At 44.7% G+C, this 576,716-nt stretch overlaps 1 protein-coding gene across 2 annotated transcripts; it reads left to right on the top strand.

Annotated features, from left to right (window-relative positions):
* The first annotated feature begins 2,592 nt into the window (after positions 1-2,592).
* SH3RF3 (SH3 domain containing ring finger 3) lies at positions 2,593-480,056 on the top strand. 2 transcript variants are annotated; one of them, XM_029604598.1, is made up of 10 exons: positions 2,593-2,959; positions 270,824-271,099; positions 304,363-304,458; positions 340,955-341,308; positions 383,688-383,788; positions 394,488-394,658; positions 402,366-402,616; positions 410,588-410,922; positions 451,562-451,902; positions 478,418-480,056. In XM_029604598.1, exons 1-10 carry the CDS (start codon positions 2,594-2,596, stop codon positions 478,584-478,586), a joined length of 2,460 nt encoding a protein of 819 aa, XP_029460458.1. In that variant the 5' UTR covers position 2,593; the 3' UTR covers positions 478,587-480,056. The 2 variants fall into 2 exon arrangements, with proteins under 2 accessions (XP_029460458.1, XP_029460459.1); XM_029604599.1 differs by lacking the exon at positions 340,955-341,308.
* Positions 480,057-576,716: the final 96,660 nt, after the last annotated feature.

Raw genomic sequence — 576,716 nt, forward strand, 5'->3', positions numbered from 1 at the left:
CCACCCCAACACCCCCCTCATGCACCTATACTCTCCATTCCCCCCCCAACACATTCTATCCCACCTATCCCCACCCCAACACCCCCCTCATGCACCTATACTCCATTCCCCCCCAACACATTCTATCCTACCTATCCCCACCCCAACACCCCCCTCATGCACCTATACTCTCCATTCCCCCCCAACACATTCTATCCTACCTATCCCCACCCCAACACCCCCCTCATGCACCTATACTCTCCATTCCCCCCCAACACATTCTATCCTACCTATCCCCACCCCAACACCCCCCTCATGCACCTATACTCTCCATTCCCCCCCAACACATTCTATCCTACCTATCCCCACCCCAACACCCCCCTCATGCACCTGTACTCTCCATTCCCCCCCAACACATTCTATCCTACCTATCCCCATCCCAACACCCCCTCATGCACCTGTACTCTCCATCCCCCCCCAAACACAGCTACGCCCCCATCCTGCCACACATCCCTTCTGCATCTCGGCGCTGGAAAGCATTCCTGAAGCCTTTCCATGCTTTCTCCTACTGCTTCATTCTGACTTGTCTGTCAGTTCCTGAACAGAAATGAGTAAAGGTCTCGGAAGACCCCCGCAATTGTAGCTCCTCCCACCGTAATGAAGCTGAGCTAACAAGCGGCCGTTGTGCCATTGCTTATCGCAGCTGCGCTACGTATATCGCCGGAAGAAAGGGCTCTAGGAATGTGTGTGCATCTCCGATCCCTAAAAAAGGCTGAAAATATTATGCAATACCCAAGAAAGGATGCCAGGGCAAAGAATAAACGAGGAAGTTTAGCTTCTGAAATCTTGTGTACCGCTGTTTTAGGGTTTAAAGAATGTGACCCCTCCGATATTTGCCCTCAGAAATAACGGAAGGACGGGGAGGCAAATCGGGATAATGGGGAGGGGGAGCCGGGCGGGGAAGAAAACAGCAAATCCTCCAAGTATTAGAATAAAACGCAAGTACCGCCGGGCTGGGGAGGAAGACAAAAGGTACAGGAGTTGGGGAGAGGCGGCGATGGTCCCGTCCCCCCCTGAATTCGGCTTTTGCCGTCGGGGGCCTTCAGCTGCTCTTTCCCCGAAATTCCTGCAGGGGGCGACAGATCGCAAGGAATGGCCCGCGTCGTCGCCTTCCTTCCTCCCTCCCTCGCTCCTGAACTTCTGGCTCGCGGGCCCCGGATTCCCTGGCTCGCGTTTCCGTTCGCTCTGACGCCGCCGCCGCCGTCCAGCCCCCCCCCCCCCCCCGGGAGGAGGGGAGTCGTCTCGGTTAGACGGCGGGAAAACCCCAGTAACCGGAGCAGGCTGCAGCCGCGCCGCAGGAAAGGAGCCAGGTGGGGGCGCCGGAACCGGATCGGACGCATTTCTCTCTCTCTCCCCACCGGGTGACCTTTGATCCGGTCACGCCGAAGGGGCTCTGCGGCCGGGAGGGCGGCTCCGGCGCAGGTGGACCGAGGCGTCGGGGCTTTCTTCTCTGTCCCGTTGCGGGGCGGGGGAGGGATTTGATGCTTAGCCCGGGAGGGCAGGGCTGAGGCTGGGGATCGTGCGCCGGGCCACTCCGCCACCCTCCCGTCGGATCGCGGCCCCGAACAACTTTGCGCTCACTTTTCTTATTTTTTATTTTTTTTTTGCATTGCAGGCTGGAAGTGCCTCCCGCCGCCGGATGGGGGAAATTCTGCAGCTGGTTTGGCTCTTTTCCTCCCGCCCCACCCCCTGGAAGTGAGCGGAGATTGTAAAGAGGACGGAGGCGGATCGCCTTTGGTACATGGCTCGGTAAATCTTTGCACGGACAAGCAGAGGTCTTCGCCGCTCCGCCGGGCGTAGGAAGGTGTCGCGGAGCGCCGGAGCCGGCTGCATCCAGCTGAAGAGCGGAGGGGAGGGAGAGCCGTCGCCTGCTGCATCTTCTTGGATACTTTTTTTTTTCTTCCTCCTCGTCTTCTTGTGGATGTAGTGGGTATTTTTTTTTTTTTTTGTTTGTTTTTGGCTTGGCTGGAGGAGGAGAGGAATCCTTGCCGCTGGTGGGGAGGGAGGAAAGCTGGCAGGCGGCCGGTGATCGGGGTGACCCTCCCGGGAGATGGAGGGGAGAGACGCCTCGCAGGCAGCAGCCCCGGCGGGGAGCGATGGGTCGGATGCAGCCCGGGCTTGCCTGCGCCCAGCCTAACGCGCCGCCTGCCCCGCGCTATGCAGCCTTCTTCGTCCGAGGGATGATGAGTCGAACCCCCCGCCAGGCTTCCTTCCCCCTGGCCCGGGACTGATCGCAGGAGCGTTTCTTTTTTTTTTTTTGTTACCGCGCACACTCCCCCCCCCCCAGGAGCGAAGAAGGGAATCCGAGCGCTCAGCGCAGGGGCGCGCAGGACAGGCTCTCTCGCCTCCCGTTAAGATGCTTCCCGGCCGGCCGGCCCCGCGCCGGTGCCCGCGGGTCTAGATGCTCCTCGGGGCGTCCTGGCTTTGTACTTCCAAAGGACCTCAGAAGCCGAGCAAGGGCGAGGAGGAGGAGAGGCGGAGGGAGCGGAGAGGACGGAGGGAAGGTGGCGGGGGAGGGGGTGGAGGAGGCGGCGGGGGTGGCGGCGGGGGAGAGATGGACGAGTCCTCGCTGCTGGACCTGCTGGAGTGCTCCGTGTGCCTGGAGCGGCTGGACACCACGGCCCGGGTGCTGCCCTGCCAGCACACCTTCTGCCGCCGCTGCCTGGAGAGCATCGTCTCCTCCCGCCGGGAGCTGCGCTGCCCCGAGTGCCGCGTCCTGGTGGAGTGCGCGGTGGACGAGCTGCCCGCCAACATCCTGCTGGTCAGGCTGCTGGACGGCATCCGCCAGCGGCCCCGCGGGGGCGGCAGCGAGAGCCCCGCCGCGGGGGGGAGCCCGCGAGCCAGCGGAGGAGGAGGAGTGGGCCCCGCGCGCCCGGCGGCCGGAGGCACCGCAGCCCGCGGAACCCTGCTGACAGCTAAGGTGGGTGACAACTTTAATCTTGGCTCCCTCACCTTTAAACACACTCTCACTCCCCCCCCCCCACCTCTACTGGAATCTGTCACTCTCCATCTTAGAGACTCACTTTCCCTCCCTTCACTTTCACTCCTATTCATTCATTCATTCCTCTCATCTACCATAAAAACACACACACACACACACACACACTCCTCTCAACCTCTAGTCTAGAAACACACTCTCACTCCCAACACAGATACACACTCACTTCCCTCACCCTCCATCCCAGGGACACATTCCCACGCCCCTCATGCTCACTTCTCACTCCCTCCATTCTAGAGACACGTACATGCACACCCTCCTGTCACATTAATCCCTAAAGCACACTCACTCATTCCCCTTATCCTCTAGCCTAGAAACACACTCTTACTCCCCTCACACACACTCGCCCTCCATTTAAGAGTTACCTATGCTCATTCCCCTTACCCTCATCCTAAAAAATCACTCACCCCCCTCACCCTCCATCCTAAAAGAGCACACACACTCTCCTCTCACTCCTCAATCTAGAAATACATGCTCATCCCCCCAACCTAAAGGCATACTGACTCACTCCCCTCACCCAGCAGTGTAGATACATTCACTCACTTTCCTAAATACAGTCATTCCCCTGACACTCCATCCTAAAAGCACACTCACTCGTCTTACCCTTCATCCAAAAAACAGACTGTTGTTGGATTTGATGTTACTTTGGTTAATGTTTGTTGAATAACATTTAATAGACCTCCAATTATTTTTAAATTGGAACATATTCAGTTTAAAGTAGATACGTAATCAACAAAGCCAGTGGGAAATCTTTGAGGGGAGGAGGTGGGCTGTGAAAGGTTGCTGGTAGGCAGATGACAGTGTGCTCCCCATGCTTGTGACACAGGAAGTGGTGACCTCTGACCCTCTGCTGAAGGTCCTGCAGGTTATGCTCCCCATGCTTGTGACACAGGAAGTGGTGACCTCTGACCCTCTGCTGAAGGTCCTGCAGGTTATGCTCCCCATGCTTGTGACACAGGAAGTGGTGACCTCTGATCCTCTGCTGAAGGTCCTGCAGGTTATGCTCCCCATGCTTGTGACACAGGAAGTGGTGGCCTCTGACCCTCTGCTGAAGGTCCTGCAGGTTATGCTCCCCATACTGGTGACACAGGAAGTGGTGATCTCTGATCCTCTGAAGGTCCTGCAGGTTATGCTCCCCATACTTGTGACACAGGAAGTGGTGACCTCTGATCCTCTGCTGAAGGTCCTGCAGATTATGCTCCCCATGCTTGACAGTGAACTTTTGGCACAGGTCAGGAAGTGGTGACCTCTGACCCTCTGAAGGTCCTGCAGGTTATGCTCCCCATGCTTGTGACAGTGAACTTTTGGCACAGGTCAGGAAGTGGTGACCTCTGATCTTCTGCTGAAGGTCCTGCAGGTTATGCTCCCCATGCTTGTGACAGTGAACTTTTGGCACAGGTCAGGAAGTGGTGACCTCTGATCTTCTGCTGAAGGTCCTGCAGGTTATGCTCCCCATGCTTGTGACAGTGAACTTTTGGCACAGGTCAGGAAGTGGTGACCTCTGATCCTCTGCTGAAGGTCCTGCAGGTTGCAGGGCTGTTTTGAATAATATTTCACTGATATTTTTTTTTCCCTGTGTTGCCTGTTCAGCCAGACTATTATCCCTTCACTCTCGCCCCTCTTTCCTGCTCCCACGCCCTATCATAGACTGTTTGGGTGGCAGTTTTCAGCTGAATTTTTACCCTTATCATAACATCTCTTTCTGCTGATAGTTCTGGGAGGGAGCAAAACAGTGTCTGAGGGAGCCAGGAGCTTCTCCGAGCTTTGACAATTCACTGTCTAGTGCATCCCGGAAAGCACTTGTCAAGGCATTAAAGATGATGAGAGGGGGTCATCACACAGGAGCTGGCTTATTTATTTTGTATTTAGTGGTTGCTAAATTTGATGCTTTCAGTTTTTTTTTCTGCAAGGACCAGAATTCAGCAGCGTGGAGGCTTGGCAGCAGATTGTGCGTGTGAACGCCTAGGGGCAGGTTTATGGGAATCTCATTTTCCTGATAAAAACCCTACCCAAGAGCGGAATGACACATCTCTGGAGCCGCAGAAGTTCCTAGACCTTTTTTTTTTTTTTTAAGATTACGCTGCGGTTGCAAGGTGTTCCCCCGCTCTGGTACTGCCCGTGTGACAGGCTGTGTGCTAGGAGCCGTTGCACTGTACAGTTTTTTTGCTTGCTAGCTGGTTTTTCGGCAGATTAAGATTTAATTTGCAAAGGAGCCTGGCTTGCACCGCACTCAGTGCCATGTGTGGAGCGGTTGCAGACGAGCGGGCGATGACGCCCGACAGTCACACAATTCACGGACGCCTTGGAAGATCATTTTCAGCCCTGACCATGTAGTATTCATAGCATTACTGGATAGCCTGGAGATTGTTACTGCAGTTAGAAAACAGCTTGGTAGAGTATTTAAGACAGAAAGCAAAAGAGACTGGCAATAATCTTGTAAAATATCATTTTCTATTGAGGCTCATCACTGAATTGCCAGTGGAGTACACGCAAAGCTGCTGACTGATCACAGTACGCACCTTATAGGAGATTTCTCTTACTCTCACCTCATGCATAAATTTGGTTATAAGCTAATAGAACTTTTTAGCTATCAAACAAATGATGACTACTAAGTGATTTAAAATGTTTGGGAGCAGGTTATGTCTCCCACTGACCGCTTCCTCCCTGTTTGCTGTACTGCGGGTCTTCATCCTGTTTGCTGGTGCTGCCGCCTGGGGTTTTTTCGCCCGGGAAATGGCACCGCCCGGCACGACAGCAGGTCGGACCGGGGGGGGTGGGGGGTTGCCGTAGCGTTGCATCCTGGTGAACTCCAGTGTCTCCGTGCTGGCTCGGCTTGTGTCGTCCCCCCCCCTCGTGGTGACGGCACTCGAAAAGTCCGTTGCTTGTTGCGACTTCATGTACGAAGTCGTGAAGTCGCAACCAGCGCCGCTGCTGCTTTTAGACTCCTGGGAATAAGCGAGTTGAAAGAGAGCCGGAGTCGTCAGCGAGTGGTGCCAGCCCATCCCCTCCTCTGCTTTACAATGTAACCTTCATCCCGTGTCCTCGCTACGAAGGGGGGGGGGGCTGCAGGTGTTTCCGAGCAGGCACTTGGGGGGGGGGGTGTCGTACACAGTTGGACAAAACAATCTCCAGGACCGTTGGATGCGTTCCCCCACTGAAACCTTTTAATGCGACGAAACTTCGTTTTGATTGTGACGCTCTGGCAAGCATGACGTTTACTTAGGAGGAGGTGAATATGCTTCTTCCATTCAGAAGCCGCAATCACGGGATTTCACTGTGGCAGGGGTGGCGATCCCCGGCCCTCGAGGGCCGCAGACAGGCCCAGGTTTTCAGGATATCTGCGGTGAGCGGGCAGGAGAAATGCACTGCCTCCGCTGGACGCAAACCTGCAGATCTCTCCCTCTCTTGCCCGTTCACTCTCCCTCTCCTGCCCGCTCACCGCAGATATCCTGAAAACCTGGGCCTGTCTGCGGCCCTCGAGGGCCGGGGTTCACCACCCCTGCATTACAGGGTAAGGTACTGGGAACTTTGATGCCTCTTAGGACACGGTAGCTGAAATCCAGTGGCTCTGCTCTGTTCCGCTCCTCTTCCGTTAGTTTAAGTAGTGGGTGGGGTACGGCACCTTTTTTTGCTGCGTTAGGTGTGTGGGGGGAGGATATTGTAAGCAGGGCTTCTGATTTTAAAAGGGTGTTTTTCAATAGCCATTTCCCCGGCTAAAGTTGCCCACCTCTTACCTGCATTAAGTGGGGGGCATTCTCAGGATGGGGGGGGGGGCGATGCATTTCCAAAACCCTGCACGTTGTTTGCCATGGGAAAAGCGCCCTCGGGGGGGGAGCAGGTGCAAACCTCCGGGAGCACTTTTTTTTTTTTTCCTGGCACGGTTTTCCCCAAGGGAAAATGTGCTCCCCACGTTCCCTTGGGAAAACTGGGGGGGGGGGGGGCCAAGCAGGAGGGTGAAAGTTCCCGGAGCCCGCATGGAAACGCGGCGTGTTGGAAACCGCTCCCCGCTGGCTTATAAAATGCGTTTGGAAAGAACCCGACGAACGCGATAGTAAAGCAGCGATGAGCATGGATTTTAAGCATCTTCGGGGAAACCCCCAAATGCGCCGAGAAGTGGACTATGGTTTTAAATTTTACAAACGTCGGACGTGGTAGAGAAGAGGGAAGCTGACGATGGAACCGGGACGAGCTAAAACAACGCCGAGCGGGAAGTGAAAGCTGAAGGGGACGGGCAGATGTGCCGTGCGTGCGTAATTATTGCACGTTCGGAATTCAGGGGGCGCGGGGCTGAGTCACCGCTGTCTCGACGTTTGCCTGCTGTGTGAAGTAAGAGGATGCGTTAAAGCTAAAACTACCACTCGTTTTCTCTTTCCTTCGGAAGCGGCTCGACTGCGCTCGACCGAAGCCTTTCACTTAAAACGAATGTTTGTTTTTAAAGAGAAGCAAAGAAAAAAAAATTGTTTTTATTCTGTTTAAAAATAAAATATGAATCCCGAATCTGGGGTTAAGCCTTCCTTTGCGGTCGTGCATGCATTGAATTTGGGACTTTCAGTGATGTTTGCAGCTAGGTCAGGCCTGGCAGAAGAAAACCAAACGATTCTGACCACATTCAGGTCTCATGGTCTTGAAAAACTGACTGCAGTGGGCAAAATATTTGTTGTGATCCTATTTCCAGACACCTTCCTATTCAGTCCGTTGTCTGAGGCCTGGCAGGTTCCCCCTGTTCCTTTTGTTGCTTCCTGGGAATGGGATCCTGGTGCCAGGAGCCTTCGCTTCCAGCCACCTGGGGATTTCCTCTCGTACACCCACGCCCGCTTTACTCTGGCCCAGTAAATGGCAGCGACGGTCCTTGGCTGGGGGCCGAGTGCCAGGGCTGCTTCCTGAACCTTGCAAACATGGACTCTGCATGCAAAACACGGGTAAAGCACACATCACGGTCCGCCCGCAGTCCATATTACGAGGAGCAGTGACCTCCCAAGTCGTCATTTGCTGCATTTTCACTGGTTCCCCTGAGGTTTCCGGGTCGGGCCCCATCTGGAATGGCCACACCCGCACGGCCCGACTGGTCCACGCGACGCCACGCCCAGTGCAGGAACCAATCGGAGGCCGTTCCATCCGCGACGCAGTAGCGAGCGCTGCTTTTTCCCCAATATATAGATCGTCCCAGGCGCACCTGAAGGGAAGGCAAAATGAATGACTTTGGCGGGAAAACCTTTTAAGGGACGGCGAGCGGGTACTGGCGCCAGCTCTGAATCCGTTTTACGGTACTGCAGGGTACAAGGAGGGTGCAGCTTTCTTTATATGCAGCGGTGTCCTTCCAAGTGGCCCTCACTTATACCAAGGAGAGCCTGGTCAGGCCCAGTCCCTGAATCCCTGCCTCCTTTTTTTTTTTCCTGAGGTTGTTAAAGATTTAGGGGGACTTGCTGGATTCCTGCCAGTCCTTGCAACCTCAGCTCTAAAATCTGGTTCCCTTTGAACTAAAGTAACTACGACGGCTGAAATAGAATTTCGGGCGATAGGTCAAGTTCTTGTTTTGACGTCCCTTGACCGCTGTAACGCCCTTTTAAATCGGTCTCGCTAAGTGACATCTAAAAAAAAAAAGTTTTAGGCTCATAGGGCTGCTCTTCTGAAGATTGCACACATCTCCCATCTTGCTGCAACTGTACTGGTGGCCTTTTCTCCTCCGAGGGCTGCTGCTGAGCTGCCTTGTTGCTATTGGAAGCTCGAAGTGGCTAAGGACCCTTATTGCTTGGCCACCCACGCTCTCTGAGCGCATGCCCGCAGGGCTCTCAGATTTGGCTGGCAGTCGTGTCCCATACCTACCGTTTTTGTAAAAGAAGTGCGATCGCACGTCGCGGGACCTAACCTGATGGAAGTCTCTGCCAAAACGAGACGCGTTTTTTATTGGCGCCTGCAAACCTTTCTGTAAAAGTCTGAAAGCCTGATTGTTGCAGCAGGGGTATTTCTAATGAGTTACGTCTTCCTCAGTATGAAACTGCGGTGTTAGCCCGGTTTGTCTGCTTTTGGTGTGGGTGTCTTATTTGTCCCGATTATTGTTTTATGTGCTAAAAAAAACAAATAGGCAGAATATACACATTTTTAATAATAATTGCGGTAGTAATAATAATAATTTCTCTTTGCCTTCTCCCCCACTTCCTGTTGCCTTGGCTCTGGCTCCTGTTCTGGAGTGCAAAGGGGGGGGGGGGCTGACTTGGGTTTCTGCCCCAGTCTTCCGCCAGCGGTTCCTATCCCCAAATTGCTGATGAGAGTCCGAGCTGAAGTCTCCCAAAAAAAAAATAATTAAAAAAAACATAAACAAGGCTCCCTAGCTGCGTTTTGCAGAGGGCGCAGCGTTGGCCGGTTTCAGCTGCTGGGTTCTGTACCCCCGCTGCCACTGACGGCTAAATGCCAAGGCCTCGCTGGCATAACCGAGGCACCTGCTCTCTCCCCGGAGCAGGGGGAATTTCACTGCTGGAAGGAGCTGGGAGCGAGTGAAGACATTTTATATTTCCCTTCGCCCACCTGCTCACGCCTTTCATGTTGTCACGCCTCTCATGATTTTAAACACCTCTATCATATCCCCCCTCAGTCGTCTCTTCTCCAAGCTGAAAAGTCCTAACCTCTTCATCCTTTCCTCATAGGGAAGCTGTTCCATCCCCTTTATCATTTTGGTAGCCCTTCTCTGTACCTTCTCCATCGCAACTATATCTTGTTTTTAGATGCGGCGACCAGAATTGTACACAGTATTCAAGGTGAGGTCTCACCATGGAGCGACATAGAGGCATTATGACATTTTCCGTTCTATTAACCATTCCCTTCCTAATAATTCCTAACATTCTGTTTGCTTTTTTGACTGCCGCAGCACACTGAGCCGACGATTTCAATGTGTTATCCACTATGACGCCTAGATCTCTTAACCCTTGTTAATCAGTCTCTCATGTAAATACTCATGTAAATACTGCTACGTTCCTCTACCTTCTCAGCTGCTATCTTTCTTCCTTTACCTTCTCCCCCTCTCTCCCCCCCCCCTTTTTTCGCTCCTGCTCCATACCCCATTCCCTGTTTTTTGTAATTTCCTCCTTTCTCAAGTTTATTGTAAACCGGCGTGATGTGCTCGCATGAACACCGGTATATTAAAAGCTGTTAAATAAATAAATAAATAAATCTCTTGGGTGGTAGCTCCTAATATGGAACCTAACATTGTGTAACTACAGCAAGGGTTATTTTTCCCTATATGCAACACCTTGCACTTATCCACATTACATTTCATCTGCCATTTGGATGCCCAATCTTCCAGTCTTGCAAGGTAACACAATCCACTTGTGATTTAACTACTCTGAATAATTTTGTATCATCCGCAAATTTGATTATCTCACTCATCATTCCCTTTCCAGATCATTTATAAATATATTGAAAAGCGCCGGTCCAAGTACAGATCCCTGAGGCACTCCCCTGTTTACCCTTTTCCACTGAGAAAATGGACCATTTAATCCTGCTCTCTGTTCCCAGTTTGCAATCCTGCTTTGGCTCCTTTTATCATACGCCACTGGCATGAACTGTGAAAGAAGTGTTGGGAATGAGCTTAAAACAGAGCTTCCCAAACTGGGGGGGTCAGGGCACCAAATGGGGTCTCATAACCTCCAGCTGGGGGGTCACAGGTGCCTCAAAGGGCAGTGCAGTAGCATTGGAAGTCAACGTGTGGGGCCTGTGAGCCAGCCTTGCATTCTCAGGCCCTGCCGTGGGGCCCAGCCTCGCATGAGTTTCCGTGGTAACGGGAAGCCCAGCATGAGGGGAGGGCTTGGGGGCCGCTGGCTTGCCCTGGCTCGCAGATCCTGTGCTGACTTTCATTCTTGCCGCTTTCAGGTCGCCATTGGGCTTTGGACTAGCCATGAGGGGGAAGGGCGGTCTTGAGTTGCACAGGCCGGTGGAGATTGCCCACTGCTCCTCTGTCCTCACCCACCACCGAACCTACCCAAGAGAAAAAATATTGTCCCCGTCGTCGTCAGCCTGCCTTCTCTTCCTCCTAGTTGTCATCCAACTTTGGCCAAAAGGAAAATGTAGCCGCTGACCCTGGCCACGGGGATATTTGGAGGAAGAGCTGTTTGAAGAGAGGGATCAGAAGCAGGAAAGGTTTGAGGATTGGATGAGTGGGAGTGGAAGGTGACAGGAGGGAATGACAGAAAAATGTAAGAGAGAGAGGAACTGGGGGTGAGAGGATATCAAATGGGTGGGTGGGGGGGGGGGAGGATGTGAGAGAAGAGTTGGAGGAGAGGCTGAAAGGTGAGAGAGGGACTGAGGAATGGGGTGAGAGGGCAGGGATGCCAGAGGATCCATTTGGGGTTATAAAAAGGGCCTGGAGGTGAGAGGTTCAGCTGGGAGAACGCAGAAAGGGCCGGAGGGAGGTGACAGAGAGGATGGGCTGGGAAGGTGAGAGGAAGTGGGGGGGATGTAAGAGGGGATAAGCTGAGGGTGGTGGAGATTGAGAGGGGACATCCTTTGCAGGGGGTTGGATGTTGAGATAAAGAAGCAGCTGAAGAGGGTGGGGGGTTGAGAGAGAGTAGAGGGATTGTTGGAGGCGAGCCTCACCCCTGCTAATTTGGGGGTGGTGGTCCCCCGGGGCCACGTGCATTTTCCGGTGCCAAAATGAGGCGACGTTGGCGAAAAGCCCTGTCCTAGCTGCATCTCGTACGGGATGGGGAAGGCTGCTGGGGGGGGGGTCCTTTTCCCCCCTCCTGCTCCAGTTAAGCAGGCTGAGTCCTTCCTCTGTTTGCTTTCTGGCTGGGCTGAAAGAGATAAAAAAATCTCATCGTGCAAGCAGCAAATCATAGGACGCAGAACTCGGCAAGCGCCAAAGAAGAAAGGAGGCAGCGCGTACAGCGGCGTTTCTTCCAAAGCTGCGTAAAGCAGGCCACGCGTGGACGGGAGGGCTCGGCCGACTAGAGGCCGCCTCCTGGCCTTTGTAGTCAGAGGGGATAGAAGGCAACGGAAATGCAGTGCCGCGCGTACCAGCTCCGAATAAAGGACAGAATAGACGAAGGCAAAAACAAAAGACGGGAGGGTTTGCAGCCACACGACGGACGCTACTCACTGACCCCAGAAAAGCCCGCGCCTTTCCCTTTGCACGCGACGCCACGCTGAAAACCTAGCAAGGAAATGACATCACAACCCCTTTCTCTCCCCCCCCCCCCCCCCACACACACGTGTGACGGAAACGCGAGCAGCGGGCACGCACTGTGCAAAAGTGGCACACGCGCAAAACATCCAGCAGCTCGCAGCACCTGCCACACCGGCAAACGAGAGGTGTAGAGAGCACACAAAAGTCAGGAAACTTAGACTTCCAGCCCAACCCTAGCAAATATGAACGCAGAAAGCTTTTCTGCACCAGCCACTCCCGCCCCTGCATGTATTGCATCTCCCAGAACCTGGGAAGGAGGGCGCCCCTTTTCCATCTCTCTGACCAACCTCCTGGGAGCTCCCCGCACAATGCAGGGTGGCTGGGGATGCTGTGAGTGGGGTCCTGCAGGTTAGGTGCTGCTGAGAGGGGAGCCCTTCTGGCCCCCTGTTTTGCTTGTCATGTCTTCATGCACCGAGGATAGGTACGAGGCCTTGAAAACATTTCAGGAGTGTGACCAAGGATTGTTGTGTCTAAGGAAAGGGTGTCCCTTTGGAAGGTATTGCCAGTTCTCTACACGCCTGGGCAAGATAGCTAGCTGTCAATCGGTGCAGGAGAACAAAGGCTGTTGAAATGGGGAAAACTCTTTTGATAGATGCTGATCTGCCGCGACAGCACTTATTCATACTTTGTGTCTTGACAGGGCTATTACTGATTTCTTTTGCCCCCGTTAAAGTTCATTTTGTTAATGTGTTGGATTACTTCCTTTCCCTCCATTAAATCCTACGGAGCCAGGCTGAAGAAATATTGGCGAGAGTATACAAATGAGGCCGGCATGGGATTGAAGTGTGGGCAAGCATTTTTGGCTTCTTGTCCTTAGTTTGTGCTGATGTCATTCATTTGAGTGTGCCCTGTTTGCTTTTTTTTTTTTTTTTTTTTTTTTAAATAGGCACCCAGTATCACTAAAGTGACTTTGTATTTCTGAAAAGGGATAATGAGGCTTGAGCATATGTATGATTGCATTGGGACCAAACCTTTGTTGATGTTTTAAGTATCATTGACCTTAATGCTGATACACATCTGTAGCACAGTCTCGACTACTAGTAGTACTACTACTACTACTCCTTAACATTTCTATAGCACTACTCGACGTACACATCTCTTGGAACTGATGGATATTGTGCGTTCCAAAGCTGTGCTTAGTCCAGCGACTTGGAAGGCTAGGATGAATCTCGTTATATCGAGATAAAGGAGTCACATTTGTTAGGAAATCTATCGGGAAACATAGCATGCATTTTTGACAATAGGGGGAGCAATATAAATATGACTCTTACATTGCAAGGACCACCAGCCTGTCTAAAGAAGGAGAACAAAGGGATATCCTCATTTGGCAACAAAACTGAAAAACAATTATGGTGTGTCAAGGGAAGAGATATCTACAGTAGCCTCTAGAGCTTCTATACAGTCTGTTGGATTTAGTATGGCTACTTGTCTGCTGTGTGATTAATAGATTCTTATTCTCTGGGTAGAAATTAAACCAAACTTTTATCAGAATACCAAAATACAGACCTCATTTTTGTGCTAATAAATTTTCATGCACATCAAGTGGCAGACAGCTGTGAGAGCAGGCAGTTGGCGGAAATGGGTTTGATCTCGAGGGCAGGTGTTTACTCCCCGGGTTCGTTGGAGGGGAGGAAGTCTCACATTGTGCAGAGGTGGGTACCTAGCAGTTGTTTTTAGGGCTCGTGATTGCAGGGGGTATAAAATCGTGGAAGAATGCTTGGGTAGTTACAAATGAAGGCTTACGGGGTGCGGTAACCCAACAGAGGTTGGTTAAGCTCGAAGGCCAGAGGAGCCAAGGGGGAAACCGCGGGGTCAAAGGCCGTGGTGAACAGCCGTGAATAGTGAAACCCGTTAGGTATGCTTAAAGATGTCCTATTCGTTAAAGGGTTTGGTTTGCTCTGTCTTAGTTTTGTGTGTGTGTAATCGATTTCTTTTGACGTTGGAAATCCCCAAGTGTGGTCTCTGATCGTGGAAGAATATTACTGGTAGGAAGGGTTCTTTCCCATTTGACACCTGTGCCTGAAACAGGTCGGATTAGCACTGATTTTCAAGCTCTGCGCTCAAAAGTACTCGAGAACCTTGTGCGTGCCTGGGGGAGGAGTGAAACGGCCTTTTTCTCGGGGAAACCTAATCTGAGCCCTCCTTTGGACGCCGCATGTGGAAAGAACATTAAGCAGCCTGTACTCCACGGGATCAGTACTCGGTACGGGACTGATGGAGACAGCTGTGGCTGGTGTCATCCCCCCCTTGCCAGCTCTACCTGGCACGCTGCCAACTTATTCCGAGAACCAGATGGATAATTCCAGGACAGCGGGGGCACGACTTCCAGGGAGCAGATAGAAAGGCGGAGATATGTTGTGAGGCAGGAGAAATTTGGAAGCAGTGTTCTCTGGGATGGATTTAGGAGCTTGGGGAGATGAATTTCATTGGTGCCTAGGACAAGAGTTTCTCCTTGAAATATTGCAGGCAGTGGATCTGGTTTGCTAAGACTTTATTTTTTCCCCTCCCTCTGACGGTGATTTTTGGAGCAATTTCCATGGGCAAAAAGCATTTTACCCACATCAATCGGGCGTGTGAAAACTGCCCGTCCCAATGTGACTTTCCTTCTGCAATACACGGGCTTTCAGTCCCACGGAGAGGAAGCGTTCCCGGAGGGGCTTGCGTAGGCCGGACGGGAAGAGTCTACGTGCAAGTTGCCCCTTGAAATCTACGTTGGTGCTTTTCCCAGCAAAATTCCACCCTCGTGAAAAGCAGGTGCCCGCGTCTGCACATACGGTGTCCCTACACCATCTTTCAAAGTGAAAATCTACACCTACTCCCCCTTAGGAAAACCAATAAGCTTGGACTTGCCTCATCCACGTGTATGGGGGGGTGGAAATTAGAGGTAGATATTGAAAAATCCACTAAGTGGGTAAGATACCGGCTCATTTTAGCAGGTTATCTTCAAGCAAATTTTCAGCTGAAGTTCGCTGGCTAGGTTTTCAGCTGAAAGTCAATATACAGTAAATCTAGCTGGTCAAGGTTTTTTTTTTTTTTTTTTAAACACTATTTATTCACCATTTTTGGTCCTTACAGAGAATTCCCAGTATAAGAAAGTACATAAATCTCACCAATAACTGTCCAAACTCAAGGCAGCATCAATAGTTGATCACAATGTGCAGCTTAATATTTTATACAGATTTTTCAGTTCAGTCCATTATACTGTCTAAAGCAATCCCACAGGACATCCTATTTCCCCACATTTTGACCAGCTAGGTTTTGTGTGGCCGGGTTCCCTGGCTACGTTCAGCTGGTCACCACTGAAAATCGGGCATTCCTTCTTAGCTTTCAGCTCTTTAAATATTTAAAAAAAGCATGACCCGAGGTTCTCAGCATTTCAAACATATCAGACCATGTTATTGTGGCCAAAAAGGCACTATGCTATGAAATGTAAGAACATAAGAAATTGCCATGCTGGGTCCGACCAAGGGTCCATCAAGCCCAGCATCCTGTTTCCAACAGAGGCCAAATCAGGCTCCAAGAACCTGGCAATTACCCAAACACTAAGAAGATCCCATGCTACTGATGCAATTAATAGCAGTGGCTATTCCCTAAGTAAAATTGATTAATAGCCATTAATGGACTTCTCCTCCAAGAACTTATCCAAACCTTTTCTGAACCCAGCTACACTAACTGCATTAAGCACCTCCTCTGGCAACAAATTCCAGAGCTCTACTGTGCGTTGAGTGAAAAAAGAATTTTCTCCGATTAGCCTTAAATGTGCTACTTGCTAACTTCATGGAATGCCTCCTAGTCTCTTACTAGTATACTACTGGATGTAGCTTTTATTGTTAAAACAATGAGGAAATTGTTTAACCGTCCATGGTAATTGCAAATTCTGTTTGCATGTCTTCAGTAAAGCTTTGAAAATCTGTTTCAGTAGCTTATGAAAGACAGAGGGGTGTTCTGGTTCCAGTACGTCAAAACCGCTAGGACCATCGTGGCCCACCAAGAGGAGAAGAAGCATCAGGACCCTGAATAAGAGTGTCTTGACTTGCATATCCCCATAGAAATCTCTGGGATCTAATGCAGGAAGATCTTTGCAGTTCTTGATCAGAAAGAACCCTGCCTTGCGAGTCTATGATTTGGGACTCGGTTATAACGTCTTTCTGATGCTATTGACAAACAAACACACCCTGAAACAGTTCTGGGGAAAAGTCACGGTTACCCGGCACGGGGAAAAGGAGAAATATTGCAAAGTACATAAAGGTGTTTTTAGCTTACTCTCAGAAATTAGTCTTTCTTGTGATAAAAGCTGTATGTCGGATACCGTCACTGTGTCATCTGTATGTTGATGCTTTGAAATTTTCTATCTTGGCGAGTCTGGCAGGCGACATTAATGGTTGACCTCTAATGTCAAACTCTGGCACACATAATTGACTGCCGTGCTGCTTCTTTGCTTGGGCTAACGAGCAGGCAATGTCCATGAAATTGTTTATTTATTTATCCCCCCTTTTGGATGGCTTCACACTTTTTATCTCCGAAACGAATGCAGTGTACCTGATTCTTACAAGGTTCGTTACAATTAAAGAAAATCTAAATGAAACTGTAAAAAGCAGTAGAGGAAAGAGAGGCCAGCTTGCAGCCACTGATGGTAGCTGCTTGCTTAGCTTCCCTGAAAACCAAGTCGTGCATCTGAATTTTTACTGTACTGCAGAGCACAAACACAAGGGGTTTGATCTAGGCTTTTGCGATGTGATTGTAATAACGGCAACGGCAGGGTTACCATCTGACTAGGTAGCCCGGCTTATTCTTCCGCTTCTTGGGCAGACTGAAATGGCTTCAAGCTTCATTTCTGTCTAAGCTTGATCACCTTTTTCCAGCTCGCCACCCTGATACACCGAGGGGGGACGCAGCATTAGACGAAGCATCAGTACAGTGTTCTGGGGAACTGAAAAAATGCTATCACTAAAGCCGCAAGTCAAATGACGCTCTGAAACATCTCCGCCTGGACGTGCGTTACTGTTCTGGCTAGGCCTGCGCCTTTGTCACAGTTGGGCCATTGACTTACCAAGCCTGGCGATGAGAAGTGCTGACAGCTTTTAAGTTTGCCGAGGCTTATGCTTTTTTGAAACGTACGATTGCCGCAGCGTGGTGGAACGTCGGCGGCGCCAGGCTCGTGCATACCCACTGACGTGACGGTTCCTCCAGGGTGTTGAAAGATAGGTTAGAAAGGAATTAATCTCTAATAGAACTGAAGTGACTTTATGACCCCCGGATCCTTTTTTTTTTCAGCTACGCTACGGGGCGCGTATAAAGCAGGGTTTAGTATATACTGCCGTTCTCTGTGTAAGGACCAGTCAGGCTCCCTTGCTCGTTCAATGTCTCCTTTGTAGACAGGACAGGTTTGGGATTTTTTTTTTGTTGCTCTGTTTGTAAGAGCGTCCCCTTTTGGGATGGGTGCCAAAATGGATTGTTCTTTTCAGGGGAATACCCTTAGACCCGGTGCAGGGGTCTGTAGACTTTCCCCCCTCTTTTTGGAACGTTAGGGGATAGCAAGGCTGAAACCTGTTCATACATTTTTTTTTTCCTTCTCCAAGGGCATAGTCCAGGAAAAGGAGTGGTGGTTTTCCCCAATGAAAGACAGGAGTTTCTCTGGGAAAAAGAGAGAAGCCAATACTTAAACTGAAAAAAATGGATAAAGTTAGCCAGATAAGGAATCAATGTCCTGCTGAATATTCTGGAATAAAGTTATCCAGCGACACACAGCCGGATAACTTTGAAACCTGGAACGAATTCCGCAAGGAGTAGGACTTTTTTTTTTGCATTCCAGCCTTTCCGGTCGGTGTGACCCGGTGCTACAGAACTGGGGAGTGGAGGAAAAGGCACCCACCCGGTACTCGAGAGGAGAGGAGGCTGTCCATACTCGGGAGCAGTACATGTGATGGAGGTCAGGTGCCAAAGGGTGGCCTAGAGCGTAGAGGAGATCCCAGAGCCTGTCCTGTAGGAGATCCTGCAGTAGAGAGAAGCACAGGGTCCCTGTGAGAGCCTGGCTTCTCACCCTGCAGATGATGGGAGGAAGCTGATTTATCTCCAACCTTCGTTAGATGGCCACAACTTGAAGGCCTTTTATTTTTAGTAACGATTACTGTTGGAGCCATAAAAAGGACAGAGCTCTATAATCCTCTCTGTGTAGAAGAAATGTCCTCTAGCCGTACCCGTTGTGTTTTGAGATTTATATAGATGTGGCGTTAGTTCTTGTTGAAGACATGATATCCGTAAGAAGCAGCCAGTGAGGTGAAACACGGCCGGTGTCGGGGGGTCATGAACCTATAAAAAAAAAATAAAAAATACACAGCCAGGCTTTGTGAGGAGAGTAGCCATGACTGATCATTTATATTTTATTTGTCCGTTTTCTTTATAAGTGGCACAAAAATGAACAGCGAAGCTAGGTGTGAAGATTGAAACTCAGCTGACTCCACTGGCCCAGTAGTTTCTCTTTTCTTTTCTTCCAGCCTAATCAGAACCAGGGATCCTGGCACCATGAGTCTTCATTCACAAGTACCCAGGGATTTTCCATTGTCTTTGTTTTTTTTTTTAACGTAGACACACTCACTGTTCCTAGTCTGCTCATTGCAGCAACAGCCGGGAGCCGTCTGTATCACGGGCTATAAATCTGACCAGCAGGGGTTGCCCTTAACGATGACTCCCTCTCCCTTAGGGCTGGGGGTGGAAGGCCAGGTCCGGAAATTGAACGCGGGACCTTCCTCGTGTACTTGCCACTGAGCTGTCAGGCCAGCTTGCCGATTCCTCTGTTGATACAGTTCTGCATGCCAGTTGCCAAAACTGCTGTTGGCTTTTATGAACTCGGTACCCTGTGATAGCCTTGTGTGCTTTCGTTTTTAAAAAAATTATTTTTCAAATTATTTTTAGATCGGTTTTTTTTGTTTTCTATTTTGCAGTTTCTTTCTTATTCGTTTGTACTTCCATCGCATTTGGAACCAGGGCCGGGATCTGGTGCCATGTGCCTTCCATCGCAACTATCCAGGGATATCTTTTTGCTTTCATTCCTCCCCCCCCCCTTCCCCACCCCAGATGTAGTCGAGTCATTGCAATGACAGTCCTCAGCCAGTGGTCATGCTCCAGGGGTTTTTTCTGGAACCCTGCAATCATAGATCTCGATGTTGGCCAGTAGGTGTCAACCTTGAGCAACGATCATGACTTTTATCCCCAGCTGACCTGGCTAGGGGAGACCCAACTTTGGGGATCAAATCAAGGACCGTCCCCATCACAGCTCCTAACACTTGTCACCAAACTTTTCAGTTTTTTTTTAAAGTTAATATCATTAGCCAATCATCAGCTGGTAATTGGCAGAAGAACCAATTTTCATTGCACTGAAATATGCAATTAACTTTGTTCTACGGAGGCAAGCCAGTGAAATGGATTTAATCGTGCTGCACACACTGTCAACCCATTAGAAAGGTACTCAATGAAGCCTATTATTTCCCAAGGGGGTGAAGGACATGGGGGTATTTTATGTCAGCTAGGGATCCTTCAAAACCAAGTGACAGCGGGAGCCTGTTAGAAAAATAAACAGGGAGTGCACACAATCTTCAATTAGAAAAGTCCTTTTCTTCTACATGTGGTCAGGGAACATGAGATTATTTTTAAGGATATTTACTAGGGAAAGTTTACAAAAAAAAAATGCAGAAACTCGAGGAAAAGCCCCAGCACTCGGAACACAGGCAGTTGTTAATTGTTTTACTGAAATATCTTTTTATGTTAACTGGCTCGGGTAAAGTTTGCACAGTTTGTGGAGAAGAATCATTGCTCAGGAAATTAGACCTGGGCATTGCCTCTTCACCTCCTTCGTATGTTTGCCTGCTGTTCCATTCTCTCGGACTTTTTTCTCTTTCAGGGCCCATAGAGCCAACGCCCTTCCGTTTTTCAGTGATAATGGCCTTATAACCGTAGCAATATCTAGTAGATGTACTGCTAAATTAATTGGGCGGATGGGCAGGCTGGATGGGCCGTACGGTCTTTTTCTGCCGTTGTGTTTCTATGTTTCTGTGATTTGGGAATTTTAGTGAGTAAAGGGTGCTTGTGTTATTGGGTGGTAGCTTTGGTGAAGAATTGGTCTTGCTAGATGGGAACCGGCACAGCCTGGGACATCTTTTCTGCAAACTGCCAGCTTTCCGGAAGCAACAACCAGCTTTGTAAATAGTCGTCATGTGCAATACAGCACATGGCCATATTATGAAACAAATTATAGGAGTGTGGCATCAGAAATAGCAGAGTTTGGATCTAGAATAATGTAGCTCATAAAGCACTCAAGGTTTTGCCGTGCATTCCGTTCTGTGCATTAATTCAAGCCTCTAGAAATCTGTGACTTTTTACTCACTGTGGAACATAAGAACATAAGAAATTGCCATGCTGGGACAGACCAAGGGTCCATCAAGCCCAGCATCCTGTTTCCAACAGAGGCCAAAAACCAGGCCATAAGAACCTGGCAATTACTCAAATGGAGCTCATTGGTTGGACCAATACCTTGGAGAAATGTTGCCCCTTCTGATCATGTGATGCCTTCTGCATGTGGCCCCTCTCCCATGTCCTCACTGTAATGAAGCAGGGGGGTAGGCTGTAGATTCACTTCTAGATCCTTGGGAGTTTACCTTCTTTGACAAAAGAGTGTCCATGCACCGGATGGTGTTCTGAACGTAAACTTTACTAATACGACTTTTTCGATTGTACCAATCTGGCAAATGTTACAAATACTTGGAGATGAATTTTCTTCTTTCACTTAGTCAGAAACCATACAAATAGGATCCCCTTGAATTTCTATTGCAGGATCTCCTACTGGGCAGCTTTTGGGAGCTCGTATACCTTGTAGGACCTACCTTTTTTCTTATGCTTGCGTACCGTGTGGGTACCATCTCCTGTTATCCCAAAGGTGAAGCATCTTTCTGGCACTGGGTCATGCTGATTGGAAGAGTCCAAATGAAAATTCCTTCTCCCTTGAAAAAAAATCCAAGTCAGTTGTGTGTTTTTCAGATTCCTTTTGGCAAACCATCTGGACTTCCTTTACTTCAGGTTAGGATTCTTTCCTTCCTGGGAAGACCCTATCATCCGCACATGGGAAACTCTCACTCCTTCTAATGCCCATGACCGTAGGACTTTAGAGAAGAAAATCTATAGGAATAGAAAGCTTCAGATTTTTCCCCCTCCTTTACTCTCAAAAACAAGGAAATAGTTGACAAATACCTGCACTTGGTCTGCAGTTAACTCTTCTGTACATAAGTGCCATTGCTGCTTAGTTTGAGTTTCCTTCTGCGATTTAAGTGGTGAGAAGAGAGTCTTCCTTATTAATTAGTCATACCAGACTCCTCGCTTCACAACCTCCATCTTGTCAAAAGGGGACACATTAACTGGTGGGTATAATAAGGGGCAGGCATCCACCTGCACAAGGAACCCAAGGCATCTTGGGAGGATTCCAGGAGAGGAGTCTCCTTCTGGTGTGGGGCTCTGTCATCAGCGTAGAAAATGGCACATATCTGATGATCTCAGGGTACCAAATAAATGCGAGAGCCAGAGGAATGCTAGGGTATTGTCGCTAGAAAAATGAAGGTGATAATGCCTCTCTGTCAATCATTGTTGAGACATCTGGAGACCTATTTTCAATTCTGGAGGCCATGCTTCCTAAAGGGGATAGACAAGCTAGGTGAAAGCCAGAGAACACCTATCAAAATGGTTCAGATCCTGGTCCGTAAACCTCTTTATAGTCAGTTTTAAAAACAGTCTCGCCACCAATTTTGAGTTTGACAGAGCTGGGGCAGACTGGGGAACTCCAAAAAGAACTATTTCTTCTCAGCTCTATTGGATGGTATCAGAATTCAATGAAGCATGGAATGGGGGCAAGATGGCTGCTGGCGGGCAGTTTCCTTCCTGTACTCCTGAGCTCAGACCTGCTTACCTTACTGTCGTCTTGCTTTCTCTGCTTCACATGCTTTGGTTTGTTTGGGCAAACCTAAATGATTACTAATGTTATCTTACCATACACGAATGACACTTTTAGTCAGGAGGCCTTTGTTCTCTCTTTCGCGCTCTTTCTCTCACTGATGTCACTTGAAATGTGGTTTCCTTTTTTTTGTGTGTTGAGCATTTCTGGCTTTAATGCTACATTTCCACATGTGCAGCCAGGATTTATTTCTTGATCAAATTTGGCCCGCGCCCATTTTGTCTGAAGACGCTGTAGGAGAGGTAAGCAGTAGCATAAGAAACTAATCAGCAGTAAAACAAATGTTGGAGAGCAAAGGCACAAATAGCGAAAGGCAAAACAAGACAACTACCTCCTGTGTTCCACGGTCCTTCGGGAAATTTTAAGTGATCGGCTTTCTTGCTATGGTTAGAAGGACCCAAACAGCGGGGGGGAGGGTACAGAGAGCAGCGATGGACTTCCTAGATGGTTATCAAGATGCTAAAGACAGTTTCCTGCTTCTGCTCCACCGTTGGCTTTCCCTTGATGGAAGATGGGGCGGGATACAAATAAAGGCGCCAAGACTGTCTCTGAAAGTTGGAAATCTGAATGATACTGTTTCTGGTATCGGTGATTATCTCATCGAGAAGCTGGGAAACCATCTCCTGGTCTGGACGCAAAATGACGGATGTTTATTAGGGAAAGAAAAGTCTCTTGGAAGGATGGTGCAATTTCAGTACCCTTGGTATTAGTGTGTTAAACAGAGGACGTGCCGTCTTTGAGAAAAGCTGATAGGCTGCTAGCGCCTAGTACTGTAGCCTTAACATAAAAGAGGAAGGTGGGGAATATAGTGAGTACTTTGATTGCATGAAATAAGATTCCCACTTCCGTTATCTAATAATTTGAGCTTGCTTGTGTGCAGCACTGCAAAACAATTTCAGTCAGAGAATGCTCTCTTGATTTCGGCAACTTGCCAGAAGGGTTACTTCTGAAGATGGGAACCTATGTGGTCTCCAAAAGCATGTGTAGAGCAGCAACTTTGGGATAATAAGTATGTTGGGCGAGGAAAGAGAGCACGACCTGTAAAGAGTACCAGTTTCCTCCAGGCCAGATGTGGCTTGATGGCTTGACCTAGAAAGGAATTAGGCTGACACACACACACACAGAGTGGGTGATCAGTAATATCAGGGGGCAGCGGAGCAGTAAAAGAGGATAGGAGTAGAAGCGTGTCAGAAAGAAATCATTTAATATATTAGGATTGTTTCAGAGGGCTGTGGAGCATGGAAAAAACCAGACTGGAAAGTGTCAACAACTACGTGAGAGGAAGGGGAAGTTGAGTGTGGAGGAAGGGAGAGAATATTTAAGGTGTTTTCATGTTGACGGTTGTCGGAGGAGACCCTAAAACCTGACCTTGCAAACCTCAAAAGGCTGAAATAATATTGAGAGGAGAGAGATTTTGGGGAAGTAATTTCTCAATCCAAGGAATCTCTTCAAACTTTCCGTGTTGTTTTTTTTTCCTTAAACTTGCCAAAGTTCCTCAGCTTGCTTTACATATCGAGATTGTTGAAATACTCGGGAGACAAGATGAATGAACATTTGGAAAACAGAACAAAAAAAAAAATTGGATAAAACAAGCCTTCAGCAGATTCTTCCAACTACAGAATAAAGTAAACCGTAGCTTTTTGTTGGATGGGAAGAAACGTTAAGAGCTCTTTGCTTCCCCTGTAAATAAATACCGTATTTAATAAGATTGGTTTACGATATCGGGTCGCGGCTGTATACTTGTATTCCAAATCTTCCGTGACTTCAGACTTCCATTTTAAATAGCAGGTTGTCCCGTGCTGTGGCTGTAGGCGGATGGCGTGAAAGGGCAGCATTGATTCGTCAGGATTCCTTCCCCTGAATACGCGGACACCTTTTCCAGTGTACATCCCACTGCTTTTTGTTGCCCCCCCCCCCCCCCCCTTCAGTATTATAACACCAGTCCGCTCTTACAGGCAACGGCCAGGCCTGGGTTTGTCAGGAGGCACACCAGGCCTGTGCCTGGGGCGGCAGACGTATGGGGGCAGCAGGCCGGCTGAAGATTTACTGCCTTCCAGCTGGATCAGGGGAAGCTTCCTGATCCAGCCCCCTCCCCTCCAGGTATTATGCAGGGAGCAGGAGAGCCTGCAGCAGACAGAGCAGAGTGGGATCACTTGGGGGACATTAGGAGGGCCTGAGTAGAGATCGTTGGAGGGTGGGGAAAGAGGCTGGAGGATGGGGGGGCGTAACTGTGTGTGTGTGTCATATTAGGATGTTAGAGAAGGGGATGCAAGGCAGAGCAAGACCAGAGCACGGTAGGGACCCCTCCCTCCTGCATTCCCCACCCATTGCAATTCAGATCCTCCCTCCCTTGATCTTGAATTCTGACCACCAAATCCTGGAGCTTCCCTTGCTACCTCTCCCTTCTCCCCCGATCCTGCAGCCCACTCCTCCACCCTTCCTCCATCCAAGAGCTTCTCTCTCTCTCTCTCTCTCTCTCTTCTTCCCCTTCTCCCATCCTCTCCAGCCCTGGTTCTTTCCTTCTCACTCTCCTCTCACCCCAGTCCTGATCCTCCTCCCTTCCTCTCCCCATCCCTAAGGTCTCTTCCCTGTACTGATTCTTGAGATCACAGTTGTTCACCCTACACAAAATAAAATCAGACATACTGTTAATTATAGCGTAAAACAATGTTTATAATCTAATATAAAAGATGGAAATGTTTGCCAATTTCCTTCAGAATTGTTTATTTTTTACCACAGGATCCACCCCTGAGCTGCCACAGAAAACTAGGGGACTGTGCCTTAGACCTTCTGCTCCCTCGTGGGGGGGGGTGACAGCACCAACAGTGCCTAAGGATGCCAGAAATCCTAAATCAGTCATTAGCAACAGCCTTAAATACACAAAAATGTGGAAGCTGCTGTCTGCTTCCCAATGGCCTGCTAAAGCCTTCAGCAAAAGAACCCAAATTTTGTTCTCCAGGAGCTTGCTCTCTCTCTCCCTTACACAGTGCAGGTAAGGGAGACCCCTGCACACTCCCCCAGCTCCTGTATTAGGGACGTGCCATACCTGTTCTCCCCTTCTACCTGTCTGTCTTTGGGGATCGTAGTTCTGCATTTCAGATTGCACCCACCCCCCTCACAACCTCATTATTATGGGATTGCTTATCTGGAATCCATTATATGTGGTTCCTTTTTTTTCATCCACGTTCCTTACAGTTTTGTGAATATATTGTTACTGGCAGCCCTTGCTATAATACTTGGACAAGGGAAGACGTTTTCTCAACTCCCTTGTCTGGCTGAAGGGATGGTCCAAGTTCTTCTTGCAGTCAGCCTTTACTTTTGCTCTTTTCACCTCCGAGAGATGGGGAGCTGTGAATGAAAGGGTTACGTGTCCTTGCTGGTCAGGCCGGAGGCTGCTGGAATTAAAGGTGGCAGGTCGAGCCGCAGCAAGCGACACTGCGAGCCTAGGAACTATCAATTCAACCTACAGGATGCTGCCTCCCTTCAGGGAGAGGAAGATGAATCACTGAGCCTGCAGCACTGTCCACTCCATAGTGGCTTGCACGGGTCGTGAGTCTTGTGTTGCTTCTCTTGAGCTTAGTTAGGTTCCAGCCGGTGTGCACCAAGCTGAGGGCTCTTCCGGTGCACTTCAGAAGCAACGTTTTTAGAGACCTCACCTGACGTAGAAGATGACTTCCACACTAATGCAGCAGATGATCACGGATAAGGGCCATTTGGCTCACCCAGCTTGCCCAGTTGTTCCCTTCTATGCTGCTGAAGCTAAGGATCTATCCCAACTGTCAGACAAACAAGCTTGTGTTGGGCTTGGTCCATATCCCTTCCCTTTTTGGTCCTCTGTCATTCTAGACAGATAAGCATGCAAGTTCCCGTACCTAAACCAACGTCCAGGTTTTCTCACCCCCGTGCCTTTTACCCATCCGCCTCACCCTCTTCTCACTGCAGCCCGTAATCTCTCTGTCAGGCCTGCTTTGCTTCCGTCGCAGACCAGCCTGCACCATTTCCTCTGGTCACCTATTCCAGGCATCCAGCACCGTCTAGGGAGAGAAGTATTTCCTCATGTTTCGTTTCAGCCTCCCTCCTTCCAGCTTGAAACCTGTGGGTTACAAGGCAGCATAGTTTCAGAAGAGGAAAATTCTACTTGACTGATTTGTAAACCCTTTTTTCATGGTTTTTTAGGGTTCCCATGGGCGCACAGAAGAATTTTTTTGTATCTGGGGCTGCCTTTGCTAATATTTCTTCCCAAAGCGTGGCTTCTTTCTGGGGAGGGAAGCTGATGCGTACGGCCCAGGCAGTGGAGTACTTTATCCCGATGTGCGCAGTTCTCTTCAGAAACTCGGGAGGTATGATGCTGCATTGATGCAGGGACAGATGGCTTGGACGCAGTGGTGGATGTTCAAGTCAAGTTTACTGATCGTAGAAAAAATGAATAACTTGTCCAATCAACAGCAGAAGATGGATTTTACAGCTGAGTGTCCTCTTCTCTCTGTGTAAGTGCTTCAGGTTCCCCTTACAGCTCTCTTATCACTCCTGCTCTGAGTGTATGGGATGTCCAGTCTGCCGGGAATTCCTGAAGAACGCAGAAAAATCCTACCTGATTCTCTGTACCCAGCCTGCATCCTGCTCCCAGATCTCTTCACCTTCCTCCTTGTGACCTCTCAGAAGGAAAGGTCTGACGGAAAAGTTCAGAGCTTTTGTTCAAGCCCCAGCTCCAGTCAAGGAGGGGGTGGACGAAGACCTCCTGCCAAACCAAACAGTATAACTCTCTCAAAAATCGCCTCTGGAAGGAAGTCACCGTCATGGCAGATCTAGACAAGGTTCTTCTAGGGCTTCAGCGTCCAAGCCCCCAGATTCAGGGATCTGCCATCACCAAAAGAACCAGGCTTCCACGCCATTGTAAACTCCTTAAAAAGTAGTACAATTCTTAACAAAGTCTCTTACTGTGCCTGAAGGCAAATCCAGACTGGCTGGAAGTGCCCAGAAAGGAATAGCCTCCCCCCAAAAAATATATATATCCAGTGAGGGGAATAGGCCTCACTCTTAAAGAAACTGAGAGCTCCTCACTCTTTAAATACTGCTCGTGCCACTCCCAACTTACTCCTAGCCCGCACTTCTAGAAAAAGGATCCACCCACTACAGACAGCCTCTGAGGGGGGAGATGGAGGGATAGAATACATTTTCTGGCGTATTCGTAAAACCCCGGTGACTACTAGAGTTACTGGGATAACTTTATCAGGGTGACCTTATTTTAAGACTATTCAGCGGCACTTTTGCCCAGGTAAGTGCCAGTGATGTATCCAGGCACAGTTAGCGGGATAAAACCGTATGGATAACTTTGCCGCTCGCTGTGCTATTGAACATGGACCTCTGCATTGAGGTGGAAAAAACTTGCCTAGGCTCCATGTTAACATCTTTAGTTCAGCAGGCCAGCTCCCTTACGTTAAAGGCTGTGCTGCAATTCCCTTGCTATTTGTTTCTCCGCTTTTCCGGCTTAACTTTCCTGTGATGGATTAAAGCCGCGTCATTTGCTTACCTTTAGCTATGTTGTTTGATTATGTATAGGTGGCATACGGTTTTCACATCTCCAGCTAAGCGTAGCTTGTAATGCTGTACAGGGCTATATAATTTAAGATGCCTGCTGGGCCGCCTTCTTCCGCATTACCCCCAGTTAGATGAGAACTAATTTATAGGAGGCAGCAGAATATTCACAAGCTCACCGTCTAGAAATTTGATTTTTTTTTTTTTGCTTTTGCCTTTTACTATTTACATCCGATCGCATCAGATCTAGCTTTAAGGCCAGAGGACTTATTAAATGTCCTTACTTAATAAAACCCTGGCATCTCAAGATGCAGCATCAGGACCAGGCGTCCCTGCCATCTCAGAAATTCAATTAACTAATTCTGTCCTCGAAAGCCTGCTTTAATCCCCTTTATATTAAGAAGGAATTTGTTATCAGCATTGCCGTGATTAGCACTGACAACTTTTAATCACATCTGTGCACTCTAACTTGTTCGCAACTCATTAGCAGCAGGGAATGGAATATTTTTATCACTTGCTCTGGAGTACAAACAAATACATAAAACAATCTGCGGTAGATAACCTGAGGAGCCTTTTGCCTGCTTTAAAAAAAAAAAAAAAATTCAGCAGAAGACCCAGGCCAGAGTCCTGGATTTGGGTCCCTGCTTCTGAGGCCGGAGAGGGCTGGGGGTGCTCGGCAGGGCAGGGTTCACGGTCCCTGGAAGGAGGACGGCCTGCTGTCAGCTGGTCCAGGGGGGCTCGTGCGGTCCGTATCTCTCAGCCGGAGACCGGTTGCTGCAGGGGCTGGGCCAGGCAGGGAGGGTGGGAGAGGGGGTAGCCGCGAATGAAGGGGGGACAGGTTCATATATGAGCTGGAAGCCCACGGGGACGTGGGGGAAGCTTCCAGGCCAAATAAATGCGATAATTGTGCTTCTCTTTGGAATCACTTTTTTTTGTGTGGGTTTTCACTTTTCAGGATTAGTGGTCTGTCATTCCCATTAGTCACAGGAGACACTTTCCTTGCCATGGCAGTTAGGAGATAAGGGGGGGTAACACATATATATGTAGAGTTAAAGGCCTCACGTCTGTGGATAAACCGCTGGGAATAAATGAAGCTTTTGATTGACTCCCTTTAATAATAAAGACCTCAGATCTGAAAGATTCCTAGGTGTGGAGACGTATTGCTCAAGGCGTTTTATTTTAAACGCCGCGGAAAAGAAATGCAGGGTGGCATGAGGGATATTTGACTGCGATCCGTGTGCGGGAAGTTTTGCAGGATAACTGCCCTGCACAGCTGGTGTGCAACACAATTTTTATTTCTCTGTTTTTTCCTGTACGCACTGGGATCAGGCGTAGTTCTCGGAACAGGGTTATTTTCTGTAGAGACTGCTTACAGTTTGATAGTTGTGCATCTGTCAGACAGTATGTGTGTGTGTTTTTTTTCTTTTGTCAAAGTTTGCATAGAGAAAACACTTTACACCCTTTAAGACTTGTGTGATGAGGAGAGCATTTCAACACACGCTAACTGTGTACGATGTATTTTTTTAAAACTCGGGCACGAGCAGAGCTGGCTTTTGATGTGATCCGCAGGGTGTGTTCGCCTGTAGTTTCACGACTGACGTCAGCCTGACGGGTTTCCATTAATGCGGCGTTATGGCCTGAAGAAGCTGTGCGTCTCACACTGACATATCTTAAGGAAATAATGTTTTCCATGCTGCGTGCTGAAGGCATTGAAAATTTGGCAAAAGAAATTCAAAATGTTTAGGGTGAAGCGACCATCACGGCTCACTAACGGGAGTAATGTAGAAGGGCCATGCGTGCAGATTGCGCGCTGGATTGAATATCTGGTAGATTTTAAAAGGCCTACGCGTGCCAAAGCCGGTAGATCGTGCAGGTGTCTCCGGCCAGCACGCGCTACGCCGATTTTATTTTTTAAAAAGCATCCGCGCACAGCGCAAAAGGCAAAAAAAAAAAATTGGGCGGGGCCTAGGCGGAGTCGGGGCTGGACATAGGGGCGGTTCAATCCGTGAGCAAAAATGTGCACAAAAGTACTTGTGTGCACAGGTGCGCGCCGGGGGTCCCCCTACCCTGTAACTTTACTTCTGCTATGGAGGAGATGTACGTAGAAAAGCAAAAAAAAAAAACTAGGCTATTCAGCAGGGTTTCAAGGGGCGAGGCCGGTAGGGTAGGCTAGTTAGCTGGGGGAGGGGTAAGGAAGTCGTCATTGAACTGGGAATGGACTGGGGAAACGGCTATTGCCATCGGTGTGCGTGTCTGACAGAATCTCCCCGCTTACGCGGTAGTCGCGGCATTTGCGCGCACCCATGTGAAATCGTGTGCACGTGGGTCCTGTCGATGTGATAACGTGCGCGTATGTTGTGAAATGGGCATGCCGGCAAACGCGCCCCAGAGTGAACGTTACCGCCTGTGGACTGGAGCGCCAGCTTTATCCCAGGATTGGGCTACCCTTAGTTGACTAAAGTACAGTACAGAAATTTGGGAATTTGCCGTTTCTGGAACAGTCTGAAGGCAAATTGTATTTTCTCATGTGTTTTATATATAACTTTTCCTAAGAAATGCAACTATTTATAATAATGTGAGGAATAGACATAGACATGTATACAGACGGCAGATATCTCAAAAGTTTTTTTGTCTTCCAGTGAAAAAAATTGCTCCAGATTTAGCGATGGAAATGTCCCAGTGTTTTCAATCAGAATAATGCGGGTGCGAAACTTTGCTACGCCACCCCTAAAGCTGTCTCGTGTTTGCATGATGTAACGTGCTCACCCTTTAAGTCCATTTAAATAACCAGACATAAAAGTCAGCAAGCACATTGTAGGTGCTTCATAGTGGACTAAATGAATGCAGTTGTAACTGACCTATCAGGAGCAATTTTCAAATAGTCTTGTGTAGGAAAATTGTGAAAAAGAAATGACTTGTGGTGTTTCCCGTTGAAAAAAATTGACCAAATGCAAAGTACACATACTAAAAGCATTCGCATGCTTTGCACTTGCTGTTTGGGTGGGGGTGAAGAATTTTAGCAATGGTGGTTATTTGTGATTATGTTTTCTTGGCCCATATTACATTACCGATGTGTTTTGTTTTTTTTGTTGCTAAGATGAGATATCTGTTGTTTATGTTTTGGGTTTTTGTTTGAGTAGATCTGTTGATATGTTTTTATGATTGTTATTTTATTGTATTCTATTTGTTAAATGATGTTATGATTTTAGTGGGTTTTGTTTGTAATTTGGGGGGTAATTTTCAGTGCCATTTTTACATGCATAGAACCCTGGATTATAAAATCCACATAATCCACTTGCCTGCATACTTTTCTGTGCACAAATAATAGATATTCCAGGGAGTGGAGGGGAGGCGGAGCAGAGTTGGGATTTGCATGCATACTTTTGATTTTAAAAAGTCAACAGACATAAATTACGCCCTGCAAGGAGCAGACGTGAGTTTGAAGGGTGGTTTGCTTTGAAAATTGGTGTAACTTATGCAGGCAACGCATCACTTGCGTGGGTTGTTATGAAATTACCCTCCCTCCGGGGGATTATATGACGTATGTGTTTGTTTTATGCTTTTATGGCCTTTGGATTTCCACTCTGAAGATATTTAGTGGAAAAGCAGTTTAGAAATATAAATAAATACCTAGAAATGAAACAGCGCATAAACGTTTGAGAATGAAATGTAGGCATGCTGTTTTTTTCCATCCTCAGCCTAAGTACGCCCACAGGAACGCCTCTTATTCCCGCGTCTAAGAGCGCGCGTGTGCTGGAAGCCCCACCTACTTATAGGACGCAGTTGAGCAAGGTGGTTTTCAGGGCATTTTATCTGGGTAGCCATCTTTATCAAGTTTGTGCCCGCAGCCTGTTGGTCCACTAACAAGGTGTCGCTGGCAGCTCGCCGATCCTTCGAGCCACGCTGCTTGACCGGGTTTGCTTGAGTTTTAACTTTTAAAAAATGTAGCCGACGTGCTGCGAAACCGGAAATATGCAGGCGGATGGACCTGAGAGGCAGTAACTCGTGTGCTTGAAAAATACAACCAAGAGCAAAAGAAGCTGCGTTCATCAGCTCAACAGCTGTTGTGTGTGGGCAGCAACGGGTTTTACAGCACTGCGGCAACCTCCAGAAACCCGTAAGGGCAAAAACGCCGTAGCTGGCCTTGAAGCAGTGCTTTTCTGGGGGGTCTGACTTTGAGCTCTTGTGAAGGTTTGCATGGGCCTCCCCCAGGCACCAGATCGGTCCTCAAGGCTTGCAGAAGGGAAACTCGGGGTGCAGTCCCCTCTTCCCATCAGTACAAAGGCTGTCGAGCTGCCTGCAGCAGAACACGGTCAGTACTATAAATAAATAAATCCAAAACAAGCCAGGAAAACACAAATAACACAAAAATTAAATCCTGCTGAATATGCGCGGGTCAACAAGTAATGAATTCAAAGTGACCTCCTATAACGTGCCCAGAGAGCTACAGGCTCGCGAAGCTCTGGGGAGCGTTAGGCCTTTTTACTCCTTGGTCACTGAGAATAATGTAACGATGCTTCCAATAGAAGCTAAACAGTATTTGAGGGATACTTCAAACAATGAAGTTATCACGAAGAACACTTATCTTGTAGATGTAAATGTATCAAATTGCCCTCCAGTCCAAATTTCGCCGGTAGTGGCGTTCGATGCAGTCCACGTAGAAACAAAGAACAAGGCTCGGTGAAACTAATCCGATGGTATCCGACAATACCATCGGATTAGTTTCACCAATCCGATGGTATTGTCGGATACCATCGAACGCCACTACCGGTGAAATTTGGACTAGAGGGCAATTTGATACATTTACATCTACAAGATAAGTGTTCTTCGTGATAACTTCATTGTTTGAAGTATCCCTCAAATACTGTTTAGCTTCTATTGGAAGCATCGTTAAATTATTCTCAGTGACCAAGGATTAAAAAGGCCTAACGCTCCCCAGAGATTCGCGAGCCTGTAGCTTTCTGGGAACGTTATATGAGGTCATGTCGAATTCATCATTTGTTGACCCTCGCAGAACCCAGTCCAGGCAGCCATAAACTCTTGCTGGTTCAGAAAGCTTTCAGTAGGTTGGACTGATTTTCAGTCTTCTGTTTGGTGGACCTAGGGGAGTAATGTGAATTGGACTTGGATCTATGTTTGCCTGGAGCGTGAACCCTTGTTATGTAAGGTCTGTGTGTGGGGGGGAAGGGGGACTGCAGTTGTGTTTGTGTTCATACCTGCTGTATGAAAGACAAGGACGTTTCTGAATAAAGCCAAGCTTCAGCCCTGCGTCTCGTAGCAGTAGAGGCCCGAAACCCTGACAGGATGACATCAGTGAAGGCCCAAATGTTGTGCTTTTCCCTGTGGTAAGCTGTTAAAGTCAAAGTGATGTCAGACTTGCAAATCTGCATGGAGCCAGCTAAAAAGGATCTCATTATCCAATAGTTTAGTGGAGGAAGAACTGTAGATGTATGTGGATATCATTGTGGAGGGATTAGAGAGAGAGCCAACAATTTCGGTTCAGCCCTACGGAAGACCAGTTTGGAGGCCATGATTACAAGGGGACGTAGACTGCAGTAATTGTTTAACTGGTTTCCTGTAAGCATGTGTGTTTATGGAGAACACATTACAGTGCTGAAATAATGGCCTTGCAATAGATATCAGCTTACTACGGCTACCAACTGGCTCCAGATTTTCAGGACAGGTTGATCAGCCCTAGTTTTACTCCCCTGCATGCAGGTACTTATAATCTTGCTTTTTCTTAGGGAATGCAATAGGGAAATCAGAATAAGTCCCAGCATGCAATGGGGTAAAACCAGGGCTGGATCAACCTGTCCTGAACATCTGGAGCTGGTAACCCTACAGCTTACCTGATCCTGGTTATTTAGTGACAGAAAACAAATAATATGCCTGTATTTTCGGGTGCGTTCTGCTCTTAAATAGATTTCACACAAACTTACTCCTAGCTTTCTTAATTGCAGAAATAACCATGGAAAACTGGGGTTGTAGGGTGGGAAGGTTTTCCGCAGAAAATGGTTTATTTTTCCGTGGAAAACTGTTTGTTTTTTAGCAATGGAAAATCATTGTTTCATGAAATTCATTAGTAACAGTGAATGAATGCCAGTGCAATAGTGGGCAAGCTTGCAATTTCAGCATTTATTCAGTATTCCGAGGTCGATATTCAAGGCATTTATTCATTATCCGGCTAAAACGTAGCCAAATCAGTCAGGGGGCGGGGGGGAGTGGTGGTGGTTCTGGGGCAGGGTAACGTCAGCTGAATAATGCATCCCATATTTGGAGTTAGTTGAGTTCAGTTGTTCGGCTGACTCTCCACGAGGTCATGTTGCATGTTGTCGGAGCGAGGACGCCAGGTGGGTGGGAGGGTAAGAGTCGGTCTGGGGAGGGGGAAGACGTGAGGCCAAAAGCAAGTATTCTTTTTGACTACCAGGTAGGGGGGGGGGGCCAGGGGAGGGGTGACCCTGCACCAAGTTATCCTGGCAGGAAGGTGCAGGGGAAGGGAGCTCAGCCCGGCAGGCCCTGTTTTTGTACAGTGGGCTGGGGGGGGGGAGGGGTCGTAGAGAATTGATGGCCCCACCCAGGAGGATTTTTTTTTTTTTTTTTTTCAGGAGCGTTTGCATTTAGCTGATTAAACCCAAAGTACCCGGTAATGTTAAACCTAACCGGCGATATTCGAAAGATAACTTTAGACCTAATTGGTTATCTGGCTAAATGTAGCTGCAGAATCTTATTCGGGGATATTCGGCAGGATGTTTATCCTGCCAAATATCCCTGAAAACTTATCCAGCTAAATTTACCGTTAATAAATTGTCTGGTTTTCATCTTTATAAATATCTGCCTCTCATTGTCTTTATTGATTCTCTCTTTTAATTAAATATTTCAGTTCAGCTACTTGGAAAAACCTTCAGGAACAAATGGAGAAATTGAATATGGCATTATTTATGCATGCATGTATTCATTTACTAAATATGTAGATGAAATAACACGCCGACTCAATTACCCACCCTATTTAGGGCATCAGGAAAATTATTGTAGCAAAATTTTTTTTTCTGAGAAAAATTTGTTTGCACATTTCACGCCATTGAGAAAGTTAGAAATTGCCTGGGAACATTTTCCGACTCGCAATTTTCTGGAAAACACATGTCTCTGTGGCAGACTAGTGAGCATCACCAACAGGTGTCATTTTGCTGCAAGGGGTCTCTCTCTCTCTAATGACGGCACCCGTTGTCGCGTGAACCTCTCTTTATAATCGGTGCCTGGGTAACGTTCTCAGCACGGCTTCTCGTCTCTGTCCTCGGTCGCAGGTGAGGATGCGCAGGTAACGTCAAGGTGCGAGCCGCGATTCCGGACACTTTGTCACGGGGGAGGCCACTTTGCTCTCTTTTTTTTTTTTTTTTTCTTCAGCGTCCTGAACCTGTCGCCCGTCCTGGGGACGCCCGTGGCGCCTCTCTGCTGTGTGTGTGAGCACCGCAGCTGATATTTGCGGCATTTGTAGTCCTTTCAGGAGCTTGAGAGAGGGATGCAGCGAAAAAGGAGCTCGCAGAAGAAGAGACGAATAGCAGGGCGGTCCTTTATTTAACTCGGCAGGGCCCAGCTCAGCCCCCATCAACGCGGCCACTTTGCCAGCGGTGAATGACGTGGCGGAAGGAGTGTGCAACGAGCCGGGAATGCCGGGTTTGCCCAAGAGCTTACGGGCTTAACCGTCAGATTAACGTGCAGTTCCCTAGCTTCCCCTGCCTGCTTGGGTTTACCGTTCAACTTTCAAGCCAAGAAGCCGGTGGCAATCCTGCAAGCGAGCAGGGAAGGCGCCGCACGGCAACGTCTGTCCGAGTGCGTTTTGCGTAGCTTGTCGCGAAGGGCTTTTGAGGTAAATGCGCGGCTCCCGCCACCGCTCTTACGCTCACTGCCCAGAACGCTGACCTTCCCGTGAAGTTAAGTCAAGGAAACCTGCTGCTGCCGCTGAATAGCTGTAATCTGCCGCTTGAATGGGGGGGATTTATGTCGGCGACTTTTGATTACTGATTAGGTTTTCTTGGGCGCTAATGTACCAGGTTAAAAACGTTCCTTCCAAATGAGTAAACAGGCCAGACTTGCCCCCGAAGCATCTTCTTGTCTCATGATGCATTCATTTCAGAGACGGTTTCATTCATTCATTTATTTATTTATTTGAAGGGTTTTAACTGAAGAGAACAAATAGAAACTTTAAAAAAGGGGAGAAACGGAGAGGAAATAACGGTGCTTGGTGATGCAAATTTGGGAGGGAGTTTTTTTTGGTTTTTTTTTTAAAGAGAGCGCCTACTTTTCGGCTGGCACAGAGCCAGCTGATTTGCAGTCACGTGTGCACCTTGAATAGGGACTTGCTGGGTGGTTAATGGTACATTTCAGTACAGCTACTCGGTGTTTGACGATGGCGTAAAGCACATGGCGTGCCGACCGGGATGGCAACTTTTTTAAGCAGGCACGCGGGTGCACGTGTGCACATTCGTTGGCCCGCGCCCAGGTAGGCGGCCATCTTATAACGTACGGGTGAACACGAGTTCTAACTATAAAAATCCACCCGTCCAGAAGGGGGGGGGCCTGACCTTATATAGGAACGGGCAGCTACCCTTTGAAAAACGTTCCCCCCCCTGTATGTCTCCCAGTGCAGCAGCTCCCCTAGCGTCCAGCAGGCTGGAGCCTGTTTGCCAGAGCTTGCTGGTGTGTGCTCGCATTAATATCAATTAACGTTCGCTTACAGCACCAAATGACTACTAAAGTTAACTTTGCCCACAAAGTCCCATGAGTGTCTTCTGTTTGATGCACTGCGCTCTTTCCCAGGCACGCGCAGCATCCTTGGCTGGTTTTGAGAAATGCTACGCATGGAGTCCAAGCTCCTGAGTCTGCTGAGACCTGAATAATGAGTTTGCTTAAGGTAAAATACTGAACCAATATCTTCGGACGATGCAAACCGTTTCACAGTTGAAGGTACCGGTCCCCGTTATTTGTTTTCCCTTATACCATTTTGAAAAATTTGTGTGTCCGTTCCTGCCTGTTTGTTTTGAAGCTTTAAGGTGCTTTTAAAAATAAACTTTTCCAGTACTTTTTTTTTTCTTTTCCAAGAGTAGGAAACGAGAAACATATAAACGTTACCCCTTCACCTCTGACTGTTTAGAAATGTTTCTCTCTCAGCTCTTTCTTGGATGTTGGCAGAAAACTTGTGCATCTGTCCCTGGGTAGGATAGAAGCACTCCTGACAGGCCCCGTTTCTCAGGGCACATGGGGGTTTTTTTTTTGCAAATGTGCACTCTTGGGAAAGTTAAAAAAGAAACGTGTAGTTCATGGATACCCTGCCTTCCTATCAGGCACAGTGTCAACGATTCTGAAAAGCTCGCTCAATTTGTTTGCCGTAGAAGTGTCGTATCTTAGGAGGACACATTTAAAAAAAATTTTTTTTTTAGTTTATGTATTGCAAGTTTCTACCATAGGAATAGAAGCTGTCAGCAGACAAAGGAGCACTCGGTCTGCCCATCTGTATCTGCCTACTGTGCTGTCACGGGCCTTGCTCGATTTGTGATCCCCCGCGCGTCCCCCTGCACGTTCTGCCGCTGTCACCTCTGCTGGAAGTCTGTCCCAGGCATCCACCATCCTGTCAGTGCGAAGGAGTTTTCTCACGTTCCTTCTCAGCTGCTTTCCCTTCCTCTTCATCTGATGACCCCCCCCCCCCTTGTCCTTCATCGTTTTGTTCTGTGGAAAATGCTTCCTTCTGGTACTTTTATTGAAGCCTGCTAGATATTTGAATGTACACACCAGGCCTGTGCCTGGGGAGCAGCAGCCGGCCGGCTGAAGACTTTCTGCCACTCAGCTGTGCTGAATCTCACTCGGCAGGGAGCGGCCCCCTCTGTTTTCTGCTCCAGCCCCCTCCCCTTCTGGTGCAGAGAACTGGAGTGGACGGGTAATGCTGGAAGGGTCAGAGCCTGCTACTTCCGAGTGACCAGCTTGGCCACTGTCAGAAAAAGGGATTCTGGGCTCGATGTAGCATTGGTCTGACCTAGGATAGCACTTTTTATGTTCTTACGACCCTGCGTGATCTCAGAGTTCGTATTCTCGACATCTTTAGGTAGATTCTATGTTATGACAAATGGTATCACAACCAGCAAATGATCCACCTGTTTCTGAACAGCAATGAGATAGGCCAAATTAGTAGTTTGAGAGAGAGAAAATAGATTATCTTATTAAAAGGAAAGAGTGTAAAAAAAAGGAAAAACCTCTGCGAGATTACTGTGTGTAGGACATCCTGTGACCTAATGGATCACGTCTTCTACTGAAAAACCATTTGGTAGAGAAGCCTTAGAGAGCTTCAGTTTACTGCAGCATCTTGCTAGCACTGTACCACTCTCTACGGGCCGACCCCCCCCCCCTCCCCCCTAATTTAGTACACAAAACACAAGGATGAAGCTCTCAATTCTCAGTTTCAATTAAATCTAGATAATTATGAAATCCAAAATTCCAATGCCGTAAAAGCATTTTCAAGATCAAGACTAGATTTTTTTTTTTAACCTTTTTGAGAGAGATTATTTTTTTCTGAACCAGATGTGTTCAGAACACAAAAAGACGAAAATATCTTTAACGTAAATTAGTAAAACGCACTCTTAATATTTATAAGCATGTCTTTTTAAAGTTATCCATGGAACGTAGCCGGTGTACCCTGGAAAGCTGCGCAGGAGTCCAATGGTGGCAAACGCCAGGCGTGGAAGAGCCAGTTCAATGGTCGTTGGGGGGTGGTTTGACTGCTGAGCATCAACCAGGGAAAACTACACGTTGAGGTCGATTTTTAAAACGAGCGCGCGTGTGCCCATACACACGTGTGTCCATACACACGTGTGCCGGCATGCGGACGAGGATACTTTTAAGAGTTTACTGGAACACGGCTAGCATGTGTGGGTCTTCCATGGGACCTTGTCGGCTTTTGCACGCGTATGCCAGCAAATCTTAAAACATGCTCGCATGAGGCACGTTCCCAGTTTTGCAGTTAGTCCACCAGTTTGCCCAGTTAATAGCGAGGTCTTTCAGAGCCCTCTGGTTCTTCATCCTGCATGGCCTTCCCCCACCCCAGTTGACCCAGATCCCTCACCTCATTCCATAAGCCCTAAAGCTTGAGATCTACAGACCTGCTCCTCATCGGGAGCAGCCGTATAGTTATGCGGATATCTAGTGGACATGCTCTGCGGTTATCGTGTCCTACCCATGCCTTACCCCTTTTCCATCCCCACATTTCCTTTCGCGCACACGGGTACCATACGCACATATCTTGTGGCCTTTTTAAAATACGCGTTGCTCATATACGCGCGTATGTGGTCATTTCTGCGTGAGCAACGCTTTTAAAATCCACTGGATTACGCTGTGCAGTAATCTGCTTCCTGCAATTCCTCCTTGCTCTGAATTGCTGGGCATGGTGGGCTATAAGACCTGCGAAGGCATTTTCCGAACCTTTTCCTCTGTTTTAGACATTGTGCCTGTTTTTTATGTTTGCGAATTAAGAAACACCGAGGAACGTTTAGCGATTTATATGCTGCCTGCCTACAGTAGCATCCGCTGTCATTGTTTCACAAGGAGAAAATCTCAGTTCACTTCAAATCTTTTTCTATCCCCCTTAAATAATTTTAAATCTACATTGGGTGAAATGATGTGCTGTTCCTGCATGTTCTATACCGCGCGTGTCTTCTTTCGCTGTTGCTAAGATTAAATGCCAGTTTAATAAAGCAGCAATTTTCTGTGCTCTGTGCAGGGAGTGATTCGTTGTCAGAATGAATTAATACTATAGACGTCGGCTGCCATCATTGTCTGCGTTAAGGCCCGAGCCTTCTTGTGCGGTTATCTGTCTCTAAATGCATAATTGGCAACATTTTTAGAGAGATGCTAACACGCTCTTCGGCGGCAGGCAACAGCTAAGTGCCCTCGCACCGAATTCTTCTGCTTATCTCAGCAAGAACCAAAACTTCCAATCAATCATCAGTCCCTATTGGTCTAACTTGTTAATGAGTCTTAAAGGGCAGGAAACTGTACACGAGGTCCGTGCAAGGTTTCCATAGTGAAAATGTGATGCCTCATTAACAGTGTGTCACAATGAGAAGATTTATTGCCGCTTGATTGAAGCAGAATGCAACAGGTTTTTTTTTTTTATCATGCTCCTATTAAAAAATATGCATCTTGGATAGTCACGAGCTTCCATTGTCTCAGTAGGTTTTAGGCACTGGAAGCCCCTAGCTTAGAAGGTCTTTCTCGTGCTGGAAAATGTCAGCGTGTGGATGGCGTCGTCGTCTTCGAATGCACGTGCAGAGGTGGGCATGCTCACAGCAGAACGTCGCCGCTCAAAATCAATACGGCCGTGCAGGCCTCTGCTTCATTCTGCTTTCGAATTTCCGATTGAATGCAAAAGCAGTGTGGTCAAAAAATGATGGAATAAATTGGGCAGTACCCCAAGGTAGCTGTGAACGAAGACTCATGGAAGTGTTGTGGCTGGGTTACGACTGAATCGGAAGACCAGAGGAGCTGTTGGTCTATAAACAGCAATGGACAGTGTTTTATTATATTTCTCTGAATGATCCATATAAGCAGTAGCATAGGAGTTAACAGGAAGTTGTTACACTGTCTTAGGGCGAGGCTCTGTTTATCAAGAAAAAATATCAGGGGAAAAACATTTTCTCAACTAACTTATTTATTAAACCTCTTGGCCCTAATTAACCAAAGCATTCTCCCATGGCGCTGAAAAGTCGTCTTATGCTGATTTATGTGGCCTCAATAGCCATCATATTAAAAAAAAAAAAGAAGAAAAAAGCCTCGTTATTTGAACCATCTTTAAATTAATTTCTGAATTGAATTTAAAAGAATTATTGAATTTAAATTAAATTCAATAAAACTTCCAAGAAATACCATGACAAAGTTTTTAGGTTTGTTTCTGGAGCTTAAAAATGATCTAGAAACGCTTTTCGGGGGGCTCCTGCCATAGCAATCAGCTTGAACAAGTCCTGGGATTTTCAGCTCCCTCGTGGAGTGACTCCCAGAATATTGGGAGATAGCGGGACTGACTCGCCTGCTGCTTATAAATGGGAGTCTGCTGCTTACCCTAGGCTCATTCTCGTCCACTCTCTTCATTTTGTTTGCCTCACTATTATTATTTCATTCTTCCTGATCCGTAAGGGGGCTTGGTTTTTAGGGTAACCCATCTATGCAAATTAGCCTGGTTCTTTGGCCAAATGTGTGTGTCAAAACTAATGGCTTAAACCAGGAACAATATTTAATGAATCGTCCAGAATGAGCTTTTTTTTTATAACAATGGGATCCGCGTCCTAAAGGCTCATTATTAAGTGTTCGTTGAAAAACTCTGAATCCATGACACAAAAGGGTCTACCTGTGCCCTGTCCAAAACAACCAGCCTGCTTTAACGTGACCAATGAAAGGTTTATGCGCTCCAAATATTTTTTCCATCTCATCTTAGAAAAGTTTCTTCGACTTGACAGCTCTCCTGCATGGTCCATGTTTCACCATGCAGGCCGTTTCAGGGAGGGCCAATATAACCCACAGACTGACAAGGAATGGCAAATAAAATAAAAGAAGAAGCTGTACTGGAAAGGCACCTATAGCCGGAGGAACAAAATATTAGGGCCGTGCATTTGTTTGCAACAAAATAGGAAATATCGTCTTTATTTCCTATTTCGTTGTTTCGGGGGGCTGACAAAACGATAGGAAAACCCACAAAAATTTCATGTGGTTTCTTATCTTTTTTTGGGGGGGTAGGAGAAAGGGCACATAAAAAAAAACAAACAAACCCCAAACCCACCCCAAACCTTCAAATTTAATTAAATTACGACCCCCTCAAAACTTGCCGAAAGTCCCTGGTGGTCCAGCAGGGTTCCCGGGAGCGATCTCCCCCTCTCGGGCCGTCGGCTGCCACTAATCAAAATGGTGCTGGTGGCTCTTTGCCTTTACCATGTGACAGGGGCTACCGGTGCCATTGGTTGGCCCCTGTCACATAGTAGGAGCAATAGATGGGTGTACCATTTTTTAAGATGGCGCCGGCCGTCCATTGCTCCTACCATGTGTCAGAGGCCGGCCAATGGCATCGATAGCCCCTGTCACATGGTAAGGACAAAGGGCCATCAGTGCCATTTTGATTACTGGCAGCCGACAGCCTGAGAGGGGGAGATCGCTCCCGGGAACCCCGCTGGACCACCAGGGACTTTCGACAAGTTTTGAGGGGGTCGGAGGGTGGGGGGGGGTTTGTAATTTAATTAAATTTCAAGGGTTGGGGTGGGTTTCGGTTTTTTGTTTCGGGGCAGCTGAAAAAAAATCGTCCCGAACCATGGGAAAACGAAATTTCCCGCGGTGGGCCGATAACGAAGGCCGAACCAAAAGGTTCGGCTGAATCGTATCTCTACAAAATACAGGCTATCTAGGTAGGTACCAAAAGCTGAACGTTACACACTTTAGCATGGTGTGCGCATACTGCTCAGGAAAACAGAGAATACCTGTTACTGGTGCCTGCCTCAGTGAGCTTACATTGGATCTGAGGTGGCGTAGACTCACGTTTCTGGCGGCTTTTGATGTCACTTGGCATGCCTTGAAGGCAGTTCACCCAGTGTCGATCTCGCATGCAAGGTCGTTTTGGTCATGTTTCTTCCAGCTTCGAGCACTTAACCTCCCTTCTCCTGTTTTTAAAGTATTTTTCTGCATTAGTGCGGCGTTGTCAGCTTAACTCTCATTGCATTGTTTTCGTTTGGCGCACTTCTTTTACTTGTTCTCGAGTTGCATCACATTAGCGTACTGCATCCCACGAGGCCCCCCCCCTGTTTTTAACGTGTGCGCAAACTAAAACCCGCCCTCAAATTTCACTCTGGTTTTTATCATGGGTTTCATTACATCGGCCCCTCTCCCGAGCCTATTGGCCTTCATTTTCCCTGGTATTGTGTCAATGTGTGGTGAATAGTAATTGTGGATATCCCGTAAACCAGCTCAGGGCACGGGAACCGCTCTCCAGTCGCGACGGCCCGGGATGATATTTCTGTGTTTCGGCTCGTAATGGAACGAGAAAGATGTGTTCAGAGGTTCGGCACAACCAGGCGCATTCTGTAGCTTTAAAGGGGATATTTTTAAATCTTGCAGAGCTACCTGCCTCGCACTGATGATAATTCAGCCTGAAACGGCCCTCGTTGACAATGAACTATTTATCGCTTTGAGAACTGATCAGAAGCCATTGAGGCAGAACTGATTATTGCTCCAGGAATCCAACTGCTAATTCAGATGGGAAAAGCCTTCCCTGTCATCGGGGCTTCAGCTGGAGAGGAACTCAGGGATGGTTCAGTAAGTGGGCTTCAGCCGCAATTTAGTTCAGCGGTTGACAGAGAGAAACAACTCGATTTTTTTTTTTTCTTTTTTTTTCCAGCTTAGTAAGCCTTGTGCAAGGACCCGCTGGGTGGTGTGACATGAGGAGAGTCTCCAGCCAAGTTCACCGCGGCCCTAAGGAACAATTAAGGCATTATTATATCGGCAGCAGGATCTGGACGCCCAGCTGGGTTTTCTAAATGGCAGCCCAGCGGGGCACTGGAAAGGATTTCTGAAGGGTCTAAAAAAATCCTGCACTCAAGATCGGCGGCTTTTGTGTCGTCTTTGCTTAACGGCCTGGAGCCTAGCCAGCAAATTGCACGGCTACGGGAGGCGATTTACACGGCAAACTCTCCATCCCCGGCTCCTTCTGTGACCTTTTACTCTGTGTGTTGCCGCTGATGCCTCTTTGTCCCCTGCGTTCTGCACAAAAAAAACCCCCTCCTCTTTGCGGTGCTTTGCTTTTGAGCTTAAAGGGTTTGTGCTGCGAGCATCCATAACTTTTTTATGGGCACCACAAAGCAAGTCCCCATAACACGGGCAGGCATGGAATATGCAGGCCCGCATTCTGTGCCAGGAAGTCATCAGCGGGGAGTTTGCCCTCCTGTTAAGAGTGACGACCGGCGCGGATTCCTTTCAGTGGTGCCCGCATGCAGTCCGGATGGGCAATATTTTGAAGCAAAGCTGCTTGGGTCTCTGCAGCTCGTGGTCTGCTTTTTTTTTTTTTTTGGTTTTTCCCAGCGAAACGCTGGGCTCAGAATTCTCCTCCTCCTCCTCCTCCTTGCAGAATTGCATCTCGAGTCGTTTCTCGCGGGTTTGGCGGGGTTGTTGTATAGTCTGCGCGGTTGGGATTTTGGGGGGGCGGCGGCTGGTGGGTTCCAAGAGCCTAAGCGACCCTTGTGCGGGACCCTCTCACCCTTCTGGGCGTGCGTTCCGGCCCATCCGGGCTGCATGCGGGCACCACTGAAAGGAATTCGCGCCGGTCGTCACTCTTACCAGGAAGGCAAACTCCCGGCTGATGACTTCCTGGCACAGAATGCGGGCCTGCATATTCCATGCCTGCCCGTGTTATGGGGACTTGCTGTGCGGTGCCCATAAAAGATATGGATGCTCGCAGCACAAACCCTGTAAGTCATGTTAAAAAGCCGTTCCCTGGCAGAGGACACTTTTTATTTTTTTGGGGTTTTTTTTTTCAGTCGGGCGCCTTAATTGAATTAATTTTTTTACTATTCGGCTGCAAAAGGCAAAAATGTAGGGTTGCTTTTGCAGTCAAGAAGCTAAGAGCGGCTCCTGTACTTCGCTCCGTGGAGCGGGAGGGGATAAATCCCCCCCCCCCCACATAAGCTGTACAGCAGGGCCTTCTGGCTCCGGTGCTCAGGCGTGACGGACAGCCTGGGTTCTCGGGGATGAGCTCGATGACTTAGGGTCCCCAGGGGTCCCAGCGCTCAGCCGAGCTGTGCATTTTGGCTGGTCGGCTGCAGCCACCCCGGGACTCGAGTGGGACAGCCTCGCAAAAGTGTTCAGGATGTCCCGCACCAGTGCACCTCCTCTCCTGCACTGAGTCGTGCGTTTGTCCCCCCCCCGTGACGGCTGGGGACAGTTATCCCCTGCCAGGAATCTTGCGGTGGTTTGACCTGGGCATTTGCTAATCGCGGCTTTGCGTGCACCTTCCTTCGCTGACCTCGTTGTGTGTAAGCTCCTGTCGGTCTTTTCTTTTTTTTTTTTCAAGCTGATGGCATATTTGTAATTAATTATTTAGCCAGAAAGCTATGACATTAAAGAGCATATTTTATGGACTGGCATTGCTCCCTATCCCTTGCGACCTTCCTGCTGATGGGTCTGGTGGATGATAAAAGGAACCTCTCCTGGACTCCGAGCAGTATCTAGGAAAGGAGAATTCCGTTCCATGCACATTTCAAGCAGCGCCGTTTCATTTCAGTGGTCAGGGCCTGCAATGGATTTCGAAGGTACTTTCTTAAATAGTAGTTTTGTGCAAAAACAGTGGCATTTTCCTTCCTTGTTCACTGGATAATTTACCTGTGTGTTCAAATACATCTCCTCTTTGGAATGCTTCTTACTGTTGTGCTTTGGAACTTTATCCGGTTTCTATTAACATTCTCACTCCGAACAAACAAGAGGAAGCCTGCATTACCTGCTGGGATAAGGATCGGGCTGGTGTTTTTGAGAGCCTGCCTGCAGTTCAGGAGCACTTGCTGGGTCCTTGCACAATAAGGGAAAGCCTGTCCCTGTTCTCAGATCAGGCGTTTAAAAAAACAAAAACGAAAGCGGCACTTGAAACGAAAAGGAAGAAACGAATGTGAGATTATTTTTACTGAAACAGAAATAAAAGCAATAGGCATGTGGGGCGTGGTAGATCGGAATGGCTGGAGGAGCAGTGTTTTCCCAACCTTTTGAAGCCCAGGGCACACCCGCTTTTAAGGAAAATGTTGTGTGGCACACCGACCTCCCAGAGCAGGCAGCGAGGACATGGCCCCCCCCCCCCCCCCAGAGAGGGCAGAGGCACACATGCACTCGCCCCGCTGGACCCATTCCCTCTATGTACAAGTGCAGGAGACACCCAATGTGGCGCAGGTGCTGGCTTAGTTGAGTCACCTGGACTGCTGCGTGTCACTGGCAGGGCTCCTTCACCGCTGCTACTCCCCCCCCCCCCCCCAATCCAGTACTTGGTGCTTATCTTCCCCCATCTCATACAGCCCGGGGGTAGGATGGAGGCTGGAAGTATTCAGAGGAGACGGGGAGGATGAGGCGGTGCCGTGTGCTTCACAAAGCGGGGTCCAGTTCTCCGTGGCCCTGCCTGAGGGTTCAGGCTGGAGCTGGGAAGAGGCACGCGTGACTACGTATGTGCTCAGGAGATTTTCCACATTGAAGAGCCCGGGGGCTGGGCTGGAGCTGAGCGTCGGGCAGTGGGGACTTTTCTGTGGCCCGCCTGGTCGGGTCTGAAGCCACGCTGGCTGGGAAAGACTGGTCTTCTGAAGGCTGCAACAGTGCCCCCTGGCTGAGGGTAATTTTATAACTCCCTGCATGGTGGTTGGGAGAGGTACGCCATACATGCAGACTTTATTGAGGATCTGCAAAGCAAACCTTTGCACATAAGTTCGCTTTGAAAATTTGTGGGCAGGTACGCAAAAAAAAAAAAAATTAATTCACGCAAAGCTACATCTCCTCTTCAGAGAGCGAAACTTTTCAAAATAAAGAATTGTGCATGTAAGTGCCAGCTTTCCCTCAGCCTCACTGCTCCCATCCCTGGAACGCTTTTCCCTCAGTTTGTGGAGAAGTGCACGCGAGAAGCCGGGTTATACACGTGAATGGAGCAACCCTGCTGATTTTATGACAGCACTGAAACCAGGTTTGATGTGCCCGAATGGCTCTGTGCCCACTTTTTTTGGACCTAAGGATGGAAACTGCTCAGCTCAAGGCAGAGTTGACTGGCGTTCCCAGAGTCCACCAAGTGCTGTCTTCTCATAGGGCCTTCTGCCCCCAAAGATAAGGAGCAGACAGATCACAGTGGATCCAGGTCAGGCAGAGACATACAGCTTCTACCAGGCATTAGCAGTGAGGTGATACCCACAGTGGAGGCCCCACCATAAATGGGAAGACTAAGATGATGCCAGAGGATCCTGGGAAAGGAGTAATATTCCTCTGGTGCAGGACTCCATAGTCAGAGGAATAGATCTGCGGATAAGAATGGAGTGAGACTAGTTGGTTAAGTGCTCAGTAGGGTCTATATCTAGAAGGAATTCAAACTGCATCCAGGAGCAGAGTGAATAAAGGGAGATCTTTGAGTTATTCTCCAGCTGGGGACAAGTGACCTGAACAGGAACGAAGTTAAGGTGGCGTAAGAGGATTCATTATTTATTATTTTATTTATTTATTTGTTGATTTTTGTATACCGTCGTTCGGTGGGGCCATCACAACGGTTAACAAGGCATAACGTGTACAATTTCTAATACATATAAGTACAGTGCTTAGTTAAAATGGCAAAAAATAATAGAATCAAGGTTACATTTAAACAGTGAAAAAAAAAATATTAAAAACAAGACAAGAAGGAGTTGAAATATCATGGAGTGCTTGTATAGGATAGGTAACAAGGGCTGAGTGGGTTGTTAAGGATCTTGGCATGCCTTCGTAAATAGCCAGGTCTTTATGTCCCTTTTGAATGTCTTAAGGCTTGTTTGTAATCGTAATTCGGTAGGAAGTGCGTTCCATAATTTGGGGTTTGCAAGCGAGATTGCGCGTTCCCTAACTTGTGAGAGTTGTGCGGATTGTACTGACGGGATTATTAATGGTCCTTTGTTAGCTGAATGTAGATTTCATTGGGGTATGTGAAGTTTGATTGCTGCGTTTATCCAGTCTGTCTGTCCTTCATGGTTAGTACTTCGTATGTGTTCATGGCGATCAGTTCCTTCTTTGAGGTTTGGCATGGGGGAAGACCGGATATGCTGGGCCAGAAATTTCAGTTCATGACTGAATAACTTGTACAAGGCTTTCATGGGCATGGCCTTTAACCTATAGGGATAAAACAGTATATAGAGGTAATGGCCTGCATCTATCCGACCATGGTCCTTGAACAGTACAAACATTTAAGGTAGATTAGGGAATGGTGAATGGAAACTGATTGAATCCAACAAACAAACAAATTCGATGACTGGATGAACACGCAATAGCGGAACCGCAAAATTACATCTGTAAAGACAAGGAGGATAAAGAGGCTAAGCAAACAGAGAGAAGACAAGAGGTGAAGAAGCAATAGCCGAAGGATTGTTTGCAAAAGTGCCAACAGTTTGGATAGTAAAATTCCAGAGTTGGAAGCTCTTATGACAGTGGCAGTTTTGGAAACTGTTGCTGTCGCAGAGAAATATGGAACTTCCATTAACAGTGTAACTGAAAGACTTTGCAGCATGCATGGAGACCTTTAATGGAAGACACACACAAGACCACAGTGAGGAGCAGCTACTGCTGGTGGGAGACTTCAGTATGGCAGATGTCAACTGCGGCATCTCGGCTAGAGGCAGCTAGACCCAGGACTCCGTTCAGGGGACACCCTTCAAGCGGCTGGTAAAAAGAACACGCCCTGATGCTTACATTAATGCAGCTACGTGGTCGATATTTGGGGGCAGCATTAAATCTCACATTTCCCCTCTATTTGACTTCCACTATCGACCAGTGCAGTGGAGAAACAAGTATAAAATTGTGGTATTGACTCACAAGCTTTTGGCTCTGGACTCGCTACCCTGGGTCAATGCCCTATTGCGGATATACAATCCCGGGAGATCATTGCGTTCTTCGTAAAGGGGCTTATGGGACATTCTCTCTCTCTCTCGGTATGTCAAGCCAGACTTCATGATACAAGGGAGCGTGCGTTTCTAGTTGCCGCTCTAGCTCTCTGGAACTCTCTACCTCGAGACCTGCGGCAGACTGAATATCATAAGACTTTTCAAAGAATGGCTGAAACATTCTTTTTTTTTTTTTTTGTTCGACTGTTTTTGTCGTAGGCTCAGCTGGCCTGTGTATCAGGTTTCCGGACTGCAAAAGCGCATGCCTTTGAAATTTTGTTTTATTTCCATCTATCGGGCCAGGGGACTTGTCTCATCTGCTTTCATTGTACGTTTTAATATTGATTATGTAAGCTAATTAGGTGCACGGCCTAGGACCTTTGGGCAAGGCGGCATGTAAATAAAATGAATAAATAAATGTGGTTGCCTGAGGTCCAGTGATCACTGGACATATTATGGTTTAATGTGAGCTTAAGTCAGGTGGATCATTGACAGCGAGCATCCTGAATTTCAGGAGTATAGGCTTCGTCAAGATGAGGGAGTCCCTTAAAGAGGCACTGACAGAGCAGGAGGATCTAGGAGGAGCAGAAGCTAAAAGGAACCAGATTAAGAGTGGGAAGGTAAAATGTAAGCAAGAGAAAAAAAAGAGCCCAGTATCTGTTTCTAAAGAGTTAACTAAATAGGTAAGGGAAAAACGGTTTAGCAATCAGATAAAAAAGAACAAGAGGTCCTGGAAGGAAGAGGGCAGGAAAAAATACCTGAAGGGCAGAAGGAAGCAAGGAAGGTCGTCGGGACATTAAAGGTGTGAACGGAGATAAAAAATATCAGAGGCAGCAAAGTGATAATTTATTTTTCAATATGTCAAGTGAAAGGGGAACGTGCAAGAGTGGAACTGAAAAACAGAGTTAAAGGGAGAAATATGCGGAAAGAGAGAGAGGGAAGTACAGATATACGGAGGAAAGTACTTGTATACATAACTCATTGAAGAAGGGGTTGGATAAGGACTACAGATTAGTGTCAAGGATGCAAACAGAAAAGAGGGATAGACCCAATCTATTTACAGAAGAGAGAGAGAGAGTTTGCATGGAACTAGCAAAACTGAAAGCTGAAAAGGCAATGGGGCTAGACGAGACTAATCCTTGGATATTAAGGGAGCTTAAAGAGGTGTTGGCAGCGCCACTGACAAATCTGTTCACTCGTTCTTTCGAGACAAGAGTGCTTGCAGATATAGGCAGTGGCGGTTACGGGCCAGTTAACCTCGGGGGGTGAGGAATTTAATGGCATCTTGAACCAGCTGATTACAGTACCGGAGGCGGCGTGGCTTCACTGGAGGGAGGATCATCTGATCGATTGGTTTGGGTGACCGAGGAAATAGACTCAAGATGTGATGTGCCGGCACTTAGATTTTAGTAAGGCTTTTGACACCGTTCTATCCAGATCGGCATTCTAGGGCTGGATCCAAATGTGGGTTCACTGGATTAAAAACTGGTTAAATGAGAAGCAACAGAGAGGGTCGTGGTAAATGGAGTTCACTCCAAGGAAAGCGTGGTGGTGGGGTTATCAGTGCAAGTACCACAGGGATCAGTCTTGAGTCAGCTTCTTTTAAATATTTTCATAAGCAATATTGCAGAGGGGCCAGTAATAGAGGTTTTTGTTTATTTGCGGACGATATTAAGATCTACAAAAGGTGGGGGAAGAAATGAGATGTTATCTCTCAAAGCTTGTGGAGCATGCAAGAGTTTGGCAACTGAGGTTTAATCTAAAATAGTACAGTTCTGGCATTTGGGATGCAGAAACTCAAGGAAACAGCACATGACTGAAGCCAGATACTGATGTGCACCTTCTGTGTATTTTCCTATCTGATTATCTCAGGACTGTCAGACAGGATGACAAAGTAGTCTGAGGGCCAGAGAAATGCTAGGGCGCAGAGGGAAAGTTTTAACCAGCAGAATAAAGGAGCAAATATCATTGGGAAAACCACATTGGAGGTGACCTCATTTACAAGACTGTATCCAATTTTGGAGGCTACTATCTGTATAAAGACAGAGAAATAGATAGAAAAGAAGCAATCCAGGAGGAGGAAGGGAGAGAGGAGGGAGAACTCTACTCTGTCTGTGCGGAACCCGGGGCTAAGGAACAGCTGAGCCCCGAGGGATAGATACCTTCTAATCCGGAGACCAAGGAACAGCTGAGCCCTGAAGGATTGCCATCTGCCGGCCCGGAAGCTGACGTCATCAAGGAGGGACGGTAGTTGTTAAAACCGCCCCTCCTGCGGCGAACCTTCCGAGGAGGAAGGGAGAGAGGAGGGAGAACTCTACTCTGTCTGTGCGGAACCCGGGGCTAAGGAACAGCTGAGCCCCGAGGGATAGATACCTTCTAATCCGGAGACCAAGGAACAGCTGAGCCCTGAAGGATTGCCATCTGCCGGCCCGGAAGCTGACGTCATCAAGGAGGGACGGTAGTTGTTAAAACCACCCCTCCTGCGGCGAACCTTCCGAGGAGGAAGGGAGAGAGGAGGGAGAACTCTACTCTGTCTGTGCGGAACCCGGGGCTAAGGAACAGCTGAGCCCCGAGGGATAGATACCTTCTAAACCGGAGACCAAGGAACAGCTGAGCCCTGAAGGATTGCCATCTGCCGGCCCGGAAGCTGACGTCATCAAGGAGGGACGGTAGTTGTTAAAACCGCCCCTCCTGCGGCACGCAGCCGACGCCGGCGCGCTGCCTAAGCCGGGCGCGTGCGGCTTGGAAGAACTTTGGGCACTTCTTTTTGAAAAATGTGATCCTTCTCCTACCCTGGATAGTCCCACAACAATTTCCATCTGGTATGTTACTATTTTATATGTTTCTTCCTCTCTTCCATGAGCCCTCCCAATAAGGAGATTAAAAGTGACTAACTGAGCATAACTGTACAAACCCAGAAATAAGATCTTCTGTATTTGCATAACTATATTCATTATATATGCCTCATACAAAAAGAAAAGGGAGATTGAGGGGTGAGATAGTAAGCTCACCAGCAATAGACCCTCGGCAACTACAGATTCCTGGGTTTTTTTCAGTACCTGGGCCCTTAATACCGGAAAGCTCAGTCGCTAAGGGGTTGGTAGAGGAGCATATACCACCCCCTTTGACTTTAGATATCATCTTGAGCCCCGGATCTCCAAAGAAGCCTTCCTCCCCTGGAGATATTGATATACCGTCACCTGTAATGGCAACAGCAGCAGAAACTTCTGATAAATCGGAATTGGTAATGACTTCTACACCAGAGACTTATGGAGCTGCTAACCATACGTCACTTTTAAGTAAAGAAAGGGGGGAAAGAACTGTTGTTGATGGGAAAGATGAGCAGCTTAGAGCTCTAACTGTTAGTTCTATGATAAAGAAATCTGACCCTATTACTATGGAAGGTATATGGTCTATCTTGAAATCAATTGAAAGTTCAATTAAAGTTCTTTCACAGGTTACGTTGGAAACCAAACAACAGACAATGATTAATAATGAGATAATTACACGTTTTAGTGCTAAAACAGAGTTGCTTGAAAGTAAGATTACAACGGTAGAGAAAAATCAGGTGAAGCTGATAGAGTCAGAAATTAGTACGTCTAAAAGGTTAGAAGCAGTAGAGAATTCTTTGAGGGCTCACAATTTGAGAATAATAAATTTTCCAGTAATTAAAGATATTGCACCTTTAAATTTGTTTAGAACATATATGCAGCAAATATTAAAGATTCCTGAAGCCGCATTACCCGTAGTGGTGAAGGCATATTACCTACATCAGGTTACCCAGATGGAAGAGCCAAATTTAGCCTTAAACCTAACAGATATATTAGAGCAATCTCTGGAGTTAGAGATCTCCCAAAGAAAACCTTTACTTATTTCTTTTGCTTTTCTCTCAGAGAGAAATAATATACTTAGGATGTTTTTCAGAAATAGGCAGGCAAAATTTTATGGTTTTCCCATCTGGGTTTATCCTGATGTGGTAAAATCGACACAACAACGTCGAAAGGAATTCTTATCACTGAGAGCAGATTTAATTAAGATTGGGGCCCGTTTTACCTTAAAATACCCTTGTAGGGCTTGCATACTTTATAAAAGCAATAATTATATATTTCTAGAGCCTAAACAGTTAAAAGAGTTTTTGGTTGCTCACTCCCCACAGGTATCAGCAGCAGTTTTGGAGTAGAATGAGAAGGGGTCCTGAATTGCTCAGTTAATTAGTCACAAATAGGAATAATTGTTGTATTAAGTTCTTGTAAAATGCTTTAGTTGATATCTCCTTATTATCCTATAATCATGATGTCTAAAATGCACTAAGACGTTATTTGAACTTTAGAAGTTTTTCGTTATTTATATTTTAGATTTCTATGTATTAGACATCAATTTTTCTGTAAAGAGTTTAAATCTTGGAAAAAATTTCAAAACTGAAAATAAAGAATTGAAGAAAAGAAGCAATCCAGAAAAAGGCTGCAAAATGTTGCAGGATCGCACCATGAGCCCTATGAGGTGGCACCTGGAGTGAGGAGGAATTGGAAATGTCCAGCCCGCGGAATAGTTCAGAATGTCCCTGGGAGGTAAGAAGGCCTATTTCCAAGGTCATCCTGCTTCCTGGAGCCGCAGGTGATGCTGGCGGGATCTGAGCCTGCAGAAATCCCTAGGCCTTCTACCCTTAATTCACCTCCGAGAAAGATGCCAAAGTCCAACCTACAAGAAGGTTTGCTGGTGGCCTGGGAGGCTGGAGATCCAAAGGCACTGAATCCCCAGTGAGCAGATTCAAAGCCTCATCCCCACACTTATCATTCCAGCCACGTGGCTGCCTGCGATGAAGACAATGGCCAATTACGTTCATTTTTTTTTTAATATCAAGTCTCCCAGGACCTTATAGAGAAGGTTCCTTGACAAATGACTCTTCCCCATATAGTTCTAAGCCTAGGTCCAATGCTCAAACTTTTTAAAAACATTTTTTTTGGAAGTGTAGCTCTGGGAGAACAATTCTACTCAAATAATACGTTCCATCTAGAAGGCGCCTACTTTCCGTCATTGCTATGGTTTGTTGAATGATTGTGCTATTTTGTGATGCTTAATAGTTTAATTTGAAACACATTAAAAATAACAGATATGTTTTATCTGATCACTCATGTTTTCTTAAAATGCTGCTCATCCTCCAAATTCTGCCAGGGTTATGTAAACTTAGGAGCACAACTGTATATAAAGCGGTAATGCTTAGTACGATGGTCCACAATTTATTCTTCAATAGGACAGTGGTCGTTGTCTAACAATTAAATTTCAACACTCATTTGTATGCATATTATGTTATGTGGTGCTACAGTGAGCTGTCAGATTCTGACCTATAAATTAAATTAAAATAATTTCACATTTTACTTGGGTGGAGTTGTTTTCATGTAGCAACTCTGACAAAAACTGAAGTTTGGACTGATGATTAGAAAGATATGAAAAGGTAACCATGTGATTTCACCCTGAAACCAGGAGGTCCATAGTCCATATCTGGCTAACTTTAGGTCGGCTCTTTGGAGCAGCCAGGTTTAGCGGGATAAATATTCCAGCTAATGTAAATCCACCCTGAAACGCGCCCCCTCCCCAGAATGCCCCTGAGTTATCCAGCTAAAATGCCATATGGACCTCTATTTGATTTTGTATCGTTTATAACTCGCTTTTCCAGGAATCTAATCACAGCGGCATACGGTAAAAGCGACCATCTTACAATAAGCATCGTGAATAACAGAACAAGTAAACAAAGCTGAAATACAGTGCATAAACCCAGTAAAGATTAAAATACATATAGAGTAGAGCCCGGTAAACAAAAGAATAAATCAACCTGGGCAGGTTGCCGCCTTCTTCATATTAATGGGGGGCTTTTTTTTTTTTTGGGCCCCGTTTTTCAGTGGCTCTGGACGCAGCAGTCGATTGCCCTCAGCAGATTATCGCTAAGGATCGCTGTCCCGTAGATTACTGCAGATGCTAAGAACGGCCTTGAAAGCAGATGATTGATCCGTAGATGTCTAACCACAGGTCTGTAACCATGGAAACTGAGGTTATAACCTCGAAGGAACTTTCAGGCCAGTATTCAAAGGATGCCCAGTACCAAAAGGTAGGGGCCTCAGTCAAGTCATTTTTTTGGCTGAATATTGGTGCCTAAATGAAATTAGAGGTTCCTAAAACAGAAGCACCTAAACTTGTGGTTAGCATTGACTTTCCTATCTTATCTCAGAGGGGTGTCCTATCAATTTAGTGTGGAAAGGACACTGAACAGAATCTCCTCTGGAAGGTAGGATAATGCGTGTTAATCTTATGCATTGCTAGCCCACGTAGATGGGAGATACTCTTCAGTAAATAAGCCACTAGGTTTGCAGCTGAGACGGTGGAGGGTGAAGTGACTTGCTCGAGGGCACATGGAGCACCAGCAGGATTTTGTACACTGTCTTCCTCGCTTCATAGCCTGCGACCTTAACCGTTGGGCTCCACCTCCATCTGCTAGCCTGTGTGTTGAAACAGAGAAGCATGATGGCAGAAAAAGACCACACGGCTTATCCAGTCTGCCCATCCACGCCAACCACTCGGCTCCGCAGTCTCTACCCTTCCCCCTTGTGCTTATCCCATACGTTGAATTCAGATTCGGGCCTTGTCTCCATCACCTCCGCTGGGCAGCTGTTCCATGCATCCACCACCCTCTCTATAAAGAAATATTGCTTTTTATGTTCCTTAATTTGTTACCTCTGTTAGCAGTCTGTCAACCATGTCATTACACTGGGAACAGAAAACCCCAAACATGAAAGTTTGGAAAAAATATTCTCTGGGCTGAATCTTTCTAGAAGAAACTTTGCTAGTTGAGGCATATCTCTTTGACGCTTTGCAACATAATTGCGAGGGAGGGGGGGGGAGGAATGGTAGAAGATGGCCATGACCCCCGGTGATGACGGGGGAAACGATGATAAGTCCAGTTTTGCCAGTCGTGTTTGTAGCTTTTTAAATCTTTTTACTTCCCATGGCTGAGAAGGATGCTAAAATGGTTTATTTGTCATTGGTTTGCAGTTCATATTCAGCTGGATTAAACTCCCCCCAGCTAACTTATCCTGTACATTTAGCGATGCAAACGTGTGTAATGGTCAGGGTGTGGTTAAGGTCGCTAGGGGACTCTTTCTTAGTTCCCACAGATGCAAACAGAAAATATCTTCACACTGTACTTAGCTGATTTTCACATTTAGTGCCCCCAGTAAATTGAGTACATATAATAATCTAGGACAAATAAAAATTGCAATGCCCATAAGAATAAGGTATAATGTAAACAAGGGAAGAATACAAATATAAAGCTTGCTGGGCAGACTGGATGGGCCGTTTGGTCTTCTTCTGCCGTCATTTCTATGTTTCTATGTTTCTATAAGATACAAGAAAGTATATACATAGAACAAGTAAATCAAAACCGGAGTGTGTCGATATATATATAATATACATACACACACGCAATGTAAACCCAAATCTCCTTACTTCCCTGAGGTTGTCCCATGAATCTCAGTAGTAGAGCAGTCCGCAACTCCTAGGACTCAGTGCCCTGAGGGTCTTGTATGCTGTCGAGCGTCTTCTGTTACTGCCAGTACTAAGGCGTTGGTCTTGTGAGGTGGTTTATATAGAATATCTTGTTCCTTGTCTGATTTTTCTTGCCAGCCATAAACCACACTGTGTATCCTTTCCTTCCCCATGCATTCCAGCCCTAGGGCAGAGGGGCCCTGTCAGGTGTTGGGCTCAAACAAGGTCAGCAGAATGTGACCTATAGGTTTCTCGAGGGCCTCGGAGACTCCTCGCTAGCACACACACAATTCAGTGATTTACTTTTCCAGAGAAAACAAAAAAAAGTGTATGTATTTACAGCATTCACAATTTATATAGCTCAGTCAGTGGTTTAATTCTTCAGGGACCTAACTGGGCCTGGCCCTGTAACATTGTCGGTCCCTTTCTAATACAGGGTGCCACTGAATATACCCCAGCTTCCCTAAGGTTAACTTTAGGGTAGGTCTATGGGATGACCAGAGGTAGCCAGATAATGTATTGGGTTAACTCAGCTCCTCCCAGTTATGTCCCCGTAGTGCCCCTAAGTTATCCAGCAGAGTTTCAGCCAGATAAATGATCTGACTGGGATTTAGCTGCATGTGCCCAAATATTCATTCAGCCAGATAACTTCTGAGTTATTTGACTAAATGCTTCTGAATATGGACCTCAGAATTTTTGGATAGAATTTATGCGTTTGGGATGTCTGTTTCTTGGACAATTCTTGTTTATAATAGTCTGAATCCAGCATTTTGCTTTTCCCTGTGAGTAACCGAAAAATTCTGAACCGGGATATTCCCTGTCACTTAATCCTAGTTACTCTTTCTGCTTCAGATGTATTTTGTCTCCAGTAGAAGAAGAAAAGTCTTTTAGCTGAGCTGTGAATGGTTTATTTTTTAACTCACTTTCTCTCTCTTTTTTTTTTTTTATTTTTCTTCTCAACCTAAGCTTCAAGGAAGGTTATATTTTCAGATGCTTCTAACTGAACCAGGTGGAATATTCATTTACTTAAAAATAGTCACTTCTCCGCACTTTTTGCGAGAACAGTCCCGTCAAGGCCTCTTTCCAAACAAACAAGAAGGTTGGATGAAAGAAAGCTTCTTTATCCTTGGTAGTAGCGACTGAGCTGAGCAGATCTTGCAAGCTAAGCAGGGGTCAGGCCTGCTGGTACCTGCCCGGCGGAAGGCTTGGACGCTGGGGGCCGCAGACCATTGCAGTTATCCTGCCAAGAAAAAGTCATGGTTACCCACGCTTAGCACCACCACCACCACCGTTTGTTAGGATCAAATTCTGGTTACCATTTTGAAACAAAGCAAGCGACTCTTCAGATTTAAAGTCCCATTGAAATGCATTAGGTTTGACTTTTTTTTTTTTTTTTTGTGAAATGGAGCCAAAAACGCAGTTTCTAAAAAGCAGATTGAGGGCTTGGCTCAGTGAGGGAGAATTGGCATAGAGTCTTCAGAGATAGTCCAGATGGTCTTAGATTGTTGATCTAACCCATGAGTCCTCCGGGTACACCTGGCTTAGGAGGGACTTACTGACTCCCAAGTTTCACCTGTGGCCATGAGCCCATTGACGAAATCTGTGCCACATTATGCAGAGAACAGTTGTGCTCTATTCCTTTCATTATTAATGGGCGTGAATAAAATAAGTCTTTAATTTATAGCTAATATATTATTAGTATGCGGTACAGCTTTCTTCCAGCTGCTTTGACACACACACACAGCAGCGTAGGCCGTGTGCCGGCTTCTAGCTCTGTTGAATGACGTTATAAAGCCGCCTCGGTTAAGGCCCTCCTTCCAGCAGGCGCATTCACTGATTCATGTAATCAGCTTGACACAGAGAGTGCACTGTGTTACAGCAGAGGGAGCGGATCCTTGCTGGGCTGCAAACTATACCTAGCACAAAACACACACCGTATGCACACTATTATATCCTGCAAGGACTTTACAGCGATGGCTCGTAACCGAGACGTTCACGTGGTGCTTGTTTTAACGGTGGTTATGCAGCATGTCAGGAATTTTTATTGGGAAATTGGCATAGGCGTCGCTCTTGAACGTACAGCCCTGAAAATGCAGAATCGATGGAAACGGCGTTTCTGTAGATCACGACGGTCTGCGCCCTCCGTTCCCGGAAACCTGCCAGCCGCAAACTGATTTGTACATGTTCAGAATCTGTAACGTAAATAAAATCAGACCGCTTGAGAAAGCCCAGCCCCCATTCTTCCTTCTCTTCCCAACGCCAATCTCAGGCGATCTTCTGTCGTCGGCATGGAAGCTTTAAATTGCAAATCTTTAGCTCTTTTTTTGTTCTTCGCATCCATCATTCACAGCGCTCCAGAGCTTGTCCAAAAGATCAGCTGGAGCTCTGTGGCCCTGCAGCAGGAAGGGCGTGGGGCAGACTGGATAAACCTTGAGGTCCTCGTCTGCCGTCGGTCGCCACCTGCGACATCCGGATCTTTCTCCAGACTCGGCAAATCCATCCCAGGTGGCACGAAAGGACTTGGGATGTGCGGCTCGTTCTGGCAAGGCCAGTGAAAGCATAGGCACCGAGAGCCGGCGGGACTGACAGCTCCAGTAACCATGCAAGCTCAATAGCCCTACCATCAAAAGCTCTTCTTTAAAACCTTTGCGTTAAAGTCCCTGTTGAATTGGTTAATGATAACATGGCTCTTGCTTTTAAGCTGCACGTTAATGTGCAGGATGGGGTCAGGTCCTCCTGGACCGTTCTTTCAGAATCAGATATGGGTATAATAATTTGCTGACATGTCTGATGTTCTTCCCCACGCCGGGTGACCTCTGAATTGGGGGGGTGCTATTCATAGCTTGCCTTAAAGTCCTGCTTCTCTTCCTGTTAATTACCCAGCGGTTCCCCTTGCTCGTTATGTTCTTCCTTTTGTTTCCGTTGCGAGCGTATCGCCTTTCTCCCCCGCGCCGTTGCGATTTGCGGCGTGGCGTTCAGCCCATGCTGACGCCTCTCTCTCCCCCCCCCCTCTCTTTGCTTGCGTTCATTTTTTTTATCCCGTTGCGGGCGAAGGATGGGGCACTCAGAGGCAGATAATAAGGAAGTTGCTGCTTGAGGTTGGTTGGTGTCAAAAATAAGTAGCTAGTTATGTAACCGTCTCTTTTTAGTCAGTAAGGAGGTCCAGACAACTGATCCGTAAAGATAGACTTTTATTGCCAGCAAGATGCAGCTAAGACAAAGGCTCAGTACAACTGCATGCCCCTCCCCTCCAGGAGCAGACTCTTATGCACTTTACAGTTCTTATCTTTTACACATGCGTTCTAAGCATTGCTGAGCAAGCATATTCCGGCTGAAGGGGCTACTGACCCCCTCCCTAGACACCCTGGAACTTTCGTGAAACTTCTCCCATGTTCTGCAGGAGAGGCTGCTGGGACTTGCAGTTCTGGAAAGGAATTCGCGAGTCTGCAGTAATACAGCCCATCACATAATACATCCATTGTTCTAATCTAGGTTACAGCAGTGAAAGCTTATCAGAGAATAAGAACAGCGAAGCCAAAAAATGAAAATGTGCAATGTGCTGACAGAGAGTTTCTCAATGTCCTAATTACAGCTGTATTGCAGACTGTAAGTAAACCCGTCATGAAGCAGGGAATTCTGGTACATGAAGTCCTTTGTCAGGTTGAAGCGTTCAGACCCCTTCATTCCCCCCTTTGATACTTATCATTCTTTATGAAAAGTATCACACCATCACAACGCAACTGTGGAGCTGAAAGAAACAGAAACAAGAAAAATTAGCAATTTGAGTTCTCAGGGGGCCCTAATTTCCCAAACAGTCCGATGGTTTCTTCACGGGTTTGAGACGGATGGGCCCTAATGGCTCCACCCCCCTTTGTAGCCCGAACTTGTCATGTATGGGAAGATGGCCCAGGATAAAACATGAGGATGGTTAAACAAGTTCTATAGGCTCAGAGGAATACATGTACAGTGACAGAAGCTGCGTGGCGGTTTTGCATTCAGCAATGTCCTTCATCACCTGACGAAGGCGGTTTGAGCAAGAAAGGAATAATTCAGGGTCCTAAAAAACAAAACAGAATTAAACTGGCTGGGATAACAAACAAGCTCTTAAATCCATCGATCATGGAAAACCAACCACGGAATCCATTGGTCCAGTCCCAAGCACTATTCCATTGCTGGACAGGGACGTGTGCCATCTTGACCATGCGATCAGTGATGTCTTGGATAACCTTGTTTTGGTCATCTACCTGTAAACAACAATTGGAGAGGTTAAATGTTCCACAAACCCTCCTTCCTGGGCCAGAGGATAATCTAAAACCAATCTATTCTGGTACACTGCAGTCATAATTTTGGTATTTTGTTTTGCCCAGAGTTTAAGAGCGAAAGCAGTCGTTGGTGATGAGCTCCAGGACTGCCTGAAGCCTGATGATTCGATGCAATTAATACTGCTTGGAAGGGTTCCCGAGTTGCCCCTTTTTGCTGCTTCATCTGCTCTCTGATTTCCTTGACAATAGGGTTTGATTTCCTGGTGTGTGCTTTGCAATGCATTACAGCCACCTTGCGAGGTAGCCAAACTGCGTCTAGTAATTCACGTACTTCTGATGCATTGTTCAATTGTTTTCCCTCTATAATGCTCCATGCACTTGAATTGTAAGAAAGGCATATTTAGAGTCTGTATAGATATTTACAGTTTTCCTTCTGCCAACTGCAGAGCTCGAGTAAGGGCAATTAGTTCAGCTTTTTGTGCAGACGTTCCTGGGGGAAGAGGTTGAGCCTCAACGATTTCATCTTCGGATACAACAGCATATCCAGCAGAACGTATCTCATGAATGATTTGGCTGCTCCCATCAGTTAATAAAGTCCAAGCTCCTTGCCAGGGTTGATCCCTCAGGTCTGGTCTACTGGAATGTATTGTAGTCATGACTTCTTCACAGTCATGGGCAACTGGTTCAGGTGCCGGCATAAGAGTGGCCGGGTTCAAGTTTTTGCTGTCTTGTATTTGAATTTCAGGAGTTTCACATAACAGAGCTTGATACTTTACAAGACGTGAATTAGTCATCCATTTTGGCCCATGAGTTTCTAGTAGTCCTTGGATAGTATGAGGAGTTGTTACGTTCAAGGTTTGTCCAAAAGTTAATTTGACTGCTTCTGGAATTAGTAAGCATGCAGCCGCAATGCTTCGAAGACAACCTGGCCATCCTTTTGCAACATTGTCCATTCCTTTTGACAGATATGCAACAGGTCGTTCCTATGATTCTAGAGTTTGAGTCAATACCCCAATGGCCATTCCTTTCTTTTCATCGACGAATAGATGGAATGGTTTCATTACATCTGGCAATCCTAAAGCAGGTGGTTCAATTAAGGCTTCTTTTAGTTGACGTAAGCTTGCCAGTTCGTTTCCTTCCCATTGGAAGGGTTGAGATTCTGCCTCTTTACCCCGCAACTTGTCGTACAGGGGTTGGGCCATGACAGCATAGTTAGCAATCCACAGCCTACAGTATCCTGCAGCTCCAAGGAACGCCCGGAGCTCTTTCTTGCAAGTGGGTACAGGTTGATCTCTTATAGAACTGGTGCGAGAAATCCCCAGACATCGGGTTCCTCCACGTATTTGGAAGCCTAAATACTCTACTTCCAATTCACAGATTTGCGCTTTCTTTTTACTTGCACGATACCCTTTTGAGTACAACGTCTTTAGCAGCTGAAGAGTGGATACCGCACATTCGAGGTACGTCTCTCGAAACAACAGAAGGTCATCCACGTATTGTATGACTGGCCCATACTTTACTTGATACATCTTTAAATCTTTTGCCAGTTGCTCACCGAACAGCGTAGGTGAGTGCCTAAACCCTTGAGGCAACCGTGTCCATGTGTACTGCTGCTTTACTCCAGTATCTGCATCTTCCCATGTGAAAGCAAAAATCTTTTGACATTCCTCCGCCACCGGGACGGAGAAGAAGGCATCTTTGAGATCAATGACACTGTACCACTTTGATGCAGGAGAGACTTGAGCCAAGATTGAATATGAATTTGGCACGAGGGCTACTAGATCTTCTACTTGACTATTCACTTTTCTTAAGTCTTGTACTGGTCGATAGTCATTAGATCCAGGCTTCTTTACTGGCAACAAAGGGGTGTTCCAAGCAGATCGGATTCGCCGAAGAATGCCCAAATCATACAGTCTTTGCAGGTGTATCTGGATTCCTTGTCTGGCCATATATGGAATGGGGTATTGAGGTTGATTAATCACCTGTGCATTCTGTTTCATCTCTATCCATATGGGGGTAGCGTCGATAGCTATTCCTCCCGGGTTCTGTTCGAACCATACTTGGGGTACACTATCCATCAGTTGTCTTCGTTTTTGTTGAGGGGGGTGTTGTTTTCATATCGATGTTCGATGGTTCGTTCGACTATGGGAAGATGTAGTCTCCATTCTTCTTGGAGGGGACAGATGAGTATCACTGGATGGTCCCCGAAGGAGGCTTTAACTTCCCCTGTTGGTTGAAATCTCAATGTGGTCTGAGGCTTACACAGCAGGTTCCATCCGATAAGGGATACCATGGTCCCGCCTACTTGTATACTTCATTCTTTCTGCAGAGGGGCAGTGAGTACCTGACCTGAGGCACCCACTATAGAAACAGTCTCTTTCATCGGGGGGGCCGATTGGTGCAGTCATGACAGATCGTTGGCCTCTGAGTCCAACAGGCCCCTGATTTTTGTTGTGTTACCTCGTGGATCTCCACCAGAGGGTCAGTGGGGATTCTTCCCTCCCGGTCTCTTCAGGCTGTATGCTCCTTGTCGCCTCCCCCGCCATCTGCCAGTGGGGGTTGTCCGATCTCCTTCCTCCTCGGCCCCTTTGTGTCGGTGCAGGTCCATTTTTGTCGTTAGTATTCACTGCAGGGCTCCCGTATTTCTTTTGCCATTCTTCACAGTCTCTCTTCCAATGGCCTTCATTTTTGCAGTACGCACACTGATTCTTTCCCAAAGGGGGGGTCTTGTTCCCCCTCCTCTTCGCGGTCTGCCATTGTCTTGGCTCCTTCCCGTCCGCGTGTCCTCGAGAGCGGCGGCTAACAGTCACTTTCTCCTTCATGTCTCTACTTGCTTCTCTCTTTTCTCTTCCACTTCTCTATTTCCACATACTTGGTCTGCTATAGCTTTTAACTGGCTGAGGCTCATGCCCTCAAAGCCTTCGGCCTTCTGCAGCTTCTTTCGGATGTCGGGTCTCTATTATTAAGTTCCTGGTTGCAGGGACGGGCCCTTTTCTTCTCTTCCTGATCCCTGTTCCCATACATCTCAAAATACGATGAAAAGATCACAGTCCATCTGGAAATTGAATAGGTGACCTGCGCCTGGAGGCAAATCAGTTCTGACGAGGCTGAGAAGCTGCAAAACATTGCTTCCTTCATACTTGTAAGTTTGGCATTGGGTTAATTCAATAAAGTCAACCTGGATCTGCAGGCAAGGATCCAGGGGGGGCGCTTTAGGTGTGCAGGAGTGATGATCAAACCCTTGGAAGCCTTGTATCAATTACATTGCAAACACTAAGAACATATGGTAATAGCCAGAGCCCAGCCCCCACCAGTGGTCAAAGAACATAATTGCAATATATATATATATATATATATATATATATGTGTGTGTGTGGGGGCTACTACTTTATCATTTGGGCCGACTCATATTTGCTCTTGTTCCTAATCTTGCATAGTGGCCCCTTCTCTTGCCCACAACTTCCAATAATCCTTATCTTGCGCCTGCCACTGAATCAAAAATTTTAATATTAAGTCTTTGTTTTCTCCGTTTTTTTTTTTGTTTTTTTTTTACAAACGGCATCCTGTAATTCTCACAGTCAGCGCTGCACATGCTTGGCTGTCTTATCTTGCCAGTTCCTTAAAACAGGGAGTAGCTCTGCATATTTAACTAGTGCTAGCCAAAGAAGCAACAAGAAAAACTTTAACAAAGAACCCATTCTTAATCATTTCTCTAAATTTCCCAGAGACAGCTTCAAAATAAACTGCGTCAGCAAAAGGGAGTTCATACTTTATCATGCGTTCCAATGTAACTTTTAAATAACAGATAATATATAGGAGACAAGCATTGAAACGCACAGCCATATTGAATGCACTACGCACTGGCTCAACGTCTTTTTTTTTTTTTTTTTTCCTCTGGCTCGATTCCCTCCTCTCTCCTGTAATTATCTCTGCCGTTAACCCTTAACTGCCATCAAGTTCTAAACTTCAACACCAGTAAATGCATTCTCCAGCAATCAAATCAGTATTTTAACTTAACACTGTACATTAATTTGTTGTATAGTAGTCTTGTGCAGCATCTGTAAACCAAAATCTCTTCTTATTAGGGTTTAAAACAATTAAAACAATTAAAAAAATCCCTGGTACATGTGCTTGCAATTCACAGATAGCAGTTACATACATTACAATCCTTAATTAATAATGGGGACTTCCAGTTCCCCATTTTGTGCGCCTGAGCCACCATTACGAGGGCAGCTCCCTCCACTAACTTCTTTGCCCACGACGGAGGATTCTCAATGACTGCAATCCAAGCAGTTATGTACGGTATATCCTCAGGGCAACCCGGATTCCCTTCTTCACTAACTATTTTCTGGACCCTCGTGGCCGTTTGGAAATCGAAAGTTCCTACCGGAGGCCAATTTACACACAAACTGGGCCACCTATGGGTGCATCGTTGAATCATTCCGGGTTTAGTACATTTATGTCTATCGAACACTTCCCTATAGTGTTCCGTCATGACTTTTAATGGAGTCGAACCGTCCCCTCCCATCAGGATAGAATTCACAGACAAAGGAGGGAAGGGAGGACGGATAGGTAAGGGGTCCGTATCCGTCAGACACAAAAGGGTCACTTTCACACAACAAGAAACCTATTCCCACTATCGTATGCGTTACTTCTTTTTCCTCTTTTTATGCGCGTGGCTTTCGGAATGCAATTCCTACCAAACCACCGCTTGGGGTGTGATCAAAGCCCCCTCGGTCCCCTCACGGATGGACCGGTTATTTGCTACTCTTTTAGCTATTCTTCACTTTTCCCATCATTCCCATAATACTCGCCTGCAGGGTTCTTCCGAACGTCATGAAAGCCTTCTTCCCGGATCACCAGCCCAAAGGTCTCAGAGGATCTCCGTGGAATGACCCCCTCAGATACCTGATCACTGAACTCAGCGGTGGCCACTCACCAGGCAAGTCTGGGGGATCACTCCGCCACAAAATCCCCTGGACCAACTGGGGGGCTAAAATAGCGTCCCCGGTACCTCCTGGCTGAGGCTCGCCAAATGTAACCGTCTCTTTTAGTCAGTAAGGAGGTCCAGACAACTGATCCGTAAAGATAGACTTTTATTGCCAGCAAGATGCAGCTAAGACAAAGGCTCAGTACAACTGCATGCCCCTCCCCTCCAGGAGCAGACTCTTATGCACTTTACAGTTCTTATCTTTTACACATGCGTTCTAAGCATTGCTGAGCAAGCATATTCCGGCTGAAGGGGCTACTGACCCCCTCCCTAGACACCCTGGAACTTTCGTGAAACTTCTCCCATGTTCTGCAGGAGAGGCTGCTGGGACTTGCAGTTCTGGAAAGGAATTCGCGAGTCTGCAGTAATACAGCCCATCACATAATACATCCATTGTTCTAATCTAGGTTACAGCAGTGAAAGCTTATCAGAGAATAAGAACAGCGAAGCCAAAAAATGAAAATGTGCAATGTGCTGACAGAGAGTTTCTCAATGTCCTAATTACAGCTGTATTGCAGACTGTAAGTAAACCCGTCATGAAGCAGGGAATTCTGGTACATGAAGTCCTTTGTCAGGTTGAAGCGTTCAGACCCCTTCAGTTAGACTTTTATCTGCGGTGAACTTCTGTCGAAGAATACAAAAAAATCACAGATTTGTGTAGATTCCTTTCACTTTATTTCCCCCCCCCATCTATTCCCCCCCCCCCCCCGCCATTACTTTTGCGGGGAACATATCCTGTCACATTCAAGACACTTCTGAATGGTGAACCTCAGTCCCGGTCCCCAGGCCCACCCACAAGAAGCCTCCAGATCCACAGTGCATTCACGTGCATCTCTGCTATAAAATGGATTCGTTTTTGTATTTTGGATACCCCTAAGTTTAGACCTTTTGGCATGGGAGGGTTTGGGGGTATCAGACTGCTCCAGAAGGCTTGCGTTTTAGTTAAGTGTGACTTACAGTATTCATACAGCAGCAGCAGCAATAAAATCTTGTAAAACAGTTGACCGTCTTTATGGCCTGTGCTCCTGACAGTGCTTTCCTACGTCCCTGATATGGTAGCGACCGGGTGCTCACTGTAGACTTACGGCTTAGTTACTTCAGCAGTAGCTAACACTGGATTAAATGTGTGTGAATGTAGTTTTGGAGTTAATTCCAGCATTGAAACCAAACGACCCAGTAGGGGAGGGAGTTTTATCAATTTTAGTTTACCCTTCCTGGCTTTTGGGTTTAGAATTTGGAGTGGTTAGAAAGCAGCTTAATTGATACTTATTCCTTTCTGGGGTATAGAGAATCGTCTTGCGTACTGCTTGGTCTGCCTCGCTCCTTAGTATGTGGATGGAATGACAGCCGTGCACAGGCAAGGACGGACATATAGATGGATGGATAGATACAGAGTCCTCAGGCGTTCTTTCACTGTCAGAAAGAATGCAGACTAATCAGTAAGGCTGATAAGGTATTTGGGGGGCCTAGGCATCAAAGCTTGCACTATTTTCTTACAGGCCGATACAGTATAGTGCGCTCCAGTGGAGCGCACTGTTAACCAGCATTTGGACGCGTGTTTTCGACGCGCTAGCTTTACCCCTTATTCAGTAAGGGGTAATAGTGCGTCCATGGATGGCTTTCAGGCATCACATGGCGAGAACCAGCCAATCAAGGGGCCTGATTCATATGGTTCCATTCTTGGCCACGCCCTTAATGTTTATAGTTTTATACCAGCATGGAGCAAGCTTAGAAGGTTACGATAGAAATTTCACAAGGGTTAATCCACCAGAGGGTAATGTTTTTTCCAAACCCGATTAGAAAAAAAGCTGTTTTTCTGTAAATCTATTTGCTTAATAGTTAAAGAAAGGTGCAATTGATAACAAGAGAAAACGCAGCCAGGGTAAAGGCAGTTGAAAAATAAGTGGGGAGAGGCAATAATTTTTTTCCATGCTGCAGTGCTTCATAGAAAAACACTCTGCGAAATTAATTTAATGCCAAACCGCGTCATTTCTGGAGTCCAGCAGACGGAGGGTAGGTTTGGAGACTTATTCCGCAAAGGTAGCTTGAAGGCATGATGTGTTAAGTGCTGTACATTTTGTGCACTTAACCGTACTCAAATGAGCACACAAATTCAACTTTAAGTTCTGAAACCACTGCACGTGTCTCGGTGCCTGAGCATTAGGGGGTATCTTTTCCCATTCCTTCCTTGCATGCACACCCGATCTTCTAGCTAGAGGTCTCGGTGGGGGACCAGCCTGGGTTTCAGGATTTCTGCAACGCATGTGCATGAGATATCTATCTGGATATGGTGAAGGCAGTGCATGCAAACGCAGCTCATGCATACGACCCCTTTACTACTTTTTTCTGACAGTGCAGCATTCACTTTTCCTCAGCATTAGTTTGCATGCAACGCTTTGAAAAAATAATGGGAAAAAAGCCCCGGAGAGAAGCAGGGTGGATCTGAAGATATCAAGCGCTTGCTTTCTTCGTGCGTGGGTTCAGGCCAGCGGGTTTGGTGGCGGGATTGACAGCCTGCTTAGGACGCTGGCAGGTGCCTCGCTTCTTCTATTAGTGAGACGCCTCATGCTTCAGTGCATGCTGGGCTTCCTGGAGACTCTGGTCCCTTTTAGTATTCCTGTCAGCCGCCGGAAGCCGCCAATATCAGCGCGACAGGTGAATAAATATTCGCTCAGTCACCCAGGGGCTAATGGAAAGTGAAGGCTCCTGCTCCCTTACCTCGTTTTTTTTGAGATTTGTAGCTCCAGGGCTCTTCCGCCTCCGTCTCTTCTGCGTTTTACAGAGATCTCTTACCTTTCTATATCCCCTGCTCTTTCACGATCGGTATTTACGGATAGCCTAGTCCTTCTGCTACATTCTGCAGAGTGCCAGAGCATTTTGCATCTCACCTGTAATAATAATAATGATGATGATGATAGTGGTAATATTTATTATTAGCTGGTTTCTCGGAAGGATGCCCATCTCCAGAGTGGCTTCCATCAAGTCATGCATGCATAAGTAGGAGACACGGTGACTACACGGACTAAGGTAGGGGGTTAGGGTAACGGATGCAATAAGGTTAAGGTTGTCAGCTGGTTCCATGTCTTCTGATCAAACCGAGATGGCCCTGGTTTTAAACCCCCCCCCCCCCCCCCCTGTATTGCATGACCTTGTACCCACTTCTTTCAGGTCCATGCATTTAGTGGGCCGTGACCAGGACTGGATCAGTCCCGCCCGGGCAGCCAGCCGGCACCGAGGCCCTCGCTTTTTCTGTGCGTTAAACGTCCGGTCTGGACGACTGTTCGGGAAAGGCCCCTCCCCGTTGGTTAATAACCAGTTCCTGCATCGTGAAAGTGGAATGAGGAGGGGGGGGGGGCAGAGAGCAGGTGCTCGTTCCCAAAGTCCAGGCCGGCTCTAGGGGGGGGGAGAGGGGCGCGTGACACTTCAGGGGCAGAAGCCATCGCCGGGGCTATGCTGGGCGCTCTTCCTGGCCGCAGGCATGGAGCGCCACCCGCGCTAAAGCCAGCCCGGCCCCGAAGTAATATCGTGGGACAACAGGACGGGCCTCTCTGCCTTAATGATGTCTCCAGGACCTTGCATTCTGCCGTCAGTCTTCAGTTTCAAAGCATTTAAGGAGTGTGCAGATGTTAAACAAAAAAACCAGGCCCCCATACATGCGTTCAGAGATTCCATTTTATTTAATGGTTTGACATTAAGGACCAGAGGGCTAGCGCACCTAAGAATCCTGGAATTAATCGAGTTTAGGAAACTGGATTTGTATTGATGGATGAGGCAGCCGGAGGCAGACGGCAGGGATGGGCGCCGTGCGGTACCGTGGTCCGGCCCAGGAACGCATGCGGTTCAGAGATACTTTTTCTGCCCTCCCAGACTGAGAAAGCTGACCCCATCTCTTTACCACTGCCATCCTATTGCTTCCCAGAGTCTTCTCCCTTCTTTCTCTTCCCCCCCCCCCCCCCCCCGACCCACGTTTTGGTGCTGGACTCAGAACTCAGGTTATTTAGGTGCCTCAACCCCAGCCCAGGCCTGCCCTCGCCACACACACGCACAATTGAAAATTATGCATTAATAGCAGATTTTACGGGGAAACGTCATTCATCACAGAGGCGTCTGAGGTAAAAATATCACAGCATTTACTTGCACTGCTTTAGTGCCGACCAGAAAACCCTGCAAAAAAAGGTAAAAAAAAAAAAAAAAAAAAAAAGATCCCATATGATATTAGGCCTTTTGTAACACGAGTGTGGACTTGGCCCTCAGAAAGCCAAGAGTAAACTGAATTACAATTACAATATAGTAATTCTCCCATACTAAAACAGTACCTGGGAAAATATTACACCATGCCCTAAAACACCAATACACTTCTTAATAAGGAAACAGACCAAGCCAGGATGCGTTTAGATGCTTATATAGAAACTATACACGGGATGGGGGAGGGGCCAGGTAATAAGACACACTGACATTAGCCTAGGTTTTTACTCCTGATTTAGTACATAAGAACATAAGTAGTTGCCATGCTGGGTCAGACCAAGGGATCCATCAAGCCCAGCATCCCGTTTCCAACAGAGGCCAAAACCAGGCCACAAGAACCTGGCAAGTACCCAAACACTAAGAAGATCCCATGCTACTGATGCAATTAATAGCAGTGGCTATTCCCTAAGTCAGCTTGAGTAATAGCAGTTAATGGACTTCTCCTCCAAGAACTTCTCCAAGCCTTTTTTAAACCAATTACACTAAATGCCCTAATCACATCCCCTGGCAACAAATTCCAGAGCTTATTTGCGCATTGAACGAAAAAGAATTTTCTCCAATTTGTTTTAAATGTGCTACTTCCTAACTTCGTGGAGTGCCCTCAGTCTTTCTATTATCTGAAAGAGTAAATAACCGATTCACATTTACCTGATCTAGACCTCTTATTTTAAACACCTCTACCATATCCCCCCTCAGCTGTCTCTTCTCCAAGATTAACAGCCCTAAGGTCTCCTCCCAGTCTGTGCTTGCCCCGCTCTTCTCTGTGGCTTCTGGGACACAGAGGAGTACATCCCCCCCCCCCCCCCGCCCCCAAATACCCCTCTGGTCACTCAAGGGCTGCTCACGACCACATGACATCAGCAACCTCTCTCTCCCTTAGTCCTGGGCCTCACACCTTTGAACCATGTGCGGGATTCCCTGGTTCTCGTTGGTGTCCCGTCCCCCCCCCTTCGTCGTGGGACTTCTCCTCCTCCAGGCCCTCTCTTCCTGAGGGGGAGGAGTCGTCTCTCCTTCCACTCCTCTTTCCTGTCAGTTCCTCCATTCCTCGGTCTCAGGCCTTTTCACTTGAGGGGGGAAAGCCTCTACAGGGCCCACTCCATACTGGGGAGGGTCCCCCCGGACCACAGGCTGGCCACTCCAGGGCAACCACATCCTGGACGTCCCTCTCGTCCCCAGCTCCTGCTGAGATGATCCAGAATTTACACTTTTCCAGGACACCACCCAACCAATCAAAACTTCCCATAAATTTAAGGGGACACAACATCACCCACAACACCAACACTCAGATGCCTTTATAACCCCCTAATCTAGTGCCACCAAGTGGTCACTCTGGTGTAGTGCAGTTTGAAACTTTTTTTTTTTTTTTACAACACTTCAGGTGATAGAAACTCCAGGGTTCCCCCACCCAAAATATCTTGTATTACTAGAATTGAAAAGAACACAATTGGGTATATAACGCTAAGCTACGCTGACCATGTTGAGATGCTTCCGTTCCACATGCTGGTGTGTGAGAGAAACATAACTTTGTGAAACCCCCCCCCCCCCCCCAAAGCATATTTTCTCCTCTGTGCTGTCAGGATTATGCTGTACCGGCAGCCTTTTGTTCCTTCCCCATGGGTTTTCTGTCCCTGCTGTTGCTCATGCCGAGAGGGCTTAGCATGCAGCTGGGCGCACATCTGGAAGAACCTCTGAAATGCGCAGAAAAGAAGCTGGCTATATAGAAACCATGTGATAAATATTTATTAGATCATAGTTAAAAGCAATCTAATGCTGCACACTTGACCACATCTAGAATATAATTCCAGGGGCTCGTCATTGCTAAGGGGTGTCTCTCATGTTTTTGTGCTTATGGGGAAATCCTGTATAAATCCAGCCCTGTTTTATAGACTTAGGAAAATCCTCAAGACACAAGCATCATCTGGGCACAATTTCAAGCTAATGTTTTAATTTTTGGAAGTCAAGATCCTGTGGATCCAGGTTTTGAAGATATTCCCTTCGGTTTAGAAGTCAAAGCAAAAAAAAAAAAAAAAGAGCTGAATTGTTTCAAGCCAGTGCTTGCCTATCCCTGGTATCCTTTGAAGGTTTTTTTCTTTGGAAGGCAGAAACTTCAAAACGTAAATGAACGTGTTCTGCTGAAATAGGCTAAAGTGAAAGGTAGCACTAGGTTTTGGAAGTCTTCTAGCGTCTAGCTTTGTCTTCCTGATGCTGGACTGGCAGACACAGGCCTAACATCTGCACGCACCATTTTAAGAACTGTTTTTCTGGCACAGGGTTGAGTTCTCTTGATCTGGTCCTCATCCGTGTGTACAGGTAACACATATAGGATGTGAACGCTTCGTGGGTTGGCGAGGAGGCGGAGGCTCATAGGTGGACATTTTCAGCTGCGGCCCCCAGAAGGGATGGCCCTCGGTTAACGCTCTATCCCTGCCTGTTCTCGGAGCCTATCGGGCCAAACGCAGAATCTTACCGAAAGCTGATGGGGCAAGGGGGGACAGCGAAAGGTAGAAACCAGGAGTCCTGCCGCTTACCCCTGGCCTTTTAGTGCGAGCGACGCTTTTAAAATCCCCCCCCCCCCCCCCGGTGCCCCGAAGTCGGCATAGTCAGCGTAAGGTTATGTGTACAGCGCTGGTCAGAAAAGTAGCAGTCCTAACCTTCCCTGGATAAAGTTATGAATGTGAGCTTTTATCCAGGTGTATTCAGCGGCAGACGTGCGCACGTAAGGCCCGCCGAATATTTGGGAAAAGGCACACGCCCCGGTACCTTTCCTCAGGTAAACCTGCTGCCAGCCGGCTCCCTGGATGATTTACCTGCCTGGACGTGGTACGTTTTGCAGGGCCTTTTTCTTGGTGAAGGCTTTTAAAATAAGTCAAGCTCACCGTGGAGCCTTCTGATTTCCAGCTTTCGGCGGCTCGCCTTCCGTTACCTGCGCCAGGATGGAAACTGACAGGTTACCATGGAAACGATGCGATGCAGTGAAAGGCGGCGCGGAGGAAATATCAGGCTTCATTTGTAATCCATGCATTAATGTGCTGGGCAGCAGGACACCTTTTTGTTTGGGGGGGAAAAGTGTAGATGCTGTGAAATAATTTGAAAAAAAAAAAAATATTACTGGATAGTAGGAACAAAATACTGAGTGTGCTGCATATTTTGGAAGGTAATAATATACCTGTGAAATCTGACAATGAAAAAGTCCTGTGGGCTTCAGTCTGATTTAGGAAGGGGGCTGCGCGTGTGGTGGACGTTGCGTCCGTCGCCGTCCGCCGTCTCTGCTCCGCCCACCTTACCTGGTTGGCGACTTCCCTCCGGGGTTGCTGGAAGGCTGGCTGCTGCCGCGGCGCCTCCAGGCCGTCCTCCGGCGTCCCCGGACCGGCTCCACGCTGCGAGCCGCCGTGTTGAGGAAGCGATGAGAACTTGCACGCCTTGCTCAAGATGCAGCGGCAGCGCAGGTCTATAGAGAGGCATTCTGCTCTTCACAGTTTTAATAATTCCTAACGTACTATTTGCTTTAACCGCCGCAGCAACGCCGAGCTGAGTATTTCAACGCATCGGCCGCAGTGACCCTCCAAGATCCCTTTCTTGAATGATTACGCCTAATGCAGAGCTCAGCATTGTATACCTGTGGTTGGGATTATTGGGTTTTTTTTTTACTATATGCACCACTTTGCACTTGTCCACATTTAACGTCCATCTGCCATTTAGATGCCCCAATTCCCCAGTCTGGTAAGGTCCTTCTGCAGTTCCCACGTGTTTTTGCATCATCTGCAGGTCTGATCGCATTACCTATTTGTTGCTCCCTTTTACAGATCATTAATGAATAAGTTACCCTGTCGATCCTAATCGGGCGACCCGTTCCTTGTTGGTCACTCCCATAAGTAAGAGGTGATGGACGATCCTTCAAGTCTGTCTGGCCACTAATGGTTAATTGACCCGTCCTCTAGAAACTTGTCCAACCCCCCTTTTTTTTTTTAAACCCATCTGTACTACTTGCCTTGACAAATTCCACAGCCTCCGCCTCTGCGCCTCAGGCCAACCAGCTGGGGCTGGGAATGCTGTGGTGTCAGCGCTCAGAGTCCCGGGCCGAGGAACACCGTACGGCTAGCTCAAGGGCCGCACTTGTTGTGGTCCAGACCGTCGGCCAGGGAGCTGCTAACGTGATGGCTGAACTAGACAAGGCAGGGGCTAAAAATAGCAATCCCTGGGAAGCTGTGAATGAAAGCTCACGGCCCTGTAGCACCCGCGAAGGCTGGTTCTGATTGAGCCGCAAGCTGAAAGCAACAGGAGAAAGCTGTTGAGTCAAAATGAAAATGACAAGTGGAAAAGTCAGCATGCAAACGCTAAAGGCGGAGACGTGTAAAACGTCTGACTGCAGAAACAGGAAACACCGGGCTTATTTGCCTTGGTGAAATATTTTGTGGAAAATTTCTGCTTATGTAAACCTTTTTCCCTATAGAGTTTAATTGGCAGGGAATTTTTAAAAAAATCACTGTTTTTATGCAGTATTTCGCAGGTGGGAAATGTTCACACTGACTGCTTATAGCACCACATAACCCTGCTACGTATAATCAGTTCCGTATCACACACACGCCGCAGTAGGACTATATCACATCACATACCTCCTTCATGCCACAAAGGTACCTCTCATCTTTTCTGCCATGCACAGCACTTAAGAACTGAGAGCAAGCGTTAAATAGCAACATGTACCCGAAATACACAGAGAGGTCGATATTCAAAAGCCATTTAGACAGGTAACTGAAAGGTTATCTGTCTAAATGGCCAGCTGGCTTATACTTAAAGCCGGATGTGGCTAGAATTTGACCGCAGAAGTCGGGGGCAGGGGGGTGTTTTGGGGTTAGCTGCTGATATTTGGAGTTAGCTGCTTAACTGCGGTCATGCTGTAGGGCTGCCCTAAAGTTAGCCGGATATAACTTTAAGACAGCCAGGTGTATCCAGCAGCCTGGCTGTGCCAATGAATATCCCCATTGGGTTGGCCGGATGGCTATAACCGGCTAACTTAAGTAGCTGCTCCGTGGCTGAATATCAGCCCCAAAATATACAAGTTTTATGCGTACGAATAAAAGAATCTGTGGGTGGCTTGGCCCCAAGGTCTTCGCTACGGTTGTGCACTGCGGTGCAACGCCCAGATTTCGTGGACACTGTTCCCCAGTGGGCTGAGGAGCAGAATATCAGGGTAAGAGCATGAAAGAAAAACAGAACATCCGGCAAGATGCCTTAGTGCGTTGTGTCACATAAAGAAGAAATGACTCTTTCAAACACAAATTCGGACTTTTTCAGTGGCTGGAATGGGCCTCGATGTTCTAAGAGCAGAACTGAATTTTCGGAAGAAAGTGAAAACATTTTATTTTTCCAAGGTATTTGAAGGAGGTTAATTGATTAAGACTTATTATTTATTTAGTAATAAAACTTATATACCGCAGACTTCCATACTATTTAGTGTTCAGCACAGTGTACATAAAAACATACATAATAAACATAAAACTAATATCACATGTACAAAACAATATATAAAAATCGACAGAACTGCTTTTACCCAAATGCCTCTTGTGCAAGCATTAAGCCCGTTATCTTTTTAGACCCTTGTTTGGGTAATTAACTATCACAAATACAGAGAAGGTGAGAAAGTAGGACAAATCAAAGGGGGTGACCCAGGCAGCAAACAGGAACAGAAAAAAAATAATATCCAGAGAGACAGAAATCAGAACATATTTTATTTATTTATTTATTTATTTAGCATTTTTATATACTGATTTTTCCAGTAACAGAATTACTAATCAAGTCGGTTTACATTTTAACAATAACCTTGACAAAAAGTTGTTGTCTTACAGTAAACAGGATGATAGAACTTGGATACAAATAACTGGGGATAACATAAAGTAAAAAGTTATGAGGCCTAATGTAGGCTGAATTTAGGAAAGATGTTAGGTTAATGCATGGATTTTAAGATTGGACTGCATAGAGATAAATAGCAAGAGCGTTCTCTTGAAGGGGGTTACCAATGGAAAGGGATCATTGGTTGGAGTACTAATAGAATGTTAAAGTTAGGAGAAAGCTTGGTTGAACAACCAGGTCTTGAGTCTTTTTTTAAATGTGATAGGGCATTGTACTACTCTGAGGTCAGATGGAAGAGAGTTCCAAAGTTTGGGTCCGGCTGTGGACTTAATGCTGACTTAATCGGTGGGGCCTGAAGATTGTCTCTATATGCTTGTCTCACTGGTCTGGCGGAGGTGCGAACTTGCAGAGGGATCTTGAGCTCGAGTGGGGCGATGTTATGTGTTGCTTTGTGGATTGATGAGAGGGCTTTGAAAAGAATTCTGAATTTGATAGGAAGCCAATGTAAGTTCCTTAGGATTGGTGTTATGTGTTCTCTTTTGTTTGTTTTGGTTATAATCCTTGCTGTAGCGTTTTGCAACAACTGTAGTGGTTTTGTGGAGTTAGCGGGGAGGCCGAGTAGTAGAGAATTGCAGTAGTCCATTTTAGGGAGAATGATTGCTTGTAGAACTGATCGGAAATCATGGAAATGAAGTAGGGGTCTCAATCTTTTTAAGACTTGAAGTTTGAAAAATCCTTCTTTTACGATGTTGTTGTTGAAGGATTTGTAGTTCATTTGGTTGTCTAGAATGACTCCCAGGTTTCTGACTTGGGGGGGATGGATAGTGTTACTTGGGAGGCGAGGTTAGTGATGGGAAGTGTGTGGTTTCCATCTTGGGAAATGAGTAGGTACTCTGTCTTGTTTGGATTAAGAATCAAACTGAGACTTGTCAGCAGGTTGTTGATGGATCGTAGGCAGGAGTTCCAGTAGGTCCAGTGTTTTTTGAAGTGAATCCGTAATTGGGATCAGAATCTGGCAAAGTAACAGGGAATTAAGCAATTGCATTTGACTGTAGTGGAAAGAACTCCGTCACAATATACTTTAAAAAATAGATGTTGTTCCATGTAGTAAATGTTCAGAGTTTCTCCAGTCACAGTCATATTGTGGGCAATATTGATGCTGACAATCTGAATTGACTTTGATTTAGTTACCTGATTCAGCAAAGTCTTTCCCCAGGGTCTCAGAATAGGAACAAGACCTAAAGTGAATTAGGCCCTTTGGAGTTACTCTGTATTGACACAAATAACTTCTAACAAGGAGCTCGAGGTAAAAGATGTTATCCTAGACTGGAAATTTTCAAGGAGAAAAGGTTTTGTTTTGGGGTCCAGTGGAATGAAAGCGCTCACCGCTCAGCCTTCCTTCCAGCACCCAAAACTCCCCCCCCCCCCCCACCCCGGTCCTCCTTGCACAACCCTATTGCCCACTCTTGGACTCTCAGACTCCTTGCGTTTGACAAAGTTCCTCATGAGAGGCTTCTAAGAAAACTAAAAAGTCATGGGATAGGTGGCGATGTCCTTTCGTGGATTGCAAACTGGCTAAAAGACAGGAAACAGAGAGTCGGATTAAATGGGCAATTTTCTCAGTGGAAGGGAGTGGACAGTGGAGTGCCTCAGGGATCTGTATTGGGACCCTTACTGTTCAATATATTTATAAATGATCTGGAAAGAAATACGATGAGTGAGATAATCAAATTTGCAGATGACACAAAATTGTTCAGAGTAGTTAAATCACAAGCAGATTGTGATAAATTGCAGGAAGACCTTGTGAGACTGGAAAATTGGGCATCCAAATGGCAGATGAAATTTAATGTGGATAAGTGCAAGGTGATGCATATAGGGAAAAATAACCCATGCTATAATTACACAATGTTGGGTTCCATATTGGGTGCTACAACCCAAGAAAGAGATCTAGGTGTCATAGTGGATAACACATTGAAATCGTCGGTTCAGTGTGCTGCGGCAGTCAAAAAAGCAAACAGAATGTTGGGAATTATTAGAAAAGGAATGATGAATAAAACGGAAAATGTCATAATGCCTCTGTATCGCTCCATGGTGAGACCGCACCTTGAATACTGTGTACAATTCTGGTCGCTGCATCTCAAAAAAGATATAATTGCGATGGAGAAGGTACAGAGAAGGGCAACCAAAATGATAAAGGGGATGGAACAGCTCCCCTATGAGGAAAGGATAAAGAGGTTAGGACTGTTCAGTTTGGAGGTCTGTAAAATCATGAGAGGTCTAGAATGGATAAATATAAATCAGTTATTTACTCTTTCAGATAATAGAAGGACTAGGGGGCACTCCATGAAGTTAGCAAATAGCACATTTAAAATAAATCAGAAAAAATTATTTTTCACTCAATGCACAATTAAGCTCTGGAATTTGTTGCCAGAGGATGTGGTTAGTGCAGTTAGTGTAGCTGGGTTTAAAAAAGGTTTGGATAAGTTCTTGGAGGAGAAGTCCATTAACTGCTATTAATCAATTTTACTTGGGGAATAGCCACTGCTATTAATTGCATCAGTAGCATGGGATCTTCTTAGTGTTTGGGTAATTGCCAGGTTCTTATGGCCTGGATTGGCCACTGTTGGAAACAGGATGCTGGGCTTGATGGACCCTTGGTCTGACCCAGCATGGCAGTTTCTTATGTTCTCATGCCCCATTGCCCACTCTCCCACTCCCACTTCCCAGTCCTTTTTGCCCTCCTTGTTCATGCCCAGTGTCTTTCCCCAGCTCCCACTGCACACTCTCACGTCCCCAGCCTCCTTCCCTATTGTCCACTCTTGCACCCCTAGCTTCCATTGCCCACTAGCAAAACCCCAGGCCACATTGCTTATTGTTCACCCTCCCCCCATCAATCCTTCCCTCCAGGTGTTGTATGAAGCTAGAATGAGTTATTTTTTACTTGCATGTTGGGGTATTGCCTCTTTATTTATTTATTTATTTATTGTTTTTGTTATACCGAGTTTCATGATAGGCATCACATCAACCCGGTTTACAAATAACAAGGAGTGTAAAGCATAACGTAACGTAAAAAACAATATTTTCAATAAGAACCTTGAACTTTAAATACAGTGAATCAGAAAAAGGGAGAGGGAAAGTTACAAAAAACAAGGAAAATAAACTTGGGATGGAAGGGGAGAAATTGAACAGCACAATATTTACATTTCAGCCTATTGATACATTAGAATAGCAAGTGAAAAAATAAGACTATGAAACGGTACATAGGTAATCAAATGAATAAATATGACAGTTGTGAATGGTAATAGTATGATTAAGAGCCTGCTGTTGAAGGAATAAGGGACTTCATCTTTGTTTTAATTTCAGGGCTGGCAGGAGGCAGGAACTGAAGATTTTGCATTAGAGAAGCCACAGCTGTCGGTCATCTTGAGCTGTGTGTGGTGTCCGTACACCCAGGCTTCTTGGCAAGCATTGTGAGAACAGCGTGGAAGTAAGGGTGGCCAAGCGGCTCAAACTTCTGAGAGCTACGCAGAGCCTTCCTCCCCAAAAGAACAGCCAGAGTGGGGCAGAGCTAGGAACGTGGCTGTGACCCGGTCACTAGAGGTCCGCGACCCAGGGCCATGACCCTAACTGTGAAAAACTCCGGCCTAGACTGCTTCCCATCGAGTGTATTTTCGATCTTGTCTACGTTCCTTTGGAAGATAATATTTTCCTCTTATCATTAAAAACTCTGCCTACGAACTATTGCAGTGTTTCCTCTCCTGGAGGCACACTTGCTCAGTCTGGTTTTCAGGATAGCCTCAATGCCTAGGCATGAGATGGATTTGCATACATATGTATGTAAATCTATCACGTGGCTATTCATTAGGAAAATCCTGAACACCAGACTGGTTAGGCGTGCCTCTAGGAGAGAAACAGTCTTGGCTCCCAGTATCGCAAATTATACGTGGCATCCTTTGAAGAGCACGTCCGGTATAATCCAGATGTGAATATATACCCGTAGGAGAATAGTGGCATCGCTAATCTAATGATATTTTATCAAAATGGTTATTTCCCAGGCCAGGAACCTTTCTCAGATGGCTGAGCACCTTAATTTGCAGTTTAAACTTACAGCATAAATTGATCAAACAGGCCAGTTTTTTTTTTTATGTTTTTTTTTTTATTTACTCATCAGCATAAAGGGCGAATCTATCAATACTGCTTTAGATAAGGAAGCAATGGACAGAAACAATTTATTTCACTTTGGCAGCATCTCCCGGAAGATCTAACTATTCCGCCATTTTTAGAGGGAATTGTAATATCTGAGAGAGAGAGCTTCATGAAGAGCTCAGTAAAAGGAAATAGACATCTTTTACAAGGAGGGGGATATTCACCCAGAATCGTAGCCGATTGAGCTGCCTTTCGTTTCAGCAGAGAAACATTGAGGTCTCCTGAGCAGAGTGTTAACGAGGGTCGCCTCACGCCTACCTATTCAAACTCAATGAATCTCTGAAAATAATTCTACAACCTTGAAATTTCCTTTCCATTCATAGGTGTTTTACTTACTGATCCTTATTTTGAAAGATTGGCACATTTAGGTAGGCAAGCATGCTAAAAAAACCTGAAATAAATAATACAGGCGAGGCATAAGTTGATGCCAAATTATAACCATTCATACTGCAGTTTTTAGATCAGAGTCTCCTGTGCTTCCTATTCCACGTGAACATTGTTTTGTCCGTTGCCACATCTCAGAGTGCATAGTGTTTTATAGTCCCCATTTATAACAAATAACCTGCCAACAGATCTATCAGTATCTATCTCTAAAAGTTTATCTGTGTAATTCAGTGCAATAAATTGTATAGAGCAAGATAGGACCTGTGAGTTGTTTCAAACAAGTTGACAAATGTGTGCTGGCCAACTGTTCGAACTTTTCAAACATTTTCGTACCTCCTTTGAAGTTTAGACGTTAGGGATACAACATCCTGCCCATGGGGGTGGCCATCAGGCCTGGCACAGCCGAGCGAGAAAATTGAGCATTTGCAAGGAGCGGCAACACCCAGAAGGCCCCCTTGGGGCGGCAGTAATGGTAAGTGCCAGTGATGGAGCAGCACGGGACAGTGGAGAGGATTATCTCCTTGATGTCCCTTGAGTAGCGAGGGAGAGGAGCAGCGCAGTGCAGGTGCAGCTCTGATCATCCTGCAGTCCGTCCCCCCCCCCCTTTCGTAGGTGGGCAGTTAGCCCAGGAAGCTGATGCTGTGCTGAGCGGGGCCAGTGCCGTGGCACGAGCCACGTGATTGGCTCATAGTGTGAGACTTGCCGCGACCTTGTCGAGGCTGATTCGAATCCCGTCACTGCAGCTGGGGGGGGCGGGGGGGGGGCACCAGGACTCCTTCTTCCTAAGCCCTCGCCATCACAAGCCTTGAATTAGGCCGCTGGATGTCGGCTTTGCAGGATGACTGTGCTTCCTTCCCCCTTCCTGGCCTTTGTTGCCTCTCGCAGCGTCTCTAGCCGGGGAAAGACCCGAGCGGGGAATGGAACCCATTCCGCTCTGCATGGCCATGCGTAGCACTACCAATGAGCCACCGGGCCGGCCCACCAGGACTGGTCTTCCAAGGCTGCCTGCATGGGTAGTTTCCATTTCCACCGGCACCTGGAACTTGTCCCTAGAATGAGGGACAGCCCGAGACCCCAAGCTGTAGCTGTTTCTGGAGAGCATCGCGTCTTGTCTTCTGTTTCTTGATCCATATTATGTAAGAGATTCATCTAATAGGTTAAGTGCGTCTGCTTTTCAGTGGCTAGGAATTTCCTTCAGGAGAGACTTGCAGCATTTTTTGTTCTAATTTTTTTTTTTTTCTTTTTTAAATGTTCAGGTTTGAACAATTTCTATCAAAATGAATCTTAAAGTTGCGAACTTCCAAAGGAGAACAGAAGGGCATCACGAACGAAGAGACCTGCTTTTGTGAGGCTTCAGGGATCGAGGCACAAAAGGGTTTCTTTTCACCTCTGCGGTCTTTTCAAATGTGTCTTGGCCTCCTCTTCGTTGGTGAACGGTCAGGAGGCTCCAAACTCTGTGTGCAAGCAATGGGATCAAGTCATTGAAAAACCAGGGCTATTTCCTGGACGAGAAAGGTGCTCAGAGCTACCTAGGTCAGTACTTTTCACCTGTTGACCTCCAAAACAGTTTCCAGAAAAGCTTTAGTATGTACGGAGGCCGTCACTCTGGCAGCTTTGCTCAGTATTATGCAGTCATTATGTCCACTTAAGCTCCTGCTTGTTTTGAAAGGTGCTGTGGTCGCCCAGCACTGATGTGGCATTACAGAGCTTTCCATCATTTTCTTACTGAACCGAATGAACACGATTCGGTGCCTTAACGAGATCGCCGTAACCTGTTGCAGAGAATCAGAGCTCCCTATTTGTTGGGTTGCATATTAAAGTGAACAAAAGCCTGCATTGTGTTTTCATTTCTTTCTGTTTAAAACGGTGATCCCTCCAGCTCATTGCAAACTGAAATTTACGGTGGGCAGAATGATATAAAATAAGTGCAAAGTCTTGAAACCTGCCATGTCGGAGATTTGAAAGAAGCCGTTCTGCTTCTTCCCTAGAAGATGCCTACTTGAACTGGCCTTATATAGTAACATAGTAAGTGGTGGCAGAGAAAGACCAAAATGGCTCGTCCAGTCTACCCAGTTGAGTTACATCCACTATGGGTAGATACACTATAAATTCCCAAATGCAACCCGATGACCCCGGTGCTTTCTTGGAGCCCTCGTTAATCACACCACTGCTTTGTAGGGTTGTAAGCGCCACCCTTCAGGTTGCCCCCAGTGCTTCACTACCCTCCTCTTGCCACTAGGGATCCCCTCTTGTTTATCCCACGCTCCTTAAAATCCCGTTAATCGTTTTTCTCACCACCACCACCTTCTCCTCCGTTTCTCTTGTTCGTGTGTCATTCGGCAGACAGGTCCTCTGCGCTGGCAGCCACTGAGCTCTGCCGCCTGGCAGTGGTGAAGTTGCAGATTTTACCTCAGGGAACACCATTGAAAAGAGAATTGCCCCAGTTTGTGGTGGCCGCTGTTATTTTATGTCAGAACGCTGCATAGATAGATGGACGATAAAGGAGAGGGGACTGAAACACCTGGAACGAGACACTTTAAAAGGCCAGGCCTTGTAAATGCTCACAGGCTGCCTCTGGTATTTAGGTTTCCCTCGGAAGTATGAGCAAATATGCTAAAAACATTCAGCAGGGTAAATAACGTGCTGGATGCAAAAATAAAAGAATTGCTTTCTGCGACATACCGCTCTTTCCCTTGCCAAGGCTCGTGGCTCATGTGCTGTTCGTTCTTATGCTATAGAATTCTTTTCCAAGGCTTTTTTTTTTTTTTTTTGTGGGAGCTAAAAGAGATGATAAACTGGTAAAATGCTATGCAGACCTGTTTTCTGCCAGATGCCCCGTTGCAGAGCTCCAGCTGTTACAGCACCTTGCAGCTTCAATGGGTCGTAATTTGCACTCGCTTCTTTTTGTAATGGCTTTGTGGAGTTAGATGGGCATAGCCCTCAGGCATGGCTGCATTTCCAGAAGCTAAGACAATTTGACTGTTCTGCAGAGAAAGGTAGAGTTTAGGTATTTTACATAGCCAATACAGGCTGCTGAAAATGTTCTCGACTTTTTTTTTCCCTCATATTCTGAAATGAAGAGAAAATGTTTCATTTTGGTTTCCACAACTCTTGGACCTTTGCTTTGTCTATAGGGCCAAGTCGGGGCGGTTGTTGGCAGTCTGCCCCTGCTTTGTTCACGTGCAGCTTTTGTCAGCACCTCTAAGCGTTCGGTCCTTCTTGAAACGATGCATGCCATCTTTGAAAGGAGCTTGCAGAAAAGACAATATCAACATTCAGAAGATTAATGAGAGAAGGTCTCCACAAAGCCAATTTCCTGGCTGGTTCCTTGGTCTTTGACCCATAATATAATCGTCATCGGCAAGAAGGTCTCACATTTCATTCTATCAACAAACGTCTGTGTGTTTGTCTGGCTGTCCCTGTGTGTCAGTCTGGCTGTCCCTGATTTATTTGTGGGACGTTAGGAAAAAGTTGCAGATGTCTGTGTCTCATGAGCATCATTAGGTTGTTCAGTTAACTGGCCATGGTGAGTACGGAAGATGAACAAACTTGAGACTACGGAATTCCTTTTTAAGTTTACATTGGAAGCCCGAAAAATGCATTGCATGAAATTAGCTGGATGAGCTGTCTGTCCGTGTGTAAGCGGCTAAAATGTCAGCATTCAACAACGCCTATGATTTCCCTTTAAGGAATGCGGTAAAAAATCTTTTACACTGTGGTCGTCTGTGGGTTAAAGAAGATGCTGGAGCCTTCTAGATATCCCTGGGAGTATGGTGACTTTGAGGTATTATGCTGCTTCTCGGACTTTGGGAAGTAATGGTGCACTTATTTATATCCGAGGAGAGATATTAATGATCAGTCCACGGTGGGGGGTGGAGAGTAATTTAGCACTGTTGCAGATGACCTTTTACGTGTAATCAGCAAGGCTAATTTATTTGCCTGATCTCCCCCCGTCTCTACCTTTATAATGCTTTCCCTATTCTCCCTGACAACAGTTTCTTTAGTATGCATCCCATCTGAAGAGAAACTTAGTTGTCTGATCAGATTCTAGTATCATATTTAAAACTACGGATGGTGAAAATCTCATAGGGCTGTGACCCGAAGTGTTACTAAGTAATAAAACAGCTCATCCGTTTTCTGCTTCTGGACATATTGTACGAAATGTTCCGAGTTTAATGCTATGCTACGCAGAAAAAAAATCTGTGTAGGTATTTGTGGACTGGATGGCTTTTGCCATCATTTTCCTGATGCCAGGACTGCGCAGACGCTGCTTAAAAAAAAAAAAAAAAAAAAAAAAAAAAAAGGTGAGGCGAGAGGGAGTAATATTATTATGTCCAAGGAAGAGGCGATTTGAACTTTTTTAGGAGCTCAGGGCTGTAACCCACTCCACAACATACGTATTGTTCCTTTTACCCAGTGGGCTTTGTGTTTTCCGATTGCCTCTGCTCAGTCATATAGGTGGTAGGAGAACGAGGCATTATCCTGGCAAGAGAAGAAGCGGCAGTGGTTAATTGAGTCATAAAGAACCGGATGCAATATTCAAAATGAGCTCTCACCAATGACTTGTACAGAGATGTCATCACCTCCTTTTATCTACCCTTTCCCTATGAACTCTAGCATTCCTCTGGTTCCAGCCACTGCCTGGCCACAAGATCATCAGGTATGATAACCCAGGGAGGGATCTCTGATACACATCACTTCGGTGCTTCGGTGTTTACTTCGGTGCTTCGGTGTTTACTTCGGTGCTTCGGTGTTTACTGAAGAGGATGTTGGGGAGGTACCCGTAATGGAGAAGGTTTTCATGGGTAATGATTCAGATGGACTGAATCAAATCATGGTGAACCTAGAAGATGTGGTAGGCCTGCTTGACAAACTGAAGAGTAGTAAATCACCTGGACCGGATGGTATACACCCCAGAGTTCTGAAGGAACTAAAAAATGAAATTTCAGATCTATTAGTAAAAATTTGTAACTTATCATTAAAATCATCCATTGTACCTGAAGACTGGAGGATAGCAAATGTAACCACAATATTTAAAAAGGGCTCCAGGGGCGATCCGGGAAACTACAGACCGGTTAGCCTGACTTCAGTGCCAGGAAAAATAGTGGAAAGTGTTCTAAACATCAAAATCACAGAACATATAGAAAGACATGGTTTAATGGAACAAAGTCAGCATGGCTTTACCCAGGGCAAGTCTTGCCTCACAAATCTGCTTCACTTTTTTGAAGGAGTTAATAAACATGTGGATAAAGGTGAACCAGTAGATATAGTATACTTGGATTTTCAGAAGGCGTTTGACAAAGTTCCTCATGAGAGGCTTCTAGGAAAAGTAAAAAGTCATGGGATAGGTGGCGATGTCCTTTCGTGGATTGCAAACTGGCTAAAAGACAGAAAACAGAGAGTAGGATTAAATGGGCAATTTTCTCAGTGGAAGGGAGTGGACAGTGGAGTGCCTCAGGGATCTGTATTGGGACCCTTACTGTTCAATATATTTATAAATGATCTGGAAAGAAATACAACGAGTGAGATAATCAAATTTGCAGATGACACAAAATTGTTCAGAGTAGTTAAATCACAAGCAGATTGTGATAAATTGCAGGAAGACCTTGTGAGACTGGAAAATTGGGCATCCAAATGGCAGATGAAATTTAATGTGGATAAGTGCAAGGTGATGCATATAGGGAAAAATAACCCATGCTATAATTACACAATGTTGGGTTCCATATTAGGTGCTACAACCCAAGAAAGAGATCTAGGTGTCATAGTGGATAACACATTGAAATCGTCGGTGCAGTGTGCTGCGGCAGTCAAAAAAGCAAACCGAATGTTGAATTATTAGAAAAGGAATGGTGAATAAAACGGAAAATGTCATAATGCCTCTGTATCGCTCCATGGTGAGACCGCACCTTGAATACTGGGTACAATTCTGGTCGCCGCATCTCAAAAAAGATATAATTGCGATGGAGAAGGTACAGAGAAGGGCTACCAAAATGATAAGGGGAATGGAACAACTCCCCTATGAGGAAAGACTAAAGAGGTTAGGCCTGTTCAGCTTGGAGAAGAGGCAGATGAGGGGGGATATGATAGAGGTGTTTAATATCATGAGAGGTCTAGAACGGGTAGATGTGAATCGGTTATTTACTCTTTTGGATAATAGACTAGGGGGCACTCCATGAAGTTAGCATGGGGCACATTTAAAACTAATCGGAGAAAGTTCTTTTTTACTCAACGCACAATTAAACTCTGGAATTTGTTGCCAGAGAATGTGATTAGTGCAGTTAGTATAGCTGTGTTTAAAAAAGGATTGGATAAGTTCTTGGAGGAGAAGTCCATTACCTGCTATTAAGTTCACTTAGAGAATAGCCACTGCCATTAGTAATGGTTACATGGAATAGACTTAGTTTTTGGGTACTTGCCAGGTTCTTATGGCCTGGATTGGCCACTGTTGGAAACAGGATGCTGGGCTTGATGGACCCTTGGTCTGACCCAGTATGGCATTTTCTTATGTTCTTATGTTCTTATCAGTATCTCATTCAGTCCCCACCTTCCTCTTCCATGAGTACTGCGCACTTGGATATCTGCATGATGCTAGATGTTTTTTTGCGTTGAATCGTAGCTGCCAAACACTTGATCATGCCTTATTTTGTTCATTGTGGTGGTGTTCTTGGTATCATCTACAAAGAGACAAAGCTTTTCTAATTTCCCCTTTGCAATATCATTTATCATCTTCCTTGGTATGGCTGGGGCAAGCAACAACAGAAATGGTGCAGATGAATAAAAATTGGATATTGAAGTTTGATAGCCAGTTGACGATATCCAGGTTGGCTAAGTGAATCGCTCAACTCTTCTCATACAATGCAAGTCCAGTGTAGGGATTTGCAATGAGGCTCATTGAGTGCGCCTTCTTGATGCCCCATTTGTTCAATATTCCATGTTCCATAAGTAAGCAGTTCAGCTCAGTATTTACATTGTAGACAGTAGCTCAATGGTTGATCTTTGACCACATTTTTGTTTGTCACTGTTACTTTAGACCAGATTTTGTGCCACTGACTCTCAGTATCCAGGTTGTCAATGAAAGAACATAAGAACATGCCATACTGGGTCAGACCAAGGGTCCATCAAGCCCACTATCCTGTTTCCAACAGTGGCCAATCCGAGTCATAAGTAGCTGGCAAACATTAGATAGATCAAAGGCTACTGTTGCTTATTAACTATCATAATAGCAATTTATGGATTTAACTTCTAGGAACTTATCAAAACCTTTTTTTAAACCCAGTAACACTAATTGCTGAAACCACATCCTCTGGCAATGAATTCCAGAGCTTAATTATGTGCTGAGTGAAAAAGAATTTTCTTCGATTTGTTTTAAATGAGCTACTTGCTAACTTCATGGAGTGCCCCCTGGTCCTTCTACTATCTAAGAGAGTAAAAAATAGATTTACATTAACTTGTTCAAGTCCTTTCATGATTTTGTAGACTTCTATTATATTCCCCCTCAGTCATCTCTTCTCCAGACTGAACAGCCCTAACCTCTTTAGTCTTTCCTCATAGGGGAGCTGTTCCATCCCCTTTATCATTTTGGTTGCCCTTCTCTGTACCTTCTCCATCGCAATTATATCTTTTTTGAGATGCAGCGACCAGAATTGTACACAGTATTCAAGGTGAGGTCTCACCATGGAGCGACATAGAGGCATTATGACATTTTCTGTATTATTCATCATTCCTTTTCTAATAATTCCCAACATTCTGTTTGCTTTTTTGACTGCCGCAGCACACTGAACCGACGATTTCAATGTGTTATCCACTATGACACCTAGATCTCTTTCTTGGGTTGTAGCACCTAATATGGAACCCAACATCGTGTAATTATAGCATGGGTTATTTTTCCCTATATGCATCACCTTGCACTTATCCACATTAAATTTCATCTGCCATTTGGATGCCCAATTTTCCAGTCTCACAAGGTCTTCCTGCAATTTATCACAATCCGCTTGTGATTTAACTACTCTGAACAATTTTGTGTCATCTGCAAATTTGATCACCTCACTCATCACATGTGACCAGAAAGGTTTACTTGGTTATACGATATCTTCATATAAGGGTAGATTTTAAAACGTGTGCCTGTATGTGCGGTCGGCGCACGCAAGGGGGGGTAAAATTTAGCAAATTCGCATGGTGACGAGATCGGGGCTCCCCCAGTTCCCTCCCGGTCCGCTGCAATTAAGGAGTGGACTGGGAGGGAACTTTCCTACCCCCTACCCTAACCTCCCTTCCCCTTTCCCTCTCCTCCTCACATTTTTTTTTTTTAACCTTTTATTCGGCAAGTTACTTCACGGCCTGACCTGCAGTAACTTGCGAGTGCCAGCAGCCGGGACAGCGAGGAATGGCGCTGTCCCGGCCGGCCCCCCTGGACCACCCCTCCCCACCCCCCGGGACTGCCCCTTCATAGAGGCCTGGCTTTTGTGCGCGAGGCGGGAATGACGCGCGCGGCCTGGCCTCTTCTAAAATGCTCGCGCAACCCCCGTTGCCCGAGAGTTGGTAAGATGTTCCCTGGACCAGCTGGGATGCTGCAAAGAAACTGTTCACAGTCCGTGGTCAGTCCCTGGTCAGCTGCACTGACCAGGCAGGGTGCCTACTACTGGGTTCCAGAGGGAGCTGCCCAGAGAATATCCCTGGGGGAGAGGATTCTAAGATCGGGGGACTCCCTGGGGAGTTGCCTACGAAGGCTCATGGCGCCATAGCCTAGTAGAGGCCATTTCCAGCTGAGGTGGGAGTCCAAAGGAGCAGGAGCAAAGTGCTGGGCCAGAACCAAACCAAAAAAAATACTGCTTTCAGCAGCTCTCGTGGGAATAAGATTTCTTTCATGCGTTAGGTTAGTGTTCATTTTATTAGGTTAGTAGCATAACTCTGTTGTAAAAATATAGATTTTTTTTTTTTTAAATTCATAAAGCTACTTAAAATATTCACGATGCCCTCCCCTGATTTCCATCCAGTGGGACTATAGCAGCACAATAAGATTCGAATCATGATGAAGCCCATCTTTCAAGTTGAGAGGCACGGTATTACCTTCATGCCAACCGTGGCAGATCTCCCAAATGAAAGCGAGGGCCTGCTGACACTGGGGGCCCGCTGCCCACCTGGTCATTCTAGATGTTTGGCATCTTATGTCCCTTACGATGATAAAGGTTCTCCGGGCCACACCTGTATGTGATCTGTCCAGGCATGTGCTTATGAATTGATCATCCTAGAAATAAACATTGGACAGTCTAGTGGTGAAATGCCACACTGACGTTTGTCTATGTGTTATGTCTGATCAGCACAGGGAGGGCTTTCAGATAATTGTGCACCGCCCGCAGCCTCTCCAGTTATGCGTAGTGAATGTTTCTGCAGGTCTGCCCCCAGATGGTTTTGTCTGCCTGTGCAGGTGCAGCCACTAGTGTTGTGTGTCTTTCACTGCCCTGTTTATTACGTAGAGACTCCATATACAGCTTCCAAGATGTGTTCCTGGGTACATTTTGGTTTTCTTTTGAATTTTGTTGAGTCTGGCTAATACGGATTCTGCCTTTTCTGTGGTCTCTCAGCCAACAAGCCAGGGAACCAATATTGGATGTTTACTGTCTTTTAAAATGGCATTGGTTAGCCCGCCTAGCTTTGGGGCTTATAACCCAGGAGATATTCTTGACAGTCTTCTGTCCTGGAACTTTGTTGGAAGTCCACCAACGAAATTGGCAGCAACGTGCCCCGCAGTTCATCTGCTCTGAACGGTTTTCTCGTTCTAATTACCTTTACGGTCAAGACGCATTGGTCGGCATATGTGGGAGAGGGAAAATGACATCATGTGATCGGCAAGCATGAAAATGCCCCACTCGGCAAGGTTAACCCTCCTAGCAAGCTGGTTAATACTTGGTGATTACTGGATTATGCAGAATTGATGGTTGGTAAAAGTCTGCATGAAGGCACAAGGAAAGTTTACGACGTTTGTACTCATAATCTGCGCTCCGACAAATGCTGCGCGCTTGCTCGTGGGTGTTTGTCTTGCCGTGCCGTATTGTAAGACATTAACAGAGTTTCAACCTTTGAGATTCCAAGATGCCTGCACCATTCCACCATATTTTATTTTTTCATTTGAAACTAACTAGGGATAATTCATTCTGAAACATGTGCTTTTCTTTCCATCTTTTTTTTTCTAGCTCTCAGTTAAGTAATAAAACACAACCAACTGGGCAGTTGTACGAGATTCTTCCTTTCATTACACTGCCTTGGTTATTTTAGGCACCGGAGCAGCAGAGCCCTGGACTGCTTTATTCCTGTTAGGAAATAGAGGATGGAAAATAAAAGTAGAAATAGGTCTTATTAGGCTTATTACTCATGCACCGAGTGGATTGTATTTTGGGGTCAAGAGCCTCGGCTGTTGAAGGGTCTCTTTCTTTAGGCACAGACGGAAAGAGAACATTTCTTGTGTTTGGGCCCATGAGCGAAGTGCATGCTGAATCATTTTAGCATTGCTAACGTAATTTAGCGGGTGCGGAAACTCAGAAACAAAGCAAATCCCCCACCCCCCCCAAAAAAAGTAAATCAAATGAAAACCAAAATGAAACGAAGCTTTTTCCCATGCTCCTCATCCCAACTGGAAGAGAAGTATTAGTTTGCGAGGAGAGATACTGCTTCTGAGCCTGGGTTTCCAAGCCATTTCCATGCATAAAATCAGGTTGGCTCTTACAAAACCGACCGGGGCTCTGTAGGCACAAACGCACGGGCGTTACTTGGATGCATGGGACGTTGTTTAGATGAGGGACTTTGAAATAGTTTTATTTGCCAGCTTTCAAAAAATCTGCTTAAAAAATAAGACCGTGCAATGCGCCTTGAGCGATGGTTACAAGCGCATTGCACCCTACGGATCACGGCAGCCATTGTGTGCATTGATGGTCGCTCTCTGAATGCCTGGGGGGTTCAGCGGTTTACGACTGTGGGACGTTTCGATATGCATAAAAGTGCGCACACAACCCGGCTAGGTGGGTTTACTACCGTGGGACTTTTCGATATGCATAAAAGTGCACACATCACCCGGCTAGGTGGGTACTTTCATGTAACCTGCAGAGAGGGGTTTCGGGGAGTGGAGTTGGAACTTGCTCGCATACCGTTTCATTTTCAAAAGGAAGGCTCGTAAATGACCTTCCATAGGTTCACACCCTCCGAAGTGGCGAGGTAATTTGTGTGCCAGTTACTCGAGCATTTTCAAAGTGAATTTATGCACAGAAGCTTGCTTTGAGAATTCTCGATGGAATGGCGTGCACAGGTTGCACACAGACTCTAGCCCTAGCTGCACAGTTATAAAATGAACCTCCATATGTGTGTCTGTAGGTCTGTCGCCTAGCTGCGATGGAATCGCCGTTTCATGGTTATTGATGTGGCACTGTTTTGTGCAAATGTGACCTTCAATGTTGCAGTCTCATATCCGCAGCAAGAGTTAACGTTTGTTAAAGAAGTACCAAGTAGATAGCACCATCTCAACCTTTCACACCATTTCAGATACTGTTGTTAGTGGTCTGTCTTTCTGTGCTCGTGGATGTGGAGAAAATACTCTGAGATCATCAGGCAAGTGGACAAATTACCCAGCCAAAGTTAGCCGGATCTTCAGCGGGATAAGTCTCCCGTTGAATATACTCGCCTAAAGATATTTGTGTATACGTACCAAGATAACTTTAAAGCCAGCCGGCTATATTTGAATATAGTCGGACAGCTTTAGCTTTGACTAGCTATTTTTGACACATTGCCGGTTAAGTGGCTGTGAAAGAAAAATAAAATGTTTGCAGGCCCGCAGACCTGATCCTCGGGCGATAGTTCTGCAACTTTTAAAAAATCTATTGGGGGGAGGATGGGCCCGCAAACAGGTTTTTTTTTTTTTCCCTTTTGCAGCCACTTAACCGGCTATGGGGTAGAGTTTAAGAACTTGCGCGCGGGCGTCCATGTGCGCGCATGTTATAAAATCAGGTGTTGGCACGCGCAAGGGGGTGCACAATTGTGCAACTTGCGTGCGCCGATGCCTGCGGTCTTTCCCCATTTCCAACCCCCTAACCTCCCTTCCCCTTCCCCTCTCACACCCTAGCCCTATCCTAAACCTCCCCCCCGACCTTTATTTTACCTGTTGCGCCTGCCTCCAGGCAAATGGCCGCTGTGCCGGAGGCCTCTAGCCCTGGACCGTCCCTTTTTCGAAGCCCCGGGCCTTTACGCGCGTCGCCGGGCCTTTCTAAAACAGGCCCGGGGCACGTAACCCCACCTACGCGCATAAATCCAACGCATTTATGTGCGTAGGCTTTTTAAAATCCGGCCCTATATGTTGAATATAGCAAGTTAAGGCTAAAGATATCCGGGTGGATAACCTTAGCCCTGCTATGAGGATGGATGGACTCACTCAGCTACACTTAGCCAGTCGGCACCGATGAAATCCCGAAAATGTCTGCATCAGATGTGGGGGGGAATGGCCAGTTATCTATTTACTTGTGGTGGGATATTTGATATGCTGTGCATTTCCTTCTGTTTCTTTTTGGCAATTGTGTGAAGCAGCCGAGTGTTGCATCACTCGGAGGCCCTTGCTGGCGGTGCGTCTTACGGTTTCTCTCTCCATTTTTTTCTCTTTTTGCCTCAGACAGAGCTGCAGTGCTTGTAGAACTGCTGTCTGTACAGCAGGGCCAGATCATTTGCAACTTGGTTTCTCCGAAAGTCTAAATCGGTTACAGTGGTTGACCTTTTCACTTCAGTTTAGCTCCAGAGCTTTATTAAAAGATTACGTGTAGAGACTCAGTGGGCCCAAAAGTGCTTCAGGACCAGCTCTGTAGGGGTTCCTTGGAGGAATTACAGGCTGGGAGTTTGTACAGTAACAGTTTCACAATCTGGGAAAGGAACCTGATGCCTGAACGTTTTTTTGAAGACTTTCTTTTGCAGGAGATTTGTCTGTGGGCGGTGTTTGTGCTGACAGCTCTTCGCAGTTATTTATATTTCGGGCAAAGCATATTCAGTCAGTCCTCATTCAGGTCCTGCTTGCTTGATGCTGATTATAAGCGCCAGGCACTGCTCGGCCAATCAAGCTGCTCCGATCGCCTGGCATTTAATTGCCCTGCTTTCTAAAATACTTCATTCCTGTGTACAGGCAGATGCCAGCCAAGAGTATCCCTTGGGTGTCTGCCAAGGCAAACGTGTTCCCTGTCTGTCACTCTTAACAAAGACCGTGAACTTTGCAGGTGGTTTCTGGTAAGGTAACATCTCGCGGTGGGCATTGGTTAAGTATGTTGTTTTATCCCTAGTTTGGGCCGACAGAACTCCTCATCCTGCATGGATTTTCTTGTGATCCCCTTGCCCAGACCTGCCGGGGGGGGGGGGGGGGGGGGGGAGCACTTAAATGCCATGAGAGAGAACCTACTCACTCTTAACAATTTATGTAAGATCTAACTGGGAAGTAATATTCTAGCCGAACTGTAGATGGACTTGGTTTATCTGGAGACCTGTTGACTCTGGACAGAGGCAGCTGCGTGTTTAGTGCGCTTGCTTTTTTTTCCCAGCTACAAAACTTTGGAAAACCTGTTCCAGATCTCCACATTTTAGAGCCTGATTCATGAAGGTCTTTTCCCATAGGCAAAGAATAGGAGAAAAGCCTTAGTAAATCAAACCCTTAATGTCAGTTGCGAGCATTTGTCATATCTGTTCTTGAATAAAGTAGTGGGACTGCCGTGTCAGTCAACTTAGAGAAGAAGGTCAAAAAACCATGAATTTCTTAACGTTGTGTGATGTATAGTCCTCACCGACAGCTCGCGTTTTGACCTTTCATTTCTGCACACTTATGCTCACAACGCTGTCGCATGTTGCAGCAGTAATGCATCTCACGGCGGACGGTTCAAGCCCCTGCTGTAAAGTTCATTCCAGATCCTCACCTCAGACCCCTTACACGTTCTTTTCTTTCCTTGCAAATATCTAAGAGCCCTCAGTTGATTCTCGGCGCACAATAAGTGCCAGCCCCGTGGGTGCAGGGGGTACGTGAGTGTCTCCAGTATTGCGTCTTGGGAGGGGGTCATTTGTGTGCAATTTAGCACCTCCCAAAAATAAGGTGACCCTCCAAAGTTCATACATCCCACTGCCATATTTTAATATTTTCTTTGGGAAAATAAAAGCAGAAGGAGAAAAACGGTGAATTCATAAACACACAATCACAAAACTGTTTGCAGGATGTGAAAAACTTATAACCCACCATAAAAAAACTTCTAAACTCATGACTTTTTTTTTTAAAGCTAATGCATATATGAAAATAGGTTCAATAGACTGGAAGTGAATAATCTTAAATAAGCAGTCCAATAAGCTGTATTTAAAAAAAAAAAAAAAAAAGCTTTCTGGGCCCTCTCTCTTTGTGCCATGGATGGAGTCAGCCGTGTCCCCACCGGGCCTTCTTTCTTTGGGCTGTGACACTGCTCTCACCCTTACAATCCAGTTTGCAGATTTAGCACATACATAATAAAAACTTAATTCAATGCAAACATAATGTATAAGAAGCTTAAAATGTTGTTACCAAACTGCCATAAGACTGTGATATGTTGAGCTCTTTGATGGGCTGCATTTCCAGTATTTTGTTCCTGAAGCTTGCTTGAGCACCTAAGTCTTTAAGCCTTTTCTAAATGCCAGTCGTGGCACCCTGTGTGGTCACCCGGGGGGGCGCACACCCCAAAAGCCAGCTTATAGTCTTATACGCGCTGTAATCTGGTTTCTGATAAGTCAGTTTTGATGTTGAATTTGGCATCACAAGGCCTCGAAAGGCAACGGTGCGTGGAAACAGAACATAACGGTCAGAAACCCGTCGCACGCCTCACAGCAAATGAAAGAATCAATAAAGCAGTTTCTGCAGGTTCACAATTATAGCTCATCTGGGAGCCGTGAGAAGCAGGCTGGAGAGCGGTTGTACCAGCCGTGCTGGTCCTAGAGAAAACTGACACTGCCTTTTACGAGACGAGCAAGGCAGATTGGGAGAAGGGAGCCCTTGGATAGCACATATATATATTTTTTTTGTTGGTCCTTTTAAAAAGTAGCGCAGTGTACAAAGAGCCCCTTAAGAATGAAACAAAATCAAATTCCAGAACTCAAACACCTCCCTGAAATATGCAAGTTTGGCATTTGCTCTGCGAATATATTGATAAGCTCCGTGCTCTTATGTTCAGGGGGACTGATTGCGGGGATATTCTCAGCCGACCCCACATTTCTAGGATTTTAATAACCAGGAACATGAGCGAAAAGAGGTACAGAGGAGACCAGCTGAGCGAGAGAAAAATGCAGGCCACGTTCTAGCCGTCTTCGCCTCTGAAATGCGGAAGCGTTGATCAGAAAGGACTTTGCCATTAACCGGATCCCAGGCAGGGCACCTCCCGGTTTCTTCCCCTTTCCGATTTCTTCGCAGTATCCCATGTCGTTCTTTGTCTGGCTCTTTGCTGATAGCAGTTGTACGGCTACACCGGGCTTTTAAGATGGCACTGAGATGACCTGCCTGGCGTGACCATGTTAAAAAAAACCTAACTTTAAAGAGCATGAGGAGGCCAGATGTTTTAATCACAACTGCTTTGCTAGTTCTGATAGCTGGGTAGATTATTTAAAAAAAACTTGGTAATAGATCCTTGAGCTGCCTTGGGAACTTTTATGGATTTTCTTATTTTATGTAAATTTTTTTTTGTAATAATTTTTTATTCTGCGTACGCGCAGTACCTTTAACACATGAAGTATAACATTACACATAACACTGTACATAGTATAATGGGCATAAAAAAAAAGGCCACCGTTGAGTTTGGAGGGAGGGGTTATTTGAGTGGCTTGGTTTTAATTGTGATAGATTATGATGCGGTATTTATTTGCTCTGTGTTTTTGTACATCCCTGTGAGCCTTTTACGTAGCAGCATTTGTTAAATGGAAGTAAAGACAGAAAGGAAGAGGACTTGGGAGCTGGATCTAGTGTTGGTTTTGTAATAATCATAGTGAAAGGTGACAAAGGCTGAGATGGCTTAGAATAATTTTAAATGGATTCCAGGTACACTCGGAACTGACATGGAGGGCAGTGGTGGGAAAGAGGCTGAGGGTTCAGGTAGAGGATAGAGGGGGGGGATAGGGTACCAGTGTTGGGTTGAGTAATATTATTAAAAAATGTATTACTCCCAACACTGTTTGAGGCGTGATACATCATTTATTTATTGGTTATTTATTAGCCGTTAATACCAAAGCCTGTAGCGCCTTACGTTTCAAACATGCACAATAAAATGGATAAGAACAATACAAATGAACAATAAAATACCAAATGTTGCGCTGGAGGTGGACCCTTGGCCTGGTGCAGGATTGGTTTGGCCCTCTGGTCAGACCCAGAGAGCGCCTGCCACCAGGAAGCAGAGCACACGAGGAGACAGAGGCTCGCTGGAGCTTCACCAGTAACAGTCCGGGGTTTCCGCAGGTTGAGCCTTTGGGTACCCAGGTGGGCCTCCGGTGGTCTCCCGGAGAGGTACTGGAGAGGTGGTGCCCACCACGAGCAAGGTTGCGCGGCTGATGCAGAGAGGAGAAGCTAGACCTGAACCGGAGGCCTCGGAAAGGCAACAGTTCAGAGAGGTCCTCTGAATGAGAGAGGCAGCGCCTGCAGGTCTAGCCACGTGGAAGCCACGGTTGTTATCCAAGTACGTTGGCCCAAAGGTCACAGGGGGGCCAGAAGAGAGTGTCTGAGTGAAGTGCAAGGGTCAGAGCCAGACTATCAGTCCAAGAGTGGTCCGACAAAGCGAGGGTCAATACCAGTATCGGTCCGTGCGTAGTCGAGGCAAGCGAGGGTCTGTTCCAGGCAGCAGACAGAGTGGTCAGGCAGCAGAGGTCAGCCCCAAGAAGTCAATCCGGATAGGTACTACCTGGGAAGGACACAGGAACACGGAGACGCTGGAATAGGAGACACTGGAACAGGAGACAAACTAGCACACCAACTGGGTCGACCCGATTTGCCAAGGCAAAGAGCAGTAGTCTGAGCCCTGCTTATATACAGGGCTCATGTGACGCCATCGGGTCGTGCCGAGGATGGGTTTCCCGTGCTTGGCCCTTTAAATGTCTGGGAGTTCCGTGCGCGCATGCCAGGGGGCGTGGCCGACGCTGTGGAGGATGCCGAGCCCCGACGCGAGGAGCGCTGCGAGAGGAAAGGCCCCCGACGGGCCTGGAGATGCCCGGGGACGCCGCGGACGAGCAGCGCTGGCGGAGGCCGCAAGCGAGGAGCTGGTAGACAGGCACGCCAGGTGAGCAGGCCCGGTCGCGGCACCAACGCAGCCGGGAAGCGCAACACCAAACATATTTATAAAAACATAAAACGAAAATTAAAAACATGATAAAATAAAGTCAGTATCGGCATTTAAAAAAAAAAAAAGTTAAAATAGAAAAGAGTGGGCTAAAACAGAAACTACTCTCAAATAAAATGAAATAAAGGCCAGTTTAAATAAAAACGTCTAGGGCAGCTTTGAAACTCCTTGGGCACCCTATAGGCCCGAGTTCTAAAGGAGGATGTTCCAAACAGTGGGTCCCATGATAGAAAAAGCATGGTCCCTGTTTTCACATAGCCTTGCTAGTCTAACAGAGGGCACATCAAGCAGCGCCATCTGCGAAGATCTCAAAAGTTCTTGTCGTTGCCCAAGGTAAAGAATCCATGGTCACAAGTTAATGCGTTAACGTGGCCATTTTATACTTAATCCTCCCACTAAACTGGAAGCCGCTGGATGTTTGCAATGACAGGGGGAAATACGATCGGTTTTACTAGGGCTGGTGGTTAGCTGCACTGCGGAATTCTGCAGCAACGTCGGGGGCTTGATTGAAGAAGTGCAATAATCTATTGCAGCCCACAGAAAAGCTCGAACCACTGCCCAAAAATCGCCAGGGAGTAGAAGTGGCTTACCTGATTCGAACCGCTGATCTGATTTGGGGGAATAAAATCCAACCTAGAATCAATAATTATTCCCAAGCTTCGAGCCTGCGATAAAATCGGTATGGTAGCATCATTGGTTTGAATGCTCGGTGGAATTTTGGTTGTAAAATGATGATGAATTACAATGATTTCAGTTTTTGCGAGAGTTAGGGCGAGCTTATTATTATTAAGCCATTGCTTAATACTATCCGTGCAAAATGAAATATGGGCAGAAGTATTTGCGCATGATCTAGCTCGGGGGATGGCCAACTCCAACCCTTGAGAGCCACAAACAGGATATCCACAATGAATATGCATGAGAGAGAGAGTTGCATGCAGTGCCTCCATGGTATGCAAATCTATCTCATTCATAGTTATTATGGATATCTTGAAAACCTGGCCTGCTTGTGGCTCTTGAGGAACGGAGTTGGCCATCCCTGGACTAGCTAAAAACTGAACATCATCGGCATAGATTTGATGGCCAGAGCACGGAACTGATTGCGGTTGATAGTCCGGGGCCAAATATGTGCTAAAAAGTCAAGGCCGATCCCTGGGGAACTCCTGCGCGTACAGGAAACCAATCAGAGGACGATCCGTCCAAAACCATTGTTTGCTGCTTGGTTAGTTAAACATAATTAAACATCCATAAATTAAAATCCCAACACAAAGACCCAACAACAAAGGCAGCGATCAGACCAGCGATCCAGGTGGGAACTGGTTTGCTCTTCTGCGGGAGAATCGCAACCGGGCAGATTGAATGGACCGTTTTGATGGTCTTCTGCCATCATTTACTCTGTCGCTATGTACATTGCTTTCCCCAGTAATGAGCCAGTTCTCCCTATCCCATGTTTTTCATCATCTGCTGTGATGTGTAGAGATGCGCAGAAATATTCGCAGTGAACGTGAACAAAATTGCACCTTTTGTGAAAAAATGAGGAAAAAGTTGGAGAAACCTTTGGTAAAATGGACAAAAAAAGGTGACTTATACCATATTAACCCTCCCACCACCTATCTTTTTTTTTTTCTGCTTTTTCTTTTGAACGACTAAAAATTAGGGTTCTAGAAAATGTCACCATTCATTAAGAGCCTGATTTTCAAAAGCATTTACATGCTTAAAATTGGATTTTACACGTGCAAGTGGGCTTCTGAAAATTGCTACAACGTATGCCATTGAATCGTCCACAGGATTTATCTACACAAGTGCACGTTATGTGCGTAAATGGCTTTTCAAAATTGCCACATTTACACATGGAAATCCTTTTTAAGATTAGCACCTAAATTTTAACTTTGAAACAGCTGCGCATGTTTGCCGGCTCGCGGCCAGAGACGCGTCCGTTTTATAACATGCGCGCGCATATATCTGCGCGTGCAGTGAAATAGCCGGGACGCGCGTACGCGTGCGCACAATTTTAAATGGATGCGCCCATGTGCACGCAGATGCCGCGTCTGCCGCGAAAGTGGGGGGAATTTTATAAGGGACCCACACCAAGCCGTAGCCAGTTTCCCCGGTTCGTTCCCAGTTCTCCCAGTTTAGGGATAGGACTTCCAAACGTCCCTAATTTATTAGCCTCCCTTTCCCCCGCGTTAGCCCCACCCCTTAAAAGCCCGCTGACCAGCTTATTTATTTTTTTTTTTTACTTACACACCGTGCATAGCAGTAAGCGGCAGGGGACCCCGCCATACGCCCGTGTGCATGGCTATTTGCGTGCCCATCTCTTGGCCTTTCCCCCCTTCCCAGACCACGCCTTTGCCCCGTTTTCTGAACCTTTTGACTCCTGCGCGCAGCGGGAGATTCGCGCGTACGTGGGTGGGTTTTGGAATCCGCTCGCCGTGCGCCGGCCCAGCTCGTGCGCGTATCCGCCTGCTTTCCCGGTCTTCAGGCGCGTATCGCCACAGATGTTGGACTTTTGCTGAACGTTTGCGCCCATAAATCGCAGAATGAACATTTTTCTTTTTTTTTTAACTTTTTTCTCCTCCTTACCGATGTGTTTTTTTTTTTTTTCCTTTCTTCGGTTCCTTTCTGACAGGAGCCCTCGCTGACCGTTTGCAGGGTGTTTTCTGATGCTGCCTTTTCCAGCTGTGAGATCGCAAGCCTCGTCTTTTACTTTATCACCTGTAATCCACTTCTCCCAATTCATTACCTTTACAGGGTAGAAACCCCATCTGCTGATGCGGCCAGTGCATCTTGGTTTATTTGTGCACCATTTGTCCAGTCCTTGTGGTAAAAATCACTTTCTCTCCTTCCGTTTTCGGTTGCGTTTCTGCACGTGGAGCGGATAAGCCCTTTGCCAGCCTGTCCTCTGTACAGATCTGCTTGAGCTGTTTGAACAGCTTTCAGATTGCAAAGTCAGCAGTTTTCTACTTGAATGCAATCTATGAAGGGCATTTCGGTTTTTTGTTACATTTTACTCCCAAGGCCGAGCTAAGCCAACCCAAGCTTTTGACTCCGTGCAGTGGTACGTGCATCCCCGACGCAGACCTGCACCTCAAACAGAGACCCAGAGTTCGGGGGAACCAAACCTAGACGGGGATAAGTCAGCTCCCAGGGAAGCAAGAGAAGGCGGATAAGTTGTATAAAGAAGAAAAACTTTTACAGGGCCCTGGGGGGGGTAGAGGCTTACGGGGGAGGAAGGGTAGGAATGCGTTCTGCACCCCGTTTGATGGCTCCGGAAAGCGGGCATGTGGGTTACAGACCGCTGGGAACAGGGAAAAGAGTTGGCATCCCAGCGCTGAGGAGGGCATCACTCGGAGAGCTGATCAACCCAGGTGAACATAAATGGCTCTGAGAATTGGCTTCAAAAGAGCTACATTTCTGACTGGAGTATGTTATGGGTGAAACAGGCCTCTAGTTGCATCGCAGGTTTTTTATTTTTTTTCCCCCTGAGGCATTTGCAGAGCTAATGCAGGCCCGTGCTGCAGCGTAGGGGGTCTCTCGGTGCACAGCAGAAGCAGCTGGTTGAAAATAATGCATCGTAAAACCGCGGGCACAGTGGCAGGCTGGAGCTTACCTCTCTGAAGAAAGGAGGAATCCTGGCTTGCAGGCTGCTCCAGATCATCTTATTCGGGCAGCTGCCGATCGGGAAGCAGGCACGTGTGCAGTACCTGGTCCAAAAGATCATACCTGCTAACCTTTTAAGTGTGGTTAGCCAAACTGCTAACTTGGTGCCTTCCTGTCTTTATGTAAACCCCCCCTTCCCCCACCCGCTCTGTTATTAGGGGGTTACCTTCGGTGGCTACAGGGGTGGGGGAAAAAAACCTTTCTGCAGCTCCAGAACCAGGATTCAGTGCAGTGGGGGGAACAGCAAAGCTGTGAGGCCCAAGTGGGAACGTGCGCCCAATAAGAAAAATAGACGCCCACCTCAAAGAAAGATTGTTCTAAAGCAGAGGGAGAATTTATTAAAAATCCAAAAAAGTCCAGGCAAATAGCCGAACAGTCCAGGAATTCCAAAAGATCCTTTAGAAGTCTCTCAACACAGGTCTCCAAAAATTACTCACTTTCACTTGCCTGTGCTGAAGGTCTTTGGGTTCAGATCAGGGTCTTCTAAACTCCTGAAGACCCCCACTTAGGAAATCCAAATTTCTTGACCGTGGGCTTCCCCAGGCAGGACGGTGGCTTGCAAACCATACTAGCGTGGTCTTGCGCGTGCTCCTCCGGCAACCTCAAGGCTTCCGCGCTCCAGCCCCGCAATCTTCCGGGCTGTAAGGCAGAATTCTCCAACTCTTACAAAAGCCTCTGTGCAGACCGTCAGCAGAAGACCTCTGAGGATCCTTGGATAGGATTCTCTCCTTCCATCTCCCTCTCTGTCTCTCTGCTGCAATCCTCTCCTAGTTTCCTTAATCTCTCCCCTGGTGCCCCTCGAGAAGCATAATTTATACCCACAGATTACCTTCTACCTCACACCTCCCTGAACTCTCCACAGACCTTCCTCTGCTGGACAAATCTTAGAACAAACTCTGGTGGCCTGAAAAGAGCCACATTTGTAATTTTTTTGAGCTCTACTCCATCAGTGGCATGCAATACACTTCTTTCTGTGAAGTGCAAGCATATTTCTGTTCCTTTTTTACATTTTCTGTTCCTATAGGGTACGTTCCACAGAAGTAGTTTTCCTGAAAAAGAAATGTTTCTGAAGGGACTCAGGTTCATCCGCCACATCTGTCTGCCTTTCGCACCACGGATAAACTTCCCGGGGACATGGTTTCTTCTCTTTCATTTCGTTGGCCTCGTGCTAAATGATTTTAGCACGCGCTGAAACGCTTTTAGTGCCTGATGAGTGAAGCACAGTTTTAAAAACTCCAAAACAACCAGAAATGCAAAACAGAACAAAATATTCCCCCCCCCCCTGCACACCCCTAAAAATAGCCATCATTGGAGAGAGTCAAGAGCGACTTTTAAGAGGGATCCCTGATGTGTACCCTATGTTATAGCATTTAGGTAAGGTTGGGAGGTGCGGCGTCTCCTGACCGAAAGGAAATGGAAACAGGGCAAAACCCTTCATGAAAGCCCCGTTTCACGCTAGGCTGCAGAGATCTGTTCAGATACGGTGACCGATAACTAGGGGCGGGGGAAGGGAGGCATAGGGGGTAGGAAAACAGGGGCACATAGAGGGCACAGACTGACAGCAGCAGTGACAGCATGAGATGGCTTCTCTCAGGCCATAAAATAAACAGTAATCATGTCTAAGCATTGTCGGAGAGAGAGAGGATTGCACAGTAGTGCAGCCGTTTCAAGCTGTTTGATGTTGGAAATAGTCCTGAAGGAGCGTGGGGCCTTGACCCTGGAGTGGTCCTCCTGTTGCTTTCCGCTGCGGTTATGAATGATTTGCTGGGAGGTTTTGGCCTGGCATCCTCCTGCATTCCAGCACCGAGTGAGGGCGCCAAATCGTTGACCCCTTCGCACAGATGCAGGCTCCGCATCAAGCCAGGGGTTTTGGGAAACTTTGACACACGTCTGCACAGTTTTATGCCTTTTGGCCCGAGGTCCAGCGGCAGGACGGTGCTCTTTCCCAGCTGTTGGAAACTGGTGCTAAAGTGTTTCCTGGCACGCAGTCCTGTAGTGGACGACTTCTATTCACAGCGGAGTTTGGAAAGCAGAGTGCTATTCCTTGAACCTTAGATTAGACGTTTGATTTTACGTTGAATGTGATGTGAAATAGAGTGACTAGAATACCTGCTGGGCTGTTTTTTTTGTGTGTAGGGGAAGAAAGAAGCCTCACAGCAATAGCCTCTGTTTTCTATCCAAATAAAGATCATTTTTTGAAAAGTGCAGGCTGCTCCAATTGTGATGCAGGCAGGGTGGATGGTTATGCAGTTGTATAAACCTGCCAATAGACCTGTAGACTCCTTTCTTGTCAACATAGGTCGCCTCTAGCTGCACAGCTTTTGAATCATTCATTTGTGAGAATAAAAGTTTCAGAGAGATCACAGCCTAAATCTGGCTTATGTTGGAGAAAATATCTGCAAGAAAGTTGTTTAAATTAGAGGGAATTGAGTGGCCAAAATATTGGCAGTATGGCACGGCGTTTGAATGCATTCTTTTGTGTATTGGTGTGTCTGTTTTATTAAGTTTTGGTTGTATTGGGTAGTTTGCCTGGATTTTTATACCATGATGAAACAGCACACCCATTGTACGAGCTATATATTTAATGATTTAACTATTTTGGTAATTTTATTAAAAAAAAAAAAAAGTTTTCATTCTTGTATTGTAGGATTCATTTTGTATTTAATTTTGCCTTAGAAACTGACTTTCAAAATTACTGCTGAATGAAAATTATAACTTCTGTAATGGAGCTTTTCTCTGTTTTGTTTGACGCCTACTTTGAGCAGTAGGATTTTCTTGTCATGCTGCATGGATAAGAAGAGGCTTAGACGAGCCAAAGTTGGATCTAAACTAGGCCGGCCTGGTGCGGAAAGTCCCCGGCTTGATCCCCGAGTTAGGTCTTCCGCTGCCCAGGTTATCTGGGGAGGGTGCAGAGGCATTTGCAGCCCCTGGGTGGGAGGGAGTCATACTGATCGCTCAAGGATGACCCCCGGTGGCCAAATTCAGAGTTACATGATTGCAGGATTCTAACAGGAGCCCTGGTGCCTGGCCCTGGGTCCAGAGAGTTCACGGCAGATACATGGGGAGGAAGGTTGTTATAAAATAGTGGGAAAAAATTCCCAGGTCCTTGCACTTGAAGACTCAAGAGCTGAAGACTCAGAGGGCGTAGGAGGGAAGCCACTGGGTCACAACAAGATGGTCATTGTGCATCCATGCCCGGTGAGTACCTGCAGCCAATCAGAAGATACCTTTGCAAATAGCTTTATCGGTTTATCAGACATGAGGCACATTAACGAAGCAGTTTGCATGTCTTCCTTTTGCTTGTGCTTGCCTTTATCAAAATGGAGCCTCTGTTATCAGATTTGCCTTGATCAAGAAATCAGCACAGTTCTTCAACTACAGAAATGAGTGGATTGCCCCAAGTGTGAGTGTGTGTGGGTACATATATACAGTATAAGTACACTTCTGTATTAGGACACCTCTCTGAAACAATACAATTCTTTTCTTTTTCCAGGCTTCACCTTAAGTGTGTTTTATGGCACATAATATTGAAGGGGAAATTGAGGCATACTGGTTCTGTTAGATTAGCAAGGGATTTTTTTTTGTTTTGTTTTTTTGTATTTTATAGACCCAGTGGCCATCTCATTTCACAAACTGATGTATTTGTTAAATATTTCCTCGAGCTACTTTCGTCGCAGATGCTGTATTTTATAGTTTGATGTGCAGTAAATTTAATTTTCATTACTGGAGAGAAATAATTGCATTCATAGGTCAAGCTAACGGCTGCTGGCATTGCTGAAAGATTTAATGTAGGATTTATCTTCTTTGTACCACCAAAGGTTAGCAGGGAATGACGAATTGGCCAGATAAGGCTCAGTCCTGTTCACAATGTTAAAAAGTCTTCACAGTTCCTTTTGTTTTTTTCATTGGTCTTGGACATTTACAGTCTCTAAATATTGTTACGCTTCTCCTATCCTTCTAGTAGAGGGGTAGTGAGAGCTCAACACATATCTGAAAAATAAAACACCGCTGCTTGTATACCAAAAAGCACATTTTGGGGAGATCGTATGTTTGCATTATGAGTTTGAGCAGTTTTACTGTCTCTTGGTTTAAAATGTCAGTTCTAGCAAAACATTTTCCTCTTATAAACTGTTGTCTTGAATTTGAAAGGAAATGTCCTGTAGGTTCTGTTTTGTATGTTATATTTAGTCTATTTTCTTGTTTTGTTGCTTTACTGTTTGTTTATATTTTTATGAGACTGTATGTTATATTTAGTCTATTTTCTTGTTTTGTTGCTTTACTGTTTGTTTATATTTTTATGAGACTGTATGTTATATTTAGTCTATTTTCTTGTTTTGTTGCTTTACTGTTTGTTTATATTTTTATGAGATTGTATGTTATATTTAGTCTATTTTCTTGTTTTGTTGCTTTACTGTTTGTTTATATTTTTATGAGACTGTTGGCACCTCCATGAGCATTTTTGTGGCAATGAAGATCGAAAAATTCAAGGTAGTAAAGAAAGAAATACATTTTAGTTTGACCCGGCAGTTTCCTTTTGTTCCTTTGGGCTTCCAGCTCAGTTGGAACCAGGTCTGCAATCTGGTACCATTTGCAATGACCTAGTGATTTTCTTCCCCCCCTATTTTACATTTGCCCCCCCTCAACTAACTGCAGTCCAGTCATTGCAGCCACATACACCAGGGCTCCTTTGGGAACCCTGCATTCGTGGGCCTAAGTCCATGCTTGCGTGCTGCCTATGACTCCCCATTCCCTCCCAAGTCCTATGAACGTTACATTTACTAGGACTGGAGCTATACAGGTCGAGCCCTTGGGTGCCAGGAGGGCTTAGGTGAAAGTCCCATAAGAAGCGGTCTGAAGAAATCAAGGCTGGCAATGAGCAACGGAATCCAGATCCAGGCCAAGGTCGGGGCAGGCAGCGAGCAATCAGTCTCCAGGTCTAGGCTAAGGTTGCCCAGAAGGCAGGTCGAGGTCCAAGCTGGGATCCGGGCAGGCAGCAGTCCGGAAGAGTCGTCAGTATCCACAGCAGAGGTCAGAACCCGGGAATCAGGTAGAGACAGATGGACAAGACAAGGCACAGGGGACCAAGATACAGGCAGGGCGGACAGGCAAGTCGTCAAAGACACAGGGCGAGGCAAGAAGACAACCAGGCAAGGTAGGACAACAAGGCGGCAAGGGCACAGAGACCAATAGCCAACTGTACTGCAATGCTGAGGTGCCAGCTGCAAGTGCGGCCGGGGTTTAAATCCCCATCCTGTGCTGACATCATCTGCCAGCACCACCGCTGTTTCCTGCCGTGGGGTTGTTGTAGTTCAGCGCACAATGCGCATGCACCTAGGGGGATCCAAGGAGGCAAGATGGCGGCGTTCGTACCGCGTGGGTGTCAGAGGTCACTGCGGCCAGTTGCAGGGCTGTCCCGCAGCCGGCTCAACGTTACACACTGCCACTGAGCCATCAGGCCAGCCCAGCAGAACATTTATTAAGTAATACAAGTGGGAGATAAAAGCCAGCAAGATCATTACGATCCCACTTTTTGTTCTGAATGCCACTGAATTGCCGAGGAGCTGCTGAAAGAGTTGGAAAGGTCCTGTCGCTCAGCCCCTCCCACCGTTATGAATCTAAACTAAATTGGGGCACTGCTGTGCTGATCCTCATTAGAGTTGCCAGACAGCCGTCACGTTGATGTATGTAACGCATGAATACAGCATAAGCAGCTGAGGAGGAGACCCAGCAAAGGAGATTTATTACGGCAATATCCCCTGTTAAAAAAAAAAAGTCATACATCTTTTGTTCCCCAAAATATTAAAACGTAAGAAATTAAATGTGTTAAAACAAAAAAGGAGAAGGCGACCTAGGAAGAAAACCAAAGAGGAAGTAGAAGTCAAGTAATGGGCAAGTTAATGTCCTGAAGACTGGCTAATGCTACTGCTTTACAAGTAGACGCATTTCTCTCTCTCTCTCTCTGGTTTGGGTGACTTTGTAGATCTTGACATCTAGACCGTCAGCCAGAGGACAACCTACGACATTATTGCCGGCACCAGCATGGCCATAGCAATGGATGGCGACTATCCGCTTTCTGCCGTGGCCCTCCTGATTTTTGCCGCTGGTGCCATTTCCGCATTGTTGGTGGGAAATACAAAGTTGGTCCTGCGAAGGCAAGCCAGCAACGGCTTTGGGAGAGGATAGCACATGGTGAAAGCTGGACGTTCATTGAGGATCACAGCTCTGCTGTTGATGGGGTGGGGAAGGCCTGAGGCTGCGTTTGGAATGGGTTTGGAGGAGAGGGCAGGAAGGAAGACAGCAAGAAGGAATATGAAAAGAAGAACGAGAGATCAAAATGAAGTTTACATAGGGATAGAAATAGGAAGTAAGACCGAGGAACTGGGAAGGGGCAGAAGAATAGGAAGGATCATGGGGGAAAAGTGGTAGGAAGGATGAGAACGGGTCATAAGGACTGGAGGATCTTCCCGAAGGCATCCGAGGAATGTTAGGGAGGAGGTACGTGGAAGGGGAAGAGCTGATAAGTAAAAGATCAGAAAAGAAAGGAAAAGAGGAAGGACAGAAGACTGAGAAGGACAGTAGGACAGAGAATAAAAAAATGATGAGGAGAAAGAAGAAAAAATGTGGATCAGACAGAGTGCTTTAGCTGGAAGTAAAGAAGATCCATGGTACATAGATGGATATTTTTATTATTCAGGCACCTGCTGCCTCTGTCTCTTACAAAAACAATAAAATATCCCCCTCACAAGTTATATTTTCTGAAACTAAGCAAAAAGAACAAGAATGGAGGGGGTGTTACAGCCGCCAGTGGTGGGACTCGTCCGTGATCGGCATCCTTAACCCTCCCAGACGCTTGATGATATCACGGGTCTGGGTTCTTAAGGCCCGGCCGCTCACTGAAGCACTGTCTCAGCAACGGATCTCCTGCCTAGCAGCAGCGCGTGTTCCTGTGTCTTCCAGTTGGTTCCCTTCCTCTCCAGCCTTCTCTCATTCAGCCTTGCTTTGTCCAGCCTTCCTCGTCAAGCCTTGCCTTATCCTATTCATTTCGTCCAGTGTCTTCTGCGTGTCTTCATCCATCTTGGCCTGACTCCCAGATTCTGACCCCTTGCCTGGCCCTGGCCACCTCTGTCTGCCGCCTGCCCCTACCTTGGCTTTCATTCTGCTGCCTGCCCTGACCCCGGGGTGCTCTCAGACTCTGGCTTACCAAACTGCCTTAGGAACCCACCTAAACCCTGCCGGCCGCCAGAACCCAAGGGACCAACCTACGAGGGAGGCGGCTGGTATAGGGTAAAGCTCCAGCCTGCTCCGCTACAGGGTGTTGGGTTCTATATTAGGTGCTACAACCCAAGAAAGAGATCTAGGTGTCATAGTGGATAACACATTGAAATCGTCGGTTCAGTGTGCTGCAGCAGTCAAAAAAGCAAACAGAATGTTGGGAATTATTAGAAAAGGAATGATGAATAAAACGGAAAATGTCATAATGCCTCTGTATCGCTCCATGGTGAGACCGCACCTTGAATACTGTGTACAATTCTGGTCGCCGCATCTCAAAAAAGATATAATTGCGATGGAGAAGGTACAGAGAAGGGCTACCAAAATGATAAGGGGAATGGAACAACTCCCCTATGAGGAAAGACTAAAGAGATTAGGACTTTTCAGCTTGGAGAAGAGACGACTGAGGGGGGATATGATAGAGGTGTTTAAAATCATGAGAGGTCTAGAACGGGTAGATGTGAACCGGTTATTTACTCTTTCAGATAGTAGAAGGACTAGGGGACACTCCATGAAGTTAGCATGGGGCACATTTAAAACTAATCGGAGAAAGTTCTTTTTTACTCAACGCACAATTAAACTCTGGAATTTGTTGCCAGAGAATGTGGTTCGTGCAGGTAGTATAGCTGTGTTTAAAAAAGGATTGGATAAGTTCTTGGAGGAGAAGTCCATTACCTGCTATTAGGTTCACTTAGAGAATAGCCACTGCCATTAGCAATGGTTACATGGAATAGACTTAGTTTTTGGGTACTTGCCAGGTTCTTATGGCCTGGATTGGCCACTGTTGGAAACAGGATGCTGGGCTTGATGGACCCTTGGTCTGACCCAGTATGGCATTTTCTTATGTTCTTATGTTCTTAGGGTGCGTTTGCCAGCTGTCGGCATTGGCCTCCGTAGGTCCGCCTACAAGGCTGCATCAACTATGCCACTGCAATAGGGGCTCCTACCATGCCACCCATCACAGGGGGCAACGATTTTCTCTGCCACAATTTTTGACCCATAATCTCCTTTGGAATATAGCAAGAGTTTCAACTCCAATCCTTGAGGACTATGAGCAAGCCTGGTTTTTGGGGATAATCCCAACTATGCAAAGTATCCTTGTACTCAGTCCATATACATGCATGTGCATCTAATGAATATACATGTTTTTAGCATGTCGAAACACCCTGTGACTACTGGTCCAAAGTGAAAGGGCTAGATAGCATAGGAAATTTGATTTCCTTAACTCTCTTCAACATAAATTGTCCTTGAAAACCCTGATCATCTCCTACATCTCTTCCCCCCCCCCCCCCCCACCCCTCACAAGAACAGAGATAGGAACCCCTAAAATAAATCCTGGACAAACCTTCCCACCTTGTCCTTACCCTCCCCCCCCACACACAAGGGCAATGCTAGAGACTTGGAGGTTTCAACACAACATCTTCCCACCCAGCATAAGGGGTCCCCCTGAGCCCCATCCGCCCCAGCAGGTTCCCCCCAACTTCCTACCCCTTCTGCTCAGACCCAAACAATTATTAGGGCAGGAACGTCCAGGTTTCCATCCTTCTCTGCTCTCAGCAGTTCCGAAAATGGCATCCGCTGACCTCCCACACACACACACATACACACACACAGAGGGCAAAATAACCAGCACCGGGGTAAAAGATTGTCCTGCACTCTCCTGCCCCGGTTCCTCCGATGAAGAGGTAGGGCACTGGGCACAATCCTGCTGGGTGGGGTTGTGGGGGTGATGTCGGGGCATGGAGCCCAGTGAGCCTTGGATGGAGGTGAGCCTGGGAGGTGCTGGGTCAAGGAGCTCCTTTGATCCTTGGGTTGCAGAAGGTTGTGTGTCAGGTTGGGGATTCTAGTGCTCTGGCCATCATTGTCCATGTTTGTATTTTTGTGATGAGGTGGGTGGGTGGGTGCTATGATGGGGCCAGCGATTCCCCCATGGTTGTTCTTGTTTTAGCGTTGGAGGGGATCAGGTCTGCCGGGAGCCTTCAGCTTTTATTGAGGGGAGGATGGGGATTGATACCCCCTTTACCAGCCAGGGGATTTTGCTGTGCACCGGGTGCTCACTACATTTTTGGTATAAAGTGGATACCTCTAAAAAGGAAGCCTCTTTAGCAAGCAAGCAATAAGGGGTAGATTTTAAAACGTGCGTGCGCGTGCCCATGTCTTCGCGGTTCCCGGCGCGTGCACATGGACGCGCCGATTTTATAACATGCGCCTGCCACCGCGCGCAATGTTATGAAATCCACTGGTCGCGCGCACACGTGCGCCGCGTTTTATAATCCGCGTGCGCAGGCAGGGCGCACAAGGTGGGGGTGGGTGTGTGAATTTTTTTGCAAAGTCTGCGTGGCGACGCAGTCGGGCCTTCCCCAGTTCCCTCCCAGTCTGCTCCAGTTAAGGAGCAGAAGTGATTTTACGTGCGCCGGCCAGCTGCCTGCGCGGGCTTCCCTGGGACAGCGGCTAATGGCCTCCGTCCCGCCCCACTCCTCCCCACCCAGAACACGCCCCCCCTGGCCCACCCCTTTCTCAGGGTCCGCCACCTGTGCGCATGTGGCCACCTACGCGCGTGGCCGGGCCATTTTGAAAACGCGCGTGGCCGTTTTTACGCGCATGGCCGATTTTTAACATTTGGCCGTCAGGGTATATCCCGTGTTAAGTGGCATTTTAACCTGCCTGTCAGATTTCTGCTAAAACCAAAACTGTTGCAGTGAGAATTTTGGGGCCTAGCCCAGGACATTTAATCCATTCCTGGACAGCTTTACTGATCCGGTACTAATTTCATACATGAAGGGAAATCAAATCTCATTTTTCTCGATGGTTTTGCCAGCTAAAACTGCACAGTGTGAAAGAAGAATAATGCACTCAGATTCAAATCAAATAAATAAAAATAAAATCACTCCTAAAAAACAGGCATCTATGATAAAAACTGGTTATAAGCTGTAACAATACAGAGCCAGATTATTAAAATAACCGATTGTAGACTGGACAGTAGAACAGGTTTCAATTATATTCAGCAGAGAATTAATAAATGAGTCTAAAATTGGTCATGCATAACTTGAAGAGAGGTTACAATACAGTTCAGGAATGAAATGCTTTTTCAAACTAAGTGATAGGCTGCATCAGGACTGTCTGATACCCGCTGCCTGCTTCTTCTTTGAAAGCAGTGTCTGAACCATATGCTATCCTGCCACAGGTTACATTTTATAAAATTAGAGAAGTGAGAGTTTCAGCAATAGATGACTCTTCATTTCCCCCTGCAGTTTTTTTTTTTTTTATTATCTGTGATGCTCTTTGAAGTGAAGAATTATTAATAAAGAAAGCTTCAGTTTTACAGATAAAGGTTATGTGGCTGCCAGGAAAAAAAAAAAATCCTGGTTGTGCTGAAAAGAATAAAGGTGTAGGCAAAGCAGAGTTGCTTACCTGTAAGAGGTGTTCTCCAAGGAAGCAGGATGGTCACTCCTTACCCATGGGGGACATCATCCGATGGAGACCGGCATGGGAAACGTAATGCCAAAATTTCTAGAAACTGTGCCCTCCCCATGCATGCCATTACAAAACACATCCGCACGGGGGTCCCTTCAGTCTTGTATTTAGCAAAACGGTAAAATCTAATTCCACAGGGAGGCGGGTGGATTTCATAAGGACTGGCAGCCTGCTGTCCTCGGGGGAAAACATCTGTTACAGGTAAGCTTTCTCCAAGGATAAGTAGGATGGCAGTCCTCACGTGGAATCCCTAGCTGCAGGCCGCCCCCAACGGAACAAAATTAACAAGTGCCAACGGGCACAATATTTTTGTTGGCAAGAAGCTTTTTTTTTTTTTTTTTACTTAATCTATGAGGGGCAGCCTGGATCAAAAACAACAGGCCCTAGGAGGGGAAAGGAGTCGAATTCTACACACGTACCGGAGGTCAGAATGGCCAAATCAGCTGAAGCGTCGGCCACCCCTGTCCAAACAGTAGTGAAATGTGAATGAGTGGAGAGAAGTCCACGTCACAGCCTTGTGGATCTCCTCCACGGGGACTTAATCATCAGTGAAGCCACTGATGCTGCCACGACCCCAACAGAATGAGCCTTGACATGGCCCAGCAGATTAAGCCCATAACAGAAGGAGATGCTGTCTGCTAGCTGGTGGCAATCCTCAGTTTGATTCTATGGACTTCAGTCCACTCCAGGTAAAAGGCTAAGGCTCTCGTGCAGTGCAGACCTTTGCAGTGTGTTCATCCACCTTGGTGAGCATTTGGCCTGGGAAGAAATGTTGGAATAACGATTGATGGTTAATATGGAATTCTGTCACACTTTAGGCAGAAGCAGGATGGGTGAGTAGGACCACCCTATCAAGATAAAATTTGGTTTTAAGTGGATAAGTTTCTAGAGCTCTCACTGGCCCTGCACACTGAAGTGACTGCCATCAAAAATACAGGAGTGTATTGGCTCAAAGGGAGCTTTCATCAGCTGGGACAGAATAACATTGAGGTCCCAAGACACAGCAGGAGGCCTGATGGGAGGCTTCAAGTGAAGCAGGCCCCCGCATAAAATGGACCACTAAAGGCTGCACAGACATGGGCTTACCATCTGCATGGAGATGGTAGATGCCAATTATACTAATGTGAACTCTTAAGGAGTTGGTCTTGAGACCAGACTAAGACAAATGTAGAAGGTAATCAAGCAATTTGGAGCAGGAGAAAGGACCTAGGGTCTTTTGCTCACACCACTCAGCAAATCTCCAATTAAATCCATAGGATCTTCTAGTGGAATTCTTCTTTGAAGCTAAAACAACTCGAGTCTCATTGTCCGATATCTCAAGGGGTTGCAAAATCACTTTCAACATCCAAGTGGTGAGTGACAGGGACTTGACATTGAGAATGTGGATTCTGCCCTGATCCTGAGTAATAAGATCTGGGGAAGTCCCCAGACTGATCAGTTCCCTGACTGACATCTCCCAAAGAAGCGGGATCCAGATCTGGCTCAGCCAAAAGGGGACCATGATAATTCTGGTCCCCGTCCTCTTTGAGGTTCACCACTAGTGGAATTGGGGGATATGCGAGCAGCGGGCGAAGGCATCGTAGGCTGGTTTTCTTTGTGCCCATTTTCTGGAAAGAAGAGTGGTTCTTTCCTGTTCTAAGGGGATGTGAACAGATCCACTACCGGTGTGCTCCAGTGGAGGAAGTTCTGATTCACTTGAGGGGTTCCAAGGACTGACTCAGTCTGTGAGGACATTCTCCACACCTGACAGGTTTGTGGCCCTCAGCACCATCCCCTGAGAGATGGCTCAGTCCTACAGCTGAATGGCCTCCTGACATAGGAGATATTATCCCGTACCTCCCTGCTTGTTGATATAGTACATCGCAACTTGGTTGTCCATCTGGACAAGGAGAACTTTGTTGGATAGCCGATCTTTGAAAGCCTCTATGCAATGTGTGTGGACCCTTGCTGCTATGGTTAGGTTAACGCCCAAAATGTTTTTCCATGAGTTTCAGGGTCATGGTCGCACATTTGCGACACCTGTGCACATCATGCGATGCCCCCAGGCGCAAAACACATCTATTATGGAAGTCTTTGATAAACATAGTCCTTGCACACTGGGGGCAATCACTGGAACTCTGCCAAAACAAAAAGGAGGCACAACTGAACTCGCTTGTGGAGATGGCTCAATGGCGGGACTATACTGATGGCACACCACTGTGGAGCAAGCAAGGGAATCAAACGAAAACTTATAGAAATGACCCAAAAACCTTACCTAGGGGAAAACTATGAAGAAGAAAACTGTGGGATCTTGTGACGGGCAATCCTATGAGTCTGGCAAAATCCCCCCACAAAGGCGCAGAACAGGAGCATGAGGCACAAAGCCATGACCGGAGAGCCCCGCAGAGGAAGACTGAATGGACCCCCCGTGGACGCCTGGTATAATGGCAACCTCTGCCTCTGGCTATTTCAGTTCCCAAGTTCATACGACCTCGTTTTATTGTAACTTTGCTTCTTCCTCAGTGTTAATGTTATAACCCCCTTGTTCCATGTGAACCGATATATGATATGATCTGTATCATGAATGTCGGTACAGAAAAGAGTTAAATAAATAAACAAATGCTGGGCATGCCCAGTGAGGCACAGTCAAAGTTCTAGAAACTCTGACATCAGTTTTCCGTGTCGGGCTCCATCAGATGATGTCACTCATGAGTGAGGAACTCCAGCCTGCTTGTTCTTGGAGAAACATTCATACCAAACACCGTTATTGTGATTTGAACAGGTTTGTTTTTTTTTTAAAGCACCCCAGAAATTCCTTTGGCCATATTGGTAAGGAACACTTTGGCAGTAAAAGGCTTTTAACCACAAACAGAGCTGAAGGCTCCACAGGTATCTGTGAGGCAGGCTGCAAATGTACAGCCAGCAGGAGCTATTTTCAGTCTGGACAGTGGCTTTCCCTTTCTGTCTGGAAGCAGTAATCCGATCTGTGCTATCAACAGCTTTAGGCCTCTGCACAACAGGTTTTCGGCTGTTCCTAATTAGACTCCCTCAGTAAGCTGATGCTGGAGATTGGTTCCTTGGCCAGGGAGTTTAGCATCCTGTGCTGAAACAGCAGAAAGGGACTTCCCCCCCCCCCCCCCCCCCCATCTCACCTAGCAGCTTGCTTTGAAGCCTGCGAGATATGGAAAAGGAATTAACGATTAAATCCATCTTTGTTCTATGTCTGAGGGCCCGACAATTCATAATCCGAGCGTGACGTTGTACGTGCCGCCATTTGTTGGAAAAGGTGCAAACTCTGGGATGACATTTCCTTTTACTGTGGAGAGTTGCTCTCCGTTTGAGAAAAACAAAACAAAATGCCCGACGCATTGACTCGGCAGTGCAAAAAATGAAATTATCAAACAGCTTTTATCGCCTTTGCCATGCTCGGGCATTATTGTGTGATGGGTGGGTGGAGGGGGCTGCAGATTTCAAGATGCTTGTAAGTCGCAAATGCGTAGATGCAGCCGCAGCCCCTGCAATGTTCTTTCGTTACCTCCCATGCGCTTCTGGCGAGGACGCTTTTGCTGGTGCACAGCACCTCCGATGGCCTAATCTTGCGCCCCCGTTTCAAAGCCGCGCCTGGCCTTAAACCCCACGTTGTTACGTCCGTGCTGGAAATGCTTCGGATGCCTCGCCACCCCTCTCGGGTTTGGGCGGTGGCTGGGTCCCCCTGCTTTTCGGTTGAAGAGAACTGGACGTTGGACTCCAGAACGCCTTTCGGAAGGGATTGGAAAAGTCGGAACCAGAGCCAGTGCTTTTTAGGGTCTCCCATGTACCTCAGCACTTCCCGTAACAAAAACAGAACTGCCCGGGTGCATTTCCAGTGGAAGCAATCATCCTTCTAGATTATGCTTATCCTGCTGATTATTTTGATGTCGAGGTGAGCGTTTTCCCCATGAGCCACTCACTTTAATGCTACATAATAGTGAGTCATTTTACTGCCACAGGACAAAGCACTACAGAGGGTGATGGGCCTCCCCAGTGTTTATTTTTATTTTAAAACCCTCCTGTCATAAGAAGGTACATTGAATTTACAAGTATCTTTTTAAAGGCTAAGGGCCTGATTCGCTCTCTCCCATTCTCTGTCTGTGGGGAATGATAGCTTAGTGAATCATGGCTGTCATTATTACCTTTATTTGTTTAGCACTCCTGGGTGTGTATGCAGCGATTTACAGACAGGCATAATAGGCAGTCCCTGCTTCTTGAAGCTTGCAGTCTAATAAAGACGGAAAGAGAAGACACCCAGACAGAGTGTATGGGGCACAGGGACAGCAGGGGCCGGCTTCATGGGAGTGAGATCAGGGTGAGTTGAGGTATGGAAGCCTTGGGGTGGAGGGGAGGATATAGCGTTGGAGGAGAGGGAACCACAGCTGTCAGAGAAAGGGTGCCGTGGGAGTAAAGAGAGGTCCCATGACAGGGAGGGAATGCTAGGTCTCTGTTAAGGGCAAAAGGTGGGAGGGTGTGAGAGAGGACAGAGCAGTGAAAGTGAGCAGGCGTGCAGGAAGCGGAAGGGGCGTGCGAAGGAGATCTTGGGAAGAGTAGGGATCGTATGCCAGGGCACAGCATTAACAAGCACGGGAAGGTGGCACCAGGGAAGGACCAAGAAGTAATCAGAGAAAGAGGGGGGGGCAGGCATGCAGAGCACGTGGAGGTGCCGGAGGCAGGAGGAACTTGAAAGTGGAAGGAATTGCAAGGAATGAGGGCAACTTAGACCCTTAGTCGCCTGTTGCAAGGGTAACACTAAGGTTAATCTATGCAAGTCGACCATATGGGCGTAAGGGGATTTTCAGTCGCACATGTGTACCTCGGTAACGCATCCACATAAAACAAGAGGAATTCGGAGGAGGGAAGGGGACCATGGGTGTGTATTAGATATGCATGCACTTTACATTTTCAAAAGATATGCATTAGACAGCATCCCGCTTCCTGCACGCCTGCTTCACGTGCCCAACGCTTTACCTTCCCTAAACGTTCACCATTTACCCACATAACTTGATTTTCAAACTCAGTGTCCATGGGCACCTTGTGTTTGAAAATGACTTTGCTCCGTGTGAGTTTACAAGTACCCGTGTAATTTTGCAGTCATCCATCTTACTGAAAGTCTAGCCCGTTGTGTCCAGCTGTAGTCTCTCAGCTGTGTACTGCATTTCATGAAGAGGTCAGATACTCACTGGGATACAGGCCCGGCGCAACCAAGTATGCAGACCGTGCATTTGCACAGGGCGGCACACATGTGGGGTGGCGGGCCAGCGGCCACCCCACGGTCATCAGCAGAACCCAACCCACCGGCGGCTGAAGACGCTACCAGCTCCTCCCCATGATGCCCTGAGCAGCTGATCCTTGTTTCTCACAAAGCCACAATCATGTCAGAAACAGCTGTTCTCTGCCTCCATCTTGGCCCCTGAACATCGTGGCTCTCCAGCAGCAGTCTCTGCCGCTTCTCTTTGCCAGATCTATGATTGCTTTTACAGCTGTACACCATCTGTCATTTCCTGCTGCCTCAGTCCAAGGCTGGGACACTCAGACCGAGGCTTTGACAGCCTTGAAAGCAGCGAGTATGCACACAGATAAATATATGGGCCTCTCCTTCAGCTGCGGCTGAAGGAGAGAGGCCACTGGTGGTGCTCAACCCGCCGGAGGCTGAAGGAGAGACCCGTGCTTTTGTGTGCATCCATGCACTTTTGCTCCCCCCTCCCAAGCAGGAAGGCCGTTGGGCCATGGTGAAGCTCATCCCACCATGGTTTGATGACAATAGGAGGTCCTGTGAGCTTGTATGTGTGTGTCTGTGAGAGCATGTGTGTATGTGTTTGTGTGAGAGCATCTGTATGAGAGCCAGTGTGTTTGTGCGTGTCTGTGACAGCCTATGTGTCTGTATGAGCACATATGTGTGTGTGTGAGAACCTATGTGTCTGTGAGCACATATGCGTGTGAGAGCCTATGTGTGTGCCTGTGTGAGAGGCTATGTATGTAATCACATATGTGTGTGTGAGAGCTTATGTGTGTGTTTGTGTCTCTGTATGAGAGCCTATGTGTGTCTGTGTGAGAGGCTATGTGCCTGTGAATGTGTCTGTGAGAGTCTGTGTGCTTGTGTGAGTGTGTTTGTGAATGTTTGTGTGCCTGTGAGAGCCTATATGTGTGTGCTCTTACCGGCACACACATATACATAATGTATCTGTGAGGGAGAAGTAGCCTGTGTATATGAGAGAGAGGGAATGTGTGAGAGAATGATTTGTGCGGCCCTACGTCCGCCAATCCATGATGATATCAGGGTGACTGGAAATCAAAAGATCCCAGGTATGGAGAGCAGGAGATTTTAAAATCCTTATTAGTTTTAATTATTGGTTATAATTTTATGTTTCTGCTCTTGAAATATTTGTTTTTTGGGGGAAATAGAACATTTTTTAAATATTGGATTTTTTATTCATCAGATGTTTTGAAATATTTTATTGGTGTTTGGGAAATTTTGTATATTTTATTCCTTAACTGCTTGAAATAGTTATTATTTTTCTGAATATGATTTTACTATTATGTTTGATGTTTTATATTTCTTGATTTTATTATTTAATGTTTTATGAAGAATGGTACCGTCTCTGTTTTTTTCCATTGTTGCTCTGCTGGCTTATTGTGGGGTCCAGTTCAGTTCTTCTCAGCACGTTTCTGTTTATACTTTCTGATCTCTTTATTCTATATTTGCTGAGGGTCTGTCTGTGTTCTGCAAATGTGACCGAGGTGAGGGGGTGTCAGTTTTTAAAAATATAGATTGTGGTAGGGGGCTGGGCTTTATTTCATGGGCCGGGACAGAGACTGAATGACTCGTGGGGTGGGCAGCACTGTAATTGTTCGCACAAGGCAGCAAAACCTAGCGCCGGCCCTACTGGGAGAACATTCCACCACTACTACTTGATCATTTTTTTTGGCTAAGATGAAATGTAAGGGCTGAGCTGTCAGCTGAGGATAGCACCTTATTTTTTTTGGGGGGGGGGAGGGAGGGCTTTTTGGATGAGATTGGGAATCTGCATGATGTGGGGGGCGGGAGAGGGCATCTTCATGCTCTGTCACTCGGCTTCCCCCCCCCCGCGTCGTACTAAGGATATGATCACATTATGATCGTAGTCAAAGCAGGAAGATTCAGCTTTGCGTTAAAGCAACCAGAAACCCGTGTCTCTTGAAAAACACCTGTTACTGTGCAAATGGAGTAAAACTTGCAGGGGGAGGCGTTTCAAGAAAGCGTGAGACGCATGACGCGCGTTTCGATCATCAGCCAAGCCACGCAAGAGTTGTCTTTAAAGCATTAAATGTAACGGCGGCTTCTTTGGTAGGACCCCCGCAGAAGGCGCTTCTGTCCGGGGCGATCAAATCTCAGCCAGTGGTGACGGTCTTCCAGCTGTTTTTGTCTCGCACCGTTTCCCGCGGACGCCGCGGCTGCCTGTGCCATTGTGTGTGTGTATGTGTGGGGTTTATTATTTTCCACAGGCAATCACGGCTTTAGTTCTAGAGAGGAGACGAATAGAAGAAGCTGCGGCTCGTTGTCTGCTGTTTACACCCTACCCCCTCCGCACTTATCTCTCGAACCGTGAGGACACGGGCGGCCTCACTGCAGGCCGCCCCTCTCCCCTTCACGCTGGCGCACACTGACATTAACGCTTCCTGCGGCCGTGGTTAACCATTAGCCGCCGCCGCTCTGTGCTGTTAAATCAGCAGCCTGCTCTCATGGCAGGTGCAGCGAGGTCACTTAGCAGCACAGATCCCCCAGAACTAGGTGCTGGCGGGCTAACAAAGGAGGAGAATGGGCTGGCAAGTGCTATTGCTGTTGTCAGTTTGCCGCCTCCTTCACTAGTCTCTCTCTCTCTCTCTCCCGCTCCTCCTCTGTGCTCAGGTTTTTTTTCGCTCTGTCCTCCAGAGCCACAAGTTATAAAAAGTACAGGCAGACAGACACAAGGCCAGAAGTGTGGGAGGGATGTGTGACCTGTGATGATGGGAGCCGTTCTCTGTGATTAGGGAGGGGGAATGGGATGAAGGAGGATTTAACAGGGCTGTTGTGGATTTGGTGAGACGCTGACCGGTCCCCATGATGGGCGTGGCCGGATGAGTTCGCCTTGCTTCCGGGCAGGACTGTGGTATTACATCCTAATCTTTTTTTGTCACGCATTTTAATGTTTCCATAGGAGAACTGTTTCTTGAGGTAAAGGAAATTCATAATGATGTGCGTTGCATTCCCACCGACTGCTTCCAGTGACATTTACAGTAGGGGATTCAGACTCCCTCCCTCAACCCCCCCCCCCCTCCACTTCCATTCCCCCTACCCCGCCTTCAAACCACCAGCAGTCTCGCACCCTCCGACCCTTCTCCCCTCCTACACCTAGGGCCAGCGCAACCCGCTGTGCAAGCTGTGCACCTGCACGGGGCAGCAGCCTGGAGGAGGCAGTGGCCTCAGGGCCACAACCGAGTTAAGTGAGTTGCTGGCGCCGCCCCGCTGCAAAGAAGAGGAGAAAGCCACAGCGGCACAGAGGAGAGCGTTGCAGGGCCGCGCAGTGGTGCCCAACCTGCCACGCAGAGAAAATGTGGGGGCGGAGGGCCGCGCGACGAAGAGGAGGGGGAGCCGTAGCCCCGCGCGGTGAAGAGAGAGAGAGAGAGCCCTGCGCAATCCACCACGCGGCAAAGATAAATCGATTTGCAGGGCCGCGCGCTGAAGGAAAGGCGGATCCATAGGGCCGCGCAGCAGTTCCCAGTCTGCTGCGCGGCGAAGATGAAATGCAGAGAGGTGAGGTCAAGATGAGCTGCGGGACGGCCACCAGGCAGCTCCCAAACTGCCCCGCTGAGGAAGTGAAGGGCCAGGGCTGTTGGGAGATGCCCTTAGTGTACGTATGAGCAGGCGTAAATGTGCGTGTCTGAGCATATATGTGTGTGTGGGTGTCTGAGAAGAAGAAGTGGAGTGTGTGGTGTGTGTTTGAGCAGAAGCGGAGTGTATGTGGGAGTCTGAGCATGTGCGTGTGAGAGATGGGTGTGTGAGAGAGGGTGCATTAAGACAGATACAAATTGTAGGGGTGATGGAATAAGAGATCTTAATAGTAGTAAGCTCTTTTTGAGCAGTAAATTCTTCAGTTTAAATCAGGAAAGTTTGAGGAATTGAAGCATAGGGTGTTCTCCTCGTGTGTGTCTGAGCATGTATGCGTTAGTGAGCATATATGTGTGTCTGAGTATGTTTTGTCTGCCTGTGATTTTGATTTTAAATGATTGTATTTAGTCTTTTAGATGAATTTTGTAGATTTATATACTGTCATTATTTGTTTTATGTTTCTTATGTAAACCGGAAGCGGATCCTCAGGCAGAGGTTTGGTTTATCCCTGTCTAACTGGAAACAAAATGGGGAAAAAAAATATCTATATATACTGTAAATAAATAAGAAAATCAATAAGGACTGGGGATTCACTGTGAATCCCTTGAAGGCTCTGACCAAACGCCACTGTTATCTGCTGACAAGTAAGTTGTCATCCCATCAATGATTTGTTTCTGACCTCTTATAAACTTTTTGTGAGTCTCTTCTGCCCTCCAGCCTGGGCATGGATTTAAGTGGTAGTGTGTGTGTGTGTGTCATTGTGTGCAGGTCGTTTTACAAAGAAATAAAAATCTGATTGCCTGAGTAAACACTGACGTGAAGCTGTTTATTGTTGAATAAATTACCTGCAGCCAGGCATTGCTTTTAGATGGGAAATTATTAAAGAAAGTAAACATTTCAATTACAGTCTCCATAAACCCAGAGTAGCTGAGATTAATGGCTGGGGAATGTGTGTTTAACTGGAAACAAAAAAAAAAATAAAAAATCAACAATTGGAAATTTTCATCTTCCTCTGCCCCCAGCGAAATCGCAGGCTGAAAAATAATTTGCTTATCCGTGTGTGTGTGTGTGTGTTGGAAAATAAACGCCGCTTCTGCTGACAAGCTTTGATAAAGATTTGCAGTCAGATCGGTTTCCTCAGTTTCCCAGCTTGGTATTAAGTGGTGGAAGAGCTGCGGGGAGGCTGCCCGTCCCGTTGGACTTTGAAGAGGTTTGAGAAGATGTTTCTGAGACGAATGGAGAGACTGCAAGGGGTGCAGAAGGTTTTTGTAGGAAAGCAGAGATAAGGGGGGGTGGGGGGTGGGGTTTATAGGGTTGGATCTTACCTTTGCATCTTTTCGTTTGGCGAGACACCAGCTGTGCCACACTGTTCCAGGTCGGGCATCTTAATATATCTCACCCTGCCCTCGTTTGCCAGTAAGTTCCCTCCCCAGCAGGGATGCTGTCAAGCAGAATGGACGGTCGGGCCCAATTGCCGGTGCGTTACTGCCGTAACGTGCATAAATGCTTATTTTGCTGTCTGATGTGGGTTAAAACGGTGTTAACATTTTCTTTTCATAGTAATGCGCATGTTTTGCCATTAAACCAAAAAATACCCATCACGCACAAAACGTTTTCATGCGCGGCATTATGCGTGCATGCAAACGCCCGCAAAGAAGACCATTAATAATAAAATGTTACGAATAAAACGTTAAAGCTATGCAAATTGCAAAGTCAGTTAATTTTTGCCCAGAGCATCGGGTGGATAAAACGTCAGCTGATGCTCCAGCTTGGCCCCTCTCCATCCCAGTCTGCTCCAGAGTGGGCCGTCTGTGGCCCCCTGTGCCCCTTCCCCCAAAGGTTAAAGGGCCTGCCTGGGCGAATCCCTTTGAAGCCGATCCTCCGTAGGATCGGGTTTGAGTGACCCGCACAGTCGCGAAGCACGTGGGGAAAACCAGGCCACAAGAACCTGGCAATTACCCAAACACTAAGAAGATCCCATGCTACTGATGCAATTAATAGCAGTGGCTATTCCCTAAGTAAACTTGATAAATAGCCGTTAATGGACTTCTCCTCCAAGAACTTATCCAAACCTTTTTTGAACCCAGCTACACTAACTGCACGAACCACATCCCCTGGCAACAAATTCCAGAGCTTAATTGTGCGTTGAGTAAAAAAGAACTTTCTCCGATTAGTCTTAAATGTGCTTCTTGCTAACTTCATGGAGTGCCCCCTAGTCCTTCTATTATTTGAAAGTGTAAATAACTGATTTACATGTACTCATTCACAGGAACAGCTCTTTTTATCCGGGCTAAAAGTGAAAGCCTGTGCAATACCCTGTTCGGATATTGCAGAGGAGGGCAATATCCGAACAGGGTAAGCCACCTCCATAGATAGCTGTCTACCCAGGCAAACGGCTCTGTACATTTTGCCTACCCACATTAAAAGAATACATATATATATATAATCTGTTTGTATGTATCCGCTGCCAGTCAGGATACTGCTTTTCTCCTCATCCTCCAAGCTGCCCTCTGCACGTTCCCCCCACCGGCTCCCCCCACGCAGTGTGGCACAGGTGCTTTACGAGCTGAAAGGATCATTCGCTTTCCTATTGCTACCAGGAAACCTCCGGCACGGGCTGATAGCAGCTTGCAAAAGACATTTTAATTAGCGGCCAGGAGAAGGATTGCTGGAACAGGCCTGATGTGAACCCCCGGGGGAGTTCTGCACCCCCCCCGTCCTTGCCTGACATGCTGATTCTGAAAAATAAAAGTTCCCTGTTTGCAGTAACGTTTTAGTGCGAGAAGCTGACACAAATGCACCTGATGTTTGCTTTCACAAAGCACCAACTCCAATTTTCTTCTCCGTAGAGGCTTATAAAGTAGAAAAACTGTCCTGCGTATGCAAATGCATTAGCAGTTCAGTAGCTTTTTTTTTCCCCACCCCCCTCCTATGGCAATAATCGCTATGAAACCCATTTTTTAAGTTCCATGACCTCTGCTTTTGTAAAATTGCACAGCTGGGTATTCAAATGCTTAATATTTGTGACCTGGACAAGAGGACACGTTTCAAAGGGATCTTGCTGGAAAGTAATGGGGTGACCTGCGTCGCGCAGTTTCACAGTCTCAGCTGGATTTAAAGGAAGCCTTCCTGGGGACGTCTTTTAGTTTGCGGGAGGAAACGCAAAGCCTTCGTGCACCTACGTTTTTTGTTTTTTTTTGAGTTAGACGCGCAAAAGCCAAGTTTTGACTTTTTTTTTTACACAAAAATCGTTCTGACAAAAAAGAGACATCCCTGGAGGCCTGCCGGGGATAGGGATAAACGTTATCAGACAGGCGCACATAAGACGGTGACCCTGAAACAGCCGCGCGGGCGTACGTGTAGGCGCGTATGCTGGCTCGAGCCGGGGGATGCGGCCGTTTTGTAGCATATGCACGCGTACGATATGAAATTGGCTGCACGCACGTGCGTGCGATTTTTATATGGGCGCGTGCGCATGTGAGCGCCAATGCGGGCTGTGCCGCATACGTGGGGGGATTTTATTAGATAGATGAGCTGCCGCAATGACCAGTTTCCCCACCCCAGGTCGCCCAGGTAAAAGACAGGACTTCTTAACCCTCCCCCCAGTTAATATGCCTCCCTTTCACCCTTAAAATCCTGCTAACTAGCCTCGTCTTTTTCGTTCAACGCTTACACGCCATCCATGATAGTAGAAAAGTTACATGATAGGGGAGCCCGGTGCGTGCTTGTGCGTGTATACGTGCGCGCACATTTCATGTTACAGACCCGGACTGAACATGTCCTGCCCGGCCCCTTTTTTTTTTTTGCCTTCACATTTGTGCGCGTACTTGGAGATACGGCCTGAGATGCTTGCGTATCTCCCGGCTTTGGCGCGCCTAGGGCTTTCAGAGTTCGCCTTATAATCGAGCGCGCACAAGTCTGATCGGAAGAATGGCTGCCCCAACCCAACTTTATCTGAGCACGTTCGGCAGCAGACTTGTGCGCACGAGTCCTACCGAATATCTGGGGAAAGTTGCATGTTTGGGCAGCTCCTTGTACAGAATTGAATGTTCCAGTCTAAACCTGTATTACCTCATCTCACCGCCCGCAGAAATTACAGGGGCAAAGTATCCTGCGAGTCTTTAGCAGATCTTCACAGGGAAACTGCCTGGGGAGTTTCTTGTTGAAAATTCACTACGTGTGTACAAAAGTACCCCTCTATCTTGGTACCAGGCGCTAAGTGAAAATTGTCCCCGTACTGTGTACTTGCACCTGAAAACCTAGACCCCTATGGGTCTATGTACTAAAGGTTCTCCCCCGTTTTATGCCTGTGTACGTAGGGCCCCTGCTAATTAACAGGCTAAGATCAAGGTGTCTCATTTGCTTACAATTTTGTCTTAGCCTCACAGCTCACTGTATTTTATTAATTTTTTTAATTATTTAACGAGTTTTATATACCGTCATTCGGAAACGTCTAAATAACGCCATCATAACGGTTTACAAAATAAGGTTATAGGGATAAAGGGGTTAACAAGGGGTGTAAAAACATAACATGTTATTAGGCTTAGTAGTAAACAAATTCATGCTTAAGATCAAAATGAGTTCATTCTTATTTTAGAAAAGTATAGTTGTGCTGATATTCATTTAATCATGAGGTTGTAACGGAGGGTGGTGATGATTAGTTGATTCTTTGGGTGGTTTGATATGCTTTGTTGAACAACCAAGTTTTTAATTCTTTTTTGAATGTTTTTAGGTTTTCTTGAATTCTGAGTTTAGTTGGGAGGGAGTTCCAAAGTTTTGGGCTACCAAGGGATATCGCTCTATTTTGAGTAGAGGTGAGTTGATTTGAGTGCGTTTTTAGGAGTTTTTTTAGTTTTTAGGAGTGTTTTTAGGAGTATCTGTCTGTGTACAATATCGGCATCTATATATACCTGAAACTCCAAAACAGTCATCCTTCTGGTGGATGACTCAGTAAGTAGAGGAATCGACTTGGGCGTAGGATTGGAGAGAGATAAGAAGATCAAATGCTTGCCATGATCCTTGGCTTAACCAGGATACAAACTGTGTATTAGTTACATTACTGGCATAAAAGAAAGAGAAGGGGAAGGCTAATGTCATAATCCAACTGGAAACAAATGACCTGGCCAGAAGCCAAGTCAGTGTAATAAAGGAGGAGTTAAAGATCTTTGGTGAGGATCTTAGACAACGGGCAAGGACAACAGCATTTTCTGAGCTAGAACGTGTGTATGGGAAGGGGAAGCTAACTGGTACCAAAATGTTCAATCTATGACTGATGAGCTGATGCAAATAAAAATATTTTATAGCATTTCGGGTCTGGGGCAATATATGGAGGGATACATCAGAAATGTCACCAAGAGTCCAGACCCAAATCCCAGCCTGCTTGTCTGACATCACCATCTGGATATCCCAGTACCGCGTTAAACTCAGAAGGCCAAGATGGAACTTTCTGTGTCTCCCCCCCAATCGACTTCCCTTCTCTCTTTTTCTGTCTCTGTGGATGACGCTCTCATCTTTTCAGTCCTCTTAGCCCGTAACCATGGGTTATTTTGTATGCCTCCGTCTCCTTCTCTACACACACTCAAGCGTGCCGTCATCTCCTCCTGTATAACATTCCTGAAGTCTGAGCCTGAGACCAAAACATTCATCCACTCTCTTATCACCTCCCGCTTAGACTACTGCAACTTGCTTTTGGTGGGCCTCCACAGCAGTCTAGTCAAAATGTTGCTGTATTGACTTTATCTTCCTGCAACGTCGCTATGACCATGCAACTCCTCAAGTCACTGCATTGGCTCTCCATCAGCTTCCAAGAGAAGTTCAAGCTTCTCTTCCTCCCTTACGAATGCGTTCACTTTGCAACTCCTCATTCCTTCTCACTCCAACAAGTCGCTGTCCTCTGAGCCATTCTCTTCCACTGCTAAATCCCAACTCTCTATTTTCCACCTTGTTTTGCCATATGCCTGGAATAGATTTCCTGAGTCGTGTGGCCAGGGCCAGGTAGGCATCCTAAGTAAACTCATGATATCGATATTCTGTCCCCCGCTTCTGAAACTTATCTAAGTGAGGCAGCTCCAGCACAGCATAGAATTCCCGTCTAGGATGGTACTGGATTTGGCACAGCAGCCTTCCCCCTAGATTTCCTCCCCAGCATCCCCTCTCTCTCTTTCCCTGCCATCTCTTCTTCTCGCCCCCCCCCCCCCCCCCAGATGTCATAGCTCAGGTAATAAAATTCTAGATTGGTGGGACAGGTTGCTGGTGGGTGGGTTCAAGAATCTTGCCTAGTTACTGGGCCCAGTTCTTATAGTGGACTGGGCCCAAGGTCTTCCTCCCACTGGATGGGGGAGAATTCCCACCTTTGCTGCTAACAAAGCCCCTTCATAAGTAGGCGACTTCTTCAGACTGGAATCAAATCCGGTTGCACCTTCAACTCACCCTGGATATAAGCCAGTCCAATATAGGCTATGGTGGTTCCAGTTCACTGATTTATTAAGAGTTCCTTGTCCGTTCCAAGCCATAGACTCCACAGTGAAGAGGTTTATAGCAAGCAACAGAGCACATTAATGCAGCAATAAAACTCCTCATATTTCAGAACTCATTCTCTGGTCATCCCCGAAGAGAATACAACACTTACCATATTTACTCCTGTATAAGTCGATCTCGTGGATAAGTCAAGGGCATTTTTTGGGCCACAAAAGTAAGAAACGTTCTGTGACCCTTGGATAAGTCGAGGGTAAAACCTAGAGGGCTTATGACTAGCCCCGGTAATTCACTCCTCTCTCTCTCTTCCTGCTGGCCATCCCCGGTGGTTCAGTCCTTACCTCCCCCGTGGCTATCCCCATGGCGATCCCTGAGCTCACCCACTGCTGGCAGGATGACGACGGGCGTTTGGGGGGGGGGGGCATCCCGTGCCTGGCTGCAGCTGTGGGGGAATGGCAGGAGAGGTCGATCTGGCTGCCGTGGTCATCAGAGAGGGAGCAGGAGGAGCGTGATTAGCTGTTGGAGGCAGCCACCAGGGTCCCATTCCCCCCCCCCCCCTCGGCTGCAGAGAAAGTCCCGGGTCACGGTGGCGAAGAGCTGGGGGTGTGCCAGGAGAGGAGAAGGTGGAGCTAGCACCCGTGATCGCGGGTGAATCTTGGACTTTAAACCCGCAACTCGCCCGGTGCAAGCAGGGCCGACGAAGGGAGCTGCAGTTGTTCAGATGCGTCCCTCCTCCCCCCCGTGGGGGTCCCAGTGTCACGTGGTTCTTGGCGCGGCAGTCAGGCCCTGGCAGGGGAGGAGAGGGGACGCATCTGCAGTTTAGTAAATTCCCACAGAAACGAGGTCATGATAAAACGGCATGTTTAATAACACAAGTGAGTAAATAGGACCATGTATATATATCTATCTATCTATCTTGATGCTGATATAACTATGTATTTATGTAGACATTACGATATGCAACGTTATGACTGATGCACATTGGAGAAAACTATTCCCAGATCCCAGTCTCCTAGGCGTAACTGCCCCATGAGGTGAGCTTTTCATTATTTTTCCTCGGAAGACATTTGGCAGACCGTAGCCTTAGCGCATTGCGGGGTTTTTCCCCACCCTTCCCGCTAGCAGGCTTTCACAAACACAATACTTGCGGTGAGATACGGCGTTTCCTGTTAGTTCCCTTACAGGACCTCGGAAACCACGAGCCCCCTGCATTTGTGACTGAAGCAGGTGCATTTAAGTTAGGAAAACTTTGCAATTCACCTGTGATCGCTGGTGAATAGAACTCCGATCAAGCAATTTTTGTAAATTAGGGTAACCTAACAGGCCGGATGAATTGGAGGGAGGGAGAAGTGGTCAGGTTGCAAGTTGCTCATAATTCAATGAGGTTTATTATCAGTCTATCTATATGCAATAGACGGATAATATAAATCATGCAAGGCAGAGAAGCTGGAAACATAAATTTTAATCATTTTATTATATGCTCATTATCGCCCAGTCTGCCGCTACTTGGCTTCCTGCGCAGCTTCTGCTTCAGCAAAATAGCAATTTCATTTTATGTACTAGCTATCCCCCACAGCTAGCCACCCCAGCCCCAATTACAGCCACAGATCGGCTGGATGGAGCCTTCGCCATGTGTGGAAGAGAGAGAGAGGTGAGAGATGGCAGGAGAGGAGGGGGTGAGAGAGGAATTTAGAAAGGCAGGATGGATGCAGGGGAGAGAGGGGCATCTCTCTCTCCCCAGTCTGGATCCTCCCCCCTCCTTTGATCCAAGATTCTCTTCCTCTGATCCTTGAATTCCTAACCTCCTAGATCCTCCTACCTCCATCTCAGATTCTTCAGCCCTCTCCTCCTTTATTTCACCCGTCCTGTCTCCCTCTCCATTCCCTCATTCTCATCCCCATCCCTAGATTTATTTTCTTCTCCTTTTCCCCTCCCAACCTCGACCATCTCCCTCTCCTTTCAGCACTCTACCTTCCCCCCCCCCCCAGCACTCTCTCCCTCCCCCCTTATCTCTCAGGCCAGTACAGTAAAGCGCTTTCCACAGCCCCTTATACAGTTAAGGGGTTTGGCTCATCCAAAACGCGTGTCCAAACCTCCCCCCCCCCCCCCCCCCCGAAACTAATGGCGCTCATCACATTAGCGATTCGCCTGGGATACAGTAAAAAAAAAAAAAAAAAGTGCTCCCGATCCGCGCGTTTTAAGCTCAAGCCCAAGGGGGCGGCGATAATTCCTGAGCAGCCCAAAAAAAGTGTACAGGAAAGCAGAAAATACTGCTTTTCTGTACATCCTCCGACTTAATATCGTGGCAATGTTAAGTCAGAGGAACCAAAAGGCTAAAAAAAAGAAAATGGCGGCGGCGAGTCAGGTCAATTTTACGAGGGTCCATTTCTCAACCCCGCTGACAGCTGCCCTCTCCCGGGCTTCCGCTGCTAAGGAGGCGCTAGGGGCTGCGCTGTTGTCCCTGGCGCCTCCTTTTTAGCGCGACCCCTCCCCCGTTTAAATAACGAATCGCGTGCCCGGGAGAGAGGTGGCTGGCCGCGCGCGTTAGGAGAGCGGGCGTTCAACGCTGAGCGCCCGTCTTCCGCGCGGGTTTACAGCGTCGGCCCGTCTGAGACTCCCTGCCTGTGCTATTTGAAATCCCTTTTCCCCCCATCCAAATATTAAGAAGCGTGAATTACACAGACAGGCGAGCGAGCTTGGAAAACTACTGATTTCGTATTCGAAAAGATGCAAATGTATGTAAATATGCCACAGCATTGCCACAGGAAACGGGTGGCTGTGATTGGGAGGATTATCTGGGATATGAATGCGCTGCTGTCCACCAGTCAGAGGCAATGTTCCCTCAAATTTTTGAAAGACCGTGGGTGCCAAAATTTTTGCTTTCTGTGCAGCTCTTTATAAGCCAAGTTTAAATTTGTGCACTAGGAGCTGGGCATAATGCAAATAATTATCGGGATTTCTTGTGCGCGCTCTGGGGTAGATTTTATAAAAGTACGCCCGCGCATACTTTTGTTCACGCACCAGGCGCAAACAAAAGTACGCCAGATTTCAATAGATACACATGTAGCCGTTAAAATCCGGGGTCGGCGTGCAGCCTGCCTCCGTTCCCTCTGAGGCTGCTCTGAAATTGGAGCGGCCTCGGAGGGAACTTTCCTTCCACCCCCCGCACCTTCCCCTCCCTTCCCCTCCCTAACCCAGCCCCCCGGCCCTATCTAAACCCCCCCTCCTACCTTTGTTGCACAAGTTACGCCTGCCCAAGGCAGGCGTAACTTTCGCGCGGCAGCCTATGCAAGATAGGCTCGGCGCGCGCGGGGGCGGGGGGTGTGTTTGGGGTAGGATTTTCGGGAGTTACACGCGTAACCTACGCGTGTAACCCTTTGAAAATTTACCCCTCTGTGTGCGGGCTTCATGATCTCTCTGTGCACAGCATAAAGGGAACAGTGGTTGGACTAATACATTACCACTCCCGAAACCCGTCACTTGTGCCTTAACAGGCAGCCATGATGTGCTTTGTCTATGCCCATGTCAGTCCTGTGTAAAGAAGGTACTTTTACTTCTATTGGAATCTCTTACTTTTGAAGAAGCCATTTTTACTGTAGCTGTCGCTGTGACTTTGTGATGTCATCAAAAACCATGGTGGGGGGGGCGCAGTTTTCAAACGTCCGAGCTGAGTGAGCGTCTTTACCTGGCTAAGCTTCAGGGTAGTTTCCAGGCACAGCCTAGCCAGACTGCATGGATAGGGCTTATTTACACGATGGCTGCGTAGTCCCCATATCGTATATGCTCAGATATACAGTATATTGCCTATACTTTTATGAGCAGCACGTGCAAACTCTTTGATGGAAAGGCACCGGAGGCCTCTCTGTGCAAGCATTTTACAGAAAAAACCCCCCACAACAAATCTGTTCCAAAATGCAGAGCATTTTCTACCTCGTCCTGGTGTGCCGTTCGGTCTGGGAGCGACATAACGAAATGTGAATTTTTTATTTTTTTTTTCTTTCCGAGAACTATTTGCATGACTGAAATTAAACAAAAGCCTTTTCCCCCTCCCCCGCTCTACAACATCTTTGGGTCCTCCTGCTGGGTTTGAAAAAATTTACACCTTTAATTTAGAAAAGAAGGGGGGGGCCGCGCTTCAGTAGTTCCCCCCCCCCCCCCCCCCGTAGACGCCGCCGATATTTCTCTTGTTGCAATCTTCTCCCGAAATTTTATTGCTGTTTTGGAGTTATGGCTAATTAAATACGATAATGTCCGGAGCTCCGAGCCCTGCTGATCGTAGCAGCGTGGGACCTTGGGCTCTCTTGCCGTGTCGAAGAAAAGGGGAGGAAATAAAAAAAAAAAGAAGCAAACGGATGAATCGGTGGCATTGACTGCCCAGCAGTGCAGCCCCTCTCTCTCTCGCCGCTGGACCGGCAGAATGCAATAACAGATCGGACGGAGGAGAGAGAGAATGTTTCTCATTTTATTGCCAATGGAGAAGGGAAGTAGGAGACGTGGACGAAGGAACAATAACTACCAAGAGTGGGGTGGGAAAAAAACCCCCCCCCCGGCCCATGACATTTTCAAAATGCTGCCTAATGTTCTTGAAATTCTTAGACATGGTACGAGATTTTTTTTTTACCACCATAATTACGGATTTTTTGGAAACATTTTTTGGAAACCGCTTTGCATGACCCCCCCCTAGAAGCGATTAATAAAGGTAATTAATAAAGAAAACTGTAATAGTCGGGAGCAACGTCCCCTCTGATTTTTTTTTTTCCCGGGGCGCGTGCAGATGGGGGGGGGCCCCTGCGGTTGGGCGCGACATTTCTGCACGTCAGCAGCGCGTGGGCAGCCGGCGGCGCCCTCCCTCTCCGCGCCGCCGCCGTTTACCGCCGCCGTCGGCCGAGCTCCATCTTCCTCCCTCGTTCCCCGCCACCTTTTCGTTTCCAGCTCGTTTCTCTTCCCTAACTTTTAATCACGTTTCCACTCCGTGGTCGTCTCTCCTAATCTTCCATTCTCTTATCGCTTCCTGTGCCTCCAGCTCCGTACCATTCCTCATCCATGAGTCTTCTTTTCCATTCTTACCCCCCTGCCGCTGGCAACCCTCCATTTCTCTCTTCTCCGGCATTTTTCCCTCTGCACCAACCGCCTCTCCGCGACCCAAGCATCTGTCCTCTTGCCCAGAGCCGGCGCAATGGTCACGGGCAAGTTTTCATTTTGAGCCACCCTTCCATCACTTCCTGCCCCCTCGCCCAGTGACCTCGTTCTCAGCTGGTGGGACAGCAGGCCCCGTGGTTCTCTAACAACCCCCCCCCCCCCCCCATCTGCCCAAGATGTTCACAGCTGAGGGCATGGGGTATGGAAAGGTAGGAGAAGGACTGGACCTGCCATGCCGCCATCTCCATTCTCCTGCTGTCAGCTGGGACTGGGCCAGAAGTTTGAGGAAGGAGCCAGGAAAGGTGGGCGAGAGAGGCGATGGATGGCACCTTAAAAGGCTTGGAGCTCAGGTCCATGAGCGCCCCCACCTCCGAGAATGATCCTGCAAAAGTACATCATGTGACATCCTACTTTTAAATATTAAACCTTTAAAAGAATATTTTAATTCTGGTGTCACCTCAGCAACACAACCTCCCTTCACTGCCCAGACGCGTTATGAAATAATACAAAGCCCTGCGAAACAACCCATCAGAACCTATAGCGATCCTGCCACACCATACTAGCAATGTCAGGATTCAAACAGATCCTCTTCCTCTATGGCCGAAGAAGCAGTGCTGCAAATATTAGACCGGGCCCTAGAATACCAATACATCTCCTACAGACAAATGCAGATTCTGTCACATAGAACTGGAAACAGTTACACATCTCATTGCTGGATGTGAAATGCCAATGTATTTAGAAACAAAAACAGAAAATGCCAAAATGTGAGTAAACGCCACAAAATATCAAAAAAAGAACTCACACCAAAAAAAATATATTTTTAATAAACTTTTTTATTATCAGTGTTCAGAAAAGCTTTTTCCAGACAAATGTATGTCATAAAATTTTTTTTATGAAGGAAGTGGTAGTTTCATATCATCATGTAAAGGTACCAGCAAAGTTACCCAATAGTATTATAATCATCAACTTAACACCATTCCCCATTTTTTTTGTTAAATCTGTGAAACTCAAAAAATATATAAGCAAAAATTGAAGCCGTGAAAAATGTAAAACATTGTTCCAAGCATACTAAATTCTTATGTTGCACATCAGTAGCCACCTACTAACCCAAACTGGAGAAGCACCAGTGGCAACAGGAGTGGCAGACAATGTCAGTGTGAATGTGCACTAGGCTGCTGCGGCAGGTTGCAGGGTGGAGTGGCGGTCAAGATGGTAGGGGTAGGAGATGGGATGGGAGGAAGCAGTCAGTTTCTTGTGACCCATCCACTGATTTTGCAACCCCATATGTGGTTGCCATGTATAATGTGGGAACCACTGACATGGATAGTTGGTGGAAGACAAAAGTCATGGGGGAAAGAAGAGACTTGAGGGAAGGAGAGATTGGGTGAAAGAAAAAAAGGAACGTGGAAGGATAGAGATATGTAAAAGAAACAAGAAAAGAACACAAGCCCCTTTAGTCTAAACAGGAGGCTATGAGCGAGTTGATAAGGGGTCTAGGATTTTGTGATGTTATAGAGAAAGAAATGGCACATTTTAGCAGTGATTTGATTATATTTAGAGAAGGAGAGAGAGAAGAGTCGAAGATGATTCCAAGGTAACGGGATGAAAGGACTGGGAGGATTACAGCGTTATCCACAGAAACAGAGAGGGGATGGAAAGAAAAGGAGCCCCGTCTTGTCCATGTTGAGCTTAAAATGGCGGTGGGACAAACAGATTGAGATCTAGGACTGGATTTCTGATGAAATTTCTGGTGTAGAGAGGTTAAATCTGGCAGTCATCAGCATAAACTTGGCATTGAAAGTCATGAGAAGAAATTAGAGCAGCAATTGATAGTGGGAGGGCAGTAGAGTAGGATCTGCCAGAGAAAAACAATAAAAGTGCGATGGCAGAGGTAAGAAGAGAGCCATGACAAGACAGAGTCCTAAAATCCAAGTGAGGATAGGGTATCCAGGAGTAGGTGGTTATTAACAGTGAATGAAGCAGCAGATAAATCAAGGGGGTTGAGGATTGAGTAAAGGCCTTTGGTTTTACCCATAAATACATCATTGGAGACGTTGGCAAGGGCTGTTTCCATGGAATGTAGAGGGTGAAAAACAGATTGGAGTGGATCAAGAATAGCTTGAGATGAAAGAACATCAAGACAGTGGTGGTGAATAGCATGTTCAAGTAGTTTGGAAGTAAAAGGAGGAGAGAGATGGAATGATAGTTGGCAGGACAGGTAGGATCCAATGAGAGTTTTTTGAGGAGTGGTGTGATGACGGCATATTTCAAAGCAACAGGAACAGCAGCAGTGGAAAGGGATAGATCGAGGATGTGACAGATGGAAGGGATGACTGCAGTGGAGATATAATTGAGGAACTGGGTGGGAATGGGGTCAGAAGAATAATAGTGAGTTTGGAGGAGTAGAGAAGATGGACAGTTTCTTCCTCTGTAACTTCAGAAAAGGAGGAGAAAATGGAGAAGGAAAGGAAAGAAGTGGGAGAGAGGGAGGTAGAGGTGACTTGCTTGAGAACTCAAGACTAATTTTGTGACTCGTCATGGAAGCAGTCAGTCATAGTCTGGGCAGAGAGTGAAGTGAGGGAGGGAGGCAAGGGAAGTTTGAGGAGGGAATGGAGTGTGGCAAAGAAATGGCAAAGGTCAGATGCAAGAGAGTTTGTCATGTGGCCAGCGTAGTCTTGCTTTGTAAGTGGAATAGCAGACTGAAAGGAGGTCAGCATGAATTTGAAATGTATGAAGTCTGCATGGAATGTTAGCCGGAGACTTTCTGCAGGCACAAGAACATAGGAAGTGAATTCTATGGGTGAGCCAACGCTGGGGTTTGTTGCATCTTAAAGTACAAGTAAGGAGAGAGGCATATAGTATACGAAGAAACTGCTTCGTCAGCTGACTCAGACAATGTAGTGGAGTAAAGGAGAGATGAAACAGTGGGGAGAAAGTAGAAGTATTGACAACTTGGAGATTTCTGAAGGTGTTAGTGGTGACTAGACAAGGCTATGGGGGAGGGTAGTTTAGTGTGAAAGTTATCAGATGATGGTCTGAGATAGGAAGAACTGAGGTGGAGAAATCTGAGAGAGAGCAGTTGGAGGAAAGGGCTAGATCAGACAGTGGCCATGCTTGTGAGTAGGGGCGGTAGAGCAGAGTTGGAGATCAAATGAAGAGGTTAAGGAAAGGAGTTTTAAGACATAAGAGTCAGAGGGATCATCAAAATGGAAAAGTCACTAAGAATGAGGGAAGGAGAAGATGGGTCAAGGAAGAAGGAAAGTCAGGAATCAAAGATGGTGAGAAAGGAAGAGGAGGATTTCTCAGGGGGTCAATAAATGACAGCTATCCGGAGAGGTAATGGGGTGAATAGGCAGATGGAAGAAAAAGAGTGGGACTGAGGTGGAAGAAAGAGTTGAAACCTACAGAAGGGGGAGAACAATAGTCCAACACCAACACCGCGGTCTACTGTGTATGTATGGAAGTGAAGACCACCTCCATAACAGAGAGCAGCAAGTGAAGCAGGGGAAAGTCATGTCTCAGTTAAGGCAGGGAAATGAAGACTATGGGAGAAAGAGGTCATGAATATAGGCAAGCTTCTTGGAAATAGAGTAGGCATTCCCCAGGGAACACAAGAAAGGAAGAGAAGAGGGAAGACAAAGGGAATAGAGATAAGATTGGAGGGGTAATTGATATGCACCAATAGGGTGAAAGTTACCTTGGAGGGACAGGATTGGGATTGATATCCCCAACTGAGAGTGGGAGAAGCAGGACAATACATAGAGGAAAGGTAGAGATGTGACGACAGCAACAAGGATGAGACGCTGTTGGGGAGAGTGGAGATGGTTAGATGAGAGGAAGAAAACTTTGAAGTTCAAGAGCAGTGGACAGTGCAGAAGACAAGAATGGCAGGTAAGATAAAAAAAAATGTGGGGAATGGGGAAGTGATATAAACCGATGTGATATCTCAGATCGAATGTCGGTATATAAAAATAATAAAATAAAAATAAAATAAATAAACAAGTGACCATGGTGTTAGTCGTTGCTTGCAGCAGGGAGTAAGATTGGGGAGGATTAGCATTAGGAAGAGAAAACATAGTGGAGCCATAGAAAATAACAAGGGGTCCGCAACCTCCCCAGAACCTGGCCAGCTGCTTGAGGGATGCGGGGTGGGAGCAGCTCAGCCCCAGGGTATTTTGTGGTGAATTCCAGCCTCAACCTCTCAGGCGGCTGGGAGAAGAAAGCAGATGGGGCAGCTCAGGTCCGCGTTGAGTTGCGGAGATTTCTGGAGTTTACCAGGTATTCTATAAAAAGATTCAAAAACTACATATTTTATGGCCATCTGTAAAGATTGAAAGCTTTTTGCTGAAAAGATTTATTTTGTACATATTAAGTAATGTAGAACATATGCTAATTTATGCAAATATACTGCAGAATTGCCAAAGAGTCTTAAAAATTGTCAGAATTTCCTATTTCCTGTCACAGACTCTGCTCAGAAAGCATGCGGCTTTGATGATCGTACTTTTATTTATCCATTTGTTGTCGTTTCGTGTTCTGCTTCTTACCAAGAAGGCCTCAAGGCAGATTACAGCAACTTTATCTTCTGTGTTAGAAATCAAAAGCCTTTCTCAGCTGGCTTTTCTTCAGAAAGTGCCGGCTTGTTGTTAAATGAGACGGGGTCAGAGTCCCCGTTCTGTGTCAGCCTCCCACGCGTAAGAAAAATCTGGTCGAGAGGTTTTGAAAGAGGGTGGTATTGCTAAATTATGCTCCTCAAAAGCTTTCAGGACTCTTCTTTGTCATTTGGCTCCAAAAGCGCTGGGAAATTTATTTAACTAAATTTTGCGCCCTATTAGAGGTTTACTTAAAGCAAAGAACGATGTTTTGCTCTTTATTAAATTAAAATGTTAGGCACGCCTAACGAAACTGAGGCGCGAGGTCTGCAGGCTGCGCGTGCACGGTGATAACTTTGGGATGGAGGGAGAAATGCAGCGTCATTGTCCAGTGTGGAAAGGGAAAGTGATCTTGAGAGCAGGCCCTGGCCCAGGAGCCCATTGGCTGTTCTGTATGTGAGCAATTCAGAAACCTCTCCAGGGTGCCTTAATGTTTAGGTTTCTAGCTGGGTAGTGCCACTATGTCATGGTAGACCAGCAGGTTAGGTAGCGCCTGCTTCCCTGGTGGTGAAGGGTCGGAGCACCTCCAAACCATGGCGCCCATGGATACCTAACGTGGCTTTTGGGCCTTCGATCACTAACAAACCCCCGGACACGAATATGGCAAAGTCCGTGTTGAAATATTTAGGGGCCTTTTCAGCTAAGGGACTACAGAATAGAACTGAGGTCAAAAGGGATCTTTTAGTATTAAAGACTGACAAGTACTAAAGATTATGTATTGATTTCTGCTCGTCTTTATCAGGTCCAACTCCTTTATATGCTTTTTTTCTCGTGTGCTGGTTTTTCAGACAGAGTTTTAATGAACGTTGGACAGTTGGTATCCGAAGTTTCTCTAGAAAGGGAAAGAACAGGTTGAGCCGGAAAGTTTTGTTTTTTTTTTACAGTTATTGAGCAAGCAAGGAGGGTTAGATTTACCATCTCCAAGGCGTTTAATACCGGGTTTCTCATGTAGTGCAATGTGTAGGGGTGAATATTACAGCTAAAGAGAAATCTATATGGCTGCTTATTATGTAGCAGGACAACCCGGGACCATTTGCCATGTCAGCTTTTTAGTAGAGTTCAAGCGGAGAATCCGATATTATCCAGTATATCTGGAAAGCAGTTTATAAATCTTTGGAATTATCCCCCGTTTTTCTCTCTCCGTGCTCCAGTTTGGAAAACCTTCAGGCTACAGATTGCTGGAAGCAGTTTCCGTTTGAGAGAGATACTGGGCATTAGATGCTTGGACATACGTTCAATGAGGGAATTTTTGAAATCTTTCTCGGACTTGCAAAAGGATTTTTTTCATTTTACCCAGGAATTAGATGTCAGAGCTATTTGCAGTTTATGGACTATTTGTGGGAAAAGGGGTCGTCTTTTGCAGAATGGCTCACAAGAACCGTTGCTTTATCAGGAGGTGGATAACATTCAGGAAATCCTAGCAAAGGAATAAAGGATACACAATTCTTCGAGAGGGTTCATGGGAAAGTTTATATATTCTGAAATTGGCCTGGGAAAGGGATTTAAGTAGGAGGAGACTGGGCAAAATAGTGAGATGTGAAAAAATGCTGATACACAAATAATTGCATACAAATGTTTTTCATGGCCTTTATTGTTGCCCTAAACAGCTTAACAAAATTACCAGAGTCTCTCAGGATGCTGGCGAGGTCGAGGAGAAGAAACATTTTAGCAGATGGCTTGGTCCTGTCCCAGGATTTGGGAATTCTGGGGCCAGGTGACCGGCTTTATGGAAAGGATCTTGGAATGGAGAGGCCTGGAGTTCTGGCTGGCTGGCTTGTAGGGCCTCTGTTGAGGAATTCAGCCAAATGAATGTACAGTGGGGACTCTGGACAGATGTGGGTGTAGGACTGCTGTGCTTTCGGCAGAGAGAGTGATTATCTGAAACTGGAAGCTATTGGGGGCCAGATGTATTTAAAGAATGGAGAGATTGCTCCATTTGAAGACATTTTAGCCTGCGTGAGAGGGTGCTCTTTCTTGTTTAAAATCTGGGAAACTGTTTTGGATATCAGGGTGTGGATGAATAATACATTTACTGTGCTTAGTGTCAATGAAATGGCCTGTGAGAGACTGGAACTGGATCTGGATTGGGGGAGGGGAAGTTAATTTAAATGAGGAGGAAGTGATGTCACAGGTGGAATGCCTTTAGAATTAGAGGAGATGCACTGTACTGTATCGGCCTGAACGAATTCAAAAGTACAAATTCCTCAAAAATAATATAGATTGTCGTTAGCTATAAAAATAATTCTTGCACTGTTGCAGCAGCTTACTGCGGGAGAGACGTTTTGCACAAGTATGCATGTTTTCAAGCGTTCGTTCAGCTGTGTTTTGTAAACCCCCAAATTAGTGCTTCCAATAAACAGCCAAAATGTTCCTGACGGGTAATGTTCCTTTTGGTCAATTTTCATATCTTAAAAGAATATGCATTGAGGAAGATACAGTAAATATCGGGTGCAAGTGGAGATTTGCAAGTTAAACTTCTATGGAGAGGATATGATAATTAGCTGCACAGTGCAGATATAAGAGTTTCTATTGCAAGTGTAATACAAAATTCTAAAAATAAAAAATGCTAGTCTGCACCAGTTGAGCTAAAAGCAGTTTTTATTAGTCCATAAATTAAAAACGTCTCGGCAACTTACAGCAGGAGAGGCAGGCAGAATGTTCCCCGACACATTTCAAACAAAATGAGCTGCTAGCACACACTACTTAAATAATTTAGGGCCTGATTCACTAAAGTTGCGCCGTTCCCAGCGGTGGCTGTGCAGGAGTGCACCTGCTTAAAAAAAATAATTTATATATGATCTTGAAAAATCATTCACTTATACTTGCCATTCAAAAAGAGATAATAGCTATTCAAAAACTGATGATGGTTCAAAAAAGAAGTCGAGTTATTGTCACACTGCAGCGCTCCCTTTGGACCGCCATGAGATCTCAGACGGTATTACGCATGAGAACTGTGCGTAGCACAGGTCGCGAGAGCAGTGTCAAAAGAGGGAGAGTTGGCAGGAGAAGCACATGGGAATGGAAGAAGACGACAATGGAAATAGGTGCCGTGCATCTGAGCATGTGTGTTGGTGTTGGGGGGAAAGCGGACGTGACATTCATCTTCACTCTGCCTCTAAATCTGTAGCAAAAAGTGCCGAGGTTCACTAGCCTAATTGGTCTTGGAGAGGAGTGGATTCCTTGCCGGATGTGATTACATCTGGAAAAGAGATGTATGTGCTCGCAAATGCTCTTGTACAGTATTACCTTTGGATGATCGTTATACCGAAGTGAGATTTTTTTGGGGGGGATTTTCAAAGGCTTGGGAACTGCTTGGGTAAAATGGGGGGGGGGGGGGATTATGGGGGGTTGAATGACCGATTCAGCCAGCAGAAAGTATGCCGTTCCATTCACGATGGCGCATGTGCCTTTTAGCCGTAGGAAACGGAGGCGATCCCGGGAGAGTAGCAGCTTGACCCGGTTCCCCCGAATAGTATGAGTGTACATCAAAGTTTTCAAAAAGGTACGTGCCTGCTTTTCACTGTCAGTTCTGATGGCGATAAGTGTGTGTGTGTGTGTGTGTGTACACGTTTGGCCGCATAACAAGCCGATATTCAAACACAGAGTTATGCGGGCGCCTTGTGTTTGAATATCGGCTGGATACGCGTGCTCTTAAAAAGGTTGACGTGCATAGAAAGCCTTGCAGGCCCTCCGTACTGAAACTTTACCCCATAATGTCTGTCGCCGCTGTTTAAATTAGTGTTAAACAATAGGCTTGTACATAACGATAGAACAGTAAACAGTGGAAAGAAATAACACGTACTTCTTAATTTTAGTTTGATTGGGTCAATATATTGTTAGTGCCTTTCCTGATTACTGTCTCAGCTGAAGGCAACTCTCCCTTAAAGCACTGTACATCACGGCAGGGTACAATTGAAGAGACAATACACTTGAAGAAGAGAGGATGCCGCATTGACAATATGTGGGCTGCAAAAGAATATTTATTGGCCGTTCTATACTTTTTTTTTACTCAGAGGCATAAAAACAATAAAAGCTGCTGCTTGAAGTAGCTTTGATGTCTGAAAACCAAGCTAAGAATCTGAAGAGACCACAGGGCCTTTTTCATGTCACAAGGGAGATCAGATCAACATTTTGGCTCTTCCCTCTGCCGTGTTTCTTTACTACTCCGTAAATCACGGCAAACGCTGGAATTTTCTCCTTTTCTCTCCTGCCGGTAAAGTTCAAGCTTACATGCTTTGAAAAGGGCAGCTCCCGCTGAATGGCAGGGGAAAATTTATGGCGGTCGTTCTCGCTTATCATTATGAAAAAAAAAAAATAGAGGAGCCCCTCTTTTTTTTTTTTATTGTTTGTCTGTTGACTGCAGCTTGCAGAGATGGGGTCAAGTCTGCTGCCTAGTCCTAGTGCAACTGTAAATCAGAAATGTGCGCCCGGGCAGCCCGCAAAGGAAGGGCCGTCTGAAGTGCAGCTACTTTGAACAGGGTGATGAAAGGAAGGGGAAAAAAAAAGATGATAGCAACTCAGTTCTGGCATGTCACTTTTAACTAAGGGTTGTCTTCATCGCCTATTTGATCCATAAATTTCTAATGTATCCTTGCCAGTAGGAGCGGCAGAATGTCTCCCGTGCAGTAGTGGGAGGGATGGAAGGACTTGAAAACGATGCAAAGGAGTCTTATCCTTCCACAAGAAATCCTCCCTCGTAAATTGAGTGCGAGCCTCATCGGCAGCCGGGTGCCACCTAAATCCGGGGGTTCTCGGTGAAGGCCGCAAACAGGATAACTCCGGCTATGCAAATCAGCTTGGTTGTTAAACGATGCGCGTGCAGCTGCAGCTGATGAATGTTCACGGTGAATATTAGGGATGGGCATTTTGATTTTTTTTTATTGTGCACTAAAAAATGGATTGTATACCATACTAAATCGAAATAGTGTGCACTGAATGGATTTAATGCGCACTATTTCGATTTAATGCACATAATTTGAACTTAGTGTGCACTAAATAGAAACAAAAATGAAGAAAAAAAAACCCCCAGTGAAACCTGAACGAGTACCACCAGGTCGTCTGCTCCATGCGTCACTCTTCCCATCACTTACTAGAAACGCGACTGTGCAGGAAGCTCAGCTCTTAACCCGTTTAAGTAGTCATTAGATTGGCCACCCAAACCCAACCTCATGGTAGGTTACAAGAATCTGAGAATCTCCTGCCGTTTGGACACATGAGCAGAAATGGCTTGTACAGACTTTTTTGGGTCATTCTTACCTGCCTGCTGCACTGCACTGCTAATGATGGCTAATCTGCATCCTTCAAGCAGTGCTGAAAATCTGCTTTCAATTCAGTAAGCAACGGAAGCCATGCACTCTGCTTTGGGTGTTCTCCTTCTCACTCTGTCCTTGACGTCATTCTAAATAATGCACCTGCATTCCCAAGACGCTGGAGGAGACACAATGACTTTTTTTTTTTTTTTGCTGCAGTGTTTTTATTGTGCCTTACATGGATAGCTACCCACCAACACCAGCCTGGGAGAGTCTGATCTTGTTTGATGTCAGGCCTGGTTAATACCTGTATAGGGGATCCCCCAGCGAAGACCAAGGTCAAGGTCAGCACCTGCAGTATTCTGCCACTGAAAAAGCTTTTAGGAGCTATGATTGTCCAACCCTCCATACTTAGCAATGTGTATAAAGAGGCTAGGAAGAAAACTCAGTACTGCATATATGTAAGACGACGAGAAGTGATAAATTGCACAATGCACTGCATTAACTCCGAACAAATGTTTTCACCTTGGTGTACCCTTCAGTTCACTGAAAACATTGCCGGCCACAAATGAGAGAGAAACAAAACCAGGGTTTTCGGCCCTATTTATAAAGGTGGAGATTGTTGTTTTTCAAAATACCACAGAGCTTACAAAGATGTAGGAAGGAGCAAGGAACTGTCGCCAACAAGGCATGTTGGAATGACCAGCCTCCAGTCGCACTCCTGGCCACGTGTTCACTGCTCCTGGACTCGGTGGAAACCCTGCTTTCTTTTCACAGGTACAATACAAGCCACGCCCTACCTTGCCACACGGCAGAGTCCCCGTGTTTCTCTACCTCCCACCTTCTTCGGAAGGGCTCACCAGATGCCCTTCAGCATTGTTGTTGCTGGCTTGTGAAACAGAGCCACCGGGTTCACTCTCCTGTCCCATACCTGCATAGTTTTACGACCTTTCTCTCCTAACACGCACTTTACCAAAACAGCTTTACATGTTAGGTTACTAAACAAGCCCCTTCTCGTTTTATACTTGTATTATTATTTCACTTAGATTGCAAAATATTGTAAAACTAAGAAGGAATAAATCTGGCAGAGTGGAGGAGAGATTTTTCTGAGCTTAATTGCAATAGGGATTCTTTCCACAGTGGGCATTTCAGCAGGCCAGATTGTTGTGTCAGTTAAGTTGCAATTTAGATGATCATTCCCAGTCTTGTGATAAAGTAAGAGGGAGCTGTAATGCCAATGGAGCATATGGACTGTTAGCTTAGCATCTTAACCGAAAGATGCCACTGTCGGCCCCTTACGTAATATGCTGGCATTGCTCCAGCATAGGCTCAGAGGGAACACTGTCTGCCTTATTCTGTTACAAACACAGTTTCTTGAAGAATTCAGTGATTCTTGGAAGTGACCCATCTAACTAGTGATCAAAACTAGCCCTGCTTCGTTTCCGAGATGCCCAGAGAGGTGTAGCTGCAAGCTCTTGCACGATTGTCCGTTTAAATCAATGCCCGCATGAGAGCTGGGTCCAGGCATCATTTCTAATGATTTCCCATTCTAATGCATTCTTATCCTTATATAACCCTGAAGGCAGGGAATACACTAAGATCCACAGGGTTAGTTCCAAAAGACACTGAGGCTAAGTCACATATACAGTCACAATCCACTTTCTTCAATCCAGTTCAGTGGATCTTTTATTGGAGGGGTGGGGGGGGGGGGGGGGGGGTGGGGGGGAGATCCTCCAGGGCCCAAGGCATTAAGCGTGCCAATCACCAAGTGCACTTAAAAGAACCCCAAAGGATGCTTGACTGGCGTTCTACCATGAAGTCTTTACTGGAACACTTCTGCGATAAAGTAATTGTCGAGAACGGCCTCGAAAGGCCTTGCATGCTGTTACGAAACGGGGGTTTTAGTGTGCCCTTGGGCCCCGGACCGACCCCAAACGGATCCAGGACCGAACTTGACAGCGTGTCCAGCATGGCAGACGGTCTTACCCCCTGCCAGGCCTGCAAGCTCCCAAGGCCAACAACAGGATGATGGAATGTGAATGGTCCTCCGACCATTCCGAGCCCTTTCGGACCTGCCGCTTAGATTGGCATGGAGCAGCAGGCCTGGCCTGAGGATGAGGGCAGACGGGCCTTGACACGAAGACATGACAGCAGGATCGATGCAACGGCATTGCGGACGAGGACTTGACACCAAGGCTGATGCGGACGGCATCAGAGACGAGGGCTGGCACAAGACAAGACACCAAGGTAGCTGAAGACATGACACCAGGGTCGATGCAATGGCATCGCGGATGAAGACATGACACCAAGGCTGATGCGAAGACATCTCGGACCAATGGTCGATGCAACGACATCAGGAGCAAGACGTTGACATGATACCAAGAGTGATGCAACAGCATCCAGGACGAGACGAGGAACTTGACGAAGTCCAGACGAGACGAGAAGGGCGCCCTACACAGTCCACCCGCGGGACTGGTCGCGGACCACCCTTTCCCACTGCGTGCCCTACACAGCCCGAGGAGGCTGGTCACGGACCACGCTGAGAACGGGACAAGCACAGGAGAGGATCCAGTCGAGGTGGAACTCAGACGAAGCCAGATGTCATCTGAAGCACCAACACAGCTGGCAGGACATGACGGCTCAGGAGCACAGGAACGAATTCCACCTGTAGGCTACTCCACGCTCGGGAAAGACGTCATCTGAGAGAGCACGGCCTGACAGGTACCAGAAGGCTCAGGAGCGAAGACGTAAACACCAAGAAAGGCTGAACACCAAGAAACCTGGAACATCAGGAAACAGAGGATCAAGATGAAACACCAAGACACCTGGACGAGGACCTCAGGCAAGAAGACATGACTTGACATGGCGAGACATGACAAAATGAAGAGGAGCTCCACAAAGAAGACCTGACTGAGCTCTGGCAGGCAGGAGCCTCCAGAGTGAAGTAACTCCGATGCAAGGGGACGACTGAAGTGACGGAGCAGCCCTTTATAGGGCTAGGCAGGAAATCAGTCCTTAGGTGGGGTCAGCCACATTTCCTGTGGCTGGCCCTTTAAATTCTGTGAAGAGGCGCGCCGGCGCCTAAGGGAGGAAGCAGGCACTTGTGCAGGACCGCGGACAGCGGCCTGCACAGCGTCGGCATCAGAGGCAGCAGGGCAGGGCCTGAAGGCAGGCCAGGATGATGGCGGCGGCTCCAGCCGCTGCAGGGAGCCCCGGGGGCGGCTCCAGCTGCTACTCCGGGCCGGGGCTTGTGGCCTCCGTGCCGCGAAGATGAAAGGACGTTGGGGGCGGCTCCGGCCATGATGGACGGCGGAACGGGCGGCTTCCGGGCCGCGAAGAGAAATTGATTCTGCGGCTCCAGCCGCACAAAAGGCCCGACGTCGGCGGCGTCCATGCTGCATCGGGTGAAGGAGGAGAAACAGGGGGAAGGTGGGTACCTGTTCGCGGGGATTAGCTCCGCGGGCAGCGATTCATAACAGTAATCAGGCTCAGAACACACTTTTCCTTTGCTAAATCTACAATCCAGTACAAATTATGTGAATCAGCAACTGTCTGGCTGGGATTCCCCCTTATTCCTTTCTGAAATGTAGAACCTCCAATAGCTATGCCAGCTGGGATTGAGGGACTCTCAGTACAATGGGCATGCCCTCTCATTCACAGTTCCTTGTAGATGGCATGGGAGTAATGCTGTAGCTCTGATTGGATCTTTTCCTTTGCTTCCACGCCTCTGTCCTTCTCTTTTGTACTGACTAGGCACCTCCTTGATTCTCTGGTGGGTTCTGGATGAGGATAATGCTACGAGTGAGCACCTTGTGGGTGCCGTTTCTCCTCTCTCTCCTGCTTTTCTGGGTGAAAACAGTCTCCTTCTTCAAGGTCTTTGCCTAGATTCCCCCAGACTCGGGAATCGGAAGGGGGAAGTAAACAAGTTCCCAAAGGCAAAGACGAAAAAAAAAAAGTAGACGGGAAAAATGTCCTTTCCATCGAAATCCAAAATAAAGAATCTTCTCTAACCTCAAAAGGAAAAATCAGTCAGAAAGGCCCTAAGTTCTTCACTAATCCATGTTCCACTGAATGGGCCTAGGATATCCCCAGGGAAAAGGGACCCGAAAAAAAACAACCCAAAACGCTCCTCTCCCTTAGACTTTCAACTCAAAAATGCACAACTTCTCTGCCTTCTGTAGACCCAGGAAACAACCATGGCAGCAGCCTCACATGGAGGTGCTGTGCTCCTCGCTCCTTCTCCAAATGCATAGCCTTTCTGCAAGGCCCAGCCTTTGTAAGGTTTCCAGCGGGGGTCCTGCACTTCTGTTTTTGCTGCCAGTTTAAAATGCCCTAGCGCGGAAGTTGGAACAACGACGACTGGACGCCAGTTTCATGATGACCCGGAGGTTAGGTTGACGGCATTGCTCTCTAGAGTACTAGCAGCCTACTCCTGGAATACTGATAGGTGTTTCAGTTTGCCTGAGCAACCATTAACTAACAGCTCATGACCCTTGTCCTGCCCCCATTACCTACGCTTAACTAGGGAAGAACGGAGCTGTCAATTAAACCCGCATAGCTGCCTAGCAATAAACTCTTCAGCCCACCTCCTGCCTGCCAAGCAGACGATGTACGATTGCGCTATTGTAAAACACCTCAAAAAAGGTATTTTGGTTTTTATTTCGATTTGGTTTAAAACGTTACTGAAAATAGATTGCCATGGAGATACCTGTGCACATAGATGGCGTATCCTCTAGACTTTCATTGCTTTATGTAGCAGTCAGGAAACAATATTTCCAGTGCCACAGTCTATCCTATTTATAATTTACAAATAAACTGTTTCTTTTTTTTTTTTTTTTAACGCACATTGGAAAGTGATAACATTCTGATGATGGGCCAGTAACTCAAGGATATAAACACCTGCAGTCCAGTAGCAAGAAAGTTGGAACAATATGCTAATAGTGCATGTGTTTAGGAGGCAGTGGCTGCTCTCCCCGGCTGATCACTATTTAAAATGACATTGAACTCAAAGATGCAGGCACAGAATCTCAGCGGGGGGACAGGGGGAATAATAGTTTGCAAGCTAATCCTGGATTACTTCTCTTGCCTTTCCTGCTTGAAGGGTTGCTGTTTAAAAATGACTTCTGATTTGTACATGCCCTGTGTGGCTCAGAAGGACATGGTTCAGAGGGAAGTATCTTCAAAGGATACTGGCGAAGCAGGGAAGATGGAATGTCTTGATAGAGAGGCTGTGATAAAGGCTGAAGTAGCCCAAATGGATTTAAACAGTGCAGAGATGAATGATTCCAAACTGCCTAATAAGCAGGTTGTAAATACAAATAAAATAGAAATACAAACAAAATAAAAAATGTCTGTATATGACTACCGGAAGTCTAAAAAAATAAGGCGTGAGTTAGAATGCATTGCACCAAATGAAGCTGAAGACATAATAGACATCTCAGGGACATGGTGGAAGGACCATAAGCAATGGGACACTGTGATACTGGGATACAAATGATATTGGCATGACAGGGCACATCACATTGGTGGACAGGTGGCACTAATTGTTAAGGATGGCACTGGGTCAAGCAGGATAAAAGTTTTCCAGGAATGCTTATGGATTAAAGTTGCACATGTGATGGGGGTGACTACAGCCTGGCCAGGATGAGGAAGCACTGTAAAATGCTAACAGAGATTGGACAGGCTCATAAAATTGGCAGCACAATAATAATGGGAGGTTCATGTTACCCCAATATTGATTGGGTAAACATCACATCAGGGCATGCCGGGGAGGTGAAGTTCCTAGATGCTATAAATGATTTTTTCATGGAACTACTTTAGATCTAGCTCTTGGTGCAAGGGGTAAAAGTGTTGGTATCAGCTTGGAAATAGTGATCATAAAGCAATTACATCTGACCTAATGACTTGAGAATGGATACTAAGCAAAACTACTGCAGTATCATTTAACTTATAAAAGGGAGGCCATACAATAAAATGAGTAAATTAGTTAAACAAACAAACCAAAAACAGAGGGAGTGGTTGCTAGCGCTAAAAAGTTTGCATGTGGACATTGTCTTAAAATGATACCTTGGAAGTCCAGACAAAATGTATTCCATGCATTAAAAAAAAATGTAGAAGGAAGACCAAATGACTGCCAGCATCGTTTAATGGTGAGGTGATTAAACCAAATGAGCATCTTTCAAAACTGAAAAGCAGGCCCAAATAAGGAAAATAGGGAAGAGCCTAAGCACTGGCAAGTTAGATGTAGAACAGTAATAAGGCAGGCCAAGATATAGCTTGAAAAGAAGCTGGCTGTAGAAGTAAAAACTGTCAAGCACATTTGAAGCAAAAAGTCTGAGGGAGTCAACTGAACCCGAAATCAGGGGTTCTCAACCCTGTCCTCAGAGCACATCTAGCCAGTCGAGTATTCAGGATATCCATAATAAATATGCATGAGATAGATTTGCATACAGTGGAGGCAATGCATGCAGATCTGCCTCAAGCATGTTCATTGTGGTATCCTGAAAACCTGACTGGCTAGGGCTGCCCCATTGTTCTAAATGAGCACGGGATGAAAGGGGCACTCAGGGAGGACGAGGAAACATCAGAAAAGCTAAAGACATTCTTACTGAGGAGGATGTTGGGGACATTCCCAAACCAGAAATGACCTTCAGTGTTCATGATTATGAGCATCTAAAGCAAATCACTGTGGAACTTAGTTGATACAATACATCCAACTGACAAACTGAAGGGTAATTAATCACCAGGACCAGATGGTATTCACTCTGGAGTTCTGAAAGAACTCAAACAAGAAAATGCAAACCTGTTTAGTGGTGATCTGTAACGTTAGTTAAAACAGCTACAGTACCTGTCTGACGACTGCAGGATAGATATTGTAATGCCAGTCTTTTAAAAGGTGCTTTGCAGTGATACTGGAAACTATAGATCAATGAGCCTGATGTTGGTGTGCAGCAAAATGGTAAACGTTATTCTTATAAACTTAAAACTTACTAACCATATAAATAGACATATCTTAATGGAGAAGAGTCAACATGTTTTTAGCAAAGGGAAGTTTTACCTTATCTTGCTAGATTTTTTTGAATGCGTAAATAAACGTGGATAAAGGTAAGCGAGGTGGGATATGATAGGAGTTTATAAAATCATGAGGGGTGGAACGAGTAAACAGGGGATGGTTATTTACCCTTTCAAATAATGCCTAAACAAAGGGACATGCCATGAATCTGATAATCTGCAGATTTAAAATAAAAATACAAAAACTCAACGCACAATCAAGCTATGGAATTTATTGCCAGAGAACGTGGTGAAGACGGTTAATATAGCAAGGTTTAAAAGAGGTTTGGACAAGTTCCTGGAGGAAAAGTCCATAAACTTTGCCAGGTAGACTTGGGAAAGCCGTTGTTATCGCTGGGAGTGAACATCAAGAAATAGATCTATTTTGTGGGATCTGCTGGGCACTTGTGACCTGGACTGGCCCTTGTTGGAGGGAGTGTGTTGGGGGTTTGATGGCTCAGTCAACCTTGAGCATATGTTGTAGATCAGGGGGGTCCCAAAGTGTAGTGAAAGGACCTCGGGGGGGGGGGGGGGGTGTCCTCTGTGTGTTGAGCATTCCCTGATTTGATGACTCACCCAGGGAATCCTACTGCTGCCGCCGCCGCCTTCACTGATGAATGTCTGATGGCGCACACAAAAACATAAAACAAGGGCGAACCGACCATTCACACAAGGCCCACAGCACTCTCCCCTAGCATCGGATGGGTGGTTAGGGGGCCAATGACCCTTTATTGCCCACAGGTCCAGATCATTGTCAGTCCACCCTTGATGTAAAGACATTCTGGGAATTGAGTCCTTGGAGGAAAAGAGTTTGGACAATACTGTTCCAAACTGCGTTCAGTTGTTTGCATTACTTTTTGGTGTTTTCAGTTAAGTCAGTGCTTTCAGTCAGTGAAAAAGACGTGTACAGCTTGGATATCTTCGCTTCCTTGGATGATGCCATGTCAGCACCTAAGCACGGCTTGAGCCTCAAGAATCCTTTTTTCTCTGCTCAGTGACCGACAGTGTAAAAGAGTAATTTTGACCGAATAAATTGAGCAAATATGGTCTTAGAAGCATGGAACAGATTTGTGCCACCCTGAGGAGCCATTCAAACAATGCAACAGAGCAGTATAAATATGTTTTAAGAGGTGCATTGAAAGAAGAATTTACAAGAGGGAAAAGGAAAAGGTAGTAAAAAGAATCACAGTACAGTAATGTCATTTGTCTCATTTTAAGTACAGATGATTAGATCACCTTACCTTGATATTCTCAATTTTTTAACCATAGTAACATAGTAATGTCGGCAGAAAAAGACCAAAATACTCCATCTAGTCTGCCTAGCAAGCTTCCCAAGGTAGTAACTGCTGCTCTATGCAGGTTACCCCCAAATTTCTGTTAAGGGTAGTAACTGCCATTCCGTGCAGGTTACCCCCAAGCTTTTATATTCATTCCCATCCTCTAGCCTTTAGGGATCCACAGTGTTTATCCCATGCCCCTTTGAAATCCTTCACAGTTTTAGTCTTCACCACTTCTTCTGGAAGGACATTCCAGGCATCCACCACTCTCTCCATGAAGAAATATTTCCTGACATTGGTTCTAAGTCTTCCTCCCTGGAGTTTCAAATCGTGACCCCTAGTTCTACTAAATTGTTTCCAGTGGAAAAGGTTTGTTGACAACCATGGATCATTAAAACCTTTCAAGTATCTGAAGGCTTGTATCATATCACCCTTGCTCCTCCTCTCCTCCAGGGTATACATATTCAGGTTCTTCAGCCTCTCCTCATAAGTCATTTGATAAAGACCTCCCACCATTTTGGTCACCCTTCTCTGGATCACCTCTATCTTGCCTCTGTCCCTTTTGAAATACGGTCTCCAGAACTGAATACAGTACTCCAGGTGAGGCCTCACCAAGGACCTGTACAAGGGGATTATCACTTCCCTTTTCTTACTAGATATTCCTCTCTCTATGCAGCCTAGCATTCTTCTGGCTTTGGCTATCGCCGTGTCACACTGCTTCGTTGACTTCAGGTCGTTAGACACTATCAGCCCTTCAGCCCCCCAACGCATACAGTTCTTTTGGATTACCACACCCCAGATGCATGACTCTGCATTTCTTGGCATTGAATCCCAGCTGCCATATCTTCGACCACTCTTCTAGTTACTTTAAATCCTGTCTCATTCTCTGTACTCCTTCTGGTGTGTCTACTCTGTTGCAGATCTTAGTATCATCCGCAAATAGACAAACTTTACCTTCTATTCCTTCCGCAATGTCACTCACGAAGATGTTGAACAGAACCGGTCCCAAAACCGATTCCTGAGGCACTCCACTTCAGAGTAGGTTCCATTTACCATCACCCGTTGTCTTCTATTCGTCAACCAGTTTGTAATCCACGCTAACACCTTGGAGCTGACTCCCAAGCTTCTCATTTTGTTGATGAGTCTTCTATGTGGGACTGTATCAAAAACTTTATTAAAATCCAATAAAATTACATCAAATGCTCTTCCCTGATCCAGTTCTCTAGTCACCCAATGAAAGAAATCAATTAGATTCGCCTGGTGAATCCATGCTGCTTCTGATTGAGCAACCCTCCAGATTGTAGATAGTTCACTATCTTTTCCTTCAGCAGCATTTCCATTAATTTTCCCAATACCGAGTTGATGCTAACTGGCCTGTAGTTTCCAGCCTCTTCTCTGCTCCCAGTCTTGTGAAGCAGGACCACCACCGCTCTTCTCCCGTCACTAGGCACTTCACCCTTTCCCAGGCCCGTCAGCACATCTCTGAGCTCCCTCAGTATCCTGGGATGAACTCATCAGGCCCCATGGTTTTGTCCACTTTCAGTTTTCTTAGCTCTTCCCATATATTATCTTCTGTAAATGGAGTTTCATCTATTCCACCCTCTCCTACATTCTTGATAACAAGTGGCGGTCCTTCTCCAGGGTCTTCCTTAGTGAACATTGAACTGAAGTATTTGTTTAATATTTCTGCTAATTCATCATCTCTCTCCACCCATTGGTCCTTATCCCCTTTCAGTTTCACTATATCACTATGGACCTTTCTCCTTTCTCTGATGTAGCTGAAAAATGTTTAGTCACCTCGCTTTATCTCCTTGGCATTCCTTTCCTCTGCCTGACTTTTTGCTTTCTTGATTACTTTTTTCATCTCCCTCAGTTTCGCCAGATAATCCTGTGTTCCACTTTTTGGGATTCTTTATATTTCTTAAAAGCTGCTTTTTTTGTTTTTATTACATCAGCCACCTCCTTTGTGAACCAGATTGGATTCTTATTTCTCTTATTTTTGTTTACTTTTCTAACATACAGATTTGTTGCTTTTGTAATTGCTCCTTTTAGTTTGGCCCACGGTTGTTCCACCTCTCCCATTTTCTCCCAGTCTTCAAGTTCTGCCTCCAGATATTTCCCCATTTCTAAAAAGTCTGCGTTTTTTGAAGTTCAAAACTCGGGTCTTTGTGACACTTCTCCGGATCCTATTTGTAATAACAAACCATACTGTTTGATGATCACTGGTGCTGAGGTGGGCACCCACCCGGACATTAGAGACATTATCCCCCATTAATGAGCACTAGGTCAAGTAAAACGCCCTCCCTCGTGGTTTTTTTTTTATCTTCCTCTCTTGCTGTAACTCAAGTTTATGCCATGCATTTCAGCCCAGTGTTCATTGCAGAGGCTTTTGAAGGTCCTGGTAGAATTTTGATCCACATTTTTTTGGTCAATATGATATTGCTTCTCAGCTGAAATTTCTGAGGAAATATATTTTGACATTATTTTGAAAAGTATGTATAGATTATGGTTCTCTAGTACACATAATTAAACTCCTTCGGCCTGTTAGCTTCTGCCCCTGTCAGCTTTGATCCTTCCTCAGTAATCTCAGGTACCAAGATACAGTATATGCTCCATCGATCTGCAGCGATCTTTATAATATAATTCAATTATTATTTATTTTATTAATTATTGTTTTAGTTGAATAGCTAGGAGGTGGCTTTAAGTCAACTCACTCCTGCATGTCATCATTTGAATTTTCTTACTTTTATTGTAGTTTTGGCCCAGAGGTTTTCTCCTGGTCCTTTGAGCTTCCAGCTCAAACACTCCTAGCCTCTATTGGGCAACTATCCTTGCATATCTCACCTAATTTTATCTCATAGCAGTGGAGCAACAGACCACAATTTCCTTTGGAACCTAGGAAACGGGAGATTTAGTTTCACCCAGTAGGTGTCACCATTGAGCAATGGCTGGGGCTTCCCGCTCCCAACCAGTGGCTGTGTATTCTGCCTCTGCAGCGTCCCCCAGCCCTGTCTGGACCGGGGGACAAAAGCTGGGCTGGGAATCGAACCTGAGTCACCAGGCTTGCTCGTTCCTGGAAAGGTGACTTGAGGGAGATACGCTTGAGCTTTCTCTATCGGCATGTATTGGGGTAGGATGATGATTAGTGGAGAGTCGGTAGAAAAATGTTTTGTCTCATAGAGGGAGTTTCTTCTGAGGAGGAAAGTTGGTCTGTCTTGTCAACATTCCCTCTCACTGAGGGACTCTCCCAGGGAGAAGACTGAATCTCCAGCTAAGAAGTCAGGCTGTATTGTAGATCTCGTCGTAGGGTAGTATCAAGACGTTTCTGGAGGATATCCTTCAGCACACTGTGGTTCTCCCATTTTTCGTCTTCTTCATAGTAATCTAACAGGGCATGCAATCTCCTTCAGTATCAACCTCCTTTTTTTTTCATTTGCCGTTACGATCTCTCTCCCTCTCTGCACAGAGAACTTCATTATTCTGCACTTTATCGTTGTTGAAGACTCTTTGTAAAAGTTATATTTCATGTGTCAGTCCCTGGTGCCTTCGCTTTACATGGATTATTTGCTGAGATTCAGAGGACAGATTGCTGGTAAATAAACCCACTCAAAGGACTGCATGAAAGCTTCTGCTTTTTCAGTAGATTGTTCTAGCAACTGATACTTGCATTTCCACTGAAAGTTGATTTTAGAATTATAATTTGAGGCATTTCGGTGTGCTGCCTGGGTCCTCGGGTTAATATGCCGCCTGTGAGTGTGCACTAATGGAACATGCCGAGGATCGTGTGAGTGGAGGCGTAGTCCACTGGTTAGAGCTGAGGGCAAATCATGTAGACCCCAGTTTTAAGTGTGTAAATGCTATTGGAAATCATGCCCTTAGACTGTAAGCCCTCTAGGGACCAGGGGAAAATACCTACAGTTCCTGAACGTAACTCACCTTGAGCTACCAATGAAAAGGCCTGTGCTGAATCCAAATAAAGTAATTTCGTTTGTGAACAAAAGCCAGCCCCCAGTAAATGAACCTGGGTCTTCAGTGACGTCTTTCATGCAGCCAGATAGTGCTCCCTGGCGCCTGGTCAGGGGCGAATGCCCACGACTGGATGCTAAGCGTACAAGAAAATTGTTGCTCCGCGGTCAGCTGAGGTCAGAATCCCTCAGCCTCAGCTTCTGGGGGTTAAGCATCTTTTGCCTACAGAGCAACAGCAGCAGCAGTCAGTGGCATGGACTCATCTTCCTCCACTCCCTCCTGTTTTGTGTCTCTCATGATGTTTTTCACCTATGGACGACGTAAAAAGAAAAAAAATGTATATATAGGAAAAGTTGAGGCTAGGTTGCGGCTTCCCAGGCTTGTCCTGTTGACCCCCCCACAGCCAGCCTTGGTTGTCAGGATATCCACAATGAATATGCATGAGGGAAAACTGCACTGGATGGCATCTCGGAGGCATGCAGATTTATCTCATGCCTATCCATTGTGTTTATCTTGAAAACCCGACGGGCTATGGGGTTTCCTGGATCCTGCTGCCAGGGGAGGATGCTTGCGGGGGGTGGTATTCTGAAGCTATAGTTAAATTAAAAAAAAAAATTGTCCTGCTCAGAGTGCCCTTGCATGAGGCTGCCTGCCACAGGACTGCTCTGAAACTTTAGGCATGCTCCTCGCTCTGCTTCTGCTTCCACTGTTGCTCAGAAATCCGCTTTCTGAATCAAAGGTAGCATTTTTCCATCGTCTTGGATAAGCGGTTTTAACCGCAGCCGGTGCCACGTACAAAATCCAAAGGCGACGAGGCGTTTAGCCTGGTGCCTGCACCGGGCTCTGAGGCCATGCAGCAAGAGCTGGCTAAGGCCCACCATTTTATGCCTTTTTGACTACTTATAAAGGGGTTAAGAGCTGAATCGTGCGATTTACTGACTAAGCATGGTACGGCACACAGCAATAACCTTCCTGGGGTTGGTGCCTCAACAGGTGTTCCGTGAATGGGAGTTTCTGAAAATGAAATTGGCTGCAATTTAAGGGTTATGTACAATTTTATATTTAATACGGTTGCTGATGAAGTGGCTATTGGCTCTCATGACTTTGGAGCTCTGACTGGTTGCTCTGTTCATGTTTTTCTTACAGGCCGGGGTTATGCTTCTTGGCTCTGTCTTAGATGGTACTGTTCCTTGTTATATAAGGTTTATTGTATGTACGTCTTTTTGTGTGCTTTTGTTTTATGTGGTGACCTGGATTTCTTTTATCTATACCATTTTTTGTAACTCGCTTTGAATGCACTTGGTATGTTAAGCGGGACGTACAGAGGTCAATATTCAGCACCACTTACGCTGGTTCAGTTTGGACTTAACCGGATAAGGGGGCGTCGTTTCAATATGTGGACATGCCCAGTGGCTGCTGCTTAGCCGGCTAACTGTTTATCCTGCAGGATAGATAGCTGGCAGGGATGGTAATGGTCAAACTGGTGCGTGGTTGCCCATATCTGCGCGCATGCTGGCCCACGCTGGGATACGCGGCGCAAATCCTACCACGTAAGTCAGGGGGTGTTTCAAAAGGGGCGCGCGTCGACGCCATTCCCAGTTTTACCAGTTCGTCCCCAGTTCGGGGAGAGGTCCTCCAACCCCCCCCCCCCCCCCGGTTTAATAGCCTTCCCTCCCCCCCCCGTTAACCCCCGACCCTTCAAACTCTGTAGGTCTCCCTGGTTTTTCTTTATTTTAGAACCTCCACCTCCGCCGTAGCAGAATAAATTTACACGGCAGGGGAGCTCGGTGCACAGGTAAATATTTCCGCGTACGTCTCTGGTCCGTGCCCTTCCCAGACCACGGACAGGCCCTGCCCCCCCCCCCCCCTTTTTTTTGTTAAACGTTTGCGATGTGCGCGCTGCGGGAGATACGCGCACAATCTGAACAGATTTTTAAAATCCGCTCGGCCCTTGCGAGCCCCAACTTATTCGCGCATCCCCTGATTATGCCAGGCTTTTAAAATTCGTTTGTGAGGGGCAGGATGGGGGGGTTTCCAGGGCAGAGCTCTTTATCCGGCTGACTTAGCTGGATAAGTGCAGATATTCAGCCTTATTTGACTTAGCTGTCCTGTAGTTAGCTGCATAAACTTACCTGGTTAACTGCAAGAAAGCCGAGCATTTTCGGTGGTGCAGCCACACTGCTGAATAATTCAGCTTAAGTTAGCCGGATGGCGATTGAACATTGGTCTCGCAGTAAATAGTAAAGTCCAGGCAATCTTTTTTTTTTTTTTCTTACAACGGTCCCTAAGTGTGAAAACATGTTGCAGAGGAAAACAAATACATTTAATGCACATTGCAGGCAGGTTGAAATATTTCAAGGCCTACACCGTCCTGCATTATCACAGCAACTTAGAAAGCTTTAAGAAATGTCACAAAAAAAACCCAACCAACCCTAGCCAAAAATCAAATTCCAGCTAAGCCGAAGGCACATGCAGTCATTGTTCTAGAGGCAATCAATCCTAACATCTTGCCTGCATTTCAGATTATTGTTCTCCCGCTCAGAAAGCCATGGATTAGTGTGTGTGTGTGTGTGTGGGGGGGGGGGGGGGTCATTTCCCCTCTCCCCCCACTCGCTTTCTCTCACTGTCTCTCTTGCACACATGCACTCTTACATTCTCTCTCCCAACTCCTCATCCCTGGACCCCTGCACTCCCCTTGATCCCAGTGCTCGGCCTTTTCCTTTCCCCCTGTCCCCCGTCCCGTCCCCCCCCGGCTGGATCGCATCAGCTTCTTAATCCTCTCACCTGCTAAACGGCTATCATTTTATTTCTCCTGACCAGCCAACAGTGCAGCCTTGACCTCCTGGCCTATGCAAACCAATGCTTTTGGCCCGTGTGGGCTGATTCAGCGGGTGCCCCTTATTTTTGGGGGTGGGCGAGCACACTGACCCACCGAGGTCCTCACCCCAGTCCCATTTGAAGAAGCTGATTCAGTCCGTATTATTTTGCCCCATTGCATGCATGGAGATGTAGTTCTACGTTGCTTAGGGAAATCCAAACTACAATTCCCTACATGCAGTGGGGCAAAACCAAGACTGGACCCATCATCCTGCTCAGGCTGTCCTGGGTGAGCTGACAACCCCTACTGGGAAAAAAAAATCTTAATCCAGAAAACAGGAACAGAACTACAAAACCCTGCTTTGTAAAAAGACCACAAATTGTCACATGGCCAATAATATCAGTTTGTGGCTATCAGGTCTGAGAACCTGGGCCAAATAAAGAAGCAAACTATGGTGCCATTGGACGGTCCTCAGCCCAGAACTGAAAGCAAATCCATTCCCAAAAAGGGAAGTAAGTTACAAAATTAGAAATTCATCAGAAATCCTGAAGTATTTTCCAGCCTGTGCAGTCCTATCAAATACTCTGTCGTCAAAGTATAAAATGTTGGCGTGAAAGATTTAGGCCCGACGTAAGTTTCTGGGAAAAACCAGTGCAATCCCCGAAAGCCACTTTGCTATAATTTCATAATAAGACGTCTTTTTGCAAAGGATCACATTTCCTGCAACTTCTAGGTTCCACAGGGAAACCCCCCCCAGCACATTCCAGCCAAAAGTGTTAGAAAAAAGCAGGGCTGGGACTTTATTCCTGTTTCTTAAATCTTGGACCTTCAGACACAGGCCCCACGCTGCTTCCTGCAGGTTTCTCTTCTGCGACTTTTTTTTTTGTTTTGTTTTTTAAAGGCATGATTTTTTTTCCTCCCTTTCCTGAAACTGCAGGAAATTAAGTCCTTGGACGAAGGATGCACAATTTCAAAGTTGCATGAGCAAATTGATTGATGGATTTTTTTTTTTTCCCTATCTTTATTTTGCACTACATTTGCCCAAAATTTGAATCCAGATTTTATCGACTTTTAAGAGAGTGGATTAGGATGAGGCGGAGTGTGTGTGTGTGTGTGTGTGTGAATGTGTGTGTGTGTGTGTGTGTGAATGTGTGTGTGTGTGTGTGTGTGAATTGAATGTGTGTGTGTGAATTGTGTGTGTGTGTGTGAATTGTGTGTGTGTGTGTGAATGTGTGTGTGTGTGTGTGAATGTGTGTGTGTGTGAATGTGTGTGTGTGTGTGTGTGTGTGGTGCAATCACATATTCCAAGCATTTATGGACTGTGAAAATTAAATAGGTTCTCCCATTTCATTACTGAGTACCTCGAAAGGCTAGAAATAGTTCTCTGAAGATTTTATTTTGACTCGCCAGTTTCCTCATATTAGCACTCTCACCCTTCGTTCACAAATGCCTGTGGTTTCACTTTCCCCTATTTTATAACCCCCTCCCCCCCCACACTCTGAATTTAGTTCAGTTAAATTAGTGACAGTCCTGGGCCTGGGAATCCTGCAATCATAAGTCCTAAATCTGGCCACTAGATGCCGCCGTTGCGTAATGACTATGGCTCCATCCCCACGCCCATGCCCTCCATGGTTGTGACACTGTCTCTGCAACATCCCCAGGCCCAGCCAACCTGAGCCAGGAATTGAACCCAGGTCCCAAGACATGGCAGTACGCACTGCCGCCGAGCCACTCGGCCAGCCAACGCGGAATCACTTCTTACGTGCCCTCCCCAAAATAAATGTCTGCCCTCCCCAGGCTAGTGTTATCTCTCTCAGAGACAGAAACACCTCCCTCTCTCTCACACACAGACAGAAGTACCTCCCCCTCTCTCTCGCACATACACAGACAGAAATACCTCCCTCCCTCACACAGACAGAAGCACCTCCCTCTCACACATACAGAAGCACATCCCTCTCTCACACATAGTCATCTCTCTTTCTCTCTCTCTCACTCACACACAATCACTGGGTTGTTGCCATTGTGACAATGGCTTCCTCTGTGGGGCTGTGGGTGCTGCCTCTACGGTGGCATCCCCAACCCTGGCATGGAATACCTGAGTCAGGCTTGAATTCCAGCTTTGTCTGCATGGTAGTCCACAGTACTGCCCAATGAGCCATCGAACTGGCCCCCTCTTTTTATTCTGATGAAAAGTGGTGGCTTAAGGCTTCTGAAAGCTCTTTTCACTTACCTACCTATTCTCACCTATTCTCTCTTAGCAGGGCTCAATGTAGGCATCATGGAGTCAGGGAAGGAGATGTCTTTTAGAAGCGACTGTAATTAATTCTGCAGGTCTTCTTTTAACCAAAAAGTGAAAACCAGAGGAAATATACTCGCACAAAAAAAGAGAGCAGAGCTAAAAATAAGACTAGAAGACCAAGCAGTAGAGTCAAGAAAGAAATAAGTGCTGACGTAAGACTGCCGTTTGCCCGTCACCACTGAAATGATAATGAGGTTTTGCAGCGCTCCACTCCACCTTGAGTGGAGGCCTGTGGTCCTTTTTTCGATGGAGCCTTTCCCTTCATTCCCCCTTATAAGGACCATTTTACTAGGCATTCACTTTCTGTGGGTAGGAGTTCCTCCGGTGTCATTAAAAAAGCAAACATAGTAGCGGCTTCGGGAAGGCAGGCTGTAGAAGGCTGATTGATGGCGTTTTGACCTGAGCGGCCTTTCCTGTTTTGCAGGCCTGCCCTGGAGGCGGGGGTGGGGGATTACAGGGCCTGCCCAGTCAGCTGAGGCCTCACAGAAGAGCTTCATTCAGAAAGATTTCCCATCCTGAGCACAGTCAGCTGTTCACCCAGAGGAAGAGAGCATGAGGAAATCAGATTAAAGTGGAGACTTGGTGTTCATTAGCCTTCTCGCTTTCTTATTAGCAAGAAAATTAATACAGCAGACCACAACCCAGTCCTGTCTGGAATCCCGTTTCGGGCCTCTCTTTAATATTTCATTAATCGCTCATCAGTTAATCTCAGAGCTGTCACGTTTGGTTTCTTCTCTCGCTTTTTCAATAAGATCCCAATGCAGCTATACTCTCTTGGCAGAACATCACGGAGGGTATAGCCAATAAACTATGCCCAGCAGTTGTAAGAACAATCAACCCAGATCAGAAAGCTAAACAACCTTGGTTTTCACCAGATCTTAAAAAGTCTAAACAAGACCTTAGACTTAAGGAACGCCAATGGCGCAAAGCACCCAGCCACACTACCTTATCCATCTACAAAGACCAGCTCCACCGATATAGAAACCTCATACTACGATCAAAAAAAATCTTCTTCGCTAGCAGAATCCATGAATTCCAATTCGACGCAAAAGCTCTATTCACATACGTTTCGCAACTCACGAAAACCAATGCTCCGGCTATACCAGAGGATGAGGCACAAAACAAAGCAGAAGAACTTGCTCTTTTCTTTCAAAAAAAAATAACAAACACTTTAGCACGGCTCCCCCCTAACTCCTCCACACTACAGTCTACGGCCGAAAAACAGTCCAATATCGGAGCCAAATTTGATACCTTTGAACCCATCTCATCCAAGGAGATCGAATCCCTCCTAAAGAAACTAAAACCATCAAGCCATCCCTCAGACAATATTCCTACTAAACTCCTCCTTCGTATCCCTGACACCATAGCCAGTCCCTTGGCAGACATCATAAACTGTACCTTATCTAAAGGAATTTATCCTGACTCTCTAAAATCAGCATCACTCAAACCTCTTCTGAAGAAACCCAACTTAGACACACAAGATCTCTCTAATTTCCGCCCAATCTCCAACCTTCCTTTTGTTGCAAAAATCACTGAAAAATTGGTCAATTCCCAACTATCGGATTTCCTAGACGATCACAATATTCTCTATCCTAATCAATACGGGTTTCGCAAATCCTACAGCACAGAAACCCTCCTCCTCTCCCTTACGGATCACATCATCTTAGGCCTAGACAAAGGTCAAGATTTTCTGTTAGCTCTGCTTGACATCTCGGCAGCTTTTGACACTGTGAATCACTCCACTTTGCTAAGCCATCTCTCAGACATTGGTATTTCAGGCTCAGTTCACAGATGGTTTAATTCATTCCTAAGCAACAGAACCTACAAAGTCAAAATTAACAACAAAGAATCATCCAGTATTAAATCTTCAGTAGGTGTTCCTCAAGGATCCTCCTTATCCCCCCACCCTTTTTAACATCTACCTCCTCCCCCTCTGTCAACTGCTTACTAACCTAAGATTAACACATTATCTCTATGCAGACGATGTGCAGATTTTAATCCCCATAAAAGAATCACTATCAAAGACCCTCCTATACTGGGAAAATTGCCTTCAATCCATTAACCAACTCCTCAACAATTTGAATCTAGTCCTAAATACATCCAAAACCGAACTACTCATTATTTCAACCGACCATCATGACTCCTCGCTTCAGCCCCCTCCTACAGCCCAAATTTCTCATGCTAGAGACCTCAGAGTAATCCTTGACAATCGCTTAAATTTAAAGAAATACATTAACAACACAACAAAAGATGGCTTCTACAAACTGCAAGTCCTAAAAAGGCTTAAACCCCTACTGTTTTTCCATGACTACAGGACTGTCCTCCAAGCCACGCTCTTTGCCAAGATTGACTACTGCAACACTCTTCTTCTGGGGCTTCCACTCTCATCCACAAAACCATTACAGATGCTCCAGAATGCAGCAGCTAGAGTCTTGTCCAATACAAACCGCAGAGATCACATCTCCCCCATCTTAAAGAACCTACATTGGCTGCCAATAAATTATCGAATCTTACACAAATCCCTTACCATAATCCACAAAACGATCCACAAGCAACAACCGTTGGACCTCCAATTCCCCCTCAAACTTCATTCCTCTTCCAGGCCCATCAGAGAATCATATAAAGGATCTCTCCATGTACCTCCTAAGAAAACTTCACGCCACACCGCAACCAAAGAAAGAGCATTCTCTATAGCGGGACCCACTATTTGGAACAATTTACCGCCAGACCTCAGACAGGAACCCTGCCTACAAACATTTCGAAAAAGACTTAAAACCTGGCTATTTAGCCAAGCTTTCCCTTAATCTATTCAATTTCAGAACTCCACATCTCAAGCCTACTGGACAACTTACTTAGTGATACCTTTTATCACAATGGTTATTCCTCTGTCCTTCTCTTTCTTCTTCTCCCAAGTTCGATCTCCTTGTTATATGTAACTTTATTACCTCCTCTGATTATTTTACTGTTAAATGGTTGATAAGAATGTTTACCCCCTTGTTACATGTAAACCGATTTGATATGATACCTGTCATGAAGGTCGGTATATAAAAGAATTAATTAAATAAATAAATAAGATTGGGTTCCAACAACAGATCAGCCACGTAGTTTTGTCATGGGAGTAATATGCGCCCTGCTCCCGTGTCCACGAGCTTGCCTGCTTCTACTTGCAAATAAATGCCTTTGCTTGGAAATGCGATGGCAAAGGATCCCCGGCTTCAGTCTGAGGCGCTGCTGGCTGAAGGTACTAACATTGCCCACGGTTATTAAGATCATCTTATCACGCTCTGCAGAACGTGTACGAGTGTGCGCCTTCTGGGTGCCGCTTGGTAGGGTGGATGGAGTTGGCGTTGAGTTGCATATAGGAATTTATATGTGCATCTGTCCGCAGTGAATGAATTTCAGCTGTGAAAACTGGATCGGCCATGGTGGTCTTATTCTTCTATCATTTTCTATGATACTATGGGGGCTGATATTCAAAGACAGCCAAGTGCCTGATCCAGGCCCTTAAGTTCAGCAAATTTGCAGCCGAACTTAGGAGCCTACATTTTGGGCTCAACTTTTCCTAACGTTAGACACCTAATGTAAACCGGAGTGAAGGCTAATTGCTAAACGTCGGTATATAAAAGTTCTGAAATAAATAAATAAATAAAACTGAGGACCTAAATTTTAGACAATCTTTTGGGGACGATTTGTTTACCTACATTTGAATACAAATTCCAGACCAGATACTCCTGCAGCATTAAATTCTGGTGATTTTTTTCTATTCCAGTTTCTTTACAAGTAAAAAAAAATGTAGGGGTTATATTAGATTCTCAACTCACTTTGAAGCTTCTTTTTGTAAGATTCAGATGTTGAGTCATCTTAAACCTTTGTTTCAATTTGTTGATTTCCATTCTCTTCCACGGGCTTTGCTGCAGCCCAGCCTGGATTATTGTAATTCATCGTTTCTAGGTTTGCCTCTCCTCGCTGAAAGCCTTGCAGACATCCTCACTGGAACTACCCGCTACCATCGTATTGCCCCTGTCTTGAAAATCTGCGTTGGCTCCCTGTGATTTGGTGAATTAAATATAAAATTGCTCTGCTGATATATAAGTTGTTAGTTAATAAGAAAATTGCCCCATGGATCAGTGTTTTACTCTGCATTTATGTTCCAACTTTGGACACTGCGCTCGGTAGAAAAAATCTTACTGGAAACTCCTTCATATTGAGCAGTTCATTTGGTGGATTTAAGAGAGTGTGTGTTTTCAGTTGCTGGCTCCTCGCTTTGCAACACCCTGCCTTTGCATGTGAATTCGTTAACAGATACCACACTTTTCAAGAAAGCTTTAAAACCCTTTCTATTTAATTCAACTTTTAATGGTGATAGAATTTCGCTTAGTCTATGTTAACCATCAGCCTTCTGGCAGCTTGATGAGCTAATATTATTCAGGACACTTTTGGCACTTTGAGCGGTTTTTATGTTTTTGTTTTATTTTCTTTTAATATTTTCTTTGTATTAATTATTTTAATATTTTATACATGTTTTATGTAATTTTTTTTGTTTTATTTTGATGAGTTTGAGTTTATGTATGCATCCTGATAATTTTATGTATGTTTTTTGTCATCTGCTGTGATCTTTTGGAGTACATGGAATATAAGCTTTAAAAATAAATAAATACATTTGGACTCCTAAGTTAGGCACCTAATCCTGAAAGTCAGTACTAGAGGGCCGATGCAATAAATTTGCATGGAAAGCCGGTGCTGAACAGCGCCCGCTTTCTTAATGCGTCCCAGGTGCTCCCAAGCAGGGTGTCATGAAATATTTAAATTAGGGGGTCGCTCGGCTGAGCGCACTGTATTGCATCAATCCCTAGGTGTTTAACTTACTTCCCCTTACCTGGCCTCCCTCCCCTGGCTTTGCTTTCTCTTTAGGTACCGAAATTTAGGCTACTAATGAAAACAGGCCCACAAGTTTAGGAGCTCTGCCCTAGTCCGTTTTCAGAATTATCGACCTCCTTGGGTTGGGCACAGAAACCTTTGGAAAATTGACCCCCTTGTGTTACTACGTTGCCATGAGCTGTGGTTTCCAGTTAGGGAGGTGGTGCAGCTCACGCCAGTGTTCAAGGGCTTAATGCACTGTCTGCGAATGAACCAGACTTCTCATTAATTCAGCTCTTTCTTTGTCCTGCTCCAGATTCCCATTCTGCTAACAGACATCAGCATTGATGTTTCTTTTCTAGCTGTGCAAACAGAGAAAAGATGCCCTGTTAGTGGTAAAACTAGAAACTAAACGGTAAGAAATCTCTCATAAGAACATAAGAAAATGCCATGCTGGGTCAGGCCAAGGATCCATCAAGCCCAGCATCCTGTTTCCAACAGTGGCCAATCCAGGCCATAAGAACCTGGCAATTACCCAAAAACTAAGTCTATTCCATGTAACCATTGCTAATGGCAGTGGCTAATCTCTAAGTGAACTTAATAGCAGGTAATGGACTTCTCCTCCAAGAACTTATCCAATCCTTTTTTAAACCCAGCTATACTAACTGTACTAACCACATCCTCTGGCAACAAATTCCAGAGTTTAATTGTGCGTTGAGTGAAAAAGAACTTTCTCCGATTAGTTTTAAATGTGCCCCATGCTAACTTCATGGAGTGCCCCCTAGTCTTTCTATTATCCGAAAGAGTAATTAACCGATTCACATCTCACATGCAGGCGATGTGAAGCCACAGTATTAGCTAGTCTTTTTATGAGATCAACTCAACCTTTTCTTTGCCTTCTGTTTCCTCCTGATTTTTGTTAGATATTTCATTCACCTTTATACTTTTTTGAGTGAAAGCTCATCCACCCTTCCCTCGCCGCCATCTTTTGAAGCTTTTGCTTTCCATTCTTCAGCCACCTCTGCTGTAGCTGCATGTGACGGTGTTATGCTTCATGAACCATTTCAATAGTTCGGATGAGATTTGGTCAAAGCCACACATTGTCCTCTTACTAGATTAGGGGGCAGTCTGACAAAACTGACCTCAGCATCTCAGGAGTCTGTCACTTGGTTTTGCATTTGCTAAATGGATAGTTTTTTATTTTTTTCTCATGGATCTCCTAAGAATCAGGACAGCAGCACCCTGAGGTACTAAGATTCATAATGGTTGCAAAAGTAATGCAGGAAAAGCTTTTGCTAATATCACGTGAAGAATAAAGACTAAATTAAAAAACTGCAAATGAAATCCTTGGGCACGAATTGGGCTAATTTAGAATTGCATAGGCTTTGTGCGCTGCTGCACCAATGCAGAGCTGCCACGTTGATTTCAGTGGTTGCGAATGGAAGTGAAATTGTGACGTCGTGAGTGACATGGCTCTCTTTGTGCTTCCTGCCGTGGGTGTTAAGGCATTGCCTAGAATCTTGAAAACAGAACACATTTTTAATATGATTACGTAGATGCATTGCTATAATCATCCGCAGTACATGAGACTGTGTCAGCAGGGTTTTTGATGGTGGGGGTACTGTTTGGAAAGGCAACAGGGACCTAGGAGTCTAGATATGTGGGCAACTGCTGCATTGGTGTTCATGACTTACTGAGTTAGTATGGGACCTTGTGGTTGGACATGGGAGAGGATGGGTGCTCGGCATGAACTAAATAGGGGATCTTGAATGCTCGTCTACCCAGGAGTAGAAAGCTGCCTTGCGTCAGGCGTGATATTTTACATGCAGTCATGCTTTGTACTGACTCCTGGGATATATCCTTGGCAAGTAGACAGGAATAACCAGGCAAACTGGCCAGCTTTTGTGCTGTCATCTACTATGAGTTGATATTTGTTCTTCCCGAAGAGAAATGTACTATTTTGGAGCGTCACCGAATCTCCTTCATGGATCTACCTCATTGGATAGCTTAGATGGCAGATTAATGCACTGAATGGTACAAGCTGAGCAGTTTCCATCTTTATAAAGTTACCTCTAGTTGCATAAGAGCATTGTTACCTGAAAGGCTTGACTGCCACATACCAAAGAAATCAAGGCGTAGTGAAACGAAGCACTTTGTTGGCACAGAATGAAATATATTAAGGCAGGCAACCAAGGAAGAAGGGCACACAGTGCCAGGGTGCAATCATTCGCAGCATAAAATCTAGTCTGGGACTCCAGGCAAGCATCCAAGCAGTAAAAAAAAACAACCCATGAGCCCTCACAAATATCACTTTCCTGCTTCTGAAAAACTAAAGCAATGGATTTCTCCAGTTAAAATCACAGAGACAGCCCATGGTGCAAATTCAAATGTGATCTAAATGCCCGGAGAAGCTTAGCATGCATTCAGTGCATGATTAGGGCATTTGTCCTCAAATCTGTCCCGTTGACCCCACAGCCAGCTGGTTTTTTATACAATGAGTATGCATAGAATAATTCTGCATACTCTAATTTATGTAAATTTGTCTAATGCATATTCAAGGTGTGGATATCCTGAGAACCCGGCTAACTGTGGAATCTGTAGGTTCGGGAACCGCTGGATTAGATTATAGTTGAGGACAGTAGTGTCTTACTAGTCAGCAGCACTTGCCCAGTATAGATTCTCCCTCCCTGCTTGTGGAAACCTGCACCTGAGATTAACAGAAACAATGCCGGCCATTCACTGAGGAGGGAGGTGCATATTTATTAGGTGCATTCCATAATGAATGAAGCTCTTGCTTGTTTTGGCCCGTTTGTCTATCTGCCATTGCCTGCGCTGTGCCACAGCAGAGCGGCACCAGTTTTAGTCAGATAAACCAGTCGGGAAGTGGGAACGAAACTGAGACTCTTCGTGCTCATAGCATATCTCCAGTGGGTGATTTACTTATTTGTAGTTTGCTTAGAGAGAGAGCGTAGTGCATGCAGTGGTTCTTCTCGTGCTGCTGATTTCACATCAGTAGCCCCTCCCGATAACGCGTCTACTTCGTGTCACGCTGGAAGCGTACCGTCCCCAGCTTGTCCTCACCTCAGGAGTATTTCTGGCAGGGTAATGTTCACACCTTCGTTCACCATCAGGATTGCTTGCAGGACTATAGGCAGCTCCACACAGGTACTGAGATTGCTCCATTCTACCCCGCGGCCTGCCCAGGATTGCTTGCAGGACTATAGGCAGCTCCACGCGGGTACTGAGATTGCTCCGTCCTACCCCGCGGTCTGCCCAGGATTGCTTGGAGGACTATAGGCAGCTCCACGCAGGTACTGAGATTGCTCTGTCCTACCCCGCGGTCTGCCCAGGATTGCTTGCAGGTCTATAGGCAGCTCCACGCAGGTATTGAGATTGCTCCGTTCTACCACGCAGCCTGTCCAGGATTGCTTGCAGGACTATAGGCAGCTCCACGCAGGTACTGAGATTGCTCTGTCCTACCCCGCAGTCTGCCCAGGATTGCTTGCAGGACTATAGGCAGCTCCACGCAGGTACTGAGATTGCTCCGTTCTACCACGCAGCCTGTCCAGGATTGCTTGCAAAACTATAGGCAGCTCCACGCGGGCACTGAGATTGCTCTGTCCTACCCCGCGGCCTGCCCAGGATTGCTTGCAGGACTATAGGCAGCTCCACGCAGGTACTGAGATTGCTCTGTCCTACCCCGCAGCCTGCCCAGGATTGCTTGCAGGACTATAGGCAGCTCCACGCAGGTACTGAGATTGCTCCGTTCTACCACGCAGCCTGTCCAGGATTGCTTGCAAAACTATAGGCAGCTCCACGCAGGTACTGAGATTGCTCCGTCCTACCCCGCGGCCTGCCCAGGATTGCTTGCAGGACTATAGGCAGCTCCACGCAGGTACTGAGATTGCTCCGTCCTACCCCGCGGCCTGCCCAGGATTGCTTGCAGGACTATAGGCAGCTCCACGCGGGCACTGAGATTGCTCCGTCCTACCCCGCAGCCTGCTCAGTTGTGGGAATTTGCAGCTTTTCAGCAGTGAATGCCAGTGAAGCAGGAGTGCGGTCGGGAGTGGAATCCATACTATGTGGAAGGACTTGTAACTGCACCGTACATTAAAAAAAGAATGATCACAAATAACATTTAGCGGAAATAAATAATCCCAGATGACACAAGCATGACTCGGGGGGGGGGGGGGGGAAACAATCTAAACTACATCTGCTAGAATAAAATATCCAGCGGTTGCAGAAGAAACAGACAGCAATAAAGCATTTGAAACGGAGACGAATTTTAAGAACGATACTGTAAGAACTTAGCCTGCATGCACGTGTGACAAGAAATCCATTAAGTAGAAACTAATTAGACAGCCTTCCAGAATGCCCTCCAGCCTCCATGAAACGTGCCGCAAGCCCTGGGAAAACGTCGTGAGAGCAGCCTCCGAGCTGAGAGCACATTCCTAGAATAACTATCTCGAAAGAGAGGGCAGAGGGGAAAAAAACCACTGGGGGCCGATGCAATACAGCGCGCTCAGCCGAGCGCGCTATTTAACCCGTGGTTGGATGCGCGTCTACGACCCCTCCTGCTATGAAGGGATCGGCGCGTCCGAAAACGCGCGTCCAACCCCCCGCTGCGAAACTAATAGTGCTCATCACGTGCAAATGCATGTTGATGAGGTCATTAGTTATTCACCCCGATCTAAAGAAATATGTGCGGCTGACCCTCACGTTTTTATGCTCAGAAACTGACACCTGCCCGGAGAGGCGTTAATATCCGAGCAGCCCAAAAAAAGTGTACGGAGAAGCAGTAAATTCTGCTTTTCTGTACATCCTCCGTAATTAATATCGTGAATATCGTCAGGAAGGACAAAAACGTTAAAAAAAAATAAAAATCGTGCCAGGGGTCAAGGGACGCTCATAAAACCGAGCGTCCGTTTTCCTAACCCGCTGACAGCCGCCTCTCCTGGGCGCCCGCTGCCGAGGAGGCGCTAGGGAACGCGCGTTCGTCCTTGGCGCCTCCCTGGCAGCGCGACACCCCCCCCCCTCGTTTAAATATTCCATCTCAGTCCCAGGAGAGGTGGCCGGGCGCGCGTTAGAAAAGCGGGCGCTCAACACCGAGCGCCCGATTTCCGCGCTGATTTTTTTTTTTTTTTCCTTCTACCCCCCCATTATGTTTTTTTTTTTCTTAGCGGCGGTTCAGTCGGCGAACCCTTGAACCGTGATATCTCTGCCTGGTTGCAGTAAATTGGAGAACTGGAGTGGGTGATGCCACGATGTAAGCCAGACCCCGGCGAGCGCGCTGCCGGTGTTGGCACTGAAGTGCTCACACGTCCGCGGTCTGTTTTCCTCCGGGCATCTGCTCCTGATGCAAAAATATATATCTAGTTTAGTCCCAAGTGCAGCGGTGACCGTGATCTGCCCAGGCCAGCAGCCTTACCAGTATCATACATGTATAGATTCCAGTCTGGTAGGCTTCCCAGGAGCTTAACGTTCATTGATTTATTATAACACTCCCTATAATGAATGTATCCGTTCTCACGCTGCGTTCCCTAACTTTTAGCTAATGGCAAAGAATTGGCATTTGAATGCACCGTTCCCTTATTTAATAGACAACGTAAAGCCGTGCAGTGCATTTGTTCTGGATGTGGGAGTGTAAAACCCGCATTCCTTTAAAGATCGTTAAATGCTGTCTGTATGTCGCTGCTGCGCAGCAGCTCTGCTTGAGTTACTGTAGGCCGTGCACATAAACAGATAAAGTGACAAGTATTTACTCTGCACCGTTTCTGCTTCTTCTAATGTACAAGTTGGTAGAATAAATCGAGAACTTTGTGAACTGTGTAGCTTTAGTGATCTTGCTCTGAATATCAGCTTTTGGCTGTTTCTCAGCTCTCATGCATCCTCTTGGTCTATCCTAGATCTCCTTTCTAATTTTTCTGTAATATATTTTTTTCTTTCACTTTTTAAATGAAAGCTGCACCATTTCTTCTGGGCAGGCTCCTTGTCTTTTTTTTTTAAGAAATCTCCTTGCTTAGGTCAGCCCTACGACGCAGCAGGGTCACGTAAGTGCTTTTCAGTCTATTTAAATGAAGCTCGGGCAGATATTTTTAACCTCTTGCCTTTTGTTGGAGCTGAGCTTAGAGCAGGAGCATTGATCCTTGCTCTTTCTCCACCCAGCTTCAGATGCTGGTGCTGTGAACAGAATGACTCTGTATCCAGGGTTATCAGAAGGGGCAGTGGGCCCAATGCATCAGTGGAGGGGACCCCTGACCAGCTGTCTGCCCTCTCATCCAAGTGGGCCCCACCCTTACTACCAAACAGCGAGGAGTGCCAATTGGGCCTTTGATGGGCCTTTCTGCATATCCGGAAAGGCCCATTGAGGTTCATGCACTTTGTAATGCGTAAAGATGTCCTTAAAAGGTGTGTAAAGAGGGTCTATACAACTTTCCCAAAACACAAGATCCCTGAACTACATTTTTTTCACAAATAATCTTCTGGTGGACATTTTTCCAAGTTTTTAATTTGGGTGATGTAAGTCCAAACTTTTGTACCGGATTTAATTATTCGCCTTTCCAATCCTGAGTTACAGTTCAGTTATAGTAAGTAGGTCCCTACCCTGAAGGGTTAACATCTGGATTGGTACCTGAGGCAATAGAAGGTGAAGTGAATTGCCCAAGGTTGCCAGGAGCATCAGTGGGACAAGCAGGATTTGAACCTTGGCTTCCCTGGTTCTCCCATGAGGTTGTTTTAACCACTAGGCTACTCTTCCATTCGTTGCATGTTCTTGTAGGGTTTTGCCGTCCTTTTAAAATGACATGAAATCATCAGCGGTATTTGTCATATCATTTAGTAGTCATTTCCCATCTGAAATTATGCAGAAAAATGAATGAAATAAAGTGTTTTGTCATTCCAATGACTACCAAAGCATTTCACCTCATGCAGTATGCAACGTCAAGTAAAATATGAGGTTTGAAAAAAAAAATAGCACCCCTTAAAAGTGTTGACCTATTGATACACTTCATGTGTTACTGCATTGTGTGGATGCAGAATAAAGATTATTTTAAAAAAAGGAAATCACCGAAATGAATAATATAGATAGAAAAATTAGATGATTGTACATGACATCAAGCCCTAAAGAAAATGACGAAAGTACCTTAAACACATTTTTTTCCATGCACAACCCTAGTGTTTTTCAGAGGGCTTTTGCTCATGTGTATTTACTCTTCATTGTTCTTTTAGATCACTCAAGCCATCACCAGCCCTCTGCTACTTTCTTCTGTTTCAAAAGACCTGTGTCTTTTAAAACTCAGATAATATTATTTGGACATCAGAAACCAAAAGAATGCCCTTAGCGATTTGTGATATGACATTTTTTTACTTCGAAAAATTGTTTATCTTAACCCTTAGGGGCAACATACATTTTTTTCAAACAGTAAAAATAAAATAAAATCCTGTTGGAATTTTTGCATGGTACAATAGCACTTGTTCAGCTATGAATGGCTGTGCATAAACAAATTGAACATTTAAGAAACTGGCTGGTAAGCCATCACGGAAAGACAAAATGAATTCTTTGCTTCCATGTTTATTAATGAGGATGTTGGGAAGATACCAATTCCGGAGATGGTTTTCAAGGGTGATGATTCGGATGAACTGAACCAAATCATAGTGAACCTGGAAGATATAGTAGGCCAGAATAACAAACTAAAGAGTAGCAAATCATCTGAACCAGATGGTATACACTCCAGGGTTCTGAAGGAACTAAAAAATGAAATTTCAGATCTATTAGTAAAAAATTTGTAAACTATCATTAAAATTGTTCATTTTATCTGAAGGGTGGCCAATGTAATCCCGATATTTAAAAAGGACTCCAGGGGTGATCCAAGAATCTATAGACCAGTGATCCTGACTTCAGTGCCTGGAAAAATAGTGGAAACTATTCTAAAGATCAAAATCAAAGAACATGGAAAAAGACATGATCTAAAGGAACACAGCCAGCATGGATTTAAACAGACATGTGGATAAAGGTGAACCGGTAGATGTAGTGTACTTGGATTTTCAGAAGGCATTTGACAAAGTCCCTCATGAAAGGCTTCTAAGAAAACTGAAAACTCATGGGATAGGAGGCGATGTCTTTTCATGGATTGCAAACTGGCTAAAAGACAGGAAACAGAGAGTAGGATTAAATGGTCAATTTTCTCAGTGGAAAAGGGTAAACAGTGGAGTGTCTCAGGGATCTGTACTTAGACCAGTGATTTTCAATATATTTATAAATGATCTGGAAAGGGATACAATGAGTAATTTGATCAAATTCGCAGATAACACTAAGCGGATAGTGATAAATTGCAGGAGGACCTTGCGAGTCTGTAAGATTGGGCTTCCAAATGGCAGACGAAATTTAATGTGTATAAGTGCATGGTGATGCATATAGGGAAAAATAACCCTTGCTGTAGTTACACGATGTTAGGTTCCATATTAGGAGCTACCACCCAGGAAAAAGATCTAGGCATCATAGTGGATAACACATTGAAATCGTCGGCTCAGTGTGCTGCGGCAGTCAAAAGAGCAAACAGAATGTTGGGAATTATTAGAAAGGGAATGGTGAATAAAACGGAAAATGTCATAATGCCTCTGTATCGCTCTACAGTGAGTCCTTTCCTCCCCAAATTTACACTTGATAATTCGCACGGGTAGCTTTTCTGAGGAAAATTCCACTCCTGCTTACAGAAATGTAGATATATGGGCCTGACTATAAACCATAAACATGGTTTCACAGGGAAGGGTCAACATGGTTTTGTTTTGTACCATACAGAGGCTACGTCAGCTTCTGCTCTCTTGCAGATTCAGTGAAAAATACAGTTTGACAAGGAGTGCCTAACCCTTTGTGCACATCTGTAATGCCACCCACCCACCCACTAACTTCAGCTGGGCTCTCATGTCCATAGAATTTCGACCCTGGTATCACAGTGCCTATTATGTCTTTGTTTAGCGCCATACATTTAGGGACCTTTGTTTTCAGTTTTGATTTTATTTTGCTATAGCAAAAAAAAAAAAAAAGCCAAAGAAATCAGTGGAAAAATGGCTTTTCCACTGATCTTGCTTCTGTTTCTTAGAAGGTGAAATAAAATAAAAACTGAAAACGAAGGTCCCTACCTATTGCTTACGAGTTCTAATTGGAGATAATCTAATCTTAGAACGACTTTTCCACCCTGCACCAGTGGGGTTCATATGTCCATTTCTTAACATTGCACCCATCTTATTCCAATTAGAATATTCCAGGATTTTATTAGGACTCAGTCACATTTCCTGATTTACAGCACAAAACCTTCATGTAGCTCTCAAGCGTCATCGGGTATGGCTGCTGGTTCCAGAGGGGGTCTGATTTGTCCTAAGATGACTGTGCTGGGGGGTCTACGTTTATGGAGCAGTATTACAAATTGAGTTTTGGGTAAGCCACCAGAAAGGTGGACATAAAACGACCAGTGATGTTCTCCGAAACGGCTCGCATTTCCTCAGCGTAATAAAAACTGAGCGGTAGGTTGCGGTTATGCTGCAGGCATGTTTGATTTGTTTGCTTTACTTCATTAAACATCTCATTAATTTCTGCCAAAGGTAAAGCTGTACAGGACATCGATTGTGAGAATTTACTGTGAGTTCCTCAAGAGTGTTTGTTTTTCAGAGTCATAAAGATCTGCGCTGATCTGCATTAGGCAGCCTCTCGCCCATTGCAGGTAGATGAATTGTTTATATCCAGCTCCATTTAATCATGCGTCAATAATTAGTGAATTACCCAAGAATATCATTATCACTCAGGGCAAAAATGACACACACACATATATCCAGCGCATTCAGCAAGCATTCAGACCCCTTCACTTTGTCTACATTTAGTTACCTTTCAGCCTTTTTCTAAAATGAATATTCATTTTTTCCCCTTTCCTCAGCCTACGCATAATGATAAAGTAAAATCAGGTTTGCAGAAATTTGTGGAAATTAATTAAAAATAACCCCTGAAATAGCATTTCCATAAATATTCAGACCCTTTACTTAATACTTTGCAGCAGTTACAGCCTCGAGTTTTCTTCGGCATGACCCCACAATCTTGGCACACCTGGATTTGGGGAGTTTCCCCCATTCTTCTCTGCAGATCTTCTCAAGCTCTTCAGTTGGATGGGGAGCGTCGATGAACAGTTATTTTCGGGTCTCTCTAGAGATGTTCGATCGGGTTCAAGTCCAGGCTCTGGATGGGCCACGCAAGGACATTCACAGACTTGTCCCAAAGCCACTCCTGTGTTGTCTTGGCTGTGTGCTTAGGGTTGTCGTCCTGTTAGAAGGTGAATCGTTGCCCCAGTCTGAGGTCCAGAGCTCCCTGGAGCAGGTTTTCATCAAGGATCTCTCAATACTTCTCTCCGTTCATCTGTCCTTCGATCCTGATTAGCCTCCCAATTCCTGCAGCTAAAAACCATCCCCACAGCATGATGCTGCCACCACCATGCTTCACCGTAGGGATGATATTTGCTAGGTGATAAGCGGTGCCTGGTTTCCTCCAGATATGACACTTGGCATTCAGGCCAAAGAGAATTTGTTTCTCAAGCTTTGCCTTTTGGCAAACTCCAAGTGAGCTGTCATGTGTCTTTTACTAAGGAGTGGCTTCCATCTGGCAACTCTGCCATAAAGGCCTGATTGGTGCAGAGATGGCAATTCTTCTGGAATGTTCTCTCATCTCCTCAGTGGAGCTCTGTCGGAGTGACCATCGGGTTCTTGGTCACCGCCCCAGCAATCAGCTGGCCAGCTCTAGGAATAGTCCTGGTGGTTCCGAACTTCTTCCATTCAACAATGATGGAAGCCATTGTGCTTTCTTCGGGAACGTCAATACTGCAGCCTTCCCCAGATCTGTGCCTCGACACAATCCTGCCCCCGGAGGTCCACAGACAGTTCCTTCAATTTCATGGCTTTGATTTTGTACTATTATGCACCGTCAATGGTGGGACCTTATATATATATATATATATATATATATATATATATATATATATATATATATATATATATATATATATATATATATATATATAGTCAAGTGGGTGCCCTTTCCAAATCCTGTCCAATAAACTGAATTTACCACAGGTGGACTCCAATCAAGTTAGAGAAACATCTCTCAAGGATGACCAATGGAAAATCAAGTTAGAGAAACATCTCTCAAGGATGACCAATGGAAACAGGGTGCACACAAGCTCAGCATTGAGTGTCATATCAAACGGTCTGAATACCTACGTCAATGTGACGTTTCAGGTTTTTTTATTGAATTAATTTGCACACGTTTCTACAAACCTGATTTTGCTTTGTCATTATGGGGTACTGTGTGTAGACTGAGGAGGGGAAAAATGCATGTTATTCATTTTAGAAGAAGGCTGTAATGTAAGAAAAGGTTGCAAAAGCGAAGGGGTCTGAATACTTTCTGAAGGCACTGTAGACTCTTTTACTTTTCATCTGGCAAGTCTTCTCAGCCCAAGCATTCTCACACAAAGCCCGGCTCTGATATGATTTATGTACTGAGTGCACGGCTGAGATTATTGCAAAAACCAGCAGCTGGTGCCATTCTTGCTTTTCCTTTCTTCACCCAGCAGTTTCCCCCCAGCTCATTTGGGAGTGTGACTGTGATCCGGCACTGGGAACCTTCATTCACAGCTGCCAAAGGAATTTTTCCCCCCCTCCCAAATCACCTAAGCCCAGTCATTGCAGTGACAACGCGGGGGACCATGCACCGGGGCTCCTTCTGGATCCCTGCAGTCCAGGATTCCTAACTTCAGCCACCAGGTGTCGCCGTTGTGTGGTGACGGGGGGAGGGGTGTGTGTGCCCTCCCTCCAGGGGCTGTGAACGCCAGCTCCGTGGTATCCCCAGCCCCAGCCGACCTGGGGAGTTAAGTGAGTCGAGCTGGGGACTGAGCCCATGCCGTCCTCATGGCCGTGCACAGCCAGTGCGACAGAAAACTTGTAGCTCCCTCTGTTATTTCTTTCATGTGGACGTTTCTGTACACAAACCCGGCGCATATATTTCCAAAAAATGAATTTTCTTACAATTTTATTCGCTTGTTTTCTAGGGGTGATTTTTTTTTTTTTTTTTTACATTTTCTGTGTTTCGCAGCTCACTTTCGCTTACAGACCTGCACGGGGTCTTCCTCTCACTCTGCAGCTCAGCCCAGCTCAACCCAACCCTTTCACGTTGGCCCAGTGGGCGCTACAGGACATGCCATGATGGTTCTGATGTCCTCTGGCTCCCTTGTTCTTACGTATCAGTGGGTTCTGCCAGGCTTACACGTTTTCCCACTGTGGCATCCTTTGGTCGCAGTAACTTTCTCCATTTTCTTCCGTATAAAAACAAGAAACACTGGTGGCACTGAAACTTCAGTTCCATCTGTATTTACTCATGAAGAGGATAATTTTTTCTTAGCAGTTTGCATGGGTAGAAAGCAGTTTACCCTGTGGTAATTAGCTGTCTGGGAATTGCCCTCAGTGCAGCTGAAAGTTTGCAGATTATGGAAGAAGGCGCTGGCTTTTAGCTGCATTCTTGTGGGCGGGAAATAATCTGTGATAGATTGCTTTCCCTGCTCTCTGTGTTTTCCAGGAAGACGGTACCTGCAGCAAAACCAAAAGTGCAGATGCAAATGTATCTTCATTCTGAAACCTAGACAGCAAAACCAGATAACCGGGAGTCCTCCTCATAGATGTCTCTGAAAGATAATGAAAACGATCACGTTCCCCCTTCAGAAGTGTTTTATCCACATGTACACCATGACGTGGTTTTTTTTTTAAATAACATAATCTCCGTAATATTAACAAGTTGAAAAGTAAATAATCGCAAAGCCGCCGTTCCCTAGAGAAAGCTTTCCATCGGATCCAAGCTGAAACGGTGACACCCCTGCACAGACAGCAGACACACGCGTGTCTTTGCCCCCAAAAAACGTGGCCTCCCTTTCTGAGGTTGGCTTCAACCTTTCACGGAGCAAGGAAGACAGGTGTGTGCCAGAACAGCACCGGCGGAGCGCTCGTCTGACAGGGAAGGATAAGCTAAGCGATACAAAAGACGTTTTAATGCTTGGCAAACCGGTTTGTTTCCTGGTTTCAACAGGTGGCAGCTGGATTGCCTAAACTCCATTGCTTTGCGCCCTTGGTTTCCCCTGCTGCTTGGGCTGAGACCTGAGGACACAGATTTGAGATCTGTGTGCATTCACTTGCTGCCGACTTGCGTGATTAACCCAGTGGCAAAAAAAAAAGGTCAAAAGAATGGCAAGTTCAGCGGCCTTCCCACAGGTTCAGGTGCAGGGACTTCTTTGCTGGTCATTTCTGTTCATAGCCGGCTTTCAGAGGGCGCTTAATTTATGCCAAAGGCCTTTTTGTCATAGCTAAATGGGCCGACCCTGCCTTTGACTTCTCCTTTGTTGCTCAGGCTGAGAATAGCGAGGGCATTGAACAATATCAGTTCCTCAGCCCGCAAAGTCTTCCTACCCTGAGCGCATAGCCCACATCATCACGCTCGACATGGCCTTTTCTAAAGGGAGAGACGCCTCCATTGGAACGCACGGTGACGGTGCACCGCTAGCAATAATAGAGTACATTGACGTCTCCTCTAACGCAACACAATAAGCAAACCCAGATGTGGGTTGGGGGCAGTCCCCAGGAGCACACGGTGACACCTTCATAGAGCCTCCAATAAACCTTCTGAACTTCCGTGAGAACTTTCGACCCTTTCTATTGGGAGGTCACTTTTCAAAGGGATTTCCGTGGGTGGGGGAAAGCATTTTAACCCACTGTGAACTGCCCACCCTGTTTATTTGTTTATAGCTCTTATAAACCACCTTCCTGGCCATGAAAATCAGAGACACCCAAAGTGGCGTACGAAGCTGCAACCAAAAATTCAATATAGATGAAACTCCAAAGGCAGCATCTTCCTAAACACAGGGGCAACAGATAACAAACTGCAGCTCTAGATGCAATCGCAGTGCAAAAAAATCCCCAATCCCCGGACAACATGTACTACTGTTCCCCGTCGCCATCACGGCATGTCACGGTCCCACCGCCTGCGGACTTTCCACCTTAGGGCGGTGGAGGAGTTACTGGGGCGGAGTTAGGTCAGGGGAGAAAACTGCAGGCAGAGTTTTGGACAGAAAAACGTACGCACGTGCTTTTACTTTGAAATTTGGTGCAAAGCCCGCAGGTTTAAAGTATCCCATGAACTTTAGAACTATGCAGGTCGTATGAAAATCGCCCCTGTAGAATTAGCCATCCGTCTGACAAATGGCTGAAGCAACTCCTTTTACTGTCTTCACTATCACAGTCTCCTCCTATCTTGGGGAAATATAGCTGCAGTTTCCCAGAGGCGTCACTCCAACCATTGAAGATTGGAATAGGCCATGCTTGTTGTCGTTGTACAGTTCCATCAGGGGGAAGCCCCAACTCGGCCGTAGAAGCTGTAGCAAGAACAAATATCCCCCCCATACACACACAAACACACACACACTCCACTCCCCATTGTATACCGTCCACCATCTGCTGGCAAACAGGGGGGGCAGGCAGGAAGTGGATAACTATGGTCAATATGAGGCCTTGCCCTCCTTCACTTAATATACATTTTCAGTCATGCGCCCCGTATTCCCCTGGTCTAGGGAGTGAGTTAGTGCAAACCTGTTGCATTATATATAAACGCATGCATCCACCAATTTCTTGTTATTTTCATTTTGTCCACCGCTTGATGACGTATTGGTCCATGCTATACCTGACTAAGAATGGCAGAGGACCAGACAACACATGTTCATGGGAACATGCGAGGATCAGGCTGTAAGGTTTCTTCATCTGTGCAACAGGTGTTGGGTATGAAGGTCTGGCCAGAACTGAAATAGGGGCTCCAATGGGGCTGATCAAGATTGGACAGGCCCAAGCCACAAACAGAGCTCTCTTCTTTTTCCTTTCCTCCAAGGAGACTGAGCTGGGCATAGCCTAGAGTATGGTGGCCAATTGAGACTGCAGGTGACCTGAATCATGGGTGTGGGTCTCTTCACTTCTCTGGGATTTTCCCCCAGACCTTGAACCATTGGGTTCTGAAGTTTGTAGCAGTGATAGCTGTGAAGCAGGCCGAAGGGAACGGGATCTTCATGTCTCACTGGAGACAAAGCAAGTGGAGTGGGGTTATTAGGGCGGATAGAGCAGGTGGAGAGATGTAAGCCAGGTGACCTCCAGTGTGTACCTTGTTGCATGGCCGATATCTGGAGAGCAGGTAACCAAGTTCAAACCGGAAGCAGACACTGACCAAGCTAAATAATCTCCCTAGTGGCAGGCCTGCCTCAATAACTTGCCCAACACCCATTGTTTAAAAGGTTTTGTTGACAGGGGATTCCTACCACTGTTGGCTTTCATAGCTACCGCTGTCTCTTAGGAACGATTCCTTGAGGGAGAAGGTCCCGTTCAACTGTACATGTGATGGCAAACATATTAAAGATGCAGGTCGGAGGTATTTGGTGGCCTTAGACCCAGTAATGTATCTGTGTCAATCTGTCAGCACTGTTTTATTCTGGAATCGTTTCATATCTTATAGTCAGTGCCAGATGTTATTGTGGAAGCATAATTAAATGCAGACTGCTATCTGAGGAATAATGACTTTAGATTCTTCTTGCTAACTTCAGATTTGCCACAAAAACTGGAGGGCGGACCTGAGATCTCCTCCCCTCTAAATCCAGCGACTGTGAAAGATAGGGGGATTTTGTTTCTGCATCATTGCCTGCTTTCACAGAGGTTGTGAGCGATCTGCATCATGAGCTGTGCTTGCACTAGTGGCCTTCTAAGAAACTTGGAGCCTTTGTAAGCTTAGAAAGCCTGAGGATGCTCACGTTAACAGCGGTGCATCTTTGAACTGTGATCCTCAGCAGTGGGAAAAGGTCACGGAGTGAAGAAACTGTGTAAACAATGACGTCAACCTACTTAAAGATGTTGGAGCGCAAGACAAGAAACTGAAAACACAAATGAACGAATTCCAGAGCGGTGCAATCCACATACCGAATGGCATAGTGAGTTGTAGTCACTGTCAATAGTTAAGGGGCAGCGGGGCACATTTAGGCACTCCAGGGCCTTGGCTAGCAGGCCCGTAGTCTCAGGGGGGCTCTTTAACGGGGATAGCTGTACCTAACAATAAATAAAACTGCTTCCTGATGTGTAAGATGTGGATGAATAACTTGGGGAAACCGCGCACTCTGACCTGGCCTGCCTGATCTTAAAGTCTGGAGCGCACGGTAGAAAATGAACCACACGAAGCGAGCACAAGCAATGTCGATGTGTCTAATTATATTATGTAAACGGGGGGGGGATAAAAAATATCCTCGCTGATTATTTTAAATATAAAGGAGGAGGCTTTAATACACTGAAATCTGCATCTCTTATTGTTGCATTTTATGAAGGCTGGAAGGAAAGCCTCCGAGGCTGGCAAGTGGAAATCTGCGCTCCCGGGTGTTTCCCTGAAACAACACCTGAATTAGGTGAAGCAGATCTCTTTCCGTGGCAGAGAAAAGGAAGGCCTCCTAGTTGAGCCAACGTGGGCTCATCGGTTTTACAGAAACGCACTCTTTCTTCCACTGGAGAGTGGCCGATACCACTAGGCCGCCTTCACTGCCTCGTCGCCCGGTGTCTGGGAGAGGACACGGATGCGGCCGGCAAGGGACACTTTGGTGACCCCCCCTTTGCATACAAATCCAGCTGTGATGAAGAAAGCCATTTGGCCTAGCAGGGTTGACAGTAAAGCTTCATGTTGTAAAGGACTAGCTGACTCAGTCCTGGTTTTCCGTCATTGCATCCGTGAAGGTTCAGTGCTCCCTTTGCACTATAGGGTGACAAAGCCTGTTTTCCCCCTGTGCAGCCTTCTGTCTCCAAAGCAAGGACTCTGCAGCGGCCGCCTTAGCTGAGCTAGCAGGAGAACCCTTCCCTACTTTAATTCATCCCCCCTGAGTGTGTCCTAAAGCTGTGCTGGTGACCTGACAGCCAGCCAGGTTTTCAGGATCTCCATAATAAATACTCATGAGATAAATGTGCATAGAGCGGCATCTCAGTTTATGCAAATTTATCTCATTCATGGTCTTTATCTGACGGTACATGTCTGTAGCGTATTTACACATCAAAGGAAGCAATATGATCCACACTGTCAAATGAAATAGCGTGAACCAAAGGGGGCCCAGTACATCCTGCTGCTGATCTCGCTGTTAAAGTGACCCTTTCCATGTCAGCTGAATCATATAGTAAAGGAATTAGCCAGAACTGCTTTGATTGCTTAGCTATGAGGCTGTTGCTTTCAATTACCCACATGATTAGAGTCGATGGCAGTTCTCCACTACATTTCAGTGAATATAGGAGCACCATCTGTGTGTGTGTGGTTAGGGTTAAAACATGTACCGGCATGAAACTTTTTTTTTTTTTTTTTTTTTTTAATATCCCCTGTTGCAACGCGTAGCATTTATTTTCACTTTGGGCCAAGTCTCGCACCTCGCACTGCTGTTTATGAAGCTCAGCCAAAGAAATTCTGACCTCTCCTAGTGAAAAGGCAAACGCAACGTAGGAAATGGCTGCCTCTTCCAGCACAATCCGTTCCTGTGCTGTACCCGACAGGTGCTGTGAGGAGCTGCAGGCTGGTTCCACTTATCTCGTGCTTGCAGATAGGTAAGAGCAGGGTAGAGAGGTAATTCATCATGGCTGCTTGAAAGCCGCTGAATCTGGGGGGAGGGGCAGTTGTGCATTGAAAGGGGGAATAAATCAGGAACGTCGGCGTTCTGGTTAGGAATGGAAGGGGGGGCCCTGTCACTCTGTCTCTGGACCGACGAGCGCTGCCGAATGGTACAGGCAATCGTGTTTCACTCTTTTTCTGGGATTGCAGGTTGCATTCAAGGTGAAAGGCTGTCAAAGTGTTAACACCTGGATTAGACAAACTTTAGGAATCAACATCAAGATGAACAAAAGCAGTTTATTTTGGATTCAGGCAGCTGGTAGGCTTTTATTTTCATCTTATGTTCGGCGGTCAGCAGGCTGCTCCTGCGACCCGCCGCACTCACCTTCCTTGCCAGATCGTCCCCGCTGGCTACCGGCTCAGCTGGGCACCTTTGGTCCTCCTGGCGGCAGGACGCCAGCTGTCCAGTTTCTCCTCTATCTTTGTCCCAATCTGCTCCATCCACATTGCCTGCTTGTTCTTGTCCTTGTCTACCTGGTCTGCCTATCCGTCCTTCTTCTCCTCCCTCGGATGGATATCTGGTTTGACCTGAGCCTGGACCTCTGATGTGACTGACCGCTGCCTGCCTCTGACCATTCTCTGGACCCCACATACGCCTGCCTGCCACCTGCCTATGACCCAGCTTACCACAGATCTTCTCTCCTGCCATCAGCAGAGACCCCCACCTAAGTCCTGCCGGCCCCAGCACCCAAAGGCTCAACCCAAGGGGAACGTGGGCCAGTATAGGTAAAGGTCCTGACTGGTCTCTGCTTCTCTTGGGTTCACCTGCCGATGGTGGGACATACAGGACTCCTCCCTGCAGGAAGAGTCAATCCTTCTCTAGCCCATAAGAACATGCCATACTGGGTCAGACCAAGAGTCCATCAAGCCCAGAATCCTGGGTCCAACAGTGGCCAATCCAGGGTCCACATTCTGTAATATGTAATCATTTCATCCAGTGTTATAGTAGAGTCAAAGAGATCTGCATTAAAATTTGTTAGTTGGAAAAGACATAGAAATGACGGCAGAAGAAGACCAATCAGCCCATCAAGACAAATTCCTTTCTTTCAGTTGACTTCTAGAAAGAATGACTTGTCCAAAGTTGCCCAATATTTAAAAAGGGCTCCAGGGGCGATCGGGGAAACTATAGACCAGTGAGCCTGACTTCAGTACCGGGAAAAATAGTAGAAACTATTCTAAAGATCAAAATCACAGAGCATATAGAAAGACATGGTTTAATGGAACACAGTCAACATGGATTTACCCAAGGGAAGTCTTGCCTAACAAATCTGCTTCATTTTTTTGAAGGTGTTAATAAACATGGATAAAGGTGAACCGGAAGATGTAGTGTATTTGGATTTTCAGAAGGCGTTTGACAAAGTCCCTCATGAGCAGCTTCTAAGAAAACTAAAAAGTCATCGGTTAGGAGGCGATGTCCTTTTGTGGATTAAAAGACAAGAAACAGAGAGTAGGATTAAATGGTCAATTTTCTCAGAGGAAAAGGGTAAACAGTGGAGTGCCTCAGGGATTTGTACTTGGACTGGTGCTTTTTAATATATTTATAAATGATCTGGAAAGGAATACGACGAGTGAGGTTATCAAATTTTAAGATGATACAAAATTATTCAGAATAGTTAAATCACAAGCTAATTGTGATACATTGCAGGAGGACCTTGCGAGACTGGAAGATTGGGTATCCAAATGACAGATGACATTTTATGTGGACAATTACATATAGGGAAAAATAACCCTTGCTGTAGTTATACAATGTTAGGTTCCGTATTAGGAGCTACCACCCAGGAAAAAGATCTAAGCATCATAGTGGATAATACTTTGAAATCGTCGGCTCAGTGTGCTGCAGCAATCAAAAAAGCAACAGATAAGGGTGACCAAAATTATAAAGGGGTTGGAACAGCTCCCATATGAGGAAAGGCTGAAGTGGTTAGGGCTGTTCAGCTTGGAGAAGAGACGGCTGAATTCTTGAACGAGTAGATGTGAATTGGTTATTTACACTTTCGGATAATAGGGGGCACTCCATGAAGTTAGCAAGTAGCACATTTAAGAATAATCAGAAAAAAAATATTTTTTACTCAATGTACAATTAAGCTCTGGAATTTGTTGCCAGAGGATGAGGTTAGTTCAGTTAGTGTAGCTGGGTTTAAAAAAAGTTTGGATAAGTTCTTGCAGGAGAAGTCCATTAACTGCTATTAATCAAGTTGACTTAGGGAATGGCCTCTGCTATTAATTGCATCAGTAGCATGGGATCTTCTTGGTGTTTGGGTACTTGCCAGGTTCTTGTGGCCTGGATTGGCCACTGTTGGAAACAGGAAGCTGGGCTTGGTGGACCCTTGGTCTGACCCAGTATGGCAATTTCTTATGTTCTTATAGTGAATAGCTGAGGGGCATCTTGAGCTCAGGTCCCAGGACTTCTGAATTCTAGTCTTATGCTGTAAACCACTGAACCACTTCTCCTCCTGTAAATCAGAAATCATGCTGTTGTTCTCAGGCTTTTCATTCCATACATACATACAATAGATTTTTGCTTTTTGTTTATAACTAACAGCTGATTTTGGAATAGCTTTTGATAAATGTGCATGACATAAGAGCATGTTTGGTTTTGGTACAAAGGTTTCAGTACTAGACTTGCAAGGCCATAGTTGGCCTTTTTCACGACACACTTGAATTTGGAGATTCTTCTATGTCAAACTTAAGTTTAGAACTACATTTTCTTGTTGCAGGTTTTCTGTGTCATGGTTTAGCCTGTTCCACAGCTTCTCTGTGTCCTGGTTTAGCCTGTTGTGCAGCCTTCCCTCTACTAGGGGTCCTCAGCGAGTCTCACCTCCAGCCTTGCCAAGCACCTCCTCATGTTCACCTCACACCCAAGCTCCAGCTCCATTTAATCTTGTCTTCCTTGAACCTTGATGCCTCTTCTCTGACCTGACTGCTCTTATCTTGCTTGATGCTTTGTGGCCTCTGGGTCTTCTGTTAACTTGCTGCTTGTCTTGTGGTCTATCCAGGCCTTACCTTGCCTTGTGGTCTCCAAACCTTCTTGAACCTTGTCTTGCACCTAACTAGGCCTCTCCTTGCCTTGTGGCCTCTGGGCCATCTCTCTCTCCTTGTACCTTATTGTGTGGCCTACTCAGGCCTTACCTTGTCTAGTGGCCTCCAGGCCTTATGCTTAGCGGCCTATGGGCTTTCTGTATTGCTGCCTTCAGGCCTCAGTACTCTTTGTTCTGTATTGTCTTTCCTTGTCTAGCCCTACTCTTGTGTGGTCTTGTCCTGCCCTGTCCGGTCCAATTCCTAGTGGACAATACATTGAAATCGTTGGCTGAATGTGCTGCAGTGGTAAAAAAAAAAAAAAAGCAGTAATAGAATGTTAGCAATTATTCAGAAAAGAATGTGAATAAAATGAAAAATGTCATAATGTCTCTGAATTGTGAGACCACACCTTGAATACGGTGTGCAATTTTGGTCGCCGCATCTAAAAAAAAATATAAATGCACTGGAGAAGGTACAGAGAAGGACGACCAAAATGATAAAGGCTGAAGAGGTTAGGGCTGTTCAGCTTGGTGAAGAGACGGCTGAGGGGGGATAGGATAGAAGTGTTGTGAACAGGTAAACATGAATCAGTCAAAAAGTACAAAGACTAGGGGACATTCAATGAAGTTACTAAGGGATAACCCAGCTGTTAGTGTACGTAGCTGGATTTAAAAAACGTTTAGACAAGTTCCTGGAGGAAAAGTCCATAAACCATTATTAACGTGGACTTGGGGAAATCCACTGCTTGTCCCTGGGATAAGCAGCATGGAATTGAATCTACCCCTTGGGATCCTGCCAGGCTTGGCCACTGTTGGAAACAGGATACTGGGCTTGATGGACCTTTGGTCCGACCCGGTATGGCAGATCTTAACGGTTAAACATGGAAGACTACGCATGCACTTTTGTATTCGATTTTTTTATTCTTTGTATATTTTTTATGTATGTGATTCTGTACAGCACTTAGTGCCCTTGGCATAAGCAATAAATACATTTTAATAAACTAAACAACCAGCTATTTGGTCCTCTCTTTATTCCATGCAGCTCCCATTATCTCTTAGGCATTTTTTAGATTTTTCTTTTACACCTGTGGAATGTCATGGGAGCCAGGTCAGTATTTTACATGGAATGTGAAAAAAAGCGTCAGATGGCCAAGGATCCCATTTGTGGAGCCTTTTAAAGAGAAAGAGAGTGTACCGCTTCGCTCTCATTAACCACACATTCCCCTCCGTATCATTCAGCTTTGCATCCTCACTCACATGCACTTACCTACCCTGCACACTTGCATGCATGTTCTTGCATTCGTACCGTCCATTACCCACCAAAAAAAAGGCTTAGTTAGAAATTAGAACGCCTTTATTTATGAACCTTTGATACTCCGCCTTACTCCAAAGTTGGTCTCCAGGCGGATCGCAACGCATTTAAATGAGCAGCCTGCCGTCAAGTCAGAATTAGCGATTAATGAAGCATTGGGATCCACAAATGGGATTTCCCGTACTGATTGGTTTCAAGACCTAGTTGTGTCCTTGCTGTGTATAATTGAATTTTTATGTTTCCATTTTATTTAAGCTCCTCCTGGTTGGAGCGTGCACCAGGTGCCGCTTGGTGCGGTGCCACTGAGCTGCTGGTGCGCACCCCACTCCCTCTCCTTGTGGGTAGTCAGGAGGCAGGGTGCCTCATTTTGACACCTGGATCAGGAGTTATGGTGATGAGTGAGTCTAGATCAGTCTGGAAAGCATAACAGAAATTTGCTGATGATATTACACAAATTAATATTGGGTAGAAATAGTAGTAGTAGTATTAGTAGTAGGGTACACTCACCCTGGCATCATACATTAGACCCATCACTTATATGTAAGAACCAAATACTTCACACATACACACACACACACACAGAGGCATACAATATGAAAGGGGAAAACATGGATATTCACTAGAGCTGGTAGGAATACCCACCACATTTCTCCCTACTGGTCCAAAAAGGTGGGCAGTTGTGGCTACAGTCCTGATGGCCATGAATGGTTTCAGTCAGGCAATGAGCATGAATACGTAATGGCTGCTTTTTTTTTTTTAAATCATATCCAGCACAAATAACAAGATGGCATCTCCGAGCGCTTTAAAGGGACCGTGTGTGTTTGTACTCCTTTGCCATAGTTGAAAGATGATGCCCTGTGCTCTTTTCTCGCCAAAAAACGGCAGAATTTATAAAACGCGTAAGAAGAGTGAGTCGGGCTCCACAGGCGCCATTTGGTTTTTTTTGAACGATATGGTTGATTACGGGTCAAATGCCACACCGTAACCCTATCCAGAGCAGAAGAAATGAGAGATGGGAAGGGCTTCCTCTCGTACAGATCACTTTCTCCATGTGAGTGATGGATGTGATATACAAGTCTACACAGGTCTGCCAGCGGTGGCATCTGGGAAGACACAAACCCCTTCGTTAGTACATGACTGCCGAGGGGGTCTCTGGGGTGTCCTGCGTAACCAGAACCTTAGTATTCTGTTTTGATCTCTTGCAGGCTAGGGTGAACTGACCATGGAACCAGTGCAGGCGATGAGCTATTAGATGGCGTTTGTAAAGGGAAGAGATGCTTTGCCAAGGAACTACCAATGCTGTACCTCTTTAGCTGTCGTTCTGTAATAACGACCCTTCCATGCTAGGAGCGCTTCATGCTTTGTAGCTAATTTAAAAAGGAAAGGCTGTGAGTCTGCAGCAACTGGACTTATTCTAAAGTGGATTAGGTCATGTTGTCTGTGGAACAATATTTATTCAAATAATAACCATGCATTAAATTAAAGTGAACAAATACAAATAATGGAGTGCAAATGAACATAATACAAGAACATAAAATGTCAAACCGAAAAATATCAACCAGTTATTAAAAACATAAGAAAGAAATTGCCATACTGGGTCAGACCAAGGGTCCATCAAGCCCAGCATCCTGTTTCCAACAGTGGCCAATCCATTATTATATAATAACATATGATACAACCAGTTGTTACACAATAGGATGTAAGAGGCATAGTTTAACAAAGGTGGGACTAGTATGCACACCAAAATTGATAATTCAACATAATAGGGCCTATGTAATAAACTTTAGCGTGCACGTTAAGGTCCTCTTGTGTATGCTAAAAAGAGTGAGCCGTGCAGAAAGGCTTTTATCATGCATGCTAAAGGAGTTCTAGAACGCAATAATGTGAGCATGTAAAAATGTGTGACTCTGCACATGTAAATGGAGGGCCATCATCTACACACGAGGCATTACTGAGCTCATGTTAGTTATCATGTTATGTTCAACCTCCATGCTCTATAGCAAACCCTTGCTAACTAGAGGTTATTTTATACCTGCTAGGATCTGGTTTTAATTTACTAATGTGAGCATGTTGCTTACAGAGGGCAAGTTAAATAGTGCAAGAGCACTACACTGAGCATGCTGAGAGGGGTCAACTGACTGGAAACAGAGGGCCTGAAAAGTGAAGGCTCATTGGACTTTGGGGGTGAAAACATTTGACCATAATTCTCTTTGCCAAAACAAAATGCAGCCAACACATACTTTTAGAAGGAATTCTTAAAAGTGTGCACACAGCGATGTATTCACACCACAGTCTCTTCAAGCGTTGCACCACACTTCAGGGAATCCAACTTTCAAACCTATCTGAGGTACAGCATTTGCAGCCATAAGCGGAAGCTCGGAGATTAACACCAGTATTTTATAAATTATTCACGAAGAGCCGCACAGGTTATACACGCCATGCACTTCTGCTCCAAATGTACATGTGTATGTTTCAGTATGCGTGTTTAATTCCAGTGCAATAAAATGCATACTTCCTGTACCTATTTTATAAACATATGTGCATTTATTTTACATATGAAATAATTGTGATACAATGCAAATGAATACCCAGAATTAGACGTGGAGGGAAGAATTTTATAAAGTACGCGTGTATACCATTTTGAAAATATTCAGTGCCGGCGCGAGGGTGTCCTGCTGCCATAGCACGTGATTTCCTCACCCCCACGTGATCTCTCCCTCTTGCTCTCCCCGTGTCGTCGGAGCTCCATTCTAAGACCTCGCCAACATCCGAGTCCCAGCACACAACTTCTTCACGTCAAAAAATGCTGCCTGACTCCTGCGCTTGAAAAAAACATTCCCCCCTCGTGTGCAACTATGGCGCCTCGCCCATTTACAGCCCCCTAGGTGACTACCTAGGCCACCTAATGCCTCCCGCCGGCAGTGAAAATATTTACACGTGAACTTAGAGTCACCAGTTCATCCAGTCTTTTACTCCAGTTCACCTGGACCCTCTAGCACTTTACCCTGAGGTCTACCAGTTCACCTAAACCAATCACCCGAAAACTTGATTTCACTTGCATGATTAGTAGGTGCAAACATTTTCAAACAAATTCACCATTGTATACAGTACATGAATATCTCTTACAAAATAGCACCTATTGTGCGTTTTTTTGAATCACTCCCTGGAATGTCCCTAGAAAACCTGCACATTATAAAATAGCATATAGACGTGAATATGCTACTTAGGCACACTAGGTGAACCTATAGCCTTCCAACCCCATCTCATGGCCCTTGTCACAGAATTAAAAATTATGCATTTACAATAATAGATTTTACATAAAAAAGGACATCTGCTGAGGTAAAAATACCACATCGTATATTTATATGCACTGTTGTGGTGCCAACCAGCAAACCCTGCAAAAAAAGACACTTGGAACCCATATAGTATTAAGCCTATTATGACGTGTGTCGGGTGTGAGGTTGGCCATCAGAAAGCCATGAGTAAACTGAATAACAATGTAGCAAACCTGATATACCAAAACAGTACTAACTGCCAGCACTCAAACAGTAACAACTCTACCTATGAACAGGCAACACTGCAAATATTACATCAGGCCCTAAAACACCAGTACACCTCCTATTTAGGAAAACAATAAGCCAGTTTACTATGGACCTCTACACAGAAACTACGAACTAGCAGAATACCTCACCTCGACAAACATGTAGGACAGACCCTCAACAAACACAAGATAAACAGATCATAACGTATAATATAAATGTGCAGAGAAAAACTGAACTGGAAGCCACAACAAGCAAAATTCTGTATGCAGCTCAACAGTGGAAAAACAAACATCACCATTCCTCATAAAACATCAAACAATAAAATCAAGAAATATAAAACATCAGTCATAATTAGGGTTTCTGATTTTAGTTTTTAACCAATAAACCCTGATAAAACACCCCAATGGGAAAAAAATAAAATAGATGTTCATGGATAAACACCGAAAAAAATACTTCACCTGGCGTTCTCTCACCCTGGATCCTGCACACTGTTTTTGTGCCCTTTCTGTGCTGATGGCTCTTCAGCTGCACAAATGTGTGCATTTGATTAAACAGGAAAGCATACCCAGCAACGGTACCTGCATCACGATCCCACCAGTAAACACTGAATTTTGTTTATATTCTCAAAGAGTCCCTAACTAGTTAGAAAATAAACAGCTAAATTTCCAATTTATAAACGCCTAAAATCAGAAGCTCTCGTCTGATTAAACCTTTAGCTGCTGGCAGGACGGGCTCCACCGGCAGCACTGCTGGGCCTGTGTCCTTCTCGGCCACTGGTGGGATGAGCTCCACCCGCGGCCCTGCCCCAAGGCTTCTTTCCATTTTCACCAGCTGCCGGCAGAATGGGCCTCCCTCGGCGGCCCCACCAGGCCTCTCTCCCCGTCTTTTTTGGCCGCTGGTGGATGTTGCCACCTCCCAAGCTTTGGCGCCCTGTGTTGAGCACCCTAGTTTGTCTAATGGAAGGCGTTGGCCTTGTCTCCAGTGTGAAGAATGTTTGTTTTCACAGGGTACCAGCCAGATAGGGTACATGGGAGAGAACAAGGAAAGGCAGGAGATAGAGGAATCAAACTTCAAAAATGTCTGCCTTCCTTTCCAAGTCAAGGAAAAGGCCTTTGCTGTCCTTGGCATTGTAGACGTTCAGAAGCTTGAGGCTGAAGAGCATTTGTTAGCTGACCTCTTATCCCCAAATATGTCCTCTCATGCCATTCCTTACTGAGGCAGTAGATACATGATTTGAAAGACGCATTCATGTCAGATGCTTCTCTTCTGGAGCTCTCTGCTCTCCTTTTGACCTCCTTACCGGAGTTTTCCTAGCCCTCCCAGTTGTATCTTCTGCACCGACAAGCAGCTGCCAGGCTCAGTTGTATACTCTTTGACCGCCAGCAGGAGGAATCGAGCGGAAACGAGCTGAGCATGCTTGGTTTAGCGTGCTCACTCTGTTTAGCGTGCCCGCAGTACATAGCATGCTCACATTTTATAGTCCATGCTATTTTTTTTTTGTGTGGAAATTATAGTTTTTATTGTGATGCAATAGAACAACGCATTATTACAGATTTCAATCCTTACAAACTTGTTCGCATTCCAAATGTCTGCACAATGTAACTCCGATGCTTGTACATACAATCAAACATAATTAATCCTGCTTCCCAGTAGGAAGCAGACACAGCCTTTTATATTTAAGACCCTTACCAAACTGTGAAAAATACATCACATCCTTATTAGTTTTCCATAACCCCCTCCATCCCCCTCCCTTGCCCGTAAATAATGCTATTTTGAGTTTCTGTGCATAGGAATAGTGCAAGGATTATATTTCTAACATTTCTGCTGAATCTTTTGGCGTCACTCGTTAAATAAGAACATAAGAACATAAGAAAATGCCATACTGGGTCAGACCAAGGGTCCATCAAGCCCAGCATCCTGTTTCCAACAGTGGCCAATCCAGGCCATAAGAACCTGGCAAGTACCCAAAAACTAAGTCTATTCCATGTAACCATTGCTAATGGCAGTGGCTATTCTCTAAGTGAACCTAATAGCAGGTAATGGACTTCTCCTCCAAGAACTTATCCAATCCTTTTTTAAACACAGCTATACTACCTGCACGAAACACATTCTCTGGCAACAAATTCCAGAGTTTAATTGTGCGTTGAGTAAAAAAGAACTTTCTCCGATTAGTTTTAAATGTGCCCCATGCTAACTTCATGGAGTGTCCCCTAGTCCTTCTACTATCTGAAAGAGTAAATAACCGATTCACATCTACCCGTTCTAGACCTCTCATGATTTTAAACACCTCTATCATATCCCCCCTCAGTCGTCTCTTCTCCAAGCTGAAAAGTCCTAATCTTTTTTTTTAACTTGCCCGTTTTTTTTTTGAGATCCCACACTAAAATTGGTTTTGCACGCGTTTGTTTGCATAGGCCCCGGTACGTCAGAAGAATGGTGCAGAACAAATGCAAAATAAAAACCAATAAGGAGCTATCGGATGAAGCTTGTGCAAATACCGAGATAACAACAAAAGAAGGACCTTGTTTAGAAGTGGCAGGACCTGCTTCGGGGGGAAGTGTGGGCAAGCACTTTCTGGGTTTTGGTGCTTAGTTCACGCTAATATCATTTCCCAAGCATGTTCCGTGTACTTCCCTCACGCAGCTCCAGGCGTGACTTGCATGAGAGGAGTGACTTGGCGTATCCGGAACGATATTATACGTTTCCTAACGAGGCTCGAAACTGGGTTGTCCCCCCCAAATGTCTCGTTATATGCTCATTAAAGGTCCGTTTGCTTGCTTTTTGGATTCTTGAAGACGGAATTTTTCCTAACACAGCACAGAAATTAAAATAGCCGCTTGATCCTCCTGTTAGCTGTTTGCCATGGATTCCTTTCCGCTCTTAAAATTGGCTGAACCGACGCTGCGTTTGCCCCAGGAATCTCACTTTACTGGTGTTTCCTTAGGTAGAGCCCTTTAATTACTGCTGAAGGGGGGGAATGTGGTTAACCCAACTCATGGAAAATAAGAGCTGTGCCCTCAGTCAGTCGGCATCTATTTATGGCAGATAAGAGAGGTTCTGTGTATTGGGAAACTGTTATCTTTGGAAAGTAAGTGTGCTTGAGAATATATTACCGCCTGATACTTTTATGTGTAAAATTGATTTTTTTTTTTGGAGTCACTAAGCCTTGCAGTCATGCTCGGCTGTGTGTGTGTGTGCTCTCCGGCCAGTGTTTACCTATTCTTTCAGTCGCCTGACGTCCTAGAATCTCATCTCCATTTGTCCTGCTTGAGCCAATATATAAGAACCTCAGATGCGACTCCTCCAACTCGTTCTCCTTGCATATTAAAAGAAAAAAAGGGGCTGGCGCAGCTCGTTTGCAGAGATAATGGAAAAATCAGGCTAATATGATCTATGCCTTGGGTGCCTGAAGTGTTCATTTTACCGACCGCGTATCTAAAAACAATAACATTTGTCAGTGCGGTATTTGCGTAGATAGCACCGCGTGCAAGAACATTTACATGACCAGTCTGCACCTTTCCCAGAAGAGCGCCGATTTAGCCCTTAATTACATTTTCTGTAACAGCTTAAGAAACCTTTTCAAAAAGGTTTGTGTTTAATAAACTTTTTTCTATTAAAGTAGTAAATAGCAAAACACTGCCGCAAGCAATGACCCCAGGCCCCTGTGTTCCTTTTGTCCTCCCCTCCCCAAGACCCAATGTCTAATCTTTAATACTCATTTACATCTTTCCCCCACCAAAACCCAATGCATGCCATGTCACGGAAGAAAGTTTCTCTTGCACTTTAGAATCAGTACGCAGAATTAAGAAAGTTACGTGAGTTTATAATCCAACTGAACACAGGGAGGGCAACTGGTTTAACCAAGGGGAAAGGAATGCACAGAAGATCCAAATGATGTGACCAACGAATCATGGCTGGGTCATTTTAGGTTGCAAGGGTTTAAAATAACGCGCTTTGCTGAAAAAAAGGCATTGCACCCTTATATAAGTGGGAGGAAATGCTTACAATCTTTCCCCTAATGCTACTGCTCCAGGTACGTAGATCCGACATGAACAAATGGTTGAAGACCCTGCTGGAACTTGGAAATCAATTATGATTAGAATTGTGCTACCATTCACTTGGACAGTGCGAAGGCTTACGTTTGATAAGGAACTGCAGTATCCACAGAACGAAGGAAATCGAGAAATCTATAGAATCAGCGAGATCACTAAGACAGCTAGATTTGGGTGTGGAGATGCGGAGGTCCCCGCTGAGCATCATGGGAGTGATGGGTTCCCTTCAAATGTTTAAACGTGGGGAAGCCCTAACGAGGGAAGTTTTCTCCAGAGAACTGTTCAACGTGAAGAGACCAGCCCTTCTTACCCATGCTGTCCCTAAGCCGGTGGCTTAGGGACAGCATGGGTAAGAAGGGGGCCAACAAGCCTTATGAGACTGTTGGAGGTGAGTTATAGTTTCATAATTAGCTTTGTCCTCTGCTTATTACGGTCAGATCTGTTATTAAGTGAGTTCGCTGTCTGGGGCTTGCTTCTGAGTAACACAAGGCCATTTTCCTTTAATCGAGTGTTGCGCAATTCTTCGTTGATGCAGCTCGTGACTCAATGGGTTTGTTTTATCAGCTTAGAGTCCTGGGTTATGAAGTTGTCCTGGGTTATGAAGTTGTAGCCGGACTTGGGGATATGGTTTAGACATTAATGATCTGTAGATTTTTCCTGCAAAGTCCCTTTATTTATGCTTCCTTTTGAAAGGGACCAAGTCTTGTCTAGAAACGATTATTGCGGAGGGCGAGAAGGCCTTCCCTTTGTATGAGATGCAGAAACCTAGAATATTATTCCGTAAGGCTCAAGAGAAAAAGACCAAGGCAAAAGAGTTGCCTCTCAGGATTTCTCCCGGAGGAACAGATCAGCAGAGCCAGGAAAATGCTCAAAGAATGAACATCTTGAAGAGCGCAGGAAGGATAAAATCTAGAGGGTTAGAGGCTGGAAACAGTTTCTGTGAATTATCCAACAGAGTCAGTGGTGGGGAGGGCACACTGTCCCCCCTCCCTCCACCGTTCCAGAAACCGAGGTGCTCCCCGATGCAGTCTTAATGAGAAAGTACAAAGTATTATAAAAAAAAAAGACTGTAACCTTTTTGCTTCTTTACTATAATTATGTTGTCACCACCCTGAGAATTCACCACCAAACAGAGCCAAGGAAAAGGAACCCCCCTATTACAGTGTTAAGCACTTTTGCAGGAAGTTGTTTCCTGACTGACAGAAAATAAAGGCGAGAACATGTTTTGGTTAGATAGAGACAGACAGTCACCTACAAAGGGCCTGAATTACCACGTTTGAAGCTGGCGAGCAGTGGCGCCAGTTGTCACGGCCTCGACCCTGGCTAGCAGGGCCATATCATACAGCTTGGATTGTAGGCCTCTCAGATCCCATGTCCCCCCACTATTCTCCTTAACTTCCAGTGTCGAGGGCCTTTGTTCGAAAAAGATACAAAAAAAAAAAAAAAAAAAGAGCTTGCAGTAGCGCAAGTTTGAAATTTGTGAGCGGCAATATCGATTGGCAAAGCTTCAAACCCTTTCCATCTTGTGCCAGTTCGGACCCCTTTAAAGGTTATCACACTTACAGGGACTCTCGGTTTCCTCCGGAACCAGTATGGCTGCTACAAGAACTCTGTGGCCTCCCCCTGGGAAAATGTGAATGGAGCAGAAGGTGTGTTCATTTTGTGTTAAGGCCCGTTTGGTCCTGGGCCTGTCGAATATAGCTGGATTGCTGGACGAGAGCTGTTCAGCGAGGTGGGAAGCAGATGGGTCATTATGCTGCAGTGGGAGTTAAATAACTCACGGAATAAGTGGGCTTCTGGAAATCTTGGTCCTGGCGTGTGGGGAAAACAGATGTAGGGACTAGTGCCTGCAACGAGTGGGAGATTATAACTTGTCTTCCAGCCCTAGCTGTGAATAAATTGACAAATTTATTGTGGGTTTCATCAGAGTGCCTGGCAAACTGCAGTGCAGTGGCACCGCGGGCCCGGTTAGCTCGCAGGCTGTGCTTTGAAGTTGGCGTTTGATTAACCGAGAATAACTGGCGCTGCCCAAGCTGTCAGAAGCAAAGAAAGACATAAGCCAAAAGAGAGAAAGAGCGACCTCCAAGTTGCTGTCATTTGGAAATCCCTCTCCCAGTGCTGCTCTCTGATCCCTGATGATGAGAGCCACCCTGCCAGCCTTCATTTGTCATTTCTCATTAGAATTGGAAATGTCTTATTTTCCCAGGCAGATACAACATTTCACTTGATTTGCACTGGCATGGGTTTCTGCTTTCAGTAGAAAACGGTTCGGGATTATTATTATTTATTTTTTTTGTGCGCACAAGAACCCGGGGAAACCTTTCTGTAACTCGCTGCTCTCATGGCTCCATTTTTATCTCTTGCTAAGTCTTAGGGCCAGGTTTTCGAGTTGGGCCACAGTCCTGCGGCACTTGTGCAGCCCTTTTTTTTTTTTTTTTTTTTTTTTTTTTTTACTTAAGGGCAAGTTTTGCACACAGTTTCACACGGCAGCAGATTGGGGGAAATCATGGCTTCCGTGCAGTAATTTTTTAATGCAGTTTCCCAAATGACAGCTTCAGTTTTTCTTTTTTTCTTTTCCTTCATTTTCACTTCAGTTTTTTGTTTTTCTCCCCATCCGGATGGCATAACTGGGTGACTCGGGAACTCACTGGCCCCCCCTTAGGGCTGGAGGAATAGCTTGACAGTAGAATTCAAGCAAGTGCCTCCATGGAACTACCTGAACGCCAGGGGTTGCCAACTGGCTCCACATTTCTCGGGCAAGCTGATCCAGTCCTGGTTTTACCCCAGGTGCATGCTGGGATTTGCAGTCTTGCTTTTTTTTTTTTTTTTTTTTTTTTTTAAGAGACCACGCAGTACAGAGATCAGAGCTACAAGCCCCCGCGTGCAGTGGGGTAAAACCTGGACTGCACCTTGCCTGTCCTAAAAATCTGGAGCCCGGTGGCAACTCTGCTAAGCACACAGTAGCGTCGAGGAGGATCTGGCACCACCAGTCTGTGGTGCAGTTTTGCCGCAGTAAATCTTCCATTGAGATTTGAGCCTGAAGTAAATTTCTGAGCAGCCCGGATTCTGTCCTGGTTTGTGCAGTCTTTAAATAAAATGGATCAATGTGATAGCTTCAGGGCCAAACAAATGGAGTTTTCACCATGAAAATCATCTCCTAGAAAGAGACTGGCTGAATCGTTTATAATATGGAATTTCTTCTTTTTTTTTGGACAAATATTCAGATTTGTTTCTCTTGAGACTAGCTGTGTAAAGGAGAACCTTGCTTCCCCCAACTGTAATCCCAGGGGAGGGTCTGCTGAACTGTTTTCCTCAAACTCAACCCCTGTGTAATCTGCGTAAAGGAGAACTGAAGCTTGACAGTAGAGATCGATGGGTTCTTTCCCCATAGACTCCAAACGGGAAGGGGAATTCCCTCAAACACTGGCATGGTTTACATTTAATGAAGGTTTTTTTTTTTTGCTGCGTGCAGTTACATTGTAGAATACACTGGGAACTGAGAGAGGTGCAAAACGTCACTAAATATATATTTTTTTAAGATTAGATTTTACACGTGTGTAATTTTTAAAATGAAAGTGCATGGATTCATAGAGGCTAAATGTATCATTAAGGTTTCTAATATAGATGGATGCTAATCCAGGGATTTTCTCTAACTGGTTTATGTTACTCATGAAACATAATTGATTTAACTTTCAAAGGGTTTTCCTTACACCCTATAAACAGTTGTCTAAACATGGGTTACGGGCCAGTGCTTGCATTTTTGCTGACCTGTGCAAAAAAAAAGTGCTGTCCTGTCCCCACTCCCCCAGTTCTGTATTTTTTTAACACAAAAATGTTTGTTTCCCCCAATAACCAACACACAGTAGAAGCTGTCAGTCTCGCACTCTGTCCCAAGCCCCCTTTCCCTGCCAAAATAAAGAGCCCCTCCTGCAATCCAGACTGTCAAAAATTGACACCCCATCCCCCCACCCCCAAACCTATTGTACTCCGTGCATAGGTCCAACATTTCTAAATTATGCAGGAACGATCCCCAGGTGCTCCTTCCCCACCTACCGGTCCATAAAATTGGTGCAGGCTGGGCCCTGTAGATGGTACCAGTTTGTTGTGCAGAGAAGCATGCACTGCTGTGGTGCCACCAGTAAACTGTGCAAAAAAAAAAGACACTTGGAACCCATATAGTATTAGGCCTATTGTAACGCATGTTAGGTGTAGGTTTGGACCTTGGACAGCCTTGAATAAACTGAAAGACAGCAATATAGTAAAATTCCCATAACACAACAGTACTAACTGCAAGCACTCAAACAGGCAAATATTACACCGGGCCCCTAAAACACCTCCTATTAGGAAAACAGAACAAACCGGTCTGCTCTAAAATCCTGCATAGAAACTACATGCTGGCAGAATACCTCACCTCGCTTACACAGGCAGAAAACAGACAGAGCCTCACCAAATACAGAATAAAGAGACAATAAAATACAAATAGAAATGTGTAGACAAGAAACTGAACTGGAAACTGCAACAACCTAGACTTTGTATATTATGAAGCAATGGAAAAACAGAAACATCATCCTCCTCCTCATAAATCATCAAACAATAAAATCAAGAAATATAAATCGATCATAATAAACCATACTAATAAAAAGAATATAGCCAAACAGATGACAAATAGAATAATATCCAGTAATTAAGAACTCATATAATACATTTTAAAAAATTTCCAAAGGAATAAAATATTTCAAAATAGCGGACACATCAAACGCCCAATAATTAAAACAAGAAGGGAAAAATCACCTACTTTCCATAACAGAAAAAGTTTTATTTCCAGTCACCCTGCTTGTCATGGATTAGTGGGGGTGGCACAAATTTTTTCAGTCCCCCCCAAAAGCAGGCTCCCATTCACACACACACACACATGCATATTACCCCCAAGGCAGACTCATATTCACATACATACACCTCCAGCTCTCCCAGGTAGGCTCCCATTCACACACACATACCCACCCCCCTCTGGCAGGCTCCCATTCTTATATACACACACACACATCCCCCCAGGCAGGCTTCCACTCACAGACACACACACATACACACAACCCCCAGGCAAGCACCCATTCATACACACACACATCCCCCTAAGCAGGCTCCCATTCACATATACCCAAAATCCTACCAGGCAGGTTCACATTCACACACACACACACACACACACACACACACCCATCCCTCTCAGGCAGGCTCCCATTCACACACATCCATCCATCCCCCCAGGCAGGCTCCCATTCACACACACACACACACACACATCCCTGTCTGCCGCAGGCTCCCATTCACACACACACACACATGCATATTACCCCCAAGGCAGACTCATATTCACATACATACACCTCCAGCTCTCCCAGGTAGGCACCCATTCACACACACATACCCACCCCCCTCTGGCAGGCTCCCATTCTTATATACACACACACACATCCCCCCAGGCAGGCTTCCACTCACAGACACACACACATACACACAACCCCCAGGCAAGCACCCATTCATACACACACACATCCCCCTAAGCAGGCTCCCATTCACATATACCCAAAATCCTACCAGGCAGGTTCACATTCACACACACACACACACACACACATCCCTCTCAGGCAGGCCCCCATTCACACACATCCATCCATCCCCCCAGACAGGCTCCCATTCACACACACACACACACACACACATCCCTGTCTGCCGCAGGCTCCCATTCACACACACACACTCATCCCCCCAGGCAGGCTCCCATTCTCACACACACACACACACACACACATATCCCTGTCTGCCGCAGGCTCCCATTCACACACACACAGCCCTATCAGCCTCAGGCACGCTTCCATTGACACACATGTATATCTATCCCTCCTCCCCCCAGTCAGGCTCCCATTCACACACACACACACACATACATACTTATCTACCCTAGGCAGACTCCCATTCAAAACAGACATTCACTCAAGCCAGGCCGTGTTCATGGGGCTCTTTTTCTCCTCTTCTACTGCTGCTGCTGCTGCTGCGACCCGGAGAACAGCATGTGTTGCAGACTGTAGGAGTCCTTTCTGCAGCTCCTCCTCATGCTGGCCGGCCCAGCAGTATTTAACACTTTCAGAGTTAGCACTTCCTGTAGGCTCGTCTCATGATTCACAAGATGAGCCTACAGGAAATGCTAGAACCGCGAGTGTTGAGTACCATGGGACTGGCCAGCACATAAGGAGGAACCGCAGAATGGCTCCCTCTTCTTCAGTCAGAGTGTGGTGTGGGTCTTTCCATTCTTCTGCTGCTGGTGGGATGAGGTCCACCAGCAGCCGCATGGGCCTCTCTTCCTCTTTCATTGCCGGTGGGATGGGGGTCCACCAGTAGCCACATGGGCTTCTCGCTGCTCCATTTGGCCCTTTCCACCACAGCTGCCACCTTCTCGGATGTGCCGCCCATGTAATTGCACGGTTTGCGTACCTGGTAGCGCCGGGCCTTGCATGGGTTAGTTTGCAGAAGGTTGACTCAATGGACAGATTGAGATCTTTCAACCAAACTAGCAAAGCTACATGAGGCCAGCTGGTATGCCTGGTAGTGGAAGGAGTGAACATGGGCAGATGATGAAATGCTAACAGAAATTAAGGATGCTAATAAAATTTGCAACACAGTAAAAACGGGTAAATTCAATTATCCCAGTATTGGCTGGGTAAATGTCATAACAGGACAATCTAAGAAAGTAAAGTTTCTAGTTGTAATAAATGACTGTTTCATGAGGCAGCTGGTATAAAAACCGAGAAGGGGGGAGAGAGCGTGTTTTTGATAGACCTAATTCTTAGCGGGATGCATGGTTTAGGTGCAAGAGGTAATTAAAAGTGTTAGAGCCAACTGGCAATAGTGATCATAACATGATCAAATTTGACTTGATAACTGGAGGGAGGACAGAAAGGAAATCTACTGTGATAGCTTTCAAAAGAGAGACTTTGATAAAAGAGAAAAATGGTTAAGAAAAAACTGAAAAAAGCAGCTGTGAAGGCCAAGGGTTTAAATCAGGCATAGACATTGTTTAAAAATACCATCTTGGAATTTCAGACCATATGTATTACACACATTAAAAAAAAGGTGGAAAGAAGACCAGACGAATGCCGGCATTGTTAAAAGGTGAAGTGAGGGAGGCCATTTAGAAAAAAGGACATCTTTCAAAAAATAAGAAAGGGATGTGAATAAAGAAAACTGGAACTAGCATAAGCACTGGCAAGTTACATGCAAAGCTTTGATAAAGAAGGCAATGACAGAATCTGAAAATAAGCTTGCTTACGGAAGCAAAAACTCATAATAAAAACTTTTTGAAGATGGTCTACTGAGGCGAGCACGGTAGTGGCCCGAGGCACGGGATACACCGGAGGTTCCATCAGCAAGATGATAGCGTACTCACAAGGCTGAACAAGGCTGTGTACTGATCAAGTGTAGATGGTATCTCCAGGCAGGAAGGCCCTCCAAGGAGCGAATAGCCAGAACGCCTTAGGTACCCACGAGGAGCGGGTACCTAAGGCGTTCAAGTCCCAGAGTCAGGAACAAGTTCAGAGTAGCAAAGGTGAAGCGTCTCCTAGTGGAGTGGAATTCAGCAGGAAGGAAGTCCTTGCTAACTCGTAGGAAGCATAGGCCGGATAGCTTAAACACAGTGGTGGGTGACGATGTGCAGAGGGGGACGCCCCCGAGGTTCCCGCCATGATCTGTATAAGAGGGCCTGGCGTGCGCACGTGCCCTAAGAAATCCCTGATTCAAGATGGCGGATGGGATCGCCCATGCCGTTCCGGGAACACCGAGGAAGGCAGTATTTGCAAGCAGAGGCCGCCATTCTTCCGAGATTCGCTGGTGCAGGGAAAAAGGAGGTGAGCAACAAAGGTCGCAGGAGAGACTCTTTAGGAAATTAAAAAGTCATGGAATAGGAGGCAGTGTTCTACTGTGGATTGAGAACTGGTTAAAATATAGAAAATGAGACTAGGGCTAAATGGTCAGTTTTCTAAATGGAGATAAGTGAATACTGGAGTGCCCCAGGGATCTGTAGTAGAACCACTGCTTTTTTTAAACATATTTATAAATGACCTAGAGATGAGAATGACGAATGAGGTGATCAAATTTGTGGATGATACAAAATTATTCAGTTGTTAAATCACAATAGGATTGTGAGAAATTGCGAGACTGGGCATTCAAATGGCAGATGACATTTAATGTGGATAAGTGCAAAGTGATGCAGGTAGGGAAGAGCAACTCAAATTATAGCTACACAATGCAAGGTTCCACATTGGGAGTCATCACCCAGGAAAAGGATCTAGGCATCACCATGGATATGTTGAAATCCTTTGCCTAGTGTGCGGTGGTGGCCAAAAAAGCAAAAAGCATGCTGTGAAGTTAAATTGTAGCATGCAAATCAGAAGCTTACCGATTTGACTGAGACCGAGTGGTGCTGGGGGGGAATGGATTTACCAAGAAGAACCAAGGAGAGAGTAACTGGGTTTGCTTCCGCGCCGTTTGATCGGGCCGAAAGCAGATCTCGTATGAGTTCACCTCTGTGGAAGTTTCCGGAAACAGGATCTGGCCATTTGTCTTTGAGTAACTGGGAGACAGAGGGAAAAGGGTAATAAACCAGGTTGTTTCTGCCGGCGACAGGATTTTGTTTAGGAAAACAGCATTTCCCTAGCTGTGTGGACTGTGAAGGGGATTCCCCATTAGTCACAAGAGGGAGATTATCTGGGCAGGATACGGGCTCCTTGGATTTGAGGGAGAATGCCCTGAGAAGAGAAAGCCGAATCTTTCCTGGCGGCAGCAGGAAGGGGCCCAGTTATATTAAACAGTAAAGCACCGTAGCTTGGGGGGAGTTGTTCAGTGTCCAGATGGAGGCTCTGAATTCTTGTGAGAAGAGGTTGATGGGATGATCATGACCATAGGCGTCGGAAAGGGGGGGAACCACAGGGTCCCTGGCTTTCCCTCCCAAAATTTGGCCGACTGGACTCCTCCCCCTCTCACTTTCAAATAGCTGCAGGAGAAGGATCTTCTTAAAAAAAATAAAAAGAATGCATTGGTGGGAGTGGCTCGTTGTGTTGTCCCTCGACAACCTGACTGCTCCGGATCTCCCCACTCGCTGTTAATTAAATCACTCTGGACGAGATGGAGACGGAGCCTCTGGTGCCTCCTCCTCCTCTTCCTGCGTAATTTCATCAGCAGTGGAAGTCGACGGAGGCCCAGTGGGCTGCGAGCGGAGCCCATCTCGCTCATGGCCGAGGAGCATGAACGTGAGAGAGAGGCCCGGGAGACCTGCTTGCAGGGGACGAGGGTGACCCGGCAGGAGTGCAGAATGTTAACCTTTTGGGTGCAGAATCCCCCCAGGAGTACTTTGTGCTCTCTTCCCTTCCTATACCCAGATCCCTTACCCTCCTTCCTCCCCGAACCCAGTGTAGGGTAGAGAATGGAGATGGGGTCGGAGTTGGAGGCAATTTGCATGTCCCCCCAACCAAAAGGTCATTCCGCTGTATGATCATGACAGATGATCCCCAGCTGCAGATCTGTTTCTGTCTACGCACTGTCTCACGGTCCTTAGTATTTATCATAACGTGATAAATCAGAAAACTCTGTGCAAGCCGATACTGTCTCTATACTATAAACACTGTTTGTCTTCTAGTGGAAGCACTCTTCTTATCTCACTTAGAGCATCTCTTGATTTTCGGTTCTGACTTTGTTCCAGGTTTACTTTTACAGACTGTGGTCTGAGGAGTGTGGATTAGCATCATCTGCAGAACAGAGGGAATTTTACAGAAATGTGACTGGCCTGATCATCAAATTATATTCCTTTCATCTGGTTTCTTATGCTATGGATGTTTCATTTAAAACATGCAGCTTACAAGCATTGCATTTTCTTATGTAGGAGTGATTTACACGTGTCCACCAAGGATGCGGGGATGATGAAGAGCTGGAACCCTGGCCTATAGTTTGTTTGAAATTTCAGTTTTGACTTGAAAATCTGAAATTGTGTTTGGGATTATGGGACACCGTGGTTTCACTTCCATGATCCTCAATTCCAATTTTGTCATAAGTATAATCAGTGTGGTGTCCTTAAGTCAGTCCCAAATGGGTAAACGATGGGATGAAAACTACCACACTGTCTAGCACCATTCAGCAGTTGAATGTGCTTGGAAAGGTCTATGCAGGAAAGGCCAGAATACAGTGGCCCCCAACCTGGTCAGGTTTTCAGGATTTCCACTCAAGAAAATGCATGAGAGATATTTGCATACAATGGAGAGAGTGCATACGAATAGACCTCATTCATATTCGTTGTGAAATCCTGCACACTAGACTCATTGGCAGCCCTGCGGGATCAGATTTGGAGATCCCTGATGTAGGCGAACCATAGACGGTACCTGTCTAAAAGAAAAAGAAAAAGATCATGCCAGGATCTACTCGCTGTTATTGACAGTATACAAAGAGAGCACTGGGTAGACCTAACAAAAATGAGATGGGCAGTTTTCCAAAGCAGTTTATCCAGATGAAAGGGCTGTCTGAAAATTGCCCATCCGTAACTGGGCTAAAAGCATGCACAGGGATCTGCGACGCCTGTACTTTCAGCCACCACTGTGAGGCGTTCCTGGGGGGAGGTTTTGAAAATTGCCTCCAAAATGAGCTAAATGAGCCAATAAAGCATTTGGGCGCATGAAAACTTTTAGGAACGTTTCAAGATGCAGACTTGCAGGACTTCTCGTGAACCAGAGAGGAGCAGAGCCAAAAATAAGTTTGATTTGTTGACCAGCTACTTTGTTGGTCCTCATTTAACTAACGTCATTAACATCGACCCCTGTAAAATGAAGGGAAAATATCCCCCCTCGCACCCCCCCCCCCCAATATTTATTACCACTGGTCCTTTACAGGTTTTATGAGGTGCGAAATCAAACGAGGAAATGCTGCCTCTTCCAGCTTTCAGTAAGGTGCATCGGTAGCTTCATCCACGAGCCATCTTTTCAAAATGTGTCCAGCCACTCATCACCAGGGGGAATGCAGCTTCTTGCCGAATTTCCTCGCTGTTGCTGAAACAGCTGTTTGTGGTTGAACGTTTGATATTCCGCCTCTCCCTGGCTAGTCTCAAGGCGGATTACAATCAAATTTATAGCTAAATCCCCATTACGTTAGTGTAGCAGTTTACAGTGACATAGAGAAATGGGTAGGAGGCACGCAGAGATATGATTAGATGTTCAAGGGGGGGATTGCATTGGCCATTTAGGAATGGCAGGAGTCTGATGAATTAGGGAGTCGGGGTAAACGACAGATACCACAGTGCAGATGCATTGGGAGGGCAGAACCTAATGCAAAATAAGAAAGCGTCATTAAGTCAGGTGCAGATGATGACACGGTCCTAGGGTCAAGTTCTATAGTCAGGAGGAAGAAGGGAACCTGAGGTGGAATTTAGGGGAAGGCCTGGTTGAATAGCCAGGCCCTAGCTCTTTATCTGAAGGTGAGGTAGGAAGCCCTCCTGGCATTAAGATAGCGATACCTTGTTCCCTAGTTTAGGGGCAAAGCCGCCGAATGCACGAAGTCTGGTGCAAGTTATTTTGACAGAAGGCAGAGTGGGGGAGAGGACAGAAAGGAACCATTTGGGTGGAATGAAGTTCTTTTGCAGGGCTAGGCAATCGGGGACAGTATTGTCTCCGCACCCGAAGACAAAGCAGAGAGGCTTTTAATTGAATCCTGTTTTTTTAACTCGGAGCCGACCTTATGTGGTCAGTTGCTTTGGCCCCCAACCAAACTTCTAGCAGCGTTCAAGCTTGTGGTGTGAGACTCTGTAGAGCAGGGAATTGCAGTGGTCTATTCGGGTGGTGATTAAAACGTGTATCACGGTGGCCAGTCTGGCTCAGGTGCCTTACCTCCTCTGAGATATGGAATTTCATTGTTAGATTGTGGTCGTGTTGCATTCCCAGACTTAGCACGGAATCATTTGGTTGCATGAGAGTTCCTGACAGGGAAGGCATGGATAGTAAGGTGTATCTTTGTCTTTGTCAGAGGAGATCTGATTTGGAGGGGTTGATTTTGTGATTTTAGAGCCACTGGGCTACTGCTGTAAAACAATGATTGAGATTGGTGGTGGCTGAGCTTTGGTCTGCTCCATCTTTGATGCAGAGTTGGATGTCATCAGCAAAAAATACGACTTTCAGTGTTGAAGGACTGGATGACATTGCAGATTAGACACATGTAAATATTGCAGCTCCCTCGCAGTCCTTCTCTGCTTTTAACAGTCGCTGCCTGATTAAGGTTACCGACAGATTCAGTAAGATGGGGCTTCCCAAACCGTTCCCGAGGACCCCCACAGCCAGTCTGGTTTTCAGGATATCCACAATGAATATGCATGAGATCAATTTGCATACATTGGAGACCTAATGCATACAAATTGATCTCATCCTGAGAGATGGGGTCCTCAGGGCAGGTTTTGGAAGCTGTGCAATACGAATTTGGAACTACCATTACATCAGTCCTAAAATGTGTCAAATCTTCTGTTTAGTGGAAATATGTTAATGAAGATTGACACCTTTTGTACCCATAGTATGATTTTTCTTTTTACGAACAGGCAGCTGTAAAAAGGAACCTGCACACGTGTATGTGCACATGTTCCCTGGCATACCGATAAGTCATTTTTAAAATGTGCCCCTTAAAAATAAGGGCATAGGGTCAGGGGTTTACTGACCCATTGCTACTTATTTCTATTTATAAACCTGAGAGGAGAGAGCATGAATGGAAAAGGTGAAAAGCCTACCTGCTGATTAGCTAAATCTGCCCAAATGACTTTTAACATCCATATATTATCGTGATAAAAAGGACTTAAAAGGTAGACAAATCTCAATGCATTTTACACTTATTCATCTGTGTGACAAAACAGGGATTTTATGTGCAGTGTGATTCCTTGTTTTGCCCTAAGGAGTTTTGTTTTCCCCAGTGTGAATTTCTCTTTAAGCTAATCTAGATGTTGCCCTGACCCTTAAAACATTGTAATTCAAATTGAGGCCTAAATGCCTGCTCAGCTCAGAGTGAGGCTTGGATAACATGTTTCCTAGTGTCCTCAGGGAACAGTAGGATTTTTTATATCCTGTAGTGCCATTGGTCAGAAAACTATTACTTTTTCCTGATTAGTCCTTCAGACACAGCCCACAGAGAACTAGGCACGAGACTGCTGTAATTCTCCAGTCTGGGAGTGCAGAAGAACCAGATCTGCCTGGCTTCACACATTCTAGTGAGGATAGCCTATCCTGTATGAATCTTTGTTATCTCATCTATTGGCTTATAAAATTACTTTTTTTCTGTTCACTATTTTGTTTGTTAATACCCTTTTTAGTTTGTTAGCCCTGTCTCTGTGACTGATTGGCTATCCCAGCAAGTTTTATATTGTCTATAGGTGTATTTCTAGGAAATGTATGACTTCTGGGCCTTTTTTGGTCTCATTATCCTTAGTAGCCACTAGGGGATAGCAAGCAGGAGACTTTCCCAAACACAAGCAGGAACCCAGTTGGTGGACGAGAGATTGCCATTGTAGGGGCACAGGCGCAGGTAGGCCTCAGCAGTGCTTCACCTTCCATGTGTCCACAGGATTAACCCTGAGTGGGTATTGGAGCTAACACCAAGGCATTACGAGACAATCTGCCCTGTAGAAGTGACAACGAGAGATCATAATCTTCATTTCACTCTTTTTGAAAACCACTCTGCATTTCACACATCACACAGGAAAGGCTGGTAAAATCAGAAGCATTTCAGGCTCATAGAACCACCCTAAAGTGTGGAGCAACTTCAGTAAGGACTGTCTCTCGTAGTATAGGCAGAAAAATCTCCACCTGCTGTCACTTTACAGCTGACTGCCATTACTCTCACGACTCTCAATCTCACAATGCCTATATTTCCTCCCAAAAAGCCCCTACATGCTCCCTGCCTTTACACTTAACTGCACTGAGCAGCTTCCACCCCCTAAAGATTCATTCTAAGTTGTCACATTTACAGCTGAACTTCCAGAACTGTCCGCAGTACACCATTTGCACATGTAAGCAGGACCACAGAGATTTATACTAGCATTTCATAAACCGTATGGTGGGAGCTGCACAATTTATAAAATACCACCTATTTGTGCCCCTAAATTACATGCATATGTTTCAGTATGCGCCTAAATTTGTACTGCAGGAACGCGCCCACTTTCTCTGCCCATTTTATGAAATTACATGTTTAAATTTTATGTGCATAAGGATTGTAACAATTTATGCATAATAACCCCAAAATGAATGCAGAGGCGGGTATTATGTAAAGCAGGCTGAAAATACTTACTTGCGTAGGGACTTGGATTCACCAGTTGGCCAATACTGCAACCAGTTCACTTTACCTTGCAACCCCGCCAGTTCACCCAGACCCCACCCAAGAATTACAGACAAAAGACCAGTGTGATTTCAGCTGCACGAGTCAATTAGCAGGTGGAAAAATGTGCAGACGAGTTGGGTAATGCATGCGTGTATACTGCTTAGGAAATAGCAACTTGTCTGCATGCTTCCAAACCCTGCTTCTTTCTTTATCACTGTTAAAATTAATGTGCAATACTACAAGTACGAACGTACTCTTGAGGTCTATAAAATACCCTATATGCACATACATGCTACTTATATGCGCTACTCCTTGAAAGTTACCTCTGAAATGTAGGGGAAGGAATTCAGCCCTCTTAACACTTCAGAAGCTTAAATCTGTATAGGCTGCAGCTAGTCCTGGGGGAAAATCTGCGCTACTGCGGAGCACGGAATCTGTGCAGAATTCCCCCCCCCTGCGCAGATTTGAGACAGAGGAGACCCCGGCGTGCCGCGAACAGAGTGTGCGAAGATGAAGGCCCCTGTGTGCCGCGAACGGAGTGTGCTCTGCTCGTGGCAAAGATGAAGGTCCCGATGAGAGTGAATGTGTGTGTATGAGTGGAGAGGAGAGGGAGAGAAAGAGGAGGGGAGGGGCTGGGAGAGGAGGGGGTGTGGGAGGGGTGTGAGAGAGGAGAGGGGAGGAGGTATGTGAGAGAGGGGAGAAGGTGTGGGGGAGGGGAGTGAAGGGAGGGGGTGAGGAGGGGAGGGGGTGTGAGAGGAGAGGGTGAGAGGGGAGGGTGAGAGAGCAGGGAGGGGTGTGAGGGGGAGGGTGAGAGATAGAGCAAGGGGGTGAGCAGGAGGGTGTGAGAGCATGGGATTGTGAGAGAATGGGGGGGATGTTTGAATGTTGGTTTCAGAGAGAGAGGGGAGCCTATATGAGGAGATTGTGAAGGAGTGTGTGTGTGTGAGAGAGATTGGGAGCTCATGTGTATGAAAAAGGGATCGTGTGTATGTGAGGGTGATATCCTGTGTGAAGGGATTGTGTATGTGTGAGACAGAGCCTGTGTGAAGGGCTGCATGAGAGAGAGACAGAGGTAGCCTGTGTGAGGATGTATGTGTGAGAGAGAAAGGGAGCTTGTGTGGGTGTGTATGCAAGAGAGAGGGGCCCTGTATGAGGGGATGTGCGTGAGAGAGTGAGAGAGCCTGTATGAGGTTGTGTGTATGCAAGAGAGAGGACCCTGTATGAGGGGGTGTGTGTGTGGAAGGGACAGAGAATTTCTAGGGAAATTCTGTTCAAAATATTTAAAATTCTGCATCTCTAAGTAATAACTTTTTTCTGTATTAATTTAAAATGTAATTCCTTAAAGACTGTCATGTAAATTGTGTTCTTTTGACCAATATAAAGTTTGCAGAATTTTCAGTTTTTGTGCGCAGAATTCCCCCGGGAGTAGCTGCAGCCCAGGTAACAGCAGCGAGACATTTAACTGTGCTGCAGTGTTGGCTCTTGTTGCTTAACTTCTGACTCATTTTTACTGCTTTGTCCATGCTATTGCTAGGGATGTGCATGGAAAAAAAACCTTTGTTTCATTTCTTTTTGTTTTTTTCTTTTACTCTTATTCCTCTTTCATCTGCATTTTAGCAGGCGCTAAGACAAGTTAGCGTATGCTGGTTATGTTAGTGCTCATCAGGAACACTTCTTGTCACGGCTGGGGGCAGAACGCTGCACCGCCTAGAGACTATTGATCTGCCCTAGCCTGACCGTTCTTATAAGAATACTATTACCGAACAGGACGGACTGGTTATGCTTTTCATTAGGCCCATGAGAAGTTGTAGCAATTTTTATAAATAAATTAAACTTTAACTTCCCTCACCCTGCCCCAAAATCTTTTTAAGAGACAGTATGGGGCAAGATGTGCTCCCCATAACCTAGTCAAACTTCCTTAAAATGACAGCAGGGTTTATTTAGATTTAAGCTGCATATGTACAAGGAGCTAGGTCCTCGGCTGTGATGAGGTGTTAAACCACTTTAGCTCAGAGCCCCTTCATGATATTTTCTCCTCGTACTTCAAGGAAGCTTCTCTCCGTTTCTCTCCCTCCCGTCCCAGGCTACCTGGCACCCTAACTCAGGCCCAGACTGGCGCACGGTGCTTGCTGAGATCCCGTGATGGCGTGAGACACCCCCCCCCCCCCACCCTAGGCTGATGCTATATTTTCCTAAAAGATGAATTCCTGCCGCTCCGGAGCGTGCACGTGTGTATCGTGTCTATTTTATTCTGAACAAGGCTGCAGCTGGAGTCACATTCATTTGCCTATGTAATTTTCTGAACTTGTTGGTTAGGGGCATAGTACATCTCTGTAAATATATATATATATATATCTTTTGTGCAACTCCAGAGGCAGATTAGTTAACTCTTGGAATGCCTGATTCATTTCATGATTAAGAACCTGTTTAAAAGGGAGACTTAAATGGTGATTTGGTTCCCAAGGGCACAACTTAAGTTATATTGGATGAATCAAAAGATCAGGAAGAGGTAAGACCTCAGGATATGGCTGGAAGCCTTGCCGCTCTGGAATTAAGTGAATTCCTCGAGCCCAACGAGCATCTCTGCTTTTATTTTATTTCGCTGCTCTTTCAGACATTGTGGTCATACATTTGAAAAATGACAAAGAGGTAACAGCAGCAGGCACAGCGACAAAACCAGCAGGTTTAAAGCGGGCAAGGGCGCAGGTTGGATATCGAACGACCTGTGTAGCGGTGTCGAGAGCTGAACGACATTGTGCGTCAGGAGGGATGGCGCCAGGTGTGTCCGTGAGGTCAGAAAGGCCCCCAGCGTCCTCCCTCTAACAACCCAGCGTCTGTAATCTGGACCTTAGCATGGGGGGCCACACAGATCGCCGTTTCGTCTGCACACCCAAACCCCGGGCACCCTTGCCAGCCAGATTCAAACGTCGGTCTCCTCTATGGCGGCACAAAACACTGCCCCCCCCCCCCCCCAGAATTACCAGGCTGGCCCAAGCAGCCATATTTGAAAGCAAGCGGTGTTGTGGAAGATTTTTTTTTTTAAAAAAGAAAGACTTTAATGTTCAGCGTTCCTGGCTGCTTCTCGAGCGGCACGATTAAGTTGCGGAGGCGTTGGCTCGCACTTCTGTGAAGCGGGAGATGGCAAGCTCCAGTTCAGACAGAACACGCGAGGAAGGAAAACCCGCTTTGTCGATTAACGACGCGCCGTCCTGTTCTTTTGAGCGGGGACCCCGGCTCTTTCAGAGAACACGAAGGGAAGCGGGTGATGGGCGGCGGCGCGGGGTAGAAATTTGGCCGTCTTCGCGTCGGAAGCACCCAGTCCTTCGTTACGACCCGATGCCGGCTTCTAGCAGTGTTCACTTAGACGTTGTAATGATTTTTCTGGGGCTTGAATGGTATCGCTGATGCGACATTGATTTCCAGGGAGCCAGAACAAGGAAAATCCAAAGAGTGCACGAGAAGCCAATGAATTGTGCTGCTCTTCTGAATTCAGTGGACGGCTTTCTCCGCTCTTGTGTGTACGTCTAGACTGCTCTGAATGCAGGACTGTGTGTGTGTTTTTTTTTGCTTAGCATTGTTTATTTTCTTATTTGTTATTCAGAGCAAGTTAACATGACAATAATGATAATTAACTGCTTAATTTTCTTTGCCTGCATGCAGCTGTTGGTTGGACAATGAACAATATAAATCACTTCCTGGGGACTAATTTATTTTCTTGCTGTTCTGCGGTTGAAATTGTGAGGCTCAGACTATTTCAGCTGGCTCACGTAACATGGCGACATAGTCCCCGGTCAGCGGACGAGGGTCACTTGACTCCTCTTTGTCCCTGATATCTGGTCACCTCCCTCCCTCGCCCTGCCCACCCGCCTTTGTTTTGATTGGGTAAAGCCCTCTTCAGGGGGAGGGGGGCCCAGCTCCTGCTTGCACAGGGTTAGGATCCGCACCGGGGTCCCTAGGAATTGGGGGCCAGAGCGGGCCTGCAAAACCCACCAGGAGAGTCCACCAGACAAAGTAGGGAAAATAAAGCCCACACCAGAAGTATGCGCCCGAGAAAAGCACGTTGACTGATCAGAACTCTGGGCAGGGTTTCAAGCAATATAAAGTCCAATGTCCTCCAAAAAATACAGGAGTCATATTAGTGTGCACTAAAAATGAAAACCATTAGAAACAAATGCACGTGTCTGTCCGTTAGTGCCGACCGGGTTCCCAGAGACCACACCATGACTGAGTTCTTCAATCTTCTCCAGAAGAGTACTCTACCAACTCCTCTTAAAATATACACAACCCCTCAGACCAGACTTCATCCCAATGGCCACTGGAGCAAGGTTTATGTACCACTGTCAAAGGAACTGGCCCCTTGTGGCTGTAAAATTCTAGCAGGTTATCGGATGTACACAAACGACATCCGATTCTTTGCCCCTGTACAACCCACCTAGCAAAGACACAGGTGAAGTGGTTCAGATTTGCTTATCCACTGTCAAGTAATGGTTAACAAACCACAAACTTAACATTAAGCATTTCCAAATCTGAATTCACTATTATTCATCATCACTATGGCAATCACTTTAATAATGTCGCACGGCCAATCAACGTGGCCAGGCTTCTAGGGGAATTTTAAGAGCCCCGCGTGTGCCAAAGCCGGGAGATAGGCGCACGAGCTGGGCCGGCGCACGATGCGCAGATTTTCAAAGGCAGCCGTGTGCGCGTGTATCTCCCGCTACGCGCGCGCGAGAGTCAAAAGTTCAGCAAAGGGGCGGAGCTCTGGGCATGTCGGGGAAGGCCAAGGGAGGTGCCCGGAAATACATTCACGCTACTACTGCCGTGGCTGGCGTGGAAGTACAAAAACAAAAAAAAATCTAGGCTGGTCAGCGGGGTTTTAAGGGGGGGAAAGGGAGACTAATAAATTAGGGGTCTTGGAAGTGCCTTCCCTAAACTGGGCGAACTGGGAACGAACTGGGAAAACAGGGTATGGCAGGGCGTGCGTCCCTCATCAAATGCAGTAGATGCGGCATTTGTGCTCCACTGAAAATTGTGCGCACGCGTACGCGCGTTCAGTCTATTTTACAAATGCGTGCATAGGTGCCCAAACGCCACGCGTATGTTATAAAATGGCCGTCTCTGGATGCGAGCCGGCAAACGTGCGTACTTGTGCGCCCGTGCAGCAGTTTCACGTAGCCCCTCACATGATTTCAGGGGAAGGACTGTAGAGACCACAAAACACCTGCCCCTGAGCGATCTTCTTTTGCTTAAAATTCATTATTTATTGTATTTATTTAACGTTTGTTCTTTTTAAGTATGTTGCTATGTATTTTATTATGCATGTTGGTTTTGTACATCATGTAGAGCTTTGGCGAAAGTGATTCATAAATCAATAAACAAATAACGTATTGCTTTGTTAGTTCAATAAAAGTATCACAACTTATGAGGAATCCAGTTTTTGCAAGTAGAGCTCTGCACAAAAGACTGGGATGAAAAATGTAATTCCCACAAGTAATAGTGACTAAAAAAGGAATTAAACAAGTTAGAAAATTGTACAGATGTGCTATTTGCGCAGAGGCTGAAGACCTAAATGGTCAAATTATTGAAGTCACAACGATGGCAAATTTTGTTAATTTCCCCATGACCTTCAAAAACTCACATTTAGGGGCTCTGAGGATACCAAGCTTCTGGTGTTACTTGTTTAACTTGACCGTATATAAAACTAAATTTAGTCGATACTGTTTTTAAACTTGCCCTTTTTTTCAACTGTCAATGTAATCGTGACCGTAATGAACTGCTTTCTGTGTAGAATGCTGATGCTCTTTGCGGAAGGCACACTTAAAAAACAGGCTGGGCTCTCTGGCTGGGTGTTGAAATTAAAGTTTACTGTGGTTAGTTGCAAAGAATTAATATGAGCAAATAATAAAGTTTCATAAGAACATATGAAATAGTCATACTGGGTCAGACCAAGGGTCCATCAAATCCAGCATCCTGTTTCCAACAGTACTCAATTCAAGATACAAGTACCTGGCAAGTACCCAGACATTAAATAGATCCCATGCTCTCCAAGTTCCACACCCTGTTACAATGTAACCCACTTAACTCGTTCTGTGTAAACCGATGTGATAACACATGTTGAATGTCGGTATATAAAAGCAAATAAATAATGCCAGTAATAGCAGAGGCTATTCCCTAAGTCAACTTGACTAATAGCAGTTTCTGGACTTCTCCATGAACTTGTCCAAACATTTCTTAAATCCAGTTAAGCTAAATGCCATAACTTCATCCTCCGGCAACAAATTCCAGAGCTTAATTATGCGTTGAGTGAAAAAGAATGTTCTTCGTTTTGTTTTAAATGTGCTACTTGCTAACTTCATGACGTGCCCCCTAATCCTCGTGTGATCTGAAAGAGTAAACAACCAATTTTCTAGTCCTCTCATAATTTTATAGACCTCCATCGTATCTCCCTCAGCCGTCTTTTTCTGCAAGCTGGACAGCCCTAACCTCTTTAGTCTTTCCTCATAGAGGAGCCGTTCCATCCCCTTTATCTTTTGGTTGCCCTTCTCTGTATCTTCTCCAGTGCATCAATATCTTTTGTGAGATGTTGTGACCAGAAATGAACACAAGGTATGGTCCCTCCATGGATCAATACTAAGGCATTATTTGATTCTCTGTTTTAGTCCCCATTCCCTTCCAAATAACATTCTGTTTGCTTTTTTGACTGCTGCAGCACACTGAGCCGACAATGTCATGTATTATCCACCATGATGCCTAGATCTTTCCTGGGTGGTAGCTCCTAATATGGAACCCAACATTGTGTAATTACAGCAAGGGTTATTTTTCCCTATATGCATCACCTTGCACTTGTCCACATTAAATTTCATCTGCCATTCGGACGTCCAATCTTCCAGTCTCATAAGGTCCTCCTGTAATGTATCATAATCCGCTTGTGATTTAACTACTCTGAATAATTTTGTGTCATCCCTTTTATCACTTTCTCTGTACCTTCTCCATCGCAATTATATCTTTTTTGAGATGCGGCGACCAGAACTGTACACAGTATTCAAGGTGGGGTCTCACCATGGAGCGATACAGAGGCATTATGACATTTTCCGTTTTATTCATCATTCCTTTTCTAATAATTCCCACCATTCTGTTTGCTTTTTTGACTGCCGCAGCACACTGAACCGACGATTTCAATGTGTTATCCACTATGACCCCTAGATCTCTTTCTTCTCCCTTCCTTGGCTAGGCTGGGACCTAACTTTGCAGGTCACACTGGCGCATAACATCCTTTCTCAAAAATACTCTGTCGCCTCTACCCCAGGTTAAGCCCCTCCTCAGGACTGGGACTCTGCCACCTCAGCCATCCTAGGGGGGGGGGGGTGTGCTGTGGGGATGGGATCTCCCTCCTAGCTGTCTAAATTCAAGGGCAGGGACCTATGGCTAGAATACCTCAGTACAGACGTTTCTCCTGTTATTTCAGCGTCTTCCTCAACAGTGCGGTCACCAGAAATTCACAGCACCGTTGAGGAGTGAAGAGAATAGAGGCTGCCTCACCTGGAGGCCTTTCCCCCGTTCCAATCAGTCATCTGTCCCTACCCAAACCAAACCGAATGCAAGAAAGACTGACCTAAGCGTGCTACAGTGAAAGAATTCTTTGCACTTCTCGCTTCCGTGGGCGCTAATGTCTTAGTGTGTCCTAAAAACGTGATTCTCGTTAGCTGTAATTATTTGCAGTCAGGCAGGCCTTTGAAGGATCCGGCAAGCATCAAAGCGCTGATGAGTTTGGCTTTCCCCTTTACCACGTGGCTGCTGCTCCCAGAACGGCGGTTGCTAAGTGGATCGGGAATTATGGACCATAGAGCAGAGAGGGGATGCTGTTGGGTGATCTGAGACAGATTGCATATGTTACGCCAAATTTCAAAGGGTTTAGAAAAAGTGACAATATGGTGGCTAGACCACTTTTTTTTTTTTTTTCCCCCCTCTGCAATTTTCCTTCCTAAAGTGTGTGGCATGGTAAAACCTTGCTCCTGCTCTCACTTGCATGCAAGGATTCACACCATAGAGAGAAATAAGGCAGTGGACGTGTTACGGCTTTCCCTGCGTTTAATGTCCGGAAGATCCTTTTTTTTGGTCGCAGCTCTTTCTCGTGTCCCTCCTCTTTCACGGTCACTCACTCCCTCTCGGCTGCGAGGGGAAAGGGGGCGACGGGATTAAAGCCCTGAATGCCCGGAAGCCGGATCGGCTGAGAGAGCGGAAGGGAAGGGGGATCATCAGGTGCCGGCTCCATTGGTTCCCGTAGGCACTTGAGGACTCCCAGGTACGGAATCTGCCTCTCAGGTGGCCGTTTCGGTCTTCTGTCCCCCCCCCCCCCCCCCTCAGCTGCCGGCAGGTACAGGAAATTGTGGTGGTGACCACAGGAGGCAGAGCTGAGATCAGGAGCCACCCCCAGAGCCGGGCGACAATGGGCGGATGTCAGGAAGACAGCGGGTGGCAATTGAGTGAGGTTTGGGGCAAACAGAATATGTATTTTGAAATCACAAATAATTATTGCTTTCACGGTCTGTCGTTAAAAAAAAAAAAACAACAAAAAACAAGAACAAAATAAAGGCCACGGTGCCTACGTGGTGTCTGAAGCATTTCCGTGGTGGTAACGTCCATTTAAGGAAGGGATAGCTTTGTTTGCAGGATGTTCCCTCCTTTTTTTTTTTAAGCAATGGATGCATTTCTGGGTTTGACTAACCTCATCCTAAAAGTAATGCTGTGTGACAGCGGAACAGGAAAAAAAAAAAAAAAGTGATTTTTCGGTTTAGAGATTACATCTGTGAAAATATTAGCTTTGTGTCTCTTCTTCTGTGTAATCTGAGCGAGCATGGCATCTTGTTTATTCTTCTGAATGCAGTGCTGATGAAAGGGAATCAGACTGACAGCGCTGGCACGCGAAGTCGCTCTCCGTACATGCCCAGCGCTGCGGCAGGGGCCGTGGCAGTATAGGGTCCCCTGTCCCATCCTACCCAGGTCTCTGCAGGGAGGAACGCTTACACTGAGGACACGGGGATGAAAGGATGCAATACCAGATGCAATTTCTCCACCAGAACCGACGGATAAACCTAGTAAACACTGTAATGATGGGAAACTCAGCTAGACGTTGAATTCAACCACCACCATGACAGTTGTCGAGACTGAGAAACCACTTAGTGTGGCGTGGGGGGGGGGGGGGCGTGAAGTTTGAAATCCCTTCTGATTAGCTAAACTTTAAGAGCCCGGATTTTTTTTTTTTTTTTGGGTGGGGGGCGATATGCCAAGATTTTAAATTGCGCAAACATCGGCCGGCTTTGAAATCTGAAGCTGAACCGCAGATGTTTTTGGCCAGGGTTTTATCGTCTCGTGCTTTCTTGTGGCTGCTCGCCTGCTGGTGGCTTTAGAAAATCAAACCGTGGCGCGTCTTGCCCGTTGCAGCGTGGGGAAAAGTGAGCTCGTTGGGAAACCCAAGGAGCGTGACCCGGGCAGGAAACTCCGAGTAAGGCAGCCGTCACTTCAGTGTAAAATAGAAATGGCAAGCTCCGGACACCTTAAACCATGGCAGAAGAACACAGACGGATTTGGATGCAGATGCTGAGGGGATTTTGTTTCCTCCAGCTGAGAAGTATGGTCTGGGTGTCTAGAAGAAAGCACTGCACCTATGAAAGATCGAACAAAAAAATCGCGATGTCTGGAGTAAACAGCCTGATTCTGTAACTAGGAGGACGATCCTATTTCTGCAGTCCTGGCACTGGTTCGTTTCTGTTTTAAAGGCATGCGCTGCACAGTATTTGTTCAGCATGCAGCAGTAAGCTTGTTGTTGTGAGGAGCAAAGGCTTCGGGCTGTAGTGATCCCAGCTGAACCGCAAGCGGCCTGAGCCGCTGGGAGATCTTCGGTTCACCTGCTCTGCTGCCGCACGAGACTTTTCCCCTTTATCTAGCATCCTGACATACCACATCCAAACTGAGAATGGCCCTGCACCACAAAAATGCCTGAAAGTTTTGGGGGGTATTTTATTGTTTCGCTTACAAATGAAAATGGCCTCTCCCAAGGCCCTCCAGTCCCCCTCCGGCCCCTCGAGAAAGCTGTGGGGGGGGGGGGGGGCCTCCCTGGGCCTCTCCAAGCCTTCTCCCACCTTGCAAGACAACTTCAGGGCCCGGGCCTACCTGGCTTCAGGGACAATGACACCATTTTAAAACAATTTTGGGGAACCCCCCACACCGAATTTGGACTCAGTTTTTCTATTCTTTTGGAACAAGATGTTCTGCGTGGGGGAGATTGTTAAATGCAGTTGTTAAATGACCACTGGATGGCATTTTTGGGAATTGAACAATATTCTATGCTTACTGCTGTTAAGTGTTATGGGGGGGTGTGGTGTCCCTTAAGGTTTCCCTGATTGGGTGAAGAAGGTTTAGTGGGAGGAATAAAAATGGGAGGCTTTGGCATGAGCTTATCCTTTTGGCCATTTACGTCCACATTGAAATTGGAACGAGAGGTACCTTCAAGGTGTAGTGGCCTAGAGTAGCCGCCCTGTGAATGGTGGGCCCGGGGCTACTCCAGTTTGGAAGTGGAGCTCCATAGGGGCTCTTCCCCTCAAGGGAGAAGGTCCGAGGCCATGGAGGGGAAGAAAGTTTTCCTCATCCCGAGGAAATGTCCAGGAGTCCAGAGTGGAGAAGTGGCAATTTCTCCCATTGAGGAAAATGGCCTACGAGGAAGGGGTGATCCAAGATGAGGAGAACCCAGTGAGTTTCCAGGGAGTGGGAGTGATTGGGGAAACCCTGTATGCTGCTGGAAGGATAGAAAGGGGGAGACTCATGAGTAGGTCAAGAGGTTGGAAGAGGTGTGAATAATAAATATGGGGTGTAGAGTGAGAGGCCCTAGGAGTAAGGGACATAATCCTTATGTCTCACTTTGAGCTAGAGGGTTGAGACAAGTGTCTAAAATGAAGGAGAATTTGGGAGTAACATACCTATCCAATGTGTTGTGATGGGGGTGAGATATGGAGAAGAAACGAAGGTTATGAAAAAGGAAGAACTGTACTAAGGGGAATGTAAAAGTTTTTCCAAGTGAAGAATGAGAGTCTGGTACACCAGTACTGTTGGGCGTGATAGAGTTTTACTCCGACTGTAGATATGCCTATGAATTCTGCGTATGCATTATATGTTCTACCCAGTGGGCTCTGGCCCACCCAATCAGCATTGCCAAGTGGCCCAGGAAGAGAGGCCCTGTCGCAGAGCCTCAGCGGACATGCTGGACAAGGAGCAGCAGTAGAATGCATTCCCCCTTCAACTCCCAGTGGGGAGCCTGCCTGTGTTTTGTATTTGTGTGTGTGAGTGTGAGTGAACAGTAGCCTGACTCTGTGTGTGTATGTGTATGTTATCTGTACACCAATGTGACATCACTGACTAATGTCGGTATATAAAAATGTATAAATAAGTAAATGGTAGCTGGCCTGGGTGTGTGTGTGTGTATGTTAACTTACCTGGGGGTGTGTGTGTAAGTAAATGGTAGCTGGCCTGGGTGTGTGTGTGTGTGTGTGTGTGTAAGTAAATGATAGTTAGCCTGGGGGGGGGTGTTATGTGTGAATGTTAACTTACCTGAGTGTGTGTTTGTGTACGTGAATGGTAGCCTGCTTGGGTTTGTGTGTGTGTGTGTGTGTGTGTGTGTGTGTGTGAATGGTAGCCTGTGTGTGTGTGTGTGTGTGTGTGTAAGAATAGGAGTCTGGTTGGGGGGGATGTGAATGGGAGCCTGCCTGGGTGTATGAGAGAGAGCATGTGGTGTGAGATCCTATATGTGTGAGAGAGACGGCATGTGGGAGTGAGAGCCAGTGTGTGTGAGGGAATGTATGGGTGTATAGGAGTGGGAGCCTGTGTGTGTGAGAGAGAGCATGTGAGATATGTGTGTTACAGAGTGGCAGCCTGCATGTGACTGTGAGAGCCTATGAATGTACATATGTATGGGAGTGGGAGTCTGCATGTGAGAGAGAGCATGTGAGAGCCTGTGTGTTGTGCATGAGCATGTAAAAGTGAGAGCCTGTGTGTGTCTATGGTGGGGAATGGAAGCCTGCATGAGAGAGTGATAATTAACGAGAGCCTGTGTGTGGTTGTGAAACTAGGAGCTGGCATGTAAAAGCGTGTGAGAGTGAGAGCCAGCATGTGAGAGAGAGCATGTGGGAGTGGGAGCCTGTGTGTGTGTGAGAGAGCACACAAGAGTGGGATTCTGTATGAGAGAGAGCTTGTGTGTGAGAAAGCACATGTGAGAGTCTGTGTATGATATGGAGGAAGGAAAGAAGACAGGAGGAGAGAGAAGAAACAGAATAAAAGTGTCCCTGAAAAAGAAATAAGGAAAAGACAGACAAGGGGAAAAAAAGAGCCTGGGACCAGCCGATTAGAAAAATAAGATCAGACAACAAAGGTAAAATTATTATTTTGTCTTTCAGCAATTGGAACATGCCATCTTTGGGAAAATGCATTTCCTGTATATTTGTGTTTTGCTTTTCCTTCAGTATTCCAGCGTTCAGAGTCTGGTTTCTCGGGCCTCCATTTCAGTTTTGCTTTCATATTTCTGTTTCTTACTCTGTATTAGGTAAGGGTCTGTCTGTGATGCGCTAGCATGTAGTTTCTTGGTAGGGATGTGTACAGGGGCAGATTGGCCCACCGGGGGATCAGGCATCCCCCGGTGGGCCGGTTGCTCTGGTCACGTGGTCTGCCAAGCACGGCCACGACAGATCCTCGCTTGGCAGACCACGAGGTATCTTCTGGGCCGGTTTTGGGGAAAATCCCCGGGCCGATCTTTACCCGGAATCCTTCCCTGGATGTGTAGCAGTCCGACTTGTACTGTTTGCCCAGTCGGTGGTGTATTAGTGTTCTAGGGCCTGGTGCAATGTTTGCCTTGCTGCCTTTTCCTAGATAAGGCTGCTGCTGTTTGAATCCTGAGAGTTATTGTTGATGTGGTGTGGTATGGGAAGGTATTTTTGTTGGGGGTTTGTGTTACTTCACTAAGTGTTTGGCAGTGGAGGGAGGTTGTTTTGCTAACACTGGTGACACCAGAATTTGAACATATATTTTTTTTTCATGTCCTAGTTTTGTTCTACACCCATTGCAAATCTTAGGTTCTTATGATTATTGTTGTTTATTTGTAGTTATGATATTCTCTGCAGTTTTGGACTGAGGATTCATAAAAGAATACTTTGTTTTATTACATGATTGGATCTAATGTTTCTGTTAAATGTTCTTTGCTTACTTTTTACATGATGTTGCGTATTTATAAACTGCAGTAAATATAAATTTAATCCAGATTAATAAGGCATTTTCAATGTTGGTAAGCCCTGGAAATAATAGAATTAAAACATTTTAAAATGTCACACATGATGCATGATGGCTGCTGCAGACCAATTAGAAATGCATTGTAGGGTGCATGCTAAGGCATTATTTATCGAGAAGAATACAACTAGTGCGGGGCCTAAACCTGTGAGTCTGCTGCCCACCCATGTTAACCTTGGATTAACTACAGAAATAAAGTTAATGGTTGGTGTGAATCTACTCAATGCTTTGAAGCTGCCCGCACTACGGGATAGTTTTATGGGCCTGGGCTCATGGAGGGGAGGATGATGGTGACTCTCCCTGACTAGTCCAGAGAATGCTAAATCCATACTTGCTGTCTCCCTAGAAGTCCATTTTACCGATTGTAACAAACTAAGTACACTTGGGAGATGGAGCCCTCCTAAAACAGGGAAAACCTCCTCCATCGTTAGATGCACTCTGTGTGGGGATCAGGGCAGGAGCGAGTAGATATCAGGGACCCCCCCATGGAAGAGGCGAGTGGAGGCCAAGCAGTGACGGCAGAAAGGGTCAGAGGGGGCCCATGGAGATCCAATTTTTTTGTGCATTTTTGGGAAGGGGTTTGGGTTTTTAATGGGGTTTTTTTTTTTGGGGGGGGGGGGGGTGTTAGTAAACAAAACAAACCAAAATAAACATTAAACAACCCCAAAAAATAAAAAAACCCAAACAAAATATCCCCCAAAATGAATAAACAAACCAAAAATGAATAATTTTGTCCTGCCTATCCCTACTACATGCCAGGGTGCTGATATTCACAAGATTTACTTAGCTAACATTGGATTTTAACTGCACAAAGACAGAGCTGTTCCTGGGGCAGGCTTTCAAATGTAACCGCTTAGCATGATATTCAGTCCTAGCGGGCTAAACTGACCTGGATTATCAAGCCACACAGAAAACATTTCTAAATCTACCTGCTCATATTTTAAGTGGGTAGATTTACCAGATATTCAGCCACACAATTAGCCAGGTAAGTGCAGCTTACCAGGGTACGTTTTCCCTGTTACCTGAATCGTGCTGCGGGTTTTTGGAAACGGACTCCTATCTAAATAATTACTCACCATGCAGCTGAACAGGAGAAATAGTAATAGTTTAAAAAGGAGATAACTGTGAAAGTTATGAGCAGGGAATAGACAGTGGGTAACTGGTTTATAGCTGGAGACAGGCAGGATGGTTTTTGTACAGAAGCACCAGTATGGATGCAGGGAGACCCCCCCAAAATTGAGCCACCTTTTTGGTTTGGGGTGCTCTTATCAGGTTGATATGTTTGGGGGAAAATGTTGAATTGGGTTTTGTTGTAGTAATGTTGCCTGACCACTGGATGGCAGTGTAATTCATGTGACGCTGCGATGAGGGGAAATTGCAGTGCGCGTTCCCCTAAACGTTTGGCGTTTTTCTGGTTGGGTGAGTGGTGTGTCGTGGGAGGTATGAATGTGGGAAGGTTTTCTTTGGCAGGTTTTTTTACCCGTTCTGCCCCTGCCTTTCATGAAGGGACCGCCAGAGATGTGACCAGCTGGAGTAGCCAGCCTGCGGGCTGGTGGGACCCAGTGATCTTCCCCTGGGGCCACGAAGGAGAGGTTTCTTCCTTCTCCCAAGGAACGAATCAGAAGGTGAGAAGAAGTGTTAATTCCTTCCTTATGAGGACGTGGGCCAGGAGGGTGAAGACAGGGGCGAGGAGTGTCCAGTGTGGGAGCCTGCACTGGGAGGAAGGTGGTGTGGACTTTGGATGGAAGGTCGAAGACCAGAGGGGTGCGAGTAGATCATGTAGAAACGAGAGTTGCATCGTGTCCCCTTGGCATGAGAGCTTTGATATGGGTATGCTAACAAGTAAACCCCCATTCCTTAAACAGGGTGCTGATTGAGGTACGAGTGGAACGGGATCAGAGAGATCCCACTAACTCTTATGTTGCTCCAAGGGAAAGCATTTGTGTGGGAAAAGGAGGTGGAGCTAGAGAGATGTAAATATTAGGTTGCAGAGGTCATTTCTGGTGTATGTTGTTCTGACTGTGGAAGCCCATGGAATTCTGAGGTATTCGGCAACCTGCGTCACATCCATGTAAATAGTTGCTGGCTGGTTCATCCAGAAAATAAAGTTAACTGGAAACATGGCGTCATTCATCCTTATTGGGCAAACCACTGGGGAGAGGCGTGGGATGAGAGTTCATGAAGAGAGTGGTTGTTGGGTTGGAAGTTCTGCAGGTCCACTTCGCCATCTGCATGATCAATCTAAGAACCCGCCAAACAAATTTGGAAGGAATGACCCTTAATCAATAGGGAACCCCCTTCCATCGTTTTATGTGCCCCCACCAGGGGTTACAAGAATTACATTTATAGAGAGAAAAAAAATAATTTTTTCCCTGCAAAAAAAATTGATTGCTAGCACTGTCCGTCCATAATCTTGTTCCAATTGCAATAAAGGACGCAGCTTTCGATGAAAAGAAATATTTTTCCAGGTTTACTCATAGTGCATGGCAGCCTGCTTTGAAATTTGTATTATCCGCTGTCGTTGTAATTTAAGGTTTATTCAGGCATGTTTAAGTAATGCTTAATTAATTAATTAACCAGTGCAGAGATACAGTTTGGTCTACCTTTACCCCTATGTCATGTGAGGGCTTTTGTAAGACATTTGATTTTGGTCCTTTTATTACTGGGCATTCTGTCTTTCATGCCTTCTGATTTCATTGGTTTGGTTGCATGTGCCCAAAGAGGCAGCCGTGCATCTTCTGATTTTAGAGGCAGTGTGGGAAGAAAAGGCTAATAATATCCAGTTGTAACCACAATTAGCTCCTGGCAGTTTTGGCTGCTGATAAAATAGCTCTGGGGTTGCCAGTGCAATATTACTCACATCCTGGACGATGAATCAGAGCTTTTAGAGCAGCATTACATCCCAGAAAGTCAATTGTAAACTCTTTTCTTCCTGACCGGCCTCCCACTTCTCCACACAGACAAAAAAAAATAAAATAAAAAACCCCGCAATCTACAGAAATTCTTCAGTCCCAGAGCTGCAGATAATCCCTCTCAAGCTTAGTGGCCAGTGGGGCATCTATCAGTGACATCTGGTGGTCAAATACATTTTTTATGTGTCTCATTAGAGGCTGGCTTTCTGCCACATGGACCTCTGAGATTTATCGGGTTTTTTTTTATGGTAGGCACTGGGCCGTTGTATTTGTGCCACACTGCACCCCCATCTCCTTTCCAAACGAATTAAACAAATCCTCATACGCATTCATTTGCCAAATGATCGGTGCTTATAGGCGAAGAACATGAACTCGTGCTGACTTGGAAAGCATTGCGTGAGGTTAGATTTGGGGGGTTATTTATTTATTTATTTTGCAGTCTCTTCTCTGGCAGTAGTCCTAAATAGTGATATCCTGAATGTCAGGTATTCGTGTTTAATTTCCCAGTGAAGAACTGCCTTTGCACCGCAGTGCAGCTGTGTAGTCAATTTAAAGCGAGATTCTGGTTTATGGGATTTTACTTTCCTCTCCCAAGTAAGATGCAAACAGCTGTTGTATTAAAATAGGGATGATGTATATGGCTTATCTTATAATTTGTCTAACTTCCCTACAAGTAATGCAGCAAGGAACTAAAAGCTCAAAGTACATTGTTATTATTTCAACATTTGCAGAGCTTTCCTAAAGCAGGTGCTGTACAACACACGAGATTCAGGTATAGCGAGTCCCTGACCCTAAGACCCTTTAGGCTAAACGATGAATTTTAAAAGAGAAATTTGTGGAAAAACGGGCCACATATGCGTGTATGTGGCCTGTGCGTGAATACCATGTATTATATAAAGAGTTCACATACGCTATCCATAAGTGCGTGTGAGAACAAAATAGTGCGTGTGGAAAAAAGAGGCGGGCCAGGGGGGTTTTCCTAGGTGGGGACAGTATTTACGCGCATAAGTTGCTATCTGAGAACCTGGCAAAGCGATGCGCGTGAGTCACTTGCGTATGAGGATAACTTTAAATCATGCTCACACGCGCCCAAATAAGCGTGTATTAGGGGGCCCACGTGCTCATGTGCATGTATCTTATATTGTGCGCACAAATGTGCATGTGCAATGTAAAATATGTGTAAATCTACCCTACGCCATTCTCGCAGTATCTAAAAGATATGTGGCATGGAAATTTTGGCTTATCCGGTTATCATGTCTTAGATAAGTCTCAAAAAACGCTACTTATCCGGCTAAGTAGCACTGTTTACGATTTATCCAGATAATTAAAAGTAAAACATGACTCAGATGCATAAGTAAGATAGCCAAATAAGTAGTATTTGAAGACTTATCCAGCTATCTTACTTAACTGGATAAGTAGCGCTGTTTAAGACTTAGCCAGAGAAATCGAAACTTATCTGGATAAGTGTTTCGCATCTCCTATACATATTTGTGCTCCTAATTTTAACCATTTATCTGTGGAGATTTCACACGCGTATTTTCCCTAGCACTTGTCAGCTTTCACGTAATGCAAGTCTGCAAATTTTAAAACATGCGTGCGTGAAGGACATTACCAGTTTTACCAATTCAGCCACCAGTTTGCCCAGTCCATCCCTAGGTCGTTGATACCCTCCTGGTTCTTCCTCCTGAATTCCAACTCGTTTACCCATAGCTTTCTCCAGATAAGTAGCATTGTTTTGAAACTTATCCGGCTATGCTGAAAGTACATGCAGCGTATCTAAATAGCGCTCATCACATTAAAATGCATGGTGATGAGGCTATTGGCAATCACCCGCAATGCAAAGAAAAAAAACCACGTGCATCTAAGATGCACATTTTTACGCTCAAAACGCCTGCCTGGAGCAGGCGTTAATTGCTGAGCACTCCCAAAAGTTGTACAGAAAAGCAGAAAAAAACCTGTTTTTCTGTACATCCTGCTATTTAATATCGTTGCGATACTAAATAGGAGGAACAAAATCTTTAAAAAAAAAGGGCCGGCGGTCAGGTTCAGGAAACGGACGCTCAGTTTCCTGAACCCCTGGCTGTGCGCCAAGTAGGAAAACTGGCGCCAATAAATTCGATGACTATTTTGCTAACCGGCGGATGGCTGCCTGCTGCCGGTCTCCCGCTGTCAAGGAGGCGCTAGGAGCACGCAAGCCACCCTAGCGCCTCCTTGACAACGCGACCCCTAATTTGAATATTGCATGGCGCCCCCAGCAGGGGCGCCCGGGGGGCGCGCTAGGAAAGCAGGCGCTGAGCACTCGGTGCCCGCTTTCAATGCGATCCGTTTTGCATCGGCCTCATTGTGTCCACGTTAGAGCACGCAGGATATAAAAATACATGCGCATGGGAAGGCACATCCCTGTACATATGTATATTGGTGCGCACGCGCATGTCTTAAAGTTATCCTCCCTGTGGGTTCCTGAGGCAGTAGGAGATAATCTGAGTCCGTGCCATGTCTGAAAGCTTTTCAGAGGGCCTTAGAGACGGGTTTATAAATGACGTTTTTACACACGGTTTTGTCCATCTTTTAGTTTTGTATTTTGAGTCTTATGATTGCCTTTTGGTTTTATGTTTTTGATTATGTATATTGATTATGTATATTGATTATGTATATTGATGCTGTAATCCGTCTCGGGCATTTTATATACGTGTGTGTGTGTGTGTAAAACAAACGTTTTAAATAAAACAGGATGAGGTAGCCTGTTCAAGGTCACAGTAAGGGCCAATGACAGAAGCAGGATTTGAATCCAGATCCCCTGATTGCTAGGCCGTTATAGTAACCATTAAGCCATTCAGTAATTATGATTTACTTTACCTGCGCTTTTTGCTTCTGGCTAAAGCGCTGGCTAAGGGTATTTGATCACTTTCTACTCTATGTGTTGTATGCGCCTTGTCCCCTATGCATTGGAGGTATCCCTGCTCTTTTGTGTGCTTTGACCAATTTAGAACCTTGACCCTCTATCCCTAGATGGTTTCTCTAGTATTCCTCATATATTATTGAAGGCAAGTCTAGACTGAGTGCAGTGGAAGCCTGCTCTGCTTTCTAACTCCAGCATTAGCCATTTACTCCCCTTCTCCTCCAGGACAGGGACGTTGGAAGGTCCCGGGACCCAGACTGATGGCGGTGACTCTTCCACTTATGAATTCCCGATCATTCATGGGGCGCTGGATAATTATGAGTCTCCAGCGTGTGCGTTGGTGCTTCATTTCAAAGAACGTATCTCCGAATTGTCATCAAGTGAGAGAACAATTGGCTGAATGTCAGCCAGAGGGCTGATCACCAAATTAAAGGCGCTGACATCCTAGTGAAATTATTCTTACAGCTGTGCCATGCTTTGCTCACAAGTTGTTTCTTTGCTTCAGGTATCGCTGGTTAGGAAAACAAAAATCCTTGTACTCGAACATCACGTTTTAATTAAGCTGCTCCGTGATGCTCCACCGCTTTTTGACGTGCAAATTAATTTACTAATTTGTTACAGTGCGTGTGACGTGCAAATTGACTTTTTTTTTTTTTACCCAGGCGTGTCTCAGATAGCGGGCAGCAAGGGGCACCAGAGACACGGATGTTGGATGTTAGCTCCACTGCGCATTGGATACTCCTCTGCTGCTTGGTTATGTTGCTTGGGTGTTTCAGACATGAGATCGGGTTAGATAAACCTTTCCCCCCCCCCACTGTTATCTGTCCAAGCCAGAAAAGGTTAGACATGGAGCAACTGTGTGAAAAGGAATTAAGGGCTCTGCTTACAGTCCGGCTCTAGTGGAAAGGCAATTAACATGTACTTTTAGTAAACTCTAACGAATGGGCCCCTACGTTAGAATTCCTGACGGACTGTGAAAGTAAAGCACAGATTTGAAAATGGCGGTGGTGCTGGGGTAATTTATAGCAGTTCTGCTCACCCGGCCGAACTCCGCCAAGCAAGCATCTGATGAAGAAGGAATAAATAGGCGAGAGGCCATCGCTGGAGACCGGCAGGCCACCTGTTTTCGCCGTCTGAACTGCAAATCCCGTCTCCGATCCACCAGGCATGCCGACGAATCTCGGCCGCCAAGCTTTGATTTTAAACTCCGGATGGCACTGCCAGTGCTTGAGGCTTCTCCAGTCCAGGTCCTACTTAATAGTTTTTTAAAATGGCTTCGGAGATCCCTGGAGTGAATTTGCAGCTTTACCCGAAATCCTTTTTTTTTTTTTAAGTCTGAGCGGGGAGAAAGGGACGCAGCAGACGCCGTGCGTTCGCGGGGGGTTTGTCGCGCAGCAGTGGCAGCCCCACTTCTCCAGGGTCTCATGTCGGTGGCGGAACGTAGGTTTTCAGAGAAACCCCCGTTTCTGTTTGGGGGGGGGGGGTTTACTTTATAGCTCTGAGATTTTTTTTTTTTTACTATTTATTTTTTTATCCTACCAAGGTTCTCCATGACAAATTTTTCCACAAAACCTCGGCGCTTGGGTCGTGTAACTTTACAAAGGCGTTAACCGTGCTTGCTAATGGTTTTGAAAGCGCCTGGTCAACAGCTCTAGCGCTCGTGGCGTATTCGCCCAGCGCCTCGGCCCTACACGAGAGGTCTCCAGGGAAAGTCAGCTCTATAAACTCACGTTGATGTTCCTCCCATCCCAGATGGCTTTTATTTCAGTCGTTCACGGGACGCTTCCTTCAAAACTCTGCAAGCAGAAAAATTAAAATGCCGAGCAAGTGCCAGCTGAGCAGTGGCACGGAGATCCTTTCATGTGCAGCCAGTCTCACCGGGTGAGCTAAGGCAGTGGTACGCAGGCATTATTTGTACTCACCTTACCGCCTGTCTTTCCAATGTTAGCTCAAGGCAAGGAACGGCAAAACCACACACAACATCTTAATGCAACCTGATCCTCGGAAGGGCCTCCCCTATCTCAGCCTAGTTTACAGGCTGTTCCTAATGAATATGCATGGCTTGAATGTGCATAGAGACTCATGGTATGCAAATCTATGTAATGCATATTCATTAGCGACATCCTGAAAACCAGACTGAATGTGTGTGAGGGAGGTTGGGGGGCGAGGTAAGGGACTGTGGGAGCACCACTGAAAGGTATGAATACGTCAGATGTTCATTTTCACTTCATGCTAAAATTCTCTATTTTGTTGGTAGTTTCAAACTGTAGTTCTGCTTTGCAGCCCAAATCGTCCTGGTGATGTCTCTCAGACTTCTCTCAGACTAGAAATACAGTCTTTCAATAAAAGCGTCTTGCTGTGCTGGCCTTGCCCAGTGGCTCAATAAGGTCCCAGTGCAGGTCTTCCACTCCCTGGGGCTGGGGATGATAAAGAGATGACACTCACAGCCCCCAAGGAGGGAGCTTTGAGTCATAGGGCCTGATGCACTGAAGGTTTCCCCCCCCCCCCCCCCATTTTGTACCTATGGGAAATAAACGTAGTGCATGTGGTCCCGTAGCCATCGTGCAATGGTGACATCTAGTGGCCATGTTTAGGTCCCATGATTGCAGGGTTCCTGAAGGAGCCCTGGTGCATGGGTGCCAGTGAAGGACTGTCACTTGAATGACTGGAAGAGGTATAACATAGGGGGACATATCCCCGGGGGAGCTGTAAGTGGCACCAGATCCCAGCCCTGGTTCCGACTGTTGTAAGACCAAAGGAGCAGGAGAGAAAAACTACTGGATCCCAAAAAACAAAAAAGTGTTTTGCTGTAATAACAATTTGTCCCGTAGGGTTTTCTGTGTAATGTAATCATTCTGGAAAGCGCTCTGCACTGTACATGCCGAATAAAGAGATTCCTTTGGAAAAACAGAAATAGATACTGATGTGCCATTAACACCCTCAGCTGCTAGGGCCTGTATTGATGCCAAAAGAAAAAACATAAGTTTAAAAAAAAAAAAAAAAGTCAAACAGCATTTAAAAGGCGAGCGGAATGCAGGGCGATATTAATGAGCAACCAAAATCCAGCCGTATATTAAAATGCTCGGCCGTTTGCACGAAGCACCACTGCAGCACACAGTTACAGGGATGTGTACTCTGCAACCAAAAAACCCAACAACGTTTTACAGAGAAGTTTTTATTATTTTGGAAGGCTGGTGTACTGCATGCAAAAACCTTGGTGGTTGTTTTTTTTTTCTCTCCAGTAACTCTCTAACCTCTTGTTCTTTCATCTGCATTTGGGACATCAGCCAAGTCCTGCTTCAGTCCCCTGACTAATAATGAAGTCGAGAGGTTGAGGTCACACGGTGCGCCAGCAAACTATTGTCAAGTTATAAACGGCCCCTGAAGAATGGGCCAGTGGCGAGAGTGCCGGACCCAGCCAGCACAGCCCAGAGCCGACAGAAAGCAGCAAAATAGATTTGAGTGTGAAAAGCCAGCGAGCGATGCATCGTGCAGGCTGCCTGATTCAACAAAGGGGCCAGAAGGAAGAGAAAAAAACTCCTCAGCATCCATTACAGATTAGGGAGCGCTAGGGGAAAAATGAAGGGGTCTTTTTTCGTTTCTTATTTTAGCGCATGTTTAGTGTGTGTTAAAACTGATCTAGAGCGTGTTAAAATGTGCAGACTCAAAACTCTGTTGTGCACTAAGAAGTGAGGTAAAATGAAAGTGCAGCCTTGTTACAAATGTTCTTTTTTTTTTAATGCATTTTCAAGTTTCTTTTCAGGGGTGAAAATAATGATGACTGGGACGGTATGAGAAAATACTGAGGAGTTTGCCAGTCAGGCAGATGACCAGCGTTGATAGCTTGTTTGACCTTGCCTCTATCCACACAATATACAATTACTTCATTGATATGGGTTATAGGGTAATTAGGCTTAGTCTCTGAGCTCCAATCACATGTTCATGTTGAACTGAAATCAATAAGTAGCTGTAATTTCTCTGGATTTTCGCCTTTTTCTTAATCTCACTCTCTAATGTCTTGGCATTCCCAGGTACACCAGGTGCTGGGGTGAATCCTGCTGATCTTCTTGAAACTGACAAAGCACAGAATTGTTTAATAATATTGGGCCTAATGTGCAAAGATATCTGGTTATCTGAGTTATCTGGATATAACTTTTCCAGCTAACTTACAGGCCGATACAGTACAGTGCGCTCCGACGGAGCGCACTGTTAGCCTGCTCTTGGAAGCGCATTTTCCCTTACCCCTTATTCAGTTACGCTGTATTACGCTGTTCTTATATAGCTGTGTTTAAAAAAGGATTGGATAAGTTCTTGGAGGAGAAGTCCATTACCTGCTATTAAGTTCACTTAGAGAATAGCCACTGCCATTAGCAATGGTTACATGGAATAGACTTAGTTTTTGGGTACTTGCCAGGTTCTTATGGCCTGGATTGGCCACTGTTGGAAACAGGATGCTGGGCTTGATGGACCCTTGGTCTGACCCAGTATGGCATTTTCTTATGTTCTTATGTTCTTATAACAAACATTTACTTGTAACAGATAAGAATTTCACCGTGACCATTTGTTTAACTTGTATCTTTAAACTGTTATAAATGTTCGATGTATTTGACAAAAGGGATTACCTGGCTCCCCGCCATACCCAACTGTTCGTCAACCGTTGTGACAAGTGACACTTAGTTTAACTTTATCTTTTAAACTGTTATAAACGTTCCATGTATTTGACATAAGGAAACGCCTGGTTTCCTGCTCCTCTCAGTTACCTGTAAACCGTTGTGATATGTAAAATCGAACATCAGTATAAAAAAACAAACAAATAAATAAATAAATACAAATAAATAAATAACCAGACAAGTTCTAGTTAGCTGGATAATTTATATCTGGATAACTTTAGACCTGCTGTTTCAGGCTGGGTGGGGGAGGGATGGGGAGTTGAGAGAGAGAGAGAAATGCTGATGAATGGGTAGGCAGGAGAATTGGCTTAATATTGTTTTATGGTCCTGGCTTCTGTCCACCAAAACAAACTCCAATATTTATCTGAAAAAATGGTGAATCTTTTTTTTTCCATTGATTTTCTCCTTTTTTTGTCATAATAAACCCTGATAAATTCTCAGGAAAAATAAAGAACAATAGTGGATAATAAAGAACATCATAGAGGATAATAAAGATAAAAACATCATAGTGGATAATACTTTAAAATCGATAATACTTTAAAATCGTCAGCTCAGTGTGCTGCGGCAGTCAAAAAAGCAAACAATGTTAGGAATTATTAGGAAGGGAATGGTTAATAGAACGGAAAATGTCATAATGCCTCTGTATCGCTCTATAGTGAGACCACACCTTGAATACTGTGTACAATTCTGGTCACCGCATCTCAAAAAAGATATAGTTGCGATGGAGAAAGTACAGAGAAGGGTTACCAAAATGATAAAGGGGATGGAACAGCTTCCCTATGAGGAAAGGCTGAAAAGGTTAGGACTGTTCAGCTTGGAGAAGAGACGGCTGAGGGGGGATATGATAGAGGTCTTTAAGATCATGAGAGGTCTTGAACAAGTAGATGTGACTCGGTTATTTTCACTTTCGAATAATAGAAGGACTAGGGGGCATTCCATGAAGTTAGCAAGTAACACATTTAAGACTAATCGGAGAAAATTCTTTTTCACTCAACGCACAATAAAGCTCTGGAATTTGTTGCCAGAGGATGTGGTTTGTGCAGTTAGTGTAGCTGGGTTCAAAAAAGGTTTGGATAAGTTCTTGGAGGAGAAGTCCATTAATAGCTATTAATCAATTTTACTTGGGGAACAGCCACTGCTATTAATTGCATCAGTAGCATGGGATCTTCTTAGTGTTTGGGTAATTGCCAGGTTCTTGTGGCCTGGTTTTGGCCTCTGTTGGAAACAGGATACTGGGCTTGATGGACCCTTGGTCTGACCCAGCATGGCAATTTCTTATGTTCTTAAACCGAAAATAAAGGTCCCCGTGCTTAGTGAGCGCAAGAGAGCTTTAATGTGCAAGTTTAATTTTATTGTATAGGCCCCATAGTGTAATTTTTACCTCAATAAAGTTTATTTAAAATAAAAAAAACTTTATTTGTGCAAAATAAACATCTAGGAAGAATTGCTAGTACGTCTATATAGCATTAACATTCTCTTTTTGCTTAGAACTACCTTAAGTGTTGCTGTGCATTTGAAAACAAAGCATCTGGCCAAATGTGGTAAAGAATCAAACAGCCAGCGACTAAAGAGAGAATTTTTCTCACTGATTGATAACATCAAAGTGCAAGTGTGAAAGTTACATTCAAACCTATCCGCACTAGGACAGAAACACTGATGTAATTTCTAGCAAAATTTATGGCAACCAGTGATGTGCATCTCCTACTTTACAAGTCTTAATTATTATGCAAATGTCTCTGATTAGATAGTTTGTTGTACCCTCTTGTGTATGCTTGGACTTCCTTTCTTTGGAAATGCTCATAGGTTTATATTTCTAGGCATATAGGTTTATGTAATTTGAATAGAAAAGAGAGATCTTTTGTGTTTAGATCTTTCTTAATGCCATTTACGTTAGAAGAAGAATACATAACTGTAGTCTTTCGGAAACCTCGTAAACAGTCTTTGGAGCATGAGAAAGGACACCCGTGTCCCGAATGTCCTCCTGCAGGTCACGTGTCCATTTTTTTTATCCATGTGATAAATTAGTAAGAGCTAATCAAGTCCAGATACACGAGATGGGGAGGAATATCTACTGCTGAGAAATGTGCCACATCCTACTCAGAACGTGCTCATGTTGCCAGCAATGTTTTGAGAACGGCAGATCTCATGGGGAAGGCTAGTGTTCAAATATTTGTTTTTCAGGAAAGGGAACTGAAGCCTGGGAAAAGGAAAGTGCAACATGATACAAGAAAAGTGTCATTCCTTACTGGTAATAAAATTAAGCTAAGTTTATTCTTTCCGTGAAGCTGAGGTTATTTTGTCCATGCTCTCTTTTTTTTTCCTGATTCTCTCCCTGGGTTTTAGAGGCCTGCTGCAAAATGTACAGGCTAATGGCGACTCATTTCTAATCCTGACAGGCAGAGTCCTCTGGTAGGATTATGTGCTTCCTGACCCTGCGCTTTGGCAATTCTCTCTCGTTTTTCCCAGAAGGCTCTGGTGCCCACATGCAGTTCAGCCAGGCCTCGGAGCCTGTAAACCAACTTTGCAAAATCTCCACCCATGATAAAGATGTTAGGACAGAAAAGCGTTGGCAGAAGATTCTCTCTGCCTCCACCGTGAGATTCGTTTTGCGCTTGCCTGACTCTGAGACGGTGCGAAGTTCAGCGGCAACGGGAATCAGCCAGGATTTAAGGGGAGGCAGAAGAAAAAAGGACCACTTTCCAGAATAAACATCTCATCCGAATTACCAGCTTCTCCCTGGCCGCAGCACATACCTTGAGTGCACGGTTATGCCTGCATGTCTGTGCCTGAACAGACAACTTCCAAGACTGAAAGATACAACTGGGAGAAAGGGCGGAAATGCTCAGTCTGGCACTGGGTTCAGGAAGCAGAAATTATTGGAGGACTCTACTTGTCAAGAAATGGAACACAGAGAACTCATTCGTCTGTTTTGGTGGGACCAAGACAGAAAAGAATTTATGGATAACAAAAATTACTTCCCCCTCCTTTGTCCTTCTCAGAAGACAGAGAATAAAGACTGCCTATTTCTTGAAGTTTCATGTGCGTTCTTTTAAGATTTACGATGGGCTTCAATGAAGTTAAGTTGCTGGCCCGGTTTCTCGCCTGTGAAATATTTGAGTAGACAGATTTGCAAATTTCCAAAGAGCGACATCAGACTGAGCTGTACCTGATTCAGAGAAGGAAAGACCGGAGATCAAATAAATTCAAGTGCAAGACGTGAACCGGACAATGGATGTCTTAACGTTTTTTTTGTACTTTCCTTTTTGTCTACTCTTCTTGCAAGCATTTTACATTAGGCTGTAAAAAAAAATATACTTTAAGTGAGAAGGAATGGATTTTGTTTGCAGTACATCTTGACAGATTAGGTTACAAATCAAAAAAGGTATCGCTATCCTCACTTGGAGTTCTGGTATTTGTCTGCTGACCGTCGACTCAGTTGTTGCACTTAGCTGCCGGCAATAAAGGAAATGCGAAAGTCATACTCCGGGCAACGATCTCTAGTCATTATGATCTCTAGTCTTTTGTCCATTTCCTGCAGCACTAGAATGTGTAGTGAAAAGGGTCAAATGTACATCTACAAGGGGACGGCACTGTTATCACCTCAACAGTGTTAGCTCTGCTTGGAAACTAGTGCCAAATGTTGCTGATGTAGAAAAAGAAATGCTGACTATTATCCTTATGACCATGTTAAATATCATCAAGATGTGCCGAATGAATATTCTCCTTTGTGGATCAGATTCCCACCGCATTTCAGCACTGTTCGGGTCCTTGCTCCTTTCCATTTCTGCCCAAAGTCCCCGCATTTGATGACATTCCTGATAGCTGCCGAGAGCAGCTAGGAAGGGGCAGGTCACATGGCCGAAAGCAAAGCAAGGGAATTTGTTATATATTGTATTTCATGGCCAACAGACAATCAGAGAGGTGTAGGGCTGGACAGGAAGTCATCATTTCTATGTCAGTACAGGAGGCAGAAAGGATTGGCCAGCAAGACGCGTACTCTAGGTCGCAGGTGAGAGTAATGAAAATGCAAAGCTCAGTCGTGTGAGATCCATAGCGTGCTCACCCTTGCACTAAGCCAGGTCTGCCTTCTTTGTGTGTGTGTGTTCATGGATGTCTTTGAGAAACAGCGGTATAAACGAGGCATCTACTTCTGCTCTACCGAAGAACCTTGAGCTAAGTATTCCCACAGCCTCCGCTCTCTCTCAGGCTTGGGATCTTGACTCTGCTCTGTCCTGGATCTCCCAGCCGATATTGCAGGGAGCCGATTTCACATGCTGGCCTGCAGCTACCTCCCAGGTTCTGCTGAAACTGGGAAATGGTTTTAGCAACTGCATTCTGCAGCTGCACATAAGAGTTTGGGACAAAGCAAGGCCCCTTGAGCAAAATATTCCATTAGATTGCTCATTCAGGGCAATGTCTTTAACATATGCAATGCTGCACGGTATATGTGTCTGTGCTTATAAGATATATATAAAAGGGAAGATTTCCGAAACTGCTGTAGAGAGTCCTACTGAGTTTCTACTAGGAAGACCATTCCAGCTTCTCCATGTGGGCTGCTGTGTTGATTGCTTCTTACTACTGAATAAAGGAGAAACATCTCGTCAGGATGTGCATTTTTAGTTAGACTTCTGAGCATGCAGGGTGTTGCTGTTCATGTTCCTGTTTTGTTTTTTCTTGTTTTTGGGAAAGGACCCTATGGGCCTTAGGGATTATGGCCTGGGTATGGAGAAGGCAGGTGTCTTTTTTTCCCCAATTTCAAGGAATAGTATTTCCTTCCGGTCTTGTTTGTCATTTCTGTTGAAGGAAGTTTTTAGTCCAGCCTGCCTTCCTTTTATTTTGGATTTTGATGTCTGTTTTTTATTTCTACCAGTCAGCTAAGTTCCTCTTGGCCAAAGGAATTTAGCTGCCATCAATGGGAATGGGGTTTTCAGAGGAGACTCTCGTCCAGAGAAATCCAGTGACACTTCAAAGGTCATGAAAGCAATGGGTCTTCATTCATTCCTGGGGGCAGGAGAAGATTAGGAAGAAAGGAGAACCGTGGTGTTAACCACTACAATATAATCAAGAATTTCTGGGAGGAGTCAAAGTAAGAGAAATGGGACTTTTAATGTCATCTAAACCAGTGATTCTCAACCGGTTTGTCGCAACACACGAGTGTGTCACCAAGGACTGGCAGGTACACTGGTAGGTGTGTCATGTGCTACCCGCAGCCGGTGGGGCTGTAGATCAGTGCTGCCGCCAGTGAAGGCCGTCAGGAGCCCGAAGATTGGAGCACTGCCGCTGCCAGAGACCAGGCCGGCAGGGCCGAAGACTGAAGTGCTGCCACTGCCGGAGACCAAGCTGGCAAGGGTCGAAGATTGGAGCATTGGCCACTGCCGGAGTCCAGTCTGGTGGGGCCCGAAGATCAGAGTGCTGCTGCTGCCGGAGACCAGGCCAGTGAGGGCTGAAGATCAGAGCACTGGCCACTGCCAGAGATCAGGCCAGTGGGGCCGAGGACTAGAGCACTGTCGCCACCGGAGACCAGGCCGATGGGGGCCGAAGACTAGAGCACTGTCGCCACCGGAGACCAGGCCGATGGGGGCCGAAGACTAGAGCACTGGCCGCCGCCAGAGACCAGGCCAGCAGGGGATGAAGATCGGAGCGCTGGCCACTGCCAGAGATCAGGCCAGTGGGACCGAAGACTAGAGTGCTGTCGCCACCAGAGACCAGGCCGGTGGGTCTGAACTGCTCAGCTGGGGGCCAGTGTGTGTGTGTGTGTGTGTGTGTGTGTGTGTGGGGGGGGGGGGGGTATTTGAAATGGGAAGGGTGCTTGTGTGTGTGTGTGTGTGTGTGTGTGTGAGGGGGGAGGGTGCTTCAGTGTGTGTGTGTGTGTGTATGTGAGGGGGGAGGGTGCTTCAGTGTGTGTGTGTATGTGAGGGGGGAGGGTGCTTCAGTGTGTGTGTGTGTGTGTATGTGAGGGGGGGAGGGTGCTTCGGTGTGTGTGTGTGTGTGTGTATGTGAGGGGGGAGGGTGCTTCAGTGTGTGTGTGTGTGTGTGTGTGTGTGTGAAAGAGAGAGAGAGAGATAGCATGTGTGTGATTGAAAGGCTGTGTGTAAGTGAGAGAGAGAAAGCATTGTGTGATTGAGAGAGACTGGCCAGAGAGGTGACGTGTGTATGTGTGAGAGAGACTGATCAGGGAGGTTACTGGTGTGTGTGTGAGAGACAGAAACTGGTCCTGGGGGTGTGACTGGTGTGTGCATGTGAGAGAGACTGGTTGTGGTCCCTAAGGAAGAGGACCATGAGGACAGCTTCAGCAGCTACTGCTGCTTCTGGTGTGACCTGCAAGGGAAAGGAGTAGAAGAAACTGCTGGAGAGGGTAAGTAAAGGAGGCTTTTAAGTTCATTTTTCTTGATTGGCTGTCATTTTAATTATTGGGTATTATGTGATGTTTCTGCTGTTTTGAAATAGTTTATTGGTGTTTGGAGAATGTTTAATATATTTTTAAGAGTTTTTAATTGTTAGATGATGTTCTGTTCACATTTATTCATATAGTTTTACAACTAGAAAACAATGTGGGGGCTCTATAGCAGCTTGGCTTATTCTGTTTTCCCAATAGGAAATGTATTAGTGTTTAGGGCCTGGTTTAATAGTTGTGTTTCTTAGATAGGGTTGTTACTGTTTGAGTGTGTTCCATAATGCAGGTGTAACTTTGTGCGGGGTTAGTTTGTGTGCATTATTGCAAATCCTGAGAGTCTGTTAGGTGCTATATTTCTCTTTCCATTTCTCCAGGTTCGCACTGCATGCAGAGTGGCTTTTTTGGTTTTCCATTCCAGTTTCTGTCTCCATATTTATAATTTGTGGTTTTTCTGTACTTGGTGAAGGGTGTGTGACTGAGGTGAGGTATTTTACTAGCATGTAGGCATTTGTATCAATCTTATTTGTTGTGTTTTCTCAATAGGATATGCATTAGTGGTAAATTGCTGTCTTTTCATAAGGAAGGCTGTTGTACCTGGTAGTAAAAGAAGTTTGTTTTGCTTTTACTGAGATAACAGCAGAATATCTTTTGTGTATGGTGAGTTGTACGGGGAATGTTCTAGTTCTGCTTTATACCCATTGCTGAGGGTCGGGGGTGGGAATGGGGTTCCTGTGGATGCAAAGTGTACCTTTACCTTTAGCCCTGTGACGGTCACGTGTTCAGTGTGTCACGCATGTGGGAACCATCTGTCAGGCGCGTCCCGACAAAAAAAAAAGATTGAGAACCACCTGCTCTAAACTAATTCAAATACCATGTCCAGCAATTTGGGAGGAAACTCCAAAACTGCCCCTGCAACTGGGATGAGATGTGGAAATAAAAGAATAGATTAAACCATCAGTTTAAAACAGGCAGAGTTTTAGTGGAAGAGGATTAATGTAATGGACTGCACTGAACAAGGATTTGTAAGGTATTATTCTCTTCACCTTGCAATCAATTATCAGTAAACTACATTCCTCGTCCAGTATGATGGTTACTGTATATGCCCTTCCCCCCTCCTTGGTACAGACTATGTTTGGGATGGGGAGTACCACATGAGAAATTATATTTACTAAGATGATTTATCTTCAGGTTCGTAGTCTGGAGTGGGGGAAGAGAAGGGGTCCCGGTCACCCCAATACCACAATTCTGTGCCCTTCTCAAACAACCTCTTCTCACTTGTGGCACCACAGACCAGACACCATCATCACACCAGAAAAAAGCAGTGCTTAACCCTTTTACTAGGATTGTGTAAGTAGACAGTAAATCCAACCGCAACGTTAAATGGGAAAAGTACAGTAGCGAAGGGTAACATAAGCTTGCAGTCGTCTTATTTTAAATCAAGCAATGCAAAAATAACACTGGGAGTGGCCTGTTAGCCACGGCAGCCAACAGACTCATATGGCTAGTAAAACAAATATAAGAAACGCTAACAAAGGGACGGGGGAAAGGCAGTGAAATACACAACTTTCAAAAACTGACTTTACCCTGAGTACTCAATGTCCACTCCCGTGTCACCGGTTTATAAAGGGCGCACCCTGTCCCAAATACAAAATGGTGTGGAAAGAAAATGAAGAAATCCCTCTTGATGGTGGAGCAGGCTAGATGACAAACCAAACAGATGAGCACTGCGGTGTGTGAAAGGTCCCTCTCTCTCTCTCGGGGAGCTTCCCCAAATGGTTTACTAGGTACTAAACAGAAAGCGGGCCTGGTTTCTGACTCTTACAATAGGAAGACCCTCAGTCAGTCAGCTCCTGGCTCCTCTGTACCTTGTTGGAATTTCAAATGCAGCTCGGCTATGAAACAAGAACAGCCGTCTGTTTCTCTGTTTCCTCAGAGCACAGACTTCTGTCTCTCCCTCTTGATAATTAGGAGAAGAACTGATTGCAGGGCTGTCAGATGCACTCCTTTCTTCCTGGCTCCATCTCCTGGCTTTCTCCGCCCCCAGACACAGACAGAGCCAGCCAAATTGCGCCTTTTCTACCTTACATGGTCTCCGAGCATTCCTTTGGCATCTTCCTCTGCTGGCTATGTAGTGCTGTTCTCTGGACAGGCTAAAAAGTACAACCCTTTTCCCAACTTGTTAACACTGAGAGTGCTGGATGCTGGTTCTTGCAGAACATTTGTCATTCACAGGACAGCACACTGGGGTTTTTTGACATTTTTATATTCCTTCATCTTGGCTGCGGTGGCTTACAGTCTCTGCAGGGTTGAAAACCCTTTTTTTGACAGGTCCTAAACACATTGCTCAGATCCAGGTGCAGCTCAGTTCACCTTGTAAGACTCCAACACATAGGCTCGTGGGGGCAGGAACCTGATTTATAATGTAGAGCTTAAAGATTGTTAAAACAATACTCAGGGCCTTGGAGAATAGTTTCCCCCCACCCCTGGCCCCTCAACAGGGAATCCTGGAGAGTAGTGGGCTTCTGAAAGGATTAGGAAGTTTGGACATCTTAAGCCCACGAGTTACACTGCAAAGCATAAAAATGAAACTCCTCATTAGCTCATTGATATGTTTTGATCATTTTTGCTACTAAAATGCATTTATGACTCAGTTGAGGTATTCTGCTAGCATGTAGCTTCTGAGTACAGGTCTATAGCAGCCTGACTTGTGTCTATTTTCCTAACAGGATGTGTATTGGTGTTTTAGAGCCTGGTGTAATATTTGAAGTCTTGCCTTTTCATAGGTAGAACAGTTACTGTTTTAAGTGCTGGCAGTTAGTGCTCTTTTGGTATGGGAGCCGAGGTTTACTATATTGTAATTGGCTTTCTGAGAGCCAAGCCCATATGCAACACGATACAGTAGGCCTAATACCATATGGGTTCCAAGTGTCTGTCTTTTTTTTTTTGCAGTGTCTGGTTATCATGTAAATATAATCAAGTACATTTTAAATGGGCCACGCGCGTAAACCCCGGTACGCGCCGAAGTGCCGGGCCGCTCCAAAGGGTCAGGCCCGGGGAAGCGCGCACCGGCAGCCGACCGGCACACGGAGATTACTTCTGCTCCGGAGGAGCACTGAGTACCAAAATAGGCAGCTATTATTACATGTGTCCTCAGGTATGAGCTGCTATGTGCTAAGGACTATCGCTGGTGACTTGTTACTGTGAGGTGCTGAGAGCAGAGCCCAGGTACTGATCTAAAGCTGTGCATCAGGCAGAGGTAACGTTTCTGTGGCACGCCGGTGTGCATGGCCCACTGCTCTAGTCCTGCCACCATTGTATGCAAATATATCTCATGCAAAATTCGTGTTTTGATGTTAATTTTGTGTTTACTTATTACATTAATAGTAATGGTGTTATGGTTTAAATAAATCACATTTAAGAGTCTTCCAGCTCATAGTGTCGTGTTGTGCACAGAGTGAGGGTGCGCTTTTTCACTTGGGCCATAGGCGCCAAATTGCCTGGCTATAACGGCAGAGGAGAAAGACTGATACTTCACCTTCAATGCATATCCAGCATAGCTCTCTGCTTCAATGGCAGGGGGGAATGAAGAAAAGTGGATCTATATACAGACAACAACCAACAAGGACTGAATTACATAGTCTGGGTAAACAAATAAGCATGGGTGTAGCTTGCTTATTGTGGCGGTTACTACCCCTAACTAATTAAGCTAGATATTCACTTAGATGCAGTTCCAACACTGCTCTCTACATTAATGGTGGGGGTGGAAGGGAAATAGAACCAAAAGGTTACTAAGAGCCAAGAGTAACAGATAAGTATGAGAAAAAAAAAAGTGCGAAACTTGCTGGGCAGACTGGATGGGCCGTTTGGTCTTATTCTGCCGTCATTTCTATGTTTCTATGTTACAGCTCTGACTGGAAGGTACAAAGAGAGCACAGAAGTGTTAAGGAGTGTTTATTCATGTTGCTATTGAGTAGCTTCTCGCACAAGCAGTTCTAGAGGGAGTTTGAGGAGTGTAAGAAATGGACAGGATTAACAAGGTGGTGCTTCCCCTAGAGAGGATGGGAACAAAGCATAAAACATACGTTCCACAAGGCACTGAGGAAGCTTTTGCTGGAGCATGTAGCAGGGATTCCTGGATGAGAGCTTCTAGGAGTTTAGGGAGTCTTGAGGAGTTTCCAAAATGGATGGTCCTGTGTACAGAGAGAGAGAGAGAAACTGTGTAAGACAGAAGGAGCTGGGTTATCGGCCTACCTTTTCAGTTCTTTGGCACGTCTCTGGAAAGGAAGAGAACCCTTTCCCTGGGGCATTTGTTCATCAGAAACAGGGGGAGGCATTCTATGGGTCATCTGTTGAGTTGTGAGTACCGAGAGAAAGATCGGAGGAGGCTCTGTATCTTCATTTTGGAACAGCAGAGAACCTGTGAAGGAAAGAGCAGAGTTCCCGGGATTGTAGAGATGTATTTATTTATTTATTTATTTTCGGTGCTTTTGTATACCGAGGTTTAGCAGTTATAGCCTTCACCCCGGTTCATAGGGCACAAGATCTGCTTGTCTGGAGTGTGGTTGATGTTTCTGCTATTTCTACTGTGAATTTTTTTTTTAAAATTATTATTATACTGCTGAAACCGGTTAATTTGTAGGTAAGCTTTCTGTTACGGAGCGCAATCACTTGTGCGGACAGCGTTTTATTTTTCAAGGTAACTTCTGCCGAGTTTGGCCTTGCAGATGTCCCTGTGCCTCCATTCCACGGGACTCCGAGAACTCATTCCCCCCAGCCTGACTGAGCAAATCCAGTGCTTTCGAGGGCTGGGAAGGTGACCCCCAGCCCGTAAGGGCACTTTACGTCTGTGAATGGCTTTTGGAAATTGCTACAATAATAGATACATTTACACATGTAAATCCTTTTGAAAATTACCCCGCCTCCCCCTCCTCTCACAGTATTAGAGGGTCATTATTCCCTAAGGAATACGGAGCTGGAAGAGTTTCTCCTTGTTTATGCCTGTGAGAAAAATCCTGGCCAACTGGGTCCTTAGCTTTCCCAAATAGCTCCCATTTGTAAGGAAAAATACCATCCATAAACCTGAAATCAGGCTGCAGATAATTGCAAAATAAAGTGATAGACTTTGAGATGAACAGCTGGAGCTCGCAGAGTCAGATTAGAGCAGCTTTGCAACTTCTCCCTGCATGCATTATTTACAGTGCCACTGATTAAATGAATCATTGAGCCATGATGGCATTAAGAGGGATTTGGCACAGAGCTAATCCTGAGATGGTACAGCTTTTGATTACTGCGCCTTGCTGCTCACAGCTCAACCTGTTGTTGCGGCTGAGAAGCAGGGAAGCGAAGGATGCAGCCTTTGGTACAGAGGCACTCTCTCTCTCTCTCTCTCTCTCTCCCATGTTTCGTTTCTGAAAAACCAATTGCGGAAAACAGCCGCAAGGTGCGCAAATTGATTACGAATAAACCCAAACTAACCCGGCAAGGGGAGGGCCTTGGAGAAGGAGCTTAAGGTAAATCCCAGTTATTCACAGCTCTGCTGGGATAAAGTGGAACCATTCTTGGCTCAGTTTGAATCGTCATATGAGCCCGATTTGGATCTTCTAGGCCTGGCTTGGGTGCACATACATAGGTTTGTATTTCAAAGTATTGGGTGAGACCATGGATTTATTCTTACAGAAATGGGAGGAATGGCCTACCGGCTAGAGTAATGGGCTATGAGCCAGGAAAGCCACTAATATCCCTTGTGACCTTGGGCAAGTTTACTTCCTATTGCCTCAAATACTCACTCACAGGTTGATTTTTAAAAGCGTTGCTCACACAAAAGTGCCAATATACATGCATGTGTGGGCCGCACACGAGCAACGCGGATTCTAAAAAGCTGCAAGATACGCGCGTATGTACCCGTGCATGCATTAGAAATAAGGGGGCAGAATAGGGGCGGGGCGTGGGCGTTCTGGGGCAGGGTCAATGCTTACGCGCATAACTCCAAATTTTAAAACCGGAGACCGCGGCGCGCATCGGCTTTTTATCCGTGTAACTTTACCGCTTCTCCAGATGAGGAGCAGGTCTGTAGATCTCAAGTTTTAGGGCTCTCGGGACAGGGTGAGGGGATCTGGGTCAACTGGGGCGGGGCGTGCAGGTGAAGAACCAGAGGGCTCTGGAAAGCCTTGATATCAACTGGCCAAACTGGTGGACTAATTGGAAAAAACTAGGTTGTTCCTCGCGTGAGTATGTTTTAAGATTCGCAGACACGCGAGCGTAAAAGCCAACAGGGTCCTATTTGAAGGCACGCGTGCACTAGAGTAACCTCTTAAAATCCAGACCATACTTACACGCGGTTGGTGCATTTTAAAACCTATGGTCTGGATTTTAAGAGATATGCGCGGGCGAAGATTTGTGCGCGCAACCTGGCGCGCACAAATCTACGCCCGATTTTATAACATGAGCACGCGCAGGAGCGGGTGCTCGCGGCACGCCTGTGATTTACGCGCGTAACCCTTTAAAAATCCGCCCCATGTGCGTAAGTGCGCGCATGATTAAAAATTTCTGGCGTGACCTCGCTCGCATGCCAGTACGCATGTGTGATTGGGCGTACGCGCGCTCGTTTTAAACTTGACCTCCTACCTTGTAAGCCCTGTAGGGCGGGGACCTGTCGTACCTGAATTCTATTAGCTCCGTATCCGTAATGTTCCGTTCTTGCCTGAAGGGACGCAGTAGGGCGATGTTGAAAACTTCCCTTCCATTCTTGCCGTTTCCCCCCCCCCCCCCCCCCCTGTGTGCTGTAAAGATGATCCTCCTGCCCCTGCTGAGGCCAGCAAGTGACCGACCCTCCTCCTCCTGAAGGGGCTGCACCTTCATGGGCTGAGAGCTCTCGGTGCTTCAGTGGAGAAGCGGCTGACGGTGGAAGAGTGGAACTTGCCCCCCTGAGCTCCAGAGTATTTATGCATGCTTGAGGCTTGGTGTAGCATGTCGTTGATCACTTATCAAAGGCTGAGATGATTACAGGCCCTCTGGCAGTGGGCGGACTCGTGGGTACCAACACACACACACACAAACACTCACATTCAAGTGCCTGTGCTTGCAAAAGAAGACACACACTACAAGTCCAGTCTACTACCATCAGCAAGATATTAGATGCCAGAGTGATACTTAATTGTCTTTGTGAAGAGACTGGTGTCAGGAAATTGCAGCTAATGACTCCTTAAGTGTGACAGAGAAGCGTTGCAGAGAGAAAAACAAGCAGTTTATTTAAATGCCACCGTATTACAAACCTCTAGAAATGCAGATGACTCGGGCATTATTTTGGCCATAATTTAATGGGTTTTTTGATTCACCTGTACTGTGCTGGCTTGATTTTCCTTGGTTGTTGTGTTTTGTTTTTTCCCCCATTTTCCTACCCAGGGCCTTTATAAATAACTTGCTATTAAAAATGTTGGAATAATAGGAGAGCTATTGAGCTGACTAATCCTGTCTTTCCCCCTCTCTAACAGCGGGGCCGGTTTCATTCTTTTTCACGCGGATTATTCTCATTCTGTGCCTCGGTCACTGCGGCTCATTGTAGAGACCGCTGAGACACATAGTAAGGAAATGTAAAATCCTTTGTCCCGCTGCAGTGAAAGGCGGAATACGAGTAAATACAAAACAGGCTGTCAAGCTCTGGGGTTTTGGTTTGGGATGGGGGACTTCAGTCAATCATCTTTTTTGATGAACTCGCCGCCTCAGAATCCGGTTTGGTGTTGGCACTCAATGTTGGGCCATAAAACTGCAGGCGATGGGGGGGACGACTGTTCCTGGTGGCCCTTTTTTTGGGTTTGTTTGTTTTTCTCTGAATAATTCAGTTTAAAGTAGGCAAAGCTGTCATTCCCAGGTGCTTTAGAATAAGATCATTCTGCAGTTTCTTTTCTTCTTTGATAAGTAGGGCAGCCTCTGGCCCTGTGCCTCTGTGAGGATCTTCCAGCAATGTCGGGGCTCAGCAGGAGTTTGGAAGGGGTTTGAGGGTGTTAGAAGGAGGAAGGGACTGGGAGCCGGGGAGGAGTGACAAAGTGAGGTTGTTCTAGTCTGAGAGAGTCTGGAGGACCTGAGCCTGCTTTTGCTTCCAGCCTGCCCCTCCTAGCTTGCCCGTTCCAGCCTGCCCCTCCTAGCTTGCCCGTTCCAGCCTGCCCCTCCTAGCTTGCCCGTTCCAGCCTGCCCCTCCTAGCTTGCCCGTTCCAGCCTGCCCCTCCTAGCTTGCCCGTTCCAGCCTGCCCCTCCTAGCTTGCCTGTTCCAGCCTGCTCTGTCCCTGTCCCCCCTTCATTCATTCTGGTCCCTTCTTCACTCTATTTGATATTGACCTCTGCCTTGGACCAGGATCTTCCTCTTGCCCCTGCCACCTTCTGCTGACCTCAGCTATGAACTGGATTTAAAAAAGGTTTGGATAAGTTCCTAGAGGAGAAGTCCATAAACTGCTTTTAATTAATAAGCGATAGTAGCTTGGGATCTGTCTAATGTTTGGGTTCTTGCCAGGTTCTTGTGGCCTGGATTGGCCTCTGTTGGACACCGGATGCTGGGCTCGATGGATCCTTGGTCTGACTCAGTCTGGCACCTTCTTATGTTCTTATGAACTCTGTCTACGCTCTGCTCTCCGTCTGCCTTGACCTCCGTCTAGCTCTTGGTAATTATCTCACCACAATCTGTCCAAACCCTGGCCTTGCTCCAGACTCTCTCACCCTATACACTCGGAGGCACGGTCCAGGGCTGGGCTGTATTTCTTGTTATTTACACCACATTTGAGATTAATGTTGGAGATTTTTCTGGCTCAGTTCTGCCGGTGTTGCGTGGTCCGGGAATAGACGATTGATAGAAACATGAAATAATGTGTCTCTTTATTTTGTGCACGCAGCACTTCTGTATCTAGAGAATGCAATTTCTGTATTTCTGAGGCCGGCGCTGGCGTGGTGGGAGGGAAATGGAGAGAGTGCTGAGGTCAGGGGGAAAAGATAAAATGTGACCACCCCCACTAATCAATCTGGGGGGGAGGGGGGTGTTAGCCCTTCTCCCTCATCCTCCCAGTCTGCCGAGGAGCCGGGATCTTACAAGAGAGAGGAGGTCTGGCAGGGCCGTGGTGGACCCCATCCCATCGCGACCTTCAGCCTGACCTTCCTTGCTGACGAAGGGGACTGAGAGGAGCTGAGAGAGAGGTTCTGGAGGAGTGGGCTGGGGAAGGAGGCTGGCCGGAGGAGAAGGGGGCACACCGCAGGCTGAGAGAGGAGATGCCGGGCTAGGAGAGGAGCTGTGGGGGGTGGGGGCAGAGAGAAGGGGAGTGGAGCTGGAAGAGGGCGAGGAATATGCAGAGGAGCTCGGAGGGTGAGGAGTGGGGTCGAGAGGGATAAGAGGGGGCCGTGAGAGGCGGAAAAGAGCCGATATACTACCAGGTCACTGCCCTTCGACCTTTCGTCGCTGACCTTGAATCATTTGAACTTGCTTCTTTTCCCCCCATTGCTGGCTCCGAGCTGGTAGGTTTTTCTCTTCAGAAAATGACTGCTCTCGCACCATTCGGTGCCGTACGAGCTCCTGGGCTGCACCCAGCAGGTGCTGGCCCGGTGACCGTCCACAGCAGCATAACGATGTGACCCACGGTTCCAGCTCAAGAACCGCCGAGGATACGCACGCAAGGCCGTGGTCGTCGTGCTCCGAGGCAGCTCCTAGTCAGGATCAGGTTGGCATCCAACGAAACGCGTAACTAGCGGGCAGCCAGGAGCGAGCTCCTCAGTGCTTCAGCCTTCACATTTCTCAGAGGAGAGGTTCACGGTATAGGGGAAACCTGGCTCCCCGTTGGATCACCTCATTCTTCCCCTCGCCGGTTTAAGCTGAAGCAAAGCCTTTTCCTTCTCAAGGGCCTGCCTCTTTGCATCCAGCCATGTGGGATGCGATGCCGGTTGAGCTGTGACTGTAATTGCATTAGGCTCACTTTTCTGAAAACCCGGGCTTGGTTTTTTCGCTCCGTCTTTTCCCCACAGCGGAGGGATAATTTCCCTGCTGATGGTTTATCTTGTTTTGTTAGCTCTGGGTGGGAGGATAATGTTCACTGATTGCTGATGTTGGCTATTATTCGGGAAGGATTGCTATTTATGATGGGGGGAGAGTTGGCTTTGAGTTTTTATACATTTTTTTTTTCCTTTTCATGTGTTTACGTGAATTAGGTTTTGTATCTTGCTCAGAACTTATTGCCGGTGTGCGTAATAACGTGGAAACCAAGAAATAAAGTACGTGGCGTCACTGATAATGGCAAATATCCTAATATTACAAGCAGCGGGAACCGGATAGTTTGTGATTATTCCCGCACGATGATTGTCCCCAGAGTCTCGGGTGACCCCCTGCTGGCCCAGGACGTCTCCCCTAAGGCCGGATCACTGCCTGGGGAGGGGGGGTGGGGGTCACCTCTCTGGTGCAATACCCGACCCCCGTCAATCTAACCAGATGGGGGAGGGATTCCTGCGCCTCAGCACTACCGTTGGGTCATGGGGGCCCAAGCCATCCAGATTTAGGGGCTCATATGCTAAAGGTTTTATGTTCTGTGGGGAAAATGCAGGGCACACAGGGCCCAGAGCGGGGGAGGAAAGTAGTGCAACGCAGTCCTTGCAAACTTTGCCGTCTAGAGGATCAGGGAAGACAGGGAGAAGGTGGACGACGCCGGGCATTTCTGCTCTTCCTGGGCTGTGGGGGAAAACCGATTAAAACCTCACAGCAGGGCCCCAGCAGGGAAGGGACTGTAGGTAAGCCGCGTGCTTCGGCTGGGCCGCAACGCCAGGGCCTCCCACGGCTTCCCTCAGTCCTCTCCGGGCCTGTTCGGCAGCTTCCGCGCGTGTAGTTTGCAGCGCCCCCCCCCCCCCCCCCCCCCCCACGGTGCCTTACCGAGCAGACCTTCCCTCACCCTTCATTATAACGCCGCTCTCAGCTGTAAAATGATGTTGGGTGCCAGACTGGTTGGGCCTGCAGGCAGTGCCGGGCTTGCGTGCCAGCTCTTTCCAGTCACCCGGGGGGATACCGCCCGGCCACCTCCAGGAAGAAAGGCGAAACTCTTACTACTTCAAACGATTTTTTTTTTTTTTTTTTGGCATGGCCTTTGAGATTTAATATTCTGCTCGCCACAGGCAGTGCTTTCTTCCTTGCACTGACTGACTGTCTGACTCCCTCCCGGGCGATCCTTTCCATCTGCTCCTGCATTCCTTGCAGGGGGGGGGGAATAGAAGATTTCTTTTATTGCACACCTGCCACTTGCCTCTCACGGGGCAGCTGCCTCTGCTCCCAGTATCCACCCCAAACCGTGAACATGCTGCTGCCGTGCGATCCAGGGACGGGCCACCGGAAGCAAGGGGTCAGAACAGAGGGTAAAGGGAAAAAAACCAAACCCAACCCATGGACCCAAGGCAATATGCAGTGATTCATCCCTGGCCCTGGCAGAAGGATGGCAGTGCCAGGACAGTAATCAGAGAGCCCATCACCCAGCCCCAGCTGTGCCGCGTTCTGCAATGGCCCAACATCTGTCTGCAAACCCGAGCAACGCTCAGCCCCCAGAGAAGCCGGCGCAGCTTATTTTCCATGGATTTAGCTAACCCGAATTCTACTAAGTAATGGGGGCGTTTATTTAAGTAAAAATCTGAAGGTAAAGCCGAGCTTCCTGGGCCTGGTGACGCTCACATATTTATTTATTCGTTGGAGCTGGAAAACTCGGTAGGTTGTATATCACCACTGCAGACGCAGATTGTACTGTGGGAAGGTAAATGGTTTGGTTTATGACTGATATTTGTTTCTTTTTTCTATTTTCTCTCTGCTGCAAAATTGCAGAGTGGGAGCCGTCAGCAATCTCCCTCAGGAAAATGGAAGCGTGCTTTTGTGTGTGTGTGTGTGTGTGAGTGTGTGAGTGTGTGAGTGTGTGTGTGTGTGTGTGTGTGTGAGTGTGTGTGTGTGTGTGTGTGTGCTGCGGCTCGTAGGAACGCATAACTCACCGCCATTTACCTGCGAGATCAGACCGGGCAGGACATATAGTGCTGATTTTAATATGCCTTTCTCGCTCCGCCGTCTTTATTACTTGCTGTCCAACTCCATGGCCTTGCTAAACTGATATAAGCACGTTCTGCTGCTTCTATCTGGGGGTGAGGGAGCCATAAAAGGGGCAGGCAAAACCCCACCTGAGGCTTTCTGATGGGGAAAGGAGACCAGGCCTTAGCTCCTGGCCTTGCTCGAGTGAGCCTCGTCCAGTCTGCTCTTCCTTGCCCTTTGCAGTCTCTCTCAGGCCCAAATGTTAGCCTGGCTGCTGGGAGCTTTGGCACTTTTTTTTTTTTTTTTGGCAGCAGTTTCCTCTGACTGCTCTCCAGCTAAGGAAGGACGGCTGTAAAACCTTTCGCCGGAGCCCTGGCTATCCAGGGGGGATGTGAGTGCTGCTTCTGCAGCACAGCTAGGCCCTCAGTCCCAAAGAGACCGGAGAGGAACCAGCTTCAAGGTTGAGAGGCAGGTAGGCTGGTAGGACACACACACACTCCTAACCTGAAGCCAAACCAGTGTACGGGTTAAGAAAAAAAACAGGGCTGCCTTGCTCTGCCCTTATTAAAACTTGCAACAGGTGACTAAGACTTTTGGATGTTGATGTGATCCCACAGAGCAGTGTCCATGGCAGCAAAGGCCTAAGTGCCGGCACAGTGCCCACCCATAATATTTTCTGTCTGTCCGAAGGAGAACAGCTCCCAGGGCGAGTGGACTCATTTCAAATACAGAATATTTCTTTCCTTGTATAACGGGTGTGAAGGCACGAGGCACTGTGGTAATGAGGGGTGTGGAGGCACAAGGCACGTGGTAATGAGGGGTGTGAAGGCACGAGGCACGTGGTAATGAGGGGTGTGAAGGCACGAGGCACGTGGTAATGAGGGGTGTGAAGGCACGAGGCACTGTGGTAACGAGGGGTGTGAAGGCACGAGGCACTGTGGTAACGAGGGGTGTGAAGGCATGAGGCACGTGGTAATGAGGGGTGTGAAGGCACGAGGCACGTGGTAATGAGGGGTGTGAAGGCACGAGGCACGTGGTAACGAGGGGTGTGAAGGTACGAGGCACTGTGGTAACGAGGGGTGTGAAGGCACGAGGCACGTGGTAATGAGGGGTGTGAAGGCATGAGGCACGTGGTAATGAGGGGTGTGAATGCACGAGGCACTGTGGTAATGAGGGGTGTGAAGGCACGAGGCACGTGGTAACGAGGGGTGTGAAGGCACGAGGCACGTGGTAACGAGGGGTGTGAAGGCACGAGGCACTGTGGTAACGAGGGGTGTGAAGGCACGAGGCACTGTGGTAACGAGGGGTGTGAAGGCACGAGGCACGTGGTAATGAGGGGTGTGAAGGCACGAGGCACGTGGTAATGAGGGGTGTGAAGGCACGAGGCACTGTGGTAATGAGGGGTGTGAAGGCACGAGGCATGTGGTAATGAGGGGTGTGAAGGCACGAGGCACTGTGGTAATGAGGGGTGTGAAGGCACGAGGCACTGTGGTAATGAGGGGTGTGAAGGCACGAGGCACGTGGTAATGAGGGGTGTGAAGGCACGAGGCACGTGGTAATGAGGGGTGTGAAGGCACGAGGCACTGTGGTAATGAGGGGTGTGAAGGCACGAGGCACGTGGTAATGAGGGGTGTGAAGGCAGGAGGCACTGTGGTAAGGGCCACTCTCCAGCTGTTTCACAGGCAGCAAACGCCTCATGTCTGCCCGAGACACGTGGGACCCAGGCCTTACAACCTGTCCTTGCCACTGATATTTAATCTTGAAGAAATCCTAAAAGATGTGGTTATTGTGATGTGCATAACCGCAGAGGCTTCTCTGAAGGGGATTTGGATACCTCTTGCCTCTAGGGGGGAGGGTGTCCTGCTTTAAGGTAAGTGGGGTTCTCACTGGGGTTTGGGGGTCTTCTGAAGGAGCCTTTGGCGGGAAGCTGGGGGGAATCCGGAAGAGGGGGGAATCTCTCCATTTGGCCAGCGTCTAGCAAGGCCTCCAGGATTTCTGGATTAGACTCCCAGGCAGTGCTGCTAGAGGGAAACAGGGATTGCTAGGCTATCTGTACCAACTCCCGTACCTGTGAAGGAATCTGTGATTAATCTGAGATTAAGTTTTTGTGGTTTTGGAAGAAAGTGTGCTTGGTTCTTATTGCTATGGTTGTCGCTATCTTGTTGCTGTATGAAACCTGAGCAGGGACATTTTTTTGACTCCTGGAACCCCCTGGAACAGAAAATAAAAGTCGGAATTGTTTTGGAAGATTCCTATTGAGCGAGACCCTTCTTAATCCCAAGGTGTGGGTCCTGGAGCGGCATCTGACAGTCAGTAGAAGGGGAAACATGTTTTTTATTCCCCCCCCCCCCCCCCCCCCAATGCTTTTCCCCTGTCCAGCATGAGAAATACATCCCTTTGCTTGTGGGCCAGGGCCCGCTACACCATCTGCCTGACCCGCCGGAGACTGGGCCGAGGCTCCGGAACCAGCAGCAGCTCCTCTTATCATTTCATGTGCCCCCCCCCGGCAGAAACCTTGCACTGTGATCCTTTCTGGCTTCTCAAATGGCAAAACCGGCTCCCACGTTTAGACTGTAAGTTCTGGTGTCTTCGGGAACATGGACGGCTGAAAGAGAAAGTGAGCTGGGACAAGCAGCCGGAGAAATGGTGCCCCGGTATTAAGAGGGCGGTGAGAAGCGAGCTCCTTAGCGTGGCCTCACCTAGGTGCGTTCCCCCCACCCCTGACACAAAATGAAAGCAAACCCTTAGTGCATCCGAGCCCCTAGGCTCACATTTAGTGGCAACATCCGTAGCGCGTGCACCGCGGCCCCCGCCACGGCCCCCTCGCGTTCCTGACTCTCGGCTCGATGCTGCCTGGGAAAGGTCTCCGACGGTCCCGGCGTGGAGCCAGTGCGGAGCATTCCCCACCCGTCAGGCGAGGAGCTCGTCTGCTGTCGCACGTCTCAGGTAATTGCAGGATATTAGCACAGCCTTAGAGATGTGAGTGATGCGCCTGAGTAATGAGGCACAAAATTAACATTATAAATTGTAATTATTATTAATGATTTGCCGTGCGGCTGGCTTTTGTTTTCTCACACCTCATTCACTGATGTATGTTTCTCTTGCTCGCGACTGATAATTGATAACTAAGCTGTGACCTGACTAAAGCTGAATAAAAAAAAAATCTCTTACTGTAGGAAGGAAAGACACAGAGCCAGTTTAATTCTGGCATGGGGACCGTTATGTCGCATACATTTTTGTTGAGTGCAGGCGTATGATATTTTCACTGCCCTACACAATCTTGTGGTAATTTGTGTTCAGTAATAGCGGATAAGGGGAGGAGCAGCCTAGTGGTTAGAGCAGCAGGGCGGGGAAGCCAAGGTACAAATCCCACCGCTGCCCCTCGTGATGCTGGGCAAGTCGCTTTGCCCTCTGTGGCCTCCAGTGCCTTGAGTGTAAGCTCTCTGGGGCAGGGAGAACACTGACTGTTCCTGGATGTAATTTGTGGTGAGCCGCCAGTGGAAAAAGGTATGGGATTGAAAACGCAAGAAAACAAAAAATTGCATTTCAAAGTTACGGTATCTTGAGGGGGTTCCCAGCACAGACATTCTGAGATCTTTAAGAATTTGTCCAGCAGGGGTAGGTAACGCTGGTCCTCAAATGCTTCGAGTTGGTTGGGATTTCAGGATATCCTCCAGTGCGTGCAAAAGCTGCAGATATCCTGACTGAAGGACCAGCGTTGCCCACCTCTGTACTCCAGTGGGAAAGGTCCCTTAGGGGACATGAGATGCTTGGATTCCACTGGTGCTCCCATGAAATATATTTTGCAGCCCAATTCCCCCCCCCCCCCCCCTTCCCAGCTGGCTCCTCCCTCCCCCACCTGTGGTCCAAGCAGGGCCTCCATGCCCTGATGACCCCCTCTCCTTGGTATGCCCTGCCAGCCCTGCCTCCCTATGGAAACCGTGCATTTGAGGGCGGCCATTTTTTCTCCTCGGTTAAATGCTTTGAAAATGGGCTAATTCCAAGCCATTGCACGTCAGGAGCCGCGGGTTTAATCTCACGCCACGCGAGGCTTTCTAAAGATAATCTCGCCTGTAGGCCTACAGCTCAGATACCGGCATGGATTGCTCTCTCTCTTTCTTGTCTGATTTATGCACAAACATATTGTGTACACAGTACATCCGACTGGTTTCATTAGTATAAGACTAAGCAAAATAAGATGTAACAAAACAGGAACAAAAGAAATATCGCAGCCAGTCGGAATAAGGTTTAAGTCCACCCCAAGGGCGAAGGAGGGTTAAATCAACATAGAAAAGAAACGCAAGCAGAAACCGTAAGAGGCAGCAGTGAGGCTGCAAGAGAGGAATGCACGGGAAGCAGAAAAGTAAAGCGAAGCCACAGGGCCTGCCGAGGGTCACCCAAAGTTTAGGCCTTCTGCCTGAACGCTGGTTTGCACTTGCCAGGGTACCAAAGAATAGAGTCTGCCCCTTCCCCCAGCCAAAAACAAAAAAATGAACCACATTCTGACAGATGCTAAGAAAACGTTTCCAGGATAGAAGACGAAACATTAGGAAAGACTCGAATAGCGCTACCCAAACAAATTCTTCATCGTTTTTCAATAAAAGATTTTAAGCAACCAGTCACAGTTTGACTCTGAAGCAGGACTGAAATGTTTTGGGTTTTTTTTAACCATTTCACTACCAAAAGGAGGCGTCGCTGGCCGTAGGGTTGCCAACCGGCTCGTATTTTCAGGACAGGTGGGTCCAGCACTGGTTTTACCCCCCTTGCATGCTGGGACTCATTCTGAGTTCCCTATTGCATTCCCTAAGAAAAAGCAAGATTATAAGTACCCGCATGCAGGGGAGTAAAGCCAGGACTGGATCCAGCTGTCCCGCAAACCTGGAGCCAGCTGGCAACCCTAGGCACCAGCTATAGAAGCAACCTGCTTAGGCTCAGAAAAGACTTTGCTCCGCTGTGTGACCTTGATACAGTGCTATACAGATATACTAAGTCATAATAATAAAGAGATGAATGTATAGTGGAAATCAGATTGCGTAACACGCCTTAGCCTCCATTAAATGGGAAAGGAGATTTCTTCTGAACCCTCTCCCAGTCTGACCGATGTTCTTTAGCCTGAGCCTGAATATTTTTCTGGAGGTTCCCATCTTCTGCATTCTCAGTTGCTTTTTTTTCCCCTGCCGCAGGATCTTGAATGGCTTTGACCGGATTCTGAGACAGTGCAGACTTCATTAGGAAGAGTTGGGTAGCGATTGCTATGTTTGGAGTTATTAATTCTGATGCTTAACGTATTGGCCCTGGAGTTTTGATCCGGTCACTTATTTTCTTAATATCCCCCGGATACAGTGCTGTCTTGCCTCAGTAGAGTCCAAGATTGGTATCTTTTGGGTTTTGCTGGCAATGTTGCCCTCCCTGGTTTCACCTTATTTGACGACTCGTAAGCAGCAGCTTACATTTGGCTCTGACTGCACGGCCTGCTTCACGCTCTCGTCTGGTGCACCCCAAGGCTCGGCCCCTTTCAGCAGCATCATCTAACATCTTTATGCAGAGTACTTTCAAGGCTTTGGGTAGACTCTAAGCTGTAGGTTGAAGACATGCAATTTTTCTTTCCTGTAAAAATGATCTTGGGCAGGCACCAAACAATTTATTTCTCTCTGCCTCGCTTCAGTTCACAAATAAACTCTCTCTCTAGTATCAGTAAAACTGAGCTCAGAATCCTTCCTCTAATATTCCCGAGAAACTGTCATTTAACGGACTCGGTATTCCCATCACAAGTGCAGTACGTAACCTGGGAGCTCTCATTGACCCATCCACATCCAGGCAATGCACATGTCAAGGCAGTAACTGAATCCTCTTTTCATAAATGTCGTTTACTACGTCACCCGAAGCCTATACCGGATCTCCAAGGTTTCAGAACAGTCCTCCACTCCCTTCTTTTCTCAGGTATGGGCTATTGCACGTCTCTCTGCACTGGAATCCCTGCTTCTGGTCGCACGTCCACTTCGGATGCTTCGAAGCTCTTGCCGCTCGTCTTCTCGCCCGCACTCCCATTCGTGACTGCGTTACTCCTGCTCTGTTCTCTCTGCACCGGCTCCCTATCGCATGCCGGATACCGTACCAGCTGGCAGCGATCGTACACAGCCTCCATCTCCTTGGATCTCTGCTACCTTGAAGACTTATTCACCCACTTGGACTCTTCTGTCCTCAAGCCAGGGACTTCTCAAAATTCCATCTCGTAAACTTGCCCACTTAGATGAGACAGGCGACTGCACCTTTTCAGTTGCTGGACCGAATCTCTGGAAGTCTTTGCCAGCCCAGCTGTGGTCTATAAAGGAGCCAAAATCGTTTCAAGAAAGCACTCAAGGCTCACCTGTTCCGGCTTGTCTGTCATAGCCTTATTTGAATGTTACTGTGTTTGTTGATCTATTTTATTGTGATATGTATGTTTTTTAATTATTGTGGGTGTTTTTCTGTGCCCTGCCTTGAACTATGGAAGGGCGGGTAACAAGTATTTTAAAAATAAATACATTGTGCTTCAGCCCAATATTAATATGGTAAGGCCTCTTTCAGCAGTAGGCTTCAAAGTTCCCTCAACCTGTGACTGTCTTTATTCTCGTGGGTGAAGCCAGTTTCCTAACTTAAGGCATACAAACCTCACAAATAAAAACAACACCAAGTTTATCAGGGCTCTGGCTGATGACTGCTTTCCTCTTTAACCAGTAGGCCAGGCTAACCTCAAGCCTGCTTATTTCCACTGCTCTACCATTCCTCTTTACCAAGCCTGTAGTCTTACCCGCTATTCTTCTGCTTCCCAGGCTTTCCTTCCAAATATTCCTCACTGGATGTCTGGTCCCCTGCAGGATATACTCACGGATTCTCAGGCAGACTAGCAGGTCAGGAATAGCTCTACGTACTTACTTCAAGTATATATCCAGTAACCAGTATAAGCCGGTCAGCTTGATCTTGGCCAGTAGCTCCAGTCATGAACCAAAGTATCAATGAAATCCACAGGCAGGTAGGCCGGGCCCAGGTGCGAGGCAAGTAGATCAAGTCCAAGAGCAGGATCAAGGTTTGGTGGCAAGAAGTTAGGCAATTTGCTGGGAAGGCTTCCTTATTCCCAGCTACCCCTTTTCCCTGGTCCCCCGACCATTCCAGATCCTTAGGCATGTGGTATCAGAGGCTGTCCTTGAGGTCATTCCCCTTGGGGGCTTTGTTTTTATCCTGTGTTCTTAGGTTGGTCTACTGGTCAGGCCATCTGGCCTCTTAAGCTGTCCCCAGTTAAGACCCCTTGGCGACCAAATCTCCCATCCTCCATCTTCTCTTTCTTTTGTCTTGCCACGTTTCTTTCAGGGCTCTTGGAGGTGTGACCATTGCGGGGGGAGGAGCCCTGACCCTTCCATAGCTCCTTCTTTATTTTACCTCTGAGCTAACTTTATTCAGCGATTTCTGTCCTTGGGTTGACGCTGCTTTTCATGTGGTTGCTCGTTTCTCCCTGTTGGTGATCCTTGACCCTGCTGTGTGGGGTGAAGACCCCATTACAATGACTTTATCATTCAGGAAAATGGGCTCCTCCTTTAGTCAGATTTTGGGTATTGCCCTTTTGGTGAGCTTATATGGCAGAGTTGATTATAGTTAAGAATAACATATGTTATATTTTTCTATGACTTTTTCCTACCTTGGTAGTGCACTATTTGATACGTCTCATAAAAATCTGCTTCTCCTTGAATTACAGCGAAAATATGATGAGAAATGAAGCAGAGCAGCTGCATCAGTGGAATTGTGTGGCCTGCGCGTTAAAATCCTTTGATTCAAATCTCTGATTCCATCACGTTGCCAGTATCACTGCTTCCCAGTCCTTTCCCACTCAGAAAAACAATTCAGCATTTGTTCACATTTTACATTTATTAATGATAGAAGAAAAGATGTGAAAGGTAGGTTTTAAATTTAAATTTGTATTTTCAGTTCGAAACCCCAAAATGCATGTGAAAAGCTCCTCAGCTTGGAGGCATTCTCCTTGTTGAAATTACTTTTAAGGTTTGTAGATATTGAAATGACGAGAGAGAAAGTGTATGCAGATTTGGGCTCATTGAAGTGCAGTGCCCTGGGCAGGCATCCTTTCCCTGCATACCCGGTGTTGTGTTGTTGTCTACTTAACATGCACAGTTCTGCTAAGAAATTATAAAACGGCCTCCATTCAGTCCTGCAATTACTTAATCTCTCAAGAATCTACCCTGCATGAAAGGTTTTTGAAGATCAGGAAAGGAAGAAATTGGTAATAAGAAGCTGTTCTTTCAACTCTGGCCAAATGCTAGAAAGAGAAAGAGGCCTTATTAAATGTCATGGAGACTTTGAAGAGATCAGCGTTTTGGCTTTTGTCTGGTTAGAGGAAGAATAATGGAGACTCTCATAGTGTCTTATTTTCCCCCAAAATGTATTTTTCCAAGGGTAAATTCAGTAAAATATTCTTGTGGCATGAAAAAATGAGGCACAGTGAGGGGATAGTATCTGTGCGTGGGAAAAACAAGCGAAATTGATCTGATATGGAGGAGGTGTGGAGGATGATGGGGATCCACTCGCTAAAATGCTGCATTTTTGTTCCCGTGTAGAACATTACCATTCGTTTCAACGGTGAAGCTCTGTGCTTTATCTCACTTCTTAGAATAATGGTAGTGGTAGATATGAGAGACTTGTGTGATATACCTGAGTAATGAAGGAACCTGGATACTGAAAAAAGTGTGAAGATTGTAAAGAGAGGAATAAAAATATAACAACAATATTAATAATAATAAACATGTTTAGAATTAATACAGTCTGGTGCATTTTACACTTTATCCTTTTTTAAATCTTGTGTACATGTTTTGTGTTTGTTGTGTACATTTTTTTTATGTGGGGATGTCCCATTTTTGCCCTTAAAAGGTAGCCCTGCCCTTTACAAACATGTCAACTTTGGCATCTGCTGGTCTGAGTGCCCTTAGAGTCACAGTAGACGTTGCCTTCATGTGATGTATGATGATGATGAGGGGTCAAGGGGAGAGGTTGGCCAGGCCTCATCCGAGTGGAAGGATTTCAGGCAAAGGGAATTCCTGGGAGTCCAGAAAGTGGGAGGTTGAAGTGTTCCCGAAGAGCATGGGATCCCAGGAGCCTTGAGGATACAAGGGATTATTTGGAAACTGAGAGATGCCAAAGGAGAGAGATTCTGTCTAGGAGCATCAAAAACTGATTAAACCCAATTCAGCCAATAACTCCAGAGAGAGAGAAAGAGGAACAAAAAGAATCTGTGAGGGCCCAGGGTAGAAGGGTACCTGCCCCTAAGAGCTACCTGTTTGGGAGGGTGTGTGAGGAGATACTGAGATTTATTTGTGTACCGTGGATTTGCGGTTCAGTACTGGTGCATTTGTACCTGCTATTTCACTGTCTCTCAAAATGAGCAGAATTTCTCCAAGAGGGCTGGCTTTGAGGGTATCTTATTTCCCAGCTCCTCTATCCTCCATGTTCTCATGCCACTCCAAATAAAGCCACAGGATTCACTCACTTTGGGGTAAATTTTAAAAGCCCACTGTGCACTTCAATTAGGGGATGTGCGAATATATTGGGCTCATGAGTACCGAGCGGATTTTAAAAGGCACCTGGACAAGCGCATCAATGCTGCAACGCACACATCTGAGGTTTTCAAACGGGTGGGGGGGGGGGCGTGGTCTGGGCAGGGCATGGGTAGCACATGGGCTTTTTGAGGCTTGAACCAGAAATGTGCACGTAAATACTTGCGCGATCGAATGCACGCCGAAGTAACTTCACTTCTGCTATGAATGGCATCTAAGCAGACATGCACCCACGCGCTGGCTTGAAAGTGACCATCTTTGAGTCCAGCCAGTCTCGTTCATTTTCTTGCATATGTACCCAGCAGAAAGTACAGATTCCAGTTACGATGATGTATGTTCAATTCAATAAAATCCCAAACTATCGGCACCTCAGTAATTGTTATTAACACTGTTGCCATTTAATAGTCCAACATCAAGCAATGCTGCTCATGTTTCTGAGATTTCTCCATCAGTGGACCTAGCGTCACCCCCACGGTACTCGGCAAGAGGAGTCCCAAACAGTTGGCGTTTCCATCCCTGGAGCCTCTAAAGGTCCTCGAGGGTAGCATGCTGGAGAAGGAGATGTTGCCAGTTCAGTGCTCTCCCAGAAACGACTCAACTAACCACTGGAGCATGCTCAGATAAAAATTCCACAAAGGCTGCTTGAGTCCAATTTCAACTAGCAGCCATCAGCGTTTGGGACTGTGATTGTTTTCCTGCCATCACTTTATTCTTGAACAACACCCACTGGTGTGAAGTGTGGTTTGTGGCGTGCTAAAAGCTGATGTACAGAAGAGCCCCAGAGAGGTAAACTTAAGGACCTTCAAAAGCAATACTCTCCCCCCGCCCCCCCACCCGTGCAGGGGTCCCGGGAAGACATGGGGGCCTCGTGTGGTCCTTGGTACTCTCCATGTGCCTCCATGCCCAAGAGAGGATTGGGACAGGGGCTAAATTCGTATAACAAGATCACTTAGATTTAGCCAACACATGGCCTTTGTTCTTTGTTTACTGTTTATAGTTGTTGTTTTTAATATATGCAGTATTATTTTTACAATAAGATGGCCTATCTGATTACTGCAATGCTGTAGTAACGTTAAGAACCGTAGACTGAAGTCCTTTTATGAATATTAAACTAGGCACATTCTTTTGTATGTCTAAAGCTTAGCCAATCCAGAGTGGTTACAACAAATATTAACAGCTGAGATTATTAAAAGCCTGGGAAAATAAAAGAAAACAAAATTCCTAAATTTTAATAACACGGAAGCCTCTTCCAAAGAGTAGGGCCAGCAACACTGAACTTTCTTTCACTCACGCAATTTGAGTCAATCTAAGAAGTTTAAAAGAAAGGGCATCCAATAAACTTCAAAAAGATTGGAATGTTTGACATGGGACGAAACACTTTTAAAACAAAGTTAAAACAAGTGAGAAGAAAGGGGAACCTCCCCTCCCTTGCAGCTCTCTAAAATGTCACTTCCTCCTCCTTAAAGCTGCCAGCTGGCTCCAGATTTTCAGGGCAGGTTGATCCAGTCCTGGTTTTACCCCATTGCATGCTGGGATTTATTCTGATTTCCCTAAGACAAGCAAGACTTTATAAGTACCTGCATGCAGGGGCGCAAAACCAGGACTGGATCAACCTGTCCTGAAAATCTGGAGCCAGTTGGCAACCCTCCTCCTCCTGCTGTACATCCTGGATCTCCACTAAGGAAAGGGGGCACATGTAATCAAGGTCTCTTTCCCCTAACACTCAAACACACTCAATAAAAACAATTATACCATTTTTTTCCAAAAGAAAAATCTTTTGTTGACAAACCATACAGCAAAACTGTTGGAAATGTTATAGACTGCACAAAAAGGTAACAGTGAAACAGGCAAGGCAGAGTGTGTACGAGGGAACGTAGTGCAAAGGAACCTGGCCATTGGTGATACCTGTCAGTCATGGACAGGAGGTAGGCATCATGGGGCAATCCGTATGTGCCACTGGCTCTTGAATTATGGCGTTGCGGGTTTTGGCCTGGAGACCATCGATGAGAGGGCTCCTCTGGTTTGCCTGGACTTGGTGGGGGGTAACTGTTAGGAGGTAGCCCTGCTAGAGGCTGTGGTTGGAGGTTGCTGCCGTCAGTCTGGACCTTTGCCTGCCATCAGACTGGGTTTGTTCACCGCGACGTACCTCAGCCAACTCCCGCATCCTACGGGTGCGCAAACCCATCTCCTTTTGCAGAGACTTCAAGGCCCTTGTGGACTGTGTTGTCTCCCCGCTATTGGCTAGTCAGGAAGTAGGAAGGGTGTGGTGGCGTGGCCCGTTAGTCGGTGCCGGATGGATCTGCCCAGATGTCAGTGGAGGATGACGGGGAGGGCTGTGTTAAAGCCCGATGTACCTCTGCCATTAAAACCAGCAGGTAACTTACATTACTAGGGCATTTTTCACGCTAGTTAGTACATAGCCCTCCTCCATGTAAATGCTTCTGTGTGGTCCTTGCCTGTGTCATGGCATCTTGCTAGTTCCCATAAATGCTCTTTTTACTGCTCAGCAATGTTAAGTTGCTCAGTTTTTTTTTTCTTCTCACAGTTAAAGATTATTGACCAAAAAAAATTCTTTACCTTCCTTTTTACAATGCAGGGAGCTATTAAACGTGCACGCCGTACTGTGCAAAATGTTCTCTGGTGAAGATTATTAAAAACAACCATTATTATTATTTTTTTTTTTTTGCTGTCTGAAATGAAAAATCTTCTGGTATTACCATTTAATTGCTTTGTGGTTGATGTTTGTTGCCTTGCCAGCAGGCTTTAGCTTAAATGCTGCAGTTTAACCTTGCTGAAACATAAAATCAGTGATTGAGCTGTCTACATATGATTAAGTCTAGGGCAGAGTGTGTTCTGAGTGAATTAAAGCTTCAGGCCTCTATGCCAGTATTGATCATTTCCGCTGTCGGTATGAAAGAAAAGACTCCTGTAACTTACGCCTCCCCCCTCCTGCAAGAGGTTTCTGCCAGGAGGAAAAAATAAATACCACTGGATGTGGAGATATAGGCTAAGAGAGTTTCTATCCCTAGAAGACGAGTTTTCAAGCTTTAACTTATACTTGTATGCTTTTTAACTGGAAAAACGTATGTGTCCTACTGGGAAAAATGGACTGATCCTTTTCACCTCGAGTACGGCTAGGAGTGAGCCAGTCCAGTTGGGGGGTGTAAGCAAGCAGAGAGAAAATGTGAGAATTTTGGCAGAAAGTTGTAGTGCGTGTGAGAGGAGCTTGGTGTAGTACAGAGAAATGCGCACATGCACTGACAGAGACTTCTTGCTGCAAGAGCCAGAAGCAGTAAGCTCCAGTAGGATTTACCTTTTGCATTAAGCCAGAGGATGCTAGAAGAATCTAGAGGATAGTAAAAGAAGACCCCTTAATACAGGCCTCTATACAGGACTTTTTATCTATGTTCAATAGGCTCCCTCGATTGTGTGGCCACAGGAAAAAACACATAATTTAGTTTATTGCTGCATAATTTACAATCTGCCACACAATCAATATTCCTGAAGCTTCCACACCAATCATTTGAAGAAAGCTGCAGGGTGCCTGTCTTCAAGTCTCAGCTATTTCTCTGCTCCTGTCCCTTCCCCTCCCTTCACAAACAGCCTGCAGGGAACAGGATGGGAGGGGGGAGTGAACCTGAAGCTGGAGCAGAGAGCAGAGTAGAGAAGAAGCAACTCTGCTCCCTAATCTGGCCCCTCTCTGCAATTGTTCACCCCCCCCCCCTACTCCTCTCCTGAAGGAAACAGGAGGGGAGGGGTGAAGTTAGAGTGGACAGTCAGAATGTTTGATCCTGCAATGACCTCTTACTCATACCAAAGATGGTTTTGATATAATTATTGGATGGAGTGATGTTTTTAGAAGAAATTCACCTTTATACAAAGGTTCTTGCACCTGCATATGTGGTCAACCATGCATCAGCTACAAAGATTTGGATGTGTTTTTGGAAATCTGCAACCGCTGGTGTCCCATATCTGGCAGAGAGGACATTAATTTCAATTTATAGAATCCTTGATGACTGGCACTACTGCTGACAAGTTTCAAATTCAATTTAATTTAATCCCTTTTTGTTAATTCAATCCCTTTTTGTGTCTATTTGCCCAATACATGCACACGTGTCTTTCAATGGTATTAACTGAGGACATTTTCGGCGTACATAGGTTCATATGCTCAGAAAGATGGCATGGCCTTCCTCAAGAAAATATGAAAAGGATGATTGCACTATTTCAATTAAAAATAAAAGTGAAATTTCACAGTAAACACTTGTAACATGCATTAACTACTAAAAAAATTGACTTTTTTTTTTTGCATAATCAGATATGTGAATCTTTGCAAAATTAAGCACATTTTTCATATAATTGCTGCAGAATTTAAAAACTCGACCACAGAGTTTGCTAACCCTTGCCACAGAAGCCTGAAAAATCTTCTGCAGGAAACTGTCTATGGTAGACTGAGCAGCAGGACCAGCAAAGAGAGAGGCTTCCTGGCAAGACATTAAAAAGTCTGATCAAGCTGTTTTATGCAACAGCATGGGTAGAAGGAGTAGATGGCACATGGACTATAATATCCCTGAAATGCCTTTGATTCTGCTTTTGTGGGAAAAGAATGATCACACCAGTGTGTTGGCATGGCGGCCCGAAAGTGATAGACTGATGGACTTAACCTTGTAGTTACAAGACAGGTGAAATCTTTTCTTTGTCCTACAAAGAAGCAGTGTGGAGCACAGAGGAACCCTTCACCCTTTGGACTGAGGAGCAGGAATTTCCCTCTAATGAAAGTAAAAGTGGAGGTTGAGCTGCACCTTGTTTAGTTTGAGAGCGAGGCGTGGTCTGTGTTTTATTTGAAGCAATAAAATAATTGACCACAAATAAACGAATCACTTCTGCAAACATTTGCTCCATGAGCTGCTGGATTAGCGGATTTACAATTTTGACCCTCAAATAAACAGATGCAAGTCATTGGGAGCACCTCCCTGATACGAGACGTGGATTGTTGCTGCCATCCTGGATTTCCGTCCGTCCGTTGAGAGGACCATCTTTATGATCCCTTACCAGGATTCGCACCCCCCACTTCCCCTGCCACAAGGAAGGGTGTGGTTACATAGAAGAAGACGTTAGTGCAGGAGGTCAGTTACTAACAATGAGATGTACAGGATTTTTTCCTATCTCCCTGGAACAATGTAAAGCATGCAACCAAGATCCTGTGTCTTGCCTAAAAATATAGAAATATATTCAGTACTTCAGGGTCTAGTGTAATGGAGGCAAAATGTTTTTCTCCCTTGTCAACTAAATCATTTCTTCTGGTAAGGAGACTTCTGCTTCCTTATTTTAAAAAGTTGATTGCTTTATTGACCCCAGAAAAAAAAAGGATGACTCTAGAGGTTGTGTTATTTTTTTTTATTGGACTGACAAAAGAAGCAAAACAAAACTAATTTGTAAATCTTCTTGTGCGTTAGTTTCCAGAGCCCCACTAGGAGCTTTCTTCAGATGCCTGTACAGTGATGTATGTATCAACGGCAAGGGCTATTCCCCAGAGCTCCTAACCATGCGCATTGTCTCTGCTTGGACCGGGAGGTTTCACTACAAGTTCCCAGCAGTGCTTAAGAGTGCAGATAGGGGGGCGCATGGATTTTTGTTGCAAGCTTGAAATGACGCAAAACCCCAGGGTTCAGTCCGTCCCCAGTCCTTTTCAACATCTACATTCGCCCAATCTGCTCCTTCCTTCAGTCTTTTGACATTGAATGTCATTTGTTTGCCAATGACATCCAACTTTCTGCGCAGAAATGGGATCAGACTGAACCTCATTCATTGCCAATCTCAATTCTTGTCTTACAGCAATAGCCCCACTAAATCAGAACTCCTTCTGATTTAAAGTCATCCCCTTCAATCTTTACCTTCCCTGGCAGGTAACCCCCTTACAACCTAAGGAGGTCAACTTGATCGGAACCTCATGATGGAAACTCATATCTCTAAGGGGATAGGAACCTCCGAAATGCATGTGTGCCAGCTTCGCCAATGGTGCAACTAGCTTGCTGAGCACAATTTTGTTACCATCGCCAGCCGAATCAACAATTGCAACTCTGTTTAATGGCATCACACAAATTAGCCTGAGGCACCTTCAGCTTCTTTAGAATATGGCCACTAGGATTTTGGTAGGAGCCAAGGCAACCGACCGCATAACACCAGTACTACACCAGCTGCACTGGCTCCCAGTAAAAAGCAGGACGCCCATCAACACCCTCTGCTTCATCTGCGTATGCATGAATAAACAAGCTCCTGAGTATCTCTCAATTTATTTTCCACTACACTCCCATTAGAGAACTTTGATCCTCCCAAATAGTTCTTCTCTCTTCTCCTCTTCTAGCTTTGGCTAGATTATCCTGTACGAGATTTCCTACCTTCAGTTGTTATGCAACAAAATCTGGAACAAGGTATCACTGCCCTATGCCTCAATCTGTGATACTTCACTTTCTGGGAAAATGGTAAGGCATGGTTCTTTGTCCACACCTTCCCTTAGAGTCCCCCAACAGGAGCACTCAAAAGTGTTACAGGCGTAAAAATGAGCATATATGCACATGAGAAGCCACTACTAGCGTATTCGTATTTTATAAAAGACCAAACTACACACACATAGTTGCGATGGAAAAGGTACAGAGAAGGGCAACTAAAATGATAAAGGGGATGGAACAGCTCCCCTATGAGGAAAGACTAAAGAGGTTAGGACTGTTCAGCTTGGAGAAGAGACGGCTGAGGGGGGATATGATAGAGGTGTTTAAAATCATGAGAAGTCTAGAACGGGTAGATGTGAATTGGTTATTTACTCTTTCAGATAACAGAAGGACTAGGGGGCACTCCATGAAGTTAGCATGGGGCACATTTAAAACTAATCTGAGAGAGTTCTTTTTCACTCAACGCACAATTAAACTCTGGAATTTGTTGCCAGAGGATGTGGTTAGTGCAGTTAGTGTAGCTGGGTTTAAAAAAGGATTGGATATGTTTTTGGAGGAGAAGTCCATTACCTGCTATTAATTAAGTTGACTTAGAAAATAGCCACTGCTATTACTAGCAACAGTAGCATGGGATCTTCTTGGTGTTTGGGTACTTGCCAGGTTCTTATGGCCTGGATTGGCCACTGTTGGAGACAGGATGCTGGGCTTGATGGACCCTTGGTCTGACCCAGTATGGCATGTTCTTGTATTTTTACTTTCATGCACATATATATATATATATATAGGCATGTAAAAAAAAGAGTGGTCTAGCAGCATTCCTGGCCGGGGCCAACAGTTACACATAAAAGTTGCAATTTTAAATACGGCCGCATATGTTTCCAACTTATTCGCATATTTTGTACCTGTTATTTATCTGGTTAGGTGATTAGAAATATGTTTATTGTGTAGTACTGATTGGGTGGGAGGTCTGGCTGAACTGGGGGGGAGTTCAGGCTGAAGAACCAGGAAGGTTTCGATGACCTGGAGAAGGACTGGCAAAACTGGTGGACTAATTGGCGAAACTGGTAATAAACATGTGGATAAAGGTGAACCGGTAGATGTAGAATACTTGGATTTTCAGAAGGCGTTTGACAAAGTCCCTCATGAGAGGCTTCTAGGAAAAGTAAAAAGTCATGGGATAGGTGGTGATGTCCTTTCGTGGATTACAAACTGCTTAAAACACAGGAAACAGAGAGTAGGATTAAATGGTCAATTTTCTCAGTGGAAAAAGGTAAACAGTGGAGTGCCTCAGGGATCTGTACTTGTACCGCTGCTTTTCAATATATTTATAAAAGATCTGGAAAGAAATATGACAAGTGAGATAATCAAATTTGCAGATGACACAAAATTGTTCAGAGTAGTTAATTCACAAGCGGATTGTGATAAATTGCAGGAAGACCTTGTGAGACTGGAAAATTGGGCATCCAAATGGCAGATGAAATTTAATGTGGACAAGTGCAAGGTGATGCACATAGGGAAAAATAACCCATGCTATAATTACACAATGTTAGGTTACATATTAGGAGCTACCACCCAAGAAAGAGATCTAGGCGTCATAGTGGATAACACATTGAAATCGTCGGTTCAGTGTGCTGCAGCAGTCAAAAAAGCAAACAGAATGTTAGGAATTATTAGGAAGGGAATGGTGAATAAAACGGAAAATGTCATAATGCCTCTGTATCGCTCCATGGTGAGACCACACCTTGAATACTGTGTACAATTCTGGTTGCCGCATCTCAAAAAAGATATAATTGCGATGGAGAACGTACAGAGAAGGGCTACCAAAATGATAAGTGGAATGGAACAGCTCCCCTATGAGGAAAGACTAAAGAAGTTAGGGCTGTTCAGCTTGGAGAAGAGACGACTGAGGGGGGATATGATAGAGGTGTTTAAAATCATGAGAGGTCTAGAACGGGTAGATGTGAATCGGTTATTTACTCTTTCGGATAATAGAAAGACTAGGGGGCACTCCATGAAGTTAGTATGGGGCACATTTAAGACTAATCGGAGAAAGTTCTTTTTCACTCAACGCACAATTAAACTCTGGAATTTTGTTGCCAGAGGATGTGGTTAGTGCAGTTAGTATAGCTGTGTTTAAAAAAGGATTGGATAAGTTCTTGGAGGAGAAGTCCATTACCTGCTATTAAGTTCACTTAGAGAATAGCCACTGCCATTAGCAATGGTTACATGGAATAGACTTAGTTTTTGGGTACTTGCCAGGTTCTTATGGCCTGGATTGGCCACTGTTGGAAACAGGATGCTGGGCTTGATGTTCTTATAAAGTATGCAAATGTACAAGATTAAAGTACGTTGACCTTCTTCATGGCTCTTCCTTTTCCTCTATAAGAAAGAAAACGTGATACTCTGGAAGGGCTTTGGCTGGGCCACAGGCTTCTTTTTATTGTTTTTGGCTATTGGGATTCTGGTACCAATTCACAGCTACTTGGGGTTACTCCCTCTATTTTATTAGGACCCACAGCAGGACTTCAGGTCAGGAGCCCTGCACCAGGACTTCATCTGCAACTCTTGTGTCCTGGGCTTTAAATTTGGTCACCAGGAGTCATCCTGAACAATATCCAGGACCCGTGTGTGCCCTCAACCTTGTGAAAGATGCAGGTGCAAAAAACGTTCTTTTTTAATGCAACTTTTTACAAGCCACGTTCAAATTCGTGCACCAAGAGCCAGTATAATGCAGATAATATTGGGTTTTGCTGTGCGAGTGCACACACACGCATGGCTGAGATGGAACAGCGTCCATGACTCATGCTGCCTCGGCTGAATGGCGCACGAAGCAGGGCCTGCCACTGAGCCATGAGCCCTATTTATTTACTTTCATCGGCTCCCCCCGTATCCTGCTGTGCTTTTCCCAGCGGATCAGGGGTACAACACCCCTGGGCCTCCGGGTCCCTAATCTGATGACCCAGCTATGCAAATTAACCGGGTCTTTTAGACCAGGCTGTGACAATGTACCCGATGAATATGCACTGTGGATATTCTAAAAAAAATCAGAGCGGTTTGCCAGCTTTTGCGGAACAGAAATGCGGGCAGGTGATTTATCATGCGTGATGGGGAGCCTGAGGTCAGGGTGGTCAGCGCTGTGCAGTGACAATCCAGAAGGGCTGCCGCTCGGTACCGCACTGCGCCCCCTGATGTCATTCTCTTATCACGCAGGTTATAAACCAATCTCCCCGTGGGCGTGGGAAGAGTCTTTGTGGGTAGGACTGGGGGAAGGGAGGATAGGATGGTAGGGTCCCGGAGTGTGCGCTATCGATGGCTTTTAAGGATGTTTTGTATGTGCGTGTGCTCATTCACAGCCCGTTTACCTTTGAAAAGGGGGTGGGCTTGGGAACAGGGGGAGGAGATATAGTACACAGAGGGGCTTGCATGTTGAAATCCCAGCATGTACCCAGGCCCTTGTTAACTCCCACAGGGTTTCCCCCTGGAAAATGCGCTTGCGACTCTGCAGGTGCCCTTCACTCACCCCCCCCACCTCTCTCAAGATTTCCCCCTTTAAGACCTACGGCTAAAAATGGGGTATCAGAGGAAGAGCAGGACAAGAATAAGAGAAATAAAATCCAGGAATGTGTAGAGAATTCATGTTTACGAAGTTCAAAATGGACCAAGAAAATAAAAAAAAAATAGTAATGTATAATATTATCATTTAAATCATTGCATAAACCAGTTTAAAAGGTATATTTTGATTTTTTTTTGTTTTTTTTAATGCAGCCATGCCTCATAATTCACCGTTTCTTAAACCGTGTGTTTAAATTTCTGACATCGGTTCAGTCAGTTATAATGTCTGGCTCACTGTAGGCTTGCCAATGTGAAATTATTCTGCAGCCACAATTAATGCTTTCAGTAATTTTTATTATCCTCCATGGTAATAGTCAGTGCTACTCAGGAAACCAAGATTACTATCAGAGCCATATTAAAAACATGTGCTTAACGGATCAGTATTAGTCCAAAATGTAATAATTGGAAGATATTTGTATAAAACGGAAAGGAGAAGGCAACATTCAGAGAAACGCATTGGTTTTTGAGCGATGCTTCTTCTTTTAGTTGACTCCAACAAGCTGAAACAGGTAGATAAGAAAAAAAAAAATTGCTTGCTAGATGCAATCAGAATTTCAGGTCTTAAAATTGTCAAACACAAATTCTTGTTTCTGTGCAAACAAGTAGGAAAAGAGAGTTGAAGCAGATGCTAACCGATTGTACTGAAAATTATCTTATGTTTTGTTTTGCAGAATATTTCTCAGATTCCCTTTGGCAAAGCTCTTTACAACTATGAGGGGAAAGAACCCGGGGACCTCAAGTTCAACAAGGGTGACATCATCATTCTGCGACGGAAAGTAGATGAGAATTGGTACCATGGCGAGCTGAATGGGAATCATGGTTTCTTCCCAGCCAGCTACATCCAGAGCGTCAAGGCCATTCCCAGTCCCCCAGCTCAGGGCAAAGCACTTTATGATTTTGAGATCAAGGATAGAGATCAAGACAAGGACTGCTTAAGCTTTACTAAGGTAAAGTACCACGATATCTTTTAGCTCATGAAAGTATGCATTGGTTAATGGTAAATTTTTAAATCCCAGATCAGAAATCAAATCCCCTCTTCTTCTACAAATCGAATTCATTGTCTTAGCAGGCTTCCGTGCATGTATTGGTACTGGGATAACTGCGTTTCCCCGATGGTTGGAGATGTACACCTTGGCCATGTTTCAAAAGTCATACAGCATGAGGCTTTTTACACTGTGCTATTTGTTATTGGTTATTCCTGATCGCTGGAAGGAGTTTACCTATAAATTCTGGTTATAAAAAGAATGCATTGTTGGTGGCAGGGCTTATCGAGGCTCTCTCCCTGGGGCCTTGGTGCTTGCCTGTGAGGGAAGGCAATGCCTCACATGAAACTGTAGATATTATTGGCTTTCAAGAAGTAGAAATATGGCTGACTGTGAGCCTGATCCTACAGTGTACATGAAATTATAAAGCAGAGATTCTGAATTTTCACTGCATGAGAACACTTTGCTAAGGAATAAACACTGATGTCTACTTTTTAAATTTGCATTACATAAAAAAAAAAACCAATGCAAATTATGCAAGCTGGATATGAAGTCCTGTTAGTGCCATGGCCCTCCCTCTGTTTTCCACTGGCAGAGCAGGAGGCAGAAGCAAAGAGAATCAGATAAATGAATCTGTCTTCCAGTCATGTGCTTCCGCCAGCTGGAATGCTTTCAGATTCAGAAAACTTTATTGTCATTACAATTTGTACAAGACTTGCCAAAATAATACATGATTTATTGATTCATTCATTCATTCAATTTTCTATACTGCAGCCCCAGTCTAAATAAGGTCGTCCAGTGCAGTTCACAGATTTAATCAACCTTTCACGACTGCTGTACTCTTTCAGACTTTGAGATGTTGGCCAGCAAAATACTATGAGGCCGATATTTAAATCAGTTTGTTCGGCTAAATTCAGACTTAGCCAGACAAACCGTGGGATTTAAAAATCCTGCTGGTTTGACTGCCCCCTGATTTTAGCTGGAAACTATAAGCTAAAAACTTATCCGGCTATGTCCGAGGTGGTCTGGGGAAGAGCAGTGTTATCCGACTAAATGCCAGTTTTCAGTGTCGTCTTTCCAACATAGATGGATCACTTTAGGACTCCTGGAGAAGTGTTCTTAAGTTAGCCTGATAAACTTACCTAACCAATTTTCACATAGCCGGGATATTCAGCAGCATGTCTGTGCTGCTAAATATCCTGATGAAGTTAGCTGGGTACATGTTTTTACGTAACTTTGCCAGCCACCTAGTGGGCTGAAAATAGATCCCTATATTAACATTTCAGTGTGATTATTTGGGCCTGTTTTGAACTGCGAGTTAATCATCAAATAGCAAGTTCACACACATGCACACACAAGATGCTGGGTCAGATCCAGAAGGCAGGGAGATGAAGCAAGCAGGACTGAAGAGACACAAGGCAGGCTGGACCGGAGAGACGAGGCAGGAAGCAGGATCAGGAACAAAGGAACCAGGAGCAGCAATACACACACTACACACAACTATGCAGGAAACCCGTTGCGGAAGCAGAAAAATGTTGCAAGACGAGACTTTTATATAGGCCCAAAGGGATGATATCATCAGAGAGCGCCCATCCCGGTTTTTCCACCACGGAGTGCATATTATGGGCGCACAGGGGCACGCACGCACCTGTGGGGAAGTAGAACCCTGGCAGCATGGCGGCCATAGAGGTTGGAGCTGGTGGCATTTCCCAACGCGCCGAGCTGGCCGTTGAGGTTGTAGACATGGCAGCAAGGGAGGGGCTCCAGCGACTTCCTGGCGGTGTGGAGACTGAGCGGCTTCAGGAGGTGAATGCGGCCATTTGCAAGCCGTCAAACATAACAGGAAGATCAAAGAAAAATGCTACTAAGATGCTAAGCCAACAAAGAGAATGAGAAGAAGGCCAAAGGCCTGTGGGACCTTGTTCCTCCCATCTCACCTCCCACTGTGTTGCAGAACATCCGTCTCTGGGCTTTGCTTCTCCCACTTCCACCTGTGTGGCACGATAAAGTGCCTCCGAGTCTTGTTCAGCGACAGGACGGAGAGTTTGATGAGCATCTTTGCAGGCTGCAGGGAGGGTAGGTAACAGGTTTGAGTGGAGTGGGGTGGGAAGGAACAGCAGGCCCTTTTTCTGTACCGGGGAGGATGACATGTTCGATCTAGGATGCCTTTTTCCTGTAACAGGTGGCGGGGGGCGGATAAAGGAGGCCTAGAGGCTTTTGCTGTTTTCCTGTACTGGTGTGGGGGGGATCGTCAGGTGTTGCAAGGCCCTGACCCTTCTGCTGAAAGCCTGGGGATTTGGCCACAGATTGAAACAACCCAACTTCCACCAAAGTTAATTCTCCTCCTGAGGTGTAGTTAACTTTGCTGAGCTCGGTGGGCTGTGTTAACACTTGTTAGGTTTTTTTTAACATTGAATAATACATCCAGGGTTAATCCCAAATAAGCATGCTTGCATGCATGTTAGAATTACTGTCAGGAAATTGGCAGTAACAGAAACACGTATACAAATATCTCATGTAATAACATGCTTAGTGCATGGGTATTAGATAATGACCACATTAATGCGCTCACGCCCATTAATACACAGGCATGTAAGTCTTTCCATTTAAAATATCCCTACCTCTCTCAGCCAACTCAAAATGTGACTAAGTCGATAGCTTCCCCATACCTGGATGGTCCTAGATGGAAAACGATTTAAGCTCTGAATACTTCAGAGCTGAGCTTCCTGTGCAGAGAGAGAGGTGAAGCCAGGTTGAGCAGGTAAGAACTGAAGCTAAGAATGCAGTTTACAAGTTTCTGTCCTTTCGTGGATTACAAACTGGTTAAAAGGCAGGAAACAGAGAGTAGGATTAAATGGTCCATTTTCTCAGTGGAAAAAGGTAAACAGTGGAGTGCCTCAGGGATCTGTAACCCCCAACCCCTCTTCTTCAGTAAAGGAATCCGACCCTCAGAGGCCAGGACCTCACTCTCCAGACCCCCCTTATCACATTATACCAATCTCGTCATGTAAAAAATATGCATCCAAACGCGCGCACCTGGATGCTCCATGCAATAGACAAATGAGCTGCCGCGCTAAAAGGGACGCGCAATGGATGATTTGTGCATCCTTTGTGCTCTGCATTGGGTGCCCAGGAGACAAATGTCTGCACACCCAGAACAGTTTGGCAGGAGCCTTCCTCCCCACCCCCCCCCCCCACCCCCGGCAGAGCTATTCCCAATTGGTCCTTCTCACTGTCACATGTCAGTGAAAGGACCAATCCCTGTTCAGGCCAGCCTTCTGAAAGGGGATTGGTCCTTTCACTGACCTGTGACAGTGAATGGACCAATTGGCAGTAAGTGAAGGAGGGAATAAATTAACATTAAATGTCAGGCCTGGAGGGAGGGGATTTGAAATCTGGCAAGGGCTGTTTTACCACAGGGTCCTCAGTTGCACCATTTCAGGTACAGGACACCCAGGCCCGATCCAGCTCGCTTGGCCATTCGGGCCTACGAGGAGCCACAGAAAGCAGGGTTTTCTGTTTTATGTTGTTGAGCCCTTGAGCGCAGCATGATTCTGTTTTCTGTGGCTCCTCCTACTTAGTATTGCGACGATATTAAGTATAGCTCCCGGGCAGGCGTTAAATTTGCCGTGTTGAAATGGGTGCCTTGACCGTGCAGCGATTTTTGGCATCGCGGGGTAATAGCCAATGGCCTCATCTACATAGAATTTGCACGGGATGAGCTCTATTACTAGGCGCTCGATTGGACGTGCGTTTTGGATGCACCAATCCCCGTATTGCATCGGGAGGGGGAGGGGTGTCATTTCAGCGCGTCCAAAACATGCGTCCAATAGAGAGTTACCCGGTGCGCTAGCCCGAGCGCCCTATATTGCATCGGCCTGAAAATATTTAAAAATACTTCACATTATCCCCACGTTAGGACATTTATTATGCAGCAAACAGCCTAATGTGGCTTTGTGAATGAGCCTCAGATTGTGAACCTTCTGGGAATAGGGAAATACCTACAGTACCTGAATGTAAATATTAGTGATATTTAGTATTATTATTATTAATGAGCGCACTAAAATCTACTTTTATTGTAATAGGCGCATTAGGTACTGATCCTGCATAGTACTTGCAAAGCTTAACACAGGGCATTTAACACAGGAAAGTTGACTGCACCTCAGGAGCCTGTGATTGCCTTTGGGAAGTCAGTGATAGGTTCGTAGGGTCTGAAACCATGATCACATTCGGGGGGAGGAGTCCCGGTGGGCCCGAGGACGTAGTTGCTTTCGGAGGGTATGGGGCATCAAGGCCTGATTGTCACTCTGGAATGATGAAAGTTTCCCTGCGCTCACCAGCAGTTTCACGTTGGCAGAAAAATCCAATTTAGCCCGTGTTGTCTTGAATATGCCACCAGTGTTGTTTTCTGCACATGATTAGTTTTGTCTGTTGAATGTTAAAGGCTGATGTGACTGTGGTATTAAAACTTGTGCTGGTGTTTTAACACTGGTCAGTGCACAGAACCTTTGGAGTTAACATTTATTTTTTAAACCATGGTGGCTTTTCATTGGATGAAGAGTAATTCTATAACTAACTCGGTTATTTACTCTTTCGGATAGTAGAAAGACTAGGGGGCACTCCATGAAGTTAGCATGGGGCACATTTAAAACTAATCGGAGAAAGTTCTTTTTTACTCAACGCACAATTAAACTCTGGAATTTGTTGCCAGAGAATGTGGTTCGTGCAGTTAGTGTAGCTGGGTTTAAAAAAGGATTGGATAAGTTCTTGGAGGAGAAGTCCATTACCTGCTATTAAGTTCACTTAGAGAATAGCCACTGCCATTAGCAATGGTTACATGGAATAGACTTAGTTTTTGGGTACTTGCCAGGTTCTTATGGCCTGGATTGGCCACTGTTGGAAACAGGATGCTGGGCTTGATGGACCCTTGGTCTGACCCAGTATGGCATGTTCTTATGTTCTTAACTCATGCATTTGTGTGTTTTATAGAAACCTTTCCCCTCGTTCTTGTTGAGAACAGAACCTTTATCTACGTTACAACCAATATATTTATTGTAATACATTCCGTAATAGTGAGACAGAAAGTTATTGACCCTCATGGAAGGGCACGGGGACCAAGAGCTTATAATTCTCAAGGACAAATTCAATGAACATTGCACAGAATAAATAAGAAAAAAACCCACTAGAGTGAAACTGAGTGTCTGCAGAGTTTTGTTGCTCTGGCAGTGAAAGAACACATGTTAGGTAAGGTAAATGTGAATTTATGATTGCATTGAGCTAGGTCAGATATTTGTCTACCCTTTTTCTTTTGAGTGTAAAAATCTTATTGTACCTCTAAATTCAGCAAACTCTTTTTCAAAATGCTTGCCTCTCCTGCGCACAGCTTAGCAAATAGGCCTATTTGCTAAGCTGTGATAACGCAGCAACGCACATTAGAGCTGCGTTATCTCATGATATCAGCAATAGGGGATGTGCATTTGTTTGAAACAAATGGGTAAAATACATAAAAATGAGACCATTTTTATTTCATTCGTGGACCCTCGAAACAAAGTGCGGGTGCCCACAAATTTAAACAAAAGTTTTCATTTCATTCATTTGTTTCCCGTACAAGTCTATGGCACATTCAAGTCTAAGGCTGTACTGAGCAAGCAGCAGGTGCAGGCAGGGCCTAACTGGTAATTAGAGCAACCATATCTGGCCTGTGCAACATAACAGCCTCGTTAGAGCGGAGGCAGGAGAAGTTAGCAAGGAGACTAGAGGAAGGACAAATCGCGGTGAAGCATCTTTCTAACTAATCTATAGCAGCTATGTGGATCAAGAGATGCTATATCCTCCTACTGAAAGGTGTGAGCATGTGCAAAGAAATTTCATCTGTTGGATTTTGTAGAGAAGAATCTCTTTTCAGAAGCTTTAAATATGTAGAATATTGTTAAAGGGCTTTTCTGATCTTCTGTGTTGCAGACAATGATCTCACTCACCATGACAGAGGTGGTAGAACTGCTTCCTGTATTCATTGAGGGCAGGGTAGGAATAGAGTGGAGGCTGAAGCAGTGCCAGTGATTTTTGTGTCTCTGATGCAGTACAGTGAGGTTATCTGCAGAGAGATTGAAGTGAAGAGAGAAGTTCAGCCCTGCCAGTTTTCTTGGCTTTGTTTTTTAACAGTTTTTTTGTGTGTGCAAAAGGAGTCAGTCAACAATGCACACACATACACTGTGTGAGTGTGTGTGAGGGAGAGAGAGAGGGACAGACATTTTTGCATACACTGTGAAGGATAGCGCTAGAAAGACAGAGACTGAGCTTATGCACTAGCAAGTTTCCAACTTTTCTACAAGCTGGCAGTTCTTGTTAAGTGCTGACGTGAATTCAGTCTATAAACTTGATTGAGTGTGTATGACAGACACACCATAATAAATTGAAATTGGGAGAGAATGTACCATTGCCACCTATTCCTCTTCATCTTGGTTTAAAGCCAAGAGCCATTGGAGACTGGTGCTAGCAGGGCAGAGGCAAGGACAGGGACAGCAGAAGTGCAATACCCAAAGCCAGTAGAACACTTCTCCACAATTACTGCTTCTGAGGTAATGGAGATAGTATTTTTAGTAACTGATGCTGAAGGGGAATCTTGTCTGGGATTCCCTGAAACAGATGATATTGAAGATCTGGTAGCTGAAGAAAATTTGAGAGGTCCAGTCAGTAGCATCTTATCCTCCAGTGAGATGATGGGAGAGTTAGATGATACTGTTGGTGTTGAGTAGTTCTCAGGAAGAGCAGGCATTGCAGGTAGAGAGCTTGAGTAATGCCCCTGGCCTTTTTCCTCACAATCCATCTTCAGCCTCAACTCCAGTGCCAGCAAAAGCCCCTAAGGATGCAGAGAAGAGATGACACAAGACATCGCTGGTCTGGAATCAATTTAATGAGAGGTAGGATCTGTGTTTTGCTCAGTGTATTCACTGCAGTAAGGCCATTAGCTGAGAGAGGGTACTGGGGCATCTGACAAACACTAGTATGCAGCATACCCTAGCATTGGCACCAGCGGAGAGTGGCAGTACTAGTCTTGGGGCCTCCTCTGCTAATCAAAGCAAACTCCATAGGGAAGGGTTGGAAAGGGGAAGACGTTTCACCAAGGTGAGCCCACGGGCCTTTGCACCAATCCACTTACCATAGAGGAAATAAAGTGGCACTCTGCATCACAGTCCTGGAGCAAGAGGCAAGCAGCACCGAAAGTAGTAATGAGGTGCATTAGGGAAATGACTGCCTCTGCAGATAGTGGAGAATCTGGGCTTTAAGTGGCTGCTGCACCTGTTAGCCCCAATTACAAAGTGCCCTGCAGGGCTACATTATCCCCACCCTGTACAACAGCTGGCTAAAGGAGAGGGGGAGTAGCGTACATTTTACCAGTGACAAAAGCTAGGCCCTCCGCCCTCTTCCTGATGGCACACTGGTGGGAGTTGACCAAGGTAGGGGAGGCAGCAGCTCCCGTGGGGACTGAACATGAGGGTGCAGGTGGGCTGTGCTGCACACCCAGGTGATGGATAGCAGCCATGCAGTTTCCTATCAGAAAGATTCTGAATGGACTGGAGAAGCAGGAATCTTCATGCAGTTTTTTTGGGTTTTTAATGTGACAAGCAGTGGTGCACATATGATAAGGATAGTGGCAGATGGTGGCTATCAGAAGATCCATTGCTCGGCACACTTGCTGCACCTGGCAGTGAGGGATGCCCTAAGGCTGGGGCCCAAGGAACATGGGATTCCAGTCCTGATGGACCTGATAAAGAGGTACAGGAAAATAGCAGGGCATTTTCATCCATGAGAAGCAGAAAGAATACAGGATGTCTCATAAGCGTCGGATGCAGGATGTTGGCACCTGCTGGAATTCCAAGCATCTGGTGCTGCAGAGGTTAGTGGAGCAGCAGAGGTAGGTATGAATCGCCCCCGGGGGTATCAGGATTGGGTAGTGAAGAGGCAGCTGATACAAATCCTGACGCCCTTCAAAGATACTACGGAGAATCTGAGCTCCAGAAGCGCCACCTTGGGCGGGCTCATCCCTCCAATAAATATTCTGGAGGAAAAGGGTTTCCCTGAGCAAGAGGGGAATGGAAGCAGAGGTTTTGCAATTTGTGGACGCTTTGCAGCAGCAGCAGGTGCAAGTGACACTGAAGCCTGGAGCAGAAAACAATACTTGCAATGCTCGCCACAGTTTGTGATGTACGAGGGAATGGGAATTTCACCCTCCAGGCCCCAGCTTCTTATACGTAAAGGAGATGCTGGCAGCTAGGGTGCATGAATAGGGGATGGTAGTGCAAGAAAGTGCCCATGCCAGAATATAGCCAGAGCATAAGCGGCGCCCTGTTAGCTTCCACTTCCTCCCTCAACTCAATACACTAAAGCCGCGTTACCCCCCCCCCCCCCCCCCCCCACAGAACCTTTCTCCTGACACAAGCCATAGCTAAAGCATGGTGGGGAGAGCTGGAGGACCGCCCAAGACACCAGCCCCGAGGTGTGCCTTCCACTTCAGCCAGTGAGCAGCCCCCTTCGTCAGTGGCACGCCGAAGCCGTGAGCCTAAGGGGCGTGCCCCCTTCCGCCTCAGTCCTTTTCCCGTTTCCAGCAATCATTTATTTATTTATTTATTTTACGTTTTTCTATACCGGCATTCGCGATGAGAATCGCATCATGCCGGTTTACAATTAACAAGAGGTGCAGGAGCACAAAATAATAATATTTAAATGATAATAATAAACATTAACAGGTGCTGATAAAACGATTGCAGTTACAATAAAACAAGGGAATTACCCAACTTGGAACAGAGAAAAAGGGGCTAGGAATTTAACATAGAGAACAAGTGTGCCAATTAATGGTGTGAAATAAGGTACGGCTTTTGCAACGTTGGAAGAAATTACCCTGTTGAGGTAGAGTTACTAATTATCATGTTAAAGAAGGGTCTAAGCGTTAGTTAATGGAGAAATTAAGGTTCAGTTAGGGTCTGGAAAAGCTTTCATAAATAACCACGTTTTGAGTCTTTTCCTAAATGTAGGAAGGCAGGGTTCTTGTCGCAAGGCTGGTGGGATGGAGTTCCATAGTGTCGGTCCAGCGGTGGAGAAAGCCCTGTCTCTGGCGGTTATGTGCCGAGTTGTTTTGGTGTGAGGTACTTGTAGGGATTCTCTGTAGGATTCTCTGATGGGTCTGGCGGATGTATATTTTCTGAATGGAATTTGAAGGTTAAGTGGAGAGTATTGATGGATGGCTTTGTAGATGGTAGTTATTGACTTATATATGATTCTGTAGTGGATTGGCAGCCAATGTAGGTCTTTGAGGATCATGGGGGGAAAAGCGTAAAGGTACTGCATGAGCGTTCCCCTCTGTGCCAGCCCGCCTTCGTCTTCCCGAACGGCACTGGATAATTTTGTTACCTTGTGTGGGAGAGCTTGTTGGAGCTATGGCTTCCACTCCCTTGGAGTCGTTGATTTCACTCTTCCCCCTGACGGCCCCCCCCCTCCCCCCTTGCAGGCTGCATCTCCAGTTTTATCCGAGGCTGTGCTAGGGGAGGTTGGAGAGCCACAATAGCAGGAGCTCCTCAGGTCAGATGGGGAGCTCCTGCTGTTATCTGGAGTTTTGTCATCTGCTCCCTCTTCGGAGGTTGTTAAGCAGAGCCTGCAGCGGTGGCCTTGGACGCTGTTTTGGGCTGTGAGGGTGGACTCTGAAAAATCTCTTCCTTCAAAAAAAAATGGATGCAGTTCTGGGTAAGATGGGAGGGCCTCATGCAGGTCCTCAAAAGATCAAGGATCACGCTCAAGGTTTGAAAGAAGGCTTGGCTAAGTGTTTCCTTATTCAGGGGTGTAACAGTGCCTTGAGTAAAGAGAATATCATTTTACCATGCAAAGTAGACATTTTTGGACAAGCTCAAAATACTGTGATTTGTGCTTCCTTAACTTGCCCATTTGTCCAATGATATCTCCTATTGAATTATCATTGAGAAACCTTCTATCTGGCTGTTCAGAAGTTTCTAAGTAAGTGATACCTTCTGTGGTTAAATACAAATTATCTGCTGGGGAAGTTTATGCCTCCTCCTGCCAGTATAGACTTTCTGCTTTTCGTGAAAACTCCTGGCTCTGAAAATTTGGAAAGAGGCTACGTTATTAGTGGTTTATGCTCAGCAGCCAGGTAAGGATTGGACTATGAGGTCTTTTTTATTTTTCGTCTCCTACTGTAATGATGTTGTGAAAGAAACCGAACAGAGAAGAAAACGTTTTCTTGAAGTCCAAGGCCCTTGCGTTAGGAGGGTATCTTTTTGCTGCAGTGTCCCTGCAATTGCTTGGGTTGATTATAAAGATGTCAATTACCTTTTCTTTGATGCTAATCATTTAGATGCATTCACTCAATCATTCCGTAATGAGCCTGTCTGTTTCCCTTCCTCCCCGATGCTTGTTTTTGGACCTAATAATTTATAATGCTTATGTTTTGTTTTTTTTCTTGGTATTTCAGCTTATCTCCCTCACTTGTGGTCTGTTTACAGCTTGGCTGTTATTTTCTGTCCTCAAGAAGATTTCTTGAAGTGTATTATTTGAAATATATAAATAAAGAGTAAAACAAAACCCCAAAACTTCAGGCTCTGCATTAACTGCACCACTGGATGGGAGACCAAATTTGGGGCTACCTGCCCCCTTTAAAAATCTCAGCCCCAGGTTGCAATTGTGTGTTGCCTCGGGTTTTGCAGGTTGCTGTCTTTCCTGGCCACTGCTGACGTTTCTGGGGTCACTGCATGATTTGGAGGAATCCATTCAGCTTATTAAATGGGCCCCATAATGTGGAGAGCACAGCTCTGCTGAGCAAAACTTGGGGTTATGTGCTAGCAAGGCTTATACGTAACTCGGGTGTGAGAGACAATTTTTCAGACCAGTTAGGGGTGATTGTTGTGGCGGTATTACTGTGGAGATGATTCCACTGTGTGATTATTTTATGCTTTCTGTTGAGTGTGATTATGTAGTGTGGTTGTGTTGAATGCATTACATGTGCTGTTGTGCAGTAATGCATTGTGTCTTGAATGATATTATTTATTAGAATTTGATGAGCCACTTTTTCATAACACATCAAAACAAGATACAGTTAAAACAAAGGAACAATATTACCTACAACATAAAATCAACAAAGCAGACATTTATAAAAACATTTCAAATACAAAACTTTAGAATCTTGCCCAATTTCACAAAGTTAAAGAAAGAGGAAAGATTTCCTGGATACTGCACATCTTGGTAGTAATTCCCCATTAAATATTAGCTTAGGGCCGGATTTTAAAAGCTCTACCCGCGTAAATCGCCTTATGCGCGCCGGGCCTATTTTATAAAGGCCCGGTGACGCGCGTAAAGCCCTGGGACTTGTCTAAGTCCCGGGACTTTACTAAAGGAGCGTTCCGGGGGCGGGGCCAGAGGCCTCCGACACAGCGGCCATTTGCCTCTGTGTCAAAGTATTGCGTGCCGGCAGGCTGCTGGCGTGCGCAACCTTCACCTGCCTCCAGGCAGGCGCAAAAGGTGAGATAAGAAATGGGGGGGTTAGAGTAGGGCTGGGGGGGGGGAAGGTTAGGGGAAGGGGTGGGAAGGTTAGGGAAAGGGAACGGGGGAAGGCAGCGAGGCTCAGTGCGCGCAAGGTGCATAATTGTGCACCCCCTTGCGTTCGCCGACCCTCGATTTTATAACATGCACGCATGTTATAAAATCGGGCGTACATGTATGCGCGCGCGGGTCTTAAAATCTACCCCTTAGTGCAGCCTAAGACAGGCAATGTGCATTCAGATCTCTCTCATGCGTATTTATTAGGGATATCCCGAAAACCTGACCGGTTTGTAGCCCTCGAGGACTGGAGTTACCCATCCCTCGATTATGAGGGTTATGAGCTAAAAAAAAAAAATGCTTGGTCAAAAAGTGAAGCGTTTAGCCTTTTTTGCAAAAATGCGAATAGTTTTTCTCAGTTGGCGACTTAGGCAGTTTTGGGAGAGCTGCGGTGACTATTCATCAGACATATTTCCGTACGTTAGGTCTAAGAACCATCTTAGTTTCTATTTTTTTGCTTACCCTGAGACCCAAACTCGTTCATCATCCTTGAGCCCTGGAGTTCTGCCCCTCTGCTCTAAATAACAGTAACGATGACATTACTGGGAAGAATAGGCCTTTTGAGAACCTAGAAAATGGCCACTTGGACCAGTGCAGCATGAATGACACATTCCTCTCCTGCCTCCCATTAAATGAAATAAAACCGGCCTGCGGAACTTCTCAAGCTTGGTTTTTATCCATTTAGAGCCATTTCTTTACTGTCAGTATAAGAAATGACAGATCTGTGCAGCAAGAGTGTACCCAGGTCATCGCTGTGCGAGCCAAACTTCCTGTTTCATCAATTACAGCTAACAAGTGCTGAAATACGCTGGTAAAATGGCCACAGCTGAAACCTAAGGTTGGGAGAAACAGGAACTTATTTAGGCCGTGGATCCTACTCTGAGAAAAGCAGAACAGGAACAGTATTAGTTTCAGCCTCCACTGGAGGCAAAACCATGCATTAAAATAACGTCTATGATTTGCATTCACATTTTAAGAGCATTGTTAAAGAAAATACAGATTGCCGCTGTCATCCAGTAGTAGGATTCTACTTATGAGAAATTATTATCCCAAAAGGCGGTAGAACACCAGGTGATTTAATCCCCTCTCCAGCTAGGGCAACATTTTTCATCTTTCAACCTGGTCATGTCGTAATAGGAAAAACTAGTACATAACAGCCACATAGTTTATTGTTCTGTTTTGAAAAGTTTTTTTTCTTTTACTAATAGAATCTAACAGGAACCTTCCATCAATGAAAACTTCAGAGGGAGTTCATGACGAAAGTCATACCTAGGAACCCAAGTACCCCCCAAAAAAATCTGGGTTCTGTTGCAGATGCTAAAAGCGGGCCGCGGAAGAAGAAATTTAGCTGCGCTGCACGGGCCTGGCGGATAAGACTGCTGCCCGCGGGGGGGGGGGGAAAGGACGAGACTGCTGTCGTCGGTGGGTTCTGGGTAGGAGAGAAGTGAGTGAGTGAGCACGTGAGAGAGTAAATATGTGGGAGAAGGAGCAGGTAGATGCGTGTGGGAGTGTAAATGCGAGTGTGCACGCGTGTGTATGAAAGAAAGTTTGTGCTCATAGGCCTCCATTCCCGTCCTTCACGATCATCTCAGGGTGACTGGAAATTAAAGTTCTGAGCTGGGATGAGCGCTGAATGAAAGGAGAATTCTTTCCGCAAAGGGGAATGGACTACATTGGTGATATAAAAGGTGCTTCCACGAGGCGCTGGGAAGGGATTCTGCCTTCCTGGAAACCAGGGAGGGCAGTGAGGAGCTGTGGCCCTATCTGGGATTCCAGTTTTGATTTGCAGAAGGAGGGGACCTCTTCTGCGAGGGACAAGGGTTGATTCAGGAACTTCTGACGACCAGAAGCCAGCGGAAAGATTTGTCTTGTGCCACCAAGCGAGTCTGGGGGGTACATTGAGGACATTCAAAAAGGACTCTGTTCTGTTTCCCTGGGCTAAATAGCAAAAAAGCTCGATGGAGTACATGCAATTTTTTAGTGAGCTGAGAAGACATAAGTAGAATTAGAATTGTTATCTGCACAAGTGATTTTGAGTTGTTTTTTTTTTTTAACAAACTGAATTGTTCCTGATTTTCTGGCGAAGACAGGAGGCAAAGGTTTCTGTCAAATGGCACAGTATGGTTTGCTTTGCGAATGCAATAACAGATTTTAAGCATGTCCTGGATATCTGCATAATGTCAGCATAAGAATAGGAAATGTGTACAGTTTAAACTTCCAGAATCTAGGGGGTGCACAATCCCCCCCACAGCTATTGCATGATTAGATGCTAGAATACGGTACTAAACAGGAGCACGGCCCTAAAATCTGCATCTACGGATTTTAATAAAGGCCCCTCTCCTTTGTGCGCTAAGCAATGAGGCGTGGCATCATTTTCCCATTGTTTGGAATGGGGATTGGTCCCCGCACTCTATGGTTTGCTGACACATTCTTGTTGGTTAATCTTAACAAGAAGATAGGGAAGCTAAAATAAAACAGAAATGTTTCCGGTTTCTTCCTTGAAAAAAACGGGATCTCAGTCTCGTCTTTAAGTGCAGGTGGGCAGAGAATTGCACAAAGCAGGGGCGATCGCGGAGATTTGCCTTTTTTTCTAGTGGATTGTAACCGGGCGGTCTTAAACGTAGGTATAATCCAGTAAATGTTTCTCAGCCCACTGCAAAGTCCAAATAGGAACATATTCCTTTGTCAGAATTCTTAAGTACAATGGGCCTGTGTCCCTCGACGTTTTAAACACTTAACAGCCACAGCCTGAGCTGATTCTGAATGTGCACTGGCAACCAATGGAACTAAATCAATCGGAGGAGCCACAAGTCACATCTAGGGAGACCTATAAACTGAGGTGCTGCGGAATTTGGAATAAGTTGCAGAACTCCTCGGATAAAGGCTGACATCCTACAGGAATTCGCGCTTTTTTGGCTGGCAGATGAGATATATCCTTGGTAGTCTAAACGGGGGAATAACTGGGTAGGTTGGATGGTACTGGTCGGTCTTTTTTCTCTGTTACTGTGTAATGAACCTGGCGAGCAGGTGGGCCAGGCTAAAGACTCACACAAACGGGGTTTAATCTGCTTGTCTGAAATGTGCGGATCTCTCAGCCAACACTTTCAAATGTAGGATACTGTTAATTGCATTTGCTGAACTTGGCATGTTAACTTTCTTCCGGAAAGTTCCTATATCTTAAGAACATAAGAAAATGCCATACTGGGTCAGACCAAGGGTCCATCAAGCCCAGCATCCTGTTTCCAACAGTGGCCAATCCAGGCCATAAGAACCTGGCAAGTACCCAAAAACTAAGTCTATTCCATGTAACCATTGCTAATGGCAGTGGCTATTCTCTAAGTGAACTTAATAGCAGGTAATGGACTTCTCCTCCAAGAACTTATCCAATCCTTTTTTAAACACAGCTATACTAACTGCACTAACCACATCCTCTGGCAACAAATTCCAGAGTTTAATTGTGCGTTGAGTAAAAAAGAACTTTCTCCAATTAGTTTTAAATGTGCCCCATGCTAACTTCATGGAGTGTCCCCTAGTCCTTCTACTATCCGAAAGAGTAAATAACCGATTCACATCTACCCGTTCTAGACCTCTCATGATTTTAAACACCTCTATCATATCCCCCCTCAGTCGTCTCTTCTCCAAGCTGAAAAGTCCTAACCTCTTTAGTCTTTCCTCATAGGGGAGTTGTTCCATTCCCCTTATCATTTTGGTTGCCCTTCTCTGTACCTTCTCCATCGCAATTATATCTTTTTTGAGATGCGGCGACCAGAATTGTACACAATATTCAAGGTACGGTCTCACCATAGAGCGATACAGAGGCATTATGACATTTTCAGTTTTATTCACCATTCCCTTTCTAATAATTCCCAACATTCAGCACACTGAACCGATGTTTTCAATGTGTTATCCACTATGATGCCTAGATCTTTTTCCTGGGTGGTAGCTCCTAATATGGAACCTAACATTGTGTAACTATAGCATGGGTTATTTTTCCCTATATGCATCAACTTGCACTTATCCACATTAAATTTCATCTGCCATTTGGATGCCCAATTTTCCAGTCTCACAAGGTCTTCCTGCAATTTATCACAATCTGCTTGTGATTTAACTACTCTGAACAATTTTGTGTCATCTGCAAATTTGATTATCTCACTCGTCGTATTTCTTTCTAGATCATTTATAAATTTATTGAAAAGTAAGGGTCCCAATACAGATCCCTGAGGCACTCCACTGCCCACTCCCTTCCAATGAGAAAATTGACCATTTAATCCTACTCTCTGTTTCCTGTGTTTTAAGCAGTTTGTAATCCACGAAAGGACATCGCCACCTATCCCATGACTTTTTACTTTTCCTAGAAGCCTCTCATGAGGAACTTTGTCAAACGCCTTCTGAAAATCCAAGTATACTACATCTACCGGTTCACCTTTATCCACATGCTTATTAACTCCTTCAAAAAAGTGAAGCAGATTTGAGAGGCAAGACTTGCCTTAGGTAAAGCCATGCTGACTTTGTTCCATTAAACCATGTCTTTCTATATGTTCTGTGATTTTGGGTGAACCAAGCTCTGCATGGCAGTGGAAGCTGGAGTACTCTTGCCATATTGGTGCAATGTAGTTCTTCTTGTTTGGAAGTCAGGTATACTTAAGGGACTTTCATTTTCAGATTTTTGTTTTTTCTTGCAAATTGTTCAGCTTTTAGTACAAGAAGAAAAATAGGAAGAATCAGTGGGGAAAAAAAATGACTCATTTTTTTTTCTGGGAAAATATAATTGTCATTCTTGTCATAGTAAACACTGATAAATTCCCAGGAAAAATAAAACAAAACCTGAAAATGAGTCCCTGGGTATACTGTTTTCTTCTTTAAGAATGCACTGTGGATTTTTTTAAATCGTCTATTTGTGTAGCATACACTTTTTACGAATCACCAGAAATGTATTGCCAGCTCATGCACTCCAGAAGCATGTGTTTCTTAAGTATTAAGCTGTAAAGAGCATTGGCATCCCCCATGAATAAAAAGAACGATAAAAATGCAAAATATTATTATTACTGCTAATAACCTGAGCATCTGTCCAAGTTACTCAAGTTTATTTTAGCTTTCCCTGAGAGTCTATAAGTGCAGGTTTCATATATGCATACTGTCGTTTTTTTCTTCAGCTGTCATCTGGCTGTAGTCTGTAGTCAATTGGCCTGCGTCATCTAGTTAATGGAAGTACAAGTCTGCAAAACAGTATTTGTGACCTAGCTTCAGGCATTAGTATGCGGATTAAATATGAAAGAGCATGCACCATAGAGATGTTCGTAGATGATCACTGGCTTGCTTTAAAGATCTCTTTTTGGTAGATAGTGTTGTAAAATCTTTTGTCTTTCTAAACACAGATTCTGCAATCTAATCTTTTATTCAGTGTGCATCTATTCCTGAGGGATGACTATAGTCTTTAAAACCTTAAGAGCTCTTGATATTGAATCATTCCCACTAAATAAGGGTGTTCTCATACAGTACTTGTTAAGTGTCATGTACAGTAACCAGGGCCAGTGCTAGATTTGGACTACCCTACTGTTCTGCCCACAGGGCCAGTGCGAAGGTACCAGGCACCCAAAGCGCACCTTACAGCCTCACGCCCCTCCCCAGGGCATCCATACACACACAATTAAAAATTATCAATCTAGATAAATGAGGCTTGACCAACGTGCCACAAATGCGCAGAACAGATTGCTCTGAGCGAGGTGAGCGATCTGCTGACGTGCCGTCTCAAGAAGAGATTGTACCAGGGTGTCACAGAGGGGAGGAGGAAAGGGCAGACGAGCCCCCGCTCCGAGAAACGGCTCCTCCGACATGTTAACAGCCTGAGCCCGTCCCTTTGCCGCCAGGTTCGGGCTCAGGCTGTTAACATGTCGGAGGAGCTGTAGGGTCGGCCAGACCAGCATGCACAGGGACAGGAGGAGGAAAAGGCAGAAGAGTCGCCAAGCCCGTCCATCCGTCCACCAACGGGGAAGGGGGGGAGGGAGTTGGGACAGCCGGAGCAGATCTAAATCTCGCCTGTTTTAACCAGCATGCAAAGGGACAACAGCCGGCTCTGAGGAAGAAAAAAAGAGGGAGTGGAGGAGGGCTGAGGGGGAGGGAAGGGGTTGTGGATGTGAGAGGGAAGGAAAGGGAAGATGAGAGGGGATGGAAGGAAAATGGAAGAGGATATGAGTGAGTAAGTGGGAAGGGTAAGAAGTTGTGCAGAAGGTAAAAAGAGGGAGTGGAGGAGGGCTAAGGGAGAGGGAAGGGATTGTGGATGAGGTGAGGGGAAAGAAAGGGAAGATGAGAGGGTACAGAAGGACAAGGGAAGAGGATATGAGTAAGTGGGAAGGGTAAGAAGTTCTGGAGAAGAGAAAAAGAGGGAGGGCTGAGGGAGAGGGAAGGGGTTGTGGATGAGGTGAGAGGGTAAGGAAAGGGAAGATGAGGGGATGGAAGGAAAATGGAAGAGGATATGAGTAAGTGGGAAGGGTGAGAAAACGGCCGCCAATCCTTAACGGGAACATTGGTTGGCAGACCGTAGATCATTCCTCCAGCTTTTCTAGATCCCTCCTCATATTTTCCACACCTTCTTAGCTGTCTTCCCTATTGCAGATTTTGGTATCATCAACAAGAAAACAAACCTTTCCCAACAATCCTTCAACAATTTTGCCGACAAAAATGTTCAAAATAACCGTTCCAAGGACCAATCCCTAAGGTACACCACTAGTAAGACCCCCAATCCCCTTTCCCCTTGGAGTGAGCTCCATTTACTACTACCTTTTGTTGCCTCTTACTCAACCAATTTCTAACCCAGTCAGGCACTCTAGGGCCCATACCAAGGACATTCAATTTATTTACAAGTCGCCTGTGTGAAACTGCATCAAAGGCCTCACTGAAATCCAAGTACACTACATCTAGTGCTTTCCCATGATCTAACTCTCATCACCCAACTATAGAAATTGATCAGATTCATCTGACAAGACCTACCGCTGGTAAAACCATGCTGCCTTGGATCTTGCAATCCGTTGGATTCCAGAACCTGCATTATCCTCAGTGATTCCATTCATTTGCTCATTACGGAAGTCTGATTAACCTAACAGAGGTCGGTAGTTCCTAGCCTCCTCCTACTTTTATGAACAGGAACCATATTCTCCCATCTCCAGTCCTCTGGAACTACTCTGTAGTAGAAAGAATCCTTGAAAAGGCCAGCCAGTGAGGCTGACAGAACTTCTCTGTGTTTCCTTAATACCCTTGGATGTATCACATCCAGCCCACTGCTTTCTGTACTTTATCTAGTTCACTCCTCACGAACACACTTTTCTTGGAATCGATTGATGTTTACCTCACTTCCAGTCTTATTTGTATTTGTTTTATGTGCCCTGCTCCTGGCCCTTCTGCAGTAAACAGAGCACACAAATATTTGTTTAGCAATTTTGCTTCCTTTGATTCGGGGTGAGTTTTCGGGAGATGGGTTGGGGTTTAGGGGTGGTTGTGTTATAAAGACGTTCAAAGGTATCCATTGTAAAATTGACATCATTAAATAATTTTAGACCTTCTAAGTGATGTACATTCTAACAAGAGTTGATTTGTACACTGCCGTCTTTGCTAGCTGCATTGTACAAATCAACTCCTTTTCATCACTTATAAGGGCTACAATTCTTTAATGATGTCAATTTTACAATGGATACTTCTGAATGTGTCTGTAACACCACCCCCAACCCACCTCCCAAAGCCCCACCCCGAATCAAAGTGCCCCCCTTACAATGGGACTTATATTGAATGTCAGGCTGAGCCTTATAAAGAGTCTCGGGTTTTTCAGGCTATGTCATTTCTTTAAGTATTCTTTTTTCTTATATTTTCTCCTTTCTCCTTCTCTCCTCCCCTCTTTATACTTGGGGACTACTGGATGTATTTATATTGCCTTAATTTGTTTCTAATGTACTATTGATTGCTACATCAGGTTTCTTCTGCAAAATGGATGCTTTGTTATAATGTATAAAATTTAATAACGTATATGAAAGTCTCTCTCTCTCTCTCTCTCTCTCTCAATGTTCACCGACGCCTACCGAGGAGCTGTAGCAAAGTTACATGTGTAACATACATGTACTGGCTGAGGAAATGTAGGGGTTACGTGCGTCAGTGCTAGCTCTGCCTCTGGAACGCCCATGCCCTGCCTCTTTTCTGCCTACTTTTTCTGGGCACACATAAATTGATGTATACGTGCCCTTTCTGGCTATTTAAAATTTGTGTAGCTCTTGTGCGGCCCCACTTACGCGTGCATGTGGCCGTTTTTGCGCGCAGAAGGCTTTTAAAATCAATGTTTTACATATCTTTAGGGTTTTCTTCACCCATCACCGACAATCCTAGTTTAAAGCTCTCAATAGGTTTGCCAGTCTATGTTGGAAGATGCTGCATCCATACTTCAACAGTTGGACCCCAAGAATCCTAAATGCTCTCATCAACACAGTTTACACAGTCATTCATTCATCTCCAGAATGCAAGTTTTACTGCCTGGGCCATTATTCTTGACTGGGAGGATGGAGAAAAATACCACCTGTGCCCCCGTCTGCTTTACCCTTTCTTCCAGAGCCATGAAGTCACATTTGATACCAATCTGTGTGATATCTAGTAGTATTCCTGCCATCATGGATGAGCAGCATCAGATAGTAGTCAGTAGGTTTGAGGAATTTTGGCAATCTGTGCATAATATCTTTGATTTTGGCATCCAGCAGACAATACATCTCCTGGGGCAACAGGTCTGGTCAGCAGATGGATGCCTCTATGTCCCTCAGAAGTGAATCACCAACCATCGCTACCCTCTGCCTCCTAGATGCGGTGTGGTTGAGCCTACAGTTTTGGGGTTTGCATGTTTGGTTCCTTCTCGTTGTGGGATGGTTTCTCTGCCTTCACTTCCAGTACTGCATTATGGTTCTTCAACTTGAGGAAAGTTGGAGTAGTCGTAGTAATCTAGGTCCAGCTATTAACGTGTGGTCTAGTTTCATCTTCCCTTCTGCTTGAGTTTTCCATCTTTAATGCCTTATGGGTAGATTTTAAATGAAGCACATGCGCGTCCATGTGCGCACGCTTCCCAACACCCACACATGGACGTTCCGATTTTATAAAATGCGTGTGTTTTTGTATCTATTAAGTACGTATTCTATAAAGAATCATGTTACCTTAGCTACTAAAGTGCAGACCAAATAAACATAATTAAGTGAAAAATGTATTATGGTATTACTAGTTAAATTTATTTAAATGTTCTGATTTCACAGATGACTAAATTACCTAAATTACTTCCTTGTGTTTTTTTGCCAAGCAATGTTAGGTTATTCTGTGTAGACTAACCTCCTAATTAGTGGGTTAAACTATAAAGTTAGAATTGAAGGTAGGGGTGGATGAGAGTTCAGGTGGGGGGAGAGAGCCCTTTCCCTTCTATTCTGTTTTCTAAACCTAAGCAGTAAAAATACCCAACAAACAAAAATAAATGAAACCAATGAGGAGAAAATATCCCCCTTCAAAAGAATGTCTTAGAAGTTGAATTCAAGCTTAAAAAAATGACCTTTGTTTGTAGTTCAGCTCCTCCAAGAGTGGCTGTTTAGCGATATGTTTTAAGACGAGTGATTTAGGGAGATTTGATTGTATTTAATGTAATTGTTTTTTCTTGTAGGATTACCCAGTTAACTTGATTATCTCAATTAATCCAGATTAATGAAGTGTCCAACTTCCGTCCCCTTGGGGGCTATCTGTATAAAAAGCCTCTGGGTTGGGTGGTTTCCTGGAAAGTGGTGAATTTCCTTTTAAAGATTTTATGTGCCTCCCCCAAAATGTGCCCTCTCTGGTGAAATTTAGAGGCACTCTTTGCTCTTACCCAGTAACATAACCCACCGCTATGTTCCAGTATTTCAATAGTGACGTGGTAATTGCAGGGTACCTCAGCTGTATTTTGTGATCTACTCCTTCCTTGACTAAACATAGATATCTTCATTTTCATCTCCATCTGCATTCTCTTTTGTTGATATTACCTACGACTGAGGATTAATATTCAAGCGTCTCTCTCATGTTGGCATCTCTGTCATCCCTAAACTCTTTAAATAGTGAGGTCAATATTCCAAGCCTTCATGCAGGTAACCTTTTGAGTTATGCACGCAAAAAGTGACCTTTGATTATTGCCTCCTGCCAAACACATACGTTTTCCACAGTTAGAGCCGGATTTTAAAACTTCTACATGCGTAAATCAGGTTATGTGTGCTGGGCCTATTTTATAAAGGCCCGGAGACGCACATAAAGCCCCAGGAAGTATCTAAGACCCGGGGATTTACAAAAGGGGCGGTTCGGGGGCGGGACCAGAGGCCTCCGGCACAGCATCCATTTGCCGCCGATGGAGGATCGCATGCCGGCAGGCTGCCCGGAGGCAGGTGCAAAAGGTATAAAGGCCGGGGGAGGGGGGTGTTAGAATAGGGCTGGGGGGGAAGGTTAGAATAAGGGGAAGGGGACGGGGGAAGGCCACGGGCGTCGGCGCCCGAAAGATGCACTAGTGTGCACCCCCGCGTGGATAAAGTTATGCACGACTTTAACCAGGGCTATTCAGCAGGACACTTATGTGTGTAAATCCCGCTGCATATCCAGGACAAGTTTCTTGCAAAACCTTCTCCGGTTACACTTGCTGCCTCACTGAATATTGACCTCCATGTATTTTGCACGGTTTATCATTTTTTTTCCCCTTCTCACACTGGGAGCAATCCCCTCTAGTTTATAATTTGCTTTATGGTCTGTTCTTCTTTCTGAGACAGGCATAATCAGTTTTTCATCCAGTTGCTTATTTTTTCCCGTCCCTCATCAACAAACTCTTTTGCCTCATTTTGCTGATGTGGTTCCGAACTTAACAACTACCGGGCTCATTCTGTGCACGTTCCCCGGAGACTTTAAACAAAATGCCTGCAGAAAGCAAAAAATGCTAACTAGTCCTGAAGAATGCTGGAAACCTAAAGAGTGTTACCCAGGCTAGAACAAGAAACCATAATAGGAGGCTGGCAGAGTCAAGAATAATATAAAGGGGTGATGGATGTGCAGGGCCAGCCTCCCGCTGGGGGCAGCGAGGGCAAAAACGGTCGCAGAGTTCACAAAGTCATGTGACCTCAAGCTCGGAGGTTATTTAGGGATGGGGAAGCAGAAGGAGATCTGCAGATCAGTCTGCAGTATGCAGTTAGATGTGAAAATGGACCTTATTAATTCTGTCTGCTGCCGTATTCTCTGTTTCTGTGGATAGTCATTGTACGATAGATAACCATTAGATCTTTCTCTTAGATACTTTATAGGCCCATGTCTTGTTTTAAGTTTTAGATTGGACTTTTTCGTGCTCTGTACCTCTGGAAAAACAACCCTTAAAAAGAGGACCCATTACGCAGTTCTTTCTTTTCAAGATCTAAAAGTCTTGGCAGCTGCTGATAGCATTTTGCTTTTTTCACTCGTTAGAGAAACTTATCAGCAGCTTTTCTACTTCATTTCGGCTCTGTAGGGACAGAGAAAAGTTTCTACGTGTTTTTTCTTACCCAGAAAAACAGAACTGCCTTATGGGGCATTTTTGTTTATGCATGAGAGGAGATAGGAGAGAAAAATAGGAACATACCAGGAATCTGTGCATGTGTCTACGATTAGCGCTGGCTGGAACCAATAGGGATAAAAGGGTTAGTGAGGATTACGAATCATAAGGAATAAATGTTTATATGCACCCAGCATTTTCTGCTGGTACAAGTAGCCACCAGATTAGTTATTCTCCCCTTGCATCATTCTTGTGTGATGATGCATACGCTGCGTGTGTGTCCCTCTCTTTCTTTTTTTTTTCGCACCTCCTTCCTCATCTGCTTACGCCATCTCTGGGGTGCCTGCCATTGACGTTTATGAGGGCTCTGTCTTGGATATAGTTGGTGGGTAGTGATTGCATGCCTCTCTCTCCCCGCCAACCCCATTTCCTGCCATCTTAATACTATTACCTGGACTTCAAGTTGCCCTTTCACCCAGATAATATTTACCAGGATCGTTTGTTAACTCGAAACCCCCGTGCTCTATGCAAGTCTGGCCCAAACCACCCAGAAATGAACTTGTCCGTCCTCTGTAAAAGAAATGTGACGACTATCCAGTATCCTTTCTGGCACGGTAACAATCGGGCATCCTTTGTTTTACTCAGTGCAATACACTTGCAAAATAAAACTTTGCACTGAATCTGTTTTGCCAAACTGAAATGATATAAATGTAATATAGATCCAGATTCTTTCATTTAATGCCGCGGGCCTCTGCACCTGTATGTTCCCTAAGATCCATTGCCTTTACCATGTGTATTGAGCACAAGGCTGAAATAAATACTAATAAAAGATGTGCGTGATAGTAAAATCCACCCAAGTGTGAATTTAGTTAGGGAAGGCAAATAGGTCTGTCTCATAAGATTTAGAAAGCTTTCTTATTTATTTGAATTCTACAGAGGTGATGTCTATCTCCATAAAGCTTATCAACTTCTGCATCTCAATAGTAACCCCCCTTGGGTATTAACGTGACTAGTGACTGTTCCTCAGCTTCCACAGTCCTGCTTTCCGAATAACCTTTTCTGTTGGATGCATTTACAGATGTTTTTGATTTTCTGTGAAGTCTTTCTGGTTGAGGTCTATAGTCTTTGTTTGGGTTGAGGCACGGCCAGAGGTCGTTCAGGTCTTCTGGCTGTGACTGACAATCTTGAGAATGCTGGAGTTTAAGAAGCAGTCAAGTGTCAAATACAAATTAAAAACCGACAGGGAGAGCCATGTAATTTCATTAGGTACACATTAACTCTCTCTTCAGTTATTCAGTAATGTATGTGTGTGCATACTGTATATATACACACATCACATACATACCGGTATATTTTAAAAGACATGAAAACATCAATGATATTTGTTATACAGTACTGTGGTTTTTTCCCATCCAAAATGACACAAAAAGCTAACAAAATATCGTTTAGACATTTACGTCATTTTAGCATGTGGTAGTGTTTCAGTACATGTTGTTTCCAGAATTTCCCAAAGCAAATGCAGAATTCAAGCAGGGTTTTGGGGATTAGATAGCGAGAGGATTTTCCCATATGAGCCTTGCAATATATTGGCTTGGATAGAAGAACAGTTTTGCAAGACCAGTATGATGGACTGTTAGCAGAACTGTGTCTTGGAAAACATGAAGAGGGATCTAGCGAAGCTTGAGGAATGGTGTACGGTCTGGCAGCTAAGATTTAATGCTAAAAAATAAAGATTAATGCATTTAGGATGCAGAAACCCAAGGGAAAGTTACAGTATTGGAGGTGAAATTCTTCTAAGCCAAAAGGAAGAGCGGGATCTGGGATAATTGTATCTGATGACTTCAAATTGGCCAACCAGCTGGATAAAGTGACGGTGAAAGCCAGAAAGACGCTTGGCTGCATAGGGAGAGGAATGTTCCGCAGAAAAAGGGAGGTGATATTACCCTTGTATAGGTTCCTGGTGAGACCTCACTTGGAATAATGTATACAATTCTGGAGACTGCACATTCAAAAGAATATAAACAGGATGGAGTTGGTCTAGAGGGTGGCTACTATAATGGTCATGTGGTCTTTGTTCTAAAGCATATGGGGATAGACTTAAAGATCTAAACATGTATTCCCTAGGGGAAAAGTGAGATCATGAAGATATGATAGAGATGCTCAAATATCTCAAGGGTTTGCATGCACAGGAGGTGAGCCTCCTTCAACAGAAAAGAGGATCTAGAACAAGGGGTCATTCAGTGAAGTTGAAAAGGGGTAGACTCAGGAGTAATCTTAGGAAATATTTCTTTACAGAGAAGGTGGTGGATGTGTGGTACAGTCTCTCAATGAAGGTGGTGGAGACATAAACAGTATCTGAATTCAAGAAAGCATAAATACAGGGAATCTCCAAGGAAGTGATGGGAATTAAAATGCTAAATTAATTGGACAGATGAACAGACTAGATGGGCCATATGGTCTTTTTCTGCTGTCATTTTTCTGTTTCTAGAGTTGTCACAAAGTGGGGAACCAGCTGGATGGGAATTTCGTCCACAGGAGCAGAGCCAGACTCTAGGGCAAGGCTGGACAGGATCTTCTCCAAGGACAAGCAGGATGGTAGTTCTCACACATGGGTAACATCATCAGATGGAACCCGATGCAGAAAACATGTCAAAGTTTCTAGAACTTTGAGTAGGAAGACTGAGCATGCCCAGTATGTCCTGTAATATGCATCTACACGGGGTCCCTCTTCAGTCTTTTTTTCCACTTAGCTGTGAGCTTTGCAGTTTGATTGAGCTCAAAGCTTGGCTTTTGCCGTAATGCCCCCAAAATGGCCCTGTGGTGAGGAGCACCCATCCTCCATCGATGCCTGGGGTCCGTGACAGTCTCCACCGGTCCTGATGCCAGTCGATCCCCCTCACAGGTCCAAGGAAGATCTAACCACTGCTCCTTCTTCCTACTCGTTGTGTCATCGGCAACATTCGAGGAGAAGCTGGAATGTTGAGTCCAACTGGCGGTGGAGCGGGTGCTGCAGGGCTTTGTCCTGTGGCACTGAGGACAGCAGAGCTAGTGTCACCCCTCCTTGTACTGCTTCTGGAGATGCTCAGTGTGCTCATCAGCGGTGTTACCGACCCAGCTGGCATCAGTTCCTGGGATGGCACCAGTGTCCGACGGGGCACCGAGGCCTCCTCCTACTGATACGTGGTCGTCATTGGTTCCTCCTCCGAGAAAGCTCCACCAAGGACGGAGGAGACGCCAAGGCCTGTAGTCCTCCATCCAGTTTGATCGGTGCCTGCACTTCTGGTCGTAGGCCAGGCACCTAGAGCCGCATCTCCTATGACATGCCATGAGGGTGAGGGTCCCTATGATCCTTGGGGGGATAATCAAATGGGGTCCTTCTCCGAGGACTCAGATGGTTTACCATCAGACCCTTCTCCTCCAGAAGAGTGAAGGAAGTCTCTGCTTGAGGGTCTAACCTTCACATGATTTGTGAGAGTGATGATGGAGGCCATCCTATTCCAACTTTTGACAGAGAAGGATGCCAGGCACAAAATGCTTGAGATTCTACAATTCGTGGAGCCTCCTAAGGAGATTGTGGCAGTCCGGGGTACACAAGATCGTTAAGGAGATGCTGCTGAGCATTTGGGAACACCCCCTCACAGTGCCTTCCATTAATAAGAAGGCAGACGGGGTTTACCTTGTCCAGAAGGCTGCCAGATTCGATATGCGTCAGCTGCCTCATCATTCAGTGGTGGTCGAATCCACCCTCAAGAGGGCTAAGTGCTCTCGGACCCATTCCTCTGCGCCCCCAGGAAGGACCACAGAGCGATAGTCGCTCTTGGGAGGAAGGTGTTCCAAGGTGCCATGCTTATTGCCCACATCGCTGCCTACCAGATCTACATGAGCCAGTGCTCGTGGGACATCTAGAAGCAGGTACCAGGAGGTGGCTGAGCAGATACATGAACAGCTGTGAGACACCCTCATGTGAGGTGCATAAGGGTCTGGAGTGTGGGAAACATGGGGTCCATGTGACCTACAATGCTTTCGAGACTGCATCAATAGTCTCTGTAGTGGGAATCTGTGCCTGCAGAATGGCATGGCTTGCGGGCCTTGGATCTCCGACCGGAGGTACAGAAATGATTCACTAACATGCCATGTGCAGGAGGGAATCTCTTTGGAGAAAGGGTGACCCAACTCCGAGACCATCATGAAGCCCTCCAACAACTCTCCACCAGTACTCTGGACCCAACCTTCTCCTCAAGGAGGCTGTCGAGGTCAGGGCCAAGTAAGTTGTTTTTTTTTTTTGCCAAAGGTAATACTCGCTCCTGTCAACACTATCAGAGCTCCTGCGGCCATCCAAGGCAGCAGAGAGCTCACAAGCCCCAGCCACCTCCTCAGTCAAACCTGGGGATGGGGTTTTGACTGGGCCAAGGGAGCACAAGCTAGTCACCCATATATGGGGCGATGGACCTTCTGGTCAGGGGCAGGCTGCGGTTCTTTGCAAACCAGTGGCCCAGTGTGACCTCGGACTTGTGTGTTCTGTCCATCATCCGTCAAATTGAACCTATTGGGTGTCCTGCCAAATTGCCCTTCATGCCTATATTGGGGTAGAGCAAGGAAGTTCTAGAAGGCCTGAAGGCCAAAGTGGGCAAGGAAGTACTAGAAGGCTCAAAGGCCAAGGCAGGGCAAAGAGGTCATAAAGGCCACAAGCAAGACAGAAAGCCAAGAAGGCCACAGGGCAAGGCAGAAGACCAAGAAGGCCACAAGGCAAGGCAGAAGGCCAAGGAGGCCAAGCAACAGGAAAGGAAGGCAAGGTGGACCAATGCAAAGAGCCAAGGCGACCTGAACAAAGAGGTACCAAGTACTTGGAGAGGCAGGGCTAAATAGGGGTGGAACTGCTGTGTCATGGGAGTATCAAAGAGCTGCTTTGCACAGGAACGAGGACAGCTGTGTGAGGAACTCTGCAAACAGGGAGGCTGCCTAGCAGACAGGATCACGACCAGCATCTTGATCTGAAAGTTGTATTTAACAAAGATTACTACAGAGCTTAAGATAAAACAATAAAAACTTAACAGGAACTTTTCAATGAGAGATGAAGAAAATGAACAACACGAAGGAAGATAGGTTATACAAAAAGAGGATAAATTTCTAACAACTAAGCGTACATATACATGTATATTAGGGATGTGAATCGTTTTTCTGACGATTTGAAATATCGTGTATGATATTTCAATATTCATCAGATTTCGAAGCCCCCCCCCCCCCGAAACAGATAGGAACCCCATGAATGGTTCTGGCAGCCGATCGTTTTGGGGGTAGGGGAGAAAGGGAACGCATCCAAACCCCCCCCCCCAAACTCACCCCGACCCTTTAAATATAATTCTTTAGAATCCCCCACCCTGCCGACCCCCCAAACTTTCTTAAAATACCTGGTAGTCCAGCAGGGGTCCCAGGAGCGATCTTCGGCTCGCAGGCCATCGGCTGCCAGTAAACAAAATGGCGCCGATGGCCCTTTGCCCTTACCATGTGACAGGGTATATCGGTGCCATTGGTCGGCCCCTGTCACACGGTAGGAGCAATGGACGGCCGGCGCCATCTTTAAACATGGCGTGTAAATGAAATTAAATGTTTTACCCAGTTCTTCTCCAAGTCATGGAGACCTTCCTGGCTCATCAGCCTAACCCCCCCCCAGGTTACCCAGACTCCCCACTCGGTCAGCACTATACAGTAACCACATTTAATATCACTTACGCCAGGTAATCGGCAGGTGTCAGAATTCACGGGTAGGTTAGCAAATGTATGTGTGTGACTTTTAGAATGGCAACTCGTGTGGCCCCTATCCCGGATCCCCCCCTAGATCACTCTGTTTTGTTTTGGGTTTTTTTTACCTGCGTATAGATGCATGTGAAAGTGAAAATATGCGCGAGTTTGCGACTTTTATAAAATACGGAATACACGAGTAGAGAGGGCTACTTATACACAGTTTTGAAAATCCACCCCCAAACTGATTAACATGTCCCAGATTGCTGGGCCCTTCCTTGCCCCTGTTGACAAACTGCAAAGACAATAGTTAACCCTTTGTGAAAATAATCTTATGCAGTCATTTTTTTCCAACAGGGCCTCCGATTTTTAGGATGAGTGAAAGAATCTTTGACTAATGTGAGCGAACCATCCAAAAATAATATTATATGAGTATTTGCTTTTTTGTCTGAGCATCTACAGCTGTTGTGTAAGGGGAAATAGAGTATATGAATTTCTGGTCGGCTGTACAGAATGAATGTATGCGCTGAGGTGTAGTTGTTTTGGACACTGCCTTTGTCCTCTCTTAAGAGCAGCAAGACCCTTGCAACACTGGGTTCAGGGGCTTTTGCAGGGACAGCAAACTATCAGTTCCCCCTAATAGTGAACAGCACTGTTAACAATTCTTTTATGCATAGGGAAAACCACAAAAGTATTCCAGAGCAGGCAGCCTAAATTATTTTCTGTTTCTTAAATAGTGAAAGCGTGAAAAATACCCATTGCAGTCTTCTGGCAGGAATAAACATCTGGAAGACGTAGTAGCACGATCATTGCGCACAGATTCATCATTGCCTGTCTGGACAGTGAAGTGAATGTATTGTTAAGTTCTGTCCATATATTTTGCACACCCACCTGCCTCTAAGCTGCAGGCCCGGGGGTGCTGATTTCAGCTGGTTTTTCCTCCTCTAAAAGCCAGTGCCCCCCACATCATGCCTGAAACATGTCTTCCTTTTAGTATTATAAGAGCAGCCGTAGGAAACTTATTTCCCATAGCCAGAGAGCTAACAGCTCACTGCCAGTAGACACCATGACAGATGCAATGTAATGTACAGTGACAGCTGGACCACCACACTGACCCTCCAGCAGTGGAAGACGTATGTGCACATCTGTATTCAATTTAAACACACAAAAAAACGCATCTGATACATTGTACAAAGAAAAATGACGAATTTTTACTTCTATGCAGTACGAGGAAGAAGAGCACCGAAAATAAACGTCTGTTTAAGCGAATTTTAATTGAAACCTGTAAAGAAAGCTTTGCTGTCGAAGCCCGCTCCTTTCGGTAACGTTAAGCCAGGAGGGCAGTTCCCGGGATCTCAGCAGTTAAAGCGAGCTTGTGATGCGTGTACACCACCACCCCCACAGGGCTACATCAAGAGAAGCACAAATGCTTGCCTCTCAGTCCCTGCACATAAATAAAAAAATACTGATGAGAGCGCCTCTTTTTCGCTTGGTAATAATGGATCCCAAACCAAGAAAATGATGAGTTTGTGAATCCCGGGGCTTCCAGGCAGAGTTCAGCATTCTGTCGAAATAGTTTGATCGAGCTCGGGGGGTGCTTTGCAGCTTTCACAAGCCCCCCTGCCAGCGTCTGGGAAATTTTTGAATTGCAATTAAGATCCGTGTGACTGGTTTAGATTTTGCTTCCATCGTATAAATCTTAAAAGAGAACCAACAAGAAAAAAAAAAAAAAAGAGAAAGAGGTAGTCTTTTGTATAGTGGATTTTTTTTTTGTCTTTTTCTCTACCACACTGTAGCACTTTCATAATGTAGTGCACCGAGGGGATGGGGGTTTAGAGTACTGGCAGTCGCTGGGGCCCAAGCCATGAATCTTTATTAGAGAGGAGTTTTCAGCAGCCTGCGGAGAGTTAAAATTTGCATGCGCAAAGTATCACGCAGACCTTAGGCCACATTTAAAAAAAAAAATATCTCTTTATTTAAACACCACAAAAAAAAAAAAGAAAACATGTTGAACAATAACAAAGTACACAGTGGCCAAACCAAGGTCCAATAGAAAAACATCCGTATACGTCCTTTTCATGCCCAGGGCTCTGCTTGATTTTCAAAATGCCACTTGCACGCATCAAACAGGGTTTTATGTGTATAAATTGTCTTGAAACTGAAGCCCCTCATTGTGCACATTAAGAGCTTTTTGTACATGCTGACGGGAAGGTCTTAGAGACATTTTTCAAAGGTATTTCTGCAGGTAAACAGGAGTTAACCCGTGAATAAACCTTGTTTGAAAATTGTTCCCCTCCGCCCCCAGAGGTTCACAGCAAGTGCACATTTTGCTCATCCAGCAAAGGCAGTGGAGACAGGGGCAGATGAGGTTGGGGGAGGAAGAGTGGCTGAAAGCCCCACGTGTACTTTCGGCAGGTATATTTTCACCTGCCTTAAAGCCTTCGTGAATGTACGTACCAAAAATGGAGCCCCCAGTCCTGCTGCTGGCCGACTTTTCAAACCCCCCTTGCAGGGTTTCCCTTTGAAAATGAGCTTGCGGTCCCGGGGGGGGGGGGGGGTAGAGTATACCCCTAGGGACTGCAAGCCATATGTGGGGTTTCAAAATTGTCCCCTACACGCGTACATGAAGATGGTTAACTTGTAAGAAATAAACGTCTTGCTTACCCGTATGCAAATGAGAGAGTATTATATGCAAAGTAGACTTTACTGAACCCAATGGAAATAGCATGGTTCTTCGCTTCTTACCTCCTATTTTGTGGAGGCTTGGTAAAGGGTAAAAATGTAACACGTGTCTGAAACCAGGTGTTGTTTTACCGTTTTATTTATTTATTTATTGGATTTATTTCTTGCATCCCACGTAATGCTCTAAGCAAGTTCCTGCAAACGCAGTAACGTAAAATAAAGAATACTTGCATGAAACATGTTCAGGCCCCCTAAGTGGTTCAAAAATGGGATTTCTCCACCGCTCTCCATGCCAAACCCTCAACACAAAGAATCAAGGGGTCACAGTGTCCCAATGGACTCCATCCCTCCCCATAACGTCCAGCCCGAAAATCAAGGGATCCCCAAGCCTTGATCTCCCTTCATCCCCCCCCCACCAAATTGAATATAAAGAGGCCATGTGGTCTGATTTTGGCTCCTCTTCCCAAAGCATCTGTAAGGGACCTTCAATGGCCCGATTTCCCCCCTCCCCTCCCGGAAAGTCGCCCCTTACCCCTCCTGTGTCTGAGGTAGGTCCCCACAGCCATCATTTTGCAGAATTATTGCTGCCTGACCTTTCGCAGTATTCTGCCAGCGCCACAGAAAAAATGGCTTCCAAGTTTAGCTCACAGTAGCCAGCATTTTCTGATCATTAATTTCTACTACTACTATAACTGCTCTAGAAGCAATTTTCCTATCTGCAAGGTGGCTTAAGTGAACATAAGTCAACTAGCAAAACCTGTAGTGTAAAAAAAAATATGGGTCTAAGATAAAGACACAAAAGGCAGGAAATTCAGTTGTGTGGCCAACCTAAGGCCATGCCTCAGCAACAGACATTGTCCTTAGATCACAAATTGTCCTTAGATCACAAATGCCCTGGCCTTCCACAAATGTGGAAGGCCAGGGCATTAGTTACCTTGGCTGAATGGGGCTGACCTCCTGTGAGTAGAGCAGTAAGGTGCATGGTTAACCCAAACCTACTAACGCCCCACTGAAATGAACGGGGCCCGTTTTCTAAGAACACGCATTAACGCCCCATTCAGCGCATTTTGGTAAATGTGCCCCTAAATTAGCCAATGCCCTAGTTGCTGCTTCTTCTTTGGGAGAGCATCAGCTCATCGGCACTGATCCTGTTTCATGAAGCTCCGTATGGGTTCGGAGAGGATGCACATCAGTCGCCATGGTGACTGCATCTCCAGCGTCCCAGTCTCCATGGCGATATTGTGCTGCAATGTGCTGAGATGGTGCCTGATTGTGCCAGTGTTTTATGCCCTGCCTGCACAGACAGTGATTTTTAAGCCCAATATTTCCTTTAAAATAAAAACACAAATTTAGAAATCATGCAAATATGAAAAGGTAAACTGGGGTAACTTCCAGTGGGATACAGAATTTTATTTTAAACTTCTAAGTGGGCTTTATTTCATCAAGATCAGTGCAAAAGAAGTTTGAAAAACGTTTGAAGCTGAACATTTTAATATTTTTTTGCCCAGAACTCTCTGAAAATGTGTAAAGATGCAACAGGCCAAAAAAAATGTGCATGATTAAATGCCTGCTTACTATAGAGAGCACTCTTCTGCGATTAGTAAATCTAACTTGTGCTTTTTTTTTTCTCTCTCCTTTAACTTGGGGGTGATCTGCATACGTTTAGGATGAAATTCTGACTGTGATCAGACGAGTCGATGACAACTGGGCGGAAGGAATGTTGGGCGATAAGATTGGGATTTTCCCCATCCTTTATGTTGAGGTAAGATCACCAAGTTTATTTATCCCGAATTTCTTTCTCTGCTTTTCTGTGTAATGGGATTTGCAGACGTGCAATAAATCTTGATGTTGTTCAGAAGAAAGGGATAAATGACTGTGAAAGAGTCTGAAATTAAAAAGCTGTCTTCGGAGGCTTGCTCTTTGTCAGAATCGCCGTTTCCCCCCTTTCCTTCTGGCTGCTAGATCATCTTTCCTTTTCACGTCTGTTAGGACTTGGGTTCTGTAGACGTGCGTGTTAACAAACCAGTTAAAAGGTGATACATTTTTATTGGATGAGCTTGAGGCGTTGCACTGACCTAGTGAAGGGCACACAGCTCTCCAAGGCTTAGTCACAGATGTAGGTTAGTCCAATAAAAAGCTGTCCCCTGTAACTTGCTTGTTGACCTTTTATTCCTGCGTCTCTAAATGGGTTATTGTGGCAATCGTGTTGCTCAGAAGGTAGGCCCATGGTGGCTCAATGGTAGAGCTGAACACTGCCTTGTGGAAGACCTGGGTTTGATTTCCGGGCCAGGCCTCTTGTCCCCAGGATGGCCAGTGCTGGGAATGCATTCACAGCCCCTTGGGAGGGGTGGGGAATAAGTCTCAGCCATCCCTCAGCAGCGAGACGTGGTGGCCTGTGAGGGTCCACTGCAGTTTGTGGCTCTTCTTCCAAGGACTGTTGTTGCGCTGGCTGGGTTGAACGTGCAGATTTATTACCATTAATCTCTAATTTCTCATTCAAGTCAGCTGCAGTACCTGAGGATGGCCAAGGTCGTGCCCATTGGATGAAAGGGCTCTCTAGGGGTGATCCAGGAAACTACTGCTGGTAAAAATGGTTGAAAGCTGTTCTGAAGAGCAAAATTAATGGCCATCTGGATAGACACGGACTAGTGGGGCAGAGCCAGCATGGGTTTAGCAAAGAGGAATCATGCTACACGTATCTGTTAGATGTTTTTTTGAAGGAGGCAAACAAACATACTGACAAGAATGAGTCTGTTGCTATAGTGTATCTGGATTTTTTAGAAGGCTTTTGACAAAGTCCCTCATGAGAGACTCGTCAGGAAATTATAAAGTCATGGGATGGGAGGTGATGTCTGTTGTGGATTGGTAACTGGTCAAGGAATAGGGAAACCAAGAGTCATTTCTCTCAATGGAGAAATTACAAGAGGACCACGTGGGGAATTGTGGATCTAAATGGCAGATTTAATTTAATGTGTGGGCAAGTGCAAAGTGATACATACAGGCAAGAATAGGGATGTGCATTTGTTTTTTAACAAATGCAAAAAAGATAACGAATGAGGCCATTTTCGATTGGCTCTAAAATGGAAAATAGCCTCCTACGAAAATTTCCAGGTATTTTTGTGTTCCTGGCTGGGCTCGGATCCAGGGTCTAGGCCCCAGTGCAGACATTTAGGCCCAGGCTGGGTCCGGGCTACCAGTTGCCTCTCCCAGACCTGGAGCTTGAATAATGATTGCCCTTTGCTTTCTTTGGTGCAAACTGTTCCGTTTTGATATTTGGGCATAGAAATGCATATCAAAGTGGCACCGCCTGCACCAGTGGCAGGCATCAAAGTGATGTCACGTTGGCACCATCCTCCAGGTGAATGGCATCATTTTTCAAGCACTGGCACCAGGAGCAGCAACTGGGAGCCTCTGCCCGGGCTTTGACACCTGGTCCTGGGAAGGCTTAGCCACTGCTGCCAGAAGCCGGATTTAAAAAAAAAAAAAAAAAAAATTGTTCTTTTTTTTTAATGTTTCAGGGTTGTTTTCTTGTTTATTTTCAGTTTTGGGAAATGAACCAAACTGGAAAAAAAACATTAAGGGGCAGATTTTCAAAGCCTATGCGCGTAAACCCAGGCGGATTTACGTGCGTTTGGGGGGGGGGGGGTGTTACGTGCGCCGGGCCTATTTTCAAAAAGCCCGGCGGCACGCATAAGGCCCCGGGACGCGCTTATGTCCCGGGGCTCGAGAAAAGGGGCGGGGCGGGGGCGTGGCCGGAGCCTCCAGGCACAGCGGCCATTTGCTGCTGTGCCCGGGACCGCGGGCTGGTCGTTGGCCGGCGCACGCAACGTACGCCTGCCCAGAGGCAGGCGCAACTTATAAAATTAAAGTGGGGGGGGTGGATTTAGGTAGGGCTGGGGGGCGGGGAAGGAAGGTGGGGGAGGGGCCAAAGGAAAGTTCCCTCCGAGGCCGCTCCGATTTCGGAGCGGCCTCGGAGGGAACGAGGAAAGTCATCGGGGCTCCCCTAGGGCTCGGCGCAAGCAAGGTGCACGAGTGTGCACTCACCTTGCGCGCGCCAACCCCGGATTTTATAACGTGCACGCCTGCGCGCGCACGTTATAAAATCGGACGTATTAAAATCCGGCCCTAAATGTACCAAATACTAACAACAAAAAACCCCAAACAAAAAACAAACTGAACCCAAAATTTGGTATCTGCACATCCCTAGGGAAGAATAATCCATAGGTGCATCTGCTGGGTTTGGTATTTGGCGTCCTTGGGATCATTGTGGGCAATGCTTTCAAATCCTCAGCTCAGTGAGAGGTGGCAGTCAAGACAGCCTATGCAGTGTTAGGTATTCTTAGGAAAATGGAAGCTATAATGCCTCTGTATCGACCTATGGTACGACCACACTTTGAGTAACGAGTGCACTTCTGGTTGCCCCAGATTTAGCAGAACTAGAAAAGGTGCAGAGAAGGGCAATCAAATGATAAAGGGGGTGGAACGGCCCCCCCTTTGAGGAAAGGTTAAACAGGTTAGGGCTCTTCAGCCTGGAGAAAAGACAGCTGAGAGGGGACATGACAGAGGTCTAGGAAATCATGAGTGGTGTGGAATGGGTAAATAGGGACCAGTTATTTACCCTTTCCAATAATACTAAGTCTAGAGGGACAAACAAACTGGAGAAAGTATTTAAAACAAACTGGAGAAACAAACTGGAGAAAGTATTTTTTTCACTCAGTGCACAATTAAACTGTAGAGTTTGTTGCTAGAGGATGTGATTAAAGCAATTAGAGTAGCTGGGTTTAAAAAGGGCTTTGACAATTCCTGGAAGAAAAGTCCATTAACTACTTTTACCCTTGTAGACTTGGGAAAGCCTCTGTTTGTCCCGGGGGTATCACCAAGAAGGATTGGATCTATTCTTTGGGATCCTATTGTGTACTTGTAACCTGGACTGATCACTGTCGGAGACAGGATGCTGGGCTTGATGGACTTTTGGTCTTATCCAGCATAGCACTTCTTGTGTTCTTATCTATCTTTTATATGGTATAGCATGAATTGTAAATGAGAGTGCATTATATGTAAATTAGGCTTTACTGAGACCACTGGAAATAGCATGGTTTTCTCTCCACACCTGCTTTTGTTCCATGGCTCGGTAAAGGGTAAAAATTAAGCATCTACCTCAGACCAGAATGCTTGATGAGTGTCAGTGATCCGAAACAGAGGAAGTCTTGAATTTTTCTTGTAACCTTGCAGTCCTTTTCCATGTTAATATCGTCCTATGGAAGTGTCCTAAGAAGTTAATATGCCGGCCTTCTGAAATGGACTGTGGGGATATATATAGACCTTGAGGGAAAGTGCCTGTCAATAATGCACTAATAATGTGAGGATCAGTGCTCATATCCCACAAGACGTAGCCTGCAAAGTCCTGATAATGCATTCCCAGGGGATAACTTCCTCTATCGTTCAGCTTATTGTCGCTCTGAAAGCATGTTATTGTGCTCAATCTACTGTTGCCGTCCCTGCTGCCCTGCGTGACATCAACCAGTCCAACAAGCGCAATTCAGACCTGAGAGGAAAGCAGCGTGGTTGCCATGTTAGTCCACGTAGACGCGAGGCAACAAAGTTCAGCAATCAAGTTAGAATGATACCTTTTCATTGGACTAACTTAATAGGTTTGTGAATATCTCTCAAGAGCTGTGCTCCCTCCTTCAGCTCAGTGCAAACTGAATTAAAGACGAGGGTGCCGTAACACGCGAATAAATTGTAAGTTGGATTACACCATCAAAACTGTGAGCAGTTGTAAAGTGGAAACGAGGTGGATGATCTGTTTAGAGAACTGTGAGAAAAAAGTATGGAAGACAAACATTTAACCAAAGTGTTTATACCTATAAGATGATGATGTCTAGTAATGAGTTTGCAAAACTCCTCTCTCTCTACTAAGGCCCTTTTTGTCTGTTTCAAAGTGTTTGCTCATTTTCCTTTAAAATATCGGGTTACGTTTTGAATTTCCCTTTTGATATCTTGATTGGAAGGTTATCGATGCAATGGTTTAACCTGAAAAACATTCCCTCACTTTGTTCTTCTCCCTGGTGTGTTGGTCCTGTGTCTGTGGAAGGTCGTGCTTGTCGATATAACACCCTTCCTCACATTTTCTGCATTGCGTAATGCATTCTACCTCAATAGATAAGCATACATTTCTGCTCAATATCTTTCCCAAAGCTGTAGGGTCGTTTGATATGTGTTGGCTTGAGTCTGCATTGTGGCATCTTAAAACAGTTTTGTGCATTTCAATTTCTGCTTGAAGTTTGCTGCTTGCCAGTTTTTTGCTTCAGATTAGGGTGGCTGCCATACAGCTAGAACTGGAGGGATGATTTACAGTGTTGTAGCCTTTTTGTGTGGAGAATTCAGCTAATCTGTTGAGGTGTTTATCCCTGTCATTTGGGTCAGAGCATATTCAGTGGTATCCTGCAGCTTTGTTGTGTATAATGTGGAAATTGAAACTTTTTCTGTATACAGATGTTGGTTATTTTTCTGTATACAGATGTCCAAATTTAACTCTGTGCTGTGGAGTAGTCAAGTTGGAATCTAGGCTTCTGGTGATAACATCACCCTGAGAGGTCGCAGACATCCCATTCTCTCCCTAGGAGCCAGAGAAAATCTTGCTGATCCTGCCTATAAAAGAAACTAGAATCATAAAAATGTCATAAGTGTACTGTCTGGTACTACTTGGTATCTATTCATGAATTTCTCTTCCAACTCTGCCATAAACAGGTTGGCATAATGCGATGCCATTCTATTACTCATTCCAGTTTCAATGATCTTTAAATAGATGTTCTCACTGAAACTGAAGTAGTTGTGAGACCAGATTAATTTCATTAATTCTTTAATGGTCTCTGGGGTGTACAGGGTCCAAGGGCGATATATTTAGAAATTTCTAGCATGCTATTATGCCTTCTACAAGGGAATATCACTGAATAGTGATTTTACACCTATTGTGGTAAGAAAGGTTGTCAGGAGGAAGCTTTTTTTTATTTTGTTAATGTGTTTAGAAAGTCTGTGATTTATAGTATAAAGATATTTCTGATTTTGTACTAAAGGTTTAAGAATCACCTCTATTAATACAGATATTTATGATGTATATACCAATTTCTAATATGACTGGCATGAGGGTCTATGTGCAGTTCTTGCTTCCCACCAGCAGGGGCCCTCAGTGTGCCTCTAGGCTCTATGGTTTTGTGGACTAGATAGCAAGCCTACTGAGGGCCCCTGTTGGCGAGTGACAAGAACTGCCCAAAGGCTCTAACAACTGGTCTACCATTGTTTCCAGGTTTGTGGATTTTAGCTAACATGGATAAGATACCAATAGAAAGATGGGTAGATATCAGTTTTTCCAGCAGAGAGAGTAACTGCATGCATTGACAATATTTTTGTTATTAAATTTCCTGTACTGTGTATTCTTTAGAAGTAGTCTGTGTACACTTTCTATGCACTTTTCTGTATTCATAGGAACCTTTAGTTTGTATTTTATTTTCCCTAAGAATGTATGTGTTTATTATAACCAACGATATAAGGGGTTCAGTACCTGTCTACTAGTGTCCACTTTGTGCCCCCCCCCCACCCCCCTCCTTCTCCCACACTTATGGAGCTGGCCAGGCTATAGTCAGTTCTCCCTATCGTTTCATAGATGACATTTTCTTTATCTGGAAAGGCTCAGAAACACAGCTACATTCTTTTTTAGAATGGATTAATTCGCTGGATGTAAATTTGCAATTCACATCGCAAACCTCAAATCGTCAGATCACATTTTTAGATGTTTCGATCAACATAGAAAATGGGGAGTACCACACTACCATCCACCGCAAACCCACTGATCGCAATAACTTGTTAAATTTTCAAGCCATCATCCCCAGAACTTCAAAATGGGGCTACCAGTGAGTCAGTATTTCAGAGCAAAGCGGATTTGTTCGACCGAGAAGGATTTTGAGACACAAGCAGCGATTTTGGCTAACAGATTTCAACAGCGAGGTTATCCACAAAGGGCCATTAATAGAGCATACAAAAGAGCAAAGTTCAGTGAACGAACAGCACTATTACAATACAAACCCCGTAAGGAGGAAACACGGCTGACATGTGTTTTGAAACAATCCACAGCAGCAAGTACAATAAAGGCAGCCATTCATAGACATTGGCATATATTGTCTATGCATGATATTTTTCAGGAACCTCCTACTTTTGCCATGGCCCGGGGGAAAAACATCAGAGACCAGATGGTGCACGCTCAAATAGACAATCAGGACAGTGATGAACCCATAGTGGGCCATCGGCCATGTGGCCACTGTGCTTGGTGTGTACAAACCATCACAGGAGTACAGTGGGAAGACCCACTTTCAGGATATAAGATCTGGAGAAAGAGTAACACCAACTGTCAGTCTAACAATGTGGTATATGTAATCATTTGTACATGCCCCAAGTTGTATATAGGACGTACCACCAGACCCATTCGGGTAAGATTAGGGGAACACAAATCAAGATTCACCACATTGAAGCTAACGGCACCGATGGTTCAACATCTTGTAGATTCTGGACACAAAATCTCCGATTTAAAATGGACAATTATAGAGCAAGTACATCTCCCATCTCGCGGTGGGGATATACGCTCGTCTTTGAATTTACGAGAAGCTTTCTGGATATTTACTTTGAAAACCTCAGTACCCCGTGGCATGAATGATGAGCTTAATTTCAACAGCCTTTTGTAAACAATCGGTTTAGCGAAACACTTTTTGGTTCGCCATTAATCCCGCCCCCCCGCTGTTCGAGTTCTCAACCAGGTCGCAATTGGGCCCTGGTTTGTAAAAATCACGTCATTAAAAATCGAAAACGAGTCTCGAATGATGACTGACTAGAGTGATTCTTTCAGGTCCGTGTATCGTATTTCCATCATACAGAGCAAGTTCCCTATCAAGTCCGACAGTGACGTCAAGAACACCGCCATAGCTCTGAGCTCTCTCTTTGGTGGTTTCAGATCCGGTAGAAACACATATAAGGAGTCAGCTTTGTCTGATAGATTATTCTTTCCGGCGATCGACAGAGAAGGATCGCCCTGTGGCTGAAACCTTGAGCTCTTGAGGAATCGTTAATCAAAGGTTGCAGACTCCGTGAAGTTGGTCGTTAGCAGACACTAAACTCCCTGAGGAAAGGCATTTTTGTCTGAAACATGTCGGGACCACTCAACAAGAAGGAGGACATACCAACCATAATCGGGGAAGTCTGTTTTTACACCTTTTATTGACATTTCATAGAGTTTCATTCAGTTAAATTTTGCAGTGTATGCATTTAAAAATATTTTGCCATGGAAGAGTCTTCAGGCGTCCTTTGGGACAACACTACTATTCTTAAAAAAATGTATTCAAAAAAATTTGTTAAAATCACTTGAGGAGGAGGGGGAAGGTTAATGATTATAAAATCACCTTAGAGAGGTGCTGGGCACCTACACTATGTATGAAACCTTTCTCCTACTCCATTCATTATTTTTTGGTAAATTGATTCACACAAAATTTTAAATTTGATTCCATTTATTGTGTAGGTATTTACTTTTTTCAAAACGAATAGAAAATATAAATATATCGTTCAAAAGTTTATTCAGTGTCAGCGACAGAGCATTGCTCTTGATGGTGTTTGTCTAGTTTAGCAGCTCGCTGTACAGATGGTGTATTTTTGATATTTGATTGGTTTTTATTTAGGCAGGAGTTTAGTCAACAAGCAGATCTTGATAAGCTGGCCAGTATTATTCAAGATGGGCAAAGTTTCCTGTGTTCTTGCTTTCAGCAGAGACAGTATTTTTTTTGTTGGGGCACTTATCATTATCTATCTTACGTGGTAAAACATGGGTATCTTCCTACATTTCCTCTTTCTTAAGCTGGGATGAGCTTATCATAACTTAAGCCTAACTATCAAACTACAGTGCAGACCTCAGCCTTCATAACATGTATGACCACCAATGATGACATCATCAACATGAGATATGAATAACACAACAATAATAGAAGCATGATACTAATAAGGAATCTTAATACTATTAATAGTAGAATGACAATAATGTAATAGTGTAATAGATGGAATAGTAGTGAATAGAATCCTTGTAATAATGAGGAAAATTAATAATGGGATAATAGTAAAGGAAAATAAATTGAAACTAGTAATAAAAAGTATAGAAGTATAAAAAGAAATAAGGAAATACAGTAGTTTTCACATGGTGCACACTAGGAATATGAGGTAGGGACATCAGTCTTAGACTTCAATATATGTGTAGGTACAATCTCCTTTTCCTAGTCTAAAATGTGACGAAGTATAAGTACTGATTAACTCGGTACCTCATACAGTTCCAGAGATGGGGGCTGTGGGAGGAATTGCAGGCGCATGGCTTTACGGTGAGACTTTTCTCGTGTGTGTCTTACTAGGGCCATCACTCTTCTAAAAAGGATGATTGAAAATAGTAGGTGAACCTAGAAGATGTGGTAGGCCTGATTGACAAACTGAAGAGTAGTAAATCACCTGGACTGGATGGTATACACCCCAGAGTTCTGAAGGAACTAAAAAATGAAATTTCAGACCTATTAGTAAAAATTTGTAACTTATCATTAAAATCATCCATTGTACCTGAAGACTGGAGGATAGCAAATGTAACCCCAATATTTAAAAAGGGCTCCAGGGGTGATCCAGGAAACTGCAGACTGGTTAGCCTGACTTCGGTGCCAGGAAAAATAGTGGAAAGTGTTCTAAATATCAAAATCACAGAACATATAGAAAGGCATGGTTTAATGGCTTTACCCAGGGCAAGCGGATTGTGATACATTTTTGGGAGGACCTTGTGAGACTGAAAAATTGGCCATCAAAATGGCAGATGAAATTTAATGTGGATAAGTCCAAGGTGATGCATATATGGAAAAATAACCCATGTTATAGTTACATGATGTTAGGTTCCATATTAGGAGCTACCATCCAGGAAAGAGATCTAGGCGTCATAGTGGATAACACATTGAAATTGTCTGTGCAATGTGCTGCGGCAGTCAAAAAAGCAAACAGAATGTTAGGCATTATTAGGAAGGGAATGGTGAATAAAATGGAAAATGTCATAATGCCTCTGTATCGCTCCATGGTGAGACCGCACCTTGAATACTGTGTACAATTCTGGTCGCTGCATCTCAAAAAAGATATAATTGCGATGGAGAAGGTACAGAGAAGGGTGACCAAAATGATAAAGGGGATGGAACAGCTCCCCTATGAGGAAAGGCTGAAGAGGTTCGGCTATTCAGCTTGGAGAAAAGATGGCTGAGGGGGGATATGAAATCATGAGAGAACTAGAATGGGTAAATGTGAATCGGTTATTTACTCTTTCGGATAATAGAAAGACTAGGGGGCACTCCATGAAGTTAGCATGGGGCACATTTAAAACTAATCAGAGAAAGTTCTTTTTCGTGCAACGCACAATAAAGCTCTGGAATTTGTTGTCAGGGGATGTGGTTAGTGCAGTTAGTGTAGCTGGGTTTTAAAAAGATTGGATAAGTTCTTAGAGGAGAAGTCCATTACCTGCTATTAATCAAGTTGACTTAGTTTTTGGGTAATTGCCAGGTACTTATTGCCTGAATTGGCCACTGTTGGAAACAGGATGCTGGGCTTGATGGCCCCTTGGTCTAACCCAGTATGGCACATTCTTATGTTATTAGGACAGGTAAGACATAAGACAAAACATAGTTTGTAAAATACCTTCATCTCTGGAATCATAATTGTAGTTGGCAATTTCTGCTGTATTCTGGTCCACAGACAGTTTGACTGTATAAGAGTCTTTATAGCCTAAAATATATTCCAGGTTTTCATCAAAGTTGATTTCATGGCCCCAAAACACATCCAGGATCTCTACGTCTGTGGGAAGCAGATCTGGTTCTAGGTAGTATAAAGATACCCCTGTACAATAACTATCGAGTTCTTAGGTACGGTAACTAAAGAAACATTACTGGGTAAGGGAATCTTACTGGTAACGTCATGTTTGTTAGAAATAGCAATCTCTTTCAGAGGAGTGCTAACCAACCAAACAATATTTACAATAGCAACCTTGATTTCAGAGAATTCATTATACTTTGTCATGATAATCTTAGATTTCTCTTGGACGTTGTCAGAGGACAAACCATACAGAGCTTCTGTAGTATCCTTTAGGAAAGGCTTACCGGGATACAACCAATGTATGTCCTTGGTTTGTTGGCATAGGCCTAAATTAGGAACTAAATATTGCTATGTGTTGTCACTTTGATATACCAGAAGGGCAGATGTATCTACATGCGGGTATGCATTTTTGTCCAGATACCTACATTAATTACTTGTTTCGATTGGTAAATATTCTCAGGTAAAATGGAAGATAAATTTAAAACATAAGCAACCTCCATATTCTCAGCGTCCACATACTGAGGTTTAGCATTACCCATATGATAAGCAATCTGGATCTGGATAGACTCAATGTTACTTCGGGTAATTTTAGCAAAAGCCTCTATAATGACATCTGGAGAGACTACATAGCTTAGAATCTGTCCTTTCATTGTTACTCATGCTGTTATCCAGTTATCTAAGCAAGTTATTGGTGAGGGCCTGAATGGGCTGGATAAAAGTATGGTCTTCACTCAGCACAGTTTTAATGGTGGTAATGTCCTCTCAGTTATGCTTATTCGCTTGAGAATGTAGGTTAACCAAGGTGACCGTGTTATTTAGCATTTTACCTTGAGAAGTTAATTATTCTTGTTGGTGTCGTTATCTGTTTATAGATACTTTTCATATCGTCCTGCAATTCTTTAACAGTGTTCTGCAAGTTTTTACCGAAACTGCATTTGCAATGGACATGATTGCACCAAAGAGGGAACCCAGGACAGAAAAGATAATGGATTCGGCAATTAATCCAATAAACCTCTTGGGTCAGTCTAATGGGCTAGATCATAATTTTGTCCAGTTGGCTTAGAATGTTCTGGACGTTCTGGGTAGCATACCAAGCTCTAGTTGCAGGCAAATGCATGTTAGTGAGGTTAAAATATTTCTGGAGTACATGTTAGCGGACTTTCTGGATGACAATCTGAGACTGCATGATGAGGAAGCCAGGGGCGTCTTGCATCACGCTCAACCTACTTGGCAGCTTCCGCTCTTGTCATCAGCAGCACTAGGAAGATCTCGCTCAGGGATCGACTCTCCATCTGAAAAACAGTAGAGAACTACTCCTCTGTTTCATTTTTAAGGTCAGGGTCACCGGGCACAGCATTTTGATCCACAAATTTACAAGAGTGACAAGGTCTGAGCTGCTAATGTGGACCCACTTAAGGGGTCCTTTCCATTTATACTAATGTTTACTGTGGTATTTAATTTCGAGCACAGTGTCTAATGTGCATATGTAAAATGAAAGTAATCCTCTGTTGATATTGTCCAGTACAACTTTTGCCACACATTTCTCCTCTGTGATGAAGTTATGTCTGACATAGTCCGAATCTGTGCAGATTACAATGGTCTGCAAACCATGCTATTTGCACAGCTATCAGTGCTGCGGTAAGCTCTGCATACTGATTTGATTTGGATCCCAGAGCATAGCTGAGGGGACCACAGGGGTGACTCTCCTCCCACGCTGTTCCTACTCCGGCTACTAATTCATGGTCCATTTCCCCGTGGAAAGCAAAACCACTGACATAAGCTTTAGGGAAATTGTTGCATGTTTCCTCGTCATAGGCGTGATGACATTGGGGTTCTCTTGTTTCTGACTCAGGTTCCAAGACCAAATCTGATTCTCCTTCAGCAGCGCCATCGTGTATTTCAACTAAATTTTGAGCCACAACACTTTTATGTCCTTGGGCATGTCTCACCTCAAGCTGCCAACCTTGAAGAGTGAGTGTCCAGGAAGCAATTTTGTTGCTGGAGACCTGCCCGGCTTTGATTCAGTCACTGGCTAAAATGTTTATGGACCAGTGACAAGTCTCTGTTATTAGCTTCTCCCCTTGTATTGCTTCTGAAGTGTTGAAGGGCCCATATGTGGTTAGCAGGGATTTCTCACACTCAGAATATTTCTTCTCCAGCTCTGACAGGGCTTTACTGGCACATGCTATGACTCTCCATTCAGTATCCACTTCCATGAGCTGATTATTTACTGTATCCTCAAACCCTTCACTGGCTTCCTATCAACTCGAGAATACAGTTCAAAACCTTATCCCTCATACATGTCTGTAGTGAATGAAAGCACGCATTGGCTTCATGAGCCCCTCCAACTCCATTCCTCCAACAGACCAAGGAACCCTCCACTTACTCGCCCCCATGCTCACAAAACTCGCTTCCACAATGAAGAGAGCTTTCTCAATAGCAGGTCCTCAGCTTGGAATGCCATGCCCCCGATCTCTGCACAGAATCTTGCACAACGAAATAAAAAAAAAAATTTAAAACATGGCTATTCCAACAGGCATTCTAACGAAATATTACTATTCTCTACTAAACTCCTGTTTCTAAACTCATTTCTCCCCCCCTAACATATTAAATGCCTAACATATTTAATGTCCTTCTAACCATGTTACCTTTTACCATGTGGTTCTGTTATATATTTTACTGTTATTTACTATCATGTGATGAAGTTACTTGTTTCATATACGTTCCATGCAATAATTGCTGTTTTAATAATTGCTTGTTTGACATATATTGAAGTTTCTTGTTTCATATACGTTCCATGTACTTGTTATTTTTGCCATATATTTAGGCCATTTCCTTGTTCCCTGTAAACCGATACGATGTGCAAACGGCTATTAAATAAATAAAATAAATAAAACCCGGGGAAGGGTTCGTTCAGAGCTATCTCCACCCGCTCTTCTAGTTCCTCTGAGATGGAGTGAGTCTGAACTGAGCTAACAGTTCGGACCTTTTGTGCCTGGATTTCGTCTGTCTCACTTCCGTCAAGGGAGCTTGACGATAGGAAGCAGTCATTTTCCGGTTGAACCTTAGAGGCTTGATCATTATAAGGCCAATTAAACTGTAAGTTGATAAAGCTTTTAGGTAGCATTTTGCAACACTCAGGGGATCTTCTCCAGCGTATACCTTGGTGTTCATGTTTAATTTACCTATGACCGGAAGGTTTAGCTCCAGATCAGGGAATGATTCTCCAATTAGGGAACCTAAGGGCTCATCTTTTCTCAGGGTAATTCGGACTGGGCCGGTATTAGTTACTAAGAGGTACAGTACTATTTCTGACACCTCTATACAAGGTATGGCTCCCTTAGACAACCCAGATGCTAGAAATCTGATGTTCAGTGAGAAGAAAGCCAACTTGCATTAACATTTGTTGACCTTTGGCTACTCTGACCTTGAGGGGATAGTTTTGTACATTGCTAGGATTATGGGCATCCTCAGCACTCACCACTTTGCATACCTGTGGGCTGACCTGAGAGACTTGTGATCGTTGGGGCTGCTTACCGGGTCACCTTCCAGTCAGCTCCAGGCAACATGATTCACGAGGTCGATATAGGCTCCCTGTCTGATGAGACAATCTGAGCCCAAAATTCATTGGCAAATCTAAACCCATGATTATGGAGGAATTGTTTTTGAAAATTTTACTACCTAACTTCAGCTCTGAATTACCTGCTGTCACTTGCAACTTACTTTCTTGTCCAGGTATCTCTACTAAGGTATTTTTGTGTTTTACTGCATCCAGTTCTATCTTAGCTTTCACTTTGCGGATGAGGGACTCGCTCATGAAGAAGTCGTCACTACTGAGCATGAGGGGTACCTGTATGTTTTGTGTGTCTGCTAGCTGGAGATACACTGACATGGCATCTCCACTCTGGTTTATGTCATTCAGCTTCCCAGGTGTAGCAGGTGTGTGTTTTTTGTTGCATATGGACTTAACTCCTGAGCTCCTGTGTCAGCTCTGCTCTGGCCAGTTGGGGGTTGGGCTCGGTCGAGGCAAATCTCCATTTGGTCAGTATGTAGGACAATGCTGAGTACAGCTTCCTTTTTCAAGAGAATAACATTGGTGTTTATTTATTTAAAATTGTTTCTATACTGTTTTTGCAACTAGAGTTTGTCAAAACGGTTTACAGAGAATACATACATAATAAGAGAAACATAAGATAAAAATACAAATTAAAACAAATACAATACTAGGGATGTGAATCGTTTTAGGACGATTAAAATTATCGTCCGATAATTTTAATATCGTCTTAAACCGTTATGGAACACAATACAATACAGATTCTAACGATTTATCGTTATAAATCGTTAGAATCGTGAGCCGGCACACTAAAACCCCCTAAAACCCACCCCCGACCCTTTAAATTAAATCCCCCACCCTCCCGAACCCCCCCCAAATAACTTAAATAACCTGCAGGTCCAGCGGCGGTCCGGAACGGCAGCGGTCCGGAACGGGCTCCTGCTCCTGCATCTTGTTGTCTTCGGCCGGCGCCATTTTCCAAAATGGCGCCGAAAAATGGCGGCGGCCATAGACGAAAAAGATTGGACGGCAGGAGGTCCTTCCGGACCCCCGCTGGACTTTTGGCAAGTCTCGTGGGGGTCAGGAGGCCCCCACAAGCTGGCCAAAAGTTCCTGGAGGTCCAGCGGGGGTCAGGGAGCGATTTCCCGCCGCGAATCGTTTTCGTACGGAAAATGGCGCCGGCAGGAGATCGACTGCAGGAGGTCGTTCAGCGAGGGTTCCGGCGCCTCGCTGAACGACCTCCTGCAGTCGATCTCCTGCCGGCGCCATTTTCCGTACGAAAACGATTCGCGGCGGGAAATCGCTCCCTGACCCCCGCTGGACCTCCAGGAACTTTTGGCCAGCTTGTGGGGGGCCTCCTGACCCCCACGAGACTTGCCAAAAGTCCAGCGGGGGTCCGGAAGGACCTCCTGCCGTCCAATCTTTTTCGTCTATGGCCGCCGCCATTTTTCGGCGCCATTTTGGAAAATGGCGCCGGCCGAAGACGACAAGATGCAGGAGCAGGAGCCCGTTCCGGACCGCTGCCGTTCCGGACCGCCGCTGGACCCGCAGGTTATTTAAGTTATTTGGGGGTGGGGGATTTAATTTAAAGGGTTGGGGGTGGGTTTTAGGGGGTTTTAATGTGCCGGTTTTTCGATTTTTCGATTTTTCGATTTTTTAACGATTTTTCACGATTTTTCACGATATTTTACCCCCCCAAACGGCAACAATACGATTCCCTCCCCCTCCCAGCCGAAATCGATCGTTAAGACGATCGAGGACACGATTCACATCCCTATACAATACTGATGATAAATAATCAAGACAAAAATGATAATACTAAAATAAAAATAAAGCCTCAACATGCCTGAGATTACTTACGTTTAAGAATAAAGTGGCTGGGTCGGAACCAAAAGCAATGGAGAACAGGTAGGTGTTTAACTTTTTCTTGAACTCTTTTGAATTAGTTATCTGCCTTAGAGTCTGAGAGAGAGTTCCAAAGAGAGAGGCCAGCAACTGAGAGTGCCCGTTTCCTGGTAATCTCAAGCCTTCTTAGTCTGACAGAGGGAACTTCAAGTAGGCATTTATTTAAAGACTGCAAATGTTTGTTGGGTTGGTACACACGGAGAGATGTACATAGCCAGATGGAAGATTGCTTAAGTATAAGGTTATGAATAATGGGAGCCAATGTAAAGAGCACAGGACTGGGGTGATGTGATCTTTCCTGGATGTACCTGTTAGGATATAGGCGGCAGTATTTTGAATCGGTTGTAAAGGACGAAGAGTGATATCTGAAAGACCAAGGTAGAGAGCAGTGCAGTAGTCCAACCTGGTAAGTATCAAAGATTGTAGCATCGTGTGGAAATCTTTAGGGTAAAGCAGAGGTTTTAAACGCTTGAGCATGTGAATTTTATGAAAAAAAGATATTGTTAGACATAGATAATTCAGAGTCAAGAATGACCCGAGGTTTCGGGCTTTCGTTACTATAGGGATAGAAAGACCCATCATTTATTTATTTATTTATTTATTTATTTATGGATTTTTATATACCGCGGTTCGTTAACAAACATCACCTCGGTTTACAGGGAACATTAAATTAGCAACAGGCTTTACAATCAAAATTAAATTAAAGAGAAACAAGTTTATAAACAATAATACTGTAACTAATAAATTAGGTTAATACACAATAAACTCAACAATACTTCCAAGGAGGTGTAAAGTACTGGAGGATCAAGAATATCAGTACAGAAATAGCAGTTCAATTATTACAGATTGAGAGAGTAACTCATAATAATTAGTGAATTCTTGAATTAAGTGGGATGTCACCTGGTACTGAAGAGGTATTGGTCTCTCTGGTTTCAAACAGGGAAGGCTCCTGAGCACTTATGGTAGAGACTTGAGGGAAATAAAACGATTGGTTAGTCAGAGACCCTTGGGTAACTGGGGCCCTCGGAGTGTGCCAGGCCTGGGGCCACTCTACCTGGCTCCTCAGACATTTCTGCTTCTTTCAGTAGCTGAACCATATTTTGAGACAGCTTCAGCTAATACGCAGATTCATTTAAATTAATTAACAGCTCTTCTTCTTCTTTTTCTAATTAAAATTTTTCTTCTTCTAACTGGTTAATCTGAGCTATGTGTTGTGTGTTTAGCTTGTCTGCAGAGTGTTGTTGAGTTAATGTTTTATTGTCAGCCCTTAACAACTCAGTTTCAGCGAGATATGGGTCTCTTGAAGAGACCAGCTCTGTATCTCTAAATCTCAGATCCGCCCCTCTTTTTCAGAGACCTGAAACTAATTTTTTGTGACAATTTCATAACTCAATCTCTTTACTATCTGTAGTAGCTAATTTCAGATGTGCTTCTGGAAATCAGAGATAAAGGGGTAGATTGTAAAAGGTGCGCGCACACATGTATGCTCAATTTTATAACTTGCGCGCGCAAGTTATAAAATCAGGGGTCAGTACACGCAAGGAGGTGCACAATTGCCAGCGTGCAAATGGCCGCTGTACCGGGAGCCTCTGACCCCGCCCTGCCCTGGACCGCCCCGCCCCTTCCTGCCCCGTTAGTAAACCCCCTGGATTTACACGCGTCCCAGGGCTTTACACGCGTCGCCGGGCCTTTTGAAAAAAGGCCTGGCTTGCGTAACCCTTTGAAAATCCGGCCCGTAATTTTTTTCCTGTTTCTTCCTGCTGGGTTTTTATAGCTTTCTAATGCCTGAACCTGTTCTGAAGTTTCCTCTGAATCTTCCTTCTCTTTCTGTTCTCTAGTAATCTCCTGCGATTCCTGAATTTTTTCTAAATATACGGGTAACTTATCTAAACAAAGGTCTGTACGTTGTCTTTCAGATATCTGTTTATCTAAGGCTTGCACTTTCATTATTAGTTCTTGATTTTGTTCTGCCAATAACTTGCGATCTCCTTCCTGTAGTGAGCATTTTTCAGCTACTTCCTCGATTTCTGCTCTTCGCTGATTAATACCTTTTTCTAGTACTTGATTCAGTGACAATAAGTGCGAACTATCATATTGCAATAATTCTCTTTAATAAATGCAAAATGGTGGCATATTCAGCCATTGTCTTAAGGGCTAATTAGGATTCACTAGCCAAGAATAAAAATTAGTGACAGCTGCCTGACTTGGGCACTAAAATGCCTGATTATGATTTTCATCACTGTATGTGCTCTGACCGAAAAGTCCTAACTGAATCCCTCAAACTAAAAGGCAGTGGAGTCCAGAATTACCCAGAAAGAACCTCGTGCGACAGGGAGCGAGGATAACCCCAGAGCGGGAATCCCTTTTAGTGGCCCATAGGTAAACCACAAAAGATCTGCGGCCGCTGCTGCTGGGGGATAAAGCACCAAAAGAATTTTTCTCTATTTCCTCCAGTTCTACCTTCCCAGCAGCCGCCTCACTGACCCGAAACAAGGTCCAAACAGAAATTCAGAAAGAAAGAAAAGCAAGCAAAACCCTGCGAGACACCGTGCTGCAAACTGTGCCACCAATTCCACAGGAGCCTGAGATCCAGCGGGTGATGACTGAGTTAACCAGCTGGATTCCTCCGGCACTGGTATGAAAATTGCATCCCCACGTAATGGGTAAAAGTGCACACGTACTTTCACAATATGCACGCTTTTAGCTGGATTTAAAACTGGCCTTCCCGGGAATGCGGTTAGGTTGGGTGACTAAATTACACACGGAGACTTGATTTTTCGATTCTATGTGCATAGTTTTGCCCTCATCTCTCCCCCCCGACCACTACCACCACCATTCCTACACCTGGATAATTTTGTGCTCATGCTTTCGATAATAGCTATCCACGGAGAGGGTACCCGGGAAACGTAGAGAAGTGGTCAGAAATTAAAGATAAGCATGAACCACCTCTGTTGTCATGGGCTAACATACCCCAGAGAGTGACACGTCTGTAAAGGAGCATGTTTCCGGGTTAAGATAAATTGCTTCAGCGAGCCTTTGATCAGGATACAGCTTTCTTTTATTTTTGACATGGCCGTCTTCTCGTCTTCCTTTGGAGCTTCCGGCTCCGTCGGATTCCTACCCAAAGATTTTCCTTCTATTATATAACCACTCCCAAACCCCACCCCGCCAACCCTCTCTTGGCCTACCTAGTATGGTCATTGTAGTGACAGTCCTTTGACCAGGAGCCATGCACCAAGGCACCCTCTGGGACCTACCATCATGGATCTTGAATCTGGCCTATAGGTGCCACCCCGGAGCAATGACCACCGCTCCCTCCCCTCGAGGGTGATGAACACTGCCCCCTGCTGCGTGGACAGCCCGACTTGGGGTGCGGAGCCAGGAGCCTTCTGCGGGGCAGTACACAGCACCGCCATTCAGCTGCCGAGCTGGCCTTACAAGTCTTTGTATGTTGTGCAATATTTTATGCATTTTAATTATGCTGTGTCTCGCCTAAAGCATCTTGGTTGTATAGACGAGAAATAAATGTAAGATCTCTATAACTTTAAAAACACACACTGATATTCTAGAGCCTACAGTTTACTTGTATATTCAGGCAACATAATCCTTCACTCATTTTGAAGGAAGCTAATAAAATGAGTATAGCTCTCAAAAACTAGTTAAAAATGTATTAAGTTAGTCCAATAAAACGCCTGCAAATAAAATTCTGCTGCCGAAAGCGATGAAAGCATGAATGTGCAGCACTGAAGCTGATATCCGAGAGGTTTGTTTCATCATGCTGCCATTGAGTTGATTGCTGTCGTAACCTCGCTGAAAACTGGCATGCAGTATATTTCTACCTGATGGTTCAGTTAATTGCTATGCCAAACCTAGAGACCAACCATGGTGGTTGCTGAGAACCCTGGCATGAGCATCCCCTGCATATTCAAGATGTAGCATGAAATCTCTAGGGATCTTCCGTCTTGTGTCTATGGCAAAACTGTTTCCACAATGAGGCCTTTAATGTTCAGGCTCAACCTTGGCCTATCATTTCACCTAAAAAGATAAGGCTAGTATCATAGTACCCTATAAGGTACTGCATTGTCAACTACTTGCGCAGGTCAACCACAGGGCCAATTATTCTAAAATAACAATATTTTAACAAAACAGGTTAGCAATTTAGGAGCAGCAGGCAATGACTCACATATTTCATCTCTTCTTGCGGCCGATGAGGTTGTGCCTGCTCGAAGGGCACCAGATGTCAAAGTTCAATGTGTTGTGTTGCACCTCGGGGATTATGAGAGGCGTTCTGGTTTGGGCCATGATTGCTCCCACAGGGGAACTCAGAATATGCCAGCTTTATTTATTCACGTTGCCCTGCACCCTTCTAGGTGTCCATTCATTGCCTGGGTCTGTGGGGTTTATTTTGCAAGAGGGTTTGCAGAAACAGCGTAAGTAAACCGTCGGTCAGAATATCGGAGTCATTTCAGTTTAATGCTAGGTTGCCCAGTCTACATTCTGTGTACCCAAGGGATACGCACGCTGGAGCTGGGGAAGGAGATGGGCGTGCGTGTTGTTTAAAAAGGCCTTTATTATAAGCACACAGAGAGGGCAATAGAGGAGTTTAAATATGTCCCCCTCCTCCTCCACCAGCTTCTGACCGGATAAGTCATTAACCGATTAAAAGTTATCCGGATAAAAAAAAAAGAGGCGTTCCCGGAACGAGCCTGAAACTTAGTTGGGTAGCGCCGAATGTCAGTGCTTACCTTGCTAAATCTACCTGGGATGGGTGCAGGTGTAAAGTGATCTGAGTACCTGTATCCGGGAGCCATAGCTTTAACTGACTACATTAAAATGCGGCCACTTAAGGGGAGAAATAGAAGCATTCTTGTGGGCCTACAGGCCCAGTCCCCCCACGATGCTAAAAGGTTGCCCATTTGCTGACTGACTTTGAGTTAGCAAGGATTGGATTCGTTCGTATTTTTCTCCTCTGTTTCTGACTCCCCTCCCATTATTGATGATTATTGTGTGTTAGATTCGTGGACCCTTGGGCCAGCTGAGACGGGTGGTGATGCACTGTGGGGAACCCACAGTGGATGTCACAGCCGGGAGGCGGCGCTGAAGAGGTTGTCCTGGGATCCGGGCCTGTTGGACTTAGGTGCGATCCTCTGCAACCGAGGACCAGAAGAGAAGCCCTGAAGAGGTAGTCCAACAAAGCGGCTGAGCCCAGGAGGTCCGAAGAGACTTCACCCTTGGAAGTCCACGGTCCCCCGGGAGGAGCCCGTGAGGACCCAAGCCGCTGGGACTTAGGCGAGACCTCCAGGCGGGTGAAGAACAGGATACCTGAGGAAGACGAGAGGTCTGGAGCCGGAGTCCAGGCAGGGGCGGAGGCTGAAGCCGGAGTCAGTGGACGAGCCAAGGTCGGAAGCCAGAAGTCAGAAGCTGAAGTCAAAGCCAGGGACGGAAGTTGGAGTCGGAGGACAAGCCAAGATCGGAAGCCAGGAAACAGAAGCAGGAGAAGTCTGAAGAGCAGCAACTGGTGTCTCAAGAGCGTGAACCTCGTTGCAAGGCGAGGTTTAGGCCAAGCTGCAGTGTTTAAATACCCTGCAGCGTCTGACGTCATCCAAGGGCTGTCCTCCCTCTTCCTGCGCTGACCCCTTTAAAAGTTCGAGCCCCTGCGCGCACGAGTGCCTAGGGGCGGGGCAAAGCACGTCTGGTTGGAAGCATCTCCCTCGCAAAGGGAGAGCCGCGGCAGGAGCCAGGTCGGGCCTAGACAGCCGAAGAGAAGTTCCTGCGGCCCGGGCCGGCCCCGAGGTAGGTGGAGGGACCGGGGCACGGCCCGGGACCATAACATTGTGGGAGAGAATAGATTATTTTCATTAAATTGTGGTTAACTTTTTTATTTTATTTTTATGTTTCTGTTAACATTACTGTGCAAAGGTTTGTTCTTTGTAAAATTTCAAAATTTCAATAAATAAAATGGAAAAAAAAAAAATCTCCTTTAAGATGGTAACTTTAAAACGAGCAGGTGGGCGCCCATATATCCGTGCATCCAAGCGCACATACTCAGGACTTTTAAATTGTGAATGCAATTGTGCGCGCATGATTTAAAATTCGCCTATTACGCGTATATGTTCTCCTAATTTTAAGCGGTTACTCGGGCAAACGTAATTTACATATCTTCCTTCGGACTTTGTCGGCTTTAACGTGTACAGATAAGCAGATTTTAAAATATGTCTTCATGAATGACATTCCTGTTTTTACCCATTAGTCCATCAGTTTGCCCAGTCCATCTTTAGGTCATCCAGACCCACTCTGGTTCTTCAGCCTCCACTCCCCCCAGTTTATCCAGACCCCTCACCCAGTCAATTAGGCCTAATTAGAGATTTATGCTGACTTATACCTCATCAAGAGCAGAAGTAAAAATGTGCAGCTAAGAGGCCTCTGCATCGGCTTTAAAATACGGATTTAGGGTCGTAAATGTTGGCCCCTCCTGGGAACGCCGCTGTCACGACCCATCTCCGCTCCTTCTTTTTTTTTTTTTACTTGCAGACGCATATATATGCGTGCAATTTGCGGCTTTCAAAATACACGTTGCTTGCACTCGGCCAATATGCTTGCATGTATGGGCCTTTAAACACGAGCAACACTTTAAAAATTCACTCCTGATTGTCTATATTAAAACATAGGCGATTAGGTTTGAAAGTTATCTGGGTACATATACCTGGATAACCTTAGGCGCGTCTATTCGTGGGAAACTTTAGCCGGCTAACTTGCCTGCTTGCTGATTTTGACCTTGCATGCGAGACCTTGAAGTTTCTTTCCCCTCCCCAGAAAGGCTGGTTTCATGATTTTTTTTAGGTGTTTTTAGGTATCTGGTAGGACCTTTAGATACCAAAACGTAGGTAATATTTATTTTTTCCCGCCAAAACACGCACACGTGCAACCTCACATACCTAGTTCCTCCTATTTGTTGTTTCACGTTGGACTTTTATCTGGATTATTGCCAGCTCCACTTGCATGTAAGCGTTTCCTCAATGGGGAAAAGCTCTTTATTTAGAAGGGCGTGGAATGATGTGAAAAATGTACTGATGGTAAAAGGGAAGGAATTGGTACAGCTCTCCCAGTACTGCTCCTCCTTTTGTTTCCCTTAGAATTTCCTGTTGAGTGTTTAGCCTTTGAAAATTAGTCCAGGGAGGAATGCTTTCGGCCTCACGTGAAAACAGGCAAGGGTGCGATTGATAGGTTTTCATGGTTGGCGCCTAGGTGAACTACTTTGACTCGCTATCACTCAATTTCAATCAACTGTTGAATGAACCCATTCCTCTTCTTTTTAAAGCTTGCACGTTATTTTTCATATGCCGGATATGTGTTGTTCCTCTGTGCGACCGCATACCAATGTCATCTTGCTTATGATATTATTCTACTTGCAAGGTATTGTGGTGGCTGTGTTAGTTCACTTGAATATATAAGAAGTGCGGGTCAACAAACAGGTTGCAGGCGACACCTTTTGATTGGACTAACCATACCTCTGTGATTAGCTTTCATCATAGATCTCGAAAGATAGTTACAGATGCGTCTCGAGCATGTAAGGTGTATTTGTTGCTAGTTCCTGCTGAATTTCTTCAGAAGAAGTCTCATTAGAAAACATTTATTGATTCTTTCTTGTCCCAGCTGTTTGGTTCTCCTCAAAGCTACTTTAGCAGCTGGGAGAAGGATCTCAGATACCCGCGAGTAGTATATCTTGCAAGCAATTACGATGAGCCTGCTATAGCTAAGAAGACAGAGAGATCCAGACATAATAAAAATATAGTATCTGGTAGAAAATTAGTTAAGAAAACCGACAAAGTGATTGGGTAAAGATGATGGTCTTGAAAGGTTAATGAGACTACAATTCTCCTTTCATGAGTCTTTGCTATGTTATTTAAAAACACTGGATACTGTTGTCACTTCCTCCAGATACATAACAATTTTCTAATTTCTCTTGGCATCTGACTAACTGGAAGAAATCTGTTGTATTTTAGGATTTTTTTTTTGTTTTGTTTTCATAAGAAAATATTTACATTCAGATCTTTTCATGTCTTACGACTATTTTTGTAATTCTTTCCCAGTGGTGGGCTGCTTTCCTGGAGATGAATTTTAGCTGTTTGCTGTAAATGTGTGATACGGTTGGGTCACATTCTGCGAGCTCCCCCTTCACAGGGCAGTTTCATCTCTGCTGTTACTCTCTAATTGCTTACAATTTAGTTTTAATTGCTGGAACTCCAGGATGCCTTTGAAATGAAGTCCTCGTCAGTTGCAGCTTTTGTTCACTAGTCTCGTCAGACAAAATGAAAGCAATTTTAGCACTGTAAAAAAAAACAAAAAAAAAAACTTCACCATTAAAGCAGCACTGTCGGGGTTGTGAAACAGGGGTCAGAAAATTGCTCCCATTTCTTTGGAACTCCTGTAGCAAGCAAAAGGTGAACAAACTGAAGCAACAGGATGGAGCCATCCACTGAGCCAGCTCCTGTGGAGCTGCGACCGAATGTCTAATGCATCACCTTACGTGGCCTTTCCTGCTACCACACAGTTGTTGCAGGTGTTGGCCACTGCAGCATGGCTCACTGGGGCCTTTTGAGTTTTCCTTAAAAGAACCCTTCATGTTGACACTTCTCTTTTGACAGATGGAACAGTTTGCGGGCTCTCTATGAGCGATTACTGTGCCATAAAATAGTAATTTATAAATTCCATTGCATAACTTTATTGTATGTCAGAGTTTTGTATGCTCCAACGCAAAGCATCCTGAATCTTCTTCCTGTTCCCCACTGGGACTGTGATTCACCGCCTTTCACACCATGGAGAGCGTCCTTCTGGTACGTGCCAGTCATTTAAAAAATCAGTTTGCAGATGAAGTTGAAAGTTATTATCGTGTAGCATTCAGCCACATAGTAATAACTTATAAAGAACTGTTAAACTATTCCATTTGTCAATATGAAGTGCCTCTTTATAAAGGTTAAAACATTCTGGAGAGGGTGAAATCATAGTCTTCATAGTCCTTCATGTTGTGTAAAGGTTGTCATTGTGTAAACTTAATATTAAAGATGATTTAAAAGCTGAAAAAAAAACCCAGCCAAAATCTAGACAAAATGTAAGGCATAATTAGAGAGAAGACAGAAACACTAGGATAACAAGATTTATTTTACCATCCCTCACAGGTTCTCTTTTACTATAACATCAGTTTTATTTTCAATCCAGGGTCCCGGTCATTGCACCACAGCAACATCTGGTGGCCAGACTTAGGATCTACATCAGCTGGGTTTCTAGAGGGGAGCCGCGGTTTCTGGGCTTTTCTGTCATTCTCTTTGGATATATTCATTGTCTTTTAAGTTTTTTTTGGCAAGTTTGGGAGTACCCAAGCAGTTCCTTGAAGTTTCTGGTTCCCTACATTTTGGGGTGATTGATTGTTTTCTCCTTCCTCTGAACGGTCACGGTGAATTTCTCCTTCCGTTTGTCTTCCATAAAAATGCACGTGGGAAGCGAAGGTCGCCTTTCTTGCTCCCCCGATGTGTTTGGGCTCCAGGAAGCTTTTGGGTTCGTTTTTGGGGAGGGTTTACTTTCTGCATGGTTCTTCAATAAATTGAATTCGAAAAACCAGACTTCTCTTTTGGGGGTGTTTCTACTGCATATCGCTGTCTTACGTTAGAGATCTGGGCCAGGTTCTTGCTGATTTTCGGTGTCCCGTATGTAGGATGCAAGTCGGGACCAAGATGTATGATCGCATGAATATTATATGCAGGTCTGCATGTCTCAAGCTAAAAGACTGGTGTTGTGATTCCCTACCTGTAAGAGCTTGAAACTTAAGTAAGTACGGTAGATACTGCAGCTGCCATAAAAAGGCTTCATGCCTTACATTTTAAACTTGACTGAAGAAAAAAAAAAAAAATTAGATCTCGTACCAAGTACCGTATCTCGTCATAAGAGTATGAGTATCAGAGCAGCAGCTAAATTAAAAATAATGTGGGCTAATAAAACACATGATTACGGTAATAAACATCAGACGAACTCCAGAGATAGACGAGAAAAGCAGGAATCAGCATTAGCAGCGCTGGAGAACCCTGAGTGCAGAGGAGCTGGCGAAATGTTCCACCGACGGGGAAAGTTTTGATGATATAACCCTCCCACGGCCTTTTTTTTTTTCATAACGTTCAGACAGACTTCACCCTGCACTTGAGAAATAATTACTGGAAACAGATTTTGTTCGAGAAAGCAAAGGGACGTACAGGCTCCTCTCAATAAAAAAAAAAAAAAAAGTAAAGAACACACAAACATCAGTTTATTGGAACAATCAGGAGGTAAAGAGAGAGAAATCAAATGCACAAGAGCAAGAATGAAGCAGTAAAGCCATCCTAATGTGCTGTACCAAGCAAGAGATATCTTGTGGATATCCAATGGCAGAGAGAGACCTCCGGACGATAAGACGCATAGTGGCCAGATTCCCAAACGTTCACGTCTCCTCAGAGGCTTCCGGCAGTGGGGCTATTACTTGATGTATAGGGCAGCTAATAAAGCAGGGAGAGCAAGGCCAAGGGGATGAGACATTTTATTTCCAGTTTTTTTTTTGGGGGGGGGGGGGGGGTTCTGAAAATGTGTGAGCTTTTCTTAATTCCTATATTTATTTATTTATTGATAGGATTTTATATAGCGTTCTTCCAAATATAGAACAGAATGGTGAACATGCTAAAAACATACCCAGTATGTACGTAAATCAACATTACGGGTCTATAAACCAATTCACAGTCTTATACGTTTATACTGTCCAGCTGAATAATACATGCATAGGGACAGTTTCAGTACCTCTCAGATGGATAATCAGTTTGTAAAAAGCCAATGTACAGAGCCAAGACCTTTTCCTAAAGCATTCCTGTTAACTTCTTTCCAATTCTTTAGCCATTGATACGTGTGGATTGGGCCTTGTAGATGGTTTTGAGCTTATTTAGATGAAGCAGTGTGTGTCTGAAATGTGCAAGCCAGCTGCTTCTAAGCCTTTGTTCGAGCTGAAATCATGGCAGGGGTAGGCTCAGCGCGCTTCCTTCGCCCTAGTCCAGATGTTAGTGATGTCAAGAGATGACATTTGCATAGAGGCAAAAAGGAAGAATGAAGCTCGTGCATGTTCTAAGAAAGCTGATAATCTTTTCCATGATTCAGATCGGGTGCTGGTCTAGAAACCCACATAAAAGGGGGTTTATTTTGTTTCCGAAGATATGCAGGGCGTCTGAATATGTGTATTTAACATAGGATGTGGATATATATACATACACACATGTATATACTGTGATCCTAAAGCAAGCAGCACTTATTGAAGCTCAGTCACTGTTTGAACGAATACAAAGCCAAGAAGTCACAGGAAAATTGATTAAAGTTCCCAGTCAAAGGTTTATATTACAGCTGGAGTTCAATATCTCTTGATCTCTCTCTAAAGCACATATACATATGTGTTCATATAGATCTTATTTACGGGATATACCTAGGGACCTTCATTTTCAGGTTTTATTTTATTTTGCCTGAGGATTTCAATGCTGTAACAAATACAATTCAGTGGAAAAATGATTAATATAATACAAATGAGAAAAATCAGTGGGAAAAGTCATCTTTACACTGATTTCTTCTTCTGACGTTGAAATTCCCAGGAAGAAAAAAATAAAAGCCTGGAAATGAAGGACTCTCTAGGTATATCTGGCTTCCCTTTGCTGTAGCTCAGCTTCTGTGTGCTTCTTTTAACAGTGCAGCACACAAACCGGACTTCGTTACGTTTCTCCAAAGCTTTCGGGTGACTCTTGCAAGCGGTGCTGTGCTTTGGAAGGGGTTTTCACGCTGACGCTCTTAGGCGTGCATGAGTGTGAGTGTGTGTGCGGGTCTGTGGTATGTATTCTTTCCTCCATTTCTGCACTGAAAAAAAAATCTGTTTTAGATCACACAGGGAATGCTGGCGCTTTCTCTTCCCTTTCATGTAAACCGTTTCCAGAAGAATCTGTTCTGCATTGGTTTTTTCATCAGCGTGCCAAAATGTAAATCAGAGGCTTGTTGCAACAACTTGTTATATTAGGTCAATGCTACGAGCCATGGACTAATTTGCTGTTTCTCACAATGTGGGATTCCACTGTTGCATTGCTTTTCAGCAATGCCTCTTTTCAATGAACTGCCAGCAGTTGCATTTTACGTTTTATAAGAACCAGTACCAAAAATGTACTTCACAGAACAAAGCAAAGAGGGTAAGACTTGTGAATGTACATTAGTTATCTTCAGCCGCTCCTCAAAAAGGCCTGCTTTTTTAGGATAGCCACGGTGACTAAACATGAAGCACTTGCATAGATTTGTTGTAAGACCTGGATTAATTGACCTATCTGTGATGCCGCTCCACCCAAGTCTACCTGGAGAGACCGGTCTGTTCCTGGTTTTGCCCCATTGCATGCATGGAGTTGCAGTGCCCATTTCTCTGAGGGAAATCAGAACTACAATCCCCTGTGCAGGCAACGGGGCAGAACCAAGACTGGATCTGCCTCCTCCATTTGACGTGGGTGAAGTGACCGCTCCTAGTTGCTCTGTTAACCAGATCTGTTTTAAGGCATAAGAACCTTATCTCACAACAACGTTTATGCAGAGATTGCCCAGAAAGACAGATGGTCAATTCACTATGGCCACGTTCAAACTGTTTTTATTTTGAACTGGTTAATTTGCTGCTTGCTTTTAAATTTCAAATATTGTTTGTATTACATTTACAATTGATGTACTTGGTGAATGTTGAAAAGCAAAAGTAGAACTAAAATGAAACTGCATGTATTTTGAGTTTTAATGATTATATTAGAACATAAGATATGCCATTTTGAGTCAGACCAAAAACATCCTAAAAACAGAGAGGCTGATATTCAGCCGCCGAGCAGCTAATTAAGGAAGCTATTTTCCAAGCCGCGATAGGCCCTTGTCGCGGCGGTAAGATTTAAACTAGGGGGAAGGGGAGGAGTCGGGGCGGAGTTAGGGAGGGGCATATGTTAATCGGCGGTGGCACCGCCGGCAGTAGCATGGGGAATGGCACCATGGCGCTATGCCTGTGATAGCCTGCAGCCAGTCGCACTGCGGCTGGCAAAACTGCACCGCCGTGGTGCGGCCGGCTGCGGGCTATCGCCCGACTGCCCCCTGCTTTTCCCCCCTGTAGCCGGATATACTCTGTCCTCCAGCCCCCTCCATAAGCCAAGGACCGCTTGCAGCTGCCCAGATGAAATCAACAGAGGGACAGGCAGCAGCCAAAGTCTCAGCAGCAGAATCAGTCAAAGTGCAGGACCAGTTTTTAACAATTTTGAGACCCGCTTCCCTACCTTCGGTGGGGGCGGGGGAGGGTTTTGTCCTTCCTCCTGGAATAGCTCCATGTTTCCAGTGGGTCCTATAAATTATGGAGTATGTCTACCACTTAACGCTTCTCTCACTCTTCTCCCACCCAGCAGTCTTGGACTCTGACCCTTCTCACTTTGCTCAACTGGAACTGGAAATGGAGTTGCCCCTTTAGCCGTCAAACCTGGCTCTCCTCAGTAGTGCGACCAGGGATTCTGTTCCAGATATTTCCTAATGCCCAAAAAGTCGGGGGAGGGGGGGGGGGTGCTAAGGGCCCGTATTGGACTTGTGGAGCTGAACAAGTTGTTGGTATGGGAGAGGTTCAAGATGAACTCCCTCCAGACTAAGGGTTCTCTGGACACTGTGTGTGCGCCCCCTTGCGCGTGCCGACCCTGGATTTTATAACATGCGCGCGGCAGCGCGCGCATGTTATAAAATCGGGTGTGCGTTTGTGCGCGCCGGGTAGTGTACCCCGCGCGCGTAGGAATTAAAATCGGCCCCTTGGTGTACTTGGATTTCAGCAAGGCCTTTCACACGGGTCTGCATAGGTGGCTTAAAAACAAAGTGCGTGCCCTAGGGATGAGCCCTTATGTGACTGGCTGGGTTACAAACTGACCGAGTAGGAGTCAACAAAGTGTAGAGGTGAATAGCGTTCACGCTAAGGAAAGGGGGAGTACCAGTGCCCTGCTGTAGGGATCGGTCCTTGGTCCGGTTCTGTTCTGTTCAACATTTTATTTAGCAATAATACAGAAGGGCTGTCGAGAAAAGTTTGGGGGTTTTTTTTTGCGGGATCTCCACTTACTGTGGGCCCCAGTATAGGACTGTAGGAAGCATAGGAGTGGAGCGTACCCTGTGTGGTGGCCCCTGCCTGCTCAAGAGCAAGTGGGTCATCTGTGTTTGGCGTTTGCAGAGAGAGGATCTGTTTGGTTGGGTTCCCCTGTTGCTGGTGGGCCAGACCGTACACCCCGGAGTGCACAAGACAGGCCCTTTCTAGTCCACAACCTGGCAAACAAGGGTCACATTCTTTTGGGATTTTGTAATAATCTTTTGGATTTCGTTGAGATTTTTCCGGTGTCCCCCCCTAATTCTGGCTTAAGGAGGGACCAGTGTCCTGCCCTGCAAAGGCTAGGAAGAGAGAAGCGGCGGGATGGTGGTGACTTTGATCACATCTCTAGGAAACGTCACAAAAGACCATTTTTTTTGTCTTTTGGTTTCGGGAGAAAGTTTTTGCCCACACTTCCCGCCCTTCAGTGGGGAAAGAGAGGAGTATTGTCCCCTGCTGTGCTGATTTGGGACTTTCAGCCAGAAAGATCCAGTATAACCTCTAAAAGGAGAAATGGGAGTGCAAAAGAGTTTCATCTGGAGTCTCTAGCCCCAGGAGAAAGAAAGGGCTGAGGGAATAGGAAATCTTTTGGAAAACATCTGTGATCTCTGATACTGCTTCAGCTTTTTGGAAGGAAGAATCAGGTTCAGCTAGGGGGACCCCATTCCATACTAGGACCCAATCTTACCATACCCCAGAGGAAAGGTTGTCCTAGTACCTGCTACCCTGACAGACGTGCCGATTAAGCAGTACTGTGGGTTTGGATTTAACGGTGAGGACATTTGTTTGGTGCCAGTTGATAACTTCTGAAGATATTCTGCAGTAATTCTTTTTCTTCTGGAACATCCTACCTGAGTGGCCGTCATGGTTATTCGGCAGAGAGAAAAACTTGAAAGACTGAGAGTACACCTTCTAGAAAGGTCAACCCCCCCTATGCACTGGGCCCTGGAGACAGGTAAGCAGGACTAAGCCCGCTGACTGAGTGTGACCCCTGTCTTTACAGCATGAACTGGAAGAGGGACTACACGTGAATGATGCCAGAGCTTGCAAGAGGGTAGGCAATCCGTGGAAATGGACCTGTTTAGCATTTGACAGGAATCAGGTTGTGCCTACCTGACTGATGGCAGCGTCAGGAGTGCAAACTGCCTCATGTACAGAAACTGGATCTGCACCCAGTTTTTAGGAAGAGCATGGAAGGGACTTTGCAGACACACATTTGTAAATAATTCAACCTTACCACTTCCTGCAAAAATTGTAAACACTACAACCCTGTTTGAATTATATTTAATGATGTTACCTATCTTAATCTTCCTGCCCTTATGTTAACTCTACTGGTTCTATGTATCTCTTCACTTTGTTAAACTGTTCCGTGTAAAACAATATGATGTGAAAACGAATACCGGCGTATAAAAACTTGAAATAAATAAATAAATCCGGAAGGTGTGGATAACATGAAGAGGGATCCCTAAGGTTTAATGCTAAAAATTGCATTTGGGTTGCAGAAATCCAAAGGATTAAGGGTAAGGTTCTGTACTCAAAACAAGAGCAGGATCTTAATGATCGTAATGTGATCAAACAGGTAGATAAGGCAATGGCAGAAGCCAGAAGGATGCTTGAGCGCATAGGGCAAGGAATAGCTGACAAGAAAAAAGGAGGTAATATCGCCTCTGTGCAAGCCTTGATGGGATCTCATTTGGAGTGCCGCGTACAATTCTGGAGACTGCGCCTTCAAAGGACACAAACCAAACAGAGTCAATCCAGAAAGCGACTACTGAAATGGTCAGTGGTCTTCCTTCTAAAGCATCCTCCCCTTTTTTCAGCCATTAAAATAGGTTTCCTTGGGGGTTTTTTCCTAGGTTAATAATTTTATTTGTTGAAATAACTTGGTTCTAACTGATGGGCCTTTTCACGTAGCTCCTCCTGCTTCAGCATTCCTAAAAGCTGTCCCTCAAACTCCCGTTAATTTTCCCCTAAACGAAATGACAGAAAAGCCAATTTCCCGTTAAATTCCGTGTTGTGAGATTGCTTCCTTATTTCGGAAAGTGAGGTGTATTACACAGTCCCGTGTTAGGAGTGCCCTGGGGATTACGCTTATTAGAAAGGGTAATGTAGTGAATTCCCGAGATCATCTCGTAGTCTGTTGTCACGGACTCAGATTTAGCTTGGAAATTATTATTCACAGAGTGGGGTACATATTTTCTTGTCAGTAACATCTTGTTTTCATGACTGAATCCTTCAAGCGCATCATCTGCTGGCACTGTTACAGAATCTGTTAGGGCGTGGCACATAGAACAACGAGCTGATTGCAGGGGTTACGTTCTCCAGTCTCTCGTGTTTTCTAGTGAAATGTATTTGCTTTTCTTGATTAATCATGTGAAACCCTAAGCCTTTCTAATTCAGCTCCCCAAGGGACGGCTGAGCTAATGCTGTGACAGCAGGGATGATTTTTTTTTTCAGCTGCTTTTGGGCAGCAACTGGAAATGCTTGGAATGTAGTATGTGCCCCCCCTTCACGTGGAAGCACTGTAAACGCAATCTCAGCAAATCTTGGAAGCTCTGACGTGCTTCATGAGCTCTCCTTACCTGTTGCGTAACAAAACGTTTTAACGACAGACGAATCCTTCACGTACGTGTCCAGTGTGAATTCCTGCCCGGTGGTTATGTCCGGTGTAAGAGGGGCTAGACCTGGGGGCAACAGGAGGAGCAAGCCAAGGGAGTATTTACAAAAGGGAAGGGAGCTATCAAGTCAATGGAAAAGCTGGACCAACTGAGGGACACAGCAGCAGCACCAGAAAAGAGGTGGCTGAGTGTAAAGCGTAGAGTTCAGACTGGACAAGAACGGAGACGAGAAGAAAAGATAAGGTGCGCCAGGAGTCACAGGTTTCAAGAGCAATAAAAACAGGGGAATGGGGCAATCCGGGTGACACGAGCCAGGGCATGCAGGGGGTGCCACAGGGGACGACGGAAAGGAAACTGATGGGTGAAAGGGAAGGATAGGACTCATTGAGCAAGGAGTAGAGGGAGCTTGGGATGGTTGTTGTTGGGGGTGGGGGGGGAGAGATGACAGAGAAGAAGGCCAATGATTGTTGAGAAAATAGAAAGCTGAGCCTTGCATTTACTGTTTGCCTGAGCGGAGCCTGGTCATCACCTTTTACTGTAGCTGAGCCTATTTTATTTTCTCTCTCAACTCACCTAGCTCAGTCGTTGTGGTGAAAATCCTCGGCCGGGGGGTGTGCACTAGGGCTCCTTCCAGAGCTCTTTAAGTCTAAGCCACTTAGTATCAGTGTCCCCCACTCTCCGGAGCTGTAAATGTTGCCTCTGCTGCATCCTCACTTCAGCTGGCCCGGGGAGCAGGAATAAAACCCAGGTGCCTCTGCATGGGAGTGTATGTCAGGGGACACTTGGGTCATAGGGTAAGGATGGTTGAAGAGTCTCAGAGGGTAATTTTCAAAGCTGTTTTCGCAGGTAAAATGGAAATGGCCCATCCTAAAATTGCCCGCTTGATAGATGGGTAAACCTATGTGCATAAATGTATCCGGATTGAGCGGAGGTGTTGCCTGGGGCAGGGTTAGAGAGGGGTTTGCACTGAAACGCATATATATATATATATATATATATATATATATATATATATATATATTTTTTTTTTTTTTATTTTTTTTTTAAATTTATTTATGTAGCCTTTTCAAAAACGTATGCACAGAAAATTTCCTGGCAAGTTTCTGCCCGCATGATAGAAGGTATCATTGTGCATGGGTAGCTTGGGTGGGGTAATCTTCAAAGCAGACACTTTGAAACTTGGTGCAACCCGTGTGGGTATTTGATGGCCGATTTATGCGGGGTGGGACAAAAGTAGCCACTTAGTGAGTAGGCTGCATCTGAGACAGTAAAGTGAAATCTCAGTGAGAAGCAGAGCCAGGTCAAGGTCAAGATACGGGTCAGACAGTAAAGATCGGAGTCAAATAACTTAGGCTGCAGAGCAAAGGTTTGAGGCAAAAGATCAGTCCAGAAGGTACACACACACACACACTCACACTCACACTCACACTACAGGGAGATAGAATCAACACAGGAGCAAGGGCAGAACAGCCTTTTAGGAAATAGGTACACATGGAGCCGTGGCTGCAGAGGGGGTTTAAATAGGGCAGCCAATCAGGGCTGGCTCTTGCTGAGCCAATGAGCTGGTGGCTGGGTGGAGCCTAAGCAGCCAAAGTGGGTAAGTTTTACTAGGACGTTCTGCCACCCTCGCTTGGATTTGTGGCTCACTAGTAAGCGTGCCGCACTGCTTGCTCCATGGGGGAGCCAGCTCAAGACATCACTGCCACTGAGTCACTTAGCTGGCCCGGCTCAGGTCATTTCGTTGTATTAACACAATTGTATGGTTATCGCTTGACATCATTTCTACGTTGGAATTCAGAGCATTTTGAAAGCCTTATGGTCCAAACACAGATTTAAAAAAATAGTACTCTAAATCATTTTAGCATGGGTTATAATAGCAGAGAGAACAAAAAAGAGAGAGGTGGAAGTGGAGTTGGAAGCAGAGAGTGTGGCGAGAAAAGAGAAGAGAAGATGGAGGGTGGCAGAGAGAAGGTTTTCTCTTTTGTATGCGCTGCAATCTGCACTTAGCGCTACCCTGCAGATGGAAAATTCACAGTGAATACCGCACATGTTAATGGTCTCCAGTATGTAGAGTGCAAATCCCTGAAGAGCTCATTATCCTTATTAGCCTGCCTGTTACAAAATTGGCCTTCGCAGCGACATTTAACATTGTTTACCGTGACTTAACAGGTGCAACAACACTTTAGTGCATAGGGCGAAGTGTGATCCTAATCCCGATAAACATCTTTACTGTGTGCTAAAGTCGTTACCAGACTTCACAGGCCCCTTACAGCCATGGTTCATTAAAGGTGCATTAAACGTTAACACGGCGAAATGCACATTGTTGGAGAACAGCGGTTACTGAAAATATTGCATGTTTTTGCGCGTTAACACTTAACGAGCCTTCCTGAATAGGGCTGATAGTGACTGAAAGAAAACCAGTAAAGCAGATGGGTGGGGGTAATGCCTTTATTTGGCAAGTTTTCAGGGCCATTAACTTCCCTTGCTCAGGTTGAAGGTCCTTAGGGTGGCAGAGGGGTGCGGGAGGGCTGGGGTGAGTGATTGGAACAGACTGCAAAGTGTGTTATGTAAGCGTGTTATGTGTAAGGTGTGCCCTCCGAAGAGGAGGTGTAGCCTCGGGCAAGTGCCCGTGTGCGTGTGTTCGGCAAATTAACCCGAGGATGTTCCAACGCGTTGAGTTCACTTTGAAAAATCCTCGGCAATGTCTGCGTGCAGAACGTGCATGCAGTCGTCACCGATGTGCGGCGCTGTTTAATAATTACCCTCAGGGCCCCCAGGCTGTATTCTAATAGCGTGATGTGCAGCGGGACATAAATCTTTTGTCTCCGGTGCACGGAACTTATTGCGTGAGTTTAAATTCCCATTTTCATGCTCTTTGCTAAAATAAATAAATAAATAAAAGATTGTGTATTAATGGAGCCCTGTTGAGAAGACACATCTGGTTATTCCAATTGGGATGTATGTAACGGTCATTACAAGATTAGATGCATTTCTAATGTTAGTAGCCAGAGCACGTTTGTGTCTCCACTTGAGACAATACTAATGAAACTGACATGCCACAGAAATCTAAAACCCCAATCTTATTAAATTAGCTATAAGCTATCCTGTTACTTTTGGAATTTGCTAGCAAACTATTTCAGCTTGTGCTGCCCGGGTGACGGTATATCTTTCTCCTCGTCCTCCTGTGTCAGTTTCCTCTCATTTAGGGTTTTCCTCTGCTCTATTTACTGTAGCTAAGCTGTAACACCCACTTGAATTAAGACGAACCATCTGGTTGCCTTGGAACTTGAAGCCTGCTGGCAGTCATTAGGGGCTGCACCAGGTTAGAACATGATGAAGTGCGAAATTGTGGGACATTGTTGGAGAATCCAAGTCTGAAAGGGGGATCAGCTGTCGATGGCAAAGCTGGCTTAAGTGTAATGGACTGTGATAGCTTCAGTAATGGCTCTATATTGTGTAGTGCAGCTGCTGAAATGGTGTTTTAATTGAAGGGTGTCGGTGTGGCTCACTTCAGCTGGTCCCAGCATTATTGGTACATGATTGGTTATAGTTTGTGTGTCAAAGTGTGGGCCTCTCCCTGCTACAGATTGCTTTCCGAGCGGTAAACTTGCTTTTAGTTTTAAAAATTCTGTGCGCCTAATTTTGTCCCTTTTGCTTTTGTAAACATGGTGATAAAGGACCACACTGAGGTTAAAGGGGGGGTCTCATCAGAATAAACCGAGATGTAGTCGACCATTGGGCAGTATGTCCCGCAGCCAATAGTCGTCTTTCTGTATTAGTGGAAAAGTTTAGTCTGTGTCATTATATTCAGTAGGGTCTAAAAATTCAGGCACCATGGCTGGCATACGTATCATGCCAGTTGAGGAGATAACACACCAGAGAACGCCACGACAGATCGATAGGCTTGGCCGATTCCACTTTCCTGGTGCACGTCTCCATTTAGTGTCGGGGGCCCCCTAAGTATTTTTTGATTTTTCCCCTATTTCTTGGTTTTAGCATCGTCAGCAGGGAAGAGAGATGGCGAGTTGGAATTTGACAGCATTTTAATTTTTTTTCCCCCTACCTTTCTTTTGTTCCCCCCCCCCCCTTCTGCCCTTAGCTCAACGAAACTGCAAAGCAGCTAATTGAGACAGACAAGGCCTGCTTGGGTGCGACGTCTGCTTGCGAGGTCCCTTTGCCGGCTGACACCAGTGTGGTAGTCAGCACGGCCCCGTGCTCTACACTAACGCGCACAGGAGCCGTCGGTGCCATTCAGCGGCGCATCGACGGCAGGAAGAATGCCAAGAAGCGCCATTCCTTCACCGCCCTGAGCTTGACGCACAAGTCCTCCCAAGCCACGAATAACAGGCACTCCATGGAAATCAGTGCACCAGTTCTGATCAGTTCTAGTGACCCCCGAGCTGTTGCCAGAATCGGAGAACTGACTCATCTTTCATCCGGTGCTCTTGTCCAGGTAAATATATATACATATATATATATAGAAAATATAAGGGTAGCTTTGAGCTCCGCTTTACAGCTGAGATTCGGACCCCTGTACAGTGACCCACGGATGGCATAAAATGTCTCTGGTATTGCTTATGTAGTAGTTCAGTGGTTCCCAAGCCAGTCTGGTTCTCAGGATGTCCATCATGAATATGCATGAGATAGATGTTTGCACGATGGAGGCAGTGCATATTCTTGGTGGATATCCTGAAAACCTGACTGAATATGTCCTAAGGACTGGGCTGAGAATCCCTGTATTGGTAATTATGTAGATATAGTAGTAGTATAGTTGTAGTATATATAGATGTAGATAGATAGATATAGTTTACAGTAATGATTATACACACATATATTAGTACAATGAATGAAAGCTGGCTTAACCCATTTTTTTGGCCTGGTTTTTGTTTGATTCTGAATACTACAGTTCATAGTTTTGGATGCTCCTCTTACTTAGCACCTCCCACCATTATGAATTTAAATGAACTGAGTGCTTCTGTGCTTACCCTCGCCAAAACGCCATATGGGAGCCCTATTCATTTGTATGTAAAGCAGGAACAGAGCAAGGACGGCTGTGAAGTGGCCGCAGGAAAGCAGCATTTTGGGTTCTAAGAAAGTGGGTGTGGTCGGAATGAAAGGGGGCCCAGCTTTCATTCCAAAACAGCGTACAGCTCTAAGCAATAACACCTCTTAAGGTGAACTAGAAAGGACACCTCACAGCCAAACCTCAGGAGGAAACAGCGGAGCCAAGAGATGACAAGCGCCTATTTTCTAAGAAATGAACCAAGTGCTATTGCTTACAGACGGTAAAAAAAAAAAAAATCATCAATGTGCAATCAGATTGCCGCTTGTCTACATTTGCAAAATGTTATCTAGGGTTCTGTTGTCCAGTCCACCTGATAGAGAGAGATCCAGTGTGCCCAATAATGCTGTCATCATGCCTTGCTTACGGATAACTTTACTAAAATAGCAGCATTTTAGTTTCCTTCTCTCTCTCTCTCTCTCTCTCTCTTGCTGCTTCCATTGACCTATTGAGTTGCATTCGACCAGCACAGTCAAAAAAAAAAACAAGAAAGAAAGAAAGAGACACACTGCCTTTTCAGTAGGTTTCTACAGAAGTGCAATTTAGAAACACCGTGTAGGTGAATTGAATTACATGCCTCCTTTGCAGCTGGATGGTTTATTAGAGTTGACCACTGAAACCTTGAAAAATGGAAAATGTTTTCAATCAGATGGCGTGACCGTGTTGCTTTCGCCTCGCGCACTGCACAAGATTGCAGTCTGAATGGAATCCAGCTCCCCTACGACAGGTATTGGTAATAGAAATGAGATCTCAAAGGACTAGGGAAAAGCAATGTTCTCACTGAGCTTCTCGCTGAGCTCCAGGAATTTTATTTATTTATTTTTTAATTGACAAGGAAGCATCATGATTTTGTGTTATCCAGAGCATGCTATTCTAGGTACAGTACCAGATAAAATGCAGTTTGGGCCCCTCCTCCGCTCAACGTTCCCCCTTTTAAAATTCGCTTTGACTTGTGTCTTCACAATTGACCGGAGCAGGACCTTCCAAGATTGGTGAGGAATGTCCTAGCTGAGGAGCAGGAAGGAGGGGGTTCCCCCTGAGGCTGCAGCTCTCAGCCATGGCAGCATCTGTCCTGCTGGCGTCGTAGCGCACTCCTCCTCTGTTGAGGTGATGGGGGAGGCACGGGAAGTGACGTCAGGCAGGACAAGCCCTCCATGCCTTTATGTAGTTTTCAAGACTTTTTAAGCTGTAGTAATTGAATTGGTTCACCTCATTTCTTCACAACAGATCTTTCCAGGTAAACATTAATAACTCCAAATCAGAGACAATATCGCTGGAAACTGGAGTCCCACAAGGCTCGGCCTTATCAGCCACACTTTTTAACATATATCTCCTCCCATCATGTCAACTGCTCTCTGGTCTCAGCATTACCTACTTTATGTATGCCGATGGCATCCAAATTATCATACCGATTACAGACTCATTAGAAAAAGCATTCAGACTCTCAGCCATGTATCTCAATGTCATAAACCAACTCCTAACCCATTTGACACTCTGCCTTAACATGGATAAGACCGAATGCATCCTGCTTGAAAGAAAAACCTCAATAAACAATCCAAATAATACTATGCAAATTGACAATTCAATTATCAAGCTAGGTGATGAAGTGAAGGATCTTGGTATAAAGATAGATCAAGAATTGAACTTTAAAAAACACATATCTATGAAAATAAAAGAAGAATTTAACAAACTACTAATACTTAAACGCTTAAAACCACTCCTAAATCAACATGACCTTAGAATAATACTACAATCTTTGATTTTTATGAGCTTTGATTATTGTAATTCGCTGCTATTAGGCCTACCCAAATCAACTATACGACTGCTTCAAATCCTCCAAAATGCATCCACTAGAATTCTTACGGGTCATAAAAAAAAAAAAACGGAACACATCACCCCTGTTCTAAAAGTACTTCACTGGTTACCCATTAACAAGCGGATCGAGTTCAAAGTACTCTCCATCTTATACAAGACAATATATGGCAAGGAAGTCGAATGGCTAAACGCAGTAATCTGAATGTATACACCACAGCATAACATGAGATCGGCAAATAAGGCCTTATTAGCAATACCATCAGTCACATCTGCCAGACTGACTATGGTATGGTAGAGAGCGATTTCACTGGCAGGACCGAGCCTGTAGAACGCTTTACCTGAAAATTTAAGATACAGAGCAATTTAAAACTATTTAAAGCATTTAGAGACGGCATAGGCTAAACTGCATTTCCACATCACCACATCACTTCACATAACTATTCCATTAAATTAATCTATGTCTTTACCAGGTACATTACTAAGGTTCATTGTTTTATGAAGGTTGAATCTCTATTCTAACAGTTATCTAGGTGATTAATTTATCTATTTAGTTTAATCTTATGTTATTTTATATATAATATGTTTGTTTATTTACAGTTTGATGTATTACTAATTTTATATCAGTGAGTTACCTTTTTGTGTCTTACACATGGATTCTTCTTATGTTTATGTTATACTGTCAACCGTTGTGAAGGCAAGTACCAAACAACGGTATATAAAAGTATACAAATAAATGAATAATTTAGGGACAGCTAAAAAAAAGGAGAATAAGCTAAATGCTAAAAAATACAACATATCATGCGATAGTTCAGCTGTATATCTTCTAGACTTAAGAGTATCTTGCCCGAAGGCAAGGGGGAATCAAGCTAAATATCTTCTTGTAGTCCCTCCCAGCTTTGTCATACTATGATTTCAGTCCATGTTTTTGCTGTAAATTACAAACTCATGACTAATATTATGTTACACTACTTAATAAAGGTGGCAAAAGTACAAACACTTTTGTGCTTACGTTAATCACTTCATGGTACCTAAAATGACATCATCCCATATGCTTTCCTGGAAAGGAATAGCTTTGGGAGTTCAGGAAAGAGACAGCAGTATGCTAGCAGAATTGTTTTAGATAATTTAGTTGGCAGTTAAAACAGATGAAGTGCATTTTTTCATTCAGATTTGTGTTCTGTTTCTATGGTGATGTTAATGTTTAAAGTTTTTGAAAGCCTTTATTTAGCCATTTCCTCCATGATGGAGCTAAGCAAACTGAGAATGGTGCTACTGTGTACAACACTAAATACAACATGCTGTTAAGTGGTCTTCAAACCAAACTGCTGCATCAAGGATTACTCCTAGGTTTCTAGCTTCCTCAGTTAGCTCATTAGTCTTATAAGAATCATAGAGAAAGCTAAGATTGAAATGGCCTACCAGTGGGACTGAAAGAGGCTACAGATGTGCATTTGTTATTACCAAATGCAAAAAATGCAATGAGTGAGGTTGTTTTTGATTCGTTTCAAATGGAATGAGCCAAAAATAGCCTCCTACGAAAATACCTGAAAATTTTGGAATATTTTCGTATTCATTGCATTAAAAAAATAATGGGTCTCTGGAGAGACCATGCCTCGGTGCTGGACTGGGCATCGACACTTGGTCCCACCTCCAAAGCCTAGACTTGGCCCCAGTGCTGGGACTGGCCTGAGACCTAGTCCCAGTGCCAAGGCCTAAACGCAGGCATCTCAATGTGTTTTTCTTGTCCTGAGATTTCAATAATGATGACGCTTGCTTGGAGGACAGTGCTGCAGTGATGTCACTGTGGTGCCTTCCTTAGGAGTGGATGGCATCATTTTAATGTGTGGCCATACAGTCATTCATCAAAATTGCTCCATCCAATCCGAAGGAAGAAGCCATAGTAACATAACAGTAGTACCGTCCTCAACACAGCGCCATTTTTGAAGTGGCGGGACAAGAAGATGTTGGAAGGCCATACATCAAAATGGTGACGTCCACTCTGGAGGAAGATAGCACAATAATGTCATTCCAGCGCCATTCTCCAAACAGACAGCATCATTTCTGAAGCACCAGGAATAAGAAGAAGATTTTGAGAGGCCTGGGCATAGGTCTCCATGCCGGGATCAGGACAGGGGGTCAGCCCCGACACCAGGCCTGAGCTTTAGTGATGGGACTAGGCCTCAGCCCCAGGACCAAGCTTCCAAGCTGGCCTTGCTGCTGGGACTGGGCTTCTGAGCTGTGCTTGGCACAGAGACCAGGCTTCTGTACCAGGCCTAGACTCTGGGTCCAGCTCCCACTGGAGCAGGCCTCGGTGCCAGATCTTGGCATTGGGCCTGGGCATTGTTTTAGCGGTCTCTTTATTTTTTGTTTCAAATTTGTTTTGTTTAATTGGGCTAATTATGTGCTCATCTACCCAAAGTGGAAGAAATAAAATTGGGCAGACTCAGGCCAGTTTGTTTCTTTCCTGTTGCCATTATATTACTCATCAGACCACCAACCCCCCCCCCTCACCCCTCACCCACAGGCATCCTACTGATACATATAAAGTATGAATATCACACAAACGATTGAAATATGGCTATAGGACAGTAAAGCATTAAGAAAAATGAAACATAATTAAATGGGCATATCTCATCTTCCAAAAATGTATGAAGAGTCAAATATATTAGGACAATAAAGAAAGGGAACCCAGGAATAAACTGAAGAGAGGATGCAGTACTGCCAAGAGCCATTTGTTGTATTTGAAGAATCAAGCTTGTACTTTTATTTCAATAGTGCCCCCTTTTTCATAATAATACAGAAACTTTAATGTTGCTGGTAAATTTATTTCAGATCATTCATGTTTTACACATGCACAGAGTTTGTATAATGTCCAGTTGCTTCTTTGTATGCACATCCCTGATGCGCTCTTCCCACCATAGACGTTCACGAAGATAATTCTGGTAGTTGCAGCCTTCCTACACAAAGAGGGTATCAAGGTGCTGAAGGAACTCAAAAATAAGATTTCTAATCTTAGTTAAAATTTGTAACCTATCATTAAAATCATCCATTGTACCTGAAGACTGGAGGGTGGCCAATGTAACCCCAATATTTAAAAAGGGCTCCAGGGGCAATCCGGGTAACTATAGACCAGTGAGCCTGACTTCAGTGCCAGGAAAAATAGTGGAAACTATTCTAAAGATCAAAATCGTAGAGCATATAGAAAGACATGGTTTAATGGAACACAGTCAACATGGATTTACCCAAGGGAAGTCTTGCCTAACAAATCTGTTTGATTTTTTTGAAGGGGTTAATAAACATGTGGATAAAAGTGAACCGGTAGATATAGTGTATTTGGATTTTCAGAAGGCATTTGACAAAGTCCCTCAAGAGAGAGAGGCTTCTAAGAAAACTAGAAAGTCATGGGATAGGAGGCGATGTCCTTTCGTGGATTACAAACTGGTTAAAAGACAGGAAACAGAGAATATGATTAAATGGTCAATTTTCTCAGTGGAAAACAGTGGAGTGCCTCAGGGATCTGTACTTGGACCGATGCTTTTCAATATATTTATAAATGATCTGGAAAGGAATACAAGTGAGGTTATCAAATTTGCAGACGATACAAAATTATTCAGTAGTTAAATCACAAGCGGATTTTGATACATTGCAGGAGGACCTTGCAAGACTGGAAGATTGGGCATCCAAATAGCAGATGAAATTTAATGTGGACAAGTACAAGGTTAGGAATTATTAGGAAGGAAATGGTTAATACAACAGAAAATGTCATAATGCCTCTATATCGCTCCATGGTGAGACCACAGCCAGAATCCTCACTGGAATAAACAAAAGAGACCACATAACAGATACACTCGCCACCCTACATTGGCTTCCCATAGAACAAAGAATACAGTTCAAAGCACTGTGCCTAATACACAAACTCATCCACGACGACAAAGCAGAACGGCTGAACACAGCACTTAGAGTACATGTCCCACACAGAAATTTAAGATCAGCAAACAAAGCACTCCTTCCCATCCCTTCTGTGAAAACTGCAAGACTTACCCAAGTGAGGGAGCGAACGTTGTCGCTAGCCGGTCCCATATTATGGAACTCCATGCCCCTTGACCTTAGACTCCAGAGCAATCATAAACTTTTCAAAACACATCTCAAAACCTGGCTTTTCATACAAGCCTTCAAGAAAGAAACTTGATGCAGGCAATGAAGCAAGGATAAGCGGTATATAGCACTGAATGCCTAATTTAAAGCACTACACTGAATCAGTTCAACCTTTTTAACTGTAGGCAACCTTCAGGTCACATTGATATGACACACTCAATCCTCGAATAAACGCCTTATGTTACCGAACCCTAATGGCACCACCCATTAAATGTACTACCCATATTTCCTGATTAAGGTGCCCTATTGTAAACCGTTGTGATGGTGAATAACTTAACGATGGTATATAAAAACTCTTAAATAAATAAATAAATAAAATACTGTGTACAATTCTGGTCGCCGCAGCTCAAAAAAGATATAATTGCGATGGAGAAGGTACAGAGAAGGGCAACCAAAATGATAAGGGGAATGGAACAACTCCCCTATGAGGAAAGACTAAAGAGGTTAGGACTGTTCAGCTTGGAGAAGAGACGGCTGAGGGGGGATATGATGGAAGTCTTTAACATCATGAGAGGTCTTGAACAAGTAGATGTGAATCGATTATTTACACTTTCGAATAATAGAAGGACTAGGGGGCATTCCATGAAGTTAGCAAGTAGCACATTTAAGACTAATCGGAGAAAATTATTTTTCACTCAACGTATAATAAAGCTCTGGAATTTGTTGCCAGAGGATGTGGTTAGTCCAGTTAGTGTAGCTGGGTTCAAAAAAGGTTTGGATAAGTTCTTGGAGGAGAAGTCCATTAACGGCTATTAATTAAGTTTACTTAGGGAATAGCCAAGGAATTGCATCAGTAGCATGGGATCTTCTTATGTTTGGGTAATTGCCAGGTTCTTGTGGCCTGGTTTGTTGGAAACAGGATGCTGGGCTTGATGGACCCTTGGTCTGACCCAGCATGGCAATTTCTTATGTTCTTATGTTCTTATCCATAGCTAGATGACTAGCTAATGAGGACAGATTCCCTCTAGGAGGAGTGCAAAGCAACAGGAAGAGTGATACAAGTGTTGGACTGGGTAGTAAACAGAACAGTGAGCCATGTTCTTCCTGTCCTAACATTAGTTTACCTTGGGGCTCAATTCAACACAAGCACAAGAAGACTGTATCTGATAGAAGAAAGAATAGGCAGGCTTCATAAGCAGATAAGAGCATTGATGAGTATTCCGTATTCACTTGCATGGACATATCTTCACGTACTAAATTCAATGGCAGTGACAATTGAAGAACCCATATGAGGCCACTGAAGACAATGGTGCTATCAGGTGGTCCCCTCAAAGCCAGGATTTCAACAGGAGAATACCCCCGACAAAAGAAGCCTAGAATGCTGGTTGTCCAAGGCCAACCTGGCCAAAGGCGCCAGCCTAGATCCCCCTCCCCCCCCTCAGTGGATAACAGTGGCAACGAATGCAAGTTATCTGGAGTGGGTGAAGCTGGTTGCAACAGGAAGAAGCATGTTCGATGAACCATCTGGAGACCAGAGCAATCAGGCTGGCTCTGAGAAACTTTCTACTGAAGCTGCGGGGCAAGGCAGTTGAAGTACTCTCAGACACTTGCCTCTGCAGTAGCATACATGTGAACCCTGAAAGAGACGCATCATTCAACTTGCACCTAGGAGCACATAGGAAAATGAGATAATGATGGACCCTTTCTGTGCAGAGCTACTTTCCCAGTTCTCAGTCTCTCCACGGACAGCATTTAAGTTCTGAATTCCAGGGCGCAGAACGTTAGTTCCAAGGCCTTTTTGCAGTAATCGTAGGACAAACCCCTATTCGTCCTTGTATACCCCCGCACTATTATTAATCACAGTCTTTTATATCCAGAAAGTACACTAGAAAGCAAGGTGGTTTCCAACTTCTTTTACTGATAGTTGATTATATAACTGAAAATTATTTACAGTTCATTTTGAATTTCAAATAATAAATAATAGGACAGCAGTTGAAAAAACTTGTGATCTCACTCTTTTAGCAAAGTCTCTCAATTCCTTGGGAAGCTCTCTAATTAAAACTTGATATCGTTCTCTTTCCTGTTACTCAAATTTCTCAGATTTGATATAGTCAAATCCCCCACTTCCAGTGCCCAATATTTTTATTTCCATTCTCTCCCCACGGTGGAATGGTCAGAAATATAATCCCAATGCTTTGAATGAAGTCCCAGTTTTCACACCTTTCCTGAGCCTTCTTAAATCCTTCTGAACGTACCAAGTAGGCCCATCCTACTTGGTACTTTCAGAGACAGCAGCATACCCAGCCCTTAGTAATGCCTTTAGCTCCTTTTTGTTTTCTACAACGGGCAGAACTCCCTCTCCGAATGATTCCTTCAATCTTCAAGTTCTTTCAGACTGAAAGACAACTCTCTCCCAGTGGACTGGTAACAGAATCCCTGCGACTAAAAACAAAAATAGTCTTTAACTCCAAAAAGAGGTAAAAAATCAAAACAAGAGACAGAGTGGAAAAAACGTCCTTGTCTCCCAAACGAGGAGGTAGTCTAATAAAGCAGTTAAGTTAAAGTTGAAACTCCTCTGCATCGGGTCACTGTCGGGTCTCCACCCTGGAGGAGTACTAGCACTTTGCAGGGACGCCCTAATCCTCTGTGAAAAAGGGCATAGAGGCTTTCTCTCACAAGGAGACCTCTCAAAAATTGGCTTAAAAGAGTAAAACCAGCAATCCCAACTCCTTTCCATCAAATAAGGACAAACATTATACAGCAGGAGGCAGGGAGTGCCTGTCTGCATGAAAGTCTAACTCAAAATCCACGAGGACAGATGGTGCTTGAAGATGATAAAACAACTAGAACACAACATCTGTCCCTCCCACATGGGGGAGTAAAACCCAAATCTCTCTTTATTCTGTATAGCTCTGAACCTCCCCATACGTTACTGTGGTACACTCCTATTAGTGAGGGAAACCAAAGGTTACCTGCATACATAAACAGGCAAGAGGGGACAAGGAGCTTACCGACAGCATTGGGGCAGCTGCCAAGATAATGGCAATGACAGAAAAACATCTGCAGGACACTTCCACGATTCAATGTAGCAGGAAAGGAGAATGCTCAGGCTGACTTTCTCAGTTGCCAGGCTTTGGACCCAGGGGAATGGGGTCAGAAGAGGTCTTCGGCCTGGTGATATACACATGGGGGGGGGGGGGTAGCCCAATGGGATCTATTGGCCACATGAAGGCAGTTTTACAGTCAAAGGAAAGAATGGGATAGATCGTGGCATACAGGTAAGTTGCTATTTATTTTATTTATTTATTTAAAAACTCTTCTATACCATCGTTAAGTTATATAACCATCACAACGGTTTACAGAAAGGCATGATAAAGAAAATTATGAGTGGTATAGATTACAAATTAAACATATGCCATCATAGTACGGTAACATTTTAGTACAATAAACTATGTGTTTAGGTTAAACCTATCTGTTAGGAAATTAAGCGGTTCGAATTTAACATTAATATGCATTTGTAGGTTAAAAACAACAACTGCTTGCTTGCTATATGTGTTTCCTGCTAGGGAAGGACTTCAGAAGGATATCACAGGATCCAGGGCTGGTGTTTCTAATTGTCCCGGACTGGCTGAAGCGGCCAAGGAATGTGGACATTGCTTAAAGGTGACGGATCCCATCAGTTTCAGTGGGCTGGAAGCTCGTTGGAAGCAAGGGCTGATAATTATGGAGAACCCAGAGAGGTTCTCCCTCGTGGCCTGGCTATTGAAATGAACAGGTTCAGAAAGAGGGGGGATATTCAGATCAGGTAATTGCAACCCTATTAAAAGCCAGGATTAAGTCCAACTTCCTGCAGCAGGATTTGGAAAGTCCTTGAGAGGTGATGTGTACAGAGGAGACTAACACCCGAGAGGACAGACATTGCTTCAGTTCTGCAAGAAGGGTTGGATAAAGGGTTAGCAGTAAACTCACTAAAAGGTAGATTTTTAAAAGCGTCGCTCATGCAAAAATGGCCACCGAAGCGGGCTGTGGACGGGCAGCGCAAATTTTAAGAACCTGCGAAGTGAGCACGTACATACCCATGCACGCGTCAAGAATAAGGGGGTGGGAAAGGGGGCGGGGCATGGGCAGGGCACGGGCATTCTGGGGCGGGGCTAAGACAAGTGCGTAACTCTGAATTTTAAAATAGCTGAGTATGGTGCGCATCCCTGGGTTATCCGCGTAACTTTGCTGCAGGTCCTGATGAGGAGCACGTCTAGAGATCTCGAGTTTTAGTACTTTCAGCACGGCGGGAAGGTTCAGTGTCAAGTGGGGGGCTTACGGGATGGAAGACTCAGCGGGATCCTTGAAGACCTCAGTATCAGCTTGACAAGCTGATGGACTAATTGGAAAAACCTTTTTTCCCCCCCCCCTCGCATGGGCGCGTTTTAAAATCCGCCTGCATACGCATGTAAAAGCCACTAAAGCCCTAGCGGAAATACATGCGGGACATTTACTCAAGCCGTCTCTTAAGATTGCACGCGCGCGCACACATACACGCAGCAGGGGGATTTTAAATGCAATGTGTGTACTTGTGTGCATGATATAAAATCGCAGATACGCGCGTTTACGGGAGCACAGGCTTTCCTTTTAAAATTACCAGTTAGGCTTCAAGTGTGAGCTATTGCTTGCTTCAGAGGGCTGCTGAAAGGAGCATCCATAGCAACGCATCCTGACATAGTTCACTTTCTAAGGTGTGCAAAGCAGGTGCAGCCACCACGGGGGGTACTTAAATCTGGTCCTTAATACTTTAACCAGAACTCCCTTCAAAACCCTCATGGAAATCTTGTGGGAAAACAGTTCTGTTTGTAGCAATCTGTTCAGCAAGAAGAATCTTGGAGTTGCAGGCACTTCTCATGCAGGGACCCATACCTGTCCTTCTCTAAAGAATAGGTCACAATCAGACCAGTACCTTCATTTTTTTGCCAAAGGTCCTGTCAGAGTTTCTCCTCAACCAGGCAGCCTCATTACCAGGATTTAGGGAGTCAGAGGGCCCAATATTCAGCACTGGCCGGTTAAATAACTTAGCCGGTAATGACTAATCTGGCTAAGTTACGCAGTATATTCAGTGGCACGGCAAAGCTGCTGAATGCATGTGTATATGTGCGCCTTTAGCTTGATACGTCTACCCAACTAAGTTTAAACCTGCTGTACGGGGCATCTAAACTTAGACGAAAATGTATATGGCTAACTCACTCTGTCCCCAATCTGCCCAGTACAAACCTACTTTTTGTGTGTGTAACTTTTAGCCGTATAAGGAACTTATACAGCTAAGTGGCGGCCACCGATCGTTGGTGGATATTCAGCGACCGCTACTTAGCCGCATAAGTCCTGCTTATCTGGATAAATAGCGCTGATCACGCTTTGAATATTGGGCCCAGAATGTGTAGGGTAACGGAGGGACTTAAGATTCTTAGACGTCTGCAGAGCACTTCTAAGGTGCTTACAGATGACTCATGGATTCTAGAGATCTTATTTGTAGGAGAAGCACTATGCAAAGCATTGATTGTGAGATGGATTAAGGAGATCATAGCAATGGTATATGTAATAAAAAAAAATAGAAGCTTATACCTGAAGGCTTAAGAGCACAGGCAGCGACCTGGGCAGAGTACAAAGCAATAGCCTCGATTGACATTTGCAGGACAGCCACATGGGCATCAGTGCACATGTTCATGAAGCATTATTGGTTGCATTTCTACAAGACAAAGGAGACGAGGTTTGCTATGGGGGTCCTGCAGGCAGCTTTGGGTATCTCCTATCTGGGTTACGTACAGCTTAGGTATATCCCACGTGCATGGACTGGTCTGTCAGGATGAAGAAGAAAATACAATTAGGGCTTACCTGCTAATTTCCTTTTCTTGAGTCATGACAGACCAGTCCAGATCCTGCCCCAGAATGAGTAAATAAACAAGGGGACATGCCTGATGGAGGATGGGCAGAGTAGGATGCTCATTACAAAAAGATAGAGGTGTTATAGTTTGGAGCAAATTTGCCTTTTGTTGATCATTTAAAAAAAAAAGGAATATAGAGTAAGAGAGAAGGGAATACCAGGGAAGAAATACACCCTAGAAGAAAAGGGCAAATTATCAATAACATACACCCTAGAAGAAAAGGGCAAATTTAGAAACAAGCCAGGAGGCTTTCTAAATTATTTTAAGGAGGAGAAAATGTGTTTCTTTTGTTGCTTTTCAAAAGAAAAGGGGTGGAGGAGGCAGTAGAATATAAAAGCACGGAGCGTGGAAACAACTAGCTTTGGTAGCAGACTACTGATTCCTTTCCTACTAGGCCAGCCTGTATAGGGAAGGATGTCACAGAGAGAGACTCACTCTGTCTCCATCTGCTGGTAGGAGGTGCAAATCCCATGTGTATGGACTAGTCTGTTAGGACTCAAAGAAAGATAATTAGTAGATAAGCCCTAATTGAACCTTAATTAACTGCATTGGGAATTCACTCTTTTTTTAGTATGTGAGTAAAGAAATTGTGTGTTGAAGTTCAGTGCACATTTTTCACTCGTTTCTTATTTCATTGGGCTCAGAGAGAGGATTTGTACATCCAAAAAAGATCAAAGTCAGCCAAACAGATATAATTTCTCTTTTCATCTCAAAATCTGGCGGGTACAAAAACTGGAAAAAGCATAAATAGCAACTGTTGTAAAGCAGATATTCAGCAAAACAAAAAAAAATATACATATAAACCATGTTTTCTGCACAAAAAAATGTTATGCATACAAATCACGTTTTGAGTGCTGAAAACACCCTTTGTACACACATCCATGTTTTATGCAAATGAATCCTGAATGCAGGACCTCTCTCCACAAACTCCGGATTCAGAACCCCACAAAGTAACATTTGTCCCAGAAATACGAGTTAACTTTACTCCACCTCTGAACAGGTTCGATTCCCAGCATTGAGAAAAACATGAAGTAAGCCTGCATGCCTCTCTGCAGTGGGGAGCGATCGTTTATGCCTTGACTAACGTGTGTGGTTGGTATGGGGGAGTACAAATTTGCACAATTTTAGTCAGGTTTGGCCACACATTTTTTTTGTCTGCTAATCTCCTTGTTACATCAGGAGTAAAGACGTACGCCCAAAAATATGTGTACAACCATGAGTTAATCTGAGTGCCGGCGCCATGCTACATGGGGGCCTCTGGGACGTGTGCATGCATGCATAGAGTTTTAATAGCCACCGGGGAAAGTAATAAGACAAATATTAATGACAGTATACATGTGAGTGTAAATACACATGCAAATAAAATATATTATAACAGTACTTGAAGTTATTCTACAGCAGAATGCACATGATCATTGTGCATAACATTTTCCACAACCCAATCAAGCATGTCTAAATGAGAAAAATAGATTTTAAAGTGTGGAGTTTATTGTTCTTAAGTAGATCCTTTCAAAAGCTGATAACATTTATAAGCTTTTTTTGTTTACTCTTAATGCATGACCAATAAGGGGATTTTCCATAGATCTAAATCAAAAGTTTACTGATAGATATTATAGATTTTAATTCCATCCCAAACTATGGGACCTGGTATTTACTAAGCTGTAATAAAAGCTACTGTTAATTCACATTTCCATTTACTGATTATGCAGCACTAAATCGAGCCTAACATTTGCAAAGTATTCATGTGTTGCACTGTATGCAAACACATGCATATCATCTCATTAATATGCACATGGATTGCAATAAACGTCACAACCCATATTAAATCATGGGCAAGCCAACTCGTCTGCAGGTGCTCAGGGCCCCTTCCCTGCCCCACAATAAAGACTGAAGGGGATTAAAGCCCCCAAGTTACATCCTGCCGGTCAGATCACTTCTCCTCCACTTCCTTAGCCCCCTCATCTGCCCCCCCCCCCTTGCAGGCTTATCACTGGAGGAGGCAGGGCTTCACTTCTGCCACTTAGGAGGGGGCCTCATGTGAGGGTTTGCTTCAGGGCGGATTCTGTGATGGGGGGTTTGAACTCGGGGCTTCTAGGTACTTTAGCCCTTTGCTGGGGGATGGAGGACAGAAAAGTGCCGGCGTTACTTCCAGTGGTAACGCCCGTGTGTTCCCAGCCGTGGAAACAATGCGGTATTCGTTAAACTACGTACGCAGTTACCACAATTTAGTGATCGCCAGGGGGGGGAGCTAAAACCGGGTCTTAACGCCCGGCAGCTAAACCCTCCCCATCCCCCCCATGCCATGATGCCCTCATCTCTAATCCCCCAATACTTTAAAAGCCGATATGACATGCTATATATGTACCACTTTAAGAGGGGGACACTTTTAACTTGGGGCAGGTTGGGGGGGGGGGGTTACATACATAGTCAGAGGAATTAACTGCAAATGTGAAGCTAGCTAGAGACTGCACTGCACAAATCAACTCCTCTTGTTGGTACCTTTCATCAATTCAAATGACAGAAATGATTCACTGAATTCACATTTGCACTTAATTCCTCTGTGTATAGAAATACCCCCCTCAAACCCACTCCAGCTCCCAACCCAACCCTGAGTTGAAAGGGTCCCCTCTTACAGTGATACATATATAGCATGTCATATTAATAGAAACATAGAAACATAGAAATGACGGCAGAAGAAGACCAAATGGCCCATCCAGTCTGCCCAGCAAGCTTCACACATTTTTTTTCTCTCATACTTATCTGTTTCTCTTAGCTCTTGGTTCTATTTCCCTTCCACCCCCACCATTAATGTAGAGAGCAGTGATGGCGCTGCATCCAAGTGAAATATCTAGGTTGATTAGTTAGGGGTAGTAGGGGTAGTAACCGCCGCAATAAGCAAGCTACACCCATGCTTCATTGCTTATTTGTTTTACCCAGACTATGTTATTCAGCCCTTATTGGTTGTTTTTCTTCTCCCCTGCCGTTGAAGCAGGGATCTATGCTGGATATGCGTGAAGTATCAGTTTTTTTCTCCCCTGCCGTTGAAGCAGAGAGCTATGCTGGATATGCGTGAAGTATCAGTTTTTCTTCTCTCCTGCCGTTGAAGCAGAGAGCCATGCTGGATATGCATTGAAAGTGAAGTATCAGGTACATTTGGTTTGGGGTAGTAACTGCCGTAACAAGCCAGCTACTCCCCGCTTTGTGATTGTGAATCCTTTTTTCTTCTCCCCTGCCGTTGAAGCTATGCTGGATATGCGTGAAGCATCAGTTTTGTTTTTTTTCCCCTGCTGTAGAAGCAGAGAGCTATGCTGGAAATGCGTGATGTATCAGTCTTTCTCCCATGCCGTTGAAGCAAAGAGCCATGCTGGATATGCATGGAAAGTGAAGAATCAGGCACATTTGGTTTGGGGTAGTAACCGCCGTAACAAGCCAGCTACTCCCCGCTTTGTGAGTGCGAACCCTTTTTTCTTCTCCCCTGCCGTTGAAGCAGAGAACTCTTGAATCTATATTGAATCTATATAGTCTCTCTCTCTATCTCTCTCAAGCAGCAGAGCACGCAATGTGAAATGCATTGTGCTATGTGGAAATTATCTATGTGAGAGCTGGGAAATTAGACTAACCATAGCCATTTTGTTTTATCACAGGCACTATTTCTGCTCATTTTATAGCATTTTGAAAAATCTTCCAGATAGCTATCCTTGAGCCTAGTTTTAGCCTTCTAAATTAGGCACCTAGCAGCACTGTAAATCAGTACATGCTTCTTAAATTCTCTCCCTTAACCTAAATATGCCTTTCTACCCAACTATTTTTTTAGGCACCTAAATTTAGATGCTCAGCTGAGGACAGTTTTCTTTCATGCAGCTGTAGTGCTGAACTTCTTAAGTTAGGTGCCTAGATCTTTTGAATATCTACCTCATTCCTCTTAAAATGAATGATTAAGGAAACATTTGCAGTTCAAGAGCTGAACACTTTGCACTGCTGCATGTTTGGGACAAAGGATTAGTTTGAAACCCCAGGACCTCTTTGGTGCTTCTGGAGACCAAAATTCCTGTCTGGAGAAATGTTAACTCTAGCGAGAGTGGTTTGCCAGAAGGATCCCAGGCTTTGGGCGTGCAAAGAGGAGTCGATAATGGGCATCACAGCTCCTTCTAAGCTGAGCACGTGAGCGTTTGCTCTTCCGTTTCGGAGCGTCGCTCACAGGTTTTTACGTGGTCGCTCGCACACATTTCCCTTTGTGCTCTATACAGAAATGCAACGCTAATACTGGCGCTCAAAAAATTGTTTGCTCACACGGAAAAAAATGTCCACGCACCTGGCCACGCATAAGAACCTAAGAACGGGAGGGGAGCATTGATGGGGGGCACTGGTACCTGAGAAGTAATAGCACCGTGTCCTGCACGGGGTTCCAGCACACTGTCGCAACGGATTCATATTGAGGGCTTCAGTAACATCTGCTTTGAATTAGGGCCGGTTGCTTGCGGGGAGGCGAGTCATCAGTGAGCCACCCCGGGACAGCTGAGCAAATCCCCACTGGCCCTAATCTCGACCAGGACTCAGATGGCTCGTCTGACTTCCATTTTCTTTTACTATGCATTATTTGTCCCTGATGTTTGGCAAGGTCAGAGGTGATTCCCTGCTCTGGATCCCTAGGATTTATCCCTTTTTTTTGTTGACTGAAAATGCATCTCATAAATAATGAAGCAACATAATGTGAGTCTCTTCTTTAGTGTGGTGTTTGACGGATGGAATTGGAGGCGTTTAGGTTGCATTGTGAATGATTGCTTACGTCTAAGGAGATGCAGGATTAACTGAGCAGTGCCCACTACTCCTGGGAAAACACATTTTTGACCACATTTTTTTAAAATTCAGATTTGACATTCAGCTTTAAAGAGGCCCTGTTCCCCAGTATATTTGTTATCCTCTCTCATCACCCGAAGCATTTATTTTTAAAAGCTTGTTATATATACACTTGTGGGAAGAGCCCTTCCGACGCTCTTTAGTCTAAAATAAAGCTGTAAATACTGGAAGGAAAAGAAAAATTCAAAAGCCAGATCTTGTGGTTTAAAAATATTCAGTAGAGTCTATTTTGACCTATAGGCATTATTTTGAAAAATGATAAAGCAAAGATCTGTGTAATAATTCTTTATTGTCATCCGTGTGGCGTCCGTGATCTTTAGCGCTGTGAAAACACATTTCATGTCACTAATCCATGATGCTACTCTTTTCGACCAGGAGAGCATAAGAATAAGAACATAAGAAAATGCCATACTGGGTCAGACCAAGGGTCCATCAAGCCCAGCATCCTGTTTCCAACAGTGGCCAAACCAGGCCATAAGAACCTGGCAAGTACCCAAAAACTAAGTCTATTCCATGTAACCATTGCTAATGGCAGTGGCTATTCTCTAAGTGAACTTAATAGCAGGTAATGGACTTCTCCTCCAAGAACTTATCCAATCCTTTTTTAAACACAGCTATACTAACTGCACGAACCACATTCTCTGGCAACAAATTCCAGAGTTTAATTGTGCGTTGAGTAAAAAAGAACTTTCTCCGATTAGTTTTAAATGTGCCCCATGCTAACTTCATGGAGTACCCCCTAGTCTTTCTATTATCCGAAAGAGTAAATAACAGATTCACATTTACCCGTTCTAGACCTCTCATGATTTTAAACACCTCTATCATATCCCCCCTCAGTCGTCTCTTCTCCAAGCTGAAAAGTCCTAACCTCTTTAGTCTTTCCTCATAGGGGAGCTGTTCCATTCCCCTTATCATTTTGGTTGCCCAATGTCATAAACCGGAGTGAAGGCCAACACCAATACTTCGGTATATAAAAACTTACAAATAAATAAAAATAAACAGCTAATACAAGCACTATGGGGGTAATATTCAGGTATTATCCAACTGTGCTAGGTAACCGATAAACCTATCTGGCTAACTTAGCTGGGATATTCAACAGTGCTGGTGAATATACCCGGCTATCTAAAAGTTAGCCGGATAGGTTTACACAGCTAACTTTAGGAGTGGTCTCTGGTGCGACTACAGTTAGCCAAATAAGTTATCAGTAGGGGGGGAAATCCTCCTGAGGCAGGACCGGGCTCCACAAAAATAAAAATTCTTCCACAAACTCTCCAAAAACGTCTTCCACTCCCAGAGATACTTCCTACAAGATAAAATGCAAAAAGGCTTGTGGCCAACAAAAACATTGTCGTTGTGCCCATTGATACTCATTTGTTGTTTCCTTTTTTTCCCTGAGGGGCAGCCTGTAGCTAGGGAATACCCATGCGTGAGAACAGCCATTCTGCTTGTCCTTGGAGAAAGCAGAGTTTGCTTACCTGTAACAAGTGTTCTCCGAAGACAGCAGGATGTCGGTCCTCAGGAAACCCTCCCACTTTCCAGTGGAGGTGGTTTCTCTAAATGTTCTCCATTGTTAAAATATAAGACTAAAGGGACCCCCGTGAGGATGAGCGGTGTCATGTATACGTGAGCAGGCTCAGTGAGGCACAACGTTCCAGGACCTTTGACATAAGTTTTCCATGCTGGGTTCCGTCGGATGATGATGTCACCTATATGTGAGAACTGACATTCTGCTGTCCTTGGAGAACACCTGCTACAGGTAAGCCACTCTGCTTTCCTTACTTTTTACGGGTCCTTCCTTTTATCTCTTTCATCCATTGTAGTCTCTGTCTTGCCCTTTCTCTCCACCACCCCACTCCCCCACCCCCACCCAGTCTCCTGATCCTTTTCTCCACATCTTCTCTTGCTCCCCAATCTCTCTTTTCATTTGCTATGTATCACTGAAAGAAAATGTTTCTCAGCATTTCTGGATTTTCAGTAGGGGTGTGTGGGGCTACCCAGGGACCCCCTTATTATGTTATGGAAATGCTGTCTTTCGCACAGAGGTGGGTTGACCCGGGGCCCTTTATTAAGAAGTGGCCAGCATATCACTGCCTCTGGGTACTACCACCCCACTATTGCGACTGTTAAATCTTCTATAATTGAAATTTGGAGTATCTAATTCTAGTAAGACTTATAATGATGCTGTCTAGTGCTCCTAAAAAAATCTGTATATATGTTAAAAACAAACAGAATTGAAACAGGACTAGCTGGGCACTTCCACAGTATGGGGCAGATCTTCAAATCTGTGCGCGGGCGTAGATTTGTTCGCACAACCTGGTGCGAACAAATCTACGCCCAATTTTATAACATATTCGCGCTGCCGAGGGGGGTGCATAATTGTGCAACTTGCATGCGCTGAGCCGTGCAGCCTTCCTCCATTCCCTCCGAGGCCTCTCCGAAATCGGAGCAGCCTCGGAGGGAACTTTCTTTCCGCCCCCCCCCCCTTCCCCTCCCTTCTCCTATGCAACCCGCCCTCCAGCCCTAACTAAAAGCCCGTCCTGACCTTTATCTGGAAAGTTATGCCAGCCGCCAGTTGCCGGTGCGCTATCCACCGGCACGGCAGCTATGCTGGAGGCCTCTGTCCCGCCCCGGCACGCCCCGGGCCGGCACCCCGCCCATGGCCCCGCCCTGGAGCGCCCCTTTTTGCAAGCCCTGGGGCATATGTCCCGGGGCTTGCGCGCGCCACCGAGCCTATGCAAAATAGGCTCGGCGCGTGCAGGGGTAGATTTTCTCGGGTGACGCGCGTATGTTACGCGCGTCACCCGAGAAAATCTGCCCTAATGCATAAAATTTTAGCCACCTTTGAATATTTTTGTAAATTCAAGCTACGATACTAAATAAGTATATTCCCTTCATGTCCTTAGTGGTGTTCAATTTCCTTAGTTTACTTGACAAAATATGTTTACTAGTTGCAGCTAGAGCAGAGGTGCTCAATTTAAGGAGGAAGGGCAGGGGGTGCAATACAGACGGATGAAGGGGGGAAGATTGCAAGACAACCGGAACTATTCTGGTTGCAATCGGTGCAGAAAGCAGCTTGCCCTCTGGCTCCTTCTCTCAGCCCAACGAAGGAGCGAGAAACCAGGGAACCCGGGGGCCTGTCTGCATTCCCTCTGCCTGCTGAAGCAGTGGGGCCTCGGGAGGAAGCAGGGCCATTCGTCTCTGTCCACTGCTCCCTCCCCCGTGAAATGGATAGGAGCCAGAGGAGGGAGAGGGAGCCAGAAAGGAGAAAGAGAAGTTATGTTTATTTATATATATGTTGTATTTCATTCAGTATTAAGATTGGTTAACTAGGATGTTTGAAATAATTACATTTTGCAAAGCAAAGCATGGGTCGCTCGTAGACTTCATAAAGTTATTGGGGAGGGATCGAGTCGATGTGACAAAAGGTTGAGAACTACTGAGCTAGTGCAAGAGACAACTGAGCAGAGACTTAAGAAGGTTATTTGGTTTTTATCTTCTCTTTTTGGGTTGTGAAACTTCTTTTTAATCAGCTAACTTAGCTGTGCGGCTGCAGACACCAGCAAAGCACTGCTTTCCCTGGTAAAATGGGCAATTCCGAGATGAAGAATCACAAGAAAGCATTATTCAAAAAAAAAAAAAAAATGCCGTGATCTCTTTTCAGAATTATTTATTTTACCAGTTGGGCTACGTGAAAGGCCTCAGTGACTTTATATTTACAAGCACCTCCCAAACAGCTTCTAAAAAGAAGGGAAGAGGAAGGAACCACCAGAGAGTACACAGGAACATAACACTCGTGGTAGCCCCCACATCAGAACAAATCACCTGAAACGTGATTCTTCTATAACCGTGGCAATGGCTGGTGGGAGGTATTTCTTAAGGCAGAACAATATTACATCACGCAAGCTTGGGTGAGAGTTCACGCAAGCTTGGGTGAGAGTTCACGCAAGCTTGGGTGAGAGTTCAAGAGGTGAATGACTCTTTCAGCCCACAATTTAAGCGTATAACTTTCATATCGGAGCTGACTCTCGCAAGATATGTCACCTTATTCATGGGAGCTCTGTAATATCTAAAGCTTCAAATGTTTATAAGAAAAGAGTTACCGGAAGAAAAATCTCCTATTCCCCATGCAGTGAAAACGTTTCCTGCAAAAACCTAACAAGGAAATGAGGTAGGGCGTGGGGTGGCCAATTGAGCGCTTTCTTTGATGAAGTTTCCTCTGCTGCTGAGATACAGTAACAGAGTATATTGTGAGAAACTACAGTACAGGGGTTCTAGCAGCCATATTTAGTCCTGGAGAAATCTGGATTCTCTCTCCAGGCTGGAAAACCAAACCACTTATGTAAAGATGACATTGCTCCTAAGCTTTCAAGACCACCCATGTCCTACTTATAGATATCAAGTACGAAAAGCCCTAACCGTAAACATTATTCCAGCTTTGTTAAAGTTTATTTTGCCCTGACAGCCTCCTTCCTTCTTCATACTCCTCCCCCCCCCCTTAGCACTTATTATCAGAAGCATTGCTGGTCACAGGCACACACAGGGCTTGTTCCCCGAATCTGTTGGTCAGTGCCCCAAATTTCAAACAGCTGCAATGTTTACTTCTCTGCCAGGAACCGGAAGGCAGAGGCTGGGGAAAGGGAGCAGAGCAGTTGTCTTCTTCTCTGCACTGTTTGCTCCAAACTCACCCCCCCCCCCCGGCCTCTTCTGTTTGCACAGTCTGGTTCCCTCCCACCCTGTTCCCTTGTGGGAGGAGGGACTGGATCAGATATAGACACAGCCCGGGATCCCAGGATTCGGGATTCAGTTGAGGGCAGAGAAGGAAGGAAGGACAAGGTCAGGGGGCTGTAAGTGATTGATGGGAGGAGGGAGAAGAGGTAAATGCTAAAAGGGGACAATTTGGGGAGAAAAAGAGAGGGACTTGAATGCTGGGAAGAGCACAAGAAGGGAAGGCGACTGCAGCATCCCCTCCCCATGCCCCTGAAATCAGTAATGGAAAAACTTGGACTGCCTGGAGGTGATGAAAGAGAACCAGGGTAAGGGGGGGGGGGGGGTGCATGAGAATCATGCATTATGGAATTTATTTATGAAAAATCTCAGGGGGGAGATTATATGGGCTCAAGTACCTAGAAACTCCTCTGATTACAGTCTGCGAGTTTCAAAACCCAGGGAGTGATATTGTTAAAGAATAAGTACTACAGATAGACCTAGACTGTAAAATGTGAATCATTGTTTCATGTAAACTGTATTCATAGCTGGTTCCAGCAGCTTTGAAGGGTGTGCTTGGTGGTGATAATGAGCAGTGTGCATTGACATGAAACGTCACAAAATGAAGCCATTATATATATTGTACAAAGTGTGTATGCAATGAGAAAAGGAAAGCACGTTCAGATGACATTAACATACTTAACCAGCTTTAGTAATAAGCTCCTGGAGGAGAAGTCCATAAACTGCTATTAATCAATAGGTAACAGTCACTGATTGTTGCCGGCAATAGTTACATGGGATTTATTTAATGTTTGGGAACTTGCCAGATGACTTGGATTGGCCACTGTTGGAAACAGGATGCTGGGCTTGGTGGACCCTTGGTCTGATCCAGTATGGCAGGTTCTTGTGTACTAAGTTACTATCCCAGCAATGCTTCCCTTAAACCTGCACCAAGCCTGAGTTGAGGGGCCCTAATGGAAGACAATGGAGAACTCAGTTGTGAGAAGAGTGAAATTTGCGGGAAAAAGGAGGTCGAGAGAGGAGAGGAAGCTGTATGTGGAGGTTAAGCGCATAGGGGAACTATAACAATGAAGAGGGAAGGAGATCCAGGTTATGAGATGATGGGGGATTTGAGAAAGAGGGGGCATCGAGGTGAGGAACTTGTGAAAGGAAAGGGTGAAAGGCGAGGGGTTGAGTTTGGGCATGGGCGGCTGCTGGGGAACTGATAGAAAACAATGAGGGTGATAAGGAGGGAAGCTGAGGGGGGTAGAGATGGTAGAGCGAGCTTAGAATGGAGGAGCAGAGGATGTGAAAGGACAGAAGGAAGTGAAGAGTCTGCACTGGACGGATGAAAGCGTGAAAGAGATGGAAAAAAGAATGAGGTATAAAGGTGAAATAGAAAGAGAGAAGCAGGATAAGGATGAAAATATGCCTTTACTAGAGAAGAAGCAGACGAGGAACGGGATGGAGCAGCCACCGAACCCAGGAACGCGTGCTCACTGGCTACACACACTGCTAGTCTGCTGGCTCTCTGATGCGTGCCAATGGGCATCGATGACATTAGGATATGCTTTTCTTGAATTAATGGTAGTGCCCTGCCTTGAGGGTGCGCTAGATTTGGTTTGCAAGTCAGAGCGCAGGTTTCCGCTCGGTGATTTTAATGGCAATAAGGAGCATTCGGCTGATAGCAGCGGCAGTTTATTTTTTTTAGCGTGGAGAGCTGCAGGGGCTTGCGGTGCCTCCCTGCCTCTTACCTTGCTAGCCTAACTCTTCCCGCCCGACTCCCTGCTTCCATTAGGAACTGCGCTGGTGAGCTTGGGGCTCCGGTAAATCACGGGAGACGGATTCGAGGAGGCGAGCCCTGCGTTTGTGCGTCAGGCATTTAAAAGCAGGATGATGCACAGATGGGGGATTTCAGCCTCTCGGCCCATCGACCGTAAACCATTCCGACGGCACCCTTGTGATCCCAGGCCCTGCCACCGAGCTGGCGTGAGTGCAGTGACCGAGGGTCAGGTTCAAGAGCATAGTGCTGATCGGCGAATCCGTGTGACATTGGAATCTGCTAATTAAGTAGCAGCCACATCATAAAATGAAGCAATCTAATTACAGATATAAATTACATTTATCCATTCTGTATAGCCTACATACATCATTAAACCTCCTTTATAGCTTGCTTTTAAAGAAGCAGTAATAGCCAGAAACTCGGAAGTGTCAACTTGCATGTTTCTTGCTCTCTTATTTCCTTTTTCTGTCTTGTTTTTATTCTTCATTTCCTTTTCATTATGATATAGGGGTGCAGGGCTTGACCAAATCTGTTTTGGTGACCCCCACAATGACTGTGCATGAAATAAATTTGTATGAATGTGTCTTTAATGTATGTAAATAAATGCCATGCGTAGTCATTGTGGATATCCTTAAAAAAACAACTGGTTGTAGGGTCACCTGGGTAGATTTGGGAAGCATTGCTCTAATTTATTGCATTTTAAAAAAAATTTTTACACACTTTTTGGATTAAAAAATGTTCCGCTGTAATTTATTTATCACCATATCCTGTTTTTAAAAACCTCCTCTAGGTTGCATCTTTAGCTGTTAATACTTAACATTTATTTATTTATTTATTTATTTAATTAAGGCTTTTATATACCGACTTTCTTGATACAAATCAAATCAACTCGGTTTACATCAAACAATGCAGTAACTGTAACCAAACCAAACAACAAGAGACAAATTGAAGGAGTATAAAGTTACATTATAACAAGGATGCCTTAACTGGGAGTAGGAAACAAGAAAGGGGGAAACGAAGATAAAGTGCAATATACAAGAGAATATGTGAGGGGCAAGGAGCCAACCTCATGGTAACTTGTAACATGATTTAGCGTTTATTTCATCTATCAGAATAATATTTGCACGCCGAGCTGGTGGCTCAGTGGCGCACTACAAGTGGAAGGACCTTAGTTTGATCTGAGACTGCCTGGAATTGGGGGAAAATGTGGAGGCATCATTCAGAGTACCTAGTGGGGCAGGGGAGTCACTCAAGGGCCAGATTCAGGGCCCATGATTGCAGAGGTTTATAGGGATCCCCTTGTGCATATCCCCCTAGTTGAGAACTGTCATGGCAATGACCAGAAGGGATTATAAAGTAGAGTAAAAATCCCTAGGTAGTTGCGAAGGGGGCCCCACACTGATTCTGATTGAGGTGGAGATCCAAAGGAGCCAGGAGGAAACCACTGAATCACAAAAAAAAAAAAAGTAAGAGGTGAAGATCAGTCTATCAGCATCCTGCATTTACTTGCATTTCTAATGGCAGGAGTGACTGCACAGAAAGAACTTTCGGGACTCGGATACAAAGCAAGAGCGAAAAGAGAGATCTTTAATGGTTTGCAAAGCCTACAGTGGCTATAAAAATTCTTCTACACTCCCTTAAAAAATGTTTGCGTTTTGTTGCCGTATAGCCTGGAAGTGTAAAATGCATTAAACCAGTGTTTGTTGTATTCCCAACTATCGTGAGGAAAATATGTTCCAGAATTCCTTAGGAAATGTAGTAGGAATAAAAAAATGTAACCATTCGCCTTCAAAACCGCACATCAAATGAATTGGCCTCACTGATTCGTACGATAACAGGATAAATTCAGCAGTTCCCATTGGTTCTCTCCGCTGGGCAGTGCGTTTCAAAACCAAGACCCAACCAGGAATCCCAAGCAGCTGTCAAAAAAACTCTGGAAGAATGTGCAGCCCCAACATTTTCTGTTCAGTTTGTTTTTTGTTCTGAGGGCTTCTTTTTTTTCACTTTTTAGTTCGTTTAATGTTTTTATTTTGTTCAATTCATTTGCCAGACCAACCCCCCCCCCCCCTCCACCCCAATTAAACTACATAAAATCTGTCCAAAGAACAGCAAAAAAAACAATTTTTTTTTTACAAAGGCCTCTTAGGGCCCCTGTCCTCCCACCTTCAATAATTGATTCAGAGATCCAGGCCTGCCTGGATGATTCTCTCCATGCTCCTCTGACCCCTACTCTCACCATAAACAGAATTCAGTCTGTGGCTCAAACTCTCTCTGGGCTCCTCTCACCCCACCCCCTCATTAAACTCTTCTGGAGCTGTGGAGTTTCCATCCTGGCCCCCACTTACCCCCTTCTTGCAGGAGTGAAGCCCGCTCGCTCCTGTGCTGGTTCTTAGCAACTTTAAAAATGGTGCTGTCTACCTGAAGGCCTCATTCGTTCTATATTTTGCCTTCATTTGAAACGAATGCACATCCCTACTCTGGGACAAGGTTGTGGAAGTCAAAGATCTCGGGATGGGCATAAAAGAATAGCAAAGCCCTTGAAAAGTCATCAGGGCATGGTGAACATGATTATTAAGAAGTAGAAGGTGTATAGCACTACCAAGACTGTGCCTAAATCAGGCTGTACCTCCAAACTGGTTGACCGAGCAAGAAGGAGACTGATCAGGAAGGCCACCAAGAGGGAAGGGGCAACGTTGAAAGAGTTACAGTCTTCCATGGCCAAGACTAGCCAAAATGTTCATGCCCGAAGATGACCTGTGTGGTTGAGTGGCAAGAAGGAAGCCATTATTCAAAAAATCCTGCCTTAAATCCTGTTTGAAGTAGCAGAGCAGCACTCAAGGAATACTATAGCCATGTGGTCTGACAAAACTAAAATAGAACTGTTTGGCTTGAATGAAAAGCATTACATGTGGTGCAAACCTAGCACAGCAGATCACCCAGAGGACACCATCCCTACTGTGAAGCTTGATGGTAGCACTATCATATTATGGCGATGTTTCTCATAGCAGAGATTGGAGCACTTGTCAGAATAGAAGGGACAGTGAATAGAGAAAAGTACAGAAAAATCCTTAAGGAAAATCTGCTGCCCTCTGCAAAAAAAAAAAAAAGCTGAAACTAGAACAGAAGTTCACCTTTCAGCATGACAGTGACCCAAAGCACACTACCAAAGCTATATTGGAGTAGCTAAGGTACAAAATGGGGAATGTCCTAGAATGTTCCAGTGAGAACCACAACCTCAATCCAAGTGACGATCTGTTTCATGACTTGAAGATTGCTGTCCGTCAGTGCTCCACAAGGAACTTGACAGAGTTTGAACAGTTTTGTAAAAAGAATGGTCTAATGTTGACAAATCTAGGTGTGCAAAGTAGGTGGAGACCTATCCCAACAGACTCACAGCTGTAATTGCTGTCAAAGGTGCTCATACTGGGGCAGATTTTCATACGCGCGTAACCCCCGAAAAGCTGCCCCTGCACGCGCCCATGTCCCGGGGCTTTCAAAAACGGGCGGTCCGGGGGCAGGAATGGGGCGTGGCAGAGGTCTGGGGCATGGTGGTGGTTAGGGGGCGGGCCAGGGGCATGGTGGCAGTTTGGGGTGGTCCGGGGCGGGGCTGAAGTTATGCCTGTTTCTAGCGGATGGCGGAGCGTTACGTCATTTCTGACGACATAGACATAGACATGTTGTTTCAGGTACGCAAGATGATACTTTGAGACCGAGGTGTGGTGCTAAAAAAAAATGTATTTTTATTGTAATCTTACAACGGAATGTTGCGCAATTTGGCGTTCTTACTGTGATTACAAGGTATTCAATAGGAACTCGATACTGTTGTATCTGACGTGGTCAGAATTTGAACCCGCCTCACTTGATCTACAATGGTTGGGATTTGAAAGGGAGGTTTGTGGTCTCCTTGTCTCCATAATAGTGGAGGAAAATGAATATCCTTTTGATAAGTATGAGTCCCTGAGGAAACCCCGCACATTAGGGGTGAAACGAAGATATCTTTTGTTGTGCAGATTGGATATTCTGTGATGATTCAGGAATAGTTTTAATGCAATGTTATGTACATTTTAATGTTTTAATGTAAAAAGCCCTGGCCAGACAAGCCCCGGGCAAGTTCCCGTTCTCTGTAAACCGGATTGATTTGTGTATCATACAGGAATTTCGGTATAGAAAAATTAAAAATAAATAAATATCACTTGGTGGTTACAAATGAGGATACATGGCAGACTGGATACTCTGTGATGAATAGTATTTTGGTGGTTACAAGCGAGGATACATTGATTCAAGTATAAGGAAATAGTGGTTTTAAGTGAGAAATATATTTGAAACAATTGTATCAAAAACAAAAATATAATGTCTGTATAAAAACCTTTTTCAGCTTCATTTCTTTCATTTAGAAAGGTATTATTATATTGTAAGGATGATATATGTTCATTTTGAACGTTCATGGGTTGTTTTTAACACGGGGTTGTTTGAGTGTGTGTGTGTGTGTGTGTTAGCATAGTTTTAATGAGTCTATATAGGTGAATATGTGAAGCCCACAAAACAAATGAACAGACCAAAACACAGTTTTTGACTCTGCACACGCCTAGAAGGTATGAAGTCCCATCTTGCAACCGACTCTGAAGTGGGACTCACCGATTAAGATGCAATGTCAATTTTATTTTTCTTCAGATCCCAACAACCACCTCTCTCTCCATATCCTGATGTGAGAGGACGCATTTTACCTCCTGGCCACAGTGTGGGTTTTTAAATAGCAATAGTTCTGGCTCCTGACCACACTAATGATTTAAACAGAAAACATTTCTGGTTCCTGGACACAGTACAAGTCTGCACAGAGACAGTTTAGATTCCTTGCTTCTGGTGCACAAAGCAAACCCCATGTCAAATTTTAGACCCAGCCTGAAGCAAATTCTTTACATCAGCAAGAATGTAAAATAACCTCAACTTCAGTCTCTGTGTGAGGTCACCTGTGTCCCTCCAAGTCAGCAGAGCCATTGCGCTGCTGTAGCAGCTCTGGCCTTCTCTGTCTCTTCCTTGAATACAGGAAGTGGCCTTTTCTAAGAGCTACTAGGGTGAAATTCCATGCAAAATTGTTCACCTTCTCCTGCATTGCTTTACCCAGGATTGGTTTGGTTTTTACATTTCAGGCTTTCCTCTCCTGCCTGAGTTACCTCATCGGGCACATACACACACCTTCCCGTGTTCTGCACCTCAGCTTGAAGACCTGGACTTGAACACCCGAATAAAAAAAAAATGAGCATTTAAATTGTCTTTGCCTGGACTATGTTCTACCAAGAAGGGTTGGAGGGATAGGAGCCATCCCTATGGTTTGACGTAGATCTATTTCAGTGGTTGTGGTCTGTGAATAAGATGTGTCTAGTAAGTCATATATTAGGGCCTCCAGGTCCTACTTTATGGCAAGAGCCTACTTTTCAATAACCAAATATTTCTTTCCTGGGGAGGGAGCCTCCTGTATGCTATGTGATGTTTCCCCCTTTCTTTGTTTTGGGACAACACTGACCGCAGACCTACCTCAGATGCATTCAGATGGACAATGAACTGCTTATGTCAGGGCCTATTGATACTGGTTCTTTGCAACTGGCCTCCCTTAGTTCTTGATAGGCCTTCTCATGTTCCTGGTCTGTATAGAAGCTGATATTCAAAAGGAGTTATTCATATGTGATGAAGGGGCTTCACCCATGCTGAAGCAGGACAGATGAGACTCCAGTAATCAGAGGGAGCCTTGAAAGGAGGTCCAAGGAGAAAACTGCTTCAAAGGGGAAGGAAGAAGTAAACCAGATTTGACCAGGGGATTGGAAAGCCATATGGAAAAAGATACTGGGAAATATAGTCTTGAGATCCTTGGCCGAGAATTAATTGGGATCAACCTAGCAGCCATGGAAAGATGCATAGCTTAGCCTATGGCTGATATGGCCGCGGCCATAGGCACTGTTCACCAGGGGGCGCCATCGCGCTGAAGCAACCCCCCACACACACACGTGCATAGTGAGAAGTAGCGTGGCCCAGATGGCCATTAGGTTATCGGACTCCACCCTGGCAGTGAGGAACACAGGGCTGAAAGAAGCATCAAGTTTCTTTTCCATGCCCTGCCCTGGCTGTGAGGAACAGCGCAGCCCGTGGGGCTGTGAAAAGTATCAGCCTCCTTCTTTCTCTCATCGCCCCCAGCAGCGAGGAGCAGCGCGGCCTGCGAGACGCATTGGCCTCCATCTCCCTGCCACGCTAGTATTGAGAAGCAGTGCTGCCCACGGGGCCACAAGAAACATTGGCCTCTGCTTCTGCAGTGAAAAGCAGTGTGGCCAACAGGAGAAAAAGAAACACTGGCCTCCTCCAAACTCACTCCCCCCTTGGCAGTGAAAAGCAGCATGGCCTACGGGGTGCAAAAAGTATTGGCTCGCTCTGCAGTCTCCATCCCACCAAGCTCTCCTCCCAAGCCAGAAGCAGGAACAGCACTGCACAAATGAAGGCTGGGTTCCTGGAGGCTAAAGGAGGGAGGCTGCTGCCCCTTGTGCTTCCAGAGAGGGAAATCAAAGATTATGTGGTGTGTGTGTGTGTGTGTGTGTGTGTGTGCCTGATTGAGCATATGAGAAACATGTGAGTGATTGAGCATGTGAGAGAGAGCATATTCTCGAGCTTGTGAGAGTGTAGGAGCAATGGCATGTGTGAGTATCTGAGAGAGAGCATATGAGTGTGGGTGTCAAGCAGGTGAGAGAGAGAACATATGAGCCTGTATGTATGAGTGATTGAGCATGTGTGAGAGAGAACATATGAGCCTGTATGTATGAGTGATTGAGCATGTGAGAAACATGAGTGTGTGTGTATGTGTGTGATTGAGCATGTGAGAGAGAGAACATATGAGCCTGTATGTATGAGTGATTGAGCATGTGAGAGAGAGAACATATGAGCCTGAATGTATGAGTGATTGAGCATGTGAGAAACATGAGTGTGTGTATGTGTGTGATTGAGCATGTGAGAGAGAGAACATATGAGCCTGTATGTATGAGTGATTGAGCATGTGAGAGAGAGAACATATGAGCCTGTATGTATGAGTGATTGAGCATGTGAGAGAGAGAACATATGAGCCTGAATGTATGAGTGATTGAGCATGTGAGAAACATGAGTGTGTGTGTATGTGTGTGATTGAGCATGTGAGAGAGAGAACATATGAGCCTGTATGTATGAGTGATTGAGCATGTGAGAGAGAGAACATATGAGCCTGTATGTATGAGTGATTGAGCATGTGAGAGAGAGAACATATGAGCCTGAATGTATGAGTGATTGAGCATGTGAGAAACATGAGTGTGTGTATGTGTGTGATTGAGCATGTGAGAGAGAGAACATATGAGCCTGTATGTATGAGTGATTGAGCATGTGTGAGAGAGAACATATGAGCCTGAATGTATGAGTGATTGAGCATGTGAGAAACATGAGTGTGTGTATGTGTGTGATTGAGCATGTGAGAGAGAGAACATATGAGCCTGAATGTATGAGTGATTGAGCATGTGAGAAACATGAGTGTGTGTATGTGTGTGATTGAGCATGTGAGAGAGAGAACATATGAGCCTGTATGTATGAGTGATTGAGCATGTGTGAGAGAGAACATATGAGCCTGTATGTATGAGTGATTGAGCATGTGAGAGAACATGAGTGTGTGTATGTGTGTGTGATTGAGCATGTGAGAGAACATGTGTGTGTGAGTATGTAAGAGAGAGCATATGACTATGTGTGTTTGATTCAGCATGTGAGAGTAAATGAGCATGTTTGTGTGTGGATGAACATGAGAGAGAAAAAGCTTATGAGTGTGTCTATGTGTGTAGTTCAGCGTGTGAAACAGAGAGGGAACAAGAATGAATGTATGTATATATTTGAGCATGAGAGAAAAAGCAAATGAGCATGTTTGTGTGTATATAATTGAGCACGTGAGAGAGAAAGTGTGTGTGTATATATAATTGAGCATATGAGAGAGAATGCATGAATGAGTGTGTATGTATGTATATGGTTAATCATGTGAGAGAGCAAGAGCATGGAGAAAGTTTGTGTGCAACAAGCCACCCTCACCCGACCTGCTAATCTATGATAATCTCTGGGCATCTGGAAATCAAAAGTCCCGGGTATAGAAAGCAAGTTTTAATTATTGGGTGTTATTTTATGTATCAGCTGTTTTGAAATATGTTATTGGCATATTGAAAACTTTATATGAATTTTTAATTATTGGATGTTATATTTGTCTGGATTTTTAAAATATTTATAATGTGTATTACTATGGTCTTAATATTATAATTTATATTTCTTGATTTTGTTTGATGTTTTATGAGGCATGCTATTTCTGGTTTTCCATTGTTACACTGCATACATAGTCTGGCTTGTTGTGGTTTCCAGTTCAGTTTTTAACTGAATGCTTATACTTACACTTTATGATCTCTTTGTTCATAATTTGGTGAGGATCTGTCAGTGTTCTGCATTGAGAACAAGGTAAGGTGTTCTGCTAGCAAGTAGTTTTGTGTAGGTTCTATAGTAGCTTGGCTTGTTCTGTTTTACTAATAGTCGGTGTATTGGTGTTTTAGGGGCTGGTGTAATAATTACAATATTGCCTTTTCATAGGTAGGATTGTTACTGTTTAAGTGCTGGCATGTAGTACTGTTTTGATATAGGAGGTTTACTATATTGTAATTCAGTTTACTCATGGCTTTCTGAGGGCCAAACCTATACCTAACATGCATTACCACAGGCCTAATACCATATGGGATCAAAATGACATTTTTCTTTTACATTTTTGGCAGGATTTTTTGCATGTTGTAAGTGATATTTTTATCTTAGAATGTTCTTTTTCATGTAAAATCTGGTATTATAAGAGATGTGTTTCGGGGGTTTTTTCGTTTCGTGGTTTGGTTCGGGTCCACCGCAGGTAATTTCGTTTCTTTCCGCAGTTTTGTTTTGTTTTGTTTTTTTTCGTGGTTCTTTCGTTTTGGAGTTAGTGTGCACTAACCAGTTTTCTAATTTCAGAGTTAATGCACCCCATCTGGACTTAGAGCACACTAACTCTATGTTAGTGCACATTAAGTCCCGTTAGTGCGCACTACCTAGTTTTCTAATTCCGGATTTAGTGAGCCCTAATAGGACTTAGGGAGCACTAACTGGCTGTTAGCAGGCACTAACTAAAGTTTGCTTCGCTGATTTCCCTGCAGTCTCTCTAGTTAGCTTCAACTGGGTCTCCCAGTAGCACATCTTTCCAGAGCTAATCATTGCAGTGTCAGTCCTGGGCTAGGGGCCAGGTATCAGCTCCCTCCCAGTCTGCTCTTTCCTTGTTTAATATTGATTAACACATGAGCATGTTTATTTGTTTTTTTTCTAATCATAAACAATACAGTAGTGACAAATTCACTATGCACAAGCAAGGTTCAGAATAGCTTGAGGTCAGGAACCAGAAAGAAATGGCAGACGATACAAAGGGGCAGTAATACAAAAAATTCAGGAATGCCAGAGGATAAGTCAAAATAGGCAGAACAGGAACACAAGGCAAAGGCCTGTATAGAGATCTAAGAACACACATAACAGAGAAGGACTGGAATAGAGATCCAGGAACATGGGAGGTGATGAGGAAACAGAACAGGAGTTACAAGTATAAGGCAACAGAAAAAATGAACCACCCAGAAGCTGGGGAAAAAATACCCCAGCCAACCTTTGTTGGCTTCTGCTAGGCCAATCAGGACATAGTCGAACAAGACACGTAACATGGACAGTAATATCCAGGAGGCCATGTAGCTCCTCCTGGAGGAGCGAGTCCTAGAATCTTTTGGGCACTAAGGCTGGCCTATAAATGACATTCCCACACTAGAATTCGTCTATTTACTACTATTTATCATAGTTTATTCATGATGCTTGAAATATATGAGTGATTACATTTGATATAGCATAGTATTTACACTTCACTCAACACTTGCCTCTTTTTAACACTATTTGATATACCCACACTGGAACCATTCATTATAAGCAACGATTCAGAAAAACTGAAACAAATCTCTGAGGATCTGGAAGAAGTAGTAGGTCAAATTGACTAAATAGTTGGAAATCACCAGAACCTGATGGTATTCATCCCAAAGATCTGAAAGAACTCAATTATGAAACTGCGGACCTACCATGAGCAATCTATAACTTACCATTAATATCTGCCATCGAAACAGGAGACTGGAGTGTAGCCAGTGTAATGGCAATTTTTTAAAAAAGTGGTGATCCAGAAACCTACAGATCAATGAGCTTGATGTCAGTTTTGGATAAAAAGATGAAACTATTGTTAAGAACAAAATTACTGCACAGATGGATAAACATGGCATAACGGGGAAGATCCAGTGTGTATTTAGCAAAAGGAAATCATGTTTTACTAATCTATTAGACATTTTTGAAGGTGTAAATAAGCCTAAAGGTATGCTGGCAGATTTACTATGTTACAATTGTAATTCACTTTATTCATAGCTTTCTGGTGACCAAGTCCACACCCAACACAAGTTACAAAGGCCTAATATCATATGGGTTCCATGTTTCTTGTTTGCAGGATTTTCTGTTTGGCATCATAGCAGTGAACGTAAATATAATATACATGCTGTAAGTCATTTTTTTTACCTCAAAAGACAGTACTTTGAATGTCCTTTTCTAAAAATCTGTTATATTTGCAGAATTTTTAAATTGTGCGTGAGGGGGGATCATGCAAGGCTGTAAGCGAGGGCTTCCCAAACTGGGTCAGGACCGCAAATGGTGTTACAAATCCTTTAGCTGGGGTCACAAGTGCCTCACGTGGCAGCGCTCCTTAGTAGTAGAAAGCTGTGTGGAACCCGCAAGCCAACGCGCAGTCACAGGTCCTGCAGAAGCCGCGCCATTGCATGAGTCTCTGTGGGACTGGATCTGCTGCAGGGCCTGTCAGCCTGCACCGACTTCACTGGCCCTGTGCTGACTTTCATTCCTAACGCTGCTGCCACCTGCAGATCGCACTCGAGCTTGCGATCAGCCATGACGGGAGGGGAGGGCTCGGTGTGCACGTACTGGTGAAGATTGCCATGACGACTCCTCATTCACCACTGAACCCAATCCAAGGGAAATATGTTGCCTCTGTCTTCAGCTTGCCCTCTCTTTTCGCAAATTGTCATCAACCTTTGGCCCAGAGCCCAATGGAAAATATTGCCACAGGCCCTGTCTCAGAGGGATGTGTAGGGAAAGGGCTGTTTGACAAGAAGGATCAGATGCAGAAGGGGGTTTGAGGGCTGGATCAGCTGAAGAGGGCTTGGATGGAGAGGGTAAGAGAGGGGGAATGACAGAAGAATGACTGACTGGAAGATGTAAGGTAGGACCTAGGGGTAAGAGAGGATCAGCTGGTGGGGTGTGAGAGAAGGGTTGGTGAGGCTGAGAGGTGATAGAGAGGGGGATGGGAGAGTAAGGAGGGAATAGAGGATGGTGTGAAATGAAGGGACGACAGAGGATCAGTTGGGGGTTATAAGAAGGGTTTGGGGGTGAGAGAGTATTAACCGGGGGGATGCAAAAGGGCTGAATGGGTGAGGGAGGAGGTGGGCTGGGGGAATGTAAGAGGAAATCAGCTGGAGGGGGTGGAGGTTAAGACAGAAGGTCTTCTGAGAGTAGTGGTGGTGGTGGAGGTTGTGAGAGGATCAGCTGGCACGTGGTAAGGGTGAGAGTGGATCTATTGCTGCAGGGGGACCACACCGCTGCTGATTTTGGTTTGATTGCCCTCTGAGGTCATGCGTATTTTCAAGCGTTAAAATGGGGTTGGCTAAAAATTTGGGAACCCCCCCTGCTGTAAGCTTAGCCTAGGGCACCTTGCACCGGCTCTGTGGTAGACAAAGGGGGGGTGAAATCATGTGAAAAAGGTGAGATAGTGGGGGGAAGCTGGTGTTGGATTGCATGTGAGAAGATGTATGCTCCTCTACCCAAAGCAGAGGAATCTTAGCTGGGCAGACTGGGTGGTCCAGTTTGGGCTTCATCTGCCATCATCTGCATCTTACAATGAGACTGATCACTGGCTCAAGGCGAAAGCAACAGAAAGTAATGGGGCAAAATAGATTTCATGAGTAATTAGAAAGTTTGAGTGACCTGATAAATGTCTTCAGATCAAAAGCATGTTTTCCTAATGGTAGGGGTGGCAGTTATTAAGTAATTGTGGTTTTCTTGACTGTTTTAATGGAATGTTATTGGTATTTTTATATTTGGGATCGTTTGTACTTCACTTTCTTTACAATCATAAGGCAAGTAATACAAGTTTAAAATAAATAGTCCTGTGGAAGGAAATTTTTACTCTGTGCGTCCAAGTGTTTAGGATTTTTCACAGTTGAAAGTTGGCAACCAACCCTAGACACTCCATGAAACTAAACAGTAGATTTAAAACAAATTTAAGAATGTCGTTTTGTCAGCCAACATACAACTAATTTATGAAAATTTGTTACCGGAGAATGTGATGAAGGTTAATAATAAAGCTGGGTGTAAGAAAGGATTTGACGATTTTCCCCAAAGACTGAACAATTAATACTTACTTGCAAGGGATACTTGTAGATTGCCGTGGCTTATTTCTGGGAGGGCGCACGATGGGATGGCTTTCCTCAATAGGGATTTGTCAGATAGTAACCTAGATTAGCCACTGTTAGAGGCAGCCTGCAGTGGGTGGATCCTTGGACCGGTGGCAGATGACCACGCCCCCGGGGGAAGATCCCAAGAGGGACCACCGGTCAGGCTCAGAGTATGGAGAAGGTACAGAGAAGGGCTACCAAAATGATAAGTGGAATGGAACAACTCCCCTATGAGGAAAGACTAAAGAGGTTAGGACTTTTCAGCTTGGAGAAGAGACGACTGAGGGGGGATATGATAGAGGTGTTTAAAATCATGAGAGGTCTAGAACGGGTAGATGTGAATCGGTTATTTACTCTTTCGGATAGTAGAAGGACTAGGGGACACTCCATGAAGTTAGCATGGGGCACATTTAAAACTAATCGGAGAAAGTTCTTTTTTACTCAACGCACAATTAAACTCTGGAATTTGTTGCCAGAGGATGTGGTTCGTGCAGTTAGTGTAGCTGGGTTTAAAAAAGGATTGGATAAGTTCTTGGAGGAGAAGTCCATTACCTGCTATTAAGTTCACTTAGAGAATAACCACTGCCATTAGCAATGGTTACATGGAATAGACTTAGTTTTTGGGTACTTGCCAGGTTCTCATGGCCTGGATTGGCCACTGTTGGAAACAGGATGCTGGGCTTGATGGACCCTTGGTCTGACCCAGTATGGCATTTTCTTATGTTCTTATGGAGACAGACACACCCTATTGAACCACCAGAGGTGGCAGTAGTGAGCTGGATGGCCCAGCTGGGCTGCAGTCCCTCAGATACTGGAACAGCGATCCCTGGAGGCTGAGCTGCAGTCCCTCAGATACTGGAACAGCGATCCCTGGAGGCTGAGCTGTAGTCCCTCAGATACTGGAACAGCGATGGGCCATTGGTCTGACCAAGCAATGCCACACGCCTTAGGCTCTTACGGAAAAGCTGATGCATTCCAGACTGCGTGAGAAATAACAAAAAATCAGGGCACAAACCAGAAAACATATCTTGCATATCGGTAATGATGTGTCTGCTATTTTGCCCCACCTTGCATACATGTTGACGGAATGGAAGGATTTCCTGTTCCTGTAACTCGTCTTAGTAGCGTATGGTGGCCTGATTTGTAATCCGAGGCAATCAATCGCTCCCAAGACTCTGAAGAGAAGTTAGTGATTCCATAAAACTCATTCATTGTTTGCTGCCGATGCTGCATATCTCGAGGAGAAGAAATATATATATATATATCATTTAGTTCTCCTGAAAAAGAAACTGTTCATTACGGTGACAAATTGACTGACTGGCAAATCCTTGTGGCATTACCAACAGTGCTCTGGAAGCTGCCTGAAGCTGAGAAAGATTAGAACTGTTGGGACTTCTAAATCCACAAGCAGAGCATAACTTTTCAGCACCAAGCTCTTCAAATCCTCATTTAACTCCTGACAGAAAATGCAAAATAGTTTGGCAAATCTATATCTAATTAGCACTTGCTCATCGGATAAAGTCAAAAAAGCCTATTCTAGGCCTATAATTCTTTTGTGGAGGATATTGTTTTCTCCTCCTCTGCTATCTCTGCCTCCGCTGACACACTCGCCTCAAAACCCCACACATAATAAATCATTCCGAAGACACGCAGTCCACCTAATACCAGACAAGAAAAGCATACTTACCCCTCCCTGGTGAAATCCTTGGTGCAAAAGAACATTCATAGGTGAGGTGATGCACGCACTACTACATTTTGAAAACATGATGTATTGTACTTGCATGCTGGAACATCCCATCCACTCTCCCCTCTGCCAAAATGCCCTGACATTCCCTCCTTTGGGGGTCAATGTGACAAGCAGCACTAAGCTTCCCATGTTCCCATGCTGCTCGTGTTTTAGTGCAGGTTGTTCGGCACGAACGTTGCCCTGGAATGTAAAAAGGGTTTTAGTGCCAGAAAACCCACGCTAAAAAAAAAAAAAATCTGTGGCAAGCTAAGCACAGGTGCCTGCCAATTGCAGGGTATTAGCCTGATTTGCCATTGCCTTGCAGTGCATGGAGGGGGGGCGCTGCCTAGGCGCCTGGAACTTCCCGCAACTGGGCCTGATTACTCCTCCCTCCCTCCCCAGGTTGTCGAACGCTCCCCCCTCGCCAAGGTCTGGCCCGGGAGGGGGCAAGCAGTCCAGATCCAGGCCCGGGGGGGGGTCCTCTCATGTACCTACCTGATGAAATTGCTCATTCGCCGAGAGGTCCTTTTAAAGGTCTGGTCCATGACTTTAGAAAATAATAAACGCCCTTGCTGACTTCCACTGAGGCCCGAAATCCTCCCTTCCTGCCCAGGAACCCCCACTGGAGAATCTCCTCCAACAGAGGGGCTTGCAGGTTTCACTGGCATGTGACAGTGAGGGGACAAATCATCTGCAAGTGACAGATGGAATAAATTAAGTGTCGGGAGCAATCGGGAAGAGCCTTGCTGGGGGAGGTTCTCCGGCAGAGTTTCCTGGATGGGGTGGGGAGATTTCAGGCCTAGGGGGGGAAGTTGACAAGGACGTTTTAAAGGGACCTGCTGGCTATTGAGTCATTTCATCAGGTGGGTAGAAGAGAGAGAGGACCCCTGGGTCTGAACCCGGACCCAGACCGCGTAGCCTGCCAGGCCATAGCTTCGGGGGGGGGTTGGCAACCTGGTGAGTGGGGACTCTGGGTTTTTTTTTAGTACAGGGTGACATGCAGATAGACCACGGGTAAAAAAAAGTGTGCTTTTCCAGTTTAGCATGCTTTTTTATGCATGGTCTATTAGCATCTTATTAGCTTGCTGTATCCCGCAGAGAGCATCCCGTGTTGCAGCCTTATCCCATTTTAATAGGTCTCTTTTGAACTGCCTCACTCCTCAGGGAGGGTAATTTTCAAAGGCACTTCTGCAGATAAATCAGTGTTTTCTGATTGGCCTTTTACTGAAAACTTACGTTCGTATGTCATGTTCACGTGTAAATTTACCCAGACTGAGCAGAGGCTGTTGCGGGAGCGGTCCCGATTTGAAAGAAAGAGTGTGCCCATGGGTCATGACACGACCCCAGAGGAGGGCTCCAGAGAAGCGCCAAGGCAGGCGAGACGCGCGTCTGAGCACAGGCAGACTCGGGAACCTGACCTCTGCCGATCCCAAACGCACCAGAAGAGACCCAACAACGCAATGCTGGTCTCTGGGGCAGCCCTCCGGCCACTCGATAGCCCTTTCGGACCCGCCACCTGGGAACGGCAGGTGTGACAGGATGGACAGAGGTCGAGGGCATGCGATGGCACTGGAACAAGGATGAAACATACTTGGAGACTTGGGCGAGACGTAGGCACTTGGAGACTCAGGCAGGCACTGCCCCTCAGGGCGCCCTACACAGCCCCCTTGGGCGGGTCGTGGACCACCCTATCCCACTGCACGCCCTACACAACCTAGAGAGGCTGGTCGCAAACCACGCAGAGAGCGGGTCAAGCGCAGGACTGAAGCTCAGGATGAAGGAGGGATCCGGGCAGCACTCGAAGAAGGATCCAGCCGGAATGGGGCTCCAATGACCGGGAACGGATACCGGATCAGATACGGATTTACTCACAGGATGGTCATCTGGAGGCAGAGTCCGGCGGGCGAGGCTAGGCTGAACACTGGAGCCAGGAACTAGAGGATCAGGGACCACTGGACACAGGAACAGAAGTACTGGAATAACTGGAGACAGGAACCGAAGAACTGGAACATCCGAGGACAAAGACATCCGAAGGGAGGAACTGAAGAGGGAGTAGGACATCTGGAGACAGGAACATCTGGAGACAGGACGGACGATGACGCAGGATCCGACGAGCGGCCAGGGATCACAAACGAAGCAAGAGAGCTCCAATGAAGAACAACGGACCTTGAAGGAGAAGGGATGGACCTCAGAAGCCTCCTGGAAAGATGGAAAGAGACGAGGAATCCAGGATCAGACAGGCTCCTTGCGAAGGCAATGAGGGACTGGCGAGGAGACCTTTTATAGGGCTGGAGAAGACGCCCAGATGACGTCATCAGGCAGGGCTGCGGGGATTTTCCCGCCGCGGGCCCCTTAAATATCCAGGAGAGGCGCGGCCGCGCACCTAAGGAGAAACCAAGACAGCGGCAGTGGCGTCCGTGCCGCAAAGAACAGGGCTGGAGGCGGCATTCCTGCCGCCGGACAGGGCAGCAAGACGGCGGCTCCATGCCACGAAGGCAGGTCACGGCGGCGGCTCTGTCCGCCGCGGAGTGAAAAGGGCGGCGGCACTCCTGCCACATAGAGGCAGCAGCATCGGCGGCCTCCGGGCCGCGAGGCAGGGCCGGGATGTCAGCGGCTCCACTGGCCGCAGAAGGGCAAAGTTGGCGGCGGCCCTGCCCGCCGCAGAGAGAGAGAGGACAGCGGTGGCGCTGGGCCGCGCCGGGCAACGGCGTCGGCGGGAAGGTGAGAGACTGCTCGCAGCTAGGCCCGCGGGCAGCATTGCCACAGAGGCATTCCCTGGAGAGGGGAAGGGGGGGGGGGGGGAGGGATTTGACTTTGGGGACACACTTTTTGCATTTTCAGAAGTAAGTGCCATCAGTTTCCCAGGAAACATTTCTGCGCAGGGTTTAGCAGCTGTAATCGCATGCGGGTAGTTTCGGCACAATCATCAGCAAAAGAGAGCGTATGTGTAATAGTTTTCTATTGAAAATTGGTATAGCAAATGTGTATATTTGCCATATAATTTATGCTAGCTGTTACAAAATTGTTCCTTCATTGTCATTTCAAAGGTATGGATCAGTATATGAACTCTGCATACCCTGCCTACTCACTATATCTCAGTCTCTCTTCAGCTCAGCCTCCAGGGATCACTGTTCCAGTATCTGAGGGACTGCAGCCCAGCCGGGCATTCCAGCTCACTACTGCCACCTCTGGTGGTTCAGTATACTGTCTAATAAAAGAACTAGTGTGCGTCTGTCTCCTAACTCTGAGCCTGACCGGTGGTCCCTCTTGGGATCTTTGCCCGGGGGCATGGTCACCTGCCACCGGTCCAAGGATCCACCCACAACTCTCCTAAATAACTCCAAATTGAACAGATTGCTAACTCCCAAGCAGACTGTTAACTCCGAACAGAACATATTTGCCTTGATTTGCAAGATATTAAGTACTGTAAATGATAATAATAATAAAATACTTTGAGGGTAAGTGGATGCCTGAGAGGATCTTGGTCCCGGCATTTTTCCAGGTGGAAGAGAGATGTGGTGGGGGATGGGCAGCCTGGGCTGCCCCGTTTCTTTTTTTTTTTTTTATGCGCTTTTTTTGGAGGGGGTTATGTTTAATTCATTTCGTAAACTTAAGAAAATGAAATAAACATTAAATGAACTGAAACTGGTGGGAAAAAAACGCTCCAATAACGAACTTAAAAAAAACAAAGCAACTGTTTTTACCCTGGGTACCCCTAGTGTTTTTATATAAATGTTGAAACGACACACTGAATGATATTTGTGTATAATGGAGCATGATGACTGCCATTGAATTGGGTGCTTTAATTTCTTTGGTTTCTCAGTTACCCTGTGTTTATGTAAACCCATGTTCTGGTTGAGCCAATGTCTTCCCTTCAGATGCATGCAGAGTTAATCAGGCTTGCATGGAAGGTAAACGTTAAAAATCGTAAGCTGGACAACATTACATGGATATTGGACTGTGATAAAGCCAAGCAGCCAAATGCTTTTACTCTCTAAATGCCATGAGATTCATATGCAAGTTACAGTTGAACTGTTTTGACATGCCCGGGGAAAGGCTGTTAACAAGCCTGCATCCCTAGGGGTGGAACCGTCTTCTTAGAATTTCTAAGGTTAAAAGACCGTCATGCTGTCATGCATCAGAAGACAGGTGTCAAATCTACGAAGCAAGCCTGTGCTCCTACATAAACAGTTGTTTCAGCTTATTTCTTTGAGAGAATAATACTACCGAATGCCCTCTTAATGTTTTGCGCCTCTCTTTTTTTTTTTTGGTATATTTTTAGGATTCGTCTTCCTTTGGATCCCTACCCATGGCTGGCGCTGTTGGACCCAGAGCGAGTGGAGATCAGGGAATGCCACCAAAGGTTCAGCTGCCCCTCAACATGTAAGCTGCCGTTGTAGCCTTAATCTCAGAGAGACACATTTCACAAATTACTTTGCCGGTTGCTTTGTTTTCCATTCAAAGGAATTGTTGCTGCAGCTGCTGGCGTCGGAACGCAGGTTATCGTCGTTTTGGGTAGAATGAACCTGCACGGAAAGTGACATGTCAACCGTTGCAGCCAAGGGCATGTCACTTTCTCTCTATCAGCTCTTTTTAACCTCCAAACTATTCATTATAGCTACATGAATCTTTCCAAGACAAATGCATCCATCAGCTAAACTTGCCGTAGGAAATTCCCGTCCTTCGCTGTTACAAACAGGTTTATTTCCAAAATGGCCAGGTTATACAAATTAATTAGACCAATGCTGATATGCTACCAATTACTTAGCAAGGGGGTCTCTCCAGTTCTACACCACTAAGTGTGGAATTTTTTGTTTCCTTTAAACAAAATTAATAAGGGACTTCTGAGAGAGAGAGGGCCTCTGAAGAAATCAATATGTCACTCTACTATTTATACCACTGTAATAGGGGGCACTTTTAACTTGAAGTTTCGGGGATGGGGTAGGTTTAGAGGGGTGGTTTTATAAACTGTAGGAGGTATGAAGAAGAAAGTACGCATCACTGAAGATTTTCTGTCATTTTAGTTGATGAAAGGTACAAGAAGAGTTGATTTGTACAATGCACTCTCTACCTAGCTTGATGCACTCTCTACCTAGTTTGTTTGAAGCTAGGTAGAGAGTGCATTGTACAAATCAACTCCTCTTGTTCCTTTCATCGACTGAAATGGCAGAAAATCTTCAGCGATGTTTACTTTCCTGTTCGTACCTTCTACTGTGTATGTAAAACCTCCCCTCTAAACCTACCCCACCACCCTAAACCCCACTCTGAGTCCAAAGTGCCCCCTCTTACATATTAGTGACATATTAGTCTCCCTCTCTCTCCCTCCTGAATGGCATGCGTGATAAAAATAAAAAAAAAACCTTTTCCCGGTAATGCACACTCAGTGTATGAATCAGCGCATGAAGCAAAAAATAATCCAGGTGTGTTATATTTATCGCACTTTGTGCGGGAGCAGGGAAATTAGCTTAACCACACACCCCTTTTTTTTTTTTTAAGCACGGATGCTTTTTTTTTTTTTTTTGTAAATCTAGGGGTGAGGCACCTATTCTACTAAGCCAGCAATGCATGTTAAATGTTGAATTTTGCACAGAAAAGGTTTTGGTGAGGAAACTACGCACGAGCCGCATTTGCATGCAAAGCAGCTCGCTGATATTAAAGAAGGCTGGATCGTGACAAACATTGCAGTCCACAGTAAACCCAGGAAAGTTTAACTACACATCAAGAGTTGTAACGCAGCAGGCGCGATCCCTAGTCACTGCCACCCTGCCAGCGCCACAATCCAAAGTGACGCCAACTAACCCAAGGCATCTTTCATTCCGCACACGAGGGGCCGTGGGTCAGCCAGTTCAGTTTTTGATTATGATGGCAGTGGGACTGGAGCGACTGGGGATTTACTCCTGCCCCATTACATCTTGGGTGCTCCTGATGGCAAGGGTGGGGGTCCAGCAGTGAGGGGGGGGCTGGCGATCAGCATGGGGGGTAAATATATATATTGGGTGGGAAGGGGCAGGTCTTCCTGGGGGGGGAGATGGTGCTCTGCCGTGGAGGGAGGGAGCATTTTACTTTGAGGGGACCATGTGATTGTGGGGAGCCAAGTCACTGTGAGCTTGCTGCCTCTTTAGGATCGCGGCCCAAGGGCCGGCAAAACACATAACGTTTCCATCAGCGCTTTCCCAGCGTGCATGAGGGATTTACTCATTAGGGCCCACAGTTATGGGATCCCAGAGAGAGCCTGCTGAGGATTTTCACTGCAGCGACTGGGAGGGAGAAACCCCTGCAGTAGCTATCAACGAAGGCTCGCTGTACCTCTGAATTTCCGTGGCCTGTAAGTGATGCATTATGGTAGTTTACATCAATGAATGTTGTTAAAATTTTTCTTAAGGGTCATGTCCGGTCCTTTCATTTTTTTTGCCCCATTATTCCGTCGAAACCTTGTAATGCACTTTTAGGAAAGTGGGCTAAAACTTTTAAACAAAAAATAAGGGCCCAGTGGAGGCGGTTCTGATTGAAGAGGCAGCCCAAAGGAGCTGCAGGCATTTGCCGGGCCCAAAAAGAAATAAAGGGTTTTTTCTCCTAATGTGCCAGATAGATAATTTATTTATTTATTTATTTTTAATTTTTATATACCGATTTTCATGCATCAAATGCATATCAAACCGGTTTACAATGAAACAGTATAAGCAGGAAATAAAATTCCTTAGTCTAATACATTGAAATATCTGTAACAAAATAATTGTAAATAAAGCAAGAAGCTAAACAACATTACTAAAAGTTAAATTATTAACGAAAACATACATACAATTGTTTAAAAGGAGCACAAAGGTTAGCACGTGTTAGTGCTATGTGCGCTGGTGGAATCTCGATTTCTGCTGTGTGTGTGGGCCCCCCCCCCCCCCCCTTGCCGTTCGTTGCTGCCTGGCGTAACAGGTTTCCCAGGGCCCGGCGCAGATCCAGCCCGGAACCTTCCTTGGTCGGTGCTTTGCCGCGCTAACCGCCTACCGACGCAGCACGAGCGGTCGCTAAGCGAGGAGCCGATCGGATTCCCTGCGCGGTCTTTCCTGGGGGGCCCTGGCTTAGCCTTTGTTAAGAGGAGCACTGGAGCGATGTCTCAGCGGGCTGGGACCTAAGGGGGAAAAGGAGAGGAATAGATATTACGTTTTGTGGTTTCAGCAAAACGCTCTTCGTTCAGCTGTCCGGCCTCTGCAGAGGTGCTAAGCATTTTGCTGCGTGGATCCAGCTCGTGTATGAAATCGTTAATCGCTCCACGATAACATCTAGCTTGCTTTTTTTTTTTTTGGCCATAGGCTTCAGGCTCAAACTCTCCCCAGAAGTCTTGGAAGGTATCGGGAAAAACGTCCAAGGCAATGAACCGCAGTGGCGGCGGTTTAAGTCAGACGTGTTTACATTCCAGGGCTGCAGTAACATCCATACGCCGTCTGAACAGGAAAGAGTCCAGTTACAAGCAAAAAACTTACTTAAAACTCTAGCATTAGCCAAAAAAAAGATAATTTCATTTTCAGTAAACAAATTAAAGTCCCCCATTTTTTTGGTTCTGATTTGCATGTAATGCCTGAGACGGTGCTTTTCCCTTAGAGTTTTTGTAAGTGCATTTTACCGACACCGTTATGAACGTAAGTAAATTAGGAGGCAGGCTGAAAAGGAATCCGAGAATATATTTTTTAACCGAGCGGATGGAGGGACACCTGGCACAGACTTCCAGCAGACGTGGTAGGGAGCCAGAACACCAAGAGAGTTCAAGCTTGGGACAGACACAAAGGAATCTCAGAAGCAGAGATTGAGGATGGGCCCGATGGCAGCAAAGCAGACTGGCACAGATAGGCAGGTTGGGTGGGCCAAGTAGTGCTTATGTGCTGCCAACTGTTTTTTTAGACCCACCCTCCAGGTTAATCAGAACCAGGGCTTGGGAACTGGCGCCATGAGCTTCCATTTGCAAATACCTATTTTATATCCCCCGTCCAACATACTCAGTCCGGTCATTGCAGTGACAGTGTTCAGCTGGGAGCCATGCACCAGAGCACCTTCAATATAACATAAGATATGGCCATGCTGGGTCAGACAGAGGGTCCATCAAACCAGCATCCTGTTTCCAACAAGGACCAATGCAAGGCACAAGTACCTGGCAAACATTACATTGAACCCATGCTACTAATGCCGGCAACAAGCAGTGGCTATTCCCTAAGTCAGCTTCATTAATAGCAGTTTATGGACTTCTCCTCCTCCAGGAACTTGTCCAAACCTTTTTTAACTCAGCTAGGCAAACTGCCTTTACCACATCCTCTGGCAATGAATTCCAGAGCTTAATTATGCTTTGAATGAAAAATAATTGTCTTTGATTTGTTTTAAATGTGCTATTTGCTAACTTCAAGGAGTGCCCCCCAGCCTGTCTGTTATCTGAAAGAGTAAATAATGGAATCACATTTTACCTATTCTAGCCCATTAATGATTTTATTGACCTGTATCATATCCCCCCCTCAGCCGTCTCTTTTCCAAGCTGAATAACCCTAACCTCTTCAGCCTTTCCTCATAGGGGAGTTTTTCCATCCCCTTTATCATTTTGATTGCCTTTCTCTGTGCCTTTTCTACTGCAACTGTATCTTTTTTGAAATGTGGTACCAGAACTGCTCACAGTACTCAAGCTAAGGTCTCACCATGGAGCGATACAGAGGCATTATGACATTTTCCATTTTATTAACCATTCCCTTTCCAATAATTCCTGTTGGCTGTTTTGACTGCTGCAGCACACTGAGCCGACGATTTCAAAGTATTATCCACCATGATGCCTAGATCTTTTTCCTGGGTGGTAGCTCCTAATATAGAACCTAACATTGTGTAACTACAGCAAGGGTTATTTTTCCCTATATGCAACACCTTGCACTTGTCCACATTAAATTTCATCTGCCATTTGGATGCCCAATCTTCCAGTCTTGCAAGGTCCTCCTGTAATGTATCACAATCCGCTTGTGATTTAACTACTCTGAATAATTTTGTATCATCTGCAAATTTGATAACCTCACTCGTCATATTCCTTTCCAGATCATTTATAAATATATTAAAAAGCGCAGGTCCCTGAGGCACTCCACTCTTTACCTTTCTCCACTGAGAAAACTGATCATTTAATCCTACTCTCTGTTTCCTGTCTTTTAACCAGTTTGCGGTCCACAAAAAAGACATCGCCTCCTAGCCCATGACTTTTTAATTTTCTTAGGAGTCTCTCATGGGAGACTTTGTCAGTGCCTTCTGAAAATCCAAATACACTACATCTCTTGCTCACCTTTATCCACATATTAACCCCTTCAAAAAAATGAAGCAGATTTGTGAGGCAAGACTTCCCTTGGGTAAATTCATGCTGGCTGTATCCCATTAAACCATGTCTTTCTATATGTTCTGTGATTTTGTTCTTTAGAATAGTTTCCATGATTTTTCCTGGCACCGAGGTCTATAGTTTCCTGGATCACATCTGGAGCCCTTTTTTAAATATTGGCCACCCTTCAGTCTTCAGGTACAATGGACGATTTTAATGATAGGTTACGAATTACTAGTAATAAATCACATTTCATTTTTCAGTTCTTTCAGAATCCTAGGGTTTATACCTTCTGTCCCAGGTGATTTGCTACTCTTCAGTTTGTCAATCTGGCCTACTACATCTTTCAGGTTCATTGTGATTTGGTTCAGTTCATCTGAATGCTTACCTTTGAAAAAATGTTACTGGAATGGGAATCTCCCTAACAACCTTATTAGTAAATACTGAATAAAAGAATTCATTTCATCTTTCCACAATGGCCTTATCGCCCCTAAATGCCTCTTTAATCCCTTTATTATTTAACGGTCCAACCAACTCCCTTGCAGGCTTCCTGCTTCAGATATATTTTTTAAAGTTTTTATTATGAATTTTTGCTCTAAAGCCAGCTTATTTTCAAATTCTCTCTTAGCCTGTCTTATCAATGTTTTACATATATACTTACCAATGCTTATGCTTTTTCCTTATTTTCTTCAGATAGATCAATCTTCCAATTTTTGAAGGAAGTTCTTTTGACTAAAATAGCCTCTCTCACCTCGCCTTTTAACCATGCCGGCAGTCATTTGGCCTTCCTTTCACCTTTCTTAATGCATGGAATAAATCTTAACTGAGCTTCTAAGACGGTATTTTATAAACAATGTCTAGGCCTATTGTTCAGTCTTAACCTTTGTAACTGCACCTTTCAATTTTTTCTTATTTCCTCATTTTATCAAAGTTTCCCTTTTGAAAGTTTAGTGCTAGAACTGTAGATTTACTTATTGTCCCCCTTCCAGTCATTAATTCTAATTGGATCATATTATGATCACTATTGCCAAGTGGCCCCACCACCGTAACGTCTCACACCAAATCCTACATCTCTCTAACAATTAGATCCAACATTTCTCCCTCTCTCCTCGGTTCCTGAACCAATTGCTCCATAAAACTGTCATTTATTCCATCCAAGAACTTTACCTCTCTAGCGTGTCCCGATGATACATTTACTCAGTCAATAATGGGGTAATTGAAATCTCCCATTGTTACTGCACTGCCAAATTTGTTAGCTTCCCTAATTTCTCTTAGTATTTCATCGTCCATCTGATCATTTTGACCAGGTGGACAGTAGTATACCCATATTGCTATACTCTTACTCAACACACATGGGATTTCTACCCATAAACATTCTACTATGCATTTAATCTCCTTCTTTTGGACTCCATGCCAACCTGAACATAAAGTACCCCCCTCCTCACCAAGTTAATCCACCCTATCACTGGTATAGAACTGCCCCATTGGTTATCCTCCTTCCATCAGGTCTCTGAGATGCCTATTATGTCAATCTCATCATTTGCTGCTAAACACTCTAACTCTCCCGTCTTACTTCTCAGACTTCTGGCATTGGCATACAGACATTCCAAAGTGTGTTTTTTGTTTGTATTAACAACCTGCTTATCAGTTGGCAGGGATCATTTGTAATCTTTGGTGATTTTTTTTACATATAGGCACATGGACTACATTTGTTTTTATTGGAACCTCTCTGTTGGGCTGCCCTAACTCTCCTGTTTCATTAATATCTTTTGAAGATACTTCCCTCTGAGCTATGCGCTGCTGAGCAACTGTCAGCTTTCCCCCTTGTTCTAGTTTAAAAGTTGCTCTATCTCCTTTTTAAAGGATGCCAAAGAGGAACCAGCCAGGAGGCTGGTTCCTCTTTGGTAAAGGTGGAACCCATCCTTTCGGAAGAGATTCTCCCTTGCCAAAAAGCTTCCCCAGTTCCTTGCAAAACTGAATCCCTCTTCCTTGCACCATCGTCTCATCCACGCATTGAGACTCCGGAGCTCTGTCTTCCTCTGGGCACCTGCGCGTGGAACAGGGAGAATTTCAGAGAGTGCTACCCTAGAGGTTCTGGATATCAGCTTTCTACTTAAGATCCTAAATTTGGCTTCCAGAACCTCCCTCCCACATCATTCTGTGTCATTGGTACTCACATGTACTCTATGATCATGGGACTCCACAGCATTCCCAGCCCCTGCCAACCCAGAGAGCCAAAGACCCAAGCCAGTATTGTCACTGATCCACTGGTCCGGCCCATGCTTCCATCTTCTGTGTGTGTAGGAGCTTTTTCTTGTGATCATCTTGCTCTTGTCTTTCACCCAAAGAGTTTCTTTACCTTTCATTTGTTGGAATATTGTGATAAGCGCTATAGTAATTAATGACCACTCTAGGATAACTTTTATTGATGTCACTCTCATAATTGCCTGCGCCAGGTACTGAAAATCACAAAATCTCATTCTTGAGTGAATTAGCAGATCGAGAAGCAGTAGAACCTGGCCATCTTCACATCACTTTGTGTTTGAAGCTGAAGAGGTCTCCAGTGGGTCTCGGATTAACCCCAATTTAGAAAGTTTTCATTTAATAAAAGTTCTAAGAAGAAGGAAGCAAAGTATTTCACTTTTCTGGAGTCTCCAAAATATTCTTTTCTTTAAGACTTCCAAGAGCAGCTTTGCCATGTCTGGAGGATAAATTAAAGCTCTCTGCTCTTTTGGCTCATCCTTACGTTTCACATCAGGCCAGCAACAGCAGATGGTGCATAGACTTGCTATCACTGTGCATACTGAACCAAGAGTTTGTGGCATGGCCTCCCCCATCTGGTGACTAACAAAATATACTCACTTGATTTGGGGCTGTTGTACCATGTACACATGAAGCCAAGTGGATCAAGTTGAGCGTGCTCACGAGTTGTAACTAAATGTTTTGTACTCTGCTACTTATTACCGTTTATTTACAGCCTACAGCGTAAGAGGAAGAAGAATCTGTTGATATACAGAGTGAAATAAATATAAATGCTTTGCAGCGGGAAGGAAGCACGAGTGACTGCTGTAAATGCAAAGGAACGCATCCCCAGCTTTAAAAAAACAAAAACAAACAATAGTAAAGTTATAGGGAACTGCAAACCAACGTCAAATTTGCCAATTTCAAGTAATAATATTAAAAGTGCTGTAGCAGTGCAACTGAAGATGTTCCTTGTAAAGAATAATGTCTTAGGCCCCAGTCAGTCCAGATTTACACTTGGGCCGTGGAAACTGTGCTACCGGACCTAATGGACAATCCAATGGGAAATCCTACAGCAGCATTTGATACAATCGATGGTGTAATTTTGCTGGATCATTCATCAAATGTTGGGATTGGTGGGGCATTCTTAATTTCAGTTTAGGACTTTTTTTTTTATGAGACTATGAATACAAAAGTTAGTTTCAGGAAAGAATGCATCACAAGTTGGCAGTGGTTTTTATGGGGATACCCGCAAGGGTCCCCTGTTTTATTTCATATTTCTGTGAAATCCTTGGGGGATCGAATTTGTGGTCCAAGTTATAATATTTTTTTTTTTTTGCCAGTGAGATATGGATATGCTTCTTTGTATACTTTCCATTGGCCCTTTAACTGAAAAAGAGGCAATCAAAAAGGTAAAACCTGCTAGGCTGTGGTTAGTTTTAAATAAGCTTAAAATAAACCTAGAGCTAAAAATCAGAAATCTTTTAGGTTCAAAAAAGCTTCTTCTCTGCCATTAAATAAAACTCTGGTATTAGATGATTTTGATATAGAATTTTTCATGCACATATTAGTTTTGTTATATAAAGTTCTTTCTATCAACAGCACCGAGTAAGACAGCTTTGCGATTTTTTTGAGTACATTGAAAATGGCAACTGTCATACACATGGTAATTATCTCAAAATTAAATACAGGCTCAAGGCAATCAACGTTGAGATACAAAGGCATAATAAAATCACAATGATAGACATGATAATATGACAGCAAAAACACAACACTGATACCAACCATATAACATTAAGTTACAGTCATAAATAAAACAAATTCATAAGACACCATACAATAAAGTACAAAGACAGAACCTCAAATCCATCGCTAAGCACAAAGCGAAAAGTAATCTCAGCTAAGATCCAAATAGAAACAAATATCCTCAAATAAAAGCCATGTTAAGGCAAACTCAAGCTATACAGTGGTCTGCCAGAGAAAAATATTCATTGTCTCCAGACAATACAAAATACTTCTACACACTTGGGAGCCGATGCAATAAAGTCGCGTAGAAAGCGGGCGCTGAACAGTCGCCCCAAGGGGGGCGCCATGCAATATTTAAATAAGGGGGTCACATTAGCAAGGAGTCGCTAGGGTCGCTTGCGTGACCCTAGCACATCCTTGCTATCGCAAACACAATCGGTTTTCGTGACTGCCGTCCACCGGTAAGGAAAACCGACGCTGAGTTTATTGGCGTCAGTTTTCATGATGGTCACGAAAACCAACACCGATAGACCCGGCATCGGTTTTCCTTATCGGCGGACAGCAGTCACGAAAATTGATGCCAGGTTTATCGGCGTCTGTTTTCGTGACGGCTGTCCGCCAGTTGAAAACCGACGCCGATAAACTTGGCGTCGGTTTTCGTGATGGGTCCAACTGTCTATTATTTTTTTTTAACTTTTTTTGTTTCTTTTATTTTTCATCCTACTTAATATCACTTTTTCTCTTTTTGCATCGGGAGCGAATGCCTTATAGCCTCATTCACATGCATTTGCATGTGCTGAGCGCTATTAGATTCACTCCGCCTTGGACGCACGTTGAATAGGCGCTAATCCCCTTATTGCATTAGGAGATTGATTAGTGCCTATTCTACCCGCGTCCGACTGCAGGTTAACAGTGCGCTCGGCCCCTTGGTGACAGGATGTGGCTAAAAGGATCCCAACACCCCCAGTTCTCGCACATTTGCATCGGCTGCCCATTTGTTTTTGGATGTAATTTAAGATGCTTTTAGGGCCCAGCCTATCTTAGGGAAAAATTGTTAAATTACATCCTGGGAGAACTCTTCAAGGGCCTTTCTGTGTTTGCAAATTTGATATTTGATAGGTTAAGCTGTAATTTTGGGTCGGTCGTGCTCAGAGCACTCTTAGGGTGCGCACCGAGTATTTTTAGAGTGTTTATAACTTGATTTCTAATAGCTCGGTTTTTAATTATATATTATTGGTATTTAATATGTTTTTAAATTAGATAATTGTATGATATTCTTGATTTTTTTTTTTTATACGTTATCCCCTGTGAGCTTCTTAGGAATATGGAGTCTAGGTAGAAAATAAATAAAGAAATATAAAGCTAGTCCAGTAAAAAAAAAAAAAAAAGTCACCTACAACTTTATTTACACATATCCAACAGGACAGCCCTACTATTTTATCCAGGCAGGAAGAGGTCGAAATCCCTGAGCTGAATGGTGCATGACAGACTCCTTCCTTTTCTCATGGGAGTGTGTGCCTGCTGAACTGTTGTGTCCTCTGCAGCCTTCGCCTCTGACCATGGCTTTTTCCAGTTCATTTCTACATAGATGTGTATCAGGGGCACTGGGATTCACCTCAGTGTAGGCTGGTGGCTCCTTAGACTGGGACTGTTCTGACATGGAAATCTCTGTCTGGGTGGCGTGTACTGTTTGTTCTCATGAAATAGGTTAAGATTTTATTTTTATTTTTTTTGCTTGACTTCATGGTCCGACTCGTGTGTTCCTTTCCACAGATACCTGGCACTCTATGCCTACAAGCCACAGAAGAACGATGAACTCGAGCTACGGAAAGGCGAGATGTACAGAGTCATCGAAAAATGCCAGGATGGATGGTTCAAGGGGACATCTCTCCGAACCGGCATGTCGGGCGTATTTCCTGGCAACTACGTGACCCCTGTTTCCAGGTGGGGGAATGGCACCAGAGACCAGCCAAAGCTTGGTACTGCTCCTCAGTTACAGGGCAGATTTGTTTTGAGATTATAACTTGAGTTTCCTTTTAAAAAGAAAAATGCTGTTAATTGTATTCCGTCCATATGCACTTTTTTTTTCCTTCATCCTTCCGAGCCAGCTCATTAGCAAATCATTTACCAACAGTGTTTTCCAGTGTCCTCCCACATATTCAGCCTCCTACCGGCCAAGCACTGTGAGGATATCCATAATTACCACTAGGCCTTCCCAATAGAATACTCCTGTAATCTACTCTTATTGCACAGGAAAGCACACATTTGATTATCAAGTATATGAAAGCGTACAGAAAAATGGTCGTAGTAGCCAAAGTTTGTGTCCACCAACGCTGTCAAGATGTCAGCCTTTGCTACTATCACACTTCCACATCTTTCAGACTAACACACACACACATATATATATATATATATTCATTCACATTTATTTTTCTTTTATAAATATGTTTAAACCCAATTACCTTTCTCCACATATCTACAGCTAACTTACATCAGGGGATTGGGCACGTAAAGAGAGCCGGAGGTGAGAGGTCAGGTCTTTTAAAGATAAACCTTATATTTCAGTAGGGGTAGGAATAAACCTAGATGAATTCTGTGTAGAAATTCTGTGCGCGGCTTTTAAAATTCTGCATTCTATATTTGTCATAGTCACACAATACAATCAATATGTTTGAGCAATAATTTAAAAATACGATGCAGAATGTTTCAATTTATGGCACAGAATTCCCCCAGGAATTCTGTAAATATCATAGGCTCCGCCCCTTCCATGCCTGAGCCCCTCTCCACAGCTCACTCCTGACCCGCCCACCTTGTTTTCTCCCTCCTGACCCAGGCACCAGCCCCCAGTTCTATCCATCTAGCTCAAGCTCTCTCTATATTACCACCCCATAGGCGCACAGGCTCAGTCATCCAGATTGCTGTCCCTCTGTCCCTCCCTAACTCAGTCTCTCCCTTCTCCTGGGTCCCGTCCCCCACCAAATGGGTACATGTTAGTCAGATAAGTGATTACCCTGGTTAAAACATACTCGGATAAAAGTGGCAGTGCAGGGGGCGGAGCTTAAACACTGCCAGATAAACCTGGTCATAGAGGAGAGCAGGTCTAAGGTTTACCCCAAGGAAACTTTTAAACTTAACTGGGTATATTCAGGGGGAAAAGCATCCTGCTGACTATATCACCTGGGTAACTTGCTGCCTGCCACCCTGCTGGATATTAACCTTGGTGCTTTAAATGACAATAAAAAGTGTCAGCAGTATATCTATCACTTTTACGTCAATGTAGGACCTTATTCAATTATAATTTTTTTCCCCCATAGGTACAGAATGAGGAAAATCCCTCTCCAAGCATTATAATTACAGGCTTGCTAGTGACTGAACTGTTCATTCATCTAAAGTCTGTTACCTAATTTGAATAGAGCATTTAGGGTCCTACGCGAGAAACCTGTATGCAAAAGAACTATGCATGGCATGTGAAAAAAAAAACAACCGAATGAGCCCCGTAAAAAGCCACTTAATGAGCAACGCTAACAGCGTGGCTGTCAGACCAGTGCTGGACTCCAGGCCAGGAGTAAAGCCTGTGCTGAGGGAGGGTCAGGAGGTGGGTGCTGTCAGCTGATGGATATCTAGATATATTTGGATCTGAGGAGGGGGGATGATGACCACATGTGTTTCTTTATTCCGGAGGATATGAGGGGACATGGCAATGGTGGGGGTTTGATGTCTTGATTTTGGAAGGTGGGAGTCCCTTACATTATTTTTTTCCAGTGCGTAGAAGAGGAGATGGGGGTGGGAGGGGGAGGGGGTTGATGGCCTTGTGCATTTCTTTTTTTTCCAGAGGACAGGAAAGCACCTAGCCAGCTGATTTAAACACCCAGAGACTGAGCCACCCTGACTGTAGGCAGCTAAGTTCCAACTGCTTAGGTTTGGGCCGATTTTTCAGCTGAAAATCTAGCCAGTTAGATTTGGTTGAAAATTAGCTTGATGTAGCTGGCCAAAATTTGTTTGAAAAGTCAGCCTCAGCATTCTAAGTGAGGGCTCACCAAGGACTTGTGTTGAGGCAGTATCACGTCCCTTTGTCTACTGGTTAAGTCTCTTCCTGCTCATCCCAGCCAGCATCGCTCCGGCTCTGGCTCACCCACCTTATCGAACCATTTCCCTGCCTTGAGACCATCAGACGATCATCCCGCACGGTCATTATCTGTTCAGTTATTCCTAGAAAGATTGTTTTAGCAAATACAACGAAAGCCCTCTAGAAGTTTGGCAAGTGTTCAGAAGACCCGTAGAACCCGGGCAAACAATCCCCAGGGAAATCTTGTTCATGGCTGCTGAATTGCCCAGCCATCTTTGTGAAGGTAATTAAGGCATTAGCTTCTTCTCAGTTTGGTTGATGGTGTGCCCAGCCGCTTCGTGAATAAAAGAACTCTTGCATTTTAAATATGGCAGAACCCTTGTGTCTTAAGCTCTATTTTTTTTTTTTTTCGTGAAAACACTAGCACTGTATTGTGTCAGGGAGCAGAATCAAGAGAGAGCGCTTCCAGTCCATCATTTGTATCCCCAGCATGAACTGAAAGGAAAACAAATATCTGCATTGTTGCTGACTTAGCCTTTCTTAGCATTACGTTTCATTTTATGGACTGTTTTTACATCTATAATTAAGCCTGGAAACAGAAGCGACGTCTTCACTAATGGTGATCTCTTCATTAAAAATGGCTTCCGCTAGCCCACAGCCGTTTGCTGTGAAAGGAGAATTATGAGTTACGACAGGGCTCCTCTTCGCGAACAGTGAACCCATGGCTCGGCAGTAGTTCCGTACCATCACACGGGACACGTGGGTCTTGGATTTCCTCTTGTGTTGAAACCTAAAGGGTGCAAGACTCTTAACCGGCGGTCACTGCTTTTGATTCCCAGAGGACCAAGGGGGGGGGGTCGCTTGCCGCAGCAGAGGCGTCACTTGGCTGGCACATACGCATCACGCCAGAGTTTTATCTTCAGAAAAAGACTTCTCTTTCAGCTGGCATCCAAGTCACTGCCCTTGAGGGGCCAGGGGTATGAAAACAGGACATCATTTTTTATTTAAAAAAAAAAAACCAAAATTTTTCAGCAGAGCAAAAGAGAACTAGATTCTTGGATCCAAATCAAAAGGCAATTTCAAGCTATTTGCACTGTCGATTTGCAGCCACTCATCTCAGCATCAGATTAGCCAATTCAGCCTTTTCTAGTGACTGAAGCAGAGATGCAAAGTCAAATACCGGCCAAGCAAACATTTTAAATTGACTCTAAAGAGATTTACTGCCGTGCTTATGACAAAAAGATCAGTGTAACAGCGTTTCAGTCCAATGTTCAGCTTAATTATCATTTTTGCATTGAAATGCATGGAGCTATGTTCATATTTTTGGAAATTTAGATGAATAAACTCTAAATTTTAACAAAAAGACTTAGGGAGTCAACTACTTTCCTTGGTTTTTTTTAAGAAGTAAAAACATTGGGGTGAACTTTCCAAAACGTTACCCATGTGGAATTAGCATGCACCTAAGTAGCTTGTACTTGCATACGTACTATTTCATGAACATCAGAAATAACGCGGGTATTTTCCTGCACACATTTAGGGAGTGGTCTAAGGGTGTTCTTGAGTGGGGCCAAGAGGAAGGCACATAAGTTGCTATTTTATGAGATTCACATGAATACATTTAGACAGGCACTCGCGCAGTTTTACGCCTGCTAATTATCTAGCCCAAATGGTATCCGTTGTATGCTGTTGTTGGGTGGGAGGTCTTGATGAACTGGAGAAGGACTGGGTGAACTGGTGGAGGTATCGGCCAACCGGTGATTTCAATTACGTGCGCCCATTTTAAAATATACTGATTTCTGTGGATAAATTAGGATTTTTTGTGAGCAAGGGGTTTTTTTTTGCACGTAAAATATACGTGCATATGTTTGTAAAATAGGTAGAAAAGTATGCCCTTTCAATGCATTGAAGATATTTGCACATAGCCAAACATATGCTCTTCAGATGGGGAATAGACATACGTGTATTTTATAACCTGCAGATATCATACTGTAGTATGTTAGGTTATATTAACTTTATTTACATGCAGCTCACAACAAAACATAGTGTTGCATTCGTGCCTATTCTCACCCTCGCTCCACCCTCTCTACCTTTGAGGCGATTCCCTTCGGCTCAGACGGACAGATGCAACCGCGGCTTCTCCCCGCCTCTTGGTCCCGGTATCCCCGGGCTGGCTTGATGCTACGGATCCGCCATGTTCATGATGACGTCATCTGTTTTTTAATTTAAAAGGTCTTTGTATGCTACCTACAAGCGAGTTAGCAAGGAACTCCATCGGGACTTGCTTCGGCAGTCCACGCTACTTGCAACTACGTTCTGAGTCATCAAGGGGAATTCTTCTCCACTGCTCAGCCTTTTCAAACTTACCAGGAGTACCCGCTCCTCGGGGGCTCCACTCTCTCTATTCTTGTTTTCTGATTGTTGAACGGGATCCGGTACTCGCTCCTCGAGGGCCTATGTTCCCGAAGACTCCTATTGCCTGGAGGCAATCGCAGACATGAACACAGTAAGTCCTATTACAGACAGGAACCGGTACTCACTCCACCAGGGCCATTGTTCCTAATCTCTAAGGCTCCCTTCAGTCTAAGACATCATCGCAGTTACGGAGATAGTGAGTTACAATTGCAGATAGGAATCAGTACTCGCTCCACGAGGGCCTATGTTCCTAATTCCTTTCTCATACTCTCTTCTTCCTCAGATGATATCGCATACCTATATCTTATGGATTACTATTAGATTTACAGATAGGAACCGGTACTCGCTCCACGAGGGCCTATGTTCCTAAATCTCTCCTAGCCTCTCTTCTATTCCAGAAGCCATCCCATACACAGTTATTGTGAGTTCTATTTTAGACTGCCTATAGAAACCAGTACTCGCCTGGGGCTCCTGTTCCTGTATACTGAAGACTCTCTGTTGCATAAAGAAAACACTACAGAGATCTACAATTGTGAGTGTATCATTTACCACTGGTTATGCCCAGCATAGCCTGTCTACTCACTACCTACAGTCTCTCCTTACAGCTCAGCAACTCAGAGATCGTAGTTCCAGTATCAGAGAGACTTCAGCCCTGCCGGGCACATCAACTCACTACTGCCACCTCTGGTGGTTCTACTTCCTGTCTAATAAAGAACTATCTGTGTTTGTCTCAATACTCCAGCCTAGCCGGTGGTCCCTCTCAGGATCTCCACTTGAGGGCGCTGTCATCTGCCATCGGCCCAGGGATTCACTATTTCTACTAAGTGTTACTTCCTACACTAATAGAGCGTTATTATCATCTGCCACTCTGTGGGAGCCAATCCGCATCAGACCATTACTCCTCTCTCTGCGGAAGCTGATCCATATCACATAGCTATCTCCCCATGGGAATCATACAGGTTGCTGGTTCATCTTTCTACAGGAACAAAGCATAACAGTTGCTACTCCTTCCCTCTGGAAGAGCAGAGCACTAACAGATTGCTACTCCTTAGCAAGATCCGTAACAGAGTGCTAACTCCGCCCCCTGGCGGATGATCACTAACAGATTGTTAACTCCTCCTTCAACGGGAATATCCAGCAGCCATATTCTTAACAGATTACTAACTCCTCCCCTCTTGGGGACCAGGTCCATAACAGATAGCTAACTCCTCCTCTCTGGGGAGCAGGTCTATAACACATCCATAGTAGTACCAGAGTAGATCTCCATACATCCACATCTGCGTGTATATGGGGCCTCATGGAGTTGATTGAACATTATCCTCATTCTGAATTGAGATGAAGTGTATCACTGGTTGAACTATCAACTTGTTTCCTGCTTTGTAAGGTACTTTTAGCATTTCTTAACTTAACCTTTAACAGTAATCATTTCACTAAGATGCACCACTGGATGCTTACTGGATTCGGGGAGCAGGAGATCCTTCCGGAAGATGTGAAAGTGGATATGTGAGGGGGGAGGGGGGGAGGGGGGGCAGAGCTCACCTATGACCCCTTGACTATAAGCATTCCATCCCACCCGGCCACTTAAAGGTACAGGCACCCACAGACTGGCTTCGAGCATCAGAAAGAGGGCCAGTGGAGAAGAGCAAAGACAGCGGCATTCAGGACATACGACCAGGGCATGGACCCCCATGCAGTCATGTGGAGTGACACCTCTGATGCCGTCCTGTGTTAATTGTGTAGGTTAATGACTAGAGCAGGAGATAGGTTTCCATGCACACCTCCTGTGTAAATTATTCCAGATTTTTGGAGCAGCGAGCGATAAAGCTCTTTCTCTCACTGAAGTTAGCTTTGCTGAAACCATCGAAGGAATAGACAGTAAGCCTTTGTCGGCAGATCTTGAGTTTCTTCTGTGAAGCGGCCGAACAGCCACAAAGGGCAGAATAGAAATCCTAACTTAAATTAATGTCATGTATGGGAATACAGTGCGGTGCGTCGTGTTACAATTTGCAAGTAACACAGGAACTTCTTACAGTCTCACTCTGGGTGAGACCCTGTGTGGCAGATCTGGAACATCAGGACTTCTCGCTGTAAAAATATATGCAAGGCCAGTTACGCCTAATAGAATCATTAGCATATTGTGCAGACCCTGAAGAAATGTCAGGTGCAATTCTTTGGCAGCATTAATGCAGCGTTATATCCATGCATCCGTACATAAAATCTGTATATACCAGTGCAGGTCTAGTAGCCATAATAGGGGGAAGCTTGAGTAATCGGTATATTGTCATAGCTTTGTGCCAGCGTGGGCAGTTTGAACACTGCCCCCCTTCTTAAGGCACAGGTTTGGCTTTCAAGGAGGCCTGGGAAAAAAAAAAAACCCAGGGGCTTTAGTGATTTAATTGATGGTCTTTTAACATTGGAGCCATGTGCACAGTTCAACTCTATCTTCAGTGAAATGCTGCTCGACTTTGTGATTGACCTAGAGGCCTCCGGTTGATTGCTTTCCAAGACCCTGCATCACCAGGCCAAGCAGTAATACTTAGGAGTCTCTCTTTAGCAAAGGTTCAGCTCTGACTGAACGGAGCCTTATCCCTGGAGAGGCGGGGCCTTGCAGGTTACCGACTTTACTGGACTGGAATTGTAACGAAAAAAACGTCTCCTACTTATTAGGTAGCTGCAGGTCCAGCCCCTAAATTGTGCCTTTCTCCATTGCTTTTGGCACTTTTACTGAATTTTGGGTACTTTTCACCCCAGCCCTTGTGGAAGGGAAGGCATGCACACGCATTTCCTTTCAAACTTGCACCTGCATTTTGCACAGGTTCCTTTTTTAGTGGGGAGTAAGGCGCATAGCTTTCAATCTTATTTTTCTACCCCTACCTAAACATGCCCCCTCCTGCCAGCCACACACACACACATGGTGGGACAGCGTAGATTACTTTCATCTGTGCTGAGGGAGGGTATGAGCTTTTGCACCCGCACAGGTCACTCAAGAACTCCATCTACCACATAGTCTTGTAGATTGGTTATTGAAAAGGCATCACAGCTTACCGCAGTAAGACCTGTGTGTAAATTAGGAGTGGTAAATCCATGAATCACAAAATGTTGAAATGAATGACGTCTGCCGCGGTGGACGATGTCTTTCCTCATAAATAATGTATTCATTTCCCTTTCTCTAGAGTCCCCCTAGGAGCTGGTCAGCCCAGGAATTCTCTCGCAGGAGGTTCTCAGACAGTAAAAGGTGCTCCAGTTGCCGTTCACTCAGGAGTCGCCGGTCTTACAAACACAATGACAGCTGCCAGACCTGTTGGTCCAATAACTGTGCCTCAGACTCACCCTCAGCTGCAGACAGCCTCACCTCCCATGAGCAACTGCATGAGATATTCCTCCCTGCAAGCAGCAGGCCAGACCCGAGGTGCCGTGCCGATGGGTATGTACAATGTGTCTTTCTCACTCATATCTACTCATTTCCTAGCTATACCTGCTGTTGGTCCCAAACTCAGCCAATGTGATAATCTACTCTATATATTGTTTAAGACTTACTGTACTAATTGTTGTAGAGTTACAGGGTTTTCTCATTTTTTTGCCCTGCAGTGCAATCGGATTGAGTGTGTAAAATTATATAACGTGAAGAAAACTAGAACCAGCTTTCCGATGAATTAATAATGTGGCTGCTGAGTTAGTCTTCTTAAATGTGTGGAAGCAAATGTCAGCAAGCAGCAGGGGATTATAATTTGCATGATCCTTACTATTCCTTCCTGCTAGGCGGTTGCACCCATGATCTCACCAGCTTCTGAAACTGGGCAGTAGAATCATACTGAGCATGCTCCAGCTGTCAGTAGAAACACACTGAGCATGCTCCAACTGTCAGTAGAAACACACTGAGCATGCTCCAACTGTCAGTAGAAACACACTGAGCATGCTCCAGCTGTGATGTCAGTTTCAACTAAGGCCAAAAAACCAAAGGTCACCCCTGCTTTTTCTCCTCCGGTCCTCCATTTCCCCTGTTCCTGCCTTCCCTACCTATTCATCCCTTTCCTTCCCCTCTGTCTCTGCCCCCATCATTCAACTTTTCCTCTCCTGTCTCTTCCCCATCCATCTCTGCTTCATTGTTCAGCCCTCCCTCTCTCCCCGTCTGCCCCACCTTCCAGCCTTTCATCTCCCCCTCCGTCTCTGCCCAGCTCAACTTTGGGCAAATTGAGACCTAAGTGATTAAAAATAAGTAAAGTGCACAACCGTGAGTCAGATTCCTGAGTTTACTGGTGTTATTATGTGTACAAAGTGAAAAAATGGATGTTTCCCTATAGAGCTGGAAACCATAGGGCAAAATGCAGGTTCCTCAGTTCCTTGCCCGAGCCTAAAATCTCATTTTAATGTTTGTACTGTGACACTGTTTCCAAAACGGCTTCTCTGCTGATGCCCATAGCACTTCACATAGATCCACTCTACGTGACTGCACATTAGGAAACTGCAGAAAAAATGATTTAAAAAAAAAAACTACAGTTCAGCCTGCAGGATTCTGAGATAGAGTAAGATTGGCCTCCGACCTACATTTGTCACAAGGAAAATCTGCAGAAACGTTGCTTGAAGGTGGGCAGAAGGTGACGCGAGACCTTTACCAGGCCCCTAATCCTGATTTAAAAAATCAGTGAAAAATGTTTAATAAAACAGACAAACCTGGCTTTAGGGAATATTAAAAGTAGGAAATGGTTGAGCATACCCAGCGTTCCTTATCTGGCAACATGCAGACGGTCAGTTCCTTTCATGGAGAAATCTTGCTCTAATAATGCACAAACATTGAAAAATGACGGGAGAGTTATAAAAAAAATAAGTTGGGCCTGATATTCAAACCGCGTTCAGTGTTATTTAGCCGAATACGCGGGACTTTTGCAGCTAATTAGCAGCCACTGAATATGCGCCTATGTTCAGTGGCCGCTGCTTAACAATATAAGTCCCTTATACGGCTAAAACTTACATGCACAAAAAGTAGGCGCGTATTGGGCAGATTGGATCAGGGCCAGCGTGAATTAGCCATTTACGGCTAGCTACCAAATTTTGACGTTAGCCACACAAGTATGCATGTAAGTTTATACACGCCACAGAGCAGCTAAGTGAATATATATATATATATGTGTCTGTTTTCAGCGGCTTTTCCATGCTTGTGAACGTGCATCAGAACTTAGCCGGATAAGTTTCTAACCAGCTAAGTTACTTACACAGCTAGCTTTGAATATCTGCCCTGTTATGTCTACAAAATAAATTCCTAAAATATACCAACCATGACCTCTTATGATATGAACAGTCAAAGACGCATAACAGTTTAGGACTCAGTTATTGCTAATGATGAAGCCTATTATGATGGTCATTTAATGTGCCATATCTAGTTGCATCTTTGATTGTTCGTCCTAAAGTGTTATTGCTGACGTTGAAGCCTATTTAATAAGTGCCATATTTAGTTGCATCTTTGATTGTTCGTCCTAAAGTGTTATTGCTAACGATGAAGCCTATTATGATGGTCATTTAATGTGCCATATCTAGTTGCATCTTTGATTGTTCGTCCTAAAGTGTTATTGCTGACATTGAAGCCTATTTAATAAGTGCCATATTTAGTTGCATCTTTGATTGTTCATCCTAAAGTGTTATTGCTAACATTGAAGCTTATTATGATGGTCATTTAATAAGCACCTTATTTAGTTCTGCCTTTGATTGTTCGTATAATAAGAGGACATGGTTGGTATGTTTTAGGAATTTGCTTTGTGACTTACCATCATCACTGAAACAGCGTGACGTGCGCGGAGTTAGCATTGACGTCTACAAAATCAACATGCAAAAGACAAACAGACATAAAGCTGTAGGACTCTACTGCAAAGAGCTTTTAATCTAAAAGAAAGAGTGTATGGATGAGAGCACTGAACACAAAGCAGTTTGAGAGGATCCCAGCAAAGAGGGCGTGAGATGAGCCTCAAGCTGGAGGTTAAAAAAAGCATTTTGCAAAAGAAAGATTTGAAGACGGAGAGGAATTAGGCTGCCAAAGAGACTCAGGCCCAGGAGAACGGACATGGTCACCTAAGAGCAGACGTTTCTCGGAATTGAACAAAATTGAGGCCACAGGAGGAAGGACTGTGGGAATGGGGACACCGGGTTACAGAGGAAGATGTTCACTTTGAACATATGTAAAATGACAGGAGCTTCTTCGGCTCTGCGAGAAAATAATCCCAGCTTGGATTATGTAACCTGTTTTAGAAAAAGGAGGCATTATTAGCACAAGCATAAAAATATAGTAGTCACAAAATTCAGTAAAAGTGCCAAAAGCAATGGAGAAAGGACTTGCAGCTACCTAATAAGTAGGAGACTTTTTTTTCGTTACAATTCCAATCCAGTAAAGTCGGTAACCTTGGCCTGGTGATGTAGGGTCTTGGAAAGCAATCAACCAGAGGCCTCTAGGTCAGTCACAAAGTCGAGCAGCATTTCACTGAGGACAGAGTTGAACTGTGCACAAGGCTCCAATGTTAAAAGACCATCAATTAAATCACTAAAGCCCCTGGGGGTTTTTTTTTTTCCAGGCCTCTTTGAAAGCCAAGCGTGTCCCTTAAGAAGGGGGGCAGTGTTCAAACTGCCCACGCTGGCACAAGGTGCGTGGGTACTTTTCACCTCAGGCATTGCAGCCCTTCTGGAAGGGAAGGCACGCACACGCATTTCCTTTCAAAACTTGCACCTGCGTTTCGCACAGGGGCCTTGTTTTAGTGGGGAGTAAGGCGCTTAGCTTTGAAAATGCAACTTTCGAATGTTATTTTTCTCCCCCTACCTAAACATGCCCCCTCCTGCCAGCGTGCCGAGGGAGGGCTGCGGCGCACCGTTAAAATGCATTTTAGCTTCGTAAATGGCTGTCAGAAGTTTCCTTTCCATGAACAAATAATCTCGAGGAAAGCCTACGGTACACATCTGGATAATCCTGCAAGAAATCCCCTAAACTGAGCTTTCATATTCAGCCCTGATGTCCCGTAGGAACTTACAATGCAAGAAGGCAAGAATGAATAAAGAAAAATCAGTCTGGAAACGGAGAGGTCTTTCAATTTTTAATAATAATAATAATAATAATAATAATAATAAAAAATAAGGGAAAAGGTCAGGATTTCTGCTTGCAAGAAGTGCAGTCCCTGTGTTGAAAATCTCGCGTCTTTTACACCGGTCTCTAAACCTCCCCTAGGTTTTAGTACAGCCTTGCCATGGAAAGGTTTTGAGTGTCTGGAGTCAGCCCCAGAAGCACCCGGGCACAATGAGGGCTTGTCCTCGGCGTCTGAAAATCCCCTCCAAAGTTCCTTACCCTCCTTCCAGGTTTGGGACTGAGGGAGGCTCCAGCTGGCGTTGCAGTCTGTCTGGGGCGAGCCATGAAAGGGAACCCGGCATACAGGAATGAAGGGGGTTTAAGTCTCCCCCCACGAATCTGACGGGTCGCTAGCGTTTCTTTCCTTGCCATGAAGAGAATGTGCTTAGCAAACAGCGTGCCCTAAATCTTCCTTTCTTCCCAGGAATCCAGCTCACTTCCTCTCAGACAAGAAGCGACATCTTCTTTGCTGAGCCATGAAAGAGCCCCGCCGCTATTTGGACTGGCACCCTGTGTGCATGTTTGCTGATTTAGTAGTCTCTCCCCCATATTTTATGTCTGGCGGATTGTTTAGGACCTTTATTAATCTGGAATGAGACGCCGGTCTGTTTAGGGTGCCGAGAATATAGCATTGCTGAAGCATTTTGGGAACCAGCTGAAGTCTCTCCACCCCGCTGACTGTTTTTCTTGTACAGATTCTTCGGAGGCCTGATTCTTTGGACTTTTCTGCGGGATTAAATTGCCCCTTTCTCAGCTAATCCCACCTGGTTTGCTTCTTCCCAATTTTGGTATCCCTATTTTAACATTAACCAACTTTTTTTTTGCTTGTGTGTCTTGTCTGTAAACACCGAGGAGCAAAGATTGTCACATATGTGTCTCTGTACAGCCCTCCATTCGCTTGGCAGTGCCATACATATTACAATAGATAATACTAATTTCAGGAAAAATATGGCTAAAATACAAGTAAAGGGTAATTGAAAACATTAGGACACATTTTTTTCTCCTAGAAAAGATTGCAGCAGTCTTAAGGTTTAGACAAATGGCAGTTTAGTGGCGTTGCAAAATACAGCAGTAATAATTTGGGTTCATTTCAATTTTTTTTTTTTGTTCCATTTCATTTAGCACATCCTATACGGGTTTTGCAGGTGCTAAAACCATAAACCATTTAACACACACACACACAAAAATGACTTTAGTGAGTGCTAAACGTTTTAGCTTGCACTAAATGAAATGAAACAAGACACATGAAGGCACATCCCCGGTGCAGAGTGGCTGATCCATGCTACAGACCTTTTAATTAAAATCTAATTTGAATTTTCTAAATGCCTCAACAGCATAATCCTACTGATCCACTGTCTATTCTTTGGCTCAACAGTCCAGAATGCGATGAGGCTGGATCTAGACTGGCCTAGACTCCCTCAAGGACCTGGATTCAGGTGGAAGGAGAGAGAGGTGATTCCTTGAGATGGGAAATGGAATAGTCCCTGTGTTGCACCATTCAGCGTAAACACTGGATGAAAACCCAGGTGTACTGGAAGAGGAGTTAGACATCAGAAGGGCTGACTATGTTAAAGAAGCCTTGTCAGGAGCAGAGGATCTAAGAGACCAGAGCCTCTTTGAACAGAAATAAAAGAGAAGATTTGGCATGGCTTGTGGCAGGCAAAGTAGCAAGGCAAGGGGAAGAGAACAAGGAAACCATGACAGTTCACCAAGAAGTAGGAAATAAAAGAAAGGGCAAATACAAACCGACACCGAAGGATATTAAGCGAAATTGCCAGGAGAAACAAAGGGAGGCAGTTAGAATGGCAGTAGCTCAGAGGAGTACATTGCTCAGTCAATAAAGGCAGGGGATAAATCTTTCTTCAGATATAGAGTGGGTCATTTTCAAAATCATTTCTGTGCACAAATCCCAGTTTTATGCATGTAAATGGCTCTTCTTTTTTTTAAATTTTCTTTTTATTGAATTTTTACAAATACAATAGAACACAAAGTTCTCAGAACTATCAGACAACATGTTATTTTGGTTCAAAAAAGAAGAAGAAGAAGAAAAAAAAGAAAATTCTGGGGAATCTATCCCACATCAGTAAACATGTCTAACTAAATGTTACAGGAAACAGAGGGAGACCAAGCAGTTTAAGAAGCAGTCGTAATAGGAAAACCATGGACTTTAACATTTTACAATAGTTAACCCATGCATATATATTTCAATGCCGAACCCCACCCCGTGGATTACAATTAGGAATGGGAGTCAAGATACACAGGCAATTGATCAGCTTCTATAAGAATTTTGAAAGCTAATAATACGTTTACATGGGAAATGCAATGTGAATCTAGCCCCTCTGGACATGACCTCATCTCTCATAGCAATAAATAAATGGCTCAGCGCGTGCAAAAGTACACATGTGTAACCCGGTTTTGCATGCATATTTGCACTAGAGATGTGCATTTATTTGAAACGACATAGCAATGTCAACAATATTTCTATGGTTCATGTCATTTTTAAAACCAAATGATAGAAAAAAACCCACAAGGTTTCATGTTTTACTTTCTATCGTTTTTTTTCTGCGCACTTTTTGCAAATAGTGCATGCCAGTTCCCTAGGGTGAGTGATGGGAGTCTGGAGAATGTAGTAATCAAGGTAGTGGCACAATTGAAAGTAGATAAGGCTGTAGGAACATCCCAGAATACTGAAGGGGCTAAAGGTACAGATTTTACCCCTCAGCAGAGGTTCCACGACGTTGAGAGCAGATGAAGCTCCACGCCACAAGGGTGGGGACAAAGGCGAAGGAGAAAATGATAGATCTGTTAGTTTGACATTGGTGGCAGGCAGAATAATGGAAACACTACTGAAGGACAGAGCAGCATTATACCTTGAGGCCTGCAGGTTGCAGGATCCTAGGCAGCACGGTTTGACGTGGCAGAAGAATAAGGGGTGAATTTTCTCAGCGTTTGCACGTAAAAATGAAGAAGTCTCTGGTAGCATCATCAGTATTTTATAAAAAATTAAAAGAACGTGCCTACTTTACATTTCACGTGCACATATACTCTCGCTAAAAGGGGTGGAGCCAACACTTACACACGTACGTTTCTATCTTAAAATACACTTATGCACGTGTATGTGGCAACTTACTCGTGTAATTTTACACCTGCTAATTATCTGGCGTAATTGATATTAGACTTGTTTATTGTGTACTGTTGGCCGGGTGGGAGGTCTGAGTGCCCTGGGGGAGAACAGGCTGTGGAAGCAGAAGGAAAAGGATTGGACGAAGTAGCAGACTAATTGGTAAACTGCTTAATTTCAGTTACACGCACATGATTTAAAATCCGCCAGCTTACTTGTGTAAATTGTGTTTCACACGAGTAAGGCCTACTTTATTTTTGCATGCAAAATAGATGCACCATATTTTTAAAATAAGCAGGAAAGGTATGCACGCTCGATGCACTAAAATGCACAAGTGTAAACACAGACCTTACTGCTATATTAGCTGCTTGAAAATTACTGTCCTAAGGGGAAATGAAGAAGACTAAAAGGCGAATAATAAGAATTAAAGGAATGATAAGTCTAGCGAAGAGGAGGATGAAGGCACTGCCACAATTGAAAGTAGACAAGGCTATGGGACCTTAAGGTGTACAATCCCGGAATACTGAAGGAGTTAAATAAAGGTACAGACGTTACCCCTCAGCTTATTACCTGAACAGCAGAGGTTCCACGAGATGAAGGTCCGCTCCACACGGGCGGGGAACAAAGAGGAAGCAGAAAATCATAGATCTGTTAGCTTGACATCAGCGGAGGGAAGAATAATGGAAAAAGTGCTGAGGAGGCCTTGAGGCCTACGGATTACGAGACCCTAGGCAGCACAGTTTCACGGGGAGAAGATCTTGCCAACTAAACGTATTATGTAACAGCAAAGGAGGAATGGCTGATCTGTCAAGAAGATGAGAAAAGAATATGTTGCATTGTCCCTGAAGTACCTTCTCCACAGGAACGAGACTGAACTCTTCACTGGAATGAAGGTTTCCCTACGTGGTTTCAACGGAAAGTGTCACTGAGTTGATGGGTAATTAACACCTGCTCATAGGTCTTTTGAACTAATGTCAGAAAACTGTATATTTATAAAACAGCACAAGGTTTTGCTTTCCTTAGGGAGAATTAAGATTGTGTGGAACATAAGCTGAGTTGTGACAGGTACTTTTCCAAGGGATTATTTTATGTTTGTCAAAGAAGGCCAGTTTTTGAATAAATGCGGTGATTTAGTGATAACTAATTACCTTCTGTTGATGTTCTCTGTTTTCTAGCGCACCCCTCCGTTCAGGCACAGGAGAGGCCTACGGCAACTGTTTCTCCAATAAGAACCCAGAGCTCCCCCTCACGCCTTCCAGCCACCGTAGCCAGGCCGCACTCCGTTGTGTCGCCGCAGCACGTCCACCAGGCCACCGCCCTGCAAGGGGCTCCCGGGCCACAGTGCACCAGGTCGCCTATCCCCCTGACCTCAGCAGCGGCAGCCATCACGCCCCCGAACGTCAGCGCGGCCAACTTGAACGGGGAAGCGCTAAACGGACCCACCAGCGGCTTGATAACATCCAGCCCTACAAACCATGCTGGAAAAAACGAAGAGCGGAAGAATGAGAAGGTAAGACACCGGTAGTACTCCTTTATCTCCGACCACCTGACCACTGGATTCTGTGTTTTACAAGCGATGTTTTCTCAAATGCATCTTTTTTGCATTTTGCATCTCTTACCAAAGCTGCCAAGTGACTCAAAGTTCCTGGCTTTTTGACTCTCCATCCCTGCCCCCTTTCTCCCTCCCCGGGTGTTTTGGTACACTGCTTCAGGCAACCTTTTTGAAGAATGGGAAGGCGGAATAAAAATGAATGAATAAAATAAATAGAACCGATTTCAAATGGAAGAGAAACAGGACTGCAAGTCCCACAATGCACTGAGCTGTAAGTTAAAATACTGAAATGCTGAATTAAAAAAAAAGAAAAGAAAAACCCCGCCCTCTTAAAACCAGGTCACTTTGCAGCCGTGTTACTCGTTATCATTAAATCTTATGTAATAAACTCAGGTTTTAAATTCGAAGCCAGGATGAAGGGTCAGATTTATTTATAGTTTTTCCTCATTCTGTGTCTGTGGGGGGGAAAAAAGGCTCAGTAAATCAGACCCCAGAGGATGTCATTACCAAGGCCGCTGTCTGTCTGTCCCATGTTAACGCCGAGGCTACGGAGTGATTTATTTTTCGTATAACTCACCCGTACATGCGGCGTGGATTGTATTGCACATTATCCTCCTTCAGGAAGAAATGAACCCCTGTCCGTTCTGACAAGTCTGGGACTGAGGAGGGCAATTTTGAAAGCCATTTAGCAGGGTAAATTGGCCGGGCTAAAAATTGCTTTCTGCCCAGTGCACAATGCACAGGGACTTTCAGACCTTGTGTGCTTTTAGCTGGTGAGGAGAACCCTCCCCGGGGGTATGTTTCCATTGGGTGAGAAAAGCAGGATACCAACATGAGATTTTCAAAAGCATGTATGCATTACTTTACACACAAAACACACACACACGCACGCATGCGCGCACAAATAGCAGATGCAAAATATATGGACGTTTTAAGGTGTGCACTTTACACTGGCTGATTTTAAATGCAAAATTACCTAGGCAGTCGTGTTTTGAAAATTCGCTGCAAAGAACATATGGCATGCTTTGGGTCTATGTTGGCTTCTGAAAACTTGACCCCCCCTAAGCTGACACAAGGAGATTGCATAACGCGCCCAGGGTCACTGCAGGCATCAGTAACAGAGGCAGGAGGGAAGGGCACCTGCCTCGCGTGCCAGAATCTTGGCGGTGGTGCAGGACTGGCATAATCCTCCTTCCTGCCTCTGCGGCCCAGAAGAGGAAACGGTATCCCATGGAAACTACAGGGGCAGGAAGGAGGAGGTAACCGCAGCGAGCAGGAGCAGCCGGCACCCTGGTGGCCCTCAGAAGCTGGAACAGCAAATGCGGTCCAAGGCATCCCAGGTGCCAGAGCTGTAGGGCCAATACGGCCATCGGGAGCTGGAGCAGCAGGCCGCACGGCCTGAGCAGGAGCAGGCTACAGCAGACGGGAGCTGCCGCGGGGTCCCGTATGTCCGCCCTGTCATAGAGGTGGAGCAACGGGACAGTGTCTAAGCAGGAGCAGCAGCTGCGGGGGCTGTGAGCGGGAAGAGGAGAAGCGTGGCGCTTCCAGAGGTGGGAAAACTGTGAGTGATAGAGGCAGAGTGTGTGTGTGTGTGTGATTGAGCACATATGCGTGCGTGCGTGTGTGTGTGCATATGTGAGTGTGTCTGTATGAGAGCGGCAGTGTACGTGTGTATGAGCATGTGTGTATACGAGAAAGGAGAAAGTTTGTGTGCAACAAGCCACGCTTCTCCCGCTAATCCACGACAGTATCAGGGCACCTGGAAATCAAAAGCTCCCAGGAACGGAGACCGTGAGAATGTTTTTATCCTTAATTAGTTTTAATTATTGCATGCTATTTGGTGTCTCTGCTGTTCTGAAATATTTTATCGGTGTTTGGGAAAATGTGCACATGAGTTTGCAGGGAACGGGAATCTCAAGGGCCTTGCCTTTGAGAGAAATCTGCCTGAGGAGGTAGACCTGATGTCCTTGATTACCTCGCTCCCCTTGTCACCTAGAGGCAGGAGAGCAGGCTGCAACTGCCCACCCACGGCCTGTATGGTTAAGACATGGTGTGCGATGTATAAAGGGCTTGCTGTTGGGGTCCTCTCCTCTCTGGAAAGATCCAGCCTTGACCATCCATTCATTTAGCATGGAGACTAAACAGTGGTGGGAGGCGGATTTATGAGGCTGGGGGGCATCTAGATGAGGAGAGAGCCTCAGAATTGCAGGGAGGAGTTTGATATTTCAGACCAATATCTCAGACGCATACTGTGAGAACTTGAAACGTGAGATGACTAAAAGCGAGAATGAGGGATGGTGCCGGACACCTCCTACCCCAGTAAAACTTGCTTTTGTTAGGAGGATCGGGCAGTCACTCAGACATACTTTGGTCTGGAGCCCCCTTTGAGAGCCAAGCGGCAGTGGGTGGTGGATTTGGGTATACAATTGGAGCCGAGGGTTTGGAGGAGAATCCGGCCCAAGAAGGGCAGAACTGATGACCACAGCCCTCCCCACTGTGCTGGCGAGGCTGTGGTCAGCAGGTGACCTATTTACATGTATGCTGGGGGGGATGCCCTTTATACTTGCTTTCTGGATGAAAGTGGGTCGGCACGTAGGGCAGATTGTTCATTTGTTCTTTGTCTTTGACTCCCGGGTTATGCCTTCTTGGATTGTGGAGGGATCAGTTGCGGGGCAAGTTTCAAAAAATGTTGCATGCTGCTCGCTTTTCCATTGCCTGGGAATGGAAATCAGTGCCAACGTTGAAAAATTAGCGAGCCCAGGTTCACTCTGTGGCATTCATTAAGAAATTAACCTATGTGTGTGGCCTGACAATGTTGTTCTGTATGATAAGATCTGGGACCCATACTGGAAATTTGACAATTCTGGTCGAGGGAGGTGGGGGAAACATTGATTACTCTGTACTGGGCAACGAAGTTGCAGTGTTATAACTGCTTTATATTTTGTCTGATGTTAAAATAAAAAGTTACAAAAAAAATGTGTATAGGAGTTTGCAATTATTGGATGTTGTTCTACTTGTCAGCGGTTTTGAAGTATTTATTATTTTTATTAGTTATGGTTTTACTAGTATTGATTTATATTTTTTTATTTAATGTTTTATGAGGCACAGTAATGTTTCTGTTTATTCATTTTTGCACCACAGAGTTTGGATTCTTGCAGTTTCCAGTAAAGTTTTTGTCTGCACATTTCTGTTTATGCTTTATGGCCTCTTTATTCTGTATTTGATGATGGGCTGTGTCTGTTGCTCTTGTATGACTGAGGTGAGATATTCTGCTGCTGTGTCGTTTCTGTGCAGGAATCTATAATGGCCTAGCCTTTTTACCTAATAGGAGGTATATTGATGTTTTAGAGCCTGGTGTAATATTTGTAGTGTTGCCTTTTCATAGGTAGGGTTTGAGTGCTAGCAATTAGTGCTGTTTTGGAATGGAAGATTTACTAAATTGTATTTGAAACTCAGTTTACTGAATTTGAGGACCAAGCTCATACCCAACATGCGTTTCTATAGGCCTAAAGCTATATGGGGTTACAAATGTCTGTTTTGCAGAATTTTCTGGTTGGCACCAGGGCAGCGCATGTAAATGTAATATAATATGCTGTAAGTGATTTTACCTCTGAAGATTGTACTTTGAATGCCTTTTTTCATGTAAAATCTGTTTTTATAAATACATGGTTTTTGTTTTTTTTATTGTGTGTGTGGGGAGGCTGTAAGGTTTGCCTGGGCAGCCTAATATCCTTGCACCGGCTCTGGCAGGACATGTTCTGGTTCCTGATCCACTGCTAGTGTTTGCTAGATATTGCCCTCTCCCATCAGTTCCTGTTAGACACCATAAGATGATTGGCTGCCACTGGCCTTCCATATTCTAGGTTCCCAGCCTTGTGATCATTATTATTATTCAGAGTCGGATAACTGAATTATTGCATGGTGTAGAACGGGCTGCTGATTGGAGCTTGCGAAGGATGAGCTCTGTTGAAAATAGCATTACTAGCTGGAGTGCTCAAAACAATGTGCTGGAAAGGAGATGCCCAGTGCTGGAAGATGCCCAGTGACCCAGTTCTCCCACCCTAATGCATTATGGTACTTACAGGGCTAACTTCAGTTGGGAGAAGCAGGGCCTACAAATACCACACGGCCCGATTTTAAAAGGGCCAGGCACGTAAATAAGAGGGGTTACGCGGGTGGCCAGGCCTTGCGCGTACCACGAGCATTTTCGAGAAAGGCCCGGCCACACGCGTAACCCCCGTTACGTGCCGAAGTCCCGTTCCTCTCCAAGGGGAGCGGGCCGGGGAACAGGGAGGGGCGGGCCAGGGCAGCCCCATTAGCCGCTGGCCCGGGGAAGCGCATACCGACAGCTGGCCGGCACGTGGAAGATACTGCTCCTCTGAAGAGGAAGTAATTATGAAAAAAAAAAGGGGGTTAGAAAGGTAGGGATAGTTTAAGGGTTCGGGAGGCGAAGGGAAGAAAGGATAGGGTTAAGGAAGTTCCCTCCCAGTCCACTTCTTAATTGGAGTGGCCTGGGAGGGAACTGGGAAAGGTCTCCTGCTGTGCGTGTGACAGACATCCGCCCACACATGTGCATGAATATCGTATTTATAACGCACGTGAAATAGCTGCATCCATGTGCACGCATTGGGAACCATGGACACTCGCACGTGTTTTTTGTTTTTTTTTTTAAATCGACCCCATAATGTACTGAGATATAAGTTCAAAGTCCAAAACTGGCCAGAAGTCATAAAAATGCCAAAGGTCCATCTAGCCCAGGGCTTCTCAACCGGTGTGTCGTGTCTCCTTTCCTTGCACTTTCCTTCTCCCTTTTTCCAGCCCCCGCGGGCCATTTGGAAGCCTCCTTTCTTCCTACCCCCACTGCCCAATGGGAAGCCTCCTTCATTCTGCCTGCCCCCGCGCAGGCCAATCAGAAGACTCCTCCCTTCTACCTGCAAGGGGGAGTAGGAAGAAGGGAGGAAGCCTTTGATTGGCCGGTGAGGCAGGCATCAGAAAGCTCGGAATAGAAGGAATAGAAGAGTTGAACTCCAACGAAGCAAGGCCACCATGAGAGCCCATTCCTGTGGCGGCGAAGAGGAAACCTGACCGAAGCCACCATGGGAGCGCATTCCCGTAGTGGCGCAAAAAGAAGGCTCGCCGGAGTAAAGCCGGAGCAGAACTGGAACCCATCCCTGCAGTGAAGAAAGAATACGTTTTTGGTGAGAGCCTGTGTCTGAGGGTGTGAATGGGTGCCTGGGTAAGAGCTGGTGTGAATGGGTGCGAGAGCATTTGTGTGTGATCGAGAGCTTGTATATAAGAGAATGAGTGTGATTGAGAGAGAGACTGGTCAGGAAGATGACTGGTGTGAGAGAGACCGAGACTGGTCGTGGGGTCTAATTGGAGGTGTGTGTGTGTGAATGACTGGTTGTGGGAGCTAAGGAAGAGGACTGTGCGGACAGAGCTTCAGCAGCCCTTGCTGCTGCTGGTGAGTGCTATTCGCCTGGAAGGGAAAGGAGTAGGAGAGCTGCTGGAGAGGATAAGTAAAGGTGGCTTTTTAAATTTATTTTTCTTGATTGACTGCCATTTTAATTATTGGGTATTATGCGATGTCTGCTGTTTTGAAATATTTTATTGATATTTGGACATGTTTTAATCATTTTTATAAGTTTTTAATTGTTGAATATTATTCTGTTCAGCAGCTGTTTTGTAACATTTTTAGTATAGCTTTACAATTATTTCTGTGTGGGCTCTATAGCAGCTTGGCTTATTCTGTTTTCCCAATAGGAAATGTATTAGTGTTTAGGGCCTGGTTTAATAGTTGTATTTCTTAGATAGGGTTGTTACTGTTTGAGTGTGTTCCATAATGCAGGTGTAACTTTGTGCGGGTTGGTTTGTGTGCATTATTGCAAATCCTGAGAGTCTGTTAGGTGCTATATTTCTCTTTCCATTTCTCCAGGTTCGCACTGCATGCAGAGTGGCTTTTTTTTTTTTCCATTCCAGTTTCTGTCTCCATATTTATAATTTGTGGTCTTTCTGTACTTGGTGAAGGTCAGTTCTGGGTTTGTGACCGAGGTGAGGTATTTAACTAGCATGCAGGCATTTGTATCAATCTTATTTGTTTTGTTTTCTCAATAGGATATGCATTAGTGGTAAATTAACAACTTTTCATAAGGAAGGCTGTTGTGCCTGGTAGTAAAGGGAGTTTGTTTTGCTTTTACTGGGAATGTTACCAGAACCAGAATATCTTTTTTGGTATGGTGAGTTGTACGGGTAATGCCCTAGTTCCTCTGTGCACCCATTTTTGGGGGTTAAGAGGGTTCCTGAGGATGCAGAGTGTATGTTTACATATAGCCCTTGATGGTCGCATGTTCAGAGTGTCATGCATGTGAGAACCATCTGTCAGGTGTGTCCCGGCCAAAAAAAGGTTGAGAACCACTGATCTAGCCAAGTATTTGGTTTCTAAGAATGGCCAATCCCAGTCAGCAGTACCTGGCAGGATCCCGCGGGGTAGATTAGATTCCATGCTGCTTATCCCAGGAATAAGCAGAGGATTTCTGCAACTCCACCTTAATAATGGTGTATTGACTTTTCCTCCAGAAATGTGTCCAAACCTTTTCTAATCACAGCTACACTAACAGCTTTCACCACCACATCTTCTGGCAACAAATTCCAGAGCTTAATTATGCAATGCATAAAAAATATTTTCCTTTATTAGTTTTAAATGTACAACTTAGTAACTTCATTGTGTGTCCCCTGGTCTTTGTACTTTTTGAAAGAGTAAACAATCCTGTCATGTTTACTCGTTCCATTCCACTCATGATTTTAAACACCTCTATCATAATCTCCCCTCAGCCGTCTCTTCTCCAAGCTGAAGAGTCCTAACCTCTTTAGCCTTTCCTCATAGGAGAATCGTTCCATCCCCTTTATCATTTTGCTCGCCCTTCTCTGTACCTTTTCTAATTGTACTATATCTTTTTTTAGATGCGGTGACCAGAACTGCACATAGTTCTGAAGATGGGGGTTGCACTATGGAGCAATACAGAGGCATTATGATATTCTCTGTTTTATTCTCCATTCCTTTCCTAATAATGCCTAGCATTGCATTTGCTTTCTTGGCTGCTGCTGTACACTGAGCTTAAAATTTCAACATGCTGTCAACGACAGCTAGATCCTTTTCCTGAGTGGTGACTCCTAATGTGGATCCTTGCATTGTGAAGCTATAATTTGGGTTGCTCTTCCCTAAGTGCATCACTTTGCATTTGTCCACATTAATTTTCATTTGCCGTTTGCATGCCCAGTCTTCCAGTTTTGCAAGGTCCTCTTGCAATTTCTCGTAATCCTCTTGTGATTTATCAACTTTGAATAATTTTGTGTCATCGGCAGATTTGATCACCTCACTCGTTATTCCCATTTCCAGGTCATTTATAAATATATTAAAAAGCAGTGGTCCCAGAACAGATCCCTGGGGCCCTCCACTATTCACCTTTCTCCATTGGAAAAATTTACCAATTAGATTCACTCTCTTTTTTTTTTTTTAATCTTTTAACCAGCTCCCAGTCCACAATAGGACACTACCTTCTATCCCATGACTTTCTAATTTCCTATGAAGCCTCTCATGAGGGACTTTGTCTAATGCTTTCTGAAAATCCAGATACACTGTATCCACTGGCTCACCATTATCCACATGTTTATTTATGCCCTAAAACTGGTGAGGCAAGACTTCCCTTCCCTAAATTCATGTTGGTTTTATCCCATTAAACTAAGCCTGTTTATATGTTCAGTAATTGTTTTTATGATAGTTTTTACCATTTTGCCTAGCACAGATGTCAGACTCATTGGTCTGTCCCAGAGATGATTTTTAATGATAGTTTACAAATTACCAGAAGCAGTTCTGCAATTTAATTTCTCAGTTCTTTCAGCACTCTGGGATGTATACCATCCGGTCCAGGTAATTTGCTACTCTTTAGCTCGTCAATTTGCCCTAGTATATCTTCCAGGTTCATTGAAATTTGCTTCAGTTCCTCCGAATCATCACTTTTGAATATCATTTCTGGGTATATCTCTTACATCTTCCTCAATGAATACCGAAGTAAAGAATTCATTTAGTCTCTCTGCTATGGCTTTGTCATCCCCTTTTACCCCTTGACCATCTAATGGTCCAGTTGACTCCCTCGCAGGCTTTTTACTTTGAATGTACCTGAAAAAAGATTTTATTATGAGTTTTTGCTGCCACATGAAGCTTCTTTTCAAATTCTCTCTTTGCCTTCCTTATCAGTGCTCTGCATCTGACTTGCCAGTGCTTACGCTGTTTTCTGTTTTCTTCATTCGGATCCCTTTTCCATTTCTTGAAAGATGCTCTTTTAGCTATTGCAACCTCTCTCACCTCACCTTTTAACCATGCCACCACTCATTTAGCCTTCCTTCCACCTTTTCTTATGCATGAAATATATCTGGCCTGGGCTTCCAAGATGGTATTTTTAAAATAGCCCACGCCTAATGTAAGTTCTTAACCTTTCCATTTGCTCCTTTCAGCTTTTTCCTCATTTTATCAGTCATTCTTTTGAAAGTTAAATGCTTTCGCAGTAGGCTTCTTTACTGCCCTCTCTCCAATGATTAACTCAGATTTGATCACTGTCGCCAATTGACTTCGACACTGTTACTTTTCACACCAAATCCTGTATTCCACTAAGGAGTAGGTCTAAAATGGTTTCCCATCTCGTTGGTCTTTATTCCAGGTGCTCCATGAAGCAATCATTTATGTCATCTGGGATCTGTACTTCTCCAGCACGTCCTGATGACATTTACCCAGTCAGTGGTGAGGTACTTGAACTGGCTTAGTTGACAACTGTGCTGGAGGCATAGGTTTGTAACCTGACTTCCTGTTTATTTTATTTATTTCATCTTATATTCCATAATGTTCAATGCGGATTGTATAAAAGCAAACGATATATACTAAAAACATATAAAACATTTAATAACTATTTAAAACAATGCACTTTAAACCATCGCAAACCCACAATTTTCCCGTGGCTTAAGACTGATCAGAATACAGCAGTACAAATAACATCGCTTCCAGTTGTATCATAAAGAACGGGCTGATCCAATCCTGATGTGAGCATGTTGTATCCGTGCGCTTGTAGTGTGGATTTTCCCATTGATTTCCTCAAGAAAAGCAGAACTAGAGATCCATGTATGCACCGGGGTAAAGCCAGGACTAGGTGAACGAGTTCATCATGGCATGGAGCCGGATAATAACCTTATGGATGGGGGCTCTTGGAATCCCTCTGTTAAATTATCTTAAGAAAGGAAAGTGGTCCATAATCAGCTTTGCTAGAAGCGGGCACATTATCTGGGTAAAGTCACCTGGATAACTTTATGCACACATTCAGCTGACCACAGCTGGATACATTTGTCTGGATAACTTCAGCCATAAAATGCTGAACATCAGTGTTATCTGAATAGGTTAGCCCCCCGCTCCTGGAATGCTTCGCATTTGTCTGGCTAAAAACTTAGGATTATTTCAGAAGTGATCAGCGGGAAATTAAGATGCTTCCTCAAGCCAGGCAAAGTGCTTTGAAGTTGAGTAGCCCAGAGCTGGCGAGGGACCCCTGATAAAATCCTGGGAGCGGTGAATTCCTCTTCATAACACATTACTGGCTCGAATACATCGCTGGCTCCAAATATCAATGCGACTGTTTTATTGTGTGCGAAGCCTTCTTTTGGTCTTATTCCTAGCTCTGTTTCTCATTTGGTTTTTATTTCTTATAGTGGGGATGGGGGACAAATAATAGGCGTGGCAATATTCATGAAGGCCACACCCCCACCCTGTGGTTTGTGAGCTCTTCCTTCCTTGACCCCCTCTGCTCAGCACTTAGTGGCAGCAGGGATGCATCGCCGCCTCGGTTAAGTGCAAAGTAGGTTCAGCACAGCAGAGCCCTGATTGGCTCAGAGCTACGTTGGTGGGTGTGGCTTAAGTGGGAGGGGCTCCCAAGCACCAAGGCAAAACAGAAATCGGAGCGGAAGGAAGGGGGGGGGGAGATTTCGTTTTGTTTGCTTGAAGCACCAGCTGGCTCCTGTGAACCATTTTTACAGGGACTGCTGCTTTAATAAACATTTCCATTTTGTTTAGAAAATGGCATTGCTGTTGTTGATTGCAACAGAGAAGGAGAGAGAGAGAGTGGGATTATGTCTGACGTGTCTTGGGATCTGACTGATACACCGTAAACTTGGGCTTTTAAGAAATCAAGATTGGAAATGAGGCTGGCACGTCTGTGCATGAATATGCAGCTAATGAAAGCCAGAACAGGGGCCGGGTCCATTTCCCAGCCCGTTAGACACGTCACGAGCAGCCTTTTCCTGCGCCTGCTGTTTACACTGGGCTAGGAGTTCTCATGCCTGAGTGTTGAGAGCTCTCCGCTGGGCACCGCAGCCTGCTGATTAAATGCCTCATGAAAGCAAAGCACAAATCCTTGTTTGCGCAGTAAAAGCGGAGCTGAGCGGCTCTGGGCCAGCCCTATTATGTGTCAGTTCTGCCAGCCTCCCTGGACTGAGAGGACTTCACAGAGAGAGAGAGAGCGGATGTTTTGGCTTGTACACAAGAATGTAAAGGATTTTCTTTCGTGCATTCTGAAGGAGATCCAGCAAACATAAATAAGCAAGGAGTGAGGGTTTTAAATCCCCCGTTACTCTGCCTCTTGGGCCTGCTGTTGCTTGTCGATGCAGTTTTTTAGGGTGATTTTCAAAGGGTTTAGGTTCCTAACTTTGAGGGATAGGCACCTAAATTGGGTCCTTTGAAAATTCACTGGGTTTGACTTCCTAAATTTAGGTCCTGAAAAAGTGGTCAGGCGCAGGTCATAAGAACATAAGAACATGCCATACTGGGTCAGACCAAGGGTCCATCAAGCCCAGCATCCTGTTTCCAACAGTGGCCAATCCAGACCATAAGAACCTGGCAAGTACCCAAAACCTAAGTCTATCCCATGCTACTGTTGCTAGTAATAGCAGTGGCTATTCCCTAAGTCAACTTAATTAATAGCAGGTAATGGACTTCTCCTCCAAGAACTTATCCAGTCCTTTTTTAAACCCAGCTACACTAACTGCACTAACCACATCCTCTGGCAACAAATTCCAGAGTTTAATTGTGCGTTGAGTGAAAAAGAACTTTCTCCGATTAGTTTTAAATGTGCTACATGCTAACTTCATGGAGTGCCCCCTAGTCCTTCTATTATCTGAAAGAGTAAATAACCGATTCACATCTACCCGTTCTAGATCTCTCATGATCTTAAACACCTCTATCATATCCCACCTCAGCCATCTCTTCTGCAAGCTAAAAAATCCTAACCTCTTTAGTCTTTCCTCATAGGGGAGCTGTTCCATTCCCCTTATCATTTTGGTCGCCCTTCTCTGTACCTTCTCCATCGCAATTATATCTTTATTGAGATGCGGCAACCAGAATTGTACACAGTATTCAAGGTGCGGTCTCACCATGGAGCGATACAGAGGCATTATGACATTTTCCGTTTTATTCACCATTCCCTTTCTAATAATTCCCAACATTCTGTTTGCTTTTTTGACTGCCGCAGCACACTGAGCTGACGATTTCAATGTGTTATCCACTATGACACCTAGATCTCTTTCTTGGGTAGTAGCACCTAATATGGAACCTAACATTGTGTAACTATAGCATGGGTTATTTTTCCCTATGTGCATCACCTTGCACTTGTCCACATTAAATTTCATCTGCCATTTGGATGCCCAATCTTCCAGTCTCAGGTCTTCCTGCAGTTTATCACAATCTGCTTGTGATTTAACTACTCTGAACAATTTTGTGTCATCTGCAAATTTGATAACCTCACTCATCGTATTCCTTTCCAGATCATTTATATTTATATTGAAAAGCACCAGTCCAAGTACAGATCCCTGAGGCACCTGACTTGGAGGCCGATGCAATAAAACCCCCCACTGAAATCAGAATTAGGTTTCAGCACGCGTTTTATTTTACGCGCGCATTAAAACAAAATGCAGTCCCACAGGATGCAGGAAGCCAATGACATGCAAATGGACCAGAAGTAAAAAAACAAAAACAAAAATGCTTAGGGAGGACTACTTTAAAACAGGCTCGCACGCACCCATAGACACATGTATAGGCGCAGGCAGGGTCATGCTCATGTATTTTGTATCATTATTTAAATGTTCACCACTTTTTGCTTACTGTAAAGGGCGGTTTATGTGTGTAATAAAATGAAGTGACATCAAGTGTCCATTGGGGCCCATTTTTCCCAGGAGACCTTGGAGAGGATGCTCTCCAGTTTCTGGTTTTTTTTTTTGTGTAGCTCCTCCCCTGGTTCTGTTGTATTCCTGCAAGAAGGCTTAACAGGAAAGTGACATTTGCAGCAGGGATGACCCCTGCTGCTGTGGTGAGGACACAGCCTAAGGGGCGAAGCCCATAGGCATCGACAGTGGATGTTCCTGACCGAGAGACTGGTCTAGGGCCTCACCATTAGCAGACCCCTTTCCCCGCAGGTTGGGACCTTGGGTTCCAGGAGCCAGCAGGACTTAGGCGAGAGTCTCTGAGAGAAAGAGACAAGAATGGTCAGGGCCAAGCAAGAGGCAGATGGCAGACACATGATCAGGTCCAGGCAAGAGATCAGAATCTAGAAGTCAGGCCAAGGGTGAACGGAGACACACTGAAGACACTAGATGAGACAGGCAAGAAAACCTGAACAAGGCGAGCAAGGCAAAATGGAGAAGACAAGATTGTATGAGGCGGGCAAGGTAAGCTGAAGAAAACAAGACTGAAATGGAAGATACAGGAACTCAGGAATGTTGACAACACTGCTGAGGCAAGGCAGAGACGTCCAAGAGCCCTCTATATACGGCAGAGCTGTTGACATAGGAAAATGTGGGAGAGAGGTTCTGGGGAGATACCAGTTCCAGAGATGGTTTTCAAGGGTGATGAGTCAGACGAACTGAACCAAATCACTGTGAACCTGGAAGATGATGTAGGCCAGATTGACAAACTAAAGAATAGCAAATCACCTGGACCGGATGGTATGCATCCTAGGGTACTGAAAGAACTAAAAAATGAAATTTCTGATCTATTAGCTAAAATTTGTAACCTATCATTAAAATCATCCATTGTACCTGAAGACTGGAGGGTGGCCAATGTAACCCCAATATTTAAAAAAGACTCTAGGGGCCATCCAGGTAACTATAGACCGGTTAGCCTGATTTCAGTGCCGGGAAAAATAGTGGAAACTATTCTAAAGATCAAAATCGTAGAGCATATAGAAAGACATGGTATAATGGAACACAGTCAACATGGATTTACTCAAGGGAAGTCTTGCCTAACAAATCTGCTTCATTTTTTTGAAGGGGTTAATAAACATGTGGATACAGGTGAAACGGTAGATATAGTGTATTTGGATTTTCAGAGAGTGTTTGACAAAGTCCCTCATGAGAGGCTTCTAAGAAAACTAAAAAGTCATGGGATAGGAGGCGATGTCCTTTCGTGGATTACAAACTGGCTAAAAGACAGGAAACAGAGAGTAGGATTAAATGGTCAATTTTCTCAGTGGAAAAGGGTAAACAATGGAGTGCCTCAGGGATCTGTACTTGGACCGGAGCTTTTCAATATATTCATAAATGATCTGGAAAGGAATACGACGAGTGAGGTTATCAAATTTGCAGATGATAAAAATTTATTCAGAGTAGTTAAATCACAAGCGGATTGTGATACATTACAGGAGGACTTTGCAAGACTGGAAGATTAGGCATCCAAATGGCAGATGAAATTTAATGTGGACAAGTGCAAGGTGTTGCATATAGGGAAAATTAATCCTTGCTGTAGTTACACGATGTTAGGTTCCATATTAGGAGCTACCACCCAGGAAAAAGATCTAGGGATCATAGTGGATAATACATTGAAATCGTCGGCTCAGTGCGCTGCAGCAGTCAAAAAATCAAACAGAATGTTAGGAATTATTAGGAAGGGAATGGTTAATAGAACAGAAAATGTCATAATGCCTCTATATCGCTCCATGGTGAGACCACACCTTGAATACTGTGTACAATTCTGGTCGCCGCATCTCAAAAAAGATATAGTTGCGATGGAGAAGGTACAGAGAAGGGTGACCTAAATGATAAAGGGGATGGAACAGCTCCCCTATGAGGCTGAGGGGGGATATGATAGAGGACTATAAGATCATGAGAGGTCTTAAACGAGTAGCTGTGACTCAGTTATTTACACTTTCGGATAATAGAAGGACTAAGGGGCATTCCATGAAGTTAGCAAGTAGCACATTTAAGACTAATTAGAGAAAATTCTTTTTCACCAAACGCACAATTAAACTCTGGAATTTGTTGCCAGAGGATGTGGTTAGTGCAGTTAGTGTAGCTGGGTTCAAAAAAGGATTGGATAAGTTCTTGGAGAAGTCCATTAATGGCTATTAATCAAGTTTACTTAGGGAATAGCCACTGCTATTAATTGCATCAGTAGCATGGGATCTTCTTAGTGTTTGGGTAATTGCCAGGTTCTTGTGGCCTGGTTTGGCCTCTGTTGGAAACAGGATGCTGGGCTTGATGGACCCTTGGTCTGACCCAGCATGGCAATTTCTTATGTTCTTATGACATCATAAAGGTTTTAACTCGGATCTTTTCCCGCCATGGCTCTTTTAAAGAGGCGCTGCACGTGCCCAAGGAAGGCCGCAGGAAGGAGCAGGAAGTATATGTCTGGGCGCGCCCTTGGAACCACCACTATAGCAGTGGTCTGCACAGCCCGAATGGCATCGGGGGAATGAGTCTGGCAGCTCATGGGGGGCATCCCACGGGCCGCATATGCTAACACCCCCATAAAAATTTGGAGTTTTGGTGGTGCTTAAAAGTATTTGTCCCAATATATATTCCATGCATGCAGAGGCATTTAGTGCCAGAACAAGCAGATTAGTCAAATCTTGTATCTGATTCATGTTGTTCTGGTGCAGGAAAGCCCTCTTGAGGGACGGCCGTCAAAAGTAAAGGTTTGATAATCAGGCTTTTTAAAAGCAAGTTTGTTGCATTTGCAGTTCAAATGGAAAAGTGCCACATTACATTTTATAAATGTAACAGTGTGATAGAAGAGTAAATTGTGTTTATCACTTTAATAAAATGAGGATCCTTCAAAGTACTTGTTGAAATATTTGTAGGTTTTTGTACCTTTTTCTCACCTCAGTAAGAAAGTCACTTCTGAGGAAGAGAGAGTGACCCATGTGGTCTCAAGTTCATGTAACAGAACATTTTTTTGTTTCCCCAATAAAAAGTTAGCACAACCTGCAAAAAAATCCAGTTTCTCTAAGACCAACATAGCCACTAGAGCTCTGCCTGAGAGTAATTTTTAACTAACTCTATTTTATTTTTCTTATTTATTAAAAAATACTTCCATTCCGCCTAAGCTAAGCGGATTACAAAATGAACATAAAAAATGTTATGGAACTCTATGTAAAAAAAAAAAAAAAACAATTGGATGATCTTCCAGGTCGAAAATTGCTGTCCAACTTTGGTCAGACTTGAAGGCATAAGAGGCAGTGCTGCTTATATTTTCTGATAATGGCATAGTGAAAGCAACTTTACGACTTGCGGCCGGATTCCCGTGCCAGCATCACCATGAGCCAGAAAGAGTGAAAGCACACAACTAACATCCCGGTTTCCCTACGCTTGTTTGACTTAAATTAGAAGTTTACTATGGATGTTCTACTTGCACGACCTCTAATTTCTCTGCAGTGGAGCTATTTTTTCGTTTTGTTGTTTTGTTTTTATACCAAGAAAAGTCAGAAAGGAAGCCCAGGAATAGAGAGGGGAGGGAGTTTTCAAAGATGGTGTAGTTGCTTGTTTTAAAGCTTTGAAAATATGTAAATGAATTATAATAGAGAGTTCAAATGGATCTGCCCCCGGTGAAGCTGGTGTGATAAAATCTTTGTTGATTTTGGCTTTTTAGAATGAGAAGGCGGCCCTGAACTTGGCCAGAATGTGTTCAGCCTTTATCTTTTTGAGAGAGAGGGAGGAAGGGGGCTGGGGGTTGACCCAGCCATTTCCCTTGCTTCTTAGGACATCCATTTTTGTTTTAAGGGTTTGACCGCGCTGCTTAGACAGATATCTTTCAAGGACATCCAGTTAATTAGCTAATTACCAGGCCACATAAGGGCCGGATAACTTAAAATCCTACCCAGCCATATTCAAACTCATAGGGTCATTTTCCAAGCTGCGACAGCCCATTATCGCGGCGGTAACATTAAAATTAGGGGAAGGGGTGGAGCCTGGGAGGAGTCAGGGAGGGGGTTTAGGGAAATGGGGGTGGCGGCACCCGCCGCTGGCGGTAATGTTTTGGACGTTATGGCCGGCAGTCGCGCGGGGAAATAGCGCCGCCTTTTAGTGTGGCGCTGTGGGGGAAGGGCCGGCGATAGCGTGCGGCAGGCGAAACCGCGCCGCCGTGATGCGGCCGGCTGTACACTAGCGCCCCCGCCCCCTTTACCGCGGCAGCTCATCATTCCGGCAGGGGATGATGAATCTAGGCCATGGTCGGTCGGGTTTTTAAGTTTTGTAGCTGCATGTAGCCGGATAACTTTAGACTGGCATATACAGCAAGATGTTTATGCCACTGAATATAGGGGACAAGTTATCCGGCTAACTTCTCCACTACCCTGTCTGCCGAACATGGACCTCAAAGAGTCTCTCCGAGTGGAACAGAGCTGGCAAGAAGCCCTCCCTGATTAATGTGAGAGCCTCTTGATAAGAAATCGATAGCACACCACTGCCTAGCCCTGTACATTACTATCTAGGAAATGCATCCTGTGCCTTGCCTATGGCATGCCTGAATGTTATAAATAAAGGACCCTGCTTTTCTGTGCCAGATTAGTGGGTGGATTTCTCGGGCGTGGGGGGATTCTGCGGCACGGTTTTCGAGATCCTACGTCGCATTGCTGCCGAGTTATCGGGCTGGCCCTTCTCTGAACCTTTTTTTCTTGTATGCATCATTAATTTCAGAGTGCCTGCCCTGAGGCCATAGCTCTAAAATGCCTCCTCGTTTCTTCCCTTGTTCGAGTTCTCGAGCACTTCTGAATGTGCACCCGGAGGTTCTTATATCATGGAAAAGGCATACGTATCCAGAGCTGCATTTCCATACCTCGAAAGTCTAATTCATTATACTTGGCACTGCGTGGCTGTTAAACATCAAGGCCCAAGTGTCCTTTCAGTCAACATTCCAGTAATTAAGTGGAAGTTGTAAGTGCAGATTGTAAGATATGCTATAACTGACTAAATGAAAAGCTTGAAATATATATAAATATAATCTTGTAAGTCTGTGCTTTATTATCAAGATCCCTCATTAAAAGCTGTAGTTGTCACAATATACTGCATACCTAGGAACCTTTATTTTCAGTTTTTATTTTACTTTTTCCCAGGAAAATATTTTATTTTTGCCAGTGTTTACTATAATAAATAAATAAAAAGAGGAGAACTTCAGTGGAAAAATATGAGTCATTTTTACTGTTGATTTTTCTCCTTTTTTTTTTTTTTTGTTATAATAAACACAGATAAATTTTTGGGGAAAATAAAATAAAATCTGAAAACAAAGATTCGTATGTATATTTCTTTGGGCTTTATTTATTTAGTTTTTTTTTTATATACCGACATTCATCTCAATTGAGATATCACACCGGTTTACATTCAGGTACTGTAAGTATTTCTCTATCCCCAGAGGGCTTACAATCTAAGTTATGATCATTTTTGATCCATTGGGTTATGCATTCAAATTAAATCAGTTCTTCATTGACAAGCAGGGCTGAACTGGACATGACATGTGGATGACATCATCCAGCGGTACTGATCGGACCCATCTCTCTAGCGCAGTAAAGTTTTACCACTGAGCATATCTGGAAGTTCTCTCTCACATATGCTCAGTATTTTTTTGTCTGAGCTTCTGCACAAATGTGTACCCTCTCTCTCTTCAATTTTTCCGATCTTCTGCTAACTGTGGGGGTTTTTTTGTTTTTTTTAATCAAATCACGACTTGTTCTTTAAAGCTGCCTCAGCATGCCCTCAACTTGTTTTTCAAGTTTCCTTGGTAGTCCCTCAACAGCATTTTTTAGCTACTGAACAAAATATATCTATATATGAAATAAATAATAGAAGACTAGTTCCAGGGGCTTTAAAGACTGTGTTCGTGGCTGTAAGATGTCCATCACCAATGGTCACAACATCTGATGCAGGTGCCTGCAACCCAATAAAGACTCAGTCGTGGTCGGATGTCATCTACATCTCAGTGGAACAGAGCTTGGAAGATGGAGAAATTTCACAGGTTGTTGAAGGGTTGGAGTCATTCGTTCTCCTGGAGTTAGGGTCTCCTTGGGTTCCCTATGCACTGTGTTGAGCAGGAGCACCTCAGGCAAGGCTCTCCCAACTGTGGTGCTGAGATCCAGATCCATTGCAGTTCAGGGGTTAGGCAAGATGTGCAAGCGCTGAGCAAGGAACCAACGTGCTCCTCATTGCACGCACTGGCCTCTTCCCTCTCTGTGTGGGGCTGCTTGGTGCAGAAGAAGAGGTGCCAATCATCAGTGCTGGTAGTGCAGTTGCCACTGAAGCATTCAGCACCAAAAGATGCACCATTGACTTACTAAGCCTCAACGCCATCAAGTCACTGGCCTCAGCACCATTGACATACTGACCCTTGATGATTGTCCAGTCCTTGGCACTGTCGAAGCATCAGGCTTTGGCACCATTATAGCACCAAGTCTCAGCACTGTCGACCCAAATCTTGGCACAATCAGTGCACCAGACAGACTCAGAAGCCAACATAGCGCAGGAACAAGCTTCGGGGGGACTTGGAGAAGACTCCTTGCAGTTACCTTCCTCTGTATTGGCACACTTGTCTCATCATATCTCCTCTTTCCAGACTCCAGGCCTTCCGGGGCCACTTCACTGTGGCCCCGGAGACACCGAATCCTATCTGCTCCATTGTGCTTCTCCTCTCTTCTCTATGCGGCCATCAGAACAGTTAGTCCTCTTTCTGGAGTCCAGTATATGCATCTCATGACCCTATGCTGGTTTCAGAGTAAGATGTCTCTTGACCAACACCAGGCCAGAAGATCCATAGACCATGTAACTGAATTGATGAAGACTTTCTTTATCTCGGTGGCAGCTAGTGACAAAGAGGGCACCCTTCAGCCTCTCCTGTCCAGGATGTCAGATTTATTTCCCTCGAAAGGGGATTTCCTCTTGCCTCCACACCTTGTGAGCTTCAATGAAAAGTCCCAGTGGTGGAAGCTAGCCCACTTAGTCGAGAAGGCTTTCCCATTCTATGGAGGAATCTAGCTAGCATGGAGGATGGAGCACGGGACACTGCTATCTAGTTCTTGGAGGAGAAGTCCATTACCTGCTATTAATTGTTGACTTAGAAAATAGCCACTGCTAATACTAGCAACAGTAACATGGAATAGACTTAGTTTTTGGATACGATGGGAAAGTTAGAGTGTATAGCAGTAAACAGCTATTAATCAAGTTTACTTAGGGAATAGCCACTGCTATTAATTGCATCAGTAGCATGGGATCTTCTTAGTGTTTGGGTAATTGCCAGATTCTTGTGGCCTGGTTTGGCCTCTGTTGGAAACAGGATGCTGGGCTTGATGGACCCTTGGTCTGACCCAGCATGGCATGTTCTTATGTTCTTTACAAAGGGTAACAGGGTCCTGGACTCTCTTCCAAGAAGATTTGAGAGTGGACTTGCAATCACAGAGCTTTTCTCCAAGCTGCTTACATTCCTGGGATCTCCAACATATTAATGGATTGCCTCAGCAGTTTTTTTGCCCCCACTAGTAGTCTCTGGACCAGGGTGTGGCAGGTACGTTACTTTATTACTAGTGTTATGCATCAGTCAACTTATTTGTGTCAGAAAACAACTGGAAAGTTTTCAAATTCTGCTCCATTCTTCAAAGTATGTTTAGAGCTGCTCTGTCCGCTTGTAATGTTCAACCAAACGTCGTATCAATGCCGCAGTTGGCCTCACTTACCACCTGACTGCCATGCTGGAAGCTCAGATCTTCGCCACTGCCATGGCGTTCCTAGACACACACACGCATACACCTCCAATCCTTAAAGGAGCCATGGTGGGAACCTTACCCTCGGCACTGTGGGATGATGTTGGCCAACCAGGATATTTAAATGATAGCCTCACTCCAGATTTTGCCTTTGCAGCAGGTCTCCTGCTTGGTTGCTGTGATGTGCTGTGCTGGATTTTCTGTTCATTTCTGGTTTTGTTCCTGCTTCCAGCCTTGTTCCTGGTGTCATCCTTGTGGGTCTTGTCTTGTCCTGTTTCATTCCCCTCTATCCTGGTCTGCCCCTGCTGCCTCTTCCTGTTAGTCTCATCATCTTGACCTCGGATTGGCATGGACCTTGCTGTGACTTCCGCCTGCCTTTTCATCAGATTTAACCTGGACCTTGCCTTCTGCCTGCTTTGGCCTCAGATTGGACCTGGACTTTGCTTTGCCTTCCATCCGACGACCTTGGACTGGACCTTGACCTCGCTTAGCTTGGCCACTGATCCAGCCTCGCCACCACCTTCAGGTCAAGTCTGAAAAGTCCTGCTGCTGCCTGTTAAGGCCTGTCTTGAGCCTGCACAAGATAGGATGCACAATTGTAAAAACGGCACAAGGGCTCACTACCTCTCGTCTTGACACTGCTTTTCTGCTCAAGTGGGCTGCAGATCTGCTGCACGCTTTTCCTCCACTTCTGCTGGTAGTGAAGAAGGTGCCCAAAGATTGGACGCATCTTATCCTTATTGTTGCAGCTTGGCCCAGGCAATTGTGGTTCTCTTACCTTGTCAGGTTGTCAGTCAGACCATCGATCTCCCTGGAATCTGATCTGGATCTACTAATTCAGAAGGGGTGGGGGGCCCATCTGTGTCATCCAAGCCTTCCATCTGTCAACTTGATGGCATGCATGTTGAATGCTCAGTAGTCTCCGCCTTATCACTATGTAAGGAGATTGAGGACATTATGATTTTGGCCAGAAAGCCATCTACTAGGAGAGCATATGGTTTTAAATGGAAGCATTTTTCAGCTTGGTGTCAGGCAGGCAGCCCGAACCCATTAACCTATGCTCCAAAAGAACTGCTTCTGTACTTGTTCTCCCGCTCCTCTCTGGGCCTCAGCATGTCATCAGTCAAAATGCATCTCAGTGCCATTGCTGCTTAATGCCCTCAAGTGGATGAAAAGCCAACCTCAATCCATCCTCTGGTGTCAATGTTCATGAAGAGTTTATGGTAAAGCCACCGATGCCTTAGGATCTCAATGTCATGTCGGTACAACTGATGAAGCTTCCCTACAAGCTGTTGACGTCAGCTTCCTTAAATTTTCCTTTCCTGGAACGTGGTATTTCTAATCACTATCACTTCATCTAGAAGAGTCAGCAAGCTGCAAGCATTGATTCATTACTTTTCATACACAGAGTTTCTCCACAACAGAACGGTGCGCCACACTTTTCTGCCAAAAGTGGTTTCTGCATTTCATTTGAATCAAGCCATTGTTTTGCCTGCATTCTTTCCAAGACCTCATATTCATAAAGAGGAGAAGGCCCTCTGTTAGCTAGATTGTAAAAGGACTTTGGCTTGTTATCTAAAGAGAACTAAACCACATCGTCAGGCTTCTCAGCTTTTCGTCTCTTATGATTTTAACAGACTGGGAGCAGCTGTTGCCAAACAGCTGTTATCCAACTGACTAGCAGATGGAATTATGCATTTCTGTGCTCTAGCTAGCCTCCAGATCACAGACTCTGTCATGGTTCATCAGCATACCTGGAAACTCCCTGGATTTGGCCTGGAGACTCTGAAATTCTGAAGGAATTGCCAGATCTCCGGCCAACATCCAAACACCTGAGTGTTTGGATGTGGACTCCATCCTGGGATGTGGCTGAAGGAGAAGTATGGAGCCACAAGGTCTGGGAAGAAGCAGCAGCATTGGGCCCATGTGGCTGAAGGAGGCACATCAAGCCACATGGCCCTAGAGATGAGGAAGAAGAAACGCACAGTGTGTTAGGGGAGTGCTAGGGAGCAGTCCCGATTCCAGGGAGATTGGTGTGCCCTTGGACCACGGCGCAACTGCAGAGAGCTCCGTAGAAGCACTGAGGCAGGCAAGATGTGTCCAAGCATAGGTGGACAGGCTGATCACCGGAGCCCTGATCTCTGCCAAACCTGCACGCACCAGGAGAGATCCAGCAATGCAATGCTGGTCTCTGGGGTAGCCCTCCGGCCACTTGATAGCCCTTTCGGACCTGCCGCTTGGGAAGGGTAGATGTGACAGGACGGACAGAGGTCGAAGACAGGCGATGGTATTGGAACTTGGAACAAGACAGGAACTCAGACCCTTGGACAAGGCTAGAAGACTTGAACAAGATAAGGTTACTTGAAACTCAGACAAGACGAGGATACTTGGAACTTGGAACTCAGACAAGATGAGGACACTTAGAACTTGGAACTCAGATAAGATGAGGACACTTGGAACTTAGGATGAGACCAGGATGCTCAGACGTGGATGAAGATGAGACGTGGACTCAGTAAAGTCAGGCGTGGACTCGGGATACTCAGACGAAGATAAAGGCTCAGGATCTAGGTCAAGGACAGAAGTAGGCACAAGGTACCCCGAAGACCGGGAACAGGATACAAGACTCAGGATTCAAGACTCGAAACTCAGAACTTGGTACTTGGAACATTAAAAGCAAGGATCTTCCGGAGGCTTGCGCTGCCAACAAGATGAACATCAGGATTGGAACTTGGAAACATCAGGATCAGGACTGGAACATAGGACAACGGGTTTCAACAGGACACCGGAACCTCTGGACACCAGTACATCATGGAATCTGGACATCTAAGGCATCTGGACATCAGGGACCTCTGGAGATGAGGACATCAGGAACATCTCTGGACACAAGGACATCTGGGCATCGGAGGCCTCTGGAGTTGAGAACATCTGGAACACGAAGCATGGAACATCAGATACCTCTAGACCAGGTTCATCAGGACTAGGAACATCCAGAGACTGGAGCGTCTGAAGACAGGAACATCTTGAAGACAGGACCAGACGAGGAAACAGGAACTGACAAGAGACCAGAACATGGAACAAAGATTCAGAAGAAGGATCAAGAACCACAGATGAAGACAAGGGAATTCCCACGAAGAAACAGAGTGGCTTGAAGAAGCAACAGAGTTTCACGGAGGTCTCCTGGATGAAGAGCTGGAACAGCAGTGAATCCAGGAGCAGGCCCTCTTTACAGGGCTGAAGTGGAGACGCCCTGGAAACGTCAGCTGGAGGAGCCCAGGAGGACTGCCCACCGCTGGCCCTTTAAATAGGGAGGAGAAGCGCCTGTGAAAATGTGTGAGAGAATGAGGAGTGAAAATGAATGTGTTTGTGTGTGAAAGTGAGCCTGAACACATGGGGTGTGTATATAAGAGTTAGTGTATGTGCATCTGGTCCCACCTGTCGTCCCACCCGCTAATCCATGGTAATCTCAGGGTGAGTGAAAATCAAAGGTTCCCAGGTATGTTCAACAAGTAAGATCCATGGCTACCTTAGTGGCTTGTCTAAGAGCTATGTCTGATGAAGACATTTGGAAAGCTGGAGCTTGGTTGTCACCTTTACATCCCATTACTGCCTGAATGATCTCTCAAGAAGTGACAGTAACTTTGGGCAAGCAGTTTTGCGTAGCCTGTTCATCTAGTAGTACACTCTCCACATGGGAGTCTGGATTGCTCTGCTATGCAACCCTCAGCTTGGGACTACAATCAACTGAGGTGCTCATGAGACAGCATCCATTTACACTCATTGGTAAAACTTTACTGAGGTAGAAAGATGCGTCTGTTTGGTGCTATCAGATGATGTCACCCACATGTCATGGCTAATTCATCCTGCTGTTTACAAAGAACCCTGTTTATGGTAAACAAACTTGATATCTCCTACTACCAGTGCAGTTGTTGCTTTCTTGTATGCATTATTACAACTTCAGAATAATCAATAATCTAACCCTTTTGGATTAAGTTGGTCTAAATCTATAGAGTTTTGTCAGTTTAATTGGCTTGTTTGTGTTTGTTATTCCTTTGGGACAATTCATCTATATATCTCAGACCAAATAAAACTCATTCTGAGAGTTTTAAGACTATCCAGCATTCCAGGTCTTGTATAATACGTTATCAGTATTTTTACAATATGCATGTGGCCTATATGCATGTATAATGGGGACATTTACATCATTGGGAGGTTTTGAAGTGTTAATTAGTGTTAATTCCCCTACAGGGTGGGCCTATGTCCAAAGGTTACTAGGGGGGGGGGTCATCATCTTAGAGGAGCAAGGGGAGGGCACAACAGCTGAGGCTCTCCAGGCTCCTGGAAGATGGATGAATGGTATGCCTTGCTTTTCTTGGGAGAGTGTGTTTACTGACCCTTCCTGTTGGTATGGGTTCCAGGAGGGCATAATCTGCAGGATCCAGGATAATTAATGTTCCAGTGATCCAGCATAGGAGACTTGTCCGGGAATCTGCTGCCCCTGCCAGGAATTTCTGTTCAAGTCAGAGAACAGGACCTTCATGGTTTCCACAAGGGGATTGTAAGGAAGCAACAGGAGGTCCTAATTTCCTGACAGTTTACTCAAGTGACATGAGAATATATATTTTTGTGCTGATGAACTGTCTTTTTCTATCATTTTTTTTTTTACTACAAACTTTTACTTTTGTCCTCACTAAAAGTAAATTTTTGCCTTTGAAACAGTACCCAGTGTGTTTAGATTTTACTAAGAGATTGTGAGTGATCCCCCTTGGCTCTTGCAGATTTTATCTGTCCCCTCCCCCCTTGTTGGAAGAATCCTGAATCTGGGACTGGAACAAGTTAGCGAGTGCTCTGTAGCAATCAGAGGTGGACCCCTTGCCTGCTGCAGAGAGGATCCCCGAGGAAAGAGAGTTACACATGAATCTCATGCAGAGTGGCTCTTCAGATATCATCAACATTCAGAACCAGGCAGAGAAAGCAAACTGAGCCTTTTATTTCAGCTCAAACTAAGGACGAGAACCTATAAACGTTGCTCACACTTCAATCAGCACAATGCCTCACGTAAATACAGTCAAAGCTGTTTATGCAGCTCAGCTACATAGGAAGCAATGGAAAAGTATAGCACTCTCAGGCCACTACTGTAAAACTCTGCAAATGCCTATCAGATTCACAGTCAACCTTCTTGCATCTGCAGGCTGGAAGAAAAATAGAAACCAAAGAAAAGCAAAGCAGATGGAAAACGAACATCTTTATTTGATAATTGTTCCCTGAATCGTGAATAAAGTAGTGTGGTTGCCGTGTGAGTCCATGCGCAGCTATAAAGCTCAATAAACAGAGAGAGAGAGAGAGGGACAGGAAGTAAAGCTTGGGCTTGTTTTCAGGTTTTCTGCTGTCTGTGGCAACAGTCTAGCCATAGTGAGGGACCCAAAAAACAAAGAGGAAGACGGTCTAACAAAGCCATGAGGAATAAAACAAGGAATAGCCGAAATTAATAAAAGAATTTTGAAGGACTTTCGGCTATTCCTTGTTTTATTCCTCTAGCCATAGTGAGAACAGGGCGAGCCCCATAGCTGCTCAGTCGGTGTGGGAGCCGCTGTGTGTTGGAGGCCTCCTCTGCATGCTGGGTGGAAGCCTGTTTGTAGGTAAACAGTTGGAGCTCTGCAGCCCAGCTGGAGCTCGGTGTCAGAAGTGGTTGCAGCTCAGTGCTTTCTCTTGAGATACATAGGGATATGCATAGGGAGTAAATCCTGGGCTTGCTTTCAGCTTTTATGCTGTCTGGGTTTTAATCCCACCCACCCTGCCCTTCACCCACCCCTCCAGTGTGCCTTTCTTAAATAGTCTTCCAACGCTATAGGTCAAACATTTATAATGAAATGTAACAGTTATCTAAGGGATTTTGGGGATCCAAGGAGAGGAATATGTGCAGCTCCCTTCTTGCTCCAATCACAAGGGACTCAATATCTCAACCCCCCTTGCTGATCCTTGCCCCTGCCCCCTCACTAAACCGCATTTCCAGGCCAGCTCAAGTCAAATGCCAGTCTGGCCATGATGGTAGTTTTGCCGCCGAACTGGTATTATCCCTTTGGTAAGCCCAGTTGGGAAAACACAAGGGAAGCAGCAAAGGTACCCCAGATCATAAAACAAGGCTTGCCTGTCCTTATTTCCCACCTCATACACTGCTAGTATGCCTACCTTTCCCCAGTCTGGCTACAAAAGACCCCTTCCTAGTGCCCTAGCTTCCATATACTTCACCTAGGAACTGGTCAGATCAGTCCAGTTCCCCACAGTCACAGTTATGTGTTTCAGTAAAACCACTCAGCCTATCAAAGTTATTTAGGACACAAAGAGAATGCTGCCCCCAACTCCTCCCTGCATTAGGTGTTTTATCCCCTTCACTATCCTGGCCACCAACTCCAAGCTGCCCAGACCTGTCAGACAGATTTCAATTCACCCCCTTTCAGTTGGGCTTCTCAACATTCATTCAGCCAACAACAAAGTTCCCTTTATCACCAAGCTTATTGAGGAATTCCAACTCTAAACCCTGAGCTTCACAGAAACCTGGATAAATGAGGATGATACTGTCACACTCTGACAACTTTACCCACAGGTCACTTTTATCACTGTAAATCACGGTCCATAGGTCATGGGGGAGATGTAACTAATATTTTCCACAAAATTCTGCCATTGGACTTAGTGGAGACCCAACAGGGAGGCCGGTAGATCAATATCTCTCACTTGAACAGCCTTCGGATTCACAGGCACATAGTACATTTTTGAAATAGGAGGAAGCAAACTTTCCCTAATAGATACATTTTCCAAAAAATATCTACGTAACATCTCCACAGGGATAATAAACTTTTTCTTAGGAAAGTTAATTATCCTTATATTCTGATGGCGAATAAAATTTTCAAGATTTTAAAGCTTATTCTATATCTATGTATTACCAAGTGAAACAGTTTCAACAGATTTCTGCAGATCTGCCTCTTTGGTCTCCCAGGAATCCACTCTAAATGAAATTTCAGTTAGCTGGGAATGAAAAGTTTGAGATGAATTAGATAACTCATGTTGTTGTAGAACAAACTGATAGACTTGATTGGAAAGATTTGTAATGGATTCCCAGATGATGTCCAAAGTAATATTGGGGGGGTTTAATCATTGGAGTAAACAATGTCTCTTTGATAACAACCCTTTTTGTAGAAACAATAAGGGAAATTGGTGCCAAATCTTTGCCTGCACCTAACGCACACCAGCCTCCAGCTCCACAAATCAATTCCGCTGTTGGGGCACCACCCGACACCAATTCAGCCGGTGTTGAGTTGTCATCCAGGTTCGACAAGAGCAAAGCAATCTCGTCTGCACCATCTGCGGGGGCCCAGATTGTGGAGGAATTCAGCACGATTCCGGGGTTAAGGATGATTCAAGGTCTGGGGCAGCCATCGACAAACCTGCTGTTTGAGACACATAAGACCCTAGCTGAAAGTTTTGTGACCCCCATCTGGGGTCCTGACCCACAATTTGGAAAGCCCTGTTCTACATAAACAAGGAGGAAGATATGGGCTCTGGGCTCTTATGCCCTCTGCCAAATCTAGTCATAGACAGGGCAGCACAGTGCCTAGCTCCAGACAACCTACCTTCAGGGAATTCAGAATACGTTGGTGGATCATCTCAGCAGAGTGTGTCAACCACACAAATAGTCCTTGGATCCAAGGCTAACGGACAACTTGTTCAGTTGCTGGGGAAAGTTGGTGATTGAACTGTTCACCTCAGAAGTCAACAGGAAGATTGGAAAGTTCTGCTCCATGCATCCAAGCAGCTACAGGTGAACTCCCAATGCTTTTCTGCTAAATTGGAATGTCAGTCTTCTCTATGCATTCCCACTGATTCCTCTAATCACCAGAATCACTGTTTGTATCCTTAATCCCAACAAATTGGGAAGGGCAGTTGCCAATTGAACTCTGTCTAATTGGCTATCAGATTGTATAGCGCACTGCTACAGGCTGGATGGTTTACAGCTTATAGACTATCAAGGCTCAACAAGAGAGCCACGGCAACTTCAGTGGCTCATCTCAGGGCCACTTCCATGAAAAACATTTGCAAAGCTGCTACTTGGTCATCTGTGTACACTTTCACATCCCACTATTTTCTGGACAACATGTCCCAAACAGACAGTAACTTTGGGCAAGCAGTTTCTGTCACAGCCCTTTCACGCCATAGTCCACTCACCAATGGGTGCCAGGTCATTTTTAAGTAAGTGCTTCTGCTGTGCAACCTTCAACTTGAGAATCCCCATGCATAATGGCTAATTCGTGCCTGCTTGTTGACGAAGAAAGCAAGTTTGCCGACCTTTAAACAGGATTCTTCATAGATAACAGGCTGAATTAGCTAGTCTCCAAGAAAGCTCTGCTTTCTTGGAGACTTGGCTACATTACTTAAACTTAAGCTCTGGAAGAGACTGGGGCTCAAGAGGCAGCGTATGTGTGTGTGGGAAGTCGTGCACATTATCAATAGGCATGCCGTTTTATGAGGCAGGTTTCAAAAAGTAGCCACGTAGATGTAGAATCCACAGATACGTCTGCCCACAGATTTTGTACCAGTTCTCAAAGGGAAAGGTACAAGCGTAAGGTTCCCATTGAAAGTTCCACTGGGAAAAAGCACCCTTCAAAACAGCACGAATACATTTGAAAATCTTAATTACGCAGCCATTGTTTTCCTTCCCTGACCTAACCACACCCCTGAGCCTGCCTGCTTTTTGTCCCAGTAAAGTTACACGTGATGTTGGTTACCCATGCATACATTTACCTGAGAAATGGCTTCTGAAGGCCGCCCTCCCCTGGACCACATGTATCTGGCAGTTTTCCCCATTGTGTGCCTATGCGGAAAATTGCTCAGTGCTTCTGGTCCTTAGCTGACAGGGGAGACCTGTTGGCATTTGTGGAATGTGCTCGTCCTGAAAAGCAATTATTGAGCACTTTCTCAAAAGTTATTTTTATCTGCACCACCACCACTGAGGCTTAGCGCATTATTAAGTGCATTTTGTACACTGCCCCAATATACATGATTCAAACGCTAGGTCTTGTGTGTTATCGCTCAGCGCTGCATGAGAGCAGAATTCATAAATGTTTATGGTCTGGAGTGAAATGGCCTATCTTGCATTTAACATTTTGCTGGCATGATTTAAATTTGGTATTAAACTGTTCCATGGATGGCTGAGCCACTGCAGCAGAGAACCCCCTTCTATTAAGAAGTACCTGGTGCACATAAAACTCACACGAGTCTGCGGAGAGCTAGCGATTGCTTTACCCTTCAGTTCTGAAATGTTCTTGCTTCTCTCACGAACCTAATAATGATTCTGGAAAGCAACTGCCTTTTTTTAAAAAAATGTATTATTTTTATTATTATTATGGTCATTTTGACTTGGGCAGCTTCCTCTTGCTCATTTGGACTTCCAGCTTCAACTAGAACCAGCCCCCTACAGAATTGCAGTGCCATCATCCACTATTGGCAACCATCCAGAGCAGGGCCACAAAATCTCATGAAATTCCTTCTTCTCTGTGGGCGACCCGGAGGCTGGGTGCGGGTGGCAGACAGTGATTAGTGGCAGCAGCGCCCCACAAACCTACCAGCCACTAACTCTTAAGTCAGTGCGGGCTTTGTCAGAGCACAGACGTGGCGACCCGGAGCCTTGCTTTACTCCCTCTTCGCCTGCAGCCCGAGCCCAGGACGTCTTGCTTTGAACCAGGAAGCATTATGGAGTCCTTTGCGGTTCAAAGTGTGACACTCCCAGCCCCCAAATAGCACAGGGAATGGTAAACAACCTGAGGCCCCCCGCGTCACTGCCGCCGCCTTCTGACCAAGCCTGGACCTGCTGGAGGGAGGGAGTGATGAGAGGGGATAGGGGCAGGGGTTTAAAGTGGGTGGAAAGGAACGGAGAGGGTATGGGGAGGAGATGTGTGTGTGAAGTGAGGAAGAGGATCTGAGGATGTGTATGAAGAGTGAGTGAAGCGATCGGAGGGAGTGTTGGATATGTGTGCGCGAGTGAGGGAGAAAAGAGATCATTGGGAAGGGCTTGTGTTGAAAATGAAACTGTTTTCCTTGCCTCCTTCTGATCCCCAATCCCCCCTTCCTTCTGCTCCTGAGTCCACCTCTCATCTCCTCGTCCCTTCCATCTCTCTCCTATCTCTCTGCACCTCCTCCATCTTTCTCCAAGATCCCCACCCCTATTCTCCAGATGTCCACATCCACCCCTATTCTCTCTCTCTCCCCCTACTCCCTTCTCGGCAGCAATCACTCCCCCCAACATGTGTAATCCGGTCATTGCAGTGACATTCCTGCCATGACCATAGTTCTCAAGGGGGCTGTGACCTGCAGCCCCAGGCCCAGCTGACTGGGTTGGGACAGAAGATCCAGCTCGGGGATCCAACTAGGAAAGTTTCCGAGGCCGACCTCCTCCCGTCTCATATCGTGAACTTCCTTTGTCATCTCTTACTCTCTTTTTTTTGTCCTCCCTGTTTTTCTCCTTGCGCTCTGTCCTTCCTCTCTGATTTTTTTTACCACGTTTTCTCAATCTTCTATGCCCCTCGTTATCAGTGCGTACGCCTCTCCTTCGTTTATCACCAGCAGTATTCTGCATCCCCCATTCTTTCGGCTCCTTCGTGTATTTGGGAAGCGAAGCTGAGATTTGTGCACGCATCCCTTATCCTTCTTTCCATCTCTCTTCCTTCCGTTTTTTTCCCGTGTCCTTGGCCTTTATCTCCGTGTTCAGGCTTTCTTTTTTTCAGCAATGACTTTTCCCCATTTACCGGCGAACTGGAAGAAGCCTCTGCGCGGTGCCAGAACCCGGGAGATAACGCGAACGTCTCGGGCCGGCGCGTGCCGAGCAGATTTCAAAAGCCGCCCGAGTAGGCCCGTATCCCTCCCGCTACGCACGCAAATACATTCTGCGTGAAAAAGGGGGCGGGTGCGCGGGTGCGCTGCGGGCGGGGCATGGGCGTTCCCGGATATTTTAGTGTATCCAGCGCGTAACCTTACTTCTGCTGCGGGTGGCGCATAAGTAGTAACATTTTTAAAAGTCTAGGCTGGTCATTGGGGTTTTAAGGGTCGGGGGCTAACAGCGTGAAAGGGAGGCTGTTTAAGTATGGGGGGGGGAGAGGAGGTTAGGAAGTCCTATCCCTAACCCGGCCAAACTAGAAACGAGTTGGAAAAATGACCAATGGTGCCGGTGCACGCGTCTTATAAAATCCCGCCACTTACCAGTGCGCGCGCACATGCACGCGTCCAGCCTATTTTATAACGTGCGCATGCTGTAAAATGGCCACGTCCTTTTACCCACGCACTGTGTTTCTTTCCCTTTTCTCTCTCACCAGACATTCCTACAGTCGTGCTACCCCCTGTATTCTTTCATCCTTCCAAATCAGTTCCCTCTCTCTACAGTCTTTCTCCCTCTGCCCTCCATTTCTCTCTCTCTCTCTCTCTCTCTCAGCAATCTTCTTTTTCTCCTTATAAACTAGGTTAGGATGAAAAAGACCAGATGTCCATCAAGTTTAACCTTGTTCTAATTGCCTATCAGTTTCCCCCATATGGTAATCTAGAGAAAAGCAATCAAAATATAATTTCACAGTATATATATAATGGTCAGCCTATGTATCTTTCTTTATATATTTCTTCTGGTGGTACTGCTCTTGTTAACTTTCACATGGTCCGGTCACTTCCCTGCATAGTTATGTAAATCTCGTTTATTTAGAGGGGAAGCGGGGTAGGAGACATACGATAGAGATGTTTAAATATGTAAAAGGTTTCCATGCACAGGAGGTGAGCCACTTTCAATGGAGAGGAGGCTATGGGTTGAGGGTGAAAGGGGGGGTAAATTCAATAGAGTAATCTGAGGAAACATTATTTTACAGAGAAGGGCAATGGATGCATGGAACATCCTCTCCATGGAGGTGGTAGAAACACGGACAGTATCCGAATTCAAGAAATCATACAGATAAATTCAGAGGTTCTCTGAGGGAATGGTTAGGGACTGTAAAGCTGAATGTATGAACAGACTAGGCCATACGTTCTTTTTCTGCCATCACGTTTCTGTTTATTTCGTACTTATAAACTGCAATTCCATGACAGTGCTCAAAGTGATAAGCAACAGTGTAAATGCACAGAAAATCATAATAGCACATAAGAAAAAAATAACCTCAAAAGCAATGAAACCACACTAAAACTACAAAAATAAAACTCACAATGTATTAAAATTTAGTAGATCTGAATAAAACAGATAGAATCATAACAATAAAATACACCACATCCTAAGAAACACGTAACATCATAAAATAATAAAGCACAATCGGAAAAAATACCCATAACTCATTCTGTTCAGTACGTTGGTCTAACACGCTGACTGGGTTACATTCATCCAGCAATCTCTTCACCGTCAATGCCAAAGTAAAGAAGTTATTTACTGCTATCTCCCTGTTTATGCTTCACAAAGGGACTTCTAGCATTTCTTGTCATCCTTTTGTTATTAATGTATTTAAAGGTCCTTGATTTCTGTCTTTTTCATTAATCTGAATGATGTCTTTCTTACACTCCTTGCTATTTTGTGTGGCTTTCCATATTTTTTCCTTTTTCGTTATTTGAAAGAATTTTTGTTTTTAGGTTTATTTCCTGCACTTCAGAAAGTAATTACCTTTTTGTTTCTCATGTCTCCCTTTTCATTAGTATTGTTTTTCTCCGATATTCCCTCTCACCCCAGTCATATTTCTCTTTATCCTACTTCCCTGTCTTTTGGTCGTCTTTACTCAGTTCACCTAATCTACTGCCTGCGGTAGGATATCCATTTCCTATCTGGTGTGGGCAAGATCAAGCACGATTCCTTCCATAAATAAAGTCCAAAATCAAATTAGCCAAATCATTCTATGTTAAACATAGATAAGAGGATCCATTTGTGATAGACTGCAACATTAAGCTTCTTAAAATTAGCCAGCTTTCTTTCATTTCTTATATATGTCATCCATTTCTGTGATTCTTAGAGGTACTGTTTTTAACTCCAGCGTATAAGCTGACTCAGATAAGGCCGACCAGTTGACTCCATGACTGTGCCATGAACTGGCACACGGAGGTTCCCCATTTTGATCCCCGTTGTCTCTTCCATTGCCCAAGTCAGCAGGGGCAGGGGATGCTGCAGAGGCAGAGTTCGTAGCCCCCAAGAGGAAGGACTCCTAGTAATTGCTTTAAGGGAGACACCTAATGGCTGGAGTCAGGCCCCCAACCCAGGACTGTCGCTGTAATGACCAGACTAGGTCAATATTCAAAGCGCATTCAGTGCTGTTTAGCTGCATAAGTGTAACTTATATGGGTAGCCACATAAGTCACTTATGCAGCTAAGAACATAAGAACATGCCATGCTGGGTCAGACCAAGGGTCCATCAAGCCCAGCATCCTGTTTCCAACAGAGGCCAAACCAGGCCACAAGAACCTGGCAATTAGCCAAACACTAAGAAGATCCCATGCTACTGATGCAATTAATAACAATGGCTATTCCCTAAGTAAACTTGATTAATAGCTGTTAATGGACTTCTCCAAGAACTTATCCAAACCTTTTTTGAACCCAGCTACACTAACTGCACTAACCACATCCTCCTGGCAACAAATTCCAGAGCTTTATTGTGCGTTGAGTGAAAAAATAATTTTCTCCGATTAGTCTTAAATGTGCTACTTGCTAATTTCATGGAGTGCCCCCTAGTCCTTCTATTATTCGAAAGTGTAAATAACCGAGTCGCATCTACTCGTTCAAAACCTCTCATGATCTCTATCATATCCCCTCTATCATATCCCCTCTATCATAGACCTCTATCATATCCCCCCTCAGCCGTCTCTTCTCCAAGCTGAACAGCCCTAACCTCTTCAGCCTTTCCTCAAAGGGGAGCTGTTCCATCCCCTTTATCATTTTGGTCGTCCTTCCCTGTACCTTCTCCATCGCAACTATATCTTTTTTGAGATGCGGCGACCAGAATTGTACACAGTATTCAAGGTGCGGTCTCACCATGGAGCAATACAGAGGCATTATGACATTTTCCGTTTTATTAACCATTCCCTTCCTAATAATTCTGTTTGCTTTTTTGTCTAGTGCAGCACATTGAGCCGACGAATTCAAAGTATTATCCACTATGATGCCTAGATCTTTTTCCTGGGTGGTAGTTCCTAATATGAAACCTAACATTGTGTAACTACAGCAAGGGTTATTTTTCCCTATATGCAACACCTTGCATTTGTCCACATTAAATTTCATCTGCCATTTGAATGCCCAATCTTCCAGTCTTGCAAGGTCCTCTTGTATCATAATCCACTTGTGATTTAACTACTCTGAATAATTTTGTATCATCCACAAATTTGATAACCTCACTCGTCGTATTCCTTTCCAGATCATTTTTATATATATTGAAAAGCACCGGTCCAAGTACAGATCCCTGAGGCACTCCACTGTTTACCTTTTTCCACTGAGAAAATTGACCATTTAATCCTACTCTCTTCCTGTCTTTTTTACCAGTTTGTAATCCACAAAAGAATATCGCCACTTATCCCATGACTTTTTAGAAGCCTCTCATGAGGGACTTTGTCAAACACCTTCCGAAAATCCAAGTACACTACATCTACCAGTTCACCTTTATCCACATGTTTATTAACCCCTTCAAAGAAATGAAGCAGATTTGTGAGGCAGGACTTCCCTTGAGTAAATCCATGTTGACTGTGTTCCATTAAACCATGTCTTTCTATATGTTCTGTGATTTTGATGTTTAGAATAGTTTCCACTATTTAGCTGCATAAATTGTGGGTGGATTGAGGTGGAGCTACTTAGCTGTATAACTTATGTGACTAAGTAGTGATATTTGGTCTTATCCACATGTTAGACCTGGCATTGAGCCAGCTTTGAATATTAATCTCATGGTGTATTGGGAGAAGGAATTTAAAAAGGGAAAATCTCCAAGTAGTTGCAAATGAAGGGTCTTAGCACCAGATACTAGCACCTTAGTTCCATCTGAGCTGAAAGCACAAAACAGCAGGAAGACACCATCGGTCCAAAAAAAAAGTTTTGACTCCAAAGAGCCAAACTAAAGAGCAATAAAACAACAATATAAGAAAGGAACCATCAAGTACTTGGGCAGAGATACTCACCATACCCACACACACCCCTACCTTCTTCCTGTTCTCTCTCTTTCTCGCTCACTTGCTTTCTGTATAACAGCTGCACAGTTCTTTGAAACGTACGTGTAACAAGTTTATCTCTTATATAAAATATTTTTATTACATAAATACCTGCCTTTGTGTCTATATTCTACTATCCACTGCCCTGGGATAGTGAACTCAGGACTTTGCATTTACATTACGTACAGAAACATGGGTTTTCCTGAAGTTTTGGATGCAGTAGAAGGGTTAATATATCTTTTTTTGTTGGATCATTTTGTTTAGTTTAGGGGAAGTAGGGAGGATACTGAGGGGGAAGTTCTGCAGTTTAAGCACCAGAACAAGTCAATGTCATGAACTCAAGCGCACTTAATTTCGTTTTTTTTAAAAGTCTTCCAGATGTCCTTTGTCCCAAACGGGCAAGAAAAATACGACAGCGAAGTCCGTCTGCAAACGCCGCAAGGCTCTTATCTCGTCAAATTAAAAAGGGACCTGCCTGGATGTAAAACTGATTCCATAAATCACTTGGGTAGATGTCAGCTTAACAGCCAGGCAAGAAAAGCTGAATAATGAAGTGAAGGCCTTTATATAATGGACTAGACACCTCCTAGAGCAAAACGGATAATGATGCTGAAGATTCCTTCTCAGCCTTGCTGGATAAGAACAATGTGGCTTGATAGCTTTTCTAAGCAGAAGACAGATTTAGCTCTTTTTTTTTTTGGCCCTACATGGGCACTGATTATATTTTTCTAACCAATGACCATCTTGTCCCATCCCAACCCATGCACAAACACACAAAATGCCGGGCTTCTTCATTAACAGGCTTTATTCAAGAGGACCTTTTTCCTAGTCTGTGCCTATGCAAGGAATTCTAAGTCCCATAGCAAACGTTTAAACCGATGTTGTATAACGTTGAAATTTCTGCAGAAAGCGGCACAGGACAGATGGCAGCTACAATACCAAATGAATTAATTATATACTGTCTATAGTATTGAATAAATATTAAATGAGCTTAACTGCTTTATTATAAATATTGAAAGCAGTTCCAAATTTCATCCTGGCTTCGGAGGGTCAGTTTTTTTTATGTGAATTAATGTACCTATCCATACTGAATTGCCCACACCCAAGGTCTTACCACTATAGTTTCCCTTAGAGCCTCATTTTATGAATTGTGTTTAAAGCTCTAGCAGGCCTGCATCCCTCTTATCTAACACAGCTGTAGGAGCTGCTCAGCGCTGCTTGCGGTGGGAAGATTCCGCCATGGCACACCTACGGGAGGGTATCCTGGCCTAAATGGGGCGTGCACATGTGGATGGCTAGTAAGAGTTCAAGTGAAATACGCTGTTCCGTATGGAAAGGGGGAGGCCTGAGTCACAAAACCCTTTATCGGATTCACTCAAACCCTCAGTCGCTGTCTCTGAGGAACTGAAAAACATTTTTTTTACTGCACGCATGGTGGAGCCAAGGGGTAAACAACCTGTGCTTATATATTTTATATTGCAACAAGGAACAGATCCTCACCGCTAGGCTATTTTCTGACATATATGGGGCCAAATTTAAGAGCAGGGGAAAAATATAGCAACCCGGAAGTTTTATTGAAGGCATTAATTCATCGCTTGCAGGTCTTGAACAAGACGTATTCTGTCCTAGAAATATTGAATAATATTCGGTGTTTCCCAAACTGACATGCTCGTAAGACAGTAGAGAGAACAGTGAAGCCGGCCTCGGATGCTATGATTAGAGAAATACCAAACTGAAATGTTGTGTTTCTGAATCTCCTCTGTGGCTTGTTGCCTATGGAAGTTCAGGTGCACTATGAAATGCCTGAGGAAAACCATGCAGCCTAATTAGCACAGCCATGATAATATCCTCCCAGTGTCTTGTCATGGATCAGTTGTAACATTGCCATCCCAGTACCGCCTCACACCAGCATGAATTTCTCCTCCATCAGGCCCCAGCAAGAAGACCACAAAAAAAAAATCAAAGAAGGGAATTTTATCCATTTTCCTACTGTGTAGTTCAAAAATCATTTGGAGCCATCACAGTACTGTAATCCCAGGTTTAAGTCTCTTGTGAATAACAGGGGATGAATTGTGAGCACGTTGGGGAGACTATATGCACCTGAACCCATAGAGGGGAGGGATGGTGATGAATGACCATGCGTAAGCTGTCACTGCAAGGGCAACTTCTGCCGACGCATAAGCAGTGGTGAAAGATTTAACCTTCTAGGAAATTTGCTTTCTAGTCAACATGAGAACTTGTAGTCAACTCAGGAAAATATTTATGGGACCTGAAGAGAAGATAGGAGTAAAAATGTGAGAAAAAGAAAGAAAAGCCAAAGCTGACTTCTGGCCTCTTTCCCTACCTATCCTTTCCTCTGATCTATTGTATTTATTTATTTCATATTTCTAGACCACCTTTCCAATTTTAGCTGAAAGCTTTCACAAACTCATGGGCCCCAGTTAGCAATGAGCTTGCAATGCACCAACACATAGGGAGATGAGAGACAGGGCCTTGGACCTTGACTGTTATGTTTGGCCGGCCGCGGGCTCATCCCATGGCCGGCTGCTCCTACCTTCCCTGAACAGGGTTCCCAACGCCGTAGCGAAGACGCAGCAGGCTGCCGCCGCTCTGAGGACGCCGCTCCAAGCAGGGGACGGTCCTTGGCACGCACACACTGCGAGCAGATTTAAAGCACCTGTGGCGGGAAAACCTCCATGGCGGCCTCTGATGACATCAGCGGGGCACGGGTATTTAAACACGGACCCGGCCAACATCTGATGCCTCAGCAACATGTCTGACTCGTTCGCTCCTGACTTGTTGGCTCTTGACTCTTCGGCTTTGAATTCTTCATCCTCTTCTTGGATTGACTCTTGGGCCTCCTCCAGACTTTGCCTGTCTGCTGCCTGCCCCAACCTCTGACCTACCTTCGTTCTTGCTGCTTGCCGCCTGCCCCGACCTCTGGTACCTCTTGCCTTCACCTGCCGCCTATCTGACCTTCGCCTGGACCGACTGCTCTTCAGCGGATCTCCAGCCCCCATCGGATTCTTCACTGTCCAGAGACCCGCACCTAAGTCCAGCTGGCCCCGGCACCCAAGGGCTCAACCTGCGGGGAACAAGGGCTGGTATTGGTGAAGGTCCCGTTGGGTCTCTGTTCCCACCAGGTCCGCCTGTCGACGGTGAGGACCTGCAGGGCTCCTTCCTGCAGGTGGTGCCAACCTTGCCTCGACCTAAGGGTCCACTACCATAACATTGAGCACATGAGAGATGCCACGTCACTTATGAGGAGTATGAGGTGAGCTAGGTATGAGATGTGGTGGGAAGATGGGGGGAGCTGAGAGGCATTAAGATTACATGTGAAAGAGATGGGGTAGAAGGTGGTGTGTGTGTGTGTCTGTGTGTGTGTAAGTTGAGTGAGATGTCTTCTTTTCCTTATTCTAATTGACGGTCAACTTAATTATTATTACACAGCACACCCCATCTCATCATCACATAAGACAAAGCAAATTAGTAGCATCTTATATAGAACCCGCCTCTTTGCATTATAACGTTGGGAATAATCCTGAAGGATCGTGAGCACTCCAGGTCATAAACGTTTGCACACCCCAGGTTTAATGGGATCCTGTGATATGCAGTGTTCTGTCATGCACTATTGCTTTAGCCGACAAAATGGGGACTAGGTTTTGTCCGTTAATAATACTGTGGCTTGTATATCACATACGGCAGTGGGATATGGTAATGCATATCTAGCAGAATGCCATTTGTTTTCCATCACATCTCATGATATTAGTGTATGTAAGGGCAGATGTAGAGAGGAGAGAGATGATTGATCTTACACCCAGAATGCAATCACTACTGGAAGTGGTCATTGTTTAGTACTATACCAGCATTTTATTTTTTTTTTAATCTAGACTATTTAATTTGTAATTCTTTATTCTTTTGGTTTCTCCTACAATAAAAGAGTAAAGCGTGAAGGGCAGCTGAGTTTTGAGATACATTATGAACACATTTGTTAAACAAGGATTACAGGGGGAAAAAGTTAATCTGAAATGCTATGTTATGTACTTGTGATCAAACAGGAAGGAGGAGAATTGGTTTTTTTTTTATATCATTGGAGTTATTATTTTATTGAAAACTATGAAGGAAAGCAAGTTATACAACATTATCCACATTTAGTGATGTGTGAGCGAAACGAAATTGGAAGTATTTTATTTATTTATTTATTCGTTTTTATATACCGACATTCAAAATGTATATCACATCGGTTTACAATAACGCAATAAAACATTAAATAATATAAAACAAACAAGTAAAACTACACATTAAACAATCACATGGTTAAAATAGATCAACATCTTAAAAAAAAAAATACAAATAAATATAAAATTGATGTAAATACATAAAATTCAAAAGAAAATATTCTGCATGGCCCCACGCCCCTTTACCAGCTCATCCTAATCATAGACTTCATGAAATAATCTGACGAGTCAGTGCTTGGAAGAATCCCGTGCTGCTTCCTGCCATCAGATGTCACAGCTGTGATGAGTGCTCAGTTCTCCACCCCACCACACTCTCTGCCCGCAGTATCGCTCACGCACGTACAGATCTACAGGCCCAAGCGAAGAGGGGAGCAGGAATGATAAATACCGTCATCGCTCACGTTTTCCTCAGACGAGGCCGAAATGCAGTGCATTTCAGTTTCAGATTCAGAATGGGTTTGAAACACGAGGCTCGTTAAGACTTGTTCTTGGGAAGCTCCAGTGAGAAACTGTGCTCCGGGATCTTTCCAGCCTCTCTCCAGAGGATGCCCGCTTTCCAGAGAGACGTGCAAGTTTCATGTCCCGTAGCATTAGGCAGCAGCCTTCTCCTCCGGAGACCCCCTCTTCCACCACCACACTCACTAGCATTGATCAGTGGCCATACAGTAAGGAAACAGGGGAGGGGGTTTGCAGAGGGGACTGAGTGAGGTGGTTTGCACGGATATCATCGGCTTCCTTCACAGATAACTGGGTTTTATGTTCTGATTAATGCAAAGGACAGTCTGGCATATGGAAAATCAAATATTGATGCATTGGGCCATTAACTTGGCAGTGTCACATGTAGCACGGTTAAATGTCTCCTGCACAGGAGGTGGCGGATTAATAATGCATTGAAAGGAATATCCCTAGCTCTGCTCCGTGCCGCTGTTTACTCTGATTTTTGTAAATTTCTGCTCAATTGTTTTAATGTTTTTGAGATTTGTCTCATTGTGTGCCCCTGCTGCATTTATTCCCAAGAACGTGAAAGGTATATCTGGATGAGAAAATCTGTCGCCTTTAATTTCCTGTTTCACCAAGAGGGCTGAAAAATGAATCCCATTTGATTTTTTTTTTGTTTGTTTTTTCTTTCAGAAGGAAAAGAAAAGTGGACTGCTGAAACTGTTAGCGGGGGCGTCGGCCAAAAAGAAATCCCGCTCGCCTCCCTCTGTCTCTCCCACGCACGACGCGCAGGCTGCAGCGGCGGACGGAGCGCTGCAGGGCGCCGTGGGGCCCGAGCTCTCGTCGCTGTCCAGCCACGGCCGGGCAGGGTCGTGTCCCATAGAGAGCGAAATGCAGGGGGCGATGGGAATGGAGCCGCTACACAGAAAGACAGGCTCCTTGGATCTGAACTTCTCCATCCCTTCTCCTGCCAGGCAGCTGTCCTTTTCCATGGTGGCGGTTCGTCCGGAGCCCAAGCCGCTGCCCCGAGAACGGTAAGCAGAAGCGCGCTTTCTTTTGGCTAGCAGGTTTTACGGGGAGAAAATGGTCTTACAGGTCCGGCTTGCAGGGAGAACCTAATAAACCCCCCCTGCTGCCGTTCCCATTCCTCTCTCTCTGCATAAGGCTCCGCAGTGTTCAGTCCACGAAACACGTTGCAATCGTAAAATCCATGCATGTGCGGACATCTCAGCAGGGTATGGAAGATATCCCCTGCCTGAAATGCGTATCATAAGCTTTACATTTCTCCTGACAATATTCGTCACATATTACTCTGCATGAAGATCAAGCACCGCCTAGGTCAATATGCCCGCAACAGTGCCAAATAATATCCTAACCATGTATCTGTAGTCATTTGTTGCTCTGTGTAAAGGATCCTTTCATATTCATTCATTTCAAGCAGCAAGGCAAAGTATTAAGCCAAATGGTGCTTTAATGAGTCCATGTCCAAAGTTGCATGGTTTTTTTGGAGCAATGGCGAGATCACACAGTATATGAGACTCCAAGATGATAGACTCAATTTCAGAAAATAATTATTTGTGGAAAGGGTGATGGATGTATGGAATGGTCTTTCAGTGAAGGTGGCAGACGCGAGGTTAGTAACAGAATCCTGAAAGGCGTGGGATAAGCATAGGAGATCCCTAGTTTTGAAGAAATGAGAGAAAAGCCGAACTTAACAGAACCAGCCAGAAAAGGACAAGTAATTACCACACCCAGAGATGGTGCAATGAAAAGAAAGGTATTCTGCCTAAAATTCAGCATAAAGGGAGAGGCATTTTGTGTTATAGCCAGTCTTCTGACTCCAACGAATACAAGCAACAGAAAGCAGACTAGACCAGAGATGACAGCTTCCCCAACCAGAGGGCAAACCTGAAGACCTCAGCTGTGGCCAGAGCGCGAGGACTTCAGCTTAGCTTTAACGAGTGATCCTCTCAGTAGGCTTTCTGTTGTAACTGAATAAATGTCATTATTGTAACATGCATTGTGTAGTGTGAGCTGCAGGGTCTAAGGTGCTCATACGATCCCTCACTATCCACATGCACATGTTTTAAGTGTAGCCCCAGTAGTGTAGTTTGTAACAAATTGGTGTTTCTGTCCAGTTTTTGCTAACGTTGGGGTAATTATTAGTGGATACAGACTCAGCATGGTGCAGAAATGACATTTTATAGTTTAACACTGACACCATAGCCCAACAGAATTCCAATTGATCTGGAAACCCAAGGGAACAGTAGAAAGAAAGAGAACTAGTGACACACATGGGTTTGTCTTATGATAGCACACAAGTTGTCTATTAGTGTTGACAATATCCTCAATGTGGGTTATTTTCCCTAAAAAGATTCCCCATCACACTGAGTCAGTTTTTCGAAACTTGTAGTTTACGCAGATAGACATGATGAAGAGTTTATTTGTGTGCTTGGTGACCAAGAAAGCTCAAAGCAGAGTGATCCAACCATATGACTTTTATCTCATTGTCTCTTTCTTTCGGAAAACCATGAAGCGTATACAAGTGATAATAGTTATTACTCATAAAATCTGTAGCCATTTTGTACTGTCTGCTCCAACATGCCGATAACTGTGACAGCAGCAAATAGAAAGTGATTTGCAATAGCCACAACTGAAACAGGAAGATGTCAGCAAGCAGACTTCCACTTTATATATACTAAGGAGACTTCTGGGTTAACAAAAAAAAAACAGCAATCAGCTTACCCCTAAGCAAATGATCTAGAGAGAAGCACAGATTGCCTCAGGCCAGTGCACTGGAAGTTGTTGTCCTACATGTGTGAGCTCCTGTAATCCTTTCAAAAAGTCACCTCAGAAGTGAGTTGTCATGGATGGGCAGGATGGAGCCAGGGAGCAGTACAGGGCTGCAGGACAGAATTGGAGCTGATCTTCTGTCTAACCAACAAACCCCCTGCCCTGCAGGTTGAGCCCTTTGGGTTCTGGGGGCCAGTAGGACTTGTCTTCTGTAGAACATCAGGACACAGGCTGGAAGCTGAGATCAGGTGCAGGCTGGAAACTGAGGGGCAGGTACAGGCAATGACTGGGGATGGATACAGATCTCAGGATGGGGATTGGATACAGAGCTTGCTACTGACTGGGAACTGGATATAGAGTACTGGCTGAGAATTGGGTACAAGTACTGGCGAGACTGGATACAGACGGGGCTGGACCAAGGACAAGGGCAAGACCTGGGAAACAGACAAGGGCTTAACTGGACAGGGCAGGAAAAGGACAGGACTGACTAGACAGGGACAGGGAACAGGAAAGCTCAACAGGGCATGAGACTGGGCAAAGTAATCCTAGTAGACATGGAGACATTAAGGTAAGACAGAAAAGCCCAGAAGGGCCCAGAGCAAGGCCAGAAGACCCGGAAGGGCCCAGAGCAAGGGAAGAGGCCAAGAGAGGCCACAGAGCAAGAAGAGGCCACAAGGCAGGAGGCCCAAATGGGCCGCAAGGCCTAGAGGCCACAAGGCTAAGCAAGGCATTATAACAAGGAAAGCATGGCCAGGTCAGAGAGCTGTGTTGAGTCAATGAAGAAGCAATGAGGCACTGGAGAGGCTGGGTGAAGTTGGGCTGAGGCTTGGATGAAGTGTAATCAGCAAGGACGTAACTGGCAAGATAGTAAGCAAGGCTTGCTGAGGACTCCTAGTGGGAGGAAGACTGCACAGTCGGTGAAAGATGCCATGAGTACCCGCTGTATCAGCTAAAGGCAAGTCATCCCTTTCATGAATAATTAACTGCAACTGCAGACTGAAAAGTTCAAATGTCAGAAGTTTTATGGCTTGTCTATGGATTCTTCAATACCATAAACCAGGATCCAAGAATTTCAAGTATTTTGGATCATTGAGGTCAATATTCAGCACCATGTAGCCGGATAAGTTTGGGCTCATCCAGCTAAGTGGCACTGTTTCAATATTTGGCTGCAGGCAGTGGCCGCCACTTGCCCACATAACTTTTACTCTGGCTGAAAATTATCCAGCTAACAGGCCGATACAGTAAAAACTGCTTTTCTGTGCACCCTCCGACTTAATATCATGGCGATATTAAGTCGGAGGTCCCGAAGGGTGTAAAAAGTAAAAAAAAAAAAAAAAGAAAAGAAAAAACAATTTAAATTGGGCCAGCAGCTGTCTGGCCGAAAACCGGACGCTCAATTTTGCCGGCGTCCGGTTTCCGAGCCCGTGGCTGTCAGCGGGCTCGAGAACCGACGCCGGCAAAATTGAGCGTCGGCTGTCAAACCCGCTGACAGCCACCGCGCTGGGTCAAAAGGAGGCGCTAGGGACGCGCTAGTGTCCCTAGCGCCTCCTTTTGCCCGTTTCTACCGCACCACCTAATTTAAATACTGAATCACGCACACCAGCAAGTGGCCGGTGTGCGTGCGCCGGGAGAGCGGGCGTTCGTCAGCTCTCCCGCGTTTTTACTGAATCGGCCCGTAAGTGAGGGGCAAGACAGAGGCGTTGGGGGTGGAGCAACTTATTCGTCTGATTACAGATAATTAAGTGCTGATAGTCAGCCTTATCCAGCTAAGGCCTGGATTTATCAAAATGCACTAAATATCGCATGCGATAGGAAAAGGGGCGTGTTTTATGGTCATAGGCAGTTTATCGCAATTTGTGCTAATGCGCTATCTTAGTGCAAATTGCGATAACTTTTTTTGCACTTTATGATGTGCCAGAATTGTTGTATTTCCACTGGGGGGGGACCATGGGAGAGGGGAGGGAGAGAGAGAGCCCTGATAGCTTGGCTGGCTGGCTCTCCAGGAGCTTAAAAGCACTCAAAACGGCATGTGCGAAAAACATCGCAACCACGATAAAGCCCTATCGCGCGGCTTTGCGCAAATGAAAACGGTATAGTTAAAATTCACATTAAAGCCATGCGATATGAGCCCAGCCCACTTGGCCAAAATCCCTGCCCCAAAATCCTCCCCTTTTTCTCATTTGCATCGCACCAAACGTTATTTATTTATTTATTTATTTATTTATTTATTTAACAGTTTTATATACCGACCTTCATAGTAAATAACCATATCGGATCGGTTTACAATTAACAAGAATAAAACTGGGGTAACTATTCAAGTAAACGAAAGATAAACAGTAGGTAGGAATGAGTCAAAGTTACAATCAACAGGGAAGAGAACTTGGAAGCTTGCAACAAGCTGGAAAGAAGATAAGGCAGGAAATAAATATGAAGTGATACCATAGGGCGTACGGGTTAAAGCTTAATGGTGCTTTAACCTGGGAGAGTCAGGGTCCATTCGTGAGTATAATCACCATAACGGGTAAGCGTGAAGGACATGCGTTAAGGCGTTTTCGCATGCGAAAACGCCTTAACGCATGCGAAAACGCCATACAGCACTTTGATAAACGACCCCCTAAGTTAGCTGGATAAATTAGACCTGCTATTCAACTGGTCTAAAGTTAGCTGGATACATTTATCCAGCTATTAGATGGCTGAGTATATTCAATGGCGCGGCCATGCCACTGAATATCTTGCCCAAGTTAGCTGGATATGTTTACCCGGCTAACTTGCTCAGCTCGATAGCAGCTGAATATTGTTCCCATTGTAACTTGCCAAGACATTTAAACCGCCAGGCTTAAGAAATTATTTCCACACTGTATCCATCTCCTTAAGCATAGACATTGGCGAGGGCAATTCCCCAATCTACGTGCAGGAAAAGAGTATCATCTGATCAACCTTATTCAACTTACTAAATGCTAAAGTTATCCTCTATTGCTCACGCTGATGTTATTCTTGCTAATGAGGCAAAACCATCCCCTGATTCCTATCTAGATCATTCCTTCTGTTCTGCTAATGTTTATGGGAATGGGGATCTGATTCTAGATCCTCCTTTCTCTACTCTTCTGGGTCCTTTCCTGCCTTCAACCCCAACCTGGGTCTTTTCCCTCCGCTTCCTCTTTCTCCTCATTGCCTCTTCTCGCCCTCCTACTTCCTCCCAGCTTCTGAATCTTATCCCCTCCCTATCCACCAAGGTCCCTTGCTGGGGCCCTATCCCTGCTACCTCTTCTCTAGGGCCCCCAGATTCTTTGCCTCCAAATCCCTACCACGTCTTCTCCCTACCACACCTTCCCTACATGTCTCTTCCCAGGTCTACCCCTACCCCATCCCCTCATTTGGTTGACCCTGGACGTAGTGGAAAATGTAATTATTACTTTGAAACCCCACCATCAGACTTCTCAAATCTTATTTCAGGTCTTCAAACTGTCTTCTAAAATAAGGAGGACCAAGCTTTAGCATAAAATTTAGTCTGAGTTTTGAACTTCATAATTCTTGGTTAAATTGATTCTCGTTTTAACATTTCTTGAATGAACCAACTTGATTCAGCCTTTTGATATTTTCAGAATTGCATGAAAATTGCAGACCTAACGCATATCGTCTGTCAGAAAGTCAGGCTGACTTTGATTGTATCCTTTCTTTGAGAAGGACAGTATTTCGACGTTGCTGGTCCATGTATCGTGAATAAACTGAATAATAATCGGATGGTTGTGCCATCCTGTTGGTGGAGCCTGGAAGTGGGGTGTGCTCACGTACCCTCTAGGGGCTCCACCTCTCACAGAGGTTTCCTTGGGAAGAGGAAGGCCCAGCGGGAGTAGGATCCAGGGCAGGCGCAATGTTGATTTTTCTTATCATCTGAAGACATCGTCTGGGCTGCGTTTGAGTACCTGTCTGGCATCAGCGAGCCTGCAGGACTCATTCTGCTAGCGGGGGGGGGGGGGGGGGGGGCCTCTAGGCAATTGTTCTGGTTGCCCACCCCTCCTCCTTCCAACTCCAGCTATATTTATTTATTTATTTATTTATTTATTTATTTATTTAGGGATTTTATATACCGATTTTCTTGATACAGATCAAATCAACTCGGTTTACATAGAACGATAGTACATTAACAATAACTAGTCAAACCTCAAAAGAGGAGACAGATTGGGAGCAGAAGGTAAAAGTTACATTATAACAAGGGTGAGTAACTTGGAATTGGAAATGAAGAGACAGATAATCAAAGTAGAGAGATATAACAGAGAGAAGGGGCTTGAAGCCAACCTCAGGAGAATAACTCTAGCATTATAACATGATTATATGACATTCTGCTAGTTATTGAAGCACAGCTGATTGAATAATATCTTAGTAGAATATAGTCTATAGTCTAGGAGACAGGAAAGGCTCTACCGAAAAGCCAAGTCTTCAGTTTCTTTTTAAAATTTATGAGGCAGGTTTCCTGTCGGAGGTCTGGGGGTAGTGTATTCCAAATGGTGGGGCCTGCTGTTGAAAAAGCCCGGTCCCTGATTGTTAATCTTTGTACCATTTTGATTGAGGGAACATGAAGGGATCCCTTATAGGCATCTCTCAAAGGTCTAGCTGAAGAGTGTAATTTGAGAGGGTGTAGTAGGTCTAGGGGAGTCTGGTGGTGGATGTTTTTATGAATAATGGTGAGGGATTTGTGAATAATTCTAAAATTAACTGGAAGCCAATGTAGGTCTTTTAGTATGGGCGTGATGTGATCTCTGCGCTTAGTGTTGGTCAAAATCCTTGCAGCTGCGTTTTGGAGTAGTTGCAGAGGTTTTAATGTAACAGCTGGTAGACCTTGCAGGATCGAGTTACAATAATCGACCTTAGAGAACAGGATTGCTTGGAGTACAGTCCTGAAGTCATGGTGATATAGGAGAGGCTTGAGTTTTTTGAGCACCTGTAACTTGTAGAAGCATTCCTTTATAGCATAATTTATAAACTTCTTTAAGCTCAGATGATTGTCAATTATAACTCCAAGATCTCTAGCATGAGTGATGTGGGAGGTAGTGTGCAATTGTTGTAAGTGTAGACTATTTTCAGGGGTGATAAGCAGGAGTTCAGTCTTAGCAGTATTTAACACCAGGTTGAGGCTGGTAAGGAGATGGTTAATAGTTTGAAGATGAGATTCCCATAATTTGATCGCTGAGTCCAAGGAGCCTGTTATAGGAATCAAAACTTGGACATCGTCTGCGTATACGTAGAATTTCAAATTTAGCGACGAGAGGAAATGGCAGAGAGGGAGGAGATAAATATTAAATAGGGTGGGAGATAAAGAGGAGCCCTGGGGGACTCCATGTGGGGAGTTAGTGTGAAGAGATTCCATATTATTGATTTTAACTTTATAACCTCGATTACTGAGGAATGAGTCGAACCATCTGAAGACAGATCCTGAGATTCCTATGTCGGATAGCCGGTTTAATAATATAGTATGGTTGACTGTATCGAAGGCTGCGGAGATATCAAGGAGTGCAAGCAGGAAGGAGCATCCTTTGTCAATTCCCAGGTATACTTGATCAAGGAGTGATATGAGGAGTGATTCCGTACTATGTTCTTTCCGAAATCCATATTGTGAAGGATGAAGGATATTATTTTCCTCCAAGTAATTTGATAGTTGATTATTTACTACTTTCTCCATGATTTTGGCTATAAATGGCAAATTAGATATTGGTCGATAGTTTTTTAGATCATCTGGGTCCAGGTTTGGTTTTTTGAGGATAGTATATATATTATATATGTAGAAATTTTTTATATACTTTGCATAGATTGCAATGTCATCTTCTGTTATTTGTTTTCAGGGGATGAGAGCTCTGACAAAGAACAGATCAGGGACATTTTGTGCAGGCAGTAAATTGGGGAAACCCCCCCATATTGGAGAAACATCAGTGGTATCGTTTTTGTAATCCTGTTTTTACTGTTTTTCAGGATAGGGTGAGCCCAATATTTCTTTTGCTCTTCGTACATGTGCAGTCCGTCTTCCTAGCCATCAGATTCTGCATTCTAATCTTTATCTGATAAGCTGAACTTAGACCTTATATATACCATGCCAAAATGCAAATCACAATCCCTAATGTAAATCATAATCAGTCAGATTTGTATTTTGCAATTTTTATGACCTTTGGTGTCTCGAATGAAGTTGATTTCCGCAAGCAGCAGGGAAGAGGGAAGTGGTTCTGATTTTGAGTGCTTTTGACTTTGTTGTTGATTTCCTGAATTTTAAAATCCTAAAAGGAAAACATAATGAAATAACCTTAATTGCACTGTGCAGAGAGGATCCGCTAATAGAGTTATGATTTACCTTCAGTCGTCTGGATGCGTTCTGCCTGCCATGACCGATCACGTGACCGCTAATACTGGAGAATATTAATTACGGCCACGCACTTGGAAATTAACGTTTATAGTGCAGAAATAATCTGAGCAGTTACTTGTCTCTTTTAAATTCATTCCACATTCATCTGTGCTCATTACATTGCTAAAAAAAAAAACAAAACTGTTCAAAAGGGCCAGATTGTTTCATCACACTAATGGGAGTTTTTGTCACTGCTTGATCAGTGCACTCACGGCGTCTGAGAGGAAGAAAGCTTAGAGCCTGAAGGCAGCGTCCCTAAAACCCCGAGCAGGCCAATATTCAGAAAAGTGGTGATTGGACAAGTTAGCGGGATAGGTTTTCCATGGATATGTGTCAGGACAAGTCTCCTGCTGACTATACTCCCTTCATGTTATGTGGCTAAAATCATAAGGATAACTTATATATATATTGTGAATATACGCAAGGAGGTATAAAGGTCCCTGTGTAAGTTTAACCCTACCTAGCTGCATGCAGAATGTCGCTGGGAAACTGTCAAAAAACCCCAAACCCTTACAGGCCTTCATCCCCCGTTCCCACGGCCTTCACCCCCCACAAATATTTCAAAGTAGTTGCAGGCTAACACCCCCCTCAACCCCCAAAATTAAAAAAAAACAGAAAAGCAGGCCCTGGCAATCCGAGGCTGGCCCCACCCCCCACAGTATTGAACCCCAAAATTATCGAGTCACCTCCTGTCCCCCAGACCCTCCCACCCCCAGCTGGGAGGGTGGCAACGTTTTCCCTGCTCTCGTGGCCGCTTACAGTGGTGCTGGTGGCCGCGGCGTTGTGAGCGCACGCCGCTCATATTTACTGACAGAGCAACGCTGGAAGCAGGCCAGGGGCAGGTTTTACCGCCCTCCCAGTGAGGGTTTTGGGGGATAGGGAGGGTGCGATTAAGGTTTTGGGCGAGTGGGGGTGGGGTGTGGACAGAAAGGGGGCTCTGAGATTTGGGGTTCAGTATCCCGGAGGGAGGGCAGCTGACCTTGGGTCCCTATGGCCCACTTTTTTTTTTAATTTTGGGGGTTGGGGGTCTTCCGGAAGGATTTCACTATTGCTTAGCTAGCTATGTTCAGAGTACAATTAGTCAGATTTATCGAGCTGTGAGAGGACTATAATGCATGTTATTCATGTTAATTCATGTTAATGCATGTTAATGCATGTTAATTCATGGCCATGATAGGAACACAAAGGCTGGTCGGAGACAATTTTGGAAAACGCTGCCAACCGGGCCCAGAGTTAGGGGGCATCCCGAGCCCTCCTGCCGACCACCAATGATTTTTTTTTAAAAGGTACACAGGGGTGTCAGGGGATGTGAGGAGGGGTCCAGGGTGGGGGCCTGTAGACCACCAGGTAATTTTTGGGGGGTTGCAGGTGGGGGGGTCCCTACCAGCCTATATTTAAAATGGGATGGGGGGGCATCGATTGGACCCAAGGGAGATTGCTGGATTGGGGAGGGGTTTGGGCAGGGAGACAAGTTGTCGCAGTGGAGTGGATTTTTTTTTTTCTATTTTTTAACTTTTTTTTTTTTTTGCGGGGTTACCTGAAATGTAGGCTTTGGAGTGGGGAGTTGGGGTTTCTAGTTTGACCCTCAGTGACGTTTTAAAAGCTTTTGGGGGGGGGACATGGGCTGCATGGTATCCCCCTGTGTGTTGGGGGGGGGGCTATCATTGCGCATTTTCAAGCCCTTGCCGCGTCCTTACGTCTCGCTGACTTTTCCTGGAAGGCAAAAGAAAGCGGTGATACTGCTGTAGTATTTTTGTCGGGGAGGGTCAAAATATCATGGGATGGCCCTGCCGCGATATTGGGGCCCTTCCTAGTGAATCTAGGCCTTAAGCTGCGTAAAGCTGTATATTGGCCAAATTGACTGGACAACATTACTCCACCCCCTGCATGACTCCTTAGCTGGGTAAGCTGGGGGCCTTAGCGGGACAAACACTTTGAATACGGACCCCCTACATTTCCCCAGGGCAATATTCGTTTTAAGACTGATAGCATTTATATAACGAGAGACGTTTAAAGCTAAATCTGCCCACAATGCCTAGAAACATGCACATAGTGTGATGCTGTGCACCGTGGCACGGGAGATCCATGGTCAGGACTGCTGTGCATCTGTTGGAGTGCAGGGGGAAAGCCCCCCTGGAGGGGAAACACTTGAGCTCGGGGTGAGAGGGAAGACAGCTTGAATACCGTGTGCAGTTCAGGTCGCCGCATCTCAACAAAGATATAGCTGCACTGGAGAAGGTGCAGAGAAGGGCAACCAAAATGATAAGGCATGGAACAGCTCCCCTATGAGGAAAGACTAAAGAGGTTAGGGCTGTTCAGCTTGGAGAAGAGACGACTGAGGGGGGATAAGACAGAGGTCTACAAAATCACGAGTGGACTTGAATGTGAATTGGTTATTTACACTTTTGGATAATACAAGGACTAGGTTAGCAAGGAAGTTAGCAAGTAGCTCATTTAAAACAAATCGGAGAAAATTCTTTTTAACTCAATGCATAATTAAGCATTGGAATTCATTACCAGAGGATGTGGTTACAGAAGTTAGAGTAGCTGGGTTAAAAAAAAAGTTTGGATAAGTTTCTAGAGCAGCAGACTGGATGGGCCGATTGGTCTTCTTCTGCCGTCATTTTCTATGTTTCTATGTTTCTAAGTCCATAAACTGCTATTAATCAATAAGAATTAGTAGCTTGGGATCTATTCATTTAGGGTCGGATTTTAAAAACTTACACTCATAAAACCCAGGCCTTACATGTGCCAGGCCAATTTTCAAAGGGCCCAGCCATGCGTGTAAACCCCCGGGACACGTGTAAGTCCCAGGGCTAGCCAAAGGGGCGGTTCAGGGGGTGGGCCGATTTGGAGGCGGGGCTAGAAGCACCCGGCACAGCAGCCATTTGCTGCTGTGCCAGGGGATCGCTCACTGGCAGGGTGCCGACGTGCGCAACTTACACCTGCTTGGAAGCAGGAGCAAAAGGTACGATGAGAAATTTGGGGTATTTAGGATAGGGATAGGATGAGGGCAGGACAGGGGAAGGGAGGTTAGGCTAGGAGGTTGGGAATTTCCTCCCAGTCCGCTCCTTAATTGGAGCGGACTGGGAGGGAACTGGGCAAGGTCAAGATGCGTCACTGCACGTACTTGCAATAGTCTACCTCACCTTGCTTGCGCCGACCTGGCATTTTATAACACGTGCTCTTCTTGATCGAAAGAAAATCCCCAAAGCAATTTACAAAAATACAGTAATCAAAATGCAATTAATAATCAATATATCATAATAAATCAAATAAATGCAAATAACAATAAAAATACAATAATACATCAAAAACTATAAACATAGCTCAATCCTTCCCTACTCTCACTGGAGATGAGTCCAGCTACAATCGGGTTAGTCAAAAACTTATTCCAGCAATAACAAATTGATACCAAAAACAATTTCAAAGAACCTACAAACTCACCCGTAAGCAATAAGTAGTGCCCAAAAAGACCCCGAATTCCCAATTGCTCCCGATGAAGCCGTGAGGATTTCTATGCAGCCGGAGACGCACTACACAGAGGAGACTTCCCTTTAGCCCTGGCAAGGATATCTGAATTGTCCAGGTGTGTATATGAGGAAATCTGATGGAACTCCCCCCATCTCTCCCTCCTCTCTCCACACACACACACACACACAGATATATACAATCTACGAGTTTGCAGGAAGCAGCTCATTCTCTCATGTTGTCCCTGCATCCTTGCAGGCAATAAAACTAGGCTTCTTCATTAAGGACTGGCTTATGATGCTTGCATTTCTGACCTGCCGACTGCGGGAGCTTACTCTGGATCAAACGAAAGCTCTCAGCATTACAGCTCTCCATTTATTAGTGGCACGTCAAAAGGCTGCAGTTACCCTCAATCCCGGTGTTCACAGATTTAAAAAGGTACTAAGCTACTGTGCGCCATTGCTTTACAGCTTAGACCTCAGCACATAGGAAGCATTACAGCATAAGGGAAGTACTGTTACCTCACAATCACGGAGACAAGTACTGTTAACTCACAATCACGGAGACAAGTACTGCTACCTCACAATCACAGTGACAAGTACTGTTACCTCACAATCACGGAGACAAGTACTGTCACATCACAATCACAGAGACAAGTCCTGTTACCTCACAATCACGGAGACAAGTCCTGTTACCTCACAATCACGGTGACAAGTACTGTTACCTCACAATCACAGTGACAAGTACTGTTACCTCACAATCACGGAGACAAGTACCGCTACATCACAATCACGGTGACATGTACTGTTATCTCACAATCACGGTGACAAGTCCTGTTACCTCACAATCACGGTGACAAGTACCGTTACCTCACAATCACGGTGACAAGTACCGTTACCTCACAATCATGGAGACAAGTACCACTACCTCACAATCACGGAGACAAGTACTGTCACATCACAATCACGGAGACAAGTACTGCTACCTCACAATCACGGGAACAAGTACTGTTACCTCACAATCACGGAGTCAAGTACTGTCACATCACAATCACGGAGACAAGTACTGCTACCTCACAATCACGGGAACAAGTACTGTTACCTCACAATCACGGAGACAAGTACTGCTACCTCACAATCACGGGAACAAGTACTGTTACCTCACAATCACGGAGACAAGTACTGTCACCTCACAATCACGGAGACAAGTACTGTCACATCACAATCACGGAGACAAGTACTGTCACATCACAAATCCTTCCCACCCACTTCCCCAGCTGGCCACATCCTCGGAGGGGGAATCTTCCTGGTGCGCCATTTTCCCAAGTAGTGGTCCTGGATATTACATTTCTTGCCTCTCTCTGTTAACATGAGGGGCTGGGGGGTGGGTTTCTGTGAATTAGCGCACTCTCTCTCTGCCCCTCAGCCAGCCACCCCGTTTCCTGTTTTTCCTGTGTAGGCCTAGATTTACTAAGTCACGTTATGAGAGAGGGGCAAGCTTATTTTGGAAAATGGAGTTGACCAGGCCCAAAGCTAGGGGGCCACTCCAGGCCCCCACTGTACATCGCAGAGTCTTTTAAAAGGTAGGGGGGAGTTGGGGGGTGGCGGGGGTAGGAGTGCCCTCCGTAGACCACAAAGTCTGTGTTTTATGGCTGGGTGAGGCCCAATAGAGACCCCGGGATTTCCTTTTATTTGGAGTAGGGGGAAGGGATGGGGGGCTGCTGGGGAGCTTTGAAAGGAGGGGGGTATTGGAAGTTCCGGGGGAATGTATTATACGAAAAACAGGAAGGGATTTGGATGGGCCATCACCATGCATTTTGAAATGTACATTTTTTATATTTTTCTTTTGCGTTTGAGGGCAAGAGCTGCCTCGCAAGGTGTAGAGGGGGTGGCAGGTGGGGGTTTCCAAAGACACCTCCCTCCCCCAGGGGTAAGTTGTGAAATTTGGGAGGGGGATATAAATGTGAGCTGCTTGGGCTGTTTAATAAGATGGCAGCCTCGGATGAGGTGCACCGCCGTCAAGCAATCGGACTCACGTTGCCATTTTTGGTCGCACGTTGCTGCCACAATATTTTGTCGGGGAGGGGGCTCAGTATCACGGGTGGGCACCCACCCCCCTGCGATATTGGTCCCCTCCCATGATAAAAAAAAAAAATTCAGAGCTTTGTAAATCTGCCTCCTAGATTGTTACTGGGGCAGAGGCCCAATAAGAGGAGTGCTCTATTCACTCGTCTTCCAGCTTTAGCCCTCTTATCTGACTCGTCTCTGTCTTGAATGAATTGTAAGCTGTGCAGTGCACACATTTGCTAGCATCATGGAACAGTAATGCAGGACTGTCTCATGCCGGCAGCACGGGCACCGTGAACTTGAACGTCAAGACCAGTCTTGAAGTTCAAGTTCACGTATTTCAAGTTCACGTATTTCAAGTTCCTGAAATCCACCAGCTGATGGTGGATTTCAGGCTGCCGCTGTTTTTTTTACCAGCATTTTATAATGCCTGAACATGAATTTCTCATGCACTCTCAGGCTTTTATTTATTTTTTTTTTTAAGGGTTGTTCTAATGTTTCAGTAAATGCATTTTTTGCAGAACGAACAGATGCTTACGTTTTGCACTTGGTGAGAACATTTTCCCATTTCTAACTTTGAATTGTTGTTAAAAGATACTTAGTTGTACAAACGCAAGCCCAGAAGGAGCATGCTGACCCATTATCACAATGTGAGCCAAAAAAACAAAACCCCCACCAGGTGTGTTTCTCCAGCCTTTCTGTTTCTCTGGTTGATTCATGCTATTGTTTCTCAGCTCCGTCTCTTGCTTGTCTGGCTAAACATAAGCAGTATTTTAGGTCTGCATTCTCTTGACTTCCTCCACTTCATCCCTTCCTCCTCTCCCTTGTGCCTGCCATGGCTCTTGAGAGGTCAATATTCAAAAGCTTTGTCCAAGTAACTGTTGGACTTGCCCGGACAAAAAAAAACAAAAACGAGAATTGAAAACTTTCCCCCCTTGCTCCTTAGCTATATTTTCTCCAGCGAACTCATTCCCTGCATAAATATTTAGTGGGATTAAAAAAAAGCAGCAGCAATGGTGACGTTCCAGGGGTTACATTTCAGCCAACGAGTGCTACCCACTTAAAAGTCAGCCGGGTGAGTCTCCTCAGGAAATGTACCTTCCCTGAAGTAATTCCCTTGACTTTATCGACCAATACTAAAGCAAGGGGGACACGCCGGGAAAGTAACGACCCGCAGATTTAAAACAAATTGTAAAACGTGTTTTTTTTTCACTCAGCACCCAGTCAAGCTGCGGGATCTTTTGCAAGAGGACATGGTGAAGGCCACTAGCGTAGCAGGGTTTAAAAGAGGTTTGGGCAAGGGCCTGGAGGAGAAGTCCCTCACACATTATTAGCCAGGCGGGACCTGGGAGTGAGTAACGGGAATCGGATCCACTTTACGGGGGTTCTGCCAGGTACTGGGGACCTGAACTGGACACTGTCAGGGACAGGATGCTGGGCTGGACGGACCTTGGTCTGACTCAGCATGGCGTTTCTTATGAAACACTTATCTGGCTTTGTCCCGCTGAATATCCGGGTGACTCGGGTAACTTTCCTGCTCGCTGACCCACTGAGTGTCTGTTTCTCTCCTTTCCCCTCCCTCATGCCATTCTTCCCTTCCCCATTTGCCCGTCACCATCACCACCACCACCACCACCACCTTTTTGCTCGGCCTTCGCTTTCTACCTTGTACCTTTCTTTTGTTCCTCTCTTTTGAACCCACTTGTCCCATCCTTTGCGGTTCTTCACTCTCCCCCTCTACAGGGCGTCACAGGTGTCCTGGCTTCCCTTGGACTTGGCTCTGATTTTACCATGGGTGTGCGGATCACACCCAGTGCGCTCTGGGTGGCCATCCGAATGTGCTTTGTAATTTAAGTACTTCAGAAACACGTACGTAACCGTCTTTGGAGAAGGGTGCATGGTTTGGCCAGAGAATCAACAAATATTTTGCATCTGGACTGTCTGAAAGCTTCCGAAGAGATGATAGGAGTGTGACAAAGTCACCTTATTTCCACTCTTTTAACCTGTGCTGGACCAGGCATTAACCTGGGGCCACCTTAAATCCTACAGAGAGAGAGAGACACAGAGCTCTGTAGGAGGGAGATAAAAAATATGTCCAGCTGGGATCAGGAGGACCCCCACCTCTCCAGGAGTTAGGAGCCCCTGACTCACTCTCTCTCTCTGAGAAGTTGTGTTAGTGTTATTTTTTCGTTTACGTTAATAAAAGTTGAAATTACATGAGAAAAGGCTGGGCTCAGTATGGTTCCTGCTCCAGCGCACAAGGTCTCACTCGGTCATCCTCATGTACGGTGTCAGGTCGGGGATTTTCTCTGCGCAAGGCACAGAGGAAAAAATCCCATTTCTCCAGGGGGAGGACCGTAAAATAAAGAAGTCTGGAGGCAAAGCAGTGTGCACTAGAGCCCAGAAGTAAAGCAGAAAAAAAATCAATGTTTGTGTAACCCTGCCTAAGGAACAGAAGAAAAGCGCTACTAGGGCTGCAGAGCACAGAATCTTTACTTGTTGGCATCAAGAAGAGCACACAAGAAGAAAAAAAAAAAACAGAGTGGTCTGTGGGGCCTGGAAACAAATCCAGCAGGCCTTCTCATAATATTTACCTACTTTGACATTTAAAGCCTTAAAGCAGAGACTTTTTATATAGTTTTTATATTTCCAATAGTTTTAATCTATTTATGTTGAAGATTGTTGTTAGTTTTATGTTCTTATTGTTACTTTTACCTTTATTTTATGGCATATGTTTATTAACTGTTTTGAAATTTCAGATGTTACTTTGTATCCTATTTGATTTCTATGTTTTATATATTTTATTGTAAACCAATGTGATGTGCCAACGAACGTCGGTATAGAAAAGCAATAAATAAATCAGGGTTAGGTTTTCAGCAGACAAAGGAGGCAAGCTCGGTCTGGAGTTAGGGTTCATTCACAGTGATGTTAGAGTTGAAAAAGCAGGAGGCTTTTTTTCCACCTTTTTTTTCCCCTTTATACAGAAGAAAAAGAGAGAAATAGAAGAGTGCAGAACAGGGTGTGGTCCCTAGAGAGAGAGACTGAAACTACCAGTATGTGTGTGTGTGTGTGTGTGTGTGCACGCACAGGGTATGGCCTCCAGCAGCAAGCGTTGGCTCTACACTAAGCACCGGAATTCAGCTAAGGGAAAGCATGACTCAAGTAAATAACTGCTAATCTGACTGAAGTAAAACCAAGACTGGACTCAGTACAGCTGGAAGCAGAGATAGCACCATAGCTTACCCAATTCAGCTATCTACTCTGCCCTGAAAAAGGGACATTGCTTCAGATGAAGGCGGAAGCACAAGGCAGCCGGCGTTAGACCAGACCCCGACTGGCAAGAACCCACAGAGGAGCATGCGGTGGGACAATGAGTGCCATGTCTGTCTGGCAGAGATAAAGATGAGTGGGTTCACCTAACTGCAGAGAAGCTTCATGGCCTGGCCTGGAGAAGGCAAAATAGACCTGCCCAGAAAGGGGCAATATAAAATGGGCCTGCTGGGTGCAGCACTGATGGACCTATGGGAAGCGCTGCAGAGGAGCATCAGAGATAGACTCTGCAGAGGAGCCAGATGCAGGCGCCACAGAGAGGCCAGACAGAGGCATTATCATGGAGCCGGATTCAGGTGTTGCAGCGAGACTCAAGTAAGGAAGTCTAGAGTGAGACACTGCAGTGCCCAGATGCCTGCACTGGTAAGGAGCGCCAGAGGAATGAGAGCCTGCAGAATTTGACTGGGTTACAAGAGAGCCTGTTTTTTTGAAATTTTTTACTTTTAATATGTGCACAATAGCCTCTGTATTTCTCTATAATAGAGGCTATTGTGCACATATTAAAAGTAAAAAATTTCAAAAAAACATTTTTTGGATGAAATTAACAAATTTTATTGCCGCATGTTGCATTACAAGAATATACCAAAGAGGAGTTTCATAATGAAATATAGGATGGAGGTGGTGAGTTAATGATTAAAGAACGGATTATCTGCAACTCCACAGGTGGGTCTGCTGAGTATTTATATGAAACCATCACCCCTTCCTACAAAAAATGTATTGTTGATTAAAAACCTTATTATAATTGGCAATTACGGCAATAACATTTGAGACACAGTTAACATTCACTAGGTTGAATATTTTTATATTGAAGGTAAAACCCCAGAGCATTTCTGTGTCTGTGCTTCAGAGAGCAGACAGCATGAAAAATTGCTGCTTCTGCTTACTAGCTTGTGCTTTGGGAAGGCTTAGCCTTTTATACCTGGGGCCTATGGATTTGACACTGTAAAGCTATACTATTGGGCCCTTGAGGATAAATACATTTAACCACACTTTTCTTGGCCAAAACAAAACATATCCAACATATGCTTTTTTTCCTGGAATTCATACACACATATGTTTATTTACACTACAAATGCTGTATATCCTCTCAACTAAAATAGTTACATATTACAGACGTTTCAAACTTTGGGCCATACTTCGCAATGTACAAGGCAGACTTTTCATAGTGGGGTGTAAATAGACAGGGTATGATTGCCAGGATCATTGCTACCCTTACCATAGTTAAGCCAATGAGTACTGCAGGCATTCAGAGGCTTCAACAGAGGCCAAGCAGCAGTCTGAATCTCAAAAGCTTCTATGAGCTGACCAATTGTTTTGGTTTGAGTGCAGAGCTCATGTCTGTGAGTTTTGAGGCACCAGACGACTGTGTGGTGCAACCTTGTAGTGACTACTCTGCAGGGTGGTTGAAGATGGAGACAGCCAGGAGCCTTTCTGAGTCAGGGTGGCCAAATTCCTCCCTGGGTCACCCCCGTTGTCTGCTCCCTTCTGTCCCCACCACGTCCTGTAACATAGCTCTTTGACGACCCTTACTGACACAAAAGACAGATAGTTCTTAACAAACACTCATGTCAGTATTCTGTTCTCCTGGAACTCTGCTCTCTTTTTAAGAGACCTGTTTCCTACCACTGGCAGTGAAATTGTCCACAGATTTCTAACTCCAAGTAGATGACAAAGAAGAAGCTAGAAAACACAGTAAAAAGTACATTGCTGAATATTTTTATTTTCCCTTAGTGCCCAAAAAATCGGGTTAATGACTCAAGTCCCAAACCAGGCTGAAAGTCCAAGGAAAAGTGTGATATCTAGAATCACTATAATTGGTATTACTAGTGCTACACTGGTCATTGTATCCTTTTTTTTTTTTTAAATGTCCCTAATATTGTTGCAGGCTGATAGAAGAATGATTGCATTATTCAAAATTGTTCAAGATATGGGCGAAAAGTGTTCTTTTCACAGCAGAGCCCTTAAATTTATTGAAGCTGAGTCTTTGTGGCCATGCTTTTTATCGCAAGCAGCATGGATATTACTTTATAAATAAGAATATCGTTATTTATTCTGAGCTGGGATAAGGGCTCATCTGACTTTCACATTACGAGTGTAATTGTTAAATATGAATATGCAATTCTGGATGTGTCCCTGAGTGCTTCCTCTCATTTCTTTCCATCTTTTCATCCATGAAAAGGGAGCAAGTACTGTCACTAGAACACTCAATACACGATATTGTCTTACGCCATGGACTTGGAGCTCCGCTTCACTCTGTTGCGCGCCCCGTCTGCATCTGGCCCACGCACGGGCCTGCTCACCTTGCTAGCTCCTCTGCAGGTCATGGGTCGGCCTCCCCAGCGGCAGTCGCAAGCTCCGCTAGGCCTCGGCTTCCCGCGGCGGTAGTCGCCGGGCCTTCCACTGCGCACCAGGCCTCACACCGAAGGACGGCGTCTCCAGTGGTGTCGGCCACACCCCTATGCGCATGCACCGCCCGGCCTCTTGTAGGGCCAGAGGCGGGTCCTAGCTCCACAGCGCACCCTGATTGATGGAGCAATATATGGAAGTCTCTGCCTGTACTTCCTTCCTTTGGCAATTGGGTTGGCATTGTATTGTGTGCTAGTTTGCCTCTGCAATCACAGTCTTGTACCAGGATCCTACTGTTCCAGCCTTGTTCCAGCATCCTCCTGTTCCTGCCTCTGTCTGTTCATCTTCCCAGGTAGTACCTCGGACTGTCTCTCTGGTACTGACCTCGGCCTGTTCCTTGACCTTCCTGTCTGCTGCCTGCATCCTGACCTCTGCCTGCCTTGTGACTTCGTCTGACCTCCAGAACCTGACCTCTGCCTCGTTGACTTCTCCTAGGATTGATCCTCTGATTCTGACCTCGGCTACCATTGACTACATCTCCTGATTCTGGCTCTGACCCTTGCCTTGTCATCGCCTACGCTGTTTGGGCCTTCCTTGCCTCTCCAGGCCAACAGCATGAAGTCCGTCCGCGCTCCCTTGCTGTCCATGGGCACGCCTCTCTACTACCTCTCCGGGAGACCCTGCGAGGCCCACCTAAGTCCAAGCGGCCCGGGTCCCTACGGGCTCCACCCAGGGGGAACCTCAGGCTTCCAGTGGTGAAGCTCATCCTAGCCTCTGTCTCCTCCTGTGCTCCGCCCCCTGGGGGCAGGTGCTCCCTGGTTCCTACCAGGGAGCCGTTCTCCACTGCTCCAGGACAAGGGTCCACCTCCAAGTGCAACACACTCCACTAGTCATCTCATTCCTAGCCTCATTCATATCTCGTTCTCACACGAGCAATGCCTATGTACTATAGAGTCTCACATTTTTATACACAAAGCATAAACTTTTGAGGTTTTGAAATCTGGCATGTGTTTAATGACGAAAAATAGTTCCAGTCTGATAATTCAATTAGTCACTATTGCAACAGCATGTCTAAAGTAATCCGTACCTTCATTTACATAATGACTATAATTGCTAAGACCTTATCATGTAAATGTGGTACTGCTGCAAATGTCAGCATGATCGACTGCTTTTGTGCAGCCAGGCAACCAGTAAAATATACTGCAGACTCTGTTGTTTGCTTTGGCACACAGGAAAGAAAGGACAGGGCTATTTATAGGCCAAAGAAAAAGAATGACTGGATGATAGTTATGGGTTGGGAAGGCAAACTGATTCGGTGTCCTTTGTTCCCGTTATGCATGAAAGGAGAATGTCCCTTTCTGCTTTAACCTACACACAAAACAGCAAGAAGGAATGCTGCGGCTCCAAAGGATCTATTTTATTTTTTTAGATTTTTTTTTTTAGAATATGTGACTTTGGATGCTGGGCATAAAATAAGACTTTTTTTGGTTTTAGTGTTTGAACCAATTTTCTTTCGCTTCCCCCAGGGAGGGATGGCATTAGCAGCGATCCAAATAAAGCATCAGTTACCCACCAAAATTAATAATTACCAAAGAGAAGATTTCACACCCCCCCAGTGGGTTTTTTTCTTTGCTTATTAATAATTACAGCTTAAGTAATAGAGAGGTCCATAGTCAGCCGCTGACTGGATAGCAGTGGCTGAATATGGACCTCTTGAACTTTGCAGCTGTATTCAATAGTGCAGCTCTTTGGCCCAAGCAGACTTAGCCGGCTAACTTTGAATATTGGAGTTAGCCGGATAACTCAGGCAACTTTTCCCAGGTATGCCCCGTGAACGTACCTAACTTTGCAGGCTAATTTCTACCCAGATAACTTCTAAATGCTTCTGAATGTAGACCTCATAAATTCTGAGTAATACTGAGTTTGCTTGCTGTATGAAATCGACTGTTACCATTCTAGGACCCGAAGACTGCAGTGAATCAAAAACCTTAAATGAAGGCTAAACCCAACGTGACGTTTTAACTTTGAGAATAGATAGATGGCTTTGAACTTTGCTGCTGTCTTTTCCCTGGATTGGGATATTTTCCAAGCTTAACTAGTAGAAGTAAGGCACTGGCTTATCTAATCTGCTCCTATTAAGATAAAGTTTAAAAGCCCGATGTACACATTAATTAGGGGAGGCATGAATATGTTGGGATTGCGGGAGCCAAGTAGATTCCAAAAGCCACCCAGATACGCACGTCAATTTCACATCATGCAAATCTCGAAAGTTTTAAAAAAGGGGTGTAGGCATGGTCTGGGTGGGGCATGGGTGTTTCGAGGCGTGAACCTGAGATGTGCGCATAAATGCGCGATCCGGTGTGTGCCGACACCCCCTGCCCTATAACTTTCTTCTGCTATGGATGGCGTGGAACATAAAATCAGTGGGGTTTTAAGCATCGGGGATAACTGGTGGAGAGTAAGGCTATCAAACCATAGGGGGTTGGAGGACCTCTCTCTTAAATGGTCAAACTGGGGCCAAACTGGTAAAACTTGAAACGGTGTCGTACGCACCCCTTTTAAAATCTCTCGATTTCTGCGCTAGAAGTGGCATTTGTGCGCACTTGCGTGCACCCACTTAAAATGTGGCGCACATGTGCGTGCAGCCAGGCTATTTTATAACATGCCCGCCTATGCACGTGTGAGTTATAAAATAGCCGCGTCCTTGGGCGCAGACTGAAGAACGTGCGCACATGTGGAGGTCTTGGAGGTCTTTGGAGAAGACCAAGATGTCGTCAAGGTAGACGACTACACACTTGTACAGCATATCACGGAACACCTTGTTCATCATATTTTGGAAGACGGCCAGCGCACTGCAGAGTCCAAACGGTATTGCTGATGCAGAAGGATGTTGGGAGATAGGTGGAACTGGCAAATGTACTACCTCCATGCTTATCAGTTTCCCAAACCGTAAACGTCAGAGCCCTCATTGGTTACTGTTTGAATCCAATTCCCTGTTACCACTTGCAGCTGAAGCAGAGAGCTGTGATGGAGTTGTGTCAACAGTATGTAGGCTTATATGTTAAGGGTAGTAACCACTGCACCAGCAAGTTACCCTATGCTTATTTGTTTCCCCAGACCATAAAAAATAGGTTATTCACATTTATTCATTCCAGTGGGAAATGTAATTTGCCTTTAGCAATCCCTGAGTGGGAACTGAACCCTAGCTTCCCTGGTTCAGGGCCCATTGCTCTGACCACTAGCCTAATGGATCTGTCTAATATTGGCATGTGGATATGTCTAAAACTTGTTCGCTATCAGCCTTGGTGATCAGGTATTATACAGATCCAGATACCAGGCCAGTACAGGGGAGGAAACCATTCTGTGGAGGTCTGCCTGCTCCCAAACAGCAGGTCTGCTAGCTGTTTGCTCTTGGGCTGTGGGGTTGGTCTAATCTACACAACTTCTTCACTCCTCAGTTGTCGCACAGCTGCTGACATGGTATTAGAGCAGCCTGCAAGTAGAAGAAATTTTGTTTAGTGTGGAACCTAAAAAGTGTTTTCTTAGCCAAGGGTAATTAAGGTAATTTCACCTTAACACCACACATGCTTTACATAGACACTATGTCTTCTCTGTCCCAGACACCTGCAGCTGCACATCTATGCTCCCTAGTGATAAAATACACCTAGGGTTTTATGTCATTTTTAAGTAGCCCTCTAACTGAAGACTTATGTCATGATAGCATTCAGAGCCAGAGAAAAGGTCACAATGTTACAGGCCGATAGTTTGTAAGAGGTGTGCCCTATGATCTTCACATAGCTAGGCAACCGATTGATCCCCAACAGAGTAAAGACAAAGCAACTACACCTCTAGCCAAACATTTCTACTCTTATTCCATTAGACTGCATATGGAGATGAACACTAGGTAGCTAGTGCCCATCTCACATACATGCCCATGTACCAAACAGCTAAGAGTATGCTCTCTGGAAAAGGAAGCTGGAGCCAATACTGAAGCTCCACAGTAAGGAGCTTCCTATTTAGCGCTCGATGTCTTCTTTTGGAGCATACAATCAGCTTTTGTTGTATGTTGTAGGCCATATGGTCTTGCCTGCCAGAAAAATATCTACTTGGAATGGCCACTGACTCTCTAGCATGCAAGGTCATGTGGATCCCAAAACTTTGACCTAGTGAACCCTTAAGAGAAAAAGCACAAGCAAGAAACTAAGTGTTCTTTCAAACCTGTGACCACTTTATTACACAACAAATGTCAACAGGTTAAAAACAAGTCAACATCTTTGGTAATCACATGCTGCAAGTACAAGATATGTAATTGCATTTCACATTGTAACTGAAATGAACAGCACATTGAGTGTAGAGCTCTACATACATTGTTAACGTTACATATGCAGTATTAGCTTCTTTCCCTTTTGCACAATCATGTTTAGTAAAGAACATAGGAAGCAGAAGTGGCACCCCCAATAGCTACAGTACAGCTCTAATGTTAGAGCTGATAGCAGCAAAACTATGTGATGTAAACCAAAATGCCCCCAAACAGTCCATGTTGAAAGAGCGCACTCAAAGGGGGGACAGCCTAAGGGCCAAAAACAGCAAAGGATAAGTAGCAGGCAGCAGGACCAGGACTGGAGAGCGCAGTATGGAGGCCAAGGACCAGGACTGGAGAGCATAGCTTGGAGGTGGGAGTCCCAGGAGAAGACACCACAACATGGAAGCAGGTGTCCCAGGAGAAAACACAGTAGCATGGAGGCAGCAGCCCCAGGAGAAGACACAGCAACATGGAGGCAGCAGCAGAAAGAGCTGAGACAAGATGAAACACCAACATGGATTCAGCAGAAAAATGAGCTGAGATGGGATGAGCTGAGATGGGTTGAAACACCAGCATGGAGGCAGTGGCAGTGTGAGATGAGATGAGACACCAGCAAGGAGGCAGCAGCACCAGGATGAGATGAGATGAGACACCAGCAAGGAGGCAGCAGCACCAGGATGAGATGAGATGAGACACCAGCATGGAGGCAGCAGCAGCAGGATGAGATGAGATGAGACACCAGCAAGGAGGCAGCAGCAGCAGCAGGATGAGATGAGACAGACACCTGCATCAGGAGCAGGAGAGACATGATGAGAAAAGCCAGCAGCTGGACCATAACTGGAGACTGCATCAAGGAGACTGGAGTACGAGCAGAGCATCAAAGAGGGCTTTAGAACCAGACAGTGGGACAGCAGTAGCAGACAGTAGCCCATCCTCTTCAGCATGAACACAATTGGACAAGGGGCTCCTCCGTCGGTCTGCCGTATATACTTGTTGTGGTTGGCTACCTTGTCTTCAACTGGGCCTTTATGTTTTGGTACTTGTGGGCCACCTGCTCCCCACTGCATCTCATACCCCTTCGTCAGATCTGGCCCTTGGCTGCCCTCGAGGTCTTGACCGCATGGTTGTCAAAGAGCATGGCATAATGTTCCAGGACCCCAGTAATGATCATCTCATTGTCCTCTAAGCTGAACCTAAATGCCCTCAGATGAACACGCCCTGCTGCCTGAAGGGGGTGCCACTTCCGCTTCCAGAGAGGTGTCCTCCCTTTTCTGACTATCGCTCCAACTCCTCTCTCCCCTCCCTTCCTCCCCCACCTCCTTCACCCGCCCTGCTGACTCCCCTCCCCTCTGCCCTGTCTATCCCTAACCTTTCATCTCCCCCCCCACCAGATTTGCCTTCCTATCCCCTTTCCCCTCCCGCCTCTTCCTATCCTTTCCTAATATTGGCACTTATCCAACTAAGTTACTTGGATAAGTAACTCCTTCCCTTATGCCCTCGTCCCACCCACCCACCACTAGTTATCCAGCTAAGTGGTGACCCCTGAGCCATGGTCAGAACTTCAGCCCCTGCCACTTAGTCGGATTAGCTGATATTTATCTGGATAAATGGTGCTGAATATTGGGTCCTTAATCTATAAACATGCTTGTCCTCCCCCATCCTAAGCATGCCTCTGTAAATGCCTACTATAAATAAAGCTAAAAGGACATGCGTTGGTCCACAGGAAAATCATATTTTGCCCATGTAAATGACTTGGAAAATTGTCCTTTATATTATAGTGAACTGTATCTTTTGTCATTTTGTGCTGGCTAAAGTATGAGATAGATATAATACTACTTATTTCATTTATCAAAGATAAGTTCATCTTTTTTTGTATTCAACTCTTTATTGTCCTTATAATCATACTGGTACCATATATTACCATAATAACAGCTAACAAAGTACAAATACATCCAGAATGTTACAATTGTGCATATCTAAGAACCAAATTATTTGATTTTTATTTTTTTGTTTACCTGGCAGTTTCCTCCTGCTCCTATGTATTTCCAGGTCAATTAGAGCCAAGGGCTGGGATCTGACACCATGAGCCTTTATTCACAACCACTCAGGGATCTCTTCCTTATTTTATATCTCCTGCTGCCCCTAGCACACCTAGTCTGGTCATTCCAGTGATGGTCCTGCATTGGATGCCATGCAACATGACTCCCTCCAGAACCCTGCGATCAGGGGGCCTGAATATGGCCACCTTGGGCAAGGATCTTGACTTCCTCTCCCACCTCCCAAGGCTATGAATGCTGCCTTTGCAGTAGCCCCAGCCTACCAGGGGGAGCCGAAGGACCTGACTTGTGGAGCGAAACAGGGACCGTCTGCATTGCAATGCATAGTGCTTGCCACCTGAGCTGCTGGGCTAGCCCCTTATTTTCTTTTTTAATCTGTGCAGGCAAGCACAAATCAGTAGGGATGTGCAGTCATTTGAAACGTCATTTCCTGTGTCGGTTCATGTAATTTTATAAATGAACCGACAAAAAAAAACAAATGAAATTTTGTTTTCTCTCATTTGTTGCTTTACCTGCATGATTTGCAAATAGCACATGCTAAAAAGAAATCAAAACAGAAACGAATTAACACATGACAAGAAACAAAACAAAATAAAAAGCAAACAAAATGAAACAACATTTTTTGATATGCACGCCCCTACTGGATTAAACAAGTGGTCCCTATCTGCCGCCATCTTTGATTTTTCTGTATTCAGGCTTTGGATGGGAGTTGATATTTTAGAAAACCCTAGCAATCCTCACAGCCTCCGAGTAATGCCTCCTTCTTTTCCGCTTTTTGTTCTGTTTTACTTGTAGATATCGTGTTGTGGTCCCGTACCCGCCTCAGAGCGAAGCCGAGATCGAGCTGAAAGAGGGAGACATTGTGTTCGTGCACAGGAAGCGGGAGGATGGCTGGTACAAAGGAACGTTACAGAGAAACGGGAGAACTGGACTTTTCCCCGGAAGCTTTGTGGAGATCTTCTGAACGCTGCTTTTCCCAGCAGGTGCTGGTGGTGGTGGTGGTGGCCGCACAGCTTGAGCTGAAGGATTTTTTTTTCTCCCAGTTGTTGGAAGAGTAGAAGGGTTGGAAGGGAAAGGAAGTCCTCGTTAAGAGTGATAAAAGCACAAGGCGACAGAGGATAGGGAGATTTCGCAGATGCCCACTGCCATTGTTACTTCCAAAGATGATCCCGGCTCTTCAGTCTTGCAGCTCTGGAGAAACAGTGCATTGCTGTTCTTCCAGAAAACAAACAAAATCGAGCTTGAGCATACAGTGCTATGTTGAAGTAGTGCCTTCCACTTGGAATGAACGACTGAGAGGATGCACATTTGGACAGTATCTGAACACCATTTACCTAACTTGTAAATTGTAGAAAAAATGTATCTTTAAGAAAAGAAAGTTATTCTATTACCATAACTTATTTGTCTCTTAGCTGCAGTGTTCTCATTACTGGCCTATGCAAGGGAGCTTAAAGAGTTAAAAGAGATGTATTATGAAGCTTAAATATGGTTTATTTGTGGGGGTGGTTGGTGTTGGGTTTAGACGAGAGGGTCGGAAGAAGAAGCAGATTAAATATTTGCAAATTTTCCAACAAGAAAGAATTAAGAGTCAAAAATGCTTGTGTCATGCTTCTATATACCTCAAAAACATGCTGCATAAAAACAACTTAATTTAATGTATTAGTAAAGCATAAACTGCATTGCATCTGAAGTAACACTCCCCTGTGTTGGCATATCCAGAGGGCTATGAGCTTTTGAGTCTCTTCTCGCCTCTCAAATCTACATGCAGCGTATTTTTGCCCTACCATTGCTTTTTTTCATACGACACACCTTTGAACCTAACAGGATTTCTATATTTCTGATAGCTTACACATTTTCTATTTTTCATACGTCTGGTTACTTGTCTTTGTATTATGAAAGATTGCGTTGAGCTCAACTGCACACTGCAACGTGAAACACAAGCTGGTTTTTTTATGGTGTAAATTCTAAAATGTACAGAATGTAAGCTTCTTCAAGATGAATAGTTTATTCTACATCCACTCAGTGACAGTAAAATAAGTCAGGTTATTTAGAACCTTTGATAAAGCACAGTGCATATTATCTGGACAGTGACAGTCACTCAAAAAAGTGACAGAGATGATGCAGGAATGCTTCCAGACGGAAGAGTAATGTTTATTTACTTTTCTATGGCAATAAAAATAACACTGCAGGTCCCAGGGCGTTCCGGGGGATGGCTAGAGAGCGGGAGGGTTGTACTTAATTTCCCTCTTCTTGTTGCGTCTGAGAGAAGTTGGCAATGGCTGCAGCGAGCGTTAGCAAGGCGTGATTCCTTGATGTGAAAGTGTGCGGTTCTTGGCACTGTTCGGTTTCCAAACCTGCTTAAGTGAATAAGCATTAAAGAAAAAAAAAAGAAATCTCAGGCAATATAGGCTTCCGTTTGCCAGGGACTTAAAGGTGCAATAATTGTAAAATGAATTGGAAAAATAATCACATGAAAGCCGAACACATAGCCATGAAATTAGAAAAGATGACTTGGGAACAAATGTACTAAAGTATTTGTCCCGTTAATGGAAGAAACCCTTCTGTACATCTGACCCATGGACTAACACACATCACAAAGCTATCAGAAAATAATAGTAGTATTATTCATCCCTGTCACCTTTGTTTAACAAGGGTTGGCTGCTTGCTAAAGCAGACTTGCTATTGTCATTTCAACTCTGGCCAGCCTAGGCCTTGATAGGTGAATGGCCTCCTCTTCTTGCCAAACGTCTGTCCCCTAAAAAGATTATGCTTCATCGTGCAAGCAACAGTACCACAGAACTCAGCAAGCGTTTATGAGTGAGCTGTCATGTTCCCCATTCGGCTCTGTAAAACAGGCCACGTAATGCTGGTATAGGTAAGAAATGCATTCAAGAATCAGTCTAGCAAGTGTTGCCCTTTGAAAATGTGCAGACGGCCTTGTCATTTTAATCTTTCCCAGCCTTGCCCCAGTTTACGCAGCATTCTTGCAAAGGCCTGATTTGGCCGGATTGTCCAGTTTGGCCTTTTTTTCCTCTAGCAGAGAGAGAGAGAGAGAGAGTCCTGCCATGCAGCCACATAATAGTTTTGAATTGGTTACTGAAGAATATTTGGCAAAAGCCCTCCCATGAATATTGTGCTTATTAAGCCCATTCTATTATCGCTTGGCAGCTCATCTGCCAAGCATTAAAATGATTTGTTAAATTATTGTAAAGGGAAAAAATTGCCTCTTTGTGGCTGATAATGGTCTAAAAGGGAATATCTTCTCCCTAAAGGCAAATTAAGGCCAGAGTGTGCAGGTTCAAAAGTAAAACCTGTCACCGTCCCTTTGTATCTTAAAGAAGAGCCAAGTCAACCAGCTAGCTAACCATGCCAAATAACTAGAGACCACCCTGAGCAGCCAGAGGTTTGTTTGTGAGGCTGGTAGTTAAATGTCAGTGAGAGGTTTGCACATGTGTATGTTAATATTCCCACAGAACATTTTATTTCACGGTGTCCGACACTTCATTCCAGCAGCAGGAAAAGTCATCGTGTCAAAGAGCACAGGCAAATGGGTAAGCAGAGATGGCATCCAGAAATGAGGGTTTTCTATAGGAGGATGCGCTACTCCGAACAAATTATCTGTAAAAATAGAAACGGGAAGGCTGTCTTATCCTGTCTTCGGTCAGGAGAATGATTTTTTAGGCATTCGGTATTTCAAAAACATCTCTCTTATGGGCCTCGTCCCTTTTTTTTTTCCTTCAAAATGCTGATTTTGGTGGTTGAGTGAATTTGTCGTTGAAAGAAAAATAAAAGTAAATAAATAAATAAAAGCACAAAATGCCATCCGAGGAGCACAAGTGCGGACTGTAAGCCCGGTGGATTTTATAAGAAACTTGATGTGGTGCCATTTCAGAAGTTTTAGGCTGTTGGAAGGGGTTAAAATATTCTTCTGATGATAAAGTTAACTGCAGCTTATGGCTGAGCTCAGGAGGTTTCTCTTGGGAGGGGAGGTGGGAGCGCTAGCAGCCTCAGAGAAGCGGATGGTGTCATCCTACGACGGTCCGCTCCTGAGAGAATTACCCTGAGTTTGTTGCATTTTTCTGTGCGGTAGCTGTATGTACCGAAATATGAGTTTTACTAGTGAACTGAGCAGATAGAAAGTCGCAGAGCAGCCAACGGCTGCGCAAATGGCCTGCGTGCACCAAGAGGTCTCTGTGGTCTCCACTGTGGTTTATTTATAAGCTCCATACAAAGGAAATGGGCAGGAGGAGAAGCCACTTGTGTTCTCCCTCTGTGAGAAAAATGCATGATGCTGGCAAACCCGTTTTGGTAAATATGCCAGATTTGATGATCTAGAAAAAATGGTTTCAACTAATTGCGTGAAAACAATTCCTTTGTACTTTGCACAGCTCAGAAAAAAAAAGTTTTTTGTTTTGGGGTTTTTTTTTTTTGTTTTGTTATACCTGAATGTCAACTTGTAATTTAGAAAATACTGACAGTTCCGATGACAGCTGAACTTCAATGACTGTGTTTCTGATTCTTTAAATAAATGGAACATTAAGTTATTTGTGATGAGGTGTCCATCTTCATTTGGATAAAGGAGCCATGCAAATTATTATAATAATAATAATACAGAGACTGATAAAGCACTACGCAGAAAGGTCATGGTGTGACCAGTCAGTTACCAAGCTGGGATTTTGATCCACAAATTCAATTTAAAAGTAAGACAAATGGTCAAAAATAGCCGAGAATCAATAGCCTTCGCCCAATAAGGGGACAGTTTTCTAAACAGTCCACAATGGCAAAGTTCACAGGTACTTTTTACCTGCAAATGCTGCAGGCATACTGTCCTTTGCCTAAGGAAACAGGACCTGCACAGGTTTGCCGTTTCTGTGGGCACTGTTTCCTTTCAAAATATCGCACACATTTTTTGACAATGCAAAACTTGCCCTCCCCAAATCCAAATAACTTAGCCTGATATAGTTTCTGTCATACTCTGTATCAAAACAAAGCACTCTACCCTGCGATGTGCAGGATATCACCGGCATTTCACATCTAGCAGTAATGACTATATATCCATCAAAAAATACCATGCTAAAAATAGCAGTATTAGCATAAATATTGTTCTAGATAATCCTTTTGGCAGCTTTTTCTTTATTATTTTTATTTAAATCAAAGATATATTAATGTTTAATTTTTTGAAAGCTGTTCCCACTTAAGTACTCCCGGCCAGTATTAATTGTAACTAAATCTTCTTGGTTGATCCCTAGAGCCCCAGGCAGGCATCACACAGCTAAAGCACATTCTTTAAAACATGATGTGTCCTTATCGCATGCGATAGCGACCGGATTGCGACGTTAAAATTTAAATGAGGGAAATTGGAGGGGTTTGGGCAGGGGTTCGTAAAAAATGCGTTTTTTTTCTGGTAACCGCTGCGGGTCGTAATGTTTTAGACATTATCACTGGCAGTAGCACCGAAATAGCACCGCCTTTTACGGTGGCACTATGGGGGCCGATAGTGTGCGGTGGGTGAAAACGCACCCCCGCGATGCGGCCGGGCGCACACTATTCGCCCCTTTTTTTCTTCGCGGCTCATCATCCCGCTATAATGAATCTAGGCCGAAATGAGATTTTTTTTTTAAACAATAGTGGGTGTGACCGTTGAAAAATAAATGAGAGCAACCAAACAATGTAGACCTAATAAGAAGAGGAAGCAGCAGCGCCAAGAATAAAAAAAAAAAAAAGCAGATTACTCTACTAAGTCTATAGCTAGAACTGGACAGTGCTTATATGATAATTTTTAATCTTCCTTAAGCAACTCCCCACGATTCTCCCATACCTCTGGCAGCATCTATGCCAGCAACAACGGCCTGAGCCGTCTCCCGTGTTAGCTAGATAACGGCGCCACACACGCTCGCCACATGAAGTAGACCAATTCTGTGCCTCGAGAGGAGATTTGCAACGCCGTTCCAATAACGGATTGGGTTCCGCGGACTGCAGTGAAGGAGTCTGAATTATAGCAGAAACAATCCTGGTCTAGCAGTATAAATTGATATGAAGTACATATTTGGGGGGAGGGGGGAGCAATTTTTAAACTCTGCTTCTTACCCGCAAAATTTTCCTCAAGTTCCAAAATGAAAGTACTTCATGCCTTCGCATCGAAACTTGCAAGAGGTCCGGAGACCCCACCGATGTTTGTACCTGCTTTTTTCGTGGGTACCTTTACATGCAGAGAGTTGATCATCCCCAGACCAAAACACACACACACACACACACACCCCCAGGAATGCCTCCCTTAAACTTATTTATTTATTTGTGAACTTTTAATATACCGACATTCGTAGAACACATCACGCCGGTTTACAATTAACTCAAAAGACAGGAAAATTACATTGAACGAGGATCAGGGAGAGGGGAGCAGGCAGGAAAAGGGGAAGAGGAGAAGGACCGGGAGCGAGTAAGAGAATGGAAAGGAGGAAGGAGAAGAAAATGGAGAGTAACCATAACAACTATAATAACTTACTAAATTCACATCATGGGGGAAGTACAGAATATAACTGGATTAGCCATATATATATATATATATATATATATATATATAATGCAAGGTGAGTTCTGTGTGGCAGGGGGGGCACTGTCTAGGTTTGGTTAGCATCCGGGTAGGCCTGCTTGAAGAGCCATGTCTTGATACCTTTTTTGAAATTGCGTAAGGACGGTTCAAGACGGAGATCAGTGGGAAGGGAGTTCCAGAGGGTAGGGCCAGCAATGGAGAAGGTTCATTGTCTGGTGAGAGTACAGTGTGCGGTTTTGAGGGATGGAGTGTGAAGGGTGCCTGCAAGGGAAGTTCTAGTAGGGCGGTTGGAGGAGCGGAGGCGTGGCATTTCCTCGAGCCAGGAAGGATTGTCTCAGTTTTATATTGAATGCAGAAGGGGATGGGTAGCCAGTGCAGATCCTTTAGAATGGGGGTGATGTGGTCTCTCTTACGGGTATTGGTTATGATTCTAGCCATAGCATTCTGCAGGATTTGTAGGGGTTTAATAGAGGAAGACGGGAGGCCCAGGAGGAGGGAATTGCAGTAGTCCAGTTTAGATATGATGGTCGTCTGGAGAACTGTGCAGAAATCCTGGGCGTGGAGGAGGGGCTTAAGTTTTTTAAGGATATGGAGTTTGTAGAAGCCCCCCTTTAGAAGGGACAATGTGGGGTTTGAAATTTAGTTATTGATCCAGTGAGACGCCTAGGTCTCTTACAGAGTGCAGTAGGGTAAGGGCTAAGGCAGAGTTATGAGGGGTGGAAGGAGATGTGTGTTCCTGTTGATTAGAAGAGATAATGAGGATTTCTGTTTTTGATGCATTTAGTGCAAGGTGGAGGTTGGATAATAGGGAATTGATAGCAACAAGGCACAAATCCTAGAATTGCAGGGATTCCTTGAGGATTTTTTGAATGGGGATAAGGATTTGCACATCATCAGCATAGAGGAAAAACTTCAGGCCAAGGTCAGCGAGTAGGTGGCAGAGAGATAAGAGATAAATATTGAATAGGGGGAGGATAGGGATGATTCTTGGGGGACACCTTATGTGAGGGGAATGTGGGAAGATTCAGACATCAATTTTTACTGTATTCTCTGTGGGTGAGATAGGAGGAAAACCATGATAGTGCAGTGTCGGAGATACCTATCTCTGCCAGACAGCAGATGAGGATTTGGTGGTTGACAGTATCAAAGGCTGCCGAGATATCTAGGAGGACAAGTAAGTACGAATTACCTTGGTCCATGCCTATGAGGATGGTGTCTGTAATTGCTAGTAAAAGATTTTCCATATTGCAACCTCTACGGAAACCAAATTGTGAAGGGTGTAGGATACTGTGGTCTTCGAGAAAGTCAGTGAGTTGCATGTTAACTACCTTTTCAAGGATTTTGGAGATGAAAGGCAGATTGGAGATAGGCCTGTAGTTTGCTGGGTCACTGGGATCAAGGGTGGGTTTTTTAAGGAGGGGCTTGACAACAGCAAGTTTAAGGGAGTCTGGGACTTTACCAAATGTAAGGGAGCAATTTATTATGTCAGCTATGGGTTTTGCAATGGCAGTGGGGATAGAGAGGAGGGTTTTCGAGGGGATTGTGTTTGAGATATAGGTGGCTGGTTTCAATCTCCAAGGTGGAGATTGAAGGAACCAATATTAATTCCGTTGTTATTTGGGCACGGAGAGGTGGGAGAAGGCTTGAAGGGGAAGCGAAGGAAAATGTTGGTGATTTTATTCTGGAAATACTTTGCTAGTTCTTCACATTTATCATTTGTGTTTTCTTCGTGAGGGGTAGGGGGGTGGACTTTGTTTAGATCTGCAACATAGGAGAAAAGGGCATTTGAATTGAATTGATAATCGTGAATTTTAGCTGAGTAGAAATCTCGTTTGGCTTGGAGAGTGGCTTGTCGGTAGGTATGTAGTGTATGTTTGTAGGCTGCTTTGTGTGTGGAGGAGGGCTGTCTTCGCCAAGTGCGTTCTTTAGCTCTGAGGTCCAGTTTTATCTTTTTTAATTCAGTAGTGTACCATGGTTTCCTGTCTGTTCACGAGAGGAGTATTTACTTATGGACTATAGGGCAGATTTCATCGGCTATAGCAGTGGTGATAGTATTCCAGGAGTGTAGGGCAGCATCTGGATTGGTAAGGTCAAGGTTCTTGGCTACTTTGTCAAACGCTATAGTAAAGTCCTCTGAAGCACAAGGTTTGTGGAAGGAGATAGTCTTACTATGAGTTTGGGAAGCCGAAAAGGGGGTATTAGTAGTGAGGTGGGCATTAATGAGGAAGTGATCGGACCAGGGGATGGGGGTGGCTATAGGGGTGTTAGGTACTGTAATGTGGGAGTTAACGAAGAGGAGGTCGAGGGTATGACCTGCTCTATGAGTAGGCACAGAGATAAGCTGTCTGAAGCCCAATACCTTGAAGGTTGTCAAGGAGGATTTCACAGGCAGGTGTGACAGGGCGGACATCTACATGGAGATTGAAGTCTCCGAGTATAACTTCAGGGGTGTCTGGCTTATGGTTGTCTGCAATATATTCGATGATAGGTGATGTGTCATGTTCGAGTAGGCCTAGAGGAGCATAGATGAGACAGATCTGCAGAGGGTTTTAAATAGCCCAATTTCTAGTCGGGGGGGGGGGGCTGGGTGGGTTAGAGTTTAAGGTTGAGGTGTTTTCTGGCAGCCAAGAGTAGCCCACCACCTCTTTTTTTGGGTCTCGGGATGGAGACGATGTCGTAGGTCTGTAAGGGGAGTTGGTTAATGAAGACATGATCTGAGTCCTTTAGCCAGGACTCAGTAATAGCGCAGATATCAGGATTGGAGTCTGTGAGCAGGTCGTGGTGGATGGGGGCTTTTTAAAGGATAGATTGCGCATTGAATAAGGAGTTGGCTAGCGTAGCTAGGTCTAGGAATTGGGTGAGGGGTGAGATCATAATGGGCAGTAAAGATTTGCGAGTGATGGGGGATGTGGGTGTGCTGGGTGGGTTTTGTGCAGGGAGGGGTAGTGCAAAATAGGTATAGTCGGGCGACATATTTCAATTAAGAAGGAGCTGAAAGTGGGGGGTGGGGTGTATGGAATCTGCGGTGGATGCGGGACAACAATTAAGTAGGAGGATAATGAAGTTCGTTAAATACTGGTAACAGAGCGGATAATAAGCGGAAAGAGTACAACTAGGTGAGCAAGTAAGAAGCTGAGTTCACTGCTGGTGACAGCTATTTTACACAAGTAATAAGAAAAAAAAGGACTGCAACTAAGTAAGCAGATAACAGGGCTAACTAAACTAAAAATAAAGGCAGGTTTGCAATTGATATAAGTAGTTAAAAGCGACACAGAGGGTACAGTGGGAAATTCTCTCAGACAATGGAGACTAACAGTACGCCCGTGCATTCAGTGGGAGTGATTTTCATGCAGCCAAAATGCTTTTTATCCCTGTAAATGGATTTTGAAAATTGACCTCCCCGCTATTTATTGTGTGAGGAGGCGGGCTAAAAAAAACAACAAAACCCAAGTAGCACTCCTGCTCCAGAACCGTTCCTTAAACCTCACCCAGCAAATGGCCCAGGACATCTTAACCACTACATCTACCAAGAAGAAGGAAAAATAAACAGACCCAGGGAATGGCTGAGGTAAGCACCATTACCGGACACAGACAGAGCCCAAGGAGAGAGGCCAATCAGAGCAGATGACAAACTGACAAGGCCGAGGCCAGTCCCTTCTGACCGTGTAGCAAAGAGGGAACGGAAAGTGAGTCTTTACCACGGAAAGCAGTGAGCACACACACGGCAACAAGCATTACGGAAGAAAATACCCCTTTCCCCCAACAACAACGCCAGAAACCTAACTGAAAGTCATCCGTTGCCCTGGTAGAGATCATTTGCCAGAGCTGGCCATGTGGCCCTCCTAGTTACTGAATGATCCTCCTGGTTATCGTCCAGGAGGAACCACTGGGTGGGTAGCAGGATATCCACTGATGCTTTCATATTTCCGCAACGCACAAAAGTGAAAATGCAGCTTCTTTAACTTTCAGATACAACTTATATATACTTGTTTATTTATTTAACAATCTTATGTTCCGCAAACTTCCAGACAGCAAGGTTGGTTCAGTGCGAAGTACATGGCAATAAACTCACAAAATTCAGTTAATTTTAAAAACATAGCTTAACATTAAATTTAAAAGCACTTAAACGACAGCATACCATAATTAAAAGAAATCCACAAGAAAACATACAGGGGTAGACTTTAAAAGGAGCGTGCGCGGCCTATATGTGCCCGATTTATAACATGCGCACGTTATAAAATCCAGGGTCGGCACGCGCAAGAGGGTGCACAGTTGTGCACCTTGCACGCGCCGAGCCGCGCTGGCTTCCTCCATTCCTCCAATCGGAGTGGCCTGAGAGGGAACTTCCCTTCCCCCTAGCCTGACCTTCCCACCCCTTCCCCTAACCTTTCCCCCCCTAGCCCTACTCTAACCCCTTCCCTGATCTTTATTTTACCTTTTGCTCACGCCGGCCGATTGCTGGCACACAATCTCGGACACAGCGGCAAATGACCGCTGTGCCAGGAGCCGGTGACCCCGCCCCAGACCACCCATGCCCCGCCCCTTTTTTCAAGCCCTGGGACTTACACGGGTCCCAGGGCTTCACGCGCGCCGCCGGGCCTTTTGAAAATAGGCCCGGCATGCGTAACTCCCCTACGCGCATAAATCCTTGAAAATCTGCCCCACGATGCACAGCTCTTACAAAAAAGCTTTAAATAAAACAAAAATCCTTCAGGCGCTTTCAAAAGGTCTTAATATCTCTTAGTCCTAAAAGCAAAGTGTTCCATATCGCTTGGGGCAGCATAGGATAAAGCCCTTCTCCTTGACCCCTCCAGCCTCTATGCCCTGTATGGCAGGAACTGTCAGACTGGTGTTAGATCTCCAAGCTAGGACGAGGGATATACCACTCATCTGAGTCTGACAGAACATGGGTAGTCAAAATACAGCAACCAGTACTAATAGCTTAAATTTGGCTCTCCAACAGACAGGAAGCCACAGTGCAAGTTTGTTAGGACTGGTTTAATATGGTCCCTTTTTGTCAGCCCTGTTAAAGCAGGAACTGCGGCACACAAAGCAGATTATCAGGGAGACCATTACTCAGACCACTACGGTAGTCTAAATGGCCTAGTACCAGGACTTGCAAGACAGATCTAAATCAAGCAACTGGCAATAGATACTTTAATGGCCTTAACAGCGTAAGTTCCTAAAACGCTGTCTTTGCAATCTGACTAATACAAGGTTTCAGTATCAGCTGAGAGTCTAGGACAACACCAAGACTAAGCAACTCAGACAAGACAGGGAAAAACCTGTGAAGTCTAGGAATTAAAGAGGAATTAACTGATCTTGTACCTACCAACAATAATTTAATTTTGGAATGTTCAAAGCTAGACTATTAAAAGCAAGCCATGACTGAACAGTATACATACAGTTTTCAAAACGTGCACATGGAAAATCAGCATTCCTGATGCATGGAATAAAAACCTGAATGTCTGCGTACATAAAATATGCCAGCTCTAAAGCCTGCAAAATCTTACCCAGTGGAGCTAGATAGATATTAAACAAGACAGAGGACAAAGCTGAGCCCTGAGGAGGAATGATCGTCCCATTGCACTCATTGCCTTCTGTCTTCATAAAGGATAAAAACCATCGAAGCCCAGTACCGTAAACGTAAAATCAGAATCGCATGACAAGCTGTGTTGAACGCTGCTGACACATCCAACTGTACTAAAATCCCTGCTTTACTATGTTCCATTGGTTTCTAGCAAAAGCTATAGAATGTAAGCCTTCCTAAAACCAAACTGGTTGGGGTCTAGTACCTCATGGTCTGCTATAAATTCATCTACTTTCTCCAGAATCTCAGTCAGTCAGCACTAGTGTGTAGAATACAAATATAATGGTGAACATATAGGACGTGTCAACCATGTGTCCAACCTTCCTCTCCCTTCCACCAGCACATGCTTTTTAAGATTTTCTGAGACCTAGAACTAAGTTACAGAAAATAAAAAGCACTACTAGGTAGGGATGTGCATTCATTTCATCCGTTTCATATGTTTCCTATACAAACATGTAATATGAAACGTATGAAACATATGAAACGAATGCACATCTAATTGACATGTAATGGGAAACGTATGAAACAAATTAAATGAATGAAACGAATGCACATCCCTACTACTAGGATAGGAACGAGGACCTGCCAGGGCCCCTCTTTGGGGCTTCTAGTTCTTTATTGGATCAGCTACTGAGATTACAATGATCAGTCAGGCAAGGAGAGAATTAATGAAATGGCAACTTCTGAAAACCCTATATGTGACTACAAGGGCGGCACTACAGAGGAACTTAGCCTTTGTTCAATTCATTCTGTTTCACAGAGTTGATACAGATGAAGTAATAATCGATGGCAATATAAAGCAACCTGTACAAGAAGGCCAGCTAAGATGGATTTGACTTTGATGTACATGTATGTGGCTCTGTAAGTGATTCTATTTAATGAATATAGGAGACCTGAAGTATCGTTTAGGTAGATCTTCGGTCCTATACTAAATCTGGAAGAGTTGACTGAGAGGAAGTATACTGGGGATCTGTAAGGAAGTTATGGGAATTATAATGCTAAATTAATTGGGTGGATGGGAGACTAGATGGGCTATATGGTCTTTTACTGCCACTGTGTTTCTATGAGATTCTACCTAACCTAAATAACAAGAACCTAAGAGTTTCTTGATTTCAGCAATGCCCAATCCAGGTCACAAATGCCTGGCAGGATCCGCTAGGCCGGCCCAAGGGTCCACCATCCAGTCCGCAACAGTAACATGCTAATGCCAGGAGTCTAGAAGTAAGATGGGAGAATTAGAATGTATAGCAGTGAATGATGACATAGACTTAATTGGCATCTCAGAGACATGGTGGAAAGAGGATAACCAATGGGACAGTGCTATACCGGGATAAGTCTTTTCTTCACTCATCTCCAAAAATAACGTTTCTGGAATTGATCATTAAAATAAAAAATTAAAAAATTGGCAACTACTTCACCAAAAAAAAAAAAAATCATATTTCTTTCCTGCTGAGAAAGAAGAATTTCCGAGATCCAAATCAGCTATAAATTGATCTCAGGAACCCTTTTCTTTTTTTTTTCTTTCTTACTCCATTTTTGGGACATCTGAGGGCAATTTTCAAAGCCATTTCCTCAGGTAAAAAAAAAAAAAAATTATTTCACTCATGGAAATGGGGACTTTAAAATTGCCCACCCTCAATGTAGGCATAATAACCTGCATTGTTCAGAGGCATTCTCAAGGGAGAGGCGAGGACAGGCTGTGCAACACACATATAGGGCTAAATGTTAGTACCTATGTGCGGGCGTAGATTTGTGCACGCAACCCAGCGCGCACAAATCTACGCCCAATTTTATAACATGTGTGCAAAGCCGTGCGCATGTTATAAAATCTGGGATCGGAGCACATAAGGGGTGCACACTTGTGCACCTTGCGTGCCGAGCCCTAGGGGAGCGCCGATGGCTTTCCCCGTTCCTTCCGAGGCTGCTCCGAAATAAGAGCGGCCTCGGAGGGAACTTTCCTTCCACCACCACCCCCCCCCACCTTCCCCTCCCTTCCCCTACGTAAACCCCCCCCCCCCCTGATCTTTTTTAGTTCTTTCAGAAGCCTGGGGTGTATACCATCCAGTCCAGGTGATTTACTGCCCTTCAGTTTGTCAATCAGGCCTACCACATCTTCCAGGTTCACCATGATTTGGTTTAGTTGATCTGAATCACCCAATAAAACCTTCTCCGAAATGGGTAACAGAATTTAATTTTCCAGCTTTGTTAATCGTGCTTTATTAAATTTAATTAAAAATTGCATATTGATCGCTTTCCCGACTTAAGCTGTTCAAAACAGTAGCCATGCATAATAATTACCACACAAGAAGTATATTTATTTATTTATTTAGAACTTTTCTATACCAACATTCAAGTGAATATCACATCAGTTTACAATGAACAGGGGTAACCAATAACTTTAGGAAATAAGAAATTACACATAACAAAAGGGAGCTAGAACTGAGGGGGAGAAAGGGCTAGTCAGGTGCATGCGAGGTAAGGTAACAAAATAGAATGTTAACACTTGTTTATGCTAAAAATAACCATTATTTACAATATATACAGTATATACAATCTGCAGGGGAGGAGGTAGCTGGGATGTAGTCGGGAAGTAGGGTCTGCGAGGTTAAGGGAAGGCTTGAGAGAAGAGCCAAGTTTTAAGGTTTTTTTTAAAGGTTTGGGTACAGTGTTCTTAGGCGTAAATAGGGGAGCATAGAATTCCAAAGGGTTGGTCCAGCAATGAACAGGGCCCGTTCTTTAGTGGCTATGTGCTGGGTAAGTGTGGGGGGAGGAATGTAGAGGGTTCCTTTTTAAGCCGTTCTCGTGGGTCTGTTAGTTACGAGATAGTGTAGGGAGTTATCCAGCCATTGGATGTTTTGGTTATGAAGGGTTTTGTGGATAATGGTATTGGGAGCCAGTGGAGGTCCTTGAGTATGGGGGTTATGTGATCTCTTCTGTGTGAGTTGGTAAGGATTCTGGCTGCCGTGTTTTGGAGCATTTGGAGTGGTTTGATAGAGGTGGCAGGGAGGCCTAGGAGGGTGGTGTTGCAGTAGTCGATTTTGGTGAAAAGTAAGGCTTGGAGGACTGTGCGGAAGTCATAGGGATGGAGAAGGGGTCTTAATTTTTTTAGTATGTGGAGTTTGTGGAAACAGTCTTTAGTAGTGTGGTTAATGAATTTTTTTAGGTTAAGATGGTTGTCTAAAGTTCCTCCAAGGTCTCTGACGTGTTGAACCTTCATTGCAGGCGAATCGGGTTGTGGACGGTTATGGTGGTTTGGTGAGATGATGAGGAGTTCCGTTTTGGTAGTATTGAGGGCAAGATTGAGGTTAGTGAGGAGGCAGTTGATTGAGGAGAGGCAGTTATCCCAGATCTTGAGGGATTTAGGGATGGATTCTGTAACGGGAATGACGATTTGGACATCGTCCGCATAGATATAATGGGTAAGGCCTAGGTCAGCGAGCAATTGGCAAAAGGAAAGGAGGTAGATATTGAACAGTGTGGGGGAGAAGGAGGAGCCTTGGGGGACTCCTCATGTAAGGTTTATGGGGTTCGATTCATTGTTTCCAATTCTAACTTTATAATTTCTATTGTGGAGGTAGGATTTAAACCAGCTCCAGGCGGTTCCTGTGATGCCGATTTCTGAGAGTCTATCTAGTAGGATATTGTGGTTGATGGCGTCGAATGCTGATGAGATGTCAAGTAGAGCAAGGACCAAAGATTGGCCTTTGTCTAATCCTTTAAGGAGGGTGTCAGTGAGTGAAATAAGTAGTGTTTCGGTGTTGAAGAATTTACGGAAGCCAAATTGGGAAGGGAATAGGAGGTTGTTGTTTTCCAGATGATTCGTGAGTTGGAGGTTCACTACTCTTTCCATAAGTTTTGCTACAAAAGGGAGGTTGGAGATTGGCCTAAAATTAGCTGGGTTTGAGGGGTCGAGGTTGGGTTTCTTCAGAATGGACTTGAGGGTGGCTTGAGAGTATCAGGAATGTATCCTTGGGTAAGAAAGTAATTGATGATATTTGCTAGGGGATGGGAGATTATATCAGGGATGGTTAATAGAGATTTTGTGGGGATAGTGTCAGAGGGATGTGAGGAGGGCTTCATTTTCTTAAGGAGGGTTTCGATTTCGGAGGAGGCAGTGGTTTCAAAGGAGTCGAGTGTATTCAGGGATGCCTATGCGGTTTGTGGTGGTGTTGTTGAGGTATGGGGATAGTGGCGTGAATCTTAGGAGCAGCTTGGTGATTTTGTCCTGGAAAAAGAGGACTAATTTGTCGCATTTGATTTTAGCTTCGTAATCGGATATGGGAGGGAGGGAGGGGCTGTCTTAGTGAGGTTGGAGACTAATGCAAAGAGGGCTTTTGCATTGAACTGAAAATTATGGATTTTTTGGATGTAGAAGTCTCTCTTTGTTTTTTTATATGGATGTTCTGTAAGTGTGGAGGGCCGATTTGTAGGCAGCTAGTAAGTGGGTGGGCGGATTTTTGCGCCATTTCTTTTAAATTATGCATGTCACAACACAAACCCTTAAAAAGCCACATAGCTTTTATCCCAAAAGTAACAGATCGCCACCGATTTCACTGCTCCAATCGCAATACGTACGCAGGTGCTGGTGGAACCGGTGACGGAAATATTTTTTGCACAACGCACATTGCTTCAGTATCTGCTTGATGCAGTGAAAACCACCCAGTCCTTCTCTGCCTGGATGCTTTAAAGAATATTCTCTTACAGCTTCCTTCTGAAAAATTAACAGGGCAGAAGGAGCCATTTTATTTAAAAAAAAAAAACAACAAACAACTCAGATAATTGTCTGGGATCTGTGCTAATCACAATGTAATTGAATGCTAAATAACAGTCTGCTTTTGTTTGATAGAGCTGGAAAGTGTCTTATTCAAAGTGCTTGGCACCTGAACAGTCTAAATGCAAATTCAGGAGAATTTTGGGGTGCTGGGTAAGTTTGTCCTTTGATTAAGCTTGTATAATTAGGGGTAAGGGTGACTGGATTAGCTCCATGATACCACCTATGGGATGCACCTGCAGTCTACACACACTGAAAGCAACGCACCATAGTCTGGTGTGAGCTTCCGCCCATTAAAATAATCCCCCCCGGGATGACGAATCGAGCATGAGAGTTAATTGCTAGCCAGAGCAGCCTAAACATCAGAATCGCAGAAGATAAAAGTACAATGCACAGCTTGCTCAAGAGTCAGACAATCCCCCCTTAATCCCTCCCTATCACACCCCTGTTCTCCAAATGCATACAGACATCCCGAAGGATGTAGCTGTGATAGCACAGACGGGCGCATGCTTTTAACACGAAAAAAAAAGTACCCTTGTCTGCACAGTAGCACTTGGGATCCTGGCAATGAGCAGATGCCCCTCTCTGAATTTAAATTACTCCTATAAATGGATAACAGAGCCTGGAAGTGCAGTGTGGCCTCATGATATCCACAGAGCATATATGCCTTGAATTATATCAAATCTTGCCGCACAGAAAGGCAGCTAAAGTGTGGGGATTTAGCAGGGAAAACAGTTGTCTCATCCAGGCGATGTGATAAGTAGAGGTCCATCACTAGATTTTTAACCTTCCTTTCTTTTTTTCATAGCCATAACCGACTTCCATCCCCACCGCCTCTCAAACCACAAAAGAGTGAGATGTTTGTGACTTCCTGGTATTTAAGAGGCTGATAGCATCAGGCCCCAGGAAGGTAGTTAGGAAGCAGGTGATCCCGCTACGCTCCGTTGAAGTGGAGGATAGGATCGAGCCGAACTGCGCATGAATGTTCAGAACTTTTCCTGTCACAGCCCCTCCCCTCTTATAATTATACCTGAGTGAAGAAACAGGGTCTGGTATCCTTAACGAGCAAATCCAGAAGCAACACCAGCAGGGTAGTACTTAAGAACATAAGAAATTGCCATGCTGGGTCAGACCAAGTGTCCATCAAGCCCAGCATCCTTTTTCCAACAGAGGCCACACCAGGCCACAAGAACCTGGCAATTACCCAAACACTAAGAAGATCCCATGCTACTGATGCAATCAATAGCAGTGGCTTAATAGCAGTGGCTTACCAACCAGGCAGAAGGCCTGCATTTTGCCAACAGGCATAAGAATCCCACTTTTTTGTCCTGTAGAGTCCGGCAATATGGTGGGGATAGAGATGGTGGGAGGAGACTCAATATACAGAGGTAGATAAACCAAGTATATGGTGGAGGGAACCCACGGTCTCCAGGGAGAATGGTAAGTATAGCTACAATATTAATCCTTACTGATGTCACCTTCAGAGATTTACATTATACCTTTGTCATTTTTTTTTATCTATTGAATGTTTTCATGCCTAAGATAGATGTAATAAAATACAAAGATCCCTTTAGATTATACTATTAAAGATAGAAGCGTCCCTTTTCCACCTTCTTCCCCAAGGCCTCTATAGCATAGGCCAGAGCTTTCCAAACTGTGCGTCGCGACACGTTACTGTGTGTCGCCTGTGGTGTGCAGGCGTGTCGCACACCGCGCCGTCAACTCCGACGCACAGTTTGGGCTTTTTTTCCTAGCAATTTTTTTTTTTTTTCAGTTCGTGGGTTGCTTATTATTGGGCGATTTTTGCTGTCAATCGCATTTTTTTTGGGCTTGGTGGGTGGGACTTGAGCCCAACTGTCCCTGTCATTGTATGCTGCTGCCGATGAGGCCTGGCCACGAGGAGCTCTGACTGCAAGCAACGGTGTCTGGTGATCATGGAAGGTTTATGCAGCACCGCAGGCTTCAACCCTGAAGGAGTGAAGCACTTAACTGGCAACAATCAAAAAGAAGAGGTACATGAGTGTGGGCAACAGACATGTGCTGGGAGGAGGAGAGATGAGTGTGTGGGGGACAGACATGTGCTGGGGGGAGGAGAGATGAGTGTGTGGGGGACAGACATGTGCTGGGGGGAAGAGAGAGAGGAGTGTGCTGGGGGACAGCCATGTTTGGGGGGGAGAGATGAGTGTGTGGGGGCCAGACATGTGCTGGGGGGGAAGAGAGAGAGGCGTGTGCTGGGGGACAGCCATGTTTGGGGGGGAGAGATGAGTGTGTGGGGGCCAGACATGTGCTGGGGGGAAGAGAGAGAGGAGTGTGCTGGGGGACAGCCATGTTTGGGGGGGAGAGATGAGTGTGTGGGGGGACAGCCATGTTTGGGGGGGGAGAGATGAGTGTGTGGGGGCCAGACATGTGCTGGGGAGGGGGAGATATGAGTGTATGGGGGACAGACGTGCTGGGAGGGGGAGATATTAGTGTATGGGGACAGACGTGCTGGGGGGGGGGAGAGAGATGAGTGTGTGGGGGACAGACATGTGCTGGGGGGAAGAGAGAAAGGAGTGTGCTGGGGGCTAGACATGTTTGGGGGGGAGAGATGTGCTGGGGGAAGAGAGAGAGGAGTGTGCTGGGGGACAGCCATGTTTGGGGGGGAGAGATGAGTGTGTGGGGGCCAGACATGTGCTGGGGGGAAGAGAGAGAGGAGTGTGCTGGGGGACAGCCATGTTTGGGGGGGAGAGATGAGTGTGTGGGGGACAGCCATGTTTGGGGGGGAGAGATGAGTGTGTGGGGGCCAGACATGTGCTGGGAGGGGGAGATATGAGTGTATGGGGGACAGACGTGCTGGGAGGGGGAGATATTAGTGTATGGGGACAGACGTGCTGGGGGGGGGAGAGAGATGAGTGTGTGGGGGACAGACATGTGCTGGGGGGGAAGAGAGAGAGGAGTGTGTGGGGGACAGACATGTGCTGGGAGGGGGAGAGAGATGAGTGTGTGGGGGCCAGACATGTGCTGGGAGGGGGAGAGAGATGAGTGTGTGGGGAACAGACATGTGCTGGGAGGGGGAGAGAGATGAGTGTGTGGGGGACAGACATGTGCTAGGGGGGAGAGAGATGAGTGTGTGGGGGCCAGACGTGTTTGGGGGGGGGAGAGATGAGTGTGTGGGGGCCAGACGTGTTTGGGGGGGAGAGAGATGAGTGTGTGGGGGAACAGACAATTTGTTTTATTATTGTTACTCATAAATTATAACAATAACATTAATCTTGGAATATTATATATTTTATTATAAAAGAAAGGTTTTCATGAGATAGGTTGTGTCGTGAAACATTTTATTTATGTATATATTTAAGGAAACATACATAAATTGTCGAAATATGTTTCGTTCGTTTAACCTTTAACCTCTGGTTTGCTAGTAGGCTGAATTACTGTGTCGTGAAATTGTTCATCTAAAAAGTGTGTCACCAGCATGAAACGTTTGCAGAGGTCTGGCGTAGGCCATTCACCTTCACACAGTACATTCTCCTTTTTCATTACCCATCAATAAAGTCCAGAAAATTGGTTCCACATCTCCTCTGTGTTTGTTTAAGCTTTTTTTTTTTTTTCTGTAGGTATTATCTTCGGCTCTAAAATCCAAGCATCAATAAATGGAGACATTGCCTGCTCCTGGAAATACCTTTCTTCATAAAAGCACCACTAGTGCAAAATCTATGAATTTCTTATTTGCCTTATCCAGTTTAGTAATAAATATATTTCAGGAGAACAGTTTGTCTTAAAAGCCAGTATTTTAGAGATGTAGTTCAATAAACTTTGAGGTCTATTTTCAAAAAAAGTAACTGGATACCTTTACCCCGTCTTTGTCCAGATATTCAGCGGCACTTATCCAGCTATAAAGTGCTGTTGACGATCCAGTCTAATCAGATAAAGTTGTTGTCTAACTTTAGAATTACCCTGCTAATTTTGGCTGTCCAGTGCTGAATATTGGTGCTGAGCAGCTATAGATAAACCTTGCCCCCGGGACCAATGCCAGCGCACCTCTTTTTATCCAGCGGGCAACAATTTGCCCGAGGTGGAGTTGACGCAACCTCCTCAGGTCCCCGTCGGGAGGTGAGGCCGGGCTGGTGCAGGGGCCGACTGCAGCTTCGCCAATACTAATCCCATTCCCCGCGGGTTGAGCCTTTGAATGCGGGAGCCGGCTGGTCTTAGGTGGGCCCCTGTGATGACAGTTGTGACAGCCGGGAGAATCGTCCAAAGTCAGTCCAAGATCAGAAGCCAGAGGAACGCTGATAGCCAGTCCAGAGTCAGAAGCCAGAGGAGTCACCGAAGCCAGTCCGAGGTCAGAAGCCAGAAGATCCACCGAAGCCAGTCCGAGGTCAGAAGCCAGAAGATCCATCCACAGGAACAAAGATGGAAGCAGGAGTGGGAACAGGGCTCGGAAGGCAGGAACAGGACTTGGGCGGCAGGGACAGGAACCAGGAGCAAGAACACAAAAAGAAGCACAGCACTGAAGCACAACCAGAAGACCTGTTGCCAAGTCGTCCAATGATCGTCAAGAGTGAGGTTTTAAAGGACCGAGCCCTGATGTCAAAGGGGAAGGGCCGGTGGCATCTTTCTGCCGTGAGCCCTTTAAATCTCCCTAGAAGACACGCGTGTGAGCCTAGAACAGGAAATCGCCGGGCGCTGTGCCAGCAGCATCCTGCGTGCCAGTAGGCCGCACCAACGCTAGCTGGAGCAGAGGCCCTCTGGTCTTGGGAATCGGTGCGGAATGGGGGCCCGAGCTGGGCCCGAGACATGAGTACAACACCCAAGGTAGTAACTGCTGCTCCTTGCAGGTTACCCCCATGTTTCTCTTAGCCTCACCTTGGTGATTGGAAAATTAATGGAGACTCTGCTGAAGGAAATGATAGTGAACTATCTACAATCCGGTAGGATGCTGGACCCGAGGCAGCATGGAGTCACCAGGGGAAGATCTTATCAGACAAATCTGTTTGTTTTTTTTGATTGGATGACTAGAGAATTGGATCAAGGAAGCGCGTTTGATGTGATCTACTTGGATTTCAGCAAAGCTTTCAATACTGTACTGCATAGGAAGCTTGTGAATAAAATGAGAAGCTTGGGAATGAGCGTGAAGGTGGTGGTGTGGATTACAAACTGGTTTACTGAAATGAAACAGAGTATAATTTTCTCCAAAGAGAAAACCCTGTTAAGTGGAGTGCCACAGGGTTCAGTATTGGGATCATTTCTGTTCAATGTCTTTATGAGCAGCATTGCGGAAGGGTTAGAAGGTAAAATGTATCTATTTGTGGATGACACTAAGATCTGCAATAAAGTGGACACGCCTGAAGGAATAGAGAGAATGAAATATTATTTTTAAAAGCTTGAAGAGTGGTTGAAGACTTGGCAGCTGTGATTCAATGGTAAGAAGTGCAGAGCAATGCATCTGTGATAATTCAAAAGAGCTGTGATGGGGAGGTGAAAGACTGATGTGCAAGGACCAAGAGAGGGATCTTGGGGTAATAGTGTCTGGCGAGGAGGTGATAATGCCCTTGTACAGATCCTTGGTGAGGCCTCACTTGGAGAACCGTGTTCAGTTCTGGAGACCGTATCTCCGAAGAGACAGAGACAGGATGGAGGTGGTCCAGAGAAGGGCAACCAAACTAGTGTGGGGTTTGTATCTGAAAACCTATGAAGAGAGGTGAAGGATCTGAATATATATATATACACTTAAGGAGAGGAGGTGCAGGGGAGATATGAAACAGACCTTCAGATACCTGAGAGGTTTTAATGATGCACAACTGACAAACCTTTTCTGATGGAAAGAAATCAGTAGAACTAAGGGTCACGTAATTAAACTCCAGGGAGGACTACTCAGAACCAAGGTAAGGGAATATTTCTTCACAGAGAGGGTGGTGGATGCCTGGAATGCCCTTCCAGAGGAGGTGGTGAAGACAAAAACAGTCAAGGAATTCAAAGGGGCATGGGATAAACACTGTGGATCCCTAAAGACTACAGGATGGAAATCAAGAAATGAGTGCATGGCGGTAACTTGCTGGTGTGGTAGTTACTAACCAATAAGCCTTCATACTGTTGATGCAACTCCATTATTGCTCTCTTCTTCAATGGCAGGTGAAAAGAGGAATTGGATTCAGATAACAACCAACGAGGACCCCAACTTCTATGGTCTGGGGAAACAAGTAAGCACAGGGGGTAACTTGCTGATGCAGAGGTTACTACCCTTATCCAATAAGCCTGACATAAGAACATAAGAAATTGCCATGCTGGGTCAGACCAAGGGTCCATCAAGCCCAGCATCCTGTTTCCAACAGAGGCCAAAACCAGGCCACAAGAACCTGGCAACTACCCAAACACTAAGAAGATCCCATGCTACTGATGCAATTAATAGCAGTGGCTATTCCCTAAGTAAAATTGATTAATAGCCATTAATGGACTTCTCCTCCAAGAACTTATCCTGTTGGAAACAGGATGCTGGGCTTGATGGACTCAACATTGCTCTTTGCTTCAATGGCAAGGGGTAATGGGGAATTGGATTCAAACAGCAACCAATGAGGGCCTGACTTTAATGGACTGGGAATCTGTTAAGCATGGGGGAAACCTTCATGGCGTGGCAGATGCTACCATGGGCTTGCTGGGCAGACTGGATGAACCATTTGGTCCTTTTCTGCCGTCATTTCTATGTTTCTGTGTAAGTAAATGCATACAATGGGGTAAAATCAAGACTAGATCAGCCTCTTCAGGTTGTTCTGGGTTAAGCGGCAATCCTTGTATGTATGCATGAATTAATTTATTTGAAACTACTTCTTGACCGCCTTCCCTGCCTTCAAAAGACTGCCTGAAGCGGTGTACAGTCATCAATGGCAATGTAAACCATATAAACTTCAAAATGTATAAATAATGGAAATATACATTGCTTCATTTATTACATTAAATCATTGTATTAATGCATTAAATGTTAAAATGAATCACCAGTATCACCGAAGAGATCTCAGGCTGCACGAGCATTCCATTGAGTTTGTCCAAAGAGAAGCCAACCAAAGGGTTGACATCATCCTCATGCCTCATGTGGTTCTAACTGCAAAGAATACCTTTTTCAGCTTTAATAAACTTTATAGAACAGAGCTGCTTTGTTTTTATTGATCACTTTAATATTCACAACAACCCCAAAGGCCAGAAACATAAAAAAGGAAAAAATGAAAATGAGAATTAAAAAAATGAGCAATAGAAAATAGAGGGAAAATAAAAAAAAATAAACTGTTCAAACTCAAAATTAAAGCTACAAATCAGAAAAATATAACCCCCCTATCAAACCTTTCCTCATCCACTGCAGCTGGTTCTGCTGAAAGCCTGTTATTGTTTTTTGCAATTCCAGCAATGAATTCAAAATGGACTGAATAAGAAGATGCAAATGTCAAAATAATCAATAGAGCAGAGGTCCAATATGAAAAGCTCAACTCCAAGAAAATTGGCGAGGTGGGTGCAAGTGGAATAAAGGAATATACAATGAGCACCCCTGCATTACCAGGGGGAACTGGGTCTGGTTCTCCACCCTTGTCAGTCACATCAGAAAGGCCATTGACTCTTAGAAGCCAGGGGTCAGCGTAGGTCACAAAAGGTCCCCATGCTTAGAAACACTAACCCATGCCATACAAAGAGGATTTAATCTTGGTCTTTCTCATGCTGCCACCGTCTTGAAAATGTGCAAATATGCTTCTCAAGAAGAAAAAGGAACCTAATTTATTTTCTAGCTGGAGTGCATTACTGAAAATAAAGTACGAAAGAGGAAGGATAAAATGGTACTTAAGGTACCCGAGAAATCCTCTGAACAAACATCTTTCTGACTGGCGGATATGCAAGTCAAAATCCAAAGTACAAATATACTGTTTGCAAAGGGAATTAAAAAAAATGTAAGAGAGAAATGAAAGTCTTCTATTTTACCTTTCCATAATACATTTGCTAACATAACTAGCCTACTGGGTTTCTTTACTGAAGAATGTCTCCCAATTTGCGTTTATAGTAAAAAAAAAAAAAAACAAAAGTTAGCAAGACATTTATAAAAGTGGCTTTTTAAAAAATCCTTATTCATCTGTAGCAGAAGTACAATATCGGGAGAATCTTTAAAGGGCCAGGCGAGTACAAATCGAGACGCGTCTGGCCGGGCCCCGCGCTCGCCCACATTGTCAAAAGGGCCCGGCCAGGCACATAAGTCCTGATACATGCACAAGTGCTGGGCCCTGAAAAAGGGGTGGGCCTGGGGGGAGGGGGCGGGGCAGGGCGGAGGCCTGCCGGGACAACAGCCATTAGCCGGTGTTCCGGGGAAGCACGTGCCAGCAGCCGGCCGTCGCGCGGAAATTTTTTTCTGCATCGATGAGGCAGTAAGTAAAAAAAACAAAACAAAAATGGGGATAGATAGGATTAGGTTAGGGGTCGGGGTGGAGAGGGGAAGAGTAGGGTTATTGATAGGAATGTTCCCTCCCACTTCTGCTCCTTAATTGGAGCGGACTGGGAGGGAACTGGGGAAGTCCCGATTGCGTCGCCACACGTAATTTACTAAAACTCACCCCCGCGCGCAGCCAATGGCACATCCATATGCGTGCACCGAGAACCATGCGCACATGGATACGCACGCGCTCCTTTTAAAATCTACCCCATTGTGTGTAGAGTTGCCACCTAAGCCAAGTCAACCCTGAAAGCTTGATCCTGTTTTGGTTTTGCCCCGTTGCATGAATGAATCGGCAGTTCCAAGTTCCTTAGGAATGGCAGGACAGCCAGTGAACAGATGCACAAAAACCAGAACAGAATCAGTCTTTCAGGGTAGACCTTGCGCAGGTGGCGATGCTAAAAGGCCAATGCAATAAAATGCCCTCAGCTCGGCGCACAGGATTACGCACGGTTGGATGCGTGTTTTGGAGGCGCTAGACAGCACCCGATGCAATAAAGGGCAGATTTTCAAAAGCCAACGTGCGTGAATGGAGTTATGCCCAGTTAGTGGCTATTGAGTTACCAACTTTCCACAGGATGGAGAAACTTTTAAGGCTAAAGAAATAGATTTTAATCTTTACTTGCCCTGTGTTCAGCACTTCAGAGCACAGTCACAGCACGCGCATGTTATAAAATCGGGCGTCCATGTGCAAGCACCGGGTAGCACGCGCACATGGATGCCCGCACGCAACTTTATAAAATCTACCGCAAAGTGAATATGAATAACCATAGAGACTTTTTTTTTTAAAAATCACTCTTCATTAAGGTATTATCTAAGATTTGTTTAACATTTGTAAAAGGTTGAAGAAAATTGAGCATTCTAATTGGCCTGACAGTATCTTGCGAGGGTGCATGAAACTTCTTTGATGTTGTGACTGGGTGATTGTACCCCTGTGCTCTGAAGTGTTGAACACGGGGCAAGTAAAGATTAAAATCTGTTTCTTTAGCCTTAAAAGTTTCTCCATCCTGTGGAAGTTGGTAACGCAATAGCCACTAATTGGCCATGCTAGAAACTGAAGAGAACATCGGTAAAAACAATTCTGGTGTTACTGGCTGACCAGGTTACTCTTGAGTGCGTTTCAAAAGATCAGGCTGATGGACTAAGGTGCGAAGGCTTCAACAGATGGGAGGATTATTATTTCCTAAATACGCTAAAAACGCCAAGAAATGTACAGAATCACCAGCGGTTTGTGCTCTTGCATGTGATTGCATGCCTAGGGCCCATTTGCGTACACATATACTTCCTTGGGACGTTCATATAGCAAAATTATGACTCTTCACTGCTTCCATATAAAAAAAAATGGCATTTCAAAGATTAATGCAGTTCTGATGACAGCTCATCCTGCGGTGGTGCCCTGTGAATATTGCATTTCAGAACGGGATGAAGGGAGGCGGGTCAGCTACAGATGGAGCTATAAATATGATCACACAGAGATTAAAGGATAACTGCTCTCACATCAGGGATGGAAAACACTCTCACATGCAGACAATACAAATAACATTTGGGGCCCAACTGGATTTTTTCTCTTTTTAGCTCTGCCATATCGGTCTGCTTTTATATTAAGGTTCAGACCATGTACATACTTTAGTACATTACATGCACTATTTTACTTACAAAAATTATATACACATATGCCTAGCAGCAAAACAGCATGCGTAGTATTTCTACTGACATTTTCACAGAAACCTTTAACTACACCTGAGTTGAGGTGTAGTTATACTTTTTGCAAACCTGGGATTGTTCGCATATACTTTTACTATGCATTCATAGCTAATGAGATACATTGCAGTCATTCCTTAGCAATGAATTTGCATGAAATTTTGCAAGCCTACAACTACGCGTGAAAAATAACTATAAGCAAAATACATGGTTAAATTTTGCATGCTAAAAGGGGCAGTTATCCAATTTAGCATGCACTATTAGCGATTTTAGCATGCCAAGCGGCTTCTGCAAATTTGACCTCGGATTAGTACAGCAGCCTCTAAGCTTGTTATGTACTCTTGCCTTCACAAAAAAATACATGAAGGGCCTCCCAGTTAGATTTCTTACTCCTCGTGTGGTCTGGGGCTGGGAAATGCCACGCAGGGAGGCAATCACAGCCCCCTTAGAGGGAGGGGGATGCAGTCTGTTCACAATGTTGCCACCTAGTGGCCAGATTTGGGGCCTGTGTTTGCAGGTTTCTGGAAGGAGCCCTGATGGACGTCCGTGCCGCAAGGGCTGGACTTGAGGAAGTTGGGATGGGGAATATAAAATAAGGGGAAAAATTCCCAGGTGGCTGCACATGAAGGCTCCTGGCACCAGATCCCAACCCTGTTTCCATCTGAGCTGGAAGCACAAAGGAGCAAGAGGAAACTATCAGGTGTGCTCGTCCCTCCCTCCAAATTTTAATGACTAATTGCTTTTGTAACTATTTCTATGATTTTTTACTTTTTACATCATTATTTAAGTTTTGTTCAGCTTCTCCCTTCCCAGCAGCAAGCCTCATTTCATCTGGGAACCCTCATGCCCATGCCACTGGCTTCCCTAATTCTAGATCTGTCCTTTGCTGAAGTCTGCCGTGGTCTCCAGTGTGCAATTCATCATGGATCGAAGTAAAACGTTAAAAGCAGAGATTGATTCTTCATTTTGTCTTGCGCTGAGCCGCGGAAAATGCCACTCCGTAATGAAATGGAGTGTCGAGAGAGCATCTGGAAGGCAAGAGAAGCAGCTGCTTCAATGCTACTGTCAGGGCGTCGATTAACCACGACCCCCGAGGGGGTTTACCTTTCCAAAAAAAAAAAGAAAATATACACCAGCGTTCCCAAAATAAGAAGGTGGACCTCCACCCGCCTTCTGAGATTCTGTGGAACCGTTCCATAACTTGGCAAACGGCAATGCCTTTCACATTTTACTTGTTTTCCTGTAATATTAATCTTTCAATTATGTCTGGATCATTTATTTTCTTTCATTATTGCTTTTCTCGCTCAGCTCTTCCTCCATTTTCTATTTTCTTTTTCTTACTCTTTTTCCCTTCCTGTGCATCATTCTCTCCCTGGACGGTGTCTCTCCTCCCTCACCCCAAAGGTGCCTCTCATCCTGTCATCTGTCTCTCTCTCTTCCCCCAGTCTATTCACATTTACCTCTTATATCCTTCCTTTGCTTTTTTTTCTCCCCCTCCCTCTCGGTTCTCACCCTTCACTGTTTTCCCATTTTCTTTGTCTGCTCTCCAGCTGAAGGGGGCCATGTGGCTCTGTTCACACCCATCAGCGAAGGAAGGGTGGCCCCTGGGGCAGTGGGAGAGATGCACCATAGGACTTCAGTAGTGGGCCTGGAGCCAGGGGGGGGTAGGAAGGAGGTGGCAGCCGGGATTCACAAATTCTGCAGGAGATGCTGCAGCTGTGGGCTCACAATAAACCTTGGAAATTGGTAATGAAGTTCTAGATAGCAGTTTTGCTCTATTAAAAACTGTGGAGTGTTCCAATGTCTTTCTGAAAACATGAAATCTACATTTAGATGCATAGAATTATTTGCTCCTCAAACATTTAACAGTAACTGAAGTAATTTATTATTATTATTAACGAGAGATATTGTTCTTCAGTGCATGCTATGACCACTTGTTTCTTCCATATCTCAATAACCCATCATCGTTCCATGTTTCCAGTCTCCAGTTGAGTAATTAGACCATAGCAATGATAACTTTACAATCTAAAGATTTTGAAGGTATTGGCTTAGACAGATACCTAAACAACTCTAACAAAATCTTTTAAATCCAATATTAACATTTCAACCAACTAGCAATATTGTGTCATTCCAGTGAGATTTGCCAAGGCTTAAGAACCACATTTAACATTGATATGCAGTCCTTCTCTATAGAAAAGCAGCATGTATTGTAATAAAATTTGCAACTGTGAAGATGCTTTCATTATGTTGTATTTGAGACTCTCGTTTTAATAAACCGGTTCCATGTGCATTCAGTATCGCAACGGGAAGTCTAGATAAGAATGGAAAAAATACTTATGTAATAGTCTCCGTGCCAAACTCACGCAGGGGACTGGCAGGGAGATGATTAAGCCTGGCAGATCAGAGGTAGGAAGGAGCCCAGTGCTTGCTAAAGGCCAGCTGTCCTGAGTCAGTCGTGCTGAGAGGGCACGGTCTCTCTTTCATAGCCAGCGGGGTTGAAAAATAATTGAGGGACGATGCTGGTGGGTCTTCTGGATGTGGAACCCAGGGAGCAGCAGGTGTGTCTGAAGGGTTTTGGTTTAATCTGGAGTAAAGCAGGCATTTTTTCTTTATAACTTTTGGCAGATGTATTCTCTGATTAAAGTGGGGAAGCAGGGCTGCCATATCTCCCAACCCGGGCACAGGGGGCTTATCAGGTTGTGAAGTACAGACCTGCCTGCTTTCTGAAAGCATTTGAAAAGAATTGCTGTCCCATGAGTTTAGAAACGACATGTGGATGCGAGGCGTGAGGGACTGAAATCCATCAAGCAGGAGAGAGAGAGAGACTTCAGGATGATCATAGCTGATGATCCGAAGGTTGTGAAAGAGTGGCAAAAGGTGATAACTAGAGCCAGCAGAATGAGAGGATGCAGAGAGAGAGGCATAACAGCAGAAAAAAAAAAAGAGGTGATATTGCCTCTGTACGGGTCATTGGTGAGACCTCATCTGGAGCAGTGGTTCTCAACCCTGTTCCGAAGGCACACCTAATAATGGGTCTGTATTTCAGGATTTCCATAATGAATATGCATGGGGAAAGATTGCTCTGCATTATTGATTTATTTGATTTATATTCGGCCTTTCAGGCACTTCAAAGCAGATACAGTAGGTACTTTAGAGACGCAATATATGCAAATCGGTCTCGTGCATATTCATTAAAGATATCTTGAAAACTAGACATTAGAAATGTCTCCAGGACAAGGCTGAGAACCACAGACGTGGGTTATTGTGTCTAATTCTGGAGGCCATACCTCTGAAAGCATATGAACGGAGTGAAGGCAGTCCAGAGAAGAGCTGCCAAAATGGTTGGTAGAGGATCTGCAGCAAAAGCCTTATGATGGCAGCTCCCTAACTCATCTTGTTGACCCCCAAATGCAGTTAGATTTGCAGGTTATCCATGTCAGCAGCATTAGTTATCTGGTAGCTGATAGCTCTACTTAGCCGGATAAGTAGCGATTTATCTGGCTAAGTGGTGGCTGCTGAATATCCGGCTATATTCAGCGGCTGCAACTTAGCCGAATAAGCCACTTATCTGGAAGCTGTTTGATTACCACTTTGCTAGGTTTTTTTTTTAAGTATAGATCTTTACAATGTTGATTTAATCCATTTTATATTGTTTGTATGTTTTATTGAATAATTTACTGTCTTGGATTTTTTATGTTAATTTTATGTTATTTTAAAGTGTTTTAAATTGTAAACCGGTATGATTGCATTGGAAATCTGGTATAGAAATTGAAAAAAATTAAAAAAAAAGAATTCCAAGATGGCTCTGTGAGGAGAGAACGTGGAAGTTGTAGCTCCCGTGCTGCTCGTTATTGTAATAATTTCCTATAATGCCTCATACAAAAAAGAAAAGGACGGGTTAGAGAAGGAGCCTCGGCCTCTCTAAAACCTGCTCTTGTTCAGATGAGCATTGCCGGATTCTACCCACCTGCAGATGCAAACGCTCCGGAGGTTCCCGCGAGAGCGGAGGGAGGAGAGCGAACACAAACCCCCCACCCCCACCCCCCCCGCTCAAGGGAGAGATATCTCTGAGTCCCAGAGCTTCGACAACACCCTCTCCACTGCTGCGTGCTGCAACTGTGGGCCTGGACATGCCCCATAGACGGAAGGTGTCCCTAGGGGCGAGCGCCTCCGAGGATGGACTTGCAGGGGTTAAAGCAGCGCCTGTTATTGAGGGTGGAATGTTGTCCTCCAACCCACGGATGGAAGGGCCAATTCTCGATATTGAGAAAGATGGTGGTGGCGTTTGGGCCACTGCAGAACAGAGAGAGTTGGTGCAAACGGCCTGGATCCAAGATGGACATTTCCCTCAAACACCTCAATCGGTAACTTTTACTTCACAATTATTATTGGTGAAACCAAGTGTAGTGACTCTGGATTCATTGTGGCAAGCTATTACTTTTCTAGAAAATTCAATAATAACTTTGACCACGGCTATTAAAAATACTCAAGTTCAATTTAATAACTTAAATCCTGTTGTATCTTTGCACACAGATAAAATCGAAGAAATGGATTAAAAAATTACTCAAAATCTGTGCAGAATGGACTGATACAAGGCGAAACAGCCTTAATTAGAAGAATGGAAAAGTTAGAGAACGCTGTGAGATATTTAAATTTCCCAAAGTGTAAGATGGTTTCGCCGAGGGAACAATTTAGAAGTTACCTACAAGAAATATTGCAAATTTCAACCGAAGCATGACCACCGATATCTAAAGTGTATTTTCTTCCAGAAACTAAGTTGGAAGGAGAAAGTCAACAAGTTACTGGGCCAGTATCTTTGAATTTAACAGAGTTTTTGGAATCCTCCCTAGAGGCACAGATAGAGAAAAGGGGCACATTGCTGGTAAGTTTTGTATTGTCTTCTGATCGGGACAGTATTCTGAAAATATTTCTTCATAATAGGAATACCCTCTATTTGGGCCAAAAAGTCTGGATGTACCCAGATGTACCTAAAGCAACACAGCAGCGACGGAAGACATTTTTGGTTCTCTGTATTCGTGCACGACAGATGGGAGCCCAGATAGTTATTCGTTTTCCATGTAAATGCGTCATCAAGATAAATGGTGCCAGATATATTTTGTTATGATCCTTCCCAGTTAGAGTTGTTTCTAGACTCTCACCAATAGATCCAAGGAGTAGCGCGTCTCAGTCGTCAGTGATTGATTAGAGATCTGCATCCTCTCCTCTTTCCTTTTTACTATGTGCATGTTGTAATTTGCTCTATTGACGGATACTCCCCCACACTTTATTGTAACTTCAGGATATGGGAAAATTTGGGGGGGGGGTGTTTTGTATTATTCTAAATGGTAAATGGTTTCCTTCCATGATGTACCTGATATTTTCTGGGCCATGCTATTTGCTGTCTGTAAATTGTGAACATTTATAAATAAAAAATAATAAAAAAAAAAAACCACAGATAGCCAGATGTCCAGTGGGTGGACAATGGGCATAAGGGGTGGTGCTACTTAGCTGGATAAGTGCCGATATTCAAACTTATCCAATTAAGTTAATTGGATAAGTTAGACCTGCCATAGAGCATAGCCATGCTGCTGAATATCCCACTCGTTAGACGGCTAACTTACCTTGCCATTTTCTTTTAAATATCTACCTCCTAGTTTATGGGATCAGAATGCTGTAGTTCTGGTACCTGGCTTTTTGAATATTAGCAGTCTTCTCTCTCCATATTAGCAATCCTCTCTCTCCATATCCCTCTTAGAGCATAATTTGGACTTGCCGAAGATTTTAAGGTATGGGTTACCTGATTTTAACCTTTTTTTCTAATGCATTTATTTATAAAATATTTATATACTGCACAGCAATACATTCATATTTCATATGAATAAACACAAACACGTAAAACTATGAAGGACGATGCATCAACCAAACAATTAGGAAAACATTTAAAACTGATTTTAGCAGATTTTTATATGAATAAAAAAGCAGGAGATAACAGTTAACTGCATCATCACAAACATCAGGTATTACAAGCTGCATTAAATAGATGTGTTTTGAATTTCTTTTTAAACAACTGAGAGTCTTTCGTGGCTCTTACTTATCAGGTAATAATTCATTCCGTAATTTTGGGGCCACAGCTGTGAAAACCTGACTACATGTCTCTTCCAGCCAAACTTGTCATACATCTAGCAAATTTCTCCCAGCTGACTTGGGGGTAGATTTTAAAAGAAGAACTGGCGGCCTACATTTGTGCACGCTACCCGGCACGCGCGCATGTTATAAAATCTGGATCGGCGCACGCAATACCAATATTGGATACATACCACTAAACTCAAAAATAAAAACATTATTGCCACAAACCATACAATACCAATATTGGGTACATACCACTAAAACTCAAAATAAAACTGTTTGTATCTTACATTTGCAAACAAGAGTTACCCTTCCCCGCCCATAGCCCCCTATTGAGAGATCCCACCTCATGTTCAATTGGCTCACTTTTATGCATCTTATAAACCTTCTACACTTTAATAAATCCCATTACATATTATGAAACATCAACCGTTTTAACTAAGTTAGGGCATAATCCAATTTCACTTCTTTGCCTCTGAAATTGTCACAACCCAATCATCTTTGCCGTATTCTCATAATGTTGCAATATAATATGATATAAGGCAATTACCTTGCCTACATACTAGACCCCTTACATGGCAAAATTAATATCATAAAGGACCTATAATCTAATTAAAATAAACAATTACTTAAAATAACTATTATCTGGATTATATTTCCAGAAGAAATACACCTCCCATACCTGTTTGAATTTAGGCATTCTACGCTTCTTAATGGCAGTCAACTTACACATTCTACATACCTTATCCAACCGAAGCACTACTGCCTCTATCTTGGGAGCAATCGTAAGCTTCCAACATAGTGCTACCTCACACCTGGCTGCTATGAAAATCCATTGCACAAGCACTTGTGAATTTTGATTTCCTGGGGAATATTTAGCAGCACACACTTTGGAACTAACTTACCCTGGGCTTCATCATAGCGGAATGATGAGTCGCCAAAAAAAAGGGGCAGGGAGCAATACTGAGTCGGCGGCTGCATCACAGCGGTGCGCTTTCACCCGCCGCGGTTGCAGCTAGCGCTACTTCCGGCGATAATGTGTAAAACATTATCACCCGGAGCGTACCGCTATCAAAATTGTATTAACCCCTCCCAAAGCCCTCCCTAACCCCTCCCCTTTCCCTCATTTAAATGTTAACGTCACAATGCGATAATGGCCCATCGCATTTTAATCAATGACCCTGTTAATTTGCTCTTTTATAATGTCCCCAACCAACAATCCCAATTCTTCCCAGAAAGATCTAATCACTCCACAGTCCCACCAATATGATAGAAAGTGTCCATCTGTCCACACCCCTTCCAGCAAGCATCTGCCAATTTCGGGTATATCCTATGTAGTTTTTCTGGAGTAAGATACCATCAATAAAATAGTTTATAGCTATTTTCAATCAGGGCCAAAGATATAGATGATTTGCTTGTTGTCAGAATGGATAAACTCCATTCTTCCTCTGAAAGCTCCTCACCCATCTCTCCCTCTCCCACGCTTTAATAGGCGCTGGGGCCGACTCAACATTTCCATTCAGAACCACATAAAGCTTAGACATGACCCCTTTTATTCTATCCGCTCTGGCACACGAACCTTCCATGGAGGATCTCCCCAGTGATAGCTGATCCTCAATCCTTTTACTTTTCCAAAAATGGCAGATTTGTAAATAAGAAAAAAAAGTCTTCCTTGGGCAATTCATATCTGACAATTTTTCAAATGTTGAAACCCCCACCCAGCTTCCCAAATATGTTCTAATCGAGCAATCCCACACTCCTTCTACCTCTTAAAGGCTCCCAAAGGCTTACACGGTGAAAATAATAAATTATTAAACAATTCAGAACACTAAAATTAATTTCTGCGTCCTATAAATCTGTTACGCCGATTTTTCCAAATCTGGAGTATAGTGCTTGTACTCGGGGGACTATTTCTCCAAGAGGCCTCCAAGTATCTCGAGGTTGCCACAGTGTCGTCCGTAAAGGCATATGTTCCCAAATCAACTCTGCTCTATCAAGACCATTGTTGGATTGTGTATTTTAAACCAATTCACAGTCACTCTGAGTCGGGCCGCTACTTAATACCAACAAAGATTTGGAACACTGAGACCCCATCTTACCTTTGACTTGTTTCATTTCTTTTCCTCTTTACTCTAGGAGGGCACCGTTTCCAAATGAAATTCAAATACCCTCTTTTGCCAAAGATCCAGCATAGCATTAGGAATGGTATTGGAGGCGCCTGGAACAAATAACTTCATCAAGGCAGACATTCATTTTAATCATTTGCAATTCTTCCCTACCATGAGAAAGAGGAATGTTCCCATTTGTCCAAATCTCTCCCATGGTTTCTACAAAGCAGAATAATATAAAAAAAAAAAAAGGTCTTTCAGCCTTTTGCCAATATATACCCCTAGATACTTAATTTCTGACTTGCCCACTTAAAAGGATGCTTAGGTTTTTAAGAATTGCTCCATACGAGCCAGTATAGATATATTCAAGATTTCGGAATTGTCCCGATTGATTTTGAAGCCAGAAATCTACTAAAATACCCAGTTCCCTAACTACTGCATCCAGAGATTGTGCTGGGGTAGTCAGAGTGAACAGGATGTCATCAGCAAAGAGGGAAAATTTATAAACAGCTGAAACCTTGGATAAAAGAGTGCTTCTTATTTTGATGGCCAAAGGTTCCAGAAAAGATCAAATAAAAGTGGAGACAAGGGAGAGCCTCCCTACTGTGAATTGTTGGAATAACCGCCCATTAACATTTTATACATTCGTGGTATAGCTTCCCTAACCTTTTCAAAAAACATTTCCCTAAACCCATAAATAAGAATGGCCAATGCAACCATATCAAAAGCTTTCTCTGCATCCACCTTGAGAAACAGAGAAGCTATATCCTTCTTTTGTGCCCACCACATTATATCGACTATATTTCTTATATTGTCAGAAGCCATCTGCCTGGAATAAAACTGTCCCGATCAGAATGAATAAGCCACCCAATTACCATATTGAGCCTGTGTGCTAAAATGTTCGACAGTATTTTCACATCCAGGATAATCAAAGAAATGGGGCGATAGGACCCACAAACCATGGGATCATGTCCTGGTTTTGTCAAAGTTGTAATGCCAGCCAAATTAGAACCTGCAAAAAAAAAAAAAAAAAAAAAATCCCTCACTTCTAAGAAAAACACCTTAAGCAATTGGCCCACCAACCCCGAGGAAAATTTTCAATAGAATTTTGCTAAGAACCTATCAGGCCCTGGGGATTGTGCCTATTTTCAAGCCCTTAATAGTGTTGGATAATTTCTACACATGAGATCCTCTAATCCAATCACTCCTGCATTTCTGTAGTCTAACATGGTAAAGATATAGTCCTGTAAAACTTCCAGCATTTCCTCTGTAATATATTCCTCAGCTTTATAGAACCCTCCATAAAACTCAAGAAAATTAGCTCTTGTATCTGCATTCATAGTCAAAATACTACCATCCTTACTTTTTATTTTACATACATTGTTCTGAAAATTCAACTGTTTTAGCCAACGATTTCCCGGCCTTGTCCCCACCTTCAAAATATGCCTGATGGGTCAAATCCATTTGAGAAGCAATAGCATTCAACTCTAATTTCTTAAGATCATTTCTAGCCTTATGTAATTGAAGAAGTGTCTGTCTGGTCCCAATTTGTTTTGTGTGCCTGTTTCCAATTGTATAATTCTGTTCCGTAACACTAATCCCTCTTTTTCTCTTTTCTTTTTTAGGTATGAGGTCCTGGATATAAGATGTCCCTTAGCAAATGCCTTCAGACTATCTCAGACTACTATTGGAGAAGAATTCCCTCCATTATTAATCTCCAAAAACTCTGTAATCAATTTAAGAAAGTTTGCATTGAAATTAGTGTCTGACAATAAAGTCTCATTTAGCTTCCAGAACTGCCTTCCCAATGTCATAATTTGGAAACATCATATCTAGCCATACCAGAGAGTGGTCAGACCATGTAATGGGTTCAATATCCACTTTAGAAACTCTATTGACCAGCTGACTGTCCACCATTATATAATCTATTCTCGAATAACTGTTATGAGGTGAACGGATGAAAAGTGATCCCCATACATCAATCAAATTTCAATCCTCCATTAATTGTTTTAACGTATCCCTGTTAACCTTGGTTTGGTTATGACACCCTGAGAGGTAGCCAATGAGGGCACTCTGGCCAAATTAAAGTTCTCTCCCAAGATGATGTTCCCTTGTACATGTTTAGTCATAATTTGTAACAACAGAAAAGGCCCCTTGTTCTTTATTTGGGGTGTATATGTTAATCAGAGCATAATTTATCCAGCTCACTAAAATGTATAGAGCTATATACCTTCCCAATGGATCACAAATACACTGCTTAAAATCAAAGGCAAGCTCCTTACAGATCAAAATTCCCACCCCTGTATATTTAGACCCTTTTGAGCATGGGACAAAATAACATTGTGTGTACCTATGAGAACACATCAGATGTTCGTAACAAGCCTTCAGGTGTGTTTCCTGTATCATCACCACTGAAGCTGAGAGAGCCTCCATGTCCCTATAAAAGAGCTGCCTCTTACGAAATGTATTTAAGGTATCTGAGAGCAATTAGGCAATAAATTATGAAGGGAGGAAGAATAGCCTAGTGGTTAGAGCAGAGGGCAAGAAACCAGGAAACCAGGATTTGAGTCCTGCTGTCGCTCCTTCTGACCTTGGGCAAGTCACTTTACCCTCCATTGTCTGAGGTACAAACTTAGGGGTAGATTTTAAAAAATAGCGCGATCGCGTACTTTTGTTGGCGCACCAGGCGCAAACAAAAGTACGCTGGATTTTATAAGATACGCACGTAGCCGCGCGTATCTATAAAATCCGGGATCGGCGCGCACAAGGCTGCCAATTTTGGGCAGCCTGAGCGCGCCAAGCCGCGCAGCCTGCCTCCATTCCCTCCGAGGCCGCTCCGAAATCGGAGCGGCCTCGGAGGGAACTTTCTTTCGCCCTCCCCTCACCTTCCCCTCCCTTCCCCTACCTAACCCACCCCCTGGCCCTATCTAACCCCCCCCCACCTTTATCCATGGATTTACGCCTGCCAGCAGGCTGCTGGCACGCCAAGACCTGACCCGGGGGCTGTTCCGGTGGGTGCGGCCATGCCCCAGAATGCCCCCGGGCCGAAACCACGCCCCCAGGCCCGCCCCCAAACACCGCGTCACGCCCTCAAAACGCTGCGTCATTTGGCGACGCCCCCCCGACACGTCCCCTTAAAAAAGCCCTGGGACTTACGCGCGCCAGTGGCCTATGCAAAATAGGCGCGCAAGGGCCCTGCTCGCGTAAATCCAGCCGGATTTACGCGAGCAGGGCATTTAAAATCCGCCCATTAGATTGTAAGCCCTCTGGGGATAGAGAAATACCCACAGTACCTGAATGTAAACCAATGTGGTATCTCAGATCAAACGTCGGTAAATAATAAATAAATATCCCCCTTTTCCCTTCCCTCCCCCAAACTTTATCTATCATATCCTCTGGGCAGATCATCTTCTACATCTGTAGGAGTCAAAACAGGTTGATGTGCCAATTCTCTATTTGAACTTTATCTTGTATAAACAAAATAAATCACTGTCACAACTTCATCAAGGGCAGTAATTCAGTAATGACTGAATTCTGGAACAAACATAGACTGTTATCTTCTCCCAATGTTCTGCAAACATTAAATCCATAATATGAAACTTCAGATGAAAGTAATGTTTATAGATTATTAATAAAGATTAATCCAACCAGTATAGTGGCATTGCGTACTATTATTGCTTCACTAATAGTAAACATTGAGTCAGTAGTATAGTAATAATATAGCCACATCTTGGATATCACTCAGGTTGCCTCTTTGGATGATCCCGAGCCACTAGATTGACATCGAAGGCAGCTACTCCCTTTGCCTCCTCTATGTCATCTAAAGAAATCATCCTTGTGAGGCCCAGCTCTAGATGTTCCTTGAGTGGTGAAGGTTCTAACAAATCCTTTTTGTCTGAGCACAGAACTTGCCCCTGCCACTATTTGAATCCTAGTTGACATCCCATCCAAGGTATAAATCAATCCAAAGGGATGTAGCCATCTGTAGTTCATGCTTTCTTTTCTCAAAAAAGCAGTAACATCAAGCAATTCTCAGCGATTGACAAATCTGCATACACTACTATTCCCTGACCTTTTCAAGGCCACTTTTGCTGCTTCCTTGCCTCTAATGCTATTTTTTTCCTTCATGGCATATTCATGAAAACAGACAATTATGTCCTGAGGGTTATTGTTCTTCCATTGGTCCAGAGCACTATGAGCCCTATCAATTTTTATATCGATGTCAGGAGAGACATTGTTCCCCTCTATATCAGAGATGAAATATCTGCAGAATCGCGTTATTACAGCTGTACAGTCTTTGTTATCCAGTTTCTCCTCAAAGCCTCTAAATATCAAGTTACTTCAGGCACACAGTTCTTTAAGTTGGCGTCTTTCTCTTTGTTTCACCGCCTCTCCTTGTAGGGAGTCACTAATGACTGCGCCATATTTTATATACTCACCCTGCACCTCCATTTGGGCGTTTGTTTCATCCAGTCATCTGTCCATGTCTGCCAACTCATCCTTAAATTCCGATTCATGCTCATCTGTTCCCTTTCATTATCTTTTTTATCCTTCCGAGTCTCCATAAATCATTCGCGGAATTCTGCACGGTACAGAGCATCTCGATTTGTCTCCTATGCCACTCAGGCCTACTTCTTCTGCTTCTCCTTCCATCTCCACTGCCTCCTCATTCTTGCCACCAGCTGTACTTTCAATTTTAGAGTATGAAAAGCACCCAAAATCCACTCCTTTCTTTTTTTATGTCATCCTGCTGTCCTTACACACCAAATCCCTTTCTCTATGCTCAGAATACATGCGGATGGTCTTGATTTCCTGCAGATTTAGATTCGTGGAAAGAGGAGCAACTTGATTAGGCAACCATCAAGCCTGATGATGTCACTTCTTCCATCAGAAGGAATTTTTAAGTAGGTTCAGTGGGGTGTTCTTGTGGCAAGCATCAGAGGTTTTGAATACTGGCTTGGAGTTATTCTTTGGCTCATTGGAGGGCAAGGGTTTTAGAGTCTTTTCCAAGAAAAATGGTGTGTAGACCTATGGCCCAAGGAGTGAAATCAAAAGGATGTTACTAAGAACACGGGCTTCCTAGAGCTTTTTCTGATTCTAGTGCTGTTGGTAACATGGGGATAAGCATTAGCTAATAGAAGAATAGTGTTTCATTCAGACAATATAACAGGTATCTGCAATCAACAGGTTATCTGTCTCCGGCGAGATTGTTGTAAAAATTAGTATCATTGTAATGGAACTTAACAGTGAAGGTGAAGCATGTCCTTGAAGGTTTTGCTGAAATGACTTATGCTTTCTCATTTCAAGTAGTCTACTTTCAGAATATTGTCACTGTTACGCATGCCATCCACGGCAGACCCCCGGCACGGTTCGGCCAAGCCCAGAAGAAAGGAGGTGTGTGTGTGTGTGTGTGTGTGTGTGAGAGAGAGAGAAAAAACGCCAGCATGTGTGTATGAAAGAGAGAAAACCTGAATATCTGCAAGAGAGTGAGCCTGCATGTGTTCTTGAGAGAGAGAGAGAACCTGCATGTGTGTGTGAGAGCCTGCATGTGTATGAGAAAGAGAGTGCCTAGGTATGTGAAGGAGAGAGATTGTGTGGCCGCTTTCACCCAAATCCACAACAATCTCTGGAAAAGCAAAAGATGCCAGGTATTTATTTATTTGATTGCATGGAAAGCTGGAGATTTTTTAATGATTTAATTTTTTATTATTTTAAATTTTGGGGTGTTATTTCATGTGTCTGCTGTTTTGAAATATTTTCTTGGGTTTTGGGAAAATTTAGAACAGTTTATGTGACTTTTTAAATCATTAGGGGCCCAATATTGAAAAATAGCTGTTTATGTAACTTGGCCAGATATAAGTTATCCAGCTAAATTACACAGTATATTCAGCAGCACGGCCCTGTCGCTGAATATACGCATATATATTTGTACTTAGCCATATCAATTATAATCGTCTAACATAGATGATAAACTTATGCAGCTAGGACAAAATATTATTTATTTGCATAAGTTATACGGCTAATTCGTTCCACCTGCTGCCTGCCCACAACCTACGCAGCTAACATTTTAGCCATATAAGGGACTTTTGTGCCTAAACAGCAGCCACTAAATGTAAGCGCATATTCAGTGGCCGCTACTTAACCACATAAGTCCTACTTATCTGGCTAAGTAGTGCTGAACGTGCTTTGAATATTGGCCCCCTGTGTTTGTCGGCTGCTTTGCTATATTGATTCTTTTCATGGTTTTAATATTATGAATGATGTCTTATATCTCTTGATTTTTATCGCTTGATGTTTTGTGAGTTGTGATTATGTTTCTGTTTTTGCATTGTCGTACTGCACAATACGGTTGGGTTTGTTGTGGTTCCCATAGTATGTTTGTGAGCGGGAAAGAATGAGTGCGCCAAACAGCATATGTTTGAGCAAGAGGACTATTTAAGCCAGTGGGCCACTGTGAGAGTATAAAAAAGTGATTGAGCCAGTGATCATGTATGTGAGCAAGAACAAGTCAGTGAACATGTGTGTGATCATGTACATGAGAGAGAAAATGAGCCAGTTAGTATGTGTGTGAACAAGAACATGAGTGTGTGACACAGTGAGCATGTCTGTGAGAGAGAGCATGTGAGCCAGTGAGCATGTGTGTGATCATGTATATGAGAGAGCAATTGAGCCAATGAGCATGTGTGTGAACAAGAGCATGAGTGTGTAACACAGTGAGCATGTCTGTGAGAGAGAGCGCATGTGAGCCAGTGAGCATGTATGAGAGACAGCGTGTGATCTAGTGAGCATGTGTGTGATCATGATTATGAGAGAGCAATTGAGCCAGTGAGCATGTATGTGAACAAGTGTGTGACACAGTGAGCATGTCTGTGAGAGAAAGCATGTGAGCCAGTGAGCATGTACAAAAGATAGCATGTGGTCTAGTGAGCATGTGTGTGAGAGAGAATATAAGGGAGTTTATGTGAGAATGAACATGTGTGTTAGAGATAAGAAAATTGCTGTCTCTGCTATTTTGAAATATTTTATCGATGTTTGGGAAATTTAAAAAAAACATTATCTGTTTCTAATCATTGGATGCTCTTTTGATCAGCTGTTTTGAAATATATATTCTTTTTATGAGTTTGGATTTACTAAGATGATTAATGCTTTACATTTCTTGATATTATCGTTTGAATTTTAGTGAGGAATGATATTTGTTTTTCCATTCGATACAGTCTGGCTTTTTGAGGTTTCAAGTTCAGTTTTTGTCTGCATATTTCTAGTTCTACTTTATCATCTCTTCATTTTGTATTTTGGTGAGGGTCTGTCTGTGTTCTACATGTGTGACTAAGGTGAGGTATTCTGCTAAGCGGGCTTGTGGTGTGGCCCCCAACTGATATACATGGATGGAATGGGGGGTCTACAGCTTTGTTTACTCACTGCTGGTTTAGAGAATGCTCTGTTTCTTGGTTATTTAGGAAAAATGTGACATTTATTTTGGAGATATTTGGGCTTAAATCAGCTGGGTTTCAGAGTCGACTTGGCGGGTTGATGCATGTGCTGCAGAGTAGAGTGCACAAGGAAGTCAGATACCCCATGGGCCGGTTTGGAAAAAAAAATCCCCCAAGCTGATATTTTCCTGCAATCAGCCCCTGAATAGGGTTTCGGCAAGTTTCTAATCTACATTGGACCACCTCCTTGCAAGGCACAATAAGTTATGGTAAGAATTTTAAACTTAATTTGCAACTCTACAGGCAGCCAATGCAGCTCTTTCAGAATTGCAGTAATATGAGCAGACCAAGGGCCCCTCCCGCTACCCTGGCTGCCGCATTCAATAACAGTTGTAAAGCTTTGAGGAGTAATTTTAGGAGGCCAGTGTAAAGTGCATTGCAGTAGTCTAAGATAGATAAAACAAACGCATGCTTGATAGTTTTAAAATCAGCTTTATCAAAGTGTATTTTAATTGATGTAATGCCCTAAGTTTAAAAAATCCTCTTATCGCAGATGATATTGCAAATTAATAGCTGTATCAAACACTTCCAAATCTCCAGCAACCTCTACTGAAACAATATTAATATTGTCAAATCGTAAAGAAAAAGGTAGCTTAAAGCTTTGAACTTGAGCAATTGGTAAAAATGTAGTTTTAGTAGCATTAAGTAATAAACCATTCTGTAATTACACAATGTTAGGTTCCATATTAGGAGTTACCACCCAGGAAAAAGATCTATTTATTTATTTATTTAAAGACTTTTATATACCGAAGATCATGTACTCGTACATATCGCTTCGGTTTACAGATAACCAGCATTAGAATTACCATATACATGGTGTACATATAACAGTAAACAATCAACAGTGCACAGTTAATTAAACAAAGTTATACATTAAACTAGGCATCATAGTGGATAATAATTTGAAATTGTTGGCTCAGTGTGCTGTGGTGATCAAAAAAGCAAACAGAATGTTGGGAATTATTAGAAAGGGAATGGTGAATAAAACGGAAAATGTCATAATGCCTCTGTATCGCTCCATGGTGAGACCGCACCTTGAATACTGTGTACAATTCTGGTCGCCACATCTCAAGAAAGATATAATTGTGATGGAGAAGTTACAGAGAAGGGCGACCAAAATGATAAAGGGGATGGAACAGCTCCCCTATGAGGAAAGGCTGAAGAGGTTAGGGCTGTTCAGCTTGGAGAAGAGACGACTGAGGGGGGATATGATAGAGGTCTTTAAGATCATGAGAGGTCTAGAACGGGTAGATGTGAATCTGTTATTTACTCTTTCAGATAATAGAAGGACTAGGGGACACTCCATGAAGTTAGCGTGTGGCACATTTAAAACTAATCGGAGAAAGTTCTTTTTCACTCAATTAAACTCTGGAATTTATTGCCAGAGGATGTGGTTAGTGCAGTTAGTGTAGCTGGGTTCAAAAAAGGTTTGGATAAGTTCTTGGAGGAGAAGTCCATTAACTGCTATTAATTGAGTTGACTTAGAAAATTGCCACTGCTATTAATTGCATCAGTAGCATGGGATACTTAGTTTTTGGGTACTTGCCAGGTACTTAATAGCCTGGATTGGCCACTGTTGGAAACAGGATGCTGGGCTTGATGGACCCTTGGGTCTGACCCAGAATGGCATGGCAATTTCTTATGTTCTTATCCTCACCTTATGAATGGACTGCAAGACATTTTGCAGTGTTGCTTCTAAAAGGGTAGATTTTAAAAGACGCACACGGTTCTCGGCATGCGCACATGGACGCGCAGGTTTTTAACATGCACGAGCTGACGTGCACATTATAAAAATTGGTTCCCGCGCGCACATGCGCAGCTGATTTTATATCACCGCACACATGTGCACGGGTAATGACTCACGCACGCAAGGGGGGGGAGGTTTTAAAAGAATTGCACGCCGACACGATTGGGCCTTTGCCCAGTTCCCTCCCAATCCGTTCCAGTAAAGGAGCGGACTGGGAGGGAACTTCCCTAATGCCCTACCTACTTTGTCTCCCTTTTTCCCTCTCCTCCCTGACCCCTAAAATCCCTCTTCCTACCTTTTTTCCTTTTGTTTTGGAAGTTACTTTTAAACACTTCCACACATACCGGGATATACGCGCGTGGCCGGGCCGTTTTCAAAATGCGTTCGGCATGTGCTCGGCCCGGCCACGAGCGTATCTCCCAGTTTTTGCGCGTCGGGTTCTTAAAATGTACCCTAAAATATGTTTAACTGGAAACAACACCTGCAAATCACCTGCATACATTCGGAACCATCTCTTCAAGTAACAAATTGGAAAGAGGACGCAAATATATTCTAACCTGTTGAACATGTTCGATTAGAAGTGATAATAACCAGTTCCCTACTACACCACCTGTTCCAATACCCAGAATTTGCTGAAGCAAGATATTATGAGATAAGGAGTCAAATGTAGCAGAGACATCCAAAAAAGACCATCGTTACCAACTGTTTCCTGATTTAATTCCTGAACGATCAGATCTGATACTGAAAGTAACAGCATCTCGGTGCTATGACCGCTGCGAAAAACAGCTTTGGAAATGACAGGATTTCTTGTTACTCATTTCCAGGAATAGCAATAGCTTTCTTCCGTCTACCTGGCCTGTAACGTGTTATGGATATTCCCTCCAGGAACTTGTCCAAACCTCATTTAAATCCTGCTATGCTAGTTGCCTTGATCTACAGCTTGATAGTGTACCGAGTGGAAAAGTACTTTCTAAAGTTTGTTTTGAGTCAATTTCATGGAACGTCCCCTTGTTTTAGTATTATTTGAAAGGGTAAATTACTATTTTTTTTATTTACCCATATTACCCCCTCTCATGATTTTATAAACTTCTATCATGTCCCCTCTCAGCTGTCTCTTTTCCAAACTGAAGAGACCAAGCCTTCATAACCTCTCATCATAGGAGAGATGCTCCATCCCCTTTATCATTTTTTTCGCCCTCATTTGCACTTTTTCCCGTAAAGCTATGTCTTCCTTGAGTAAAGCGACCAGAATTGCACACAATACTCAAGATGCAGTCGCACCATGGCTTAATACAGAGGCATTATGAGCTTTTCCATGTTATTCTCCATTCCTTTTAAGATCATTCCTAACACTCTAATTTCTTTTTTTAACTGCATCGCACACTGAGCCAAGGATTTCAATGCATTCTCTCCAAGGTCTTTTTCCTGGGTTGTCACTCCCAATCCAGCATTGTGTACCTATAGCTGGGATTATTTTTCCCTGTGTGCCTCACTTTGCACTTTTCCACATTAAAACTTCGTCTGCCATTCTGTTGCCCACTCTCCTAGTCTCACAGGGTCTTTCTGCAGTTCCTTGCAATCCACTGCCATTTCAACAAATTTGAATAATTTTGTGGCATTTGCAAATTTAATCACCTCACTTGTTGTTTCTTTTTCCAGATCATTCATGAATATGTTAACAAGCACAGATCCCAGTATCGAGCCTTGTGGTACTCCACCAACAACATTTTTCCATTTGCTAAATTGGCCATTTAGTCCTACCCTTTATTTCCAGCATTTTTTAACCAGTTACCAATCCACAATAGAACATTCTCTCCTATCCCATGACTTTGTTATTTACCGAGGAATCTCTCATGGGGGACTTTCTCAAATGTCTTCTGAAAATCCAAATACACTATATCAGTTGACTCACCTTTATCTACAGGTTTATTTACACTGTCATAAAATTCTAAAAGATTGATAAGACAAGATTTCCCCTTGCTAAAACCATGTTGACTCTTCCCCATTAAGCCATGTCTGTCTATATGGCCAGTTATTTTGTTTTTAAGAATGGCTTCTACCATTTTTCCCGGTACTGACATCAGGCTTACTGTTCTATAGTATCCCGTCTTCCTCAGGGACTAAGAGCTATATAAAATACTAACAATTGTACTTATTCACAAGCCTTTCAATTTCCAGACTATTTCTCCCTTGTGTACATGAACAGTTTAAAAACTTACGTTTTCGCTTTTTCAGCCTTCCTCAATGCCATGAAGCCAGCAGACAACTGGTGTGAGGTGATGCGTGCTATTTAAATCTTAGTGGGACCAATACCTACGTCCATTCCTAGGCGAGGCTATCAACAGGTGGCTCTTGATTTCTCAGTTCTCTATCAAGTCCTCATGTGCTTTTTCTGCATGGCAACTTCCTAACTTATTAACTAATGTAGTTTTCTTTCAGGTTCTCATCCAGGTTTCCGTCCACTAACCAATAACCTACGTCCATTCCTGAGCGAGGCTGCCAACCAGTGGCTCATGATTTCTCAGTTCTCTATCAAGTCCTCTAGTGTTAATTCTACATGCCAACTCCCTACCTTGTAAATAATGTAGTTCTCTTTCAGGTTCTTATTCAGATTCTTGTCCGCCGTTAGTGTGAAAGCCGAATTGTCTGAGAATAGTTCGTGCTTACTTAATTCTCAATTCGATGTTACTTTTATTATTTCCCTTGCATTAGAACACGACCTTCCTGACTTTTGTGATTCTCATTCATGTGCTACTCTCTCTGTTGTAGATCGGCATCTGTCGGTAAATTATGTGCTATGACTTCTCATACTTCCCTCACTAATATAGGGATCCTGGTTAAAGCATGAGTGCATATTCTCTCGATCCTCCATTTGGTATTCTGTGCTCTTTTCTCCCATTCACTGTAACCTAACCCAACCACTGATGCGGGTCTCCTACCTGTCCTCTGTCGTCCGGGGGGAAAAGAACCTTTTTTTTTGCTGGCTTCATGGCGTTGAGGAAGGCTGAAAAAGATAGCGAAAATGTAAGTTTTTAAACTGTTCATGTACACAAGGGAGAAGTAGTCTGGAAATTGAAAGGCTTGTGAATAAGTACAATTGTTAATATTTTATATAGCTCTTTTAGTCCCTGAGGAAGACGGGATACTATAGAACCGAAGACCCAAAGGTTGGAAAATTATTTAAGTTTGGTGAAGATTTCTATGCCAGCTGGGATGGGTCAAAGGTGGATGAGGAAGATGGGGAAGGTGGAGGAGGTTATGGTGGGGTGCGATGTCTTGGGCTGAAAATCTGTCTCTTAAAAATGTCTTCCCCTTAGCAGCCCTAATATTGAGAGGAGCTGCAGTTAGGGCGTGAACTGAGGGGAAATTGAGGGGAACACCATTTTCCTTCTTCACAAAAATTTAAAAAAATATTACCCTGGTTATATCTGGGACTTCCAAGCTGTGAGTGGGAAGCTGTGGCCCTGAAGCTGGGAAGATGCTGACCGCTTTGCTGCCAGGGCTCAGGGCATGCAGGTGACAGTGTCTTATGAGCCTGCAGGCGTGGGACTGGCTCTGGCTTGGAATCTGTGAGTGCTGAGAAAAGTGGCTGCAGGAAATATGGGAGGCAGGAGCAGTTCTAGAAAATGGAGACGTGCCTGGGCTCATGGAGGGCATATTCAAGCCTGTGAAGGAGAATAAAATAACAGAATGACGGGAAGAATATCATGCTGAAGAGGTTAGGGGGGGTAGGGAGCAGTGGAGGGATGGGCGAACCAAACCTGCAAAAGAGAAGCTGCCTAAGGAGGCGTGAGGAGGAACCTGCTGGGGAATGGAGGGATGGGAAGAGGAACTGGGAGGGGAACAGAGAAAGATGGGTCAAAGGAAAATGGGGAGCCGAGCAAAGCTAAGGGGATGTAGAAAGTGGAGCAGGCAGAGAAGTATTAAACCTTCTGCTCCCAAATATAAAAGTATGAAAGTAAGTCCATGCAGCAGAGAGAGAATTAAAATGTGTGGAGGGAGTAAGAAGGGGAAGGGAAGTAGAGGATAAGATGGGGAGAGTAGAAGGAAGTAGATAATAGGAGAATGCGAGTGAAAGTGGTGGGGACTGACAAGGGTGGTGGGAGAGAGTGAGGTGTGGGTGGGCTGTGGGTATGGGAGTGGGGGGGGGGGGGATGAGTTGGGGATGGGCAGAAGGACTGATGGGACATTGACCGATTCCCTAGCTTTTGATTTGGCCACACGAGTCTTCCCTGTTTCTACATTGCCTGCTCTTCTCTGGAAATTTAAATAAAGGCTGGTCTATGGCATAACTTTTTTCTTTTTTGCTGGGGGTGCTGTAATTTTGTGTTCATTTCAGCAACCCCAATTTCAGAAGTTGGATCCTATAGAACAGGTTGAAAAGACTGGGAGCTAGAGTTCAGATAGATTTAGGAGTTATGTTATACCACATGCGACAAAGGGAAATTGACGACTCTTAGTGGAAAGAGAAGCAGTGGCGGGAGGGGGGGAGGGATAGTATATTCAGGAAGTAAGTGCCAGTGCGAGGTAGTTAATGCTCTTTAATTAGGCCAGATAAAGGCTGAATGGATCATCGGTAACTCATTCCTATTTTGCACTAAAAAAATAGTCATTGGAGAAGCAGCAGGGTGAGGACAGGAGGAAGGATCAGCTGATACTGACCTTGATGCACATGAGGAGAACAGAATGATTTGATTCATTTGGGAGCTTGCAAAGGGGATCAAGATGATAATAAGAATGAAGGAGATCCTAGCATAGATAGTGTCATTGCTCCTCAGGACAAACTTCTTTTGGTCCAATATCATCCCCAGGAGGGTGAGAAGTAGTGACAGAAATGAATGATTAGGGTATAAGCAGAAAGTTAATTGTGATTTATCTGCATTTGTTACTCTGTTGGAAGGGATAGCTGTGAAGCATGAGTTGATAACTAGGGGTTGAGTAGGTCTGTATTGGAGAGATGAAGTGCATTTATCTGATATAATCACAAATATTTTGTTTAACACCTTGCTGAAGGCAGTGCATGCAGGCACTGCCTCCAGTCCTTGGGCTGTGGTGAGGACAAGCAAAAGATTTACTATCCTAGCTTTTGACAGGAAAGAATTGAGGTTTCTGTTTTAGCAAAATGTCAGGAAAGACAATGACTAATTAAGTAGTTAAGTGGCCTGTTCATCTCAAGCAGCTTTGTTTAATAGTGTGGTTGGGCTGCCAGTACAGCAAAATTCAGCAGAATGAGAGGTCTAAGCAGCAAAATAGGCAAGGTGCACAGCCGGGTCTGTCTGGCAGGTTGTGATAACAGTAGTCATAAGAACATAAGAAATTGCCATGCTGGGTCAGACCAAGGGTCCATCAAGCCTGGAGCATCCTGTTTCCAACAGAGGCCAAACCAGGCCACAAGAATCTGGCAAGTACCCAAACACCAAGAAGATCCCATGCTACTGATGCAATTAATAGCAGTGGCTATTCTCTAAGTAAACTTGATTAATAGCCGTTAATGGACTTCTCCTCCAAGAACTTTCCAAACCTTTTTTGAACCCAGCTACACTAACTGCACTAACCACATCCTCTGGCAACAAATTCCAGAGCTGTATTGTGCGTCCTGTGAAATCCTAGTGCCAGTGCAGGCAATCGGGTAGAGACGGGGCTGTCTGGAAGGCTATGCATGCTTTGGGTTGACCAAGTTGGTCGAGCAGGAATTAAAACCGATAGAGTAGTAATCAGGACTATACTCTGGCAAAACGGTGCCCCGGTTGAGGAGGAAGGGTGTCCCCCTCTGATGTCATGATCATATGGGGAGGGAGGATGGTCTGCCTCTGATGTCATGATCCTATGAGGAGGAAGGGTGTCCCCCTCTGATGTCATGATCATATGGGGAGGGAGAATGGTCCGCCTCTGATATCATGCGCTTTGTATTCTACCTCTTTTAGTTGCAAGTTGAGTACCAAATTCAGGTTTATTGTTACAGCAAGAAGTCTGGCACATCAGAAATGGTAATTGTCAGCCTGGAGTTGGAATTAAAAAATTACCTCATTTCCTCTGTGATGTGGCTATTTCAGCTTATCACAGTCTTTATTTATTTATTTATTTTTTATTTTTTTATTAAGTTATAACATTTATTACAAATGAAATAATCCAGAAATAAAGGAAAATAAACTTAAGTAAGTAAATCAATATAATATCCATACATTTAATCTTATTTAGCCCACATCTAGGGGGAATAGAGGAAGGACAAGACTGTCAAGTGTGTCAGTAGCTTTATTACAACCAATTTACCCCTTACCAACCAAATTGAAAATTGATACATTAACTCTGAGACTTATCTCTTAGAAAACGATCCAACTGCAAAGGATCCAAAACACTAATTTATTATTCTGATAAGTAATTAAACATTTACATGGGAATTTAAGAAAAAAACTAGCACATAAATCTAGAGCTCTTTGTTTAAAAGATAGAAAATGTTTCCTACGAGTTTGAGTTGCCCTAGATACTTCTGGAAAGATCTGAATTTTTTGTCCACAAAAAGCCAATTCTTTACACTGAATGTATTTAAAAAAAACAAAACAGATCTTTATCCTGCTTCAATGAAAAAGAAACCAACAAAGTAGCTCTAGTTGAAATATTATCTAAAAAGGTAGAAACCCCAGGACTCTCCAAAACATCCATTTCCCCTTCCTGAGCAGGGATCCTTCTCCTGTTTGGAAGATAGTTTATTTTTTATATAACAGGAATCTTATCTGCATCTAAAGATAATAGGTCACAAATATACTTTCTAAATAATTCTCTAGGTGAGAGTAATCTAGAAATAGGAAAATTTAAGAATTGTAAGTTACATGATCGCATTTCATTCTCCAACACCTCAATCTGATTATGAAGGATAAGATTTACCTTAATAAAGGATGAATATGCAACTTGCAAAGGATTAAACTGCAAATTTAGCATAGAAACAGTTTTCTACATTCTTAAACCTAGTATCCTGAGCTTCAAACTTTGCTCTCGTTTCTACAGAAAAGGTGTGAATCTGAGACATTGAATTAGTCATCTTTTTATCTACTTTAGCAATCAATCTCCATACATCTAACAAAGTAACATTCTCTGGTTCTTCAATTTCTTCAACAACTACTTCACTCATAAGGGGAATCATCAAGGAATAAGGTACTGTTAAAGAAGTACATTCCATTCCCAATGTTCCTGGAGAACCCCAGAGCTCCCAACTCCCGAGGGAGTTTGGGAGATTACAACTGGGGAACTCATAGCGGTCCTAACTGAAGTTAACTCTTCAGCTAGTTGCGCTATGGCAGGTTGGAGGGGTGGTTGAGCGGACATGGGACTTAAAGATACCCCCGAGGGAGAATTTCCCCTTGTACAGTCCCTCATGGTTGACTCACCCACACGAACAATGTGATCATCCATTGGTCCATGCTTTACTGACAAGGAGGCTACCGGAGAGGAGGTTCAATTCTTTGATTTTCTTCATTTTGCGCCCAGGGGTGTGCAGCTTTGGCTGCTCGCCGGTGGCTGCGCGCCACAGGCCCTGGCTTTAAAGGTGTTCCGGGCGCTTGCTGATGACGTCAATGGGGGACGACTTCAGGGTAAGGCCCCTCTCTCTCTCTCTCACTCAAAGCGCCAAGGGCGCAAGCAGCGGTTCTCCCAAGGTCTTCCAGACACCCAGGTCTTTCCTCTTCTCCCCCAGCTTATCACAGTTTAATGAATAACCCCTCAATACCAGATTTCATGATTTTCCCAGATTAGCATGTCATTCATGCTTTGTGTAAAATTCTGGCTAATTAATATTTAAAAAATTGCAAAAAATACCACTGATAAACTGATATTTTAATATTGTTGCTTTTTAGTGTGACATATGTCATGCTCTGGTTTTCACCAGATTCAACATGTGATATTTGTTGATAAAAGCTTATTGAGCATAGTAATCACAGCTGTTTTTGCACGATAGCTTCGTTATCGACATTTATTGAATAGTCGCCGCCCCATCTGAGTCTTTTCCCATTGGTGCCTACCAAAATGAGAACACACAAAGAATACCAGCACAGAACATAATGAAAGGTGAGTGCTCCCGAAGCTGCACAAGCTACACCCTTCCAAATATCATCTGGCTTTCTTCTTCCCATAGTCTCCTCTCTTTTATGTCTTGACATACTTCATTTCTCTTACATCTTTTTGTTATAATCTCTTGTGCTTTTGTTATAATCTCCTGCCGTATTTGTCCTTTTGCAATTGTCAGTGTGGGTACCCTGCCTGAGGTTGTGATGCAGATCAGCAACAGCAGTGCCCTGGTTTACTTTAATCTGCTATTTTTATTCTGCTTTTTGTGGTTGTTCGCCACTTCAAGGCAGACTGCATTATCAATGGCTAGGCCCAAATGGAAGCGTAGCATTAAATTATGATGTAGGCATGAATGCATGCATCGTAGAGTGTCACTGCAGTAGATGAGAATGAAGAACAAGCTATTTTTAATTCAGCAATTATTTACATCCAGCTTCCAGAGTCAGATTAGAGGTATTACATTGCGGGCAATTAATTCAGAAATAATTTATATCTAGCAAATAGATTTCGCATCATTGCAGTTGGTATGTAGTGTGATACATTCAGGTTTTATGTGAATGGATGGTCTTGATGAGGGTAACGCATTACCCTGCACGGTGGGTAAATAGCAATGTTTTTAGTGGGCGTCAGACTTCCATGTTGTCGTTTGATTTCTTGCAGCCACGGGATGGAAGGAGGGAGGGGAGTGCGTTCTGTAATTCTGATGCTACTCCTGCGAAGATTCTGGTATCGGTTTTACTTAATCTGAGAGTTTCTGTGGATGGTAGTGATTAATTGGGAAGCGAAATCAAAAACTTTCAACAGGGATATGTCTCAGGAGTGAATTAAAAATCAGAACAAGATGGGGATCTTTAATGACTTTACTAGTTTTAAATGCCAAATGTTGTTGCTATCAAATGACAGAATTAAATCTGCAGTGCCCTCTACAGACTGATCCAAAAGAATTATTAAGATATTTTTACAAGGAAAAGTTTATGTATTTCTCAGAAAGGTTTCAGTTTTTAATTTTTTTTTTCTTTACCTGCTCTGCAGTTGTTCTAAATAGGTTTGGTCATAAACATGAAATATTAGTTATAACAATCCTGTGTATGATCGCCTTTTGAGGGTGATTTTTCAGCAGGCTTTACACTCATTTTCAAAGCAAAAAAAAAAACAAAAACCTGCATACGTTCACGTAGAGAATTATCCCAGCAAAAGTATATGCACACAATTACAGTGGCAAATTGGTATTCAGAGATGTGCCGAGACAATTTGCAAACATGCTTTTATGAAATCAAGGTATGTGCATGAATCACAATCCAGCCAGACCCACCCCCTGAAATGCCTCTTCCCTATGCATGCAAAAACAAATACATACAGCATATATATACACACACACACACATATACAGTGTATATCGGTCATACAATTTTATAAAGGGTCATTTCTACTTTACCTACATAAATAACTTTGAAAATTACCTTCTCTTTCTATTGTATTAGTGTTGCCTATTACTAGGGACTTTTGTTTTCAGTTTTTATTTTAATTTTTCCTGGGAATCGATTAGTCTTATTATAACAAAAACCCTGTTTACCCCAAAAAACGACTGTTTCCCACTGCTCTCTCCTATTTTTGTTCTCGTCAAACCCCCCCACCTATAAGTTCCCGGGAAAAATAAAATCAAAACTGAAAACAAAGGTTGGTAGTACATATCGCTTCCTCAGCACATGCACAACCGTGGAAATGCATTGTGTTAATATGAGGCTCAAAGGGGCTGCAGCCCTGCCGTAACATTTATTTCCAGAAAAGGTTGTGGATGAATGGAACAACCTCATAGTGGTAGTAGAGGCAAAAAACAATAAAAGAATTCTAAAAAGTATGGGATGGGCACTGCACAAAGGACCCTTGCTTAAGCCCCCATCAAACCCTCGTTGAATGGAATCTAAACTGGATCTAGGGAGAGATTTTGTACTATGGTTTGTTTTTTTTTGCGAAAGCCAAACTGAAAGTTATTTAGGAGATGATTGTCATCCAGAAAGACCTGTAGTTGCTTTAGAACGACACCCTCAATCACTTTAGCAGGAAAAGGCAAGGAAGAAATAGGCCTATAGTCTGTTGGCATTTTTACGTCTTCACTAGGTTGTTTTAGGAAGGGTCACATCGATGATCGCATAAGAGAGGAGGGTAATGTTCCAGTAGAAAGGGGCAAGTTAACAATTCTGGAAAGTGGCTCGCAGATGTCATCCATTAGGGATCTCATAACGGTGGTCACTCATTTGACTATAGTAGCAGCTTCTTCCTCACTAACTTCTTATTTATTTATTTCTTCAAAAGAGCACCAAAGTAGGTCATTGCCATTTATGTGGAGATCATCTGGCTTTGGTAAATGAGATAAATCTGATCCTAAATCAGTAATTTTCTTTTGAAAAAAGGCTGCAAATTCTTTAGGAGAGATTTCAGAAGAGGAGGTATGAAAGTCTAGCTACAGTACAAAAATAGTTATTTGGAATTATTAACTGCAGATTGGATTTGCCGATATACAGTTTCTTAGCATTAGTAACAATATCTCTGTAAGAATCCATCATATCTTTATAGATCTGTTTATTCAGATCTGAGTGACATTTGCGCCGGAGTAGTGCCTTCAGTTGTTTTAATTCAAGTGTGAATCATGGGGCTCTTACAGATCTCCTGACAGAGTAAGATTTAACAGGAGAAACAGCATCTAGAGATGCTAGAAGACAATTATTACAGTTGGTGATACATTCGGAAAGGTCTTGGCAGTCTGTAACATTGATTTTGGGAGGTCAAATTTCACAAAATATGTCAATGTTGATCGAGCCTCTTTTTTTTTTTTTTTTTTTTTTTTTTTTTACTATAGATGGCCTTGGGAAATGAGAATAATTATGGCTTGTAGAAAATGATCCCTCTATGCCGTTTCTTTAAATCAAACCATGATGTTACTAATAGAGACTAGATCTCAAGTATGGCCATGACAGTGAGTGGGTCCTTTAACCCTTTGATCCCAGCCTAAAGTGTGCATTGCAGAAAGAAAAATTTCACAGGCTGTGGGAAGGGAACAAACACCTTACATGCAAATTAAATTCTCCCAACACCAAAATATTATTGAGCTCTTGCCTAATTTCTAACAAAGAGTCAATCACAGGAACTGCCCAAGAGGGCAATAAAACAGGAAAACTCTCCAATCTTTATTGTTGATGAAGAGTTCTTCATGGGGAGAATTGATGACGAGAGAGAGCAGACACTGAGGTCTGGGTTTAGAGAAGTATTAGTAGTCAGGTAGGCACAGCTGATTTAGAAGCATGTTACTGATGTCTAATACTCAAAATAATGATCCATATAATACCAGACACTTGTGTACTCAACAAAAAATATTAATAGTCTGGCTGGAAATGGATTGTATATGTTTGAACTGGGGAAACCTCATAAAGTGCCTAAATTGGGCTATATGGATATGCCCAATGGCTACTAACTATCTTGGCGTCATAACTGTGAGTCTTGTATGGTATAACATTTAATTTTTGTATACCACCACAGCTGACTCGCACTGGACTATCAAGTTAGCCATCAGAATAATAGATTGAGCATCTTGTACATTCTGGGGTTTTCCAATGATTATAAATAACTTTTCTCTAACAACCACTAAGTTGGAGCTAGAGTCTCGTTAGTAGCCATTGGGCATATCCATATAGCCCAATTTAGGCACTTTATGAGGTTTCCCCAGTTCAAACATATACAATCCATTTCCAGCCAGACTATTAATATTTTTTGTTGAGTACTGATGTCTAATAGCCATGATTCTGTGATACATAATAGGTCAGGTTGGATGTTTATTACATAGTCGTGATATACTTCTACTCATTAATGAGACAAACTAGAAGGAAACAAGAAGAAAGAATAATCAATGAGAAGTTTGATTTTATGCAGGGAATCAGCTGTGCCCTTTAAAGGGGGGGTCCCTTCTTACTCCTTATCAAGTCAATTTTAAAAGGTGTGCACGTGTGCCCGTAAATGCGCATACTGACCACGCGAGCAAAAATATGCTTGATTTTATATTGTGCATGCATGTACATGCGTACGAAAGAAAATAATCCCTACTGCATGAGTTGGAGCCTTTATGTGTACTCACAAGTGACTGCATGGAGAGGGGGGAAAAAGAGAGAGAGATTCTTTTAAAGGGCCAATCTGACACTCTCTCTATATATATCCCAAAGTAAGAGGGGCACTTTCAGCAGGGTGGGTTATGGGGGGGCAGTGTTACAAGGGTCTACAGACCCTTGTGCCCTAGGCAGACCAATGTAATACCACCCCCTCTCCCAAACCGCCCTGAGTTGAAGATGCCCCTCTTACAGTGGGATCCCTGTTCGATGTAAACCGATCCGATATGGTTTGTCCATGAAGGTCGGTATAGAAAAGTGTTAAATAAATAAATAAATAAATAAATAGAGAGAGTGTCAGATTGACCCTTTAAAAGTCTCTCTCTCCCTCCCCCATAACATGGCATGCATTGCCGTGGTCAGCCTTGCAAAAATTCAGGGGTTATGCATGTATGCCTTGGCCCCGCCCATTTTCTCGACTCATGCACAGGTATGTACACGCGACCTTCCCGGCTTCTTAAAATTTGCATTATTCACGTGCGGTTCACATACACATATATGGGGCCATTTTTGCACGAGCAACGTTTTGAAAATCTGTTGGCAAGTTGCCCATAACGACCCTGACCCATAATGACAGGATAGGTTTTAGTATTTATTTTTTTCATTTATTTAAAAAGTTTGTAGCCTGCTGGTCTGCAAAACGCAACGGGTAACAAATATGCATACAATTATCAAAATACTTTGACAAAATCTAAACAATGAATAAAACAATGCAAAGAATGAAAGTTCAAATAAGCATCAATTGCAAGCTAGTTAAAATTTAGAGAGCACCTAGTCCTGACCACCAAACCAACCCCTAATAATCTGAGGATTTAATTTCCACCCACTGAGGCCAAACTAAAAGCGGAAGTAAATTAAAAATGCCTTCGATGTTTTCCTAAAGCGCAAGTAATCATAGTCTTGCCTTAGGTGTTCTAGGAGCTCATTCCTAAGAGAAGGGCCAACAACACGGAACATCCGATCCCACGATTCTTTTAAACATAAAGGTGAATTTTAAAAGCCCGATGTGCACCGAAATTAAGAGATGAGCACATATGTTGGGCCGGATATGCACGTCCTTGCCACTGAGGGCAGAAATGAAAACTTTAAAAGGGGTGGGTCATGGACATGGTCTGGGATTTAACCATGAAATTTGCGCTTAAATACTGACAGGCACTGGCACGGGCCGGGATCCCCTGCCACATAACTTTACTTCTGCAATGGATGATGTGGAAGTAGCAACCAAATAAAATATAGGCAGATCAGCGGAGTTTTAAAGGTCAGGGTTACGGGGGGGGGGGGGAGGGAGGCTATTAAACTAGGGGAGTTTGGAAGACCCATCCCTTAACTGGGCGAACTAGGAACAAACTGGGAAAACAGCCAATGGCGTTGGCACTCGTCTTTTAAAGTCCACCCGCTTATGTGGTAGAAGCGGCATTTGCGCGCACAGGCATGAGCCCACTTAAAATTGCATGACACCTGCGCGCAGTCAGGCTATTTTATAGCATGTCCACAAATACGTGCATATATAAAAAAATGGCCGCATCCTTGGGCCCAGGCCGATGAACACATGGACATGTGCGCTCGTGCACTGGTTTAAAAGGTACTGTCATAATGTCTTGCGAGACAGAATGACCAAAAGGTGTCTGGGGGAAGACTTTAAAGAGTGAGCAGGGCAGAACTGTACCAGTTCAGGAAGACATTTCAGTAATAAACCATTAATCGATTTAAAAACTAATCTGAGGATTTTAAATTTAATATGCCAGTAGATAGGGAAATTTAATCAAAGCTGGCGAAATATGAGCACAGAGACAGTAACCAGCAATGACACAAGCTGCGGAATTTTGTATTAACTGCAGGGCTTTTAAGGAAGACTTTGGCAAACCTATATACAAAGAATTGCAATAATCTAATGATGTAAGAATGAGAACTTGGGTAACCACTTGAAAACCTGCCATATTTAGAAATGGTTTTAGGGACTAGAGAAGCAGTAATTTAAAGAAAGAAGTCTGTACCACAGACTTAATTTGTGGATGAAAAGAGAGAAATCAATCTTCATTCCCAAATCATGTGAGTAGGATATAATTGGAATATGAGTACCCTCAAACAGCCATTGTTCTGGAAAATTAGATATCTTTACAAAACATGTCAACTTAGTAAACATAGCTTCAACCCTGAACTGAATGTCATCTGCATTTACTTTGAGTCCTCTATGATTAATATAGTGGATACCAGAATATACAATACCTTCAGGTGAAATAAACCAGATCTAATATTTGCCATCCACAAGTAGGGAGAAGATAAAGTCACTAGGCTCAGTGTCACACAAAGGGCACACAAAGGGGCAATCCCTTTTGTTGTACCCCTTTGTCGCATGCAAAGGCGAGTGCTTCTCCAGCACCTAGTGCCTCTGGCTTCGCTGTGGGAATTAAATGGTGTTGACTGATGATATCATCAAGGGCAGGAGCAAAGTCCATTAACCCAGGAAAGAACTGGAGATAGCTGGATGGCAACACAGATGATAGTTATGCAGACCAGCAGTTCTCAGTGCCAGATGGAGCAGAAAGATGCAGGACCAGATGACAGGCAGTAACAAATGGTAGCCTCTGGTGTCGCCATGGGAATTAAATATCCCAAACTGATGATGTCATTGAGGGTTTGGAAGCAACGTCCATCAACCCGTGGGAAAAGCTGGAGATAGCCGGAGGTATGCAGGCTAGCAGTTCTCAGCATCAGATGGAGCAGAAGGACGCAGGACCAGAAGACAGGCAGTAACAAACAGTAGCCTCTGGTGTTGCCAGGGATTAAATGGCCCCAACTGATGATGTCATTGAGGGGCGGAAACAACATCCATCAACCCGTGGCAAGAGTTAGAGATAGCTGGATGGCAGCATAGATAGTAGGTATGCAGATCAGCTAGTCTCAGCATCATAAGAATTTGCCATACTGGGTTAGTCCAAGGGTCCATCAAGCCCAGCATCCTGTTTCCAACAGTGGCCAATCCAGGTTATAAGTACCTGGCAAAAACCCAAAACATTAAGTAGATCCCATGCTTCTAATGTCAGTAATAGCAGTGGCTATTCCCTAAGTCATCTTGATTGATAGCAATTTATGGACTTCTCTAGAAACTTATCCAAACCTTTTTTAAACCCAGCTACACTAACTGCCCTAACCACATCCTCTAGCAACAAATTCCAGAGCTTAATTGTGCGTTGAGTGAAAAAGAATTTTCTCCAATTAGTATTAAATGCGCTACTTGCTAACTTCATGGAGTCCCCTTTAGTTCTTCTGTTCTCTGAAAGAATAAATAACTCATTCACATTTACCCATTCTAGACCTATCATGATTTTATTGACATAGCAGATGAAGTAGAAAGAATCAGGACCAAAAGATAGGCAGTAACATCTAGTATCACCGTGGGGATTAAATGGCCGTGACTGATGATGTCATCAAGGAGCTGTAGCAACATCCATCAACCTGTGGGAAGAGGTGGAGATAGCCCAATGGCAGCACAGATGTAAGTATACAAGCAGATCTCAGCATCTTTATAATTTAGCTTGTATTTATGAGAAAATATTCGATATTCAAACCTATTAAATCTAAAATACATTTTTGGAGATTATTTGGGTTTCTTCATTTGCATAGACATTCCTTGCAGTTATTTCAGAATGTTAATTTTTTATGTTCTAAATATATGCTTGTAATTTTGGAACCTCGAGTCAAGTGTACACTCTTTAACCCCATCTCATTTGGCCTGCTCAAGGAAATGTCCAACTGTCGTTTTATATCACTGGGAACGTTATATGTTGTGTGTTACTGATCATTGTTTAGACTCAGCTTACTGTTTCTGTTCCCTAATTAGTTATCTTTATTTTTAGATGAGATTGCTCGCTGTGGCTAAACCTTCGGGAGGGGGAGCATCTCCCACGGATCCCTTTTCTGTAATATATGTCTCAGAAAACACACGGGAAGACTTTTTCTTTTTAGAATTTTACAGATAATTCATCTTTTATTAGTATTGAATCATAACAGCAAGCATATGTTTCATCATATGTAAACAGGTTGTAAGTATTTTATAAAATGGTCCTGTATAACTATAATACTGGTTGTCTTCCTGGGGAGAAGGGTACAATGCAATGTACACACTGATAAGAGTCCTGGCCTTCTCCAAATATCCAGTATTCCAACCACTCCTTATATACAGTTTGTCTCACCTCTGACATACTGCATGCAGACAGTAATCAGCTCCTGACACCAGTACATACATTTTCCTTTATTCTACAAATAGCTTAGCTTCCCATACCCCCACATCTGTTTCCCCTCCAGTGTTCTCATGCACAGTTTCCATAGTGAACTTTGGGTTCACCTTTTCAGGTCACAGTGATTCACAGGCACATGCACACGTCCTCTGCCAGATACCAAGTTTCCCTGTGTTGCTACCATGGTACAAGAATAGAATAAATTTCCACAGTTTCACAGCCCCTATGCCTCGAGAGGTCACAAGTTGCTACAAAACTGTTACAAGGGTTAGATCTTATCCCTACATTTCCCTCTTGAGGAATTCCTGAATTCGGAATTCCTCACCATTAGGGGAAATTGAAGGAGTAACGTGCGCACTGGTAGGCAGGGTTCTTCAGCAGGGATTATAGATTATTCAGAACATGCACACAAGAGCACCCAGGTAAAACATCTGAAAGTTCCAAATGAAAAACTTTTAAACATGTACATTTTTACATGTGGCCTGGTGAGGAGAATGAAGGCTGGCATACTCTGCAGAGGGATCAGAAGATCCCTCTGCAGAGTATGCCATTAAAAGACTCCAAACGCATAGAAATCTGCTGAGCATTGGAATTCTGCAAAATCATTGGAAGAGATGGAAGCACATAGCTGGGAAACATATTTGAACAAAAAGCACAATAATAAGGCTACAAACAAAATATCTATAGCAAGGTAAATAAAGCCTTTTCCAAATACTATCAAGTGAAGAGAACCACGAAATAAAATCTGAAAACCAAGAGCTGATTGGTTGAGAGTCTTTAACAGCAGTGAGATCATATATTATGCGTGCAGAATCCAAAATGACTTGAGTAGTTGGTCGGGAATTCTGAGTATCAAGAAAATCGTAACTATGTTAGCTTAAGTAAAAAATTGTAACAGGAATATATGAAATTATAAATCATTTGTAATTCTAAACCTTTAAATATAAAACAGTCCAGGAAATATTTCTGTAAGATACTCTTAACTACAAACACTTAGAACATTTAGGATGTAATGTATCTGGCATAATTAGGATATGTCATAAAAAATTTAATTAATAAAGTACTTTAGTATTGAATATTTTAATTTTACAACTGTTTAATTAAATAACTCTTACCTTAGTCTTTCCTTATGCATTTTGATGCCTCTACTCACTCCGTTACACTTACTCTCACCTTCAGACACCTTACAGTAACCCTCTGTTCAAACAAAAAAAAACTCTTCTTAAAAGGAGAGCTCATTAAACTTTTCTTCAGGATATGAACAGAAAAACAATCATCATCACAATATTCATCACAAATATATCAAACAGTTCGTATTAAAGTCCAATGGTCGGCAATTTCATCTGTGTTCTCCCAGGCTAGCATTTGGATCCAGGAGCAGTAATGTTCTTGAACTTTAGTTTGGAGGTGACTTCAGATTAGTATCAGTAATGGATCTGTTAAAAGGTCTCAAAGTTTATATTAGTGCTTTGTAATACGAAGTTTGTCAACACAACTTATTGTTAGCAAAGAATAAATAATTTCAAATAGGTGCATCTTAACTTTTTTTTTTTTTATGTTTATGCTTTACTTGGTTATTGCAGAAGTATGAATTGCATGTCTTAATTCTTGAATACATCTTTAGGATGGCAATAATCATATATCAATAATCATAAATCATACTTGAACCTAATTCCGCATTAAACAATAATTTCTGTAGAGGTTTTGGACCCAGTTAGGGCTGGGGAACCCCCCCACAGAAACAGTGCAGGGCTATAGACAAGACAAAGCCGTCACGTACACTGGGCAGAGGATTTCAACATATTGTCCACAAGGACTCCAAGGTCTTTTTCCTGGGTAGTGACTCCCAATACAGAACCCAGAATCGTGTACCTGCAGTTGGGATTATTTCTCCCTGGGTGCATCACTTCACACTTAAATTTCATCTGCCATTTAGTTGCTCAGTCTAGCTTCACAAGGAGACTAGGAGTTCCTCACAATCTGCTGCAGTTTTAACAACTTTGAATAACTTTGTGTCATCTGGAAATTTGATTACTTCATTCTTTGTTCCCTTTTCCAGATCATTTATAAATATATTAAACAGCACAGGTCCCAATACCAATCCCTGTGGTACTACACTACTGACCTTTCTCCATTTGGAAAGCTGACCATTAATCCTAACCTCTGTTTCTGGCCTTGTAGCCAGTTTCCAGTCCACAATAGGACATCACCTCCCATCCCATGACTTTGCAATTTCCCGAGAAGTCTCTCATGTGGGACTTTGTCAAATGATGTCTGAAAATTCAAAAACATATCAACCTTTATCTACATATTTATTTACACCTTCAAAAAAAATTCTAAAAAGGTTGATAAGACTTCCCCTTGCTAACATTATGTTGACTCTTCTCCATTAAGCCAGGTCTTTCTATATGGACAGTGATATTGGTTTTAAGAAAGGATTCTACCATTTTGCCAGGCACTAATGGCAGGCTTACCAGTCCATAATTTCCTGGATCACCCCTGGAGCCCCTTTTAAAAATTGGCATCACATTGACCACCTTCCAGCCTTCAGGATGTTAGGGAGCGCTAGGAGAGCGGTCCCATTTCCGAGGGGATTGTGTGCCCTTGGGCCACGGCACGACCCCTGGAGAAGGTAAAGAGAAGGGCGACCAAAATGATAAGGGGAATGGAACAGCTCCCCTATGAGGAAAGACTAAAGAGGTTAGGACTTTTCAGCTTGGAGAAGAGACGACTGAGGGGGGATATGATAGAGGTGTTTAAAATCATGAGAGGTCTAGAACGGGTAGATGTGAATCGGTTATTTACACTTTTGGATAATAGAAGGACTAGGGGACACTCCATGAAGTTAGCGTGTGGCACATTTAAAACTAATCAGAGAAAATTCTTTTTCACTCAACGCACAATTAAGCTCTGGAATTTGTTGCACTGGAAGAAGTTGCCTATGTCTAAGTGCAGAATGCCATTGCGCAGATGTTATCTCATGTCAACTAGAGAGATCGCATTACCCCAGTCCTGATGAACCTACCTTGGCTACCTTACTGGGCCTAATTTAAAGCCCTCTTTGTTGCGACAGTTGCTGCTTGACGTCCTCACTCCGCCCTCTTTACATCTGTGGCGACTCCCTCTAGGTCTGATGGACGGCTGGCTGCCATGGTGTCTCCATGCCGTCTCCCTCCAGCGTTCCCGGACCGGCTCGACGTTGCAGATCCGCCATGTTGTCTGAAGACATAGGGCACGCGCGTGCTCTGATTGAAGTACCAGCAAGGGCGCGAACCTCAGGGGCGTCCCCCTGAGATGATGTCATCCGCTTCCTATATTTAAAGGTCTCTATTTCACTAACAATTCGAGTTAGCAAGGATACGGATAAGAATACGGAAGTACTCACTTCAGCTATCCAAGCTACTCTGCCTCCTCGGACTTACCAGAGGTACCCGCTCCTCGGGGGCCTCGCTCTTTTTCTTTACTTCCAGATTATAGATAGGAACCGGTACTCACTCCTCGAGGGCCCATGTTCCTGGACACTCTGAAGATTCTCTACTACCTGGAAACTATTGATGCTACAAACAATTGTGAGTTACCATTGCTCTCTCGGGTACTCGCTCCACGAGGGCCTAAACCTTTCCAGCTCCTGAGCTTCCTTGAGACCTTATGTGAGTTTTGTCATCTAGTTCTGTGCATGAACTCTGTTTACTCTGCCTACTCACTTTCTACAGTTTCTCAACAGCTCAGCCATCCTGGATTGCTGTTCCAGTACCTGAGGGACTTCAGCCCTGCCGGGCATATCAGCTCACTACTGCCACCTCTGGTGGTTTCTAATAACCTGTTTAGTAAAAGAACTAATGTGTGTCTGTCTCCATACTCAAGCCTAGCCGGTGGTCCCTCTCAGGATATCCTCCCGGGCATGGTCATCTGCCACCGGCCCAGGGATCCACCCACAACTAAGGCAGACTCATTACAGATTGCTACTCCTAGCATCAGATCGATAACAGTTTGCTAACTCCTATCTGATTGCTCCTCTCATCAGGCAACAGATCCTAACAGATTGCTAACTAAGCAGTCTAGTCCATAACAGATTGCTAACTCCGCAGTCAGATCTATAACACTCTGCATTGCCTTCAAATCACAAAAAAAAAAAAATCAAGGTCCAATCTATCTGAAGGATCACCTAACCGCTATAAACTCTCTCATAGACTAAGATCCAAAAGTGAGGCTCCTAAAGATTGCAGGCTGGCCTGAACCCATAAGTGTCCCTTCTCCTGTTCATCCTCAGGCTCTGGAAATCTCTCTCAACAGATGCCAGACTGGCCAGCAACATGTTAAACCTCTGCTATACCAGGGGTGGCCAACTCCGGTCCTCGAGAGCCACAAACAGGTCCGGTTTTCAGGATATTCACAAAGAATATGCATGAGGTAGATTTGCATGCACTGCATCCATTGAACGCAGATCTATCTCTTGCATATTCATTGTGGAAATCCTGAAAACCTGGCCTGTTTGTGGCTCTCGAGGACCGGAGTTGGCCACCCCTGTGCTATATGGTAAAAACCTCTCCCTTTCACCAAGCCTACAATTCTTAGCTGCTGATATCTCTGGGGGCAACTTCCAGTAAACTAAAACACTACCACCCCACCTTCTTCCTTCAGGGTCCACTGTCATCAGCACTGGTTAATTTCCTGGTATGCTTGCACGCATGCTTTTGAACTTGCATCATGTATATCATGCCTTCTTTCTTTTCATATCTTTTATTATTTATTATGCTTTTACATACTTTGTCTTATGAATGGAATCTATTCGAGAATCCTGAACCTTGCTCTGAGTACTCCGGTAGGAGAGCGAGTAATAAATCCTTGTAATAAATAATTTACCCATGTGTATTGCTCTGTATAACTTTGACCTCACAGCCTTTGTGTGTGTGTGTGTTTTTTTTTTAATCCTCTTGCTCTGACAATGGTTATATAACATCGTCATGTCCGCAGTAGATTGCTGGGCAGCAGCAGGATTTTACCCCCTGCCTCTGTATTAGACAGATTCTCAATCTCAGTCAAAAGGCTCAGAAGGGACCTTCTCAGTTTGTAACTCAGACCCTATACTTGGACCTTAGCCAAAAAACAAGAAGTACATATAAGACATCCAGAACCACCCTTATGAGAAACTCAAAGATGAACTTGTTTTCAGGAAGACCATGTTTTTATTTCTTTTTATTGATTGTGCAATATTACATTTAAGACAAATCATCCTAGTATAAACAAAAACAGGAAAAAAATTCCAACTGCATTGAGAAAATCATCCTGATTCAGACTGTTCTAAATAAATCCTCAAACTGGAAGGATCAAAAAAAGAGCAAGCACAGCCAGAAACCTGGAAACAACAGAATCAAAAACTGATAGAAGGAAAATAAAACAAAATCCAATATTAATTTTTAGGCAGAACCAATACACTAGCAGCACTTATTAATGAATCCAGTGGAATAGCTCGGACCTTATTTTTTAGCACAGAAACAACTTGTTCTAGATTAAAAAAAAAATATGGAATCTATCAATTAACTTTATACAGCATTTGCATAGGAATCTTAACATAAATTGAAGCTTGAAGAACCTCTTGTCTAGTATCGAGAAAGACCCTAGCCTGGTCTGTGATTTTGGCCACATCTGGAAAGAGCTTCATTTTTTTGGGCGAGGAACAATGAATCTCTTAAGAAAGTTTTTTCTATCATTCTAAGGTATTTGACATTAACAAGGTGGCTTTCCTAATGATTTTCATTTCCAGATCGTCTAACTTTTGTGTTACATTATTGACTTGATCAGAAACGTCTACAGTCTGAGAGTCCTTCATCTGCTTTCTCATGGATATATTCCTAGGACAATAAAATACGGCAGACATAGAAGGGGATAGCTTCTGTAGGGATTGAAAGGACCTCCATGACATACAACTTATTTTGGGGATCGCTTCGATACTTTGGGTTTGGACCATCATGTCACAGAAGATAGGACTTTACTTTCTGGTTTTTTTTTTGGGGGGTGGGGGTGGAGATTAGAGGATCTTTCTGGGTTTGAGTATGTGCCGTGTGTGACTTTTTATCTTTTGCATACCAGTGTTGTTGTAAAATTGATAAAGAGTTTAAAAAAGAAACCAACTCCATTATTGACATGGAGTTTAACTGAGAAAAATGTATATTGCAGAGTCTTTCCTTTCACACGATTCTCCAAATTCTTCATTTTTCTCTCCAGGGCGGTGTTATTAGGCATAAGCATTTTATTAGTTGCACAAGCAGATTGCAATTGCCCTTCCAACTGTGAGGCCTTCTCTGGATGAGTAACCAAATTAGTTGAATTTGTGGTATTGTTAGTCTCTGCTGATGTCATTGAAACAGACAAATCATTAACTTTAAGCTGAAACCTTATTTATTTCAAGGATAAGCTTCAATATTTATTGGACGGGTTAGGAGAACGTGGTGCCAAGTGGTTTAAAAGCCTTCTAAAGCCTGTTTCTTCCTTTGTTGTAGTGCTCCCAGTCTCACGCAATTATCTCTGCAATCAACTGGGTGATGGCAATTGCTTCATGATAATTGGATGGCTATTTCTCCTTTCTTACATATGTTTCTGAAATAATGAGCTGCTGTCTAGCAGATGGTCTTGTCCTCACAGACTGAAGGATGGTGAGAGACGTAAATGAGTTTTTGATGAGCCTAGAGAGAGAGTGACCACTGTACTAGCTACAATATGGAAGAAGCTTTCTGCTGCTAGACACAGCGTTACCTGTATTTCTCAGAAGATATAAACGTGGGTCAAATGAGAAAAAAACAGAAACATATTTCTGAGTCCACATTTATATTTTCTGTTGCCTGGGCACTATGCCAGTACACACGGATTATAGTGCCATTTTGTGTTTTGACTGGAGTTCTCTTTGTGTGTCTATTATTTGCTACTTAAATATGACATATCTCCATTTTGTCCTGACTCTTAATCCATGCACTGGGTGCCAGCATCCTGCATATTTATTTAATGCTGACGAGTCAGCAGTTTTCTTTGTATCCCCACTGATCGTACCCGTTTATAGATTAATGTCATAATGGCTAAGACTTTTAGAAAATAAAGATTTTGAGCTCCATATTCATTGCCATTTGCCTGGCTAAATTGGTCTTAGCTAGACCAGTGGGGAGAATTGAAAATCCCTCTGTGCTAATTGGCCCTGAGATAACTTTTTATCTAGCTAAACTCAGGGGCAAGGTTGTTCCTGGGTAGAGTCAGCTATCCAGCTAAGTTAACCAGATCAAACGCTGATTGTCAGTATTATCCAGCTAACATAACCAGATAACTTTAGGGCAGCCTTAAAGCTGCCTGGCTTATTTTACCTGCTGGACAGCAGCTAAATATGGACCTCTTTCAGTTTCTGTAACCATACGAGAAGATGAAATAGCGAGGCTTTCCTTTTAATATTTTGTATCTGGAAATCTTTTGGATCATTTGTCGTCATTTACTTTTCAAAGCAGTTACCATTTGGAGCGACAAAAAAAGAAAAGTATTTTTGTTGGCTGACAGTTTATGAAAACTAAATAATGAGTTTTACATGGCAGGTGGGCATATAGGAGTCTTCCAATTATGCCATACATTTGATACACTGTTTACTAGGCATGTGCATTTGTTGCACAATTCATTTAATTTGTTTCAGCAGTGTGCATGTATCTGCCGAATGAATAGTGGGCGTGCAAAAACAAATGGTGTACAAAATGGTGTGCAAAAACAAATGGTGTACAAAAACGAATGGAGCAACGAATGCACATCCTTACTGTACACTTTCTTATTTCTAATTACACTTCTCAGTGTTTTTAGAGGAAGTCATTACCAAATGGGAAGGTGTTGTGTCTCGATATGAATTTTATAAGGGAAGTCAGTTTGAGGTCTATATTCAGACATAGTCTGGATAGTAAAGTTAGCCGGAAAAACTTATCCAGCTAACTTTGGAGGCATATTCACAGTGCAGCCACAATATTGAATATAGCTGGCTATTTTAATAGTTAGCTAACTTTAGGACAGCTTTTTTACTTGACCAGACTTAGCAGGCTAAGTCTTCCGGCTAACTCTGAATATTGGAGTTAGCCAGTTAACTTAGCCGGCTAACTCAACTCCTCCCAGTTACATCCCTGGACCACTCCTAACTTATCCGGATACATGCTAGCCACCTAACGTATTAGCTGGCTAGAATTTAGTTGGATAAAGGCTGAATATAGCCGGGTAAATCATTTAGACGGATAACTATTACATTATCTGTCTAATTTACTTTTGAATATGACATCATTATATTTAGATAAGTCTTGTTATTTCAGGCATTTTGCAGATTTCTATTTCATTCTTACAGTAGAATGTCCTGAAATAGTGCACATCTTTATCATTTATATATTTTCCATGGGATAATGTCTCCAAATAGGATAGTTTTGCTTACTCATAAGCCAGGGTATGTTGGATATAGTATAAATCTCTTAGATGTATTGATAATTCTCTTCTTAATACTTGCATTGTGCTAAAGAGAGCTTCCTTGTTGATTTTATAGGATGTAATACGCACAAGCAAAGCATCACAGTGCACTTGGAAGTTCTTTTTAATCAGACCAGTGGTGCCCAATACAACTGGGACTATTTCTGTATCTTTCTGCCACATTTTCATGGGCTCTGATTGCATCATTTGCTACCCGAGGATCTTTTCTTTCTCAGTATGCTATACAGAATAGTCCAGCAATGCTGCTCTTACGTTTTTCTCTTTTATCACAATGTCTGGTTTTCTTGCATCAACCTTTTTATCAGTTGGAATAGGAATGTCTTAGGTGATCACAACTTCTTCATTCTCTACTATTCTGTCAGGGTCATTCCCAGTGCTTTTCTGATATAGCGATGTGAATAGTGTTTACAGTTTCTACTGGACTAGCTGAGCTACCTTATTAGGCTTCTCTGTCTACAGGCCTGTGCAACCATGTATAGTTCTGATTTATAGAATCTGCATTTATCTGTTTTGCTGTATTTTTTCCTATGCTGGCTGTGAACCATTTTGTCCATAGTCCACTGTCCATTGCTGCAATTATCAATCTCTCATCTTTAGGTTTAAATTAATGTCCTCCTTATCCAGTCCTTTTTTATCTACTTGTGGCCCCAAAAGTAACTGCAATTTTCCACTGCATTTCCTTGGTTGTTGGTCCAACTCTTTAAAGAGTTTCGCTTGTTTGCAAAATTCTGCTGCTTCTCTTCCATGCGTTCTCATAGATTCTCACTCATTCCTTCTGCTTGTGAAAATGATTGTTCAAGTTTAAGGACAGAGACCGATTTCTATCTGTTGATGCTGTTAGGTATCCTTAGAGGCCTATAATAACAGGTGTGTGTGTGTAATCTATTTCTGTACGACCCTAGAATGTACAACCTCAGCATACATTGATTCTTATAGATTATTTGGTGGCATGCAGGAGTTTTCTTGCTCCTATATCTCAGTGTTCAAGATTTTTGTGGGGCCAATCTACAATTCCAAAACTGTAGGAGAGTGGGGGGGGGATTGCATGTTGATGGCTTGGATCTTAATCTGTGCTCTTAGATTTCAGTGTTCTCAGTAACTTGTGCTGGATTGCTACCTTTTGTTCTCCCCCTAGATGTTTACAAATGTGCTCCATGCAGAGGATATGCTGGTTTTTGTCCCTCATATTAACATGCTCGATTATACTTTTGACATAGTTATTAAGGATCTGGCTTCTATGCACCGACGGCTATCAGACAACAGGCTAAGATTGAATATTGCAAATAAAGAGATGATGAACTTACGTTGCTTTCCTCAAGCCTCATTTCCCACATCATTTTAATTTGAGGGTCAAGGAATACCTATGTAATGGATAGTTCGGGATTATTACCATTAAGACCCTGGTTTACTCCTTCAGCTAGGGACAGTGAGGATAGTAATTAGGGGGAGGTACCACTCATAGGCATCCCCTCCCTTTGAGGGTCCCCCTGGCTGCTTTTATAAGCAGCTCTCTACTGAGAGTCTGGAGGCAGAGCTTTTAGGTTTTGGAAAATTAGGTGGAGGTAAGGAGCAGTTGTTTCTTTGGATTTTCAGACCTACTTAGAAGACCCAGGCAGACCCTGCCTGGGGATCCTAAGGAAGGTCAGGAGGTGGCTCCTTCCAGTCCACTAACTTTCTGGCTGGGGCTTCCCTCTGGGTTGTTTTATTCAGGATTTTGAGTTTTCGTGGTAGAAGTCTTGAGACCCCTGAGCAGCAACTGGATTCAGGGCACGGGAATCCTGTGCCTGGAGCTGCCCCGGGTAGGGACAGACCTGCCCCTCTTGCCTCTTCAGTGAGGAAGGAAGAATGGTGGTGACCTGAGGCAAGGAACAATTCCGGTGTCAATTTAATTTAGGACAAAAGGAACTTTTGGTTAGAAGAATCAGGAGGAAGATTTCAGCTGCTCCTTCCTGCCTGAAGTTGAACCCTGAGATCTGCAGGTTCTGGTTAGTGCAGTTAGTATAGCTGTGTTTAAAAAAGGATTGGATAAGTTCTTGGAGGAAAAGTCCATTACCTGCTATTAAGTTCACTTAGAGAATAGCCACTGTGGTTAGTGCAGTTAGTATAGCGGTGTTTAAAAAAGGATTGGATAAGTTCTTGGAGGAGAAGTCCATTACCTGCTATTAAGTTCACTTAGAGAATAGCCACTGCCATTAGCAATGGTTACATGGAATAGACTTAGTTTTTGGGTACTTGCCAAGTTCTTATGGCCTGGATTGGCCACTGTTGGAAACAGGATGCTGGGCTTGATGGACCCTTGGTCTGACTCAGTATGGCATTTTCTTATGTTCTTATGAGAGGATCCCTCCCATCATGGGAAATGTGAAAAGAAAACTAGAAAAAGAATCTGCTAACTGTGAGGAATAAACTCCTGAGATCTGTGAGGACAGACACCCACTTGGAATCTTCAACCCCTGGGGAGAGAGAGGATTTGGACTCTCTGGGGCGGATTTTCAAAGTTACGCGCGTAACCCCGAGAATCCGCTCCTGCATGCGCCCCCTGTATCGATCTGATAGAGAGAAAGAGACTAAACAAAGGGCATCTGTAATTCTAAGGACTGAGTTCATTGTGCCAGATTTTCACCTGATTACCCATTACTAAATACTTTATTTTTGGACACTAAATCAGTGGCTCCAGTGTATTTTTTGGGCACACACTGCACGCACACATAGTGAAGGAAAATATCCCTCTGCCAGGGACAAGAAAACGGAGTCACCCCTGATAGAATTTTTTTCCCATCACCAACAAAGAATTCCGACCCTGGGGGGAAAAAAAACAGTAATAGAGCTTTCCAGAGAGGTTCCACTTAAATACCTTTCTGGCCCCACCGGTATTAGGACTGCACCCGGAGACGGGGGTAACACCTATATTCTCGCAGGGAAGGAATCTTGGGGGGCTGTACTCGATCGGGTTCTATCTTTGTGCTTGCAGGTAAATGCTGTCACTAGAAATCCCCTCTATACATTGCAAGTGCTATTTCTCAGATGTAGAGTTTGGAAATGTACAGAGCTCTAGGATTAGATTACTGCAACATGCTGTGGTTTTTTGGGGGTTTCTCTGATTCATCTATGCGTGCGCTGCGAGTGCTGCAGAATTCCGCACTGGGGGACCTTGGCTGGTACTAAGTTGAGGGAGCCCATATCCTCCATTGGTTAGCAGTTGCTCAAATTCAAAATTCTAACCCTGGTGCGTGATGCACTGGGAAACGAGAACCCTCGTTGTTTTGCTGCTCTTCTAAAAAGTGTACAAGCCACAAAGACATCTGAGGTCCTCTGGCCAAACTTTTTTAGATATACCCTCTGCATGGCAGATTAGATCAGAAGAATCTAAAACCCAGGACATTCTCTGTGATAAGTCAGCAAAGGGGGACTGCCCTACCTGATGAGCACAGGGCAATGGATGGTGTGCAGATATTTCAGAAACTAAAAACCTCTCTTTTAAAGAGGCATTTGGCTAAATGTATAAAAGAAGAAAGTCAAAAAAACTGCAGACTTATTAAGTACGAGGCCTCAGCAATGTGTTTGGTGTATTCGCTGTCCGTTTTCCTTTCCTCACAGTGTCTCTACATGCGATCAGGGTTTTTAGTATTAGTTATGTATTTTTAGATTGTGGGTGTTTTTTTATTTAATATATTATGAATGTTTTACTCTGCTTGGTCAAGATTTTTGGATTATAAATCCTTGTAAATAAAATAAGCAAACATATGCCTTTCTGCTCAAGTTCTCTTATGTTATAATGTTCAATCAGAGAGACGTTTTCAGCTTTGCTTGTTTAAAGAAGGTTTTCTTAGCACATCTGAGCACCATGCAGTGTGCTACATATGTTCATCCATCAAAATTCATGTTAGGAAAAAAACTAAAAATCCCCTGAGGTATCTATCGATTATTCAGGAGTGACTGCTCACTGCTCTCTTAACTATACAAATCTATAACCAATTATTTCAGATATGTGAATATAAGAGATGGAATTATATATATATCATAAATAAATATTCACATAACACCCTAATGTAATATTTCAAATTCAATAAAAAATGTAACATACCTTAAATATTAATTCACAAAATGTATAAATATATCTATATAAAGTGAATAAACACAGAAATTCCAACAAATATGTATGCATGTTTCCAAAGAGCTAGACTCAAAAGATACTACATTTAGACCCTCTTCATGAGACCGCTGAATGTTCTGATTGCATAAATATATGGGGCATGCTCAACAAATAACTAAATTGTTCCTCTTAGTTCTGCTTCCTCAGGGCGAAAATCTACCCACTTGGACAAAATACTGAACGTTAGGATATCATCACAGTGTGTTGAACCAACACAAATTCAGTAATGCTTACAGAATCACCATCCTCAAAATGAAGAAAGACTTCTTTGCAAAGAAGATCCACCATTTCATCTACGATACTAAAGCTCTCTTCGCATATGTCTTGGCACTCTCTAAGCCAGCTCCCCCTACCATCCCTGATGACCTTGCACTCAACAAAGCCACGGAACTTGCACAATTCTTCGAGAAAAAAATCATCAACCTAACCGCCATGTTGCACACTCCCCATGGAATACCTGCTCACGCCCTCCCCTCTTTACCAAAACCGAACTCAATGACTGATGCGTTCGAACCAACTTCATCACTGGAAGTAGAAAATATCCTCAAAAAACTGAAACCATCCTCACATCCTTCGGACCCGATACCACCTAACCTGCTCTTCAACATCCCTAACACCATCTCCAAGCCAATCTCCAACATCATTAACCTCTCACTATCCCAAGGATCAGTGCCAGACCCTCTTAAGCTCGCTATTCTCAAACCTATTTTAAAAAAACCAAACTTACCTCCTACAGAACAGTCTAGTTTCCGTCCAATAGCCAACCTTCCCATGATAGCAAAAATCATGGAAAAAATAGTCAAACAGCTTTCTGATTATCTCGAGGAGCATAACTTTCTCTCCCCCACGCAACACGGATTTCGTAAAACACGCAGTACTGAAACCCTGCTCATATCACTAGCAGACACTATACTATTAAACTTGGAAAAAGGACAAACATATCTTCTCGCTCTCCTCAATCTGTCCGCCACCTTTGACACCGTGAACCATAACATCCTTCTTGAACAACTAACTAACATAGGCGTCAAAGTCCCTGCCCATGATTGGTTCAGATCCTTCCTATCCAATAGGTACTACAAAGTCAGGATCAACAATAAAGAATCTCCCCCTGTTCGCTCCAACCAAGGTGTCCCTCAAGGATCTTCCCTTTCTCCAACATATACCTTATTCCACTCTGCCACCTACTCACTAGGCTAAAACTAGTCCACTACCTCTACGCGGGCAATGTCCAAATCCTCATCCCGATCAAAAACTCTTCAAAAAACATTAAACCACTGGACCTTCTGCCTCCAAGAAATTAACCAACTACTTGCTACGCTCAACCTGGTCCTAAACAATGACAAAACCGAGATTCTTATCATCTCAAAGGAAATCCTCACCAAACCTCCAACGCCACCATCCCCAGCTCATTCAGTCAACTCAACGATCAAATCATCTCCTTTCGTCAGAGATCTAGGCGTGATCCTAGATAATCAGTATAACCTAAAGAACTTTGTGAACACCACAGCGAAAGATTGTTTCTTCAAATTACAAGTTCTCAGAAATTTAAAACCTCTCCTCCATCTCCAAGATTTTAGACTGGCATTGCAATCCATCATCCTTTCAAAACTGAACTATTGCAACTCCCTCCTGCTCGGACTCCCAGCTAACACCATAAAACCTCTTCAAATGGTTCAAAACTCAGCCGCCAGGATCCTCACCAACTCCAAAAAAAGAGATCATATCACTCCTGTTCTTCAGCACCTCCACTGGCTGCCCATCAAGTTCAGGATCCTCTTCAAAGTCCTCACAATTATCCATAAAGCTAAACACAACCTCACATCCATTGACACCACCATTCAACTCACACCTCACTCCTCATCCAGACCCATTAGAAGCGCCTATAAAGACACCCTGTTTGCCCCACAAGCAAAATCAGCCCTAAAAAAGAGGGCCCTCTCGACAGCAGGACCTCATCAATGGAACACATTACCACCAGACCTCAGGCAAGAACAGTGTCCATCTTCCTTCAAAAAAAGACTTAAAACATGGCTATTCAGCCTAGCCTTCCCGGACTCCTAACTCTATTCTTCCCATACTCCAGATTCCAGCCTTCATAGTCTCCTATTTCTTGCAACCTCCGACTGTTTATTCCCCCTCTCTTTATACCGTAATTGGCTCACACATTGCTTCCCACCCCCCTCTCCAAAGCTTTCCACCGATACATATTTATGAGAAGTTAATTGAGATGATAGGATATGTACTGCTTACTATACATTAAGTTATATATTAAGTTATATAGTTATATATTAATTTAAAACTCTTTTCATATTTTTTTTATGCCTCTTTGTTATGTTGTTATTTGTTATTCGTTATATGTAACGCTCCTAAGCGAATTTTGTTGTTATTATGTAAATCGGTGTGATCTGTATTCATACAGGAACTTCGGTATAGAAAAATTAAAAATAAATAAATAAAATAAATAATATGTCTGCTGCTATACGCTTGCACTTATTTTCACCTATACTTTCATCAAGTGTCAATCAGAAACCAATAGGAAATTCCTCTTACCTTGAGAGCAGTTGCCCCCCAGCCTACGCACCGTCCCCTTCTTAGACTGCGTAGTTCTGAGCAAATAGGAGTTAAAACTTTGTGGGCTTCAGACACTTTATTAGAGAAGTTATTAAAGAGTAGGTACCCTCAATGACTGATTTAGGTTTTTTGCAGCCCTAGGCAGTATTGGTGTTCTTGCCCCCTGCTACCCCTCCTTCCCTTCTCCCACCCCTTGAGGTTGGACATCAGGGAGCAGGTGGTCTAAGGCACAGTCCCTTAGGCCTGGATTTATCAAAATGCGATAAGTATCGCATGTGATAGCAAAAGGGGCATGGTTTATGCTAATTTACAGTTTATCACAATTTGTGATATTTACCTATGCGAAGAGTTAAGTTAGTGATAACTTTGCGATAAGTGCCAGATCTGATGTATTTCCTGCATTGAACCACTGGGGGATGAGAGAGAGAGAGAGAGAGAGAGAGAGGCAGACTAGCCATAGTGTCCTCTCCCTAGATAGGTATTTGTCTCCCTATAGTCGGCCCACCTAGTAACTTGAGGTGAGGGTTAGGTATTGGTGTAGGGGGTTAGGGGCCACTTTGACATTCAATGTGACGTACGAACAGAACAGTGGTCTCTTGTGAAGATCTGAGGTCCAATGGAGAGAGGAAACTCACTCCAAGATGAGATTTGGGCAATGTTCTCTCAACCTAGCTTGATGGACTCTCTACCTGGGTAACATCAAGCTAGGTGACGTACGAACAGAACAGTGGTCTCTTGTGAAGATCTGAGGTCCGATGGAGAAAGGAAACTCACTCCAAGATGAGATTTGCGCAATGTTCTCTCCACCTAGCTTGATGTTACCCAGGTAGAGAGTCCATCAAGCTAGGTTGAGAAAACATTGCCCAAATCTCATCTTGGAGTGAGTTTCCTCTCTCCGTCGGTCCTCAGATCTTCACAAGAGACCACTGTTCTGTTCGTATGTCTCACATTGAATGTCAAAGTGGCCCCTAACCCCCTACACCAGTGGTCTCCAAACCTTTCCTGGAGGGCCACCAGCCAGTCGGGTTTTTGGGATATCCTCAATGAATATGCATGAGAGAAAATTTGCATGTACTGCCTCCATAACAAGCAAATTTTCTCTCATGCATATTCATTGTGGATATCCCAAAAACCCGACTGGCTGGTGGCCCTCCAGGACAGGTTTGGGGACCACTGCCCTACACAAATACCTAACCCTCACCTCGCGTTACTAGGTGGGCCAACTATAGGGATACAAATACCTATCTAGGGAGAGGACACTATGGCTAGTCTCTCTCTCTCTCTCTCTCCAAACAGGCCTTTCAGGAGACATCACAACATGCGATAAAACCTTACCACTGCACAGCTTAACACTATTCAAGGAGGTGTAGTTAAAATCGGTGTTAAGTCTGTGCAATAACATTTCGCACACTGGCATACCCTGCCCACTCCCCGCCCCTAACTCCTCCTCTTTTCCAAATTTACATCGCACCATATGATATGGTGCTATCGCATGCATTAAAGATGTTTTTGCATGCGTTAATGGGGCTTTTCGCATGCGAAAACGCCTTAGCGCATTTTGATAAATGACCCCCCTTAGTTTCCTATGGCAGCTCAGGGGTGGATCCTATGGCAAAAAATAAACAATTCTGAAGGAAATTGGCAAATATTTCCATCTTTTATATTAGATTGTAAACATTGTTTTAATCTTTAATTAATATGCATAATTTTATTTTTATTGTGAAGAAAAATGATCTTAAGAATCAGTAGATGGAGAAGACAGTGATGGGGAGGGGGATCAGGAATGGGATGAGAAGAAAGGGGGAGGAGCATGAGAAGGACAGAAGAGTAGGGATCAGAAGGATGGGAGACGGGGAAGATTAGGAATCTGGGATGGGGAAGAAGAGCTAGAGAGGGAGTTTCTTGAATTGAGGAAGGGAAGGAGGGAGTAGGCAGGGTTGGGGAGTGGTTCCAGGATCTGGGGAGAAGGGAGAGATAGATAGGAAGGGAGGGAGGATTTTAATTGCAGTGAGTGGGGATGAGAGGAGGGAGGTGTCCCTACCATGCTCTGGTCCTACTCCTCCTTGCATCCCTCTCTCTAATATTGCACCCAATATGACACACACACACACACGGCACCAATCGCTTCTGTCTCACATACACAAATACTGCCCCCTTCTCTTGTTCCCCTCTCTCTCTCTCACACGCAGACATCTGCCCCCCCAGCCAACCCCTCTCTCATCCTCCAGCCTCTCTCTGGGTATTCATGTATCTATATTTATTTATCTTTATAGTTGGTCTGTACAGGTTGAGTACCCACGATCGATATAGAGGTTTTACATCAAATCTAACTCTCTACGTAGAGTGGAAGTATATTATTTAACAAGATATAGGTAGGAATATTTGTTATTTTTGAAGTCTCTAAATAAGTTCTGTGATTCTGATATCTATTTATTTGAGTTCAATATGATTTTTATATCATACTCTGTATCTTTTGATTTCCAGCAATCTAATTAGCATGAAGTGGAAATTTGGCGACTGAGGAACATTCAGATTTGAACATATAATAGCTTGTGTGTGTGTGTTAGAGCAACATGTTGGATACCTTTTTGGATAACTAGTTTTTAAGGGTTGGGTCATCCCCTGAAGAAGACAGCATATAGTCGTCAAAACTAGGGTCCTAGTTGGGATGTGGGTGTTTTTAAATATACTAGTGATCTTGGATTTGTTTGTATGTGATCTTATATCTTTGTAAAAAATCTTTGTTAAATAAAATGTATATGTTTTTAAGTATATTTGTAGCATCCCCTAGTATTCAGTGCAAGATATTAGGGATATTGGTCACAAATGTAAGGTTGTCTATAAATGTTCCTTCACAATAAACTGCAAAGTAACAGTATAAAATGGTATATAGAGTTCATTTAACCTCTGCATAGCTCTTTTTCATACAAAATGTAATTTCTCCTGCCTGATGAAGGAAATGTGGTGTAGGGGCACGCTTTATCACATGTAGTGGGAGTGTCTATTTATAAAGAAACTAGTCTAAGAATTATGATCCATTTGTGCCAGTGCAATGGGGTAGAGATGGAAAATAAATTCTATAAGTCAGGATCCCTATTTAGATCCATGATTAATACTGACAGTGGATCACAAAATTGAGTTTCCCCCACTATTTTGAGCACATCTTTTCTCAGCCACAGAGAGAAAGCACACATACTTCTTGCAGTGGGTAAGAGTCCATGCGCTGTTGCACTACATGTTTATTTTTACCAGAATAAAGGCTAGACAATGTTCCAAGGGACATTTTACCTGCCTATATTATACATGACCTCACCTGCAGGAAAAATGCAGAAAATTACCATCTTTCCCTCCCATGAAAAATTCAGTTTTATTGGATTTTGTTTTCAATTAAGGCACAATTTTTGGTGGGATTCTCCAAGTATGCTCTAAAAAAAAAAAATCAACCATTTAAGTGTCCTATAAAGGTAGTGCAAATATGATTTTTCTAGTGTGATTTGACAGAGCGGCCAACATACAACAGCAAATTATAGAGAGAGTTTGTCTACAGATTCAGGAATGGTTGAAACAAAAGCTTGCATGTCCGTTTGTGCCCATTACTCTTCCTATTCGGTTATGACATTCTTCATCACAGCAGAATGTGGATACAGAACTTATTATTGACAGTAAAGGGTTACCTTCGCAAAGCAATGGAAAGCAAGAAACATCCCTATAGAACTGGAATGGCTAGACTAGGTTTGCAATTCTGGAAAGGCAGAATATAAGTTTTAAATCAAATTAAATTGGGAACTTCACTTCCCTGTTAAAAATTAGTGTCTTTTGAGGCACGTTAGTCATCTTTTGTAATAATAATGTAGACATATAGATTTAGTATGTAGGTGCTCTTCAAGCTGCATATCTTAAGAGAAGTAAGCTTGGACTTAAAAGAAGAAGGGCTTTAATGTTGCTACATGACCACGTTTGAAAGCTATGTAATGATATGGTTATGAGTTTTACGGCACACATCAATAAAAAGAAAAGGACTGATGCTTTGAAATAAGGTCACCTTCTAAACACACAGGCACCTATTCCAGTTTGACTGAGGACTTACTGAATCAATCAATAAGAGAGGGAGGGAGGGAAAAGTTGGGTTTTCTTGGCTGACCACTCCCCATTTTTAGTCCAAAGACAATGAGAAATACCAAATGTAAATGGAGAGAAACTAGCCTGTTTTCTAATGGAGAGGATTTAACTATTGCTGGGTGACTAGAAGCAGTAATGTACCCTCAGAAGGTATACTTCAGGGTTTACAAAACAGGCTCTTCTGTAAATGGAGACTGATTCAAAGGCCTTTATAATAGAATACGGATTTTGGTACAAAACCTCTACTAGTCCCTATTCCCAAGGTTTAATCCTCAGATAGCAACCACTGTTTCCTAAAACACATCTCCCACAGGGTCGACAACAGATTTCCAACCTGTCACTTATTCTTTCAGATTACCTGGCCTCTGATCATATAGTAAAGGTTATGAAGCCAATATTTCACTTAATCAAAAATAATTAATATCCATTACTTTTATGCTATGCTCAATTTAAATGTAATATTACTTTCCTTTGTTTCAGTGGAGAAATAATTGACTGTAAATGTTGTCCAAAGGTAATCTTTTAATGGAGTCACCCCAATAGGTTGTGTGACCAATGAGTGTGAATCCATGCAAAATTGCTCACCTTTGTAGAAATAACATTTTTTACGTACTGTGGAAGTTAGCAAGAACTCATATTTTTTTTAACCCCAAGGGGCAGATTTCAAAAAAATTGTTCGCACACCCGGCGCAAACAAGAGTACGCCAGATTTTAATAGATATGCACGTAGCCGCGCGTATCTTTTAAAATCCGGGGTCGGCGCGCGCGCAAGGGGGTGAACATTTGTGCACTTTACGCGCGCCAAGCCCTGCGCGCGCTGCCCGTTCCCTCTGCTTCTCCTCACCTTCCCTTCCCTTACCTAATCCACCCCCTGCCCTATCTAACCCCCCCTACCTTTATTATAAAAGTTACGCCTGCCCGATTCCCCGGCCCGGGGGCAGTTTCGGAGGCCTGGGCCATGCCCCCGAAATGCCCCGGGCCGGAACCTCGCCCGTGGCCCCGCCCCCGGATGACACACTGCTGCAACGCACGTCCCGGGGCTTGCGCGCCCCACCAAGCCTATTCAACATAGGCTCAGCACGTGCAGGGGGAGCTTGGGGCAGATTTTCAAAGGGATACACGCGTATCCCTTTGAAAATCTGCCCCCAAGTTTCTTGTATAAGGAAATACACACACTGGAAAAAGAAGTGATATAATAGTAGCAGCACATCATCCCTGGTGGAGTTTCCAGACTCTTAAAGCCCTGAAACCCAAACATCTATAATGTAACATATAAAATAGGGTTATATGGCTAGGGGCCACGTACTTTCTAAAATTCCCTTGCAAGTGCTTAGTCACTTTACAAAGAAATAAGTTTGTCTTTACAGAACCAGCCCACCTTGAAGCATTTCTTATAGATAAAGGTGGATGAGGGCATAGTGACAGCTTTTATGTTTTGGGATCATTTAAACTGGGAAAAATTTAATTTTCTCTCCATAAATACATAATTTGTGTTTTTCATTGAAAAAGTTTACCTAGTTTTTTTTTTGACTCCCCATAAAGTGGACTGTATAATTTTGGAGATGCATAACTTATGAATTTACCTTTTAATTTTTCTTTTATGGAGAAGTGTGTATTGTGATCCAGAAATTTTCTTTTTTTCATTGTAAAATGTTAATAAGAACTCAATAAACTATAAATTAAAAAAAAAAAAAAATAGGGTTATATGCATGTTGGGATGGCAGCTCAGACTCAGCAGCTTAGTCCATTAGGAAGCAGGATTCTAGTTGCTGGCATTATAAAGCTGGAGACACTACAGAGCTCATTACTGGATGCCATGCTGTCACTTTTGTCTATCAGATGTAGAAAACAAATCACAACGGAAATGTCTTGTCAACTGGATGAGGTCTTTTGATAAAAATCAGTTAAAAGAGAAGCTCATGGGTGCACTTGATTTGATCCACACTAACCACAACATTCAATAATTATTACTCAGAGTGGCAAAAACTTGTGCGGCGTATTTGACCTAGAGGAGGACATCACATCCACAATCTAGATACAAAATACTCATAAACTGATGCTTAAATGATGATTTATTCTCTCATTACTTTTATCTCATCTTCGAGAAGCAGACTCAATTTTTAAAATGTATTAGGGATATGAATATTCATTAATCTATTCCATTTTATGCACATGAATTATCATTTAAAACATGATTTCCTTTACCAGAATTTTGGATAGACTTGTTCAGAGGTTTTATCCTGTCCCTAAAATATTCTCTCTCTGCAAGTGGATTGGAAGGGATAAGGCTGGGCTGTTGTCATGGCAAATCCTTAAGCTTAAAATATTTCTCATTAGGATCCATTAAGCAATAGCATTAGAAAAGAAAAAAGCCATATATTGAATAAGCTGAGAAGAAATGGACAAGCCATGAGATTATCCCCTCACATTAATAAATCTGTTGCTTTCCTCTAAGCAACATCCAGGCTATCTTGGGTGCCTAATACATCCAGTAATAAAAGACCGCCATCTGATTTCTAACTACCCAGGGAGTCATCAGTTTCAATTAAGGAAGGAGCCTCTGGCACACAATAAAAGCAGCAGAAAAATTGAATGCAGTACAAAAACTTAGTTTCCTTATGTCTTCGCACTGATTTGATTTTTCTTTATAATTTCATAGGTGTCATTTGTCACCACAGGCCCCAAAAGCTGCCGCAAAGCCATTTATTAAGCTGTACTCTAGCTGAATAGGACAACCTTCCTGACACACAATAATCATAAAAAAAGCAAAACACCTCAGAACTTACATGTTTTGTGGCCGATTCTGGAATTACCATTCTCCCTGCTCACAGGTCTATAATTACAATAAGAATGTTGTTTGTGATTGATGTACAAAGGTTAGTAAATATTTTTGTACTTAGAGGGTTCGTATAATTTCTTTCTCTTTGTGGCATGTAACATAAGGTTCTTTTATCTCCAGCTATAGACAGATTCAGAGTAAACGGGTTCTGTGCAGAATGAATAAACAGATTGAATGAGAGAGACAGACAGACATAGGTAGTGGAATGACATGGGTCAGCACGGACATGGCCCAAACGGCCTTTTGCCCCACACAGCAACAGCAACTAGGGAGCTTGGGGAGGGGGGGGGGGAGGAGCAGAGAGGAGATTGGTTTGTATGGCTCTCCTGCCCAAAAAGATGTTCCACTGCCCCTGCTTACAGGGGAGGCCACAGAGTATTCAAGGGAAAAAGCCAACACACATCAGAGGCCAGGACACCACAAGAAGACAAAAAACAAACAAAAAAAAAGAAATGTAGGTGTGAAATTTGTTTCCCCATGCACCACACTGTACTGTATGACAGAAAGACGGACCTCAGAACCAGCTTTTTAAACTCACATCGGGATATTATCCCACAGAGTCCTGTCTGCTTTTTTTTAACCATCAGTCCACATAACCTCCACCCTCCCTATTTTATTTTTATTATACTTTAAATGTTATTTTATTTTTTATTTAAATTAATTTTAATCCAAAATCTAAAACACTGATAAAGCATTTTCAAAACGATATCAATCAGCCATACTCTAAAAATAATGGTAATTTGTTGCAATTCAATCCATTATTCCATAGATTATGACACCCATTTATTGTAAAACTTTTTTGTATTGTAAACTTCTTCTCTTTATCCCACAGTCTGTTGTTCAAAAACAGCCATACATATTTGTACTTAGCTGTTGACGTTATTCCTTCTTATGAAATTAATTCACTTTGGCTGTAATACCGCTCATTCATAATTCCAGACCCTGGAAGCGTTTCGCTCTCATAGCTGCTTCAGGGTTTAATCTACGAACATATAGATTAATCTCTTTAAAAATGAATATGCAATCAAATATTTTTCACTTACAGAAAAGAAAAATGCAAAGAGGAAGATTGAGATCGAGAGGAGGCCAAATGGTACCACAACCTCAAACATACACCACATCAATGATGCATCAGATGTTTCAACAGAATAATGAATTTATGTAAATGTATTTTGAATGATGATGAAATATCAGTGTTAAATAAGGGACTATCCTTTGTCCCGAGATCCAGGCACGATTCATTTCAGCTACGATTAGATTTTCAAAGATTTGTGAGACTTATCTGATAAGCAAATATTTTCAATAAATCAATCAGCTTCTTCAAGGTGTTCTGTGGTTCAAAACCGTTCAACCTGGTGTCTTCCTGGCCCCATGGAACCAGCTATACATGTATTTAAGGATTTGGTTTTACAAGATATTGAAAAATTGGAGATCCCTACAATGAAATATCAGGACAATTTAACAAAAGATGAAATTATAGATTCTATACATGTCATGAAGATTCTGGAGGATATGGGTGATCAGTTTTCAAATTGTATATTAGTTTAATCGGACGTTAAAGCGCTTTATACAAACATCCCACAAAATGAAGCACTTGAAGTTATTAGGGAAGTATTGGAAGAATGGGAACATCCACATAGTATCCCAACAGAATTCATTGTGAAATTGACAAGTTTGGCTTTGAGAGAAAATTATTTTATGTTTGAGTGAAGATTATTCAAACAAATATCTGGGATTGTGATGGGAGTGACCTTTGTACCCGCTGTGGCCAATCTATGCATGGCTTATTTTGAAAAACAATGGATTTTGAATTTTCCATTTGCAGAGAAGATAAGTATTTAGAAAAGGTATATATAGATGATGTACTGATGTTATGGTCAGGAACATCAGAAGAATTGAAAGGATTTCACAGGTGGATTAATTCATGTGAAACTAATATACAATTGAATATGGTCAGTCATGAACAACGTATTTCATTCTTGGATTTGGATATATACAAGGGCAATGAGGCTTATTTCAAGACATCATTATATGTGAAACCAACTGATATGAATCAAAGTCTGCATTATGGCAGTTTTCCTCCCAACTCTTTGAAGAAAAATTTACCTCTGTCAGAGTTTTTAAGATGCAGAAGAAATTGTTCTGAATTAAGTGTGTATAAAAAAAGAAGCTATGAGAATTGCCAATAATTTTGTTTCACAGGGTTATCCAGATAATTGTATTAGAGGAGCCTGTAAGAGAGCCAAGTACATCAATAGGGATCTATTATTTTGGAAGTGAAAGAAGATGTTTTAATATGTATAACAAGATGAAGATATTCCCTTTTATCACTGAATATACAACAAAATTTCAAAAACATTGGTCAGTGATTCAAACGATACTGGTGTTTAAGAATTATGCAGTAAGAATGACTTATACGCGAAATTCCAATTTGAAAGAATATTTGCCACCATCTGCCTTATCAAAAATAGAGAATTAATCTATTAAAAAAACATTCTCTAAGACGAATGTTACTGGCCATTTAAATGTGGACATTGTTGGGTTTGCATGGTTAATGTTCAAGTTAAACATTTGTGGACCCAATAACAAGTAAATATGAATTGAAGGATTTTTCAAATTGTTCAACATTTTCTGGTCACACACTCTCTTATTCCTCAGCCTCTGGTCACACCCTCTGAGCCCCACCTGCGCCGCAGGATCCTGCCCATAGGGCATACATTAAGGCATTTAAGGTGGACCAGGCTTCTAACCTGGTCCTGCACAGGTACATAGGGGGACTTCCTCACAAAAAGCTTACAAGATCCTCACTCGGTTCCCTCCAGCACCCACCTTTCCCATGCCTGACCACAAAGCTCTGTAATAACTAAATAGGCAGCAAGACTGGTGTGGCTGTAATCTTCATCTATTGCATCAGGGTCTGCTTTCTTCAATGGCAGCAAAGCCTTGGCAAAGGGAAGGAAGGCAGATTGCCAGTTGCATGCTAGAGTTGTTAAAATCGCAGCAAATCCAATACGCTAGCCTGAGCTCATCTCTTTAATGTCCCACTTAAACATCCATTTATCGCCTAATAAATAGAACTCAGGTTCTCCAGCAATTTTTTCTGCAGTTAATCTGCAGTATTATTGGCTACTCTTCATTAAACCATCCTGCTGACTCAGTAATAGAAATGGCACTTTTTACTTAGGTTATTTTTTTTTTTTTTACTTCTCTGAAGATCCTGCAAGCTGTTTGTGATGCTGCGTGAAGGCTCACTTTCTTCTGACTGAAAGAGCACACAACTGCTTTTGAAAAATAAAAAAAAAAAAAAAGGTGAAAGAATCCATCTGGAACTGAGAGGGGAGGGGCAGGGAGTGATCCTCGATCAGGAGACCCACCCCCTCTGACGTCACTGAGGACTGTCACGGACGTTAAACGGCGCCAGAACACCAGGTGCCTGCGCACAGGGATGCCACACACCATCACCACCAGGCTCCCTGAAATAACTAACAGTGATGAGAAAGACAGAAAGAAAGAAAAAAAAAAGGTGAAAGAATCTATCTGGAACTGAGAAGGGAGGGGCAGTGAGTGATCCTCGATCGGGAGACCCACCCCCTCTGATGTCACTGAGGACTGACGGACGTTAAACGGCACCAGAACACCAGGCGTCACGCGCCGAAGGGGCGCAACAAAGGGGCATTCCACTTTGTGCACCCCTTCGTGCATCCCGTAGTGTTAGCCATTCCCCATGTTCTTTTATATCCCTTGCTAACAATCCCCATATTTAAATGTTTAATGTATTTGACAAAGGTAACGCATAAGTTCCTGCAAATTTTGTTTAAATGTAAACCGATGTGATATGTAAAATCGAACACCGGTATATATAAAAATAAATAAATAAGTGTATTTAGTTGCCCGATTAGTGCACACACAACTATTCTCCTACCTTTAAAATGCCTGATTTTAAACAGAATCATTTTTTTTTTCAGCACTGTTAAGTACAATCTCTGGAATGCTCGTGGCATACGGTCGGATAATTCAAAAACTGTTCCAACAATTCTATTTTGGGGGGAATGAGGTACGCTGAGCTAACTTCTCTCAATATAGGTGCTGTTTTCAGAAATTTGTGTTCTGCTTTGTAATGTTAATTCACGCCTCTCCGATCTGCTTTGTAATGTTAATTCATGCCTCTCCGATCACCTTGAACAAAACAACATCCTCCCTTCCACCCAATATGGTTTCAGGAAGCATTTAAGTACTGAAACATTGCTCCTCTCCCTACACGATACTCTTATCAGAGGAACCGACTCAGGATCCTCCTATCTGATCGCCATGCTTGACATCTCGGCTGCGTTCGACACAGTCAATCACGATGTCCTACTCAACATCCTCAGAAGTATTGGGATCACTGGCAATGCCTTCGCCTGGATTCAATCGTATCTCCAAAATCGCTTTTTTACTGTCCTAGTTGACAACTATGAATCTGATCCCATCAGTCTTCCCCAAGGTGTGCCCCAAGGTTCTTCACTCTCCTCGACGCTATTTAATATATACATGATTCCCCTTACCACGCTTCTCACTAACCTGCATATCAAGCATTTTATTTATGCTGACGATGTGCAACTCATCTTCCCTTTCTCTGACTCTATCCAAACTGCTTTACAAAACTGGGAATCCTGTCTTTCCTCCATCAACCAACTCCTAAAGGACATGCACCTAGCTCTAAACTCCAACAAGACTGAGCTATTAATCATATCTAATAGGCAACCGCTCCCAGACATCCCACTTGCTTACTCGTCTACCAACTTCCCATCACATACTCGTAATTTAAGAGTCATTATTGATAATCACCTTTCTTTTAAACCATTCATTAAATCCATCATAAAGGATTGCTATTTTAAGCTACAAACGATAAAGAAACTCAGACCCCTACTACACTTCACTGATTTCCGCACAGTACTCCAGTCTATTATTTTATCGAAAATTGACTATTGCAATGCACTCTTCCTTGGCATTCCCGCAACACACACTAAGCCATTACAACTCCTACAAAATGCCGCCGCTCGGATACTGTCAAACACAAAGAAAAGAGATCACATCACTCCCACACTTATCGAACTACACTGGCTCCCTATACAGTCACGAATTCTATATAAAACTCTATCTATCATACACAAGAGTCTATTAAATTCCAACCTCAACTGGCTTAATCCCCCCCTCCTACCTCGCACCTCCAAGAGACCTACCCGCCCAGCCCTCCAAGGAACACTTTGTGCCCAATCTATCAAATCTTTTAAACTCTCCTCTACTATAAACAGAGCCTTTTCTCTTGCCGGCCCCACCATATGGAACTCCCTGCCCCATGATATTCGCATGGAGACATATACCCCCACTTTCAAAAAGAAACTTAAAACCTGGCTCTTTCAACAAGCCTACCACATGTCACCCCCTATTACATAAAACCCCCCTGTGAATTTTACAATGTCATTTTGTTATGAACGCCTTATGTCCGCTGATTTTGTACTGTGCAATCTCATGTATATAGTTATAGTTACAGTTCTATTGCTTTGCATCTACCCATTGATGTTTGTTATATGTAAGGGCTCCTCCCAAAAGTTAATTGTATTTTTCCTAGTTCACTAAGTTATCTGTTACATGTAAGGGCACCGCCCAAAAGTTTTTGTTTATTGTGAACCGATGCGATGTGCGAACGGATATCGGTATAAAAGAGATATTAAATAAATAAATAAATAAATAAATAATGGTGCTGGGGGGAGGAGTGCCAGGTAGAGACGGATTGCAAAGTTTGTCCCTCGGGCTGCACGAGATAGAGGAAAAAATGGGGCAAGGGGTCACCGAGGTGATTGAGAGGGATAAACGCACTGAAGGAGAAAAAAAAAGAAGTGAAAAGATGGAGTAAAGAAGAGATAAGATCAAAAGAAGGGGTTAGTTTTTATATTGAAAAATAAAAATAAAAGAGAAATAGAAGAGAAATGAAATAGCAGAAAACAGAACGAAGAAGAAAAAGCAAAGCAAACGAAAGGAAGAAAAGACTTTCAGCTGCCTTAGGACATGGAGAAAATGTGGGGATAAAGCCAAACAATACAAATGTCTAAAAACATATTCTGTTCAAAAATCTTAAAGGTGAATTTTAAAAGCCTGGCGGGCTTCAAAACTGGGAGATACGCAAATATATCGGGCCGAGCAGATTTTAAAAGGCGCCTGTGTATGCGCGTAATTGCCGCTACGCTCACAAATGAAATGTTCTGAAAAGGGGGCGGGTGTGGGCATGGTCTGGGCGGGGCCATAAGCATTTCTGGATTTCACCTTGAAATTTGCACGTAACAATTTACGTGCACAGGAGCTAACGGGGGAGGAGGGAGGCTATTAAACTACGGGAGAGTTTGGAAGTCCTAACCCCTGGGAAAACTGGGAACGAACTGGGAAAACTGAAAATGGCGTCAGTGCATGTGTCTACTAAAATCCCCCCATTTACGCAGTAGAAGCAGCATTTGCACCCATAAGTGTGTGGCCACTTAAAATTGTGCAAGCACATACTCATGAATGTTATATTAAAATGGCCATGTCCCTGGGCGCGGGCCGACGAACATGCGCACATGTGCGCCCATGCACCTGTTTAAATGTTACTGTTCCATATGCTCTATTACAAATCCGATTGCAGAGGAGGAAGGGAAGGCGACTGCTTTGAAGTGCGCTAGATTAATCACGGGAGGAAGGCTGTTTAGTGCCTGTGTGCTGCTGGATCTGAGTATTTTTGTGTAATTGAGAAATTATAATCAAGACCTCCCAGTTTCCTATGGCAGCTCAGTGAGAGATTCTGGGGCAAGCATTACAAAATTATGCAGCAAGGTTTTTGATAGTGCATATTTTCATACATTTACGTTGTTTAACAATCAAAACTATTTTCTTCAAATGTTTCAAAACCTCATTTTCCCTTTCATTTATTTTCTATACTCTTTTGAGTGTTTTATGGAATTAAAACACTTTTGCCTGTCTTGTCTTTTCAGCCTGTCTGTAACACTGACATCAGATGTCACAGATGGGACTAGCAGGTGGACAGATGAGAGTGAAATGGTAAGCATTGGAGTTATGGTGGAAGAAAAGAAGAGAAGCGAACCTAGCAGGGAGGCCAGGCCCTGCCAGTGGAAAAGGAGCCAGAGCCAGCACCAGCCCCACAGAAGTGAAGAGAGACACTGCTGACCATTGAAGTGAAGAACACCATTGGCGGAGAGGTCAAGCCCCGTCAGTTGAACAGGAGCAGCTGCTGGTAGATGAACTGGAGGAAGGTGAGTGGTAGGGTTAGGGGGAGGGTGGAAGGGAGGGAGGTGTGACACATCCATATCTTCCCTACATATATCCCCCACCACACTTACATACCTCATACCACTACCCCACCCACCCAGTTTTACACACACACAGCCCTCCTCACCCAACTACATACACACACACACACACACCCCTCCTCACCCAACTACATATCCATTCCTCCATCAAGTGCAAGACACACACGGAGTCATAAAATACGCTTGTTGAAGTTGCCAATCAGTTCTAGACATTTTTCCTGTTTCCATTCTTCATCTCATCTTTTTCTTTTCTAACACCACACCCTCCTTCTTACCAGCCTTCATCCCTCCCTTCCAAAATCTTCTCACCTCCCTATTCTTGGACATTTTTTCCCTTCATCTATCTTGCACTCTTACCTCCTCTAGGTTTGATCTCCAGTCTATCTTCCAGCCTCCCCTGTATTACTGCTTCCTCTTTCAGCTTTACCTCTGAACTGTCAACCCTCCACCCACTATTTCTCCTCTTCATCTTAGTTTATAAATACAAATATTGTCTCCTATATTCTTACCTTGGTCTTGTGGCTCTGTTTACAGTGAGCCAGCCTTAGTGGCTCAACAGGACAGGGAGAGCAGCAAGGATTAGTAAAGGGTGGGAGGACAATTAACTGCAGTTCTGCAGGAGGTTCACGTAATTCTGAGCTAGGAAACAGATGTGATTTCCAGCAGCTCCGACCTCCACTCTGGATAATTGTAAATTTTGCAGTTTGAACTGCTCTGAGAATTGTTGATATGATACTGATTGTTGGGAGCATATTTTCTTAAGTTCTTTGTTGTGAAGAAAAATGCAGCCGGAGTGACCAACTTTGTTGGTGAAAACAAGGAAATTTACAACTGAAAAATCCAGCAGACTGAGGGCAAGATGGAGATAGATAGGGATCAGCTGGTCCTTATCATGTCGGAAGAAGTGGCAAATATCTAAGGTATTGGAAGATAAGCTGGTAAAGTTTCAAACTACAATGGAAGAGTTTAAAGCAACAATGCTGGTGCATAACCAATAGATTTCTACCAAAGAGGCTAAACTTATGGAGCAAGAGGGTGTGCTGGATGGCCTAGAAATACAATTGCAACAACTAAAGAAAAAGAACAAGCAAGTGGAAGAGCAGATAGATGACCAAGAGAATAGAAACCACAGGAATAATATTAGATTTAGTGGCATACCTGAAGCCATAAAGGACCATGAGCTTTCTTGATCGGGACAGTAACTTTCAAACCAGAGCATATGTGCACATTTGCATACGTACGTCAGCCCGCACATGTTGTTGCATGTTATAAAATAGCCTGGCTGCGCGCACATGTGCGCCAAATTTTAAGTGGGTGTGCGCACGGGTACTCAAATCCTGCTTCTACCACATAAATCAGGGGATTTTGAAAGGGCTCCATTCCCAGTTTTACCAGTTTGTTCCCAGTTTATCCATCCTAAGCCTTTTCTTTCCAGCGGTCTATGCCTCCAAGTTTACCAACCTTGTTAAATGTAACTTTGTTCTTCCTGTTCAATTTACTATCTTTTACTGGTTTTGTTACAATTCCCCTGTTCGATGTAAACCGATCTGATATGGTCATCTAACCATGAAGGTCGGTATAGAAAAGTGTTAAATAAATAAATAAATTTAAGAGAGAGGTTCTCCAGACCCTCCTGGTTTGATAGGTTTCACTCCCCCCAGTTAGCCCCGACCCTTAAAACCCTGCAGATCTGCCTATTTTGCTTTAAATTGTAACTTACATGGCATCCATAGCAGAAGTAAAGTTACACAGCAGAGGGCCTCAACGTGCATTAGATCACGTCATTATTTATGTGCTCATCTTAGATTCACGCCCCTAAATGGCAATCCCCTGCCCAGACCACACCCATGCCACAACCTTTTTTGAAAACCTTTGAGATGTGTGTGCTGCGTGAGATATGCGCCTATCTTGGTGGCTTTTAAAGTCCACTCGCCATGCACAAACCCAACTTCTTTGCGCATCCCCTAATTAATGCACCCATCGGGCATTTAACATTCACCTCTATGTGAGTATAGACTTCCTGAGATGCTTGGTCTACCTGCAGAAGCGGTGCCTCTGCAATATGAGTGCATTAATCAATTGAGTGTTTTTTTCTGAGACTTTGGCACGACTAAGACCAGTTATAGCTCCTCAGTTATTCTGATAAAATAAAACTATTTCAAGCGTATCAATCTCATAGAAGTCTGGATCACAAAGGGAAGAAACTCCTTCTCTTTCAGGTTTTTTTCAGCTCAAGTGGCTGTCAAACAGTGGGAGATCACACCATATATCTCTCAGCTTTTTCAAAAGGAATAAAGTTTTCTATGCGCTATCCAGCTAAACTACGTATTTTTCACTGTGGAAAGAGTTAAACTCTTCAATGCAGCAGCAGAAGTCAAGAAATATATGGAGGACTTGGACTGGAGTAACAGATTAGACATTTTAAGTTACTCTGTTGGATTATGTTATACGATTTGGAGGTCCTTGTTTTTGGAATGCCTTTCTGCTGTAATGCAGACATGAGCTAAAGTAAAACAGCCCATATCATTCTGGTTCCGCACCATTTTGAGTTGTCGCAGTTATTTGACTTTCCATCTGGATTCCGGTCCCAAATTACGGAATTCCATACCAAATTGTATCTGTCAACTTACTGTCAAGCACAACTTCAAAAAAGCAATAAAAACATACCTATTCTCTACAGCTTTTCCAAACTCCCAGAGTTAATTTCTTGTATAAGACTATTAAGCTAATGTGTATTTTCGATATATTTTTTCCTTTGCCATCTCTTTTAATTTATTTTATGTTTGTCAATTGTAAATCACCTAGATCCATCCCTGTGTGTATATGTGGGATATAAGAATCTTTATAAATAAATAAATATATAATGTGATTTGTTGTTCACTGGTGACCCTGAACATGCTTCACCTTTGTTTTCCTTTATCTTGTCTCATGTTAGGAAAGCGGTTTCTGTTGATCAGCGATGGATTTTATTTCGGAGACTACTTGATTTTGCCTATTGGTTGATAAGGGGAACCGAGATGGCTATTTTTGTTTTCACAGGATTGCAGCTGCTTATTGCATGTGCCCAGAGCGTGAAGTTTTGGAAGACAGACTGAACTTTTTCTTTTTTTGTTGATTCAGTTGTTCTTGAATTACCTCACTTCTTTATATTCTCTTGCTTTACATATATATACACTTTTTAAAAACTACATATTTTTATTTTGCCGATTTTGGTGGAGGTGGAGGTGGAGGTGGAAAGCTCATATTCCAGCTTACTAGATTGATCATCATGAGATGGTATGGAAGGGAAGGGAGGGAGGAGAGATGGCGAGGAAGGTTTTGTGGGTTTGGATTGGGAGGTTGTATGCGATGGATAGTGTATATAGGGCAGAATGAATGGTTGTGAAAGTTGTTGGATGGAAGATTTGAATGATCTACTTGCTATTATCCAACATATTGTACCCAAGATTAGGAAGTGGAAATGTCTCCTTAACATGTACCTGACTGTTGCCAACATTGAAGGTAGAGGTCTAGCTTTGGAAATACTGACTTTCTGTACACTTGAGAGAGAGTTGGTAGATGTATTGTTAGTGACTGATGAGAGGTTGATTATTCTGGGTCTAGGCTGGGGGGGGGGGTCCTAGAATTTAATAAGCTTAGATTTGTTTTCTTTAATGTTTTCCTTTTGCTTCTTTATCTCTCATTGAGGTATAATAGTACACAATAATAAAGTAGTGTTTCCATCTGGGAATGTTAATAGAATATATTTTCCCATTAAAAGAAGGAAGATACATTTGTATGTAAAGATGTTGGGTACACATATAGCATTCCTACAGGAAACACATCTAGAAGATATTAAGCATGCTAAATTAAAAAACGATTGGGTGGGGACTTGTGTGAATATGCATCATACTCTTGTAGAAAGAGAGCTATGGCAATTCTTGTGCACAAACATTTACTTTGATTTGTGAGAAAGTAGTAAAAGACCTTCAAGGATGCTTTGGGGCAGATTTTCAAAGGGTTATGCACGTAACCCCGAAAACCTGCTCCTGCGTGCGCCAAGCCTATTTTGCATAGGCTCGGCAACAAACGCAAGCCCTGGGACGCGCGTATGTTCTGGGGCTTTGAAAAAGGGGCGGGGCGCTGGTCCGGGGGTGGTCCTGAGTCCTCCAGTACAGCGTAACTCCTGAAATAAAGGTAGGGGGGATTTAGGTAGGGCTGGGGGGTGGGTTAGATAGGGGAAGGGAGGGGAAGGTGGGGGGGGGAGCGGAAGGAAAGTTCCCTCCGAGGCCGCTCCGATTTCGGCCTCGGAGGGAACGGGGGAAGCCATTGGGGCTCCCCTAGGACTCGACACGCACAAGGTGCACAAGTGTGCAACCCCTTGCACGCACCGACCCCGGATTTTGTAACATGCGCGCGGCTGCGTGCACATGTTATAAAATCGGGCATACATTTGTGCGTGCCGGGTAGCATGCACAAATGTAGGCCGTGCACACAGGTTATAAAATCTGCCCCTTTGTGTGGGTAGCTGGTCAGTTATATGGGTGAAAATTGCTTCTAGGAAATATTTATGCTCCAAATCAATATGATCATAGTTTTTTTCCTCCCTCATAGCTCAGGTTTTGCAATTTAATCAGTGTCAGATAATATTCAGGGGTGATATTAATATAACCACACAATATGTTGGTGGATGTTTCTCCCTTGAGTAAGGCATATGCCGTAATTGATAAGAAAAAATGCTTCTTTTTTATGCATGAATTAGACTTGATACATATTTGGAGATGGATGAACCCAGATGACTCTGATTATAAATACTTCTCTCAAGTTCATGGCTCATATTCAAGAATAGATTTTCTTATTTCTAGATCCCTGTATCCTGATGTCCAGTTAGCTAACATTGGAATAAATACTGTGTCTGATCACTCACCAATGGATTTTATGATGCAACTAGGCCCGGTTGAACAGATACCGCTTTCTTTCAGATACCAGTGTGGTTTCAAAATCCTGAATTCAAAGAATATTTAACTACTCATTGGCAAACATGCCAGTCACACAACTGCTATGAGGGTGTAAATCCCAGGATTTTTTAGGAGGCACCCAAGATGGTTTTAAGGGGAGATAATATCTCTCTTACAAGGAAGATGAAAAGAAATCTTTTGATATGCCTCTCAGGATTTACTTAAGGCTAAGGAAAATCTTATTAAATATTATTTGACAGCACCAAAAAGAAATGTGACAATTGCAGATTGCAAATTAATCTTTTATTGCAGGAAAACAAAAGTGCAGTCTTCTTTATTTAATTACAAATCAAAGTTCTATAAACATGGCAACAAAAGTGGTAAAATGCTTGCTTGAGTAGTGCAAAGTAGACGACAGCGCATGCATGTCCTGAGCATAAAAGATTCGTGGGGCAGAGTTTGCAAAGGAAGTAAACAGATTAAGGACGTAGTTAGGGATTTTTATGAGAAGCTGTATGCTAAATTTTCGGAATTGTCTGAAATTAGAGATTATTTCTTGGCTGATATATACAGCTGCCTAAACTGAGAGGACAAGACATTAGGAAACTTAAGGACCCAGTTACAGCATGGGAGATTAAACAATTATGACTCTACTGTATTTTAAGACTCCAGACCCAGATGGATATGGAAGTGAGTTTAAAAAAAATCTTGTTAGAAATAGTAGCATATCTGCTTGCAAATTTTGAAGCCATCTTAATTAAAGGACTTTTATCTCAAAACACAGAACATGGCCTCGATCACTATTTTGCTGAAAAAAAAGATAAAGAGCTACTCTTCTCTATCCCGTATTACCAGGGCAGGTGCTAACACTTTTGCTGCCTTATGTGAAAAATTGCTGTGCTGCCCCCCACCTCTGGCTCTGTTTTTTTGTTTTTTTACACAAAATTGTTATTTACTTCAATAGCCAACACCTTACAGAAACTGTCAGTCTCACGTTCTGTCCCTGGCCCCCTTCCACTGACGGAAAAAAAAAAGCTCTGCTCCCTCCAGCAATCCAAACTGTCAAAGCTGACAGGCTCTCGCGAACCTATTTTACCCATCCCCAGGTCCAAAACTTCTAAATTGTGCAGGAATGATCCCCCAGGTACATACAACTGGTGCCAGCTGGGCTCTGTAGCTGGCACCAGTTTGTTGTACCGAAAAACATGCACTGCTGTGGTGCCACCCAGAAAACCCTGCAAAAAAAAGACACTTGGAACCCATATAGTATTAGGCCTATTGTAACGTGTGTTAGGTGTGGGTTTGGCCCTTTGACAGCCTTGAGTAAACTGAATGACAGCCAGGGGCGGTTCTATAATGAGGCAGGGTGAGGCGGCCGCTTCAGACAGCAAGATTTTGAGGCAGCAAAACTGCCCCCTGAAGCCTGCCTGCCTCAGCCGCCTCACTTTTCCTTCAGGCAAGCTCTGGTGGCAGGAAAACCTGCAGTGCTGGCAGCATGGAGTAGAGACATGCTGGCAGGGTTCCCACTCCTTGCCAGCAAAAAGAAGGCCCCAGCGGTGCAGAGCTGCGATGTGCTGGTGGGATTCCCACTCCCTGCCAGCAAAAGGATGATCCAGGAGCCAAAGAAGAGGCACTGCGGGCCACCAGAAGGGCCTATGGTGCTGCCAGCATTTCCCCTGCAGCCGGCGTCAGAAGAGGCCTTACTGTGCAGCCAGAAAAAAGGTCCAAAATGTGTGTGTGAAAGAGACTTGTCCTGTAAGAGTGAGTGCTTGTGTGTGTGAGAGACTTTGTGAGTGTGTATGAGAGGGTGTGTGTATGCATGAGAGGGTTGGGGTGTGTATGTATGTATGTGTGTATATGAAAGGGTGGGTGTGTATGGATGTCTTTATGAGAGGGTGTGTGTCTGTAGGAGGGGGTGGTGTGTGTGTGTATATGAGAGGGTGGTGGGGATGGTGTGTGTGTGCATGAGAAGGTGGTGGGGTGGTGTGTGTGTGCATGAGAGGGTGGTGGGGATGGTGTGTGTGTGCATGAGAAGGTGGTGGGGGTGGTGTGAGTGTGTGTGTGTGTGTGTGTGTGTGTGTGTGTATATGAGAGGGTGGTGTGTATATGCTTGGGGCTTGACTCCCAGTTTAAATTGCATGGGTTAGTCTTAGGGTTAGAGTAGGGCTAAGATTAGGATTATGGCTAGGGTTTATTTATTTCTTTAAAGATTTATAGTCTGCCATCTTACCAGGACCTGTTCATGGCAGATTACAAGCAGAACAAGAATTTAAATACTAATTAAAAAGCATCAAACTTAAGTCATACAACAATTAAAAGATTCATAAAACAACTGTGTCTTCATCGCCTTTCTAAAACATTTGTAATCTGTTAGCTGCCGTAGACCAACAGGAAAACTATTCCAGATGGGGCAACCTGAGAAAAGGCATGCTTCCTTGTACACTGTAACTGAGCTGCGGGTATAGACCACAGTTCTTGGTCCAGCAAACGTAAAGACCGCTCAGGTTGATATAGGACAAAGCATTTTTTAAAATTGTTCAGTACAGAGCCATATAGGGCTTGATGAAACAGAGATAAAGTTTTGAATTTTACCCACTGCTCTATCAGAGGACAATGTAACTTGAATAAAATTGGCGAAATATATTCTTGCAATGGATCATGGTTGGGTTTCGGTTAGAGTTAGGGCTAGGGTTAGTGCTAGGTTTAGGGTTAGGACTAGAGCTAGGGTTAGCATGAGGGATAGGGTTAAGGCTAAGGTTAGGTTTAGGGTCAGGGCTATGATTAGAGTTTGAATTAGGGTTAAGGCTAGGGTAAGGATTAGAGTTATTGTTAGGGTTAGGTTTATGGGTAATGTTTAGGGCTAGGGTTAGGGTAGGGCTAGGAGTACAGTAGGTTAATAGCTAGGTCTAAGGTTAGGGTTATCGCTAGTGTTTAGATTTAGGGCTAGATTTAAGGTTAGGCTAAGGGCTAGGATTAAGGGCACAGTTACTGCTAGAGATAGGGTTAAGGTTACAGTTAGGGGTAGGATTAGGGTTAGAGTTCAGGTTAGGGATTAGGTTTAGAGTTAGGGCTAGATTTAGAGTTAGGAATATGAATATGGCTAGGGTTAGAATTAGAGTTAGGGATTAGAATTAGGGTTAGGGAATAGGTTTAGTGTTAGGGTTAAGAATATGGTAAGAGTCAGGATTACAGCTAGGTTAGGGTTAGGGCCTGGGACAGGTCTAGGGTTAGGACTATGGATAGGGTTAGGTATAACATTAGATCTAAAGCTAGAGCTAGTGCTAATTTTAGGGTTCAGATTAGGGTCAGGGCTACGGCTAGAGCTAGAATTAGGGCTAAGGTGACAGCTAGGGATAGAGTTAAGAATAAGGTTAGAGCTAGTGATAGGACTAGGCTAAGGTTAGAGTGATGGTTAAGGTCAGGGCTAGGGCTAGGGCTATGTTTAGGGTTAGGGCTAGCATTAGGTTATGTGTGAGGCTAGAGTTTTGGCTAATTTTAGGGTTAGGGCAAGGGTTAGAGATAGAGAGGGTTAGAACCGGGGATAGTGTTAGGGTCAGAGCTAGTGTTAGGGATTAAGGGTGGGGTAGGTTTAGGTTTACAGCTAGGGCTAGGATAGGTTATATATATAAGGCTAGGGTTGAGGCTAATTTTAGAGTTAAGCTTGTGGTCAGA

This window comes from Rhinatrema bivittatum, chromosome 5, assembly GCF_901001135.1.
Source record: "Rhinatrema bivittatum chromosome 5, aRhiBiv1.1, whole genome shotgun sequence".
Classification (NCBI taxonomy): domain Eukaryota; kingdom Metazoa; phylum Chordata; class Amphibia; order Gymnophiona; family Rhinatrematidae; genus Rhinatrema; species Rhinatrema bivittatum.

Bases quoted from the DNA above. Each gene is read 5' to 3' on its own strand.
- SH3RF3 (XM_029604598.1), top strand. From the start codon at position 2,594: ATGGACGAGTCCTCGCTGCTGGACCTGCTGGAGTGCTCCGTGTGCCTG. The intron at 341,309-383,687 runs GTAAATATATAT...GTATATTTTTAG, and splicing joins CATCCGGTGCTCTTGTCCAG to GATTCGTCTTCCTTTGGATC. The intron at 402,617-410,587 runs GTATGTACAATG...TCTGTTTTCTAG, and splicing joins CCGAGGTGCCGTGCCGATGG to CGCACCCCTCCGTTCAGGCA.